The 506,198-nt window shown below is 34.3% G+C and overlaps 48 protein-coding genes, 7 long non-coding RNA genes, 1 other non-coding gene and 1 pseudogene across 70 annotated transcripts; 33 read left to right on the top strand and 24 right to left on the bottom strand.

Moving 5' to 3' along the window:
* Positions 1–2,580: 2,580 nt before the first annotated feature.
* Positions 2,581–3,748, top strand: LOC140061323 (uncharacterized). Its single transcript, XM_072107833.1, has 3 exons — positions 2,581–2,815; positions 3,337–3,408; positions 3,641–3,748. The coding sequence occupies exons 1-3, from the start codon at positions 2,615–2,617 to the stop codon at positions 3,746–3,748; spliced, it is 381 nt and encodes a 126-aa protein (XP_071963934.1). The 5' UTR covers positions 2,581–2,614.
* Positions 3,749–14,662: 10,914 nt separating this feature from the next.
* LOC140060909 (U7-hexatoxin-Hi1a-like) lies at positions 14,663–16,170 on the top strand. Its single transcript, XM_072107279.1, has 3 exons — positions 14,663–14,906; positions 15,309–15,440; positions 15,874–16,170. The coding sequence occupies exons 1-3, from the start codon at positions 14,700–14,702 to the stop codon at positions 15,970–15,972; spliced, it is 438 nt and encodes a 145-aa protein (XP_071963380.1). The 5' UTR covers positions 14,663–14,699; the 3' UTR covers positions 15,973–16,170.
* A 4,882-nt stretch (positions 16,171–21,052) lies between these two features.
* On the bottom strand, positions 21,053–30,303 carry LOC140060509 (WD repeat-containing protein 20-like). 2 transcript variants are annotated; one of them, XM_072106759.1, is made up of 5 exons: positions 30,058–30,303; positions 29,075–29,260; positions 27,762–28,949; positions 26,195–26,261; positions 21,053–24,420 (listed from the first exon to the last, which is right to left on the bottom strand). In XM_072106759.1, exons 1-4 carry the CDS (start codon positions 30,301–30,303, stop codon positions 26,205–26,207), a joined length of 1,677 nt encoding a protein of 558 aa, XP_071962860.1. In that variant the 3' UTR covers positions 21,053–24,420; positions 26,195–26,204. The 2 variants fall into 2 exon arrangements, with proteins under 2 accessions (XP_071962860.1, XP_071962862.1); XM_072106761.1 differs by lacking the exon at positions 26,195–26,261 and having other exon boundaries at positions 21,054–24,420.
* A 200-nt stretch (positions 30,304–30,503) lies between these two features.
* LOC140060656 (vam6/Vps39-like protein) lies at positions 30,504–41,694 on the bottom strand. The gene is made up of 19 exons (XM_072106958.1): positions 41,554–41,694; positions 40,950–41,018; positions 40,259–40,369; positions 39,827–39,921; positions 39,318–39,428; positions 39,022–39,114; positions 38,513–38,699; positions 38,104–38,224; positions 37,729–37,849; positions 37,410–37,539; positions 36,938–37,218; positions 36,517–36,658; positions 36,173–36,333; positions 35,554–35,770; positions 35,079–35,207; positions 34,840–34,988; positions 34,605–34,751; positions 34,246–34,380; positions 30,504–33,097 (listed from the first exon to the last, which is right to left on the bottom strand). Exons 1-19 carry the CDS (start codon positions 41,624–41,626, stop codon positions 32,921–32,923), a joined length of 2,649 nt encoding a protein of 882 aa, XP_071963059.1. The 5' UTR covers positions 41,627–41,694; the 3' UTR covers positions 30,504–32,920.
* A 2,181-nt stretch (positions 41,695–43,875) lies between these two features.
* LOC140060200 (potassium channel subfamily K member 1-like) lies at positions 43,876–78,472 on the top strand. Its single transcript, XM_072106311.1, has 4 exons — positions 43,876–44,813; positions 53,080–53,238; positions 53,831–54,085; positions 75,564–78,472. The coding sequence occupies exons 1-4, from the start codon at positions 44,495–44,497 to the stop codon at positions 75,800–75,802; spliced, it is 972 nt and encodes a 323-aa protein (XP_071962412.1). The 5' UTR covers positions 43,876–44,494; the 3' UTR covers positions 75,803–78,472.
* Positions 55,316–56,410, top strand: LOC140060244 (uncharacterized). Its single transcript, XR_011847302.1, has 3 exons — positions 55,316–55,518; positions 56,072–56,121; positions 56,384–56,410. It is a non-coding gene; the product is annotated as an uncharacterized lncRNA (long non-coding RNA).
* LOC140059994 (uncharacterized) lies at positions 57,070–58,477 on the top strand. Its single transcript, XR_011847269.1, has 5 exons — positions 57,070–57,101; positions 57,416–57,447; positions 57,768–57,799; positions 58,111–58,142; positions 58,455–58,477. It is a non-coding gene; the product is annotated as an uncharacterized lncRNA (long non-coding RNA).
* LOC140060217 (uncharacterized) lies at positions 71,573–72,459 on the top strand. Its single transcript, XR_011847298.1, has 3 exons — positions 71,573–71,706; positions 71,941–72,073; positions 72,392–72,459. It is a non-coding gene; the product is annotated as an uncharacterized lncRNA (long non-coding RNA).
* On the bottom strand, positions 78,462–80,134 carry LOC140060199 (testis-specific serine/threonine-protein kinase 3-like). The gene has a single exon (XM_072106310.1). It carries the CDS (start codon positions 79,875–79,877, stop codon positions 78,642–78,644), a length of 1,236 nt encoding a protein of 411 aa, XP_071962411.1. The 5' UTR covers positions 79,878–80,134; the 3' UTR covers positions 78,462–78,641.
* Positions 80,135–80,478: 344 nt separating this feature from the next.
* On the top strand, positions 80,479–81,644 carry LOC140060257 (testis-specific serine/threonine-protein kinase 3-like). The gene has a single exon (XM_072106392.1). The coding sequence runs from the start codon at positions 80,567–80,569 to the stop codon at positions 81,524–81,526; it is 960 nt and encodes a 319-aa protein (XP_071962493.1). The 5' UTR covers positions 80,479–80,566; the 3' UTR covers positions 81,527–81,644.
* Positions 81,645–81,894: 250 nt separating this feature from the next.
* LOC140060256 (WD repeat-containing protein 64-like) lies at positions 81,895–106,535 on the bottom strand. Its single transcript, XM_072106390.1, has 27 exons — positions 106,091–106,535; positions 105,281–105,411; positions 104,445–104,550; positions 103,975–104,081; positions 102,925–102,957; positions 102,682–102,792; positions 102,308–102,519; positions 101,928–101,970; positions 101,681–101,778; positions 101,325–101,544; positions 100,643–100,769; positions 100,351–100,499; positions 100,036–100,159; positions 99,544–99,710; positions 99,111–99,275; positions 98,639–98,763; positions 98,123–98,251; positions 97,773–97,923; positions 97,466–97,529; positions 97,114–97,331; positions 96,677–96,782; positions 96,128–96,189; positions 92,045–92,157; positions 90,533–90,745; positions 90,066–90,243; positions 89,674–89,799; positions 81,895–83,872 (listed from the first exon to the last, which is right to left on the bottom strand). The coding sequence occupies exons 1-27, from the start codon at positions 106,242–106,244 to the stop codon at positions 83,744–83,746; spliced, it is 3,561 nt and encodes a 1,186-aa protein (XP_071962491.1). The 5' UTR covers positions 106,245–106,535; the 3' UTR covers positions 81,895–83,743.
* A 721-nt stretch (positions 106,536–107,256) lies between these two features.
* LOC140060189 (protein YIPF4-like) lies at positions 107,257–110,789 on the top strand. The gene is made up of 6 exons (XM_072106289.1): positions 107,257–107,498; positions 107,978–108,146; positions 108,443–108,614; positions 109,343–109,420; positions 109,675–109,788; positions 109,984–110,789. The coding sequence occupies exons 1-6, from the start codon at positions 107,357–107,359 to the stop codon at positions 110,119–110,121; spliced, it is 813 nt and encodes a 270-aa protein (XP_071962390.1). The 5' UTR covers positions 107,257–107,356; the 3' UTR covers positions 110,122–110,789.
* Positions 110,790–111,125: 336 nt separating this feature from the next.
* LOC140060380 (presenilin-1-like) lies at positions 111,126–124,952 on the bottom strand. Of its 2 annotated transcripts, XM_072106562.1 has the most exons (11): positions 124,933–124,952; positions 123,878–124,126; positions 120,043–120,242; positions 118,901–119,042; positions 118,064–118,131; positions 117,645–117,865; positions 117,456–117,554; positions 116,965–117,066; positions 113,916–114,128; positions 113,477–113,589; positions 111,126–112,934 (listed from the first exon to the last, which is right to left on the bottom strand). In XM_072106562.1, exons 2-11 carry the CDS (start codon positions 124,016–124,018, stop codon positions 112,779–112,781), a joined length of 1,455 nt encoding a protein of 484 aa, XP_071962663.1. In that variant the 5' UTR covers positions 124,019–124,126; positions 124,933–124,952; the 3' UTR covers positions 111,126–112,778. The 2 variants fall into 2 exon arrangements, with proteins under 2 accessions (XP_071962663.1, XP_071962664.1); XM_072106563.1 differs by lacking the exons at positions 123,878–124,126; positions 124,933–124,952 and adding an exon at positions 121,526–121,635.
* Positions 124,953–126,274: 1,322 nt separating this feature from the next.
* LOC140061322 (uncharacterized) lies at positions 126,275–137,293 on the bottom strand. The gene is made up of 5 exons (XM_072107832.1): positions 137,251–137,293; positions 135,985–136,049; positions 134,361–134,397; positions 126,813–133,034; positions 126,275–126,517 (listed from the first exon to the last, which is right to left on the bottom strand). The coding sequence occupies exons 1-5, from the start codon at positions 137,291–137,293 to the stop codon at positions 126,297–126,299; spliced, it is 6,588 nt and encodes a 2,195-aa protein (XP_071963933.1). The 3' UTR covers positions 126,275–126,296.
* Positions 137,294–137,351: 58 nt separating this feature from the next.
* Positions 137,352–137,469, top strand: LOC140061406 (5S ribosomal RNA; annotated as a pseudogene).
* Positions 137,470–138,523: 1,054 nt separating this feature from the next.
* Positions 138,524–150,235, bottom strand: LOC140060255 (ras-related protein Rab-1A). The gene is made up of 7 exons (XM_072106389.1): positions 150,086–150,235; positions 147,458–147,530; positions 146,677–146,724; positions 146,234–146,281; positions 146,044–146,139; positions 145,181–145,312; positions 138,524–141,385 (listed from the first exon to the last, which is right to left on the bottom strand). The coding sequence occupies exons 1-7, from the start codon at positions 150,106–150,108 to the stop codon at positions 141,182–141,184; spliced, it is 624 nt and encodes a 207-aa protein (XP_071962490.1). The 5' UTR covers positions 150,109–150,235; the 3' UTR covers positions 138,524–141,181.
* A 962-nt stretch (positions 150,236–151,197) lies between these two features.
* On the top strand, positions 151,198–151,270 carry Trnak-cuu (transfer RNA lysine (anticodon CUU)). The gene has a single exon. It is a non-coding gene; the product is annotated as a tRNA-Lys (tRNA).
* Positions 151,271–152,424: 1,154 nt separating this feature from the next.
* On the top strand, positions 152,425–159,652 carry LOC140060254 (adenylate kinase 7-like). The gene is made up of 17 exons (XM_072106388.1): positions 152,425–152,567; positions 153,115–153,285; positions 153,475–153,583; positions 153,956–154,050; positions 154,153–154,263; positions 154,746–154,829; positions 154,921–155,009; positions 155,311–155,401; positions 155,584–155,661; positions 155,975–156,124; positions 156,696–156,824; positions 157,326–157,437; positions 157,648–157,776; positions 158,221–158,484; positions 158,743–158,963; positions 159,263–159,421; positions 159,535–159,652. The coding sequence occupies exons 1-17, from the start codon at positions 152,466–152,468 to the stop codon at positions 159,571–159,573; spliced, it is 2,133 nt and encodes a 710-aa protein (XP_071962489.1). The 5' UTR covers positions 152,425–152,465; the 3' UTR covers positions 159,574–159,652.
* Positions 159,653–160,301: 649 nt separating this feature from the next.
* On the bottom strand, positions 160,302–167,534 carry LOC140060253 (UDP-galactose transporter senju-like). The gene is made up of 6 exons (XM_072106387.1): positions 167,407–167,534; positions 164,103–164,215; positions 163,583–163,700; positions 163,431–163,477; positions 162,777–162,916; positions 160,302–162,599 (listed from the first exon to the last, which is right to left on the bottom strand). Exons 2-6 carry the CDS (start codon positions 164,164–164,166, stop codon positions 161,961–161,963), a joined length of 1,008 nt encoding a protein of 335 aa, XP_071962488.1. The 5' UTR covers positions 164,167–164,215; positions 167,407–167,534; the 3' UTR covers positions 160,302–161,960.
* Positions 167,535–167,596: 62 nt separating this feature from the next.
* LOC140060788 (uncharacterized) lies at positions 167,597–170,442 on the top strand. Of its 2 annotated transcripts, XR_011847369.1 has the most exons (4): positions 167,597–167,740; positions 168,060–168,247; positions 169,287–169,515; positions 169,658–170,442. It is a non-coding gene; the product is annotated as an uncharacterized lncRNA (long non-coding RNA). The 2 variants fall into 2 exon arrangements; XR_011847368.1 differs by lacking the exon at positions 168,060–168,247.
* On the bottom strand, positions 170,282–172,199 carry LOC140060787 (uncharacterized). The gene is made up of 5 exons (XM_072107135.1): positions 171,923–172,199; positions 171,502–171,564; positions 171,343–171,386; positions 171,114–171,233; positions 170,282–170,906 (listed from the first exon to the last, which is right to left on the bottom strand). Exons 1-5 carry the CDS (start codon positions 172,143–172,145, stop codon positions 170,844–170,846), a joined length of 513 nt encoding a protein of 170 aa, XP_071963236.1. The 5' UTR covers positions 172,146–172,199; the 3' UTR covers positions 170,282–170,843.
* Positions 172,200–172,398: 199 nt separating this feature from the next.
* Positions 172,399–188,434, bottom strand: LOC140060784 (ERO1-like protein beta). Of its 2 annotated transcripts, XM_072107129.1 has the most exons (15): positions 188,228–188,434; positions 186,711–186,830; positions 184,606–184,689; positions 184,175–184,222; positions 183,799–183,888; positions 182,625–182,790; positions 182,211–182,331; positions 179,723–179,778; positions 179,099–179,116; positions 177,533–177,625; positions 176,946–177,134; positions 175,895–176,019; positions 175,492–175,578; positions 175,246–175,364; positions 172,399–175,114 (listed from the first exon to the last, which is right to left on the bottom strand). In XM_072107129.1, exons 1-15 carry the CDS (start codon positions 188,354–188,356, stop codon positions 175,018–175,020), a joined length of 1,542 nt encoding a protein of 513 aa, XP_071963230.1. In that variant the 5' UTR covers positions 188,357–188,434; the 3' UTR covers positions 172,399–175,017. The 2 variants fall into 2 exon arrangements, with proteins under 2 accessions (XP_071963230.1, XP_071963231.1); XM_072107130.1 differs by lacking the exon at positions 179,099–179,116.
* Positions 188,435–191,026: 2,592 nt separating this feature from the next.
* On the bottom strand, positions 191,027–194,089 carry LOC140060786 (uncharacterized). The gene is made up of 4 exons (XM_072107134.1): positions 193,849–194,089; positions 193,110–193,336; positions 192,633–192,790; positions 191,027–192,223 (listed from the first exon to the last, which is right to left on the bottom strand). The coding sequence occupies exons 1-4, from the start codon at positions 194,018–194,020 to the stop codon at positions 192,019–192,021; spliced, it is 762 nt and encodes a 253-aa protein (XP_071963235.1). The 5' UTR covers positions 194,021–194,089; the 3' UTR covers positions 191,027–192,018.
* Positions 194,090–194,164: 75 nt separating this feature from the next.
* On the top strand, positions 194,165–196,136 carry LOC140060785 (programmed cell death protein 2-like). The gene is made up of 4 exons (XM_072107133.1): positions 194,165–194,790; positions 195,014–195,255; positions 195,447–195,560; positions 195,832–196,136. Exons 1-4 carry the CDS (start codon positions 194,256–194,258, stop codon positions 196,006–196,008), a joined length of 1,068 nt encoding a protein of 355 aa, XP_071963234.1. The 5' UTR covers positions 194,165–194,255; the 3' UTR covers positions 196,009–196,136.
* A 24-nt stretch (positions 196,137–196,160) lies between these two features.
* On the bottom strand, positions 196,161–210,610 carry LOC140060783 (nuclear pore complex protein Nup133-like). Its single transcript, XM_072107128.1, has 33 exons — positions 210,432–210,610; positions 209,908–210,035; positions 209,668–209,771; positions 209,239–209,460; positions 208,685–208,756; positions 208,373–208,465; positions 208,116–208,229; positions 207,773–207,823; positions 206,884–206,936; positions 206,691–206,758; positions 206,104–206,186; positions 205,887–205,980; positions 205,531–205,599; positions 204,948–205,026; positions 204,641–204,686; positions 204,247–204,357; positions 203,708–203,867; positions 203,491–203,600; positions 203,102–203,208; positions 202,392–202,494; positions 202,057–202,179; positions 201,785–201,928; positions 201,174–201,390; positions 200,710–200,843; positions 200,572–200,611; positions 200,269–200,387; positions 200,076–200,135; positions 199,872–199,938; positions 199,586–199,647; positions 197,845–197,901; positions 197,379–197,521; positions 197,043–197,128; positions 196,161–196,781 (listed from the first exon to the last, which is right to left on the bottom strand). The coding sequence occupies exons 1-33, from the start codon at positions 210,569–210,571 to the stop codon at positions 196,639–196,641; spliced, it is 3,402 nt and encodes a 1,133-aa protein (XP_071963229.1). The 5' UTR covers positions 210,572–210,610; the 3' UTR covers positions 196,161–196,638.
* A 1,336-nt stretch (positions 210,611–211,946) lies between these two features.
* On the top strand, positions 211,947–224,596 carry LOC140059769 (calcineurin B homologous protein 1-like). The gene is made up of 5 exons (XM_072105662.1): positions 211,947–212,072; positions 220,425–220,497; positions 220,773–220,966; positions 222,039–222,223; positions 223,228–224,596. The coding sequence occupies exons 1-5, from the start codon at positions 212,006–212,008 to the stop codon at positions 223,279–223,281; spliced, it is 573 nt and encodes a 190-aa protein (XP_071961763.1). The 5' UTR covers positions 211,947–212,005; the 3' UTR covers positions 223,282–224,596.
* LOC140060863 (uncharacterized) lies at positions 213,075–218,708 on the bottom strand. The gene has a single exon (XM_072107223.1). The coding sequence runs from the start codon at positions 218,706–218,708 to the stop codon at positions 213,075–213,077; it is 5,634 nt and encodes a 1,877-aa protein (XP_071963324.1).
* Positions 224,597–224,739: 143 nt separating the features above from the next.
* Positions 224,740–230,662, bottom strand: LOC140059768 (DDB1- and CUL4-associated factor 5-like). The gene is made up of 8 exons (XM_072105660.1): positions 230,244–230,662; positions 229,654–229,873; positions 228,782–228,921; positions 228,266–228,395; positions 227,926–228,133; positions 227,446–227,512; positions 226,966–227,084; positions 224,740–226,747 (listed from the first exon to the last, which is right to left on the bottom strand). Exons 1-8 carry the CDS (start codon positions 230,455–230,457, stop codon positions 225,611–225,613), a joined length of 2,235 nt encoding a protein of 744 aa, XP_071961761.1. The 5' UTR covers positions 230,458–230,662; the 3' UTR covers positions 224,740–225,610.
* A 4,793-nt stretch (positions 230,663–235,455) lies between these two features.
* Positions 235,456–246,713, top strand: LOC140060818 (protein amnionless-like). The gene is made up of 11 exons (XM_072107167.1): positions 235,456–235,527; positions 236,204–236,322; positions 239,225–239,363; positions 240,603–240,796; positions 241,467–241,707; positions 243,178–243,281; positions 243,873–244,032; positions 244,323–244,394; positions 244,614–244,707; positions 244,911–245,058; positions 245,267–246,713. Exons 1-11 carry the CDS (start codon positions 235,494–235,496, stop codon positions 245,582–245,584), a joined length of 1,623 nt encoding a protein of 540 aa, XP_071963268.1. The 5' UTR covers positions 235,456–235,493; the 3' UTR covers positions 245,585–246,713.
* A 406-nt stretch (positions 246,714–247,119) lies between these two features.
* On the bottom strand, positions 247,120–253,609 carry LOC140060051 (DNA polymerase epsilon subunit 2-like). The gene is made up of 13 exons (XM_072106098.1): positions 253,486–253,609; positions 252,821–252,921; positions 252,390–252,543; positions 251,094–251,250; positions 250,649–250,732; positions 250,417–250,473; positions 250,119–250,240; positions 249,582–249,844; positions 249,385–249,499; positions 248,541–248,618; positions 248,303–248,411; positions 247,680–247,856; positions 247,120–247,352 (listed from the first exon to the last, which is right to left on the bottom strand). The coding sequence occupies exons 1-13, from the start codon at positions 253,548–253,550 to the stop codon at positions 247,269–247,271; spliced, it is 1,566 nt and encodes a 521-aa protein (XP_071962199.1). The 5' UTR covers positions 253,551–253,609; the 3' UTR covers positions 247,120–247,268.
* A 1,349-nt stretch (positions 253,610–254,958) lies between these two features.
* On the top strand, positions 254,959–272,747 carry LOC140059843 (bromodomain adjacent to zinc finger domain protein 1A-like). 2 transcript variants are annotated; one of them, XM_072105785.1, is made up of 24 exons: positions 254,959–254,988; positions 255,214–255,328; positions 255,576–255,851; positions 256,046–256,186; positions 256,935–257,048; positions 257,402–257,489; positions 257,693–257,867; positions 258,348–258,598; positions 258,968–259,063; positions 259,162–259,300; positions 259,613–259,855; positions 260,191–260,415; positions 260,772–260,937; positions 261,093–262,188; positions 262,552–262,736; positions 262,869–263,062; positions 265,056–265,157; positions 265,525–265,760; positions 265,890–266,182; positions 267,085–267,264; positions 268,411–268,619; positions 268,956–269,453; positions 269,823–269,983; positions 270,374–272,747. In XM_072105785.1, exons 2-24 carry the CDS (start codon positions 255,216–255,218, stop codon positions 270,665–270,667), a joined length of 5,475 nt encoding a protein of 1,824 aa, XP_071961886.1. In that variant the 5' UTR covers positions 254,959–254,988; positions 255,214–255,215; the 3' UTR covers positions 270,668–272,747. The 2 variants fall into 2 exon arrangements, with proteins under 2 accessions (XP_071961886.1, XP_071961887.1); XM_072105786.1 differs by lacking the exon at positions 267,085–267,264.
* A 612-nt stretch (positions 272,748–273,359) lies between these two features.
* LOC140060642 (beclin 1-associated autophagy-related key regulator-like) lies at positions 273,360–279,846 on the bottom strand. The gene is made up of 11 exons (XM_072106940.1): positions 279,643–279,846; positions 278,903–278,968; positions 278,737–278,779; positions 278,488–278,569; positions 277,893–277,991; positions 277,654–277,783; positions 276,726–276,913; positions 276,093–276,249; positions 275,674–275,764; positions 275,381–275,466; positions 273,360–275,117 (listed from the first exon to the last, which is right to left on the bottom strand). The coding sequence occupies exons 1-11, from the start codon at positions 279,816–279,818 to the stop codon at positions 274,757–274,759; spliced, it is 1,479 nt and encodes a 492-aa protein (XP_071963041.1). The 5' UTR covers positions 279,819–279,846; the 3' UTR covers positions 273,360–274,756.
* A 168-nt stretch (positions 279,847–280,014) lies between these two features.
* LOC140060643 (endoribonuclease LACTB2-like) lies at positions 280,015–281,704 on the bottom strand. The gene has a single exon (XM_072106941.1). It carries the CDS (start codon positions 281,560–281,562, stop codon positions 280,693–280,695), a length of 870 nt encoding a protein of 289 aa, XP_071963042.1. The 5' UTR covers positions 281,563–281,704; the 3' UTR covers positions 280,015–280,692.
* Positions 281,705–282,962: 1,258 nt separating this feature from the next.
* LOC140060461 (uncharacterized) lies at positions 282,963–300,694 on the top strand. 4 transcript variants are annotated; one of them, XM_072106685.1, is made up of 13 exons: positions 282,963–283,102; positions 285,618–285,826; positions 288,644–288,745; positions 291,256–291,315; positions 291,597–291,700; positions 292,625–292,808; positions 293,301–293,401; positions 293,700–293,884; positions 296,476–296,651; positions 296,791–296,899; positions 297,099–297,512; positions 297,631–297,692; positions 297,948–300,694. In XM_072106685.1, the coding sequence occupies exons 2-13, from the start codon at positions 285,707–285,709 to the stop codon at positions 298,053–298,055; spliced, it is 1,725 nt and encodes a 574-aa protein (XP_071962786.1). In that variant the 5' UTR covers positions 282,963–283,102; positions 285,618–285,706; the 3' UTR covers positions 298,056–300,694. The 4 variants fall into 4 exon arrangements, with proteins under 4 accessions (XP_071962786.1, XP_071962785.1, XP_071962784.1 ...); XM_072106684.1 differs by having other exon boundaries at positions 291,253–291,315; XM_072106683.1 differs by having other exon boundaries at positions 291,103–291,315; positions 297,171–297,512.
* Positions 300,695–305,085: 4,391 nt separating this feature from the next.
* Positions 305,086–306,097, top strand: LOC140059790 (uncharacterized). The gene is made up of 4 exons (XR_011847256.1): positions 305,086–305,148; positions 305,291–305,381; positions 305,693–305,731; positions 305,862–306,097. It is a non-coding gene; the product is annotated as an uncharacterized lncRNA (long non-coding RNA).
* Positions 306,098–308,880: 2,783 nt separating this feature from the next.
* Positions 308,881–314,590, top strand: LOC140060084 (DDB1- and CUL4-associated factor 4-like). The gene is made up of 13 exons (XM_072106152.1): positions 308,881–308,927; positions 309,345–309,907; positions 310,085–310,247; positions 310,476–310,567; positions 310,644–310,755; positions 311,007–311,062; positions 311,215–311,314; positions 311,641–311,693; positions 312,182–312,336; positions 312,681–312,778; positions 313,030–313,203; positions 313,334–313,448; positions 313,746–314,590. Exons 2-13 carry the CDS (start codon positions 309,390–309,392, stop codon positions 313,925–313,927), a joined length of 1,818 nt encoding a protein of 605 aa, XP_071962253.1. The 5' UTR covers positions 308,881–308,927; positions 309,345–309,389; the 3' UTR covers positions 313,928–314,590.
* Positions 314,591–314,690: 100 nt separating this feature from the next.
* On the bottom strand, positions 314,691–321,294 carry LOC140060085 (zinc finger FYVE domain-containing protein 1-like). The gene is made up of 10 exons (XM_072106153.1): positions 320,290–321,294; positions 319,391–319,886; positions 318,898–319,139; positions 318,505–318,708; positions 318,283–318,383; positions 317,910–318,027; positions 317,580–317,753; positions 317,049–317,226; positions 316,655–316,768; positions 314,691–316,283 (listed from the first exon to the last, which is right to left on the bottom strand). Exons 1-10 carry the CDS (start codon positions 321,229–321,231, stop codon positions 316,054–316,056), a joined length of 2,799 nt encoding a protein of 932 aa, XP_071962254.1. The 5' UTR covers positions 321,232–321,294; the 3' UTR covers positions 314,691–316,053.
* A 1,676-nt stretch (positions 321,295–322,970) lies between these two features.
* LOC140060350 (nuclear RNA export factor 1-like) lies at positions 322,971–340,683 on the top strand. Its single transcript, XM_072106512.1, has 18 exons — positions 322,971–323,143; positions 327,297–327,654; positions 327,808–327,928; positions 328,313–328,396; positions 328,877–328,981; positions 329,089–329,230; positions 329,699–329,787; positions 330,029–330,136; positions 330,309–330,418; positions 332,606–332,642; positions 332,777–332,901; positions 333,127–333,187; positions 333,440–333,545; positions 334,034–334,262; positions 334,394–334,451; positions 335,523–335,662; positions 335,953–336,013; positions 336,844–340,683. Exons 1-18 carry the CDS (start codon positions 323,068–323,070, stop codon positions 336,880–336,882), a joined length of 2,049 nt encoding a protein of 682 aa, XP_071962613.1. The 5' UTR covers positions 322,971–323,067; the 3' UTR covers positions 336,883–340,683.
* Positions 340,684–341,629: 946 nt separating this feature from the next.
* LOC140059854 (histone H3.3A) lies at positions 341,630–343,885 on the bottom strand. The gene is made up of 3 exons (XM_072105807.1): positions 343,777–343,885; positions 342,660–342,950; positions 341,630–342,548 (listed from the first exon to the last, which is right to left on the bottom strand). Exons 2-3 carry the CDS (start codon positions 342,939–342,941, stop codon positions 342,420–342,422), a joined length of 411 nt encoding a protein of 136 aa, XP_071961908.1. The 5' UTR covers positions 342,942–342,950; positions 343,777–343,885; the 3' UTR covers positions 341,630–342,419.
* A 251-nt stretch (positions 343,886–344,136) lies between these two features.
* Positions 344,137–349,182, top strand: LOC140060376 (abscission/NoCut checkpoint regulator-like). The gene is made up of 12 exons (XM_072106557.1): positions 344,137–344,143; positions 344,436–344,493; positions 344,610–344,800; positions 345,217–345,302; positions 345,427–345,522; positions 346,048–346,148; positions 346,691–346,796; positions 346,950–347,138; positions 347,482–347,564; positions 347,682–347,777; positions 347,910–348,019; positions 348,291–349,182. The coding sequence occupies exons 2-12, from the start codon at positions 344,446–344,448 to the stop codon at positions 348,358–348,360; spliced, it is 1,176 nt and encodes a 391-aa protein (XP_071962658.1). The 5' UTR covers positions 344,137–344,143; positions 344,436–344,445; the 3' UTR covers positions 348,361–349,182.
* A 673-nt stretch (positions 349,183–349,855) lies between these two features.
* On the top strand, positions 349,856–354,116 carry LOC140060456 (uncharacterized). The gene is made up of 5 exons (XM_072106674.1): positions 349,856–350,078; positions 350,856–350,951; positions 351,439–351,585; positions 352,061–352,107; positions 353,274–354,116. Exons 1-5 carry the CDS (start codon positions 349,907–349,909, stop codon positions 353,358–353,360), a joined length of 549 nt encoding a protein of 182 aa, XP_071962775.1. The 5' UTR covers positions 349,856–349,906; the 3' UTR covers positions 353,361–354,116.
* Positions 354,117–355,271: 1,155 nt separating this feature from the next.
* LOC140059783 (sodium/glucose cotransporter 4-like) lies at positions 355,272–371,440 on the top strand. Its single transcript, XM_072105683.1, has 14 exons — positions 355,272–355,667; positions 356,258–356,329; positions 357,365–357,469; positions 358,301–358,465; positions 358,664–358,769; positions 359,817–359,897; positions 363,201–363,409; positions 363,896–364,031; positions 365,833–365,940; positions 366,798–366,993; positions 367,548–367,716; positions 368,176–368,397; positions 368,881–369,070; positions 369,325–371,440. Exons 1-14 carry the CDS (start codon positions 355,581–355,583, stop codon positions 369,546–369,548), a joined length of 2,070 nt encoding a protein of 689 aa, XP_071961784.1. The 5' UTR covers positions 355,272–355,580; the 3' UTR covers positions 369,549–371,440.
* A 541-nt stretch (positions 371,441–371,981) lies between these two features.
* Positions 371,982–378,880, top strand: LOC140059984 (14-3-3-like protein). The gene is made up of 5 exons (XM_072105997.1): positions 371,982–372,139; positions 372,912–373,108; positions 374,340–374,446; positions 375,909–376,258; positions 376,489–378,880. The coding sequence occupies exons 1-5, from the start codon at positions 372,076–372,078 to the stop codon at positions 376,518–376,520; spliced, it is 750 nt and encodes a 249-aa protein (XP_071962098.1). The 5' UTR covers positions 371,982–372,075; the 3' UTR covers positions 376,521–378,880.
* An 8,937-nt stretch (positions 378,881–387,817) lies between these two features.
* Positions 387,818–394,955, bottom strand: LOC140060741 (uncharacterized). The gene is made up of 2 exons (XM_072107075.1): positions 394,472–394,955; positions 387,818–391,767 (listed from the first exon to the last, which is right to left on the bottom strand). The coding sequence occupies exon 2, from the start codon at positions 391,248–391,250 to the stop codon at positions 389,946–389,948; it is 1,305 nt and encodes a 434-aa protein (XP_071963176.1). The 5' UTR covers positions 391,251–391,767; positions 394,472–394,955; the 3' UTR covers positions 387,818–389,945.
* Positions 394,956–397,988: 3,033 nt separating this feature from the next.
* On the top strand, positions 397,989–407,179 carry LOC140060661 (retinol dehydrogenase 12-like). Its single transcript, XM_072106962.1, has 6 exons — positions 397,989–398,035; positions 398,440–398,580; positions 398,848–399,048; positions 400,165–400,446; positions 400,752–400,947; positions 406,846–407,179. Exons 1-6 carry the CDS (start codon positions 398,014–398,016, stop codon positions 406,949–406,951), a joined length of 948 nt encoding a protein of 315 aa, XP_071963063.1. The 5' UTR covers positions 397,989–398,013; the 3' UTR covers positions 406,952–407,179.
* On the bottom strand, positions 403,393–404,214 carry LOC140060662 (uncharacterized). The gene is made up of 2 exons (XR_011847350.1): positions 403,935–404,214; positions 403,393–403,467 (listed from the first exon to the last, which is right to left on the bottom strand). It is a non-coding gene; the product is annotated as an uncharacterized lncRNA (long non-coding RNA).
* On the bottom strand, positions 405,711–406,532 carry LOC140060663 (uncharacterized). The gene is made up of 2 exons (XR_011847351.1): positions 406,253–406,532; positions 405,711–405,785 (listed from the first exon to the last, which is right to left on the bottom strand). It is a non-coding gene; the product is annotated as an uncharacterized lncRNA (long non-coding RNA).
* A 414-nt stretch (positions 407,180–407,593) lies between the features above and the next one.
* On the top strand, positions 407,594–430,088 carry LOC140060138 (nuclear factor NF-kappa-B p105 subunit-like). Of its 4 annotated transcripts, none has more exons than XM_072106218.1 (11): positions 407,594–408,023; positions 408,287–408,328; positions 421,220–421,383; positions 421,935–422,092; positions 422,853–423,103; positions 423,252–423,347; positions 423,469–423,552; positions 423,929–424,063; positions 424,430–424,513; positions 425,356–425,454; positions 425,851–430,088. In XM_072106218.1, the coding sequence occupies exons 1-11, from the start codon at positions 407,828–407,830 to the stop codon at positions 426,588–426,590; spliced, it is 2,049 nt and encodes a 682-aa protein (XP_071962319.1). In that variant the 5' UTR covers positions 407,594–407,827; the 3' UTR covers positions 426,591–430,088. The 4 variants fall into 4 exon arrangements, with proteins under 4 accessions (XP_071962319.1, XP_071962322.1, XP_071962320.1 ...); XM_072106221.1 differs by having other exon boundaries at positions 407,594–407,775; positions 425,851–430,087; XM_072106219.1 differs by lacking the exon at positions 425,356–425,454.
* A 191-nt stretch (positions 430,089–430,279) lies between these two features.
* On the top strand, positions 430,280–437,151 carry LOC140061080 (isoaspartyl peptidase/L-asparaginase-like). 3 transcript variants are annotated; one of them, XR_011847402.1, is made up of 8 exons: positions 430,280–430,470; positions 431,305–431,537; positions 433,705–433,847; positions 433,988–434,148; positions 434,422–434,543; positions 434,817–434,927; positions 435,226–437,096; positions 437,130–437,151. XR_011847402.1 is itself a non-coding variant. In XM_072107506.1 (7 exons), the coding sequence occupies exons 2-7, from the start codon at positions 431,318–431,320 to the stop codon at positions 435,429–435,431; spliced, it is 963 nt and encodes a 320-aa protein (XP_071963607.1). In that variant the 5' UTR covers positions 430,280–430,470; positions 431,305–431,317; the 3' UTR covers positions 435,432–437,110. The 3 variants fall into 3 exon arrangements, 1 of the variants encoding a protein (XP_071963607.1); XR_011847403.1 differs by lacking the exon at positions 430,280–430,470 and adding an exon at positions 431,040–431,200; XM_072107506.1 differs by lacking the exon at positions 437,130–437,151 and having other exon boundaries at positions 435,226–437,110.
* Positions 437,152–437,686: 535 nt separating this feature from the next.
* Positions 437,687–454,663, top strand: LOC140061201 (cholesterol transporter ABCA5-like). Its single transcript, XM_072107712.1, has 31 exons — positions 437,687–437,829; positions 440,792–441,173; positions 441,453–441,568; positions 441,773–442,005; positions 442,285–442,424; positions 442,943–443,133; positions 443,527–443,674; positions 444,074–444,310; positions 444,494–444,780; positions 445,180–445,299; positions 445,652–445,790; positions 446,209–446,299; positions 446,459–446,598; positions 446,709–446,894; positions 447,075–447,256; positions 447,732–447,921; positions 448,197–448,321; positions 448,734–448,988; positions 449,236–449,520; positions 449,828–449,965; positions 450,184–450,279; positions 450,588–450,679; positions 450,954–451,062; positions 451,299–451,517; positions 451,750–451,922; positions 452,147–452,222; positions 452,526–452,620; positions 452,877–452,993; positions 453,449–453,711; positions 453,809–453,864; positions 454,074–454,663. The coding sequence occupies exons 1-31, from the start codon at positions 437,746–437,748 to the stop codon at positions 454,218–454,220; spliced, it is 5,112 nt and encodes a 1,703-aa protein (XP_071963813.1). The 5' UTR covers positions 437,687–437,745; the 3' UTR covers positions 454,221–454,663.
* Positions 454,664–461,079: 6,416 nt separating this feature from the next.
* On the top strand, positions 461,080–464,724 carry LOC140061081 (probable alpha-ketoglutarate-dependent hypophosphite dioxygenase). Its single transcript, XM_072107507.1, has 6 exons — positions 461,080–461,283; positions 461,748–461,921; positions 462,383–462,533; positions 463,090–463,275; positions 463,587–463,638; positions 463,972–464,724. Exons 1-6 carry the CDS (start codon positions 461,095–461,097, stop codon positions 464,108–464,110), a joined length of 891 nt encoding a protein of 296 aa, XP_071963608.1. The 5' UTR covers positions 461,080–461,094; the 3' UTR covers positions 464,111–464,724.
* A 519-nt stretch (positions 464,725–465,243) lies between these two features.
* Positions 465,244–472,299, bottom strand: LOC140061079 (C-1-tetrahydrofolate synthase, cytoplasmic-like). 2 transcript variants are annotated; one of them, XM_072107504.1, is made up of 19 exons: positions 472,090–472,299; positions 471,651–471,735; positions 471,314–471,373; positions 470,893–470,946; positions 470,427–470,563; positions 470,044–470,144; positions 469,732–469,868; positions 469,528–469,639; positions 469,250–469,419; positions 468,928–469,160; positions 468,551–468,734; positions 468,081–468,366; positions 467,390–467,676; positions 467,196–467,307; positions 466,842–466,981; positions 466,502–466,644; positions 466,181–466,358; positions 465,731–465,991; positions 465,244–465,598 (listed from the first exon to the last, which is right to left on the bottom strand). In XM_072107504.1, the coding sequence occupies exons 1-19, from the start codon at positions 472,140–472,142 to the stop codon at positions 465,509–465,511; spliced, it is 2,823 nt and encodes a 940-aa protein (XP_071963605.1). In that variant the 5' UTR covers positions 472,143–472,299; the 3' UTR covers positions 465,244–465,508. The 2 variants fall into 2 exon arrangements, with proteins under 2 accessions (XP_071963605.1, XP_071963606.1); XM_072107505.1 differs by lacking the exon at positions 472,090–472,299 and adding an exon at positions 471,873–471,984.
* A 5,990-nt stretch (positions 472,300–478,289) lies between these two features.
* On the top strand, positions 478,290–490,065 carry LOC140060578 (uncharacterized). Its single transcript, XM_072106855.1, has 14 exons — positions 478,290–481,887; positions 482,034–482,125; positions 482,379–482,495; positions 482,699–482,808; positions 483,293–483,368; positions 483,741–483,866; positions 485,107–485,194; positions 486,217–486,370; positions 486,560–486,703; positions 487,026–487,129; positions 488,086–488,237; positions 488,702–488,802; positions 488,946–489,071; positions 489,338–490,065. Exons 1-14 carry the CDS (start codon positions 478,305–478,307, stop codon positions 489,468–489,470), a joined length of 5,106 nt encoding a protein of 1,701 aa, XP_071962956.1. The 5' UTR covers positions 478,290–478,304; the 3' UTR covers positions 489,471–490,065.
* A 1,533-nt stretch (positions 490,066–491,598) lies between these two features.
* On the bottom strand, positions 491,599–492,897 carry LOC140060745 (sperm-associated microtubule inner protein 10-like). The gene is made up of 3 exons (XM_072107081.1): positions 492,736–492,897; positions 492,440–492,533; positions 491,599–492,340 (listed from the first exon to the last, which is right to left on the bottom strand). Exons 1-3 carry the CDS (start codon positions 492,762–492,764, stop codon positions 492,119–492,121), a joined length of 345 nt encoding a protein of 114 aa, XP_071963182.1. The 5' UTR covers positions 492,765–492,897; the 3' UTR covers positions 491,599–492,118.
* Positions 492,898–493,159: 262 nt separating this feature from the next.
* On the top strand, positions 493,160–495,073 carry LOC140060455 (small ribosomal subunit protein uS12m-like). The gene is made up of 3 exons (XM_072106673.1): positions 493,160–493,209; positions 493,692–493,764; positions 493,985–495,073. Exons 2-3 carry the CDS (start codon positions 493,695–493,697, stop codon positions 494,407–494,409), a joined length of 495 nt encoding a protein of 164 aa, XP_071962774.1. The 5' UTR covers positions 493,160–493,209; positions 493,692–493,694; the 3' UTR covers positions 494,410–495,073.
* Positions 495,074–495,640: 567 nt separating this feature from the next.
* Positions 495,641–500,925, top strand: LOC140060835 (uncharacterized). The gene is made up of 2 exons (XM_072107187.1): positions 495,641–495,735; positions 497,195–500,925. Exon 2 carries the CDS (start codon positions 497,225–497,227, stop codon positions 498,290–498,292), a length of 1,068 nt encoding a protein of 355 aa, XP_071963288.1. The 5' UTR covers positions 495,641–495,735; positions 497,195–497,224; the 3' UTR covers positions 498,293–500,925.
* A 1,766-nt stretch (positions 500,926–502,691) lies between these two features.
* LOC140060219 (uncharacterized) lies at positions 502,692–505,447 on the top strand. The gene has a single exon (XM_072106337.1). The coding sequence runs from the start codon at positions 502,748–502,750 to the stop codon at positions 503,945–503,947; it is 1,200 nt and encodes a 399-aa protein (XP_071962438.1). The 5' UTR covers positions 502,692–502,747; the 3' UTR covers positions 503,948–505,447.
* Positions 505,448–506,198: the final 751 nt, after the last annotated feature.

Genomic DNA, 506,198 nt, shown 5'->3' with positions numbered 1-506,198 from the left:
CCGCAATATAATAAAATTATTTAGGAAACAAAAATAAATAAATGGATTATATTGTTACTCGTGTATATAAAACCTGGTGTCGTGTGATGTCCAGCGGACTGTAGACATTCCGTTCAATTGAGAGAGAAAATGGCCAAGTTGTTGCTGTTACTGTTTTTGGTAGATTCGTTTTTTGGTGGCTTCTGTCACAGCAAAGAATGAAATCAACGGTGACATTGTAAACAAGATGAGATTTGCAATTGAAACAATCAATCAAAACGAATCGCCAGAGAAGTACATGCTTTCCAAGATTACCTCGGTCACTGAACAGGTAAGTTAGTAACGAGGCACGTTAGACCACGTCCACTTGTATACAGTTTCTATAGAAGTCTATACAATGAGTCTATCAATTTTATCTATATATATTGTATATAGAAAACCATTTAGAACTGTATATAAATAGAAAAGAAAATATATTTTTAAAATCTATAAAATCTCTTTAGAAATTCTACAAAATATCTATAAGCATTTATAAAAATTCTCTATATACAATTTATATAAACCTTTATACAAAATCTACAACAACTCTATCAAAAAGTGTCAGTAAGTGTACGGATTTTTGTTGGAAGTTTTTGTTATTAAAAAGAATATATTTATGTTAAAGCACTCGGAAGTTCGTTTTTCTGTCAGACGAATTTGTTTATGTGGTAAAACATAGATATACAATATGGAAATCATCATTATTTTAACAATTATTTTTCCAGGTTACATCTGGATCTCTTTACAGTTTTGTCTTCCAAGCTTGTTATACCAGCAGCAAAATGTGTTCCGATGGTGACGATGTAAGTATATGAGCACTTGGTCGTCGATTGAAATGCATACGTCATATCTGGACTATCAAACTAAAGTATGTGATATGCCAAAATATGCTGGTGATATGACATCATCGTTTAAACATATGAGCACATCACATGTTTGTCACATAAAGTTTGATAGTGTAGAAATCAGGTTTTTATGTAATTCTAGAGTTTTCAAAGATGTTACATACAGAAAAATGTCAATATTACGACCCTTTCACGATGCTGCAACGCATTGATCATATATATCAACACTATTATTAATTGCCAAGACACTTGTTAATATGGCCGTTTGTCTTCATAGACAATCTTCCACATCCTTTTCTCTCATAATTAAATGCAACATTTGTTCTTGCATGATATATTATTACCAGCTGTTTAATTATGTTTTACATACAATTTATTAACTTATTTTGTATTGCAGATAAAAACGTGCAATGTGGAGTTGTGGGGGAGAGAATGGTTGGCAGATGAGGCTTTTAGGAGGATCGTTAAAAAGTTCGGACCGCTGCAATCCTACTGAAAATAACTCTATTTACATGTAAAATATGGAATGATAGTATCTATAATGATTATGTTATTGTTGTCGTCACTGTCGTTGTCGTCACTGTCGTCGTCGTCGCTGCCATTGTCGTCACCGTCGTTGTCGTCACCGTCGTTGTCGTCACCGTCGTTGTCGTCACCGTCGTTGTCGTCACTGTCGTTGTCGTCACTGTCGTCGTCGTCGCTGCCATTGTCGTCACCGTCGTTGTCGTCACCGTCGTTGTCGTCACCGTCGTTGTCGTCACCGTCGTTGTCGTCAATGTCGTTGTCGTCACTGCCGTTGTCATCTTTGTCGATAACAATTACAACAATGTTTAATGTGGAAATCAGTCACAAAAATGAATTATCAAGTTGAGTTGGATATGAATGTATAAAATATTGATTAAATATAATGTTGTTTGATATTGTAATGGTTTAAATTGTTTTATTTATTATTTCGCATTATTTTATTATTATTTATTCAGGCAAAAGATACATTTTACAAAATATAATACAAATCAACAAATTAAACAAACACGACGCAAGATGAAAACATAAAATCATAGTCACTAGCTGCCAGGAAAGCATAAAAGCAGCCTAAGCCACTGCCACCAATTAGGTGTGTACCTCCAACCATTGTTGAAAGATAGATAATCCTCGTTGATCTGCTATCTTTGTCTTACTCTACTCTTTTGTCAGTTGACTTGTATTAGCTCTTCACAATAATAATATAACATAAAAAAGACAATAAATACAGCAAGTCTAAGTTTGAAGTGAATTTTCTTGTCGTACGTGAGATAACCCGGTTTGCATACGTTACGTATTTTAGCTTTGAATTCCGTTATTTAGAAGGCCTATCTAAGTTATAGCCTACGTTGATATCGGCAGTGAAAACCTGTGATGGCATATCCAGTTTGACCTCTTAATTTGTCATTGCGTGAGCCATAAACTCTTTCTGTTCTCAAAAGTTTCTTAAAATTAATAATTTGTTGTCCTTTTTTGTCACTAGAGTCGTGTATGTACTTTTCTTATCATTGTCATAAATATCTAAAATTCTATACAACCTAATCTTCTTTAGTCAACCATATATACTATTTTAACTTCATCTTTTTGACTTAGTAAGCGGTTTGACATTCACCAATAACAAGCACTATAATTTGCTTAACAAAGGCTACAATATCAGAATAATAAGTGCATGAATCAGTCCGTTTCGTATTTTGACAGTGCATTTCGTTCAAAATTATTGAGAGAGAAAAATGGCAAGTTTGTTTTTACTGTTTTTGGTGAATCCGTTTTGGGTGGCTACTGTTAGAGCCACACTAATGACTGGAGGAATACAGGAGATTGAAATTAACACTGATATTAAAAACAAGATGGCGTTTGTAATTGAAGAAATCAATAAAAATGAACCTTCTGACAAATACGTAGTTTCCAAGATTACCTCTGTCACTGAACAGGTAGGCCTAAGATGTTAATAAATCGGAGGCCTGCAAGCCTCGACAATGTAACTCAATAGTAGGCCTAAGTGCCCGTAATTCGGCGGAAATAACGATTGTGCGCAGCTAATCTAAACTACATAGTATACAAAATACATTATAATATTTGTTGTGTTGTAAGAACGGTTCCCATGTTTAATTCTAAACATAACAGTTTTTACTTTGGTCTAGGCTGAGCATTTACAAGTTTAGGTTACCTTAAGACAACACAATAACAATATAAATAGAATATACGATAAAACTAAATGAATTCATTTCATGAACTTTTATTTACAGCAGAAATGTTGTCAATACATTGGCAGTAGAATATATAAAAAAAAAAGAACTTACGTTTGTGTCGTATATACACTACGTCGCCATCTTAAGATAACACAAATTCACTAACTTAGGTAGTACCGTTCATTGTGTAACGACTAGTATTAATAACTAATAATTTGTAGACTTTTACACACATAACTTGAAATATTTGTCATTTTTTCCAGGTTGTAGAAGGGTCTCTTTACCGATTTGCCTTTGAAGCATGTTATACCAATAACGAGGAGTGTTCAGCCGATGTATGTATAATGAGCACCTCTTTTGTAGTGATTTCCATATATTTTAAATTGCGTAGCACATATTGGAACATGGGCGTAATGTATCAATACTATTATTTTCAAAAATACTTGTTAATAATATATTACCATCTTAGTTGTCTGAAAAATCCCCAAAATTCTCTTCTATAATTTGCATTTGTTTTACGAGATGTCAGCTGTTTAAATAAATTCTTAATTTCATTTTCCATTGCAGATAAAAACGTGCAATGTGGAACTGTGGGTGAGAGGATGGTTGGCAGATGAGGCTTCAAAAAAAATCAAAAATTTCAAATGCGATTCTACTAGTACTACTGTAATATAGTGTTGGGTTGTTGAGGTACTAATGAAGACTCTGACTCGCTTGACTGTCGTAACACATATATTGTTTATTCAGTATAATACTTCAGTACAATATACAACTATAAGTATATATATAAGGAACGCGGAGGATCAATGATGCTGTCGGTGAGGTGTGAAGTGTGTTAGTCTGCTGTGAGGTGTGTGCTCCGTGAGGTGGCTGTAAGGTGTGTCTGGGCCCTTCTGAAACTTGGGAGTATATTGGCTCAGTTCATTTGCATAATGTCATTACATCATCTGTGAGGGTAACGATTGGTCCTAAGTTGATCCAGGGGTGTTTAAGTGGGAGTGATTAACGGTATAATAAGGTATTTCTGTGATGGATGACACTGTCAAATCTCTGCTTAAAACTGTCATTATCTAATTGTTTTACGATGGGAACGGTCGCAAAGTTAAGCTAAGTGTTTTCTTTAGGGATTCTATTATAAACTAAATGGTCATTAAAACATCTGGACAAACTCTCCTTTGGACTTTCTGGGTCAAGTTTGTGAACCTATTTAAATTCCGATACAAAGGTCAATTTCTTAAATATAAAAGTATATCTTTATATCACATCCCTCTGTTTCCCTTTTTTTTTTTCTAATCTATTTAACATATAAAAATGGTTATAATAGTGGCATGCAAAATTAAAGTTATATAAAAGAAAAAAAACATTATACATATATGCAAAAATTGAGTTAGCCAAAACCATCGACTCTGAAGTGTAACCTTATCACTTTCACTCTCTCTCTTCTCTCTCTTAAAAAAAATGAAATTAAAAATGAATTTGGTATAAAATTCGCGTAAATCAAACATAAATCAGTTCAAATAAAAATACAAAACTTAAAAATAGTATGTTACATTGAACATACATCAAATCGTGCGACAACTCATCGCGTTCTAATGGTCTTCAAACATAAATCATCAAATTAAAACGTAAAATTCAAGAAACTGTGGCTGATTAGCCTAAAATCAAATATCAAACTTAATCACTTAAAACTTTAAAAGAAACAAATGTGTGTGTCCCGTTGACACAAACTTATCCACAATATATCATTATCGTCACAACTTTATCGATTTAAGCATTTATATTCACAGGTAATTACGATTTCAATCAATCGACAAATTCGACTTTTGTACTCAATGTCAACAAAATTACAATTAAAAGTACTAAGAAAATCTCCTATTATTGTATATCAATTAATTAATGCTTGAGATTAACGACTCAAAGGTTAAACAAAATATTTGTTACAAAATGATTGTCGTTCTTTTCAATATCTCAATATATCGATCATCAAAATTCAAAATTAATCTTTATCAAAAAATTCGTTACAAAATCAATACTTAAACATAAATTCAATTCTCTTTTAACTGAAATCACATCATTACTAAACAAATCTCATCAAATACGTAGACTATGCTATCATTAATTTAGCAAATGTCGTAATTTAAAAATAATCTTGCAAAAAAAATTTAAATCAGTAATTCGTTGCATTATACAAACGTTTTATGAATCGTTTTGGCGATCCACTTATCGGTATCTGTTTATCTTTAATGATCTCTTTAATCAATTTATCTGTATCGTTATATCTGTCAATATTCCACCAAAATTTGCGATCATTAGATTCGTGTTTTGTTTTATTGGTGTTGCGTTTGGCTGAAGTCGGTTTAGAATACGAAACTAAAACTTGGAAATGTCCTGCTTTAAATCTACCTCGGTTTAATGTCATAATTGAATCATTAGGTGCTGTCATAATTAGATTAGTTTGTTCCTTGATTTGTTCTTCTTTCATTTGGAATGGGGCTGCTAATCCCATGTTGTTCTCTACACAGTCAATGTAAGGTTGCAAGTTAAGGGGTTCTATCTTTGTTGGATGTGTAAGGGTATCTGATTGCAATTGGGCTGGTGTCCTATCATGTTCGTCTACAAATTCAACATTGATTTCGTCATTTACTACATTAATGGTGTTTTGGATTTTCTCGTTATTATCATCGGTGGGTTCATTCAACAATTGTTTAAGTTTTTGTAGATGTGTAAAATTTTTGCGTTCTTTGGGTGTTCTCATAAAACAGGGTTTCAGTCTGTTATAATTGAATACGTCGCGAAGTATTTCTCCTTTAATCGTCGCTAGGATGTAGTGTGTTCTGTCTAGTACTTCATGAATTACTAATGGTCCGACCCATTCTGCGGCGATTTTCTTTGAATTTGCCGTTAGTGATGATGATGTTGGCTTGTATAAATATACGAGTTGTCCTACTGAGTAAATTGGACTTTTTTCTAAGCGTTGGGAAATTTTTGAGTTTTGGACGTTTTGTTGTGTTCGCTGTAATTGTAGCGTTGTCTGTGAAATGTTTTGAAATTTCTTCTTGAGGTGTTCAAAGTATTCTTCATAGGAATGAGACAATCCTGAAATAGGGTTAAATGCTAATGAGGTCAAACTTGGAGGTTGGCGGCCAAAAACTAATTCGTAAGGGGAGTGGTTTCCTAGATGTGGGGATGAGAAAGAATTATAAGCATAACATGTTGTTGATACAAATCTAACCCAATCTGTTCCGAATTGGTTAAGGTTGACCTTTAACAGGTCCGATACAGTGCGGATATGACGTTCAACTTGTAAACTACCGTGATTGTGGACGCTGATGATTTTCCTATCAATATTAAGGGTGTTACATAATAGTGTTAATAATTTTCCTGTAAGGGAGGTTGCTGCATCTGAAATAAGACGAGATGGGGGTCCAAAAATACTGATGACCTTTTGAATTAGTGCTTCACAAATTGTTTCGGCATCAATGGATTTCAAAGGAACACAAATCAAAAATCTAGTTATCTCATCACATACTACCATAATATGTTTAAAACCTGAAGGTGAAGTTGGCATACTCTTAAAATCTAGACTGAGTGTATGAAAGGGACGGTAAGTTGCTGGTACTCGATCGTGTAAAGGACGTAATTTATCGGTTTTGGGACGAAATTGTTGACATCTAAGACACGCTTGGGTATAATTGTTGACTTTCTCGAACATAAGGGGCATGTAAAATAATTTCCTAATAGTAAGGTAAGTACGCATCGTACCTTGGTGGCTACTTAACAAATTGTCGTGATACTGAGAAATAACGGTCTCGGCTAAGTTTTCAGGAACAGCTAATTGCAATACAAATTCTCCACCTTTATCTTGGAAAAATAAACGGAATAGTAAACCGTTGCACAATATGTACTGCTCTGACTTATTCTGAACTGCACGAGCTGCTTTCTTATCAGCTGGAAGGATATCATGAACTAAATAATCGTAAACTGGCTTAAAAAATGGTGAAGTTTCTTGTTCAACACGTAATTGTTTAACATCTACTGGGAGGTTATAATCTCTAATTATCTTTCTTTGAATAACATCCATTAATCTATCTAAGTCTTGTTGTTTTGGGATGTGTGCTGACTTAAATTCAGTTATGTTGGGTACTAGTGGTTTGGGCGATGTATACAATTCAACTGGTACATTTCGATGTGTAGTGTCTTTGCTTTGCTTATTTTTGTCTACTAGTCGTTCCTCTGGAGGTTGTCGAATGTTTACATTACGTATTGGGGGTGGTGTTACGATAGGTGGCGTTATGATAGGCGGTGATCGATGTGCGTTTGTTTGTTGTCTCGTGATTATCTGTGGTGTAGTGGAAGGTTGAGGTGTAGGTCGCGTGTTTGTTGTCACTGGGTTTTGATTAATGACGGGCGTTTGTACTGGTTTGGGTTTATGTAGGTCAGGTATATTTATTCCCATTTTCTTGGCGTATGACCTTGTTACTGGTCTGCTAGTAGATGTGTTTGTAATCGGGTTAAGAGATTCAGTCTCTGTAATATTAAATGCAATGGGTACAACTTGATCAATTTCGGAATCGTCATCACGAGGGGCTCGGGAGAGAAAATCCGCTAAAACTAATTCAGTTCCTTTCTTATAACCAATTTGGAAAATGTATCCGGACAATCGTAATATTAGTTTCTGTAAACGGGGTGTACATGGCTGATCTTTTGAATTCCAAATTTGTACAATTGCTGAGTGGTCTACGAATGCATCAAATTCGCAACCCTTTAGTAAATGTCGAAATGCTGAAACGTTAATGTAAAGTCCAAATAACTCTAATTCTGTGACGCTATATCGTTGACAGGCTTGTGGTAAGATTTTGGAATAATAACCTATTATGTGTTCTTTACCGTTTACTGTTTGTGTTAAATATGAACCTGTTGCGGTTCTTGAAGTGTCGCTATATAGCGTAAATCTACCTTCTTTTCTAGGCATTTGAAGAGTTGGTGGTTTAACCATTAATTGTTTAATTTCGTCAAATGCTTTCTGGTGTTCAGTAGACCAACAAAATTTTCGGCGTTTGCTTGCGAGTGTGTGTAACGGACGTAAAATTGATTGTATTTGAGGGAAAAAATGGGATACATAATTTACTGCACCAATAAATCGTTTAGTTTCTTTATGGGTTCGTGGGACTGGCAAATTTCGGATAGCTGCACACCTGTCGCCTAATGGTGTGATACATGCGTGTCCTGAAGAATTAATCAGGATGGTGTGTCCCATATATTGCACTTTATTCTTGAATAACTTACATTTCTTTGGACAAATTCTAAAACCATTTAATTGTAGGGCTTGTAAAACGGAAACAAGGTGCTGCTTATGAGCAAATTTGTCTTGGCTAAATAAAATAATATCATCGTGATGGGCGATACAGAATTCTCTAGAATTTGGGATTTCATTTAAAATTTCGTCAATCTTTGCTTGAAATATACCTGGTGAAACGTTTAATCCTTGTGCTAATCTCTTATAATAATAATGTTTTCCACCATGATATGAAGCTATACCTGTATATTGTTGGGCATGTTCGGCTAATGGTACACAGTGGAACGCTGATTTCAAATCAATTACGCTAAGAATCTGTGCATTAGCGTTACCTATTGTTTTCAAAGTTTCGGCCAATAATGGGAATGGGTGATTAATACGTTTTATCCTGGAATTTAGATAGCGAAAGTCTGTGACAACTCTTTTATCTTTTGAATTTTTCTTTGAAACAAGAAGGACAGGGGAAGTATACGATTGGTGTCCTACTGCTAAGATTCCTAATTTGACTAATTTGTTCAATTCGGCCTCAATAACATGTTTGTCTTTGTCTGTCGCGAAGTATGGGCGAATAAAAAATGGTTCATCGTTAGAGAGGTGTATGTCAGCTTTGAAGTTTGGGCAGCTAGATAGTTCACCATAAAGTGAAAATGCGTTTCTGTTTTGTTGTAATATTTTATACAAATCTTCTTTTTCTCTATGTGTTAAAACGCTGTCTGTTAAATCAACTTGTTTTCTAATTATTTCTTCCTCGGTTAAAGTTAGCAATGGGTCTGTACGTTCTAAATGTGGGTACTTGTTTGCGTTGTCATTGGTCAACTTTATTCTATCAATTGGTAGGTCGTTAGTAACTGTTACAAGGTTGGTTAAGTGAAGGCTCGCGATAGGTTGATGTGTATTTAGAGATACGTTTCTGTTTGTGTTGTTAGTGATATCAATGTTGGTTTCTCCTCTATGTAATTTTACTAACATGTCTGATGGACAAAGTTTTGAAATATGGGTCGTTGCATGTAGAACAACATCGGAATTGCGTACAAAGGCGGGAACCCTTCCTTTTAATTTAACTGTTTTAGTATCACCGGGTTTAAGAAAAATCTTGTGTACTGGACGAAAGCTAAAAACCTTTGGTCTAATGCGAAATGTGTTTTCCTTAAAATTTAAAGTACCGTCGAGTTCAGACAATGTTTCGGTTCCAAGTATCAGGTCAATACCTGTCAAATTTTTAACGATTAATGCTGAAATTTTAAATTTGTGTCCTTGGATAAATAATTCGAATTGCACTAAGTGGTTGGCATATAAGAAGTCACCGTTACCTAATCTAAATTTAGTTGTGTTCACTTTAACTGGCTTTAAACGCGATAAATAAAGTGAGGAATTAACGTACGATTGTGAGATTATAGTTCTAGTTGAACCACTGTCAAATAAAGTTAAAACATTTCTACCATCTGGTAAATTTCCTTTAACGTAATTTCTGTCGTTAAGTAACAAATCAATATTATCTGAATTCCCTAAGTATTTTGCCTTAAAATTGTCGTATTTAGTATGGGGGGCCAGATTATAGGCGGCATCTAGTCCCCTTTTTAAAAATCCTGCTGGTGGCTAGGGTAGTAATTGTTTGACTGTTGGTATGGGTATGGCGGGGGATAGTTTCCGTAAGAGCGGTTTTGTTGTCGGCAGTGCCTTGCTATGTGGCCTGGTTTCCCGCAGTAATAACAGGTTGGGGGAAGTTGTCTATATCTTGGGGTCGGTGGGGTCTGGAATCGGGGTTTGTATGGGCTTGGGCTTCGGTTTCGTCTTGGGATATAATTTCGGGTGGGGGAACGCGAGCGTCGAGTATCATCATTAAGGGATCGTTTTGTTGTGGCCATGTCTAACTTGAGAGAATTTATCTCATGTTGGAGCGATTCGAGACTATTAGGCCTATCTGTTTCCTTATTGATATTAAATGAAACTTCCCGTGTGGCATCATCTACGGAAAGGTCAAGGTAATTTTGTGTGCTATTTACAATATTTTCAATAGTGGCATCGATTGGGGTGGACATGGCTACAGCTGCTCTACATTTTGGTGGAAGGGTCGAAATAAATTTATTCTTTATCTGCTGGTCAGCGTATCCAATTCTGTCTGCGGCTTGTTTGATTTTGGTTAAGTGCTTTTCGGCGTTGTCGCCAGTGGTGTATGTAATTGAATCGTATTCTCTTATGTGCGCATAGATTGATTTGTTTTTACTAAACCTGTTGATGAATTGGGTTTTTAAGGATTCTAGTGAATCGAACTGCTTTCCCTCAATCCAGAGTCTAGCTTGGCCCTGAAGGCTACGTTTAAAAATACTTATTACATTAATTAATTGGGCATTGTTTACAGGGTTTTCTAAAGTGTGGGCTTCAAGGTAGTCGGTAAACGATAAGTAGTGTGCACTACATTGGTCGTGATCGGTTATGGAACCGTCATATCTTTTGGGAAGGAAATCGGTTTGTCTTAGGTGGGGCACGGGATGAGGATTGACGGGCTCATTTAAAATTACTTCGTTATCAACAACGTCGACCATACTTTATAATATTAATTATTAATCAAATATCAAAAACAATTTAGTGTATATGTAAACTCTCACTTTTCAATCAAGGTTACAAATCAAAATCAAAATGGTTCTGACTTACCCCAAATGCTTCGGATCCAATTAAAACGAATTAAAGGAGATAATGCTAAGAGTGTTCAACAACGTTCAAATTTTCAAACAACGAATTCAAGAAATGCGAAAAGTGTTCATCAATGTTCAAAATGGTCAAAGTTCAAAATTAAAAAAAAGGTAAATGTTCAAAAAACGTTCGAAAAACCCCGGCGTGAAGTTAAAAGTGTCCAAACGAAACAGTTCTTGTCCGCTTGCTTCCGTTTTCCGTTTTGATTCTTCTTGTGTCTTTGATTATTTTTTTTTTGTCTTCATCCAATGGTTATACGAAATTTAAAAATTCTGCTTGTCTCGATCCAGTTAAAATGCCAATTTGAGAAAAAAAATTCTGCTTGTCTCGATCCAGTTAAATTGCTTACTTGGAAAAAATTCTGCTTTTCTTGATCCAGTTAAAATGCTTACTTGAAAAAATTCTGCTTGTCTCGTTCCAGTTAAAATGCTTACTTGAAAAAAAATCTGCTTGTCTCGTTCCAGTTAAAATGCTTACTTGAAAAAAAAAAAATTCTGCTTGTCTGATTAAAATATAAATTTCAGCTTGTCTTCGTGTAATTTTCGGTTTTCTCCTATCAAACAAATATCTGACTGGTGGCTGGTTTTCTTCGTCTTCGTCTCTTGTTCTGTTTCAAGAAATTATCTCTTGCTTTTATTTTCTGCTTCTTGTCTTTTTGTTAATTTTCTTGTAAATTTTTGTTTGCTCACTCCGTTCCTTATGAAATTTGGGTCTTCCACCATGTAATATAATGTTGTGTTGTTGAGGTACTAATGAAGGACTCTGACTCGCTTGACTGTCGTAACACATATATTATTTATTCAGTATAATACTTCAGTACAATATACAACTATAAGTATAGATAAGGAACGGACATTCAATGATGCTGTCGGTGAGGTGTGAAGTGTGTAGGTCTGCTGTGAGGTGTGTGCTCCGTGAGGTGGCTGTAAGGTGTGTGCTCCGTGAGGTGTCTGTAAGGTGTGTCTGGGCCCTTCTGAAACTTGGGAGTATATTGGCTCAGTTCATTTGCATAATGTCATTACATCATCTGTGAGGGTAACGATTGGTCCTAAGTTGATCCAGGGGTGTTTAAGTGGGAGTGATTGATCTTATCTGGGGAGGTTACAATGATGAATTGGCCCTGTCAAATCTCTGCTTAAAACTGTCAGAATCTAATTGTTTTACGATGGGAACGGTCGCAAAGTTAAGCTAAGTGTTTTCTTTAGGGATTCTATTATAAACTAAATGGTCATTAAAACATCTGGACAAACTCTCCTTTGGACTTTCTGGGTCAAGTTTGTGAACCTATTTGAATTCCGATACAAAGGTCAATTTCTTAAATATAAAAGTATATCTTTATATCACACGAATTTGATGTATGTTCAATGTAACATACTATTTTTTTAAAGTTTTGTATTTTTATTTGAACTGATTTATGTTTGATTTACGCGAATTTTATACCAAATTCATTTTTGATTTTAATTTTTTTAAGAGAGAGAAGAGAGAGAGTGAAAGTGATAAGGTTACACTTCAGAGTCAATGGTTTTGGCTAACTCAATTTTTGCATATATGTATAATGTTTTTTTTTCTTTTTTATAACTTTAATTTTGCATGCCACTATTATAACCATTTTTATATGTTAAATAGATTAGAAAAAAAAAAGGGAAACAGAGGGATGTGATATAAAGATATACTTTTATATTTAAGAAATTGACCTTTGTATCGGAATTCAAATAGGTTCACAAACTTGACCCAGAAAGTCCAAAGGAGAGTTTGTCCAGATGTTTTAATGACCATTTAGTTTATAATAGAATCCCTAAAGAAAACACTTAGCTTAACTTTGCGACCGTTCCCATCGTAAAACAATTAGATTCTGACAGTTTTAAGCAGAGATTTGACAGGGCCAATTCATCATTGTAACCTCCCCAGATAAGATCAATCACTCCCACTTAAACACCCCTGGATCAACTTAGGACCAATCGTTACCCTCACAGATGATGTAATGACATTATGCAAATGAACTGAGCCAATATACTCCAAAGTTTCAGAAGGGCCCAGACACACCTTACAGACACCTCACGGAGCACACACCTTACAGCCACCTCACGGAGCACACACCTCACAGCAGACCTACACACTTCACACCTCACCGACAGCATCATTGAATGTCCGTTCCTTATCTATACTTATAGTTGTATATTGTACTGAAGTATTATACTGAATAAATAATATATGTGTTACGACAGTCAAGCGAGTCAGAGTCCTTCATTAGTACCTCAACAACCCAACATTATATTACACTACTGATAAGTAATACTGATGTTAAGATATTAATTATGATATTATTGTTGTCATCTCTGCTGTTTGTCAATAAGAATTAGGTATTCGGACGTTTTGCGAAATGCCGTTCACCGACAGGACCCGTTCTTCAACGAAACCTTTATGGCACGTGATATATTTATAATTTATATAATAAAAAATGAAATACATGTATTTTACTGTTGAAATACGGAAATTATATGGCAAGGTTTATATGTATGTGTATGTCAATCTATATATCATTTATCTATTTTTATTTTTTTATAATTTTTGTTATAATTGTTCTGGGGTCTTTCTCGAGACAAGAAACTTGATTTCTTCTAGAGAAGACCCCAAATGATGGTTTATTACCATGTTCATTTAAATACACACCTATGTTATACTGTACAATAATATGCCATTGAATAAATACATGTTTTTTCAACTTTTGAACTTTTTGTCTGTCGAATGATTGTCTTTTGATCATTTTTCTGTCAGTTAAATGGTTGTCGGTGAAATGTCCTATCGAGAGAATGATCTGAAAGGACCGATCGGTGAAATGTCCGGTGTGGAATATCCGGTCGGCTATAGGTCCGGTCGGAAAATAGTCTGTCGATCTGTTGTCCGTCGGAGATGTGGCGTTCGGCAAAACACCAGCAATTAGAACAACATCTTAATAGTCAATCTTAATTGAGTTGAGTTTACTTTAATATGGATATATAAACATTGGTTAAATACCATTATTGACGTTTTATATTTTGCATTGTTGAAAGATATATAATCTTTGTTAATCTGCTATCTATGTCTTACTCTACTCTTTTGTCTTAAATAACAGTTGACTTGGATTAGCTCTTCAAGTTCCTCGCTGTTGCGAGCTGAGAAGTGGTAACAGTGTTCAAAATGTTCACGTGACAATAAGTACAAAGTAAACAAATCAGTCAAATTCGCCTATATTTTTTTTCAACAACGATGACCAGTTTAGAAACAAGAATAATAATATGTTTGCCTCCCTCTATTAAAAAAATATATCCTAATAATATTATAACTTCTACATAATTATTAATCATTAGACTCGTCCATTATGATTTTTTTTAAATATTTAATTCAAATCATTTTACAAATACTCTTGATTAGTAACATTATAACATAAAATAGTAGCATTCAATTTTATGGAGCGTTATGTATTTGAAACAAAATTGTTATTTTATAACTTAAACATTCATTAAAAAAAAACAACAAATTGCAGTACCTATGCGGTAGTGTAGTAAACCAATCAATGTAATTAAACACACTTGTTTGTTTTCGTTCATTAAGTAGCCTATATTGATCACGTCCAGTAGGCCTATCAAAATAGCGAGAAACATGACTAAAACTTTGGTTTTATTGTTGTTATTTTATTTTATTTGCCTTGGTAATTTTACTATGATGGGCGGAAGAGAAACTGTGTCTAATCCTAATCAGTCTGATTTGATTAGAAGAATTTCGAGGTTTGCTACTGAGCAAATAAACGCAAAAAGTAACTCGCTATATGCAATGAGGTGCACCAACATCATCTCGGCTGCTACACAGGTAAAGAGAGTTATTTTGAGGCCAAACAACTTTATATGCCTACAAAGGGGAGTTTTGAGACTCTTTACTTTAGTGAGGTAAAGAGACGATACCAAGATAGGAACTCGTAACAGTTCTTTGATGTTATGTCTGGCACATCATGGTTTTTTTTTTCAAATAAAGTTTGATAGTGTAGACAGAGTTTAGAATCAGAAATACTATGAATAAATATTAATCTTTAACCACATAAACCTGTAAGCCTACGGCCTGTAAAGAAACGATGCGAGGCCACAAACAATATTACTTGGTTCTTTTTTAAAGTAGACTATTCTGGAATTATGCATGTCAAATTGATTTGTGAATAGTGGTAATGAAATCGCTTTTAATGTAATTTCAATACTTTTGTTATGCTTCAATGTCTAGGTTGTTGCTGGGATTAATTACTTTTTAACTATTGAGCTGAGCCCGACTGTATGCAAGTTAAACACTGGAAAATTAAGTAATCTAAACGTTCAAAAGTGTAAACTATTGACTGGACCACGAGCTGCAGCCATGGTAAGTTAAAGCGGGTACGTGCCCAAACTAATAGCCTAAAAAAGAAAAGATACAAGAGCTTTTCCTTCTTAAATAAGAACCTGATACAGTACAAGTACAATGTTGCTTTGATTGTGTGAGTGCCCTCAACCATGTAGGTTCACCTTCTACCTTATACGGTATTTACTGGACAATTCTAGGCCATTTCATGTAAATAATATATGGTATGAAATCTTCATACCATAGGATCTCCTTTAAAGATCTGTCTACACTATCAAACTAGTTCGACAAAATTAGTGTGATGTGCCCACATATGGGACTGACATGCCAAAAATGGGAGTGACATGCCCAAATATATAACTGATATGGCATCATCATCATTCTTTTGTCACATAGAGTTTGATAGTGTAGACATGACTTAAGACAATAAATGTGATCCTATTTTTTTAAACAGGATTTGACTTGTACAGTACAAGTGTATGAGCGAGCATGGGAACATCTAATCAAACTGGTGGATTTTAACTGTCATCCAACTTATAGAGGGAGTACATAGACTACCACAGAAAACGCCATTATCATTTTTTCTTTTTTTTTTGTCTTTTCTTTTTATTTTTTCATTCCGTGTAAGAGGAAGTACAAGTAGACTACCACAGAAAACGCCAAATATTCCTATATGTTTTCTTTAATTTTTTTTTCTTTTCATTCAGTATTTGACTTGAATTAAAGAGCTATTTTACATAATGTTTGGAAATTACAAGCATCAGCTGTTTTCTTTAGATGAAGATCGGAAAATGGCCAAAATATCATGTTTTTAAAAATCAATTTTTATGTGATATTATTGCTGTATATGATCATTCATCATCTTATAGTGCCATAGAAACCAGTTAAGTCGAAAAAATAACAGGGTCGAAATTTGACATTTGTGGAAAAAATCCCTGTACTATTATAGTACAGGGATTTTTTCGAAAACTGGCCAAAATATCATGTTTTTAAAAATCAATTTTTATGCGATATTATTGCTGTATAATATGATCATTCATCATCTTATAGTCATAATAAACATGCGCAGAGACGCAAAATGGGTTCTGCGCATGTCAATTGTGCTTTTGTAACCACTTTTGACATAAATGGTTACTATAGCATAATAAACATGCGCAGAGTCGAATAATGGGTTCTGCGCATGTCAATTGTGCTATAGTAACCAGTTTTAACATAAATGGTTACTATAGCATAATAAACATGCGCAGAGTCGAATAATGGGTTCTGCGCATGTCAATTGTGCTATAGTAACCAGTTTTATCGAAAAATAAAAAGGTCGAAAATTTGCCATTTTTGGGTAAAAACTCATGTACTATAGTACAGGGAAATTTTCGAAAAATGACCGATTTTCGACCCTTTTATTTTTTGATATAAATGGTTACTATAGCACAATAAACATGCGCAGATACGAATAATGGGTTCTGCGCATGTCAATTGCGCTATAGTAACCACTTTTGACATAAATGGTTACTATAGCATAATAAACATGCGCAGAGTCGAATAATGGGTTCTGCGCATGTCAATTGTGCTATAGTAACCAGTTTTATCGAAAAATAAAAAGGTCGAAAATTTGCCATTTTTTGGAAAAAATGCCTGTACTATAGTACAGGGAAATTTTCGAAAAATGACCAATTTTCGACCCTTTTATTTTTTGATATAAATGGTTACTATAGCATAATAAAAATGCGCAGAGTCGAATAATGGGTTCTGCGCATGTCAATTGTGCTATAGTAACCAGTTTTATCAAAAAATAAAAAGGTCGAAAATTTGCCATTTTTTGGAAAAAATGCCTGTACTATAGTACAGGGAAATTTTCGAAAAATGACCAATTTTCGACCCTTTAATTTTTTGATATAAGTGGTTACTATAGCATAATAAACAGGCGCAGAGACGAATAATGGGTTCTGCGCATGTCAATTGCGCTATAGTAACCACTTTTGACATAAATGGTTACTATAGCATAATAAACATGCGCAGAGTCGAATAATGGGTTCTGCGCATGTCAATTGTGCTATAGTAACCAGTTTTATCGAAAAATAAAAAGGTCGAAAATTTGCCATTTTTTGGAAAAAATGCCTGTACTATAGTACAGGGAAATTTTCGAAAAATGACCAATTTTCGACCCTTTAATTTTTTGATATAAGTGGTTACTATAGCATAATAAACAGGCGCAGAGACGAATAATGGGTTCTGCGCATGTCAATTGCGCTATAGTAACCACTTTTGACATAAATGGTTACTATAGCATAATAAACATGCGCAGAGTCGAATAATGGGTTCTGCGCATGTCAATTGTGCTATAGTAACCAGTTTTATCGAAAAATAAAAAGGTCGAAAATTTTCCATTTTTGGAAAAAATCCCTGTACTATAGTACAGGGAAATTTTCGAAAAATGACCGATTTTCGACCCTTTTATTTTTTGATATAAATGGTTACTATAGCATAATAAAAATGCGCAGAGTCGAATAATGGGTTCTGCGCATGTCAATTGTGCTATAGTAACCAGTTTTATCGAAAAATAAAAAGGTCGAAAATTTGCCATTTTTGGAAAAAATTCCTGTACTATTATAGTACAGGGAAATTTTCGAAAAATGACCGATTTTCGACCCTTTTATTTTTTGATATAAATGGTTACTATAGCATAATAAACATGCGCAGAGACGAATAATGGGTTCTGTGCATGTCAATTGCGCTATAGTAACCACTTTTGACATAAATGGTTACTATAGCATAATAAACATGCGCAGAGTCGAATAATGGGTTCTGCGCATGTCAATTGTGCTATAGTAACCAGTTTTATCGAAAAATAAAAAGGTCGAAAATTTGCCATTTTTTGGAAAAAATGCCTGTACTATAGTACAGGGAAATTTTCGAAAAATGACCAATTTTCGACCCTTTTATTTTTTTATATAAATGGTTACTATAGCATAATAAACAGGCGCAGAGACGAATAATGGGTTCTGCGCATGTCAATTGCGCTATAGTAACCACTTTTGACATAAATGGTTACTATAGCATAATAAACATGCGCAGAGTCGAATAATGGGTTCTGCGCATGTCAATTGTGCTATAGTAACCAGTTTTATCGAAAAATAAAAAGGTCGAAAATTTTCCATTTTTTGAAAAAATCCCTGTACTATAGTACAGGGAAATTTTCGAAAAATGACCGATTTTCGACCCTTTTATTTTTTGATATAAATGGTTACTATAGCATAATAAACATGCGGAGAGTCGAATAATGGGTTCTGCGCATGTCAATTGCGCTATAGTAACCACTTTTGACATAAATGGTTACTGTATAGCATAATAAACATGCGCACAGTCGAATAATGGGTTCTGCGCATGTCAATTGTGCTATAGTAACCAGTTTTATCGAAAAATAAAAAGGTCGAAAATTTGCCATTTTTGGAAAAAAATCTCTGTACTTTAGTATAGGGAAATTTCGAAAAATGACCGATTTTCGACCTTTTTATTTTTTGATATAAATGGTTACTATAGCACAATAAACATGCGCAGAGACGAATAATGGGTTCTGCACATGTCAATTGCGTTATAGTAACCACTTTTGACATAAATGGTTACTGTAGCATAATAAACATGCGCAGAGTCGAATAATGGGTTCTGCGCATGTCAATTGTGCTATAGTAACCAGTTTTATCGAAAAATAAAAAGGTCGAAAATTTGCCATTTTTTGGAAAAAATGCCTGTACTATAGTACAGGGAAATTTTCGAAAAATGACCAATTTTCGACCCTTTTATTTTTTGATATAAGTGGTTACTATAGCATAATAAACAGGCGCAGAGACGAATAATGGGTTCTGCGCATGTCAATTGCGCTATAGTAACCACTTTTGACATAAATGGTTACTATAGCATAATAAACATGCGCAGAGTCGAATAATGGGTTCTGCGCATGTCAATTGTGCTATAGTAACCAGTTTTATCGAAAAATAAAAAGGTCGAAAATCTTCCATTTTTGGAAAAAAATCCCTGTACTATAGTACAGGGAAATTTTCGAAAAATGACCGATTTTCGACCCTTTTATTTTTTGATATAAATGGTTACTATAGCATAATAAAAATGCGCAGAGTCGAATAATGGGTTCTGCGCATGTCAATTGTGCTATAGTAACCAGTTTTATCGAAAAATAAAAAGGTCGAAAATTTGCCATTTTTGGAAAAAATTCCTGTACTATAGTACAGGGAAATTTTCGAAAAATGACCGATTTTCGACCCTTTTATTTTTTGATATAAATGGTTACTATAGCATAATAAACATGCGCAGAGACGAATAATGGGTTCTGTGCATGTCAATTGCGCTATAGTAACCACTTTTGACATAAATGGTTACTATAGCATAATAAACATGCGCAGAGTCGAATAATGGGTTCTGCGCATGTCAATTGTGCTATAGTAACCAGTTTTATCGAAAAATAAAAAGGTCGAAAATTTGCCATTTTTTGGAAAAAATGCCTGTACTATAGTACAGGGAAATTTTCGAAAAATGACCAATTTTCGACCCTTTTATTTTTTTATATAAATGGTTACTATAGCATAATAAACAGGCGCAGAGACGAATAATGGGTTCTGCGCATGTCAATTGCGCTATAGTAACCAGTTTTATCGAAAAATATTATTATTTTCTTGGTATGCTCATGTTATGTTCTTGGTATGCTCATGTTATGTTCTTGTTATGCTCATGTTATGTTCATGGTACAGTATATTCCTGGTATGTTCACAGTATATTCATATTATGCATGGATGTTATGTCCATGGTATGATCATGTTATGTTCTTGGTATGCTCATTTTATGTTCTTGGTATGCTCATGTTATGTTCTTGGTATGTTCTTGGTATGTTCATGGTATCTTTCTGGTATGTTCACAATATATTCATATTATGCATGGATGTTATTTGTTTGTTTGTTTTATCTTTATACTGGGTGACCTCTTCAGTCAAAGACTGATCTCCCAGAGGGCCCAGTTGGTGATCAGTGGCTGTGATGTACTAATACACCGGGGTAACCCCCTACTCGTCTCGAAAGATGTACTAGGTTCTTTAAAGTGCACACGAGCAAGTTGTGTACACTGGACCTACGGTTTATAGTCCTTATCCGAGAAGACTCGTTCTACCACCAGAACCATGGAGTGAGTGAGCCTCGAACCCCTGCCGATGTTATGGCTACGTGATTACGGTTCCACTGTCTTAACCGCTCGGCCACTCACTCATTATGTCCATGGTATCATCATGTTATGTTCTTGGTATGCTCATATAATGTTCTTGATACTGTATGTTCATGTTATGTTCATGACATGTTCATGTTATGTTATAAAACTGGATGTTCATGTTATTGTTATGACATGTTCATGAAATGTTTATAGTATGTTTATTCAATATGTTCTTAAAAATGTAGCATTCAAATTTTAACATAACTTATTTGGCTTTGGTATGTAGATACCTATATTACTAAATCTCTTCTCTTTTAATAAACATATTAATATTCATTTAATATTGTTATTCTTTAACTTTATTCATAATTTTACAAATTGACCATCAATAATTTTTTGGAAACAAAATATAGTAGTAGCATATCATTATTATTCATAAGTAAGTCAGTTATATTTTTACATATTCATGATTCTAGTTTTAAATAAATGTGAAAAAAATAATGAATTACAGCTTATAATTTATTAAAACTATTCAATTATAAATGTTAAGTATTTTATACAATGTTTGTCTTTTTGATTATACCAATCAAGGTAAAATATATAATATAAACAAAATTATGTAACAACAGATTAGTTATAATATCTTACATTACATAATATAGAATAACAAATACTTATTAAACAACATATGTAACACTACTCTTATAATAAACAAATGTGTCGTTCCCCAATTATATATACCTATTATAAAATGTATTGAATGAACCGATAGAAAATATACTAAATTTTATACAGTGATCACATTTGAAACTTGAAATAACTTTGAAAACAGTCCTTTAAAAATAATTAACTAATAAAGAAAATTATAATTAATAAAAAGCATGTGTAACTTATCAAAACACATATCACTGATGCTTCTTATTAATATTAGGTAATCAGCAACTGCAGTTGTGCAGTAATTGATTGATATTACTAGTATTAATGTTGATTGATATATTAAACTATAGACTTTCAAATAATAATCTGCAAATAATGATAATATTTTTTCTGCACCAACTGCAGAAGATTTACTATTATTATACAGTAACATTACTGCAGTTAAACTGTTACATCATCAATAAAAACTTCAGTAGAATTGCCAGTTACAATACTGCTGAAACTTCAGTAGAATTGCCAGTTACAATACTGCTGAAACTTCAGTAGAATTGCCAGTTACAATACTGCTGAAACTTCAGTAGAATTGCCAGTTACAATACTGCTGAAACTTCAGTAGAATTGCCAGTTACAATACTGCTGAAACTTCAGTAGAATTGCCAGTTACAATACTGCTGAAACTTCAGTAGAATGGCCAGTTACAATACTGCTGAAACTTCAGTAGAATTGCAAAGTTACAATACTGCTGAAACTTCAGTAGAATTGCCAGTTACAATACTGCTGAAACTTCAGTAGAATTGCCAGTTACAATACTGCTGAAACTTCAGTAGAATTGCCAGTTACAATACTGCTGAAACTTCAGTAGAATGGCCAGTTACAATACTGCTGAAACTTCAGTAGAATTGCAAAGTTACAATACTGCTGAAACTTCAGTAGAATTGCCAGTTACAATACTGCTGAAACTTCAGTAGAATTGCCATAGTTGACAATACTGCTGAAACTTTAGAAGAATTGTCATACATACAGTACAATACTGTACCATCTTCTGTAGAAATATTACAGTATAATTACTGTAGCAAACTTCAGTAGAATTCAGTAATTAATTGCATAATCAGTACCATACTGCACCATCTTCAGTACAATAAAGTATTTCTTCTGGTGGCTAATAGTGCAAGTAATATAATTATTGCAGTAAAATTACTAGAACAAACTACTCATCTAGTCATTGTTATGAATAAATTTGTATTTTTAAATTTAATTTATTATTTAACCTTTTGGTATTTTTTCCTCATGTCAACTAGAACTCAAATCAGCATTTTTGCTGCTATGTTTTAATAAATATGTTGAGTTTGAATAAATACCAATTAATAAAATAATGCAGCAAATCAAAAAAAAATATTGTACTAAGAATTACAGAAACAAACTAAGCAAATATGGCCAATAATATTTTATACTACAATACAAAATCAAGATATGATTAAAGAGAAAACAAAATTTAGTCACTTGAAAGTATACTGCATTAGAGGTTGCAAATTAGTTCCTAAATTAATAGTGATCTGGGATAATTCCATACTTAATAACGTACTATAATGTGATTAATTAATAACTTAACAGTAATTAGTACACCTAATAAAACACTCTTTAGACTATCATCAAACATATGGTCACTGAGTTCCAAGTATAAATGCAGAGAGGTACCAGCCACTCTTAACAAAATATCTTTACCTCAAGCAAGAAAACAATACTGCAGTAATTCCTAATATAGTATATAATACTTCAGCAACTTCAATAGAATTTCTGCAGTAATAGAACTTCTACTGTCACTAAAATTTCAATAGAATTATTCTACAGTTGACTATAATACTAAAACAAAAGCCTATATAAAATATTTTCTCTGTTTTTCACATTGGGTGGTTTCTTTGATTTTTTTGGTTGTTTAAACTATACTCAATATTATATCAACATGATAGTCGAAGAAAGTGCAACACTTTGATAGTTAGCACCATTTCTATATAACTCCTATCTGTAGACTCTTTTGAAGCACTTCAGTTGAACAAGGAAAACAATGTTGGATGTTAGTTCTAATTTTGTTAAAATTGTCATACCTTTGCTTGGATACAAAAAAGGGAATCACAACTCAAAAGTTTAAGAAATGTGTGACGTATCTGTTTTCGTTATCATATTCATAAAGGTTGTGAAACCTTTCTAATATTTACTGTAATTCCTTCACTGTTTTATTTACAAATATTCTTTTTTATTTGGTCAGATATTTGTGATGTACAGTATACAGTTTAATTTTAACATCAATGATATATACTTTGAGAACTAAACACTTTCATATAAAAAATAATAACTTTTTGTTATTTCTTTATACTTTCTGCATAGTTATTTATAATATTATATTAGCTGAATTTCAAATGTGGAAAGAAAATGATGTAATATTAATAGTGCACTGTGCTGTAAAGTCCAACTTACTAGACTAAAGAGAAAGGACCTGGAATTACTGTACTGGTGCAACTATCTTAGTATAGTACTCAAACACTGAACAGATTCTTATTTTAAATTATTAAATGTATTATTATGCCTTAAGATTGGCAAGTTTAAAATTTCCACCGCACACACTAGTAAGACATAAATAGATATTTTAAAAATATTATATTTTTAACTGCATTTTAAAATTACAAAATTAACATGATTATTGTAGAAAGAAAGTACTCCAGTCAGCCATAAATAATGGCTGACATTTTGTATCCAAAATAGATGCAAGTTTTTCCAGGCTACAGTATCTAAATTACAAATGTCATGATTGAATACAATTTTCTACCTCTTGACGCCATTTTGTGTCCACCAACAATGGCCTACAGTACAGTAACTTATATCAACTGATGTATAGTACTGCTGTGTAAATACACAATTGATGGTTGCCATTTTGTGTCCAACTGCTGTACCCTAAACAGTGATCATCGTCCAACATGTCATAATGCTGTGTACAACTAGTATGGTCCCCATTTTGTATTGAAAACTTGTAGAAAAGCAGCCTCATCACCATTTTGAATTTATCCGCTGTGTTTATACTAAATAATAAAGTTAACTTTCAGACTACTGTCCCACCAGGCACTGATGTCGTAGGCTGCAGTAAACCCTGTTTATAAATCAAATCATAACATAATGTATAACTTTTAACTACATGATTAAATTACAAGGAATGTAAGTTTAATAAACCACACAATAATAAGCAATTAGCAGTAATTGTTTTAAATTAATTAAACTAAATTAGACATTTCAAACCTTGAACTCCAATTTTTTAAATTAAGGTGTTTGATGAATTGGCTTACTTCTAGAAAACATTTGAACAGAGTGCAAGTACAGTGAATAGAAAACAGTTAAGAAAAAAAATATATTTTGATTGGAAGAACAGAAAAATAAAAATTATGATAAGTGCATAAATGAAAAACCACAACCATTATGATTAAATACTGTAGCTTTCACTAATCTAAGGTAAGCATAGCGTGACTGCAATTCTGTTTAAAATAAAGTTTTTGTATGATACGACAATTATGACGAATTAACAGGGCCAGGTTGTTCTAGTCTATCATCCTATCTTAGGTGGTCGGATACCGTATTAACAGGGCCAGGTTGTTCTAGTCTATCATCCTATCTTAGGTGGTCGGATACCGTATTAACAGGGCCAGGTTGTTCTAGTCTATCATCCTATCTTAGGTGGTCAGATACCGTATTAACAGGGCCAGGTTGTTCTAGTCTATCATCCTATCTTAGGTGGTCGGATACCGTATTAACAGGGCCAGGTTGTTCTAGTCTATCATCCTATCTTAGGTGGTCGGATACCGTATTAACAGGGCCAGGTTGTTCTAGTCTATCATCCTATCTTAGGTGGTCAGATACCGTATTAACAGGGCCAGGTTGTTCTAGTCTATCATCCTATCTTAGGTGGTCGGATACCGTATTAACAGGGCCAGGTTGTTCTAGTCTATCATCCTATCTTAGGTGGTCGGATACCGTATTAACAGGGCCAGGTTGTTCTAGTCTATCATCCTATCTTAGGTGGTCGGATACCGTATTAACAGGGCCAGGTTGTTCTAGTCTATCATCCTATCTTAGGTGGTCGGATACCGTATTAACAGGGCCAGGTTGTTCTAGTCTATCATCCTATCTTAGGTGGTCGGATACCGTATTAACAGGGCCAGGTTGTTCTAGTCTATCATCCTATCTTAGGTGGTCAGATACCGTATTAACAGGGCCAGGTTGTTCTAGTCTATCATCCTATCTTAGGTGGTCGGATACCGTATTAACAGGGCCAGGTTGTTCTAGTCTATCATCCTATCTTAGGTGGTCGGATACCGTATTAACAGGGCCAGGTTGTTCTAGTCTATCATCCTATCTTAGGTGGTCGGATACCGTATTAACAGGGCCAGGTTGTTCTAGTCTATCATCCTATCTTAGGTGGTCAGATACCGTATTAACAGGGCCAGGTTGTTTTAGTCTATCATCCTATCTTAGGTGGTCGGATACCGTATTACTTTAAGTATGTACAGCTTTGAGTTGATTGAATTTTTAAGTCTACCGGCGCCAAATAAGCAACTTACACGGCTTGGAGTTCAACAAGGGCATCAAAGCCTCCTAATACTGTATGGGTAGTACTTTTTAGGGGGGAGGGGGGTTGTGTTGGTGGTGGAGGAAAAGGGCAAATTGAAGCTTTCATTAGATCTTTTTCAAGGTAGACAAAAGGTTTCACTAACTCATTATGCATTGTTATAAACACCCTTTAAACTAGTCTGGAATTGATGGTTGTAACCTATTCTCTACTGTAATTCTGTCTATTTTAGACAACAAAAAGAATATGGATAAGAAAATAAATGAAAATGGTATGAACAACGTCACTACTGAAAATACTATACCTCAATCTATTTAGGATTTCTCTGGTTGCGTATCCCCTCTGCCCATGAGATCGGGGGTAAGGTTGGGCTACACAATACAAAAAAAAAGACCAAAAACAAAAAGGCTTACAATTAGTGATTTTTTTTCATGCTATGAATTGAAAACTAATGCAGTGATCCAATGCCATGTGGACATTCTTTATTTTATTTGACAAAAAAAAATCATGCAATATTTGCATAAATTAATTAATACTGTAGCAGAAGTTACTGTACCATCACAGAAAAAGGAAAATGTGGTTATGGAAGATTTTTAATTTGTCGAATCAAGTGGAAACAGACATTTGGGGATTTCAGTAAAGCCTTGTTTGCACTGAAATTGAAAGTTGGTAAATTTAATCTTGTGGTCGTATACATACTGTAAAGTTCCAGTTACTGTATACAGACCTGAAACCATTTTAATTTCATTTTTTTGTCAAATAAAATGCGAGACTTATCAAACAGACCAAAAGGAAAATATTAAAGTATGGAGTTTAAACATGCATGATTCTATACTAAACAATACAAGGCAATGTCAGCAATTTAGAAACTGCAGTCAAGAAGAATGCATTCAGCTTTTATGCCACATCCTGATTTTATAAAAAAAACCTTTCCTATTCCTAATCTAATTTTAGGACCAACTGTAAAGGAATGAATGGGGAAAGCGACCATTTATCATGCATCACAGCACTAATGTACACAGAGCTATTGAGTGGCTATTCATTTCCTTGAAAGTACTGTATTAAAATGTATCTAATTGAATTTATCAAAGACAATTCTGTATACACACATTATGTTTTTGTTGTTCCTAATGTGTTTTTTTTTTTCAATATACCTGTACTTTTATGGTCCAACCAGACTACAATTTTATAAATGTTAATTATTAGCCAACCAAAACAGCTGTCAGATTGTTAGCCCACAACCAGTATATTAGAAGTATTATTTGTTTTTTATTATTGTGCACATCATTACAGACAGTTACTAACTGTATACTGTACAGTAGCTCAGCTTTTGTAATGCTACAGAATTGTCTTTGTATTTGTTTATGAGAATTTTCTTGCAGAAAGTTAAAAAGCCACATAATCAATCTACTTAAACCCTAAATTTCAACCACCTCTACAATATGCACTGATTTAAAAAAAAAAATTTTTTTTTAACTTACAAAAAAATATTAAAAATTGAAAAATACTGTTTAACTAAGTTTTTTAACTATATTTATTGCTTTGTATTATGAATTCGGAAATTAAGTTTGTCTATGAGGAGAGGAGAATAAATGATAACTTAACAGAGGTAGCATGCTTTTAAAAGATGTGGCCAAGCTTTAGTTTATCGTTGGTGCAAAAAGAGGGCGGTATTGTACTATTAGTATCACTGTGTACTAAAAAAATAACATACAGCAGAACCCCTCCTTTGGGATTCCCCTATTAAGGGATTCCCCTATTAAGGGATTCCCCTATGTCTATTCAACACTTTCAACTATTCAAAACAGCATCTCCTTAGGGGGTACTTCTACTGCACATTGGAAATGATTTGAATGGAAAGGACAACTTACCACTTTTCCTGGTCTTGCCCACGTACTAACGAAGCCTTCTTGACACGCAGTAACAATGCAGTCCTCTTTGAACATAAGCGACGTGACGCGCTCATGAGCGATTTTCTTCGTTATTAAAGGTTCAAGAATTATTAGTTCATCTATCCTAGGGCACATTGGAGTCCCGATTGCTTTGGCAGAATCTTCAATTATTTTTTGATGGATTTTACTAAGAATGTTCATTTTTTCTCCACTTTTACTCGAAACCGATTCCTTTTTGGTTTTATCTTTATGCTTATCTCCGAGACTAAGTGTTGAGAATCTACTGTGTACGGACCCACTGTCCGAATGATGACTAGTGTTCGTATTACTAGAGGATTTACCTTGCGGTGATAAACTATTCGTTTGCGCTATACTACCGGTTGGGAGCTGTGTGTTCGTTCGTTGTCTCGACAGAGACTGATTTTGTTTAAGTAAGTCTTCTGTAAACTCCCATAAGCAAAGCTGAGTGTCCTGCGCTACCGAGCCAAACCGATATAGTACTGGTACAATTCCTCCGTTACTTTGGATCGAATTACGAGATTGATTGCTAAATGTTCGCTCTCGTCGTGTAGCCGGTGATCGTTGATCCCGCGGCGATGTAAAATCATCTTCACTGCCCATAAAATCTTCGTGGTGATTTAATATTTCTGACGTAAATGGGTCAAAACATACATTTGTAACCCACGATTTATGACCTTTGCCCCTTGCAACTACACGCTTGTCAACAAATGACCACACGGTTACTAAATCATCCTCCCCTCCTACAACAACATATTTTGAATCAGGGCTCCAACTGACGCATTGTAATCCACCAAAATAGCTCTTCATTGAGCCTACTAAATCCATAGTATCGTAATTGAAAATCCTTAAAAAACCATCCTGCGAAACTGTCGCTAAATATTTAACATCAGGCGAGAACGCAAACTCGTTGAGGGAGCCCTCACCCACTATCCAGCGAAACACCGGGTTGCGATTAGACTTTGTCTTGCATGTGTAGATAGCGTAGTCATCTCCGTGTTTCCATGTTTGGTATTGAGGGGGTGTGTTAAATGCCGGATGTTCCTTATTATAAACGTACAATTGTCCACTAGCATGACCAACTAGAAACATGTGTTCTGTACCAGGAACCCATTTTACACACGTCACTTTTGTTTTGTCAATAAGACGCTGAAAACAAAAACAAATTATAATAATTTTGTTTAAACTTCAAATAATTCATTTTTATCAGCCGAGTGCTTGAGTAATTTATCGCCATAAAAAACCTTCAAATAAAAAACATATTATTTAGTTACCTCATCATTGAATATCCTACTAAGATCTTTCGTAACTGGGTCAATAAGTTGAACTTGACCAGCTGAGAAGCCGATAAGCAATAATACACTGTTCTCGCTGGCTGTGAATTGATTCAGGTCATGGCACGTTGGTAGTGTTCCGCCTTTGTATGTCCGTTTATCGATCGGTTTCGTTAAATCTGCAGCCTATAAAAACAAAAATATTTCCTCGTTCAAGGAAGGGTTTGTCTAAGCAAAATCACTTCGACAATTCAATAGTTTGGTGTTTATACATACATAGGCCTATTTTAAAATTATAAGGTTTATCACAAATAGCGTGGGCAACACGATGGGGGAGGAAATGGGAAAACGTGCATTGTGTTTACAGAATGTTTTAATCAAGCTACACTACAGTACACAGGGAACATTTTCGTCAGTGTAGCATAGCAAAAAGCTATACAAAACAACCTTATTGCTACACATTTTGAAAATTGTGTAGCAAAAAATACTATACAAAACTATGTTTCTCGACTTAAAAATCAGTTTGATTAGCAATATTGCTAAACAAAATTTTTAAATGAAAATTTTCCCTGAGTACAGTATACCTGCAATAAAACCTTATCTCTCCCTCCTCAATTCAATACTTGTAAACAAGTAATACTAACTAAGTACTGCAACACACTGTCAAGTACACCCAACCATAGCTAGAGGCGTAGTAGATAGTAGGCTAGACCTATGCCTGCTGCCTAGCCTAGCCTAGTACTAGTAGTGAATTTAAATGATAATATTAATGAATAACAAAAACAATTGGACAACTGAAAATAAATATATATAAAATCTCACTAAATTAAAATAATTATTAAATCTATAAAGCAGCATAACCTAGACATATATGCAACCACAAATGTGGACCATGACAAAAGTAAATAAGTAAAAATTGGGGCACAACGTTTTTATCTAGGCCTAGGCCTGTGTTTGGCCTAATATTTCAGGAGCTAGCCCACCTTCCGAACGCCTTTGTACAGGTAGAAGTAGAGCTCGCGTCCAACGTTGAAACATATTTTCTCGTTGGACCCGGATCCATCTTTAACTACAACAAAAGAAACTTTTACAGGATGACAACATTGTACATTGTAAGGTGCTCTTGTAGGTCTTGAATATTCCGACAAAGTCATAAGTTTATAAAGGCCTTCCCGAGTTGTAAACTGTGTTTTGACTTCGTCCTTCCCAGATCCATCAGAGGCGGCCATGATGGATTTGCAATGATGAATAACCCGGATGTAATGTCAACAGATAGATAAAAAAAAGTTCACAATGGGTCAAAAGGTCAAAGAAAGTTGGAACTCAACTTTTCGACTTTTTTTATTATTTTTAAATATATATATATATATATAAACACAACAGTATATATAGATATTTTTACCATTAAATTCACCAACAAATGCCTATATCTGTTTATAAAATACGTTTTACTGCTATCATGCTTTTTAAGGTAAATCAAGGTAGGTAGATAGTCCTATTCCAATTGAATAATTCGTTTTGAACTGTTTCTTCTTTCTTTATTAATTGACTAGTCATAAACCAGGATATTAAATAAACATCGATTTGGCGTATTCGATTGAGAACTTTCTTATTTACCATTCGTTAAGTAACCTCAGAAATTAAGCTTCAATTGAAGAACGTTAACAAATAACGCAACTTAATATATGGCATCCAAAGGACCTATAGATATACGACGTATGTGATTCCGGCAAAGTACAAGTAAACATTTATTTAGAAGATCAGAAGGAAAATCTGTTCTCAGCAATAAGAAATAGGATTAATAGTTGCTTAAGAAAAAAGTGCAAGTAGGCTAAAAGAGACTAATCTACCGAAAACCATCTTATTTAAAAAAGGCGTCTACTGAAAAAACGGTGAAATATCCTATTTGCATAGTAATGTTAGAAATGTAGGTGGGTGAAAATAATGCGCTTTGGTATTGCGTTTGCAATGACAAAATACAACGAAATGAACAACCATAAAATTCAGTTAAAATTGCCAATATTTATTGTTACAAGTGTACCCTTTCTGTAGCAATTTCCTATTCCTGTGTGTGATAGGTGGTGCGCGCGTTAAAATAGGATAATATTAACTGTACGCTCATGCCAGGAGCGCGCATTCAAACCTTGATAATTAACATCAATTTGTTTAGACGTGCGTCGACTGTGTACGTCTTATCGCGATGCGACTGTGACGTAAGCATAGTTTGCTATCTACATGTCTGTGGAATAGTACCATGAAATAGTACTTATTTTATTAATATTTGTGTTTTTTCCCAAAATGCTTACTTCTCCAATCAATGCAATCCTCTTTCCAAATTTTCATTCTTTTTTTATATAATATTTATCTTTTATACTTATACACAAATTTAACCTTTCGAAAATTGTTTCTAAAAAACTACAGATCTAACATCATTTGTCTTAACACTATTATACTATAGAAGAAGCACAATTAGACATTATTTTTTTTACCTATCGCTTACATGATAAGTAGCTATATCATCTTCACATTTTTTTTTTGTAATGGCATGGGATATAAATAAACTTATTACCTGGAACAGATCGATTAAAAATAATAGATATAACAAAAAAATAAAAATTTAAATACAAAAATCATAATATAAACGGTTTGTAATCAATTACAGCCTCAATTATTTGCATGAAAAATACAATTATTTGCATAATTATAATAAAAATAAATATATTTATGTTACGATTTATTTCTACAAATATATACATATTAAAAGATTTCAGAGGTTAATTAAATGATAAAAATCTATTTTTAAACCAATTAATTCACTATATATTTTATTTTTTTGTATTATTCTTTCCAATCAGGAACATGATGGTTGAACTTTAAAAATGCAGTGAACTTTGACATGACCTGACATCGACCTGAACGACTCTTCCGAAAGACTTTGTTGATCATGTAAAACACTTTCATCTTCAATCAATGTCAAAGATTAGACTAGGCCATTCTGCAAACACACTTTACGGGTTGGTTTTGGAAAATGAAACCATCACCTGCACTGCATTGAAAAAAATTGTTTACAAAAAGCCAAACATGCAATAGTACTATTAAATATCACGTTTCTGTTTAGTAGAACTAAAATTGAACAACATGTGATACAAAATTAATCAATCAAAAGACAAGGATACTGTCATGTTCTATAGCACATTTTTCAGTCTTTAACCAAAAATTCCGATATTGTTCTACGAAAATGGAGTTTTATGAAAGTATAAAGGCTGCCTTAATTAATAACCTTATATTGTTTTATTATATTCTAGAAATAATTTTGTTTAAAACTCCATTTTATATCTTTTAAATATAAAATTTGTAGACATTTTCCCCCCAAGGAGACGACTATATACAATGAATATAAAAATCAAGAGCGAGGACTTGAACCAAACAATTAGTGCCTAAACAAGACTACTTAAACTTTGCAATTGTCACTAACAGTCAGTATTGGGTAAGACCTCTATTAAGGGGACACCTTCAGAACCCAACAAAGTTTTTTTTTAAATAGAGGCCGATCATAGTGTATTACTGACCCTTGGCGAAGTGTATTATTTACCACAATTTAACGCAAAAGTGCCTCTTAATAATGGTGTCACCTGAATATAATACATGTCCCCAAATAAGGGTTCTACTGTAATTTTCTTTGTGGTGTTCTATCTATAACTGGACACATCTGAAAAAATTGCTCTCAAAACTACAGCTACTTTTAGCACAAACATACACAGCTGAGAAATCCATTATAGTATTGTCATTGACAAAGCACCGTGATAAAATCTTGAAAAATGATGCTTTTGTTGTTCAGACACTTTTTCATAGAGGATCTACAGGACAAATGTTCCTATCTTGACAACAGTAGTAGTGAACTACGACCCCGTTAGGATAACGAGCAAATGCGCTGTTGCCGATCTTTTTCCGACAAACCGGACAGTTTTTGTCTTCTTGAATAACGCACTTCTTGCTTTGGTGAAAGATGTGTTGTTCACGAACCTAAAAAGATAAGTTATTTTAATACACATAACAGTACTGTACTTCAACCAAATAAAAATATCTGCGACTCGCAGGTTACTAGGCTGAACTGCGCATTCTCCTGTGACTCGCATGTTACTAGGCTGAACTGCGCACTCTCCGTCCATATCTTTTAGCTGCCACTAAATTGCACTCATCTTTTAAACTGTGCCAGTTTTCAGGCTAAAAGTTGCAATGCAATTTTAACATCAAGCATAACATCAACACACATATTTCAAAACTATTCCTTTTCTTAAAGTTTAATTAAATGAATGAGGGAAAGTTATTTGACTCAACTCAATGATACCCATATTAAAGTGACACTTATTGCATCCTGAAGGTGTTCATTTAAAGACCCCTTCCCTGCAATTTTGGACGTTTTTTGGAAAATAATACATATATATAACTTTAAAAACATTAAACCATGTCATTCCTTGTCTTAAATGTACGTTTTATGGTAAATTATGATAAAAAGTGAGAAACAATGCACTACCTAAGTAGCTCGCGGCGATCGACCTCTCGTGGACGGTCTTAGGCCTAGCCTGGCTAGGCTTAGTTTTGTAGGCCTAGCTGGTAAACATCGGTAACGTACGAACATCGTACGCTAGCTATATACCTAGCCTGACGTTGTATAGTTGCTGCATTAATTGTCTTTCTATTTTTGCCAGACTCCGTTGATACAAATTGGGGAAAACTTGGTATTTTCGCTGAAAAGTTAGGAGTCTTCCATTTGTTTTGGCCTCACGATCGATCGAAAAGTGGGCGAATTACAGGTGAAAAACAAAAATATCAATCCGCGCGCAATGCATTTTGGGATTTATAGCGGGCCGCTATAATTATTAAAATCGACTTATTTTTCACATTTTTAACCGTTTAAAGACGAAAAAAGTTATCGCAATAGGACCATATAGTATTATTTTTACATTAAATATAGTTTGTGATCTTAAATTAGATCTAAAAAACGTAGGGAATGGGGCTTTAATAGTAGTTGTAGGCCTACAATATAAATATACATTTTGTATCAAGGTAAAGTAGTTTAGCCAAACATTTTCAGTGATACAGTATATACATACAAATGCATGCACAGCTCAGAGCACACATATATACAGGCTTTCACTTTTTTAACACACCTGTAAATTCTCTGAGAAACGTAGACTTCGTAGAACCTGTAGGCTTCGTTTATGTATAGCCTTGCTTTCCATGACGTTTTCAAGAAAATTTGAAATACAAGACACATGTATGGTAGGTGGCAGCAACTCTAAGGCCTGAAAAATAAAAAAAAGAGGAAATTTACTCCAAGCGAGAGACACTCACCTAAGGCCAATTAAAATCCAGAATTGATTGACTGGAACCCAGTTGCCAGTGCTACTGTATACCTCCACATATGACCTATTCCAGTATCATAGGGTTAGGTACAAATTCTGTAATACAGTATTTCATGTTGATCACTTTTTTGTCAAATAGTTTGATAGTGTAGACCGAACTTTACCTTGGCTGTGTCTATTTGTTGATAGTGCATTTCTAGCACTGTTAAAGCTGCATCAATGTTAGGCTGAGGTGAGGCAACATTTTCCATAACCCCTAAGCTACTGGCTTCTGGTGGTGACAGGTACATACAGAGCAGACTGAGGTACACCTGTAAAATTCAAATCAATTAAATAATTGTAACTACTGTTCTCAATGGACAAAATTATGTAGCTTTTACGATATATTTGTTTACTTACATCTTTACTGCCCTCTATGTCTTTATGGTAATTTCTGCTGCAGTATTCCTCTGCCATCTGCGTGTCTTTCAGGACATGAGCATATATTGCTAAGGCTTGCTCATGTCTACCGAGACGTCCTAATAACAGCGCCCTCTCTTCAAAGAATCCTATAAGATAAAGCAAAAAAACCAATAGTGCTAATAGAATTGGAAAAGTAATTACAATTTTTAAAACTTCCAATAAATCTTTTAACCTACCATCAAATGGAAAATGAGTGAGAAGTTGTTCTGGTATGTAGTACCGTGATGTCTCCAGAAAAAATAAAAGTTTGCTACGAACTTCTCCTAATTCTCCTGGTTCCATTCCAGCACTAGCAGGTGCCTGACCTGTGCAAATGAAAAACAAAAGGAAAAACCTGGTTGTTATATTTGACAAGAGTTTCTTTAAAAGGGTTGAAATGTATTTAAAAATGTTGAAAGTAAAATGGAGGCTAGAGTCTGGACATTTGTCTTAGGCTTCATTCATCCAAATGTAAGAAAAGGATTTATTATGGTGGATAAAGAGCAGATGAAAAGAAAAGCCAAAGACAGAAAAGTGGGGCAAAAGGATGTCTTGAGAGACCTGCTGACAACCGTATATATGACAATGTGGCTCTATAGCATTGCAGTTAAAATGCTTGCTTTTCAGTAAAAAGTTTAGGTTCAAATCATGTTTCACTCAAACTGTACTAACCTTCTGGTAACGACGGTAGGTACTCTTTCATCATTTCCTGAACCTTTTCTCTATACAAATGGATTAGTTTATTATGGAAAGGAGGGGTGTTATCTGAACATTCGATAAGGATGTGTTCTAAATAAGGTATTGCTAGTTCCCGATCAACCTCTTCTAAATATGCCAAAACCATGTCCCTTGGAAGACTTTCTACTTCTGGTGTGTCTTCAGTAAAAACCTAAATAAAATAAATAAAAGTTGGAATTAAAAATAATCATTTTAATCATGTAAATAACATAAAATGACATTCTGGATTTGAACAATGAGGACGAAATCCGTGATCTTTAATGGCGTATGTATTATTTTTATTGAAAGTAGTGGTTAACTGACTTCTTAACTAGGCCATTTTACTATAAAAAATATTTTCTCATATGACCTCACTGTGTAAATAAAACATGACGTCCGAAAATCCTATGCAAACGTTATTGTTTGTTTACAATCCAGCACACAAGCTAGGTTGTGTGACAAATACTAGTGATGCATTTAAAACCGAATCCGTCTAATGTTTTACCACCAAAGAATATTATTGCATATATAAAAGGATGTATTACATTCAGAGTCATAATAGCTTTATAATTACCTTTAGACCATCTTCTGGATGAGCCTTTAATACCCATTTAGAATATTCAAATATTACATTGATGTGTTTTTGACCCAATGACTGTAGGTAGGTCACTGTCCTCTCATGACCTCTAAGAGGACTGTTTACTTTTTGAGACTGACGTAGTAAAAGATCTAAAGCTGTTAAAAGCAGAAAAATTATCAGAAAAGAAACTTTAAAAAAGAAAGAAACATTTTTCAGATACAGTAATTCTTGGTCCTATCTAAATGCTTTGTATTTCTGCTCTATTTGATTGTATTTATATGTTTATAGACAGTTTGTCTGAAAAAAAGTTTTAAATTGAATTGAATAGGGAAAATTACCTTTTTTGTGCAATCCCCTCTTTTCATACAATATAATAAGTTCACTGTACTTCTGATATTTTTTCAATATTCGTTCCGTTTCTTCTAAATGACAATAATTGTCTTTCAGCCTAAGCAATGGTGCTACTAAGGCATCATTGGTCTTTTAGAAATAACAAAAAATAAACATAAATATCAATAAAGAGTTTATGATTTTAATGGTAAGAGAATTTCATGAGTTGAAAGATTCACTGCTTTTTTTGTACATCATATAATTCCTAAAAGTTAGTCAATTTGACAACATTTGACATTTCTACATAAAATTTGACATTTCTACATAAAATTTGACCTTTCTACATAACATTTAACCTTTCTACATAACATTTAACCTTTCTACACAACATTTGACCATTCTACACGACCTTTGACCCATGAAACCTACCATTAAATAGCACTTGAGTAAGGTAGTATCCACAATCTGACTCATTTGTTTGCGTGGGATAACTTTTGTTGTTCCATCTACGATTGTCGTTGACTGTGTTTGTTCTTTGGGTCCTGCCTTCATCAGGTCCTGTCTTTTTTGGGTGAGGTATTCAATTAGGGCGGTCAAACCTTTTTCAAGTTCCTGCCCTATTAAAGTTGGGGGTCTTGACGGGTACTCCAACTTACTTCGGTAGTCATTTGGCAAAAGGTCTGGATACAGCCCAATTACGTATGATGGATCTGAAAGTAAAGTTTTAATATTGATGATTAATAAGAATTTACCAATGAGAAATACCGAGTTCGAATCTTGGCAGTCCATTTCAAAACTATACTGCATGCACTGTAAAGGTTAAAAGTGCAATTTAATTAAAACACCCCAAAAGAATCCTAATGCAATGTCAAAGGTGATAAAAGAAATAAATAAATTTTACCTGTTCCTAATTTGGAAAATATTTTCATTGACTCTTCAAAGCGGTTTTGGCAGAAGAGATTAAACGCGAATTTACTTTGAATGCTGTGAATTCTCCTCTCTTTATCTGCTTCATCTTCATCTGTCATGTTCTGTGTTTTTCAAAAATACAATAATATTTTAAAGTTACTTATTTTGTTACACAAACTGAAATAATTAATTGTATTTGATATGTAACCTTTGAAATTTTTCATATCTCATGGCCTTTCTACTTTACTTTATGTATAACCTTTGGCCTTTCTGTATAACCTTTGACCTTTCTACTTTTGCTGATTACTTACAGCTAGATGAAGAGCAAGTTCAAATTGTTTGTCTTTCAGTAAAACATCAATCTGTGTTGTTATTGGAAACGGTGCTAGCCTCCAAATGAAATCTTGGGATGCCACATAGATGTATTTATTACTGTAACCAATAATATCAATATTTATATTAACATTAAATCCTGGTAACATAGTGTAGATGGTAATACATTTGCCAGTACATTTGGAAATGCAGGTGGGAATGCATTTGATAATACAGGTGGTAAATACTGGTTGTCATATAGGTGGTACAAGAGGTAATGCAGGTGGTGATGCTGGTGGAAATACAGGTGGTTGGTATTACAGGTGGTAACAGGCACACACATGGTTGACATCTCAGTGTCAAAATAATCTTACCTTGCCACTGAAATAAATTTGGGTTTGTTGAGATCAATATTTTGCACTAATAACTTAGGGTCTATTGTTCTAATTTCAACATGTTTTGGTAAAACAGCGATTAGGTATGGTTGGTCATAAGCTATAAGACATAAAATGAAAATAATAAATTTCTGTTATAAATTAAAAAAACAAGTGGTAAGTAAATATATTAATTAATTAATGCAAGCAAGCATTTCAACCATAAATATAAAAAAACAGAATTTTAATTTAAAAAAAAACTAGACTGCCTGCCTCAATTTACTCGAGAGATCAAGAAGTAATGCTCCATGAAGCATATTTGTTTGTCACCTAGTTGACTCTCTAGTTATGTAATACTGCACCTCTATGGTCATACATTATCAATAGTTTTCAAGCTGCCCTGACTTACCTAGAACAAGTGGAACCTCTGCCCATGATAGGGCATACTTTTTAGCAGGTTGACCTTTGCCATCTATTACTATACTCATATTATCTCGGCCTAGGGCTAGCTGATTGTTTGATAGTGGGGTGACTGTGGGCTCTACCTGAGATGTGTTACCCGTTGTAAATAGATCTTTCATTGCACCGCTTTCTGTCTACAAATGCAAAGAAATTAAGAACAACAAATTATGATGGTATCTGTGTTTAAAAAAAAACAATTTCAGAGTTTGATTCTATATAACTAATACTTTGTCAGACTAGTCCATTATCACAGAGGTATGTTCAAGGAATTATTTTTCCTATGTTAACACTCAGGAGAGTAAGGGCCATTTTCGATTCAGCCAGGTAATTTGGGCACAAAAATAGAAAAAGACATTTGTCTTCAAAAATATAACTTCATAGTAAACATCATAATATGGTCTAATTTTCACTATTTTATTTTTTTTTACTGTTTTAATTGAATCTTGTTCTACTTACATTTATAAGAAAATAGTCCCTTTTTAGTCCAACACAGAGAGACTCTTTGCACCATGACATGGCCTTGGGGACATCGGGAATACCCAGCTCAGTCTGTGGACAGAACATGTTGCATATTAACTTACATGTATTATATGAATCGGAAGAAAATTTAAATTTAGAAATTTATTTTATGATCATAGGACATAACTGATTTATTTAAAAATTAAATTTATTTACGTTGATTTAAGGAATCTGTTAATGTTCCTAAATAAATCGAACGATTGACGATTTATTAGTTGCCCACATTTTCTTACCCTAAGTTCATTAAAGTTGCGGTTCTTCCAATAGTACAGCTGTAGCTTTCTCTTCACTGCAACACACAGTCTAAGGTTGTATTCTATATGCCCTGTGGTAGACGTCTCTTTCTGTAAAATACAAGAGTTGATTGGATAGCCTGCACAAAAAAAAAATGGTGGAGAGGAAGGGAGGTGGGGGTACTTTTTTGTACTACATACAACATATTATATTTTTTAATTATCATTTTTTTAGTTTAATGAATCATGTAATTTGTCTATTTTACATGATATACTAAATGTGTTTTAACCCGAGTCTCATGTTTGGATTGGACTTTTTAGCCAGCGTTTTTAGTTTTAAGGTAAGTTTTACTGGGCAGGCAGTGGTCGGTAAAAGTTAAAACCATTGAACTAGGTTAATTTAACGCAAAGGGAATTGTAGCCAGTTTTCGGATTATACTTTCTTGATCACTTTAGCCAGCGACTCGGGAAATTTTACCAAATTAGTGCGATCAAGGCTTTAGACTGACCTTGAGGTCAACTGAAAACAGTGTTGCTCCTCTTGTTTTGTTGATGGTGCATATTAATGTGAAGAGTGCTAGGTCGTGAACACTGATCAAAGCATCTGAAAAACAAACAACAAATTAAGTATCTTTTACACCTGATCCAGTCCGGCTAAAATAAACGAATCACAATGTTTTGTTTTCATTATGCTTTACATTATACATTCTTTTTGCCAAAGAGATTTTAAAAAGAAATGAATCAATATCACTGCTAATAAAATAGCAATACAAATATTGACCGAGGGAGGGGAAATCTAAAAATTTTTAAATAAAATAAAAAATAAATAAAAAAGAATATTCAGCAGTAGTAGGAAATAGTTAAAAATATATTAGCCATGGTGAGTTTTTTTTTAAACCAATCAAATGCTGTGAATTAGAAAGTGCGGTGTATAATATTACCTGACAAACTGACAAGGATCTGTTGCTCTGGAATACATGCTAGCTGTTGGATTGGCCGCTTGGAGAAAGACTTGTTGGACCGCAAAAGATTGACTTTTACATTTTGACCACCTACAGAGAAAGCAAAATGAAATGACAAATTTATAAAGAATAATGTAGATATGCTCAATAATGATGGGCGGGGGTTACTCATGCAATGACCTCAACTCAGAACATTCACATACAATGTATTGATCATCAGTTAAACTGTGACCTGAAGTGTGATTCACAGCTGACCTTGACTCACCGCGTAATTATCTCTCCATTACTCATCAAACTTCTCAACAAACTAAGTTTTAGATCATCATGATACTTGATAAAAATACAGGTACCACTGTAAGTTTATTTGAAATTCATTCATGGGGTCAGAATCACGGCTCCGAGATATAGGATTTTTTAAACGTGGGGAGCCCTAACATATATAGTTCTGTTTAAAAAATAGATATCAAACGGAAATTTAATTTCACCTGTCAAAAAAAGCATGCACACCCCAAATACTACCCCGCTATATCCGCCCCCTTTAACCTTTAACCTTTTTATAGAATTCCCTACAAAATCAGATAAAATCAGAACTTCTTTTTTAAAGTAAAAATAAAATAAATTATTGTTGGATTCATTTCCATTTTGCTTAATGAAGTCCTGTTTCACATACTTGCGTTTGATCCAGTTACAGTGTATACAAGAAGATGACCTGGTTTCGTCCCTACAAGCAATTGATCACCTGAAAAAAAAAAAAAATTCTTTTCACATTCACTTTTTACATGATAAAAAATCATTTTTTCATGACTACTAATCTATGAAAACTAGGTAGGCCTAGGCCTATTCCCTTTACTTAAATGTTTCACTTTAATGTTTGTATTACAGAGGTAATTATAAATACTATTGTTATAACAATTATACTTTATATTTAATATTAATTAGCGGCCTAGCTAGCTACCTAGGCTTATTTATTTCAAACATTTATTTAATTTATTTAAAACATCCTAGCCTAGCTAGTAGGCCTTGCCTATATGTCATACATCTGTCAAAATACCAAGGATTCGTCTAGATAGGCAACGTCAATACAGTATTACTATGCCTAGGCCTACTATTTGCCTAGCCTAGGCCTACGATTTGCCTTTTTCTGCCTTTGATCTCGACCTTGCAAATTGAAAACAATCGGTTATACTGGGCCTAGGCCTAGGTTAGGCTACACTAGCTAGCTAGGCCTAGCCAGCTCTGGTGCAAGACTAGAAAAACATTGCAAACGTGCTTACCATGAGAAGCAATCGACTCTATTTGTAGAGGAAGTTTTTCAAGAATAGGCTGAGCTTCATATGCATCATGCATATTTGTTTTTCAATTCATCTCTCTAAGTTGCAACAGTTTATTGTTAGGCTCAGCCCTGTCCTTCACGAGACGTGTGACCGACTAAACGACTCATGTGAGGATTAATAACGTTAACTTTGACCTACAACCTGTTCGCTCGAGATTCAAGGCTCACGAACGCCCTCTTTATTTTAACCCTATCAAACTTTGGAAACGACTAACTGTAATAACGTGTTAAAAAAATAAAACACATGTAATTGTATAAGTCGTGCTGAAAAAGCATTTGGAAGGGTATATAAAAATTGCAGTTTACTCTTACTACAAAAAATAAATTTGAAGAAAAAAATATTATAAAGAAAAATATGAATTCTGCCCTCTATCGATCAACAACTGGCTTTTTAATAACCTCCTAACTGTAACCAAAACCCTACCCTGCATTATTATTTTTTTTTTTTCGTTTAGGGCGGGTCTTGCGTAACAAGTATGTCTTCTTGCAAGATTAGTGTATGTTTAATTATTATATTATATTAAAAAATATTTTGTATTGTTTACAAGTGTGCCGTAAATAAAATACTGAATATCAAAACAAATGTTTGGATTCACATCATTATAGTCGGGTGATGTTTTTGGACATCTTATAATTGTAGTATAAAATAAAGCACATGGGACTCTCTATGTTTACATTTTATTTGGTATTGCTCTAACTCTAGCGGAGCCTAATTGACTGCGGCGTTTATTCGATCACACGCTAGTCTTAACGCGTAGGAAGACACTGCGTAACAAGTTGTAATTAGACGTAATGAATCTCTCTAAAGTGCTTTCTGTACTATTGTCCAGCAGAAGTAACTATAGATCTACTAGTCCCTTGAGAGGTTATTATTACTATTATTAGCCAGTGTTAAATCACCTTAGGTAATACATTTCAAAATTTTCGTATACTTTGACAATATTAATTAGTATTTACACCTAATTTGATCAAATTATGATTTTGTGATATTGTTGTTTTGTCATATGCGTTTGGCAATCTTTCATTTTAGTTGCATATTATTCGAACAGTGTAGTGGAGCTAATAGGCCTACGGTATTTGGGCACTTTTTTTACAACCACCGTCGTTGTTTTTAATATTTTGTCAGAAACACTCACTTTGTACTTTGGACCATTTAATCAAGTTATAATGATTGAAAGCATTAATCTACGTAAAGTTTGGCGTACTTTTTATTCGCGACACTGGTCGGCGTTTATTCTCAACACTGGTCGGCGTTTATTCGTAACAACACTGGGCGGCGTTTATTCGCAACACTGGGTGGCGTTTATTCGTAACACTAGGTGGCGTTTATTCGCGACACTAGGTGGCGTTTATTCGTAACACTGGTCGGCGTTTATTCTCAACACTGGTCGGCGTTTATTCTCAACACTGGTCGGCGTTTATTCTCAACACTGGTCGGCGTTTATTCTCAACACTGGTCGGCGTTTATTCGCGACACTGGTCGGCGTTTATTCTCAACACTAGGTGGCGTTTATTCGTAACACTGGTCGGCGTTTATTCTCAACACTGGGTGGAGTTTATTCGTAACACTGGTCGGCGTTTATTCTCAACACTAGGTGGCGTTTATTCGTAACACTGGTACTCGGCGTTTATTCACAACACTGGGTGGAGTTTATTCGCAACACTAGGTGGCGTTTATTCTCAACACTAGGTGGCGTTTATTCACAACACTGGGTGGAGTTTATTCCCAACACTGGTCGGCGTTTATTCTCAACACTAGGTGGCGTTTATTCGTAACACTGGGCGGCGTTTATTCTCAACACAGGGTGGAGTTTATTCGTAACAACACTGGTCGGCGTTTATTCTCAACACTGGGTGGAGTTTATTCGTAACACTGGGCGGCGTTGATTCGCAACACTAGGTGGCGTTTATTCACAACACTCGATGGCGTTTATTCAAAGGAGGCGTTTAGTATTCTATAATTACGGTAAATGAACAACATTCATCACAATAATAAATGTAATTACATTAGTAGTTACATACACAACGACTAAGATAATTATAATGGCCTGTTTCCAAATTCATGGTTATATAAACTCAAAATGGACAATATCACTAATGTGTTTAGACAATTCAATCCTATCCCTCCTTTAAGAAAACCGCGTTTTATATCTCTTTTATTTTTAAGAAGCCGTTATTCCACCTACGCAATGATGACGTTGCGAGTGTTCTGCTGCCAAACTCAACGAGTTTAATTAGTGCAGCGTTGTCTGTTCATTGCTCATTAGTGAACTTCTCTATCAAGCGAACGTATGCTTTGTTGTAACCTTCAGAGGAGAAACAGATGTTGCGTGGATAGATAGACAGCTAGCCGTTTTTGTTTTTTGTGCGTTGGCAATGTTTGTTTATATCCCCCGGTCTATTTGTTAACATTTTGAACCAATTGGTTGTTAGTTCGTGCATAGTACTACAGTGATTTCAGCTACTGTCACTATTGCACTACAAGTAGACAGGCATACTATCTAAGTATAGCATTTCTATTGCTAAGTCTCTACTACCACAGCCGCTATTAAACTCTACCTAATTCCACCACCAACGTAATAATTGGGTTGCTACTTGTAGCTATTTTTTACTAATACCATAACCGCTGTGCAGTATATTTTTTTCCTTTCAAATTGGTACGCTATTGTGATCTACCAACTGTTTTGATTTGTATATTTCCTACTAATGCTCTAAAGCAATAAGAGTCAATTGTGGTGAAATCATTCGTTTACGCTACCCTGGATGCTCTAGGCCTACACTATTGAGAAAGTATCATTTCCGCAATACTTTAATGGAAAATATTCTTCTGTAAACCTTGCTGTGCTCGACGGAAACCAAATTAGAATGATTGTTCGGTTAACATGGCTAAAACACGTTCAATTGCTCTGAGATGTTTCTTCTTTTCTGTGTTCTACATCATCTATCTATGTATTGGAGCCACGGTGTTTTCCACAATTGAGGAACCGCACGAGGATAACTTAAAAGACGATATTCGGCAGCTAACTCAGGATTTTCTTGATGAGAACAGTTGTGTTAATCTTGGTAGCCTGGAAAGCCTAATAGAAGAAGTTATTGTTGCGAATGATTACGGAATATCATGGAAATTGAACGGAACAAAATATACTAATTGGGACTTTTGGTCTTCTCTTTTCTTCAGTACAACTTTACTAACAACTATTGGTAAGTTAGTACATTGCTTTACTAACAACTATTGGTAAGTTAGTACATTGCTTTACTAACAACTATTGGTAAGTTAGTACATTGCTTTACTAACAACTATTTTTAAGTTAGTACATTGCAAATTATAAACTTTTACAGGACAATTGTTATTGGTGATATGCCCAATGATGTGTATTTTAACTTTGGAATAAAGGGTTTCGTTTTAGTTGTAATTTCCCGATAGAAAACTCCTTCATTGTCTTGAGTAATTTCAGTGTTATGAAATAAATACTGCTGCTTTTCTTCAGAAATAATATAGTAATTATAATGGTAAGATAATATATATAGATTGTAATTAGAAAGGTAAAAGTGTACCGTATATTTTATTGTTTGATATGCCGCCTAAAGATGGTATATTTTAACTACTGCAGAAAAAAGTTTGTTCCTCTCTTCTTTCAATGACCAGTAACAAAACTTTTTTCCTTGATGTGTTTTTTCTAATTATTATTGTCTTCTATACATTTAAATTGAGCTATTTATATTTATTACATTAACATTATTCGTCATTACATCAATATTCATCGTCATCATATTAATATTTATTGTCATCACATCAATATTAATCGTCATCACATCAAAATTAATCGTCATCACATCAATATTCATCGTCATCACATCAATATTCATCATCATTAGATTATTATTCATCGTCATCAATTGATATTAAGATTCGGCAACTAATAGGCTTAGGCCTACAGATAATATTTTGAGAATAGGCCTACATTTCCAACACAAACACTCGACAAAGGAGGATGTAGCCACATGTTATGTAACTCATGGTCACTAGTAGAATTCAACCATCCGTTAGAGGAAATTATAGGAATTAATGTATTATTACTCCATGGTCATTTATTCGTATTTATACTTATTGGAAAGCTGTTGATTTTGGTAAAAATAAGTTAGGCCTACCATGTAGAAAATAGACTTGACAGTAATGTAGTAAAAGTTCTAAATAAAACAAAGAGACAACATATCAAACTTATTATTCAAAATAATCAAACAATGGAAATTTGCAAAAATTATCTTTTATCAAGTTATTTATTTTATTGACCCCTGTTTTCCATTCAATGTCAAATTACTATTGCTATATTTATCTTGGATTAACAAACGTATTGGTATGTAGCCTTATAACTTTGCGAGTGTATTATTTTCGCGAAAATTAAATGTAATGTTAAATGTACATTGTTATAATTTCATTATAACTTGCCATCTTTTAATACTACAATAATTACATTATGTCACGAGAAAAACCAATCAGTTGATTATAATTACAAATAAATCACATTTATTGGATGTTTGTCGTCGATGTAATTCCTAAATGAAAAGGTATGAATTGACGTTAAAGTGACACAATTACATTTTGCCTTGAAATTATTCATAACCAGTCGTAATAGGTGCTAAATTGCATTCTGTCAGTTTGCTTGCTATAGCGTGCTTGTGATTTCATTTGTCACAATCAATAATTGTTAACTGTTTCTAATTATGTCACCGTTAGGTGTTAGATATTGTTTACTTAAAGATGTGTTTTCCCCCGGAAAAATGAAGATTAAGTAAATCAGATTTTGGATAGGTTATTTTGTAGTTTTAATAAAGTTAATCACTTTCGTAGAAAAAAAATGTTAAAACAATTTTTTCACTTATAGAATGCAAAAAAAAATGGTTAAATTCAACCAAAACCCCACTGGCTGGCAACCAATTTGACTATTTTTTACTTTAAATTACAGTTTCTCCAGGTAAATACATTAATGTTTTTCTATCAAATTTTTGGTCAAAATGGATAACTATAGGGCCTAGACCTAGATGTAATATTATGTGACATTAAAACGGCATATTCAGAAAAAAGAAATATTTTTTGCAATACATCTTTAAGATTATAGATCTTTAAGCTTGAGTTTTTTTTTTTCAAGCCAGGCCAAGACCTCATGACGTTAATGAATAATCAAAGAAGACAAAAACAGAATTCCAATACTTTCATTAAATGATTGTTAGATACTATCTTTTGAAACACTCTTTATTAATTAAACGTTGTCTTTTTAGGCCAGCCGTATGGTAACGGTATCGTTTTACCTGTAATCTAGAACGCGTAGGTGGTAACACTATACTTAACAATAAAATGAAGACTTCTGTAAATTAGGTAATCTTTTTCTACGATAGGCCTATTAATTATTTTCGCCTGTATCTTTCAGTGGATAGAAAGCAGTAGGCCTACTTTGGAATGCTTTTCCTCTTCACGTTAGGAACCTCGCGTGCCTTAAAAACTCATTGTTACTTTATTGCTTTTTATAAATAAATATATACTTTTTATTGTCACTTTTTACTCTTATTAGTTAAATTTTAAGATTTGGTAACTTTAAAAAAAAATTAAATTTTTTTTTTATCAATTTTGTGTCATTTGAACATTATTTAAAGAAGAAGAATTGCAATGACACCGAAACTAGGCCTGTTAATGGGAAGATGTAACCTTTTAACTTAATACTGCAGGCCTATTTATTTCTCTAAAAACATCGTATAGGCCTGAAAACAAAGTACATTACGCTTTTAATCAAATCTTCTTAAAGGTTACCATTTTGGTATCTATTGTTTAGCTCTTATGAACATCTGTTTTCTAAGTTAGCAAAGGATCAATTTCATGATCTATTTAGCATAATTAAATTGGAAATGTTTACAAAATATGTACAGTAGTATTTTGTTGTCAACAAAGAATTGTTGATCTAGGATTACCTATAAGCAGCTAAACTTTCCAAAAAATGTCATTCGAAATGCAAAACACTTTTGAACAGAATGAGACCAACCAACAACGACAAAACTTTAAAAACGTTCCACAACAATATTTGTTAAAGTTGTAGGCAAATTCTGAAAATTTCGAGTTTGTTCCTGTCTTTCTTCACTGGATAGTGAGTAGGCCTAAGTAAACAATTAACGAGAAGATAGTTTTTTAAATAAATCCTTTTTTAGTGTCGATCCTTCTCTGCTGCTTATTTCTAGGCTCGTTCTGTTTCATTATTTAAAATCAAAATGTACGTGACCAGGGAAGATTTTACTATTTCTTGGGTGTGACAAACCTACAATACTATGGAAAAAACGATCGAACTAGTCGAAATCTTGAACAGATGACAACATTTGAAACAAGAGACGTAATTCGTATCTCATCTTTTTTGCTCTGTTTTTACTTTTATTGTAGGAATTATTGAATATCTTAAAGAACTGTTTATCACAAGGTTAATAATCATAAATTCCTAAGAATTTTACAGTGATTTAATGAGTACAAAATGGGCTTATCGAAAATCCTGAATATTCTAAACAACGAATCTTAAACCTTTACGACATAAAAACTGTCAGAATACCTTGCTTCTGTTTAATATATTGAGTCATTAAGGCTAATTAAGACCATTTACTAGGCTTCTTCAGTTTCCAAGCAATACCCTAGAACTCTTAGAAGATGTTAACACGAATGTGCGGGGGTGGTTAGGCAGATCTGGGTTAGGCCGGTTCTTGAACTAGTCATCTGGCGGTCATAACCCATTCTCTCTCCTTGTGAAATATCAGTGTCTGATACGCTCGTGTTTTTTTCTTTTTTTACAAGATGCTCATCTACGTAGAGTAGATCAAAGATGATCATGGTTGTAATCAATCAGTTAATTATAGTGAGGATGAGTCAGTAACAAAGAGTCGTTTTAATGGGTTTGTCATATTTAATATAAATGGTTATTGTTGATTACAAGTTATATCGTACTAGGCCTATAATGAAGTCTTAGTATCCGGTTGTCCATAATAAAGACAACCATTACAATGACAAACTTTAATATGCAAAATATTCATTTTTAAAAACCGGTAAGTATAATAATAACGCTTAAGTGATGTTATTATAATTATATTACTACATTACTGTATGGTTTAGTTTTAGGAAAAATTTCATGCGAGATCGGTAAATTGAATGGTAACTCCACTTCGATAATGTTTAAAAAAGACTTGCGATTGAATTGTTATTTTATCGGGAGGAAATCCATGGTTGAATCTACAAACTAGGCCTAATTATTTATGGTTCACCTGGAAACATTTCATTTGACACGTTGTCCTATTATTAAAACGTAACTAAAATCAAATTCGATTTTTCAAGATAATGTTACCAATATTCTAGCCTATCTGAATAGGCCTATAGAATTAAGCTTACAATCGAATTGCCAATATAGTGACGGCTAATGGGCTTACTATCGAATGGTCAAAATGTATCAATCATGGCTACTGACGAATGATGCTATAGGATCGGGATCTTCTTATAAATTTCTTTTTTCATACTCGGGCATTGTACATGGTCGAGTCTGGGTTCCGGACGGAGTTTTGCTTAACATTAGTAAAAGATAAATATTTTGGCACATATGGCGTTTCATACGTATACTACTTAGACAAAAAACAAAACGTCGACTGGGGCAATTCTATACATAGGCCAACGTAGGCCGTATACTGTTCAAATATGAAACATAATTCTCCTGTTCACAAAAAAAAACTTTTTAAAAAACCCACTACACCCATCGGCTGTGATGAAATCAAGATGAATTCGTAGTACACAGAGGAGAATCACTAAAATCTACAGTTTTATACAGATCTGTGCCATTTTGTATATACAGAACAGACTACAGTAGTTGATTGGAAAGAACAATCAGTTGTAATCATGTACTAGCAATCAATATTTAATTTCATAGAATACACATTATTCGTTTTAATTATTCGTTATTATTTGTTCGCATTATTGTCAATATTCCAGTTCGTATATGAAACATAGTTTACTTGCAACCATATACATTGATCCCCTTACCTCAACGTATTCTTTTTCAATCCGTAATAAATTTTTTTTGCTAATTAAATGTCAAACTATTAATAACCTGAGTAAATTTACACAATATATTTATACCATATACTCTTGTTTGAAGAAGCGAAAGGGTTGACGTCACGCCAATGAGTGTCAATTAAAAGGTTGTCAGAATTACAATACCTTTTAGTAAACAATATTGACTGCAGAATCAGTTGAGTGTTTCAACAACGAGTGCCTCAAGGGTAATATGTGGTAACAGATAAAGTATACCTAATAAAATCTGTGTTTATCTATACACTGATAATATTACGTTTTGGTTTATTAACAGTTCAATAATATGTAATGTTGATACAGATGTATTCATTTTTTGTATGTTTGTTTCAATCTGTCCAAAAACTAACAAATGCCCTGATGACAATGTGTTTTCCAAAGGATTGGCACTTTCTCGCTGTCCTAATTTACCGTTTTGATTTTTGCCCATTTTATTTATTATTCCATTGTATAATAACAAATTCCCTGATAGTTTTGCACTTTCTGACTGTATTAATTTACGTTTTGATTTAGTATTTTATACTTAGTTTATTTGTATCTCTGCATAGGCCTACTAACTAAATGAGAGATAATTATTCTGGGCACTTTCTTTATGACTGTTTTTACTTTATCAATTTGATATTATCGTTTTGCTTATTTTATTTTATTTGTAAACCTCTTCGAGATGATCCGGCGACAGACACCAATGATTTCCATTTTCCTCAGTACCGTAACTTGCCTGTTGATTTGTACATATTAACAAATATAGTTATACAGAGCAGAAGAAATAATGCAACGGGTAAAACAACTGTCATTTCTTAACCATCGCCTTCCAAAGATAATACCAACAAAATAGTTTAAATTAATGCAACAAATTATATACAATTGAAAAATACATAGACAAATATGTTATTCATGAAACTGTACAAACTACAAAAATTATATAATAAAAATATAACAAGGTAAGCACACATTGTACAATATAGAAATTTTGATTTATCAGTTGTGGTTGAAATTAATAAGTATAGAATTGTCTACATTTTCATACTTTTGATTATTTCCAACAGGATCAGATGTAGGCCTACGTATAAAATATTCTTTTCCCCGTGAATAAAGTATATAGGCTTATAAAGTTATTTTACTTTACGCGGCTGAAATCGTAAGTGTAAATATATACAGCTTGTAAAATTAAATAATTGTTATTATACTGTCTGTTTAAAAACCAAACAATACAGAGTAACTTTAAAACAAATGTACGTAGGCGGAGTCGAATGGAACAGCTTGTAATCAGTGACAGATGTCATATGAGTACGTGAATGTAATAGTGTATCTCATCACGTCTCAATATTGCTGGTGTGCTAGACTTGCCCCAAGTCTGTATTATTGTCTGTTTTATTTTTTTATTTCGATGTTTGTCTGAAAACACAAGCTCAAGTAGTAGGCCCAGTAGGAGTTTTTACTTAATTGGTAAAAAGATAAATATGTTGGAATACGTATAATATAATACGTATGCCAACATATTTATCTTTTTACCAATATTAAGTAAAAACTCCTACTGGTGTGCGATCATCGTCATAATCTAATAGAGATATGAGCGCCAGATTATTAATCTAAAAGTCGTTGGTTCGAGTATATCCGAGAAAAAACCCTTCGCAACAAATCTCGCGACTCTAGGCAGAATTAATTAGATTAAAAAATACGTGATATGGCCTACACAGACGCATGCGTATAAACCAGTCGCTTTTTGTGTTTGGACAGGAGCATCAGAGTACGGAAGAAGGGCTTCTAATTTACGTCAGAGTTGGTAAAAACGCGTTTATGTAGGTGTGAAACAGACAATATGAAATATTATATTTGTAATTACAATTGCGGCGGTCTTCTTTCAACACATGCATTCGTAAAGTTCAATGTTAATTAAGTCTAGCTTTTTAATGAAGAGTATTTCTAAAGGTGATTGAACTTTTAGATATTAAAAGCATCTTGCAAACGCGAATACAGCTGTAATTCAACATTATTTCACCAAAAAAATTCTTTAGGTGTATGTACCGTATGTTTATTAGACTTACCCCAAGTCTGTATTCATTGTCTTTTTTTAAAATTTATTTGTTTTTATTTCGATTTTGTCTGAAAATGGAGTATCCAAAATCAAGTAGTATACGTATGAAACGCCATATGTGCCAAAATATTTATCTTTTTACTAATATTAAGACAAAACTCCGTCTGAAACAAAGACTATGTGTTTATGTGTGCACTGTAAATCCCTAACGCATTGTATTTATTCATCGATCATTGTTTGAAATTATAATTCATACTACAGTATGTGATAATCCGTCTATTCTCGAGTGATATTCGAGGGCTGTTCTATAGTTTAACTGTCAGTTTCCTATACAAATAAGCCTCATATTTGAATAAATATAGGTAGGCTAACCTTTGTTATCAGTGTTTATGTTAATTAGTGTTAGGTAGATGTACATTTTATCTGACGAACGTGCAGTCTGGTCCTCTTTCAAAAAAGCATTTCGATTACACGACTCCGATCGACGACAAAACATCGCTAAACTATATCAATCAAATTGCTAACCCTATCAGTTACATGGTAATGTTCAACTGCTTTTAACTATGTTTTCGTAAATCGTTTAAGTCTGACAGATAACTATACCGTAGTAATGTTAAAGTTCATCACAGGCGTTTGACTAAGTAATATATACGGCAAAGCCCTAATAGTGAAAACGTTTACGTAAAAATGTATTATTTAATATTTATAACGAAAATTGTGTTGAGCTACAGCTTCATTCGGTGTGCCTTTTTTCCGGGTGGACGGTGGACGAAGAATAAATTAACAAAACATAACCTGATATATGAACAGAAGGGTGTATACGCATGCGTAGATTAATATTGTTTACGTCTATACAATTATCTTCTCCGTTCAAAAAACGAAAGCTCAATAGTTTACGTATATAGTATGGCGCGTGTGGCGCAGTCTGTTAGACGTTCGTGATATCAAGGTTCGAATCCAACTCTCGACGCATTGCTTGTATCTTTAGTAGGCAAGATACATTACTTACGTTTGCCTCTTCAGCCAGGTGTATAAATGGGAAACCGGTTAGATCAAGACATAAGTTTGCGCTGTAGCTGCATTATGGGACTATGGTTATGTTTGATCCCCAAAAAATGACTGGGGTATCCGGTAATAATGTTCAGCGCTTAGATGCTTCACAACATTAGGCGCTATATAAATCCAGGATATTATTATTATTAACTAGTGTTGAGTTGCGCACGTATTTATATATATATATATATTCTATAGGTTCCTATGTAGGTTGAGCATTATTAAAACTTTGTTTGTTTGTTTGTTTAAATTAATGTTATTTATATATTTCATTGTAGGTTACGGCCATGCATCTCCATTGTCTACATCAGGAAAAGCGTTCTGTGTTGTTTACATCACCATCGGCGTTCCAGTAACCTTATTGTTCCTAGGTCGATTGATGGCACTTCTTGGAAAATGTTCAGATAAGCTGTTGCGGTACTTACGAAACAAACTAAGTGAGTTGTAACGATACCCAATGACTATTAATACATACAAGTAGTATCAGTTTAATGAGATCCAAACTCTAAGTGCTGGCATCATTGATGAGAATCTTTGAATTCCTATGTTAATATAACAACAACAATGAGTTACAAATGCTGAAACCAAAGGGCAGAAAGCCATTCTCTCATTTTGAGACACAAAACGCAGAATATAAATCTTTACCTTTTTAACAAGATAAATTAAATAATACTCCCCTTTTTAACAATGGGAAGAACTTATTTAGTTTCATTTATTTATTATCATATATTTAATTATCTTACTCTAAAGGTCTGTCTACACTATCAAACTTTATGTGCCAAAAAATGTGATGTGCCAATGATGATGTCATATCACTACCATATTTGGGCATATCACTACCATTTATGTCAATTCAAAACGAAATAGTACTACACCAGAAAACAAGACAAATACATCCAATTGTTCTCATTTCTTATGTAGACCTTATGTAAGAATGGAGAATCATGTTAGTTACGAGGAGACGACATGGAAATGTAATCTAAAACTGTTTATCACATTTAATTTTACCAAATTCCTATCAATTTTCAGATTACAAAGTGGCAAAACTAAGCATAAACCTCCTGCATCTATCAATATTGGTACTTACGATATTGGCTTTTATGGTTTTTATACCGGCCGCTGTATTCACTGTACTTGAACCGAAATGGAGGTACTTTGACAGTTTTTATTTCATCTTTATTTCAACGACAACAGTCGGCTTGGGTGATTTTGTACCTGGACAACAAGCTGAACAATTTGGATGGACAAGATTATCAAGAAACATATACCTGGTTTTGGTATCTGGTACGTTATTGTTTGCTTTGTCTTCAAACAAAATTACAGCAAAATTTAATTTGCAAACGTGTGAATCGAGTTAGCAAAATAAGTTTGTCAGTATTGGAATACTGCAGAAAATAGTTGGCAGACTGAGATTTGGAATAAGAACAATGTTATTTTAGTTCACAAACATTTTAGTAAACTTGTTTATCACAAAAAAATAATACAGCGTAACTAATGCAAACTAGTTGCTGTTGTTTGCCAATGTGTGTCTAGCAAACTGTCTGAAAAACGAGTTTGCTCTTTTTCTATTTTGTCAATTATGGTTGTAGACTAAAGTTTATTAGTGTAGAACACGGGCGGGAGTGTTGAGAAGAATCATGTGCACAGTCTACACTAGAAAACTAAATTTGTGTTTGAAATCTGGTTCGAGTTTTTTCGATTTTAAACTACAGATTTCTAGTGTAGATTTATGTTTTCTGTGCTCTGTTCTACAATAGAACACTTGGAAACTTTTCTTTACAAATTCAACAGGAGGTTGCTCGAGTTTTCAAGTGTACCCTAAGACTTTAAATCACCTTTCAAAACTTTGGCAAATTTTGGAGTTTGAAAACGTCTGAGTGTTTCAGGTCTATGCAATGCATATCAGATAGAGAGCTACACGTTCAGCAGTTGTTAAATCCCTTTCTACTATTTTGTATTCAAAACGTATTTTGTTATGAAAATCACGCTTTTAGATCATCTATATAGTAATAGCCATCACATCTTAGTTGACAATAACTTGTCACTTGATTCCCTAGCGTCTCATCTCACATAATCGTCACTTGTTATATAACGTAATTTCTTCTGTAAGGTCTTTACAATTTTACATGTAATTTTACATTTCCGGAATCTTTCATCATATTACAACTCCTTCTAAAACGTCTGTCATTGTTGGTACAAGTAAATACAAGCATTTATATCATTATTTTAAGTAAGTCACTTGAGTTAACAAAATCAATCATATGGTTATTATACGAGCAATATGTGACTGCACGTCAAAGGTTAAATTCGCATTCATTATCCCATTTCAATTACCATTATTAACTTATTCCAACAATCTTAAATTTATAACTAGATTTGAACTCGTCACTGCGGACGAGTTAGGTTATCCGCGAAAACGCAACGTCTAATATACACGTAGAATACATAGGTCTGACGTGAAAACTAATTTTCGTTATTCGTTACATATTGGTAATTTTGGCGAGGATTGCATGCCATACTGTAGGTGAACCGAATTTCGAGAAAATTCGACAACGTGTTGTGTTGTGGTATGTCGTTGGTAAACTCCATGTTGGTTTTTAAGAGTCGCTCTCTGATAATATTGTTACAAATACCATTTTATATCGTCGAACTTCAACGATTAAATAAATAAATAACAAACTCAAGTTTGTTGAGAATTGATATACTATAAGAAATAGGTAAGAAATTATGTGGATTGTTTGATTTGTAGTTGTTTTGTAATTGATACTTACTAACGATACCCTAGCCTACTATAGATATACGGAAGGATGTCAGACTTTCAGAGATGGCAAACGTCGTGACGTTTTTCAGCCCGATGGCTTTCGTAGCAGCACGACAATCGTGTATGGCCATGTGTATGTTAAATACGGTCCCGGTAAATACGAACAAATATGTCTGCTACATTCATAGTGTACCTAGGCCTAGCCTGTACAAGAATACTTGTTGTTTTTAGTAGGACTAAACGGCGCTAGGTTCCCTTTTGCACCTGGCTTATATTATATTAACTCTTACTCTAGCTTAATTTTTAGTTGTATAAATTATTAAAGAGAAGAAACAATGACTCGTTCTTCTTACAATAGCATGTTGTCTAGGCTTACTCCAGTAGTCCTAGTAGTAGTGACGTAGGTCAGCGCAGTTCTCTTTCGCACCTGTCATTGTTACAAATATTGTGGATGTTTTGATCACAATTTGTATTGATATTTATAATAATAATATATTTTTGTCTTGTAGCTGTTGGAAGAGATACACAATTGTTTCTACTTTAGTATCTCCAGAATATTGTAAGTAGTGTATATTAAATAAATAGTTTGTAGAGATGATTAATGATTTCATGATTGGGAGTGAACTGTTGCCTGTTATTTTGTAGGCATTTTCTATTATGAAACATTTACATAATTCAGATTTTATTGTTTGTGTATAAAATAAGTTTATTTGAGGAAATTTCTTAATTTTTCAGACCTCGATTAAGAAGCATGTTGATTTGGAAAAAGTGTTAATGTTGTTTATTGCCAATTATTAATGTTTTTCCTTGGTTTTTTTTAGATTGTAGAAAATATACAGTGTCAGCTACAGCTGTGAGTATTAGTAGATTATCTGCTAAACAGAGAAAACATATTTTCCTTACTTTGTGAACTGTTGCCTGTTATTTTGTAGGCATTTTCTATTATGAAACATTTACATCATTCAGATTTTATGGTTTGTGAATAAAATATTAAATGAAATTAGCATTGAGACAACATGTAGGCCCCAATTAGCCGACCCATACCCAAAGTCATTTTGAGGAAATTTCTAAATTTTTCAGACATTGATTAAGAAGCTTGTTGATTTGGAAAAAGTGTTAATGTTGTTTATTGCCATTATCAATGTTTTTCCTTGTTTTTTTTAGATTGTAGAAAATTAACAGTTTCAGCTACAGCTGTGAGTATTAGTAGATTATCTGTTAAACGGAGAAAACATATTTTCCTTGCTTTGTGAACTGTTGCCTGTTATTTTGTAGGCATTTTATATTATGAAACATTTAAATAATTCAGATTTTATGGTTTGTGAATGAGATATTAAATGAAAGTAGTATTGAGACAACATGTAGACCCCAATCAGCCGGCCCATACCCAAAGTTATTTTGAGGAAATTTCTTAATTTTTCAGACATTGATTAAGAAGCATGTTGATTTAGGAAAAGGGTTAATGTTGTTTATTGCCATTATCAATGTTTTTCCTTGTTGTTTTTAGATTGTAGAAAATTAACAGTTTCAGCTACAGCTGTGAGTATTAGTAGATTATCTGTTAAACGGAGAAAACATATTTTCCTTACTTTGTGAACAGTTGCCTGTTATTTTGTAGGCATTTTCTATTATGAAACATTTACAGCATTCAGATTTTATGGTTTGTGAATAAAATATTAAATGAAATTAGCATTGAGACAACATGTAGGCCCTAACCAGCTGTCTCATACCCAAAGTCATTTTGAGGAATTTCTTAATTTTTCAGACCTCGATTAAGAAGCATGTTGATTTGGAAAAAGTGTTAATGTTGTTTATTGCCAATTATTAATGTTTTTCCTTGTTTTTTTTTTTAGATTGTAGAAAATATACAGTGTCAGCTACAGCTGTGAGTATCAGTAGATTATCTGCTAAACAGAGAAAACATATTTTCCTTACTTTTTTCACTTTTTGAACTGTTGCCTGTTATTTTGTAGGCATTTTCTATTATGAAACATTTACATAATTCAGATTTTATTGTTTGTGATCAAACAATTAAATGAAATTACCATTGAGACAACATGTAGGCCGCAATCAGCCGGCCCATACCCAAAGTCATTTTGAGGAAATTTCCTAATTTTTCAGACATTGATTAAGAAGCATGTAGATTTGGAAAAAGTGTTAATGTTGTTTATTGCCATTATCAATGTTTTTCCTTGTTTTTTTTAGATTGTAGAAAATTAACAGTTTCAGCTACAGCTGTGAGTATTAGTAGATTATCTGTTAAACGGAGAAAACATATTTTCCTTACTTTGTGAACTGTTGCCTGTTATTTTGTAGGCATTTTATATTATGAAACATTTACATAATTCAGATTTTATGGTTTGTGAATAAGATATTAAATGAAAGTAGTATTGAGACAACATGTAGACCCCAATCAGCCGGCCCATACCCAAAGTTATTTTGAGAAAATTTCTTAATTTTTCAGACATTGATTAAGAAGCATGTTGATTTAGCAAAAGGGTTAATGTTGTTTATTGCCATTATCAATGTTTTTTCTTGTTGTTTTTAGATTGTAGAAAATATACAGTTTTAGCTACAGCTGTGAGTATTAGTAGATTATCTGTTAAACGGAGAAAACATATTTTCCTTACTTTATGAACAGTTGCCTGTTATTTTGTAGGCATTTTCTATTATGAAACATTTACAGCATTCAGATTTTATGGTTTGTGAATAAAATATTAAATGAAATTAGCATTGAGAAAACATGTAGGCCCTTACCAGCTGTCTCATACCCAAAGTCATTTTGAGGAATTTCTAAATTTTTCAGACCTCGATTAAGAAGCATGTTGATTTGGAAAAAGTGTTAATGTTGTTTATTGCCAATTATTAATGTTTTTCCTTGTTTTTTTTTAGATTGTAGAAAATATACAGTGTCAGCTACAGCTGTGAGTATTAGTAGATTATCTGCTAAACAGAGAAAACATATTTTCTTTACTTTGTGAACTGTTGCTTGTTATTTTGTAGGCATTTTCTATTATGAAACATTTACATCATTCAGATTTTATGGTTTGTGAATAAAATATTAAATGAAATTAGCATTGAGACAACATGTAGGCCCCAATTAGCCGACCCATACCCAAAGTCATTTTGAGGAAATTTCTAAATTTTTCAGACATTGATTAAGAAGCTTGTTGATTTGGAAAAAGTGTTAATGTTGTTTATTGCCATTATCAATGTTTTTCCTTGTTTTTTTTTAGATTGTAGAAAATATACAGTTTCAGCTACAGCTGTGAGTATCAGTAGATTATCTGTTAAACGGAGAAAACATATTTTCCTACTTTGTGAACTGTTGCCTGTTATTTTGTAAACATTTTCTATTATGAAACATTTACGTAATTCAGATTTTATTGTTTGTGATCAAATAATTAAATGAAATTACCATTGAGACAACATGTAGGCCGCAATGAGCCGGCCCATACCCAAAGTCATTTTGAGGAAATTTCCTAATTTTTCAGACATTGATTAAGAAGCATATTGATTTGGAAAAAGTGTTAATGTTGTTTATTGCCATTATCAATGTTTTTCCTTGTTTTTTTTAGATTGTAGAAAATTAACAGTTTCAGCTACAGCTGTGAGTATTAGTAGATTATCTGTTAAACGGAGAAAACATATTTTCCTTACTTTGTGAACTGTTGCCTGTTATTTTGTAGGCATTTTATATTATGAAACATTTAAATAATTCAGATTTTATGGTTTGTGAATACAATATTAAATGAAAGTAGTATTGAGACAACATGTAGGCCCTAACCAGCCGTCCCATACCTAAAGTCATTTTAAGGAAATTTCTTAATTTTTCAGACCTCGATTAAGAAGCATGTTGATTTGGAAAAAGTGTTAATGTTGTTTATTGCCAATTATTGATGTTTTTCCTTGTTTTGTTTTTTTAGATTGTAGAAAATATACAGTGTCAGCTACAGCTGTGAGTATTAGTAGATTATCTGTTAAACGGAGAAAACATATTTTCTTTACTTTGTGAACCGTTGCCTGTTATTTTGTAGGCATTTTCTATTATGTAACATTTACATCATTCAGATTTTATGGTTTGTGAATAAAATATTAAATGAAATTAGCATTAAGACAACATGTAGGCCTAACCAGCTGTCTCATACCCAAAGTCATTTTGAGAAATTTCTTAATTTTTCAGACATTGATTAAGAAGCATGTTGATTTGGAAAAAGTGTTAATGTTGTTTATTGCCAATTATTAATGTTTTTCCTTGTTTTTTTTTTTTTTTAGATTGTAGAACATATACAGTGTCAGCTACAGCTGTGAGTATTAGTATATTATCTGTTAAACGGATAAAACATATTTTCTTTACTTTGTGAACCGTTGCCTGTTATTTTGTAGGCATGTTCTATTATGAAACATTTACATAATTCAGATTTTATGGTTTGTGAATAAAATATTAAATGAAATTAGCATTGAGACAACATGTAGGCCCTAACCAGCTGTCTAATACCCAAATTCATTTTGAGAAAATTTCTTAATTTTTCAGACATTGATTAAGAAGCATGTTGATTTTGAAAAAGTGTTAATGTTGTTTATTGCCATTATTAATGATTTTCCTTTTATTTTTTAGATTGTAGTTGTACAGAAAATATACAGTGCCAGTTACAGCTGTGAGTATTAGAAAATTATCTGTAAAACGGAAAAAACATATTTTCCTTACTTTATGCCCTCCAATAATTGATAAACATGTGTTGTTTGTAAATTTACTATACTGAGTGACCAAATATTTTTGTGTATAAAATTCTATTTTATTAGAACATTGAATAATTAAACCTATTTTCAGATTAATTTTGAAGGTGAAATTGTTATGAAAGAATTTGTTTCCGACACATTCCATGTAATGAAGTTTTGACATATTTTTAAGTCAAAATATCTTCTATAGTGATTTATTTATATTGTATAAACCAAAGTCACAAATATATTATCACAATTTACTTCAAAAATTGGGACAATCATCCTTTTTAACATAAATGTGGTGGTCAGTTTCTCCAGAAATAAATTTGCAATTTTATAAAATGGGTCTATCCTGAATTTAGTAATGAGTTGGTCCTAATTTGTTTTGCTAGGCCCAATAGATCATGTTACATTCCACAGGGGGGATGTGTATATTATTATTTAGGTATTTGTAAAAACATTGATTTATCTACTGATTCAATTTATAATTGTTTGACTGTAATTCTTAGTACTGTACAGTGTATCTTAAAATTAATAACTAACTCTTTTTTTTTTCTTTTATTGTAGGTGACTGTCTTATATAAACCCACTGGATCTCAGAAGAGATCCGGGTCTTTAGAAAAAGATCCACTCTCCAAAGAGAGTTTCTACGAGGGGTTACCGAATTTTAATATTTATGCACAATTTCTTTTTAAACATTTTTTAAAAGTATCTTTAAAACATTCTTGAAGTAAACAGAAGTTTATCGCAAGGAAAAAACTAATAAACAAAAGTTTATTACAAACAATTTTTGCAAAAGCAAAAGTGTAAAACCTTGAAGATAACAGAAGTTAATCACAAGGAAACAACTAATAAACAAAAGTTTATTACAAAACCATTTTTGCAAAAGCAAAAGTGTAAAACCTTGAAGATAACAGAAGTTAATCACAAGGAAACAATTAATAAACAAAAGTTTATTACAAAACCATTTTTGCAAAAGCAAAAGTGTAAAGTTAAAGTTTGATTATACAAACAAAAGTTTGAAGAATAAAACAGAAGCTTATTATAAAAAAATAAATATTAAACAGAGTTTATTACAAAAGAATTAATTAAAGAAGATTTAAATATCACTTTTATTTGAATCTGTTATTAAGTAGAATTGTAAAAAGAATAAAAATTAGAATCTGAAACTATTTAGCATAACCAAGTATTACAGAGAAGTTTAAATTAATATAAAGTATTTCATCAAGCCAATATTAAGCAGAAGCTAATTTTTTTATTCAGTGAAATTGTATAATCGAATTATTGAAAAAAAGCAGACAAAAAAAATATTGACAAAGAGAAAAGAAATTAGGACAAAAGTTAAAAGTCATAGAAACAAAAGACAATATAAAGTTGATTTGTTTTTGGAATTTTTAATAATTTATTTTGTTGTAGCAAGGATTTCTTTTTTGAAGTTTGAATTGATAAAAAGAACCTAATTGTAATATTCATTGGAATTGCAGAATACATTTTAATTTAATTTGTAAACAAAGATTATAAATTTGAAGAAATTTGTTTCTTATACAAATTTTGAATAATGGATATGGAATTCATAGCAGTAGTTGGTATCTTTTTGTTGATTATCTTTACAATGATAATTTATTTGTGTAAGAATGTGAATAAAGAAGTTACAAGTAAAAAGCAGATTTTTGTCAATACAACTGGTAATGTTAATAATGGAGTTATGGATAAGACAGCAGAATTTAAAATAGTTGTTAATGACATCTTGGACCTACTTGATGAATGCTGTTCAACTGAGAATGTCAAAGACAAGAGAAATGATGATACAGGTAATGTCAATTGTGAATTTATGAAAGATACAACTGAATTTAAAGGAATAATTGATGATATCATAAACATATTATCTTATGGTACAGAGGTCACTTCAGAGTTTGATGATACATGCGATTTCTGTAATATTGAAGTGAAAGTAGACAATTGCATAACATGTGACCGTTGTAGTCAATATTTTCATGTGAAATGTGTAAGAGATGTTTTTGAAGACAAACTATGTAATTCCAGGGTAATTTGGATTTGTTCAATGTGTGGGAATAGTAATTTAGTTGATAACATGTTGGGTGAAATAGGTATTCCCTGTCATTTCAATAGATATACGATTCTAGAACCTGATGAATCTGTCACTTCAGACTTTCCAGAATTAACGAAAAATAAAGAAAAACGTTGTAATAATGCAAAATTAAAATGTCAACAAACAGGAAGTGAAGATTTACTTGGTAGTGATTGGATGAGAGTAAGATCAAAGAAAAGAACCGACAACAGAAAAAAAAGATGTAAAAATAGAGGAAATAAGAAAAGGAGAAAGTGCGTTATAAATGGTATAATTATAGAACCAGGTGTAAAATATATCGGCAAAGGTGTAAAAGATTTCTATGAAAGACGAAATAATAACAAAATGGAATGGAACATGAATACAAGTACTTATAGAGAATACAAGGAAAATGACGAAATGAATGGTAAGCTTATGTGTGATGTTTTGAAAAATACAAAGGTAACAAACGGAATACAACAACAATCAGGTGGTGGTTCGAAACGAAATAGCAAGGGTCGTTTTGTCAAAAGTAAGAAGATTGATAACAAAGAATCACAAGATAATATGAACCTGAATTTAAAACACCACAAGAATGATTGCGATACTATGGAACGGATTGGCGAAGATATTATTTTAATGAAAGGTAAAAATGACAATTCAGAAATGAAAACTGATGACGACTTTAAAATGAAATGTACTGAAGAAAACGACAACACAGCGACTGACGATGTGAAATCACAAAATAGTAGCAAAATGAATGACAGAACTAATAGATTTGATAGTAATGTTACAGATCATAAAAATCAAACATGTGCAAGTTGTGAATTTGACGAAAACGAAGTATCGATAATTGATGACGGATCTAAAAAAGCAGTGACTGAAAAAATTAGGTCCCATACTAAACCTAAATGTGACCAACATGCTATCGATGTGGATATTGAAGTTTTAACCAAAAATAATTTTTCGGAAGAATTGATAATCGATGAGAGATCAAAACAAAAGAATGCACCAATAAGGCAGAATACACAATCAATAAATGAATTACAACTATATAATAGTAATGATAATAATATAACTGTAGCACAGGGTAGTTTTAATCAAGGGAATTATAGATTTGGCTTTGCAGGTGGTAAACAGTGTGTTGCAAATAGTCTTGTAGCTATTCTTTATTCTACAAAGATGAATGGAAATGAATTTTACACCAAAGACCTTGATACAATATTGACTCTTGGAAATGAGTTGTACCGTTACATTCAAAAAGATTCCACTATGCATGAGGACCTTTTGATGATTTCTGAACTGCCGAAAGAATTGGATATCTTGGATAACACATTTGTAATATCTCCAAAAGAATCAGTTTTTGGCATAATAGATGGGAATCTCGAATTTATGGCTGAATATGGAGCCTTGTCATTAAACCAAGCTCTTGAACAAGAATTACACCAACATGATGCATTTTTTATGAATTTTAACAGAAGCACATTTTCTATTATTAAACGTGTAAATGGTTTCCTTATATTTGATCCACATGCAAGAGATCGATTTGGTTGTGTTAGTGAGCATGGAAAGAGTATTTTACTTTACAGTCCATCTTGGCAAGGTGTGTACGACTATTGTATAAGATTAGCAAGGTCAATGAACTGTAATTTACATGACACCGAGTTTGAACTGACTGGTGTAAATATTGAAAATAAGTCTATGATTTTATGTTCCGCTTCTGTGCTCGATGATAATTGTGAACAAAGCAACTTGGGAAACGTCGATGTTGATGAACCTAGTACGTCTTATCAGTATAAATGTAGTTCAAGATTACCAGACAAGAATATTGATTATAAAGTTAAAGGCAAAACACATAATAAAGAAGGTCATGTCTCATCAAGTAATGAATGGCAAAGTGATAGTGATATTGAAATTGTTAATGTTCAGTATGGAGAAAGACCTGACAAGAATTTTAAATTTATTCCAATCTCAGAAGCACAAAAGAAAAACATGTGTAAAGAAGTAGGCATTCATTGTGAACATACCGATATGAATTGTGGTATTAACAGAACTAGTCAGATTGGACATCCTCTTCAAATTACGAATATTACAGGTGATGGTAATTGTTTTTATCGTGCAATTTCATACATTATTTCTGGGACTGAAGATAATCATTTACTTTTAAGAAGAGCAATTACTAATCATTTATTGGAAACTGATGACTTATTTATTAATACATTTAGTCACGAATATAGATCAGTTAAGGAATATGTGTTTAAAAAAAGAGTAATGGATAATGGAAGGTGGGCATCCAATACTGAAATAAGTGCAATGGCAAACTTGCTTAATACAGATATTTATTCATTTAATGATCAGCTTTTGACGTGGCAATTGTTTTCTGCTAAAAAGCCAGGAAGAATAGATGATGTTACAACTGACAATGGTATATATATTTTGTACACCATGAATGTGCATTTTAATGTAGTAGAATCTGTCAATGTGAGTCAAAATAATGTTCAGGAAACAACAGGACAAGTTGATATGAATGTGACATCCCACAATAAACTGTCAAATACAGAGGCGAAGTTTTTGGTAAAGGATTCTACAACAAAGAAACGAAAGCAAACGGAAAAAGAACCTTGTGACACATTTGAAGATATAGAACCAAAACACAAACAGAGTAAAACTGTTGAAAAACCTTGTTCAGAAAGCAGAGTAAAAATATTGAGCAGAAAACGAAAACAATCTTATAGAATTAAAAAAGAAAGAGAAAAGAATCGACAAAGAATTAAACGGGAAAGAGAAGAAAACAATAATTCAAAAGAAACAAATGAAATCGGAAACAAATATCAAAGTGATTCTGTATACAGAGAGGAAAAAAAACGCAAAGTAAAAGAGGCACAAAAAATAAGATATGGTGATGATGATTATAAATTCCAAAAGAGGAAAGAAAACCGAGAAAGACAACACAAAATGTATAAATGTGAACCTGAATATAATGTTAAGTTACGAAATAAAGCTAAACATAACTACAACATTGATTTGGGTTACCGAAAAACCAAAAAAGAAACCAAAAAGAATCGATACAACAATGATACAATGTTTAGGCATAAAACTATACAAAATAATAAACAAAGAAATAAGGAGAGGTATCACAATGATCCACAATTTCGACAAAATTTGAAGCAAATATTATCAGAGAAGTATTGTAATAACTCACAATTCAGAGAAAACCTTACCCAAAAAATGGCAGAAAAGTATCGGAGTAATTTTAAATTTCGACAAAACCTTAAGCATAAATTGGCAGAGAAGTATCGGAATAATTTGAAATTTCGGCAAAACTGTAAGCAGAAATTGGCAGAGAAGTATCGGAGTAATTTGAAATTTAGACAAAAATGCAAAGACGAATTGGCAGAAAAGTATAGGAATAATTTGAAATTTAGACAAAAATGCAAAGACAAATTGGCAGAAAAGTATAGGAGTAATTTGAAATTTAGACAAAACTGTAAACAAAAATTGGCTGAGAAATATCGAGGTAATTTAAAATTCCGTCAAAGGTGTAAGCAAAAGTGTAAGCAAAGATTTACAGAAAAGTATCATGGTGATGAAGGGTTCCGGAAAACAATCATGAAGAAAAATATGAAAAATCGGGAAAAAATCAAAACAGAAAACACTAATTTTAATATTGTTTTAGAAAACTTCAAGAAAACAGTTTCTCGTGGTCCTGAATATGTTTGTTGTGTTTGCTTTAAATTGTTATTCAAAGATCAAGTTATGAAGTGCATCAAAGCTAAATACAAAAATCAGGCTTGTATAAATGAAAAGTATTTGCATATTTGCAATAATGAAAGTAATAAACATTGTCAATTTGTCGAATCACCAAGGTGTTGTTTATGGATTTGTTTCACATGCCACAGGAAAATGTTAAACGGGAAAGTTCCTGCAGAAGCCAATTCAAACAATTTACAACTACACGATATTCCTCCTGAGCTCAGGTGTTTAAATAATTTAGAGCAGCATTTGATTGGATTAAACATTCCTTTTATGAAATTAATGAATTTACCTAAAGGTGGACAGCATGGAATACATGGACCTGTTGTATGTGTACCTTCAAATACTATTGAAACTGTTAAAATGCTGCCTAGACCACAGGTTGATGATCAATTAATATCCGTAAAATTGAAGCGAAAGTTGTCTTACAAAGGTTATTACAAATATAAATTTGTTAACACTGCCAATGTTATTCAAGCTCTTAAATATTTACAAGATCATAACAAGTGCTATTTTGATATAGCTATTAATGAAGAATGGCACAATTATTTATCTGAAGATTACATCGAAAGTGAAACTACTAATGAAGATGAAAACAATGAAGAAGAAGAAAGAGAAGAAGAAGTAGAAGATCGATTATGTGGTGTTACCTTTGATACAAGTCTTCAACCTGTTGACAGGCGACAGAATTTGGTTGATGAATATTTTAATGACATAATTTGTTGTGCACCATGTGAAAATAATAGTCCTATTGCATTGTTAAGTAATAAAAGCAATGAAGCAAAATCATTTCCAGTGTTATTTCCAACAGGACAACCAACATTCCATGATACGAGAGATGTTAAAATAACACTTGGACGTTATTTTCACAATAGATTAATGCATATAGATAACAGGTTTGCACAAAATACAGAATTCATATTTTATGCTCAATCTTTATATGAACTTCAACAAATTTTATCAAGTATTTCCATTGCATTGCGAAAAGGGTCAAGTAAAAAGGATGATTTTAGCAAAGTTACTGTATCCGATTTAAAAAATGTTACCAAAATTCAGGAGATTTTAAAATCTGATAGGGGTTATAAATTTCTAAAACAAATTCGTGGAACTCCACCGTACTGGCAAGCTACACAAAAAGATATAATAGCAATGGTTAGACAGATTGGAAAACCAACATTCTTTCTTTCATTCTCAAGTGCTGATTTCCGTTGGAAAGAAATAATGACGACATTGCTAAGTCAGTCTGGAGACCAAAGAAACATTGAAGAATTAGAATGGGCAGATAAATGTAATTTGTTGAAATCAAATCCAGTGACTGTTGCCAGAATGTTTGATAAACGCTTTCATACTTTTTTGAAAAATGTAATTTTGTCTGAAGCACAGCCTATTGGTAAAGTCGTAGATTATTTTTACCGAATTGAATTTCAAATGAGAGGAAGTCCACATGTTCATATGTTAGTATGGGTTGAAAATGCTCCTATTTTTGGTACAGATAAAGATATTGAAGTTATTAATTTTGTTGATAAATATATTTCTTGTGCTGTGCCATGTGAAACTGTAGATCCTGAACTGAATGAAATTGTTAAAAGTGTGCAAATTCACAGTAAAAGACATTCTAAATCATGTAAAAAAAAGGGAACAAATTGCAGATTTAACTTTCCCAGACAACCTTCTGGAAATACATTTGTTATGAGACCTACAATTGTGGATAAAGACAATGATGATAATGATGACAATAAAAAAGCAATGGAGCTGTTAACCTCAGTAAAAGATGCTGTGACTAATGAAGAAACATATAAAAATGCAATAGAACTTTTCCAAAGTTTAGGTATTACACAGAGTGCATTTGAGAAAGCAAATAATTGTGTAGCTACTGAGGAAAAGATTGTTATAAAGAGAAACCCTCAAGATGTGTGGGTAAATCAATATAATCCTTCCTTATTGAGAGCATGGAATGCTAATATGGATATTCAGTATATTACAAATGTATATGCATGTATTATTTACGTTATAGGATATATGTCAAAATCTGAACGTGAAATGGGTTTACTGTTAAATCATGCAGCATCAGAAGTAAAAGAAGGCAATGAAGATGCTAGGCAAAGTTTGCGAAAACTTGGTAATGTTTATATGAATAATCGAGAAGTGTCTGCACAAGAAAGTATTTATCGTGTTTGTAGTTTAAGATTAAAAGAATGTTCAAGGAAAGTTGAATTTATCCCAGTAGGACCTAATCCTGTCAGAATGAGTTTACCACTAAGTGTAATTAAAAACAAAGAAGATGATGATGTAAGTGCATGGTTGCCAAATAAGATCGACAAATATATAGCTCGACCTAATAGTTCTGAATTTAATAAAATGTGCCTTGCAAAATTTTGTTCGGAATATAGAATATTGAGTTCATCAGAAATGAAAGGAAACAAACAAAAAAAGAATGTATTTCAGTTAAAAAAACAGTTGGGATTCATCCAAAAAAGAACACGAACTAGTAATGCTATAGTAAGATACCCTCGATTTCCAATGGATACAGCACCTGAGAAATATTTTTTGAGTATACTTCAGTTATTTCTACCATTTCGAAAAGATGAACAGTTAAAACCTCCAAATTTTGAAACGTACGAACAATTTCATGAGGAAGGATGTGTGAAATTATGTGACTGTCAATTACAAACGGTAAAGTCAATAGTTTATGGAAACATGGAACAATATGAAAAAAGTGCTGATGATGTTGAAGAAGCACAGGAATGTTTATCAAAATTTGGACCACAAGAAGATGCATGGAGCCTATTATGTCCAGAAAGTGAAAAAGAAAGGTTAGACAACCCAAAGCCTAATGTAGAGGTTGATGATGAAGAAGATGAATTTTTCATTCCAGATTTTGGAATTCAAAAAAATCATACATCTAAAGTAGAGTCTAATTCATCTAATATTCCAAGACCAGAATTGAACAAAATGATTCGATCTTTAAATGAAAAACAACAACATATATTTTATAAGACAAGACAATGGTGTTTAGACAAAGCTAATGGTAAAAAACCTGAAGCATTTTACACTTTCATAACTGGTGGCGCTGGTACAGGAAAAAGTCATTTGGTAAACTGTATTTATAATGAAGCGACACGTATTCTTGGAAAAATTATGGAAAATCCCGATGATTTGTCAATATTGAAATTAGCTCCTACAGGAATCGCAGCATATAATATTAAAGGCCAAACAATTCATAGCGCTTTGTCTATCCCGATTAATATTTCACTTCCGTATCAACCACTTGGAGAAGAAAAAATAAGTGCACTTCGTAATCAGTTGCGTCAGTTGCAAATTGTTATTATAGATGAAATATCAATGGTAAATCAAAGGTTACTTTGGTATATCCACGGACGATTAAGGCAAATAAAACAAGTACGCAACGATAGTCCATTTGGTAACATTTCAGTAATTGCTGTTGGTGATTTTTATCAGTTACCCCCAGTGATGGGCAGTTCGTTATATAAAGACACATTGGAAAGCTCACTGTGGTTAGATAACTTTAAGCAAGTACAGTTAGACCAAATCATGAGACAAAAAGAAGATAAAGAATTTGCTTTATTGTTAAACAAATTGCGTACAAAAGAAAAACATGATTGTTTGTCTGATAACGATTTATTTGTTTTAAAATCACGTGAAACAGGGGAAGAATGTGAAGATGCTGTTCATATTTACCCACGCAATAAACAAGTTGATGAATGGAATAAAAAAATGTTGCACAAAATCTGTACAGACATTGTATGCATTGAAGCAGAAGATAGTGTAGTAAACGCCAAGAAACAGAGCAAAATTTGTGACAAACCTCGGAATTCACGTCAAACTAGTTTACTAAATTATTTGTGGATTGCACTTAATGCCAGAGTGATGTTGATTAAAAATGTAGATGTTAAAAAAGGCTTGACGAATGGATGTATGGGACATGTTTATGAAATAGTCAAACCCAATAATAACGCCAAACCGGTATCTATTAAAGTAAAGTTTGATAATAATGAAATCGGTGTTCAGGCAATTGAAATGTTTAAAGAATCTATGGGGAATAAATATAGTCGAAAACAATTTCCTCTCAAATTAGCATATGCATGCACAGTTCATAAAGTCCAAGGATTGACAATGAATGAAGCAGTAGTTTGCCTTAAAAATACATTTGCACCTGGACAAGCATACGTAGCCCTCAGTCGTGTTACTTCAATATCTGGACTTACTATTGAACATCTTAATCCTAATTTGATTTATTGTGATCCAAACATAAAGAAATGCTTAAATAATATGGATTCATATGTACAATGTGAAAATCAAGGTCATGATTCGGATTCTAAATTTTCAATAATGTTACATAATATTCAAGGACTTAAGCAACATTTTGCTGATCTTCAGTGCAATGATTTGTTTATGAATTCTAGTATCATATGTCTGACTGAAACGTGGTTGAATAAAGATGAAGATGTTTTTGAAGTAAATATTCAGCCGTATAAATTGTATCACCAAGCAAGGTATGATTCGTATTCTAATAGAAATGATCTGAGTTCCAAATTGAAAAATCAGGCTCATGGCGGCGTTGCAGTGTATACCAAAAACACGTTTTCAAGCAGATTAAACATACCTAATTATGATATAGAAGCAGTTTCATTTTTAATAACAAGTCCAATTTCAGTTTCCGTGTCAGTAATTTATCGACCCCCAAGCTATGATATTAATCAATTCTGTCAAAATTTGAGAAAATATTTGGAAGAGTTACATAAAATGAGTACAAAATGTATTTTAATGGGTGATTTTAATGAAAATCTTTTCAAACAATCTTCCAGAGTGAAAAATTTAATGTCAGAGAATGAGTACCGACAACATGTTACATGTTCCACCACTGAAAACAATACATTGATTGATCATGTCTATAGCAAAGGTCTTGATTCAGTACAGGCTGAAGTAATTCCAATTTATTATAGCTATCATGAAGCCATTCACATTAAATTTTAATGGTTTTGGAATTATATTTCTGTGAATAGAATTCAGAATAGAATACTATAAAAAAAACTTTTTAAGAATTGAAAATAGAACTGGAAATCATGAAAAAAAACCCAATTTGATAAAAACAAGCTGAAAATAATTATGACTCTCTATGCACAAGGGGCAGCGAGTAATCTGTAACTTCAACCCATGTCATTCTCCTGTATAGGAAAATCAATATCTGGTGACTAAACACATTTTAATATTGTTTTTATGTGAGTTATTATTATAAATATTGTTCTGAATTTGAATATGCAATGTTGCAATCTGTGCACATAACAATTGTTCAATATTTACCGGTATTCAAATAATGTTAAAAATAAAAAGTTAAATTTCACAGAAGAAAATACGTTTTATTTTATACGATCACCAATACTCCATTAGGTCTATCCATAATTTCATTTGTATAATTGTTTTTTTATATTATTTTTTTATCTATCCAGGTCCACATGAAATTACTAATACAGTAATTTACTCATTTGGAAGAATAATCAATTATTATCTATGCAAGAGGGGCAGCGAATAATATGTAAGTTCAACTCATGTCATTCTCCTGTATAGGGAAAACAATATCTGGTGAGTCAACACATTTTAATCTTGTTTTTATGTGAGTTATATAATATTGTTCTGAATTTGAAAATGCAATCTTTCAATATCTACCGGTATTCAAGTAATGTTAAAAATAAAAAGTTACATTTTACAGAAGAAGAAAATACGTTTTGTTTTATACGATTACCAATACTTTATTAGGTCTATACATACTTTTTCAGTTGTATAATTGTTTTTAATAATTTTTTTCTATCTATCCAGGTCCACATGAAATTACTAATACAGTAATTTATTCATTTGCAAGAATAATCAATTTATTATCTATGCACGAGGGGCAGCGAATAATGTGTAACTTCAACCATGTTATTCTCCTGTATAGGAGAAACAATATCTGGTGAGTAAACACATTTTAATCTTGTTTTTATATGAGTCATATTATTATAAATATTGTTCTGAATTTGAATATGCAATGTTGCAATCTGTGCACATAATAATCTTTCAATATCTACCAATATTCAAGTAATGTTAAAAATAAAAAGTTACATTTTACAGAAGAAGAAAATACGTTTTGTTTTATACGATTACCAATACTTCATTAGGTCTATACATACTTTCAGTTTTTTTTTCTATCTATGCAGGTCCACATGAAATTACTTATACAGCAATTTATTCATTTGCAAGAATAATCAATTCATTTTGTTTTGGTTTTTAGGTGTACAATGGAATGGTTTCATCTCTTTAATTATAATGGGATCCGAATTTTTAGGCAGTCACTAATGCAGTCATTCGCTATTTAATAACATTTGTCTAAACGCGGCAAATTATTAAATTATTAATCATATTAATGGTTATTGTTAAAAAATAACAATCTTCTATAAATAGATCAATAAATATGTGTTTAATAAATCCACAACTAACAAATTAACATGTATATAATGTACTAAGTAAAATTACTGATCACCAACGTGTGCATGAACTACTGTATAGTATAAACAGCCTACTATAATTATTATGTTAACAATTTTGTGCAATTTGCAATAACCAATGTAAGCTTTTATAAATACACAGACTTTATACATATTTGTGTGTTTTTTTTATTTTGTTTGAAATAAAAGATTATTTTTAACAGTTATGGTGTGGTGATATTAGTTTTATCAGAAATATTATATCTATTGGAGCAAGTTTCACTGGTAACTGAGATAATTGATCAGATCAAATCACAGAGCAGAGAAGACAAGAAATTGTTATTGTTATTATTCACACATGTAACTGGTTGTATTGTAGTATATTTTGGTGTATAGAACTGAAATTACGGGAACAACATTGTTTGATGTCATAAAAATGAAACATAAAGGTATGTCCATTTTCGGAAAATAATTCATCTCAGCGAGAACATAATACATTTAATTTAAAAAAGAAATTTGGCAGGTACAACTGAGATTTGTAATATGTTGAAGTAATGAAATATGAAAAAAACAAATAAAACTCCCACCTTTCCAATTACTATTACCTTAGCATGACCCCATAGCATGATCAAACAGCATTCGATAGGAAAATTGTTCTGAGCAACAACATGTTGACATTTTGAGGAAATTCAGGTAGGTAGAAGTGAGATTTTAATGAATTGTGTCTATTTTGTGTCATACGTCTAATATATATTACAGTGAAGCATACAAAATATTACGAGACCCATATTTTTATTCTAATTTTACATTTTTTTTACTTGATGACGTCATTAAAATAAAACATGAAGGTAAGAACTTTATAGAATAATTATCTAAATAATTATATTCTTAGAAGTTGAAGAATGTTGGGCACGCTGGCAAGTAATATGCCATCCTATGAGTATGACATAAATATAGTTACAGTGCTGACAGCATATTACAGAATATACTGTATATGTTATATAATTTAATTATCTATTAAATAATTAATACAATTTTGAAGGATTTTGGAAACATAAAACTGAGATGCGCTCTAATCTGACTTATTGAATTCCACTGGCCATATGATGACGTCATGACATAGATAGACAAAATATGTAATTGAATTCAAATCTGCTCTATTCAATTTCTACGTAATTTTTGCGTAGCAAGCCATTTTTATCATGACAAAAGTTGCTAAATATTATGAAATACACGTAAAGTTTGTGTTGAGAATTTAAAAGCAACCATAAATTCCATAAAATCGCGCATAACTTGCGCTGCTCGACTCTAAAATCATTTAACGAAGCTTATTGCCATCTACAGCTACAGGTCAATCTTATGACAAAGTTATACAATCTTATGTTGGCCAGAATTTGAGATACGCTGCGGAAAAATTTCGTGGAAAGAAAGAAGAATATAGAAAAATAAAAAAAATAAATTTTAATTCGTTATTACGGACGAGTTAGATTATCCGCCGCGAAAACGCCACGTGCACGTCATACGTTAGAATATTGCGCACAGAAAAACGATTATGCCATTGAAACAATTTCAGTGCGCTCTCTATTTTGTGTCACATCTAAGTATATACAGTATACACTATATACTGTATACGTACTACATACAGTGCAGTATAGGTGAAAACAAGTGACAAAAGTTATTGACGCTTTTGCACATAAAGACGTCATAAAAAATTTTAAATGGTGAATCATGCGAAAGATAATTGATTGACCTAGACAATATAAAAAAATTGAGGGCAATGGAATACGGATAAGTGGAGATGCGCTCTATTAAATGTGATGAGCTATGACGAAAGAGACAAAAATCCTATAATTTATATTCGAGTGGCCATACGATGACGTCACAATGTCCGGTTAGACATATTCATGCATGATTCGATATCTACAACTCATCTACTTCCAGAATATGTAATTTTAAAAAAGTTTACCACGTAGTTTAGAATCTATGACTTTTTTTAAAAAGGCATAATTTCACGAATTTTTTAACTTTTTCTTCAAAAACGCGAGCAAATTTTTCAATTCTACGTGCTCGTATGACGTGATTTTAAGTCAAAATTGTTTGAAAGTTGGTAAATTTACTAAAAAAGACAGGAAAAAATAAAATCAAGCAAAAAAAAGATGTTTTTGCGCAACGTGCGCATGCGCGCGTTAAAAACTTGCGCACGTGTGGGAATTTTTGAAATGCTCAAAATGACCTGAAACGCGTAGAAAGTTGATTAGAAATTGATTTTTCGCATTTTGAAATTTTAAACGCGCGTGCGCGCGTAACTTTCTGCGCAACCTGCCATTTTTAATCCATAGAAAGTTTGCGCATGATATGACTTAAATTTTCACCAAGTTTCAATACAAAATGACTTTTGGCTTTTAATCTATGATCAATCAGTTAAATTCATAAAATCGCGCGTAACTTACGCTGCGCAACTCCGAAATCGTCCAAAAGCTTGGCTGCACATCTACAGCTATAGGTCAATCTTATGACAAAGTTATACAATCTAATGTTGGCCAAAATTAGAGATATACGACCAACAAAATTCGTGGAAAGAAAGAAGAACATAGAAAAAAAAAAAAAAAAAAAAAAAAGATCCTGACAATAACAAGGGGTTATCCGCCAAGTGCGGATAACCAAAAAAAAAGATCCTGACAATAACAAGGGGTTATCCGCCAAGTGCGGATAACCAATTAATAACTGTATTGTAACAATGCGAAGCGTTCTATTAGGTTTGTACAGGTTAGAAACGCCACCACTGCATATAAATAACACGTGAACCGATTAAGGACTTGATAACCCGGTTATAAACCACTAACCCGGTTATAAACCACTAACAAACCATTAACCAAGTTACGAAAACCAGTAATCAATTTATAAAACACGTTACCCAAATGTTTACACTGTCTGCTCTAGACAATATTATACTAAACCATGTATTTTTCTTCCTTTCAGTGTACTTACTCTTTGCAATAAGTTCTCTGCTGTTAATTATTGACACAGCTGTCAGGATACCGGAAGTCAGTCTCGTTTTGAGCTCTATTACGCACGATGTACGTTACGGAACAAGTCACGACGAGAACACGGACCTAATGTCCAGCGCCTCAGCAGAGAGTTACACAAGCATAAGTAGCACCGCCAACTTAGTAGCCGCCGATACATCCAAGAGTAAAAAAGATAATATAACCGATTAGCCTACGTAATTTGGACGCGATACGTAACGCTGGTTCCAAAGCATTGTAAGAATTCCTGAACAAAATCATTATTGCGTGATTAACGCATATATAGTTACACTGGTGTAACACATATTTTTTTAATAGCAAAACAGTCTACGTGATTTTTGATGCGTTGGTACGCACACTATTTTTAAAAACACACGTTAATATATTTCACATGTTACCATTATGATTGGTCAACGTAAGCGGGACGTAATGTTTACGTTGACGTAACGCATACATACATCATATTTAATTTACCTGTTTATCCATTTGTAATTGGTGAAACGTGAAATCTGAAACGCGTTTCATCTGCTGCTGCATAACGCATATTAAATACACACATATTCACTTGTTTGATTGAAACGCGATTCTTCTGTTTATTTAACGCAATGCACACACACGTCACATCACCATCAACCAATATTAATCATAGGCCTGCATCCAATAAGCAACATGGCAGGGAGACCTCATGTTATACTACTGACATTTGTATGTCTATAGAACAATATGAAATAATTATAAAGAGTCAACATTTAAAAATATAATGAAAATTACGCCGTGGACATTTTGTTTAAACTATAATTATAATTTTAAATCTGGCCAGGTGGGCACTGGACAAGAGAATCCTTGATCAATGTTAGGACCATATCAAGGTGCTTTAACAGTCCTGGCTTAGTTTCATCCATCATTCAGATGAATGTAACACTAATTGACATTATTTTTTGCGACAGACGTCGGCCATAAAAGTCTGCAATTATGCATTATAATCCAAATATAATAACATTTAATTTTGGTATTATTGCTAGGACCTACCTGTATGAATCAAGGTTAGGCTTACGTGAGTAAAACGCACTAAATGTATGTGCACAATCCAATGTATACCTGTTACTATAAAGGAAGATAACGTATCTAGCGTGTTGAAGAATTTACGGTATGATCTGGTACAGCAGAAACTCACATACAGGTGGTGGTACAGCGAAGTACAGGCCTGAATACATTAACGGAGGAAGTTATACGCATTTAACTTACGGCCCATAACGTTACGAAAGAGAGACATTTTAATTACATAAGATGAATTAAACCGTTGCTCAGACGTTCACAAGTGATTGATTATTGTGCTACGTTTTTACGTTTACGATGTTTACGGTTAAAGCTTAGTTCTCATTAGACGCAACGCAATAACGTCAAGTAATTTGACCCATCGCGTCGTAATTGGTCAAATTACTTGCAATGTCATTACGTAATTGCCACCTAGTGGGAACCAAGCTTTCAGGTGTACTTCTAATTTACGTTTACGCGTCAACGATGTTTACGTGTTATACCCTGTACGCAATTTTGATATTACTACGTAATGCATTATACCCTTGTATAATCGGACATAAAACCAATGCACTTACAAATATACGTTGGATTACACGAATGTGTATAACTGTACGTTTACAACCATTATGACATTTTCTCTCGAGTTGTTTTGTTTCCATGGTAACTGACACATCTGTCACTTTTGTTGTTAAATAAATTGTTTCAATCTTAGTTTTGAATAATTTACCTAAAACTATCACGTACAACTAATAATGATTATAAGACTAAGCATGTTGCTGTCGCCGGGAGCGGATTCCGGGTGAAATAACAAACCGAAATGCGGATGATGTAATGTAATTGTATTATTCTGAAAATCAGAGTTTTACAAATTCATTTTCCCCTGATGTTAACTGTCACTTTCATTAATATTCTAGCTATCAGATTCCATAGATAATTTTATTGGGCTTAAAATGTTCTCCATATGTTTAAAATCAGACATTACAATGAGCTTGGTAAATCTAACACGCAATCAAACGACAGATGATAATTTAATAGTATAAATTCGCCGTACAATTTTATCGTAATCATTTCACTTACTATTATTCGAAACGATTTGTTTTGCATATTGTATAGAGTTGTATTTTTACCGCTATTCGGAAAGTGAATAATTTTATAATCGATCTGAAATTAATATTAAAATAAATACTATGTTTTATTATAATTATTATCAATATCATCATCATCGTTCGTCATCTCCACCATCCATTATTCTATTACCTTTCTTTTCACTTTGTTGTTGTTATACTTTTATTCGTAAATTAATTATTTTAAATTTATTATAATATTTAATAACAACAACATCAATAATAATTATCACCTATTTTATGTTACTATTGTAATTTTTAAGAATATACAAGTGTCCCATATGAATTGTGCTGACCGTTAAAACATATTCCCCTCGAAATTGTCCCTTAATAGAGTTCCTCCTTAATACAATTTATTGGTTCTATTGTGTTTTAAAGGTTTACACGCACCATACTAGTGAGTTTAAAATTCATTATGCTCATATATTTATGCGGAGGATGACTTTTTGACTCAAAAGCGACGCGTTGTGAGGAAGGATGGTGTTGTTAGGGTCGCAAGATACGAAGGGTCGCAAGATACGAAGGGTCACAAGATACAAATGCAATAATAATTATGATGCACAACAATATAGGCCTATCGATTCATATTTTTAGACTGACTCATAACAATAAAACACAAGTTAGTTGAATAATGTATTGGAGTTTAGAGAGTTGTTCGTAAATAATAAAACAATTATTACAAAATGATATTCTTTGAGACAGTACCACAAATTTTGTGGACATATTTTAATTCGATAGAGATGACAACATTGTCTTAATATAAGTTATAATAATATGCAGTCATAAAATACTCTCTTGTGATCACAATAATAAAAGGTTGATTGCCATAATAATTACTAACATTGGTTTTTAAATTGTTCGTTAGTTTTTTATTTGTTGTCGTTTGCCGCCTTCTTGTCGCTTGAAATTGCGTGACTGTTCTCCGGTGGCGCTGAAGATGACGGCTTGGAAACAGATTCAGACGTTGTCGAGTCTAGTCCATGTTGACCAGCAGTAGTTCCGTAAGCTGCTGTCGAGTACGGTGGTTCCGCTGTTCCACACTGGGCACTTGTCGTCGGCAGTGGATGGCATAGTGACGATGGCGGACCTGTCTTCACGCCTGACGTGCTACATATCGACGATACTGGCATAGGCTTCATCCAGGGATGTTGGCGTATATCGAGTATAGTATAACGTCGCGCTACTTCACTTCGCAAAACGCTAAGTACCAGTTCTTTGGTGTCACTGCTTAACTTAAGTCTGCTCGAGAATCCCAGCTTTTTCTCTGTCTGATCTTTTATCATGCGTTTAATATTCGAATCATCATACGGCATCGATCCACACACCATTATATACAAAATCACACCCATACTCCAGACGTCATAAGCCTTCGGATGGTACGGAGTACCTTGAAGAACCTCTGGTGCGGCGTAAGCAGCGCTACCACAAAACGTCTTGCTCAGATCTCCTGGGTTTAATTCGCGGGAAAATCCAAAGTCACTTATCTTGATGTTGTTACGACCGTCTAAGAGAAGATTTTCACACTTTAAATCTCTATGCACAATTCCAAGTCTATGCATGTATTCAACGCCATCTACAAGTTGTGTGAAAAATATTCTAGACTTGTCCTCTGAAAGTGCTCCACGGAGTTTGATGTACTCCAAAAGGTCACCATGTCCAGCGATCTCCATAGCTATGAACACTTTGTTATTAAGTTCAAATACGTCATAGAAGCTAATGATGTTTTTGTGTCGTACTCTACGGATGATCCTTAACTCTCTTGGTAAAAACTTCTGAAGGAAATCTTTCGGCGCCTTTCGACGGCAAATTATCTTCATTGCGCATTTAGAGTTGATTTTATCATAGAAGGATGTACATACCGTTGCATACGACCCCTCCCCTAATACATGTCCAATGGTAAAGCCTCGTCTCCGCAGAGTCGCCTCTTCGTTGATGCGTCTCTGTACGCTAGGAGGAACCGTAGGCCGGGCTGATGCTGGCGACGGTTGTCTGGCTGGTGGTCGCGGAGCTGTTGGTGGTGCTGTTTCTGCTAGTGCAGCTGCTGGTGCTGGTGGTGGTCTTACTTCTTGCTGAACATTATCAGGGGAGGTATTGCTGTTCTGCATTTCAAATCAGTTCTAACAACCTTCGATAGTTCAATTATATGGATGTTAACTTTCTCCAGAAAGGCACCTTTTATAGAAGTTAGTCTCTGTTCGTTTTCTACTATCTTTTTCTCATAGAACTTTGCTTTAGTACGACTTCTTCTAAGTTTATAAAATCGGGTACTATGGATACGTACTTGGTAACGACGCGCAAAAATCTGGGAAGAGGGCGCGTACAATGCATGACGTAACTATACGCACAGGAGACAGGCCTACAGAATACCATAGTAACATAACATGGAAAACACGCGCAATGCTTCCGAAACACACCGCCGATTACAAACCAAAGATACTAGCGCTACAAAGTATGCATACTTGGCGCATACGATCTTTGCCCCAAAGTAAGTCACTTTTCAGAAAAAAAAAATGAAAAACCTATTATTATTAATATTCAGATAAGATTCCCTATTCTAATTTGTTCCTATTTTGAACTTTAAATACATTTTTACAAAAAATGAAGAAAAAGTAAGTGTGCGATTTTGAATTACGCGCAACATGCGACAAGAACAACCAAAGATTGTATAGCGCCGCGTACGGCCATCGCGCGTTCCAAATTCAGAAAGAGGTTTTATTTTTACCTGTGTGTTTGTTGTATGTAGGCCTACTGTATTTTCAATTTTAGATGAATTTTATATTTGGACTGAAATAAAATGTCGAAACCATTGGTAAAACAAGTTTATTTGAAAGGAAATTCAAACTGGCCAAATCGTGGGAAAGTTCCTGCTGAAAGTTCGAACCGAGCGGTTCTTCGTCGACACGGCATGTGCTTGGGCGACCATATCGGAAAGGGGAGCTACTCAAGAGTGCGTCTAGCTGTTGTGGAAAAAGAAATGAAAACGGTCGCCGTGAAAATAATCGATCGTCGTAAAGCTCCGAACGATTACCAACAGAACTTTCTTCCTCGTGAATTAGAAATTATTACAAGTTTGAATCATGAAAACGTGGTAAAAACGTTTAAATATTTTGAGGAGAATCGTAATATTTACATGGTGATGGAGTATGTAAGTGGCGGGGACGTTTTGCAGTATATTCAGATGAGATCAAAAGGACCAATACGTGAAGGGTTAGCTAGGAGATGGATTAAACAGACTATTGAGGGATTACGATATCTTCATCAGCTACACATCGCACATAGGGATGTAAAATGCGAGAATCTACTGCTGGACGGCAGTGGTAACGTTAAGATAACCGACTTTGGTTTCTGCAAGAAGATGCAAACTGGTGATTTGTTTAGTGAAACGTTTTGTGGCTCAGCGGCTTACGCAGCACCAGAAATAATCCAATCCATACCGTATAATCCGTTTATTAGCGACATGTGGGCATTGGGTGTTGTTTGTTACGTCATCACGACGGGTACGATGCCGTTTGGCGATGACGTTAAAGACGTACACAAGATAGTCGCCGCACAAACAAAGCCGCTTTATTTCGCTAGACTGCGCGCGCCTTCAGACGACTGCCAAGACGTCATTCAGACGATGTTGATGGTAAACGTCACAAAACGCGCCACTTTTGAAAGCATTTTACAAAGCAAGTGGATGACCTCACAAACGTCATCAATTGCGCCAATAAAGAAAATACGCCTTGAAATTACAAACAATAAAACGGGGTGAAAAACTATCAGTTCTTTCCAATGATGAAACAGGAACGTTAATTTATTGCAGCAATAGTAGATATTCTATGTACGACGACGTAATAATGCCTACAGATATTTTTAAATTATGGTTCAACAAACACAATAAATCATGATAGTTTAATTTAAAAAGAGTCGTTAAATTATTATTTTTTAATTTAACACAAACATGTAAGAAGTTAAAAGATACTCAAAGGCGAAATTATTCTTTGTTGCTCTGTAGTCTACACTATCAAAATAGTGTGATGTGCCAAAATATGGTAGTGATATGCCCAAATATGGTAGTGATATGCCCAAATATGGTAGTGATATGCCCAAATATGGTAGTGATGTGCCAAAATATGGTAGTGATATGCCCAAATATGGTAGTAGAGATATGACATCATCATGTCCATATATCGGCACATCAAATTTTTTCATCGGTGATTTTTTGTCACATAAAGCTTAAGAAGTCGAATAAAGCTCTGTTTACACTATCAAACTTGTTTGACCAAAAAGTGTGTGCCCAAATATGGTGGTGATATGACGTCATCGTCTCCATGGACACATCAAATGATTTTCTTGTCACATAAAGTTCGATAGTGTAAACAGAGCTTTAAGATCTAACTACGGGTGACCAACACTAATATCAACATAAAAACTACGCAGCTCATCAAAGCTTGGCGGAATTAAAAGCTAGATAAGTATTATTAATTCCTTTCCTAGCCCGTTGGCAAAAACAATAATGTTCATGATAATCACCAAGCCTATACGTCTCTTTATACATTTGCTCTCTTCGATGTCAATGTATTTCTACCTATTTAGTTACAATATAAGAATCGCTGAAACATTAATATACAGTACACTCGACATATATTGTGTAATTTTAGAAGGATATATGAACTTGTGACGTCAGTAGGCTATGCTATAATGAAAAGATAAAAGCTGAACTGTCAAGTTAATTTGTTTATTTGGGAACAGAGCATTATAGTATGATGATGTAACGAAGGCGTTGACTTTAACAATCTACACTACAGAATGTGACACAGCTTTAGCAATTCTTTAATCTCTCACTAAATATTGTTTTAAATAAATTCTGACAATGTTCTTATCAAACCAAAATGAGAGTTTAAATTGACAGATTTCAATTAAAATAAATCTCATCTTTAACATACAAATTAGTTATAAAAATAGATTCATTGATATAAATATAGACTTAAAATAGCTCATTGGTAATTTGTGAATGATGCATTGAAATGTTTTTTTTTTCTGTGAAATGTTTGCAAATTAACTAGATGATATTCTTCAATCATGTTTGCATTTGAACTTACATCAAATAATTGGTCGTTTAATGTATTATTAACATGGAGTATGCTCCATGGTTTACAGCTACGCTCACACTGTACACGGATTCTGGTCCAGTGGCCGGATAAAAATTGCTTAAGAATAAAACCGTTCCCACTAAATTAGGATTTTGTACAAGCAGAAGACATAATTGTTTGAACTGTGGCACTCAAAAACGCCGGTAAAACATGCCATGAGATTTCTGCATTCACCAGATTTAAGGAGTCCCAATGATTTACCCTAAATACTTCTTTTCCTGTTTTATTTTCTTTGACTACCAGACAGACGGGCTCAGTGTAAACACAGCTTTACCCGGAGAAGTGCCAGTAAATACTAATTATCTCCATGTTAAATAAATATAAATAAATAAACAATTCAGAGTGAACATCTCAAATTTCTTTAGTCTCTAACAAATTGCTTTTATCTCCAATTTACCCTACTATTTTATTTTTTCTTTTTGTTAAAATGTATAAATAAATAAACACAAAATACTGATGGTAATAGTTTTATATAAATAATACCGTGTAAAACTGTATTGTAATGTAATAAAAATTACAAATTCTAGGCTTTTTATATATATTTTTGGCAAAACTCTAAGTATAGTTTTTATATACATTTTTGGCAATTTTCTTTATTATTTAGACACACTGTGAAACTAGCAACAGAACATATACCCAAAAAAGGCAATACCATACTAAAAAAATGGTATATTTTGACAAGAATATGAAATCTTCATATCATAAAGCAGTGCACCATATATGGCATGCAATATTACCTTATTCCAGTATAACATGGCCTATAATTTGATCATTATGCCATGACTAAATTTGGGTAAATATTACCATATAAGGATATATAGTTATAGTAGACTAAACTAGAGTGAGTTATAAGGGAACTGGGATCTCTTCCTGGAGGAATTGCTATTATTCATTGCAGCTAGTGATGATCCTGCAGGATACATCTTGGAATGGCGACGTGCCAAGATGCCAACTGGAGCTTTCACCTGCAAAAAAAAAAGTAAATATAATAAAAGCGAATAAAAATAAAATGTGAAAGACTGATCATTGTTGTAATACATATAATATGTATATATATATATATATGTATATTTAAATTTTTTATATAAAATATTGATATTTGAAGAAGTGACATATTAAAAAAAATCTTTTTTGTTTTTTTTTCATCATTCATACGTACTTGAGTTTGCACTTTTGCGGACTCCTCGAGGGCACCATAATGACTTAACAGCGATACGAGTGCCTGGTTATTTAAACAACAAGCCTTTAAAACACTTGACGACACATCTTGTAATATGTTAGTGTTGATGATGTGTTAACAAATAAAACATGAATAGTTACACCATGTTATCATAAACAAGCAAAGTATGTATAATATTTATGATATATCATTTTGTTTTTATAATATGGTAATAATATCTTGGGATTATTCATATCGTTCCATATCGTCAACAACGTATGAAATGAAATATGATATTGTGATTAATTTATAAGCTAATTTTGTTCTATTGAATTGCTTAATTCATGTTTTGGGGGTTTTTTTTCCCGAGTCATTCAGACTAAAGGCAAAACACTCAGGAGACATTTATTAACATTAAACATAGTGAGAACATACAGTACAAACTTGATTGAAATGATTCTTAAGCTCTGTCTACACCATCAACATTATGTAACAAAAAAATGTGATGTGCCCATATATGGACATGATGATGTCATATCACTACCATATTTGGGTATATCACTACCATATTTGGGCACATCAAACTTTTTTATCAAACTAGTTTGATAGTGTAGACAGAGCTTTAGGTATTACTGTTAATACTAAATAGGGCTATAGATATAAATAAAGTAGCAGTAATCATTGATATTTTGTAATGTATGTTTTGATTTGCATATTAAAATATTATATCACATGTTGTTTATTTTTAAAAGTGCAGATTAGCATAATTGGTATAGATTTATTTTTACTCGGGGTACCCGAGTCTTTGGACTCTCTCATCTTCTCTTCCATCCCACACTATAAAGAAAAAGTCCGATTTATAAAGTACTACTCCTCTCTTATTCGTTGTAATATTGATTTATTTTTTAAATGCCTGTTTTGATTTGCATTAGAATGTTATAAACACATGCTGTAGTAAACGAAAAGGTCAAGTGCAAAATTAGCATAATTCGATGTAAAAGTGCAAACATAACATTTGGCCAATCACCATGCAAATGTAAAAGTGTTTTTTTTTTCCAAATTTTTGAAATTGGGCATTAAAGACAACACTGCCTAGACTTTGACAGAACATCTTGACTAGATGCACAGCTAGCCTTGATTAGCACTTCAGTAAGTCAACCCCCATAACCCCTCTCCTATTAAAAAATCCTGGGTCACGACTAAATTTCATGCATCAGTGACTTTTCTATAGCACCCTCTATTTTCTATAGCGCCATTCATCAATACTATACTAGCCACATACATATAAATAAATTGATTGATTGATCAAACTAAAATAGCAGCTGAGCTGGGATTAGTAATATAAAAATGTAAATGTAAAAATATTGAAAAACTCGTAAATAAACCATCATAAACTAATTTTATCCAAAGTATAATTTTATTTCCAAAATCTCCATGACTTTGTAGAATGACGTTTGAATTTGTTTGTTATGGTTTTTGTATTTCGGCTGCTTTTTCATTCTGAAGCAAATTTAAATATAAAGGATTAAAGGGACTAATAATTCCATTAGCTAAAGCTGTTATTTATCTCTTAAACTAAAGGTGATTTACCTTTTCATCAAGAATTAATATCACTTGAAATAAAAAGTTTGTTTTTAATCTACATGACATAAAAAAGTGGAAATACATTGTCATTAAACGTTTGAAGCAATGCAAGTATTTTATCATTTATAATAAATAACCCATAAAGTACCATTGAAAAAAAAAAATGGAATAAAATATTTTTGCATATTTGGTGTTCATATCTTCCACATTCCCAAACACATCACCTAGTTCTATCAAACATAGCTTTTCAACTTTGCAGTGTAAAATATGCACAAGAGTACATATAAATAAAACATCTCTAATTCCAATAAAAACACTGGGAAAAAACCTATGATTCACACATTGCCTCTAAAAAGTTATGCAAATTAGCCGATAAATTGACATATTTATGAGTGTTTCCATTAAGTTGCCTTTAGCTGTAGGATTTAATAAAATATAAATATTTCAATTGAACCTCCTTTTGTTAACATAATTCAAATTAAAGTCCGATAAACGACAGAAAAAATACATTTACATACTGTATATACTGTGAAGAGAGTATGGAGACAGTATATATTTCTATGTGCTCGAATTCAGAGAGTATAAAGATACTCTGAATCACCCAGTGATATATTGGAAATTAATATATAAATGATGAGAAATGTGTGAGAATGAGAAAAAGCCACCTATACCAAGATTCGAACCTGGAATCTTCTACTCGATATGTGGGCACCATACCATTAGACCACTGGAGATTTTCATGTCATTCAGTCATTAATGTATTTATAAGTCAAATTCAAATAAATTGAGATATTCACAGATGTGCACAATAGAACCCAAGGGGACACCTTGTTTGCCCCCGAAAGTGTCAATTTAAAGGGGTGTCCCAAATAAGGGGTTCTGCTGTATTAAATTCACCAGTAATTTAAAGAAACCGAGTGATCGTGAATCTCAAATGGCCGAGTTCATATATAACCTTTGCTCTTTACGCATTCCCTTTAGTAATGCACCAAGTTCTTTAATGCATTTTAATAAATATTTATATATTTGTAACAGTTGAACGAAGAAATGAGTCGTCGATAAAATCCTTTTGTATCATGTGGGCGGTAAAGTGCGAATATGTAACGCCCTTAAAATGTTCTCATGCACGTACAATATATTAAAAACAAATTTACATATTTTTATTTGTTACCTGCTGTGTATGCCACATTAAATATACATTTAAAATGTTTTTTATTGTTTTCCAGCTGCACGTATGGTATTACTGCCATAAATAAAATCCTGTATCATGTGGGCGGATAAGGTGTAAACATGTAACGCCCTTACTGTAATGTTCTCAATGCACGTACATCACATTAAAAACAAATTTACATTTTTTTCTTTTGTTTTCTTACTGCTTTACGTACACAGTACATTAAATATACATTTTCATTTTTTTTTCTGCTGCACACATGATACTCGGATACATTTAAAGTTATGTTGCCACACAAAAAGTGCAGTTGTTTTGATTTAACTTTAACTGCTTTAATGTTTCAATATCTTTAAATTAAAAATGAAATAAAAACAATTTCAGAAATTTACAATAAAAATATTTGACTGGTGGGAGGATAGGGGCAAGGAGGGATGAGGTGAAAGAGGTGATGATGAAAGGATTAGGGAGAAAATGATGAAGATGAAAGGAGTCGGGAGGAAAGGAGTCGGGAGGAAAGGGATGGAATGGGAAGCATAACATAGATATTAAGTGAGACATTTTTGGAAGCTTTTTTTTTTTTAAAACAGATATTTGCCTATAGTTTATTATTTTCAAATTTCTTTATCTATCTATCATTAATATATCTTTATTTTCCAAAGCAGCATATTAGTATAGCTTAAAGATCTGTTGCTCTTTGAATTTGAAATGATTAATGACGTACAGTACTCGATTCATACCTGGACCCAACCAGTGGCATAATGGCTATGGAGCGCTCCCTGGCTAAACTCAAGGGCCACAGAGCTTAAAGGGACCCTAGAGCATCAGGGGCCCTAGATCATGAGAAGCACAATGAAATTACCCAGCATTGAAGGGGCCCCTTAGGAATGCTAACCCAGGGGCCCTTTTCATTTGAGTACGCCACTGAATCCAACATCCCTCCTGAAGAAATATAACCGTTGCAGTCACTTTAATGTACAATTTAACATTGAAAGGCGTTGAGTCACAGATATTGTGATCCACAATATATATGTAACATAAAAACAAAACGATTATTCACAATACATAATACTTTGTAGGTGATCAACTGTATAAAGATATCCTTCACGCCATTAGACGTCCAAGCCTCAGAACAGCCAACAAAAACATCAGGCGACGTGTACTATACCACAGTGTTACAATTTCAAAAAGTGTGAAAAGCAATTTTTGTTTAGTCATCAACCAATTAGTGGGTGTACAACCTGATGTTCCACAGTTGAATAATCAACAAAGCTAACGATCATTACATAGTCATGATTCAATAGTTTAGACAAACATTTGATTTACGTCATTTGAATATTCATTAACTCATTTATGAATATTTATTAACTCATAAATATTCATTAAACTCATTTATGAACATTATTACATATTATGAATATTCATTAAATTATTATGAATATTCATTAAATCATTACCATGAGTGTCAATCCAGAACATTATTTTAAAATAAGGTGCTGGACTAGGAGGACAAGGGTCTGGCTAATGTCTGTAAGGTAATTAATTTGAAATAATTAATATACCCAAAATGTGCTTGCTCGCTATGCTAATTGGGTTTGGGTTAGTGTTTTACTAATTTCAACAAATGTTTAAATAGTTCTACAAGCAATTTAAAGGTTTGCTAGTGGACAAAAAAGTAAAATTACTAGACAAGATTTTACTATATTTACTATTACAGTACACCACAGATCTACATTTAATGTTAACCCACTTAATAGTATTAAATCCTAAAAATATGTTGTAACTTATATACGCGATGAACTTGTTATTATTAAGTAGGTCATTTCAGAGGCTGAATAGACGATGGAACCCATATCACGACGCACCAGCATGTTTCATTGATATATTTACCACACAGGTCAATTAAAACGCACAGAGACAGTTAAAAGTGCTATGGGTTGAAAAAAAATTTCAAAAAAAGTGTATCAATATATGTTGATCTTTATACAGATATTTTTCTACTTGTGTTATAGCACCGGTTTAAACTGTTTCTAAACAGAAAGAAGTAAAAAAAATTTCCTGAAAAATCACTAGTCTGGCACTCATACCTCTAGACCACCGAACTGTTATTTTAATAATCCTCAGCTCTTTTGCATATCTGCTGTACGTAGCCTAATTTGTGAATTTATTCATTTTGTTTTGTATTCAAGGTAATTTGGATTATGTGACACATTTATATTTATGTCACAAAATAACAAAACTACTTTTTATGTTGTATGATAAATGAATTAAAACATGTTTATCAAAGCTATTATTAAAGGGCATATCACACTGTATAACTATTTACATATTAAGTGATAATTGTGCTATTTTTGTCAATATGGCGAGTTAATCTGTGTGATTCAAATAGTTAAAATTTTTAACGGACTGATAATTAAAATGTGACATTAAACACATAAATCAAATATTATATACATTATAAATACAATGGAGGGATTATGCCTGCAATTAATATACAGCAAATTTCATTATTAAGTATGATTGCGCATTAATTTAAAAAGTGCAGAAATTGGTAAATATATTATGCAACAATGCATATAAATTACCAACATATTAAAAAATGCAAGTAATAATTCCAAACTAAAACTATCGTAGTATTTAAATAGTTACACTAAAAAATCAAGAAATATCCGAGTGGTGGGTGAACTTACATTTTTGTGGCTAAAGCTCTCACTATCAAACTATTTGGCAAAAACGGTGTGATCTGCCCAAATGGTAGTGATATGACATCATAATGTCCATATATGGGCACATCACATTTGTTTGATAGTGTAGACAGAGCTTTACGTCACTGCTGCGTGATTGTTGTCACTTACCTTTGGAAGATCCTTTGTTGGAGATGTCTTTCCATACTTGGAAGCATTCTGAAACTGCAAGGAGCTCCCTTGCCATCCACTGCCAAACTCAAATGCGGGTGTCTGGATTCTTTCTGGAGTTTCAATCTACAAAAAAAATAATACTTAAAAAGTGAATACCCTTTTGGGAAATATTTAAGTATTTTAATACCCAATTTACAAATACAGTGCAAAAATTGACAAAATGCAACATATTGGAACAACTTTTTACTTGTACCAACACATGAAAGTGTTCTGTTCTACACTCAAGAGAGATTAATAACCAACAATTTGATTTGATTGCAATAACAAATAACATCAGCACTCTTGGGTAGATGGGAAAAATTAATTAATATTAAATTCTATATTCTGACCTTGTAGACTGGTAGTGCTCTGAAGACAGCGCCAGACTGCATCTCTGCCGTGCGAAAGCTTTCTAAATGATCATTATAGAACAACGGTTTCTGTAAAGCACCGAAAAACTTTTTATCTTCAGGTTGTGCGTGTCTGAACGGGGCTTGGAAATATGCAGATCTCCGCATTGGCTTCCATCTGTGATAAAATAATTACATTTTTGTAAATTCATTGTTTTCATGTCGAGTGGTCAAGGAGCTCTGTAAAGATGTACTACATGTAGTTTCTTTAAAGTGCTTTGTGCAAACTAGATCTACGGTTTATAGTCCTTATCCAAGAAGACACGATCTACCACCAGAACCATGCAGCGAGTGAGCCTCAAACCCTTGCCATAAAGGCAAAGGATTACTACGGTGACACTGCCTTTACTGCTTGGCCACCTCACTCTCCATGTTAGTTGATATAAGCCAATAGTAAGCGGTCTTACCTATCACTCTTAAATATAAGTGGGTATCTGAAGGCCTGGCCTGGCTTGCTTTTTCTTTCACTTAGACTCTTTGAATGCTTCTGGGGTACTTCACTGATGTCATATGGCAAAACCGGTGAACTTGACCTCTCCGTGTTCGGAAAATTCCATGGACGATGCTGACTAAAGAACCCCATAAAATGGCCTTGTTGTGGTTCCTGTCCGTACCATAACCTGAAAAATTACAATGGGCCACGTTGATTAGTATAAATATTTAATGGGCCACGTTGATTATTATAAATATTTAATGGACCACGTTGATTAGTATATAACTATTTAATGGGCCACGTTGATTAGTATAACCATTTAATGGGCCACGTTTATTAGTATAAATATTTTTAAAAAGTCTATTGCAGGACCCTTTTGAAACAAAGGTTAAAGCTCTGCCTACACTATTAAACTAGTTTGACAAAAAAAGTGTTTGTTGTCACATTAAGTGTAGACATAGCTTAAAGTTACCTAAAGTCATAGGATTTGAGCTTTATGTGCTTGTTTCCAAACCTTCCTACACTATCAACTTTATGTGACCACAAAATGTGATTTCATATCACTACCATATTTGGGTATATCACTACCATATTTGGGTATATCACTACTATATTTGGGCATATTTGATAGTGTAAACAGAGTCTACCAGGGCTAGAGTTATTTTATATTCATTAAGCTTATAAGGGAACCCTCTATAAATTATAATGTAATTATAACTTTTGAATGTAAATAGAAAAAAAAATCATATAAATACAGTTTTAGCAATTATTTAAAAATTTATATATTATTAATACATTATATTCTTGTGGCATTTGACAAGTGAAAAACACCAACATTTGCATAAATAATCAAAATATTAATAACTATTCGCATTCAGATGAAAATATCATTCAAATCTGTCATTTTATCAACAGATTAATTTTGCGTGGGAATGTTATTCTTGTTAAAATCGAGTCGTACAAATGCATTAAATACTAAATTGTAAATTAAGTACGTATTAATTAATATTCTAATATACTTTGGATTTCCAATAGAGAAGAACAAAATACTGTTACTTTAAAAAAATGATTAAAACACATCAGTAAATCGAACTGTGTCTTATTGTAAATCTGCTATATAATTGCAACTAATAGGTACTGTACCTACAGTTAATTCAAAATTTCTGAAAATGCTAATATATCATTTGCCCATTGGGGGCAGTCACTATGGACAATAATTTCACACAAAGTGACAGATCTAATGACAAGACCAGTGGTGTTCTGCTATATTCTGCATGAGGAGAAATTTTCCAGACAAAATACTTTGTATCGTCAAAAGGGAGATGACTTTTTGCACAGATAATTTAGGTGATGATAATTTAGGAAAAATAATTAATAATAATACTTATTGCTGTACGGGAATGAAATAATTATGAATCTGATGATAAGGGCTAACAAAATTGTTTTAATTGCCGACAAGTTTAAATTTAAATGGAGTGGTAGGTACCTGACAGAACCATCTGTTGACCCGGACACAATAACATGCATAGTACTGACATAAACCAACGAAACGACCCTTGTCAAGTGCGCCCTCCAGCTTATTACTTGCTTAATTAAGCCCTGTAAGATAAAAAAAAAATCAGAAACATAATAATTGTTCTCTTAACTGAGGCAATCTAACGCTCGCCCCTAAACTTTTTATTGCTCAATCGGCCAAATGTTTGGTTAACAGACACTGCGCTGCAGAGAATATGTACATAGTACAGTAAAGCTTGGTTCACACTAGAACGCAACGCAAGCAAATAAGCCATCACTTGTGATTGGTCAATTCACTTGCGTTGCGTTACGTCTTTGTGTTGCGTCGCTAGTGGGAACCACGCTTTAGTAGCCTTACTGTTGGTATTTGTCACAGCCAGATCAAATGACTGTAACCAGTTCTAGTTGCTTTGTATCAACTAAACTAAAAAAATATGTCACCAATCGAAGGCTCATACCATAGAAAATGTTGTATGGGTGATATGTATGGAGAGCATCATTTAATGACGAAAGAACAATAATTAAAACTGTTACGTCAAAAAGTCTAGTGGCATTTTTTTAAAGAAATATTTCTTGTTTAAATAAGGAACTCATTTTGAACTACGTTTAAAATGGCATTTCAATCAATGACACGGTTTGAAAGTCTTTTGGGCATAAAGTTTATGATAACTGAGCAGTATAGTGCAAATAGTTCAAATTATTACCAAGTCACAGTAACAATCAAATTTCTCGTTATGAACGTGCATACATATTGCAATAATGATTATAATTGTCAAATATTAAGTAATTATTAATGGTAATTTATGACAATTTATTAGGTTAACTGGATGAAAATATACCATAATTGAGGTTTTCTGCATAATGTAACAATTTTGATTGAACAGATTTCATTTGAAGATTAAAACATTAGTTACAATGGTTGCATGAAAATTATAAACTATTAATTAAACCGAAATATTAGCGAAGTAATAAACATTCGATAACTGGAAATGTTCTCACTATAACAGAATAAATATTTATTTCGGTGTGAAAGTGAAAAATATTGCAATAATTGTAAACACGATAATATTATGAGCAATTTCATAAATAAATTTATTTGTTTCATGTAGGAGTACAAATTAAAATTTATAAAATGATAATAATAAAAATATGGTTTATGCTGGATTAAAAAAATGCCATAGCTATTTATGGATGGAGATTTTTATCATCTCTATAAAAATTAATGCAAATATTAAGTACATTAATGTTTATGATTTTTTAAATAAGAAAGTTAATTTCAAACTAGAACACTGAAACTATTCAGGTTTTTTTTGGTGGGGGGGGGGGGGAGGCCGGGTGACAAGTTAATTTCAAATTTATTATAAAATATTAGTAATTTCTGTGAACTAACTATTACAAAGTAACTTCTTTTTTTACAATATTTTAAAATCTGAGTTAATTTCTAATTTTGAGATTAATATTCATGTATTTTTTTTTGGGGGGGGGGGGGGGTGAGGGGACACATCATCAACATTTATCATTTTTTAATTTAATTATAATTACACATTAAATTAATTTCTGTGAACAATAAATTTGTTACAACTCAATACATTTAATGTTGATGATTCAGGTTTTTGGGACAACACTGTACATCTTCAAATTTCATCAATTACAAATTTATTTAATATAAGTATATTAATTAACTAATTTCTGTATATACCAACTTTAATTTCAAATTAAAATGTTGAGACTATTCAAGCATTTTGGTGGTGAAGGGGGAGGGGGGCATAAATCTTTAACATTCATCAATTTCAAATAATCACAAATCTGTTTGTAATTACTGGAAATAATGATTGTGACTATAAATACAACTAAATTCATCAAGTCTGATCTATCGCTGCATTTGCTTAATAATAGCAAACTCATAAAACCAATTACTATGGTTTAGTATACATCCACTATGCGATGAAAGGTCAGCGCCGAAAATAACTCATTTCAACGACCAGATGCGAGTTTATAATACACAAGCATTAAGTGGAAACAACTCGTCAGAAGCAGTATTTATGTCAAGTGGTTGTTCACATCAAAAGTGTGATACAGTGTGAACAATTGGTTGACTTGTTGAAATTAGGCAGAAAAAATTGATGCTGCTTCAAACATTTGTTGATAAGATCATTTTTTTCTTCCTGATTTTGTGTTTTTCATGACAAATGTGAATATGTAAAAAAACCTACTACTGCGCTAGAACCTTAATATAAAATAGAGGGCGCACTATAGAAAATACTCATAAATGCAATTTATGTTTTAGTACTGTTTTGATTAAGAAATAATTTGTTGTCTTAAATTACATACATTTTTGTTAATGCTTATATTGAGTTTAGGAAGAACTGCCTCAAAGCACAGTGGGGATTCCTCTCTTCTAAAAATGTCCCTTCATGTCAGTCAAGTAATACCACCAAAAATGGTGTGCCATTCTGTCCACAACAGGGCTGATATGGATCCAGTACACCAGGGATCTCTATTCTTTTGAAAAGGTGCAATGGATCTCCAGACTAAAGTTTTAATCCAGGTAGACTTGAAGGCTACCACCAAACTAAATGGTCAAGGAAAGTATTGAACCTGTACTGATTTGTGACTAATTGTGGCCAGCACCAATAATCCTTAAGTCACTACTAAAATATACTATGTATACTCAGTTACTATTAAAATGAATGAAAACAATACTATACTATACTATATAGATTTATAAAGCGCTTTTCCAAAAAAAGACCAAAGCACTGTACAAGCAGTATACAAGGACAAAGTAAGGTAATTTTCTCAATATTGGTGGTACTGTAAATACAAGAGAATTGTATTGTAAAGAAAGTCAATCAGTATGTATATTGTTTTGCTCATTATACATCCATATGTTAAATAACAATACGGATATAACCGTGAAACAGAATTATACATTTATGCAATCAGCGGCAACCGAGAAGATCTTGATTACGACATATTGTGCATCCTTATCACAATAACAGTAATTACTATGGTTTTGATCAGTAAAGTCATTCTTTATTCTGTCCATATGTTTAATTATCATAACGTGACACACCATCTTCCCATTGTCCTTCAATAATCAGTATTATATAACACCTATATAAATTCCTGTCATTTGATTGGACGAATGTGGGTCACATGGCGTGCAATAGTACGCACTATTCAACGATCGTTAAATAGTACTTTTTGAAAAATTTTGTGTACGAAAAAAAAACGTCTAGATGTTATATAAAACAAATAATGAATGTTTTGTATTCGTGTAATGGTACAAATAATGGCACTTGGTGAATGATGAAAGGTTATATCAACTCGGCTTTGCCTCGTTGATATAACCTTTCATCATTCACCTCGTGCCATTATTTGTACCATTGCACTCATAAACATTCATTATTTGTATATTATTCATCATTTGTAGTATTAAGCAAACGGAAAACATAACCAAGCATTAATTGTTTACAGAACAAATCTCTCTAATACTTATTAATCTAAACAAACAGTCTTTAATATTCATACAATAACCTAGCTCTTAAAGATGTACATATTGTTCAGTGTTTAGTGTTATGTATCATTTGTAATATTAAGTAAACGGCAAATATAACAAAGCATTGTTATAATTAATAATTACTATCTTTTTAGGGACCACATTGGAATTAAGTTGTTCATTTTACTTTAAACGACTTTATGTGTTTTCCCGTGCATCGTCAGACCTCATTAATCCCGCCATTTTTATTTGCTTTTTTGATGTATTTTAATATTTAAGGTGATTATATATATTATTGACGTATTTTTAATGTTATGTATTGAGATGCCAAATAAATGAAAGAAAGAAAAAGAAATTGTTTACAGAACAAATCTCTCTAATACTTATTAATCCATGTCAACAAAAAGTTTTCAATATTCATACAAAAACCTATAACAATAATATGATGTACATATTGTACATATACCACTCATTTTCAACATTTTGTTCTCATCTTATTTTTGATTTTCATTCTAAAATATATTTAAATTAAATTTAATAAAAAATATTGCTTACATTTTCTTCTGACTTAGGATTCTTCAGAAAGGCTTCTATATCCCAAATTGTAACGTAACCCTCTGCCAAAAAAATAATTAATTTGATAATATAAATGAAAAAATGAGATTAATGATATTTTACAATAAAACCTTTTTTTAATTTACTGATTATGCATAAATAAATATTTTAATTCAATGATTTGATTTTTTTTCATGCTTTTGAAACTTTTTTCCATAATTTAAACTGCTATAAAATGTTGTTTCTAATTTTGTTTATTAGTGTAGGTGTACAACTACTGATGGTGTCCATTATAGGGGTTTTACTCATTGATACAAACTTTTCTACACTATCAAACTTTATCTGAAAAAAAAAATGTGATGTGCCCATATTTGGACACGATGATGTAATTTCACTACCATCTTAGGGCACATCACTACCATATTTGATCATATTACTACCATATATGGGCACAACACACTTGTCAAAATAGTTTGATAGTGTAGACAGAGCTTAAGTGATGTCAGCTGTTAATTAGTTTTCCAAATGTCAATTTATTTGTGGGCTTACTAGAATCTCCTGTAATTAAGAAGTTACAATCTTCATCTGAGCAAACAGAGCTGATACCAGAACCATGTCTCTTTGTAATTGACATACATTCCTGCAACAGATCGCCCTGGAAAGATAATGTATGAAAGGGTTTTTACATAACAGGCCACTGCAGATTTGCTGCTCTAGATGTTACTAGCCCGAATGCAAGCTTATTGCTAGCCCAAACATTACAAAGTAGGTTATAAAATAATATCTATAAATATTTATTATTTTATTATTATAATTTATTAGCATTCTTCAGATGTATTTAATGATGTTCTTGTTTAAGCTCGGAGGATGCAAAGCAAGGACGTAAGTGATTTGACCAATCACAAGCGATGGATTATTCAAACCATATTCATTGATTAAACTAATCAATAATGTTCTGACAGATTTAAAAAAATACATTTGTTTACCTCCACATTCCAAAATCGAATATATCCGTCTGCGTGGCATGATGCCACTATCGGATCAAAGAAGGACACTATCATCTTGCTGTTGGGATCAATATTGTCCTCATCAAATTCCTTACAAATAGAACTTGTAGAGACAGCATCGTTGTTAACTAGAGCATCATCTTCATTCTCAGATCTTTCTTTTCTTTCCGGTACCTTTGACTCAATTTCATTGTGTTCTAAAACAGAATTTAATTTTAGTGTCCTAGAAAAACTACTATCGAAATGGACTTGGTAAAAACGTAATGTTATGCAATAATTTACATTTAATAGTTAAAAATAAATAAGGAACAACAGTAATAATATTAAATACCTTGTTCTTCTGATTTGGTATCATCATCTTTTTCTGAAAATTCATTAACAGTTTTGTTTTCATCCTGTAGAGTAAAACAAAATTTAGAGCAAATAAGTATAGTTTAAAGTACAATGTGGAATTCATTAACAATTGTAAAGCTCTGTCTACACTTTTAAACTATTTTGACAAAAAAATGTAATGTGCTTAAATATGGTAGTCATATGACATCATCATGTTCATATATGGACACGTTTTTTTGTCACATCCTGTAGAGTAAAACACAAACAATGTCAAGTCAGGGGTTCAGACAGGAGTACATACTGACCTGTTGATTATTTGTATCTTGACCAATGACCTCTTGACCAGTACCTGGGTCATTGACCACTTGACCTGTATCTTTATTGACAACCTCCTTGCTGGATTTTTCATTTTCATCCACATTAGGAAGTTCATTATTTACAAACCCTGTTAACTTTCTGTAATATAAAATATTATAAATTTTACCATTTGACCACTATCTTGGTCAATGACCTCTTGACCTGTATAGATGATTTACTGAATAGGAATTGTTACAAACTCTGTTAATTTTCTGTAAAGTAACTATTAATAAATAATATAATTTTAAGTATAGATATAATCAATATAATAATGTATAAATTAATATTCTAAACTTACTTAATATATGCTGGATCTGGACGTCTAGTTTTGTGGACAAGGAATGTCACCATGGCAACTTGACGTGGATACAGACTCTTTGATCGATGGCTGCTCTTATTGGCAGACGGTGCATCATACAAGTGAAATCTGTTTGATAATTACGGAAATGATCACTTTATTTATCTCTTTCATTAATACGACATTTGTTAATATGCAGTTTAGCATCTAATACATAGTCTTCAAGTCAATTAATGACAGTTTCGAACGAAGGTATAAACAGTAGTGGACTATCAGTCTATTTCATACAAATAATGTTTATACAAGTTAAATGGGTAGAGTTTAAACATTGACTGTTCTATTTAACAAGTAGAGCAGATAGTAGGACAGTCAGGCTTTTAAATCATTAAAATATTCTCACTATTCAATGACTGTATCAGAGGATGGCAGTGGACAAGCTTTTGCTTCTAGTCCCAGAACATTAATATTATATGTATGAAGGAAGAATTTGAGAAGAGAAGTTTTAATTTGACTTACATTTTGTTCACTGTACCTTCGGGTAGGTTCCATAAAATAAGATTCCCATTCATGCAACCTGTGATCACATGATCAGGTGTGTTACATGCCAAACAACTCATCTCATTTGATAGCAGAACATTATCCTAGAAAAAACATGATTTCAACAGTAAATTCTCAACAGTACAAATTTCTGGAATAAAAACCACTGTGTATAAAATAAAGCTATTTTTTACATTTCACAAGACATTTTAAGCAGCTGAAACGGCATTAGCTATTTAAAAAAAATTCTGTATTGTTCTAGTAATTACAAGATATTTTTCGTATATTTTAATACCAGGGGCAGATACATGATTTTTCATGGGGGTGGGCTAAAGTATAATATCAAAATTAGATATCAAAAGAGTAATTGTATTGTATCTGTCAAAAGTGGGAACGTGTGCCCCTAGCATTATACCCTGTGGATTCACATGACCCCTGAATAACACCTTACCTTTCTACATAAACTAGTAATCTGTGCTTTACTGATGGATGGCAGCGGACTTGATTTGGCAAACTCGTTAAATGAATCCGAGATGATTCCACATTCAGATATTGGTGAATGATAAAGATCAGAAAATTCAAAATAAACAGTTAGTTCTCTGCATTCTTGGTTGTCCTGCAAAATTAAATTGTGTTTCAAACATGGAGGTAATACACAATTAGACAGCCAACATAGTAGTGATGAGAAAAAAATGTTTACTAAATAATTTTTTTTTTTTAAACAAAGAGTATTTATAAAATTGATCACTATTTGGTTAATGTATTAAATTTACCAACTTGACGATTGTTTATAGAATATGCTAGCTAAGTGTTTGTTTGGTCGATTGAGGATACATCCATATTTGAAAAATGTGATTCTGAATACACCAATTTTAAATGCCTACCTCCAGTAGTCGTATTCTGTTGTTCCATCCACTGGCGAGTATGCAACGGCGACCATTTACATCGCAGTACTGTAGTCCAACGATGGCGCTATCATCTTCATTCACTTCTTCTGCATTCCACATACGAATTTCTTGACCACTTCCAAAGTCCCAGACTTTTATTGACCCTATCAAAATAATTAATGTAACAATGGTTTTCAGAAAAACACAATCCCACACCTCTCCTTGGTAATAAAGATCTGGACTATCATGGTAGTATTATAATAATAATAATAAATTTGGAATTTTAAGTGCGCTTCACATACAAATAAAAGTAATCCATGAAATAAATAAAATAAAAAATAAATAAATAAAAAAATAATAAAATAAAAAAAAAATAAAACTATTGCATTGTTTTACAGGGGCTTTCATTTACAAGATCAAGGATGCCAAAGATGTTTTCATCATCTCACAAAAGTTTCTGGTAGTGAATAATGTAGTCAATTGTCTTACCATCAACAGCACCAGATACCAGCCTATATCCAGAGGCATCAACTGCTATTGCTGTAATCTCAATGCTGCTGCCATGAGCATCAGGCACAGAATACACTGATTTACCAGTCTCAAGCTCCCAAACCTGAAATCAAAATTTACACATAGTTTTTTGGCTCGGAAAATCTTAAGCTCTGTAGAAACTATCAAACTTTATGTGACAAAAAAGTGATGCGATGTGCCCATATATGGACATGATGATTTCATATCACTACCATATTTGGGTATATCACTACTATATTTGGGTATATCACTACCATATTTAAGCATACTTACTTTAATGATAGACTCAGAGCAGACTGTCACAACTTGACTAAGTTCTTGGTTATAAAGCACTTGAACCACTGGTCTGTCATGTGTATGCGGTACTTGCATAGTATCCTGAACTGTACGTGTCAAAGGCCAAAGGTCAAGAACACTTGAACCTAGCCAACATAAAATAAATCTCTTTTTTCAAATATGCTTTTGTGAAGACCAGAGGTCAAAATATCCAATGACTTACAGGGAACCTATTTCTACTACTAATAATTCTCCAAGATAAATAGGCTCTAAAAACACTGTAGCATACCTGTTATTAGTCTTTCATGCTTTTCATCAAACCACATACAATGGATTCTCTTCTCTCCTGGTCTTTCTTCGTTATCAGTAAACACTTGCAAACTTGTAAGAGTATGAATATCCCATATTCTGAAAACCTGTAAATCAAAACAATATCATCATTTAAACTTCTAGCTCTTGTTTGGAAACTAAAATTTGTAATGATGTGAATAATATTGGTACCCCATTTCATAACTTGCCAAATACAATAATGGATAAATTATATCATGCTTATAAACTTGAGCTCGGTCTACACTATCGAAACTAGTTTGACAAAGTAGACGGAGCTTAAGTATTATTTGAGGCAAATGAAAAAGGAGGAGTTCATGACCCTGGTAAGGATTGAACACTGGACCTTGGGATTGGAGGCATTGTTATCCACCAAGCTACAGCTCCACTACTGTACCTAAATGTGAGAATATTGTGGTTACCGAATGAAGTGATTGAACTGGACGCAGTGACCCCGAGTTGAAACGGCAGGGATCGAAAAGGGAACCCCTAGTTTTTTTTGGAAAGATGGGTTCTATTAAGTGCGACTGGGAGTGCCTTGAATCTAGATGCAGATATGATATCTGTGCTTTGTAGTACCTATATCTTAACTACAAACGATACTATTGACTTGATTTAATATTCTTAATTACAAGACTACTTACCCTAGCAGTTGATAAACTAATAACATGTTGATCCTTCTCATTGACAACAATGTCAATAATTGTAAACAGATGACCGATCATTTTACCGGTGGGTCGAGAGAATATATGAGGGTGCCAAATGCGTACAATCTTATCATTTCCTCCTGTTGTAAGGATGTTGGCACGGGCGCAGTACGCAAAACAGTTGACGCCTTTTGGCACTCCAAATGAACGACAGGGTCTGAAAATTCAAACAGTAAAATGCATTTTAAAGTGGGACACCTATTAAAGGCAATGTATGTTTAATACGGTCAATACTTATAATTAGAGGTTATTTATTGATCAGGGTTCAAAAGAGATAAATAGAGAATACTTACTGATTGTTATACAACCTGTTGACATCTTCCAGAATAAAAGAAGTAGTACTACTTGCAGAACAAGATGCAAAACATCGTAGCTCAGGAAAATATTTTATCTAAAAAAAACCCTTATAAATCATTTTTGTTTTATATTGAATAATGAAAGGGGAATAACTTGCAACTTGCAGTCTACTGGGCTGAATTGCACACAGACTTTCTCTCTCCTTAATAGTGGTTGATGATATAGTTTTAAAATATACATTACCTTTAAAACCCAGTTATCATGCAACTTTCGTTTACATACAGCGCTGTGGATAAAACGAAAAGAATTTGAAATCAAAATGTTTAAAATTCAATTAAATGCTAGGCTATTAAAGAGGCAATGCTACAACTTAAGACGCCGAGTAGAAAAATAAATGGCGGGCACAACAAGTTGATTTCTGAACACGATCAGTCAACGTCGCATGGCAAAAATTCTTAACACGTTCATAGAAAGATGAAAGTGCATTAGATTAGAGTGTTAATTATCACCATTAGATATTACCTTTCCGCTAATTCCAAATGACATGTGATGCATAATTGACCAATCAAATTGCAAGAAATACCCCAGTGCGTTATCACAAAATACAAGACTTGCATACTCACTAGCTTAGGTCAGAAGGTTCTAATAATAGATTTCCATTCTTTCTGTCAACTTTTGCGTTTTTTGTGTTGAGATCTTTAGCAGCTATCGTCATGAGACTTAGGTAACCTAGGTCATCACCATAGAGAATGCTGTCTTCATGGAGATTGTTGCTATGCGGTACATAACACATGCACTGTACTGAGTTGTCTAATGGTTTTATACAGAAAATGTTCTGAAAATAAAAAACACAAATGTATTGTCTCCCAAAAACATGAAAAATTAATTTTAATTAAATCAGACTTGAATACTGATGATTATTTTGTAGCTTTAATAAAGTTAATCACTTCCGTAGAAAATAACAAAATAAATGGTTCGGACCAATCAGTCTCCTTACCTGATTCTTTCCTTTTGCTCTGTAATCCCATAATGCAAAGCTCCTTTCTGTTGATACAGTAATTTTCCGTAAACCTGGCAGATAGTCAACACCCGTAACCCACGATGATTCCTAGAACACAAAAATGAATTTAAAATCAGTAAAAATAAACATTGAATGGAAATTACATTTGAAAGATATAAAAAAACATATTTTTTTAAATTAAATTATTTAATACATAAACTTTTGTAAAATAAAACCTACTTTGATATCGGCACATCCTTGTAATCGCAAATTCTGAAAGAAAAATAATTTTTTTAACTTTATACAATATACCAATCTTAATTTATACCATTTTAGTAAATGTACTATTTCTAACAAAAAAAGGTTGTTTGTCTTTGATTTGATGGTCTTCTTTTTGTTTCTTACATTTTAAATCTAAACTGTCTAATAGTATCACCAAGTTCAATTATTTAAACATCCAGTAGTGTTTCTCCTATAATATAATCAGGGTCCACAATGTAGTTGTAGCCTAAGAAGCAAGGAAGGTTGTATTGTAATCTCTCATTGTATTTGTTCTCTTTTTTAATCAATCAAATATTTGGTAATAGGATTAATTACAATCTGTAAACACCAAATAACACTGCACAACATCTATTATCTACCTATTGATTTGTCTTTGAATGGGTCTCTCTGTCGGTAGGCCTATAATTAATGACATTGAAACTTAGTTAAACTACCATGCTAGATAGGCCTAACAAATCAACCATCAAGCAGTAGATCGCGATTTGTGCAGTGGATACATGATGAGGAAAATAGTTGGGCCCAGCCTGAGGTGAGCTAGGTTTTCTTTGATGTCGTCGCGATAGGCCTAAATCTAGCTAAACTCCCCAAGCGATTTCAACTATAAATTACCATGAAGTATCCAATTCATCTCTATCTTTCGAAAAATAAATATACTACGGTGTTCTTAATTTGTAGGCCTACGGTATTTCATATTGATTTTCTTTCTAGCCATGCTGCTTCTTACATCGTCGCCGCGCCGCGCATTTTTTTTTTTGATCCAGATTCCAGGTGGACGTGTCAACATATCCAAATAAAGAAATACTATTGGTTAAATTGTAACCAATAGCAATTAAGCAAAAGATAAGGATTTAGGTATGGTGGGACAAGGAAGAAATAAAAATATATTTTGTGTTGATGGGACGCAGAATGAGTCACATATTTCGGAAAATATTAATTCATTTCAAATACCTTGATTTAGTCTTTTTATTATGAGAATGGCCTAATTAGGCCAACCTTATATAAAATTACCTTTCCACTCCAGACAGAAAGTGCGCCCTTTTGTGAGGCAGCTATGTAAATATCAAGCTGAGCATTGTGAACCACACTCTGTATTATATCACGTCTCTTCTTGTCGCCTATATCATAAAGAAAAAAGAATGACAATGACATGATTGGATCGCATACGACAACACCGATCGACGAGTACGCATGCGTTAATTTTCCAGATCAAAATTAATTGTCAAAACTCGAACGGCGGGCTGTGTTTCTTTCCACCACCACCACCTAAATGATGACGATACATCAATGCACGCGGCGGGCGGGCGCACATGAACTTTTCAAATCCTGACAAAACGATTATTTTTAATTTGCGTCACTGGTTTAAAAACTATGATAATGTTACAGATAATAACCATTATGTTTACTAGGCCTATTTAATGCCTATCATAAAGGATAAATGATTCGGAACTAGCACTAAAAAAATACTTTTAGGCCTTTACCTGACGCTTCTCCTATTCGTTGCTTCTGTGAAACTGTGAACACGCTAACTTCTTCCCTCAATAGTTGGTCATTTTCTTCATTTTCAGATTGAAAATATCCAAATAACTGAAAAAATAGGTACAGTACCCATCCGTATTTAAGATTCTTGTGGATAAAAACGGGCGATCGTAGGTCTACTTTAAAAGTTATCGTATCGTATCGTTTCCTGCCCTTACACCTTAGCCACAACAATCGACGTGAATATCCTACTGTTTTCTACCTTTTATACCAATCAAAATTATATTACAAAACCAATATTTATTAAAATCTAATTTACATCAGTAGATCCGATCCACCGCATCATCTACTGTCTTGTCAACATGTTACTATCAATGTAGAGGTGGTGTCGGATAAGACGATCGTCCGATGATCGCCAATTTCAAGTATTTCTTATCAACAAAATTTAAAAATTAACATATCGTATGTTAAAACATTGATATAGTCGTGTTTGGAATAATGTGAACTTCATTTCTCCAAACCATCATAAACATTATCTCAATTCTAGATTCGTGAGAGAAACGAAATAATACTGCCGAATTAAATGTTAGGCCGAATTGTTCTGATGGAAAACTTATTGTGTAGGATCATACTAGTTGTTTTTTAACTAGGACTAGTTAAAACTGAAGCTTCTGACAGTAGTACATATCTATCTCCCTTCTCTCACGAATTGTCTAAAATCAAGATAAGTTCTGATTATTTGGAGAAATGAAATTACGTCAGAGGGAAAACATTTGTTCCAATACGAGATAAAACAATGTCAGCCAAATTATGTAAAAAGTTTAGTGTTATTCTTTACCTCACTCCAGTCAACTTTTGCGTCAGGATTCGAACTTATCTTCTTAAATATAGCTTTCAAGTCATTACTTTTTATATCAGGTCCAAATAAGGAGCGAATAGAATCGCAAAACGCATCAAAGCGAAGAGTTTCTGTATTTGTAAATAAATAATATGATATGTAGAATGGATGCACAAGAGAAATATGAACGATGCCCTTAATGAGCGGATTCAGGATTGGTGTCTACAAAGGGTCGGAACATTGATCCTATACCAGTACTTCCCCCTCCCACACACCAATCACAAAGTGCTGTGATATAATAATGAATTTCAATTATGTTTTGCTTATCGCTATAATGCGCATGAAATTTTACATATCTCCTTCGTTTTGTAACATTTAAGGGGAAAAATCGAGAGGATAAAATGAAAAAGAAAAGGAACAACACTAACATACAAAGCAACAAAGCAACAGCAAAAATAATAATTAATAGGATCAGGAATAATGTGTTGATTTGTCATTTAAAATTTTGATTTATTAATAAACATTAATTTTGTCGGTATACATGGCCTTGACATTTTAATATCCATGATATATTTTGTAATAGGATATGACAACAACACTATTAATAATACAATCATTAGGCCTACAGTAACTGATTTTTAATGGTCTAGTATCGATCATGTTAATCAGTTTCACGTACGAACGGGTCTAATTGTAGTCTCATTACAAAAGCGTATCAGGAAATGTACGAAACTTAATGCTACTTAGTCTCATATATATTATCTACAGCACTGAATGTCAAGACATTGATATATGAAAATCAATACATACTGTTAATAACCTGCCTTCGTTCTTCCGCACTGGCTTCACTATCCTGCTGAGTTAAGTCAGCTATCAAATCCTCAAACTTTCCTAATTTAACTTTAAATGTATTACTTGTGTACGGTCGGTGTAAGCCCGTGTAGTCCTTGCTCACTGGATTCATAATTCATTGTGCTTAGGCCTACAGAGTGGCAAATACACAGATAAATGATGATAATAAAGGCAGCTTTTAACTGATTGCCACCGCGGCAGTGATGGTATTTTATTGTATTGTACTGAATAGGCTAAGGACTGTTTTGTTTGGGTGTGTGTATAGCTCGACCTCTTCATTGGTTTCACACGGCAATGATTTACCCCGGTTGCCTTGACAACAGTTATACGCTTTGCTTTTCTCTCTTGGGTCACATTGTTAGTATAAGTAGGCCTACTGTACTGTACTACTGACTCGAGTACTCGCGAGGATCGTGTTGGAATTTGTAAACCGAAAACCGCGTTGAGATTGATATGAATTAAATATTATATCGTAAATTATTAACAGAATATCTAAACGGTTCCAATCGTTCAGTAGACAATTGGTAAACTATTAATATCTTATTTGAAGTTGGGAAGAATTAATATAGCGTTCGGAATAATGGAGTCATCAAGCTCAGACTTGGCGCTATAGGACAATAATTACGAATGGACGATCATTAGATATATACATTTTCCTAAAATAAATATATTAGAAAAGTTTCCACCCTAGAACTAGCCTAGGATAACCACTTTATACGGTCACTCTTTAATGCAATTTTACAAGCCCTATAGATTAATTTAATCTGCAGTGTCGTATATCTTTTTGGCCCTTAGCATGCTTAGTTTCTGAAACATTATCCACAAAAAAAATATAGCAATAATAACGGGAATACTAATAAAAAAAAAAGATACATTTAGAAATTAAAATAAAAAATGCAATGAAAGTTATAGTAAAATTACGTATTTTTTTAGTTTTTGGAAATTTGATAAAACACCAATCAGTAGATATTTGACATTTGAAAAAGTTGAAAAATGTGCGACTTTGCTGTATTTTTATTTTCCAAAATTCAGTACTGTCATTTAAAAACGCGATGTAGATTTAATGACGGATTTGTAGACGTGTTGACGCGATGCTACTGACCAACTCAATTGTCAGTGGTGAACTGAACTGTTTACGTGGTTTTTACCCAAAGTGGGTGTTAGAGGGATCTAAAAACTAATATTTTTGTGAATAAAAACAAATTATAATAATACTGAGAGATAATGAGTGATCAAGATAGTTATCCGTCGTCTGCACTGAGTGGTGATCCGAGCTTTCAGCACCAGCAGAAGCAGGGTGGGCTTGAATTTGTTAGCCCAGCTTCGTCAGACCAACAAGGGACCTACGACTCTGCTGGGGACACTGGTAAGTACGTGTTTGAGGAGGTGTGAAACATTGGTCTGAAGGGTGGCTAAAGAAGGCTTGGCCTAGCCTAGGTCCAAGAATAGAATACATTATAATAATACGATGGATTTCATCAACATGAGAAAGTATATTATAATATTATTAAATATTGTTGTTCTCTCTGTATATTATTACTATAAGTATTAGTTATTTTAATTTACATTATTAACTTACATTTATTAAATACTAACTATGGCCCTAGACTAGACCTAGCTAATACTAGGCCTAGCCTAGGCATTTTATGGCTTATTTTATATATGGCTGGACCTACTATTACTATCTATCTAGGCCTAGGGCAAATTAAATAATATTAATAATAAAACAATACTTTTAAATAGAATATATACTTCACTTACTTATTACTTTTAAATTAAATCAAATTATTGTTTCCTATTAGTTATAAGATTGTGTGATAAACAATTTTTCTTATTATATTTCAGGACAATTTGACACAAAAGTAGACTTAGGAGACATGGATTTTGAAGAGCAACAAGGAGAACAAACTGGCACGAGAAAGAGGAAGGGTGCCTCAGGATTTTTGCAGTCCAAAGACTACGGTTGGCTTCTGGAAGTTGATGATGATGACGACGACACCAATACACCTCTTTTGTATGTTACATCATACTCCAAGAAACAATACTTAATATTTTAGGCTAAAAAACAAGCTCTGTCTACACTATCATTATTAAACTAGTTTGACCAAAAAATTGCGATATGCTCAAATATGGTAGCGATATGACATCATTGTGTCCATATATAGGCACATCACTTTTTTTTTGTGACATAAAGTTTGGTAGTGTAGACAGAGCTTAAGAGTGGACCTTCAAAGTTCCCTTCACCATAGCCATTTTGCCATTTTTTTCATATTTATAAAAGTAATATAAATTTCTTTTCTTTTTTTCAAGGGAAGAACTTGATATTGACCTGAAGGACATATATTACAAAATCCGCTGCGTTATATTCCCTTGCTCCTTTTTGGGATTCAAACACCAAATCGTAAGGGATAGTCCAGACTTTTGGGGCCCACTTCTCGTCGTACTCTGCTTTTCTCTCATTTCAGTTTATGGACAATTTAGGGTAGGTTCCATTTAACACAATCATTTGTATGTCTAACTTTTGGTAGTGGAGCTGTAGCTTGGTGGTTAACATGCTTACCTTCCAATCCTAAGGTCCAGGTGGAGCTGTAGCTTGGTGGGTAACATGCTTACCTTCCAATCCTAAGGTCCAGGTGGAGCTGTAGCTTAGTGGTAACCAGGTTAACATGCTTACCTTCCAATCATAAGGTCCAGGTGGAGCTGTAGCTTGGTGGTTAACATGCTTACCTTCCAATCCTAAGGTCCAGGTGGAGCTGTAGCTTGGTGGTTAACATGCTTACCTTCCAATCCTAAGGTCCAGGTCTCATTCCTGACATAGTGCCATGGTTGTAACTCACCACTCTTTCAACTAAAGTACAGTAATTTATCCATCCTGTAATTGGCGAGTTGCATGCGTAAAAATAGAAACTGGTACCAGGGAGGTATCCTCCCTGCTGGTACACTCTGCAATTGTCTAGCATCCCATTCATTGTTTCACACCTTTTATTATAAAGTTACTCTGCATTATATATGTATTGATTGCAGAGCAGTACCTGACCAAAATGCATGCAAGTGAGAAAGATAAGAAAATACAGTACAAGAAATTGTTAACAAATAAAGCCAATGATAATGGCCCAAATGTAGATGGCCTGAAGGCTAAAAAAGGGGCAGAATAAACCTCCATAACATTTACATTCTTGTCATATATTCTTATATTTTATCCTTGTCTAGGTTGTGTCTTGGATTATCACCATCTGGGTCATAGGATCTCTGGTTGTATTCCTTTTGGCTAGAGTACTCGGAGGCGAGGTACGGTACAAGATGTAGTTACAAAAAGCTTTAGGGGCAACAGCAAAGTTAACAATGGGCGCAAATATTTGGGGGTGGGTGCCAACAAATTTAACAGTGGGTTAACAGTATAAAAAAGTAACATATGAGCATGCAACGATATAGCTGCGTTATCATGACACATTAAAATTCGCTATTAGAATAAAGAACCTGAATTTTGTCAAATGCAATGTGTATTTTACTTGCATATTCTAAATGTACTTTTATTTTTTCAGGTGAACTATTCACAGTGCCTTGGGGTCATAGGTTATTCATTGTTACCTATGACCTTTACAGGCTTGCTTGTTCCATTTCTGTCATCGCTGCATTATCTGGCAATAATTATAAAAGTATGTACCATTCAATTCTTCTTTATATAAATTTAATTTTAATTAAACCGTACGCTGTGCAGAAAATTATTGACACAATTTTGTTGAAATCTCGCTCCAGACAATAACCTTGAAACAATGTTATGTGTACATAGGTCTTAAATCGTCACAAATCATGAGAAAGTTTTAACCATATTGAAAATATTTTATTTTTAGTTTTCTGGTGTTGCGTGGTCATCTTATAGTGCTGGTTGTCTTCTGGTTCAAGACGACCTAAAGACAAAGAAGCCCCTGCTCCTTTATCCTATCTTACTCTTATACATATATTTTCTGTCTTTGTTTACTGGTGCCTAATTAAGAGTGTGTGGCTAGTTTATACTGGAAACTCCAGGCTAAAAAACAATGTATGGTATGTACTATCACTAATCGGTAGTCAATCTCTTGTCTCTCTCAGTGTTAACGCAACTTTACACCACCAGTGGCTTGATGTATGGATAAGCATGTAATAAATGCTTCATTACTGTGTAATGTATATGAAAGAATGCCTGTATAAATGTTATGGTATGGTTTGAATATTTGTCCTCTGTTTATAGTATAATCCGACGTCAGATAAATCCTCTATGTGCCTACCACTATACCGAGGGACGTTGTAGGACTCTTTTCGCACATGGGAGAATAAGGACACAGTACCAAGCATTTTACATAGGACACAATCGAGACTAGTCTTTGTTGTAGGCAGCGCTTGGCTCAACATTCATAAAAAAACATTCTGGCACACATGATGGCGTGTCATAACTATACTTGAATTGGTCTGGTGGCATACTATGAATAAATAAACGATAACTACAGACTTGTGGTAATATGATAATTATGTTCACAATTAGTTTTTCCAACTATTTGGTTGGTGACGGGACTATATCAAACACTTTTTCTACCATTAATTTTTTTAATTTATAGAAAAGGTTTCTGCAGTACATGCAGTTGGTCACACATTTTATTAACTTTTAATTATTCTGTAAATAACCTCAAAAGTGTTCTGTAATAGTTTATCTAAATATATTATTTCAAATAAGTATTTGGTTTTTGTTTGTTTTGTTTTGAATCAAAATATTGACTGTTCTATTCAATGGGTTGAGCTAAAGCACAGGCTTCAATTAACAATATTTTTATATAGCGCATTCCACAAACAATGTCTCAATGCGCTGTGGACTATCGACTACGGCGATATTTAGGCTGTCCATGACCGTGGCTGTGTGAGCTAGTACCCTATGATAACTCCTTACTCGTTCAAACGATGTACTAGGTTCTTTAAAATGCACATAATAATAAATGAAAAGAAATTTTTAAATGCAGTAAAATTCTCTTGTAAGTAACATTATTTATTATACAAACAAGTACTAAAGCATTCAATTACAAGCAAAGGCTGGGTACAGTTTGCCAATGCCAACATAACATTCATTGAAATTATAAATACACAGAAATACATCAAACATAATGCCATATTTTTTTAGAAAAAAGGAAAGTTCCATTTACATTTTGACTAATGGCGGGAACATGCTTTCAATCTCCAGAGACTCAAAATCAGTCTAGCATTTATGAAAACTGAACACCGCCAGATAAAAGATTTTTTCGCAGAAGAAACATTACATGATTTGTATACAATTCTCATGAAATTCGGTGTTAATATCTGAAAGGTCACTACACAGTCCTACAGGTTCAGTGTGTACCATTCAACTCTGGCTCCAAAGCCCCACCATTAAAACTTGTAGGAATGATTAACTAATGAGTTACTCACGGATTTGTCCCCAGAACTTTAAATTTGTTATACTATGTTACACTGTTATATACTGCCAATAAAAACCGAATCAAGAGTGTTCAAGACGTCTTAAAACAAATTAATGAGTATGGAACATGAATCGAACACACCACAATGAACGCAGCAAAGGAAAGCGTATATAATATCTGACAAAATGTGTACGCTTTAATTTTCTGTTTAAAAATGCATATTTTAAAACACATTTTATCAATGTACTCCTTATAAATCTCTCACATTTCTACTTTCTTCTACTAAAATTCCATAATGAATTTAAAGTATTTATATTCCTGTACATGAATAATAGAATTGTTTTTCAATCAAAAATTGTCTCTGTCCAATTGCGCTCACTAAGTCAGTTCTATTTACTGATTGTAATGCAGCGTATTTAACGGTTATCCATTGTGCGCATACTGCGATGTGCCTTTCCTAATACTTAATTCGTTGACACAGTTTTGGTAGATTTCCATGTTATACGATGACTAGCGATACAATATGTGTAGGACCTAAAGTTGATGGAAATTAAAAACTCCCTATTGTCAAGGCGCAATTATGCCCAAAATGTGAAACTAATTTCCTATTCTATTTTTGTGGTCAGAATTTTGAAGAGATTTGAAATGACTAAATGAAAGCTTAATGTTACACCCAATGCATTGCGTATCTGAATCTGATATGACATTTCATTGATTAGAACTATTGATATACATATTTATATACACCTAAATAAATTCCTGTCATTTGATTAAATGATTGTGGGTCTGATGGTGTGCCATAGTATGTATTGTGGGTCTGATGGTGTGCCATAGTATGTACTATTTAACGATCAGGTAATAGAACTTTTTTCTTTATTTTTTTTGCAAACGGAAAAAAATCTGCTTAAATCCAAATAGAAACGGAAGAAGCGATGTGCATGACAGATCTTTGCGTAACAACAAGATCAGAACAATGGCAAGAATCTACTTAGATGTTATATAAAACAAATAATAAATGTTTGTATTCGATGAAAATAATTTCATTTGACTCATGAAATTGTTTGTAATATCGCACTCATAAACATTCATCATTTGTATAATATAAAATGGCTAAGCTTACTTACTATTTTAAAGGAAAGCTCGGATTTATCTAATTTTTGTTCTGAAAATAACCATAGCCTGTATAGCAGTAGAAAAACAGTTGAGTATAAAGTTTGGTCAAAATGCTATATGAACACCTGTTCTGATGCTAAACTATCTGTAAAGGGAAAGACTATGTAACTCGTTGAAAAGTAAAAAATGAGGCCAAACGTGATGGATATAGGTAGTGCAGGTAGAGCCTTCTTGAATATGGCTAGCAAGATTAGAGTCAGGCATAACCCCTGCAAAATATAATATAACATTAACAATACAACAATAATACATTTTGAACATTTATATCAGCTGCTGATTTTACAGATTTTTTTGAGAGCTTTTCCAACTTTATTGACACAGAAGTGTTTAAGGTAATGTTGTGAATAATGTTAATAAGAAAGAACAAGTGAGAACTTAAGAATAACAATAAGAATTGTAAGAACTAAAGAAGTGATTTTGAGCAGTTTTCAATTTTTTTTCAAAACAACCAATCAGACCTAGGAAAATGAGGTAAGAGAAACTCATGTGCACTCATTCGAATCGAACAGTTTAGAAAACAATTGATCGACTAAATGAAAATGGTAGCTGTTTGCTTTTGTAGTACAAACAAAATAAAAGGGTAGCATTATCTTTTCTCTGCAAAAACATTAAATTCGCCTAGTAGAAAACAAACTTAAAAACCTAGTAGCTATGCTAAATTCCTGATATAAATTGTTTTAGTAATTCACATAATCAGTGCTTTTAATTCTTTCATTTAAAATTGCGTAATATAAACAAATTGTATACTTACAATAAGAATTGCAACAAAGCATGCAATTGTCGTGGTCCAGTCACCTGTAACGGAGGCTTTGCCGACTAAAACGCTGTAAAAGATGAAATCTCCCAAGCCCAGCTTAACTCCTCCTATATAAATGAACATAGAATTATAGTATACAATATTATAGCACATGCAATTTGATTGGTTAATACGCATCATGTGTCATTTAGTATTATCCCTACCTAACGGAAAAGTGATATCTATTGGTGATAATTAACACGCTCTAATGTACATTTTGAGGATGTTTGCCCTACTACGTTTTTGAATTATGCCGTTCAAACAATTTGTTCAGTATTTGTATATTAATGCATATATTTGATCTTATAAATAGTAAGGTACCCACTTCACTCATGGGTGACTATTGTGTAGTCATGCAGACAATTTTTCAGGATTGCTTTACAATTATACTCACTCTCTTCGTCATCTTCAGGCGTTTGGTTTGTCGTTTGCTGTCCTTGTTCTGACGTTTGTCTGAGGGCACTAACTGCTGCACGAGCATCCTCTGAAGTTGTACTAGAATTACTGGCGACAAGATCGGTCTGTTGTCTGTTAGTCCATTCCTCGTCAAACCCGGCATCCTCACCATCCCCATTTGTTTCTTCCATGTTACCAATAAGGTTAACATCTGTTTCAAAGCAAATTTGTGACGATGATTTTCAGTCATGATATATTGAAAAAAATATTGATCTAAATAATTTTAATAAAATTCTCAATATATTATTCATTATCATTCTCACAAATTTCCTCATCTTTATCATTTCAAAATTAATTAATTGGTAAAAGTACATCACTAGGTGGTTTAGAATGTATTCTTCATTTTGATACAATTTACTGATTTTAGTATAATCTATAAGTAATGATATTTCATTTCTTTTTTTTAAATGCTCCTGCTGCAATTTATACATTAATATATTCCCCATTTGAATAAATATATACACTGTATAAAAAAATATTTTCTTCATTATAATTTTCTGCAATGGATATGTTGGTATAAAAATACAATACACAACAGTAATTTAGTACACTTTTCCCAAGAATTGGAGACATCACCTTACTGAAAAGTATAACATTTTCACATACACACATATCACACTTATTTTGGAAGGTCTGTAATAAATTACCATTCCCTAACATATAGAGTAACATAGTATTTACATGAACATTCTAGAGATGTTTTGATTTAAGAAACCATGTATAATTAATAAGAACAATCAAGAACATTTCAGAAGTGCTATTAATAGAAACTGTAATCAATAGAATAAGAAGAAGTACAGTATAAGGAATGTTCTAGAAGGTTATGAACATATTGTATATAAGGGGAAGTATGACAATTGTAAGAGGGAGAAGGATTTTTTATTGAAGCATTTATTTTGAAGAAGGTTGTTGGATTAGAGGTTGGATTAGAGGTTGGATATTATTATTATTGTAAAGGTTATTGTGAAGCTGTTGTTTAAAGTGCTTACTGGATTGTTGAAAGTTGAAGTTGATTGAAATTAAAGCTTTGTTTTTGAGTTAATTTACAACTTTGTGGATTTTGTGTGTTTACTCTTATGTCACAAGGGAGTTCCTAAAGTATTTTCAACCGCTCGGAAACATACGTAAAAGGAGTTCATGACAAGGTCAATCAACTATACTACATTTGACATGCATTTCCTAAACATAGCTGTGTAAATAACAAAATAACAAAAGAAATAAACAAGGAACACAGAACTTTAACTACAAGTATTATTATCTATGTTATCAATGTTAATGTTAAAATTAGAAACACAGCGTTCAAATAACAGGTAGGTATACAACAGGTACGACACAGCAAGCATATTAAATCTAATACAAAATTGCAGTATTTTGAAACTTACGAAAATGCAATTTTTTTAAATTAAAACTGAACATTTTTTAGTAAAGCTAAAGAAATTAAATTTAAAAAAAAAATGGCACAACATTTCTATATGCTATGCAATTTTTTGAAATTTATTTTTTACATTATGCGGCTCTCGAACTTAAAAGGCAATACTTAGCCGTATTAGTGTAAAATGACTATGTACCGTTTCAGTGTACAGTGCTGAAGTAATTCAGACACAGATTTTTTTGTTATGCTGACTTTCATAATGCATGGTGCGCAAGCTTGTCATTTATTTTTTTAAAATATTAATTGTTTTGCCGAGCTTCAGTTTAAAACATCACAAAACATTCAGAATAAATATAAAACTATTACCTTTATCTGAGGAGAAAGTAGAAAAGCAACATAAGAAATAGATCGATAAGTAAATTTTATAAAAAGTTCCATGAACTTTGATCTTTTAGTTGATTGTAACATGTTAAAATTATTTGGAAAGTGACTGAAATTGTCATAGCAACGCATAAGTAAATAAATACTGTAGCATTTATAATATAATGATCCCTCCATGGAGCGCAGTTTAAATGAACTAAGCACATGACAAGTACTATACTCTTTGAGCAGTCCAGTGCGTTCACTGCGTTCAGTCCAGTGCGTTCACTGCGTTCAGTCCAGTGCGTTCACTGCGTTCAGTCCAGTGCGTTCACTGCGTTCAGTCCAGTGCGTTCACTGCGTTCAGTCCAGTGCGTTCACTGCGTTCAGTCCAGTGCGTTCACTGCGTTCAGTCCAGTGCGTTCACTGCGTTCAGTCCAGTGCGTTCACTGCGTTCAGTCCAGTGCGTTCACTGCGTTCAGTCCAGTGCGTTCACTGCGTTCAGTCCAGTGCGTTCACTGCGTTCAGTCCAGTGCGTTCACTGCGTTCAGTCCAGTGCGTTCACTGCGTTCAGTCCAGTGCGTTCACTGCGTTCAGTCCAGTGCATTCACTGCATTCAGTCCAGTGCATTCACTGCGTTCAGTCCAGTGCATTCACTGCGTTCAGTCCAGTGCATTCACTGCGTTCAGTCCAGTGCATTCACTGCGTTCAGTCCAGTGCATTCACTGCATTCAGTCCAGTGCATTCACTGCGTTCAGTCCAGTGCATTCACTGCGTTCAGTCCAGTGCGTTCAGTGCATACAGAGGTCAGTTGCTTTCAGAACTTATATCATCAGTAGATTTTTTTTCATGTAGCGCCACCAATGGAAGTTTTGATAATCTTTAATTCCAGTCCAATTAAAAGTATGACACGCCATGTGTGCAAAAAATCTTTCTTGATAAATTTAAAGCCAAATCACTATCTAGAACATGAGACTATCTGATGTGTTTAATGCCTTTTGGTCAAAATAAGGCAAATGTCTCTACAGTGGATGTGTGCAGTACAGTAAAAGGTTGTTTAAATAATATTTTATAATTAAGTATTAGAACAAAAATATGGTTAATGTTCAAATCATAGCTGACTCTTGACCTATGACCTGTCTGACAGGTCACATGGTTTACTATTAGTATTAGTAAATGAATCCTATCCCACTACAGTCCACATCTACTACTCGATAACGAGAAATTATAAAAAAATGTAAATAGTTAAGCCTACCTTCTGCAGCACTGTTGATATTTTCTGTACTGTTGGCCGTACTCTTATTTTTCTTATCGGCTGGGTCAACATCAGCCATTCCGACCAACCAGATCATTGTAGCTAACAATAGAAATAAGATTTAATAATTTACGAATCAGTGAATTGAATAGAACAGGTCAGCAGTGGAGTAAACAAATCGAGGTCATCTAACTAACATACATTGGCCATTCACCTGTCAAATAAGCTCAATTAAATTAATGAATACCATCCTGAGATGAGAGCACGTCTTATTTAGTCTAGGACCTGGGTCACAGTTAACAACACAAAGATAAAAGTATTAGTAACTCGGATAAGATTTTAACCAGTTTACTCCATTCTATGCATGCTTAACCCTAGTGCGTGCGTGTGAACCCAGCTTAAACAAAACAGGTAATAAAAAAATAGCATAAGCATCTTTTGTAAAATTCAGGTTTTTTCCTTCATTTGTATTTGTAGTTTGTTTAACTTACAAGAATAAATAAGAGCTGGGAATATAGGTTCATCCCTTTCTTGAGCTGTTTCTACTAGGATCTTCAATGGTCCTCTGGGACAGAGAACAGCAGCAAGATCTGTAAAGAAAATTGATAAACTTAAGCTCTGTCTACACAATCAAACTAGTTTGACAACAAAGTTGATGTGTTCAAATAAAATATACTTACCATATATTGCAATAGCGGCTAGGATAGTCCACAGCGTCCACTCTGGTAAATATTTAATAAACACAAGAGCCATGAGGGCTGAGATGATGATGAGATAAGCCTGCTGTAACAGCAACGGCCCTTTCCAATGAATACAAAACATACCAGCTACACCAAAGTTCCACATGATAATCACTGTTGTTATATAGTCCATGGGCACGTTGTATGTTAACAACACTTCTCTGAAATTAAAAAATTTAAAACTAGATAACAGGCCTAAAAACAACCACATTTGTTTGGTACAACCTGATGTCTCCATAAAATCTCTTTGACTTAGGCATCATGCCAATATTATGGTACTGCAGTAACTACACTTTTTACTGCAATAACGTATTCATTTAGTGTATATTTCAATGGCATTTATTATTTTTTTTACTTACGTTAAATAAATATAAGAAAACAGAAAAAGGAACAAAAGTGAAGCAGTGATTAACCATCCATGTATCACCTGAAATAAAACAATTGTATTTTTAATATGGTCTCAAATTCATTTATTTTCACACACACCACATATACCTACATAAATGATGCATATTTCAGAATCTGTGCTATGCAGAGTACAGATCTTAAGCTATACAAAAAAAAAAAATATTGAAAATTAAGAAAAAGCGCAAATGAATGAAAAAAACCTGTTACTGGATGAACAAGTTTGATGCTTTGTATATTGGAATGTCAACCCTATTTATCATACGGTAGAATCACTCTTTTGGAACAAACCTATTCAAGAGACACACTTATCAAATACAAAAATAACCCTATTGTTACTACGTTTTGATCTTACAGTAAGCCTTGTCTACACTATTTTATTATTTATTTATTTTATTTTATTTTATTCATTTCGGCAATAAACATAAAAAAAAAATAAAATAATAATTACAAAAAAAACCAAAAAAAAACATAGAAATATATATATATATGAAATACAAGACACGAAGCCGAGGAAAGACAAAAGCATTTAAAACAAAACGCTGTCACCGGTAAGGTGTGTCTCTCCAACCAAACTTTATGTGTCAAAAAACTGTGATGTGCCCATATATGGTAGTGCTATGCTTAAATATGGTAGTGATATGACATCATAGTGTCCATATATGGGCACATCACATTTTTTTAAAGCATAAATGTAAGTGTAGACAAGGCTTTACAGTATGGTGTATTTCTGATGAAAAACTGAAAGTATACAAATTATGTTTTATAATTCAATAATAGAGTTACTGTACCTTGTAACATCTGTATTTATAAAGGGCAACAAGAAACACAGTCATGACCAGAACCACTCCAACTACAATCAACGCATTGGCCACCGCGTTCCAAGCCTTTGTGCCAGCACCGCCCTCGTCCTCGTGGAAAGGAGTATACACCCTACAAAAAATGAAAAAAAAAATAAATTACTCTATTAATTATATACCATTATAAATAATCATTAATGATGTATTTTCAATATAATTGTGTAGCCATTAACAGTAAATACTGTATGGTAGTGAGTGGCCGAGTGAGTGAGTGGCCGAGCGGTTAAGACAGTGGAACCGTAATTACGTAGCCATAACATCGGCAGGGGTTCGAGGCTCACTCACTCCAGGTGGTAGAACGAGTCTTCTCGGATAAGGACTATAAACCGTAGGTCCAGTGTACACATCTAGCTCGTGTGCACTTTAAAGAACCTAGTACATCTTTCGAGACGAGTAGGGGGTTACCCCGGTGTATTAGTACATCACAGCCACTGATCACCAACTGGGCCCTCTGGGAGACCAGTCTTTAACTGAAGAGGTTACCCAGTATAAATATAAATTTCATTTTCAACCAATTTTCACCTCCAGGACCCAAAAAAGTGTCCCCTTAATAGGTGTGTCACTTAAATAGGTTTTGATGCTAAAACATGCCCTACATTCATATTATATACTAACAGGGGTGTCCATTTAACCGTAATTCCAAAGAAGGCTTCTATTATATCATAAATTTAAATTGTCCCATCCCTCATTTATAATGTTAAACTGTACATGGATACGTAATTGTTAATTTTATTTTCACATACATTGATTACAAACAATGATTGACACCACATACAAATAAGAAGTTGACATCTGTGCAAACAAAAGCGACGTCATTTTCACCTGTGGTAGAACGCACATGTTTGTCTTATCATGGTATCAGATGGATAGAATCTACATTTATACAGTGTTTCATTTCAGTATAAGAAATCAATGATGGTAACTAGAGCTTGGTTCACACTATGAGTGCAACTCAAGTAATTTGACCAATCACAAGCGATGGATTATTCAAATTGTCGCTTGTCATTCGTCAACTCCTAATTAACTTAAAGGTAAGAATTTGCGCTTGTTTCATTGTGTTGCGTCCAACTTACAGGTATTGTCCTCCGCTATCCGAGTAAAATTCAACCGTTGTAATGGTTACCACGACAACCAACATGCACAGCGAGACTGGAGCAAACAGCATGATGACATGTTTGGCACCGTACTTCAGCAACATCTCATCATCCTCTTCCTCATCTTGATTTTGACGATTCGAAGCCGCTGGTGGTGCCTCATTGCCTTCTGGATTACTCTAAAAATTAAAACGTAAAATGATTTTGTAATGAGAAAAAAAAACCATAGCGTTTTTCACACTGGTCATGCTCGTGAAAAGAAAATAACATGTTTTCTTTTCAGCTATGCAACAATCTTTTTATTCGATGTGCACATAGTCGTGTGGTGCATCATGGAAACGAAAAGTAGCTGATGTTGTATGCGCTGTCTGACGCGGACCTGGACTGGAGCCTAGGCAGGACCGGGTGTGAAAAATGTATGTGGTATCTAGAAATAATGTGATTATTTGAAAGTTAATTTTACATGCAATGTCATTGAATTATTAAATATAAAATTGCATTCATTAATAATCATATTATAACTTTAATCTTCTACCACTACCAGTGTTCTCCCAACTTGAGGTATCAAATCCTACAGTGATATACTGTGAGATATATTCACACAAAAGATGCCTACAGTAGGTATAATAAACAATGTATATATTAATATCACTAAGCTTATGTAATAAATAAGGCATAAAGATAATAAAGTTAATGATTTTATCACAATAAGTATATTTTCGATAAATGGTTGTATTATATTTATATATCATATGTTTTTCATAAATTGTGTGTGTTCCATTAGTGCCTTTTAACCATGGTAGGCAGTGAGTTTTAAACAAATGCTGGTACTGTGCATGCATTTAATAGACTCTAAAGGAAATAACTGTACATAGTTATAATAATTATATTAATACAGTTAATTCCTTTAACATGTCAATTTCACATTATCTGTAGATAGTATTATAATATGTCATTTTTAGTTTCACATTAGATATTGTATAATGTGTTTAACAATGAAAGGAAGTGCTAATTACCATAATTAAGACAATAGTTCATCTATGATAATGTAATAACCTTTTAATTCTAATCACATAATAATAATTAATACAACAAGTACAATAATAAAAATATAAAATAATAAATACAAATTATGATCCACCAGAATTGTAGACAAAACACCAAAAAACAGCAATGTGGATGAGGAATATGATTAAACTATACTAAGTAAAAGTATAGAGTACTAAATGGTACTGAAGCATACATTGTGGACAAAATAAATGAATAGACAAATTTCCTGAGAATCATGCAAGTCCCTCCCAGGCCTATACAGAAAAATAAGCATGTATACAGTACATAGAATAGGCAGCATGGAAAGCCAGTATCTTATTATACAGAAAAGGCACTCAAAGTGAATGTAGTTAATACTATTCCTAGACCTACTAGACAACCAGTTGCATGGCTGATTATATGCCACACTTACCAGCCTCCGACTGTGTCCATTACTCGTAAAATGTACTTCTTGATTGGAATGGTTCAATAAGAGTACAGTATGTTCCCCCGAATCAGATTCATCGGACATTCTTACATGTGTCCTAGTCAACCGCCTAATAGACTATCAAATTCACTATTACTAATTATAAAGTGCTCTTATCAAATGAAACCAATGAAGCGTGACAAAGATATACGGTGAGAGTAAAAAAAGCTGGTTGCATAGAATTAGACAATCCAACGTTTGAATAGCCAATGACATCTTGAAGCCAGATTATTATAAATTCCAAAAGAGAGGAGAAATTAATATGTGACATATTAATGCAAAACAGAAATTGTAAGACACGGCAGGAGTAATAATCAATAATTATGTAAAGTTTGTGTCTATGACCTTTAAAATTAAAGGTACTGTACTCTATTCAACGGGACAGACGATGAAGAAATGTACAGACATTCAATTAAAAGATACTACACTGAAATTAAAGGGAACTGGAAAATAAAAAATTAAAGGGAACTGCACAGTGATGAAATTAAAGGTAACTGTACAGTAATACTATAGAAGAATTAAAGGAACTGCACAGTAACGACATTAAAGGGACTGCACAGTAATGAAATTAAAGGGACTGCACAGTAATGAAATTAAAGGGACTGCACAGTAATGAAATTAAAGGTAACTGTACAGTAATACTATAGAAGAATTAAAGGAACTGCACAGTAATACTAGAATTAAAGGGACTGCACAGTAACGACATTAAAGGGACTATAAAGTAATGAAATTAAAGGGACTATACAGTAATGAAATTAAAGGGACTGCACAGTAATGAAATTAAAGGGACTGCACAGTAATGAAATTAAAGGGACTGTGCACAGTAATACTATAGAAGAATTAAAGGGGCTGCACAGTAATGGAAGAATTAAAGGGACTACACACAGTAATAGAAGAATTAAAGGGACTGCACAGTAATGGAAGAATTAAAGGACTGCACAGTAACGAGATTAAAGAGACTGCACAGTAATGAAATTAAAAGGACTATAACGATGAAATTAAAGGGACTGCTTAGTTAATGCATTAAGGGCCTGCACAGTAATGGAATTAAAGGGACTGCTTAGTTAATGTATTAAGGGACTGCACAGTAATGCAATTAAAGGGACTATAATACCGTAATGAAAATATAAAGGGGTTTCACAATAATGGAATGAAAGTGAATGCATGGTATTAATCAAATTAAAGGGATTGCTTTGTTAATGCATTAAAGGGACTGTACAGTAAAGAAATTAAAGGGGCTACACAGTAGTATACAATGTACAGGGACGCCATACAGTGTGTGGTAATGAAATTAAAGGGACTATACAGTAATGAAATAAAAGGAACTATACAGTAATGAAATTGAAGGGATTGCACAGTAATGAAATTGAAGGGATTGCACAGTAATTAAATTAAAGGGATTGCACAGTAATGAAATCAACATTTAAATTAATTTTCTATATGGTAAACAATACAACAAAAGTACATCATTGATAGAAAGTGGAATTAAAAAGTTAGTACTGTACACTTTAAATTAAAGGAATTGTTAACATAATAAAAACATAAAAATACTGTACTGTAACAGTGAACAGTTACTTTACAGGTATTAACGGTGTAGTATTTTAATTATAAGGCATTTTTTATTACAAATTACAAAAGTATTTATTTGTTTAAGTCCAAAACACTTGTGAGTGGCCGAGCGGTTAAGACAATGGAACTGTAATCCATAGCCATAACATTGGAAAGGGTTCGAGGCTCACTCGCTCCATGGTTCTGGTGGTAGAATAAGTCTTCTCGGATAAGGACTATAAACCGTAGGTCCAGTGTATGCATATTGCTCGTGTGCACTTTAAAAAACCTAGTACATATTTCGAGACGAGTGGGGGGTTACCCCGGTGTACTAGTTCACACACACACACACTGTCGCGGACAGACGTAATGGCACCGTAGTTGGCTGCCGATGACACGATGTGACCCTTAGGGGAGAATAATGTTGTTGAAAGGGTGTAACATCTAAGTCCACAGCGCTCTGATCTTTATGAAATAGCGCTATATAAATGTCGCATACATTACTTGTAATTTCCAGAAAGATTGAGGCGACCCAAATTATAATAAAAGAGAGACTCCACCCTAAAAAAAACCCCCAAACTATTATAAGAAACAATCGTCGTAAATAGCATGAGTGATGCATGATGGAAAGGAATTGGGAGAATATAGCGCCACCAGTAAAAATTTTATATAGTGGTGGTTGCGCTATTGATCCCAATTCCAAACGCTATTTGCGATAAACCATATGGCCAAAATATGAAATTAATTTACCTGTGGTGATGGGACGGTCCTACTTGTACCGCTTGTACCGCTTGGTGGTATAACGACACCATCAGTCCCTTCGTTGTTCATAACTACTGATGAACTCATCAGGCGCGTTCGTTCTGTAGAGTTATCTTCGGAATCGCTCATAAATATAACAACCAAAATGCGTGAGCGAACTCTCGCAAACACAAGTTAGGTTTACGTGAAGCACTACTTTTCGTACTGTAGTTTGGTGACAATGTTATTTTCTACAACCTAGTAAAAAAACAAATATTGGCGAAGTTGTTTAAAAAGTTTTATTTTTATTTTCTGTTGCACTATGGGTTTTCTATCCACAATCTGTCCACACCGTATTAGAGAAGATGTATTGTTCCCAAAAAAATATGAAAAAAAAGATAAATAAAATCAATTGATAGTACATTACAGGATGGGAGAGGGAAGGGCCTACTAATAGTCTCGGGGCTACTACTAGCTAGAATAGACCATAACATAGCCTATGGGCCTAGCCTAGTACTAGAAGTAGTAGTAGCATACAGACAGAGTCAGAGAGCCCCTTCTCTCTCTCTCTCTCTAGGCTAGGCCTACCTTCTGCCTTAATTAAATATAGGCCTAGCGCTAGGCCCTGGCCCAACTGGCTCCTACTCTCGATCTAGCGTACCTACTGTACAAGAAAAAAATTATTTTTTCAAGCAGAAAAGGGGATTTGGCATTTCCTTTTGTTCAGGAAAAATTGGGATCTATACAAAATAAAAATATGCGTATTATCATATAACTTTAAAAGCTAGGCCTATGGCGTAGGCAAGTGTAGGGCATTCGCTCTCTTTGCTCGCCTCAACCATTCGACTTTGACACCCAATCAAGAGGGACCGGATGCGCCTGACAAGGCTACTGCTTCCGTATTGATTTCCGATTAAAATACACTGTAACAAAGGACTTTAAAAGTTCTAAAAAAGCACTCGATAAAACCTATTAGAATAAAATAAACAGATCATTGGATAAAAAAATATTCATGTTATCGGGGTACTCTAAAAATTAATCACGAAATATGTAAAATTACTTACAAATTTGCCCACGATATGACTCATAAACTTGTCTGCTTTGTCCTAATAGAGGGCGACAAACACAATTGTATTTTTGCAACAAAATGTATTTTTTTAACTGTTACGTCAAAAAGTCGAGCGGTGTTTTTTGTACCAAATATTTCTTGTTTTAACAATAGAACTTTTTTTCAAAAAATACCCTATAGTATAGAGTAATACTTACTCTACAAAAAAATATAAATTCACAATCTTAAAATTCTATGACGTGTCGAGTTTTCGCATTTCTTTTGTAGAGGAGGACTGTACATGGGTGATAGGCTACTTGAGTCATATGCAAGAAGTATTATGTTCAATTCCACCATGCTTTTTGCATTCTATAAAGTTCACGCGCGCAAAAAAATGGATTAGATCATGGTTAGATCGATTGACAAAAGACAAAAGTGAGCAATTTCGTATTACATTTTACTATGTTCCCGTCCCCGTACGTGTATCGACGTAAATATCTGTACTGCAAAACGTGTTGACCATGTGTGACTTTAAGGTAGGCCTAATAGTAATAAAAATGCTTTAAAAAATACTAATACTTTTGAATATTTTATTCTTGATTTATCTTAAAAAGAATTTTGCTTTTATAACATCACATCACTTTTTTTCTCTCGTAAGATTAAGATTTGATATTACTGTAGATGGAAGTCGAGGCATAGGCGAAGTCTTGTCAATCGCTGGCGCCTTGAAATAGCCCCCATGAACGTGTAACATTTAAAATAAAAATTAATCCTATCACTAAAATACCCGCATTGAAAAAATGTTTATAAACGTATTATTAGGCCCATACATAAAAAATATCAAATAATGTTAAAAACATATCTCTCTCACACATAAAATATACACCACGCATGCGTGGAATAAATCATTTAAATAAGATTATTTCATTATATATACATTTTAATTTTCATTTAAAGGTCATTATTAGGCCTATACCTATAATTTTTATTTTGAATAATAAACACATCTGATAAATAAATATAATAAAACTCATTTATATCAAATCGAACAAAGAAAATAATAGTTTTATATATCATACGTAATTTCTACAATTGTCAAAATTTGACGTCATCAATTCATCTATATACTTTTACATTTTTTTATTTTTGTATATTTTATGTTTAATATTGTTTAAATCATGCATAATAGTTCGTATGGACGGCCAAATGTGCATAAAAGTAACAATCGTTAAATATTTACAAATAATAGTACATTATTAACATTCATGAAGCAATGGGAGGGAAAAATTATATGATAAAAATTAGCCCACACAAAGCCCAAAATCAGTTCGATCAATAATACTCTACTAATACTACAAAATAAAACCATCAATAAATTATTCACACTAGACGTTCGTTTTCTGCTGGAAAACGACTTGGAGGTGAACCCCACGTTCTGTAAGTGGGATGAAGAATGTCTTGATGCGCTGCCTGAATATCAATTGAGCGGGAATTTCGAGTGCAGACGGCAACCAAAACCAGGAAAAGTAGTGCGACCATTCCCGCGATACCCACAGCAAGGTACAAAGCAAGCCGTGCTTCCGACTTCGAAAGGAGATTCGCTACAGATTTAAAAAAAAAACAATATTTAGTATCTTACAAATTGAAATGAAATTGATTTATTGTACAAAAAAATATGACAAATGGGGCACAATATCATATTACGATACCCTATCTAATATAAAAGTCGAGCGTATATTTTGCAACAATTGTTTTTTACGTAGTTCACAGAAAAGAGAATTTTATTAGTAATGAATTTTTAACAAGGTAAAATTTAGCATTATATGTTTCATCCAAAAACCATACATAAAATAAAATACAAACTTTACAAAAAAAAGACGACCTATTTTTGTTTACCTTTTTGCTTTGATTCAGTGGCGTGTACAGCTGTCGTGCTAATTAGCTGGGACGTCGTATTTATTTCCGGAACAGGCGTCGCCATTTTCGGTGCTGTGGTGGCGACAATTATAGTCGGTGACGTCGTTTGAGACGTCGTCAGAACTTCAGTTGTTTGGGCGGCAACAGGAATCGTAAACTTTCTTTTTGTTGAGTTTTTAGCCGGATGAGGCCACTCTCCTAGCCTCCGCATTCCTGGAAACCATCTAGTAGTGTTAATGTTGCTAGACGTTACATTGGTGGTTTTGACTGTCGCAGTTATGTTACTACTGGACGGTGTGTGAAGAAATGATCTTTGGTCAACATCTGGAAAATCGTTATTTCGGCTTATTGTAGTTGTTCGCGCTCTATCGGCCACTGTCGTAGTAGTATTGATAATTCCTGTAAACTTTAGCTGGTCTGAGATGTATCGAGTGTAAGGGGTCGTTACTGGCAGTTTCGTACTTTCAGTAGACGGCCACTCTCCTAGCCTCCGCATTCCTGGAAACCATCTAGTAGTGGTAATGTTGCTAGATGTTACATTGGTTGTTTTGACTGTCGCAGTTATGTTACTACTGGACGGTGTGTGAAGAAATGATCTTTGGTCAACATCTGGAAAATCGTTATTTCGGCTTATTGTAGTTGTTCGCGCTCTATCGGTCACTTTCGTAGTAGTATTGATAATTCCTGTAAAAGTTAGCTGGTCTGAGATGTATCGAGTGTAAGGAGTCGTTACTGGCAGTTTCGTACTTTCAGTAGACGGCCACTCTCCTAGCCTCCGCATTCCTGGAAACCATCTAGTAGTGTTAATGTTGCTAGATGTTACATTGGTGGTTTTGACTGTCGCAGTTATGTTACTACTGGACGGTGTGTGAAGAAATGATCTTTGGTCAACATCTGGAAAATCGTTATTTCGGCTTACTGTAGTTGTTCGCGCTCTATCGGTCACTTTCGTAGTAGTATTGATAATTCCTGTAAAAGTTAGCTGGTCTGAGATGTATCGAGTGTAAGGGGTCGTTACTGGCAGTTTCGTACTTTCAGTAGACGGCCACTCTCCTAGCCTCCGCATTCCTGGAAACCATCTAGTAGTGGTAATGTTGCTAGATGTTACATTGGTTGTTTTGACTGTCGCAGTTATGTTACTACTGGACGGTGTGTGAAGAAATGATCTTTGGTCAATATCTGGAAAATCGTTATTTCGGCTTACTGTAGTTGTTCGCGCTCTATCGGTCACTTTCGTAGTAGTATTGATAATTCCTGTAAAAGTTAGCTGGTCTGAGATGTATCGAGTGTAAGGAGTCGTTACTGGCAGTTTCGTACTTTCAGTAGACGGCCTATTTTCGTAGCTAACTGTTGTAGGTAAGCTTTCTCCTTTCAAAACACTCGAAATGTACGTTTCTTTAACTTCTTTAAAATTTGCATAGAAACCTTTGACCTTATAATCACGTGTCATCATTGAAATCAATAAATGAGTCGAATACGAGACTATAATACCTGGTCGTCTGTTTCCACAGAATGTTATATCAGTATAGGATTTTTCAGTACGTACGTTTGATATCTTAACATACGAGTGTGCTTTACTGCATTTGGAATTAAACTCGACGTTTTTTTGACCCAGGTCAAATACTTTGAACTCCAGCATTATGTACTCGTTATTGGGAGAAATTATTTCCCATTTACAGTTTATATTTCGTGTGTTCCCGTTAGGGTAACCAGGCGAATGGAACGCCCCATTTTCTTCTACATACGTTCTGATACATGGAGTCTTTATCGTTTGTTCCGGCAACTTTCGAAACGGCGATTCTGTCACAGTGTAGTCTGTAACACCAGTTACTATTTTGTAATACTTCAAATGGAACCCTCTTCCAAGCCCATAGTTTGTAAACAATACAATCTTAACACTACTTGAATTCGTAAAGAACGACTGTGGCGACATTTTTCCACACAATCGCATCAGTGCTCTTTCATTTGGAAGTGATAAGATGTCTAAGTATCCGTACATCTCTTCACAATCCTCTGGTAACGAGTGGGTGCCGACGTCAAAATCTATAAAATCAAGCACAATAAAACTAGCATCACCGACTAGAATTGTCCAAGTGCACTGCGTAGCTTCTGGGTAATTTCTCGGATAACGAGGTGATAGGATAGTTCCATTTAAGGCGCGAAGGTTTCCGCCGCAGACGACATCTGTTGATGAAATAGGAGGGACAGTCATCGGTGCGATAGATTGCTTGGTGGTTCTTGGTAAGTACCGTTCTTGTAACGTTGTTTGGAAATGTGGTTTGATGGTTGAAACATTCATCGGAAAAACATCCCCTTGGGTAGGCCTGTTCATAAGGGGCAGTGAACGAAAAGGTCTGACAGTCGTAGTACTTCTGGGCGCAGGAGGACGAAGCATTCTGAACCCGTAACCCAGCGGGTCTACCGCAGTGTACTTGAATTTGAACTCCAGTTGTGAATATTTCAGCCTCTTTATTTCTAAATAATTTGACGAAGAAAGGAATGCGTTCTGCTGTATGCCGCATGTATCAACTTCAAATGGGACACCCTCGCGGACGTCAACAACAATTAATTGGTTGCAGTCCTGTAGTTGAGTTTCTTCGAACGTGAGTACAATTACGAATTTGCTGTCTACAGTGATCTTCCAAACACATTCTTCTGAGAAAGCACTAGTTTGATAATTGTCGAATTCACCTTCATCCCCCGAAATCGCAAACAAACATGGTGGTCCTGTTGATTCAGTTTCGGGCTTTATTCTTCTACCGCCAATTTCAGATGAATAAAATGCTTTAAATGTAGTACGTTTGTCAATATTAAATAAATTTATCATCATATTACCGGAAACAGAAGTGAATTCGGTTTGTTGATGAGTGCCACAAATGACGTCATCGACTACCCTCCAAGCCGAATCTGTATACGTCACAATAACATAAGGATTAGTTGTCAGACATGTTATAGTATCTGGTTGAAAAGACTCGAAACTTAAATACAAGCTTTGTATTTTATCCGGAACCGGTAACAAATTCCATACACAAACGTTACTTGTCTGATACGCGTCGACAGAATCGGTGCTCATTTCGATTTCGCCGCTACCAGGTTCCGGCCAAAATACGCAACCAGACAACTCTGTAGGCCTGGTGATGTAAGATAAATCATTTAGAATATACCTTGCTTTAAAGCCCGTTCCAATGCCTCTTTTGCTGTGGAAAAGAACGACAAGATGTCCAAATGATGATACAACTGGCACAGTACCAACTCCACAATGTCTGCTCACTTCAACTATACCTTCTTCATTAGTGCGTAATACAGTGACGTAAGAGTATTGCGTGTCGCATACGTCACTGCTAGGACTATCAAGATCAAAGTCAGTAATATGTAGAGATACTCTACTTGATGACGTTGCGGTTATATCCCATTTACAAACCAAATCGTGCGGGTAAAACCCGTTTGTATTAACTGGGCTGGAGAATACATCGAATGTATCGTTTAATCTGAAACTACAGTCAAGATTAACATCTTCTACATCAACGTACGAGTTAATATGAATTCTTCTAGCATCGTAGGCGGCAACTGTTGTAGACTGCTCTACTTTTCTTTTGTAACCATGCGCGATGTAATAGTCCAAACCCTGGGCTTTTACAGCCGAAAACCATCCCATTGCTATAGTTTTGTACTTGGCACTGAATCCTCTTCCGTACCCATTTAGGCTCTTGAACGTGATCGTCAACTGGTCTCCTTTTGAAACTATCACATGCGGCAAACCAGTACCGCAGAAATCTTTTGAAACAATTCTATCAGCAATGTAGTGTATCGTTACCATTGAGTACAAGTCGTCACATTTCTGCGACACTGGTTTGGAGTCCAAGTCAAAATCATCAAATTTTAGTATAATGTACTCTTCGTGATTGGCTAAGATACTCCATAGACAGTTAATATTTGTTGTGAATTCCGCTGGGTAGTTTGGTGAAGTAATTACGCCTTCTGCAGATTTCAGTACCTCACCACATGATGGAAATACATCGGAGAAAGCTGATGTTGGTTGTTGAACACCGCCACCATGTGCATACAAACGTTGCTGCATATTCGGATTGTCTTGTGTTATATATCTAGCCTCAAAGCTGGCGTCCGGCTGATCATTTAGATTGACGACAATTCTGATGGAATTTCCTGGTGACGTCAGCTGCATGTCGCGTTTGCCACAAAGAGGTTCATCATGAATAGAAGAGTTACTTTGAACGATCACAATGTAAGCGCGATCATGGTCGCAAACACCACTCAAACGCGGACTCAGATCAAACGATAAATGTAGCGTAATATATTTCCAAGGTTCTGCCATAATGTTCCAAACGCAATGGTTCGGTTTTCTTGAATCTGCAAACATTTCACGTGACGAAAATTCACCTTGTTCACCAACAAGATAATGTACGCACATACCACTACTGCCTTCTTTAATTAACACACGAAATGCGTCTGCTTCCGTGACAACAGGTGCGTTAGTGGCAGCAACGAACGCGTCAGCAAGTTGCGTTGGAAACACAATTTTGCTTGGATCAGGAATAGGGTATTTGTTAACTTCAGTGTAAACAGCAATAAAGCCTTCATTCGTCACCCGGTCGTTCGTTCGTAGAATAAGCGATACCTTGTTGGATAAAGAGACAATAACAGGTGGTGGTATTACACCACAATATACATCAACTTTACGGATTTTTCCCTTCCACCAGTAGACGACTTCTATGTAGTCGTACGACCGGTCACACCCAGTCACCTGTGCAACAGAGTCCATTTTAAAGCGGATGAATTTCACAGCAATAAGCTTAGAAGGACGAGCAGTAATAAACCACTCGCAAGTAATTTCATTTGGATACCCTCTCGGAAACCCAGGCGAATACATCACGCCTTGAGCTTCAGTCAACTCAGTACTGCAAATAAACTCCTCTCTTTCATCGATGACGTCATCATCTGGTTCAATGTATGACGTAAAATTTAAGTATTCTGGAATCATGTCTTTAATTTCTTGTAAACAGGTAGCATTTACCGCGATGCTTTCAAACCAGTCGACTTGGTCGATAAGATTGAATAAGTTTTCTCTCACAATATCTATAACGAATTGAATCGGTGTCTTTTCATCCGTAACAATTGACCCCAGTTCTAGTAGCAGCCACAATGACCCGATCGTTTCGGTTAAAGAGGTGTTCAGTTCCTGGCACAATTTCTCGGTATCTTCCAGATCAAGGTATTGTATAATATCGCTCATATCAGTAACTGGTATTTCTAAAGGATCGACAATTTCACTTTCAATCGTTGGGTTAACGTACAGAGACGTCGGGGCCAATTCGGCGTCATCGATTATCTTACTTAATATGGTATTATAGGCAGAACTGATGTTCCTTACGCACTCGCTGTTTTCAAAATCACTATTTTCAAAATCTGTCGACAACGTGTTTAACACAGCTTGGTCGGTCATTAGTTGAAGTTGCTTTAGTTCAATGATTTCTGACGGGTCTGATGCCAAGTAACTAACTTCCTCAAACACCTGTATATTATGCAAAATATTCGATAGCGTTTTTTCTAACACGTCACAAAGTTTCGTTTCATTTGTAATTTTAAGATCGATAACCGGAACTACTTTTGCAGGCACTCGTTGTTTTGGAATATCAATACGCTGTGGTCTTCTGGTGACTAACTGACTTAAAGAAAATGACATAAGCATGGCCAATGGATTGCTGGAAGGGTTCTTTGGTTGTGCTTGTCTTGTGGTTCTTGGGGCAAAAGATTTACTCGCATTAACACCAGATGATCCTGAGGCATCACCTCCTCTTGCAAACGGATTTCGATTGCCAATATTTCCCGTGACTGCCACGAATTGTAAATTGAAACCTAACCCAGTAAGTCCATCATTATCAGAATGGAACACGACACCAATGATACTGGAATGTGATCGGAATTGTCGTGACCACTCTTTGCCGCAAACATTGCCGAGTAGCGTCCCATACCTGTAACCGTCATACAAAGACACGTGGTCGCTTTCTGAGCATTCTTCAGTCGTGTTTGGTATATCGATCGATTTGAACCGCAGTCGTATGGTCTTTCTGAATGGCACATGTATCCGCCATGTACATGTTTGATTGTTTGTGTAATTTCTTCCATCACCGGGAAAACTTAAAGTTCCTATTTCGTCTTCTACAATACGTCCGCCACATTTTCCTTCAATAAAATAAATATTGCTAATGAATAAAATAAAACTGCAGTTACCATTATTTGTTTGTTGCAATGTTGCAATTAAAATTAGTGATATATTTCGAGTAATGCTCGTGTAACACACTAGGATAAGCTAATTGTTATACAAAACATTAAGCAGACTAATGATAAGCCATCGACTTTCAATCGCAAAATACACGCGAGTACGGCGGTGCTGTATTAAAGCGTATACACAGGCATTATTTTATAATTAAAATAAATAATTGCAACCAAGTTTGTGTGACGATATAGAGGGCGCCAATCAAATCAATACTGTACTGGGGAAATGAGTTGTTCTCAATTTGTATGTTTTTATTATAATTTGATTTGATTTGATTTATTTCGGCATCAGTACATAAAATATCACAGACATACAATTAAAATTGACAAATATAAAAATACCAATATAAAACAAGGATGCCAAGGATAACTCATAAAAGTCCTCTACGGACTTGTTTCCAATGAGGTCCTTTGAAAGAACAGCAAAAAAGACAAACAAAGCAACATAATAAAAATGACAAAAAACAGCAAAAAGGACAATCGAAAAAAGAAGAAGCGCTAATTAAATAGTTTCTAGAGCTAGTGAACGTTCCTGTAGATACTTTTTAACTTTACTTTTAAAACAACAAACAGTTTGTGATTCCTTAATGTTAATTGGTAAATTATTCCATTCTTTAATAGCATTGTAAAAAAAGGTCACATGTGCCATTGGCTTGATAGTTGGGATTCTAAAATTAAAATTGCATCCCCTAGTATTGTAATTATGACTGTCTGAAATTCTAATAAAACGATTGCATAAATAAGGTGGACAACAATGATTATATATTTTAAAAACATGACAGGCTCTAAGAAATAAAGCTATTAATTTCTGGAGTATTTACTATGATGGCGACGATGGCGATAGGTTGCTTAATTATATTATTAAAATTATTATTATTATTATTATTATTATTGTTAAACTTGGAAAATATTTATTTTTTTCATTTAAACGTAGAACAGAATTTTTAAACGCACTCAACTGATATTTATTTAATATTGTATTACATTGTATATTATTTGGGCCAAAGGCCATATATAATAAATGTTTCTTGGATCTTCTTGGATATTAAAATGTATTGGACATTTTCGTATAAAATACCATTGGATATAATTCTACAAAATGAATTATTATACTTAAACATTTCTCTGTACTAGAGTTTTGGAGTGTTTCTATTGCATTTTATAATAATATATTTATATTTATCAGTTAATGTATTTTGTATATACACAATGATATATAATTAAAAGACATACTTGCGTTTATTGCTCCTTGTTCTTCTTCACCAATATTCTAGAAGGTAAATATTATAATAGTGTCAAATGTCGAGTATAGTTACTGATTTGAGAATGATTTAATTATCAATGTTTATAATCTGTTATAAGGCGCTCTAAAAACTATCGTATGATATCGAGAGTATACCGTACAATATGAGATCATATAATTACTATACCACCACCTTATTGTTGATGGCGCGCACCGTGACTTCCATTTTACCCCGGCCCTAAGCTTGGTACCAATAAAGCGTGGTTCCCACTAGCGACGCAACACAAGGACGTAACGCAACGCAAGTGAATTGACCAATCACACGCGATGGCTTATTCGCTTTTGATTGCTAACTGTCTATAACTTCGCTTGTCATTGGTTAAAACGCTTGCGTTGCGTTTACGTCCTTGCGTTACGTTCTAGTGGGAACCAAGCTTAAGAGACGCAACGCAAGCACAACGTAAGTGATTTGATCAACCACAATCAACAGATCATTACAAATCATTAAGATAGTCACCTAGATTAAATTAGATTAAATAAATCAGACATAGGTTATTTTGAAGTTTTAATCAAGTTAATCATTTCCGTAGTAAAAAAAAAACTAATTAGTTTTTTCCAGGTAAATACATTTTTGTTCGATCCAATTTTTGATCAAAGTGGATACATTAAAATGACATATTCAACAAAAACAATGTTTAAGATTTTTTTAGGGGGACAATACATCTTTAAATTGAATTATTTAGGCCTACTTGCCAATTAAATTATCTAATCTATATCCGGATTATTAATAAATTTATATTCAAAATAATATATACGTTGCAGTATCAAAGCACATGGCTACTAGTACTGCAAATGAGTGACATAATGTATAAAAATTGTAGGACCAACAACCACTGCGAGTGAGTAAGTAAGTACAGCGTATAGGCCAATTTACACAGACGAGCGGTAACGGTACGTAAGCGGAAAACCGCGTAGCTTGTCCAACATAGAATCTGTATCTATCCTGAGCGGAAAACCGCGTAACTTGTCCAACCTTGAATCTGTATCTATCCTGAGGTTGAAACCGCGTAGCTTGTCCAACATAGAATCTGTATCTATCCTGAGCGGAAACCGCGTAGCTTGTCCAACATATAATCTGTATCTATCCTGAGCGGAAAACCGCGTAGCTGGTCAAACCTAGAAACTGTATCTATCCTGAGGTTGAAACCGCGTAGCTTGTCCAACATAGAATCTGTATCTATCCTGAGCGGAACACTGCGTAGCTTGTCCAACATATAATCTGTATCTATCCTGAGTGGAAACCGCGTAGCTTGTCCAACATATTATAATCTGTATCTATCCTGAGTGGAAACCGCGTAGCTTGTCCAACATAGAATCTGTATCTATCCTGAGCGGAACACTGCGTAGCTTGTCCAACATATAATCTGTATCTATCCTGAGTGGAAACCGCGTAGCTTGTCCAACATAGAATCTGTATCGGAAACCGCCCGTTTTTTGTAAATAATAATTTGTAAGAAATAAGTTCCAACATAGATTCTATACTGTATTATATTTTATTACCTTTACCGCTCGTCTGTGTAAATTGGCCTTAACCATAAAAACAACAAAACATACCTTTATTGCTGCTGTTGGCTCCGGAGATGGATCGCTCTGCTGACCGGCATGTTCTGCTGATAAGGCTGCGTAAAAACAAAGAAAGCAAAAACAAACAAATAAAGCTAAGATCCGGGGCGAAGAAGAATTCATTAAGACCTGCTGGCCGAATCACTTTAATTCCAACGGTAAACAACAATGCACAAGCTAATAACAGCTTTGTTAAGTTTCCAATTTTCTCTAGCCCGTTAACATACTAGGCAGTCATGTTGATACGTAGCAAGTCCACACGACAAGGTGTTTCACCTTCTCTAATTTGCATAATATGCTAATAATATGGTTGTGGTTTGCAGGTGGTAAGACGGTTAAACGAAATTGAAAAGCTCCGGGTAAATCAGTCTATCCGACTTCCTACTGTATTTCCACATATGGCATTATCTGTCCAGTATCATGGTAAATTCTGTAATACAGTGTTACATATATATCACATATTGCGCCTGTATTATGATAAAAGCGGCCAATTAGTCTTCTTTTTCTAATCAAAGCAAAGTTGTTTAATTATAATGAAATGGTTCGTTGATATTGGCTACGGCTCTCAATCTGTGTATAATTGAAACGTTAGCGTCATCAATAAATACCACAAAAACATTTTTTTTTATATTTGATTAATTTTACAACTATTAAAGGCTCTGATGCTATCCATTGCCATTGCACCATACATTGGATTAATTTGAATGGCGCCCTCTATACCGTCACACAAACTGGTTTGCCTTTTTTTCGTATTTGTTTTATCATAGTCAATACTTTCTTTTGACTATGGTTTAATATGCGCAGTAAAGTTTGAATGCGTCATCTATATCGTCACACACAAACTGGGTTGCGATTATTTTTTCGTACCATTTTTAATGCGAAATAAAATTAAATAATCTTATTTACATTTTTGTATATACTTATATTGGCTTATACATATAGTTTAGTTATTTTATTTTCAACCTGTTATTGGTGTTTTACACTGTTGGCTTGAAATAAAGAATAATTAAATGGCGCCCTCTATATCGTCACACAAACTTGGTTGCGATTTTTTTCGTACTTTTTAAATGCGCAATTAAGTTTTTAATAGAATGGCGCCCTCTGTATCGTCACATAAAAACTAGGTTGCAATGTAGACAAATCCAATACTAAATCAACATGTGGCATTGGTATAGCGTTACATAAAATGTTTCAAGGTCTATTTATATTCGAAAATAGGAACCGATTTTAGCATGGAGTTAAAAAATAAATGTATACCTCCATGACTTCCAGGTACCACTAGGTTGAATGGCTCCTCCATATTAAGTAATAAAAGCACTGTATTAATATATTTTAGATCAGAATATCAACATATATATTTATACGGCTTTACCACGTTGAAACACCGGTTCTCGTCAGATCACCGAAGTTAAGCAACGTTGGGCCTGGTTAGAGCTTGGATGGGAGACCATCTGGGAATAGCGGGTGCTGTATACGGAGCTGGGGTCCCATTAGGCATTTGAAATCAGCACTGCTGACTCTTATGGCAGCCCCTGCATCTAGTATCTGCCTCAGACCTCTGGTCAAGGTGGGCACTGGACGAGAGAAGCCCTTGATCAATATCAGGACCAATCAAGGTGCTTTAAACAGTCCTGGCTTTGTTTGTATCAAACCTGTTAGTGGCGGTAATTATCGCTGTTGGTTTCGATTGAATAAAATAAAAAATAAATAAACATTTATTCATTATCCTCCCGAACTGTCTTATAAATCAGTCGTTTGAACAACTGCATCTACACAAATGTACTTCACGAATTTGAAATAATAATCATACCCAATAAACAACACTGTTGTGTATTTATTGAACATTTTGTACGTAAATTGAGTGGTAATTTTTATTCAATCATATTATTGCTCTTTTCACCCAGTTTTATTGAAGGTAACAAATCCACTGCGGATCATTAAAAAGCATATTTAAGCAATTTATAATTCATAGCTACAAAATCAATCGTATTCTACCATTCACTGGCTGGTGTTCTTAAATTTTAATATATATAAATTTCTCGTTTACATTAAGCAACCATTGGTCACAAAGACAAAATAAAACACCCAACCAATATATTTGAACCAAATTCTACAATAAAAGCGCTAGATGTAAATACTGGGTTTTTGTTTTGTTAAAGCATAGTGAAAAAAATGCTGATTGTATGGCAGGCAACCTACTATGCGCAATGCCTGACAGTGGTGGCTTAACTAATTTTTTTTTTTTATTAGGCCTGAAGAAAGTTTGTTTGCTATCATTTTTAAATTATTTTTTTTATAATTTTTGTAAAACTTTTAATGGTTTGTATTGGGCTATGAACATTATAGATAATTGGGAGACCATTTCAATCCAATTTCCCTTTAAATAGTGTAGAATATATTGCAACATATAGTGAAACAATTAAACAGGACAGCAGCCGACAGCAAAACAAGGCCTTATCTTTCAACAATTTATATTAATATTATTATACCTGTACACATTATATGCAAGATTAAACATCTACAATATATATCAAGCCATCTGTCCATGCTCATTTTTTAATTCCAATTTACTAATGATACGTTATCAAATGTACATGAGAGAGAGAACCATTTATTTACGTACACTCGCACAAACATCACGGAATCAAAATTAATAAAAAAATTTCCCTCAAAGACAAAATAAAATTGTTAATAAAAAATAACCACATAGATCGATTCAGTAATTTTAAATCAAGAAATACAATATTATACATATTATTAATTGTCTAATGCACACAGGCCTAGCTCTAATTAAAGACCAGTTTTGGGACGGTCTTTTAGCAGTTATCAGTTGTGGCACATTGTTCTAGTATTTATATGTTTTTAGAACAGTGTTCTAATAAAACGTTACTACCATTTTTTAAAGCAGTTCATATTATTAAAATACTAGTTAATTTTGGTTGTGGGGCGATAAATTGTAATTCAACAGAAACGAGTGAACATTACAGTCATGCTTTGTTAAATTACCACGAAATCCAGCTATTACCAGTTGTGTTCTAGCCTTTAACCAGTTTGTTTTTCAATAGTTGCATTACTATTGGTTTTTAAACTGGTTTTATAGTAAATACTACCAGTACTGGGGCAGTGTTCTTGTGGCTACTACTACTACTAGTTCTGGACCACATAAATTTCTGCTATGATATAGGCGGTCTTTGACAGGTCCTTAATTAGAGTTAGACCTGTATTTTTTCACATTGCTTCATCATAACTATCTTTATACAAGTTCAGTTTATCTCAATTTAAGATTCACCTATTTAGATTTATGTATGCTTCAGATTAGAGAACGAAATTTTATAATATTCAGTATATAATATAATGTATAGAAACAAAAATGTTGGCTTGTTATTTATCTCGTAAACGTTCCCCCTTCATCCAGGTATCCAGAGCGCCCTCGTCGATTCAAGATTCCCCCGAGTCCCATTAATCCAGATAAAAACATATTTATAACTACAGTAGAAAGAACTGCTATTAAAGGGACACATTCAGCACCCAACAAAAGTGTCTACTGTACATAATACGGATGTCCCAAGGCAGGGTTTTATTGTACTGATGAAAATGTTACTGCAGTAACTCTATAGCCTTACTGCAGCATATACTAGAGCTAACTAAATAAAATGTGTATGCCTACAGTGTATTAATAGGCAAGAGAACTGCACAAAACTAAGTACTTTACCTGCCTACAAAATTTACAGAATTATTTTAGTAATGTTAATGTCTGTCTGTTTATTAAATAAAATTGAATATACCAATTACACAATAACAAAATCACTGTAGTATTTTAAAGTGATATTTAATTATTTTTGGTTTTTCCCTCACAGTATTCTCTTCCTTTAATCAATCATACCAAATATCTAACCTACAGTATTGCTACAGATGTACACAAAATGGTGGATTTTTAAAATACCATAACATTTAATCCTTAATTCTATTAATGATTTCATGAATAAATGTATTTTTGTACACAAAAAATAGATTAGATTGTTGAATTTTCATTTAAATTTCAGAATCTAAATTTGTTTTTGGCAAATTATTAGTTCAGATCTAGTAAAATAGGCCTGCACAATAAATGTGATGAGTTGTAACATTCTGATAATCCACCCTTAATAAGCTTATTCAAATTTGGTCATAGTATATAGCCTATTTTAAAGCCGATATAGAGAGCTACTGTATATAAATTATTATATTAATCAAAGTTTAATTAAATAAACATTTTACTGATTTTATCATCAACCATTTGCACCAAAATTTGCATTATTAGTCAAGACAGCAGGTGCGACAATTCTAGAACCACAACATCCAGTCAATGGTTTATTTAATTATTTAAATAATCTTCATTTCAATGTATTTTTAAATCTTTTTTTAGACTTTTCTGAACAACTTTATGAACTTTTGGAATGTCTAGGGGATGACACGGCTACAAAATGTTTTTGCGAAATAATCAAACCCACGTGAAAAGTATTATATTCATGCTCTATATTTCAACATTGTAGACCTATTTTTTTCTAATACGCAGCTCAAATATATACAAGGTATAAGAGTAGGTATTCCTGAATCAAAACACATAAGCCCTCCACAAAAACAATACATCAGATTTTGGAAGAACAATTTACACAAAATTATTTTTTTAAATAATTAGTTACGACTTCAGCGCGTTATCTAAATTTGTTTACAATCGCAGGCTCGTATTTATATAACAATTTACCGGACCCCAATCGGGGGTTTTGGCATTCACTCGATAAGAAGGCCAGTCTTAATAATAGAATATTTGATACTGTTATGTAAATATGTACAACAAACGTGTACTTAATCATGTGTACAATATATTTACATAACTATATAACACACATTACAAATAAACATGCGTGCATACATATATTATATACCTATATAAATTATACTAATTTACTATACTAGATAAGAAAAAAGTAATTAAAAATAATCGTTATAGTTCAGGTAATAATATTTGTCTCCGGATCCTGGATTTAGGGGAAAGGGGGGAGTCAGACGTTAAAAGCAGATCAATGGATATGTGCAGTCAGCCAATCACATTGCCTCAAGACGCACATGTTTATGATGATCGACCACACTGGATGTTGCTTGTGTTAATAATAATAAATTTCAATTCTAAACTGTCCTGATAAACGATTGCTTAAGAACAGCAGCCACCACTGCTCTGATTAACGGGTGTGCCTGGGGTTACCTTGACCGCTCTAGATGCTTCTGATGATGGTACACTGCCGGGTCCCATTCGGTTCTTGATTTCGGCAGCCATCGTCATGAAAGCCTGTTCTACGTTGGTTGCATTCTTTGCACTAGTTTCAAGAAATGGTATTTCAAGTTGGTCTGCATATTCCTGAAATTAAAATTAAAACAAATCAACGTAATTTGTTTACCACATTGAGATCTTGCTTCTATGCACTATCTAAAGCTCTGTCTACACTATCAAACTTGACAAAGAAATGTGATGTGCCCCTATATGGACATGATGATGTCATATCACTACCATATTTGGGAATATTGTAACACTCTGACCATCAGGTCAACAACCCCTTTTCACTATTTCTCCCTACTCCATCTATTAACATTCCTAGTGGTTTCTTCCTATCTCTAGGTAATCTTTGGCCCTGTTCAGACCCATGGCGTTAGACCGTTTTAGCGTACGACGCTAAAAGAATGTGTGTCTGAACAGTTGGGGATTAGCGTACAACGCGTCGTACAACGGTTGTAGCGTTGTAGTGGAAAACGGTTGATAGTACCGTTTTAGCGTACGACGCTACTGTAAGTCAACGTTGTATCCAATCAGAACGTTTCCTGTTATGACGCGAAACAAGGTTTGACCTAGGCTGACATCTTGTATCGTCAATGTGTGAGATGGATTTCAATAACAAAAAGGCCAGAATAAATAAGGCCTAACTACACTACAAATACAACTGTTACAAAGGCTACAAACTATTATCAACTGATTACCATTATAATTTCTAACAAATGACATAAATACATGCACCTTGTATTTAAACATAGGGACTACGATCCCATCCGCTTTTAGGCCTAGCTAGGCCTAGGCCTAGAGCCATTCAGGCATTTCATTCAAGCTAAAAACTAGCGTGGGACATCAAGTCACTCATTCATACAAGGCAGACTAGACTGGACAAGTTTAATGCTGAAAACCCCCTAACTCCTAAAAAAAATCAGTAAACAAACAAGGGGAGCTGTGTCTCTTTTATTAGCAAGTTAAGGGTTATTTTCAACCGATTGGACCAAAGAATATATTATATCTTTGACTGGACTGGATAGACTAATCACAATCATATTTTTCTTCATCATTACGAGGCCTGCTTTATTTTCGTAACACAAGAGCCTGGGGAAAATGTTTTTTACTACAAAATAAAAACAATTGAAACAGAAATTTGGCTTTACTATATTTTTCTTAAATAAATGCTGAGGTATGTTTTATTTACGGCAAATGTTGTCATAATTGTAGGGCTGAGATCTAGGCCTATATATGATGAAAACACGTGGGTAAGAGCACATGATGCAACTAGAAACAACCTGGATGACGTACTTCCGTTGTAACGATAATCGTACGCTATGGGTCTGAACACCTTGTTTTTTTCTCTGCGGTTTGTAACGTGACCTTGATAGTAACGTTGTACGCTAAAACGGTCTAACGCCATGGGTCTGAACAGGGCCTTTGTTCACTCTCCTATAACCCACATCCTTAATCAATTACTGTTTCCTCATCATCAAGGAATGTTCGCTTTACTAAATAGTCCCCTCCCTGGGCTCACACTGGCCGATCGCCAAGTCGCCATGGGCGAAAACGTTTCTAGATTGGCAAAAAATAAAACGGCTACTTTAGCCATTTTGGCGATGACATATGATAAAATAGATAATTAAATAATCATTTTGGCGAAAGCATAAAGTCCAACTAAAAGGTCCATTTGTCGATCTCCAAGCATTTATTTTGTTCGTTATCACGTTGTTACTTCAAACTCCATTTTTCGTCAACTTGTTTCGTTGTACCAGATGGAGATAGCAGAGGTAGACTGCACAGAGAGACACGACACATGGATGATGAAGTCTACCCAAACTATCATGTGTTGTGCGCTGCACAAACGATCGACTACGTAGCCGACGGTCGGCTAATTACCGGGATTGTCTATTTTTCGATAGGGGTGTACTTTTCAGATTAAAAAGAAAAATAGTATCTTCGATGAATGACGTCTTAATCTTATCGAAATCCAAAATGTATGCGTTATGCATTTTAGAGTCTTCCAATTTAATGTAGTTTCATATTTTACCCTTAATAAACTTCCCTCGTGCGTCAGTGTAAACAAAACAACATGCGGGAAATGGTAGAGTCTAACGGGGATTTAGCTAAACACACACGTGCATCTGAGCGGGGCTGGCCGCCGGCTTCTGTGTTGTTGTGTAAATAAATAATAATCGGGATAAATTTCTCGCCCTGACAGAAACGCTTCGGCGCAGCCTTGAGGGATGGAAAGACGTGTACTCTGTGCTTTGGCCTATATTATCTTACGTTTAACAACGATACGAGTGTTCGTTTGCTAGGAATTTTCCTCAATATTTTTAGCATACGATATACCGTTGCGTTGTTGTACATAATTTTGTAGGCCTAGGCCGGCGGTTCTGCACTTTCGCACCTCTTGAGCATACCCAATTTAAAAACATTAACCCGCTGCGCGGCGGTGATTCTAAGTGATTCTAGGACACGATTTTCGCCTGGTAAGCCATGGAAGCCGTCACACGCAAACATGACCAGCCAAGCGTAAAAAACAAAAGTAACATAGCGTTCAGGGGATTTCAGAAAACTGTAAAATGTTTCTTATTAAATTGATAACTGTATGAATGCTGTATGATTAAAAACAATTTGAACAATTGTTTTGATCATGTAAAAAAAATACAAAAAAAATTTTTTTTTTAATCATACAGTGATTTAGGCATGGTTCTTTATCTCAATGCCTTACAAAAATGTTCAGGGAACAGTGTATAGACCTGTTGACATAGATAAATTACCACTATATATATATATATTTCAAAAATTTTAAATTTTGGCTATAAACAGATTCATTTGGCTAAATAAAAAAATTTGACTTGTGGGGTTTGCTATGGTTTTTTTTTAGGTTTGCAAGGGTTTGCGGGGGTTTAGCAATACCCTGTTTTTTCCGCCAAATTGGACGCCATATTGGATTCTGGCATGATGATGTCATTGTTATCGACTCGATTTATCAACTACTATGAGAAGTAGTTATTAAAGTAAGCCTCAGCAAATTTTAATCATCATAACACAATCCCCTATATATAGGTATTTGTGTGTGTTAATAGGCATTTGTGTGTGTTATATAGGCCAAAATTTAAAAGTGCCGTAAAAAATTTTCCCCAAGACCCTGGGATGGGGATTTTTTTTCTGACATTCTATATGGTATACTCTATCAGAAAAAAAAGAAAAAAATTTTCCTATACTTTTTTCCCGCAAAATTTGTACTGCACCCAGGCTATAGATAAACTGATTTGACTAAAAAAAATATTTTGACTTTCGCCAAATGGCTAAACAAAATGAAATGTTAGTGCTACCCCAGCCTCCCAGTACATGAATATTAATTAGGACCGTTCCTTAAATATGGATGTACTGGTGAGAAAAAATGAGCTTGATAGAATAAAACGTTTATAATAGAGAGAAGAAAACGTATGTGATATAGCCAGGACAGACTGTATTACATTGAATATTTAAATAAAACGGTATCTGGACAAAACCATATTTACTGTTTGTACGTTCTGTGACTGTGTGAAATCCTGCCGCTGAGACTATATGATATAGTAACGGATACTCTAAAACACCACCGTTACAATATCACCATCATATTTGGTCATATCACTATCATATTTAGGCACATCACACTTTTTTTTTGTCATTTGTATAGCACCAAATTGAGAGCCTGCTATAGGCGCTATATAAGAATGAACTATTGTTATTAAATTAAGGATCGTTGCTAATGTCTCAACTGTCAAAAAAAAAATATCTGGGTCCGAATCCATAAATGAAAACTAATTAATTTGAATAATGCTGGCCACAACCAAATATCAACATAACCAATTTTTTTTTATTATCTAATTATCACTTCCTTACCTTAGCTGTCGTATAATCCACAACTTTTTTCGTTGTAAGATCACATTTGTTTCCAACCAGTAATTTATTAACATTCTCCGATGCATAACGATCAATTTCTTGTAACCATTGCTTTACATTGTTGAACGATTCCTATGAATAATCAAATCAATTATGGTCAATGATAAATGATCAACAAATTAATTCTTATTAACCACGACGGTAATAGGAAACCAGAATACAAACACAACACATGGAATGCTGTGCCATTAGTAATAAAAATGAACATGGTTCACTGTGCTGCAAGGAAGAAACATATGACACTCATGTGATTACTTCACTTAAATTACAATGGTTATTTTTGCTTTTGTTTTGGATTTGTGTTTTCCCTAAATAAAAGACCAATATTGACTGTCAAAAGCTGGCCGAAATAATTACTGCCTAAGGAAATCTTAAACTTATAAACTAAAGCTTGGTTCCTACTAGAACATTACACAATTCGGTTGACCAATGATAAGCGACAGTTTGAATAATCCACTTCTTGTGATTGGTCAAATCACTTACATGTTACATCCTTACATTGCATCTCTAGTGGGAATCAAGCTTCACTCTCAGGTTTAGGGAATGGAGTTAAAAGAATCGAAAGTTGCAACCCTGACACTAGGTCAGGATTGAACCCCGACACTAGGTCAGGATTGAACCCTGACACTAGGTCAGGATTGAACCCTGACACTAGGTCAGGATTGAACCCTGACACTAGGTCAGGATTGAACCCTGAACCTTGGGATTGGAAGGCAAGCATGTTAACCACCAAGCTACAGCTCCACTATTGTCAGAAACCAGTATTTCTTCCTATATTTCAATGTAATAACTTGTATACATACTTGATCTGTGACATCATATACAACTATAATGCCATGTGCACCTCTGTAGTAACTTGATGTTATAGTTCGGAATCTTTCTTGACCTGCTGTGTCCCACTATAAATAATATAAAAATAATGAATGTTTATGAGTGCAATGGAACAAATAATGAGTGTGATGATTTCAGAGATTAGAAATTAAGTCAACTTACTATTTGTAGTTTGATTGTTTTGCCATCTAATTCTATGGTTCGAATTTTCTGTGAAAAAAACAAGCGTTACAATAATTATTTTAAGTGTTCATTTTTTATACACCTTGTCAATTATTAAATTAATCATACTGTCTCAATTTTCTTGACCTTCCCAGTGGTCATAACACTTCATAAAATGGATCAAATGAACAAATAAAGCTTGACCATTCTTGCCCGCCTCACTTTTTTTGGAGTATATTATTAAGTAAAGAAAAATGTAAACACTATAAGGCAACATTTTCGCCAGTGTAGCAACAGCCAAATGCTAGACAATAACACCTTTACATTTATCAAGATACATAGCCAAAAGTATTTTTTTACTCCAAATTCAGATTGACCAGTAGTTATAGCTAATCACCCCTCAACCCATAACAAAAATAGTACTAGTAGCTCATACTACTTACAAAATCTACTCCAATTGTACTGATGTAGCTTTCTGTGTATGTATCATCCTGTAAATCAAAATTTAATAATTAATATAGATATTTAAGATTTACAGTTGATAACAATGGTGTACAGAATTATATGTGCTCAGTGACCTGTGAACAGGTCATCGCCATTGTGTTAAATTAAAATCTCTTGACAGTTGTGTATCTATTTTTGTACAAACAATGCATTGATAGACATGCCTATAAAATATTAAATACTGTACTACAGTAGTTGAAGTACACTGTAGACAGGTGTCTTTGACCTCTCTGTGACCTACTAAAGCTCTGTCTACACTATTAAACTTTATGTGACCTGCCCATATATGGACATGTCATATCACTACCATATTTAAGCATATCATTATCATATTTGGACACATCACACTTTTTTGTCAAACTAGTTTGATAGTGTAGACAGAGCTTTAAAAATGGTCTAAAAAATGTCATTCTAACAGACTAAATACTTTGGAAGAATTAGGTGTTGTCCAGTGGTCTACAGTAGGAGACGAGAGAAGAATAAAATACAAGGATTTGGGTTTTAGTGCTACAGTATTATATTTATAAATGAGTAAATCTAGTGGTATAAAAATGTGCCAATTCCTTTTTTTTTAAAGGATTTTCTTTCAATTTTTATTTCACAGACTAGGTTAATAGATCACTCATGGCTTGGTGACTCATACATTAGGTGTGTGTGAAAATTGTCATGTTACATCAGTATCGCTAAATAATGTTAGCAGAATCAAGAAACTCAACTTACAGCAAATCGTAGCAATAGGCAAGATTTTCCTACACCGGAATCGCCAATTAGAAGAAGTTTAAACAAGTAATCACTGAAAGAAAAAAGAAAATACATTAAGTTCCACAGTATAAAACAACAACTTGTATCAAGGCCCATTAAATATGGAAAGGATTTGTAACAAATGGAGAATATAAATTTAGGGATCATCGCAAACATCTAGAAGAAAAGAAAAGAAAAGAAGAAAAATTCTTTAAAAATAACAAAGAAATTAAAATGGATTTAAACACAGATCTAGATAGGATCTATTATAAGTCAATTGTTTGTGTTTTAAAACAACCCCTAGTCCTATAGCTTTAATACCTCATTAATTATGCACAGAAATAATCAATGTCTTTGATTAGATGGCACACCCCTTCACACAGTCAACTAATTGAATAATAACCAATAATTAAACTTGAACGCCAAGATAGTACTACAGTACTATACACTGAGGCTATAAATTAATTAAATTAGAGACACCTTTTGATAACAATTACATTTAAACAACAAATTCTGTAATAAATACTTTACATTCAAAATACAGATACACAAATATACAACATTTGAACGATACTACTCTAACCACATCGTCCTTAGTTTTAAAATTGTAATTAGCCTGAATTAGTCAAATGACTACTATTACAACGCTCAAGATTAATTATTTATGGAATTGAACAAACAGCTGTGGTTTAGATTGTGTCATCAAGTTTAAATTTCATACAAGTAGTAATGAATTTTATGAGTTCATGGTAGGAATGACTTCGCAAGTTGAAAGATGATTTAATGTTTATTGATTGAAACATAACCAAGATACAGTAGAAACAGAAAGTACATTTAGAGTACAGGTAGCTGCAATTTTGTTTTTGTTTATATCTTAGGAATGTTTGTGTTATGTAATTAATTTAAATTCGTCAGTATACATGGTACACTCAGATTCAACAATTTTGCATAAGTACAAAAAAACAAATGTCATGTAATAATAATTACTTACTCAGGTGGCATTAAACCTTTTTTTGATTAAAAGTTATTTATAACCACTAATTAATAATTCAATTACTGGCTGCAGCCTACCAGTTGAGTAATTGCAATCAACAAACACACTGGGATGTCAGTTTGGAATTAATTTAACCATAAACAAATCATGTAATTAATATTATAGGTAGGTCATTTACCTTGTACAATAGGAAACATTTAAGGTAGGGTTTATACACTAGTATACTACAGTACATGTTTATGTACTCTCTTTAATTTGGGTGAAAATTCTACAGATCATGTACATACAGTATGGCTGGTGTACCGTACATGGTCACTCATTTTTTTAACTGCTTATTAAGAATTGATTTGGCATGATAATATTAGTAGTTTACTTTTCATTAACCAAAACTTAGACCATCGCGCTCCTAAACTTAGACCATCGCGCTACTAATATTCACCTGAGATTGAAGAGCACTAATACTGTACCGCTCCTTAATTTTTCCAGACATCAACAAGAACTATATGAATAGAAATTTCCCACAACGCCAAATATAAATAGGATTTTTCAACAATGAAAGAGGCACCAGTGAATTAGCTAAAGTGAGGGGGTTACAACATTTTAGAAATTAAGGTCCTTGAAAATTATTATTACAGTAAGTGTCCTATTATTTCTTTGAATGAAGGGCAGAAAAATCTATTTGTACTGTAACAGCATGTGACGCAACTGCACGGCTATCTTTTAGGGTTAGGCTCAGCCACTGATTAGAATTACCAGAACCTAACCCTTAAAGATAATCTCAGTACAGGTATGTGACATTCACAGAAAATTTACCAATACTACTGTACATTCTTGGGATTTCCCTTTGTGTGGCCATTTGGTTTTTTCAGATTCCTGACTAGCCTATGTGTGCATACCTCACTATGGAAATGCAAGGGTGTGTAAATTTGTTTTATTTAGTTATCTTTACACTACCTTAAAGTTGTAGTTAAAATTAAATAGAATTATGAAATACTTGATAAAATATTTACATCCTTCCATTTTGAAAGTAAAGTTACCTATATAGGCTATATATATATATTTTGATAGTATACTTTATGATTACGAAAAAAAGGGGAAAACTCATCTGCATATTCCACTTGGTACACCTAGCCTAGTCAGGACTGATCTCACTCTACTGAACAGGCCTAGCTAGGCCCTAGCCTAGGGACTAGATAGGCTACAACAATAAAAATACATTACACTACCACCCTGTTTAATGTTTTGCTTTCAATTCATTTCTGTTTCATGACTTTTTTTTATTTTAATAAATAAATGAACTGTCTAGGAATCTACAATACAATAATCCATACTAACATAAATATGGCCTAAATAAAATATATGCAAGTATAATATATATTGGCCGCATAAATTAAAATCAATAATTAATCGCTAGGCTAGGGTGTGTTGTGTAGCCAGCAGGTTTTACCGCACAGCAGTCCTATCGTATCCGCTTCCTGGACTCATTGCACTTGGTCGATTAGTTTACAAATCATCACACACAGAAAAGTCTAAAAACGATGCATTTCAATTAACTTTTTCACTATTATTATACAATATTATCTCAATATCTTTAATATTTAATATAGACTTACTATTCTGGATTCATAGTGGACATAACACGGTTACTGCCTCTGTCTGTAAAATCGTTTTTTTCAAAGATTTTTAAATTATAGTTAGATCAAATGACGGTCAAATACGATGTGTTTTATAGCGAAATCAGGAGGAAGTTCAAAATGGCGTCATATCTAAGGATACTTGGCATTGCCTCGGATAGGGGATTGGGTAATTGGTTTGTGACGATTCAAAACGACGTGGCATAATCATGTGATCTTGAATCATATTGGCGGCGCTGCTTTACAATTATTTTAATAACAGATTTGTATCTATTTAATGTCTAAAGTACAGTATAATCTCAATATTCATAGAAATTCGTTTATTTTATTAATTAACGCCACGTAGTTTATCAAATACCAGCCTATTACAACTTTAAAATATTAAAAAGATTTTTTTTTAAAAGACAATACTTCGATCTAATTAATTAATTAATCATTTCCCCCTGAGTGTAATTAATTGAAATGACGTAATATTGTTTTTTCGTTGAATAAAGGGTCTTTCACACCTGTTCCGGCACGGTTGCGGTCCGGCGAATCGAACATCAATGTTTCGTTTTCACGCGGCTATGCGCCAATCGATATGCGCGTAGCCGCGTGAAAACGAAACATTGACGTTCGATTGGATTTTCCGGCGCCGGACCGGAACCGTGCCGGAACAGGTGTGAAAGACCCTTAAACCATTTTTCAATGTCACATAAGCTAACTAATACTAAAAATATTAAAAAACTAAAGTAAAAAAACAAACTTATTTGATAAAAACGTATTTGGTGCATGGACACTGGTTAAATTCAAGCGTTATGATTTTCTATAATAAAAGTGAAATCATTATTTTATTGGGTTTTTTCGACCGCGTTAGAAATTTACGCAATATGAAAAATCCATGAGCATCTAATTTATTATTAACTTTTAAAATTCGGCGCTAGCTTTGAAGACGTATTAGTTACTTTTGTTTGGTTAATTTGTTTGAATTGATTATAATGCAGTGTGTTATAGGGAATAGAGATGATTAAGCTTGGTGCACACTAGGACGCAAACGCAAGGATGTACGTAAATGCAACGTAAAGCTTGGTTCCCACTAGAACGTAACGCAAGGACGGTTAGCTCAGTCGGTAGAGCATGAGACTCTTAATCTCAGGGTCGTGGGTTGGAGCCCCACATTGGGCGAACTTTCTTTTCTTTATATTCGACACAAGTTACGCCGAACATAGGATCCTTCCCACTAGCGACGCAACGCAAGGACGTAACGCAACGCAAGTGAATTGACCAATCACACGCGATGGCTTATTCGCTTGTTATTGCTAACCGTCTATAACTTCGCTTGTCATTGGTTAAAACGCTTGCGTTGCGTTTACATCCTTGCGTTACGTTCTAGTGGGAACCAAGCTTTATTAAAATCGTCACGTTTCTAACTATGACTTATTGATACTTTTGATGTGACACGTGGAACTTTAACAGTTTCATGGGCCACCTCTCTAAATCTACTACCGCGAATAATTTCCTGCAGTGACAAATGATGATGTATATGGCTAGAACTGGATTTATTATTTACCTTACAAATCAAAAACGATTTTACATTCAGTGGCAGTTGTTCTAGTGGAAGAGTAGTAGGTGCAGGGGGGTTGAGATTCACGGGGGGAGGTTCGAATTTTTAGAACAGCGTCACGCACTCCAGCCTGTTTTTTTTTAAAACGTTTAGATTTCTGCTGTCATCCACGTATGTGGTTTTCGTTTTAATTGTTTAATTAAGGCATATTCACTATATATATGATTAGGGCCTACACATTGTGGAAGGTGGGGGTATAATGTTATATACCATGATTATAAGCCTTGGGTTAATGCGTCCTCCTCACACAATTGTTATTATTAATGTATGTTCTTATCATATTGTATTTTGTATTGTGTGAAACAATAAACTTGAAATAAACCATCATGTTATCATCATTCATTCTATTATCAATTTATTTTTTATTTTATAATACAGTATTTGTAAAAATGTTTACTCGATTTTTAAAAATGAATAACGAAATTAAATAGTAGGACTACCAAAGATCATATAGTATAGTAAGTAGTACATATAATACGTACTAATTATAAGAGTTCCTGCAAATTTTTATTTAGATTTGTCAATATTTTATTTAATATAGGAGCTCATGAAATTTAATATAGGTACTAGGCCCTAACTACAACAAAATATCAGAAGATCAACTCTACAAAAACATGTAATAACATCATTTTCTATACATTTATTTATATGACAACAAACTTTTGTTGCGTTTGTTTTCAATGAAACGGTTGGATGAACACCAAGATGTGTCAAGGGTTAATTCCTTAGCGACGTATAACAACGAAAAATAAAGTCATGGCGGAAGACACAGAAAGTACTACTGTACAAGAAAAATTAACAAGAAAACGAATATTTATCAACCTTGTTGATAGTTATGAGGGAGGAGCAATATCAAAGGCATGTTTTAGTAATATATTTGTCAAATTTGAGTTTCGATTTATCACACAAGCAATGCTTTAAAGCTAGGCCTAGGCCGTCGTCAAAAATGTCTGTGTGTGGCCTGCATGCTGTATGTGTGACATTCTCATTGATTGTGTGTTGTGGTGGTGGTCCTTTATGGGGATGGATGTAGTATGTCTAGGCCTAGCTCAAAAGTACTTTTAAAAGTGGCTAGGCGTAGGCTACAGTATAAATTGATGTAGGGCCTAGGCCTACCTAGGTAAATAAAATAATAAAATATTTAGTCAAATAAAAAGGTAAATATTGGTATAAGGACTAGGCTAGGAAGTCATTATTGTTGTCCCATCCATCCATGCCATAGTTCATCACTTGGATGTAGTGTTATAGATAATTTTAAGTTAAGCTATTCTAGGCCTACCTTATACATTACTGTTGATATAACCTTCAAATTAAAATAAATAAACTAGGCCTATGAGTATGACTAGGCCCCTAGGTCTAGTTGTTGTATTTATTTATGATTGTTATGCTTTTTTTTAATGTTTAGTTTCTTTCAACGTGCGTCATCAATGCATCTCTAGAAGAGTTGGAGGAAGAAGAAGACACAGAATCCGTCAAAAGTGATACCTTGGTTACCAAAGAAGGTACATATGAGATCGTTGGCACGCTCAAGAACCAGGATGGAGAGAAACCAGAATGGGTGACAGAAATATTTAATGTAAGCCATATCTGGTGACTTCTCAACGGAGTACTGGATCCTTGATGATAGAAAAGTTTTAAATCATCAATAAATTTATTATAAAACAATTTTATTGAGGGTAAACTTTTCAAATTTAAATTTAATTAACTTACAGTACAATACAAAATAACCTTTATTCTTCTTGAATAACAACTTAATTTTTTCTAGTTTAAAGACAAAGCGCAGATGTTGGAACATATGTCAGAGTGCGATGTTGTCATTTATGACATCAACGAGGACCCAGGTCAAATTGACGAAGCAACATGGGCTGTATCAGGTTTATTTTACAAGTCTACTTTATATACTGTACTGCATTTTGGCATGCTCATCAACTTTTGTAGAAGCCAATTATTTCAAACCCAAAATATGATACTTGGATCCGTCTTCATTTTTAAACATTTTTTAAGGTTCCTTTCAACCTCAAGATGTGTATTTTAATTATTAATTGACTAATTGTGATATTAATTAACATATGTTAAGATCGAAACTTAGGCTACCCTTGACTCTAAAACCTGAAAACGGATTGAAATGACACATACAGTACAGATATCCTTTTGAGGAATACAATTGTCATCTAATTTCAATTACACATGTATAAAAATGAAAACATGTTTATTAATGTATTTGTCACTTTTTATACTTTTTCTAGCACTCCATGCCGAGTTGGAACGGTTTAAGATTCCAAAGATATTTATTTTGTTGTCAACTGTGATGACATGGGCAAAGAGTAAGCCTCTTGATCCTGTAAGTATTCAATTACTCATTTACCTCTCTTGTCTAGAGCCCCTTTCACACTGAACAAAAATACCTACTAGTACTTACTCATTTTAATTGTTTTTCTCCAAGGATGACCCAGAAATTCCATTTACTGAGGACGACTATAGAAGAAGAAAACCTCACCCTAATTTTAAGAATCATATTAGTGCCGAAAAGCTTGTCATCAAACACGGAAAGACAGTAAGTACTAACTCTTATTTTATTTAATAATTTGTTTGCACATAATAACATAACAATAGAAAAGTAAGATTGCAACAACTAATATACCTTTTCAATACTACATAGTTAAATACACTATCCATCTTCCTACTGTGCAACCCCGTGTGCAACTATATGCCCCTTTATAAAAATGCAAACCTGAATAGATTCTAGTCATTTGATTGGAGGATTTTGGGTCACAAGATATTCAATAGACATACTATTGAACTCTTACTATCGTCAAAGTGCAATATTCTTGTGTTACACAGTGAGCAACCAGGCCACACGAAAATAAGTTTTTGACTGCACCTCTTCTACAATTTTTCTAATCCGCGTCCAATTGGATTGCTGCCTTCTTGAATGCTTTAGGTCTTGCTCCGTCCGTTTGATTACAGACTTGAATTGTGTACCCTGGACCTTTCTAGAAAGTTATTTATATTATTTATTTATTATCTCTTTTGCAGAACAAAGCAAAGTTTGTTACATATGTAGTAGCAACTGGCCTCACATATGGAGCAGGCGAAAAAATATTCCACGACTTATTCAGGGTAAGTAATATATAAACTGTATGTTCTATTAAACCATAAAGAAACTGAAAAATTAGGTTTTTATTTATTTATATATAATCTTTAACCATAGACTGCCTGGCATGGTAACACAGATGCATTACAATGCTTTGGTAATGGAATGAATATTCTGCCTACAATTCACATTAAGGATTTGGCTGGGTAAGTTTAGCAACTGTTAATTCTGTGGCCGTATTCACCAATCATACTTAAGTGCGATAGTTCCCTTACATATTAGGTGTTTAACTTAACTCAATAAATATTTAAGTATTTCCCTTAAATTGTATTCACTAAGATTTTTCCCTGAGCCTAAGTGTGATAAGTACGGCAACTATATGGAAACTTTCCCAAGATCTAAATTTACATTCTGCAGTTTGAGTTTGATATAAAATTTATGTCATTTGTTAATGATTAATGAATTATTATTGTAACTTAGTGATTTTATGTTGTATTTTTTACTCAGTGTACTCCAAAACATTGCCGACAGTCGCCCCAAGACAAGGTACTTAGTTGCCGTTGATGACTCTCAGAACACTCTAGAAGATGTTGTTAAAGTGAGTATTTATCAAAGTTGCAGGTTGATATTCCCTTTATCAATTTAAAGCTCTGTCTACACTATTAAACTACTGTAGTTTGACAAAAAAATTGATGATTTTCCCAAATATGGTACATCATGTCCATATATTCAAATAAAATCATTTACAACACATTTAATTTATTTGTTATGTTTGTATAGATTATAAGTACTGACTTGGGAACTGGCAAAGTGAAGCATATCACAAAAGAAGAAACATTGCTAAAGAAAGATGTAAAAGTAAGTTTACTGCAGTAATTAGCCTAATCAATACTAACATATAATCAGTTTTATAATGAAAACTAAACCAGTGGTACAAACAACGAAACATTTCAATGAAAGTTTATAATCAAACAATTCAATTTAGTTTCTATTTCTAAGGAAATGTACATTTATTTTTGTAAAACTAATATTGATACTTTGAAATTGTTTTTGCCTGCAGCTTCAGGTATCAGTTTTCACAGGTTTTCATTAGGATAAGATATGTTATTAAAAACTGTTAATAAACAAAGTATATTAATTGTTTTTTATTAATTCGTTTTATTTTCTCTAGCAAAGTGACTTTGATATGCTTCTTGTGAACCTACGAATGGATGGCGTGTACATCAAGGAGAACATGAACATACGCTGGGTAGCAGAAACTGGCTTGAAAGAGAATATTACTGACGTTATCAAGGAGTATAAACAAACAAGAGGGCTACTGGTGAGGAGCGTGTTACTACAGTGGTTGTCCCGTGTTACTACAGTGGTTGTCCCGTGTTACTACAGTGGTTGCCCCGTGTTACTATAGTGGTTGTCCCGTGTTACTACAGTGGTTGTCCCGTGGGTCTATAATCGATAGCTCCCTAATGTTACATAGTTATCTAAGCGAATTAAAACGGGCCTACTGTTATTATTAACACTACTATTTTCTGCGATATAATTTTCATACTGTTACTAGTAACTGGGTGTGGTTGTAGGGTCACTTTGCAATTGAGCATTTCACCAGTTTCCTCCACAAGCCTCAAGTATTTTTCACTCCATTCGTTGATGTTAACAGGGGTTGAAGAGTGTTAAAACATATACGGCCACTAGAGTGTCCTGTAATATGCATATCCTCTGAATAGTGTTCTACTGTATATAGTAGCACCTTGAGCAGTTTGTGGATATGTGTGCTTTATAAACTTTATTATCTTATATAGAGTTGTCTAATGAATTTAACGGTTTGTTGGTATACCCTGTTCTGGAAATTCCAAATTACGATTTGTTTATAATATTCTTGTTTCTTCTTGCAGCCAATGAGAGCCTGTGTTCTAGGCCCACCAGCTAGTGGCAAAACCAGCATCGTACAAGCCTTGTGTAAGCAGTACAAACTGCATCATATTAAGATTAATGATGTGATCAGGGAGGCAATTGAAATGTTGGTATGTTTTAATATAATTTTAATTTATTTTATTTATAATTTTTTTTTTTTGACATACTTAATGACATAAATCGATGTCCAACGGGCTTGGGAATGTATTAAATTTGTTGGCCGGGGCTGAGAGCAGTTTAGTGTAATTGTACAGATATCAGCCTGGCATGCGAGAGGCATGGGTTCGAGTCCTGTCTATGCCATATTGCTTATATCCTTGGGCAAGATATTTGACATTAATTGCTTCGTACTTCGGATGGGATGTAAAGTTGTTGGTCCTTGTACATGCCCGGTGAGCTAATCGTGGTTGGCTACAATGTGGCTTCCGTTCGTCTAATCCAAATTTGCTTAGTTTCTGAGGACGATTAATAATACATTTACACTTTACTGTTAGCTAGAAGGTTTGAAAATGGTTTGGTAAGGAAATCTTTTTAGAAAACATTTCATAGAAGTGCTTTTTCTCCTTTCAACTAGCTTTTACTGTAACTAAAATTTATCTTTACATTGTTAGGAGAAAAGCGCAGCCCGTGTAGATTCGGATGAAAACGAGGACGATGATGGAAAAGCCCAGGAAGACCACGAACTGTTAGAAACTATAATGGAGAATAAAGAGGCAAACAATGGTGTGTGAACAGGGTTTAAGCTTGTTCATATGAATTAAAGCTCTGTCTACACTATCAAACTAGTTTAAAAAAAAGTGTGATGTGCTCAAATATGGATGGTAGTGATATCACATCATCATGTCCATATATAGGCACATTTTTTAAGGTTCATGACAGCAGATAGTAGGATGAACTGTTCATTTATAAAAAGTAATTTTTTTCCATTTGTAGGACGTATTGATGACCAGTATATTATTCCCTTCTTTCGTGACAAGCTTCATTCTATGCCGTGCCAGAACCAAGGCTTCATTTTGGATGGTTATCCAAAGACAATGGAGCAGGCTAAAGAGCTGTTTGCAGGTATTTTCACTAAATCATAATTGATAATTTTATTCCTGACTTCTTCTTTTACCATAGTATACTGTATACTCAGATTAAGAAAAAAAATGACCTCTACAAAATTAATTTGCCTTTTTTAGGCAGGAGGGACTGATAAGGTAATTTTTTTTTAGCTTAGTATTGCCATTTTGCAGTTTTAATAAAGTTAATCTTCTGTAGAAAAAAGATATTAAAAAAAATGTTTTTACTTATAAAAAGACAAAATAAATGGTTAACCCATTGACTTCCAGTCAATCTAACTATTTTTTGCGTTTTTCCAGGTAGACATTTTTTTTCTCGATCCAATTTTTCGTAAAAATAAATAACTATTGTGTGACATTAAAATGGCATATTCAACAAAAATTATTTTTTCAGGGGGACAATGTATCTTTAAAAACTACAAAAAAAAATGTATTTCAATTTCAGTTGATGATGAAGATGAGCAGGAAGAGAATTCCAAAATGCCTGTCTTTGATAAAAACATTATGCCAGAGGTCATCATATCGTTGAACTGTACCGACGAGTTTCTCAAGGATCGGGTAATGAACCTGCCTGAAAGTGTAGTTGCTGGCACGCACAACACAGAAGATGGTCTGCAGAGACGCCTCCAGGAGTTCCGAGTGCTCAACGAAGAAGACACAACAGTTCTCAACTACTTTGATGAGCTGGAGTTTCATCCAGAGAATATAGGTCAGTCAATCTCCTGCAGTAACTTAATATTTCTGCAACAGATATCATGCAATTACTGCAGCAATTGAAACAAAGCAAATTGCTAAAGTAAAACATACTCTCTACAGAAACTTCAGTAGAGTACTTAAGCTGCTGAAGATAGTTGTAGTAATGGAGACTGTTTGGAAATAGTCCTCCTCCACACTTGGTAAAAGTGAATTATACAGATTAATTAAGTAAATGATGAAATGGATATAAACATCTCAACTATTTTTCCAGATGTGTCAAAGGAGACTGACCCCAAGAACCAAAATATTGTTGAACAAATCGTAAAGATCATGGGGGAACCAAGAAACTATGGGCCAACAGCAGATGAGGTGGAGGAAATGGACAGAATAAAGGCAGAAAAAAGGTTAAAGAAAGAACAGGAAGAAAAAGAAGAAATTGAAAGGAAAGAGGCAGAAGAAAAGGCTGAAACAATTAAACGACAAACTGAATGGGTCAGTGATACATGTACTACAGTATTGTATGAATATCCCTGAACAACTACAACATGTTATAGCAAATTTCACTAATGCAACAGGGGTGATATCCCAACACAACACATAAAAAGATCATAATTTTCCGAACACACTGGTATAAAATATTTCTCACAAGCAACAACAGCAGTTATTGCCAGGTTTAAGTTCTAACATCAGAATCCCCGATCTTGGTGTTAATAAACAACAATGTTATCAACAAATGTTGAGCAATACCAAATATCTATAAAATCTAGCCTGAGTTTTGCTTTATCTTGCAGACCAACCGACTAGAGGAGGTGAAGCGACAGGAACAAGAGGTACTTGAAAATCAATCGATACCGTTAAGGAACTACCTGATGAAACATGTAATGCCAACCCTCACCCAAGGCCTCATTGATTGCTGTAAAGTCAGGCCTGATGATGCTATAGACTATCTGGTAAGAGGCTTAGGATAAAAACTTTATTTGTAACTTTTTATCTAACACTAACAGGCATGCATTTATTGTAATGGAAAGATATGAGAACTAAACAAAATCCTTTTTTTTTTCAGGCCGAATATCTCTTCCGGAACAATCCCCAGATTGATTAAACCAAGTCAACGAATTTCAGGAACTAAATAACCAAATTTAAACTTCGTTCTTAATAAATTATTTAGTCTGAAGACATTAGTAGCTTTTGTCATGTACACATCACTAATCAAATTGTATGTTTTAGGCCATAGGAAATACATGAAATGGTTCTAGCCAGACTCTTGTGTGTGAAATTGTGTCAAAAAAATTTATCTTAAAAGAAATAATCCTAATAATCCTTAAAAAAAACCTAATGTCGTCCTTGATTTTGAGAGGTGCTAATGAGAACCATATTATTTATCTCTTTTGGCCTTTAAAGCTATGGTCACACTGAGCCCATATTTGGTCTGTTGACCGGAGAAAACACTACACCTATTTTTATCAAAACTTAAGGATTTCTTAATACTAAATGAACATCTAATTCCTGTAAATATGTTGTTCTTCGAAAGGCCATTTACACATGCTCTGGCTCCGATATGGTAAATACAATCTATATCGTGGTACATGTGCCAATCGAGTAAAAAGATCATTCTATGCATAGCCATGTTCTCGGAGCGTGCACAGAATTATCTTTTTACTCAATATGTACTGTACGTAGCTCTGTGACGCGTCATGAAAACAAAAGTCGCTACAGTAATGCTGTACTTGCAATCTAACACAGAGCTGTTCCAGAGAAGATATGAAAGACCCTTAAATGTATTGTGAATTAAAAATTACTGAAAAAGAAATAAATAAATTTGTTTCTCGTATTATTTTTCTTTTATTTGTTTTGATAAATACAATATCAGGTTTTATAACCAATACCATATTTACTATTCCACTTCAATATATAAAATTGCATAAAATATTAAAATATAAATACACTTTCTTTCATTAATACAATTACATGTCGTCATGGCACTATCAACTAGTTACGGACCATGCCAAAATTATTCTACTGAAGTAATGCAATTATTTTAACAAGCCATTTTTGGGTAATCGCACAAACTAGTTTATTGCAGTGCTCATAAACTTACTTGCTAATGTGGAAGTTTAACTAAGAACTAAGATCATACTTTACTGCAGTAAAAAGTAAAAGTAGTACAGGGGCGCAGCCAGCAAAGAATTAAAGGGGGGGTCAACCAATATGTGAGTATTTTGCGAGCGAAGCGAGCAACCATGGGCTGGGGGCCAGGGGGCCGCCAGGGGCCCGATTTTTTAGAAATGAGTTTTTGGAAAATATTTCCGTATTTTTCCTGTTTTTTTTTATGTAATCACTTTCAATTAAACATACTTAAACATAATATAAGCTGAGAAAGTCTGAGTGTAGCTCCACTTTAATGTTCATGTTAAAGTGTATGTTCATGAGGTACAATCCCGAAAGCTGCTCATAAGACATGTGATTTCCCAAACAGGTTTTCGTTCTCCATTAAGTCGAAAAACTCCGCTCAGCTTAAGCAGACGTTACGGGCATAGGCCTACGCGATTAGAAGAAGTGCACGCACATTCGGGAACACATCTGGATCCGCTAATTTTACACAGTCGCTTCCATCACTGAAGCTCGGAATGAAGATGTTCGTGTCTTAACAGATCATCGTACCAAATCCAAGTTCCTTGAAGACTTCTTCAACATTACACTTCACGATAGACTCGGGTGCTACGCCAAATATTTTAAAGCATGGCCTGTTATCAGCAGAAAAACGGGTTTTTAACTCGGTTTGTAATCAAGAAGTTGATTTGGTAATACTGCTCGGTAGTAATCTTCCACAGTATCTCCAGGATGATTTGATCTGTATTGTTGTCTCATGTTTTTATTTATTTTTTCTTAAAAAAAAGGGGGGTCAGGACCCCCGTGACCCCCCCACTGGCTGCGCCCCTGTAGTAGTTACTGCAGTAACTGCAGCAGAATAATTTTGATATGATCACTTTTAATACTGGAATGAAAGAATTTAATGTTTTGTGATAAATGTAAACTTTTAAGGTGGGTTTTTATTAACATTTTTGTTAATTGATTAAATTTTTGTTTAGATATTTACGAGTAAAATCTCACTATCCAAATAGTGTATATACCGTAATGAAAAAAAAAAAAACTTAAATAATATAATTCAATGGCAAAAGGTCATTAAAATCTTCTCTTTACTTAATACAGATAATTGCACTGAAAATTTAAAAAAAATAACTATACATTTGAAATACTCTTAAAATTGCAATTAAAATGTATCATATCGTACACAATAGTTTCAGCTAAGACTTCAGAATTTTATTACAAAATACGAAATGTTTCTTTTGTGAATTATAACTTGAATTAAAATTTAAAAACATCAAAAACCCCAAAAAAGTGATAGAATGATTGTATGGTGCACAATACAGTGTTTACAAAATAACCAAACTGTTTTCATTTGGGCGTCTTTCAACAATATTTAACCGATTAACTATCGATTACACCATTTTTAACTGAATTTAGTTTCTCCGCGACAACAGCAGTCTCCTTTCGCGTAATTGGATTCTTTGAATACATCCAGAACGCCAAGCTTATCACCAAAATCGAAAGAACAGTAAAACCAGTAATTGGAATGGAAAAAAAGAAACTCGACAGAATTGCTATAAATACTAAATCAAGACCACTAGCAAATGTTTTAAGAATTGAATTAAGGTTCTTTAGAAAAAAACTTGTAATCAAGCCTAACCCAACCCAATTAGCGATAATTAACAGCACCGGTATTTGAAAAATTGAGGTGATGCTATCTAAGGAGATAATATCGGAAAGAGAACCACTGAAGCAGAGAACAATCAAGTTGCAGAAGATTGAGACCGTGTACATGAAGATGTTCTGCAGCCATATATTAACCTGTTTGTCTTTGCTTTTGATTAGTAGTTCAATGTAAACACTTGCTATCGAGGAGCATGTTACTTGCGCAAGGACGAGAAGGATGGCGTAGCTTATGTTGGACGTAGATGTGGAGAGTTGTTGGATGTTGAGAAGGTCGATTTGTTTGATTATGCAACCAAGAGTTAGGATTATTAGAGATATCCATTGTTTAATGTTGAGGTTAACAGCAAAAAAAATCTAGAAAAAAGGTGGATAAATATAATTAAAAACGATGGTGTGTTTCCGCTTTCCCCCTCCTGCGTCATTCTAGATTTTCAAGATTGTACTGAACAATCAGTAGGAAGTTGACAACATGTCAACGAAACGTCACGTCAAAGGTTAAAAAAAAAAATGTCAAAACATAATGATACTGACCTGATAGATAAATCCAGTAACAACAATACGAGACTGTAGAAGAATGTGATACGTGGTGGGGTCAAAGTTCGCAAGGTTTACAAACTGCAAGTTGTTGTACAAACAGTAGAGGGCAGCTGGGAATACATAGAGCAGCGCAACTAAACAAAACAAACAAAAAAATACCGATACTGAACAATTATCGTAATAACATTAACAATTAACAAATAGCAATAAATACATTTAAAAACATATTGTACAACTACTACTACTACTGTTCTATAGTAAAATTTTATTCAAATTATCTACCAAAATCCATGTTGGCTAGACAGGAGGCTCTGGCGGATATTGGCTGTGTCCGAGTAAAATATCGTGGAAAATTGGTTCAATGGTACAGCATAGGATCGTTCGCACCAAAATTGTATCATTTAAATCCTCGGTACATATTCACCGAATCCAGGCAGCTTAAAGGAAGCCGTTTATCGGTAACTTTATTCAGAATATTACAGTATCATAGGCAAATTATGGAATACAGTGTCATATGTGACAGCTGTATCATAGTATAACCATAATATCATATTACAAATATGTATATTACATATGTGGTGATTAGGGGATGAGTACAGTGGGACTTAACCTAGAATTTAGTATTTACAAAATATAATATAAACTTACATTTAATGTTCTTGAAAACTTCTCTTTGCAATGACAAAATGGAATTACTAGAAACAAAAAAAGAATTATGTTTGTTGTACTTATTATTGTGCTGACGGATGCATAAGTATGGCAATAAACAAAATAATATTCATATTTTTAAAAAAACTTACTGCATTAAGAACGCTATTATAGATACAAGAAGCTTACAGATCTCCATTATCAAGACGACAGTAGTAAAGTTAAATGAATATCCGCCATTTGCATTCTTTGTAGCAGTAACAAGTAAACCTGTGAAATAACAGTCGATAAAATTATTTGATTACACTCCATTTAACAGATCGTGGGTTTAAATCCAACGCTAGTCACAATGCTTGTATCCTAAAACTATTTATCAGGTTTGACAAAAAAAGTGTGATGTGCCTAAATAATGGTAGTGATTTGCTTAAATATGGTAGTGATATTCCCAAATATGGTAGTGATATGACATCAAATGGGCACATTTTTTTGTCACATAAAGTTTGATAATGTAGACAGAACCTTAAGCAAGATATTATATATTATTTTCCGTTTAGTTCATAAATTGGCCTTTCACATTGCTTAAACCTAGTAAGTTATAATGAATTGTGTGAGATAATTAAATTAATAATTAGTGTGAAATGGGTTTTAAATAAATTTAAAAAAACACAATACCTTGGCTAACAGACAATACAATGTAGAGAACAAACACCACAATGCTATCCTTGTCTTTAAACATCTTCACCAACTTTGAACAGATCTCAAAATTATATCAATCAAAGATTAACCTATAAATATAATAAAATATAAAATCATAATATTAAATTGATTGAATTAGATGATTATAATTTAAAATCTAGTACTTACTCAAAATGTTTTTTTTTTTTTATGTAATAAATATGTCTATAGGACTGCAGTAGATGCACATATAAATCTGCTTCCAATAGCTTACAAACTATAAGTCATTTTCCAATACTGATATCTTTGTGTCAGAAATTGTTATGCACATATAAAAAAATTCATATGAATATGCAGCAATCAAATAATTAATTAAATAATTGAATTATAATTTCAATAAACTTCAAATCTGTTAAGCAATTAATATGAAAAAGGCAGATAAAAAATGAAATGATTTACAAATTGCATTTTAATAGAAAATTTATATTGATTTTTGTATAAAATTATTACCATAACCATTGGTGGCTGGATATTATTGGATTTATTAAAATTAATTGCATTGCAACAAAAGAGAAAAATTATTTTCGTTAGGAGCTATACAAAAGACTTCTTTTTATTTTAATTCTTATTATTATTATGCCTAAATAATAATTAATATAAAGATATTGTACATCTGAAAAAATAATTCTGAAACATTTTTTTTTAAATTTAAATAAATAGGCTATTTTAATGTCACATAATAATTAACAGTATAATGCTATTCATAATTTTAAAAATAATTATAAATATATTTACCCAATAAACTGATTAAAAATAATTTAAATGGGAGCCACTGGACATATCGTTAAATTGAACAATTTATTTGTAAAAAAGATGGGGAACTTGATTTTATCCGGACCAAAATAAAACTTCAAACGTGGTCGATATCGTAAACCAGATATGAACTAAAACTTTACTCCCAACACCACTAATTGCTCTCTAATTATACTAGTCATACAGCCTAGTAGTTAATGCTACTACAAATGTAGAGGGGTAGTAGTAGTGATAGTGGGATCCAGTCAAGTCGCCCCATCCCAAAGTCGCCCCATACAAAGTCGCCCCATACAAAGTCGCCCCATAACAAAGTCGCCCCGGCACAGTTGCCCCATCGCAAAGTCGCCCATCACAAAGTCGCCCCATCGCAAAGTCGCCCCATCGCAAAGTCGCCCAATCGCAAAGTCGCCAAAACGCAAAGTCGTCCCATCGCAAAGTCGCCCACGGTTTTATTTTGGTAGTTAGTACGCTGTTTTAATCATATCGGTTGCGTTTGACATTGATCGTGTTGTTACTTTGGTCGCACTAAATGTCGTATACATTATAATGTTTATCCTATTATATACATAATTTGTGGTTTAATTTTTATTTTACAGGTTTTAATGGAGTGATGTGCTTTTTAAAAATCATTAAAAAAATAGTTCCTTGTTTGAAAGTTCTAATAAGATTATCCCTGATTTATAGTTTCGAAAATGTTAATTTAATATGATTTTAAAATTAGTTAGCAGAGCCACAATTACGAATCTTTCTTCAATTGAACCTACGCGTGGATACCAGCTCATTTTTTAGGATAATATAATAAATGTATAAATGTGTAGTAGGCTTTCGTATAGATTAGTTAAAACAATAACAGCGTTGTAAGTGTTATAGGCTACTTATTGATCATTTTGCATTTATTGACAAGTTATGTGTCTATTGTTAGAAATGAAGAAATAAAAAATACTCAAAAAAAAAAGGATTTCATCGCCGATATGATCGTTTTATACATCCAGGTATTTTAGCAAAATTAAAACGCTACATTTTGACCATGGAAAAACCATCGTAGGCGTGTTTTTTAAAAAGGGGAATCCCCGACGGTCAGCAGAAAGACGTAGCAGCTGTGAGAAAACAGATACCAGAAGGCGCAGCTCCGATTGGTTTCCGATTGCGAGACAGACAGTGATCATTTTACTGAAGAAATTCTTTTCAACCCTTGTGGTTATAGAACATTCTACAGTAATTATCATGCCTAAATATCCTCATATCGGGTGTTTATTTAATTTTAAATTAAACAAGACAGTGAAGAGGCACGGAATAATACGTACACGGACGTACGACGAATACACACACGCACGCCGTCATAATTTACGACATAAGTGGTTATTTGTTGCAATTTTATAATGGATATAATGATGGGATTGCCTTTCCAGGCTTATAATCAATTATGTTAATTTTAATACTAATAGTAAACTGAATGTTTAGAAATAAATTGTTTTATGTAATTTGTTGCATATAAAATAAAAGACACAGACGTAGCCTACGTTCCCTATCAAATATTTCACATTTAAATAATTATGTACTGTTAAATGACATTTATGCCGAATAATACTATAATCTTAAACTAGGTTTACAAATTGTCATTTTTTAAGGCACACATCTTTCTCATCATACTGTAAACCTGTAAAAATAAAAAAAAAATCAATTATTAATAATAATATAGCCCTAATAATAATAATAAATATTCATCGACCAAAGTAAAAATAATCTAGATCGTAACATCATTTTATCGCGACCAAAATTAAACACGACCGATTTCAAACGCGACGCGACTGATGTCATCGTAAAACTCCGGTGGGGTTTCCCCATCTTCAGAGGGTGCGTTGTATAGTGCGACAACGGCTGAGTAATTACGGGGGTTTCCTTCTGGTGAGCTCAGTGCGACCGCGGAGTGATTAGTCGGGGGCTTCCTCTCTGCTGATGATGGGGTAGCGTGCCGATCGTGTAACCTGAGACTACATGGCGGGCTGGCTTCCCATTTTATGCCTACACGTTCCGTGTTATTTTGTGTATCATTGCGACATTTTACGCACTTGTAAACTGTTTTAACGTTTTGGGGCGACTTTGCGATGGGGCGACTTTACGTTGGGGCGACTTTGCGATGGGGCGACTTTGCGATGGGGCGACTTTGTTTTGGGGCGACTTTGCGATGGGGCGACTGTGTAAGGGGCGACTTTGTATGGGGCGACTTTGTATGGGGCGACTTTGCGATGGGGCGACTTGACTAGCATCCGTGATAGTTAACGTAGGCCTAGTGAGATAAAGAAGATAAAAAAACAAACAAACAAACAAACAGTGAAGCACTTGGCATGGCCGCCAGGTCTCTTGCAGTAGATAGTCCTAGGCCTAGCCCTAGCCATAGAGATATTCACTATAATATCTCTATGCCCTAGCTAACCCCTTTTTGAACCAATTGAACGAAATGATTACTGTAGACGGTGTAGATTTGTACCTTCTTATAGCCTTCATGTCGGGTCTTCATTTTGTTTTGTTAATGGGAACCTTCCAACATCACAAAGGCTTTATTTATAAATAATCACGGAGATAACATTGTTTAATGTTGTGAAGGAGGGCGAGAGAGGCGGTGGTACATACGTCACGAGCATGCATGCTGCATGCATGTGCGCCATCAATGCAATAAATCTGTATTTCAATATGAACTCATCCCCCTCCTCTCTCTCTCCCCGGCTGGCTGTGCTAGGCTAGGCTTAGGCCAAGTGTGAAGGAGGTTCCTGCTGCTGCTGCTGCTTCCTAATTTTCGATTCCATTTTTAAAAAATGAAACAAGTAAGCTAAATAAATAAATCTTACATATTGGCCTAGGCTAGTAGCCTAGGCTAGGCTAGACAAATAAAGATGATTATTGTTATGTTATGCGCGATTTGAACGATTTGCGCAATTTGAAATTGCGCAAAAAAAATCCTTGCGCAATTTGAATTGAAACATGTGTTTCAAATTGCGCAAGCAACGTATTAAATTGCGCAAGTAATCTGCAAATTGCGCAAGGTTTTTCGACAGATTGTGAAATCATGCACACCCATATTTTTATAGTAATTTCTAAGAATGATTCAAAATTAAAGATAAATATCGCATTTCCTTATTTTAGTAGTGCAAATATTGTTATAAGTTAGCATACCGTCGAAGAACCGACGAAGGAAAACGAAGCGGTGGTGTTCCACCAGGCGGGCGCGGCGCGGGCGGCCGGCTATACTACTCTAGCCTAGCTAGGGTCTGGACTACTGATACTGACTAGGTTACATGGCCTAGCTTAAACTAATATTAAAAACTTAAAAAGTGAGTATTAAACATTATCTTCATTGAAATGGTCTTATTTATATAATAAAATACTAAATTTTAAACTCCTCTGCCTAGGCCTAGCCTAGCCATGTATGGGAAAATTTACAGTTCGTTTTCAAATTGCGCAAAGGTGTCATATTGCGCAAGAACTATCTTGCGCAATTTACAAATTGTGCAGCGCAATTTAAAATTGCGCAAAGATTTTCTTGCGCAATTTGAAATTGCGCAAGTTGATTGCGCAATTTGAAATTGCGCAAAAAAATCCTTGCACAATTTAAAATTGCGCAAGAATTCTTTGCGCAATTTCAAATTGCGCAAGGATTTTTTTGCGCAATTTCAAATTGCGCAAATCGTTCAAATCGCGCATAACAGTTATACTGTACTACTAGCTAGGCATACTACTAATACTATACTACTGTGTACTACTACTACTACTAACTAGCTAGTAGGCCTAAGCTAGGCTACACTAGCCTAAAAGCTTGATTGGTAAGACTAGCCTAGCTTGCTAGCTGGAGGGCCTAGTCAGTGAGTGTCAGTAGGACTAGCTAGGGTAGGCTAGATGATGGGCCCCTCTAGGCCTTCTCTAGGTAGTAAGTAGAGGGAGTAGGCTATTCATATATTTGCGTACGGGTTAGTCAAGTTGGCATGTATGCAGGGGTTTATTCCAAACGATGTTCTTTTTGAGTGAGTGGTTGAGCGGTTAATTTAAGACAGTACAAATGTAATTACGTAGGTATCCATTATTACATCGGCAAGGGTTCAAGGCTCACTCGCTCCATGGTTCTGGTGGTAGAACGAGTCTTCTCGGATACGGACTATAAACTGTAAGTCCAGTGTACACTATCTAGCTCATGTGCACTTTAAAGAACCTAGGCCTAGTACCTTTCGAGATGAGTAGGAGGTTGCCCTGGTGTACTAGTAAATCACAGCCACTGATCATAACTGGGCCCTCTTCTTTAACTGAAGAGGTTACCCAGTATAAATAAACAAATGTTTATTCAAATAATACAATAGTAATAAATATTCTATATTTCAGATATTGTAAAACAGGATGGTAATCAGACGATTAAAAGACATGGTCCTAAAGCAAGAGCCGAGGCTCTTAAAAAAAAGACTGTCAATTGCATATGCTACTGGTGTGTGGACAACTTTAGGACTTCTTTTTTTGTATTATAAGACAAGAGAAGTCAGTATTACTGATCGCTTTAAAGAATTAGGAGAAAAGCCCAAACAAACTGAAGAAACTCTAGAGGAACGAAAAATCCGTAAGTTTACATCTGTATACCTGCCAACTCTCACGCATAATGCGTGAGTGTCACTCATGAGGGCCGATTTTTTAAGCCTGAATAAAGCCAGACAGACACGTAAATTTGGTGAATTATAGTATAATTTTGCTTGCGTTTACAGGAAGCCAAGACATTGCCGAGTATGTTGGAGACAATGTGTACACCCCACTTGAATTCTTAGCTTAATGTGATGCACCTGGTACTGCGCTGTTCCTCCATTCTCCAGTGATGATGTCATAGATTTTGGAATGTAGAACACCTTGGTAACAATGAGAAGAGCTTGCAAGATGCTTAACCTCCGGTGTGGATGTAGAGCAGGTGGTTCTATAATAGAGTTCTTGTTAATGTTCCACTTTTTTTTAAACTTGTTATGTTATTCTTTGATTGAAGTTATTTCTTTAAGGATTTGCCAATATTTTTTCAGAAACCTACACTTATATGCATGTTACATTACATGGTGAATTATGTATAAGTCACACAGCTAATAACATATGATTTCAGTACAGTACTAATAACATTAATGACATTTCCAATCCATACATCAAGTCAGACCCTGCAGGACTGAACCAAATAGGAAAATTGCCAATTGTACATTAGTTTAATGTAGTATTGATATAGTAAATAATAACTAGAATTGCTAAATGTATACTAGTTAACATAAAGTTCACAATGATATACAACAGTAGTAAATAATAACTAGAAAAGATTGCACAAAATTTCAAACATTTATTTATGAAAGAATGCATTGTATGTACAGATTAATTATTATTATTGATATACCAGAGTTGGATTTCTACCCAAGTTTAAAAGTAAGTTACCATTTTAGAGAAGATTGTATGCTGGCATCAAATTGTGTAAAGAGAGTTTTATTATTTGAGATTTAATAAATAAATAATTTTTCAAAAATTGGTTTGTTATATTTTATTCAATATTTATATAAAAAAAACATAGCCTTAAATATTTCTTTAGAATTAGCTTAGAATTTCATTCTACTATCGGATTTTTCTGATATGTGGCAATAGTGGTTAGAAATCCAGGGTCCAAAAATAGGATCCAGGGATTAGAAATGGTAATCCAGGGACCAAAAAATGAATACAATGACTAAATTTAAAGTTAAATATGGGACAGGGATGATGCCTAGGAACCAATATTGATTTACTGTTAATGACAATACAAATGTACTATAAATGTAATCTGGAGGCCATAAATGGTTTGTATCAAATACAACCAAATTTACAATGATGGTTTGAACTGAAACTTGTGATTTAGACCCACTTTGCTCAATTTTTTAAATATAGTTGATGACATCACCTGAGCCCATCAACACTTGAAGGTGTCTCGGGTTCTTCAGATGCAGCATATCCATGAATCTGCAAAATATTAATACCGGTATATAAATTCATTAAATCGTCTTTTTTTTTGGATCTAGACATAAAAATATATAAAAAATTAAGAAGTACTCTTTAAAGATCATTAAATAATGCATAATATTGCATAGCATGTGACCCACAATTGTCTAATGAAATGACATGATTTTATTTAGGTGTTATATAATAATTATATTGTAATGTACTTACAGATTCTGCAATATCAATCCAATCTAATGCTTTGATAAATACATCATTACTTGATGGCTCACCATCCAACTTCCAATACATCAGACTATCAAACCTCTTCTCAACACTGAGTACTCTGTCCTGTAGAAAGTAAACAAATAGGGTAGTTTTATGTCAATCTGGAATGAGAAACAACTCGACTAAAGGAACCGAACCCCCCCCCCCCCCCACTGGAACTTTTCAATCTTACCTCATCTTCTGAAAATGGCTTATTTGATTCCTTTAGTACAACACCTAAAAATACAAGAAATGGAAAGCATTTTTAAGATCAATATATTAAAATACAGAATACACATTCTGTACGGGGGAAATAATAATCTTTTAGTTTTTTAGTTTCTCACAAGTATACCTTTATAGCCATCTAGAACTTCTATTCGTTTTCCACAGAGAGGGCGTCCTCTAAAAGATGAAACTGTTAATTTCAAAGAAAAGTGAAAATAATTTATTTACTTCCCTCATTTTTGTTAGCGATTGCAATTAGTATTATATTCTTAGCAATTTACCATACATAGCTGTATTTTAGTAACCAACTAAACCAGGCAGAAGATTTGACAACAGTACAGTGTACAGTACAGTATCCTCTACTAGTAGACTGAGCCACAAACAAAATAAAAAACGTAGGCATATATTTCTACTTTCATTAATTATTTATAAATTATAATTTTAAAAAATTTATTTAATTTCATTTATACAAAAAAATCACCAGTCGTAGTGCATGCAATCAGTCGTATGAATACAACGAATTTATGCTAGGCCCAGGCTTAACTTACCACTGTAGTCGAGATTAGGGCTAGGCGATGATGCAGGTGGCGAGCTGACGGTTTCAACGGCTCCAGTGGTGTTGTTCACATATCGAGTTGACGGCTGAACAGGGCTAGCTTTAAAATACGTAGACACGTTTCCATCTCCATTGTGACAAATTTCACAAGGTAGCAAATGAATATCGGTAGCGGGCAAGTTTGCCAGTCGTTTTGAATCAATATAAATTGACATAGTAATACTATTATTTAGTTTATTAAACGTAAAACCCTGTAGTCAGAAGTAAAGCGAGTCGATCGCGAGAAATAAAAAAAAATCCGCGCGAAACTTGTTTAAAGGTTAATGACGTCATAAGCTGACCTGGGTAAAAACAATAACACAAGCACGTGGTGGTGTTGTTTTGTTTGGTATGCAACACAGATATTTACAGGACTACAGTGGTTTACTGTGCAGTATTGATAAGAATAAACTCATATATCAATTTCGATTCTCCTAAATTTATTTCAATTATACAAAATACTTTTTGACAATTTATTTAAATGAATCCTGTCCACAAATCAAATTACCATCCCCATTCTGTGCAATATGTGAAAGTTTAAAGTCTACAATTTTTTTGTAATATATGAAAATACCTTCTATTAAAACAAAGCAAATGGGGACATAAAATATTATAAAATAGACACATTCCTATTAAATAGCCCTAGAGCTACAGTAAAAATTGGTTTGGGGTGGGTTTTTTGGGGGGAGGGGGGATTCAAATTGTTTATTTTCTTACTGGACACATATGATATGTCTAGAATTAGGTTGGACACCAGGTATGGTATACATTTCAATACTACTAAATTGAGTTCCAGCTCACTATGCTTACTATATAATACAGATATTTTATAATAAGCAATGGCAGACAGGTTCTATTGAATGGCAGACAGGTTCTATTGATAATCCTAACCAAACTAACTACAGTGAAACTTAAATTTACAAGTATTCTTCTGTTTACATTTTTTAACTTCAAAAGATTGATAATTTGTTTCCATTAAACTCTTTACATGCATAGTAATCTAGAACAATTTTTAAATAATTCTAAAATGTCATTAAAATTAACTATCTATTCAAATCGCTACCTCCTCCCTTGAATAAATGCACCGGCCGTAAATTTGGCCACTAGTTTTAAACAGCCAATGTTTTTGGGGTTTTTTTTACCTAAATTTTATCTGTTTCAATACAGGAATGTTTTTTTGTTATTTGATTGTGTTTCTTTGTTTCCTGCTGAAGTTTCAATTTTATTTAAAACTCTTGCATTCACAGTTTACCTGTTTAATACAAATTTAAATATCTTTTTTTTTTTTAAGGCTGGGACCTCCCATCAAAATCGATTTAGTCCCCCGGGTCTAGCATGTGTGATGTATGTGTTATTGTTTGTTTTGTAAAATTAAATTGAATCTTAAAAGGAAAGAACAGAACTGTAAATCTCCCAGCAATAGGGAGGTTTCGCAACCTTACGAATACGATAACAAAAACGGATACGTCATACATTTGTGAAACTTTTGAGCTGATCCCCATTTCATATTCGTAAAGCGTATTCATGTTGACGAATATCACCAGTCATATTCGTAACTACAAAACGAGAATAGTTTTTGATCTATTTGCACATTTTGCATTTGAATCAGGAATGATTCATGATTATAATATAATTATAGATTTATTGAAAGTAATTTACTAAAGTAATTTACTAAAATTGCAAGTCAATTTTGATAAATAGCAGTTTTTAAAGTCCTCACTTGCTTTGATGCTACGCTAGGCCTAGGCAGCCAAGCAACACGTACCTGCGCTTCGCTCAAATTTACCGCAGTCATATTTTGGACGCGCCTCAATATTTCGTTGCCATGCGAAACAGATTTTTTATGGCTTACGAAAACGAATACGTGTGTGTGTGACGTATCCGTTTTTGTTATCGTATTCGTAAGATTGCGAAACCTCCCTAATATCAACTGTAATAAATACATTCATATATGGCAAAAAGATAACTGAGGTTCAATCTTTGGACTTCTGGACACAGGCAGACCATAAGACCATGGGACACATGGTACAGTCAATTGATAGCACCGTCCACAGTAGAATAGCACTCGTACTCTCGTACACAGGCTAACAATTAGTTTTAATCCACAAATATTAATATTAGTTATTTTTTTGTAGAAGAAAATACCTTAAATATCTTTAAAATTAAATTCTACTTTTTTAAATCGATTGTATGCAAATTTATTTATTAATACTTTATTAAGAATATTTTAATATGATAATTTGAATAATTATTCAAAATTAAGTAAGTAAACAGTTTAGAATAAAACAAAAACTGTATATACATATTAAGTACAATTATTTGATAGAATAAGACCCTATGGCCTTAGTAGAACCTCTATTAAGGGGACACCCTCAGAACCACTTTATACCGAGTCTGAAATTCAAATGCAGCCATGTGGCCTTAAGATAACCAAAAGAAATATAAAAAATCAAAACTCTTTTATTAAAATTATAATAAAATAAATTCCAAATATTAAAAATACTATAATATGATCATAATCATCATTAACATTTAAAATGTGTCCAATTTGTAAATCTCTGTCTGCACTATCAAGCTTTATTTGAAAAAAAAATGTGATGTGCCCATATATAGACATGATGATGTCATATCACTACCATATATGGGCACATGACACATTTTTTTAAACTAGTTTGATAGTGTAGACAAAGATTTAACCAAAATATTCATATTTGCTGGGAAAATAGAAGAAAACAAGATATTGCAATTCCTTAATATAAAAAAAGCAAATTATATAATACCTGTTGAATACCCTTTACAACAAGCCCACCCTAGGCCAAAGTGACAACAAACCTCATCCCAGGCCAAAGTCACAACAAGCCCCACCCCAGGCCAAAGTGACAACAAGTCCCACCCCTGGCCAAAGTGACAACAAGCCCCACCCAGGTCAAATTGACAACAAACTCCACCTAGGTCAAAGTGACAACAAGCCCCACCCCAGGCTAAAGTGACAACAATCCTAGCCAGGCCAAAGTAAAAACATGGTCCTAAGCTGTAATCCACTGTATTTTACCAGGACCCATTTGAATTGTCTCTAGGTTTGTCTTTATCAGGACTTCTTGTCAATCTTTTAAATTCTTCAATTTGATTCACGCTGTATGATAACCTAAAAAGACAAAATAAATAAACAATTCTAAGCAACAACACCATTTTCTGTGGCTGGACTGAAATAGATGATGATGATGATAATGATAGATATCTGCCTGATTTTACAACCTCTGTGCCACTCATACTTACGCGCCAAATCCATTAAATAAGGCGACAATTTCATTTCGTTTCAGTATAAATGAGCTGCCTGGTTTCCCTATCTTTTTTTCCGAGAACAATATTTTAAGAGCTGTTCCAAGTCCTTGGACCTGAAAAAAAAAGAAGCATAAAACAATGTTTAAAGATGAATTGTCCTCTGAAATCAAGAAAATAAAAAATTTATCAAATTAGACTTTGCAATTTTTGCCAACAATTGTGTGTAGATTTTATTCATACCTGTAGTTTTCCCCACAGCCTGCATTTAGTACAGTCAACACAATCCATAATACGAGATATATTCCAAAAATGTATTCTAAATTCCTCCTATTAAAAAATAATTTGTTAGTAATAATATAAAACTATAAGCAAGTTCTGAATTTACGACATCAATTTTTTGTGCAATATAAAGTAAGGTATTCATTAGAGTCCTCAAGCTTAACTGGAAATTAAAGAAATTTAGATTAGGCCCTCTATGGACCCACGGCCGTCAGCAGTGCAACGTCTACCCAGATCAGCACACTGACAGACGATCCCTTACTCTTTTCGAACAGTGTTCTTTAACATGCACTGTATTTACACAGGATCAACAGCTTTACGTCCTATCCAAAGGATGAATACATTATATTTTGTGATGATTTACCTTAAGACTGCTAGCTTTCTTTCCCATAAACATAGCACTTTCGTTGAAATGGTTTGGAAACTTTTCCGCTAACTTTGCGATTTGCATAACGACCTTCTGAAGTTCCGCATCTTGTTCTTCCTGACCTGGAATATTTTGATAACAATTACAAGTTTTTATAGAGAGTTAATCCCAGTATATTTTGGTAACAATTAAACATTTTTATAGTGGGTTAATCCCAGTATCTCAGTAAGAAGTGCTATATAGTTCTTTAGCAATACCAAAAATAATAGAAACAATAAGAAGACATTTGATGGAAACTGTCTGCGCATTAAAGAAGAAATTATTGCAGATGTTCTGATGTGGCAGCCAAAACATGGGCTTGCAAAACAAGACCAGCACTCACATTACATTGATAAACTAGAGACAGATGCTGGTATGCAACGAAAAGAACTTGCTGTCACAATGGCAGATAGGAAATTACAGAGGAATCTAGTCATATAAGGGTATGTCCCGGACTAAGTAACTAAGTAAGTAATCCCAGTTTATTTGTTTAATTTTATATAATTACCTGTATAGAAGATTTCTTGTTTAAAAGTTATTGAGGAATCTAGTCATATAAGTACAGGTATGTCCCGGACTAAGTAACTAAGCATGAACTAAGTATGTAATCCCAGTTTATTTGTTTAATTTTATATAATTACCTGTATAGAAGATTTCTTGTTTAAAAGTTATTGAGGAATCTATAGTCATATAAGTACGACTATGTCCCGGACTAAGTAACTAAGTAAGTAATCCCAGTTTATTTGTTTAATTTTATATAATTACCTGTATAGAAGATTTCTTGTTTAAAAGTTATTGAGGAATCTAGTCATATAAGTATGCGTATGTCCCAGACTAAGTAACTAAGTAAGTAATCTCAGTTTATTTGTTTAATTTTATATAATTACCTGTATAGAAGATTTCTTGTTTAAAAGTTATTGAGGAGTCTAGTCATATAAGTACGGGTATGTCCCGGACTAAGTAACTAAGTAAGTAATCCCAGTTTATTTGTTTAATTTTATATAATTACCTGTATAGAAGATTTCTTGTTTAAAATACGGCGATGCTTTTGCAATGGCGCGTAAAACAACTAAATATGTAAAATATAAGTTTTTCAGTCGCAATGGGCCTTCTTCGTTAGTCTTTTCTGGTGAAAATCGACGTTGAAATTCCATGGCATTCTGACCCCACATATCTCTAGTAAATGCTCCATCTCCAGCTGAAAAATAGTGTTTATTTGTTATGATTTGATTCTTATATAGTAGTGGGATATTGTTTTAAGCATCAACATGCAGTGTCTGTAAGTGCTAACTGTATACAGTCAATAGCCACCATATGTGATCTAGTATCACAGTTACAAGGACCTTTACAACAGCCAGCACTCTGGAAACTTTTTATTTCGAGGCCTAGAATCCAGTTTCGGGGAGCAACCAGCAAGCTGGACCAACGGGATGAATCTACCTCAGCCTCACTGGTTGAGGCTGAGGTAAGAAGAACATTCTAGAAAAATGGACACTATAGGTCCCTGGAAATTACATTGTAATATTTTTTGGAGGTTAAAAATTGTGCTGATCAACTGGCAAATCAAGAAAAAAAAATTGTACAACTTTTACTTACGTGCCAGTAGATATTTTGCACATAAATGAATGTTGATGCTGCTGTGAAGTCCTGATATTAACCGATAGAACACTCGCTTCTCAAGACAAAGACCTAAAGGCAGAATAATTATAATAATAATAGTACAAATAATATATAAATATCACATACTAAATTCTAAACCTAAACGATAAAGATGAGGAAATCTGTGAGAAATCTTGGTTAGGGCAATTTTTTTCTCATTCTCACAAATGTCCTCATCTTTATCATTTCAAACAATATATAATTTTTAGGACATCCCTATTAAGAAGAAACTTGAAATGAAACAAGGAACACATAAATATCATAAAAATGACAAACTTACATTTTCACATTAATTCACAACCAATTAATTACAAGAAAATAATTTGCCGAAGAGAAGAAAATATATATGTTATTAAATCATATAAAAGAAATAGTAATAGCATAAAGTTAAACCATGGAGCTAATTTATATACAGTAGGTCCATGTCAAAACAGCAACAATCTTAAATCGCCAGGTAGGTTTAAAGATGTATTGTCCCCCTGAAAAATAATGATTTTTTTTTTCCTACGAAAGTGATTAACTTTATTAAAACTACAAAATAACCTATTCAAAGTCTGATTTAATTAATCTTCATTTTTCATGTTTTTGGGGGACAATACACCTTTTATTAACAATTACAATACTGTACAAATAACATGACCTTCTAGATATCATATATAATAACAACACTATGTTTACAGACACAAAATACTGCAACTTCGGCTGAACCGGTAGAATGTGGGCTTGCTACAGCCCTGCTTTAAGGTACCGTAACACTCTGTCTACACTATACTTTACATCACAAAAAAATGTGATGTACCCATATATAGACATGATGATGTCATATCACTACCATATTTGAGCATATCACTACCATATTTGGGCACATCACACTTTTTTGTTAAACTAGTTTGATAGTGTAAACAAAGCTTTACATTTTATGATGATAAAAAGAAAAGAGAGGAGACATTTAATCTAACGTCGAGTTAAAAGTCAGACGTTAGACGAAACACCAGTTTCGTTCAGTTGCTCAAAAAGTCCACATACTCTAAGCTCAGTACTACTTGCAACTGAATAGCGTTGGAGTTTCGTGACGACGTAAGCCCACTTTAAACCATCCTCCATTAAAAGGAATCCAATTAAAGGGATTCTTTGGTTACAAAAGTTTACTTAAATATATTACTTAATATTGAGGAATATACTTTATATCAAAAACACTTAAAAAATATACCATGTACTATAGAACTACTTCTCAACTACTGTATAACCGTATATAACTAAGTATAGTCTTGTCAGGGGGCCTGGTTATACAACATTTGGTTTGGTGGGACTATACTTGGATTACATTACCAATGGATTTATCAAAGAATTTAGATTAAATTAGGGGTGGGATTATACTTGAACATGGCATTATACTTGGTCATATACGGTAATGTGCAAAATAAAAAATAAAAAATAATAAATTGCATTCCAACGATTATAAGGAAAATGCGACATGGTACAGTAGCATGCACTTTGGGTTACCTGCTAGATACTTTGGATCTTGTGGAAGGGAAAGGTGGAAAAAGAAAGGAGTCATAATCGTTAAATAGGTGAGTTTATTCAGAAAACCAAAGTCAAAATTTAAAAAAAAAACATTATAGAAAACCATATTTAAACTTGTCAAAGAAGGGTAATGGAAGGAAGATTATTTAATATTGAATAGGTGAGTTTATTCAGAAAACCAAAGTCAAAATTGATAAAAAAAAAAACCATATTTAAACTTTTCAAAGGGGAATGGAGTAAAGATTATTGTGAAAAAAAATGTTTTAAAATTTCTAATATCTTATAAATTCTTAAAGGGAAAAATTGAAATATTGAAGTTGCCAAATCTTGCACTCATATTCTTAAGCAAACTTAATTCATAAAAGAAGTGTGTGAAAATATGTAGTTCGACTAAATCCAGGAACTAGTCTAATTTGAAAAATTAAGTGACATTGAGAATATAAGCTGATGTGTTTGATTCATGTGAATGAATTAGAAACTAAGCTTGTTATCATCATCATTTTGTTGCTGTTGAGGAGTGCAATTTCTAAAAGACAAAACCTGAGAAATAAAAAATAAAACTATTAGTTTACAAAGTAAAATACAAAAAAGTAATGACCTTACCTCCAAGAGACTTTGAGGTGAGAAAGTTTTGATAACCAGGTGTTAGCGGATCAGGCCTGTAAAGATAAAACATTGAAATATAGAGTATACACATTGTATGTTTACACACCTACTGTTCTACTTTTATTTGATTTATCCATCATACTGTAAATTCTTGACAAATCTGAGTTAAGGCCCATTCACACTAGGACGATAACGATCGACGATAAATATATAAGCATGCATTTTTTAAACATAAAACAAAAGAAATTAGAAAGGGTTACGTTCTAGGACTATAGGATAATCATTTATGCTGTCTTTGATAAAAATAATATTTTTTAAATTCCAATCAAATGACGTCATGATACATAAAAACAATAAAATCGTTGTATTGTCACGATATTATTGCTCTTACTAATCATGACGTCATTTGATTGGACGTGTGAAAATATAATTTTCATCAAAGGAAGCATAGATGGTTATTCTATAGTTCTAGAATGAAAAGGTTTTATATTTCTTTTATTTTATGTATGAAAAATGCAAATTATTGTCTATTATCGTCGATCGTTATCGTCGTAGTGTGAATGGGCCTTTAAATTGGTTTTTGTTTTCGCTGAAATGAAAAACTCAAAGAACTACTGTAGAAGTTATTACAGAAAGTGACTTTGAAAATATAAGCTGATGCTTTACTTGTTATCAGTTATTTTTATTTTTTCCAAGTTTCAAGTTTATTCAAATTCAGGTAATTTTGGAACTCATCTCAAACTTCAAACAGACCGATTACTACTCATTAAATTAGTTATGTCTCCTTTTCTTCTTCATTTTGGATTAATTTCACCTTTTATTTCACCTATGTATTAAACGTCTTACAATTTTTTTTTTGATTATGCCATTTTAATGTCACCTAAAAGTTATCCACTTTGACCAAAACGTGGATCGAAAAGAAAATGTTACCTAAAAAATGTAATTTAAAGCAAAAAAAATCAAATGGGATTTTGGTTGACTTTTAACCAGTTATTTTGTCATTTTATAAGTGAAAACATTATTTTTTCCGTGTTTTTTTTCTACGAAAGTGATTAACTTTATTAAAACTACAAAGTAATCTATTCAAAGTCTGATTTTATTAATCTTTATTTTTCATATTTTTGGGGGAAAACACATCTTTAAATGCCAAGGTTTGCAATATTATTCAACATCTGCCATTTGTTTGTTTTTTTGTTACGGTAATTAACACTTCTTCAACAACAAGCTTTTGTTCACTAGCTTCGTCGATGACATCAACGCTGTTGTTTTAGGTTTCAAATTGACATCTTCATTTTACCGCTGACCTAAGCAAAGATTTTGCTAATTGTTCACACCTCTTTCTGTCTTTTGTCATAAACTTTTAGTCATAAACCAATCATCTTTAGGCATCATTTTTCTATTATTTTCCTATCACATAAATTGTTCTTCTCTCTGAATGGAACTTCATTCTGTTATCAGAAGACTGTCAATGTATTTAATATATAACATGTTGATATAAAGTTTGCTGTACACCACGATTAGTTCTGAAAAGAGCTGTGAGTTTTCTCTCTCTCTGAAGTACCTCTCTAATATATAACAGTTATACAGTATGTGGTATTACATAACGCATAGTCTTCTAAAGCTGGGTTGCCACTAAGGATGGAACACAATTTAGGCCAATCACAAACGGTGGTTTAATATGAACTGTCCCTTGTGATTGGTCAAATTGCAGTATGTGCGTTCTGCGAACATCCATGAGCTTTCTCCTACAGGTAAGGCCAACCGAGCATAATTGAATGCGGACAATTTATAACATTCTTTATATAAAAAAAAGAGAAACTAATTGCTGCAGTAATTTTATCCTAGCTGCTGCAGTAACAATATATCTATAATTTTACTGTGTAATCTTTATCACAATAAAATATCATATTATTCAAATAATATATACCGCATAACCTCTGGTATAATCTCACCCCTTAAAACAAGAAATTACAAGAACTATATCATTATCCTTTTTATCATTATATTATATAATTGCCTGGTTTATCTTAACTTCTATAATTTAAATTTTTTATTTTTTTTTTTTTGATTTTATGTACTTTCACTATTATATATTCATATTTTAGTCTACTCTGTAGCAATGTTAGTATACTTATAGGCATACGGGAGTCACGACTTAAAGTTCAGTGAACTTACTGTGACTTCCATCCACCAACATTTAATATATGTTATGTAAATGTAAATGATATATATATATAAGTGAGTGGAAAAAATAAATAAACAAACAATACCCAAGGAAACCCTGTTTCAGGAAAAAATGATTGGTAAAGCATTTATTGTAAAAACTTATCTGAACTAGCTTGAGAGAAGCCTACATCCAGACCAAAAGTTAATACTGGGACTATACCCGGGGATATGCCGGTTTGTGAAATCAGACATAAAGTAGGGGTGGGATTAACCCGAAGTGGAATTATACCCGAGGACATATATATTTCTTTTGACCTACTTAAAGCAATTTTCCTTGTATATATTGTTCCATATGCGATGTGCTGCCTTGCCTTTGTAACCAGTATATCTCTCAGGGTTAATCGTCAAGTCATAGAACTGAGCATGCTCAGAAGATTCATCTGCAAATCAAAATGAACAAACTATTATTAAAGGCATATTGTTCTCCCTGAAAAAATAATTTTAGAACATTTTTTTTGGCTGAATAAGTCGTTTTATTTAGGATACTTAAATGATTTAACTTAAAAATCTGTAATTTAAAGAAAAAAAATAGTGGTTTTTGGGTAAATTCAACCATTTATTTTGTATTTTTTGTAACGGCTATGAGCGGCCACTGGCTAAACCAATGGAGGGCCATTTAGGGCTCCTAAACGTTACGTCACTGGGTGTGAGTAAGGAAGGAGGCCACCATTACCTTCACGAACACAGAAGTCATGTTTAGCATCGTCATGTACCCGCCATGATTTGAAAGCCTCTAGACTTTTGTTGCTTATGCTGCTGTCCAGCGCCCCCAAACGTTGTTCTTCATCAGTCTCAACTATACATTCTGATGAACATTTCTCATTAGCTTCTTTAGAATACTGCAAAATAAAAAAGAAAACATAGAAAGTCATTAACTTTTTGTAAAGTCACGCTATATATTATTTTTAAATTGTCAAAGCCTGAGTTCCATTAGAAAATGTATTCACACAAATTGAACATCACTCACAAAAAAAAAAATAGTACTACACTTACAATCAATCATGAACAGTTTTTTTTATATTCAACCTTATTTATAGAGGTTGACTCTAAATAAAGGCTCAGTGAAATTTCTATCTTATTTACAGCATTAAGAAAAAGAATATTAGCAACGCCCTCTATTTCAACGCAGTTGAAAAATAAGCGAGATTATTAAACCCATAAGTGACTATGAATAAATTGGAATAACTGCATAAAAATATAATCAATTCATTTTAAACATTATGTAATATATTTTAAAAGCTTTATTGTTTTGTAAAATTAATAGTGATTTTAACTTGCACTGAATGCTAAATAACTTTTGTGTTGCTCTGCAGTGAAAATGGTTGGCAATTGATTCTGCTAACAGTCTAAGTGGCACATTAAAGCTATTAAAATATTATGCTTTTCATGTCCTAATACAAAATGCTTTTTAAATGTACAATCAATAGAAATAATATTGTTCTAAAACGTCAGTTATTTATCAAAATGTTAAAGTATATGGCCCTATTGTCATAATGTTAAACAAACATTGCTGTATTTTTCACTATTAGTTGTATAGATTATAGCACTGTTATTTTGTGTATTAAGTGTTGGAATTTATATTTAATCTGATACTACTATTATCTATAATTTATATTAGCAGTAAAAGATTTTTAGTTGAGTACTGATATTGTGTGTACATATGCCATATAAAGTTTTGGAATCTAGGATTCATCTAGACTTCAGTTAAATACCAAAATGTTTTGGATACAGAAACATATTTTTAGCATTAATATATTGTGTATAATCCATGAAAAGGTGGTTAATATAATAATAGTGAATTTAGTTTAAACATTCCCAGTACAATTCCAAAAAATAATTGAACTTACCGCATTACTTGTTGTTCTTCCTAAATTTCCTTTACATTTGCTTATACACACCGCATCATCTTTAACGCAGGCACATTTTTTTGGTTCACTCTATTGAAACGAACAGCAATATCAAATGAAATGAAAGCGAGATGACCACTAACACACAGATTATTTGTATTGGGGGGGGGGGGGGAGACAGCAAGGTATTCAAAATAATTTTGTTTTAAGGTAAATCGGGCATTTAGATGATTGTGCTGTTCCCCGTCTTCACATCATGTTTTTCAGAAATCAAGGTTGGGGTACCAGAGATTATATCCACAAACAAAAAGCATATTATCAGATAAAAGTTTGAATTACTCTGTAAAACAATTTCTTACTAAAAAAAGAAACTCACATTGTTTTGTTTATTTAAATTAGTCCTTAATCCACAAGGCACATCTTCCTGAAAATTAAAAATTTGTATAACTTGCTTAATGACAATAATACATTTTTATAGATATCTTAGTACATGATAGTCAACTCTATAGACAGGTGATTCCAAAAGGAGGAGGGGGGGGGGGGTGCACTCAAGATAACCAGCGTATAGAATGGTCGATCAAGAATATGTGTTGTGATTTATGTGGTCTTAATTTATTATTATTATTAGATTATTATTTTATATACTAAATAATATTTTTAATTGAGATATACAGCCGCCATCTTGTTGATGATCCCCCTCCTGTTGGAATCACTTTTCAGTCAGGAGTACGCTCTCTAGCCAATCTATTTTAAAACTTGTTGGTGATAACCAACACACAAGAAACAAAGTTGGAAATAAAGACATACCTCTTTACATGGAGAAACCTTACATTGTTCTTTCTTACACTTTGAATTGTCACTCCAAAATGGACACTCCTTAATCAGGTTTACCTACAACATAATAAGTATTAACTAAATTACTGAAAGGTTAAGCTTACAGGCTATGATACAGGTGTCACATGTGATAAATATGTGATACTGTATCACATAATAACTATGATACTGTACAAATTATGGATACAGTACCAGGAATCGGCTACTATATGTAAAGTATGGGAATGGTACTGTATACTGTGGATCATATCTGCATGTACTGTACATTTCTTAGGAACTAATTTAGGCTATAAAAATACAGGCAATGAAAAAAGAACATGATGTTAACAGTAATTTCAATCATCACCCTTTTGGGCACAAAGTTTTGTGAACTGAGCATTATAGTAGGATACAGACACTTAATAAAAAGCACTTTAAAATGACTCAAATATTTAAACAGTAACACAATGTATCACACTCAATTATGAATAATTATGGATGGCTGATGTATAGAAAGATACCAGTACCAGTATCATCAGCATCTCATTAACATAGCCAATCATCAAGTCGTTTTAGCTATTATTAGGCTTTCACTGTAAATGCAGATATGAAATTAGATATGCCATATTGTGAATATGAAACAATCTGGAACGTATGGTTAATTTAAATATACAAACTCACTGTCAGTGTCAAAGCCATTTAAACATATTGCCTCAATATGGTTGGCATAGACACAAGATGGCACCATAAATGGACTGTTCAACCGAAAGTCAACAAATGGGGTAGAAATACTGTCATTAGTTGTAGAGTCTCCACATTAAATACTAATAGAACCTCTATTATGGGGACACTTTTGGTACCAATAAAGTGTTCCATTAATAGGAGTGCCCATTTAATAGGAATCTGGCTGTAGTGTGAAAACATAATATATCATTGCCCCTCCATGCGAGAGTAAAGCCTTAATGTGACAAAAAAATGTAATGTGTCCAAATGATTGTCAAAGTAGTTTGATAGTGTAGACAGGGGCTAGTGTTTTTGAAAATATGGATTCCAAATTTAAACACAATATTCCAAAAGTAGATTATTTTTTTTTGTCAAACTAGGTTGATTATTAGTGTAGACAGAGCATAACTTTACCTAAGACATAAGGCAGTCTGAACAAAACTATATAACTTTCTTTGTGCCCAGTGGACTAGTGAAAAATAGACAGTATTTTACAGCACTAGACACCATTAATGTTTATACGGGGTCTATAGTAAAATAATTAGTTATTTTATATAATTATTTAAATTAAATTCAATAATCCTTATTCATTTGTTTGTAGTTTTTATTACTAATAAAATAAGTGACAATAACACAATATTATGATAATGGTGGTAATAAAATGAAGAGTGTTTATCAGTTTATAATGTTTACTTTCCATGTTTACATTGAATAAACAAAGCATACATGGTAATATTAAAAACTAATATAGTATGAAATAATAACTAACCAATCACATTCTAGATTGATTGATGTATTCATTAGTTAACAGTAGGCCTACAGTATCTTTAATTAGTTCAATCAGGGAAGAGTGAATTATTCACTCTTCCCTGATTGAACTAATTCAATCAATCATCAGTAATGAATGGTGATAACTTTAATTATGAGGTATTTAATGGAGGTATCGTTTTTATACCTCCATGCTATTAACTATGTAATAATCAAAATCAAGGTAATAATTATTTGTGGAAACTAGGTGTGGTATGGTTGACCATGAGGCTAATCCCACAGACAGGATTTTGAATGTATTTGTGATTTGGGAGAAAAAAAAATCTATACGCAAATTTTGTATCGTAAGCATCGTACTGTACACTAATCTTTACCTTGAGCTTTCGTAGCAAATGAAATTTCAGTGTCATAGAGGTAGCTTCCACTAATCTACTAAAATTTGTATGTCTCATACGATACAAAACTATTAATCTGTAGGTCTGAACACAGGCCCTTATACCATACTAAAAACCATAACTACTGTAGGTCTGAAAAGGCCCTTATACGTTTAATAAAAATCATAACTATGCAAGTCTGAACAGCCCTTATTAAGGGCCTGTTCATTATACCTTATAATATTTGAAGTAGTCGGATTCCAATAGGCTTCTCAGAACTGGGTATATTTTGTAGTTGTTAAAACTGTCTACAGACTGAACTTCACAATCGCAATCATCAACAGTTCCAGACAACTGCAAATAACAAGATTTTATCACAACACTTCATTAGTCATCATTTTATGTAATTTGTCATATTTCATAATTTATATGGAATAGTGTTTTCTGAAACTTCTGGCTGTTTTATGTTTTGCTTTAAATTCTTGCTTTATCTTCATTGAGATCCAGCCTGATAATAATAATAATAATAATAATAATAATAATAATAATAATAATAATAGTACGAATTTGTAACGCGCCAATTCCTGCAGTAACTGATCAAAGGCGTGGTGTATGAGAGAGCTCAAATCTGAAAGAAAAAGATGAGTTTTCAAGGCAGATTTAAAGGCGATAGTAGATGAATATAATCTAATAGAGGCGGGTAGGTCATTCCATAAGCGAGAGGCAGCAGAAGTGAAGGTGCTTGCCATAAGTTTTGGTGTTAAAAGTCGGAAAGGAAAGGAGATTTTTTAAGACGAGCGAAGGCCACAGCATCATCCTTTTTCAGTAATTTGCCATTGGAATCAAATATAAAAGTGTTTTTATATTAAAGATATATTGTCTCCCTGAAAAAAATACTTTTTTAAATGTTTTTGTTAAATATGCCATTTTAATGTCACATAATATTTAGTCACTTTGACCAAAAATTGGATCCAAAAAATATTGAAATGTAAAAACTGTAATTTAAAGCAAAAAAATAGTCAAATTGCCTGGAAGTCAATGGGTTTTTGATTGGATTTTAACAATTTATTTTGTCTTCACGGAAGTGGTCAACTTTGCTCAGCTGCGAAATGGTATACTCAAAATCTTTTTTATAATCTTCATTTTTATGTTTTTGGAACAATATTTTTATATCTTTAATTTTATCAATGAAATACTGTAGTGTTAGATAAATATTTTTTTAATATACATTGATATGACAAAGTATTACATGAATATTCACAGCATTGATAGCAAATCTGCCAACAATTGTAATAAACTAAAATTAAGAATTGTCATCAAAACTTTAATTTAAAAGAAAAGAAATATTTTATTTTTTCTACTGAGCCTAGGCCTCTAGCCTTCTAGCCAGGCCTAGACCTAAATTGTTTTAACACAAAATTTAAAAATTATCAATTAGGCCTAGGGCCTAGCCTATTACTATTAATAATTATTATAAAAACAATTTATAACGAATGATCATTGATCTACTCTAGCCTAGGCTAGGCCCTAACCTAGTAGTAACCTATATTGGTAGAGATAGAAATCAATGACAATGATGAGAGGCCTTCCTTTTTCTGGATTGTTGTTTGCACGGGAATTCATTGTCTCTCAGCTGACTAGCACGTACACCACCTCAGTGATCGTCTGCTACACGTCAGCTCTGCTGGGCCGGCCTAGCATTCGTTAGCCTAGCTAGCCTAGAGGCCGCAAGCACAAAAAGTACCACGTACCTGACAGAAACAGGTGCTTCCTGGTGCTTCTGACTCTTTCCCTGTAGCGGTAAACGCTGGTATTTGATTGAAGCTGTTTGTTGATAATATTAAAGAGTAAAAGATCATCCAACAGAGGACAACTCTCATGTTGTTTGCCTAAAACATCTACAAAAACAACAGCAAGATCCCACTGATGAAGCAGCAGCCGCAACTTGTTTTTTGGTTTGACAGCACAGCAGAAAACTGAGTTAGCGGGAGATGATGCGTCAACACTTGAAGTAAACGCGTTTACACATTTGATTTCGGCAACAATTCGTTTTGCTACGAAAAAAAAATACATCCTACTTTTAGATAGCCTACAACAATTACAAATTATTATATATAATAATAAGCATAATAGTAAGGATGAAGTTGAGGATGATGATGATGAAGCTGTATAATATGAAATTATAGGAGCCGGTAGATGAGATAAACAAAAAACTTGAGGAATTGCAATTCTACGATGCCTTGAGAATGATAATGATTTTTTTAATGATGATTATCTATTGTAATGCTGATTACTCAATGTATTTAACATTTTAGGCAAGGTGGCACTCGGGTTTGACGAGGCACCACAGGTTCAGTTACGTTGTCGGATGCAGAAATCAGGACTAGGCCTATAGCCCCGACGGTGTAGTCAGAATTATTTTAGCCTACATTTTACGGTTTTCTTTTTTCCACAAAAGGGCACTTTTTTACATGCTTTACAAAACTGTTGAGAAGATGCATGGCTTCTTATGGGAAGACGTATCACCCTTTCGTATCCGGATATTCACCCCCTGGACATTTACCCCCCGGACAACTACCCCCCGGACAACCACCACCTGGACCACTACCCCCTTAGGACAACTACCCCTTTAGGACAACTACCCCCCGGACAAATACCCCCCGGACAACTACCCCCTTAGGACAACAACCCCCTTAGGACAACTACCCCCTGGACAACTACCCCCCGGACAATTACCCATCACCCTTTAAATCCGGTATTTATTAGGCTATAATATACTTAGCCATATGTGGATAAGACTTTTAAATATAACGAACAATTTAACGTTAGAGAATGTTGTTTGGTTGCAAAAATCGAAGAGAAATAGGAACTTTGACGTCCACCAATGAGTCAGTGCCAGCAACAGTTTTCGGATGACCTTCTTCAAGGTAGGAGATGCCAATCTACCACAATGCAAGTTGTCTGTTATATTAGCATAATTATATTTATCGTTCAATTCTTATTTAATGGCATTTATTACAAACCAATATTAATTGTTCACGTCATTTCACCCAAAACATGAAAAATGAATATTAATTAATCAGACTTCAAAGGTATTTTGTAGTTTTAATACTAAAATAGAAAAAAAAATCGGAAAAGACTAAGACTGTTTTCTCTTATAAAATAACATAATAGAGGATTAAATTCAACTAAAAATTATTTGGCTGGCAGCCAATTTGACAATTGTTAAAATCACATTTTTTTAGGTAAATACATTTTGTTCAGATCTTTTATGTCTGTTAAGCGGCTGCGCCTATGGGTACTTATAATACCACAAAAAAAAACAAATAACGAATAATATAATAATATTTAGCAAAATAAACAAGAGTCATACTTACACTCACTTTAATATGTTGTTTCCACTTTACACAAATCTGTTGAAATGGTGATGGTATAGTCTGAGGTTCGATCTTTGCATAGCCAGCCATAATCGGACAATCGATAAGTTACGTGTTTTAATGGTATTGGACGACACATTGACGTGATCCTCTCCATGTTGGTGTGATACAAAAACAAATCGGCTGGTGGTGTGTGTAAATATTAAAACTCAAAGACAGTGTCGTGAAAGCGAAACGCATTTTTTTTTTACATTTAATAATATTAAATTAAAAAAATTGTAATCCCCTAACCAGAATTTTTATAGGGGTTCTTTTTTTCCACAAAAGTGGGATCTTTTTTGTAATATGCTTTGAAAAACTTTCCAGAAATGATACGTGGTGGCTTTTCTCAATTAAGATAATAAACAAAATGTACACCTATATATCCCTATTTCATTTTGTCCTACCTATGTAGGTAACAGAAAGTTCGAGAGCCGGCTCCGGGTACGTCGACCGCCTTGTAGTTTTGCTTATAATGGTTAACCCTCCCCGTTCCCACCGGGACCTTTTTCCTATTGGCAAATTCCGAATATTCCAATCTTCGCGCACCCAACAAAGTCAGTATTCTCTGGGTTGGCATGATCACAGTTTTTTAAAGCATATATTGTTTCCTTCATTCTATTCGTTTCATGGGAAAGTACTGTCCCGGGAAAGTAGAGGCGGTGTCTGTTCATAGTTTTCCTCAATAACTATATTAACATTAAACATCCCGTGCATTCCAGCGTAGGGTCCCGGGGGTCTAATGTCACCGGAGAAAAATATCCAGGAAAAAATACCGGGGGAAACAAGATAAAAACCAAAGAGTATGATGTCGCACTTATAAAAACGATGTAATGTTTCCGGTTTCGATGTACCTAAAGCTCTGTCTACACTATCAAACTTAACGTGACAACAAAATTTGATGTGCCCATATAATATGGACATGATGTCAAATCACTACCACCATATTTGGACACATCACACTTGTTTTTGTCACGTAAAGTTTGATAGTGTGGACAGAGCTAATGCACACCGAAACCGGAAACATTACTACACGAAAACAAATGTCTTGAACGAAGATTTAAAACTAATGTATTTTATGGTTAAATGTTACTGATAAAATTATGACATAATATAGTACACACCAAGAAAGGGTTCATATTACAATCACGTGACTTTATTACATAATAAACCATACAAAAAATACAACAAACAATACCAAATTGTACATCAATTATCAAATATTATTCAACAACACCGGTGTCTACAGTACGATATTTAAACACCAATGAATAAGGAATTATTGCGGTTAAAAAAACTATACTGTGTTTTGGAAGTTGACTTTTGATATCAAGTGTCTCGTAGAACCCATTTAGAGGATGCAACAAACTAAAGGCTGACCCCTGAATAGGGGTTAGTCGTAGTGTTACATATATTCCCCAGGTGTGATCATCTTTCGACTTTCCATAATATAACCAAATTTCTATCAACTTTACACGCATCAACTCTTTCCCAATCCCAACTCATCCGCCACTTTGTGTACTATTGATTATTCAATTTTTATTTATTTTTAAGTTTTGCAGAATGAATGAAATATAAAAATAGACATCTAAAGGCAGATTAAAAGTGTACCTTTACTAAGACACTTAAAAATAATAATAAGTTTTACTTAAATTATTTTCTTGGATGGACTGTATAAAAATAAAATATCAGTGAAAAACCACATCACACACACACAAAGAAAAGTAATTTTACTTAAAAAGTACTGAATTCAATATTTTACATTAAAAATTAATATTTATCATGTTGAATTTGAACATGCTATATCCAAGGATAAGTGAAATTTAAATTGTAATTTGTATTGTTCAATTGTAATTACAATGTAATTTGTATTTGTTCAATTGTAATTACAATGTAATTTCACTCTTCCCTGCTATATCATGCTTCTGAATTATTACATATGAGCTAGCCCATTATAATTACATACTGAATCTTAAATTACACAGTATAATAGGCAAATTCTTTGATACAGTGTCACATATTATATCAAATGTGATGCATGTATTATTAACCATAAGGCTAACTTAATTATTAAATAAAATATGTTTAATATTACAAGTGCAGAAAAAATTTATAGACATATTAAATTAGCAATTCTCAGTATTTTCGGTTATTACCATTTCTGACATCTCGTCGTCTGCCGCTAATTCAATATTTGAGTAGTTTTTCTGTTCCTCAGCGGTGGTCAACAGAGGTCGAAGGTGAATTGTTAATACCGATAACGCAAACAGTAGGACACAAGAAACGTAGAGGGCCAGGAGAGATCTGACGGATGACATGGAGTCATTCAACCTATAAAGACAATGATTATATATGTATAAATATTTTTTATAAATTATGACATGAAAAGATTCAATGATCAAAGTGTAAGTGACAAAAAAAGTGTGATGTGCCCAAATTATGGTAGCAATATGCCCAAATATGGTTGTGATATGACACCATCATGTCCATATATGGACACATCACATTTGTGCAAACTTAATACTACCTGGATAAATGACAATATCCATACCCGTATAATAATGCAATCATCTATACCAGAGAGAGTCATAATACATTTGAAATTTGAACATTATCCGCCATCTTGTATACAATTTAGTGGCCAAAATGGCATCTAAATTCTCCACTTTTTATACACATTTTTGGGGAGGGGTTTGGTGGAATAATTTAACTGAGACGAAAATGTAAAAAGTACACATACGACTGCAGCAGCGCCATCTCCGTTGCTCCCATCATAGCTGCGATAACTGCCATTAAAAATGAAAACAATCCAATCAACCGATGAACTTTAACAACCTTTGACCTCAGTAATGGTGATCCACATTTTGGGAAGAGAAAAAAAGAGAATCCAACCAAACCCTGCAAAATAAAAATCAGTAGAATTGTATCACCGATTTCAAACTGACAGAAAAAATGCAGAGTTGATTCTGTACAGGCCCATTTACACTAAGAAAAGAAATCTAACAAGTTTTCATCCCAACTATGGGATAATTATCTATGCTTCCTTTGATGAAAATAATATTTTCACACGTCCAATCAAATGACGTCATGATTAGTAATGAACCACCCAGGTAAGCTAAGCAGAATGCATTCAGAGTGTAAACCTGAGACAGCTGCTGTACATTGTAAAACATGGCCTAATTTTGTCATGTTCTGTCACATTTCTCGTTGCACGAACCTGGAGACCGAACACAATAATGGCAGCAAGTCCAATGCTACAGTGAGGCGAGCCATTGTACTCTATCAAATGCGTAAACAAGTCCGAGTTATCTCTGCTGTCAGCACAAGCCCAACCAATCACCATCAACATACAGCCCATCGACATCGTTCCGAAATGAATCAGCTTCTCGACTGTACGGGGTATTTGAATATTAAAGAACTTAATCACTTGGAATGACAGGATACCTATGAAAAAAAAGATAGATCTGATTATTTCCAATCAATTATTTAATGAATGCTGTCTCAAGTTTGCCTGTATTTACTATGAATATTACCATAATATTTATGCTTTTTAAAATATAAGTATGATTATTATATTATTTCTCTGTAATTACTCTTGCCTGAATTCACAATTGTGCACTATAAATAGATTAGAGATCTAACATTAAAGATAATTTTTAATTATTAATACTTATGCAGTTTTTTGTTGTCACATCACGTCACTTTTATTTTCTTTTCATAATTATTACAAAACAATATAACAATATATTTATTTATTATATTATTATAGTTATTATGTGTTTAAAACATAAAACAACAAGCTAGCCACACTTACAGATCCAGAAAAATACGACTGTTTATGTCGGCTAGCAAAACTTTCGTCCAATCCCTGACCTCACAGCCTAGCTAGGCCCAAGGTCATCTACCCATTTCACGCCAATCGAACTTCAAACAAAGCGAATTCAACGTGCACTTACCTTGGCCAAATAAGAATACGAAGCCTAGCGTCATGAAAAGTGGATGATAGTTGAAACTTGGATAGGAGCCGAAACCACCGGCTTTGTTACCCACCACCAAAATTATAACTATTGCACATAATCCTAATACTTCTGCTACACAACCGACACTAAAAACTAGTTCATTTGCCATTTTACAAAGGTAACGTGAAATGAGGAGAGAGAGGAAAGGGAAAGCCCCGCGCGAGAGAAAGCATGGAGTTTTTGTTTTGTTTTTAGGCGTATTATAGAGGGCGCTATACACAACACGTGAAATTATTTGTTGACATTTTCCAGGCCGGAGTATCGATAGAGGAAGGGAAAGTTGGAAAAGAAGCTTAAAATAAACAATTTTGAAGAATACAGTACAGTAGATAGAGAGGGAAATTATGTGCTCACAAAATGTAGAACTTGGTTTTGTAGAAAAGGCTGATAGTTGGCGGCTTTCCTCGCATTTCTTTCCGAGTAAAGTTGGTGGAAAGCCAGCCTGGCTCGCGTTGAAGGATCTCCCCGGCTGCGAGCGTGCTAGCTGCCCAATTTGTAGGGACCCTTGTATCTTCTTGTTACAGATCTATTCCCCAGTGTCAGAAGATAGTAGATGTTTTCATCGGTCAATTTATGTGTTTTGTTGTAAACACCCAGGTTGCCATACCAAAGTTAACAATTCAAAAATACCCTTTGTCGTATTTCGTAATCAACTTCCACGAATTAATGAATTTTATAGTAGCGAACCTCCAGCGGATGAAATACCGGATGGAAGCGAGCCAGCGGTACAACAATTTGAAACATCAGTATGCGAGGTTTGCCACGGAAATGCGACTAAAAAGTGCTCCAAATGCAAATTAATATCTTACTGTTCCAGAGGTCATCAGGTTTTCCATTGGAAACGAGGTCATCGTGAAGTATGCGGCACGGAAAGTGGAGGTACAACAAATAACAAAGTGACCATCAGCATGGTCAACCAAACATTAAATATTAATTAATTTAAAATTATTTAAATTACCACACAAATAATGGATTTTTGGAAGTATCTTTATCTCAGTAAATTTAAAAAGTGCAATTTTCTTGTACATTGGTACCTGTAGTTGCTAAAGCCCATCCTCTACAATACATAATCAAATTAATAATTTTTTCCTCTCTTTTTAAGAATCCGTCTCACAGAAACAAACAAAATCACTTTTATTTCCTGAGTATGAAATAGTGATGGAAACAGAAGAACGAAAACCAAAAACAAAGCCTGACGAACAAAAACTAAATTCTGAACAAATGGCAAATGAAGAAGGAAAGAAAACAGAGTATGATGAGGATGAGCTAGAGGAGATGGCGTATGGGGAAGAAGATAAGCAGTTTAGGAAATTTAAAGACATCATAGAAATTGAACCAGAGCAGGTAATTAGTAATTTGCAAAAAGAGTGCTGCACTATGAGACCACACACTATGGTATATGGATGGATACATAGAAAAGGGAGGTTCCAGTATTTGGGTTTTTTAACGGGAGAAATGAACACCAATTCAAAATCCAATTTTGCTGCCCAATATTGTACAGGATAGTAACGCAATAATTTTGTTTTGCCTTTCAGATTTTGCGCTACCAAAGAAGTGGGCAACCTTTATGGGTATCGTCAGAAAACCAACCAACAGAGGTCGATATTCCAAAATGTACTTGTGGAGCAGACAGACTCTTTGAATTTCAGGTTTGATCGGTTTTATATTATGTTAGGTGGCAACAGTGGCACAACATAGGGGGAAACTTAGCCCTCCAACGCTGGGTAGTTGGATTGGTCTGCTCAAACTCTGGACCCCCTGGGTTTAGCCAGTGAGCGCTCGTACCCATTGCGCCACTGGGTTGTAAACAAACATTTTGAATGTTGGAGTATATAGGTTTTAAAAAATAAAATCTCTATTAGTATTTTCTAACATATCTATATCTAAGTAATAAAAATAAAATGGATTTTTTTATTTCAGATATTACCTCAGCTACTGACGTACATGGACGTTGATAGTGTCGGAGACAGCATTGATTGGGGTACCCTTCTAATTTATACATGCTCTAAAAATTGTAACGAGGGACCTGCATATAAATCAGAATTTCTTTGGAAGCAGAACTTCAGCAATACATCACTAGGATTATCCAGTTCTTAACAATCTTTTACATTTTTGTTAAAATCTATCTATACAAGATCGATCTATCTAGTATTGCATACAATGGACGTATAAGTTGCCTTTTTAATTAAAGAATGATGAGAATAAAATAGTGCCAAATAACTTAACACTTCTTTTTACTGTGTAATTATTTATTACAAAAAAAACATCATATTTTACTTATCATTCATATATGGGATAGAAATATAAAGACCCCACTGTAAAAGAATTGCTCATCAATGACCCGATCGATCGAAATAGATGCATCACAGAAGCAAAACGAAAATATCAATCCGTGCACGATGCATGCTGGTATTTATAGCAGGCTGCTTAAATATCAATCCGTGCACGATGCATGCTGGTATTTATAGCAGGCTGCTTAAATTATAAGAATCTGCCTATCTGCAATTATATAAATTGTTACCGTTTAAAGATGAAAAATTATCGCAATATACCCATATAGTATTTATGTTTACATAAAATGCAGTTTGTAAATGATCAAAACAAAGTAGGGAAAGTGTCTTTAAATATGTCGGAGTTCAAATTCTGTAAGGTTTAGTTGAAAAAACCTAGAAAAAGTTAGAGTTAATTCATGGACTATGTCTTTGGAGTTGTTCAAAACTTGCTTTGTCATGGACTTTGTCTTTGGAGTTGTTCAAAACTTGCTTTGATCAAAAACTGAAACTGTCTGTTGTCATGTAAGCCATCCAGTTGATGGCAGGACAGCAGTGTGTCGACGTCTGGAAGAAGTTCTTCATCGGCGTTGGTCATCCCTGTGAAGAGTTTGAAAAAAAAAATGTGTAAAGCTTTGTCTACACTATCAAACTGACAAAAAATGTGATGTGCCAAATATGGACATAATGATGACATATCACTAACCATATTTGGGTTTATCACTAGTTTAACTCTGCAGCTCTTTGGTCAATATTCACAACTTATCAAAGGGAAACACGACCAGCAGAAATTGGAAATGGAAATGTCTTAGATTTAGAGCGCCATTCCATGACGAATAGTTCTCTAATAATTAAGTTTACCTTCTGCATGTGCCATTTCGAGTGTCTTGAAGAAAATAGTTTCTTTACATTTTGAGATTGGGTCGATGCCTTCTACTCCTGACCAGCTATGGAAAAAAAATTAATATTTATACAAATTTCTCTCAAAATTCTGCCAATCATTTTACAAAATGTTGTAATTGTTTGTGCCATAATTTGTTTTTACTACATAGAACCATTCACACTATGCCATTCCGGGTCTCATACAAAACAAGCATGTGTGATCAGAGTTTTCTACAGCCAGCTGAATCTATAAGCTCAGTGCGAACTGAACTTTTAAAAAGTCTAACGGTTTAAAATGTCATTGTGTAAACTCACTTGTCCTTTAATATTGCTGAGCACCATATGTTGAGTTTCAGCGTATCGTAGGCAGGGTCATCTTGTGACACGAACTGCAACAGGTCAAGGGCTTTCTTGAAATCATATTCATTCGCATCACTGTTGGCATCACTAGTATAAAGCTATATGAAATAAAAGAAAAAGAATGTCCAGAACTCAACCAAAGGGAAACTTTTACACTTCATGAGGTTAACCTTCTTCTTACCTATTCTACACTAGCAAGATTGTGTTCGATTGCCACTCTTTAAAGAAGTTTGTGCTTAGGCCTACTGGAGGTTGTCTATTTGAAAATTAGCAAATTTTTGTTTGCAAACACTGAGAAGAAGGTTGTCCATTTGAGAAGTCTAAAGCTCTGTCTGCACTATCAAAAAAAGTGTGATGTGCCCAATATGGTCATCATCATGTCCATATATAGCCAATTCAAAATGGAAAATTTAAAATTTACCTGAATGAGATTGGCAGGTTCTAACGGCGGCATATCATTCAGCTCCATGTTAAGATTCTGCCAAAAAAACAATTTTGAATTTCACAAAATAGAGGAAAATTGATATTGATACAATTTAAAGGGGGGTTCCGGGTTTAAAATGAATAGTAAAAAATGTAAAATATATTTGTTTGTCTCTTGAACGGTGAAAGTTTCAATTTATATAAGCGCCCAGTGAAGCAGAACGAAGGCTGTGAAATCAGGCCAGATTACAAGTGCAGCTACGGCAAAATCACACTGTGGTTACAAAATAGGAAATTTGTGAAATGGTCCATCTTCCGACGACTCGTTATCATAAACCATATCAATTACTTTTGTAAAATTATACTTATCTGATGTAATTTTAGTCGGTCTTCCCATTTATAAAGTCAATTTTTTATGAAAATTCATCAAAACAGTGAAAAATTAGATATATTTGCACTTTACGTTTGCCGATTTTCGCACCGACTTAGGGAAAAATCAAAATCAATGAAGCGTAACGTATACTGTACATTCCTGCTGAGGATCGAGCGAGACGAAAATACACGTGCTCTCTCTGCTGCCCATGCCTGGCATCGTCACGTGATAAGCAGATACAACAATACCAAACTGGTCGGGTCGAGATACCCCGTCTATAATCACAACATGAACGATGTACAGTATTTGATTGAAGGTCGACTTGACCTACCGGAATGGTATAGATAATATAGCTCGAATGAGAGAGTTGGAATATTTGTGTAGTGCAGCCTATATAGTAAAAGGCCTGGTAGTATCAATTCGCATAGGGTCTACTACACTAGCTAGCTCAATTTTTAACTGGGCCGGATCGGCTAGGTCTCCTTCCTACTACCTGGTCTACTTGCTTGATGCATGAGTATCCGCTTTTTTGGAGAGTAAACTAAGCCTATTTTATTTTAGGCCTACTTAGACGATCGGGACACCATACGTGTGGACGGCAATCGGACCTTGTTTTGCTTCAATATTTACAGCCGATTTTGTAGAACGTTTTAGGTTTAGATTGTTTAGGAGTTTGGTTGATAGGATGGGTTTTGTTATTTATGGGCCAATCGTCTAGTAGTAGGCTAGCTAGGCCCATGGGCCCCATTGTTTTAACGTAGCCATCGTGGCATGAAATCCCTAGTCAGAATGGCTCTCGCCCATATTATTATTAGGCTAGGCCTAGAGTAGTATTGTACGTGAAGCCGATAATACGATCTGTACTATAGAGGTATAAAAATAGTATAATTTATGACTCCGTATCTGTACTAAATTTTGTATTTCATTAAATGTCAAATAAATATATGCTACTACTGTTATTATTACACTTTAGGCCTAGCTTAGAAAATCTACAAAAAATGTATTTCACAATGATCGGGTAGTCGTCGTTTGACAGGGGAGAGAGATGTAAATTAGTTGACAAACACAACGTACATGACGTCGCGAGTTTGGAATCCACTGGTGACGTGATTTTGTGAATATCTCATGAATATTAATGAGCTTCCCTAAGCTGCTGAAAAACAGACTTTCCATGAATTTACCCTAAATGTATATGAAATTTAATTTTTTTAATTTCTCGTTATTACTTCTTCATTCTGACATGTCTATATTGTTATAATATTTTTTATTTAATAAATAAACGATATTTAAAACCAATTTTAAACCCAGAATCCCCCTTTAAATATTAATAAAATTAAATCAAAACATTTCACATTCACATTATTACCTGCAAAATTGGCTGTGGTAGCGTCTCCTGATGTAGTATTATGTCCAACTGCGTATTAAGCTCTACAAAAAGAAAAAAAGCATTTAAATTTGTCTATTTTTTTTTTTTATCAACAAGTAGCAAATATCAACACGAAAGCTCTGTCTACACTACCAAACTTATGTCACAAACAATTATGTCCATATATATGGCATGATGATGTCATATCACTACCATATTTGATAGTGTAAACAGAGCTTAAGAAAAACCCTAATATTTCTTTCTTGCAAGAAGCATTTTGACTTACCATCAATGTTCCGCTCAACTGGATCATCACTCGCTAACATGGACAGCTTACTCAGGCTAAGTAGAGTCTAAAATTAGATAAAATATATACAAAATGTAAATACATAGCTAACATTATATTATATATATTGCCTCCACTGACAAAATATTTTTTTTTGCTTTGAGCATTGTAAATAAATGCAAAGTGCTAAAAAAACAGTATCACCTTTTTCTTTGAAAGCGAGTTGACTTCTTCTTGACTAATTCTCCATAAAGTTTCATGTGCCTAAAAGTAGAAGAAAAAACAGGTAAACGGTATACAACTTTTTCTCTAAATTTGAAGGAGCAAAACACAATGTACACACAACTTATAAAACAAATACTCCATCATTTGTTAATCAAATTTGAAGTGTGTATACCTGTGTATAGTCATTGGTGTTAATATGATGTAACCAACTAAGGTTGTCATGTGACTGTAGAAAATCAGCAAGCTCTTGTTGGTGTCCAAATGAATGCGACAATAGTTTGCCTCGTTTGCCTAGAAATTTGAAAAGAAATCTATCTTAATACCTCAATATTTGAGTAATTTTGCTTAAGTCCTCCAAAACAGATATCATGAAGCATGTGTTTTGTAATATAACTGGAATTCTATACAAGTTGTTTTTAAAAACAAGGTTACATTTCAATCCATTTTTCTAAAATGAAATAAAAATAATAAATACCTTGATCCATATAATACTTGAATACAAATTCCGAAAAACCCTAAGAAAAAAAAACCATAAATGTAATTAAACATAAATACTTTAGGTGTAATTGTTCATTGTATATAGATATATAAGGGTGTTTAAAAAAAAACTCACCTTATTTCCAAACTTATTCATATACTTCTGTAACTTTGAATTATCATTAGTAGCTTCACAAAGTCGGACAAGAATTCGGAAATCACAAAATTTCTCAGCTAAAGATGCAGCTTTATCATTTTGACCTAAATCAACTATAGAAAGAAGAAACATACAGTTTATAAAATGTATATCTAACCATTAAAGATATATTGTCCCCCTGAAAAAATAAATCTTAAAAAATGTTTTTTTAATATTCCATTTTAATGTAACATAATAGTTATCTACTTGGACAAAAATTGGATCGAAAAAATGTATTTACCTAAAATAAATGTAAATTAAAGCAAAACATGGTCAAATTGGCTGCCAGACAATGAATTTTTGGTTGAATTTAACCAGTTTCACAACCTCAGACATTTTATAAATCCAGGATATTATTATAACTTGTTTTTGCTTCCAATTTGAGACTTATGATACGGACTTACCTAATGGTGTTATGAGGTTATGCCGTTCTTGTTGATATTTATGCAAGACCTGCTCATACTGGCTGTCATCCTCTCCGACAGACTCCTTGAGGGCGTGCAACTCATCTAGATATCCATTCAGTATCATCTCAATTAACTCTGTCAGTTGTTGAAACAGTGTGTTCTTCTGATGGCTAGTGGTTATCTCTGGAGTGCCTTTGCTTATTGCGATGCCATGCTAGAGAAAAGAAGAAAAGATTATTCATTTTTAAAATTTTTGGCAATTTGATTGGTTAATTACGCATCACATGTCATTTTGAATTAGCCCTATCTAAATGGTGATAATTAATGATCTCTAACGCATGTTCAGCTTTCTGTAAACATTTTGATACTTTTTGCCTAGCTAGACCTAGTCAATAGGCCCAATGTATTCCATGATTTGTTTTAATACGAGCGGCATTTGTTGCGTTGTGCGCTTACAGTCGAAGTGCTAAATCAAACGAACAAGTACGTTAACGCAACTGTTCGCTAAACTACACTGTTTTGCAAATGAGTAAAATGTTGATGTCATCCGTTAAAGTTAACATTTATGTTAAATATAACATATAAGTTCCCTAATATGATGTGCTTACCTGTTGGCTTAGTAATGACCTGACCCCACGTGTGCCTTGTGAAGCTGTCCATGGGAGGCACAGTTGTTCAGCAGCTGTCGTGCCCTCTGATTGGTAGATAAGTGTCTTGGATGACCGGTACTGACAAGCTTTTTGAAGCATACCCTATGAACAAAATAATTATAAAAAATATCATAAAATTACTCTCTTGGGTGAGTTTATCAAGACCGGTCATGTTGTGAAAACTCTCTTAAAATAATTATAGATTAATTTAGAAAAGGTTTGGATCATACCTCAAAGATACTGTTGACTGCCATAATGGTCTGCAGGTGTTGTCCAGGCATGCTTGCTTCAACAGACAGAACTTCCTTCTCATGCTCAAATAGATTCTCAAACAGTTCATTAATTTTTGAGACCTGAACATTTAGAAATTACAAAACAGAATAATGTACAAGAACACACCTCTTAAATGGAATTGTATCAAGTTTAATGGAGGGGAAAGATGTGCAAATTTTAAATTACTTGAGACATGAGACAGGCAACTTAGTTCTGGTGGTAAAGTAAATCATCGTAAAACAGAAATATATATATCAAATGTATATTTATTATGTTTTTTATTAATACAAACCTGTCGATAGAATACATCTTGAACTGTCAATCCAGAGGGCACCCTTGTAGAGCCACGATTTTGAACAACTTTCAATATAGCAGCATCGACTATATTTGGGTGCCTAGTAAAAATTGACAGTAATAACTGACTACATAATACACATCCTATTATGCAAGGTATTCTTTTCCAGAACATCCACTAAATTCCATCATTCTTTCTTTCTCCCTCTCATCCACTAAATTCCATCATTCTTTCTTTCTCCCTCTCATCCACTAAATTCCATCATTCTTTCTTTCTCCCTCTCATCCACTAAATTCCATCATTCTTTCTTTCTCCCTCTCATCCACTAAATTCCATCATTCTTTCTTCCTCCCTCTCATCCACTAAATTCCATCTTTCTCTCTTTCTCCCTCTCATCCACTAAATTCCATCATTCTTTCTTCCTCCCTCTCATCCACTAAATTCCATCATTCTTTCTTCCTCCCTCTCATCCACTAAATTCCATCATTCTTTCTTTCTCCCTCTCATCCACTAAATTCCATTTTTCTCCCTCTCATCCACTAAATTCCATCTTTCTCTCTTTCTCCCTCTCATCCGCTAAATTCCATCTTTCTCCCTCTCATCCACTAAATTCCATCTTTCTCTCTCTCGTCCACTAAATTCCATCATTCTCTCTCCCTCCCTCTCATCCACTAAATTCCATCATTCTCTTCCCTCTTAATACTTACATTGTATGAAGATTCCTTAATGAAATAGCAGCTACTATTTTCTCAGCATGCTCACATAACATCTTGTGGGTGCTCATTGCCTTGTCTCTAGCAATCACAGAATGAAGCTAAGGTATAAAAAAGTGTAAATAGACAAAATGGTCTATAAGCTCTGTCTATACGTACTATCAAACTGTATGTGACAAGAAAATGTGATGTGCCCATATATGGACATGATGATGTCATATTACTACCATATTTGAACACTTTTTTTCTCTAACTAGATTGATACTGTAGAAAGAGCTTAAAAACCTAAGATATTATAAGTACAAAGTTCTTTTGAATTAAGCACAACATTAAAATTGTAATAAAAAAGAAAAATAATGATTAGAATAATTTACATCACCAACCTTATTCCAAATTTTCATGGATTTTAGGAAGTAAATAAACTGATCGTGAACTTTGAGTTTGTCCTCTAATTGATGGAGAATGATTACAGAGCTTATTGTAGAAGACGGATCTGTAAAAAAAAAGTTTTAAGAATGAACATTATGGGTCAAAAACTAGCAACATTTTTTTCTCTGCGAAACGTCGGATTCATGCGAACAAATTTGCTCCTCAGCTTACCTCCTGGCACTGAGTCAGCCCAACGTGGATCAGAAGCTGGAAAGTCATCTATGACATCCTGACTGATCTTGACAACTGTCTGGTCTAATGATGAACTGGCCTGGGGCATCATCTCAAAGATGTTTGGGAAAACCTTCTCCAATAGCGAATCAGCGACTTCCTAAAATGTCATAAAACAAATTAATAAAAAACAAATTGTTTTTCTGTAACTTGTTTTTATTTTATTTATTTTGTTAACACCTAAAAGTAAATACAAAAAAAAAAAAAGATATAAAAATTGCTCTGTCTACACTATCAAATAGTTCGACAAAAAAAGTGTGACGTACCTAATATGGTAGTGATATGACATCATCCTTATCATCATTATGGGCACATCAAAATTGTTGTCACATAAAGTTGATAGTGTAGAGAGAGATTTACAATCTATCACTTTGCACCTACTACTGCATTTTCGCACCAAATAATTCTCTTTAAGGGTTAGGTTGAGATCGCGAAAACTGTAACACCCCAGACTCACCCCTGGTTATTTAACTCCATACCTTTTTGTGACCGCATGCTTGAATGAACACTGCCTTGAGACCTGTGACCTTATCATCAATAGCGTCCCCAATCGGTAGCTCAGAAAATGTAGGCACCGCTGCTATAGATTGCTGAAAGACAACACTTCATTATTTACAAATAATAATAATTATCTAAAAAGAACAGACCTCATAAGTCTGCCATGGTAATCATAGCTAATGCTAATATTTTTTTAATTGACCATCTCCTGCCTAAAGTGCAATTTCTCCAGATTGTTTTAGATACACAAAAACATATCCCCAGAGTAAAATATATTTATCATTACATCCTAATAATAGCCCGATTTGGTTAGCTAAAGGTGAAAAATTGTTCACTATGTAATCAACATAAATATTAAATTTGCGAAAATTTTACCTCAAGTTTGGTACTTGTACTAGCAAATGACTCATCAGGAAGAAAACTAAAAGAACAATTTTTAATAAATTTAGAGGGAAAAAAAACAGTTTGGCAACATTTTCAACTCGTGAAAATATTGACAATTACGTAGAGAAACAGTGTCCGATTGAAAGAGGAAAACCTGGTAGCTAATTTACACATTTAACTAAAATGGCCTAAAACTATCAAAACGCGTTTGGTAAATCGCGAAAAATTTCATACGCGAAAATAATGGCAAATACCGTACAGTACATTAATGCTAAAAGACTGGAGAGTGTTCATATACCTTGATTCGTTAACGTTTGACTTCACGGAAACAAGTCCAAAGTTCTTGGTAAAGAAAACCGGTAACGTTTCGCTAAGACCTGAAAAAGAAAAACCACATTCAGTTAATTCATGTACACAGAATATTTACTCTTTTAGAATAAAATTAGCATAGAGTACAAGGTAGTTAAAAAAACACCACTCAGAGATGTATTGTCCCCCAAAAACTGGAAAAATGAAAATTAATTAAATCAAACTTTTTGCAGTTTTAATAAAGTTAATCACTTCAATAGAAATAATTTAAAAAAAATGTTTTCACTATCAATAATGGCTAAATCCAACAAAAACACACTTGACTATTTTTTGCTTTGAATTACTGTTTTTTCAGGTAAATACTTTTTTTCAGGTCCAATTTTTGGTTAAAATGATAACTATTGTGTGACAAAACAAAACAAATTTAACAAATTATTTTTTCAGGGGGACACTACATCTTTAATATCTTTAAAAAAAGATTTTGTTCTATCAAGTGTTACAATTAGAACTCTCTGCTGACAATCCTTGGCAAAATACATAGAAAGTTATCTAAAATAAAACTATGTACACACCTGCCCCCAGAATACCGTCACCTGGTTGGTTTAAGTCTATCTTGTCAAACACAGGACCACTATCAGTTGCTATAGGAAAAAAAGAGCATAAAATATAAAAACTACAAAAATCATTCAAGTCATTTGTTGGGTCGTATATAATTGTAAAAGTTTGAACGTACATGGTTAGCATATAGAATAGCTATCCGCCAGAACGGACGTGCTTAAATGTGATTAATAGAACACTTGTTTGGCACACGACTACTGTTTTTTATTTGGTATACATCACATTATTTTTAGTGACATTTTCATGTTTTCAGTTGATACTGTGATTGGTTAACATTACAGGCCTAATGTACCACCCAACATACATTTACCTGTATATGTGTACAATACATTGTGGCTGTATATGTATGAGGAGCTACCAGAAATAACAACTTTGTAGATTAAAAATGTTTCTTCATCATCTTCCTGAAATATTTCATAAAATAATCATCATGTTTAATTATAAATTTTAAAACAAATTCAAGAGTATTTCAATATCTTTCTCAGATAAGGGCTTACAGACTGAGGCATTGAGTTAAGTTCACTAACCTTAAATGATATTTGGTATGGGGTAAATGTGAGTGACTGTATGCTGGTTGGTGGTGCATTACTTGAAGACACGTCAATACTCGCTAAAATTACAAAAAGTTGGAGAAAAAACTGTAAAATTATGTTTGGTTTTTAAAATTTAATTTATTAGGACAATCATCATAAAATATACATACAAAGTGATAACATAAATTACTGAAATTACAAAATAAATGCATTAATAAAAGATTTTCCAGGATAGCTCAATTTCCATTGGGATTTCAGCGGTATTCTAGAAATTAAAAGGCTGATAACTTTGAAATATATTTTTTAAGAGAGTTCTTAAAATTGAATATAACATCTTTGTCTCAGTTTAAATAAGCATTTTTTCTTACAGAATAGATTCAGGAAATTATATCTAAAGCTCTGCCTACACTATCAAACTAGTGTGATGTGCCCAAATATGGTAGTAATATGACATCATGTCCATATATGGGCACATCACATTTTTTTGTCACATAAAGTTTGATAGTGTAGACAGAGCTTAATATATCTGGATCAAGAAGAATACAGTTTTGCCCGGGAAATAAAACAAGTAAATTACTCACCGAGAGCAAAGCGTAATACTGATGGAGAAGACTTGCTATAGAATCCACATAATACTGTCAATGTAGTACTGTATAACAATTACAAAAAATACTGGAATGTTAAAACAATAAACGTTCTTTCACACTTTCAAATTCACAGAAATCAACTGAAAAGTGAGACGATTTTTATTTTAAATCTAAACCATGAACTTACTTTGATATGTGGCTATCAATCAACAGTACATGCATGTCAATTTCAGCAGAATCCTGAAAGAAAAAATAAATAAAAATAGAATCTATGTCAATATTCAAAGGAATAAATATATTGTGAAAAAGGTAAAAAAAATATAGAGAGACCATGAAAAATATAGAGAGACCATGAAAAATATAGAGAGACCATGAAAAATATAGAGACCATGAAAAATATAGAGACCATGAAAAATATAGAGAGACCATGAAAAATATAGAGAGACCATGAAAAATATAGAGAGACCATGAAAAATATAGAGAGACCATGAAAAATATAGAGACCATGAAAAATATAGAGAGACCATGAAAAATTGCACAACATATCCAAAGCAGATCTAATTGATTTATGAGAAGTGTATCTTAAGAAAATATTAAAGACAACACCCATTCATGACATTACTGGTACAATTTTAATAGATCTGTCATTAAACTACCACCACCAAAAGCCAATCACCAAAAGCCAATCACCAAAAGCCAATCACCAAAAGCCAATCACCAAAAGCCAATCACCAAAAGCCAATCACCAAAAGCCAATCACCAAAAGCCAATCACCAAAAGCCAATCACCAAAAGCCAATCACCAAAAGCCAATCACCAAAAGCCAATCACCAAAAGCCAATCACCAAAAGCCAATCACCAAAAGCCAATCGCATTCATATGTATAATTCAAATGATCGACGATGACTCTATACTGTAATTTGTGTTTTGATTTTTAATCATTTTCACAGTATTTTAACATTAACCTATTAACCATATTTTATCATTGGCCTATAGCGTTTTTGCACTTTACTGTATTTTTTTTTGCCCTTTAACCTTTAACCTTTAAAGAAAATAGAAAAACAATTTATACTTTACTTTACTCATCTCCTTTAGTAACATCTCTTCAGCATCAACTTCATAAACAATCTAATTGATTAAAAAACAATAATAACATTCATATAAGGCAATTTAAAACTAGGATTCTGTTTAACTTTGAGTAAGCGGTTAAGACCGTGGAACCATAACATCAGCATCGTGATTCCATGTATAATAGACTGATCATTACAGTAGATGGTAAAACATGAAAATAAATTGAATGCTTTTAGCAAAATACATTGCAAAATACACAGAGCGGCAAACAAAGTTTGCACACAACCAAGGTTGTGCTATTTAAGATTTCAGCTCATATTTTGTACTGAGTATAAGTAATAATACTAGCCTTCTCTGTGCCTGGGTGTGATATCAACCATTTCTGTAGGTACTTATTATGTATAACATAGAGTGGTTGCATGTCAGATTCTTGTTCTGTTCCAGCCAAGATACTCCGTACACCCTATCAACCAAAAAGCAATGTAGTTACTTAATTTTAAATACATACAGTTCATGCACCAATCAAACTTCAGAGATGTTTTCATCAGAAAAAAAAAGTACAATTTCCATTTTGTAAGTATTTACGTCAATTCAGAACCAACTTACAGGTGATGAAGATTTCTGTTGTCCGAAGATTAAGGATGAAAACTTGGCGAGCATACCAGAATTCTCACTTAGCCCGTAGCATGCAACAGTATTCTGAAATTAATAAAAGCAAAGATCAATATTGTCGCAGTATTTCACATTTTTATACAGTAGAACTCTTCTTTGGGACTCCCATTAAGTAGCCACTTTCCAATGACTTGATCAAGGGGAAATATTTGTTTTAACACTACAACCAACTCCTATTGTTATACACAATATTAATATGTCATTGCATATTATAAAATATTATTTAATATTCAAATAAAAACATACCTGACCACTTGACGACGAAGGACAGAAGAGGTACAGTTGATTGGTGGTCGTTGCTAAAATAAATCCAAAAGGCTTAGAAGAGAAAAACAGTCATTAGTTTAGTTTACGTAAATGATCTGGACAATTAATAATTTTTCTAGTTACAAAGGACAGAGATAAAGGCATGATACGCTGTGGCAAGTCCTGGACTTTTTAAAAACAGATTGTCCCCAAAAAACATGAAAAATTAATGATTAATAAAATCAGACTTTAAATAGGTTATTTTGCAGTTTTAATAAAATTATTCACTTCTGTAATAAAAAAATAAATAAATAAATATTTCACTTATAAAAGGACAATAAGAAACATTTAATTTTAACCAAAAACCATTGTCTGACAGACAATTTAAGTATTTTTTGCTTAGAATAACATTTTTTCAGGTAAATAAACTTTTTTTTGATCCAGTTTTTGGTCAAACTGTGTATTATGTGACATTAAAATGGCATATTCAACCAAAAAATTAAAAAAAAAAATTTGTAGGGGGACAATATATCTTTAAATTAAGAGGACAATACCTGAACTGAAGTGAGTGAAAATGCCTCTTGTCCGTCCAGATCAGCACTGATCTCAATAAAGGCATCTCCTTTAGCAATGTTAGGCCAGTAGCGGACAACCCCTTCTGGAGAGACCATGATGACAGCAACCTCGATACCATCCGAGCCTACAGCGACACCAGCTAATTTGGCTTGGTGATTTAGTTCACTTGGCGGTAGAGCTAGTTCCTTACAGAAAGTTGCCTTTGTAAGAGAGTGTAAAAACGATTTTAATTTTTAAGAAATAGAAACATTGTGATTATTGAAATGATTTTTTTTCTGCAACACAGCAAGAACGATATCACATAAGAGTGTAATTTCAATACAATTAAAAACATTTATTATTAGTCATAAAAGTTGTACACACGGTACAATATTTTTTATGTTTGCAGAGAGAGCCGTTTTGCATACCTTGGAGAGACTTCTCTGCTCAAAGCACCATATGAACATCTTGCGAGCACAAACCAACCACGCCCATCCTGATGGGTCAACTTTGACGGTAATTCGAGTAGTTCCTATAAAACCAAAATATACACTCAAGGTCAGGTTTCTGCAGTATTTCTAAATCATTTGAGTTACAGCATTCAATTTCTATATATATATTTTTTCTTTGTAAATAAATAATATTATTAATAATGATGTTTATCTTACGATCAGCAAGCGTGAGGGCCTCTGTCACTAGAACCGGCAGCGACGAGCCGTAACTTTCTAGTTTGTTTGATGAACATTCCTCTGCAAGGAAGGATGACTGTAGATATGATCTTCGTGATGCTGCACTTCTACAGTGGAAGGAAAAATACTGATTACTTAAAAATAGTTTTTTGTTGAATATTTTAAATTCCAACAAATAATCAATAAAAATTAAATATAAATAATAATAATCCATGGGCCTAGTAATACTAATTAATAATAGTTTTTCCCTTCGACCAAAAATTATGTTTAAAAAATATTTACCTGAAAAATGCAATTTCAAGAAAAAAAAAAGTAAAGCAATGGGTTTTTGATTCAATTTATTTATATCCCATTAATTCTACTAAAAATTAATTAGCGCCCTCTACCTTTCACTTCAAAACATCTCAACCTCCTAGGAGGCCTACACCTCTCTCTCCCCCGCCTACTACTAGCCGGGCTAAACAGACCTAACCTGCCGACAACGTTACACGACGTAGGCCTACCTTGTACTGACATTTGGCGATGGGAGAAATGACCTTCTACTATTCGTATTAAATATTCCTACACTTCTACGACTAGTCGATCTAGCTGATCTTGCAGATCCAAATGATGAGAAACGCCTTGCATTCCTTGGCGTGCTCATTTTTAGCCGAAAACACTGATTTTTCTATTTGAAAACTACACAACTTGTTTTCTTCTTCGCGCACATTTACGTTCGTTATGGGAAATGAGTCTAGCGCCCTCTAATTGTTTGTTGTTCTTTCTACTTTTTTTACTGTATTTCGAGTGTATGAACTTAGCTCGAACTTAAGTAGGCCTATACAACATTTTCAAATTTTAATTCACAAAAATAATAAGGTTAGGAACTGAAAGTTTCTGTCTTCTGAAGTAACATAACATTTGTAAGAGAATATGAATGATGAATCATAGATAGTTCCAGCAAGATATAATTGCACGGTGAGGTAATGTGAGAGATTATAATAGAGAGCTGAGTGGAACCAAAGAATATAAATAGGTAAAGAATCAACAGTACGCGCTGTTATACATAGAAGGATAGGAAACGCGGACGCTTATTCATGGACGCGTAAGAATCCAGCAGCCGAACGACGGCGGGCTCTAGATATGGTTCCCGTCTAATCCCACGTTTCGATGGATCGTGATGATCTAATGTGTTCTCGCGTCTGTGCTCTACTAATTTTGATATTATTAATATTTTGATAATCATTTTGATAAATAATCATCGTTTTCATTTTTATAGATATTTACAATAAAAGTTTTACCTTACCCACGCCTGAAGGTGGCGCACTTCTTCTAGCGAAAAAGAAATGCGCCACCTTCAGGCGTAGGCAAATAGTAACCCGGATGTGGTTTACACCGCCAACGGAACTGTTGTATCTTCCTTCTCCTTTTATTATCTTTGGTGGAACCCACAATTTGCGGCTGCTACACCATGCCATTTTATGCCACTTATACGACTATAAAAAGATGAATTTCATGGTTTTCAAGCAAAACACACCGCCGATGGTTTCAAATCTAACTTCATGTCAGAAGCCTGTGAAAAGCTCTCTCTCTACACTATCAATCTTTATGTGAAAAAACATGTGATGTGCCCATCATATCCATATTGACACGATGATGTCATATCAGTACCATATTTGGGCATATCACTACCATATTTGGGTACATCACACTTCTATTTTTTTTGTCAAAATAGGCTAGTTTGATAGTTATTTATAGACAGAGCTAGTTTTGTTCCAGAACCATCTTTTTGTAGTACGTCTGAACTTTTTCCAAAACTTTTGAAAATATTGATTCCAAACTTGGATACATTTCAAAAGTATATTATTTTATCAAAGTAGGCCTAAATAATTTGCCAAAAATATAAATGTTATCAACCTTTTTAAAATAACTCAATTCCAATTCCCCAACTTTTACAAAAATAGAGGGCGGAAGATATACAATGTGCGGTCACACTTCAGTGATTTTGGTGAAAAAAAAAATCAAGGAAGTACATAATCATCTATAAAACAAGCACAACAAAAACAGAGAACAGTTACGTAGTCTAAAAAGTCAAATTATGGGGTCTAACGCTTCCACACTATTACGAGATGAAGAAATCCAAGAAATCGAAGAACAGACTGGCTGTAAGTACCATACACTCAGAGTCATTAATTAGAAGACGAGTTCCTAATAAATCTTACTTAGACTAGCCTGGGCCTGGCTAGGCCAGAGGCCTAGCCTTGCGAAAAGTCAGTAGTTGGCTAGTTAGGAAGGCAACGTAGGCCGCCAGCCAGCAGAAGGTCATAAGTAGGTCTTATTGCGTGTCCTCTAAACCTAGACTAGACATATATTATTATTTACTTCCAGCTGAATTATTGTTGTGTGTGATTAAATTATTCTGTACCAACTACCATGTACTTTTCTACCCGCTGCTGCAGAAGAAAATCTCCCTAAACTTAGAAATATCAATTCTTAGTATTCAGAACAAAATACACAAGTTCTGCCAATTGTTGCATCCACATGAGTACTGTATTTATTTGACATAGGCTTGCTAATGCGTGACGATAATCTAACGTGACGGTTACAATGTTCCTATATAATTACTTCTTTCTAGGAATTCTCCGCCACGCCCAAGTTCACATATCACGATTAACTGAAAGTTTAACAAAACATCTATAAAGTAAAGACTCAATAGTTACTACAATAGTTTCATTAAGATGATATGCCTGCCTCCTAATCTTATGTGTATATAAGTATACGCTTACCGAAAGTAGGCCTAAGCAACCAAAGTAATACACTAGCATCCCACTGATGTGTCCATTAACCACCATTGTCTTGTACTAACTGACTGACCTTGGCCACAGAACACAGTGAGCTAATTTGCATAATAATGCCACCTGTGAGCACTACTAACTAGCCAATCAGCAAAGAGTTACTCAAGTGGAACAATGAGCTAACTTGGCTTCATAGAGCCACACAATAAATAAAGTACAGTAAATTAATAGTAAAACTTCTTAATTTGGCCTTTACACCGGCCCCTTAATTGTGAACCACAATTATCTATAACAAACTTGGCCAAATATATTCTTTTTCTTTAACAGAACAAATTAATTATTTAATTTAAAAGTTCTTTTTTCTTTAAGCATTTAGTTATCTGCCTCTAGAAGTAAGCACAACTTGTCAATTGGTCGCTGGAGTACTGTAGTTGCAGTTTTTACTTCGACCACTCTAACATATCCATTTCTGTCAGTCATTACTTTCAGCACCCTACCAAGTGCCCATGTGTTGCGGGGTGTGTTTTCCATCAACAAAACTATATCTCCAACAGCAAAGTTCCTTCTGGGATTTATCCATTTCCGGCGTACTTGTAACGTAGGCAAGTACTCTTTTGTCCACCTTTTCCAAAAGAGATCAGCTAGGTGTTGAACTTGACGCCAACGTCGACGTGGATAATTGTCATCTTTGCTAAAGATTCCAGGTTGTAAAACTTTACCTTTGCTTAACAACAAATCATTTGGTGTTAATGCCTGCAGATCATTAGGGTCATCAGAAACAGTAGTAATGGGACGGCTATTTAGTGTTGCTTCAACCTCACAGAATAGTGTATGAAGACCCTCATCATCAAATCGATGCATTTGGTGATGCATTAGTGAGTACAATATTTTCCGTACCGAACGTATTAACCGTTCCCAAACACCGCCGAAATGAGAACCATGCGGTGGATTAAATTTCCAAGCTATACCTTTTTGACTCAAAGTATTTGTCAGTTTGGTTTGGTTCCACTTGCTGATTTCTTCCCGTAACTCTCTTTCAGCACCAACTAAATTTGTCCCGTTGTCGGACAGTATCATATTGGGTGTACCTCTTCTAGCAATAAAACGTCTTATTGCGTTAATGCATGAAGCGGTATCAAGCGAATGAGCAACTTCAAGATGCACTGCCCTACTGGTAAAGCAAGTGAATATTACCCCATATCGTTTTTGTACAGCACGTCCCCGTTTCACTTCCAGGGGTCCAAAATAATCCATTCCAATATTAGAAAATGGTGGCATATTTGGTTTAAGACGTTCTTCAGGTAAATCTGCCATCATTTGTTCGCCAGCCTTGCCCTGATACTTGCGACAGACTACACATTTTGACGTCAATCTCTTTATGGCTTCATTTGCTCCTAAGATCCAATATTTTTGTCTTACTCGTGCAAGTATGGCATTTTTACCAAGATGTCCCGTCAATCTATGTGTCTCTTCTAGTAGCAAATTTGAGACAACATGTTTCTTCGGCAACAGGATCGGATGTTTCATCTCGTATGGTATAGATGCTTGTTCCAGACGTCCTCCCACTCTCAGAATTCCATCTTTTATAAACGGATTCAATTTATAAATGGAACTAGATTTCTTTAGTTTACCATGCAATTCACCTTCTTTTAGTGAGTTTAGCTCATCAGGAAACTGTTTGGTTTGTACGTAGCGAATTATCGCTTCTTCTGCTGTTTCCAGTATTTCAGGAGATATTGGATTACCGTTACATTGCAGCTTCTTGTTTTCAGCTTGGGTTTGAGTTTGATTATGGTTGTTATTTAATTTTCTCTTCTTCAGAGCCGCTTGTTCCCGTAATTTACATTTTAGCCTTAAAATCCAACCAACCGCTATCTTCAACCTCATCCATGTTGAATAACGAGAGAACAACCTTTTAATTATTTCTGAGGACCCATTTACGATAACAGCATTTGCAGTCGTTTTCACTTCTGGGTCATTATCCAAAATAGGTTGAGGTTGTATATCATACTTAGGCCAGTTATCCTCCGATTTCCACAAGAAGTCTGGGCCTTTCAGCCACCGTTGATTTTGTAACAAATTTCGGAAATCGAGACCTCTTGAGGCATCATCAGCTGGATTACATTTGGATTCCACATATCTCCACTGGCTGCTCTCCGATGATTCTCTGATTGTGTGAATTCGGTTCGCCACAAACGTATGGAAATGTGCAGATTCATTAGATATCCATTTTAAAACTGACATGCTGTCCGTCCAAAATAAAACTTTATGCACCTGACAACTTAACTCATCCATAATAATTTTGTTAACACGAACAGCTAACATAGCGGCTGTCAGCTCCATGCGTGGCACTGTCACCTTCTTCAATGGTGCAACTCTGGATTTTCCAATAAGTAGAGAACAATGTATCTTTCCGTCAACATCTTCTAATCGGAGATAAGATACCATTCCATAACCTTGGTTACTAGCATCCGAGAAGTTGTGTATCTGACAAGACTTCACCTTTCCGAAAATAGATGGTTTAAAGCATCTAGGGATAATCAATTTATCTAGATTTGTTAAATTGTTTAACCATTGCTGCCATCTTGCTAAGTCGTTACCAGTTAATTCTTGGTCCCATTGAACATTATTTCTGCACATTTCTTGAAGGAGGATTTTAGCGGGTAAAATAAACGGTGCCGCAAATCCCAAAGGATCGTATACTGAGCTGATTATAGAAAGAACGTTTCTTCTAGTTGGTTGTCGACTTGGTACAACATTCTTAAATCCAAGAGTATCAGCGACTACTGACCATCTAATTCCTAGAGCTCGTTCTATCGAAAGTTTCTCATAATCTAATTCTATGTTTTCAAACTCTTTGGCTCGTTCAGCTGCTGGAACCGAAAGTAGTACTTCTCGCTTGTTGCTTACCCATTTCGATAACTTGAAACCACCCATTTCACAAAGTGTGGTAAGCTGCTGAATAAGAGATACTGCTTGGTCACTTGAACTAACCGATTTGAGGCAATCGTCAACATAAAAGTTACCCAACACTGTATCGGCTACTATCGGATCGAATAAATTCTTGTTCCTCTGTGCAGTCAAACGCAGTGCAAAGTTGGCACACGAAGGCGATGAGACAGCCCCAAACAAATGAACTGTCATTCTGTAGATAACTGGATCAATGCTTAGATTACCTTGCGGCCACCAATAAAACCGAAGAAAATCACATTCATCTTTGGGAACATGAACTTGGTAAAACATCGATACAATGTCTCCCATGATTGCAACATTCTCTTGTCGGAAACGCAATAAGACGCCAATGAGGTTGTTGGTTAGGTTTGGACCTTGAAGGAGAAGGTCGTTTAGTGATACCCCATGGTATTTACAAGTACAGTCGAAGACGACACGAACTTTGTCTGGTTTCTTGGGGTGATACACCCCATGATGCGGGATGTACCATACCTTCCCGTCAGCTCTAGCTAAATCCTTAATAGGGACAATTTCTGCATACCCATTTTGTATTATTTTAGACATGAAGTCGTTATAATCAGAATGTAGCTTGGAGTCTCTCCGGAGCCTCTTTTCTAAACCTTTTAGTCGACGTACAGCTACTTCAGAGTTATCGGGCAAGTTCAAGTCACTTCTGAAAGGTAAACTAATTTGATAGTGGCCATCTTTCAACCTACAGGATTTTTCCACTACCGCCATAAATCTTCTGTCCTCTTGAGACCATTCTTTCCTGTCGTCAATTGTACGTTCAGGAAAGTCATAATTAATGCATTCTCTTACTAACTTCTCTAGTTTTCTGTTGTCTTCAACTTCCTGTATCGCACTTATAGTGGCTTTGTTCACTGCCAAGATATCTTCTTTACCAGACCTGGATCCATCGTTCCGAATTACGTTCCATGCTATCCAACCTAAAGCTGTCTGTGTCGCATGTGGGCTCCCAGCTGGTCCGGTTCTAACTTGCCTTGGCGTGTATGCATCTGGAACATTATTTCCAATTAACAAACCAATGTCGGCGTTGACATGTGGAAGATGGACATCTGAAAAGTGTGGCCAATGACGAACATCGCTGGCAGTAGGTATGTGATGGTGAGAAACTGGCATCCTATCTTTAGTATAAACTTTAGGTAATTCTGTTATATTCAAACTATCAAGACTTAGGATTTCTAAACCTTCCACCACGTAGGTATACATTGTATGTGGTACACCCATTGTTTCGATTGTGATCTTCATTTTATGACCGGTCCCACACACTTCTTTCATCAGAGCACTGGAGCAGAAAGACACATTGCTACCAGGATCAAGAAATGCATATGTGACGACTTCCTTAATACTATTTCTCATTCTCACTCTTACTGGAACAATTGCCATCGTACAGTCTCCATCACATTCTGTATTTTCTGTATCAGAACCATATACATCTGCAAAACTTGAGCTACCGTCTATCTGTGTCTGTGTAGTAGTGGATTTGGTCTTTGAAGTGTCCGTGTTAGGAGCTACTGTCTTGGGAGCCTCCATATTATTAGCTATTGTCTTTGAAATATCCACAGCGTTTCCTTCTCTGCCAGAAACATGCAAAACTGAAGGGTGATGCCCCTGACATTTCTTACAAACTGCCTTATTGCGACAATGCTGTTTCATATGACCTGGTTTCAAGCAGCCAAAACACAAACCCTTGCTTCTCAGAAAATGTATGCGGCCCTGCAGGGTAAGTGTTTCAATCTTTCGGCAACCCATTAGTGAATGCGAGGTATTCATGCAGTACAGGCATCTTGTAGTTTGTGAATTTGCCTTATTACTGCTCAGAATAGAACCATCCAAGTTCTGCCCGTCTGAAAGGTTGGTTGCTGTGCTGACTCTCCCTCTACTCTTTGTCTGTGCCGGCCCCTGTACACCAAAGTCATCTCCACATAATGCAAGTTTACCATAAGTAGGGTCATTAGCCTTTTTTGCTTCGTTCTTCACAAACTGCACAAGAAGTTTAAACGCCACTGTCTGCTTGTTTTCTTTAGTTTTCTGCACTAAACTTCTCCATTTGTCATGAAGGGAGTAAGGAAGCCTCTTCACAATCTTCTTCATGTTTTCAGAGTACTCAAGAATTTTCATAGAATCAACGCATCTTACCGCATTTTCACATTCTACCAGAAATATTGAGAAGGCATCTAAAGCTTTAGGGTTACCATCTTTGATTACTGGCCAAGCTAGTGCCTTTCTAATAAAGGCATTTGCGATTAATTCTGTATCTCCATATCGTTCCTCCAATTCATGTAAAGCTGCTTGGTACCCCAACTCGGCATCAAGATAACTAAAGCCATTTACAATCTTCTTTGCTTCTCCGTAGGTAAACTGCTCTAAGTAGTACAACCGCTCATCATCACTTTCCGTATTTCTCACAACTCTGGCTTGAAACTGTCGCATGAATTTTTTATATTCCATGGGATCACCACCAAACTTCATCATTTCCGGTGTTGGCCTCTGAAGCTGTTTCACCAGTGCCTGAGGAAGATCTGTGGTAATAGTCGGCATTCCATATGGATTAGTAATCTTCCCGTTTACATCAGGTACACGAACCTCATCACCATACACAGGTACCTTATCCTGAACATGTACTCGATGATCTTCGATATGTGCACACACATCAACATGTGTATGTGCATTAACTTTACCATCCAATGAACTTGCAAGTCTAGCTCTCGGAGCCCTATCAATATCAAGGCTATCACTGAATACAGAACCTGCCTCACTATCAAACTTATCAAGCACTCTGCTTCTTGCTTCAAGGACGTCCACCTCTGTCTGTAGTCTCATCTCTTCTTCTTTCAATCTTAAACTTAACTTCTGAAGTTCTAATTGGTGCACGTTTCTAAGAGATGCTGCCCTGGCTTTAAGTTCAGCTCTTTTCTGCTCACTTCGTAGCCTTTCCGACACAGCCAAACTATGCTGAGACGACCTTCTTGACACAATAGATCCAGGTGGATTGGGTCTCTTACTGGAAGCTATTCCAAACCATTCTTCCATTGAAGCCTTAAAATTGCCAAGCCAATTGCTTCTTTCATCATACCATTTAATTCTATAACTAACACGTTCCTCGTCAGACAACAGAGCATAATATTCATCATGCCTTTGGAGAAATTCTTCATACATGCCCATCCATGCCTTATATTCATTTCTCATTACTTCCAAATCAGGATTACTCCCCTTCACATACTGAATACGTTCAGATTTTTCTTTAACGGCCTTAAAACTGTAATGAATATTTCTCAACTTTAAATCCTTATTATATTCAAGACCTTTCTCAGTGGGCACTCTACGCCTTCTTGTACTATCACCAATTAATCCTGCTGTACTCATTCTCAGCCTTTTCGTTAATGCTTATTCAGAACAAAATACACAAGTTCTGCCAATTGTTGCATCCACATGAGTACTGTATTTATTTGACATAGGCTTGCTAATGCGTGACGATAATCTAACGTGACGGTTACAATGTTCCTATATAATTACTTCTTTCTAGGAATTCTCCGCCACGCCCAAGTTCACATATCACGATTAACTGAAAGTTTAACAAAACATCTATAAAGTAAAGACTCAATAGTTACTACAATAGTTTCATTAAGATGATATGCCTGCCTCCTAATCTTATGTGTATATAAGTATACGCTTACCGAAAGTAGGCCTAAGCAACCAAAGTAATACACTAGCATCCCACTGATGTGTCCATTAACCACCATTGTCTTGTACTAACTGACTGACCTTGGCCACAGAACACAGTGAGCTAATTTGCATAATAATGCCACCTGTGAGCACTACTAACTAGCCAATCAGCAAAGAGTTACTCAAGTGGAACAATGAGCTAACTTGGCTTCATAGAGCCACACAATAAATAAAGTACAGTAAATTAATAGTAAAACTTCTTAATTTGGCCTTTACACTTAGTTTTAATTAATAAACAAATAAATTAATAAGAAATGTTTAGTAAAAATAACAAATTTTGCATTTGTTGACTTTCAGTGAGTGTTTCTTCTTTCTGAATATGTTCTACTTCTAAATTGATACAATGCTTCTGTTTTGTAAATGTCAGTTGTCGTATAGAAACCAACTTAGTAGCGATCTAGCTCATACTTCCTCAATTGAACTACCTCTCTGAATAACCTGATTGTTAGCTAGAGGAAGCAATACAAACAACAATGAATAGTGACTAGTCATACTGAGATTGTAAACTAACCACTTCTGTACATGACGACTGTAGGAAAAGGATATACAGATATGTGTAATGTGTGGTATAGAAGCTTAACTTAAAGATGTACAGTATTGTTCCCCAAAACATGAAAAATAAAGATAATTAAGAAAAAGATGTGTAATATGTGTTTTTGTTGTAGTAAGTTTTAACTTGAAGATAGAAGTTAACTTGAACATACAGTAATTAAAAAGATGTGCAACAAGTGGGCTATAGTAGGCTTTGTATTGTCTCCCAAAACATAAAAAATGACAGCACTTTCTAGTTAAAACAGCCCTAAACTCAATAAAGCACATGTGTCTAGTGTAGGGCATTGAAATTGAGACGAATTTACCTTGGAGTAGTGCCCACAATTTGGAATCAATGGACTTGTAAACCAGCAAGTGGGCTAGTAAAACTCTCAATTAACAAGCCTGGTGGCCAGGTCTGTATAACTAATATTCATTAAATGTCACATATTGGTAAAAAAAAATTAAATTTACTGTATATTTGTATTACAGTTTCTCACAAACAAATTCTACGCTTGTACAGCCGGTTTACTAGTTTAGACAAAACTAGTAGTGGAAGACTTGGGTATGTATTGTATTGTCAATGCTTTTTAAAAACTGTTTCACTGCATTACATTTGTTTAATTATTACCGTATTTACTGGAATCAACGGTTTGGGGCGTTTATTAATCAGGAGTGTTTTTAGGGGTGGCGTTATTCGGGGAGGTGTTTATTTTTTGGGGTATAATATGGTAATAATCAAATAAAGGTCCCCAAGATAAATACAACACAATTAAAAAAGTGATAAAGTACAGTAAAAATTGTATCCAAACTATAATTATTTTTTCTTTCAAATAAAAGACGGTCAGATCTTCTAAGGATCCCAGAACTGGCAGTGAATCCATTGGGCGACCGCATCATACAATCCTTTTTTGCTGACAGTCCAGATGGCAATATCGACTTTAAGAAATTCATGAAAACGTTGGCAATATTTAGACCAATCAGAAAGAGTGATGGACCAGGTGCTGTTAATAGTGTTGAAAATAAACTGAAATGTAAGTTTCAACTCGATCTGAGCAATTTTGAAATTTTACCTTGGCCTTTGACATCGCATGATCTTGGTTAACTCCCTCCTCAATATCAGATTAATATGCACTTTATCCTCAAGATTGCTTTACCCAAGTTTCAGTCAATCAGTGCAATTTGAGAATTTTGTAATTTGACCTTGACGACCTCGCAAACTTGTTCTTTATTTTCCGAACTGCACCCACCCACCAAGTTTGTAGACTGTGCGACCCCTAGTCTCTGAATAAAGCTGGACAGACACGCAGGGATTTGGTTAGACTTGCCCCAAGTGTGTATTTTCTTTTTTTTTTTTTTTTATTTGTTTTTATTTCGACCGCGATTTTTGTCTGAAAATACAAAATCAAGTAGTATACGTATGAAACGCCATATGTGCCAAAATATTTATCTTTTTACTAATATTAAGACAAAACTCCGTCTGGAACCCAGACTAGGATTTGGTGAATTACCGTAATATTCCTGATGGAATGGAAATCACTTTTATTTAAAATTCATAGAGGCATTATATGGCAATTAGAGAGTCTCTCTTCAACTCCAATACTTTTTCAAGATACAGTGGCCATTTTAAAGAGTTGTTCACCTAGTTGAATGCACTCTTGCCATTAGCTTATATTATCTCTATGGTTGTTGAATGTACTCTTGCCATTAGCTTATATTATCTCTATGGTTGTTGAATGTACTCTTGCCATTAGCTTATATTATCTCTATGGTTGTTGAATGCACTCTTGCCATTAGCTTATATTATCTCTATGGTTGTTGAATGCACTCTTGCCATTAGCTTATATTATCTCTATGGTTGTTGAATGCACTCTTGCCATTAGCTTATATTATCTCTATGGTTGTTGAATGCACTCTTGCCATTAGCTTATATTATCTCTATGGTTGTTGAATGCACTCTTGCCATTAGCTTATATTATCTCTATGGTTGTTGAATGCACTCTTGCCATTAGCTTATATTATCTCTATGGTTGTTGAATGCACTCTTGCCATTGGCTTATATTATCTCTATGGTTAATATTGAAATTATATCTTTACATTTCATAGTTGCATTCAAGATGTACGATCTTGACGGCGATGATAAAATCAGCAAAGATGAACTGCTTGTTGTCTTGGAGATGATGGTTGGCAACAACATCACGGACGATCAACTCGGATTAATTGCTGATCGAACCATCAAAGAGTCGGACCAGGATAATGTGGGACATATCACATTTGAAAACTTTTCAAAGGTTTGTTATTTTGAAGTTAATAGGGAGTTTTCGCAATCTTACGAAAACGGATACGTCACGCACACGACGTAATCGTTTTTCGTAAGCCAGTAAAAATCTGTTTCGCATGGCAACGAAATATTGAGGGTGCTGCCCAAAATATGACTGCTGTAAATTTGAGCAAAGCGCAGGTACGTGTTGCTTGGTGCTTGGCTGCCTAGGCCTAGCGTAACATCAAAGCGAGTGAGGACTTTAAAAACTGCTATTTATCAAAATTGACCTGGCATTTTAGTAAATTACTTTAGTAAATTACTTTCAATAAAAGTATAATTATATTATAATCATGAATCATTCCTGATTCAAATGCAAAATGTGCAAAATAGATCAAAAACTATACTCGTTTTGTAGTTCACGAATATGACTGGTGATATTCGTCAACACGAATACGCTTTACGAATATGAAATGGGGATCAGCTCAAAAGTTTCACAAATGTGACGTTTTCGTTATCGTATTCGTAAGGTTGCGAAAACTCCCTAATACTGTGCGAATTTCTTCCAATTAGTATATAGTACAAATAATGCATGTTTGTGAGTTGAATAGTGTGAATATTTCATGAGTTGAAAGATTGACTGATCTATTTAACAAGACGGAGCCGTGTTTAATAGAGCAGTTAGTTTTGCAACTCATGAAATATTCTCTCCATTCAATGAATACAATAAAACATTCATTATTTGTTTTATAGCACCCTACTGTGAATTATATATAGAACATGGACCTAGGAGGCAGGCTTGGCAAATTTGCTATCTGCTTTCCTTCTTAACAAAACAAATTGTGAGAGGAAATGATCTATAGATTTATTCTGATTATCATACTTATTCTATTTACTGTAGTTAACGAGATAAGGATTCACATTCCAGTTGTGATCCTTCTCCATATTGTAACATTTAATGTATGCCTAAAATATTGTACTTATTTTTTATACTTTGTTTTAAGATTTTAATTAATCAAATTTCTTTTGTTGCAGGCCCTTGAAAGAAATGATCCAGGACAGATGATGAGTATAAGGTTCCTGAACTAAGTGAAAGTGAATTGGTTCTACTTAAGCTCTGTTTACACTATCAAACTTTATGTGGCAAAAAAAATGTGCCCATATATGGACATGATGATGTCATATCACTACCATATTTAAGCATATCGCTACTATATTTGGGCACATCACACTAGTTTGATAGTGTAGACAGAGCTTAAAGAACGCTATTATAACAACATTGCTTGGTTAAGGTATTTGTGTAGCAAATTCTGATGTACAAGGATGTGGGAAGAAGTTAATGTTTAGGAAGTATTCAATAACAATTTATTGTAAATTATATTGTATATTTTTTAAACAAATAGGATAAAATTAATTAATAATAGAATTAACTGCTGTACTAAATGTTTAAAATTCTTCTCAATTGGCTTGGTTAGTCACAGATTTATGAATTTTAAATATGAAAATAAAAGATTACCTTGTATATACGGCTTATGTTAATACTTCTTTAAACTGGTTAATCCCACAATGCAACATGGTAAGTCGACTGTCGCAATACTGAGGGTTTATTGACGACAAAAATTAATGTTTTTTACATAGAAGATACATTTAAATATTTTTATATAAATACAATTTGTGTGAATAATTATGTATACAGATAATATATTATATAACTAATATAATTTCAGATTATATTTATTTTGTTAAATGGGATTTAGTTAATATTAAAAATATACTGTAGTTTTGTTTTAGTTTGTGCTACACATACAAATTTAATAATTTGCCAAGATTATAAAAATGTACTGTGGGGGCTGAACAATTTGTCGATGAAACTAGTTCATCACATGACTACATAGCTATTGAGTCTAACAGTCATTCTTGACACATTCATTTTCTGAGAATGCATAGAATGACTTTTGCACTCGAAATCTTGCATAGTTTGTGGGTGAAAGTTCATATTTGCTTTATTAATTGAGGGTATTTTTTCACTTGCAGTACCCATGAAAGGGAAATGAGTTTTGTGCCCATTTTTTTTTCAATACAGTAGAACTCATATCATTCCATCTTTAAGTCAAGAAGATAATTTTATCTTGTATTTTTTGATGTTTTTATATAAATGGTTTTATGATATATTTGTTTTTATTGTGTTTTCTTGTTATTATGACGAGCAATGAATTTCCTTTTTGAGGATCAATAAAAGTTATCTTATCTTATCTTAATGCAAGTTAATTGACTTCTTTATCAAAGAAATAAATGCTTTTTTTAATTAGAAACATTGGTAACAATAGAAAATAATAAATTGCAATGCATGGTTGACCGTGACTGCAATTTTTTGACTTAACTAAATGCCAATGATTAAAATTAATTGTAGGGTATACTGTACTATTTGTTAAATAATAAACAAACTTATCTGTAGTCTGTCGTTGATAAAAAAAAATGGTATGTTAGTTTATCTGTATCCTTTTACTACTGTACACAAATAAGTTTTATAAATAAATATTTTACTTGTACACATTTATTTTAAATTGTGTTATTTTGTACACCAATACAATACAAAGAGTTACTGTACATGCATTGTAAGGTTCAGCTGAACACCGTTATTTTAAGACTATGTTCACACCAGGTGAAAATGGATATAACACGGTGCAAATGTAACTTAAAGCTACCTGCTGTTGGAAACTCCAAGCTATGTTACATTATCCAATTACACACATACAGAGTGAATGGAGGTTCTATTAAACACTACACCCATTTTTCATCCGGTACCTAGGCTCAGTGTGAATGTACCTTTAAAATGCTTTAAGTACTAAGGCTTTGTTCGCACTTGGTCATAAGCTCACTATAAATAATACAATGGATTATTTGAACTGTCACTTGTGATGGTCAACTCACTTGCATAAGGTTTATCGCAAATAGCTTGATTTCACGAGGAACATCATTGCACAATGTGTGATGTTTGCTCCCAAACGTCCCATCATGCATGCTATTTGCAATCAACCTTATTGCACCTATGTTGTTGTGTGAACCAAGCTTAAATCTCGACCCAATATCAAACAGTATTCTCAAACACAATATATTCAACTCGCAGAGTAACTTTTTTAGGCTGAATAATATACAGCGGCTATGCTTTGTCTTTGTACGTACATTGTGCTTATAAACTGAATAGCAATCATGCATATAGTACATGCGTCTCAAGGTCCTATAACAGATTTAATTACCCACACATTTCAATGGTTTGAGTAGTAAATTAACACGCATTCTGTTCTCTTTCCATTATAGTATTAACATGTGTGAAGGAATATAATAAATTAAAATTAAATAAACAGTAATGCCAGATGCATTCAAAAGTAAATAATATTTATAAATAATAATCTTTTTCTTAATCATCTTTACTAGAGCGATATTGCCTTTTAGATTTCTTTTTCTTAGGCTTAAATTCTAATCTATCTTGAGAGTCATTATCAGTGTTTTGTTGTTCATTATCTACTTGAGAGTGAATATTTGATTGATTTTCAGATTGAGATGCAGTCCAGCTGCAAGACGGTTGATCATTATCAGACTGTGAGGGCGTCTTTTTCGTAGTACTTTTATTATTTTCGCTGTCATCTTCCAACAAGTCAACTAATTTAAATTCAGTGTTTGTTTTTAATTCAATGTGTTCTGCATTTTGACTATTTGAAGAATGTTCGTTACTTAATCCAGTGATTCTTTTTCGCAAAGATCGTATGAAATTCTGATGTGAAGTTAGCGTGTTTTTTGGCGGTAATAAGTGTGACTTACGCAATTCATCTTCTTCATCGCTTGAAGCATTATCAGAACTACCGATTACAATTTTTACAGACGAAGTCTTTGACGATTTTTTATGCATCTTACTCTTAAGTGCCTTCTTACAGGCTAGTCTTTGACGAAGACTAACTATTTTGTTATCTGATTGCTCATTGGTCAATTTCATTTTTTTATTTTTACGTGCGAGTTCACGCTGTTTCGCGCAGTAACGTTCATAAAGCAACCTTCCTTCTTCATCCGTGTCAGTCATTTCACTGCTACTGGAAGACTCTTCGGCAGCTCTTTTATTTCTGGAACAAGATGGTTTTAAAGAGTCATTATTGCTGGTGGTTTCATCTGAAGTATACTCAGGGTTTACGACAGAGGGCGCCTGATAACTATCAAGCTGTAGAATGATCGTTGTGTCTGTCGTGTCGGAGTCTGATTGATTCACTAGATGATCCAGCAACTCAGTGTCGACCGACACCAAATGGTCTGAATTTATATCGCTGTCAGAGGCGTCACTGAAGCCGCCATCCACTTCTCGCTGGACTAAGGAATCAAAGAATGCAATCATTCGCGGGTCCTCTTCCATTGACTGGTTACTGAAGTCGTACGATAACGCAGAGCTGCTGCTCATCATTAGGTTCAGGTATTCGCCGCGATTGTACATTGGTCGATCCACTTCCCACAAATCTTGGTCGCCTTTTAAGCTACCACGACTTTCAGGCAAAGCAAATGGGCTCCATATCTAAAATTTGAATGAATGTTATTTAAAAAATTATATTTTTAAATATAAAATGTACCAGAACTAAATTTTATCAATATACTGGGCTGCCATTTTTTGATTGTCTATTTACTGTTAATAGAGTGTCATATATAATGCCATTGCTTTCTTGCAGAGGCGTAGGCTGGTTGCACAAATCGTAAACTACACCCCTGCTATAAAACAACTTTAAATAGACTCACCTTTATAACTTTCTCAACTCCTGAACTAGCTATCATGTGATTGTATCTATTGAAGCAAACTTGATTTACAATTGACCTATGACCTTGTAGTACCATGTGTGCTTCACCAATTCCTCCTGCTGTGAAAATAAATTTAGAAAAATCTGAGAAAAGAATGTCTCCGATATCTTTGTATGATTTTGCCACTGTTCTCCCGAGGCCCTCAAACGTCATAATGGTACTATGACCTCTACTATGACCTCTACTATGACCTCTACTGTGACCTCTACTGTGATACTTTCATATGATGATTTTTGGAATTATGCATGGGTAAACATTAGGGAACGTTAGGATTTGAGATGACCAAAACTGGACCTAGAAACCACCACAACTGCATCAAGGAATAGCAAGTGATGTCCTAACTTCACTGGCATACGCACAACGAATTTACATGAAAGAATTCGTTTTTAGGTCGCAGGTCATTGCAAAAACAGCCAATACCTTCAATAGGGCCTTCTGGTACTTTCCAAATATAAAGGTTGAAGTCATCTGAGCCTGATACAACATACTGCAAAACAAAAATCAGAACTAGATTTAGCTGATCCGTGCAAACAAAATGTAGTGCATGTATGTTAAAATATGACCTAAAGTAGTGTTGAATTGGTCTATTAATGTGTACTGTATGTCATATAGGATATACAGTGGCAATATGGAACCTACCTATATTCACATTTTTGAACACGATGACACTATCAGAATGAAAGATGAAGGAAATATTTTAAAAAGGTAATTGTCTGAGAACAAACATAATTAAAATTTGGAAGGAAATGGAACTTTGTGAATAGCACTGTTATGGTATATGTGAACATATATGTTTGGTAATAAGATTGAAAAACAAACATGTTGGCCTAGAGTAGAGGGAAACTTCGATTCCCCCTGTAACTCCCCTACTCTCTAACACCCTTCCCCCTCTCATCTTACCTGGTGTTTATCCCCTGCAAAACAGCCAGTCTTCATTGTACATGAATTGTAGTAACCTGAGTGGTCAAATTGATATGTCGGGACAGGGCTGTGTATATCGTAAAGGACAGGTGGTAGTCGTCTTCTTAGGCCAAAGATTCTCCGGCCAAGCTGGTCAAAACAAACACTCATAGCACTTTGGGGTATTCCTCCATACCTTAGCAGGCAACTAAAAGATGGAAGATTCATTATTCATATTTTTTTAATTACAGTTATGGTAGTATTCTCTCAATAAACTTGATAAAAAATTAAAAACAAACTTGACCTTTCACCCAAAAAAAAGTCAAAATAGTACACTTACCTTCTTGGTTTGCGAACATCCCATAATGCTAGTCCTTCTTTGCAATTAGCAGTCGCTAAAAACCTAGATTCTATTGGATGGTAGACCACACCGTGAAATGAAGTTGCATAATTGGCCAAAACGAACGGCTCTAGAAGAATAAAATGTTAGAAATGGTGAGTACAGTCAGTGCAAACATCTTTGAAGCTTTACTTATAGTCATTTTATAGACATCTCAAAGTAAATCTCTAGTAGCCAAGAAAAAGTACTTCATGGACTATACTATTTGTATGTATCAAGGGGATTACCACCTATCTGATAGGACAGTGATTAATTCACTATTGGTAATCCTTGGCCACATTGCCTAAAGACATAAAATAAAATTTAAAAAAAAAAAATTTGGGGAAAGGGTGTTCAATGAAAATTTCTACTTTTCGAGTTATATTTCGCTCTTTAAGGTTGAAAGGGCTATTGTCGGTTTATCCAGGTAAGCTAGGCACTTTAGACTGCGAAACTAGTTAGCATTGAGTTAGTTACCGTGGTGGCTCGGTTCCCGAATGTCCCACAACAGCACTCTACCGTCATCACCAGCGCTGGCAAATACGTTATCATTACTTGGATCAACAACAACGCCAAAGACAGCATCTTCATGAAGAAAAACGTCTATGGTTTCGCCACTGAAAAAGGTAAAATATAATCATTAATTAATTACAGTACTCCATGTTATAATACACACCTGAGTGTATCCTTATTATCTGATTGGTTAATTTGATACCATGTGCCATTCAATATTAGTTCTATAAATGGTAATATTTAATGGTACTCCATGCAGAGTAAAAGGGCAGTGGTGTACAGCTATGATCGCTCACAGGCAAAATCTAAAGCTTACTTTTGCTCAAGCAAAATCAAATCACTGTTTGCATTCAAATGCTGCTACGATGTTCATGATACTTTGTACTACATTCTTTGGTAGTCAGGTTTACTTTAGTGTGCTTAGAGCTGAGTCATTCTGATTACTTAATAATCAATACCCAGGGGTGGATCCAGGATATAAACGGGGGAGCACTAACATATTGATATTAATAGTCTTTCAAAATGTAGATTCATTAACAGTAGTAGTCATTAACCAATTTAATAAATAATTTCATTTTAGCTGTTAAAAGGAGGAGCATGTGTCCCTTGCGCTCTTTATCCACTAACACTCACCATCCTCTAATGCTGATCATCCACTTGAGCTCCACACAACCTAGCACTCCCCAACCCTATCATTCCCTACACATTAGCACTCCCCGCCCCTAGCATTTCCTTACCCCTAGTGCTCCCCCATCCCCTAGTGACTACCATCCCCTAGCGTTTCTCGGCCCCTAGCACTCCCCGGCCCTGGATATCTGTCCCTAATATCTGCTTACGTTTTTATGTCATGAACAAGGACCTGCGCATCATTACCACCAGAGAAAATATGTTTATTTTGATTGTCAAAAGCCAGTGAAAATATGTTGGAATGATGCTCTCCCCGTAGAGTGACATATTTTTGTTTTGTAATGTTTTTATTCTTTGAATTGGTAGATGGATAGCTGCTGGAGAGGGCATCCTGCATGTTCCAGAGTACAATACGTCTATCATCTCCACCTGTAAAAAATGACAACCGATTCATAAATCAATTCATATCATCACAGTCAATGAAATAATAATTATAACTGGGTTGGCTATTTTAATCCAGGGGTCAATCGTTAATTTTGTGCATAAAACACACTTTGAAAATATACAAAAAATCAATACCATAATAATTAATATTTTAATATCTAATAATTATTAATATTATTATTATTGATTTATAACAGGCCAAAAAAAAAACAATGTAACAATGATTGAAAATTCAAAAAAATAAAAATAACAAAATACAAATACATAGTATTTAAAACTGTTATTACACATCAATTATATTTATAATTTCAAGCAAATAAAGATAAAAATTACTACTAGACCCATGGGCTCTTACCGGATGCAAGAAAATTCCCCCCATTGTTGCTAAATTCTATTGCGTTGATGCAGCCGAAATGGCCCGTCAGGTTTTTTCTGTACAGGCCTTCACTGTCTGCAAATCGTCGGCTTAGAAAACGGTTGGTAAATTGTGGATTATCTGTTATTTGTCGATGTTTATAATATGTCAAATAAGACATGGGTTTTCCATGTGCCCATTGCCTTTGGGCCATCTTAAAATATGAACCTTAAACAGTTATTTCGACGCAATTTTACTGAGGTTTCTTCTTTACAAAAACTCTCACACCACCACCGACTCAACAATAACAATAACAATCATGCGCCCTCATGCGTTTGGTGGGTTTCTTGTTTTGCATTATAATCTATGGCGCGCTGCAGTCGTATTTAGTGTACATTGTGAATTGCTACACTAGTATACAATATTTAAAATAAAGAAAAGCAGTGTGTAACTATATCTTGTAATCATTTAATGGAAGCATTACAGACTAATCATTAACACATAATTTTCATTTCATTATTTGCTTGTTGGCAATGTACAATCAGTAAACGAAAACACAAATCAGTCTAATGACTTCCAACCGCACAACAAATTAATAGCAATGTTGTTCCAGGAACAACTTGATGACTGAGTAAACTTAGATATGAAAATCAAATCAACAACATTCCGAACTCAGAAATTTGCAACTAGGGAGCCTGTATGCAAAATAGGTCAGAACAGCTATCGTGTAATCTTTTACATTATCTCATGCATTATGCCAATTTCTGTGCCTTAACTAACACGTTAGTAAAATTAATGCATCCCGCACGTATTCCTTTTTTTAAAAGGTACATAAAGTGGCCATGTATATTGCATCTTTTCCATCTTTTGATTGGTTTCGTTACTACTTTTATGGCAGAGAAGTGTTGTTACTCCTCTCGACAACCAATTGTTTGCCTATGCTTTATTACTACTCTCGACAACCAATTGGTTGCCGCATGAATGCTTTATTTCTCAACAAAACAGAAGACTAATACCGATAAGCTGGCTTTTATAATCTTGTTTTTATTTAGGTAAAAAAAGACGTCATTATATATCATAGTCAACGTCATCATTTGAATTTATAAGTTCCTTTCTAACGATGGTAGGACTTCCAATATTATAATCTTCGCTCGAATCTAATTTAAATTTATATTCTTTGCTGCTGTCATAACATTTTGAATGTTTGCTTTTAGATTTCTTCTTTTTCTTTTTCCCAACACTGTCTGGACTCCTGGCCGGGTTAGTTCGCTTAGAGATATGTTTTCTACCATTAGATTTTACTTGAACACCAGATACTAAAAAGGAATTAGAACCCGATATGGTTTCAGGTAGTTTCGGAATATTTGAGACGTGATTGTTGATAGCATCGTTCTTATTTGAGTCACTGCCATTGCTCCTAGTCTCAAAACCACTATCATAACTTCTCTGGATGTCTGGAAGGTGAAGGAAGTCAATGGGAGGAGCGATGTCTACGGATTTCGAGATGTCATACTCTTTAAACGTCTCCAAAGACGGCAGCCTTAAAATATCACTAGTGTCTTTAGATTCTTTTGGATGTCTATGCGTTTGATGTTTGTCATGATGACGCGTTAGATGTTTGTGATGACGCGTCGTCGTCCTATTGTCTGTCTTAATTGGCGGTAATATATCTTTATATTTGTTATGTCTGCGTTTGTCTGTCTCGTAAAGACTAGCTTCTGCTGAATCTTCAAGAGATTTTCCATTTATCAAATACAACGTTGAAGCCATTTTTTCCGGATCATTGTAAATAAAAGGGGAGACTTTGCCAGTTGGTTTTTTACGAGTACTGATTTGATGATCTGGTGACGAGGAAGGAGAAAGCAATGGCGTCTGGTGACCATTAGCAAGAACGCGTTGGTCAGACATCCCTTTTTCTGTAATGGTGTCTGCTGATCTGTTTGCATTGACCGGTTCTACACCATCGTCATTCAATCTGTCGTTGTGCTGCTGTTTTAAACCATGCGATTCTGAAATGAAATGCAATATTTTATTTTTAATTCGTCAATGCTCTACTTTAGTTTATAGGTGCATCCATTCTCGTACTGTGTCTATTTCCAAAGTATCAACGAATTTAGTAATATTAATGTTTCACATGTATAGTAGTAACTTAACCTAACTTTACATCAGGAACCACATTTGATATAAATGAGATGCTGTATCACCAAATAATCCTGATACTTCTGAAATAGATAGGCATAGTATACAAATAATGAATGTTTATGAGTGCAATGGTACAAATAATGGCACGAGGTGAATGATGAAAGGTTATATCAACGAGGCAAAGCCGAGTTGATATAACCTTTCATCATTCACCAAGTGCCATTATTTGTACCATTACACGAATACAAAACATTCATTATTTGTTTTATATAACATCTAGACGTTTTTTTTTCGTACACAAAAATGTTTCAAAAAGTACTATTTAACGATCGTTGAATAGTGCGTACTATTGCACGCCATGTGACCCACATTCGTCCAATCAAATGACAGGAATTTATATAGGTGTTATATAATACGTTATATAGAACTGCGCACGTAACAATATTTATCTTCGCAGTGCTACACAAACCACACGGAACAGATACAGGATGTAGGGAAAGGGACTCGTTGAGATTCAATAATAAAAACTATTCCTAAAGCTCTGTCTACACTATCAAATATATATAGTATATTTAATAAAAGAGGAGGGATTTTTATGGACCCTTTAAAATCTGCCTGAAAATTGATACTTACAAATTACAAAACTATGATCCGACCGTGTCTATACGTCAGCTTCGACTAAAATTACCATTTGACGGTTAGCAGTTTGAGCCCGGTGTTAAAATAGGACTTACATTATTTTCATACGGTGACAAAGTTTAATTTGCACAGAAGTCATTTATCAACCTGTTTTAAACTATTCTTTGTTATGTAAACAATTATAGGTTTCTAATGATCCTGAACGGTCATTAAGTGTCATCAGGGCGGTAGATTAACATCTTACCTGATTGCTGACCTAACGGCTGCTGTCTGCTACTTAGGGTAGAAGATACAACTGTTAAAGCATCCTCCAGTGTTCTGGTTCCACCAAAATACTCCTCTTTGTAAAACTCCATTATTGGAATGTCACGATATAATGTAATGTCTACAGCACTAAATGTCTGTATTATAGTAAATACACTTTTGCACTCATATGCCGGATTCTCTACGATCCAAATGGCGTGTAATGTCCAACGTGAAGTGGCTATTTGGCCAGCAGGAGTGTAAATAAACTTTGTACCGTAAGTTTACAAGTTTACTCACTGGAGATAACTTGTTACCTCAAACAGTTTACCGAAAAGAAGCTAAAAATATTGAAATATCACAGATTTACATTGGCTCGTCCTTATCGACATTACATAATTCAGTAACCGGGTTCTGTGCATTCTTTTTAAAAGTGACTATAACAACATCGGGTGACACTTTGCAAATCGGCACTCTGTTATCAATAAACATTGATAATGACCTGTTAACATATAAATATCAGTTGAACAATTCCGAATTTCTTCGTCACTATGTACCGTCAGTTTGTTCACGTCTACAATCAATAAGTTCTACATCATTAGGCCTAGGCCTAGTAATAAAGGTTGCAACACCCATAGCAAGATACGGTCGTGATCAATATTTTCATGAAATGGCTAATAATAGCCAATGCAAAATTACTGTTTCTTGAAATAATAATTTCGATAGATAATGATAATTTTATAAATCAAGTCTTAGCCTGTTGTTCTATTAGGTACACAGGGAATAGTGGACTTTGGTCCAGAAAGTGCGATGCGTCACGCCGCCAGGCTAAAATGAAAGGATTTTGTTGTTGTGATGTATGGGACATTAAAAAATACACAGTTTGCTCGACAAGTTATATTATATTGTATATAAAAGGCTTCTTTCTAAAGCTCTGTTTACACTATCAAACTAGTTGGACAAAAAAAGTGTGATGTGCCCAAATATGGTATTGGTATTCCTAAATATGGTAGTGATATGACATCATCATGTCCATATATGGGCACATCACATAAAATTTGATAGTGTAGACAGAGCTTTAGACTGCGTTTCCAAACTAAAGCTTGGTTCCCACTGGCGACGCAACGTAACGCAACCTACGCAACGTAAGGAAATGCCATTCCAATAGTGCTGCATACATCGCAGGTTTGATTTCACGCAGGCGGGGGCAAACACAATTGTTAGAAGGGCATTTTCTTACGTTGCGTAGATTACGTTACGTTGCGTCGCTAGTGGGAACCACGCTTCAGTTCCCAATACGTAATGCAATTAGGACGTAAGCGCATACAACGCAAGGTTGACCATGATGACAATTACGGTAGCGATGTCCAAGTACAGTAATACATCGCTTGTGATTGGTCAAATTTCTGGCGTTGTGCTAACTTTTGCGTTACGTCCTATTGGGAACCAAGCTTTATAAAAGTCGGCGTCGGCGTTTACAAAGTTGCGCAAAAGAGTGTGAAAAACAAATACATCAGAGGATCAATGGGCATCGCGATTGAATAGCATTGGGCCTATTGCATAATAATAATACTAATTGAATACTGATACCAAGGCAATCTAACAACGGGACACTGAGCTCACATTGCCAAGATAGGAACGTGTAGCAGTCCTTTGATCTTACGTCTGGCTGCGGCAAATACCAATACTAAATGTGCATATTCTCCACGGCGTGCTGTGTCAAGAACGTAGAACAGATCGTGTCGCAGCCACAGATAAACCATAATTATTTGAACGCATAACCTAAAACGTTGATTTACATTATCAATAAAAATGTGGGGAGGGGGTAAGTACAGAAATCGTTTTTAGTCAGGAATTTATTTAATACTGTGTATCTTTAAAATGAATTAATTTATATCAGCGGCAAATCATTGTGTTTATGGTGGGCCTACTTTACGCATATCAGCTTGTGCTTTGCACCCATTATACTAAATAATAAAATCAGACACAATAAAAAATCCATTTAGGATTGCCTTTTGTTCTGCATGTGTTGACATTTTTCATGCGCTTTAACAGAAAAGAGTTTTTATTATCCTGCGGCAACCAATCAAAAGAAGAGAAATGATGTTATGGTCGAATAAATTTGGTGTAAAGTTACAATCCTTAGACCTCCTGATGTGTTGAAAGCTGAAGAACAGAAGACACTAAGCAGCACAGAAGCAGATAATCGGAAGCCAAAAAGCAATCATGAAACGTCTAATTTTATATCTGTCATTTGTGGGTAAGTGATCACAAATTTAAACTATCGATAGAAATTGACATATTATTGTAATCTAGAAACTTTCTCAATGTTAGAATCAAGCTGGAAAACAATTTTAGGGGATAATAAAGTAACTTCCAGTTGACCTCCAAACCTTGAAACCTAGATTATCAAACAGTGGAATGTGTATCTTGGTAAACTATTGCTGCTGTAGCCTGTTTCTGTCTGTTTTATATTTTACGGCCTCTTTTTATCAGAGTATGAACCGGACAAGTTTATTTACGTTGGAGGTTACATTTTAATTGTTCTCACCGTTTAGAATAATAAATAAGGCTCTATAATTTTGAATCATATAACATTTAAAACTAATAATAAATAAGTTTTGACATTTTCCTGCTACGGAAGCCATCATGCGGAGATGACAAGCTGTCGTGACCAGCCGAGCGTAACCAACAGAAATAACATAGCGTTTTCATGGATTCCCGGACACCATGTTAATTTAAAAATCGTACCCAAAACAATTACTGTAAAATGTTCTTAAAAGATTGGCCTACATAACTGTATGATTGAAAAAAAATTAGAAAAATTGTTTTCACAACTTAAAATCCATCGAAACAAACACCACATCAGTGACAGTGTTAATTTGTTTTAAAATAATTAATTTTGTAATAATATTTTGATTTGATTTTTTTTTCAGTTGCATGCCAGGGATCATCAAGAAAACTATGGATTCCAAATTTAAACTATGACACCGTGGAAAACTGGGACAAAATGAGGCTTCCGTGTCCAAATGATAGAATCATAATCCCAGAACCTGTAAATATTCAATTTTTGTTTACAGAATCTTAATAACACTTATTTAGGCAACCTGTCATGACCACACAACAATCTCACATCAACCCCCCCCCCCACCCCCAAATCCTAATTTTTGGGAAATAAATACCATTAACACAAAATAGAAACGTATATTATGTTCAGCACTATTTTAAAAATTAAATTTGAATTTTTAAATAGATTTTTTTATATGGTTCTTGTGAATAATCTTCATTTTTCTATTGTATATGTTGAAAAGAACTGGATTATAAAGAACTTAAAGTCCAATAAGATATTTATTTATATATTTTACAAATTAAATTCTAGTTTAATCTAATTTAGTAAATAAATGTGATTATTGCTGTTTATTATTTTGCCAGTTTCAAAATGTATTTCCAATTCATTCGTGTGGAAAATCATGAAGGAAATCAATAAGATCTTATTTATTTTCTCCATGGTATCGGTATTCATAAATTGTTTGAGATCTTCTTGAGAAGTACAGTAGTGCATTCTTGTCTTTAAAAACTAAAAGATTTAACAAATAAAAGGCATGGTATTCATTATAACAATGCAGGTGAGACAAGTAAAAATAATACTATATGGTCCTATTGCGATAACCTTTTTCGTCTTTAAATCGTTAAAAATGTGAAAAATAAGTCGATTCTAATAATTATAGCGGCCCGCTATAAATCCCAAAATGCATTGCGCGCGGATTGATATTTCTTCTTTTCTTCTGTAATTAACCCACTTTTCGATTGATTGCGAGGCCAAAACAAATGGAAGATTTCTAACTTTTCAGCGAAAATACTGGGTTTGCCCCAATTTGTATCAACGGAGTCTGGCAAAAATAGAAAGACAATTAATGCAGCAACTATACAACGTCAGGCTAGGTATATAGCTAGCGTACGATGTTCGTACGTTACCGATGTTTACCAGCTAGGCCTACAAAACTAAGCCTAGCTAGGCTAGGCCTAACGACCGTCCACGAGAGGTCAGTCACCGTGAGCTACTTAGGTAGTGCATTGTTTCTCACTTTTTATCATAATTTACCATAAAACGTACATTTAAGACAAGGAATGACATGGTTTAATGTTTTTAAAGTGATATATATGTATTATTTTCCAAAAAACGTCCAAAATTGCAGGGAAGGGGTCTTTAAATATAGTTTGTGATCTTAAAATAGATCTAAAAAACGTAGGGAAGGTGTCTTTAATTGTTATTGTCAAATGGATGAATATATTATTTCTTAAAGGAAACCAATAGGCTAATTGACAAATTAATCTTTTGTTAGGATTTTGACAACTTTTTTTATTATACATAAATTGTGTTTTTTCATTTGTGGTATTAATTCAGGGTTGTACTCTAGTAAAATACACTACATATAAAACAGAGTTAAAACATTAAAAAAAATTATGGTAGAAAACCTCTCCTTTGAGATGCCACTATAAAGGGGACATTTTGTTGGATCCCAGAGGTGTCAACTTAATATTTCAATTTAATTTAAAAAACATCTGGGACTTCTAAAGGGTCAATGAAGTTCACAGCTTGCAAGCCAGAAGATCCAGCCTAATTTACGATGGCAGTACAACAAGTTAAAATTCATAAATTAAAAAAAAAAAACAATTTTTTTCACTTATAACAATATAAACAGTTAAATTCAACAAAAAACCTAATTTTTTTTTGCTTTAAATAACACTTTTTTCAGGTAAATCATTTTTTTAAATACAATATTTGGTTAAAGTGGCATATTCAACAACAAAATTATTTATTTTTTCAGGGGACAACAATATATCTTTAAGGCAGTACAGGCAAATTGGGATGAACAAATGAATTTATTTACAGCAGAATTGCTATCATTATTAGAATACTTTTATCAGATTATTTAACAGATAAATCACTTTATGATGGTTATAATTTTGAGGGTATGACTTGAAGAGATGATATCCAACACTAGACAAATATGTAATAAAAAGTATGATAGTAAAGATTAAGCCAATGTAAAGTTAGACTTTGTTTACATTTGCTGTAAACAAATATCGTAACCTGTAGTTATCAAATCAAGTGGTACGGCAGAGGTACCGCAAACCCATAGTTATAAAACTAGCACTCGCGGCCATCGTTTAAAACTTTCTTTGTATATACAATTACAATGAAATGCTGTGGTAGCTCTGTTTTTTTTATTGGCATCCATCATTTTGTGCATATAACCAGTTTCCGCCCCCCCCCCCCCCACCACAAAATTAGCACTGATTTAAGGTACTTGCCGACCATATAGTTTAAAACTTTCTTTGTATTTAAAATTATAATGAAATGCTGTGGTAGCTCTGTTTTTTAAAATTGCATCCAGCATTTTGTGCATATAAACAGGTTGACCCGACCCCCCCGCCCCCCCCCCATCCCCTACAACCCCCTTACCTTTCAATGAAATGTTAAACGATGGCTCTAGATTCTCTGAATCTTCTTTTAGAGCAATAGAAATTATTGCTAAAATTATTAAAAACCACCCTTGCCCATACACAAAGAATTTTTTATCAACGAATCTGGGAGAATTAGATCACCAAAATTAAACAATATACGTAATACATAACATTTAAGATAATTCTGTATAAAAATGTTGTAATATTTTGTTTATTTTATGGTAATGTAATAATAATATTAATTTAGGTATTTGTATAGCACCAGTATCAACTAAAACCAAAGTAAAATTCAAAGGCAACTGTATATTGCAAGTATTTTAAATGTTTACTTAACTGTTTTAAATTAATTTTAATATCTTGTCAAGAAAGAGAATTTTTGATTGAATGGAGTATGTCTATTGTTCTATTATACTATCCACAATTTAAAAATAAAAACAACTGTCAATTAAAGGTAAAAAATGTAATAAAAACCATTTTTCTTTTCCTAGACCTGGACAGCATATTTTCAAACCAATGCCACTCTTAAGGAAATGATTTTACCAATGAATTCTGATATTGTTTTTGGCGAAAACGTTCAGCTTAATTTTGCTAGCGACCCTGCAGTCGATTTGGAATGTGCAGGAGAAGGTAGCCTTACGCTTTTTTTTTTTTTTATATTGTTTATTGCATTGATATTGAGGTTCTCTCAGGGAAAAATGCCAGTGTAGCTTAACCAAATGCTATACAATACTTTGCAATTTAGCATAATGTAGCTAATGATTAGCTATATATTTGAAATGCTTAAATAGCATTAATAAAGCATCAAATAAGCAGACAATAGCATGTACATTTGCTTTAGCTCATCATTCAGCTACATGTGCTATTTCTGTCTACACTATAAAACTAGTTTGACAAAAAAGTGTGATAGGTCCATGGCATAATACATTTTGTTGTCACATAAGAATTTCCAACTGGCTCAAACAGGCTACTGGCTGGAACCATTAAAAGAAACCATTTTTTCATTGTAACTTTGGTTATATGATAAGTTTAAATTATTGCAATACCAGACAAGTCAATATATATTTAATTCTTGAAAATCCTGTTATAATCCTGTAGAAATTAAATACTATAACATATTGTACTTAAAATTAAATACTATAACATATTGTACTTAATCTAAGTGTGTACAGTACAGTGTACTGATGATGTATACATGATCTAGCTTAAAAAATACTGTATTTACAGTATCCAGTAGTCTACATTATGACATATGCTTTACACATTTACACATGTATGTATAATTCCACTGGTTAATATTAATAATTGAAAATTGAATATTATTTATATGTTTGGTTGTAGAAGTATTATTTACCAATTTTATTTATAAATCTAATTTTTAAGCATTATTTTATAATTTAAATCGTAATTTAAACTGATTATGTATTTTAAAAAAAATATAATTTTATTTAAAACTTTTATAAAAAATCTGCAATTTTGTAATATGTATTTGTACAGTATTCAGAATAAAATTTAAAAAAAATTTAATTTAACTACAAATTTGAAAGATAAAAAATAGTATTTGTAATTGTATAATGCAATTCAATGCATAAATGTTTCTGTGCTATTTTTAAGAACAATTGTCGTATTCGAGTACCGTTGAGTAGTTTTTCCGTTGAGTACTTCTTTAACGGAGTATTTTGAGCGTTGAGATTGTTCTTAACGAAAAAGCTTTCCTTGTCAACGTTTTCTATTCGAATGACTTTCTGTTGAGCACAAATTTACAATTCGAATACAAAAAGTATTCAACGAATCTTTACGTTGACAATATATGCTCATTCTATTTTATACATCTTTTCTGTTATTTTCATCTTTTCTAATTTATTTCAGATATTACCTTCATCCGGAATGACACGAAAAAATGGTTCAATCCTACAAATTGGAAAGATGAAGATTTGGTTGTAAATGTTGAGACGGAGCTTGTTCCGTGCACACATGACCAGGTGGCGTTCTCACCCAAAAGCGTGTTTCACGCTGAACTTGACCAGAGCGTGTCTATCGCAACTATGAAAATTGGATATGAGGTATAAACATTTTACATTGGTAGAACCCTTTCTTTGGGTCACCCCAAATGTTTTTTTTGCTGTGTGTAGTAGAACAGTTGTAGGCCTATAGCCGGAATTGTGTTGTCAAACCCAGGATGCACAGAACAGTGATGTAGCCACGAGAAATAAAGTGGTTTGCGCAAGAAATCTCTAACATTCCCTAAGCCATTGGGTTCTCAAAGGCCTCTGTCAAAAAGTGGTCAGGTTAAAACTTTACCAACTGTATTGGTGGCTACGGCCCCACAGAATTCTTTAGGCCTGTGTAAACAACTTTTGTCGTGAGTTTTCAGTAGAAACAGGCCATATTTTGTATAAAAAATCCTTTATACATCCTTTTGATGTTAAGACGTTTCCTCAGGAAGAATGTGCAGTAGTATTTTTTTATTAATTTTTATCTAAGTTTTTAAAATATGTGTCTTTGTCAGAAGGCGTTATTTGTTTTTATGTTTGAGGGGACCCCTCATGATGTAAATTCCCTTTTGGGAATTTAGTGGGCTATCCCTGGTGCCATACAAAACGATTGGACTTTGTTTCTGTTTTATCTGTTTATGTTCTTGTTTGGTATCAAAATAAATCAAAATTAAATCAGGAGTGTGACTTTATATATTTTATACTATATTTAATAACGTTCCATCTAATTATTTAATAGACATACACAACGAGTAGCCTTAGTAATTTTTTGGAGACCGTCGCCGGGTTATCGCAGTTTCAGCGTTACAATGCAGCATCAATTGAGTTGACCCAGAAGACAGAATGCGAAGATATTACAGGGTGTGTTTGCGGTAATGATAAGACTGCCCTCAAACAGAAGATTTGTAATCTCTATACGTGTCCTAACATTGCATGTCAACGATCTTTACTTGCGAAAGGAGGCTGTTGTAATATGTGTGGTAAGTTGGTAAACTTTGGTTGGTTTTAACTTTATATAGCTTTAAGCAAATTTTTTTTTAATAGTTGGTTTCTCCTTTTTGGAGTTTTCCAACTTTTTAAAACTTTTATTTTTTTCAAAATGATATTCAGTTAAGTAAATCAATCAAATCAAAAATCAAAGAATCAAGAATCATCCAGAATTAAACAAAAGTTAATAATTTAAATATTACACCTCAAAAAGCACGGTCTTACAAACCCTGGCATTTATAAACAACTTTGATGCATTGCCTTATATGGCAATGAGTATTTTATTTTATTTTATTTTATTAATTTTAGCAATTAAAACAATACATAGACTTTGAGTGTGCCAAGGAGTGGCAAAAGAGGTCGAAGGACCACTGTCGCCATAAGGCGTGCCACACCAGCACTCAAAGCATACAATAAAACATAAAACAATGTAAATAAGTAATATAAATACTATGATTATATACATTAAAGAGGCAATAGTGTTTTTAAAGTGGTCCATTAACATGTTTTTAAATTGTACCCAACTTCCGCAAACAAAGGCGTCTGTAATATTGACCGGTAGTGCATTCCACAGACGAATAAATCTGGTTGGGATACAATACTTTCCACTATCAGTTTTGGATGCAAGATGTTTAAAAGTCAGAACATCCAAATGCCTACAATTGATAATCAACATATTTAAAATAAAACTATTCTGTAATTTATATAATATATTTGTAACAAAAATAACGGTAAAATAATCTCGATTTGATTCGGCTGTCATCAAATTCAATCTAGTTAATTGGTCAGAATATGGCTGATCTAAGATTCGTTGATGAAGGATAAATCGACTTGCCCTTCTTTGAATTTTCTCTATCTTATTAATATGACATTGACGATAAGGATACCAAACAGGGGAGCAATATTGAATATGGGGAAGAACAAGACATTTATAAAGTTTAAGTAAAACAGGTGTAGAACAACCTGTGGCAATTGACCGTATAAAACCTAACATCCTATTGCATTTCAAAGTTACATTATCTACCTGATGTGCCCATGACAAATTATGGGATATTACCACACCAAGTAACGTAATGTCATTAACGTTCATGAGTTCATGTCCATTTAGATTGTAAGATGGAACAACGGGATCTCGTTTTCTGGACAATGACAGCACTTGACATTTATTAGGGTTAAGGGAAAGTGAATTAAGTGCTGACCACCAGGAGATCGTGTCAATGTCCTGTTGCAGAGATAAACTATCTTCCTCCGTCATTATACATTTAGCAATGCAAGTGTCGTCTGCATATTGATATGGTTTTGCATGTAGGTGCATATGTAGATCATTAACATATATATTAAATAACAGGGGTCCAAGCACAGACCCCTGAGGAACCCCTGATCTTACGCAACTCTTGTAGGTTCAAGGCACTAAATTATTATTACTATGATACACTAATATAATTGTCTGTTATTAATTACAGGAGCAATATTAAGCATGAATTATGATTCAAACAAATTTAATATGAAAGTATTTGAGCAAGATATGTACGACGCGTATTCATCCGTGGAATTCATGGGAACTAGAGTACGTATGGCTACTATTATATAAAATATAATTGGCAATCTTACTCAGTTCACTGGAAACTGACAGAATTCAGATTAGGTTGTCTGAGACCCATGGTAGTCATAGTGCTGCCGCTTACTATGATCCGCAAGACTGAAAATTGTTAACACTTTTTATTATATGATGGGCCAGAGGCACAACCTACTGTACTACACAAACTACTAATACAATGTGACAAAAAAATGTGATGTGCCCATATATGGACATGATGATGTCATATGATTACTACAGTATATTTAGATGTATCACTACCATATTTGGGCACATCACAATTTTTGTTTGTCAAACTAGTTTGATAGTGTAGAAAGATTTTTAGAAAGAAGTTTGAGCAAACTGAGAGATGATCCCCTGTTTTTTAAAATAGTGTTCTTTTTTGTGCAAATTTACACAGCACCAATAGCTTTACATCCTATCTGAAGGATGAGGCAATGCAAGTGTTTTGCTCAAGAATACAAGAAATGTGGAAATCCCAAATATCAAAATACGATATCATTAGGAAAAATACATCAAATTAAAAAAACCTAACCATTATTTTTGTATTTATTTGTATAGGATAGAAAAAAGAGAGAAACAGACGCTGAAGTGTACTTGTACATATCAAAAGTAACTGGCAATAAAATTCAAATGGTGTTAACCGATAACGTCCCTGGCACAAATAACGGACAAGCTGCCTCTGATAAAGCTGCGGAAATTAATGATGCTCTCTCACAAAGTAGGTTGCATTTAAAGAGAGTAGTGTGAAGAGAAGACGGTTTGCATGTGACTGAGTGAGAATGTGCCCGAGTTGAATTGGGAGTTGAGGTGTTTTATAATTATGGGTGTTGGGGTAAAGGTTTATTTTGTGGCAGTGGGGGGACGAGGAGGGGGAGGGATAGGGGTGTGTTTGTGTAAAAGTGTTGTGTTCCCCCATCACCAATGGTATTAATTCAGATGTTGTCTTTTTTATCAAAATGGTTTGACTACTTTTTCGCTTAGTATCTAATATTTCGTCTCGTTTTTCAGACAACAAGTATGGCTTGCTAAATATATCTCTGTCAATGACGTCAGATGGGAAGGACTACAGCCAACAAGAAAGTAAGAGGCTCTATCTTTTTGTACATAATGTTAACTTTTTAAAAGCATAGGACTATTGCAGTTGACATGGTAAACGTTTATATGTTACAGTGTTCAAGGATAAAAGAGAGATTGATAGTATGATTTATGCTAAAATTAACTTGTTTTATCAATAATTATGTTTACAGTAATATTTAATGATTAAATAATTCTGGTAATTTGTTATGATTTTTTTTTTAGATCTGGGTGCAGGAGCTGTTACTGGTATCGTGATTGCTGTCCTCATTGCTTTGGTTGTTACGATTGTGCTTAGTTATTTGTTTGTCAAAACAAGGTATAGCATAATACAAGTATTTGTTTAGACTAGATGTATGACTGGTTTAAACTAGATGTATGACTGGTTTAAACTAGATATATGACTGGTTTAAACTAGATATGACTGGTTTAAACCAGACATTTGACTGGTTAAAACTGTATGGGTAATTCACACTGTAAATGTTATTTGATTTAGTTTCATATTTTATATTTTGTTTACAGACCTTTCAGCAGAAGTTGGTTTCAGAAAGATGACCCATTAGATGCAAACATCGAGATGGCACCAGGAATTGCAGTGGTTGATTTCATGAGGGATCCAGGCCGTCCGACGCAAGGCTTTGACAACCCTATGTATGACAGTCCAACAAAGGTAAGACCTAGGAATACTTTTATAAAAGGTTTAAGACAATTTGTTGGATATTAATATTATATTACTACCTCCTATGCTAAATTCATCATAAGTAGTAATCTTCTATATATATGTGCAATAGACTCACTGCAAAAATCCATTTTCAAATCTGATCTTTATTATTATATTACAGTACATTCATTTTAAATCAATTGTCTTTATTCTAAAGGAAAATTTCTACATGGACCCATCGCGACCTTTTCCAACTCTCAGCGACGACACATCATTCTCGAGTTTATCACCAACGGAAGAGCGTCGCCAGGATATGTTAGCCTTCTCAAACCCATTACCGGATGATATGCCAGACAAAATGATGAAGAAGACTGCTCCGGCTGAAGAAGATGGTGTCAAAGCCTTCACCAATCCTCTTCCAGATGATCTGGATGATTCGGAACCTGCCACAATCGACGACGACGGAAGAGGATTCGCGAACCCCCTTCACATAAGTGACGTCACGTTTGGTGTCGATAACGAGGCCGATGCCTAAGTAACACTAGAATTTATTTAGGTTCTTGACCATTAGGAAATGACCAATGTTTTAACTAGTTTATTTTATCAATTAGTCAAGTATGCATGCCTTGAAAATAGTAATACTTATATTAATATAATAATATAATAATGCATTTTAGAATAGGTAACCTATAACCTATAACCTATAACCTTGTACATTGACTATTTTTATCAATATTTTAAATGTAGACATTCCATGATGCATAGACAATTAGGGAACAGTTCAGTGTGCCTTGAAAATTAAAGTACTTTTAAGTGACGTTAAGTTTGATGTGGATAATATAATAATGCATAGGTCACTCTAGAATTATCAGGTTAAAAAAGTGACCAATAGTAAACCACTCATATTTTTACCTAGTTTTTAACTGTATTTTAAAATTTAATAATCCTTGATTATCATACATTTTTAATCAATTTTTTAAATTAATTTTTTCAACAGTTTAATGAACTATTTCAAAATGTTTGTTTTTATGTAGTAATTAGTCTTTTATATTGAAATATGTTATCTTTCAATAATGATTTCTGAAAAGCATATTTTTATTCTGTAAGTTGATATTTTTCAATAATTTCAGTAATTGACTGAAAAAAGTATGTAAATAAACGTATTATGTAACGCAACAATTATTGTAATATTACAATTATATTAATTCCATCCCGTTTTTATTGTATTATGGTGTATATTGAGAAACAAAATATTTTATTGATAACATTTATCAACAATTTTATAAGTGAAAAGTGTTTTAATGTTTTCAGATTTTCTACATAATACTATTTTTACCTCATACTGCCTGTTAAAACCGTAATAATTGTGGGACTGTTGCAAAATAAAACGGTAAACAAATGGGAGAATATATTTTATTACTAATTTCTTTTTTCTGATCCTAACTAATTGATGTCATGTATTTTCAAACTATAATACTGTGAGATAAGTTTAAATCAAATATATTTTCATATGGTGTACCCTTACCTGTTCATTGTAACCTATTATAAAATTATTAATTACATATTTCTAATAATGGTGGTAGGTATAATTAATGAAATCAAATATATATTTTCTTATTAATTAATGTGTTATATAATATATGAATGTTTTATGTGTTTACAATTAAAAATTATATTTCTACAATAAATATATTCATAAATTTGATGTGTATTGTGTATTTTATTGGTTGAATGAACTCCGAAGATCACTAACATATGTTGTGTTTCTATTTAAGTTGTTACAGTAATGTTCAGTATTTGATCCACCTACCACCTATAGATATAACACGTCAGTTTTGATATCAAAACCTACCTACCATTAAACCATGATGAGTGAGTGGTTAAGACAGTGGAACGTTAATCCATAGTCATAATATCTATAATTCTCTTTCATTAAAACACTCTCTAAGTGGTCTTTAATTGAAGGGAATTCTCTTTGAATATGCAAATTAAATGTAGTACTGAAAAAAATACTAAAATACATATAACACTTTATATTCACTTTATATTCACATTTTATTATACACTGTTTTAAAGAACTTTATTTAAAAATGTTACAAAAAATTAAATATATATTGAATAGAAACTGTTCACAATAAAACATTTGGCAATTGTCTATACAGTCATAGTTCCTGGGTTGCAGATATATATTTTTTCATTCAAGCCTAATATATATTTGTTTACTCATCAATTTTACTGTCTTCAACTTCTTTTGTTTTTGGGTAGTAGACTTTAAAACAGTAGCCACCATTTGAGAAAGAACCCTGAAAAAAAATGTAAAAAGTTAAATTAAATGATTTTGCATAGATTTGGATATATCTATTTTACTATATTCCATCTTTACTTTTCATATATTATATTTTACTGTTATTGTCAGAAAAAAACCCAATATAAAATGTACAAAAAATGGCAATAGGAGGTGAAATAATAGATTGCTGAGAATGACAACTTCACTTTTGTTTTGAGGACCTCAAGAAATCAGCTAAAACTAGCTGGGTCACCCTCTTGAAATATTGTGAAATATTTAACGTTAAATTATTTTGTAGAAAAATTATTATTAAAGCTTTTAAAATATAAGAATTCAAACTTACAGTGTTGACACATATGCAGTTTGTGTTGGTTTTGGTGAAGGGATCACATTTATCACCAAACACAACCAGATCAGGAAGGGGATAAAGGCGCAGGGCCGAATCATAACTCCAGTATATGGGTGCCACATGAAGAGGGAGGGGACAAAGATGGCTCTGTGATATCACAGTCTTCACAAACTGTAAATAAAAACATGGATAGCATTACAGTCAGACCTGGATGCAGACGTACTATGACATCATTACTGGACGCAGGAGTAGTACTCCGCAGCGGACCAGTGGGCTAATGTAAATTTATTATTTAGGTTCTAAATATGGCATAACAGGCAAAAGATAAGTCTTCTCAACACATATTCTAGCATTGTTGACTATAAATGCGGATGCATAAGATTGTTTTAATAGTGCTCTCTATAGTTTGATGTATAGCCCCCTTTCTTGTTTGGTTATGCTTTCATAAATTCTGATATTTTACATTGTGTATACAATAACATAACTGACAATATAAATGTAAGGTTTCATGGGTTGGACACATTTTTAACTTGGATTCTATTGTGGAGTTGTCTATCTAGTTTTCATTTATAACATCTTTGGGTTTTTCATATCCTACAAAATATTTATTTCCTTACGTGATTTGGTATATCTGATCCCGCTTCTGGAAAACGGACACAGTTCCGACACATTTTAGTGACGATATTCTCACGGAAAATAATCATCTCCTGCGTGCAATACTGAATCCTACAAAAACAAAGATAAATTCTAAATATTGTATGGAAGTCTAATTTAGGATTGAAGAAAATATTACACTAGGAACTTTTTAACATTGTTCGTTTGTATCTTACACCTATTAAGCTTGAAACAACTTACCTGCATGGATTTGTAGTAAATATTGCACCAGGAATATTTTTACAGAACTCTTCAGTTATACATTTAGGTATTGCAGCTCTACAAGGGAAATACACGAATAGAAATAAACAAAAGGCCATGTCAGATTGTTTGTTAATAGTACTTAATACTTTTTGTATATGCATAGGTGAGTGGGTCACCTTGCTGAACAAAGTCAACAGGATTTAAACTAACGCCTATCAACAAACCTGTAGCCAGGATTTTTACATAAAAAGTCTCAAGCTAGGCTATAGTTTAACCTATTTATCATTGCTTCCGCTGTTGAAAATGACACTACATACAGGTGTTCCTGGCTTGCTTTCTTCTTCTTCTTCTTCGTATTAGGAGCCAACTTCATATGTGAAGACTCTGCTCCTCCAACTCTGTTTTGCTAGCTCTACTGTATTTGGTTGTGTATTATTATTCTATTTAGTTATTCTTTTACAGAGAGAAACTGACTCCCTTATTTATTTATAATTATTATTATCAATTATTATTATTATTATTATTATTTTTTTTTTCCTTACTTCTTCTTTCACTTTTCTTTCTCTCTTTTCTTCTTCTTTTCTTCCCTTTCCCTTATCTCTTTTTTTTAAGTTTTACTTATATAAATATATATACATATTAGTATGAATATATATAATTATTTGATCTATCCTATCTATTATATAATTCAAGACATATAGAAGGCAAAAGCCAGTCAAAACTGAAACAGCATGGGGTTGCCAGGATCATAGAGAAATATTCCAATAGCGGATGACATGTTTCCTTTTCAAAGTGGCTGCCAAGTTTACAAGAGAGATAAATCATAAAACAATGTACATACCTGGGAAGGATCTTTCCTGGTCCAGGGTCCTGTGGTCCGGGCACAAACACAAATTTGCTGCTTTCAAGTAAATTTGGAAACTCTTGTAGCATGGATTGTAACGTCTGTAACGATTCTGAAATACCAAAACCTTTATTAGGAAAACGTATAGAAATGACTGACCAGAAATAACTATCTATTATTTGCCAATAACTAACCTTTTAATATTTTCACATGGTTGCTGCCGTATGGTGTTGATGTAAAATTGCCACAAAAGACAAAACAAGTTGGTGGCATATCCGCAAGACCTGAAAACAAAGTATGTAGCTTTTCTCGGACTTTAAGTTGATCCAGCCAGACTTCAGAAAGAAATACAAACATGGCGTCTTCATTATCCAGTTCAATCGCTTTCAATCGCTTAGAAGATTTCACAGAGGTTGCAGATGATCCGCCAAAGAAATTTGTATTGCCAAAAAAATCCCTAGGTAAATATATAATTTCAATACAGTTTATTCTCTCCAAATCAAAACAATTAATTAGTGGTTATACTGTACATGTATTTATATATAACAGTCAATTTTTCAATTTCAATATTCTCTCAATTCAACTCATAATACGTTCTTCTTTGTATTTTTTTAAAAGGGAGAAGATTTTCATTCATTGAAAACCCGACTGCCCATTCAACTCTGCTTAGCATTTTCAATCTTTCAGCGCTTGAAAAATTCTCTCCATTTAACCCATAAATATTTTCATACCTTGTTACTTCGTTTGGTTCTGATGGTGGAAAGCCGAATGCATTGATATGAAACACCTCATCCTCATACCAACCCTCAGCAAGTACAAAACAACTCTCTGTGAATAAACCACTATGAAACTGGTGCTGAGTGGTTAAAGGAATAACACAAACAATACTGGATATTCATGCAAGGTCCCACGTTTTGGGTTTAATTTTTGCTCAGCTGGGGCAAGTTTGGCATCTATTTTGTCTCCAATTAATCAATGATGATAAACCTGAAATAACCCTTGAACAAAATGTATTATGTTAAAGGATATTGCTTTACTGAGATCAAGTTCCACTGCTCCAGTAGGATCTTCTAAATGATATTTTCCCTGAAAAAGAATCAAAGTAAAAAGTTGGCGCCAACAAGCAAGTAAATGAGGTCATACAGTAAGAATCTTAATTTTCTTTTATTGAGTTTCCAGTCATTCCCTTATTATGCAACAAAAGTATAGGCTCAATGGTGTGTATATTGATAAGTTAGATTATATTTATTCTAATACCTACCTCTTTAATTTGAGTTAGCATCCCTAGAACGATTATTTCTCCTAATTTTGAGGAGCTTCCAAGTAAATACTCAACTGGTTTCAACTAAAATAGATTAAAAAAATTTAAAAATAAGCAAATTAAAAAGTTATCAAGACGAACTCAAGCCTGTAGTTATGGTTTTTACAGGGTTTCCTTTTTTTAATGGGGAACAAATGTAAGTTAGTAAAGCCAATTTATGATCACTTTTCCTGGAGACCAGAGAAAGGTGGGAAGACCTATCATGACATATTGACCAGAAGACACGGGCTATACAACCAGAGATCTAGAGAAAAATAGCCACTTTTGGAGATCATTAGACTGAGTTACAAGGGCACTTAATGAAAAAGAGTTCCAACCTTTGAACACCCTCCCCTGGCTACAGGCTTGGTTTTAGTCATTTAGTAAAGGCAACAAGAATTCTTACTTGGAACTTGTGTGATTTTTCTTCTGGTAACGAACCTAGAACAGGTGGGGTAAATAAATTATGTCTACTCGTTCTTTGGTGTAGAATTGTATATCGTTCTGAAAACAAATTTGCTTTGTCTTTTGCCTTACCATGCAGACTTGGTAAACGTTTGTTTCTACAAAGAAATATTTTTAAATATTGTGTCCATTAATAATTAATATGTAATGAGATTTATAATAATAATTTAGTTTTGATTTATTTTAATAAATTTCAATTAATAGAATAGCCATCAAAATTATAATACAAAATAATTATTGTACAGCGCTTTGGTCTTTCTTTATAAATCGATATAGTATAGTATAAATAATAATGCTAATGTTTTGGTCTATTTTTTAGGGGTTAGGTTCAGTTTAACAGTCAGTTTAATTAATAAGGGATTACCACTGGATTAGGCAGATGCCCAGTTTGTTATTTTACTGGTAGGTCTTTTGTAAGGGATTACCACTGCGTTAGGCAGATGCTCAGTTTGTTATTTTACTGGTAGGTCTTTTGTAAGGGATTACCACTGCGTTAGGCAGACGCCCAGTTTGTTATTTTACTGGTAGGTCTTTTGTAAGGGATTACCACTGCGTTAGGCAGATGCCCAGTTTGTTATTTTACTGGTAGGTCTTTTGTAAGGGATTACCACTGCGTTAGGCAGATGCCCAGTTTGTTATTTTACTGGTAGGTCTTTTGTAAGGGATTACCACTGCGTTAGGCAGATGCCCAGTTTGTTATTTTACTGGTAGGTCTTTTGTAAGGGATTACCACTGCGTTAGGCAGATGCCCAGTTTGTTATTTTACTGGTAGGTCTTTTGTAAGGGATTACCACTGCGTTAGGCAGATGCCCAGTTTGTTATTTTACTGGTAGGTCTTTTGTAAGGGATTACCACTGGATTAGGCAGATGCCCAGTTTGTTATTTTACTGGTAGTAGGTCTTTTGTAAGGGATTACCACTGCATTAGGCAGATGTCCAGTTTGTTATTTTACTGGTAGGTCTTTTGTAAGGGATTACCACTGGATTAGGCAGATGCCCAGTTTGTTATTTTACTGGTAGTAGGTCTTTTGTAAGGGATTACCACTGCATTAGGCAGATGTCCAGTTTGTTATTTTACTGGTAGGTCTTTTGTAAGGGATTACCACTGCATTAGGCAGATGCCCAGTTTGTTATTTTACTGGTAGGTCTTTTGTAAGGGATTACCACTGCGTTAGGCAGATGCCCAGTTTGTTATTTTACTGGTAGGTCTTTTGTACTTGCGTCAGTACTTTACTTACAATAGCAATTTTTTACGCTCATTGTTATATGTAAACATTGGAATATTAAACGCATCGATAACTGATAGAATTTTGTCCGACTCCTCTTCGGCATCTTCATTACACTCCTCAATGGCTGCTTCAACTTCAGATCGACCAATCATTGCAGTGTTTACTAAAATAACAAAATGAATTAGCATCACAGGAACATGAAGAAATGTTTTGGTCTACACTATCAAACTAGTTTGACAAAAAAAGTGTGATGTGCCACAATATGGCAGTGATATGATATCATCATGCCCATATATGGTCATTTTTTTGTCACATACAGTTTGATAGTGTAGACTCACCTTAAAATACATTTTCATTTTATTGGGAAATAAATAATAATTTAACTTATATTTGAACATTCATTGATTTATTAAAATTTATATTTATATTTAAGAGCTTACATTGTTGTTTTTGAATACAGTCTATTATTTTATCAAGCCATTCCGTTCGCTCATCCTCATTCAGTGGATTTAGTACGTCGACTAACATTTTACTCGCATCACTAAAAACATAAAATTAACATAAAATTATGAATTAAAATACCATGATATGATATCATTTTTAACAATTTTATTTAAATAATTAATGCTAGCCTATACAATCAAATATTATAACTTAAAAAGAAAAAAATATTAGGCCGAATACTAATAAGCCTAAAATATAATAATTATTTTAAACAAATAAATATTTTACAAAAATATATTATCTATTATTATTAATTAAAGAATTGGATTTCACAAATAGGCCTATTCTATATTTTATATTAATATTAATAATTATTTATTCATATCAGACACCAGTAATTAGGTACTAATGTATATTGCAGACATAGATAGGCATTACAATTGCTAGGCCGCACCGTCAAGGCAGGGTCCAGGGAACGGTCTAGGCAGGGAGGTTGTTTTGTTGGATTCTGGATAGGCCTAGGGCATAGCCTATATAGCCCCTAGCCTAGTAGCTAGGTAGGCCTAAATGTTGATTGTTGAATGTTTTGCTACTGCTAGCTAGGCCTAGCTTGACATGATGGAATATCGCATTGCTTGCTATCAATATAGTTACTTCTTACCTTCTAAGTGATAATCCATTCATTTTAAAAGTTGAAATTATGAGTGGTTTCATCTTAGACGTCATTTTAACCAAACTTTGCAGTAAGTTAATTTAGTGTACGGTTTGTTTACTTCGTAAGTTTCGCGCGGAATCGGTAAGACATGAACAATACAAGTTCACTTTATAACATTTATTTTCACTTAGAATAATTTTTAATACAACAATTTTAGCTTTAAAATTAAAGTTAAGTACTGTTCTATTATATTTACAAAATAATCTACTAACAAGTATTCATTATGCTTTTTAAAATGTACAATAATATTTGTTTTTATAAAAGGTCAAAATAAAAGGTCACTACTTTAGTTTTATGGTTATGAAAGGCAATTGCCGCCAAAATAAAAATAAATTTCTGTGCAATTATAAACGCCAGGTTAAACGTCATTATCAGTTGGCATATGCCAAAAAATATAACATGGTTTGGATTATTTGTTATTATTTGTTATTTTATTTTATTAATTGTTTGTAGCCAAGTTGATGTATTTAATGAAGATTATTTGTCGTTTTGTTGTTAAAAAGTACAGGCCTAAAATGTCCTTGAATTCCACACGAATATTACATGCACTCCTTGCGCTAATTTAATCAATATTATATTGCCAAACTCACAAATTCACAAACTTTATAATTTTCATGTTGGGCAAGATCAGCCTGCTTTTTTCATGATAGTACTGTACAAACATTAATACAATTGAGTTTTTAACAATATAGTATGGATGATACTTCAATCCATAACACACAAGGAAAGCTTAACTTATCTCTTTGAAAACAACATAATAAATTGACCTTACGCGATTTTTGTACATGGAATTATTGTACATCTATTATTTAAATTAATTTAATTACCACAGGTGATTGGCCTCTCTAATTAACTTTAAAAATATACCTGGAAGTTGATTAAAACCAGTCATGCGTTACAAATGTAATAGGACTTTGCATTTTTTCGTATTTGCTCTCACGAATATATCAAGTAATCTTAGCTTATTGATTTTGAATAAAAATGAGTTGTTAGAACAATTCTGTATACAGTATAGATTAGTGGCACACATAAGTTTTTATTCTTATAAAATTTCATTTTTCATGGTGGCGCTATTAAAAAATTAATATTCATTAGATATTTTAGGAAATTGACCAATCATGGCTTTGGATTCCCAAGGAAAATCCCGCCTACAACTAGCTGAGTCTTCAGCTAAATCTGAAAACAGTTGGTATATCCTCTTAAAAATAATTATCATGAGGTTTAATACTAATTTTCTTTTTATTTGCTTGTAGAATTAATAATAAAAAAGGTCTTGCGTAAATTGTATGTTCCTCAGTGTACTCGTTATCGAGTATTTTTGATACGAATTTGCTCTACCACATTGTGTTTCTGGGGATACCCGAACGCGCGCTTCAACCTTGCATAATAATTTCTCGACTGAATTTCGAGAACCGTTCTTCGAAAACGACACACAACGATCTGTGGCAGGTAATATTTCTCTATTTTTGCGATAAAATTGTCATATTTTCTCCAAAATCTTGGTAGCATAATAACAATTGGTACTTTAAGTTGAAGGGGTTTTGATAATTAATGTCATTTTGTTAAAACTTTGTTGTTAAAATGTTAAGCAGTGGTAGGCTAAATATTTTGAGTTCATTGTTCACGTACCGCACCACCACCTATCCACCGGTTGTTGTTTCCTTTCTTTCATAGCGATGCCGCTGCTACGAAGAAAAGAGTTTATCCCCGAGAAGCCTAACGAAGATTTTGAGCCTGATGAAGAAGTCTTTTGGTGTCCATTAACCAATGAAATATTTAGGAAATACGAGTAAGTAAAACAACTTGTTGTTGTATTAACAATTATCCAAATATAATATACCAGTACATCTCCACATTTTTTTAGTTTATTGATGATGGTACGGGTATATAAAAATACTTCATCACACACGGATCTCCCATCACAACCAATCATAGACGAGTATTTGCAAGTGCGCCATTTTTTATATGCTGTAAACTCACAAGTGTAATTAGATCTATTAAAAACATGTGTCTTTCATACTATTTTCTTCTCATAGTGATTTTTTCCAAAGAACAATTCTCTGCAACAGTCTAGTATGGACGTGCAGCCTCACAGGAAGGCCAAATCTTACGTACCAGGAGGCGGTGGAGAGTGAGGAAAAAGCAAGAAAACATCTGGCAACCTTCCCGAGTTACCTGGAAGCGCCGATATTGTTTCTTGCTTTGCTAACTCATCGAGGGCGCCTCAGTGATATGTGCGATGACGTATTTGTATTTAGCCGTGATCGCTTTTACATTGGTGAAATTGTGGATGTAAAGAAAGGAGGATCTAGGTAAGAATAAAGTGAACATACGTCAGACTTGTTTATACAATTTCATAATCTTATCTCATCTATATTTCAACAGTATGTTTTGTTATTTCTATTAAAATTATTTAAAATCATCTTATTATTTTTTCTTTATTTTTTTCTATAATAATAATAATCTATAATAATGCATATTTTACCCCAAAATTAATTCTATTTAGTGAACCCTGTCGTATAGTAGAGGTCATTGCACCATCTCAAAATGGATCTTCCAAACAAAACGATGTAATTGATCTAACAGAAGAAGATGATGATGACGATGATGTGATTGTCATAGGAGACAATTCAAATGACAAAAACAGGTATATGTTTTTTTATGTTTTATTGACTTTCAATTTAAAAAAAAAACATAAAGTGGTCAAGAAAATCTAATCTGTCTTATACTGCCAACCACATTAGTACCTGATGATGACCTAGGGTTTAGCTGAAGAGGACCAATGGTCAAATCATTGATTTTTCCTTAGACCAATAATCAGGATTTTAAAATGTATAAATGTTATTTATTTTTATTAAAATATTAATCGGTATCAGATATTCATTAGTATCTGATAATAATCAGTATCATATATTGATCAGCATCAGATATTGATCAATATCAGATGTTGATTAGTATCAGATATTGATTAGTATTTTATATTTATCAGTATCAGATATTGATAAATATTTGATATTGATCAATATCAGATATTGATTAGTATTTGATATTGATTTGTATGAGATATTGATTTGTATTTGATATTGATTAGTATCAGATATTGATAAGTATCAGATATTGATAAGTATCAGATATTGATAAGTATCAAATATTGATTAGTATTGGATATTGATTAGTATTTGATATTGATCAGTATCAGTTGATTAGTATCAGATATTGATCAGTATCAGATATTGATCAGTATCAGATATTGATAAGTATCAGATATTGATTAGTATCAGATATTGATTAGTATTTGATATTGATCTGTATCATATCAGATATTGATCGGTATCATATCAGATATTGATCGGTATCCGATATTGATCATCTTGAATTCTTTCTTTTTATAATAGTTTGAAGACTAAAGGATATAAAAAGGAGACACTTGATCCTAAATTGTATGTATACAGTGTGGTACCAACAAAAGGCAACTTGGTACAGTTTGATGTTAATTACAGTCATATAAGGTGAATATTAACATTTAATTTTTCCAGTACAGTAGAACCCCTATTAAGGGGACACCCTTGGGACCCAACAAGTGTCCCCTTAATAAGAGTGTATCCTGAATAGCAGGAATAGTTGACTGTGTTAAAACATATATTGCTGATCGTTCATTTTATAGGAAAGCGTCCCCTTAATAGGGTGTCTCCTTAATAGCGGTGATCTAAAGGAGAGTTTACACTGTAAAACTATTCCTTCCCAACATCTAACATTCTTATTATAAGACATCATAAGAACTTGAACCCAGGTTGTCAAACAAGAATATTATGTTAACTACCACGATTTATTTAAATGATTCAATTGCTTTGTGTTTTCATAGTCGTCGAAAAGGCCTTTACACAAGAGACAAAAATAAGTTATATTTGAGACAACATTGTGAAATTATTGACTCACATTGGACTGTCAAGGTGAGAAAGATTATTTGTCGTTTACATGCTTTTGTCTTATTGTTGTTTGAAATTGCGCAAATGGTTCAAATCGCGTAATATATGTATGGACTCATATGAACTCATGATTTTTGTTGACAAATTTTGATATACTTGTAATGATCACTACTTTCATTGTTTTATTTATAGTTGTGGAATTATTATATTGTTATCCTTTTTTTTAGCCAAAATACATTCAGAGGTTCAAATTACATGAAAAGCAGTTTAGTTCAATCTTTTCTGGACCATTACCAGATTTCAAAAGCACAGTAGCCAAGAAGGCACCACCAGGTAGTCATTCAGCAACCAAAAAGAAATCTATAAGCCCCAAAACAACTAAGAAAGCCAAGACACCTGAAGGTACTGTATTACCATATAAGCATTTAATTAGTTGTTTGTTTGAATAAAACATCAACCATTTTAAACAGTATATGTATGATCGAGTGTCCACTTAAAATGCCTAGATGTTCTACAGTAGTCTGAAGGGTGTAATTAGGCCAGCTGGTGGTGGGAGGGGACAGTAACATTCCAAGCCTTTCAGCCAGCCTAAAAATATTTGAATGCCTTTTGCCTAGGCTAATTTGAAGCCATAACTCTCATATTAATCTGGATTACCTCATTAATGTAGCATAGGTATCGCCAATATTTAATACAATAGAACATTAGGTTATAAGTTCACTTCACATTTTACAATTTGTAGGTCCTGTTCTGCATGCATAAAATGACCCTTGTAAAAAGAGAAAATATTTAAATGTTTAACTTCCAATCTACACTCTTTTATCGGAAAGTTATTCCTAAATCCAAAAATTATCTGTTTAAAATGTTTATTTAAAAAAAAAGTGAAAAAGAAAACCCCAACAAAAGATAAACTAGTTGAAACGCCACCAATGAAGAAGATAAATTTAACAGCTGAAGAACGAGCGTTATTGAAAGAACAGAAACTGAAAATGAAAGAACAAGAGAATGCAATCAAGTTGGCTATGAGAGAAGCCATCAAGAAACAAAGAGCAGAAGAAAAGGCAGTGAAGAAAGAAGAACAGAAAAAAATTCATGAAGAAACGAAGGAGAAGAAGAAATTAGAAAGAGAAAAGGTGAGAAAGAAACTGCAGAATAAAGAACAAAAAGTAGTGGAGGTGTAGCTTGGTGGCTAACATGCTTGCTTTCCTATCCCAGAGTTCAATCCCGACCTAGTGCCAGGGTTGTAACTTTTTCAACTCCACTCCCTAAGCTTCAAATGAGACTTAGTTTATAAGCACAATAAATTATAAAATAGTTTATCCATTAAATAGTTTATCCATTGGCAAGTTGCTATTAAATAAATATAAAAACTTTAACCAATCCAGCGTACCAGTATACTATAATTCTCTGAAATTGGCTTAACTTTTACAACGTAATTCAGAAGTTGAGGTTTTCTGCTTTTGATCTGTGGTATGGTAACTTGGTTCTTTTATTGTTTTAAGGAACGGGAGCAGAAAAAAGAAGAACGACGTCAAAGAGAAGAGATTCTAAAAGAGTGGAGTAAGCCGCGAGATGATTTAGAATGTGAAGATCTTAAGGTAACCTACCACTGCTGTTTTTTTCTCCATTTCAACAGTTTAGACTAAAGTGGAGCACAAATAATATATTCCACAATATTTTCTCTTGTTGTTTACAGGTACTACCTCAGCCTGTTGCAGTAAAGAGTGAAATTCCTGATCATCTGTTTGGAGATGTTTTAATGCTCATGGAGTTCTTGCATGTGTTTAGAGAGGAACTTGATATCGCTGAAGAATACCCAGATGGCGTGAAATTAGGTAACATACAACATTATTATATTTTCTTGCATTTTTTATGTTTGTTGAATAAAGACACAGAGATATATTAGTAACATACAGTAGAGTGATCCAATGGGTCAATGGATATATTAACGTATGTATCCATACTATTTTATTGTTAAATTTAATTAGTTGTACTGCATTTAATGTTACAGTATCATTGCATGTTCAATATTACACCACTTTCAACTCATGAAATATTCTCCCTATTCAACTCAATATGAAATATTCAATATATATATATATATATATCAGACTATTCTTAATGAAGATTTTCCATTTTAAAACTAGAAATGATAGAAGAGGCTGTCTTAGGTAAAACTGTGGACGGCGCTCTTTATGAACTGGTCAAGTTCCTTCTGAAGGCAATCTTCAGAATGCAAGAGGATGAAGAAGAGGACGAGAAGATTGACCTGAAAGAGCAAGGCATGGAGCTGCCATCGGTTGACCTCACAGAGGCTCTTGAGGATCCTACTTACTCTGAGCTGACGGCAGCCAGCACAGCTGCCCAATCCTGGCCAATAATTCATCATGGTAATCAACTACTAGTATTGTCACTTCCCTGCAACTATTTGGGTTGCAAGAATAGGCATTTTCCTAGTTGTTTTTAAAAGATCTCGCAACTCCTTGAAACCTGTGGCTATCAATTCAGTTGCAACTACTGAAGAGCCATGTTAAATTGAGGTCACAATGGTCAATAGCCAAGTTTTCAATGATACAACTAAATACAGTAGAACATCTATTAAGGGGACATCTTTAAGACACAATCAATTGTATCATTAATAGGGATATCACATGAATAGGGGTTCTCTGTAGTGTTAAACCATATATTGCCCCTCACTTACTCATTTACTTTTTATCACCTTTAGGTTCCACCCTCAGACTGCTACCTATAGAGCCAACCACATGTTCTGAGGTACTTCGTCTTCACTTGTTAGTCTCCGGAGCCAGGACAAGCCCAGCTAACGTCAAATGGCGATATCAACAACGTGGAGGCTATATACCGCATGACGATCCGGGCCTGGAGTTTAGAATGCAAGAACCAAATATTCTGAGGACATTGACACATGGAAATTTATATGATCTTACTTCAGGTAAGGTCCCAGGAACATCTTTCATCACGACCAACTATAGTCAATGTAGAAAAATATATAGAGATATGATATTAGTGTAAGAGGACAACTTCGGGGCTCAATAAAGTGTCCCTTTAATAGATATTTCCCTTGCATATCACTTCCATATTTGGGCATATCACTACCATATTTGGGCATATCACTATCATATTTTTGCATATCACTACCATATTTTGGCATATCACTACCATATTTGGGCATATCACTACCATATTTGGGCATATCACTACCATATTTGGGCATATCATCACCATATTTGAGCATATCACTACCATATTTGAGCAATATCACCACCATATTTATATTATTTTATGTAGAAGAGAAACTGAAGATTCTATCAACATTGTGCCAGCAACTGATGACGTATGTGACAATTAGAGACGTGATTGAGGAGAGCTTTGAGACGTGGCAGGAGAAACGAAAGGAATGGAAAGAACTGCAACGTTTGGAAAAGAGACGAGAACATGAGGTTGCCTCCCTCAGGTATAACTACAATAAAAATTCAATCAATCAATCACATGGTGCAAAAAATAATTATAATAATAGTGTATTATTCACCAGCCTATTGCATCAAACAACATTTTCTATGTTGCTAAAAATAAACTTGTGTTGTGTATCAAACATTCCTGTTTTTGCAGGTTTCGTAAAAGACAGGAAGAGAAACTTTTGTTAAACGAACAACAAAGAAAGTGGAGAGAACAACAACAGCTGGCCAAGGTGAAATCTTTGAAAAATGATGAGAATCCAAATGGTGGTGATGACAGCGAAGATGAGGACCTACCGTTATCTAGTCTGAAAGAAGCTAAAGATAAACTTGTTAAGGCTACGGGAGAAGCGCAAGAGTTGAGCGAGACCTTAGGGCAAGAATACGCCGCCATGAAAGACGAATTGGAAGAACAGAAAAAGAAAGACGATGAAGATGAAGTTGTCACGAAACAAGTGTTTATTGAACAGAATAAAGCTTTAAGAGACGAATTATTTACACACTCTGCCAAGTATAGCGTCACTCCGATGGGACTTGATCGCATATTTCGGCGCTTTTGGGTCTTCCATTCAATACCGGGGATATTTGTCGAGTCGGATTTTGAAAATTTGAATTTGTTAGACTTGCAACCGGTCAATCAGAATCCGAAGATTAATCCGTTTGAAGAAAATGTAACTGAGATTACAGATATTACAGATAAGAGAATTGAATATGATAATTGTACTGTTAGTGATAAAGAAAATATTGTATTTAATGGTCATGAAAACATCAACCAAACGCCAAACATGGAGAGTAGCGGAGACGCAAAGGAACTGATTGTGAACGGCATTATTGAAGAGGTTAAACGACCTCTATCGCCAGACATTTGCATGTTGAAGACGTCGCATCCATGCTGGGCGTTTTACAGTCAGCCCGACGAAATCCGAACACTCTTAGAAACTCTGAACCCACGAGGTTACCGAGAAGGAACGTTAAAACGATCTCTCCAATGCGAGATTGAGCGTATTCTTGATAATTTACCAGCGTTTCCAATGAATGAAGTTATGAGTTCAAACCACGATAGTATGGATACTGGTAATGAAGAAGAGAAGAATGTGAAACCGCAACAGGTTGTCGTTAAGCTAGCCGGAGGAAAGAAGGGCTTGATGTCAGTCAATGCGGACGGTGCCGAGTCTCTCGAGCTCAGCTTACGTGAACAGTTGCTTGAGCTCGCAGATCGCATATGGCAGGGAGGGTTAGGGTGTTGCAAGGTAATTATTTCTCTTTACAAACAATTTTCGTATATGACCCAAATATAATCCCATGCTTGAGTATAATCCCATCCCTAATTTTCTCCAAACATCATACCCATGCCCCCTAGGACTATACTGGTGTTAAATTACTATGAAAATGGACTAAAATGTACCAAAAATGTAAGGGTTTTATTGGTACATTTTGATTAGTGTACTGTATATATACAGTGGCAGTGGGAAGACTTTAAGGGATACTTTCATATGAAACGAACGTGAGGAAGTATATGTTTTAACACTACAAAGGAACACTTTTCTAGGTCCCACAGATGTCCCCTTAATAGGGCTTCTTTTGGATGTGTAATTACAGTTGTATTGTTTTAGGTTGAGAATCGTCAAGTATGGACAGATAGCATAAGTCATGGTTCGTATGATAAGCAGTGCCAGGAAATCTCATGGGGGCCAGAGTGGTGCAAGTCTAAACTTGGCAGTGACTTCCTGAATATGTCATCGGCAGACCTGTCTATCCCAGAAGAGAAGAAGAGCATAACAGATAAAGGCAAAGATAGGTACTGATATCTTTTAATATACACTGTAGAATAATATATAGTATAATGCATGGCTCCAAAACTGCAATTGAGGTTTAAAGATATATTGTTCCCCTGAATTGTAATTTTACTTTTAAACCATTTTTTTCACAGGTTGTCTGAATTAAAACTTGAAGAGGGTGGCACTGCAGGGAACTCTGTAAATGGAGAGAGTAGTCCAGCTGCGTGTTCCACTAGATGTGGCACGCCACTGATCTTTGACAATGACCAGGTTGTGCGTGACTTGGCCTGCGCTCTTCTTCAGATCTCACAAGGTGTTGAACCTAAGTTCCTTATGCAACCTCTAGGTACGTGGTCATTCATTCTGTATATTGTATTGCGTGACATACAGGGCATCACGTATGCAAAACCCAGGAGAGCAACAAATCGCTCTCCTCAAATCACCGAGGAGAGCAATTCGCTCTCCTTGCAAAAATTTTAAATCGCTCTCCTCAAATGTTTATGTAAATATGTAAAAAAATTACAATGTTTGAATTTGACCACAAAAGTTAAATTCTATTGGTTTTGCTACCAAAAAAAAATTATTAGTGCACGCTGCCGCTATAATAATCTATTATATTATAATCTATAAATCTTTTATTAATAAATAATATTGTATGAGATTTATATTACAAATTTATGAATAATAAAACTGAGGCAATTTTTTCTAAATAACCCCCCCCCCCCCCCGCCGTGCACAACAAATGTATACTGTACCTCTCCCCTAAAATCCCCCACACCCACCTTCACACACAATATTTTCCGTGGGGATCGTATTATTCTACAGTAAAAAAACTCAAGCCAATTTTTTTTTTATGGCCTGGGTAGATTGGGTTTCAGGAGCCTGGAGAATCCTGTCCTGGCCAACTAATGCCTTTAGTTAGCCTAGCTTTTCTAGCCTAGCTTGTTGGCCTAGAAATCAGACAGAAAACCTGAAAAGTATTTACCTGCAATTCATAAATTATACAATTCTAACATGCAACAGCCATTAAAATATTGATAATAAGTTACAAAGTGTCATTTTAAAATAATTAAGAAAGATATTAGGCCTAGATCGTGTTTACATGTGTCACACATGGGCGCACGCACAATATAGGGGAGGGCTGAGAGAGCTTCTAGAAGATGCTGACGTCACACGTCAGCACTTGTTTTGAGGAGGATTTGAGTGACCAAAATTGGTTAGAACTTTCGAAGAAATAATCCATCTTCAAAATGACATAATTAAAGCAACCAGCAGCTAAGCTTTTTTAAATAATAAACATTATATTTAGGCCTCCTATATTAATGTTTCCTTTTAAAATTAAATATATTTTATTAACTCGTTCCATAAAAACATAAAGGGAAAAATTATTGGTTGGGACATGATCTTCCTGTAAAGGAGGTGTTTCTATGACACCGTACTGGTTGCACTCTATGAGGCGATGAAGTAAACTCGCCCTTGAATGCGCGCAGGCAAGGGAATCCCCTTTGTTGGTACCTCGCACTGTGAGATGGAGCGCGATGAATTGCTCTCCTTTTCGAAGGTTGTTGATTGCGATCGCGCTCGCGATCCTTAAAAACGAGGGACTGCCATTAGGCTTGTAGCTTTATAACTTAGCTTATATATTATTAGCCTAGGCCTAGATTGGTTTTAACTTTTAAAAATCCACGTGTTTTTAGGCCTCTTGACAGAAAAAACAACACTGTCAAAAGCTAGGCTCTATTTTGAAAATTAAGGAGCGCGATAAATTGCTCTCCTCGAAGCCTGTTGAGGAGCGCGGTCGCGCAGGCGCTCCTTATAAATGATGCCCTCCTTATAAATGATGCCCTGGACATAGGTCTTTGGTATTTACCCCCTATTACACATTTTATTTTAATCCTAAGCCCTGTCTACACTATCAAACTAGTTTGACATAAAAAAGTGTGACATCATCATGTACATATATGGGCACATCACATTTTTTTGTCACATAAAGTTTTATAGTGTAGACAAAGCTTTAGAAATGAAGTTGCATTGTTTGTCCTTAGGCCCTTGATCAGTTCCTTTACTAGAACTGGATAGGCAACCCTCATTAAAGATGGTATTAAATAAATAAATAGGCAAGACACTTTACTTTCATTTGCCTTTCTCCACCAATATGTACTTGGTAAGGTCAAGACACAAAAGCTGATTACTAGCTGCATTATGGGTGTATCTTTCCATGTGTTTGATCAAAAAAATGACCGGGGTAATAATGTTTACAGCACTTAGAGGTTTCACAACATTGCACACCTTTATAATTGCAGAAAATAATTATTAACTGCTTTTTGTTTTCATCATAGGTTTTGCTGAGCCACCCACAAGAGGGGGGTATTCAGCAACAAGAAGAGCTAAGAAACTACAAGAAGAAAGAGAGCGACGGAGAAAAGAACAGGAAGAGGATGGTAAGAAACGTTTCAATATTGTTCAATCCATTCTACTAAAATAAGTTCAATGAGCTCTGAAGCTCTGTACATTTATTTAATCTAAGACCTCATTCACACGCACAGCAAAGTTACAATATGTAGCAAATTGTTATTATATTTCCTGGGATATTTTTACCGAGTGACAATACTTTCACATGCAATATTTAATATAAATGCTGTATAAAATACCTGCATATGCATCAGTGTGATCTTTACGGGTCTTGTAGAGGTCCGTTAAAATTACCAAATTGTTTCGAGGCATTGGACCAATCAGTAGTTGTAATCAGTAAGAAAGCTTTTATGGGCACAGAAATCACTTTTAATTTAAATAATCTATGACTGACAGATGACAAACCAAAGAAAACAACCAGGGAATGCTGGGAAGAATCTCTTATGCTGTCCACAAGCTTCTCGCAGGTGTTTCTACACATGTCCACTCTTGAACGGTCAATCATCTGGTCCAAGTCCATCCTGAACACTCGTTGCAGGATCTGCAGATGTAAAGGAAATGCGGAACAGATGTTGCTATGCGACGGCTGTGATAGAGGGCACCATATGTATTGTCTGAAACCGCCACTTAAGGTATACTTGCTCTCTTCAGTATCTGCTTAATATTCCATTCAAAATTCTTCCATTCATATGAAGTACATATACTACCTCGATAGATAAATATTCATGACTCTAAATATAGTTGTTTGTTTTGGTTACCAGAATGTGCCAAAAGGTGACTGGTACTGCAAGGACTGTACGCCAAAAGAAGTCTTAAGGAGTCCTAGAAGACGCAGATCAACTGTTGACAGTAGGACAGAGAAAGTGGAATCAGATAGCGAAGAGGAAGAGGAAGAACAAGATGATAGTGATGCAGTGGAAGAAGATGAGAATGAAGAAGAAAGTGAAGAAGAAGAAGAGAGTGAGGAAGATGAGGATGATGCCAGTGAAGAGGAGGATGAGCAGGAGGAGGAAGAGGACACAGAAATGACTTCTGCTGCCATTGCACAAGACAGGTAACTATAACCTTTCATTTCAATTTAATACATATACAGTACAAATATAAACATATTTATCATTTTTGTTTAGAACTTTTGGCAAACTTGTTCTATAATTAAGCCCTCCACATTTCAAATGCTCTCTATTTTTTATTACCAATGTTGCTAAAAAGTTGATATAATATGTTTGATAATTGCTGATGTAAGTAAATAATTTACTTGACATGTTGCTGTTCTGTTGAAGTTGTATTTAGAGACTATAGATATATAGCATTAGCAAAGTATACCTAAAACCATGCTTGCTTAGATACCATGCCACCGTCAACATTCACTTCACATGTGGTGCCTGTGTCATACAAAGTTAGGTTAAAGTCTATGATACTAGGCTATATGTGAAACACATGTGATGCTGTATTACAGAATTTTGCTATAATATTGGAGAAATCTAGATACAGTACTGAGAATCAGGTGTAGCAGAGACCTATATGTGCAACGTCTCTGTTTTTGTGTATATTCACTTATTTTCCAAATGTCTTACTATAATAGGTTCTTTGATAAATGGACATGAAATGATTTTTAAATTTCAAGATATTCCCCAAAATCTCATTTGAAGAATGTATTAATGAAACAGAATATTATGGTAGTTTTTAAGATAGTTTATTATTTATTAACAAAAAATATTAGGTGATATTACTTTTATACAATGTCAGCATGCAACAATGGGAAGCTTTTGTTTTTGCAAAAAAAATGATGACCAAACTGTACGACGATGACCTTTGACACATAGATTGACCTTATCTGTGTGTGTCGTTAATTGATTGTACCATTGACTTACAAATAAAAAATCCATTTCATGTCCGTTTGAAGTAAATGTTAAAAATCTTTTGTTTCTGTTGATTGTTAATCTTGTAATCTTTCAGTGACGATGAAATCATCTTTAAAGAGGACGGGTGGCACGATGCCGTCTGTCGTGACTGCGGGCACGGGGGAAAGTTAATTTATTGCGATAACTGTCCATCCGCTTACCATTCTGAATGCCTTGATCTGCCGTCGGGTTCCGCGACGGTGGAGTGGGTCTGCTCCGAATGTCTGGCCAATGGGTAAAAAGTTTTTTGATATTTGCATGGTTTATATAATAAATTGCAGAGATGTGATCGAAATCATTGGTCATTAGTCTGTCTGCATGAAAAATTACAAAATGTCAAAATTTTTCTTTCTTTTGCTTTCCTTTTGTTTCTTTCTTTTCAACTTTTGTTGTTGCGTCTTTCGTCCCTTTTCCCTAGCTTTCCCATTTCAAAATGTTCGCATCTTCTAGGGAATGAATCTACTTTCTTTTACTGTGAATTAAAATGAACGAATAAATGTTGACATGATGTTATGTGTAATCTATTTACAATTTATGTTCTTTCTATATATCTGCATGCTATTAAACATCTGTCTTGTGAATGTATATGTATGTTTATATATGTTGTGAAAATAGTGTATATTAACATAGCATTTTAACGCATAGTATGTTAATCTTTGTCTATATTTAACTAGGAACTACCAACTCCACCACTCCAGGTTTTTGTTTTTAAAACCTCCCCAGTACAATTTCAGTCCTCTGGATACCCCATTACCTGCAACCCCTCCCAGAGCAGTTCAAATGTAGTTAAAAACCTTCCCAGTACAATTCCATTTGATACCCCATTACCTGCAACTCCAAGGGCAGTTCCAGTACTATTCCGTTACATTGATACTTCATTACCCCCAGCCATTACAAACCATGTTTATGGATGCATGCCGTAAAAACAATTTGTATAACGAGCAAACTCTCTTGTAATATAGACGGTGCTTTTTTAATGCTATCAACTGAACGTTCAGGTTTTTGTGTAAACATTCATTGCAACACACTGTGACCAGTATGTACAGTATAAAGGCTAATTTACACAAACAAGGGTAACGATAAGCACTAAACCATGGAAACAAGTAAAAAAACAAGCGCAACTCGCTCAGGAAAGAGATATAGATTCCATATGAGACAAGCACATGGTTTTCCACTTTAACGCTCATCTGTGTAAATTGGCCTTAACTGTTGTTCTCCGCATCCACATTATTGAAATATTCTCATTCAACTCGTATTCATTATTTGTATATTTCACGATCATTTTAACATCCATTCTGCTCATTTCATTTTAATTCAATATTCATTTTCACCATACTTCTTTTTTTTTTTGAGTGATTCCTTAATGACCTCTTTCTTGCAGTGATGAGGAAGAGTCTGATCATGAAGACCTCTGTCGCGTCTGTCACCATGACGGGGAGTTGATATGCTGCGACAGCTGTCCGTCAGCGTATCACCTCGAATGTGTAGATCCACCACTAAGCAAAGTGCCAAAAGGTGACTGGAATTGTTCAAATTGCAAGAGAAAGAGGCCTTCCACCTCAAAAGGCAAAGGAGAAGCTAAAAGTAAAAGTTAGTATTTTAGTTTTGAAGATTTAAAATGTTTATGTGTTGTACAAAAGATAGATATATTAAAATGTAACCATCTAAATATTCACAAGAAAGCTAGATAACTAAAATGTAAAACTCTGTCTACACTATCAAACTAGTTTGACAAAGAAGTGTGATGTGTCCAAATATGATTGTAAAATGACATCATCGTGTCCATATATGGGCACAGCACATTTTTTTGTCACATAAAGTTTGATAGTGTGGACAGAAAGCTTTAATAATCTCTCATCAAATACTTGCTAATAATGCTAATAAATGTAATAATAATCGCGGTTTAAAAAAAATCTTATTTTCCAGCTAAAGGCAAACCAAAGGCATTCAACTTACGTGTACTAAGCCAGGTTGAGACGGGCAGCGATTCCGACAGCAGTTTCTGTCCCAGTTCTTCACGTAGTACCCGCGCTAATGCACGAATACGTCGTCGTGAATCAACCGGCTCGGAAAGGTCAGCCGATGAGTGTACACCTCAGGAAAAGAAGCGAGTAGGACGGAATATGTCAAAGAAATTTGCAGCTGCTGCTGAATCGAGCGATGACGAAACACCCGCAAGACCTCTTCGTCACACGCGGCGGTCTAGTCTGATTGAGACTGAGTCTGATCAGTCATTTTCTGGTAGCGCCCAGAAAAGCTCAAAGAAAGGTAGCGCTAAAAAACGAAAGGTGTCGTCTAGAGCGTTGTCTAACGTTCCAGATAAATCTAAGAAAACTGATAAGAGGAAAAAGAGTGAAGATAAAAACAAGAAAATAGTGAATGGAGCCAGTGCTGTATCCAGTAGAGCAGCATCCAGTACAGACGGTAAGTCCAAAGTTCCTTTAATATTGCTTAATTTTCACTTACCACTTCTTAGAAGTCCCTTTACAACCCTGAAGAGTGTATGGAGTTTCCACACACCATAATCTTTATGTACAGGTAGGACCATCTCATTCTGTCATACTAAAAATGTACCCATCTCACAGCAAGATAAAATAACAAAGGTTGTAATTTCTAGAGATATATTTCTTTCTTTTCTGTCATCTAGTTCTTACAACAGTATGTCTATGGAAATTCCCTATCTATCTAGATTGTCATATTTTGATTTGTGCCAACGGCATTACATGGGTTTAATAGGATAGAAGAAAGCACAAACCGCATACTCGTGAATTATTTATTTCAATATCATTGTAGATTCTGACTCTGAAAATACTACTCCACCACCTCGTCGATTGTCAGTTGGTCGCCGTGGTAACGAGGACTCGCAACAAATGAAGCTGTGCGAACAGTTGTTTGGAGAACTTCGCAAACATCAAGATGCTGGACCATTTATGGTAGCGGTCAGCAAGAAAAGTGTAAGTTAAGGAAAATTATTATAATATTTTATTTAGTGTCTTAGCCTTAGTTTCAACACCCCTCCTATTTCAAATTGATATATCTGCCACTGCATCTGTAATGTGTAGCCTTATATGCATTTGATTACACCTGTATATGCAAATTAGCTTCATATATTAGAAACATATTGCCATTGTCTACATCTCATTGCCACACTCCCTATGTTAACGATACAGTGGTGAGGGGACAATGCTCACAGTGTAGATTAAGTTATCAGGGTGTAATACATGCAATGCTCACAGTGTAGATTAAGTTATCAGGGTGTAATACATGCATGAGTGAACATAATGGACCTTTGGATCTTTGATAATATATTATTTCCCATTAAATATGAATTTATCTCATCCCAGACGCCAGATTACTACAAGATCATCAAACGTCCGATGTGCTTCCCCGTAATCTGCGACAAATTCAAGTTGTTCCAATACACAAACCCGACAGAATTCATCGCAGATGTACGCCTAATATTCACAAACTGCGAACAGTACAACCAATCGTGGACAGACGAGTACAAGAGGAGCCGTATCGTTTCTCAATTTTTCGAGAAACGATTAAAAGAGGTCGGTCTAAAAGTGTCTAGTAGTAAACGCGAGTCGACTGAAACGGACCCTAGTTCAGCGAGCAAACGGCCTCGTCGGTTGTGATATTTTTTTGATAAATTTTAAAATAGCATACCAAACATAATGATAAAATACTTAAATGAATAAACTTAGAGTAATTTGTTTCAGTATAATGTTTATATTTATATCGATGATTCCAATTTAAAAAAATGTTTTTGCTTATAAAGCAATTCCAAACATTTAGTGTCTTGCAACTCCAAACATTTAGTGTCTTGCAACTCAACTTCCATGACTAATGTTGACGTGCAACCACAATTGTATAGCGCCAGAAAACTTGCAACTCTGCTATTTTCACTGCAACTGTCTGAGTTGCAGGAATAGGTGTTTTCCCAGTTGCAAGAGTGCTAATGACTCCTTGAAACATGTGGCTAATAATGAAATCACAACTATTGAAGAGCCATGTTGAAATTAGGTCACAAGGTTAATATCCAAGCTTTCTGTAACACAACTAAATTCAGTATAACATTATTCAGGGGTCACATTTGGGACCCAGTAGTGTCGCCTTAATAGAGGAGTCCCCTGATTAATGGTTGGTTGTAGTGTTAAACATAAATTTTCCCTTTTTTGTTAATCAGGAAAGTGTCCCCATAAGGGCTGTCCCCTAAAATAAGGGCGTCGCAAAGGAGGGGGTTCTGTATTGATTTCATTGCAACCATTGAGACGCGTTGATATCGGGTCACAGGTGTCAATAGCCAAGTTTATAAATTTTGTTTCACTTCATGGAGTGTGAAGAAGATTGAAAGGAGGGGAAAATGAAATAAAGCTCTGACTACACTATCAAACTAGTTTGACAAAAAAAGTGTGATGTGCCCAAATATGGTGGTGATATGCCCAAATATGCTAGTGATGACATCATCATGTCCATATATTGACACATCACATTTTTTTTGTCACATAAAGTTTGATAGTGTAGACTGTGCTTTAGATTACAGAGTTGTAACTTAACATTCCAAAGAATTTATACCTCACGTTGCACAAAGGTCGTGCCCTAAGGATGTTCCTTATCCATCTGTGTATTGTCTGTTTTATTGTCTTGTATCTACAGACTAGAATAGATAATACAGTATAAATAAAAAACTTACAGTTCTTGATTATTTAAATGTAAATTAATACCGTATTATTAGTTAAATAAATCTAAGCATAGCAAAACGTTTGTTGCAAAACACTAATTTTCTGATTTTCATAAATGATGGTTTGTCCCCTGAAAATGGCAAATTTATTAGAGTACTCATTATTGTAAGAATATTCAGAGAAATCTTTTTTTTTTAAACTAACTCTTTTATGATTGGTCATTTTTTAGGGGACATCTTTAATTGACATATTTGTCTTGCCTCTATATTTTATGTAGTTACTTTCTATATTTATTTTGAAATGCTTTATTGTAATGTCACAGTATAAGTATTGTTTAATCAACATAATGTATGTCAGATTGTTTAAGACATAATTATGTAACCGTTTGGCAAAGTTTCAAGGGATATGAGCTCTCACTGGCTAAACCCAGCAGCCCCAGAACTTACAGGGGTCTCAGAGCTGACCTTGGAGCCCAGAGGAAAGAACCTGCATTAAAATATGTTGAAAAAGGCAAAAAATGTCCAAGCTCCTAGCATTGGGGCCACTTAGGGTCTCTAAACCAGGGGCTCCAAACGTCTGCGTTACATCATTGCAAGTAAATATACAAGCATTTCAAATCTCCCCCCTCCCAACTTATGGATTGATCTATTTTACTACACCACTATCTCATCTCATGTCTCAAATGCTGCTTTAAAATTTCACTTTCTATTTAAAATATTTATAACAATGAAAGTTTTTGTAATGTTTAGTGGCCTTGTAGTTGATTGTACAGTATTCCCAAGAAAGCCCAATTTTTACAAACACACTAGGGAATACGGTAGTACTAAAAAAACTATGCACTGTATATAATTTTAAAAGATAAGTACAAAAAAAAATAAATCAAATGCAAGGAGTAGTTATGCTTTTAAAAGCACCTATGAAAATTAAATTTTCTATTTCATTTATTTTTATGGGCAGTTTCTTTTGAAAATATTGTGAGCAGGGAATTAAATTAAATACTTTTGTAAATAGTGATAACGTTAATAAAGACTTCCTTTGTATCTATTCTGTTCGTTTTCTGTTCTGTAATCCATCTATCTTCTATCCATCCGCCATTCAGTTATTGTTGTTCCTACTTGGGAATTGAACCGATGCTTTCTACTAATAGGACAGCCTCTTCTTACACAAGCATTCCTAGACTTTCCCCAATTCTAGTTATTTTGATTTTTGTCTGAAATACACAAGCTTAAGTAGTATACGTATGAAACGCCATATGTGCCAAAATATTTATCTGTTTCCTAATATTAAGTAAAAACTTAAGACTGTGCCTTAAGGGGTTCCACTGTTCAAAGAAATAGTAAACAACTTGGTTTTAATACAGTATAGGGGATATTCTGATCAATGAGATAATTGCTTGTTTATAACGAACAAGGGAAATTTACTGCGTGTGTGAACAAGGAGCGCTGTAATTAAGGGGTCACTATTCTGTATGTTGGGTCGTGTAGGTGTCTCCTTTCTACTCCTGGTTAAGAAATTTCAGAAGTAGATTTAGGTTGGGTTGTTTCCCCCCCCCCCCCCTCCCCCTTTTTTGACTAGTGATAAGAATATAAACACATTTTAAACATTATACAGTAACCATATACAATTTGCATCATTTTATTTTATTCCAAAACATATTTAAACTATCAAAGCAAGCCATTGCCGTACTTCCATTTGGAAAAAAATATAATACAATTATCAAAAAACATATTTGATATTGTAAACTTTAAAAAAACCTAAATAAAAAATATGTAATGACAAAACAATATGATATTCTTACGTTTGTGTTATGAACACAATTACTAAAATAATTATAATCAATGTTAAAAAACTTGAACAAATAATGCACGTAAATGTTGATTTTTTAATACGGACCTGTCATATTTTTCTATTTTTTTCTTCTTTTTCCAATAACAAACCCCTTAGTCTACTTAAAAAACCTTAAAAACATTAAATATTATATATAATAATAATATTACTTGCAGCAAAAATTTGTTGAAAAAGTTAAGTTTACATTAGTAGTTCTTAAAGGCCAGGTGCGGGCAAAAAATTTCTATTGATCATACATTCCAATAATTATCGATCTATAGTTTCCCCTATGTTTCATAATTTTTGGGATTTTATTTGTGTTACACGAGCTTGTAAAAAATAAACACTTTCTTATCAGTGGGGGGATAGTTCAAATTACACAGTAAAATCTCTATTCTTTTGTACACAAATTGTGTAAATAGAGAGGCATTTTAAAAAGCTATGAAAAATAAACGGTGTGGTAAAAAATGTTATCAGATGACTAAATATAGGTAATATAACTTGAATATTAAAATTCTGATATTTTTATTCAACTTCAGCTTTTTATTTTCATGCTATAGCAAAAATTATCCACTGTATATCCACCATCTTTTTTCACCGTCTAGGGAGTCACCAGACATGTTATTACATTAGGTTGACTACCTAACTACTGAAAAAAAGTCTTTTTGTTTTTTATGGAAGAATTTTGCCAAATTTTGTATTTGACCATATTTAGGGAAATTCATGTTTTTTCGTCTCGATTTCTGTTACAAATATTTGATTTATGTACAATTAACCACATATTATATTTAAAATTCATGCCTGTACCTGAGCTTTAAACAAAATGTTTGTGAAAATAATTTATGTAGATTACAGTACTTGGAAAGCTCCCGGAATAAGTTCGTAAGCTCCCTTTCTTGTTTTATTTCCATAATATTGATAAATTAGGTTGGAACTGTATTCATTTTCAGCTTTCTAAATATAAACATTTGTTTAAGTAACCTTTGACACTAACATTGCACTAGTATTGATTCAGTAGGAACATTCTCTGCATAAATATTTATATGTGTATTTATTCTTGACTGAATTTTATACAAAGATCAATGTCTGGATAACCTGGTTAATGGATAACCTAGTCAATGTACAACACAGTTAATGTACAACACAGTTAACATACTCTTAAGTTTCGAATTTTACATGAATTAAAAATAAACTAGGTTACAACAGTACGTAACGTCAACTTTTATCTGGTGGGGAGGATGAGTTGGAACCAGTGGTGTATCGCCAGAGCGATGCCACCGAAGCTGCTGCGGACGACACCAAACCGCCAGCAGTATGGACGCTTGCGGTAACGTTTAAACTTGATCGCCTCGTTGCCACGTCTTGCTGGCCTAAGTTCATTGCTGATTGGCTGTTTGGAAACGGAATGGTAACAATACTTGATTTAGGGACGTCTTCCCACTCGTCAGCTTTGGCGACGTCAGTTTCATCGTCATCAATTTCTCCGATATCGCTGCTGTCGGAGTCGCTTAAAACTACCTCTGGAGATAGCAGTCCGGCTTCGGTTAAGAATACGCTTACATCAAATGGACCACACCTAAATGTTGAATAAAATAAATTACATTTTTTTAACAAATAAATGACATTATTTAAATATAATTATTAATATAAAATATGACTCTCTGCTGGGGAATTGGGTTGGGCAATAACAAATTGAAAATTTCATACGAGATGCGCGCCTCGTCTGTCTCATGCTGGCTACAGCCCTGTGATGTGCCCAAATATGGTATATTTGTTGTCGCATAAAGTTTGATAGTGTAGACAAAGCTTAAAACATTTAAACAAAATATATTTGATTACCTTCCAAGATGGCCGCTAGATGGATCCAACAATGTCAGTATATTCCTTAGCGTTCCATATGATAGGATTTTCTCAGAAGGTATATTCTGTAATCAATATCAATATAGTTGGTGTGATTAATTTTTAACATTAAAATTGTGTGTTGTAAACTAATAATGGTATATACTGATAGTCAATTTTTGCTATATCGCTTTTCTCCCCATCATGTTCTTGTGTTCCAATCAGATCATCACATGACTTGCTATTGGCAATCCATAGCAATAACTAAATGTTTTTTTAATGTAGAGCTTTACCTGGGAACTACACAGGTACATGATGTTAGCATTAAGGTTGGCCACCGATTTACTGAACCTTGACGAGCTCAAATCCTTGCCACAGAATTCACTAGAAAAACAAATTAATGAAAGTAAATCTTCAATAATGAATCAAACTTATGGATAAAAGTGAGCGCTGATCGAGGACACTTTTAGGACCCAACAAATTGTCCCCTATTGGAGTGTCCTCTGAAAAGTGGTTGGCTGTTGTTTTACAACATGTATTTAACCTTGTTTGATTTGCAGATAGGTGCCCACCCCCCATTTTTATTTTTAATAGGAGTGACGTTTCCCCAAACAGCCTTCTAATATTGACAGGTTTTAAAGCATGCACAGACAATGAGAGTATTTGGTAGTTTTGAATAATTAAAAATCGAATTCTGACAAATGGTTCGTACCTAAAACACAGCTTCCTAGGTAGGCTTACACCAAGATAGAATGACAGTAGGCAGACAAGGTGTGAAGTGAAGCATAACGCAGCCCCGAGCTGAAATGCTGGGTTGCGAGATTCAACTTCTGTTCCTGGACCTCGTAACAAAGGCTCATTAGCTTCAACTAAACACAAGAAAACATTTTATTAACATTCGATAAAAAATGGTATAACTGAGCTATGTAAAAGATCAATAGCCTTCACACAATAAATATATATTATTCATTTTTATGAAGAGGAAAACTCGTGGTATGGTATCATCAATTCCAATTTGGGTCGGCATACGCTATAAAATGAACAATTTTGAAGCGAATGAGTGGCTGAGCACTTAAGACAGTAATACGTAGCCATAATTAAAATGCTTGTGTGCACTTTATAGAACCTAGTACATATTTTTGGAGGCAAGTAGGTGGTTTCCCCGGTGAACTAGTTCACAAACAGCCACTGTCACACACAGACACTACTTAAAGTAGGCCTTCTATTAGGCCTCCTAGTTCCGCAACAATATTTAATATATTGATTGTGGAACTTATTACAATGAAGATATACTTATACACACAAAACAATAGATGTGTTATCATTTATTTGCAAGACAACTTACTCCATGCAGTGTATGCTGAATAGTCTCCGTTACCAGGCAACAGAGCTTCCTCAACAACTATGAAATATTGCACTTCGCTCTGGTTTTCCGAAAACACCCATTGACCTCTTACGAACGAGGTCTGGCGCGCTTCCGCCAGTGCCGCTACAAGGTCGTCAGTCTCGTCATCGCCTTCACGTTTGTAATCACTGGAGGAAAAAGAAACAGAAAATGCATTTTGTATAAAAGCATCAGTTTCCTTGTTATCTATAAAAGAAATTTTCCGAAAACATACCAACTCACTAATGGATAGTAGATTTATCCTATCAACACCAAAAAGGCTTAAAACAGATATTACCACTATAGTGGGATTAACTGAATTATATAAATGCATGAAGGACTTGGAAGAAGCTTACAGGATTAATATAATTCCTGGATTATGGTACTGCATCCTAAGCTCCCTAATGTAATTCAGGTCAAATGCAGGTCATCCACGATCTAATACGAGATTAAGTTCATTTATAACACACGTAATGTGTATCAATGCCATTTGATTGGTTAAATAAGTATTGCATACCATGTATTACTTATTGTAAATAATAATATTGTATGTACTGTAATAATAATTGTTATTGTTTTAAATTGCATGTGATTTCTGGTGGTACATTTTCAGACTTCATTTTAGTTTATGTAATTTAAGAATTTTATGCAATTTGAACGTGGTAAGTGTTTGGAAACCAACCTGTAGTGCACGCCATCTACAGCTGTCGGTCAAAAATAGATATTAAAAAGTAGAACATCATTTTATTTATTAACAAAAGCATTACCCCTGGTCACCATTTTCAGATCGTTAAATGTATGCATTGGCCTTCAACATTCACAGTAGGTGTTATAATACAGGACAATGGCAAAAAAAGTACAAAAACAAAAAAGCATTGACTCCTCTTACATTTGTGTTTCCTCTATGGGGAATATGTGCGTGATAAGTTCCGTGACTCGTTTCTGGCGTATCTCGCGCAGTTCTTCTTCACGTTCATCCAACTTGTACCTCTTATCGCTTAAATTTTCTTTAAATTGTTCTGAAAATTAATTTACAATTAAATTTGATTAACACAGCTTTGAACAATCAAGCTAATCCCAAGGTCAAATGTCAATAATAATAATTTATTATTATTAAACAGTATTTACCTATATATTTCTTGATCTTGTCTAGTTTATGACGCTGACTCCTCGCTTTAGTTTCAGACTGTTTGACCTTTTCGTTGAATGCACTCAAAACAGTCTCATCTATGAAAGAAAATGATAAACTTTTATGATTATGAATAGAAACAAGAAACAATAAATTAAAATAAATATAATATATACACAAATGTTATGAGGATTTGATAATTGAGGAGTTGTAGTGTGGTGAATGCTTGCCTACTAATACCAGGATCTTGGGTTCAAATCCTGTCAGGTCTCATCACAAAAAGCCACTTCCACTCCAAAAGGCTTTAATACGACTTTGCTTTAATATGTAGAACATCTTTTGTATGTTTGTCAACAGGGTTGCCAACTTTGGAATTACTTATGGCTATCATTGGTAATATACCGTATATCCTTGACACAAACATACATATTCCCAGATGTAGGCCTCTCTCTAGCCAGTTCAGATGAACTTTTACAAGAAATGCTTAGCAGTCCCACCCAAAAAGTTGGCCCAATTTCGTGTTCTATGGGGTGAGATTATATCACAGATTATACAGTAATGGTCTATTTATATCGATGGATGGCTTATATTTACCTTCAATTTTCTTGCTTTTTATTTCTTTAATGGCTTTTCTCATAAACCCCAGTCGTTTTCTACGTTGCTTTAACTCACAGACCTGAAAAATAGACAGAAATCAGATTATAAGTAGGTTATTATAAGGCAATCGTTTCAATTGATACAATTTTAATACAAAATCATTCATTCATTTCATACAAACCACACAAATAATTTTGAAAAAAAAACCAAAATTAAATTACAAAGTCATAAAATGTTACACAGTACCTTTGCTTCTTTTATTAATCTCTCATCCAGTTTAGTACACAACCTATAAAAAGAAATATAGATAGTAAAGGTATATGAGAAATTTAATGATCGACCAAAAATCACTTTACTTCTTGTGGCTACACATCACTGTATTATTGATTCAAATAATTAACTTATTTCTTACTGTTGATAAATGTTACTATGTTCTCCTGACTTGTGCTTTTCATATCTTTCAAGCTTTTTAGCAAACCTGATATAAATAATGAAAAAAAAAAAAGAAATAAACCTCTGTCTACACTATCAAACTAGTTTGACAAAAAAAGTGTGATGTGCCCAAATATGGTCATGTCCATACAGTATGGGCACATCACATTCAGGCACATCACACTTTTTTTGTCAAACTAGTTTGATAGTGTAGAAAGAGCTTTAGATTAAATAAAAACAGGTGCGAAACGGAACTAGCGCCGTCTTTTTTTCCACTATCAGTTATGAACTCCTAACTAAATTCATAAATAAACTTTAGCTGGATGGGGATGTTTTTTAATTGGGTAGATTATGCGGGCCAATAAAATATGCATTTAAAAATCTTGCATGAATGCAACTTTTCGCAGTAATCATTCATATTTACATAAACAGTTACAAAATCAATTGAATATCAATAATTAATCATTAATTAATAACATTATTTTTTTTAATATATATTTTTCAATATGTTTAAATGTTACACCTATCTTTCGGGCTTAACATTAACATTTAAAGTAGCTAGAAGCTAGGTACGGTATGCATAATGTCACATTATTTATTGTGATTCAACACCCACAGCCAGTGCGTCATCCATTAAAAATAGAACTGGACGGCGCCCTGCAGCTTCAGCTGTCACCAACAACCCTCACTGGCCTAGCTGCAGTAGCCTAGCTCACTTACGTTTCATTATCATTATTTGAATGGCAATAATTGCCGTTTATTATGCAATTCTGACAGGTGAATGGCCGATTAGTTGTATTACAAGATGGACAACGTTCAAAGGCAATTCTTAATCCTCGATTTGAAGGGTAAAGTGTTTCGTCTTCGTTGCAGTGATCGTCGTCGTCATTCTCCATTGCATTTTCAATGTTTTTGTTGTGAAACAGGAATTGAATTGTGGGATCATTTTATCAGCTTTTTCGTGACGCGTTTACATGCCTCATTTCTTGGATCGTCTGACGTATTTTTGTAGATGCCCGTCTTTTCGGTTCTTCTGTCGGTCAGTCTGACCTTTATACTGTATAAATAATTACAGTATAACTGATTGTATGATCATTCGTTTTAATTTAAAAAATACCTTTATGCAATCTGAATTAAATTTTAATATTATATAGGCCATGGAGTAAATCCATGATATAGGCCTAGGTTTACTGTAGTACATTACAATTATACAAATCATTATTTATAAATACAGTAATGGCTCCTTATAATTTCATCATTAATACAGCATTTAGAATTAATTTCAATATTTATAAAATGACATCAGTATTTTATTTATAATTAATGACTGACACACTTGGCGCCTCATAGCATAATATGGCATAATATGGGTATATATTACAAGAGCCACCAATATAAAGCACCACACAAAATCTATATCCCAGGGAGCAGATTCATTATCGGATTTTGTTGGCTTTTGTCGCAATCAAGGTCGTGTCCAGGTCAAATAATGAACACAAAGTATTTTCTACCTTCAACAGTTATTCTTCAATATTTATAATTTATATACGGTATTCGATTGTTGGCTTCCTTGATGTAATGTTTTTTTTTGTTGGTGACTATTTTGAAAAAATTTAGTACTCAACAAAAAAGCTTGTTAATTAAATGAATACAATTTATACAAAAAACAATCTTCTGTTGAGCATATTTATTAATAAAGGTTTTTCCCAATTTTATTTATCTCAAAAGTGTTTTTATTGAATACGGTACCCTAAATGACGCCATTTTTATTTATAAATTTGCTTTCCACTTTGATACAACCCCTTCTTTCAATTGAATGATCTTATTTTCTTTGACAAGTTTAGATAGATGATGACAGACATTTTCATTGGCTACCATATGCAGGTGTTCTCCGACATCTGCATACATAATTTTTACAATCTCCATTGATTCCATCGGTTTATCATTTTTCGTTAACACATCCACAATCTGCCTTTCCCGCATGTTACGATGGTCAATGTACTTTTGAATCTTGACCATAGCCTCGTTGACAATAGGACCGTGACCTGGATACAATATCGTAGGAGAAAATCCCATCAATTTCTCCAACGACTGCATATACGTAAACAGATCTTCAAATACGGTTGTGCCTTCTCCAAGAATGCAATCTCCGGTTAAGACAGCGTTTTCTTCTTCTAAAAATAGAACCATGTGATCATCGGTATGGCCTGGCGTATAAACTGCTTTTAATGTGGCTCCTTCGGTTTTTACGACATCGCCATCTTTCAGGTAGTTGTACTTTATACGTTCGTCATCAATTTTTTCTTCCAAAATTGGATTTCTCGGGAACTTTGATACTTTGACATTATCCGTGTCAAGTTGTAATTCTCGTATAACGTCAACAATTCCTCCAGTATGATCGTGGTGCCAGTGCGTAATTAAAATTTCTTGAAGGGTTGATCCCGATTCCATAAGAACTTTCTTTAAGTTAGATATGTACTCTGGTTTTTTCTCTTCTCCTGTGTCAACTAGGATTCGTTTGCGCCCCGTACCTACAACGTAAGTATTCGTTCCTTGTAATGTCATCATGCCTGGATTGCAACCCAACACTCGAATTATTCGAGAGGAAAGCTTCTCGATTTGTGGTATAAAAGTCGTCATCTCAAGTTCTCTTTTTTTCTTTTACTATTGCAGAAAATGTACATGAAAAAGACAATACCTGCAGGTACCGATTTAGCCTGAAATATTAGCATAAAACTAGACTACTAAACAACCTCCTGCAAGAGTAGTCAGGTCATGTATGTCAACAATAGCCAGCAGAGCGGAACGGTGTTGCGTTTCTTTGTATTTGCATCAACGGTTTGACTGACGCGTTTCAAATGTCTGTGATAAAGAATTCTTTAATCCATGGACGAACGTTTGTGACATAGCTCAATCAATAAAGTTAATAACGATTTATTATTTTGCATCACATTAAAAGACAATAAATATTTATGTAAAATTAATAATAATTTTTTTTAAATGTAAAAAAAAGCTGAAAACAAAGTGATGCTGGATAATATCCGACACCCCACCACCAGCTTGAAGTGTGTTCCTCTAATTAAAACAAGGCCATTATGGCGGCTGCAGTTGCGTGCTCAAGTTAGTGTTTACCGACCAACCGACCGACCAGCCGACCGACATAGTGAGCAGTAGAAAAGAAAGAAATACAACTTCCAGTAACAAGCAAAATAAAATCAAAATATAGCAGACGGTCCGAGTTCGAGTCTCGGTTGGGGCGACTTTTTCTCATTCTCACAGATTTGCTCATCTTTATCGTTTCATATTAAAATAAACTACGTAAATATACATAAATATAATCTAAATAATTATATTTTGATTCGATTTCGATTAGTTGTTATTATTAGTATCCTGTTCCGTGTCCTCTAATACCAATAACCAATTTTGTTTTATAGCCTGCAATATTAAACAATAAAGATATGAGTTAGTGAAGTTTCTTTTGTTGATCAATACATTGAAAAGTACGAAAGTAGGTTTATGGTTAGAAAGACCTACATTATTACGAAGTTTCGCAAACACCCAGTTTTCTTTTTCTCAAGTAGACATACTGTAGCCTATTTCGTAATTTTCTTGGATCAACAAAAAAGAAATTCCTTCCATTAGATCTTGAACTTAAATAAAGTTACTCGAAATTAATCTTCATTTTCAGTTAATTATTAATATTACCTTTTAAATGTATTTTATAATTTACTAAATACTACCCGTTTTTAAATTAAACACCAATTTATTTTACATAGATATTTTAAATTGTCCAGTAAATATGTATTTCTTAACTCTGTCTCACAAGAAAAAAGTGTATTCCTGAGTAAATAATATATAGTAAAAATCGAAATATGAAATATTTCACATAACTAGTGAACTGGTTTTTATACGAAGTTTTAAAAGTAACTAAAAAGTTTCTTAATTATTTTCAATAACTTTGTTTTGTGACGTCATATTTCCACCTCGATACCGTACCGCCGCATGAGGGCGATTGGTCTGCTGCTCTGTGTGGTGGTTTGGGAGCTGGAGAAAAATGTGAGCGTGTTTTCCTTTTTTTGTACGAAGAATTGATTAACAAAATAACAAGTTACTAAAAACATCTTACCATCGTGAAGTTTTCTGGTTACATTCGTACAGGTTATAGCACAAAATGGTTTAGGTATGTATGTTTATAGTATCTTAAATTGATACAAAAGTTTTATTTGTCATGACAACTTAAACTTGTTTGGTGGTGGTGTGACCACTGTGTTTTCATTGGTTTGTTTTGGGGTTAATCAGATCGGGTATCTCCCTCTTATCACTGTGTGCCTAGGCGGCCTAGACCTACCACAGATCGACATTGTTTACCTGTAATGTCTCAATAAACAATGGTTACTTGATCATAATAAACACTTTGCCCGCTTGCTGAGGCTATTTTTTTTTATTATTAAGATACTTTGTTTTTATAAAAGATTAGGCCTTGCTTGGCAACCCTTATTTATCATGTTTATTACATTACAAGCTACTACACAGGTATAACTATAAGAAAGATTTTTGTAGCCAAAGACTATTTTAATATTTATTTTTGTTATAGAATAGCCTAGGCCTATTCTAGACTTGCTGGCCCTAACCTACTATACCAATTAATATTAATTAAAGACTAGGCCTAGAGTACACGTCACAGTCACTCTCATCCATCATTAAATTTAATAAGTAAGATACAGACTGTTGCTGGTCTGTACCCCATAAAGAGGACCTGTCGTCAATCCAAATTTCGTCAATCCAAATTTTCTCAGCTTCTAATTAAAATTTGTTAAATACAAACAAAGTAAGAATTAAAAATTATTTTCTAAAATTTTTCATTCATACTTTAATATTTTTATTTATTTATTCATACATGTTTTTTTTAGAAAATAAATTTAAAGATATGAAATAAATTTAATAATTTCCCTATTAAACCGGTATATTGAAAAATACAAGGTAGGCGGCTAGTAGTAGTCAGTGGTAGGTAGTAGACATTACATTTGACCTTTTCAATATATGCCCTACATTTAGTATAGTTCAATTGTAGTACAATTTTCATTGAAAATTTAATGTTGAAATTAACCTTAATATTTTGAAACTCATGAATAAATAATTAGGAAAATCAATTTTGAAAAGTAAATTTATAAATAATTTAAAAAAAGATTCGTTCTTTGTCTATATAAAAGTACAAAATATTATCCTCAAAATGTAATAATTACACAATCAACTAATTAAAAGTATGTTTTAGTTACTTATTTAATTGTTACTGTAAAAATTAATGGAATCAAAACATTGGCATGATCAAAGTCTACTTGCTTTAAACAGGGAGTTGTTATTAACAACTCCCTGCTTTAAACATGAAAAATAATTTGAGTTCGGGCCCTGATTATTTTCCATCTGGAATCCAGTTCTTTGCATGAGGTACACCACTTTGCCCTCCTCAGTCGTAACAAGGTTAAATATCGCCATAGTAATGAGGTTAAGCATTTCCATGACAACTGGCCTAACTATGGGAGGTATAGCGAAGTATGTTTAGAATTCAAAGAATGTGTTTATTAATACATCATATAGAAAATAGCTAAACTAAAGATAATTTGTTAATTTTGAAGGATGAGCCTTAAACAGCATAAACAGATTAATTATATAGAGTTTTTGCACTAATAAAAGTTCAATTCACTTAAAAAACTATTTATACTCAACATGTAAAGGATAAAAACAGTAAAAAATATTAACATATAAAATACAGTATGTTAAAAAGACTTTGATCATTAGAATATTGTGTGGATTAGAAACAAACAAATTGGTATAAGATTGTATTTGTAGACACTAATTGATATTAATAAAAGGCCTAGTGAAATTGATAATATTAATCAATAAGGTCAGAGGTCTAAATTCTTTCAATAGCCAACTACTGTACTGTATTAAGTACTTGTGCGAACTAACAACTGGGAACTTGTGCTAACTAAATGGGAACTTTTGCTAACTAAATGGGAACTTTTGCTACTGTAACTAAATGGGAACTTTTGGAAACTATGGGAACGTGTGTTAAAACTAAATGGGAACTTTTGATAACTAAATGGGAACTTTTGATAACTAAATGGGAACTTTTGATAACTAAATGGGAACTTTTGATAACTAAATGGGAACTTTTGCTACTGTAACTAAATGGGAACTTTTGGAAACTATGGGAACGTGTGTTAAAACTAAATGGGAACTTTTGATAACTAAATGGGAACTTTTGATAACTAAATGGGAACTTTTGCTACTGTAACTAAATGGGAACTTTTGGAAACTATGGGAACGTGAGTTAAAACTAAATGGGAACTTTTGATAACTAAATGGGAACTTTTGATAACTAAATGGGAACTTTTGCTACTGTAACTAAATGGGAACTTTTGGAAACTATGGGAACGTGTGTTAAAACTAAATGGGAACTTTTGATAACTAAATGGGAACTTTTGATAACTAAATGGGAACTTTTGCTACTGTAACTAAATGGGAACTTTTGGAAACTATGGGAACGTGTGTTAAAACTAAATGGGAACTTTTGGAAACTATGGGAACGTGTGTTAAAACTAAATGGGAACTTTTGATAACTAAATGGGAACTTTTGCTACTAAGCTAAGTAAAAAGTTAATACAGTAAATAGTATTTTATTTTATTATCTACAGTGAGGCACACTTTTGCAGAAAGTGACTCGTTGCTACGACTGTCGCCATGTTTTCAAGATGGACGTTAAAATAACCTTATCAAAAGCGTCATGAAATGCATTGCTCCTAACCCTGAATTGCCATTTAGTAGCATGTTAAGTTACAATGGGCTGCCGTCGCGGCCTCAACGCACGCAGACACGAAACATGACAGGAATCTATTTAGGGCATGTAAGTATACTTTTTTACTTTTTAGTTTAATTCTGTAAAGGCCACAGATGAGCGGTAAAAGCAAGCGGGAAAAAAAAAGTATAAAATCTACATTATTTGTATGGACTTGTGAAAATATTATTTTCATAAAAGACAGCATAAATGGTTAGGCCTATGTTATACTAGTAGGATGAAAAAGATTTCTGTTGTATGTAGGAAAAATGTATATTTTGTTGTCCATCGTTATCGTCCTAGTGTAAATGAGTCAACTGTCTTAAAATATGCTAAAATAGTACTTGGTAAACTGACAAACTATTTATATCATAATCAGTAACTCAATCACTAAAGTTTATATTCCCTTCACGGTGAGATGTCCATCCGTTTCCTTTTATCTGTTGAAACTTCCGAAGAATTCTATTTCCGGCATTTCCATTTGGAGGAATCGCTTCCAATTAATTGAATTTTCTAAAAACAATCTTTTTGATCAATACCCAACATGTTTTGACTGTTGACGTAAATGTCGGATTGAGCATGACATGTTGGTATGCCAAGAGTGTAATAACAAGCTAGCCAGGCTTCAGTGAAAACACAAGCTGCTGTAGCCTCAAGCAAGCCCTGTACTAGATCAGGCAGGAGGAGAAAAGTCTCCTATAGCAGTCATTTTCAGTAAAAGTGAAGAAGAGACGGTGCATTTTTATTTTAACTTTGCAAGAGTGTTTAATACCTTTTGGAACAGTTTATTTCTAAAGCTGAAAGAAAGAAGTGGCATCTGAACCTGTGTCACACAAGAATTTATTTTGTTGAAATCTTTGCATGCAAATCAAACAAAACTTTTTTTGAGAATATTGGACATATTTCTTTATTTCGTCATCATGGTAAGAATATAGTTTTACATTTTAATATTTAAAATTTAATTTATTGTCTGCATGGTGCAAAGTAGAGATATTATTATGTTATCATAATTTTGATGCAGCAGTATCCACTGCTTCGAATGTAACTTTTATTTATTATATTTTTTAATATTTATTTAAACCACAACACGATCGAAAACTGCCAGATTGTAAAGTATAATAATAATAATTTATTTGGAAGCTACACTTTTGAAATAGTGGCACACTTCTTAAATGAAAGTGCGTCCAGAGTAAGTAAATAAAAGTTTTACAAAAAATGATTTAACAATAGGCTTTTATTTATAAGGAAACTTAAACTAAATTTTGAACAAAACATAAAAAATTACATTAACAAAAGTAATACAGGATTTTTAAAAAAACAAAAGCATTTTCATTATTCGCAATAATAATCTTGGTTGTAGTCTGTAAAACTTTTCTAATTATCCAAAACATTTTGCCATCATTATCGGCTATTGTCCACCTGAATGAGTGACCCATCAGCTCATGTGTAAGGTCATTACTATTAAGTTGGTCTTCACCAGGTGGCATATCATTAATTTCTATCAGGAATGTTTTTAATCAAAATAGGAAGCCAGATAATTCAGAAATGTTAATGACATTAGAGACTATGCCAAAATTATTCTACTGCAGTTTCTGTAGTACAGTTACTGCAGTACAGGTTACTAAATATTTTGTTTGCTTTTTAACCTGTTAGTGTTACGCTTTTTTTGCATAATCATACACATTGTTTATTGCAATGAACTTTGAAATTGAAAAAAAGAACAAAACTTCATAATAAAAAAAAACAAAAAAACAACTAAACTTGTTATTACTAAATTATTCAGTAGAAACCTATTTTGTTGTACAATCAACTTTCCCAATACCGGACACCTTTGGCCTGATATAATATATCTGGTTTTCTGGAAATTTGAATATTCAAAACTTTTGGAACTAAGAAAAGTCTGGTTTTAGGAGAGTTTCTGGTTTTCATAGAGTATAGTAATATATAGTTCTTGAAAGAAGTAATTAAAAGATACTGTATGAATGTTAGATCTAAGTACTTTTTTATGAGAATGGATGCCTGGTGGAAACAATTTTTTTTGTTTAAACAAATTGGCATTTTAGAATTGTCGGCAATCTAAACTGCCATCTTAGTTTGTGGCGACGGAAAGTTGCATCAGTGATCTACAGTTGCATATCTTTGTGAATTGAATTAAATATATAATATTGAAGACCACCAAGAGAGGAATGCAAGTTATCTCTCAAGCACGCACTAATGATGATGTTGAATTTAAAATAGTGCAATAAAGTGATGTGGTATTTATGGTTAAGTGACTTGTCTGCAAACATCAATGGCCTGGTTCATGTCTTGTTGTTTTCTATAAAATCTCTTTTTGATTGAAAAGGTTAAATTTACTTTTTTGTTGGGTGTCAATTCAGACTTTAAGTTATCCAGTTGCAATTTGTGCATTATTATTATTATATTACCTTATTAAAACTTTCTGTGAAATTGTTTTCGCTTTGGACTTTAGAAATGGTAAATTTAACCAAGGTGACTTTACCTATAAGGTCATTGATCGGTAAATTTGACCATTCTTTGCGCTTGGATAATTTCACGCAGTTTCACCATGGTTTTACCAAAATGTAACTGTGACATTAAAAACTATTATGGACTCGAATGCTGAAGGTTTATCTGAGTCACATGTTCGGATTGTACTTTTTAGCCAACATAGTTTGTTTTACCAAGAAGACTAAGGTAAGTTCTACTTGGCAGACAGTGTTCGGTAAAAGTAAACCTACACATGACCGGCAGGCTGTAATTTACACATTGGACTAGAGCAGATATTGTTTTTATCTTTTTTCTCTTTTTTTTTCATTCTTTTATTAATAACACTCAATAGTACAGTATTCTGATGTTTTATTCTTGTCACTTTTGTTGTTGTTTTAGGATACTACTAATAGCCAATCAAAGAAGAGCACCATACCACCGCTGGCAAGAGGGAGAGGGATGACCTCTCGACAGAAAACGCCTGTAGAAAGAAGAAGATATGTAAGTACTGTACTTACTGTACCATTTAAATGATGATTACTTTCTATAAAGGTTTAAAAAAAAAAAATTGTACTTGTAGTAGTAATATTTAATTATTGATCGGCTGTTTTCATCTCATCAAATAAAAGTGTTACACTGTTATTCAAACAACAATGCATAGCAATATTACACTAGGTGGATTCTGTAAGTTCTATAGAAGCAAGAATTAAGCTTTTAAACCGTGAATCTTTGTAGCATTGTTAACATTTAGCAAACGTCCAAACCCGCAATGTTTCAACAGCAATATCCTTCTATAGCGTGGTAAATAATTTGAAAAGTGAATATGCAAATCATGAATCGCAGTAACACAGTTTGCTTTGCTTTAACAAGATTTGCGAACATAAATATTTAGTGTATGAAAGCAGGCTATGATAACACTAGAAACATTTGTCATGTTGAAGTGGCAAATGTGTATAAATATAGCCATTAAGAGCAGGTGTAATTTATTATGGTACTTGTCATCCTTGTTATAATAACCAACTTACCAGAAATAGATAATGTATTGGTCCTGTTTCTACTGCGAAAAAATAACCAGTTAATAACTGTGTGGATAAATTAACACCAATTTGTTGGAAACAGAAATTGGAAAAATTTTTGATAACCAGTTAAATTAAATGGCAACCTGAAAATAACAGTTAACGGTAGAACGGCATTTATCCGATAAATTTACTGACTGTGCAACTTTTAGTTGCAGTGCAAAGTAACAGTTATTTGATTGACCGCCGGATCACATTGCATTTTTGGTAATGTTCACATTATTATTGACGAAGCTTCAAACTAGAAACTTATTCGTGTATTCATATTGTATGGAAACGATTCATTGGTTTAATCTTCGATTTCATAGGTTGCTATTTAGCCTTTGGCTATGAATATATAATAATAAAAGTTCATTCTTATATAGCGTGTATAAACAAGCTCTCAATGCGTTGTACATTTATACAGTATTACCATTTTATCGATCAAACACGTATGGAAACATCCCATATATGTTTGTTTTTTTTATTTAATTAAGTTCTATGTTGTTGTACAGTATGTCCAATGTCATGTTTTTTGTCTTCGTTGTTTCAATGTTATATAAACCATAAATGCTTGTTAGCTGGCCCTTAACTCATATTAATAATTCAAACTTCTTGATTAATATAATATTTTATTTTTAACATCACGTCACCATTTATCACGCTTTGTTCATTCGAAAATCTTAACATCTTCTTCTCAGAATCACTTGCACTTTGCAATTTATGGATGAGATAATAAAGAACGTACTGTATACAAAATTAAGTGTACTCTATAAATTATTAATACCCCCCCCCCCCCCCCCGAATTTCACTCATGTACAGAGTGTAGCACTATACAATTAATTATTTGTCAAATTATCTACTTTACTTCACTTCTTATAAATTTTTGTAGCAGTGGTTTATGGTTTTCACTAGGCCTTGTTTGTTTGATTCTGGGGCTAACGGGCAATTTATTATAGTACTTGTTTACTCTGCGTGTGAGTATAGTTGACCAAATGAGTTAAGATCATGCCACTTAGAGAGACTGGACAATCTTTACGAGATTAATTAAACTCTGAAATCAATTAAAATACTGTAATACAGTACCGTAAATGATTAATTATTTGTGTCGAAGCTTTGTTATAAGCACAACAATTATTGAAATATAAATTGGATTTCTATTAAGTATTATTAAAGCAATGAGAAAAGTAAATAATTTGTAGTGTCCCATTAGTTATTTTCAATGGTATGGCAGTACACTGTACAGTATCTACTGTATACTAGGTAGGTAGGTAGGTACATAATATTTTTATACAATAACACTGATTAACATTGTAATATCACATAGTTTTCACTTTAAATTGCTGTATTCATCAAAATAATGTTATTACCACTAACAACATTTTTTTTTTTGTCTGCTACACGGGCTGCTACAGTATAGTCAGAATTTCATAAATTTCATAAAAAATAATTCTGAACAAATCAGATTTATATATATTTATATAATATTTTTAATTTGATTTTATAATGCATATCAGATGATTTTTCTAACACTTTAGTTGACTTTTTGCTGTACTAATTAACGCTAAATAAAAAGCTTCCTTGAATGGCTTCATTATTGCGTCATCGTAACATAATCACACCATTATATAATACAGTGTATCAAGTTTGATTCGAGGATATCATGTTTATTTTTCTAACACTAACAAAAATGTTGTCCATTTCACTAATTAGCACTACTACTAAAGCCTGCTTGAATAGCTTCATTAATCACGTCATTAACATCCTAATCTATGTTTTGTGTGTTGTGTCGTCTTTTTGTAGTCGATCCCAATACAGATTCCTGCTAACGATCCCGATTTTGTATCTCATCCTCTTCTTTACCTCTACAACGTGCCATCAAACCCGCCGATCCTGCTGCCGTACACACAACCGATGATTCTGCGTCTGCCAAACATCCGACCGAAACAACAGCAGCGAGTAGAATCGCTGAGAAGCCGCGATGAGCACAGAGGGTTCAATCCAATGCCAATAAAGGTATTTTCTTTTTTTATTAATGCTATTTAAGATTTTATCATAAAATATAACAGTAGAACTTCTACTAATAGTACACTTTTCAGGATCCAAAAAAGTGTCCTTCAAATAAGACAAATGTATTTCCTGAATATGTGTAGTGTGAAAACATAAATTTACCCTTCCTCGTTTCACAGGAATGTGTCACTGTTAAAAGGGGTGTCCCCTGAATTGAACAGGGGTGTCCCAAAGTAAGGGTTAACTTCTTTCTACTGTAATTTAAATTTTTTTAAATATTTTTCCAGAAAGCTAAACCTCGAACTGTGACGCCATGGAAAGCAGATGACAGGATAAGTTCACCTGGATCAAAGGGGTCAAAATCACCATCAGAACTTGGCAGCTTACCAAAGTTAGTTTTGCGTTTTAATATCGTTCAGCTTCAAGCAATTATTAAGGGCTGCAGCAAACACAAAAAAAGCATATTTATCATAATTTGTTTACTTTGTTGTGTACACAAAAGTTATACAGGAATTGTAAGGTTTACAGTACAGCCTAGAATAATATCTATATCACCATGATATCTTTCACCATGCATACTGTACATCACATAATTGGTGATAAGAAATTAAACATAGATTCTATTTTTCCACCGTTTACCGCTTACTGTTACCTCTGTGTAAATTGACCTCTATGTATAACATGCTTTGTTGCTTAAACTTGACTGGCTTTTAAAAATAGGTCGGTGAAAATGAGCAGATTTATTTCATTACTGGTTATTTGAAGGAAAGTTCACGGCCAGTTGAACATTTGACTTTCGAGGGATAACATTTTATTGCTGGACATTTTTGTCTGGCATACAGTATCTGAGGCATGTTTACTTTTGTATAGACTTAGCTCTGCTGAAATGCCTTTCTCTCTGAATAAGGCTTATAAGCACTTGACAAAAATGCCATGATAGGCTTACAATTTATCAGTCTTTCTCCGGTCCGCCTCCGGTTAAGCTCCAGAAAATATAATTGAATGTCAATGTTTAATTTTCCCACGGCTACACGCATATTGATTGGTGCATAGCCGGCGTTGAGTGTTGTGAAAACGAAACACTGATGTTAGATTTTATTGGTTGGAACTGGACCGAAACAGGTGTGAAAAGACCCTTTTATGGGTCTTACAAGATTCCACGAATAATAATGACAAGAAATGTACATAAAAAATAATTATGATTCTGAAAGAACAAAAGAGTCTGAAGTAAGCCACCGATGCATTCCATTAATTGTAAAGATTGTACAATATTTAGATTTTAGACCAACGCTAACAAATTCCATTCTTTTCTCAGGAAAACGGGACGGAATTATGTAGCAGTAGCAAATAGTGGTTATACCCATCTTGAAAGTCTAGGCTCGCCTCATGGATGGAACCGCAGTGAGTATGAAGGGAGTTTAACATCCTCCATGGCAGACGAAATTCGGGCTGAAGATGGTCTTTCGGGCCTAGAAGATTGTTACAGAAAAATATGCAAGGTAATTGATTGATTAAATTGATTGAGCTTCTTCAATAAAAAAAAGCACTGTAGTATTAACCTAGTCTACTTAGCAAAAGTTTGTTTGCAAACCCAAAGTTTTCCATTGTTCGGAGAAATGTGTGTTTCATAATCATATCTACTATAATGTATGAGAACTTTTAATAGAAAAACTGCATTTTTGTATGATCTGATTTCTACTGACAAAACTAATGTATATTTTAAGTAAGGATTTTAACAGGGACGTTAAAACTTAATTGGTAATTAAATTTACCTAAAAATGTTATCACTGTAATTCAAGCAAGCAGAGCTTATCGAATGACTGACATTTTACGCATCCATAAAGTTCTAAGTATACCACTCAAAGGTCATTCAAGGTCATCATGTGAATAACATCAACAGCAGACAGACACATACCAGTTAGCTGTCTGTTAATCAACCTAATGTGTAGTAAGCCTTGAATCATTATACAATCTTCTCATCTGTGTTATAGCAAGGTAATATGCCAGCTATTCAGAGCTTGCTACCCCATCGCAAGGCAGCAGCTGGAGTACCCACCAAGACAAAAGGAGTTAATACACCACTGACTATAAGGTAATATAAATTCTTATTTTATTTCTTAGAATTTAAATTTATTATGTAATTGTGCTGGATGGGGGTAGATGCCGCAGGCACTTTATCTCCCCCACCCCACTCACTTTTGTTGCACCCTTTTCAAACTAAATGTAAATGTTATTAAATCACCCACCCACAAAAAAACATCTGGGTATTTAAAGTGCCATTTAATATTTTCCCACCCATATAATTATCGAATCTGTTTTCCAATCTAATTGTGTAAATGGCAAGAAAGTCGTAAGTTTATTTTTTTAAAGTGAACTTTTAACTTTTTTAGAAGCTTTCGAAATCCCCAGAACCCTCATCCTGTTGTCCAGTATAGTGACCCACAAGCCCGCCCTCAAACTTTACCGTCCACTGCTTGTCGGCCTGCAGTACCCGCACCTTACTATTACAGTAGTAAGAATTTGCCGAAGACCGCAGAAGAATCTGGAAGTAGAGTAAGGCTGCAACGTGTGCAAGGTAAGACCTAAATATGTATTTTTTTTAAACATAGCTATTAGTATTAATTGATTATAAACTCTGAAAAAAGGTTAGGCAAGCAATTATGTAGTAGAACCCCTTTATGTTCCCTGATTAAGTGTTGGCCTTTTAAAACATATATTGCCCTTCGTTCATTTCACAGAAAATTGTCCCCTTAATTAAAGGATTGTCCCTTGAATAGAGGTGTCCCAAAGGAGTGTTGTGTTTGACTGTAAAATCTTTGTAATTTCTATGATATGATGTGTTGAGTTGCACGATAGAGATATTCACTATAATATTTGTATGGTTGGACAGTCAAATAAACAATCAAAATTAATTAATTAAACAAACCAGGAACCAATTAAATTAAGTAGAAATGAAATAAACAATTGTCAGAATTATGTCAAAGTCGGAAAAACAAATGTCATACAAACAACATAAAACTAATTCACTTTACCTCCAAGTCTGTAAGAGTGAACAAAATTAATTTACATTTTTTGTTGAGCACAATATTTTTCAGATGGAATATGTCAATTGGCATGATTAAAATATTCAACCATTAAAGATCAAATTTGGTGTATATTAATAATTGATAAAAATATTAAATTGATTTCAGTAATATAAAAGCCATAAAAACACAAGAAATATTTAAATTAATTAAACCCTAGGAAGAGCCTCACAGTTTAAGTGATGTCAATTATTTATAACAAGTTTGTTTTTACTATCTTCTTCCAGTCTAAAAATAAAATGATAGCACGTCTTTCTAAAATATTCACAATTCACAAAGAATTATATTATTATTTTGAATAAATACTCCTTTTCCTTTCTTTCTTTTCACTAGTATTACTATTAATATTGATTTAATTGTTTGTACTTTATTTGTAAATAGTTTTTTCATTCTAATGCAACAAAAGTGGTCAAGTTTTTGTGTTGTGAAATAAACGTTATGATAATTTATAAAGTAATTTATAGTACATTGCCACTATTAATTAAAGATATATATTTCCCCTTGTTTTGTTAGCTCTGCTATACTATCAAATTTTACGTGACAACTAAATGTGATGTGCCTATATATGGGCATGATGATGTCATATCACCACCGTATTTAAGCATGGCACTACTATTTTTGGGAACATCACACTTTCTTTGTCAATAGGTTTACAAAAAATGTTCTCAGAGGAGGGACTTTACTGTACCTAATTACTGTATTAATATGCATGGCAGTAAATGGTAGAGAATCCAGATGAAATACTCATAACATTAAAAACCATGAGCAGCGGGATGATAGATTAAAGACACAAAGCCAAGGCTAAGCACTTTCAAAGAAGTTTACACAATTATAGTAGATAAAGCCTCCGAGGCAGGTACTTAGCCCTAGAATTCTTTATCAAACTGTGCCTCTGGAATTCCAGCCTAGCTTATTAATATTAATGAACCTATTCTGGCTTTATATGGAATGGGTTTGGGATTTTAGCCAGCTTTTTAAAGTACTACACTACAGTTGGTCCTTAGTATTTAAATATCTTAAATGTTTCTGGATGGATACATGAACTCAATTTTGTAATAAAGCTCATAAACTTGACAGAAGAATGGTATTATGTAGAGAATAAAGTACTAGAATAGTATTTACATTTATCAATGTTTATATACTGTAAAACCTCTGTTAAGGGGACACCTTCAGGACCCAACAAAGCCTTATGGCTGTACATATCTTGGTCCTTGTTGGTCTCGCATCCTTATAGAGTTGTCCTCTGAAATAGGGTTGTTCCAAAGGAGAATTTCTAACTGTATTAGATATATTCACATGAGCGTTTATACATGTTTAGATACAGTAGAACCTCTGTTAAGGGGACACCTTCAGCACCCAACAAAGCCTTATGGCTGTACATATCTTGGTCCTTGTTGGTCTCGCATCCTTATAGAGTTGTCCTCTGAAATAGGGTTGTTCCAAAGGAGAATTTCTAACTGTATTAAATATATTCACATGAGCGTTTATACATGTTTAGATACAGTAGAACCTCTGTTAAGGGGACACCTTCAGCACCCAACAAAGCCTTATGGCTGTACATATCTTGGTCCTTGTTGGTCTCGCATCCTTATAGAGTTGTCCTCTGAAATAGGGTTGTTCCAAAGGAGAATTTCTAACTGTATTAAATATATTCACATGAGCGTTTATACATGTTTAGATACAGTAGAACCTCTATTAAGGGGACACCTTCAGGACCCAAGAAAGCCTTATGGCTGTACATATCTTGGTCCTTGTTGGTCTCGCATCCTTATAGAGTTGTCCTTTGAAATAGGGTTGTTCCAAAGGAGAATTTCTAACTGTATTAGATATATTCACATGGGCGTTTATACATGTTTAGATACAGTAGAACCTCTATTAAGGGGACACCTTCAGGACCCAAGAAAGTGTCTCCTTTAGGGAAGTTGCCTGAATAGGAGTTGGCTGTAATGTTAACACATATCTTGGCCTTTGTTGGTTCACTGAATATGGTTGTCACAAAAAAAGTCTCCTTTTAACTACTAGATATATTCACATTACATCCATACAATTACAATCATGTTTAAATATTTTATTGATTTTAAAGGTTCCGGGAAAAACCGTGACAAGATATTAGCAGCGCCTGGAGTAGGGAGTCTAACTCGGTCTACGAATCGTAAGCGTGGAACACCAGTAGATCCTCCGCCCGTTATTGAAGGTACCACACCACCTACTAATCCCAATCAAGCAAAGATTATGGATGATCCTGGGGATTATTATAGGGTAAGGATTAAATAGTCTGGGCTTATTTAAGTTTCTCAAGCATAATGAGTGCAACACTCTCTCTTGTTATTACACAATGATGTATGTTATGAAAATACAATTTCATTGAATCTGTCTAACATTCCCTTTGTTTTAATAGGAGTTAAGAGTACCGAGTGGGACACCAGCATCCTCTTCTACAAACTTATCAAAACTTGCACAAAGTTCAGCATCCTACAATAATGATGGCATAACATCCGTAACACCAGGTAAGAAAAATGAAAAATAAATGTAGTCATATAGGATTAACAGAGTATATTTTATCATAGTTTTGGACAATCTGTTCACAAGGCCCCAGTGGAAAGAAGTAATATAACTAATCTTGGCGTTAAAAAATGAAAGAAAGAAGAGCAAAAAGAATTTGCCAAGCTTTCTGAAAACATTAATATACTGATTTAATATATTCAGGTCATGATGAGAACATCCGCACATCACCTGCCAAGCTTTCTGAAAACATTAATACTGATTTAATATATTCAGGTCATGATGAGAACATCCGCACATCACCTGCTTCAGACTCTTCAGTGGAGGCCGACATTCTTGACATCGGCAACCAAAACAATTCTAACAACCTTAACATGGGCAGGTTATCTCTAACTGAAGAAATTAATTCTGACAAAATCGATCAAGACAAACCTATTAATGACCAAAGAGACCGACTTGGTGACCAGATGGATTTACAGACAGACCAGCAGATGGCAGAGGATCAACAAGAGGAAGGTTGTGAGAGTGTGAAGTCTGTAGCAAATATTGTCATCTCTGTCGAAGATGATCAAGGCTACAGTAAGACTTTAACTTTACAGGAAGACGACTTTACAAAAGGTTTGTTTTTTTTTTCCTTCAAATTTTAAACTAAAGTTCTTTCTGATATGTCACAGTACTTGATTGATGTCATTTATCACGTCATAGCTATCGTCCATGTTTTTTTTCTATTTTTCAGGTATTGTTGTACAAAAGAAAAGCCCTTTGCTGAGATTTTCACAAATTGCTGAAGCTGTCAGAGTAAGTTGATTCAATAAATGGAAAAAAATAAATACATTATATATTTTTATGTATGAAACTGCTTTGAGTTGTGTATTGAATAAAAGTTAATTTTAAGAGGGATGATGTGTGTGATGAGTTAATATAGAGAATAGAGGAATCAAGTTTTCACCTCATGAAATATTCTCACCATTCCACTCCATTCATTAGTTGTATACTAACTAGTTTACTGTCATAAAATATTGTTTTACTGGAGAGAACATTCTTTGATTCCAGGAAGCATCCAAAAGGAAACAAATGGAATTCCAGACACTCCTGGAAGAACATGCGGAACTTGTCTCTCAGATTGAAGTCATGGAACAGAAGAGTAAAACAGGAGCATAATGGGAAAAAGAACCAATCAGAGCATTTAATTCATAGTGGACCAAGCTTTATAACGAGGAAATATAATGTAACTTGCTGTAGATCAAATTAGATAAAGGACCTAAAATATGTTGTGTTATTTTATATTGTCAACTAGTTGAACATTTGATAAAATAACAACAAACTTTATTTTTATTAAAAAACATATTTTTAGGCATTGATCATGTAATGTAAATAAAAGTTGGTGCAAATTGGAAAAATATATAATGTATGTTTTTTGATAATGTTTAAAATGCAAGTTTTGTTTCTCTGTACTGTATCTGCACTTATGTCAAATATGTCCAGTATCATAGGCAAGGTGTGTAATAAAGTGTCATATGTGGTACCTGTATGATACCAAAGTTAGGTTAGGTTTATGGACTATGATACAGGTATAACATGTGAATCTTATTGACACTGTATTACAGGATTCGCATAATGATACTGGACACAGTATACATTCAGACTGACCAATTCAGCATTTTGTGACAAAATCAGGTGATATTTTTTACAGTAAATAAAACTTGGTGCAGCTCTGCTAATTTTATTTATATTTCGTATTTACTTATGTTGTATAATAAATGGAATGTAAATTCTCGTATAATATGAACTGATTGTAGATACTATGTGTTATATACTGTAGGTGTGGCCCAAAGAGGTTAAATAATTAGCTAGAGAGTGAACTAGACGAGAGCATCGAATAAGAATACTTCCTCAAATTGATAGACTCAAAATGCTGTAATGCAGTCTTGAATAAGGTGCAAATGCCTTTAAACTGATCTGATTGGCCGATTGTTGACCGCTCTCCAGGGTGAATTTGATTACATTGGAGTTCGGACTCTAGTTAATTGTTTAACCTCTTTGATTCTTTGACAGAATAGTATTTTGAGATTCTCTAGTGTTAATGCTTATATTTACCAAATTATAACTTTATTTCATATAGAAACATTTGTTGTAATATTGACACTTTATGTTTTGTAAGGACATAACAGATGGGGTGATATTTTTGACGTATGGATGAAAATATTTCAGGTCTTTGGTAAAATTTCTAAATAGTGACCAAATACAAAAACCTCAAAGCTGTGATTCCAAAAATTGGTCTTTTTTTTGTAATACTTTATAGTGTAACTTTTATAAATATAATCTATAGTTTTATAAATATTCAAACACTTGCAGTTTTAGTAATAGTTTATAGTGATTTTATAGTACGTGTATTGTGTATTGATTTCTTCCCCAGAAAATAATAATACATAAAGGTACTACTGTATCACACTTGTAGGATATTCTATACATTCATTTTAAATTTTGTTGTAAAAATAAAGTATATTTTAAGTTTAATTTTGCGTGAAAATATAATATTGTTATTGTACTGTACTGTGAACTGTAGGCTTATAGCAAAAAAATGTTTACTGTTGTTAATCACCAATTGTAATCTCGTCATGCCATTAAATATTTAGCTTACAGACAAATAATATTATAGTATATTAAGGACCCATTCGTGCATGGGGAAAAACAAACTTTGAAGGTGCTCTTAGCTCTACTCTGCACTATGTTCTAGACTGTGTTTCAAATTAATAATTATTAGTAAAAAGATACATATTTTGGCACATATGGCGTTCCATACGTACAATACTTGAGCTAGACTGTGTACAGAAACTTCGACTGCTGAAAAAAAAATAAAAAATCAGACTTGGGAGAAAGTCAATCTTATGAATAAATGCCCAAAAATCGTAATTCCAAATCCACTAAAGTGTATACTATACTAGTCATCAGTTTTAATTAATTAAGTTTTACTTAATTTTAGTAAAGTCATCAATTTCACTTCTGTTTTGTTTCCATAGTTTCAATTGAATTGATATTATATCAAAGAACTTATAACACAAGAATCTCCTGTTCGTCCGAAGCGCGTAACCCTTTCGAAAGGCACTGTGGGATAGAATAGAGCTATGGGTGGCGCCATTGTGAGCCATGGAGTAGGGCGCCCGCATCAAATTATAAAGTCAAAATCTTAGAGGGGATCTGCTAATACTCTAGGGGGGTAGAGTAATTGACTTCCTAGTTTGGAGGGGGAGCTGCTCCATGCTGTGAAATGGCGTCGCCCAGTTTGACCTTTTAACCCTGTACTTCCGATACTGTGTTTTGAATGCAAATTGAAGAACAGGAGATTCTTGTGTTATAAGTTCTTTGATATATATATATAATTTTCAATATTAAATTGATGAATTTACAAACATTAGCACATTTTCATGTATATTGTATGTATGAAATAGATATTTAATAAATATTATTTATGCAATGAATTTAATTAATGAATATTCATGTTTACACACTTCTGTATTTATACAGCAGTACAGCATTGTATGTATAGGATTTAAAATGGCCGCTTCTTTACCATTTGCTAAACAACAACCAACAGGAATGTGAGCCTACGAAGAGTAACACCTCTTTTGCATATATTAACGAACGAGCCAATCAAATTGCCGAAAGTGGCGCGTTTTGTATAATTGTTCTACGTGCACTTCCTGTTCAGATATACAGCTGTGTGTAGTCACAGCGTGGTCGTTGTACTGCAGTGCGCGAGGAGGAGGGGGAGAATGGAACCGCTGATTAAACGGGTTTGCAGTAGGTAAGTAGGCCTAGAATATTAGTTTGCAAACAATGTTAGTTTAATGTCAATAAACAACTTCGTTAGAATACGAAGTGTCGAACGAATTTTGTATATTTGGCTTATTTTTTGTTGCTCAACTATCGTAAATGACCTACCAAAGACCGCCGCTGTAAACTAAGTACACATCAAAATTACAAACGGTTGTCAATAAGTTAAGCATATTGTATTCAAAATTATATTGACATATTTGGATAAGTATTGAAGAAATTACAAGCCCACTTCCCTTCATAATGTCTTTATAACCAATATAGTCCTACAAAGTCACTCAACCAAACAGCTCTCACCACACACACACACACACAATTAACGGTATCAACTTTCTTTTTGTAGGTGTCTGGTTGGGTGGTGAAAAATTCGTACGTAAATCATGATATCAAATTAAAAGTAAATATATTTAAAATACCAAAATGTTACCATCTACTGCAACACCTGTAAATCAATATTTAGATTTGGATTATTTGTTTTGAAGTTTCGCTTGTTTAAAATTCTCCGAGTTGATAGAAGATTTTTGCCTTGGATATATAATTGTTTTTGATATCAAGATTTTTGCATAGGATTTATTGTTGTTGATATCAAGATTTTTGCCATTGGATTTAACTTTATCATCAAACATAGTAAGAACTAACATAGAACTAAAAAAGTAATATACAAATATTATATTAATTTTTTGGTTCAAAATAAATATTAACATACTAATAACAGAAGAAGAACAAACGATGTCACCGCCATTTTGTTTTCAGATCATATAGAATTATTCAATATTGGTTGTATCATGCATAATTATTATCAATGTTGTTTACTGAAATACTTTAATTGAAATTTGTATCATCTGAAATGAGGAGGTGGTTTTATACAACGTGATTGATATTACGTAATGTACAGCTCCTGACCTCGTTGGTCATTAATTAAGTCTGTAATTAAGAACAATTAAGATGTAATTAAGATATTTGTTGGAGCTGTACAATGTACTATATTTTTGCCATGTTTATATTTTTTTTCCTCCTCGCTAACACATTTGTTTCAGCTCACAGAACTGTGGACAGTAGTATAAGACCATCATCGTACCAGACACTACACAGTAGATTTTCATACGAACAACATCACAACACATTGAATTGTAGTTAAGTTGACCTGTAGTTGACCTTAAGTCATTATCCATCGTCATCATCATGATCATGACCATCATCATAATCACAACGTCACATACATTTATTGTACAATTGTATTAAATGTAAGATTTGTTAGTTTAAGTTAAAGTTAAGTCATAGTAAAATGATTATTCTATTATGTTGTTTTTATTAGTATTATTTAACACTTAGGCATGCATGATACAACCGCCAGTGTGCAATTTAAGTATCCTGCTGCGCACTGGTTAAAATTAAGGTTGGTGCGCATGAAATTTCTACGCGTTTACGTTAACTCTGATGCGATGCGGCACGTTTAATGTAAACGCGTGGAAATCGGTGTGCGCATCAGTCGGTCCAAATGGATAGAATCCGTCCAAGGTAAGTTTAATACTAACGCATCAAGACTCAAGAGGCACAAACAAAGTAAGTCCCCCTGATCGCGTAGTCCCAAATCCCGTAGTCCGAGATCGCGTAGTCAGGAAGATAAAACGTGGGTTTAGAATAGGTGCATGAGTTTACGGTTAGTGAAGAGATCAACTAACTGGGTTCTGTCTCTTTGAGACAAATCGTCTCTTTTGAGACAACCTTTCTGTATGTGTTCAGTTAAATTGATTAGATCAACTAACTGGTTTCTGTCTCTTTGGGACAAGTCGTCTCTTCTGAGACATTCTGTATGTGTGCAGTTAAGTTGATTAGATCAACTAACTGGTTTCTGTCTCTTTGAGACAAGTCGTCTCTTCTGAGACATTCTGTATGTGGGCAGTTAAGTTGATTAGATCAGCTAACTGGTTGTTCTCAATTCAGAGACCAAACGTCTCTCATCATACGGTAACCATTGACATTACATACACGCGTAAAACACACATCATGGACTTAAAATAGGCATAGGAGGCCTGCATCATCACCTCACTTCTATGCCCTACGTACACGCGGAGAAGTGCGAGATAAAATCTCGCTCTTCTCTGCGTGGACGTGACCAACAGCTAATGATAGTTATCATAGTTTTAAACATTAGCAGATAGTAGTCTAAAATGATGTAGAAAATACGCATTTCTAATGCGTATTTACAAATAGCTGGATTATTCAACGTAAATCCATTATTTTGATAATGGTCCAACTTATCGTAAATCCATTGGTTAAACAATGGTAAAAATTATTTTATTTATTTATTTTTGTATTTATTTTTTGATTTTTTTATTTTTCTCTAACAATTATTATTCCTTTTCAGGTTAATCAATCTATTTTTATCTTTTCAGAGCTGGAAGATTAATTTTGTTCTTTTTCTCTTGCAGATTTTCTTATTTATTTATTTTATTATTTATCTTTTTTTTTTTTATTACCATTTATAATCAATTTCACACTTTTTTTTTCGCGATTCCCGTATTCCCATTTAAAATATATTTTTCTCTAACAATGATTATTCCTTTACAGGTTAATCAATTTATTTTTATCTTTTCAGAACTAGAAGATTAATTTGTTCTTTTTCTCTTGCAGATTTGTTTTTACTTTTTTATTTTTTGTTTTTTGAATTTTGTTACTTTAAAATAACATCAGTATTACGGTACGGTACTGCTCATTTATCATTATAATTATGTATATGCAATACTTCTATTATATACGCATCTAAACTGTTTGGGGCGGTTTAGAGAGTTTAATAATAGGCCTAATGCTATCCAGGATAATATTAGTACCCTGGTCTTTTTGGGTCAAACACGTATGGACAAATAATAATGCGCAAAGTTGTGTCTTGACCCTACCAGGTACCCATGCACCTGGGTGTTTCTTTATGCCTATATAATTTGATATACACTGAAACTAATTAATTGTATTAATTTTTGTTTTTTTTCTCTTTAGTAATGGTTATATCAAAAAATGAAGAATTAAATAGTAAGATTAATAAATTGTTAACGTATCGTAAGTAAAAGATCCGCCTTTCAGGTAAGTATTGAAATGATATGTACAATTGAGGATCAGGCTAATAAATTCGGTGACAGTGTGTGACGACGTAATTTTAAAAGGGCAACATAGGCACACTGAAAAATGTAAATAATTAAAAAAAATAGTGACTTGCAACTCAAAAATAAACAAATACAGCGACTTGCAACTGAAAAATGTAGAAAACCTAATACAGCAAGTAACTGGTAAAAAAAGCATCTAACAACTGCAACTGAAAAACGTAAATAAGGGAGCGATCGGAACTGAAAAATGTAAACACAGCGACTTAAAACTGAAAATGTAAAACACTCAGCGATCTGCAACTGAAAATGTAAAAAAAAAACAGCGACTTGCAACTGAAAGTAAAAAACGCAGAGAACGGCAACTGAAAAATGTAAAAACTCGGTGACTTGAAACGAAAAAATATCAAAAACAGCAACTGAAAAATGTTTAAAACTTCAGCAACTTGCAACTAAAAAAAAACTAAAAGCAGCGAATGGGTGCAAACAGCGATTTGCAACTGAAAATATATATATAAAATCAGCGACTTGCAACTGAAAAAAAATGGGCTTTCAAAAAAGCAGTTACTGGCAACTGAAAAAAATGTAAAGAAGCAGCGACATGCAACTGAAAATATAACAAAAAGAAGCGACTCGCAACTGATAAAAGCAGCGACTCGCAACTTGTCATTTACTTAAATGGCTTCCGTTTTCTTAGAGTTTCATTTTCGAACATGTAGTTTAATCACCACATCTCAACTAGTATCCTAACTACTAATGTTTTCATTTCACTAATATTTTTTTCAGATTCTGAAAGAGATGCCAAGAAGCGCGTTCATTCATTTCGTCACATTTGCATAATATTAACCAATTCATTCTAAAGCGAAACGGAAGCATCATCGGTTAAATATTCGTTTTAGTAGCCGAGTATTACACCGTATTAATTATTGTATGAAAATGTGGAAATTATAATATTGTTCTGTTTTTTTTGTGTGTTAGACTTAATTACTGGATCACGTTGTATATGGCGCCAATGTCCCATAAAAATGGTACGTAGCCTATGTCCACCAGAAACAAAAGTTATAATCCAATATAAAAATGTCTCTATACTTTTTTGTACAGGTTGATAGTGATCCGATGTCAACGCGGTTACGTTAAAAGGTATTTCTAATTCAACGCTAAATTACAAATGTTAATCGTACACAATCTCACGGGATACTCAAAATAACTTAAACCATTATTTTTTAAATATAAAAGATGATCCGACTCCTCAACGATGTAAGCTGCGGCTATACGTCAACTCAAAAAGTAACAGACGAGCAAGGCAGACGGGTCAGATGCCGAAAGTAAGTAAACGGAAAGATAAAAAAAATGGTCAACTGGGTTCCATTGGAGGCGGTTCGATACTTTAAAGAGAGCAGGCAGTTTGATACTTTAAAGAGCGCATCCGTCCTAACAAAACATTTATTAAATATATCTATTTTATAGATACCACCGCGCAAGATACAGTTGGCAAGAGATATAGATGTGCTGTCAATAGGTGGTAGATACCGACGTATAAACTACAAGTCAATGAAAGGTAAAAATACCAATAAGGTAAGTATCACGCTTATATCATCATCAACTTTATTACGTTATTTTTGTTTTTAGAACTTCTTGATATTCCTGTGTCGTGGCACCAAAGAGGACACTCTTGATGTGATGTGTACGAAAACGGTGAAACGTATAAGCTACGTCTATCAAAGAAAGGTAAAACGTATAAGCTACACCTATCAAAGTAAGGTAAAACGGTGAAATACCGATTAAAAGGCAAGTATCGCACTATTATCATTACCACGAATAAGGAATATATTACATTATTTTAGTTTATTTGTATTTTTTATTTTATAGATTTAGTAAACGATTATTGATGTGGTATTGACGAAACTGGTAGGTTATCAGAGTAAAAAGTAATTTAAAATGTGATGATACACATTAAAGTATACGACTCTATTTTCATTACCAAGTTACCTTCACGAATGTGTATTTATAATTATTTATTTTACTTCATTTTCTGTAGATTTGCTTGAATTGAAGTCGTGTTGTGCTTGAGAGGTGCTTGATGTGGTTTCGACGAAAATTGAGACCGGGTTAAACGGACAACCGGAAAAGTAAGGTAAAACGGTGAAACATACAAGGCAAGTACGACTCTATTTTATTATGATATCCTGAATGTGTTAGCTAAATAAACTTAACGGTGGGTTAATCCAATGGGACTTTTCCATTTATAAGTCCGGTTCCCATTATCTCACAATCCTCCCGTACATTATTTTAAATCGTCAATAGTTCTTATTTTTCTCTTTTGCTAAGTTTACTGGTTCGATACCGTATGGTCATGAAACCAACTTCGAAGAAGTACATTGGTACACAACCCCACATATTCACTAAGGGATCAAGCTCGACAGTAAATGTTCACTTTGGAAGGTATGAGATCGTAGGCCCCCTTGCATGATTCTAATCGCCTGTTAGTGCCAAGAAACAACAAAATGTATTACTAATTATTGAATCATTTAATTTTTCAAGTGTGTCCTACCAATGTTGCTCACCGTTTCCAGTTGAATACTTGACTTCAAGGTCCACAACATATCTGGTGGTACAAGTTCAGCGATACTTCTGCTTCTGTGTGATTCTCAGTTCGGATCTAGATTTTACTTACTTCATCTTCAATGGACCAAAAGTAAGTCCGATACCAATGACCAATATTGGAGCTACCACGAAACTGCGACCAACCATAAAAAGGGAATGTTATGTAGAAGTACAGTATGTCCTCGTATGTATGTCTTTCTAAATTGAATTTTATTCCTACTCGACCTTGTTCACCAAATCTCCAAAAAAAATCCTCCTCCTCCCTTCCGCCTCCATTCATCCCACACCCGTTATTATTAATATTTTTTTTATATTTTTCAGATATATGAAACTTAGTTCACCAATTCCAATAGATGCACTACAAATATCCTCAAAAGATATAACAACACTTGATGACCAAGTAGATGAAAGCAACCAAGTGCCCGGTAAGCATTGAGTGTGAGCATCAATCCTTTCATTCTATCTGCACATTTTCATTTCTTTTTAATTCAACAAGTGGCACACATTACAATTTCATGTTTTTAAATTCAATTCAAATTCTCATTGTAGTCCAACCTACCGTACCGGACAACACAGTGTCGGCTACACCATCATAAACAGCTATATACTAATATCGCACAACGTACAGAAGAGGTACAAGCACCACCAGATAACGCAGAGGAGAATTGACCAGCAAGAGCTGTAGAGAACCACTAAACCGGGTCGGACAACATGCTCCAATAGAATAGATGTCATCACCAGAAATGCGGAAGTGGATATCTACCAGATAACGCAGCAGCAGATTACGATCGAGTGGACGTAGAAAGAACCAGACAACGCGGGAGCAACCATCTCAGGATGATGACCAGCAGAGGCGACGGCGGCAGACGACCAAAAGATTGACGTCTGAAGGGACCAGAAGATGACGTTGGAGGGGGACCACCAGGCGGCGAAGGGTCAGAAGATGGCGGCGGCGCAAGACAAGAAGATGACGGCGGCCGGGAGGTCCAGAAGATACGACGACGAACCAGAAGAGGATGACGACGACGACGACGACGTAGGCCTACCAAACGACAATAACACTTCAATATGCAATTATGACAAAATACTATACATTCATTATTTTATGTCAAAATCTAGTAAACATTGCAATTGTATTCATTAATAATGCTTATAATTAAAACTAATTGAACAGTAACAGTTTTTTCATTCTCATTTAACCTTTGTGTTGGCTTTCATGTAATGGTATCTGTCTCCTTATTCGGGTCCCCCCCCCCCCTTTCCTAGCGTATGTATGTGTAGGCAAGGTATGTAAGCACTAGGTATAGGGTATGTAAGCACTAGGTAGGTATAGGGTATGCAAGCACTAGGTATAGGGTATGCAAGTATAGACCAGTTATGTAAGTAGTTCAGAGATAACATGGGTACAGTATATACAGTAGGCTAGAAGGAGATTATGATACCATTATGTGTGTGTGTGTGTGTGTCTATTCATGTACTGTATGTTAACGTGTATATTTTTTTTTGTTCTATTCAATCGCACTGCACTTCATATCATCGTACTTTTGTTTATTATAGAAATATCACATTTTTTAATCGATAAATAAATTTACTATGTACAGTATTTTGTCATAATTGCATTACTGAATCGTCAAGAAATCGACAGATCATTAATGATCATTATCTTTTGTGTATTTATGTGTTTTAAATTTGAAATAAACAATAAAACATTTTGTATCAATTGGTAATTCTTGGTTTACTTTTTCCCCATATTAAGCTCTGTCTACACTATCAAACTAGTTTGACACAAAAAAAGTGTAGGCCTACCGAACTATTATGGTAGTGATATTCCTAAATAAAGTACATGCGCACATCACATCTTTTGTCGCATAACGTTTGATAGTGTAGACAGAGCTTTACACAGCATTTATATACACAGCGGAGTATCCGGGATAATGATTTGACCATTTCATTTGTTATTCAAAAAGTATATTTTCATTATGGCTTTCCAGTGCGCAGCGCGGATCCTTGTAGTCCATTAATTACAGTCCAGTCACCAGTATTTTGTAGTATGATATAATACGAGGCTCACCGTGTCGGTGTATTTTGCTTTATCTGCCCCTGTCTGTCTGTCTGTTGTTTTTTACTTTATGTTATTGTAATAAATAAACGATAAAGTAAACAATTGACACCAGACTTGTGTATTGATTGTATGTATTAAAATGAATATGAAATACGAGACGTGAAGTAGTTCTTGTTTATGTTATTATAGTTATACCCAACCTTTAGCATGGCATCCTTCATTTTATTTATAAATCGCGCCTATGTAAGGCGCTTTATCGTAACCTCATAGGCCTAATATAAAGTTCGTGAATACAATAGCAACCTACCAATTTGGTATCATTTAGCATATTGTAGGCGTTATTCGGGAACCAAATTGGTACCTAAAAATTAGTAAAATCTAAACTGTAGAGGGCCGCCATATGTGGAGTGTTTTTATGGAAAACAAAGTTTTTCAATTGTAAGTGTCCTATTTATCGGTTGTTTTTTAATCATTCTATTAAAAAAAACTTTAAAAACATCCCCCTTTAAATAACTGAAATAATGTTTACTCTGTAAATCGTGTTACACCCAGCGAATTAAGAGAATTTGCTTTCGTAGGCCTAAGCCAGTCTTCCAGGCTGATCAGCATCCGCAAGTACGGTCTTATTCTTTCTTCATTGAAGTGTACAGAGTCGTTTCGTCCTACTATTTGTACCGTAGTGCATTATTGATTAACAGTTTAACTTACAACTTCTGTGTAGGAGGCCTACTGTACTCATATTCTTGTCCAGTTAGTACCTTAAACTAATAAAATATTTTATTAATGTTTCAATGAGTAAAAGTACAATATTTCTTTTTTCTTATGATTTTTCCATTTTTCAACATTCTCTTACAGATTTTGAGAAAAACTTAGATTCATAGATTAGATTTTTTTTTGAAAATGCCAAAGAAGCAGTGGTGGACATGGCGAAATAAGAGAGAAGATAACTACACAAGAAATAATGATGATGTCGATAGTAAAAGGCCTAACATTAATGAACAGTCAAGAACCGAGGGAAGGAAACGAAGAATGCACTGGAGGAATGCAACACACAATGGGGAGGGGCAGGCAGGTCCTAGCTCAGGGCATCTCGTTCATGGTGGCAGGGAAAGGCCGATGCAGAGTGAAAACTTGGATTATCAACAGAGAGGTCCTAGGCAAGAGAATCAGGGTGGTAGGGAGAGGCTGATGCAGGAGGACGTACATCAACAGCTAGGGCCTAGTCCTAGGCAAGATTATCACCATGGTAGTAACGAGAGGCTGACGTCTGATAGCATAAAACACCAGCCAAGGTCTAGTTCCAAGAACAGTGGTAGTCAAGACCATCAGCAGGCAATTAGTAGAGGGCAGTGCAATGAAAGAAATGGTGCGTCATCAGCAATAACATCGTCAAATTCATCAAATATTGGAAGACATATCCTTTGAAGTACAGTAGCATAAAAGAGGGTTTTGGTTAATATTGTAATTGGCACACACGCCCCCATAAACCCTTTTTGGTATGCTCTAACAATAAAATTGTTCACAAACCTTTCAAAGTTATTTAAAATAAAACATCATACTAAAAGTTTAGTTTTTCTTAACTAAATCTTACATATTCCAGGTTTTTATTACGATCCTGTTAAAAATCGATATTTCCGAGTTTTTCAAGGCCATAACACCAACAATCCTTACAGTGAAGAGAACATACGAAAGAAAGAGGCAGAAAAAAGACGGCTAGAACTGTTACACTCAAACAGCATACATGACCAAAGTTCCCCAGTGAGTTTTGAGTTTAGGAAGCTATACAGTAGAACTACTCCTTTTACAAGTAATTGCAAAAATATGACTTGTAAAAATAATTGCTTTACACAATTTATTTATCATTATTCAATTTATCATTCATTTTAAACTATTAAAATGTATTGGGTTGTCGTTACTATAAGAGCATGCATTACTTTTTATTTTTGATCAATACCAATTTAGATAAGAATACGTTCTTCATTTTAGAATGATTTTATGAAGACATCTACAATTCCGTCCATAAATCTAATTTTCAACCAAAGACAACAAGGAAAATTGTCATCTTTATCATATGAAAGGTAATGTCAATTTTTAGTAGCTGTTTTTTACACTAACTATATGTAGAGCATCGTTTATAATGGTTTGTTTTTTTAGGCAGTGCCATGAAGCATGTGTTGCCAGGATGTCCACACAATCATCCCACCAAATATTAACATGTCCTGACACAGTTCGCTATGGAGAGCCTGGATACATGAATGTACTACAGGTTGGTGTTAACTTTAAATTTTAGTTGTGTCAAGTTTATATCGGAACATTTTCAAGTTCTGGCGGTTTGAAAAGTTTTCTCGACTAAGGACGTTCAGTAAACCAGTGCTTCTTTGGGAAAGTGTTCTGGTCAAGTTTAATTGTAGCCGTACCTCGGTTTCAATACCTGTACTTGCAATTCACAAGTCCATTCATAATTTTCTGTTCTTGTCAAAATTTTCTTTTAAGTTCATTTATTGTTTATTATTTCAGACGGATAAACACCAAGAGAAAATCCTAACAATAATATCTGATAGTCGCTTCCATAGGTATATTGCTCTATCTATTTATATATAAATAATATATACATCTATCATTTATCAAACTTTCTATAGACTCATTTTGAATTAGGTTTTATAAATATTTATGCCACCTGATTTAAATATAATTTAATTGCATTATCACTTGCCATATCACTTAGGTTTTGGCAGGCTACTGTTACTACAAACAAACACAATGCGTCGCAAATCGATCTTATAAACTGGAAAAAAATAAACTGTGTTGGAACAAAATGTTCAAAGGTAGGTATTTTATATAACTATCCAAAAAATTGAGGATGACTTGAATTTTGGACGACTTGATGTGGGGCCGGCTTGACTTAGAGCCGTCTTGACTTAGAGCCGTCTTGACTTGGGGCTGACTTGATGTGAGGGCCGACTTGACTTGGGGCCGACTTGACTTGGGGCTTACTTGATGTGAAGCCATCTTGATGTGAGGGCCAACTTGACTTGGGGCCGACTTGATGTGAGGCCGTCTTGATGTGAGGCCAACTTGACCTGCTACCTTCTCTTAATATACTGTTGTTCATGTACAGTTAGAAGTTATTATTAGGTTTTTTGCATTAAAGGTTACAAGTGCAAGCTGGGTGTCTGTGGATGAGAATCAGGACAATCATATTTTGTATCCTTTTATTGTACTGTGGAGTTGGATAGCCGAGTGGTTAGGACACTTGACATACAGATAGACCCGGGTTCAATTCCCGACAACCCCCAGTAAATGAGTACCTAGTTGAAAATACTAGGGAGAAAAAAGGCAGCGTGGAAAGGAACTGGCCACCCTACCATATAATGCCGAGGCTTAGTACAATGAGCTCCTAACAGCTTATTCCCCTACGTTCAGAATGAAGACAGGACTCACCAATTGTAAAATAAACTATTATCAATGACCTTAAAATGTCAAAGGTTACAACAATTCATTTACTTATACTGTACAATTAAATATTATGAATGGTACAGTAGGTATTATATTGCTATGAAATATTACTAAACTAAAAATGTCCCTTTCTACTATCCTGTATCTCTATCAGGTCAAAGGTTACAGCAAAGAATTGACTGTATACATAGTATAGTGTAATATGAATGATATTATATTCCTAAATCTAAAAATAGATACACAATATCTGGTGGTCACACAAGTCAAATACAACTGTTTGAGCGAAGTCCTAACTCGCTTCATGTTATTCTGTACAACCAATCCGCATACGGCATGGTTTGGACGTCGTCATGGAGTTATAACAAAATGTTTCCTAATCACCTTTGTGTTGGTAATTTGTTGTTCATAATTTCACTTTCGCTGTCAAAAGTGGGAAGTGCGCGCCCTTAATGCAAGCACCGGGATCCGCTCCTACAAAATCACCACCTAGTAAATAGATTAACTGAATAAATAATTTATTGTAATGCAGTCTGTTAGATTTATTTATTTATTAAAAATTTAGCAAATACCCCAAGAGAAAAATCATGGGCCAACAAAAAAGTGGGTACCACTTAAATTTAAAAAGTATTAAATTCAATTTAACAAGGAAACATCATGTCACATCATATAATGAATTAAAATGAATAGCAACATATTTGTTTATTTCTTTTTTTTTTTTCATTGTAAAAAACCAAGGTGGTAGAAAGTCTTATGTTGTTGATATCATGACCTCAGTGAAGACCAAAATAAACACTAATGGAACTGAAGTTTTCTGTCAAGCCTTCGCTAAATCTGTAAGTGTGTTAGATTATCAGAAAACTGGTAGCCTAGGACTTTCTAATTTGCTTTTACTATTTAAAAATGTCTTTCTGAAAACCTTTGTAAAGATCAGATGAATCGTCTTGAAATAGCATCGGGCGTAGTTTTTAGGTCCTAATTAAATATGTATAATGTTCTCTCGAAAAGATGACTCGTCGCTGTTATGAGTTATCCTTTATTTTATTAGTATTATTAGAATTAAATTTACCCATTTTACTTTCCACAGGCACCACTTCTCTACAATGGAACAAAACGTGGTGAAATATTTAGTTTTGACTTTCGAACTCCGTCCAATCACAGAAGAAATGTTGCATCAACACTCCTTCACAAAACCTCTGTGTGCTGTCTGAAACTTCTGAATGATGAAAATTATATCGTTGCAAGTGATATGTCTGGAAAGGTAGTACATTTTTTTTTAAAGAAATTTCTTGAATATAAAAAAATGTATTTTCTTTTTTCCCACTTAACTTGTAGGTTACATAATCCATTTTTTTGTTTATTATACTGTAGAATGTTTTGTATTTTTTCAGATAAAAATGTGGGATATAAGAATGTGTGCCGTTGTTAGAGAATACCATGGCAATAACAATCAGCTTAGACATTTACCTTTCCAGATAGATTCAACAGAAAATATTCTCTACACTGGTAAGCTTTTAAATTTGGTTTACCTTTAAAGACCCCTCTAAATAAAGACAAACCTTTCAGGACACTTAACAACACAACATATATTTTGTACTTTCTTATGTAATCTGACAAAATTTACACTGGAAGGAAAATTACCATAATCTTTCGCCTCGTCTGAAATTTTCAATTTCACTACTCACTATTCCCCAGCACAGATCGTCATTTTATATCAATAATTACTGTATATTTAAAGCATTTTTGCCTTGTCTGTTTTTAACCTCTTGCTGTGGCCTTGATATGCGTTTCTTTTTTCTATAGTTGGTCAGGATTGCTTCACCAGAATGTGGAGCCTGAATACCGGCAACCTACTGAACACAATCCCACCACCTCTGCCAGCCTCCAAGCAGACCTTACCATCTATCATCTACTCCACTGACTGGGCTGCAAGCCCTGGCCTTCTGCTGGCAACACAGAAGCAACTGGACTGGTATTCGTTATGACCCTCGTTACTGTGGTTATCCTCATAATAGTTAGCTTTCAATTTTTTTAAACGACCAGAACCAAAGGGTGATTCAAATGAGAAAATGTTTATACTGCTATGTGCATAATGTTTTCACTTTATTTTGTTATGAACTAAAAACATGAAAAAAATAATAGTCAAAATTAATCCAATGGGTTCTAGCCTATGAGAGACTAGCTGTAGTACTGTATCTTTAGTATTAAGCTTGGTTCCCACTAGAACGTAACGCAAGGACGTAAACGCAACGCAAGCGTTTTAACCAATGACAAGCAAAGTTATAGACAGTTAGCAATCACAAGCGAATAAGCCATCGCTTGTGATTGGTCAATTCACTTGCGTTGCGTTACGTCCTTGTGTTGCGTCGCTAGTGGGAACCACGCTTAATATAAAAGTAACTGGACAGGTATACCATACGTCTCTTGTCTTGCCTCAACATCAACACATGGACATTAACTTTATGTACTCATAAATAGGAATAGTAGCCCTAGTCTTTAAAAAAAAACTTTTATTACTTTGTTAATTTTTAAATTTTATATTTTATTATCATTTTAATCATGATTATTCACACCATATCTTTTATTTATGTAATAACTTTTTTAAATGCATCATTTAAAAAAAAATTTATTTATATTATATATAGATAAATTGTACACCTTTTTCAAGAATGAATAAATAAACAAAAGAAAACCTTGATAATTGTTGTATATATTTATTGTTATATCCAAAAAGATGTCTGAAAAATGCCATACAGCTATTTGGTTAAATAGTATTACACACATATATTTCTGGCAGTATTGCCAGCACTGTAAAATCATGTTAGATTTGTTTTAATCTTTCACCTGATAAGATTGTCCCATTGATGGAGAAGGGATTTTCAGATTTGGAGTGCTTGTCAGGGCCATTAATGCTTGTTGGATCCTACTTCCACGCAACGCAAGGACGTAAAAGTGTTACAAGTAATTTGACCAATCACAACATGATGGATCATCCAAAGTTTCCACTTGTGATTGGTCAGCTCACTTGCATTGTGCCTACTGTACGTCGTTCCTTTGCATCAAGTATGAGACAAGCTTTTATATGAAACGTGTGCATGTATGCAATACCACTAAAAATTTTTTGTGATTTTTAATCTGATTAAGGTGAAGATCACAATAACATATAGTTAAATGTGTAAATGTATTTTATAGTAAAAATGAAAGTACTAACTGAACTTAAGTGGTTTTAGTAAGTAATAAATATTACTGGATTAAATACTTTAAAATCTGAAATACACTTAATATTGTTTCAGTACATAATTTATAAAACAAAAAATATTTTGAAAGATACAAATTAATGTTGATAATTATACATAAAATCAATTCATTATATTCTTCTAACTGTATGTAAATTATTATTATTTACATATATATTGCATATTTTATCCAATGAATTATATTAGTTACTTTACCGTAACTTATAGACTTACATTTATGTCTATTTCCTTAAAATTATTTGAAGAGTACAAACCGTAGATAACACTATGTTAAATAAAATGTTTGTGTTTTACAGAGAACCCAACCTCCCCACCCCCAATCCTAAAAAAAATATCGGCAAATAATAACTTCACTTAATTTCTTTAAAACATTCGTTACATGATCATACTGTACTAATAAACATGCGTAACATTAAACCAATCAAATCACACACACACCGTTGACGAAAAATTGCATTATTTCCAAGCACACTTCTTCATGGCAAATTGGATTGAAAACACAATGTAATAATCCATGTGGTTCAGTCATCCATGTGTGTGTAATTTATGGATTTCTATTGGCAGGGTTGGCAAAAGAAACTGAATTAGATGCATTGTTGACCATGTCAACAAGAAAAAGCAAATTTGAAGCACAGTCGACCATGCCAATAGCTTCCACACCAAATATTGTCATTATTAATTACTGTATCGGACCACATAGTTAAGTTGAAGCGGAGACAGACCAGCAATTTCATGGAAACTGCCATCTGAACAAGGCATTAATAATAAATCTCCATTTATTGCATTTAACAGTCTGAACATGCCCTTAATGAAAACTTAATAATCCCTTTACATTGCTTTTAAATACATCTTCATCATAGACTCTCTTTTTCATTGCATTTATTACAGACTCTTACTGGCTGGTCCCATCCTCTTGATGGCACTGGCTTGGTATTCTTAGAGCAGTCTCCGCACACTCCTTGGCCGCAAGCCCTGCAGTGGTGTATGCGTATCTTGGGGGTAAACTCATTCTGACAGCATATACAATTGGTTATCTCTTCATTGGGTACCCAGTAAACTGGCCTGGCTGCATCGAGTAGATAATCTAAATTGTTGGAGAAAACCCAGATTATTTTTATTGTCGGAAGAGAAAATCGTGGGCCAGGTTAATATGTTTATTGGTTGTTTTCAACCTATTACATGGAATTTCAAAATCTCCCAATTATCAGATATTTTGAATCATCTCCCATCTCCTAAAGGTACAATTTCTCCCGATACGTCTGGATACAAAAACATCCCATACATTTACCATAGATTACAGTACAGTATTTCTAAAGGCCAGAAAATACATTATCTATTGGCAAAGATTTCAAATCTATGTTTGCATGTATAGCACTCTATGATTTGGCCAGGCATTTAAAAGTCTCCAGATATTTCATTATTCCAAGTTTGGACAGTTTGAAGTAAATATTTTACCTTTTGGGTACACCATCACATTGGCCACCATTCCTAAAGTATTTTGAAATGCTTCACCCACTTTTCTTGCCATTACTGGAGGCTGTTCTGTTCCATCTTCCTGGACCTCTAACACTGAAGAAGATAAAATGGTAACTTGTTGGATAGAAGATTGTTCAGTAGTATCTCTTTGACGCGACTCTTGCTCATGCTTGAGTTACTTCAGCTATTACAGTTGGTATTAAGCTCTCGCTACACTATCAAATTAGTTTGACAAAAAAAGTGTGACGTGCCCAAATATGGTAGTGATACATGTCCATATCGGCACATCACATATTTTTGTCACATAAAATTTGATAGTGTAGACAGAGCTTTAAACCGAGGGCTTTGGGAATCGTATTGTAATGTTGTATACCTTGTTTTGATCGTATCTCATAGCAGTCATCACACACCCTGACCGGGGCTTCACCCCATCCTTTCTCTGGTACCGGTAGTTTCTTACTTGAACATTCGTCACAGAACCCATTACCACAAACGCGACAGTGATGCTTTTTCTCGTCGGTTTCAAAACTTAATTCACACTTTTGACAATTCTATGAAACGAAATAAGTGGTCTGTGACATTTCTAATTTGGAAATTCATATCGAAAGTTTTGTAGTCTAGTAATTTATTTTGTTTGTTAGTACAGTATTTGCATGGTTGTATGTTCATCAATATTTGGTATAGGTCAAATAAAAAATTGCGCTGATTACGACTGCAACATTATGGGAGTATGTTTCGAGACGTGCTTGATCCAAAAACATAACCAGGGTAATATAATAATGTGAAACGCCTAGAGGCGTTGTGCATTAAGCGCTATATAATATATATCGACGTATTATTATTTTTATATTATTGTTATTATGTTTTGTGGGAAAACTGGAGATCAGTACCAACTTCAGCTTACCACAATCTGTGAATTTGGAATCCAATACGTAGGTGCAATCTGGTCTGATATCCAATCGCTTATCATAGTGGTCGGTTTCTTACTGACAGAGCTGACCGAGTCGATCAAGTATGACAATCCATCAATCACCTTTCTGCTCGTATTATCAGTCGTACCTTGCAGCACCATGTGACCCTAAAAAATAACAAAATATTTTATATTGTGTATCATCTTTACTGTGTGTCTCTATCCTCCAAAATATGCATTGCTCTGATGCCAAAGAGATTACTTCTCAGATTGCCTTTTAATGGTATTTATAACTTTTGATTTGCGACGAATTGAATGACTTACTCCAGGCCACACATGGCGAATCTCTGTCCTGACAGCGGCATCTACTGGGTCTTGATTGCCATACCAGTACTGCCGACTACGGAAGATGATGCCGCAGTTAGGACACTCCAAAACATATCTAAAAGACAGAATCGGTAAAAAATAACTGTGTTTTACCAATAGCTGAAACATAAGAATAAGATGGATTTTAATAGCAGTTTACATTTAGAAGGGGGAGGGGGAGGTGAAGAATGGGAGAGGAAGGAAGGGGAGGGGCTTTGAGCATTCATGTTTGGTTCTATTTTAGCATAGAATAAATTCTAAACTGCACAGTGCTATACTAAACATAAACTAACTTTAGAAATGATAAAGATGAGGAAATATGTGAACATACCCTGACCAAGCGTACTTAGCTAGGCCGACCCAGCCGGAGTCATTACAAGATGAGGTCTTGGGCACGACTACAACTTCTTCACCACACTTTTCTAGACAGGCCTAAAGAAGAAACAAGTATTTACCTATATTGTTAGCTTTTTAGGTACGGTAAACGGCGCCCATGCCTTAACCGATCAGCCACAAACGACTTAATTATAGCTCATTATAAAAATAGAAATACCTTGCAAATATATACACGATTGTCATGCTGATGAAGATACTTGCATCGCCCATCTGTATCGTGTCCCAGTTCGTCTTTGTGGTTCATGGACCTGACGCACCGCTTCTGGCACGCTAAGCATCGACTCGTACACGTGAAGTATTCGTCGGGAAACGTCTTTGGCTGCGTAGTTTCAATATCTCCACTGAACTTTTCATTTAAAACCTGAAATTTAGAAAATGGTGTTGTTTGATTGCCAAATGATTTTACGGGTATGCATGAGTTTTAATTGACAATTAGTGGTGTGACCTCTTTGAATATGGTATGAAAGATTAAATTTCTGTTAAGGGGCGTGGAACTGATTGTGTCGGCAGCAAGAGGTAAAACCTTTGACCTCCGGAGTGAAATATTTACCCTCAGTGCTTTGAACACAATAGCTACTGGTCTTGGCGACCTCACAGTATTGTCTTTGATCTGGTCCTCCAACTTTTCGCGGAGTATGTTGAAGTTTGTAGGCAAGTTATTGGTACGCGTTCCAACGTAATGGAGGCTACTAAACGCTCGGACATCCAGATGCATTTTTTCAAAACGTTCACGAAGGAGGATATCGGCTGACTTTTCTGAACCAAATCCTGGGAAAAGAAAAATGTGTGCTACTAAAAAAAAAAAAAAATATTCAGGGTGGATCGATTTGGTGAGAGAATGGGAGTGGGAATGGCGCTAAAGTTATGAACTACTTTGATATGACAGACTATTAATATTATATATGTTTGCACTCCCCCAGGATGTGCCGTTGATATTTGAACTTATTAAAACTATATAGGTTTAGTGTGGATAGTAATGGCACTGTGGTGGTGTGGTAAACATCCTTGCCTTCCTGTCACAAGTTCCTAATTCAAGTGCTTACCTAACACATCCGTATGCTGTGTTTCGTGGAAGACCAAAACAGCTGGACCAATGGTAGACAGCGATATATCCTCACCAATCCGATTCACTGTTATTTTCAACTCCTTATCGAAATGTTTCTGATAAGCTAAAGATGCGTCTCCGATGAAGCGAAACAGGTCACTGTGTAGCCGATCAGCTCTTGTACGATAGATAACAATATCGGATATCGCAAGTACCTTTAATAGTAGTCTAGTACGTTGATTCTCATTGGGCGATACACCAAGCAGGCCTTCTGTGTCGATTGTGACGACCTTGAGATTGTTGTCGTAGGCTGCCCATACACCAACTGTGCACGATTCTTGAAGATGGGACGTTTTAAAGACTTCTTGACCAGAAAAGAATGTATGATTCAAAGTGTGGGATTTTCCATCGCCAGTATTTCCGAATATTGACACAATCTTTACATCTTGGTCTTCGCATCCTAGTTTTTCTAGTAAGTCCAATTCAGACTTTACCTATTTAAACAAAATTAATACAGTCATTATTAAGGGCCTTTCATACCTTCTACAATAATATATATAGTTAAAGCAGTTTAATGAATTCCAATGAATACAATTTTTTCCTGTAAAACTTTTTTCATTTCAATTTTATAATAATTTGTACAGCAGTTGTACTTTTGGCAACCTTTTATTTTGGGACGGTAGACAAGGGAGATGAAAAAAGATTGATTATAATCGCATGCTTATAATCCCAGTATACACTTTTACGTTAATTATCAGGATTATATTTGTTCAATTTAACATTCGTCCTTCGTCTACAGTCCCGAAACAAAAGCTTGCTAATATTGCAATGTCTTTTTGCAACTCGGACCTATATTTTAAAAATTTAGCTTGTTAATTGACGAAAACTGCCAATCACCTGAAGTTTTTCATCGCCATTAACCAGAAGAAAACCGGGATTCAAATTCTGATGATCAGTCATTTCATCAGAAGCGTCCTCCTTGTCTTTTTCACTTGTAGACTTCGTTCGTGGTCGCGGAACTGGTCGACTGCTCTTTTTCTCAGACTCTGAAAAATGGTCAACCATGTTTCCAGAGTCAAGGTCAAGAAGCGCCGCTTCTAATTCATCCATCGATGATAAATGACTGTTTGGTTGGATGACCGCCGCTTGACGATTTTGATTCATTTCAAAATCTTGTTCTTCGGTCGTTTTTTTTAAAGATTTTACAGACGAATCACAATCAAGAAATGTTGACGTTGCTGCACTTGGACGAAGAATGGCTGCACCCTTTGTTGTTTGTAAAAATGGACCTGGTGGCGGACACAATGTAAAAATATCTGACGGTTGTTCTATATTCGGTAACGATGTCAACGAATGCAGTTGATCGTCAAAATCTATACCAGTTTGGAAATCATCGGAACTGTTTTCTTCCGGAATCTTTTGAATGTCGTCATCATCTGGGTCCGACAATAGTAATAAATTCTCTTCTTCTGCTTGTACAGGTTTTGGAATTAATTTACGATGGTGTTTCGACAGTTTACCAGTATGAAAATGTTTATTGCATTCTTCGCAAAACAAAGCCCTGCATTCTTCACACCTCACTGACGCTGCATTATATGGGTTACACCATTTTTCACATACATGGAACCCTTTTGGATACTGGTTCTGTATTATTTCCTCCCGTTCATGAAACATAAATTTAGGCCGTGATTCGTGCAGCTGACTTTCACACAGGCTGCACTGTCGACTTCCACAGTTTTCACACCAAAACTTTGCCTCACCACCAGAGCAGCTAAATTTCTCCTCACAAATTCGTTTCGATGTCGGTTTCGTTTCTGTTACTTTGAACTTTCCTGCCATCGTAATCAATAACTCGTTGAAAAACACTTTAAAAGACTTTGATTAAAAATAATTATGACGCAACTAATATAATTTTCCCAGAGCTAAAAATTAAATTGATGATAAACTCTGCCCTTTAAAATAAATTGTTTTTGTCTTTTCAACAACTTAGAAATTATTCATCGAATAGAATATTATCAAATAGTAAGCTTTATTTTGTTAGAACTTATTTACATAAACACTGAGAAAATAATTATTTTGAAAATTTGATAGAATTAATTGGACAGTTTAATAAAGTAAATATGGCATAATAAAAAAATATATTTAAGTTTTATTGAACGAGGTGTATTATGTAAACAAAACCGAAAAGATTGACAGTTGAAAATAGATGGCGCTGTACTATAAGTTTTTACAGAGCCATATATATATATATATATATATATTAATAATTACAGAGCCGTGGCTCTGAGTTTTTAATTGTATCATTATATGGCTGAGTTTTCTCAGTTCTCAGATAATATTAAATCATTTTACAAGAACAATCGATAAAATAGCAAAAATATTAATAGGAAAGTGGGATATTCTGTATAAATTATGTTTTGTTTGATACTGCAAGATCTGGAATATTAATGAATACTTACAGCAATAAATCCAAATGTAACATTTCAGAAGACCCACTGTAAATTTAAATTCATTGTTAAAAAAATATATTGTTTTTGAAAATAATAATACTTCATACATAACATAAAATAAGATTGTTTAACTAACTCACATATTGATATTTGTAGTTCTTTGATAGTAAACCAGTTATGTAAATAAAACTTACGTAGGCCTAAGTTTTATTTACATAACTGGTTTACTATCAAAGAACTTCATATATCAATATACGAATCGAAACCAGAAGAAATGTTTTCATTAACTAACTCACACTTATTGATATAATTTTCTTATGCTATTACAGTATGTTTTAAATAATTAATTATCAATTTTCTTCATAATTTTTGTTATTCGAACAATAATAATTTTTGAGATAGTTTTGTATTGTTGTTTTTGGAAATAGTAAAACTAAAACTAAACTAGTAAATTAAAATATCATTAGGATATTAGGATAATAGTATGTAAATACGTGAACGTGATTGGTTAAAATGACATCACAAAACTGTTACTGTCTGATATCCACGATTTATAAATAACTCCACCAAACCAATGTTCGGATACCTTTTTGGTATTTTTTACGCCATAAATGTTGCTGATCTACAAAACGTTAGTAATATCATAAATATGAAGAAAAAAAATCTGCTGATATTACATTTTTGTTAACGTTATTTATATATATAAACAGCGTATGTTTTCTTTTTAACCACCCAGTTTTCCAAGGAGGAAAATAACCATGGAGTAAAGTTTACTCCATGAAATAACTATAGTATTTTGCTTACATTGTTTGAAAATTGACAAAAACAAAATCATTTCGTTAAAATTAGGATGATCTTTTGGCTCAATAAAGGTCGTCGGTAGGCTAGGCCTACATACAGATAATTTCATAACTGTTTTTTTTTTGCTACACAAAGTATCTTTTAAAAAATAAAACAATGAACTTTTTTAGGACAGTTATTACCAGTAAATCCCTATGAGAGGCATCATCATACGGGTTCTTTGTGAAGAATCTGCATGCGCGCACACAAGGGCAGTTCGCCCTCTCTAGTTTACGATGTTTGGCCGGTCCGCCTTCCTCCTTTTGCTTGCTGGCTGCATCAAAAACTGGCGTGTCGTCGAGAGATTTCCTGCTACCCTAGTAGGCCTATACACTTATATTATTTAACAATTTTAGACTGATTTATCTTGCTTTACACGATTAATATGTCTCGAGGATATGGCAAGGGACGAGGAGGATTTAGTGTAACTGCATCTAGGGATGGTGGAAGGAGTTTTTATCGTAAGAAATTGTTGGTCTTTCTGGCGGCTAGTAAACTAGATCGAGCGGCCTACTCGATCTAGGGGCCTAGCCTAGCTAGGCCTAGTACTAGCTAGGTAGGCTATCTAAATCTAGGTAGAGGCTAGGCATGCAGAGTAGGCTCGCGGCATGATGCCCCTGATGTATGGCACGCCAGGACGGACAAAACCATTTATCAGTTTCAACTTGGTTGTCTCGCCTATCCTATCGGGCTTCCATCAATACCGTTCCGGATTACATCAGTCGCATGTTAACCAGGACTCGGCCCGGAGGTCGACCTACTACCAGATCCATCTCTTATTGTAATTATATTATTCCTCGACCTTCTTTAGAGATTTTTAAACAATGTTTCAGTTATAAAGCGCCTAGGCGTATGTATTTTAATATGATTCCTAAAATCATTCGACAATCTGAAAATGTTATTTCCTTTAAACGTGAACTTAAACAATTTATTTCCAGTTAATATTGTTCGTTCTATGTATATATATATATATATATTTCTTTATCTGTCAACGATTTTAACTTTTATATGAATTTTATATAATCATTGTAAATTTTTAAGCCTTTAATATATTTTATGTCATTTGAATATTTAATATTTTATGTGTTGTACTGCAGGGCTGCAAATTAACTTTTTTACTTGGTAGCACTATCAAATTTGTATGATGGCTCATAATAATTTTTGGTAGCACCACCAATTTTTTTAGTAGCACCTTTTCATCGACAACAACCCCCTTCCTCAAACCCCATCCGCGCAGATCCGTTTTTAGTTTAGTTGTGGGGGGTGGGGGTGTATAAAAATAAAATCCCTCCCCCCCCCCCAGCGCGCGGGGGGGGGGGGGATTTTTAAGTAATTATAGATTGTTTCAATCGATTTCTGAGCACATAAATTGGGTTATGCACATTTTAGGCACTGGTCCTGATGAGCCACTTATATTCACGCAAGATTTATTCTTTTTAGGGTACGGAAAGAAATTACTGCTTTATATGTACGCGTAACCTTTCGTAGCCTATGCGTAAATAGACCGTAGGTCATTGTTCTCTAAACGTATCCTGCAATTTACAAAGTATTGTTCGTTGCCTACGATACGATGTATTGTTTATGATAATATCTACGCGTCGATACACCAATGTCATCGCCTTTAGGAGCATGAACAGTGGAAACAAACATGTATTTGCTAATTAAAATCCTAGAAGACGTTAATTTTTGTAGCCGCCCTACACATCGGTTGTCCTAATTTGGCAGGACATCCGCCGACGAGACGACATCGGGCCCGAGGCCCTCAACTCACGCAGAGAGAGTTTCGGCGGCCTACATGATTCAATCCGGCCATTCAATCCTACCTTGGTTTAGCGAATTATAAAAACAACAACACCTTGGCTAGGACGCAAACAAAATATATGCAAAATAAATATATTCCATGTTAAGATTTAACATAGGCCTTTGTAAATTATTATTACGATAAAAGGCCCGACCAGAATTTGGAGGGGAAAAACGTGCGAATCATGGGAACAGTTTAGAGCTGTATTACGTTTCATGTGACGCAAAATTCAGGTACAAGTACTCTGTTTTGTAGCCACGTGGTAAAACAGAGTATCGCGTTTCATGACATGTGACCAAAAAATTAGGTCTGTATTAATTACGGCCTCACAGGCTTCTGTCGGCAGTCTTTTGAGCGACCGATTGAACGTTCTGATACGTATATTTAGAATGAATTGTTTACGATCTTTTTGTTTGCATGTTTTTGGATCGACTGGACGTTCGCTATATTATTTGTATTAGTTGGCATAGTTCATTGTGTTGGATCGTGTCTCGTATACGTTTACATTGTAGGAAATTTATATTCACCGTTGTTGAGAGTAAAAAAACACACACGAATGAAACATTTACGAATAAAAAATATTATATTATATATTTCTTAGTAATGTACAAATTGGTCCTCCTCCGCCAGTTAAAATTAACACATTAAATAATAATTTTCACACCTTGTTACTTACTATAGAACATCGTGAGGTTGTTTATTGAGGTTACTAACGAAGCCAAACAATGTAAACCTACAAAGCCAACAACGTAGCCTGTTTTATCTACGAAGCTACTTCGTAGGAAAAGCTGCGGTATTTTCTCTGATGTATAATTTTCGATAATCAGAATCTGGAATAAAGTATTAAATCTACTGATAAACAATACTGCTGTTTAATCTATATAATGATTAGATATTATTATATATATCATTAATTACATTATTTAGTAATCATGATATAACCATTATACTGCCTAAAAAATGCTGATGGCTGCGCGGCGACAATCCTTAGTATCTGCCGCGCCCGCCCTGGCTAACTTCTGTGTACGGCGGTACAATTGTTTTTTTATATTCATTCTTTAAAACGGAGGTGATTTTCCACGAGGTTTGTGTCGTCCGCGCGTCACACTGTGCTGTGTATTTGGTGTCCTTTTGTGTGATTGGGTAAGGCAGCATACAATAAATGGACGAACTTCCAATCACAACGAGTGTAAAATGTTTAGGGGCTTTGTACGCTTGAATGAACCCGACTCCTTTGCGGCGGCGGTGACTAGTGGAAACTCCTGAGCCTTCCGAAGAGTAGAGAGAGATTAAATTACAACACAGTTAAATAGGGAAAACACACCTGACTTCAATTTGAAACAACTCGCACAAGCAGACGATCTTGTCGCGCTATGCGCGACCTATTCTGTTGCTTTAGTCGCAAACAGAAAAATTAGGTCGCAAATGCGACCAAATACCCCTTAATTTGCAGCCCTGTACTGTATGTTTATTTTATCGAGGGCCCTGAATGATCAGTTCTATTAGGAACTGGATAGGCTACCCTCAGTAAATATGGTAATAATAATAAATAAATAAATAAATTTCAAATGCCAATCCCTAGTAGCTGTTGAGTTTACAAATTCCTACTAGTCGAGATCGACTAGACACATACCTATCGGTCGAGTTTACCACACAGCACTAGTAGTTAATGACAAACTATACACATCACTAATGATCGAGATTTACACATCGCGCTACCGGTCGAGTTTTAAGCACACATCGCTACCGGTCGAGTTGTTTTTATACACACATCGCTAGTTGTTGAGAATTATTTTAGTAGACATGCGCAGTAAGGGTTTGTAGAACGCCACCAACGTTCAGAAAAGTTAAATATACTTGTTGCGCCCAGACAAAAACCAGAGTAGGATCATTTTTGGTGTTCGCAGCAAAATGACGGATCGTAATTTACGTGAAATATTTGACCAATATGCCCGCGAAAGTTTAAGGGAACAAGAAATTGAAAGGTTGTTCAGGTACGATAATGTTTTACCTCAATCTATCTATATATGTATTATTAGGGCTATCCTAGAGTATTAACTATGTTGAGGCATTGTCTAATTCATAATTAAGGCCCAACTAAAAAAACGCCTAACTATATAATAAAGGAGGCCTCTAGCCTACTTTTACTAGGCCTAGACTAGGCCTGGCCTATATAAAGGCCTAATATTTTTTTATTTATATTGGTCAAATATTTCCCGTAAATTACGATCCGTCATTTTGCTGCGAACACCAAAAATGATCCTACTCTGGTTTTTGTCTGGGCGCAACAAGTATATTTAACTTTTCTGAACGTTGGTGGCGTTCTACAAACCCTTACTGCGCATGTCTACTAAAATAATTCTCAACAACTAGCGATGTGTGTATAAAAACAACTCGACCGGTAGCGATGTGTGTTTAAAACTCGACCGGTAGCGCGATGTGTAAATCTCGACCATTAGTGATGTGTATATTTTGTCATTAACTACTAGTGCTGTGTGGTAAACTCGACCGATAGGTATGTGTCTAGTCGATCTCGACTAGTAGGAATTTGTAAACTCAACAGCTACTAGGGATTGGCATTTGAAATGGTTTTGTCCGTCCTGGCGTGCCATAACGATGAGATGAGTAATAAAAGTAGTTTAGTTTAATAACTTTTTCAACCAGTTAGTTTGTCCAGAAAGTTATATAAATAACTACGCCTAGCGTACTGATTATAATTTCTAAATAAAGCAATTTAAGTAATAATTAAATGTGTGGAAAAAGGGCAGTCATGAACTTGTTTACAATTTATGAATTCATTTTTTTATTTGCAGAACATGATGACCGACAAGGAGGCAGCAGCCATGTTCCAGAAGGACATTGGAGGGGTGGTCCTCCAAGAGGACGAGGTGCACCAAGGGGTGAATCCAGCGGAGGTCGAGGCGGAAGAGGAAGGGGTTATTACGGAAGTGATAATTATTACCAAGGGGGACAAGGAAGCTATCGTGGAGATTATTCAAGTGGAGGAAAATGGAGAGGCTCGCGCGGTTCACGTGGCTCACGTTCTCGCGGTGGTCCGAGATATCCCCGTCGTGACAGTAATAGAGGAAGTGCGCCACCATCCTCGTCAAAAACTGATGATGAGGATGTTGTGATGGAGGAAGAAGGAAAGAAACAGCAACAACGTAGATAGTACGTTACAAACATTAATTTTAACATTATTTTTCTTCCATATTTTTTATTTAATGTAATGTTAAGTATGCTAGATAGTATTTAAGCACTGACTCACTGATCCTTTTTAGATAGTATTATAAACATTAATTGAAAAATTCTCCTATTTTTAAGCACTCCGTATGGTGGTAGAAACGACAGGGGCTCATCACGTCATCGTAACGACCGACCAAAAAGGGGCAAAGGTGGGCCTAGCTCGTCAAAGAGAAATGATATGTCTTGGGTGGAGATACAGGTAATTATTGGCTATGTAATATAATTATTGATATTCTTGTAAAGATACTGTATACTATTATTTAGACCCCCTCCACAGCAATAACTACAGTACAGTTTAGTCTTTTACTGGAAGTTACCTCCTACTCTTTTCAAATATGGTTCTTTATTAATTGTATGCACACACAGGACCAATGGTTTTAAATCCCATCCGAAGGACAAGTCAATTAAAGTATAAGTATCTTTTCTAAGAATACAAGCAGTAATGGCACAGACAAGTCTTGAACCCATGCCTCTGACATGCTAATCCAACTCCTTATTACCATTACTCCATACCCATCTCTCGCTTGACTTTTATCAGTATTATCATTTTTCATTATATAAACTTTTGTCTTACTTTATTTAGATTCCTCATGGCAAAAAGGTAGAAAAGCAATGGCTGTTACAAAATCTACAAGAGAAATGCTCAACACCTTTTGTACCATTAGATGTAAGTTTTTTAATTGAATTGAAACCTAACAAACAGCAATGAATGATTAACTGTACCTGGTTGCTGGCTGCCAACAAAAAACCGGAGCATGTTTTTAAGGCAATTATATCAATCTCCATTCCTAAAGAGACACTTAACCCTCTAAATAATTTCTTCTACTTGTTGTATAATGAAAAAATAAACATAGAGCTTTTGAATTACAATGTTATCGTTGCTGGTGCTCTCCCCCTCCCCCCTTTGAAGCTACTTTTTGATATCTACTTTGACAGATTATTAATATTATAATTATGTTAGCACCCATTTGAAAAATCCTGGATTCGTCTTAGTGACTCCAACCCTCAGCAAATGGGAGGACAACATGACTCCACCAAATAATCCAAGATTTCGCTGTATATTAATAATTATAAACAATGATTATTATTTTTGTTTTGGTACTACATTGTATAATAACATTTTCTTTATTATGAAAATCTACTGTAGTATCACTACAAGGGTGAATTTGTGATTTTCTACGTCGACGACCAAGCTGCGGGGGCGGCACTCAAAGAGCTAACACGACAAATAACAGCGCCCTCTGGACACAAGGTTGGTCATATATATTTAATGTCATTTATTTATTGCTTTTAACAAATCTTCTTATATTTAAGAGGTATTTTTAAAATACATTTTGAATTATTAATTTTGTATTATAGGTGATAATTCTAACAAAGTTCTGTGCTCCGCCCTCTTGGTCTATGACTCCGGAAAAACTGGAAGCCCTCAAGACGGGAATGAGTAACCGCTATGACCCGTCAACAAAGTCACTTGACCTAGGTGACATTTACAATGACAAAGGTACGGTCATTATCAATTTTATTTGTGTATAATTTTGAAACAATTACTGACTTTAAACTCTATCGTTACTATAGTCAAAAGGTTATCCTCACACGATCAGACTTGTACAAAATACATAGCAAGTCTAAAAATGAGTAGTGTAATGTTATTTAACCATTAAAATATTAATTAAAATGATACTAATGATCGTTGTGATCAATGTGAAACTAAAATGAGGGTGATATTTACAATTTTACTTATTTTATTTATTTCGGCCCATCACCATTTTTTTGTCAAACTAGTTTGATAGTGTATACAGAGCTTAATTCTGGGTTGCTATGGTTGATTTGAATGGGACCTCGCCGGAGTGTCTCATCAGTGTGATTGGTCACTGACCCGGTGACCCCAAAGTGTTTTCAAATTTTTGTTGTCACATAAAGTGTGATTAGTGTAGACAGAGCTTTAGATTAAATATGTTTCTTTTTGTAGGATTACAGCAAGAAAAGTTATACATTGAATTACACAAAGCTGTATACATGGATGCAGTATTGAAGATTATTGTGGAGAATATACCAGAGGTAATGAAACAGTGTATACTTACTGTTTGAATATGCCCAGGGGTAACCTATTTGGTGCAGAGATGGGTCCATGTGAAGGATCAAACAAATGGTACACCTAATAGTACTCTATTCCCAGGTCACAAAAATGATGATGAACCTCCCCATATAATAGGCATGAAGGAGCAATTTCATTTTTATATTACTTCCAAAGTTTATTTAATAGAATTAATTTATTTACTTGTTTCTGCATAAATTACAGATTCAGTCGTTGTCTGTGAGCAAGTGTGTTATGTACTCTCTTAAGACCTTGGAAGGTCTGGCCGAGAAACTTCCAAATCTCAAGATAATTGATGTAACGCACAACAAGGTAATGTACTGTACACCTATTCAATCAATAGGGCTAGGCCTACAATGGAGGTTCTGTTTGTTGTATTAGTTGCTATTCATCTGATGTGTTAACTATACTGGGATAATGCAATGCAACATTTGATTGTAGGAGTTGTGTATAGCAATTTTATCTATATCTATCTTTTTCTTAGTTGAAACGAGTAAAAGAATTGGAATGTTTAAAAGGTTTGAAACTAGAAGAGCTGAAATTGGAAGGAAATCCACTGTGTGATTTTTACAAAGACAAGACAGATTATGTCAGGTAAACAAATGTATCACCCATTTAGTGAATGGGCTTGCCCAAATTTGATAACAGTCTAATTGTTTATATAACCTTTCTACACTTTCCAGATCGTACCATTTTCATGAAAGGGTGTTTCTTACCTATTTTATTTTTGCATTCATTCTAACCAGATCTAACCATTTTCTGTTTAGTTTTGTATTCAGTAAATTTTGTATGGTTGCATGAGTGTTTTTGTTTAAAATTAATTTCTGAATTCTTTGAAATACCAACATTTTTTTACCAATATGCGTTCTGTTTAAATTAGCAAAGACCACACATTTTTATCTGTTTGTTTTATTCTTAAGGGTTTTTTTTTATTCTTGTGATAAACAAATCATATGAATATAGTGAAATATATACACTAATAATATATTTCACGGATGGAAACACTTGATAGAGTATTGTGGTATATATTGTCATTTATTTAATGCTGTATATAACCAACATCTTTATATCATCACCAGAGGACAAATAATGTTTTCCTCTCACATACGTGGAAAGATATCTCTCTGAAATAACAAAAATACAATCAAATATATCCACTATAAACTTGAAAACAATTTAATATTTTGCACAACTTTTTACATGTGAGACAACTGGTATCAGGATCTGCAACTCACCTCATCACAAGAAATGGTCACCAGTTGACCAAGGTACCGTTTGCAACACCATGATCACATGTGGTGGGTGAAGTGTGCCTTTTTATTTGACCATGAGCCTTATCGGCCAAAGACGGGTTTGACCTCCAGTATGGAAGGAAACCTAAGGCAGGCCCAGGCCATGGATACTATTTGTCTGACCACAGGAAGTGATCAGATTTCAGACGAGATCCAGCAGAAGATGGAACAAGAAGTAATTGTTAAAATCATGAGGAGAAAGAAAATGAATCTTATTTATTATCACTCAACGACACACTTGTAACTGTTCATAGCCAATGGCGAATTTGCAAGTTACAATTACAAGTTATAATTACAAGTTATAATTACATAGTGGAACAAACGAACAGAAAAATCTTACATTTAAAAAAATAAAAATAAAACAGCTATTACAAAAGTATTAACAAATGGTCTTTATGGTGATGCTAAACCACAGGTTGAAAAGCACAAGTCATAACAAAATGGGAAAAAAAACATTTATAATGAATGTGTGGAACGAAGGAAGCTGATTACAAATAATTATACAATTGGTGATTCACACCATATTCATTCTATTTGACATGAACATATGAACAACATAGTAAAAATGCTTGTCAACACTAACCAAGAAGTTGGAATTTAAAACAAGTAAAAAACGTATGTGAGAATGGACCAACTAACTCTGAATCACATAAACGGATAAAAGAAAAACCCTGCAGAAATAAAAAGACAGAAAAAAACCATGTGAAAAAATTTTTCTTATTACAACTAGACCGAGAACATATTGGTTGAATGTTGGTATTTTGAACGGTAAACACAAAATATACTTCATAAACATCATGTCATTTAAGATTTTCCAGTATAACAATAAATGTTTTTCTAATCGTCATAATGTTAAAGTGGAAATTCTGATTAGGCCTTCTAAAGACCCACAGCAGCAGTGCAGAGCCTACCAAGTTCAATTAGTTCTTCAACAGCACTGTATGTATACGGGACCAACGGCGTTACATTCCAACCAAGGGAAAAAAAAAGTAATGAAAGTAAAGCATGCTTAAGGGTACAATCAATATGGAACAGGTTTGAACCCATGCCTCTCACGCACTAGTCCGAGTTCTTTACCATTCCGCCATATAACTCTGAAATTATAACTGAATTAATTTCAGAGTGCATTTAGGGTATTTATAATTTAACACTTTACTTTGTTATGTTGCTAGTATTAAATTGTTGAAAGATCTTCTAGTGATGTAAGTATACATCGGTAAGTACGGTCATAAAGTTATGAAGGAGATGGAAACAACATAATGCAAATCAGCAAAATACCTTTTTATTTAAAAATTCTAATCCACTATTGTGTTTCTGAAATGAAATTTCCCACGGATTGCATTTATCGATGTTTGACTTGAATGATGAATGAATTTTTTTTCCATGGAGTATAGCTTGAACTCATACAATGATTTACAAGGAAAGATAAATCAATATTATTGACAAAATTGCAGTTATTAAATATCTCAATCTGACCTCTCGTTTCTAGTGACATCCGCCAGATATTCCCAACTGTGCTACGTCTGGTAAGTTTTATAAAACATTGTTTCGAGTTTCTATGACTACGTGTGTGAAATAATCTTTGACCTATCACAAAATTATGCAAATTATTCTAATTTAATTTAATTTGTTGTGTATACCATGGTTTTTACTTATCTAGGATGGAGTTGTTCTACCGCCCCCTATCGCATTTGAATTAGACGAGTCTACGGCGCTGCCACCCGTCAAGGCTAGCTTTTTTGTCAGCGACGAAGTTAAAGCACTTGTCGTGCCTTTTGTAGAGAAGTATGTTTGCGTTTTATTGTTCACTCTGTCTAAACGTAAAAAATTGTGTTATTATAGCCACTGGCTGATACCTGTCCTACTGACAGGTACCACCTCACTTGCGGATGTTACCATGATCGGGGATAACATTCTCTCTGTGACATTTATGCGTGTGTGTGTGTGTAAAGATGGGCGAGAATTGCCAATTGCAATCAATAAAATGACTCACAATTTTTATCTTTACAGATTTTTCAGTGTATTTGATTCAGGAGATCGGCAGCTGCTACTAGATGCATATCATGAACAGGTATAGCTCAAATGTTTGCTAGACTATTCTCTTTCTAGACCTGTTTTTAATTTCATTTATTTATTTATTTGACACAATTGGTCAAGGGGTTGAGTTGTCGGCAACAATGCGGCCTTTTATCTTTAACCCCTTTAATAACAGTGTTTTCTTCTAGGGTTGTTTTTCATATACGAAAATCGAACAAATCATATTCTTGGAAAGGTTCAGCAACAATAGTTCATATTTCATACTCGTTTTTTTAAATTTTTCTAGGCTTGTTTTTCTCTAAGTATTCCAAACAGTAGCTCTCGCACAAATAGAACAAATCTCGGGAGTTTCAACAAATATAGTCGCAATTTATTTAAAGTAAAAGATTCAGGTAAAAATTTTAACTTATCTTAAGCTCTCTCTAAAAAAATGTGATGTGCCCATATATGGACATGATGATGTCATCTCATTACCATATTTGGGCATATCCCTACCATATTTGGGCATATCCCTACCATATTTGGGCATATCCCTACCATTTTTGGGCATATCCCTACCATATTTGGGCATATCCCTACCATATTTGGGCATATCCCTACCATATTTGGAACCATCAATGCACCATACCTCCCTATGTAAAAATCTGCATAAACTATGTCTGCGTAAGAAAATATAATTGAATTAGCAATGTACAGTCTCCTCCTCTTACTCAAATAATAACAAGAATCTTTAGGGCTTAGACTCCTAAAAGACATCACAGTGTACATGGTATATATTGTGTAGACAGTTATAACTACTTAATTGAGTTCTGGAGGTGTTTCCTAAAGCGGGGTTTTTTACTGAAAATCCAAAAGCCTGAATTATATTTTTTTTTTGTAGGTCAACGGTTTAAATTATTAAAGCAGAGTCGTTTGTCGGTGACGGCCTTCCTTAAGGATCTTCCTGGTACGCAACATGACATTGCGTCATTCATCGTGGACGTGTCACTAGCTCAGGGAACGCTGCTTCTCTTCACCGTTGACGGCGTCTTCAAAGAGGTCGAGAGTCGCAACTCAAACCCACAAATCATTGCGTTTAGTCGGATATTCCTGACGCATTTTGATAACAGGTACGTTTACAGTTAGTTATATTTTGAATGTGTTTTTTAATTGCTATGCAGTACACTACATTATCTTTTAGTTTCAATAGTTATGATTTTGTTTGTCAAAAACAATTAATTTTCATTCATTTTCTTTTTAGATTAGTGATCTTGAATGATGAGCTAATTTTGAAATGTCCAACAGAAAATCAGATAAAGGTATGAATGTTTTTCAACTTTCTGTAATCAGCTAGTTTTTCTAATTTAGGATTTTTATCTCTTTCGTCATAGCTCATCACATTGAATAGAGCGCATCTCCACTTATCCGTTTTCCATTTTCACCCCGATTTTGATTTTGTCTAGGTCAATCAAGTATCTTTCGCATGAGTTAAAAATATTTTAATTTTTTTGACGTCATCATGCCTAAAAATTTAAATCACGTGTGGCATTAATTTCATCTTTACAGTAAATTTTAATCTGTTATAGCTCGTAAGAATAAAATGTGATAATCACGATTAAAATTTTTTCTGGAAGCTATTGGATTGTAGATACGAAATTATGTAAAAATGTTGCCAATCGGATGTTGTGACGTCGTCATATGGCCAGTAAAATAAAAAAGGTCGTATTTTCATCTTTTGCGTCATAATTCATTACATTTAAAAGAGCGCGCATCAATATTTCACGTATTCAAATTTCTTCTACACGCTAATACGTTGTTGCTGAGATAATTTCCTTTCGGAATTGCTACCTTCGCGTTTCATTTTAAAACCGTCAACATGTTTAAAATTGCAATAAATAGCGGGTCCCGTAATTTCACCTATTCTACACTGTATGTGATATGGATACAGATTATACTGTGTATATACTATATATGAATTTAAATAATAAAATTCAGCAATAACAACATATCATATTCTTCAGTTCAGGTCATAATGCCAACGTGAACACTTCCTTTTGTCCTCAACCTATCCCCTTAATGTTAATGTTGCACCACTTGCGCGGGGGATAACCAAACTCGTCAAAGTGACGAGTTACATGTCTAGTTATTGTTTTAGGCTGCTTTCCAATCGGCTTGTCTAACCCCCTCTATTTATTGTTCTAGGCTGCTTTTCCATCAGCTTGTCTAACCCCATATGTTTATTGTTTTAGGCTGCTTTCCAATCAGCTTGTCTAACCCCCTCTATTTATTGTTTTAGGCTGCTTTCCAATCAGCTTGTCTAACCCCCTCTTTTTATTGTTCTAGGCTGCTTTTCCATCAGCTGGTATAACCCCTCTATTTATTTTTTCCAGGCTGCTTTTCCATCAGCTGCACCAACCCCCTCTCATAGTCCTGTTCTTCAGAGTTCTTCCGGACCTTCGGAAAATGAGAAGATGATAATGGTAACGCAGTTCATAAAAGACTCTGGAATGAATGTACAATATTCGAAAATGTAAGTGTTAAAAATCGTCAGCAGATACAGTTATAAAGATAACCTGTAATGTGCCCTAACTGTTTACCCACCCTCGATTAAAATCTGCCTTTTGACTGATAGAATCAGAGGATTAATTGAACTTTACTTTAGAACATAATGAATTTTTTTTGTATTGTTGAATGGAGAGAATATTTCATGAGTTGAAAACTATTTAACTCTCCTTAATTTAGTTCGTAAGCATTCATTATTTGTATCCGGATTCTTATATTTTCAATCTTACTATTAAAATATTGTGTTGTTGTCACCAGGTGTTTGGAAGAGACCCAGTGGGACTATCAGAGAGCAGGGAAACTGTTTTCGGAAATGAAGGTATAAGCGGGTTTTTAATACTGAGGGGAATATAGGATGTAACACTGTTCATGAGACACCCATATCCAGGGGAATCCCCTATTAAAGCTCTTTCTATACAATCAAACTTTATATGACAAAAAATTTGGCTATATATGGACATGATGATGTCATATTACTACCATATTTGGACATATCACTACCCATTATTATTTGGGCTCATCACACTTTTTTTGTCGAACTAGTTTGATAGTGTAGACAGAGCTTTATGTTTTCATAACAAGCTTTTTGTGCAACAATCTTTCTGCATAAACAACTCTTGCAAAGTACCTTCACCTCTCTTTCCATTATTCTTTCTTTACAAAAACCTGTCTTCGAGACCATGCACCTCTCTTACCTCTTGTAAAGTAGTAACCTTTCCTTTACAATAACTATTCACTCTCAAAACAACCATTGTAAACTACCACTATGCATTAATCTTTCTGAACAGCAACCTCTCTTTGAGATCAACTTTCATAAAAAAATCTTGTATTAACTACCGTCTCTCTGCTATTGCAGCAAACTACACATAGATCGCACCTCCATTAAAAGTGACCTGTCTGCACCTGTACCGTTTCATAAAACAATCACTATCAATTTCTCTTTAAATTGAATAAACAAAACTACCGTTGTCTCTCTCAAAGCTAATGTACACATAGACCATACCTCCATTAAGTGACCTTTCCGAGCATGTACCCGATAGTGTAGACAGAACTTAAGGGGAAACATTGTTGGGTCCTCTAGGTGTTCCCTTAATAGGTGATCTAATGTCGATCATTCTTCTTAATAATATTTATATTTTGCTTTTTCAGGCTCAAGGGAATATATCAAAGGAAGCCTTCCAGCAGTAAAAAGGAAATTGTAAAAAGGTTTATTAATAGTGAGATCCACCTGGTATTTTAATGTATATATTATTTTTTCATTCACTGTTATTAGTTGAAGATAATTAATGTACATAGTGTATGGTACAGTCAGCTATCCGAAAAATCGGGCAATGTTGGGCTGGCCCACAATGACCAGTGTCCGAGTATATTTTATCGAATAAGAAACAAATTAGTTTTTTTCAGGATTTTTATTCTCAGCATCATTATAATATTATAATATACTACTACAGTTCTACAATACATTCTACACAAATGCCCCTATGTAGAGGACATTCCTATGAAGGGGACACTTTTGGTCCTTAAGGTGTCCCGTTAATAGGGCTTCTATTGGATACAAGCAATGATAAAAACAAAATAAAAAACAAAACATAATGCAGGATAGATTATTAATGTTTTTTTTTAAGTAATCTTTTTTTCAAATGGCTCCCTACAAAGTGCACAAAGTCAGGATTTGGCTTCTGTACAGTTACAACTATCAATTGTATGAAATTTCCAAGATTATATCTGAAATCTATATAAAAGGTTGTGATGTTTTGTTTAAATTGTCAAGAATTTTACTGTACTAGGTATATACCATTCCATTTTACATTGTACATACTATGAATCCAACATTGGAATAGCTACTATTTCAATTATGGACAATATTCGAAAATATATTTGAAACAATATTGGCATATAAAAATTTTACGATCTAAATTTTGGTACACAAATTATTTTAAATTGATGTAAAAATGCTTTTATTCAAATTGTTCGTATTTTTTATTCATACTATTATGAATTGATTTTTAATTGGTTTTTGTGAGTGTTGTTTTTATGGCTCTATTTCAAATCTAATTAAAATCACTTATTTAAATAATAAATTATACTTTTGTAAATGGTCTAATTGCTTTTTTTAGCATAGGCTCAGTTAAATACCTATTGAAAGAAAAGTAATATCCACAAAAATCTCCCTCTATCGAAAACAATTCCTACAAAATAACATAAAATATATTTGCATAGTATTTTAATACTAAATTCTTTCTCCTCTGTTACCTTAATAATCTGTTTATTTTCCCACAAATAATTCTCTATCACCCTTTTTGATTGAACTGTCTATCTGCCCAATCTTACATGGCACTTTGGTGTCTCCATTCATTATCCATTTATTACACCTACCAATCTTACATGGCACTTTGGTGTCTCCATACATTTTCCATTTATTATACTGTACCTACCAATCTTACATGGCACTTTGGTGTCTCCATACATTGTCCATTTATTATACCTACCAATCTTACATGGCACTTTGGTGTCTCCATACATTGTCCATTTATTATACCTACCAATCTTACATGGCACTTTGGTGTCTCCATACATTGTCCATTTATTATACCTACCAATCTTGAACGTGAAAAAAAGCAAAACTACACGCAAGCTGTAATTAATTCTTCCTTTCTCCCTTTCTTTGTCTTATGTTTGTTATATCAATATTGGACTAGTATGTGATAGGCATGGGTTCGAGGTTATCTATACAATACTAATTGCATCCTTAGGCAAGATGCTTTACTCTCATTGCCTCATCCTTCGGATGGGATGTAAAGCCGTTGGTCCCGTGTGCTTAGCAGTGCACGTTAAAAACTTTGTACACTATTCGAAAAGAGTAGGGGATCGTCTCCCGGTGTGCTGATCTGGTAGGCGCTGCACTGCTGGCTGCCGTGGGTCCGTAGAGGGCCTAATATAAATTTCCTTAAGAACCAGAATAATACATTTAACATTTAACATGTTATTCTTACTGATGGTCAATACATTTTCTCTTTATTTTGTGGAATTCCTGTACAACGCTTCCCAGAATCCACAATGTACTTCCATTAATGTTGTCAAAATAATGTTCTTCAATGTTGACCATGTTGTCCTTTTCTAATATAACTCTACAGAACCAAGCCACCATGGTTGGTGCTGAGCTAATTACTGCACATACATAGCTTATTTTGTGATGTTACTGGTGCACCATGCTATATGAGACAAGTCATTTTAACTTTTTTATGTTAAAAACAAAATTCCTATGCACATCATGCTCAGTTATGTAAAAGTTATAATAACTTAGAAATTTCTCTACCTGGTCAACAAAACTTTTCAAATATATTATTCTGACACATTTCTGAATTGTATTTTGCCGTCAGTCTGTCTTTGATATCTTGGTTCTCAATTTCTCTCCCCAGGTCAAAGGTTGTTGCCTTTCTTTTTTTCATCATTTATTTCTTAACCCAAGGCTGTTGTTTTTTTACTTCTTTTTGTGCTTCCATCTTGTATTTGTGGTATTCTTCAGCTCTACACATTCATAGAGTTGCTAATAATAGAAGAAGTAGATAGAAGGTAGATCCATGTTATTGCATAAGTCAGCATATCATGGCATACGTCCTTCCAACAACTAGCCCCACTCAACCTTCCTTTAACACACCCCCTCCTTTTTTTTTTTCAACTATCTGAACCTGTGTTGGCTTGTCACCTATTCTTTAATGTTGATAAATACCAGGATTGATTTATTTCTTTACATACAGCTACCCCCTCCTCCATTCAGGAGACAGCCCTACTCTATACATACAGCTACCCCCTCCTCCATTCAGGAGACATGCCTAATACACATACAGCTTCCCCCTCCTCCATTCAGGAGACAGTCCTACTCTATACATACAGCTTCCCCCTCCTCCATTCAGGAGACAGCCCTACTCTACACATACAGCCGCCCCCCCCCCTCCTCCATTCAGGAGACAGCCCTACTCTATACATACAGCTACCCCCTCCTCCATTCAGGAGACAGCCCTACTCTATACATACAGCTACCCCCTCCTCCATTCAGGAGACAGCCCTACTACACATACAGCCACCCCCTCCTCCATTCAGGAGACAGCCCTACTCTATACATACAGCTATCCCCCTCCTCCATTCAGGAGACATGCCTAATACACATACAGCTACCCCCTCCTCCATTCAGGAGACAGCCCTACTCTATACATACAGCTACCCCCCTCCTCCATTCAGGAGACAGCCCTACTCTATACATACAGCTACCCCCTCCTCCATTCAGGAGACAGCCCTACTCTTTACATACAGCTACCCCCTCCTCCATTCAGGAGACATGCCTACTACACATACAGCTACCCCCTCCTCCATTCAGGAGACAGCCCTACTCTATACATACAGCTACCCCCGCCTCCCCTTCCCCGTTCAGAAGACACCCATATACATTGTATAGAGGTTGTATTGTATAATCATTTTCTTCTAAAAATGATTAGTTTCAGATTAGTACTATCTTGATATTTTTTCTATAATTTTATACACATTGTTTTGCTTGATTGTTCTTTAAGTTGTTTAACTGAGGTATTAGCTAAAATAATCTGTTTTTTTATCGGAAAAGCATGTTCAAAAAGTAACATTTTTAAAATAGTAGATTTTTTTTTAAAAGAATGTTTTAATTCAAATAATGTTTCCATTTTTAAATCCTGTTACTAATTAAAATTACTCCAACCATAATGTATGAATAACTGAATTTATATAAAATATTTTTATTGTTTTAATTCAATGTTGTTTATTTTTATATCTGGAAAATGGAAATTATGGATGTAATTTTTTTTTTTCTATTTTGCTTTGTAGTTTTTTTTTGTCGGAATGATTTTGAAAAAGTAATATTTTTCTTTTTTAGACCGACAAAAAGCAGCTTTTTCTATGTGAAAACAATTAAATTGTATAAAATGTTTTTAATTGTGATATAAGAACAGAAACTATAGTAAACATCTTGGTATTTTTATCTTATCTTATCATATTGTTTGTATTTATGAAAATTGTTGTGTTTTTGAATATTATGTTTCTGAAATAAATGATGCTTAATTGATATTATTTGAGATGTGTTCTGTATTATCTTTAAATCAAAATTGTCTTTAAAAAATGTTTTTCCGATACATTTGGTTATTCATCAGTACAAATACCACATTACATCACAGCACGGTAATGGGCTGAGCTCTGGAAATCAAAGGGTTTATCTGTGGGTGCGACAGTTCCACACCCTTAACAGACACAGCACACCACACTAGTACAGTACTGTTATTTGTCGCAGCCAGACATAAGATCGAAGCACTGTTACAAGTTCCCATCTTGGTATGGCCAGCTCTGTGACCTGAGATTGCTGATTGATCATATCATCATTCATCATATATATTTTCATTTTGCTCCTAAATCTTATGGATTTTGTTAATAAGCTATAGTAAAATAGTATTAACTATTATATGGTCCACCTATGATTGTTAGGTCTATTCCATGGAAGTAGCTATCAGCACAGATCAACAGTGCATGTATTTTCTATCCGCATGGTTGTGCTTCTAATGTAATATTTTCTGTTGGCACAGTCAATAGACTAAGCCACATGATTGACCTTACTGTAAAATATTGGTTATTTAATATTATGTAATCAGTTGGATGTATCATCGGCTATTGTTAAGGTTTGTTTGGTCAGTTTGTCTGTCCATGGCTTCTTACTAAACTAAAATCCATGCTAAAAACATGTAGTCTCTTTGTTGTAGGATATGCTGTCAAAATTATTTGATATATATGATTTAGATAGGATCATATTTTGTTGTAGGCTCATGTATCAGTTTGACTGTTTATCAAAATTATGCTGAAATTCTGATGTACCAAAACATTTTTTTTTTAATGGAAAAAAAACATGGAATTTGGCTACTAAATTTCACTTTAATAGAAAAACTGAAACAACCAAACGAAAATCACACATTGGGCGAAAATAAACCCACTCTTAAAATGGCTACAAGAATCTAAAGACTACATTTTATCTAATCCAATTCATAATACTTTATTTTGTCCATACAAAAATGAGAATTACCAAACAATTGTAGATTATAAATATGTAAAACATTATAGGATTTAAATTTGTATACATTAGATGTTCATTATTTTGATTTAAGGCTAGAAATATCAGATAGTACTAAAGATATGTTTTTCATCCTGATAATTTTAATTTGGTCCAAAATAATTTTAATACAAAAGTTCTTTTGCGTATTTATTTAGAAATAGATTGAGGTATAGATTTTGTATGAATTCTGAATAATGCAGTATATAATATTCCAAATACTAAACTTAAATCTTCGTACAAAACTACATAAAATAACATTAATCTACAAATGACATATGTTTTTATAGGATTGGAAATGCATACAGTTGACAGAATTAACATACAACATTGATGAGTGTGATTTAAAGATGTTTCACACACGTAATACAAGGTGCTAACATTACGCAAGCTTGTATCGATACAGGCAATATTACATTTTTAACAGTACTTTCCCAAATTACAAACGTCAATTAAAATCAAGAAATTTATTTTTGGAAACAATAAGTTACATATACCACGCTGCTTACAATGTACAAATTCTGATCTACCTATGCTACATACAAAACCATGTAAAAACCATTGAAAATTATGAAAGAAAGAAATGTTTAATGACTGCGGTTATTCCTTATGCACGTTCGCCGCGGATTCTGCGGGCCAGCTGGATGTCCTTGGGCATGATCGTTACTCGTTTTGCGTGAATGGCGCACAAGTTGGTATCCTCGAAAAGTCCTACCAAGTATGCTTCACTGGCTTCCTGTACAAACACAAAATAGTTTGATTAATAATATTGCTATTTGAGCTGCTATGAAAATTGTTTTTTTTTAAATTTACAAATTATTGTATATGTAGGTGGTTTAAACTTTACCTGCAAAGCTCCGATGGCGGCGCTCTGGAACCGAAGGTCGGTTTTGAAATCTTGAGCGATCTCGCGCACGAGTCGCTGGAAGGGCAGCTTTCTGATCAACAATTCAGTACTCTTTTGGTAACGACGGATCTCACGGAGGGCGACAGTTCCTGGCCTGTAACGATGTGGCTTCTTTACACCTCCAGTAGATGGCGCACTCTTTCTTGCAGCCTTCGTTGCGAGCTGCTTACGTGGAGCTTTACCACCAGTAGATTTACGTGCTGTCTGCTTCGTACGAGCCATTGTCTAAGTCTGAAAATAATAAGAAATTAACCAAATTAATTAAATGTCTTTTTATATCTGCATTTGAAAAAAAATAAAAATAAATATTAATATAAAATAAATTAATAATTATTTCTTACCAGAAAATAAAAATCCGTGTATAATAATAATGAACAGGACTTGTTTACTAAGCAAAATCTCGTGGCTAACTGTATCAAACTGATTGAGACTAAACTATATATGCAAAAAAGACAAAGAAGGGTGGATCCAAAGCCCATGATCTAAAAAGAGGGTGTAGCCTAACTCAATTGAACACAAAAAAGCTATAAAACTTTAAAAGACAGTAACAATAGGCTATAGATACTGCTTGGTACCTGTTAAAATTAAATAGGTGTGTACTAATTAATGTACCTCCATCCATGACTAATTAGTAATACTAATAATAAAGAAGAAAAAAAAAAAAATTAACAACTGGGAAAGAAAAGTTACAAATTAAAATATTTGATAAATTTTCTATTTATATAAAATAATCATTAAATTATACTAGTAGTAGTATATAGTACTGTAGTATTAAAAAAACTATATGACACAAAACAATAAAGGCCCTAAACCATTTTCCTAGGCCTACACTTATCAACATCAAGCTAACTGAGGCGCATTTCCTCGCTCCTAGAGATTCAAATCGGGCCTAGCACCGGTCCCTGCCTGGCTAGCTATAATTCTCTCATGACCTCGTCAACATTAAATCAGTAATTAATGCTAAAAATAAAATATTTAACATCAACATATAACACGACAGTGATCACAGGATTTCAAAATAAATAACAATGAGAACGTTTTAGAATTTGATACCTACATTATGGTTTTTTTAGTAAATAGTATTTAAAGTTCTAACTTAACACGTCTCCTTTTTTCGCGCAATTACAAACAACAATGAAATGATGGAAATGTTGATTGATTTAGCCGACACCTCAAAATAAAGTATTTCTTAATGTTTACTATGATTAGCTTTATTTATCATATTTAAATTATTTTAAGTCATTAAATATAATTTTAAAATATAATATATTTTAAAATCTTCTAAATAGTAACATTTACGTGTTATACACAATTTTATATCGTGTACATGTTTTGTTATTACTGTATAATTTATCCGGTCATAGGTTATATTTTGTTTTGGTCATGTGTGTTGTGTTTTGCATTTTTTGAAGGAAATCTCTTAAGTAAAACACTTTTTTATGCGTTTTAATGAATACCATGCTAACACATTTCTAGAAGAGTTAAATTAAGTCATTATAGATCAATTAGACGTGTTCAATTTTGTCAGGAAATCTGTAAAATACATTTTAAAGGACAATTCATTAAGTTGTAGGCCTAGCCTAGCTAGCCCTCTCTACTGTACTAGCTAGTGAGTAACACCCACCCCGGTATTCCTTCATTCATCATTCTATCCTTGCGTCGTCGGGAATCCATCTCGGCCACTCACTGCAGTTTTGTATTTTTGCGGGTATATAGACAATACAGTATGTCGTGTTATTCGTGTACTGAGAAGTTCGGTATTTTCAAGAAAGAGGTAAATATAGGCCTAGGCCTAGTTGTTATGTTACTGATATTAATTTATGAATATTAATAATATTATGTTTAAATAAGTGATGAATATTAATTATTAATAATTTTTCTTTTTTGCAGCATTCATGTATGAAATGCCAACTATCTTTCTGTTCAAAATGTCTGCCACAAAAAGCAGTTGTACCAAACAAGGGTTCCAAAGCACACCCTGTGTGCAGATCTTGTTACAAAATATTAAAAAACGCTCCAGATCCTGACAAAGACAATAAGATGAATCAAAGAAGACTTTCTCCTCCAGAAAATTTTAAACGGTAAGAACTTATTTTTATAATTTTTTTTTTAACGGTTTTCAACAACATATTATATAACATCAACAATACAAATTTAAAGTAAATAATATAAATAAATATTATAATCGATTTATTTCATTTGAATTTATTTTTCCATCAACAAAGTGTACATTTTTTATTTATTTTTATATTATATATACTGTACACAAGATTATACAAATATTTAAGAAGCTATTTTGAAACTCTGATAGGATTAACCGCCAGAGGATCCTGCATCAATAAATAAAACTACATGTGCGAAGTATTTTAAAAACATTCATTAGTTTAATATAATTCATATTGTAAAAATTGTATAAAAATATACAAGAAAATTAATTGATAAAAAGTATTATAATACAATTTTAAATATTTAAACATGATGGGTATTTTTTTGATAGGCGAATGGAAGTTCTTGCTGCCAAAGCACCTAAAGAACATTCTGATCCAATGAATAGCCCTAAGGAAGGCCGATCGCAGCCACAAGGTAACACATGTGTATAACAATTTTTTTTAATAAATTGAATTAGCAAAATTTAGAGAATTGTTTGGTTGATATATTTGTTAAACACCACCAGGAGTTGTCTTCTAAAATAGTTTTATATTTTTAGCTGCAAGAAATGAAGCATTGAAGGGACTAGAACCAAAGGATAAAGCTATTGTTGATAGGTTGAACAAGCTGAAGGAAGGCAGAGTAGCACAACAAGGTAACACATTCCTTAGGTGGATCCAGCATACTTGCAAAGAATGAGAGGGTGGGAGCGATGTAGCCCTGTTTCCTTTGTTTAATTTTCAATAGAGGGTCTGCCCATGCAGGTTTGCCCACAAGAATAACTATAGAGATATTATCTCTATGGAATAACCCTACCTACTGTACCATTCAATTCAACTTTATTTAACCATGTAGGCCCATGTCAATACATGCTTGTTCTCTCCTGGGGCTGTGAACATACAAAATACAAACAAAATTTTAACAATGTTTTATCAATATTAAGTACAGTATATAAATATCACATTTGGATTGAAAAACACCCTTATTAAAAAAATCTCCTGTCTAAAGTAAGAATTATTTATTGACTTTGATTGACTGAATACTTAACTTCAAGAATAGACTTAGTTAGGATTTGGACCTAGGAATGTAAAAAAGGATGATAACCACTAAGTTGTTATGCCACTAAACTGATATTCATTCATTATTATAGCATGCATTATTATTTTAATTTATACTTTAGGGACAATTCCTACGACACAGAACATGGAAGAACGCCTAAGAGCTCTAAAAGGCTTCCCACCACCATCAGCAGACCAGTCTAGTACCAGTCAGGCTACTAAGGTACCTAATGTCAAAACAAATCACTACACCTTTATGCTTATTAATAATAGCAACAGTGTCATTATACCTTATTAAGAGGACACCACAGTGGTTTCCCCTGAATGTCCCTAAATAGGGGTTGTCCCTTTGATAGCGGTATCCCCTGAATAGAGTTGTCCCAAAAAAAAGGTGTTCAATGGTAAATATTTTTATATTATAGTAGATCCTCTATTATTATTATGATTATGATTATTAAGGGAACACTTTTAGGACCCCAAAAAACGTCCCCTGAATAGAGGTGTCCAAAAAAGAGTTCCTGTGGAAAATATTTTTGTATTTTATTTATTTTATTTTTTTTATTTTATTCAAACTCATTCAACAGCGGGAAACCCGCCCCTTACAGAATGGAATAAACTATACCATATAAAAATATATATAAATCTTAAAATCTAACAGTAGAACTCCTATTAAAGGGACACCTTCAGAACCCAAAAAAGTATCTCCACTACTTGGTCATTGCCTTAACCCTAAATCAATGATTTTCACTATTCTTTTATTTGTAGCCGTACTTTACACCAGATAACCGCAATTTCCAAGAACAGTTCAATGATTTAATGGATGAAATGTCTTCTGAAATTTCCTTGGAAGGAAAACAAGATGATGAACCAGGTGAACTGTTGCTAAAAACATGATTCAAAACAATTTGAAATAAATATACTTTTGAACAATATATCTTTAAGATCAACCTGGATTTAAATATTTAAACATCTTATTCCTTTAGAAATACTTTGTAAACGGGTTTAAAATTATTTTATTGTGAAGGTATTCCAAATGATGTCCGCAGTGAAACTCATCCTGTGGATGATGATAAACATTTTGAGGAAAATGTGAAGAGATTGATGAAAGAAAGTGAGGAGGAGTTAAAAAGAACAAAAGAACGTGACGAATCGGACGCAGAGATGGCTGGCAGACTAGCAAGTTTACAGGGCCTAGATCCAGAAAAAGCTAAAAGTATATTTAGTTTGATTGTGGCAATCTAACAACAGGATACTGAGCTCTGGAGATCATAGTGTTTATCTGTGGTTGCAACATGATCAGTTCCACATTCCTTAATATACACAGCGTGCCATGGAGAATATGTACATAGTGCAGTACTGTTGGTATTTGTTGCAGCCAGACATAAGATCAAATGACTGTTACGAGTTCCTATCTTGGCAAAGTGATCTCAGTGTCCTGTTGTTAGATTGCCTACTTGGTTTGATATTAATTCAACTCAATACTATGTTAAGTATTTTTTACTTATAATAAGTTAACAAATATCACATTATTATAGAAATTTTTTTATTCATTTCAGGCAATTTTAAAAATAGGAGGATGTCTTACGATGCAAGCAGCGACGAAGATGATGAAACGGCAACAAAGAGGCTGTTGCAACAAGTAAGTAGCGTATGTGTCATGTGGAAGTTATCACGCTCGGTTGTCAAAAATATTTTCCTATATTTCTTGCAAGAAAATCATTATATGGAATTAAATTAAACCGATTTCTTTTTCAAGCTTGCTGAAGAAGAAAAACTGGATAAGAAACTAAGAGAATCAGGAAATGAAGGAATAGTAAGGCATCCTGATGAATCCAAGGAAACAAAAGAGGAGGTATGTAGCAGAAGGTTCGAATCTCAGCTGGGGTGGCTTTTTTATTCTCACAGATTTCCTCATCTTATCTGTTTAAAAGTTAAGAAAAGTTAGAAGACTGAATAAGAAAAATAATTTTGTTTTAAATATTAGACATTTACCGCTGACCCTGATGAGTTACCATGGTGCTGTATCTGCAATGAAGATGCTATACTTAGATGTTTAAGTTGTGAAGGAGACTTGTTCTGCAAGAGATGTTTCAAGTAAGTCTGGGCTGGTTGTATACACTCTTTATCTCTTTTACTATTTCACACTGTTTCAATTAGAACAAAATTCCAGTTGAGACCAGTTTAGAACTTCATTTGGTTCAACTAGTTTGAGCTTGTCTAACTGGTTTTAACTTGTTCTTTCAACTGGTTTTCTTTAGGTAAATTGTTTTTTTTTCATTTCATTTTAATTAACCTCTTTTGTTCATTTAGTGAATGTAATTCAATGTTTTTATTGTTTATTTATTTGTTTTTATTTTTTTTTTAGGGAAGGACATGACAAGTCTGATGAACATAGGATAAAAAAATACAAACCACCAGCAAATAAACATGTGTAATAAGAAATAAATGTTCCACTCAAATATTTTATACTTTTACACACCACAAGAGATTTGTTGTACTTTAGTTTGTCTGTTGGTCCGTTAAAATTTAAAGAAGCATAATAGAAGCTAACAGTAGCTACTAGTCTAGGTTCGGTGTCATGTCATACCTATACTTCGGCTTTGGCGCGTATGGTGTGTCATACCTATACTTTAGCTTTGGCACATGGCGTGTCATACCTATACTTCATCTTTCACATATGGCGTGCCATACCTACTTTAGCTTTGGCGCGTATAGCGTGTCATACCTATACTTTAGCTTTAGCGCACATGGCGTGTCATACCTATACTTTAGCTTTCACATATGGCGTGCCATACCTATACTTCATCTTTGACGCGTATGGCGTGTCATACCTATACTACAGTTTTCTAGGAACGAATATGAAGGATCTTATTTATTTCCTCAATGGTACGATCTAACAAATAAAAGGTTTATAAATGGAAAGTTCTTTTAGAAAAATCGTAAAGAAATACTAACATCGTAACAAGAGACAATGATTAGTCTAACAGCAACCAGCAATATTAATAGTAACACTTTTTATAAAAAATTTTTATACATTCTATCGAGAAATTAATTTTAATATTGCTGCTAACAAGAATGTTTTTCTATTTGTCAAAACTTAAGAAATAAGATATGAAATGATATTTATTTTATCTGCCAATTGGACGGATTAATCCTCCATGTTAATTCTCAATACAGATTTTTAGTTGTAAATAATATTAATCATTATTTATTTAGATAATAATATCAAAAATGTTATATGTTTAATAAAACCTTCTATGACAGACAAACAGTGTCTTTAAGATTACGTAAAGAGAATACTATTATTTATATTTGTCCAACTATCTAAAACTTGATTCCCACTAGAGACGCAACGACGTAGACGCAACGCAAACAAATTGACCAATAACAATCGACAGTTCGGATAATCCATCGCTCGTGATTGGTAAAATTACGTACTTACGTTGCGTTATATGGTATATGATACCTTCCTATACAACGTAGCACTGTTAACCGAGACCTACTTTGTAATGTAAGCGTCCGACAATAATTTGTTTCATTTTCTCCGAGTGTGCGCAAAAGACAGTAAACACTCTGTTAAAATAATTATGAAAAATTAAGTAAAACCCCTATTCAGAGAAAACTTCGGGACCCAACAGAGTATTTTCTTAGTGGTTGTGCCCGTAGTGTTAAAACACGTATTGCCACCCCCTGCCCCTCCACATTCACTTTACGTAGACGTGTCCCCTTAACAGGGTTGTCTCTCGAATAAAGATGTCCCAATTGAGAGTGTACTGTACTTAGTGATAAGATTGTCTTTATAAAGATCAAACTATCAAAACTGAAAATCACAGAAAATAAGACATACAAAAGTCATGATATCGAATTCTATGTTGTAAAATTGTGACGTCACTGGTTTCGATAACACTTGACATCAGTTTAATATTCGTTCTTCCTTATCTAAAACAACTATCGTTATGTTATACATGGAGTAGAAATCGAATGGATATGAAAGGGTATATCGTCATTGCGTTTTGTTGCGTAATCGCGTACTTTCATGTGCACGGAGAGGTTTGTGAATTAACCGACATTATAATAAAACCACCACCATCGAAACCGGCGTATAAAAAAATATACCATGGAGACGATACGTCTGTTGTTACACACAATTGCGGTAGGTGACTGTTTTTTTTCTATTGAAAGTTGATATAATCGTTCTTTCGTTAAGCCTGGTTCATACGACCAACTATCGTTTACGCTACAATAATAATAATAATAATAATAATAATAAACAATATTTATATAGCGCCTAATGGATCACTGACCCCTCTAGGTGCTTTACATTAGACCCTAACTAATGGTAATAAACTATCCCCCGCCGGACACCATTCCAGTATTTCTTAGTCAAGGTTTCGGGGATACAATGATATAACTAGTATTGGTAGGCTTACTGGTTCAGGTAACCGTCTACATAGAGACATCTGGTAGCAAGTGACATAAAGCTGACATTTAGATTAATGCTACTTTTAAGTGTACACAATATTGTTTGTTTTTTAAAGTGATATACAACAGACATTGCAATAAAGTAGTCAGTAATATACGAGGTTGGAACTCATACTTCTAGTGAAGTAGTAGTGTAATGTACCTACTTCTGACCAATCACAAGTGACGGCGTATCTAGCACTTTGTGACCAAATTAATTAGGCATACTTGTGTTTTTACAGCGTTGCGTCCCCCGGTAGGAACCAAGCTTGTATAAATGTATGTTGACAATCATGTTAAACGTAGGCTGTGTTCAGGATGTAAGCTAATTTGCAGGCCTGCGCTTCCTCAATTGTACAGGCATGTAGGCATAGGGCCTACAAATTTATATAGCATTATGTACTATGTAGCGTAATATTTTAAGAGTCCCCAAATCCATCATGTTAATTACTATATCTTCGATTTCTAGGCCCTCCTACTATGCCCGACGTTCGTATAACAACTGTACCAGCTCGACTGTCTCTTAAACTGTTTGAATTTAACGTGACACTAGGCATAACATTGAGTGAGTATCCTGTCATTTGAATAACGATAAGGGCCAATTACACAGACGATCGGTAACGGTAAAGCGTGGTTCCCACTAGCGACGCAACGCAAGGACGAACGCAACGCAAGTGAATTGACCAATCAAAAGCGATGGCTTATTCGCTTGTGATTGCTAACTGTCTATAACTTCGCTTGTCATTGGTTAAGCTTGGTTCCCACTAGAACATAACGTAATCTTAGCTTTCGACACGATTGTTTTGTTTTCTAACCCCGGGTTGTATTCCCCTCGTAATTTTTGACTGATTTAAACAATTTAACTCTTTCTATTTTCACCTGAAACTAAACCTCTCAACATATCATTCACTCACTAAAAAAATAAAATTGTATCATGCAACCGGGGACAATAACACATTTAGGAACCACAAATATAGTTAGGCCAACCTCCTAGCACATAGTCTCTTTCACACGTTTTGTACATACAGTACTATCTATTTACTTCTTTTCAGTTGAAGATATTGAAACTGCCGTTCAATTTAGCGGCGATGTTTTTATGCCGCCAAAGTCGCAGACGCCGCTTTTAAGACTACGTGATACCATAATGTGCAGTATGATTCCACTCGAATTCGACTGTCCCTTCCCCGGCAAGAAGAACTGTAAGTTCCCAAAACGGTCACTTTAAGTAGGCCTAAAATAAACCGAGTTGGGCCTACATTGTAATATGTCGATGTAAACATTCTGATACCAATATCTGTCTCTGGCTCATTTTAATGTGCTTGTGATTTAATTTTTTAGGCTTTATTTTTTTCTTTTGATGATTTTAACGGATTTTCTATTGGACTATTCCGAGACTTTATTTTGACTTCAAAAAGATTTTATTTATTTGCTTTAAACTGATTTTCTGTCCCGGATTAGTTTTTTTTTAGTTTCTTTAAATTTGGATCAATATGTTGAACATCCTTGGGGTTCCTATGGGTTGCGGATAGTGTTAAAACAACTATTCCATTTCGCTGGAAAATGTCCTCCTTACATATAAGATAATATAAGGGTGTGTCCAGAAGGAGGGGTTACAATGTAACATAAAATAAATACATAAAGATATTGATATTTGATATTTAATTCATATTGTAGCTTCTGTTGAACTCTTGTGGACTTGTACGATGCACCGATACATCACGGTGAGTGGAAAAAAAATTTAAAAAAATAAAAAGAGAGAAAACAAAACTGTAATGTAATAATAATATGAAACGTGTCGAACACAAACTGTAAGGAAAATTAGGAAGCCCAGCTGCATAAATGTGACCAACCCATGTGCGACTATACTCAAATGAGATTCTGCACAGTATAGATTATGATGATGATGTGAGAGAGGCCTCCTATACAGTAGTCCCATAGACCCGGTACCATCCATCGCAAGCAAACAAACGCTTTGTTGGACCCATTCTCAGGCTTTATACCTGGGTAAATTTGTTACCTACCCACCAGAGCTAAGAGTTACCGATAATTGGTCCATAAGTCAACTTCAGGGGTGGATTCCGCCGGTCTGCCCCCTCTTTCCTAACTTTCGGAAATTGTAAAAAAATAAGACATCAAATTAAACTTCATTTCACCATTTTGAAGACCCACTCCGCCGCCCTCCCCTCTCCTATTTAAAAATCCTGGATCCGCTACTACTACTACTACCACTATCACTACCACCACCACTATCACTTATACCACCACACCACTATACCACCACCACTATACCACCACCACTATACCACCACTACCACCACCATCACCATTCATACCACAACACCACTATACCACCACCACTATATACCCCCACTACCACCACCAACATTTATACCACCACTAACACCATCACCATTTATACCACCACCATTTATATCACTACTACCACCACTACTACTACCACTACCACCACCACCACTACTGCTACCACCACCGCTACCACCACCACTACCGCTACCACCGCCACTACCACTACCACCACCACTACCACCACCACTACCGCTACCACCACCTCCACCACCACCACTACCACCACCTACTACCACTACCACCACCACTACCACCACCACTACCGCTACCACCACCGCTACCACTACCGCTACCACCACCACTACCACCACCTACTACCACTACCACCACCACTACCGCTACCACCACTACTACCACCACCTACTACCACTACCACCTACACTACCGCTACCACCACTACTACTACTAGTGAAAAAAAAAACATAATTGTATAGTATATAGTGCATTAACCGAAGTGCGATCTTAAAATGTACCCTTTGTTTCCAAAACGTCAATAATGTAATTTCATTTTTTCTTGCAGTCGGATTTTCGGGTCAATGCCGAATTGGCAGACCTTGCCGGAAAGATGATTGCCTGCTCCAACATTACCGTTACATTCTTTAATTAAGGCCTGAAAAATAAAACATTTAAGTTAGAAGTATAGCATGCTGTAGGTCACTTGGTGTTGTACATTAATATTCTGTATTTCCCTGAAATGTGCCAACTGAGTGTGCGCACACTCTCTATTTGAACATTAAGGCGGTTGCAGGTGGTCGCCATTATAACATTATTCAAAACATTATAATAAGGATTAAAATGAGTTTTAAAAACATAATTAGGTAATATTGCTTAATTAGAATTAAGAATGGCGTGAATTTCGCTATAGAATACGTCCCAATGTGCATGTTTTCAGTTCATATATATTTTTTTACAAAAAGTCTACGGTAAAATCAGGCTAAAACTGCTGAACTGAGTGAGGAGGAGGAGGAGGCGTAGTTGGGGCGTGGTTCCTCACCAATTATTCAGAATGGATTTTTTATTTGATTGTAAGTTCTCTGTAAAACTACATGTTTATTATACTAATGATGCTTTAGCGGCACATCATGCGATGCTCAATGTTCGCCACGTTTTATATTTTAAAATTTTATGCTGGTATCTGGCAGCCGTGTACTTAACTTTTATTTATCTATTTTTAGTTAAATTTTTACTACTCAGTAGTGTAGATGAAGCAATCGAGTAAATAAATAAACATGACATTCGAAAACAAAAACGATTCCATTCGAAAATCTACGCCACACTTGCAATTTGTTCCAAATAATAAACCACCAAACAGAGAGAAATTCAAGTCACGGTTTTTACACCATATGACTTGAAGAGCATCAACTGTCGTGATTGCACGCACCACTAACTTTATTGGACTACTAATTCTTCCACCACACAGCACGCCTATTGACAAATCTAGGCACTACACTACGGGGCGCCGTTTGGGACATTGCTAATTTTGTCGAAATATTACAATTTTGTCTACACATAATTAATTTTGTCAATACAAAATTCATTTTGTCAACACAAAATGCATTTTGTATTGACAAAATTCATTTTTTGTTGACAAAATTTATTCTGTGTAGACAAAATTAATTTTGTCTCGACAAAATTAATTCTGTGTAAACAAAATTCATTCTGTGTAGACAAAATTAATTCTGTGTTGACAAAATTAATTCTGTGTAGACAAAATTCATTCTGTAACGACAAAATTCATTTTGTGGCGACAAAATTCATTCTGTAAACGACAAAATTCATTTTGTGTAGACAAAATTAATTCTGTGTGGACAAAATTCATTCTGTGTAGACAAAATTCATTCTGTAACGACAAAATTAATTCTGTGTGGACAAAATTAATTCTGTGTGGACAAAATTAATTCTGTGTAGAATTGTCGCGACAAAATTTATTTTGTCACGACAAAATTTATTTTGTCTCTCGACAAAATGAATTTTGTTGCAACAACATTCATTTTGTCCACACAGAATTAATTTTGTCTACACAGAATTAATTTTGTCCACACAGAATTAATTTTGTCTACACAAAATGAATTTTGTCGTTACAGAATGAATTTTGTCGCCACAAAATGAATTTTGTCGTTACAGAATGAATTTTGTCTACACAGAATTAATTTTGTCAACACAGAATTAATTTTGTCTACACAGAATGAATTTTGTTTACACAGAATCAATTTTGTCGAGACAAAATGAACTTTGTCAAGACAAAATTAATTTTGTCCACACAGAATAAATTTTGTCAACACAAAATGAATTTTGTCAATACAAAATGAATTTTGTGTTGACAAAATGAATTTTGTGTTGACAAAATGAATTTTGTATTGACAAAATTAATTATGTGTAGACAAAATTGTAATATTTCGACAAAATTAGCATTGTCCCATACGGCGCCCCGTACTACACTACAGTAATGATACATTTTGTTAGAATTTACATTGACATTTTGTTCGCCTTGTTTTAATTGTACCAGGGAGTTCTAATAACAACTCCCTGATTGTACTCTGTGTGTAACTACGGAAGGATTTACGTAACAATTTGATAATATTTGCACATGAACAAAGTTCAATATATAGCGGTGCTTTTTAATCTCTAATCGCTCCACCCAGATAACACACAGCTATAAGAACATTGTTCGTGACCTGCACACAGTGTTGATTGTGTGAAAGGCATTCGCAACAGGAGGCGGAGTAGGGAGGAGTCACATCATTCCTGCTGCTGTGTAGTTTGCTTCAACTTGTTTTGTTTCCCGATCGTACTATAGGCCTTATTATTTTTACGTAACCGGTCAACGATGGGAGCCTCCACGTCGCAACTGGAAGGAGTGGATATAGCTGTTATAGCCACGTATTTTGTGGTAGTCATATTAGTAGGCCTGGGCGTAAGTATAGTGTATTGTTTTCAATACTCAATACTGAATACTGAAATGCTTTATTTGTCCATCATCATCATAAAATAACAACAGAAATTCTTCTTGAAGCAATACGGTACACGCACAAAAATATTTGATTCCTCTCGGCCCTCGGGTCAGTGTCCACTTTTCGATCATCTATCATGCTTATCTATGGCCTCATAAAACTCATCCCGTCTAGGCATACTACAACCGTATACTAATAACTTACTAGACTACTCGATATTAGACTAGGGATTGGAAACAGGCCTATATAATAGAGAAGTTATGATGTGCTTGCATTTCTGAATTTTCTATCTTTTTAAATTTACTTCTACTAATTTACTTCTATATCTTCTATCCTATCTTTTCTTTGGAATTAAAAATCATTCGTCATAACAAAGTTTGAATTTTTGTCTCAGAAACTATAAGGCCTACTTCTTTTTTGTTTTATTTTGTATCAACATTATCATACCACCTATACCTAATAAACACACAAACATATAACCTTATAATAATATTTGTTGTAAGTCGTATTTAATATTTGATTTATTATTATCATAAATGTTCTCCATTATTAGTCGATGCTTCGATCAAACCGCGGCAGTGCTGAGGGTTATTTTTTAGCTGGAGGATCAATGCTATGGCTACCCGTAAGTATGAAAAATGATTTTGATGTTAGTGCTTCGCGGAAGAAGAGATAGCAAACGATATGACATGCGCGTGTTTGTACCAGGGATTTCCGGAGTTTAACATCGTGAATTCCCGAGGGTCTTGTTGGTGAGAAAAATGTTCGAGAAAATTAGCCCACATCACGAACCATTTTTTTAATCTTCTAAAAGCAATCAAACAAAAAAAATATGTGCAAGCATACACGTGTTCCGTATGTTATCATTTACGATACGACTAGAGTACTGAATCTAACCGAACATGGTATTAATAGTTAATTCTTTCTGTAAAATGTTCTTAATAAACGATCGACTAGCGTACGGTATCAGTGGCGTAACGCAGAGGCCTGAGGCCCCCGGTTTAGGAACCCTAAGTGGCCCTTCAAAGGCCAAAACTCGATAAGCGAAAGCTTTTTTTTTGGTCTTTTGTCTTTAGTTTTGATTTTATGTATGTGAAAAAGAACAAACAAGAAAGAAAGACAATAAAGATTATTATTATTTAAGCGTGGTTCCCCTAGGACGCAACTCAAAGACGTGAGCGCAACGTGATTGGTCAAATTACTTGCGTTGTGGTCAAGCTTGGTTCCCACTAGAGCGTAACGCAAGAACGTAAACGCAACGCAAGCGTTTTAACCAATGACAAGCGAAGTTATAGACAGTTAGCAATCACAATCGAATAAGCCATCGCTTGTGATTGGTCAATTCACTTGCGTTGCGTTACGTCCTTGCGTTGCGTCGCTAATGGGAACCACGCTTCACGTACGTCTTGCGTTGTTACGTCCTAGTGAGGGAATCGGGCATTAAAAAGAGTACCGTACTAGGCCTACTTATTTGTTGTAATTACATTCAGGACCCGACAAAGTGTCACCTTAATACTGGGGTGTTAAACGGTTTCCCCTTGTTTCGTTTCTTGTGAAAGTGTCCGCGTATAAAAGCGACGACGTCCCACATACGACGAGGGGATACTCCATCCAGTTAACAAAGAATATCATTTGAACCGTCTTTAATTCTTTTTTTTAGGTTGGTGCATCTTTGTTCGCCAGTAACATTGGAAGTGAACATTTCGTTGGGCTAGCGGGATCAGGAGCCGCTGCTGGAATAGGAGTTGGGGCCTTTGAATTAAACGTAAGGTTATGGTTGGTGATGTGTGACGGTATAGTTGACATTTTTTCTTTTGTTACACTATTTATTGTAATGAAAAGTTCAAAATTTGCAATTCCATAATATCAGTTATTACAATCATATGAATTGATATTATAAAAACACAAATTACAATAAAATAGATAAACATATCGTATTTTTGTATTTGGAAATAATATATATTCATAATAATGTATACCGTATTATTTGTTTAAAAGAAATTTTTAAATGTAAGATTTAAACACAGTTAAAAAAATTACGACCATATGGCACGGTGATAATAATAATAATATAGCCTAATAATAATAATAATAACATGGGGGATATGATAATGATGATGATACCAGTATTAATACGATGATGGTGGTTATGATAAAGTGATAGTATACGGTGACGAAAATGTGATAATATGATGATGATGATGAAGAGATGATATGATGAAAAGATGATGATGATGATGAAGACAGGATACGATGATACGATGATGAACAGATGATACGATGGTGAAAGAGATGATACGATGATGAAAGAGATGATACGGTGATGAAAGAGATGCTGCGATGATGAAAAGATGATATGATGATGATGATAACAGTGATACAGTAATCAGACGTTCGGGTGATTGATGCTAATACGGTGGTGATGACATTAATACTGATGATGATGAGATGGTGATAATAATGACGAAAACCTGATAATAAAAAACTTGATTGATTATGACAGTGTTAACGATAATGAGTGCTGCTGATCATACAACAGACAAAGATTACCTAGATTTAATAAATAACTCTTTTATTTATAATCTTTATTTTGTAGGCCTTGTTTTTCTGCCAATTGCTAGGCTGGGTGTTTCTTCCTGTGTACATGGCAGGCGGCGTTTACACCATGCCTGATTACCTACAGAAGCGATTTGGCAGGCAGAGGTTACGAATGTACATCGCCTTCCTCTCTCTTCTTCTATACATCTTCACCAAAATCTCTGTAAGATACCATTGATTGATTGATTTACTTTATTAATCAGAGTCACACAAATACATAAACAATTTAAAAATCCGTATATATTTCAGTATCATTACAGTATACAGTACTCAGAATATGTATATTCCCCACTCCCACATGTTAACCCCTCCCCCACTCCCCCACTCCCACTAATATTGACGACTATTGTAATTTCCACAGGTTGACTTGTACTCAGGCGGTATATTCATTCAACAAGCCTTACAATGGAACCTGTACCCGTCCATTTTGACTTTATTGGGAATAACGGCCTTGTACACCGTCACGGGTAAGATTCCTGTTGGTTGAGGCAATCTAACAGGATGCTAGCTGAGCTTGAAGATCAAAGGGTTTATCTGTGGCTGCGACACGATCAGTTCCACGCGCCGCGGAGTGTACGTAGATGGCCTACAGTTTGTATCAGTGGCGCAAGGCGAGCTCAGTGTCCTGTTGTTAGATTCCATTGGTTCAATCGAGGTTCCATACGTCTTCCTGCTTGAACAATCACAACTATTGTATTACAACCGTGTTTAATTAATTTGGGTCAACCTATACTACAATACATAACTAATGCATTCCTTCCATGGGTTACACAGTCCGATTAATTTGGAGATATGGGCAATTTCCACCAATGTACAGATTGTTTACCCATTGACAAAATGTTCTCATGTTTTAAAGATAATCATTTATAGTGACACTTATTTGGCAAACGTAAAACAATGATCATAGAGATATTGATGTAATATCTCTATGATCATAAGCCTTGGCAATCGTAACAAATAAACCAAGCAAAAAAATATTCAAAAATCCAGTTGCTGCAGAATTGTAACTATATTTTGTTAATTATTTAACCTTTTTATACATTGATTTAACTCGTGTTTTGAGGGACCATATTGTTTGGACTGTTTTGCAGTAAATAATGTAGTTACTGCAGTAACTGTTAGTAGTGTATTGGCATGATTCCCAATGAAATTCATAGTTGTTGATCTTGTGTGTGTAGGGTTGTTGTGGGGGTGGGGGAAGAATGGGTAAGGGCTTAAACATGGTGAAACGAAGTGCTGAACTTGTTCTTTGATGTCCCAACTTTTGCATTTATAATTTTCGAAATTTGCCTTCGATTAGAATAGGGTTTAATTTCGTCACAGGACTCTGGTTTATTTAATGAGAGTTTGTGTAGGGTTACGGTCTACCAATTCACCCTTCACTTCATTCACAACAAACCGATAATAATAACGCTCGCCTGAGTAAATCAATGTCTTAGCCCTAAGTTTGCCTTTAGCAATCAAAGGCATTGTGTTAAAATACAGTAATGGATTATAACCTTTTTTTTCTATAGGTGGTTTGGCTGCCGTTATCTACACGGATACCTTACAGGCTTTTGTTATGGTAATCGGGGCATGCATACTGTCCGTTCTCAGTAAGTAAAAACAAGTTATGAATGAATAATATTGTTCTCATTTTTTTGTTGACGCTGCATAGTTTAATCATGGACGTATATTATGAGGTTCATTGTTTATTACGGTTTGGTGATTATGCGTACAAGTGCGAAACCCAGCGGCGGACCCTAGGGGTGTTGCCCTAGTGGCCTGGGCAACACCCTTAATTTCATACTAAATGTTTTTTTCTGCCACTAAATTAAAATTGAGGCCCATTTCAATACAATACAATATCCATATTTATACGTTATAGAAGTCCAGTGTGGAAGAGACTATTTGTAAATTGGCAGAACAAAAGAAGTAATGCTGGCGCCAACAAATTTAACGACCGTCACAACCAAAATATTTCTAACTAGAGGGTACTCCGAGAGTACAAACCTCCGCCTACTGTAAAATTCCCCTACATAAAATTCCCCCTGAATATTTTTTTTTTTTACATTTTTTTTTATTAGTTCTAAGTGTAAATATGTTAACTGCACACTACAAGTTGTGGATGACAGTGTGGTGTAATGGTTATGTATCCAGCCTCTCACAGTTGAGATCGCTGGTTCAAGTCCCACTGAGGGTTTTTTTTTTTTTTTTTTTTTTTAATTTTTTTTTTTTTTTGGTGGACCTTGATCTTTGACCCTGACCCTTCAAAATGTAACCACAATTATATGATGTGTCATTGATCATTGTGGCTAAGTTTGGTGAGAATCGGATCAAAACTGTGGTCTCTAGGCAGTAAAATAGTTTTTTGTTAGTTGTGACCTTGACCTATGACCTTTCCCCCTCAAATTCGAACTCGTCCGAGCTTTTTGGGCATAGATCATTGTGTCCAAATTTGGTTAGAATCGGATAAAAACTGTCGCCTCCAGGCTGTTCACAGACACACACACAAACACACAAACACACAAACACACACACAAACATACAGGGGTGAAAACATAACCTCCTTGGCGGAGGTAATAAAATTTATTTTAATTGGAACGCTACAAAAATAATCCTCCGCTTCATCACTGCATGAATACCTAATAACCAGACAAGAACGTATCTTTGTTACGTTTACTATCAATCCATTTTCATATCACGCAATCTATTTTTCAACAAGATAAGATAAGATAAGATAACTTTTATTGATCCTCAAAAAAGGAAATTCATTGCTCGTCATAATAACAAAGAAAACAATATAGTAGTATATAAAATTTTGATTGAATAATGAGGGATTAGTTACAGTGTTGACTTTGAATAAACCATTGGTTTACTTTACTTACTATTACTAAAAATCCAAAATAAACGAATATGTTAAAATAGAAACAAAATTATCAAAGAAATGCTGACGGCTAAAACAACGAAAATCAGCTAAAATGTATTCGTGATTTATTTCATCTCTGGCTTGTTACATTATCATGACACATTACCGGACTTCACCCTCCTCTCGCAATGAACGGCAGTACAGATCTTTCATATCTAGGCTCGCGTATGTAACCTACTACGTCATTCACACATTACCCGCGCATAGCAGTGTTACTAGCGCCATCACAGATTACCTCTAATGGATCAAGCATTCACACATGAACTTTGCGTCAAAAAGAAATCATCGACAAACGATGAATTTGTTTAAATGTTAGGCATATTGCCAAGGCTAATAATCAATTTGTCCATAATTATGGTGTTTTGCCGGGGGTTTTCCATAATATTTGCCAATTTTTCGGCCAAATCATAATTGTGCGTATACAGTAGGCCTAGTTTTGTATTTCCGATGCGTGTTGTACCCTATTTATCTTCATTCCCGTACGTCCGTGTAAATATTAGGCCGAATTTCCGTAGTGATTTGTGGACTTTCCGAAAGTTGAACCGTGTTATACCGGTAGCAGAGCAAAGTTTGCTTCTTTCTCATTTTTCATTTTAATTTTTTCATTTCTTTATTCGACAACAAGCGGTCCAGGGGTTGCGACAGCAACAGAGCGCCATAACACATTTGTGTCCGCAACCCCTGCAAATGTCCTATCATTATTTTCCTTGTTTTATTTTGGAGTGTGGTTTTAAACAACGCTTTTGTAAAGTTTATAGTAGATAAATAAAAATGAATTTTGGAAATTGTGGTTTTAACATCTGATTTTTTGTAGGATTTAATTCAAAATAATACAATTTAACGTTTTGTTCAATATAGGCCTATGTATAGCAGCAGCTTCATATTTTTTGTATACATTTTTGAAATTATTAATTGATAATTAATTTACATTATTTGAGTACAGTTATTAGAATGTATTATCGTACCAGAAGCACCTTCATCGGGGACTTCCCCGTGACGTTCGCATTGAAAGAAAAAAAAATGTTATCCTATATTGTTAGTCGCGTATGTTTTATTACCGGCGGAATAATAGGCTACAATCCTCTGTTTGCTAGCGCACTATTAATAGAATGAGTGACATTTCCGGCAAACTAGAGGTGCAATTTATCATGAATTTTACATGCAAGAGTACCATTTGCGGCCATCAGGGGTGTCATTTAACATTTTTTCAAATATTCGGTGTCTCAGCCCTGGAGTCTTTGGGCAACCCTCTTAAAATAGTCCCGCGACCGCCCCTGCGAAACCGTACCATAGAGAAAATAAAATGAGTGTTTACATGAATATAATTTGTAAACAATGATTATTATTATTTTATAATATTTTAACAATACGACCATCCCCTATTCAGGGGACATCCCAATTAAAAGGACATATAGTCGAAAAAGTAGAAATATATGTTCTAACACTATATGACGGGGGACATCCCTATTAAGGGGACACTTTATCCAGCCTAGGGTCATCCCCATAAGCGGTTGGTTTAACAATACGACCAACCCCTATTCAGGGGGACACTTTCCCATGAAACAAACGAGGGACAAATACGTTTAACACTACGACCAATCCCTATTCAGGGGACCTCCTTATTATTGGCAAGGCTGTTTGATAGCCTTGTTAAGGGTTACTTGCGTCCCAGTGTTATTACTTTATGAACGTGTTCAATATTTTCTGGATATACAAACTTGGCGTTACCACAATGTATACTGTATGTGTTTATACAGTGCCGTGTAGGCTATAGACTATAATACATATTTTATTTTAATTTTTATTCCTTCCAGCATACAAATAAACAGATCACAAAACAAATGATGCAAATTAGTTAGATTAGCTGAATGTAACGAATTCATTACCTAACTAATAAAATTTATTGTAGCCATGTGAACAGACGTTATTTTATTTACATAAGTGTAATTAAAACCAGACAATAATTGAAACATTCGGTTTTTATGAACAGGTTTCAGTGAAATCGGCGGCTACAAGAATCTGGAACTGAAGTACATGCAGGCGTATCCAAACGAAACGCTGTACTACAACGACTCTTGTGGATTGCCCAGAGAGGATTCATTTCACATGATACGTGCCGCTAAAGGTTCCGATTTACCGTGGCCCGGGTTTCTTTTTGGCCAATCAGCAGCGTCTATTTGGTATTGGGCAACTGATCAGGTATACCCGATTCTGCCCGCCTCATGGCGCCTGTATTATGTTAACGTTAGATGACTAAAGCCAATTTACACAGACGGAAAAAACGACAGAAACCTCGTAGCTTGCCCCACGCACATACAATTAGTATCTATTCTTAGTTAGAGCGGGTTCCGCTCGCCCGCCCGTCCGCCCCGCGGGTTGTGTAATGGTATAATAAATAAGATAAAGATTCTATATTTTTGTTTTCCGCTTACCGTTACTGCTCGTCTGTGTAAATTATTGCCTAAGATACAGGCCACAAATATGTCACTGTATTACAGAATGTTCCTATGATATACTGAACAAATTATAGATACAGTATCGAGAATCGGCCGTCTATCAGTTAGTTACGGTTATTGATTATTAAAGTGGGTGGTTGTAGGTAAAACGACATTTATATCCAACTGCTGTGATTTTGAGTGATTTACATTATTAACAGTCGGGAACAACTTATTTCTTTTAATACAGGTAATTGTTCAACGTGCTCTGGCATCGAAGAATTTATCACACGGACAGGGAGGTACTCTATTGGCGGGATTTCTGAAGATCCTACCCGTCTTTATCATTGTGATGCCTGGCATGATCAGCCGAATACTGTTTCCAGGTATGCTATCAACATGATAGTTTGAGCACGCTTATAGGTTTCTGTGCGGTTCCCACTAGGACACAAGAAGGTAAAGACGTAACGCAACGCAAGCGGGGTGACCAGTGACAAGCGGCAGTTCGAATAATCCATCGCATGTGATTGGTCAACTCACTTGCGTTAAGCTTACGTCATTGCGTTGCGTCTTTAATGGGAACCAAGCGTTAAACTTGTTTGCCACTAGATTCTCACGTACATGACAATCATAATAAGCGATGGTTTACTCATACATTGATTTGAATTGGTTAAAAATATTAGTTGCGTTGGCCTTCGCGTTACGTCTATGCGTTGTGTACTAGTGAACACGACCGGAGGGTAGTTTGAGAGGCCTACAGTGATGTTAATGTGACAGTTTGAGAGGCCTATAGTGATGTTAATGTGACAGTTTGAGAGGCCTACAGTGATGTTAATGTGACAGTTTGAGAGGCCTACAGTGATGTTAATGTGACAGTTTGAGAGAGGCCTACAGTGATGTTAATGTGACAGTTTGAGAGAGGCCTACAGTGATGTTAATGTGACAGTTTGAGAGGCCTACAGTGATGTTAATGTGACAATTTGTTATATTTTATTATTACTATGTATTGATGCTGGCCAATTTTTTATAGTAGCACATTATGTACATACAGTATAACTATTAAGACGACACATTCGGGACCCAACACATTTTACCCGTAATATGAGTGTTGCCTGAATAGGGGTGAATAAGAGTGATACAACACAATATTTCCCCTTCGTTCTATTAACGAGAAAGTGTCCCGTCCTCTGAATATAGGTGTCCCAAAGACGTGTTCTAGACGACTAATTTTATTATTTGCATCGTAAGCCTTTTCACCTTAGATGAATGGCCGATGATAAGATTACTAATTAGTACTGTAGGCCTTCAATTTGTTGAAGGAGACTGGGAACAAGATTGTCTGCTTTTTGGCGGGAGAGTTCACGAGGCTTTTCTAATTTCCGTTAAACTTTCGCGCGGAACTGAGATTGTCAGGCTGTTAGTATGTCATTGTGATTGATTTAACTTGACATATGTTATTGTAACAAAATGTGTTTACATTAAATAATATTCTGCACGAAAATAAGCTAAATCCATTAATAAAACATGACTCAAGAGGTCATCATACTTCGTCAAAGCAACAGATAAATACACTTGCTTGGTTCCCACTATTCGACGCAACACGTAAGAAGCGCAACGCAATAATTTAAGCACAACGTAAGTGATTTTAAGCGATTTATTTATGTCGCTTTTGAGTGATCAACTCGCTTGCGTTTGTATTCTAGTGAGACCCAAGCTTTAGCCTGATTTTTGTTGTTCTAACGTACGGCCAAACTCTATTCCTGGGACACTTCCATTAATATTGTTTTCTCGAAGGTGTCCCGTTATTTCTGTATAATAGTAGTAGTACATATTGTTATCAACAAGGCCAACAGCCATAAGTCGCGTGCTAAAACGCATAGTGATACCGGACCGACCGACAGACCGACCGACCGACATAGTGAACTATAGAGTCGCGTCCACGCGACTAAAAACGCAGAAACTATAATTATATGCCACGTGCCCAATATATTAGGTAGAAACTTTTGGGACCAAAAAAAGTGTCCTCTTAATAGAGTTGTACCTGGACTGGGGTTGGCCATGTGTTCAAAACCAAACTTATATTCGTTCCTTTCACAGGTGTCCCCTTAATAGAGGTGTTTGAATAGTCGTGTCCCAACGATACGCAACGTGGCTTTAATAATATTTAACTTTGTGATTCAAATGTAGATATTGTAGCTTGTACGTCTGCTGAGGTTTGCGAAAGAGAATGTGGAAGTACATCTGGCTGTTCAAACTTGGCGTATCCACTGCTCGTGATGGAGGTCATGCCTAAAGGTTAGTCACGTGTTAAAACCAAATCCTCGTGGGTACGGGGCGCCGTTCGGGACATTTCGACATAATAAAAATATGTCCCGAACGGCGCCCCGTGTGTAGGAGGTCTAAAGGCCAATTTACACAGACGAGTGGTAACGGTGATAAAAATATAAGATCTATGTTATTCCTGATGACCATTTACACACAACGCGGAGCGGACGGGTGGTTTTCGGTCAGGATGATACAGATTCTACGTGGGACAATTTACGCGGTTTTTTTTTTCTTACCGTTACCGCTTGTCTATGTAAATTGGCCTTTATGCGATTGAACGTTGAAGTTGTTGTAGCTGTAGGCCTAGAAGAACAAAATGAAAACGCATTGATTACACCAAAAAATGTATTTCGATAGTTATGATTTTTTTCTGTCTGTGACGTCTAAAGCAGAAGTCATGAATAATGCATGTTTTTTTATTTACTTACGTTAAAGAATTACACGATATGGTAGCAGACTATTTTCTAAATACAGTATAACTGAACCAAACCCTCTGATACTCTAAATAATCTCCCTGAACATGGCTTCAGGTCCACAGCGAGTCTACCATTGAGCCACGCGCTGGCTTGCAGAAACCTGTTGTCTACTATACACTATCAAACTTTTCTGACAAAATATATGTGATGTTCATACATGGACATGATGACGTCATATCACTATCATATTTGGCCATATTGCCACCATATTTGGGCACATCACACTTTTTTGTCAAACTCTTTAATAGTGTAGACAGAGCTTTATAATATTATTATTATAATTATTTATGATTTCTGCCAGAGATTTGGGGCAGATAGATACAATTGTCATCAGTACGTTGTTTTTAACAGGTCTAAGAGGACTGATGTTGGCAGTAATGTTGTCTGCACTCATGAGTTCACTGACCTCAATTTTCAACAGTGGTAGTACCATCTTCACTATGGATATTTGGAGAAACTTACGAAAGTTCCCGAGCGATTCCGAAATGCGCCGACTGTCCGTTAAGGAGAAAAAGAGATACGAATTAGAGTTAATGATTGTTGGAAGGTGAGAAAAAGTTTAGTAAAAGACAATAGGCCTATGGGGAAATTAAAATCAGCGAGTGGCCGACACTCGCTCCATGGTTCCGGTGGTAGAGAACGAGGTTAGGTCCAGTGTACACATCTAGCTCATAGTACATTTTTTAGACGAGTATGGGTTCCCCGGTGTAGGCCCTACTAGTAAACACACAGCCACTGATCAGCCTTCTGGGAGAACAGTCTTCTTTGACTGAAAAGGCTACCCAGTATAAAGAAATAATAATAAATAAATAGAGCAGAGAGAGATTGAAACAAAATCTCTGACATCAATAGGCCTATGGAAAACCTTGGACATTTTTTGTTTATTATTCAATCGAAACCAACAGAGATAACCGCCACTAACAGGTTTGATGCAAACAAAGCCGGCCAGGTCTGTTTAAAGCACTTAGATTAGTCCTAACATTGATCAAGAGCTTCTCTCGTCCGGTCCCCGTGCACCTTGACCAGAGGAAAGGCATAAGCCAATACGAAAAATTATACAGAAAAACACATTATATAGTTCATGTTTTTTGTTTTTCTTAGAGCGTTTATGGTGGTGCTTATCGTAATAAGTGTCGCCTGGATTCCTGTTGTCCAGAACTCTCAAGGAGGTCAGCTCTTCATCTACATTCAAGAAATAAGTGCTTACTTGTCACCACCTATCGCTGCTATATTCTTATTAGCCATACTGTGGCACGGCGTCAACGAACCAGTGAGTATAAAGACATCCGATTCCAGACAATTTTACGTTTTGGAAACCTCAAATAAATTTGAACTTGCAAACAGATGATCAAAATGGGTGGGCTGGCGCTAACTTAATTTCCAACGCTTAGTTTTCTAACCCGTTGTTGATAATTGATTCGATAGGATAACCATTTCAAAGCGCAGCGCACAACTTTCATCATCTCCCCTAGAGTTCCTTTGTGTCGATGCACAAACAAATATGCTCAAAGGCGCTTTACATTAAAATACATCACAAGAATCAGAGAAGACTTGTTCTTGTTCTACCACCAGAACTATGGTCGAGGAGAGGAGTGACGTGAATCTTTGCCGACTGTATGAGAAAGAGTGACTCTTCCGTGGTATGGCGATGGTTTGCCTTACCAAGACTCGACTCGAATGTAAAGCCGTCTTTAATGTATATTTTAATATACGTTTTTGTTTTTTTTAGGGTGCGTTTTGGGCGTTAATGGCGGGCTTGTTTGTCGGGTTGTGTCGCATGGTTTTGGACTTCATTTTTGAAGGTACCGAATGTGGAGAGGATGATCCTAGACCAGTCTGGGTCCAGAATATGCTATTCCACTACATGTACTTTGCGTTATTCCTCTTCTGGTTGACTGTAGTAGTAGCGGTGGTCGTCAGTTTGATGACAGAGCCAATGCCTAAGGAAAGGGTATGTACACTATGTAATAGTATGGGGTTTTCTATACTATGACGTCATTTTGATGATCTGCGCATAAGCTTTCGATATCTAGGACGTCATAATATGGAGGCAATTTTTGCATGCATTTGATTTGGTTGATTTCGGATTCAATTTGTTCGATTCTAGGCCCAAGTGACAATTTAATCTGCTTTTGGGTGACGGTACCGTCGTCGCGAGCTGTGACGACAAAATGACGTAGGCCTATGCTTAATTTACATCAGACCCAGGTCGTCGCAAATCGAACGCTCACGAATCGTGCGTGAGTGAAGGCGTTCTGTTCGTATCGTCAACATAGACAATGAAAAGGGTATTTCCCAAATAGGTAAACGCAACTTCACCTGCGACATAAATTTTTCGTTTTTACAGGGAAGAGTTAACTCTTCCCTGGTTTTTATAAGCCTATCTTATCCTAACTCGAAGTTTTACCCTTTGTCTTATTATTTGTTCTAATAGATTCATCGCCTGACGTTCTGGACTCGATTTAGCACAGAAGATCGTTTAGAAGAGGAACAGGTAGATTTACACGATAAAAAGGGAAAGGATGACGTAATGAATGGCGTCAACGGATCCGATGACGTCATTGAAGAAACTGCTTTGACCAAAGAGGAAATAGAACCGGCGAAAAACATGGTACATGAAAATGGTACGTATTTCGTAATAAAATGAATGACGTCATAGATCCTAAACTTGAAAGATTTACATTCAGTTATGCTTGGTTCCCACTAGAGACGCAATATAACGACGTATTAACGCAACGTAAGGGGTTTGACCAATCACAAGCGGGGGATTTATTCGACTCTCGCTTGTCATTGGTCAACTCGTTTGCGTTGCGTCTACGTCCTTACGTTGCGTTAAACACAAGCCTCTACATAAACGTTTCTGTTATATTATTTTCAGACGATGTAGAATTTAAAGAGACGGGAAATTGGCGCAAATTCTACGACTGGTTTTGCGGCTTCTCTACGAACGATGATCGCCATCTGACGGACGAAATGGAGAAAATGCATGAACAGCTAACGCGTCAGAAAATCTACCAAACGAAACGCGATAAACGAATACTGAACGTGTTATTAGTGGTGATACTGGGGATAGGCGTGTTTCTGTACGGCTGGTTTGCTTGATCGTAACGTTGCTAAATGCGACCCTATGATATATTATGCTTAGTACGCACGGAATGGTCACGTGTCGAGTGTTAAGCTTGGTTCCCACTAGCGACGCAATGCAACGCAATCTATACAACGTAAGAATGCCCTTCCAATAATTGCGTTTGCTCCCGCCTGCGTGAAATCAAACCTGCGATTTTTGCAGCACTGTTGCGTCGTCGGTTCCTATTTGCGATTACGCAATACATCACTTTGCGTCGATACGTCGCTGCGTTGCGTTCTAGTGGGAACCACGCTTTATTGTCTTTTGATTACGGTAACGCAACACGTAAAAATAATTGTGTTAGTATGGAAGAGTTCTGTTTTACTGCACTTAACGTACAATGTTGGTTTATGTAGTCTAGTATAGGGCGTATGTAGTTTAAGTATTAATAATTATATTAAGCTTGGTTCCCACTAGAACGTAACGCAAGGACGTAAACGCAACGCAAGCGTTTTAACCAATGACAAGCGAAGTTATAGACAGTTGGCAATCACAAGCGAATAAGCCATCGCTTGTGATTGGTCAATTAACTAGCGTTGCGTTACGTCCTTGTGTTGCGTCGCTAGTGGGAACCACGCTTTATGAAAGGAATGAAGTGAGAAGGTTTTTTTTCTACATTTAAATAATAATAATAATAATAACAGGATTTTTATAGCGCACACACCACTCAAGAGTGCTCAAGGCGCATTCAAAAAAATAAAAACAAATCATACAAATGCCTGACAAATAAAATGCAATTTCTTTGGAGGGTCCCCATTCGTTCTCGTTCTGTCGCGGTCCCGGACTCCTACCTAGGTGACCAAACAAAGCGAAATCAATTGTTTTAATTGTTCGACCGTGGATGTAGACTTACAACCACCATAATAGGCTCCGATTTCTGTACATTTAAATAAATTAATACAATATTTTGATTGAGATCAGGTTTAAAAAAATGTTTTTTCATGTTCAAGTCGTCAGTGACGCACGACCATTACAGTTAAAGCCGATTTTCCACTAGGCGAATTTGTTCGAGCGAATCGAATGCGTCAGGTTATACGCATGCGTAGATAGGGATTTGGAAGATGGAAACATGAATACGCATGCGTATAAGCTAACGCTTTCGATTCGCGCTAACAAAATTCGCCTAGTGGAAAATCAGCTTAACGCGTGTGTATCATGTGTCAGGGCATTGTATCCGCGCGTATATGCACGTTCACGTGGTGTATACCGATTGGGGGTGGTTGAATAAGAAAAATGCAGATAATGTATTGTAATGTATGATTTTGATAAGCCTTTGTGACGTCACCAATTTATCGATTTTCCATTCAGTAGACATGGTCTGTCAAAAAAAACCCTGAATATTGTGGACGTTCGTGCATAGGCTGGAAAGCGTTAGTAGGCGCATTTGGTCCTATAGCAAGAACTACAACATAACCGTACCCGGAACAGAGATAGTACCCAAATTGTAATGTAATACGTGTTTCCATGTTGTCATGGGTTCGAATCCTGTCAGATGTCACGATTTTTTTCTCATGAAAACTCCACTCCGCTTTGGTCCTGCGAAAACAGAAGTGTAAACTTCTCTATGCAGGATCCTTGCCATCATTTATGCTATGAAACTGTATTTATAAACGATGAGTAAATAAATAAATGTGAAATGTGAAACTCGATTCCAAGACTAACGGACAAAATGATTAATTCGCTTATGGCCGGCTACCCTTGCCTAAATAAAAAAAAACACTTTTAAAGGGTTGGTTTTAATGTAGGCATAGAAGTAGGAATTATTTTAAAATTTTAGGTGTAGGCCTATAGTTCTATTTTTTTATTTTCATAAAGTCGACCACTCACGATGTCTTCCAGATTTGAAAATAAAAACACATTATTTATGGCCCATCTGGTTGTTTCTTTCATTTGGTGTGTAGCCTATTTTTGTTAGGGTTGGGTGTCGTTATTTCATGAGGATAAGGCAATTCATATGATGATATGGAGTCGCGCTTTAAAACACGTTGGTCTGTTATGTTTTTCTAATGAAAACATTTTCTTAACCTACATAATTTTAATTTACTAATGGTTCACCAGGGAGTTGTAAAACTCCCTGGGTTGACGCTGTATTCATCTCATTTGGACAATGATATAATAATTATCATAATCAATTAATACATTAATTAATGATATCTTTCAATATAGGCCTACACTCGTCTGAAATTGAAATTGTTCAGTGGTAGGCCTACGGTATATTGTATTAGTATAATTATTATTGTGCTTAACTTCCGTACGAGTGTTTTTCGCGCGCTCTATCGATCTTAATGACCTCAAAGAAAAGAGGGCTTTACACACACACTTATCAACTCGGTTTTTCTTTTGTTTGCCCGACTAATCACCCAGCAGCCGTGTATAATACGGCGGACGTACGTACGTACATTACCTTGCTAATTTGCATAATCGTCGGCCATTTTTTTATGCGAGAAGCAGATCTTCGATTTCATTTTTTACAGGTGTTCAATTGAATTTAGTTATACTAAAATGGATGAAAATGAAAAATATACGTACAACGCTAAACTCTCTGAACAGTCGGAAAGATATGAAGGTAAAATCTAGGCTAGTTCTCGTTTTATATCTGTTAAAAATAACAAATAAGCTAGCTAGGCTAGGCGGGACACCGGCGCGCCTAGCTTCCCGGTTTATTGCGGTTAAAGCCTCCTGCCACACCAGCCTACTAAATAAGTGTATTATATACTAGGCCTAGCTAGTATAGCAATGAGTTAAGCTACATTTATTCACACTTCTTTGTTTCACGGAACGAAAGACGGCGCCGTTTTTAATAATGGAACATCATATTATAAACAATTAAATTGATTATTTGGAGTGTGTGATTGTGCATATTTTACTAATAATACTGTATTCACACACCCATCATTGAATTGCAATTGGAACTTTTATTCTTTTTTGATGGGGCGACGATATGAACATATTTTAGCAGCAAGCTAGTTGTGACTGTAGTGGCTATGATGCTTGGCTACCACTCCAAGGGTCCTGGGTTCAAGTCCCGTCACATGTCGGGATTTTTTCTATTAGTCTAAGGTCAAGGACAAACACCACTCCCAAAGACTTGTAATAAGACTTTGTTTATGTAGAGCATCTTGTGTATATGTTTGTCTTGTGAACCTCTGAGGGTCCCTAATGATCAGCACATTTGCTGGATGGAACACCCTCATTAAATATGGTAAAAAAAAAAAAAAATTAATGATGATCACCACAATGAATAGGGTGATTGTGTAGGTTTTTAAGCAATCATTTCTTCAGTATAATTAGTAATAATATAAACATTTACAGGTCCAGGAATTTAATTTCATTTACAGATATGGTTGATCAAATGAAAAAACTGGTTGAGAAAAAGAAAACACTTACTGAAGAAGAACGAAACCTTTTGTCTGTAGCTTATAAGAATGTGATTGGTGGAAAGCGTTCAGCCTGGCGTATAGTAAGCAGCATAGGATCGAAAACTGAACATGAAGCCGCCCCCAAGAGTGAACTTACGCAAAATTATCGAAAAAAGGTAAAATTCTTATCGCCAGGCACCGAGAAATGAAAGGGATACAAATTTACCTTTTTGTTCACCTTCTTTAACTTCTTTTTCAAAGCACTGCGGTTGGATATATAATCAGTCTCTAAAGCTTGGTTCCCACTAGAACGTAACGCAAGGACATAACGCAACGCAAGCGTTTTAACCAATGAAAAGCGAAGTTATAGACATTTAGCAATCACAAGCGAATAAGCCATCGCTTGTGATTGGTCAATCCACTTGCGTTGCGTCACGTCCTTGTGTTGCGTCGCTAGTGGGAACCACGCTTAAAGCTCTGTCTACACTATCTAACTAGTTTGACCAAAAAATGTGTTCAAATATGGTAGTGATATGTTTAAATATGGTAGTGATATGTTTAAATATGGTAGTGATATGTTTAAATATGGTAGTGATATGTTTAAATATGGTAGTGATATGTTTAAATATGGTAGTGATATGACATCATCATCTTCACATTGTTTTGTCACATCGCGTTCTGTTGTTACATAAAGTTTAATAGTGTACACGGAGCTTAATGGCAATTTGTTCGGATTGTTCATCAGTATGTACAACTTACTAAAAAATGTCAAAACTATATTATTCATTAGAAAGTATTTTGAACTGTTATTGTATTGTGTGGTATTTCACTGTTTATTTATTGTTCTCTTTAGGTTTATTTACAGTACCGTAAAAGGAAAATAACACTTTAAAAAAATGAATGACCCCCTACAGTATGAGACAATAAAAAAGATTTTGTTTTTATTCACTGTCTGTTCATAGCCAATGCCTACATTAAAAAAAATATGTTGGTATCCTTTGAAAAGGAAGTTTGACGATTGACATCCTTAACTTTTCTTGCTTCCTTTTCAGGAATTATTACCACAAACCTTACAGTACAGTGTTTCTTTGCAAATGCAAATATTTAAACAATACTGTGCTTGTATTCCTATGTAAATAAAATCAAATATTGATTGTTTATTGTTTGAGCATGAATTGCATTGTTGCAAGTCTGATTGATGATTAGCTAATATTGATTATCAAGTATTGATTACCAAATATTGATTACCAAATATCGATTACCAAATAGTGATCAAATATCGATTATCAAGTATTGATTACCAAGTATCAATTATAAAATATCAATTTATCAAATATTGATTATCAAATATCGAATATTGATTATCAAATATCGATTATCAAATATTGATTTTAATCTCATTTTTAGATTGAGGAAGAATTGAATGTCACTTGTAAAGAAGTTCTCGATCTGCTTCAAGATCATTTAATTCCAAATACTGAAGAAGTTGAATCCTCTGTATTTTATTTGAAAATGTAAGTATGTTTACACAGTTTGTCTGTGAATGGCATGTGGAAGCAAATGGGCATTAGCAGATTGTACTATTAGTATTTTCAATTTGAAACAACATAAAATAAAGGAAATATTTTGTCTGCAATATGGCACAGTTGTATAAAGAACTAACCATTAACAAGGATCATATACAGTAAGCTATAAGCTTAAAACCAACCCAACATTATAAAGCAAGTTACTATAGCGCAAGTATTGTGTAATATTTCCGCTTTGGTTGTCATATGTCATACAGTTTAACAATTTTCACAAAAAACCTTGACCTGACCTTGGCATTGCTATTGTTCTGTATACCGTGTTTCTAGTTCATATAGAATATTAGTGAGATGATGTCTCCATTTTAGGACAACCCCTTTAAGAGGACCCAAGAAAGTGTCCCCTTAATAGAGGTGTCCTATGAATAGGGGTTAGCATTGGTTGTTGGTACAATATATATTTCTCTTGTTCGTATCATTGTAAAGTGTCCCCTTAATAGAAGTGTCCTATGAATAGGGTTAGCATTGGTTGTTGGTACAATATATATTTCTCTTGTTCGTATCATGTGTGTCAAGTGTCCCCTTAATAGATAGTGTCCCCCTAAAAGGGATGTCCCAAATGAGTTTTCCTCTGAATAGGGGTGTCCCAAAAGAGGGGTACTACAGTTACTGGATATGAACGATGTCTAGATAAAGGAAATAGCTTAATAACAGCAGTTGAGGTTAATCCTCCCAATTGTAAATCCAGTTAGATAATAAACACAAGTGTGATTGCAGGTCACAAATTCGCTAATCAAATTGAACTACTTCCTGTGTCGAGAATGGAGTTAGTGATTTGACATTGTCAAAAATGTTAGCATAAGTAAGGTTTTAGAAGTAATGCATTACTAGTACTAGTGATTGCGATGTAATGTAAAATCTTGTGTTAACTGTGACACATCACAATGTGTTTATGTACATTATAAAGCTTGGGCCGTGACTTGGTCTAAAATCCAGTGGCCGAATTCACCTTTCACACTTAGGCTAAGGGAAAAATCTTCTATCTAAATGAATACAATTTAAAATATTTATTGAGTTAAGTGAAATACTTAAATATTTAAGGGAAATATCTCACTTAAGTGTGATTGGTGAATACGGCCATAAAATTTACATAATAATGACCATGATGTACATAATAATCTAATATTATTTTCATGGAATAAAATTTAATTGATTGATCTTTTAACCACTCTATTCTCTAATCTGGCTCTTAAAGTGTGAATGATATAATAATTTAAACTTTGTCAACACTATCACACTTTATGTGACAACAAAAGTGATGTGCCCATATATGGACATGATGATGTCATATCATTACCATATTCAAACATAACACTACCATATTTGGACACATCATATAAAATTTGATAGTGTAGACAGAACTTAACATCAATATATTAATTTTTTTATGCAGGAAAGGCGATTACCATCGATACTTAGCCGAGTTCAAATCAACCGAAGACCGACAAGCTTGCACCGAAGAAAGCCTTGAGGCGTACAAACAGGCGCTGGAAAAAGCTAAAACCCAATTGGCACCAACGAACCCAATACGTCTAGGACTCGCATTGAATTTCTCCGTCTTCTACTACGAAATCCTAAACGATCCCGAAAAAGCCTGTACTCTGGCGAAAACCGCATTCGATGAAGCCATGGTTGATGTAGAGCAGGATCAGCAAACGGGAACATATAAGGATTCGACGCTGATTATGCAGTTGCTCCGTGATAACCTTACCCTTTGGACCGCAGAATCCGAAGACCAGGATGGTAATTTATTTTTTTTGCTATTAAATTAAATAATTTTGACATAGTCACTTTAAGCCTGTTTTTTTCCAGTCCACAGAGCCATGAACAATGTTTGTTGGAATGATGAATAAATCAAAAATATTATTATTTATACAAGTTTTTTTCGACCTACAAAATTGGAATCAAATAGGTATAGGTATAAATTATTTGCAACCATGAATATTAAAAATTAATATTGCTTTTTGTTTCAGACGATGATACTCGTGTCGAACAGGTTCAGTAATGGTTTGGACATTGGATGATGTGGATTGACCAATCAAACAGTCGGGTCATTTATCATTGACGTATGGGTATTGTCATTTGTATACTCTTTTCTTCATTTTACTGTTTTTAAGACTTGGTAATAATTTACACGATACAAATAATAATAATAATAAAGATTTAATACATTGAGAATCAAGCTAGCAAGATTTGCGATAACATGAATTTTATTTCTCGCAAAAGAAACATTTTTGTATTTATCAGTGGACTTTATCATACACAAATAGAATTTTCTTTATTAACTTTTACTAGGCCTAGTTGAGCAAGTCAACAACAATTGTCGTGGTGTTATTGAACATTGGAGGCCATAATCTAAAAAAAACAAACCCATCACAATTGCATTGTACGATGCTTTGTATACCCATGCTTTTTAAAATAATAATTTAAGCAGTGCTGTTCACTTTTTTCATTACGTGTATAATTCGATTTAAAACAAAAATCAACCTTTATTTACTTTAAAATGTTCCTTTATTTCTTCCATATTCTTGTCCGAAAATGTTCAAATGAAAAAACGTTGTGGAGATTTAAAAGCTAGATAGTACATTATTGGACCAACAATTGTTTTTAGTCTTAATTGTATAAAATAAAATGTTTCCCCCACTGAAATTAAATGGCATATCCAAAGATTGAGCCAATAACACATTTGTTTAATGTTGAAGCATTTATGCTAGATAACCTCCATCTGTTTTCTCTGCTACCTATACTTTGGATCATAAACTGTTTTCTTAAAATACCGCACTGTAACAAACACTACTTAGCAGTAGATGTTATCTGGACTCATTATGCTAATTATATGCGACAATCTAATTTGCATATTTGAGCTAAATTTACATCCTCTATTCCTATACTGTGTAATGCAATCGGAGATACATAGTAATTATGCAAATTTAGCATATTTGCATATAGTATCACAACATGTGTTTGCTTGTGAGCATGTGCTGTACGTCTATAACATTTATGCAGTTCTAATGCACGCTGCACAACTTTATTTCAAATGTATTAAGAATTGTTGGCTTTATCGGGAAAACAATTGGCTTAGGATAGCTAACTAGATACAATTTTAGTAATTTAATATAATTAGATAGGCCTATATTATTACCCTATTGCTTCTCTGCATTTAGACCGCTAAAAACTTCTCTTTTTAATAAATATCTGTTTGTTTGCTCTATGTTCTGTGTAGTAGTATATTATTATTGGGTGTTTTTGTGCCATATGAAATATTGTAGGTAGTATGAAATTGCCAGGTTTTGCTGAAAATTTAAGCTTCATTTTTTCACCCAAGGGCCACATTAATGTCATGATGTGTATGCATGTTTTTCATCCCAAGTTCAAAAGATTTTTGAATGGATATTATGAAAATGAATTATTCTCTCCCTATTTTTGCCATACTGTACTCGCCTAAAATAGGATAAAATTACCACTGTTTACAATTATGCATGTACAAATGTACTTAATCGAATACTATTAAACAATTCTAAAAGAAATCTTAAGAAATATATAACTAAATAAAAAATTGGCTTGTATAACAACAAAATGGCAATAAAATACCTTAGAATATCAGAGGTAATAACTAGTAATTTGTGAGAATCATGTGTTATAATCTCGCATCAATCGGCTGAATGTATCAAGTACGCAGTTTTGATCTTGAAGGGAAGTAATTTATCGCTCACGGTATAATAAATATATTATTACTTTAATGCCTATTATAGTAAGTTGAAAAGCATAACTAACCATAATAATGATGTAATTTCAGTATGGTCATATATTTTCATATATTTAATTTTTTAATATGAACATTGTCTCCTGTTAGTGTGTTTGTTGTACGTATTTTAATAAGATTATTTATCATTTTTTAGTTGGCATAGTTACTTATAGAATAGTGTTAGCCGATGTTTTGTACTGTATCAATAATTTGTACAGTATCACAGGCAGATTCTGTAATACAGTTTAACATATGTAACACACCTGTATCATGGGTCATAAACCCAGCCAAAAATGTTTTCAATTGATTCAATTCAACTTTAACATAAACCACTATGCACAACATGTGACACATATGTGACACTGTTTTACAGAATGTGTACAGTTTCACAGGCACATTCTGTAATACAGTGTCACATATGTATCACATGTGACATAAACCACCATGCACAATATGTTACACTGTATTATAGAATTTGCCACGATACTGTACAATTATTATGCCATATGTGGAGATACAGTGCAGAGAATTGGGTGATAGTCTCAGATCATAGTGTATACATGCACTATCCCACATTAGGGTCCGGTTGTAGTGGTGTTATTTTCTTTGTTTAGTGCTGATACAGGTATATATAGTCACGTAATGGTTCATGGTTTATTCATCAAATAAATAATATGAATGTTGCATAATACAAATGTCTGATTTCTTTCTGAATATTTATTACGATTTTGCACATAATACTCCCCTCCCACAAAGAGTATATTCCCATCCACCTCCCCAAAGAGTATAATCCATCCCCCTCCCCAAAGAGTATACTTCCTCTCCCTCCCCAAAGAATATACTCCGCTCACAAAAAAAGTATACTCCACTCCCAAAGAGTATACTCCCTCCCCAACGAGTATACTCCCTCCCCAACGAGTATACTCCCTCCCCAACGAGTATACTCCCTCCCCAACGAGTATACTCCCTCCCCAACGAGTACACTCTCTTCCAAAAGAGTATACTCCCCCTCCCCAAAGAGTATAATTATTCCCCTTCCCAAAGAATATACTCCCCTCTTACTCAACTTTCCAAATCTTTAAAAACTGCGGATTTTCAGGACAGACACAAGAAGTATCGATCGAAAGAGAATTAAACCGATTGCTCTCTCTCTGTCAGTGAAAATACATTTTTAATATCTTCGGAATCTCGGAAAATGATATCACTACATCATCATTAAAGCAACTATATATATACGGAAGTATACTGGCTCTCTTGTTAGTGTGCCCTCAACGTGTTTATTGCGTAATATTACGTAAGAAAAGCGTTGCGGTGTTAAACAGATCCTAGCTTAAATTAAGACTCTTTGCTAAATTAGCTATTTAAATGCGCACTATCAGGAACGCGGAAACGCGTTGGTAGTGAACGAAAACAAAACGCCTCGTTTCGGTGACGTGTATTCTACGAAAAACTATGAAATGTTCCTAGCCTGATCCCGAATAATTACATTCATGTTATATTACACCACGTACATTACAGTATGTTTGATATAATTATCACGGTATACGGAAATTAAAACCGCCTCAAATCGGTTTCTTCACAAACAAACTTTGCATTAATGGCAATAAGGAGAATTAAAATAAAGATTGTTGCGTCATAATGACGTCAATTACTATTGTATTTCAAGGAATTATGGAATACCTATACGGCGTTTATGGATTACAATGTTCTGCGGTACATTGTTTTGTTTAACATGTAATTAACTTAAATTTAAGTAGGCCTAACGAATCGATTAAAGATCCGCAATAATAAAATAATTATACACCACACCATACTAGCACACGAGGAAGAAACACTTCAAATTGCGCGTTTAATCTTTGACAAAAAAAAAATGACGTCATTATGTTAAATGTTGATAAATGTGTTTACTTCGTTGCGTTTGAGTTGTACGTTTTTTTGTACGCACGTCAAGTTTGTGACTTTAAAAAGGTACGTTTCTTGCGCGCGTCAACCTTGTGGGTCATTTTAATTATACGTTTATTGTACGCGTGCGTCTATATTGTTTATGGTATCGCGCGCATAATAGGATTCAGGATTATTGAAACCCGCTTTGGTTACAAAGTATTACGATTGATAGTATGTACCAATTAGACCACTAACGCGCGCAACGAAAATTTTCCGTTGATTGCAATTGATAAAAAAAATGAGTTGCGTTGTGCGTGTTTGCGTCCCATTGGGAACCAAACGTGTGCGACAACGTTGTCTCTTCTCTCTGGTCCTGCGCTCCGTACGTATACACGGTATATAATACATATAGTAGGCCCCTATCGTAAGTAATATCGGTCACACAAATATATCACAAATGTGGTGCCTGTGTATCGTTTAGGTTAGGTTTGAGGCTTTTGGTGTTACATGTGATGCATATGTGACGCTGTATTACAGAATTTGCCTATGATACTGTACCAATTATAGATACAGAATACATAATCAATCAATAATCGCCAACTCATAAAAAATGGATCCATTTCAAAGTTATTAGTTTGCAACAGATTTATTTAAAAGGTTTGTGAACGCAAATTGCATCAAGTCTTAATCAAACTGCGGCGGCTAACAAGGCGCCAAATAATCGATATATACAGCAATTAACCCAATGATACAAATACAAACCGGTCCTCATTATTGACTTGCCGTTTATAAATTTAATTATTCTCGTCTTGATTTAATTTCCAGTAAATTTTATTTATAAATCCGCGAATGCGGAGAGAGTGAGATTTGCTTTGTTTACCACTAATCTCGCCTACAAGAACTCTAAAATTAATTGGTGAACATCCGTCATTGTTTTACATAGAGGTGTCTGAACACAGCGAAACAATAATAATATTTAAATGTATTTAAAGCTTGGTTTACACTAGGACGTAACGCAAGACGTAAACGCAACGCAAGCGAGTTGACACGCGACAATTCGGATGATCTATCGCTTGTGTCACGATTGGTAAAATTACGTACCTTGCGCTTACGTCCTTGCGTTGCGTCTCAAGTTTGAGAACCAAGCATGATAAAAAAAAACTTTTATATACAGTATATCGTTGAGCTTGTGCACTCTTTGTGTTCATAATCAGTGTACCATGTCCCGCATACCTGGCTCAGCCTATATATTGTGCCAGTTCTGAACATTTCGAAACCTGAGCTGCATTGACGAGATCTAATAAGATTGAAACAGTACTGTCTGCAGATTGGATACAGATATATATATATATATATATATATATATATATATATATATATATATATATATTATATTGTTTTATCTTATGTGAGTTCATCCCACTTTTATTTCCATACATGTTCCTATCTCTTTACAAATATTTTTCTCTAAAAACATTTTCATTTCAATACACTATGCATATTATTATTAACAATGTTTGTTTTCATCATCTGTTTACATACATTTTTTTTTTAAATTTTGTTCATTTGTTTACATATTATATTATATATATCGTTTATACGTTATATCCATATTTTCCAAACGGGCGTACACATCTCTACGTTTCCTCGATGGTGCATGCAGTGTTTACAGAACATGAAAGAACATTACAACACTTCAGGGTGTTTTAGCGACACTTTAGTAAATCGTTTTCATTTTAGTTTGCATTCTGCACGTCGTAGCCGTTTAACTCAATTCTACTAAATCGAACCGTTATAAAATACAAGTAATTTGTAGGTTTATTTATTCGTTTTTTGCCGTCAGTGTCACTTTAAAATGATAATACTAAATGGAGAATAAAAACATATTACGTTCTCCATTAAACGGTTGAATGACGTAACTTATTCTTTTATCCCGCCTTCGTGTGAATGATCTATGAATATACTAAAAGATGAGTGTAAAATCTTATCCGAATACCGTAAATCTTCTAATTGTAACCGTGGGTTATTATTATTTGATTGTTTTTTTAAGGTGGTTTACTATTAAAGTAGTGGGTTACTATTACTAATCTTAAATTGGGCACATGAAAATAGTAACCCGCCCCGAACTTTTCCGGTCAGCAACTCATAGCAAAATAATAAAACAGTACGAATAAACAAACTTATTTCATAAACTCAAAAACATTCAATCCTCCCCACTCCCGAGATCAACATGCATTTTTAGTCGCGTGGACGCGACTCTATAGTTCATTATGTCGGTCGGTCGGTCTGTCGGTCTGTCTGTAGGTCCGGTATCACTATGCGTTTTAGCACGTGACTTATGGCTGTTGGCCTTGTTAAAATACGGCTGCGTCATAAGTTCTTTTGTGACTCGGAGAGAGTGAACTGGCCACACAAGAACCACGAGGCGTTGGCTGTACCGTAAATCTTCTGATAGTAACCCACACTCTAATAGTAACCCACACTCTAATAGTCACCCCCGGGCTAATAGTAACCCGCCTTAGTTAATCATAATAATAATCCACTACTCTAATAGTAACCCTGTAGTGGATTATTATTATAGATTAACTTATAAGGCGGGTTACTATTAGCCGGGGGTGACTATTAGAGTGTGGGTAACTATTAGAGTGTGGGTTACTATCAGAAGATTTACGGTACAGCCAACGCCTCGTGGTTCTTGTGTGGCCAGTTCACTCTCTCCGATGTTCTCTGAGGTTTCCGGTGTTCTCCGAGATTGGCCGAGGTTTCTCCGATGTTTTCCGATCCTAAATGTTTCTATATCCGATGTAACCTTTTTATAATGCATTACTTATAATCACTATAATTATCACATAAATACCATGTATATCACCATTTTTATAATTAAGTTAAAAGGTAAATTATTGACTGGATCTCAATAAGGATACATATAAAATAAGCAGAAAGCTAAATCAAAACGGTCAAGTAAAACAGCCAGAAAGAAAGAGCCAAGCTTTCTGAAAACACTACTTGTACTCCTTCGCCCGGTCTAATGAGACTATGTGCATGGTATCAATACAATTGCTATATCGCTACGTAAAAGACTGAAATTACACTCGTCTCTAAACTGATAATAATGTACAAGATAGTGATTTCGGAAGTAGTCAACACTCGATCAATTTCTTTCAATTGATATGAGCTGTCGTGTTACTTTTCTGACGGTTTCTACTTGATTACAATCTTCATTGAATGATAAGCGACTGCGAGAGATTCAAAGTGACGTCTGCTGTTCAGTTTGCACTCAATATTCCCAACTAAATTCGTTTTTATGTTCACGATGTCGTTTCCATCATCTAAACTCTATTCTACATCATTCAGTGTTCTTTTTCATTAATCGATTGTAATTGGTCAAATCATGTGCGCGACTGAAGACGGATAAGCTATGTTCACACTACTGAGCATGCATAGATTCCGGTCAGGTAGCCGTGAAATCGTCATATATACGTGTTTAAGGAACCGTTTACACTTACTCATTTTTCCGTAAGCTGCCTGGGGTTTCCTTCGGCGACGTCACCGGGCCGAATCCTGGCTTCAGTGTGAAAGTAGCTAAGTAAGCTCTGTCTACACTATCAAACTAACAAGACAAAAAAAAGTGATGTGCCCGTTATGGACATGATGATGTAATGTCACTACCATATTTGAGCATATCACTACCATATTTGGGTGTTTTTTTTTTGGTTGGACTAGTTTGATAGTGTAGACAGAGCTTAACGTTTTAGGAGGCCTAACTACGGTACTGATGAACCATAATCAGCTGACTTGTTGCGAGTCTGCCTTTACAGCATAAAATATATTTTTTGTCGGCCTTAGTTCGGTAGCGCCAGAGATTCTATATTTCTTGTTATAAGCATCATTAATATTATTCACGGGTGACCTCAAGTCATACCTTTCAAAATTTTTCATTCATGTCGTCCTCATTTTGACAAGTTGGATATTGCTTTCCTCGAAATATTTATTATAACTGTTTAGTTTCGAAATACAACTGAGAACAGAAATAACTAGTATTCGCAAATAGCTTCCAGAAAGGCATTAGCATTATTTTCCTCACAAAAATTTTCATTTTTATCATTAAAATCGTTATTATTGTGCCATTCCTATCATCGTCAACTGATCTAAGCCATATATCAGTGATAGTACGCACTATGCACGCGCGCGTCAACCACAAGTGAGGCGCGTGTCTAAACGTTGATGAAAATTGTACGCGCGCGTGAATGTTATGCCTTTAGGTGCCAGCTGTTTGAACGCCCAACAGTTACAGTTTCGTGTTTTCAAAAAGCTATACGTTGAATAGTACCGTTCAATATCACCATTAAATTTCAGAGAACTTGAATACGTGAAAATCAAGTAAAAATAGGAGACACCCTGGTTTTTTTTTTTATAAAAAAAGGATTTATATTTGCAACTCTACCTTGAATGAGAAAAGATGCTCTTCGGCATTATGCTAATTAGTTTCATACTTGTGTGTTCATGCATCATTTTAAAGATCGTGAAAACTGTGTCACTTTATAATATGTAATATGTGGATATTTCAATTTCTGACTTGGCGCCAAACTGGATTCACAAGTACCAAAACTCGCCTGCAATCTCTGACGCTACAATAATTTAATAGGCCTACATTATGCGTTGTTTTGTACGAAAGCTTATTCGGGCCACTTGAGTATAATATATATATAATCGAAAATTTGACCGTGTTCATTTAATTTCGACCAAAATGAATTTTATGTACGATGTGTATGGCGCACCTCAAAGACGGTCAGTGATGAGATATGGATTAGGCTAGGCCTAAAGATTTAGTTGTCTGAGTAGGCCGTAGAACAAGGTTATGGTAGGTTTAAGTTATTTCGGCCTGGGGGTTTAGGGTAGAGAGTTACATGGTATTGAGAGATGGATTTGAAAAGCAGACGGTTTGAAGGCCCGCCAGTAATTTGGGCGCTTTATACACTCCAAAATCGGAGGCCAAAATGCGCTCTGTGTTTTTACTCAAGTAACGTGAATAGGCTTCCATAGTTTTGTTCTAAATAAAGTATTGTATGCAAAAGAAATGGAATTAACTACTAGAATTCCAACGATATAATTTAACTTATGTAGATTACTAGTGCGATTTGTACCAGAAATACATTAAGCTAAATCCCGTTCCCACTCAGCGCCACTTGACGAAATCATTTTAGCTTAATTTTGCTATTACCTTTAAACTGTTTGAATATAAACGGAGCAATTATTATTACCAACAGTTTTAGCCGGTGATATGGTAATTTTATTCGTACATAAATCCGCATAAACCCTCGATACGTTGTTGAAATGTATAAAAATCCATTTGGCTCGTGTGTTTTTGAAATATGTGTCGTCGAGAAATATCGGTTACAATTTAACTAGGGCACGTTTAGAGGTGGTTAATTATGCATCGCGCGAACGATATGCATAGCAGACGATGCTGCTCTTGTAATGTACCCGGATGATGATCGCGTATTGATATTACTTGTATCTTTTCTTTGAAGTTATTTGGTCGTATTTACGTATGTTTTACATAATGAGAATATTATATCATATTTCATTTGCATCCCTCTTTATTATTCGGAATTTCATCATTTGAGTGTTATTCAATCCAAACTAAAAAAGACGCAATTATATTCACTATTTTGTTTTTTACTTAATCTAACTCATAAAATTAATCTTTCCATTATGTAAATGTTAATAATAAATTTTAATTTCTTTTTAGACAATTTTAAAAAACACAGGTTGAATATTTATGTTTAAAAACCATATCCACGCGTTAAAAGTTTAAAATTTGAACGCCCAACAAAAATAATCTCAAATATACACACTTGCCCGGCCATGAGAAGCTATACCGTATAACCCAGTGACGTAGTCTCTTTCTGATCTTATTTGAACATTATGTCTCGTATGTAACTATACTTCTCCTTGTTGTCATAATACGGTACAATATTAATAGTCTACTATGAATCATACACACACGATTTACAAAATAAGCACTCCATACAACCCTACCCGATTATGAATCAATTAATTTGTATATTTATGTACCGATCCCTTATTCTAATTTTGAGTATAAAAAGACTTTTAATAAGCTTGTACAATTGTTTTACTTGGTGCAATATTTGTTGTATTTGGATATTTTTAGGGGAAACTGACTCTTTGAGTTATAGTAATTGTCTTGCTTTTAAGTTTCCCCTGACCGTTGTGCCTTGTTTCTGTTCTGTATTATTTTAATGTTTATTGGTCGAATAGGCCTAAATAAATGAAAAAATTAAATAAAACCCCAATGTAGCCTCTTCTTAATCTAGTTCTCTCAGGTAATAAAAACTACTCTCATCAAATAGGATCGTTTTAATTAAGTACCGCATATCATTGTCAATCTCAAAGCAGAATAATTGCAATCAACGACTGTCTCTCACACTGGAACTGCGAAAGGTCGCTATTTAATTTGAGCTTGGAGAGAAAAGACAGTAATTAAAGTCTTGGATGAGGAATCCTGTTGTATACAACAAGAATACTATCTACTTATCATTACAATTTCAATATCGACTGATGCATGTCATATCCACTGATTATTATTGTCAATACGAGTCGCAATCATGATCATTTTAATTATCGTAGGAATGTCATTTTCGATACAAAACACGAAGAATAAATAATTCTGAATAACCGAGTTAGACTATCATTGCTTGTACAGCATGATACATGATACGGCAAGGTGGCCCCAATGGCGAATCAAGCTAGTGTCCAGGTTCTCGCGTTCATGTAGAGATAAAACCGAAATAATTTTGTAAACTAAGAACATTTAACATTCAGAATTGATCGAACATACAGTAATTTATTATAAGTTGCAAAATTGGATAAAAAATGTATTTGTTATCATTATCATCATCAAGGCAATCATTTTCATCATTATCATTTACTTTATCCAATCAATAGCTATACGATAAATATTCGAATATGGTTTGTCTAATTTACACTATCTCGTGCACCCGTTTCTGTGACTGCAACAGATTCTAACTTAATATCGCACGTTACAGATGACTTGCGATCGTCAGTTAGAAATTATCTAGTGACAGCTGCAGAATCGTGTTCTCGTGTTTTCCATGCAGATCCGCATCTGCTATAATATAATTCGAAATGCGGTTTGCCTAATTTACACTATCTCGTGCACACGTTTCTGTGGCTGTCACTAGACAGATTCTAACTGACTACCGCGCGTTTCTATATTTCTTTATTGACCTGCGGTAGTCAGTTAGAATTTGTCTAGTGACAGCTGCCGAATCGGGTGTTTACATCCAGAAGTGCTGCATCTTCGGTTAAACCTTCAAATACGATTGGTTTAATTTACGCTCGTGCATCATTTTCTGTGGCTGTCACTAGACAGATTCTAACTGATAATAATTACTTAACGAATGGGATGTTTTAAAAAGGAATGAATGATCATAACCGGATGGTGGGGAAGGCATTATCAAGTATATTCCGCCCTTCCTCCCTCGAGTAGGCCTAACTCTGAACCTTTGGGTCGCGAAAGCAATGCCGTCTCAGTCCCCCGGCGGAACATCGTATTGTCAACATAGATTGTAGGCCAAATAAAAATGAGCACGAAGAAAATAAGCAACACACCACATAATACTAATAGGTACTGAGATCCCATGAGAGTTTAATTCAATCTAATTATTAGCAGATGATTGTTGAGGGATTAATATTGTAGACGGTAGTTAATTATTTATTGTAAAAATGAACTTAGGCCTAGTAGAAAAGCAAGTGAAGCTCGCCTAATTTCCTTCGACAATCAAACAACAAACAAATGACATTCACTCTTCACATCGGTACGATTTTAGAGAAGTACCGTATGTCTATCTGTCCATTCGTCGTAGTCGGGTATTACGTTGTTAGAGGTGGATTTAGATGAGGTGCGCATCGGATCCGCACAATCCCCACCCCCGCCCATCTTTTTTTTAATTTTACTTGAAAACAATTACAAGTTTACACAAACCAGGTCCCCGGGCTACAGTGTTCGTGGTGAAAATGCACCCCTGTCCTGCATGCTAAATTATTGTCCGCACAGGAGGTTTCGTTTCATCGGGTGCGATAGGTAAACGTAGGTGTTCTTTTTTATAACTGCGCAGGCGCACTACACGCGCTGTATTATTTTGTAACCAATATTAAATACTATTAAGTAGCATTTTGTAATACCACATCTCGTCTCATAATATGATACAGATTAATTGCCACTGTGCATTGTATGACGGCTCGTGATCATAACTATGGTATTTAAACTCACTATTTTATTAGATCTAATAAACATTATAAAATAGGCCTATGTATAATAATTTGGAGCAACAGCTTGCTTTGAAATGTAAACAAGCGAGCGGCTTAATTATTATAGTCTTTATACTCCATCCGGATGCGAAATAATGTTTAAAAATACTTGTGCATAGGGCTCCGTCTACACTATCAAACATTTGTGACAAAAAATGTGATGTGCCCATATATGGACATGATGATGTCATATCACTGCCAAATGTGTTTATTATTATTATTTTTTTTATTACGCCTTATTTATAGAGGGTGACCCTAAACATCGTATGCTGACAATCAAGAGGCCCTCTTGATGAGTGACAGTGCCTGTGTGTATACCGGGGCAACTCCCTACTCGTCTCGAAAGATCTACTAGGTTCTTAGTTTATAGTCCTTATCCGAGAAGACTAGTTCTACCACCAGAACCATGGAGTGAGTGAGCCTCAAACCCTTGCCGATGTTTTTTTTTTATCTTTTGTGGTTAACTACCACCTTTATTTATTCAATGTTACATAAACAATTACAGAATCTCATATATATTTACATTATTTTCTGCATATTTTTTGTTATGTTTATTACAAAATATATTGCATGTTAATATGGCAAGGTATTACGGTTCCGGTATCTTAACCGTTTAGCCACTCACCGCTCGCATATCGCTACCATATCATACCACTACCATATTTGGGAATATCACACTAGTTTGATAGTGTAGACAGAGCTTTAGTTACGATTATCATATCTCCATTATTACACGAAAGAGGAATCATTCAGAACTTCAGATGGAGACGTGGCTTTATGATGGCCTCCTATGCATGTGTAACAAGGCATAATGAGGATATACATTTACATTTATATCAAATCTGTTCGTATACAAAATTTAAATAAATATGTCTATTTTCTACATACAATTATTACATTAATTTAGAAGTATATATATAATATTAGCATAAAAGACGTGGGTTGAAAACAGTAAATACAATGTTTGAAAGTCAATTAAACTAATGTTCTGTCGTCCTTGTTAAAAACAGTACATTGATCCAGAGCGAATGCAATCAAGTAATTGAGACTACAGTACTACTAATATTATAATAATATACAAAGTCATTTGCTCCTTAAAAATCCAAGGTATGGCGTTCCGACGTCGTCAAATTACAGTAATATCCGTATGTTTGGATGAAATATTTTTTAAATGTAAGTTAGTTTAAAAATTCAGCCAACATTTATCGAAAATTGATCAGGTGAAACTTGTTTGAATATATTTCCATTATAAATAATAATATACAGTAGTTTAAAAAGCCATAACAAACCAAACCAGCGAATAATTTTATTTAATAACCCGGTTTTGAAATGGAATCTTCCTCAAGATGCAGCAAAAGAATCTTGAGTTTTATTGACGTTTTATAAACATAACTGAATGTTAAGCAGCCAATGCTAATATTATCATAGCATACTGGCCTACCGAATTTAAATTGGCGGAAAGTATGCCCTTTCGGGTGATTCCGATCTTTCCCTTTTAGGCCTATTTCTTAGTAGAGTTGGACTCTTGGTGAAGCGCCTAACTCTTTGCAGTAAGTCAGAACTTGAGCCATGCCTTAGATCGTTACCGTCTTCTCCACGTCGTATATTTTCAACACTGATACTCAAGCTTATAGGAAGAGAAGGACATACTACAGATGTCAAATCCACTAGGCATTCGTGGCTAGCGCTCAGACGATATTTCTGATCTTGCTTCTCGCGCTCAACGCTGTCGAAACTCCGCGACATGTATTCCAAACACGTCGCTGATCTTGGGCGACCGTATAACCTGTGTATTGTGGCATCACCTATTCTATCGCGTCTAGCCAATAAAGGGACTCTGGGACTTTTGTCAAGTTTTAACGATCGGAGTTTAGTGCAAGGAGATAATCCTCCACTATCCCCCTTTTCATCAACGATTTGCTTATGACGTAACTCCGGAGTTGTTCCTTCTGGCGTTAGCAGCACGTTGTCTTCTGTGTCGTCATCAAACGATTTACCTAGATTACACTCGTCTTGATCTGCGTCTAAATCACCATGTCTTCGATGTTTCTTTTTCTGGAAAATTTCCAATAATTCTGGCGTGCATCCATTTTCGTGCGCCCACTCCTCAGCGGTTAGATTTCTAAATTGGTCACGCAATGTTAACGAAGCCTTGCCGTTTTGAATAAGAATTTTCACACATTGAAAATATCCATTTCTCGCAGCTTCCATTAAAGGTGTCATTCCTTCTTCGTTAGCGTGATCGATATTCAGGCCTAGTCGTTTGAAAGACCTAATAATTGTTTCTATCGCACCCACATTGTTGTGTTTAGCGCAGTAACCAAGCGGAGTGTTACTCATGTTATCTTCAATATTTGGATCTACGTTGCTTTTAACAAGCAAAGCGACCGCGTCGTTGTGTTTTAACTGACACGCGTAACTTAACGCCGTGCGTCCAACGTTATCTTTAAGATTAACATCAGCCCCGTGCTTAATCAGTAGCTCCATTGCTCGTATGCGCGCGTTACGATCTACGTGTTTACACGCACGTATTAAAGGAGTTTTTCCGTGCGTGTCTTTCACGTTAACAAGAGTCCTCTCCTCAGTTGCTTCGATGATAAACCTAGCGAGATGAACCTTACCTTTACTGATAGCGTCATGTAAGGCACCAGCTCCCGACTGCTGTCCCATGCTACTCCGCCGACCCCTATCCCTCATCGAAGGAATCCTACCAAAGATCATCTGAAATGAACCCTGTTTTTCAGTCGCCATATTTGAAATTCAATAATATTTAATTTTGATCCGACGTAGAATATTCCAATGTATGGAGATAGATTTAAACGTTCTCTCCCGGGTGCTGTATCAATATACGGTGTCTCTTTCGAAATGCTGAAGGAAAATCGTATAATTTTCAATGGAACTGCATCCTCAAACCGATGTTTGAAATTTGCATAATATTATGTGCGTGATGAAGAGGAATACGGTCTACAGGCAATGTATGCTTGAAATGTATAATTATTCCGCTTTTCTGGAATTTCAAATCCACGCCATCTTTAATTTGTGATTACTTCTTTCAGACCCTGTCTTCAAAATTGAGATTAATTCACCAAACCATAATAATTATTTTGTATCAGTCTCCAAGTTATGTTGCTTTATATTATTCCAGATTGTTTCAAATATTTCTTTGATTACAACTCGACGTTTCTTTCCAATTTAAATAAGAACTTCATAAATAACCTGCTTGATATTATTATTATTCTGCGGTTGTTAATTGTTTAACCTGTTTGTTCTGAAAGAAATGAAAAAGCAGTTTAAAATCAATTATTACTATTGAATAAAAGCAATACGTCTAACACTTATTCGGTACACTGGGGATTTAAATTAAGACAAATGACCTGTTTTGACACCCACTTATAGCAAAAATCGTTAAGCCTATTTTTAAATAAAGCAATAACACTGTGTAGTCATTAGATGAAGTGAAAGACTGTGCTGCTGTCGTCTGTTCTGGGTGGTATTTATCAGTACAAACTGTCGATACAATAATAATAATTTATTCCTTTTTAAATTGCGCAACTTTCATAAAAAATCATATGTTCAACTGACGCAAACAGAATATTAAAATTTCGATAAAACATATATTTCCATAATTAAGTTGACGCATAAAAATTACAACATGACACTTCTAATTTACGTCGGCAATTTAATTTATAAAAAAATGCAAGATAGAAAAAAAGCGTTTTCAAAAATTCTAGGCTTCTGACTTTATGTTCAAATGAGCCGGAGACTATTTTACACCGCGAACATGAACATGATGATGTCATATTACTACCATATTTGTCATATCACTACCATATGTGGGTACACCACACTTGGATCAAACGTTGACAGTGTAGACAGAGCTTTAGGGCTAGTAGATGTGATGCGACCAAAACACAATTCTTGCGTGTTAATCAGATCGTAAACGCATGTTAATGGCTATATTTTTTACGCCATACAATATGTTTTGGCGCCAATACAATTGTCCAGTTATCACACCATACAAATGATTACTGGATTAACTTACATTTTAAGTACAGCAATAAATAAATGTCGTTTATCCATTGGGAAAGAGCTGGAAAAGCCTGACTTTCATAATAGACCTATATATAGGTTAATTATCGTTTCACAGAAATTGAGTAGGCCTCCCTACGCATCGACAAAATGGCTAATGGCGAATTTCTTTCATTTACAATTTGTGTAAAAAATGAATCGTAGGCCTACAGCTACTTTATCCAGTTTTAAGACGAAACCGTTGAACCGAAAGGTTTTCATAACTTACTAAATTCAACTATTAGATGCATAGCACAAGCCCGTATATAGCCATGATTTTTTTACACTGGTTTTTCTTTTCACAAAAAGATCAGAAACTCGTCAAGAGCTGCGGCAAGGCTAGCTAGGACTATCTCTACCAATTGAGTGAGGTTGATTCAAACCCTCGAGCCCCGCCCCTGACTATGCATATGTTTGGATGACTACGGGCTCGAACTGGCTTCTTACGAATTGAAAGCAGAAGTTCTGGTATCATATAGATTATCATCTTTCATCTAACAAAACAAAACATACTCCGCATCCTTTATTGTTCATTAATCCTTTCTTTTATTTAGTTTATTTTTCAAAATCACAAAACTCGGAGCACTAACCAAAAGACGTTACTTTTTCCAAAAATATACTTCTTAAAATTATATTAAACATGTATTCAGACTGCAGGTTCAAACCACTACGTACCAGTTCCCATCAAAAGTAAGTGTTTAAAAGAAGTGTTTTACACCTTTTATCAAGTGATGTGTTTACATGCCTAATCATCCTTTCACTGTCGTAGAAAAGCCAGTGTATAGGATACAGCAGTATAATATTTAACGGTTAACATAAAGAGGCTGTAGAAAATAAAAGTTATGTAGCTAATCGTTGGAAGTGCTATAGTTGTATAAGCAGTGTATTTATTACAATGCTACCGAGACGTGTTTGTCCATCTTAATTATGAGAGGGCATTAAAGAGACTATATACAGGACACATTATATCGTGTTCTGGATTCAAATGCGAGGCGATTTACAGTTTAAAGAGATGAAGCTAATTCTAGCGCCACTGAACCGTGAACAGATTTTCTTACGAATACACTAATTATGCTCTCAACGATAATGTTGTCTCTTAAAAAAGATTAAAACACAAAGCATTCAGCTAGAGAGATAGCATTTTATCAATTTTTATTATTAGATGTTCAATAAATTCCTAATTGAACAAATAATTTTTTTCAATTTAAATTGCTTTTAGAAAAATATGAATCCTGAAATAAATTATGATTTCTGCCAGTTAAAGATACTAAATTCGGCATTGATACAAAAGAAACACAAATTTAACGTGCGCGTACAAAACTATCTAATTATTATCAACATTTAAACGCGCGCGTACAAAAACTGTTATCAGTGTTTACACGCGCGTGTACAAAAACTGCACTACATTATCATTATTATCAGTGTCTAAACGCGCGCGTACCAAAATGTTATTCTTATTATCAGTGTTTAAACGCGCGCGTACTAAAATGTTACTCTTATTATCAGTTTTTAAAGGCGCGCGTACTAAAATTCTACTCTTATTATCAATGTTTAAACGCGCGCACACAGAAATTATACTTTTATAAGAGTAGATCTACATGCCAAGATATAGCGCGCATAGCCCGGCCTTTTTATCTGGTAAGGGTATTTTATCGGACTGGCATTATTTGACACACACACGGCAGCACATTGATTATAAGAAAACAATTATTTTATATATTTAATTAATTTTAAATTCTTTCTGTATAATATTGTAAATTATATTGCAACATTGATCCGATTGTATGCTAAATGTCACTGGAGAGAAAAACTTTCTTACCGTTATTTTGATAATAGTTAAAATAGGCCTAAAAAACTATAGAAAATAAAAGTAAGCTTTTATGATAAATTAAATCATTACTTACTTTTGCAAGCCTATAGATACTATCGTTGATGCTATCTGCGATGGTGCTTTTAGGTAGATGAGTATGTCTTGAGCGTGAAATTTACTATCGATTCATCAAATTGTCTTTTTATACATCCGAGGCTCTCTAGAGAAATCCGCTTCCGGAAATTTGCCCAATAGCAGTAATTTACATCATTCAATCGCAAAACAATTGATATTGTCACGTTGATTATAATGATTGATTTTCGATTAACCGTGATTGTCTATTTAACCGTCCAAGGCAGCAATGTTTATGCGTCGCAGTAGGCTCATCGTACAATTCCAAATCACACGCGGATGAAAAGCCGTTATACACACGCAATCCTTCCGTATATGGGACGGATATAACAACGTACGGTACCTTTTCGAAGAATAAATTAAAAAAAAAAGATAATCGAAGATTTAACTGAATTAATTACCGAAAACTATCCAATCGTTGTCATAATAACGTACCGTCCTCTAGTTGCGGTTTTGTTTTGGTCGTCGAGATAATAAGTTGAAATGTTCTCGCTTAATGCAAAAGCATAATGCAAAGATTGTTGGGAAGTGTACTGTAAATTTGATGCCAACTTCCATTAGCTCCCAATATTATAATTATATAGTAAGCCCTAGAGGGATTCATATATTCGTATTAATCTGTGTAGAATGGGTATTTCCTTATGCGCATGTGCCAATCACTTAAAACGATGGATATTAATATGTTCTATAGTACTTGGCTTGGCTTAATAGAAACCAGTAGTAACATTACAAATTATGAGTGTAATCAATATTTTTTTATTTTTTACCATGTCATGTGATTGTCACATCATCGTCGTCATATCAATCTTTAAGACTCATCATCATAATCGTCGATATATATCACAATATCATATTTTTAATGCCAGTAAACAGAGCCAATGTGTACGCTTTATAGTTCACGGTACAAGGTGAAACACATACAGAAAGCAGCACATCGTCATCCTCATCAACATCATCACCATGGCATTACCATTCTCCTCCTTTCCCCCTCATCATCATTTTCATCATCACCATAATCATCATCATTATCCATCATCACCACCATCAACATCATTATCATCATCATCCCCATCAACATCATTATCATCATCATTATCATCATCATCCCCATCAACATCATTATCATCATCATCCTCATAATCACCATCAGCATCATTATCATCATCCTCATAATCACCATCACCATCATCATCATCATCATTATCACCTTCATTATCATCATCATCATCACCATCACCATCATCATGACCGTCATCATCATCATAATAGTAATCATCATAATCATTATCATTATCATCATCATTATCATAATCACCATCATCATCATAATCACCATCAACATCATTATCATCATCATCATCATCCTCAATCACCATCATCATTATCGTCATCATTATCACTATCATCGTCATCATCAACATCATTATCATCATCATCATCATCCTCATAATCACCATCAACATCATTATCATCATCATCATCATCCTCATAATCACCATCATTATAATCATCATCATCATCACTATCATCGTCATCATCAACATCATTGTCATCATCATTATAATCATCATCATAATCATCACCGTCATCATCGTCACTATCACCATTATTGAATTACCGTCCTCCTATCCGTAGCACCACCATCTTCCATCATCATCATCATCGCCCCCCCCCCCCCCCCGCCCCAATCATCATTCAAAATTACCATTCATAGTAGTCAAGTGTGTGATTTTCATATCGTTTTTAACGCATTACACCGAAGTTGGATCTATCGATCCGTTCACATGCTGTAAGTAATAAGGCATTTGAGTAATCTTACTCCGCCAGCTTATTACATTAAATAATGATACGATATCCTTTTTTTTTTTACTGACATTTAATCAAACGTTAGGCCGAATAGAGTTAGTGAAATTTGCAGGCCATAATATCATATCCATAATGGGGCCTTTTTATCCATAATAGTTGGGGGCGTTCTACCTTTTATTAAAGTTACAGAATTTCACTATCAAATGTTGTGCTCAATCGATAATTTATATTATGATATAAATTATATTTTCCGAGTTATTACATCCATTGGTTGTTCATATACCGGTCGTTGTCATGGTGGCCATGTTATTATCTACAAAGTAATGTTCTCTGCAGCCTACCAACAGCCTCGACATAGCTTATATTGTATTATTTTATCGATTGTGGTTCAAATAGTATGAAACGACCTCCTCAAGTTTATGATGGTAAAATATTGCAGCTTTGAATATACTACTAATTAAAACCCGTGAGCGTATGCCATATTATTTTCATCGGCGCTTGTACGCACACACTATTTATTAAAACACGCACCGTCATCATCAATTGAACGCCTGTCATCTCTGACCATTGTGAAAGAGCATATGACCCTATCAAAATCCTGTTCACACAACACGACATACGTAGAGGAAGGATTTCATCGGTTGCGCAGAGACAACAAAAATTGTCTGGTTTAAATACCGGAAAAATAAATACAGTAGGCCTATATACCTCAAAACTCTGTATCAAGATTTATAACATTGGCATGCACCAAACATGGTTCAACAAGAAGGAGGGCGGCAAACTACTAGATTATCAACAGACAATTGTAGCTCCCTAAGAGCGTGGTTCCCACTAGCGACGTTACGTAATGCAAAAGACGCAACGTAAGAAAATGCCCTTCCAATAATTGTGTTTCCGCCTGCGTGAAATAAAACCTGCGATTTTTGCAGCACTGTTGCTTCGTCGGTTTCCACTTGTGATACGCAATAGGCCTAAATCACTTTGCGTCGATACGTCGCTGCGTTGCGTTCTAGTGGGAACCACGCTTTACCTGGAAACTAAAAGAATCATCAAAATAATATCGCAACGAAAATAATTATAGTTATGCCTATGCCAATCCTACATAAAAGCCGATGTTTGACTTGATGAAACCATAACGCAATCGTCAATTCTCAATATTTATGGAACGCCAATGATTCATAATGGTACAAAGTGGTCTTCGGTATTTGGCTAAATTTTACTGAATCCTACACGTACGACGGGCTAAATTTCGAACCTGGACTCATTTACAGTATTAGGCCTACGGCAATTATAGACGATTTAGCGTGAAAACTTATCTGTGTATATAGGTCTATCGCTGATATTTACAGCTGTTAGATGAAATGATCTTTTTTTACGCAGTGACTATGTCTACGTCTACGCGTAGATGCAAGCCAAATGCTATATCTACGCCTATTGAGACTTCACAGACTTCGTTTTTTATTGTGCTTTGATCAAAAACTTAATTATCTACCAAATTATGAATGATGTTTGGTAATATCAGTCCTCAGAAAACGCCCTCAATTAATTTGAGATATTTCATTAATAGAGATTAAAGATCTGCACTAGGTCTATTATCAAATGTTTAGTTGCTGTGATCGGAGATTATCGACATCATCAAGGCAGATCATCAAAGAATCGATCAAGATGTTTTTCGACTGCTGTGCCTTAAAGTTACTGATGACGTCACTAGCAATTGCATGTAAGTTATCATGCCTTTCGTCATATTATTATTACTACTATATTATTATTAGGCCAATAATACTAATCCATTATGCGCTTTGTGTTTAGTCTTGGGATTCACAATCACAGAAAGTTAGTTTAGGGATAAAATAGGAATTGTCGTGTAGAGGCGTTACCAATGATGCCAGGACGTAATTTGCAATTCGCCCTATCGTCAGACACCGTATCATTCACTAAGATAAATAAGACATCTTCGACAATTATAGGTATATAACAACAGCCACGGAAGGAGACATTTAAAACCTCTATTTTTTACAATGATAATTGATATTGATCGATATCATTGCATCAGAATCATCATTCTATAAATTAAAGAAATCAAATTATTTATGAAACGTCCTCATTGCATTACAATTATTACAGGTGTATTGATATTAATGCTAAGAAGGCGATTGGTCAGAAAGAGGTACTGCAGCAACACAAGATTGGACGGAAAGGTTGTGATTATAACCGGAGCAAATACGGGTATTGGGAAGGAGACGGCCAGGGATCTAGTGCGTCGCGGTATGTTTATTTTCATCGCTATAGTAAAATAATTGTTATTATTAGACCATCAATATTTTTATTTATTTAAACCCGCCATTTCTATAGTGTAGTACTGGAAACGTTTAGTATAGATACCCTCAACATTGTTTCTTTGACCTACCGTGTTTTATTCAGAGCTATACCAGTAACTGCTATGAGAGCATGTATTAATTCCCTTAGTAAATGTTATTATTTAGCACTTGATTGTAATTACAATCTCTCTTATATTTGTATTTATTTATGCAGGCGCGAAGGTCATCCTAGCCTGTCGTGACGTCACCAAAGGTAAAAGAGCAGTTGATGAAATTCTGACGGAATCATCCGGGAAGGGTGTTGGAGCTCTGACTGTGGAACGGCTGGACCTTGCATCTTTTAAATCCATACGGTCATTTGCTAAATTAATCATCGAAAAAGAATCACCAGTAAACATTCTCATAAACAATGCAGGTCAGTTTCAGTTTGTCTGTCTGTCTGTCCGATTGTTTCCGATCGACAGTCGATTGATGATTGTCTATTTTATAAGCTAATTGGATATTTGACAGTTATGCGCTTGCAAGGAATTCGGAACATCGCGTTCTCGGTTTTTAGTCGCGTGGAAGCGACTCTATAGTTCACTATGTCGGTCGGTCGGTCTGTCTGTCTGTCTGTCGGTCTGTCTGTCGGTCTGTCTGTCTGTCTGTCTGTTTTATCGCTTTATGACCTTATCTTGATATCAGTTTAATCTAGCTAAGTCAATTTTTCACAGAATATTCCTTATGGCCAGGAATCGATGTGGTTATGTTTTCACGGTGCGCAATAAAAAAATTACGCGGTCTACGCACGATTTAACGAAATCACGTTTGTAATCATATCTTAACAACCATGAATCACAATTAAATAAAATTTGGTACTCATAAATTTCAGGGCATAAATCATCATATGGCAATACAATTACGTGCGTAGCGCATGTAACACATGCGTAAGCGCGCTTAAAATTTTCAAAATTTATTTTCGATGAAATAAGAGTACGTTTCAGGCATTTTTAAGCGTTTACAAAATTGCCATGAGTGCGCAGATTTTTGCGCGCGTACTGCGCGTTAAATGTTATTGCGCACTCTTTTTGCCCGATTTCTGTTTTCTTGACTTACTTTTCAACTCGAAATTACGTTATACGAGCACGTCAAAAGTGACAGGCTACGCACGTGTAAATTAAAAAAATATAAATGTTTTTAAACATTTCAACATTTTTAAACATGTTCAGTAATTTCGGTCAGTATAGTTCACTATGTCGGTCGATCCGTCTGTCTGTCGGTCTGTTTGTCTGTCGGTCCGGTATCACTATGCATTGTAGCACGCGACTTAATGGCTGTTGACCTTGTTGCTACATGCTTCAGGATTACCACTTGATATTTTAACTTCTAAATATGAAATACGACGGAAATGATAGAAATGAAATAGACCTTTTCTAGGTCTCAGTTTGTCTTTTAATCTAGTAGTATTATATCTATGGTTTTTAAAGAGTGATGAAAAGCACACATCAACCATTTCCTAATGGCCTAACGGGTCTGTTATGTTGCTTTTAAGGGGTATCAATGTGCTCTCCACAAAAGACAACAGACGGATTTGAGCTCCAGTTCGGTGTCAACCATCTAGGCCACTTCTTGCTAACTCACCTCCTCCTGGATGTGATTAAGAGCTCGGCACCAAGTCGCATCATTACTGTTTCTTCATTTGCACACAGACAAGGAAAAATCCATTTTGATGACATTAATCTGACCGCTGACAATTACGCTCCCTTGAAAGCGTATCGACAAAGCAAGTTGGCAAATATAATGTTCACTAATGAACTTGCGAGAATGTTAAAAGGTAACAAAAACAATTTATTATGTTGATATGCTGTGTTTCAGTATAATTCCAAATGATTAGAGGTTGATATGCAAATTTACAATCCAGACATGAGCGGCATGTTTTTCTCTGGAAAATGGACAGGCGAAAAAGGAGCAAAACGGTTCTTGAATTAAACATTTTCCCAGGATTTAGGTAGACCCGGTGAACAATATTTGTGATTGGTGTGTGATGCCGAAAAAGGTTTGTTATGGTGGATGTTTTAACTGTTTAACATTCTGTTTAGGTATACTTTTAGGCCTAATACAATGTTGTTTTTTTTACAGGAACAAATGTGACTTGTTATTCCCTTCATCCTGGCCTGGTATCAACCGAAATTTGTCGTTACTTGAGTCCAATAAAACGTGTTGTTGCTACGATTTTGTTACCATTAATCGCTAGTACTTCCGAGATGGGTGCCCAGACGACTATATACTGCGCTGTTGAGCAAAGCCTGGACGATGAGAATGGCTATTTTTACAGGTAGGTAAAGGTTCCTACTAAAGACGCAACGCTAGGACGTAGACGCAACAAAGGCCAACTCAGACAGCGCCGTAGACGAGGCCCGACGAGTCGTCTTGTCGCGAGAAAATTAAACATGTTTAAAGTTCTCGCGACGACCTAAAGACTACGCCTGACGCTATCGAAAGACGACACTCGCATCGTCAGGATTCAACTCAACACCACCGACGAGTCAAGACGTTTCGTCGGGTCTCGTCGTACGACGCTGTAGCCTTTAGCAAGCGAAAGCTTAAATAATCCATCGATTGTTACGTTGCGTTACGTCCTTATTGTGTTGCGTGTAGGCCTACTAGTGGGATTGAGAACCAGGCATGCAGTAAACATTGCAACTTCCTCACTAGATCGTCATTAGCATCATCATCATCCTTATATCACCATGATCATCGTCCACTGACATCGTCATCCTCTGACATCATCTTCCTTCGGTATTCGTACAATCATCTTCACACTCCAAATACCGTCAACATCGCCACTTACTGTACTCCCGATATTGCCAATATTGTCAATATCTTCATCACCAGCGCGCGTCACTGTCAATATCGTCATCGTCATCGTCACCAAGAGTAGGGGGTTACCCCGGTGAACTGGTTCACACAATAGCCCCTGTATCAGGGGGATTACCACCTATCTGATAGGACAGTGATTAATTCACTATTGGTAATCCTTGGCCACATTGCCTAAAGACATAAAATAAATCGTCAGCGTCAATGTCAATATCGTCATCATCAGCGTCAATGTCAATATCGTCATCATCAGCGTCACTGTCAATATCGTTGTCATCAACGTCGCTGTCAATATCGTCATCACAACGTCACTGTCAATATCATCGTTACTCTCACTGGGTCTTCATCATCGTCCTTCTTCCATACCGCTACCATCATCTTCACTCTTATATCCCTTTCACACCCAAAGCAAAACTCCGGAGATACTCCGCCCCGGTGTTTTGGTATGAAAGGGGTATTACTGTCACCGCGCTCTCAATTCTCGTCCTTCACATCCACGTCAAACAGCGAAAATGGGACATTAAGTGTTCCGAGAGCCGTTTTCATTGTTTAAGTTAGCCGGAGCCTTTTTCGATTGGCTATAAATAGAAAGTTCCCGAGCATTTCGAGCGACGCGAGTTCTGACTTCCGTGTTTTATAGGCTGTCTAAATTTCCCTTTTAACGGATTTATATTAAATTATATTGTTGTTTGATTTATTTCTGTTTATTAAGAACATTTATATTAAACAAAAACCACAACAATAGCAATTTTAGTTGATTATGGATTAATTGATTCGAATTCTAAGATAAACGTCTAAGCCAAATGTAAACGTAAACAAAGCGAGTCATACGGCGAAAACAAAAAAGTGAAAACTAACTAATCTGTTAAAATAGCTAACATTAATTTGCAATTTTTAAATGAAATTCTGAAAACGCTATAATATAGTCTTATATGCATTTTCAAAGATTTCCAAATATAAGCTTGGGGTTATTTTTCAAACAAATTCTATAAGGAGTTGAAGATAGTGTATTTTGAGCGAAAGTGCGGTGCGCGTAGGCCTAGGAAGACGCGGCAGGGCTGGAATACTCGTTTCCTTAGGCGACGAGAACGTCGGAAGATGCGCTCTATCACTGGGCTCTCGATTTTAGTTCTTGTTAAGTGGATGATGCAGAATCTTATAATATGGGCTTATAAATTTTAAAATAAAGTGCTGAACTTTCATTTTTCTTAAAATTATGAAGATTAGTGTGAAGTGAGGACTGTCTGCATGCCTGAACGGTTGACTTGGTAAAATACTGAAAAATCAGTAAATTAGTTAGGCCTAGCTAGGCTAATTAATTAATGTACAGTATATAATGTCATTATTTTTATGAATAGAGCTAAACCTACTAGTAGGCTTACTAGTAATCTCATAATAAATCTGTTAATGTCACCTGTCACTAACATATGATTTATTTAAGTACAGTATATGCTGAAAATGTTTACTTTTTATCGGAGCTAAAATGAAATTTCATGGTTCCCTGCTTTTTATTATAATAATGGAGCAATAAATGAAATACAAATACACACCAATTAACATTTTAACTTTTAATATTATCACAAATTTCACCTTAAAAATCAGACAACAAGTTTTCTACATCAACTTAGCTAACATCTTTTGTACTAAGCCTAATCTTCGAAAAGATTTTCTTTACTGTAGTACTGTAGGCCTATTACCATTATTTATTTGCCGATTTGAAATGTACATTTAAACTTTATTAAACTACTGCACAACAACCAACCGCCACTTGAACCTTTAAATAAGTAAATTAGGATAAGTTAAAGTTTTTAAAAAATAAAATGTCTTTTTGGCATGCAATACATCTATAGATATCCATTATTACAGTATTAATAGTGCTTTTTCACATTATATGCCAGAGCAATTAATATGACTCATAAGAAATTGTTGTTGATTTAATGCTATTTGTATTGAAGTATGTAGAACAATCCTCTGTGGTCTGTAAAAAAAAAACAACATTCAATTAATAATAATCATTATTTAATTATATTTGTATATTTTACTTATTTTCTTAGGCCTAAAAACAACGCGCGCCCGACAATGAACACGCGCCAATAATGCACGCACTACCCCACTATAGGCTAAAGCCTGGCTCTCCTACTGTACTACTAGGCCTAGACTATATTGATTTATAAATTAAAAAAAAGAGGCTTTGTAGAGTTTTATGATTAAAAACAGCTTTCCTATATATTATATGTTGCCCTTATTAATTTACAAAACCACATTTTTTATCTTATGGCGTAAAAAATGATTTTAGCTACAACCATGTGTTCCATTTTCAATAGTGAAATACCCAAGAAGGCACATGTTTAAGCAGCCATTAAAAAAAAATAAAAAATAACCCCAACGAGATTTTTTTATTAACTACTATTGAAAAATCAAATATTCAGAAACTATAAAACCCACCTTCTCAAAAAATTGCGTTGTTTTATTACAGCCTCAACAAATTAGACGAAATTTTAACATTCGAATAGCCTAAAATTGTTTAAAAAACATCGGTGTAATTCACCCTTGTTTCACACAAATATAATGGGTTCGTCGATTAAAAAACAATATCACGTGGTTCGTAGATGCCTTGTCAAAGGTTTTCATGAATTATTCATTAGTAAATAAAACCAAAAGTTCCAATTGGCCAGTTTGCAAAAACCTAAGATTTACTTTTCAAAACAAAATTGCTTCCGGGTAATTGTCCACACTGTCTCGTGTGCAAAAACGATTGGCTGCCGATAGAGGGCTCACTACTTTTTGTCCCTGGTGAATCGAGTGTGCACATCCACGTCAAACAGCGAAAATGGGACATTAAGTGTTCCGAGAGCCGTTTTCATTGTTTAAGTTAGCCGGAGCCTTTTTCGATTGGCTATAAATAGAAAGTTCCCGAGCATTTCGAGCGACGCGAGTTCTGACTTCCGTGTTTTATAGGCTGTCTAAATTTCCCTTTTAACGGATTTATATTAAATTATATTGTTGTTTGATTTATTTCTGTTTATTAAGAACATTTATATTAAACAAAAACCACAACAATAGCAATTTTAGTTGATTATGGATTAATTGATTCGAATTCTAAGATAAACGTCTAAGCCAAATGTAAACGTAAACAAAGCGAGTCATACGGCGAAAACAAAAAAGTGAAAACTAACTAATCTGTTAAAATAGCTAACATTAATTTGCAATTTTTAAATGAAATTCTGAAAACGCTATAATATAGTCTTATATGCATTTTCAAAGATTTCCAAATATAAGCTTGGGGTTATTTTTCAAACAAATTCTATAAGGAGTTGAAGATAGTGTATTTTGAGCGAAAGTGCGGTGCGCGTAGGCCTAGGAAGACGCGGCAGGGCTGGAATACTCGTTTCCTTAGGCGACGAGAACGTCGGAAGATGCGCTCTATCACTGGGCTCTCGATTTTAGTTCTTGTTAAGTGGATGATGCAGAATCTTATAATATGGGCTTATAAATTTTAAAATAAAGTGCTGAACTTTCATTTTTCTTAAAATTATGAAGATTAGTGTGAAGTGAGGACTGTCTGCATGCCTGAACGGTTGACTTGGTAAAATACTGAAAAATCAGTAAATTAGTTAGGCCTAGCTAGGCTAATTAATTAATGTACAGTATATAATGTCATTATTTTTATGAATAGAGCTAAACCTACTAGTAGGCTTACTAGTAATCTCATAATAAATCTGTTAATGTCACCTGTCACTAACATATGATTTATTTAAGTACAGTATATGCTGAAAATGTTTACTTTTTATCGGAGCTAAAATGAAATTTCATGGTTCCCTGCTTTTTATTATAATAATGGAGCAATAAATGAAATACAAATACACACCAATTAACATTTTAACTTTTAATATTATCACAAATTTCACCTTAAAAATCAGACAACAAGTTTTCTACATCAACTTAGCTAACATCTTTTGTACTAAGCCTAATCTTCGAAAAGATTTTCTTTACTGTAGTACTGTAGGCCTATTACCATTATTTATTTGCCGATTTGAAATGTACATTTAAACTTTATTAAACTACTGCACAACAACCAACCGCCACTTGAACCTTTAAATAAGTAAATTAGGATAAGTTAAAGTTTTTAAAAAATAAAATGTCTTTTTGGCATGCAATACATCTATAGATATCCATTATTACAGTATTAATAGTGCTTTTTCACATTATATGCCAGAGCAATTAATATGACTCATAAGAAATTGTTGTTGATTTAATGCTATTTGTATTGAAGTATGTAGAACAATCCTCTGTGGTCTGTAAAAAAAAAACAACATTCAATTAATAATAATCATTATTTAATTATATTTGTATATTTTACTTATTTTCTTAGGCCTAAAAACAACGCGCGCCCGACAATGAACACGCGCCAATAATGCACGCACTACCCCACTATAGGCTAAAGCCTGGCTCTCCTACTGTACTACTAGGCCTAGACTATATTGATTTATAAATTAAAAAAAAGAGGCTTTGTAGAGTTTTATGATTAAAAACAGCTTTCCTATATATTATATGTTGCCCTTATTAATTTACAAAACCACATTTTTTATCTTATGGCGTAAAAAATGATTTTAGCTACAACCATGTGTTCCATTTTCAATAGTGAAATACCCAAGAAGGCACATGTTTAAGCAGCCATTAAAAAAAAATAAAAAATAACCCCAACGAGATTTTTTTATTAACTACTATTGAAAAATCAAATATTCAGAAACTATAAAACCCACCTTCTCAAAAAATTGCGTTGTTTTATTACAGCCTCAACAAATTAGACGAAATTTTAACATTCGAATAGCCTAAAATTGTTTAAAAAACATCGGTGTAATTCACCCTTGTTTCACACAAATATAATGGGTTCGTCGATTAAAAAACAATATCACGTGGTTCGTAGATGCCTTGTCAAAGGTTTTCATGAATTATTCATTAGTAAATAAAACCAAAAGTTCCAATTGGCCAGTTTGCAAAAACCTAAGATTTACTTTTCAAAACAAAATTGCTTCCGGGTAATTGTCCACACTGTCTCGTGTGCAAAAACGATTGGCTGCCGATAGAGGGCTCACTACTTTTTGTCCCTGGTGAATCGAGTGTGCCTTCAATCCCGCTGGCATCATCGTCACTCTCACCGTCGTCGTCCTTGGACCGCACTATCGTCGTCGTCTTCCTAAATCCGATCTGCTTTCAATATTTCCAATACCACTATTGTCGTCATCATTCTCATCATAATCGTGTCGTCATACCCGTCGACGTCTGCACAACATCACCATAATGCAAACTAAATAACTATTTCGCCAATTTCATATACATTTTTTTTCTAATGTAGTGACTGTGAACGAATGGAGCCAGCCCCTCAAGCCCGAGACGAAGAAGCAGACAAACAACTATGGAAAGTCAGTGCCGAGATGGTGAAATTGTATGCCAAGGAATAGTCCCAACATGGTTCAAATCAGTGTTAAATTCTTCAGAAGTGGACCTTGTAGTTAACGTGCTGATTGCCTTTGAATCCCAAGGTACATGGTTCAATCCAGACCTAGTTCCAGGGTTGTAACTCACTCATCAGTCCCTCCCTAAAGCATCAAATATGAGACGTAGTTTATAAGCACGATAAATTATAAAATAGTATCCATTCTGTAATTGGATGAATGTGTATAAAATAAACAAGAAATATTTCTTCGCTCGATTTTTTGACGTAAGAGTTTTAATTATTGTTCTTTATTCTATAAATGTTTTTTTTTTAATTGCTATTCTGTTTGATAATTTTAGAATTAATTTTTCTTTTATCAATTATTTGTGTTTAAGAATTAAATGTTGTTGGATGATTGTTAGGCCTACCGACGTGTCATTGCATTAAATATTGTTGCATTAGATAAGTAGTTGATAAATAATGATAATTAAATGACTGTATTCCATAAGTTGCTCATAGATGAAAATTCATAATTACGCCCTCTATAGCTTCGTTGGATTTCGCGCGCGTGTGTCGTGAAAACGAGGACGGAAGGAAGTGTTGTTCAGGGGGAATCCCCTATTTCTAATTTGCATATTGATGTTAGTTTTTGTGAAGAGAGGGATGAGAGCTTTTTAGCTAGCTACATTACCAGGTTAATATTTACACATTGTCATTACCTGGTTTCTTGTTGTTTGGCTGCTGGGAATTCCAGATATTGTCGGTGACGGTGTTTAGTTATTTATAAACTTTTTAAATCCAACCCCTTTGCAACGATTGGTAGCTGGACATTCAAAGAAATATTTTAAGGTAAGGACACCAGTTACTGATTTTTAATTCGTTGTTTTGTATTGAATGATTGATGATGAAAGACTTAGGCCTCACAACCAACGACTGCATCGACCCGAACTCAGTGCCGAGTAAATCTATGATGCCCAGCTTAGAACTAGATGATGTAGACCAAGGTATTATTGCTGATTTTCTAGGGCCTACTACTCTACTGCAACAACCTATCCCTGTTGTGAACCCATTTGAAAGCTTCTCAAACTACGGTGGTGGTAAGTGGAGAACAAAATATATTGTACTGTAGGCTAGGCCTATTTAATTTAAGCTGACAGCATGCAGTTTAGGGACGAAGTGTGAATAATGCCCAAAGTTGTCACTCCGATTCCACTCGGGCCATGAAGTAAAGAATAAGAGGAGCCGGAGACAACAACACAAGAAAGATGTACTTAACACATTTAACCATTTTATTTTTAGCAGATTTTAATTGATCAGTTTTTGTTCAAAACAACTACTTTAATTTTTGTTTTTATTTCAGACAACATCATGACGACAAGACGTAGCGGACAAGTGAAAGTTGGTGAGTCCAAATTAAATTAACTACTTGTACCACTACAATCCTACCAATCAAATCAATCATACAAATTTAAACAAATTATTTAATTTATTGTTAATTTATGCATTGCCAGATTAAGCAAACAAACTTTGTTTAGTTTTACCATGGACGTTTACTAATTCGTTTAAGTTTACTAGTACAGTATTTATCTTTATCAACTAAAAATTTAACAATTGAAAGTTATGACTGCGAGATTGATTTGACAATGGTAGAGGCCTATTAAACATTGCAGTTCGGGTGGAAATGAATTTATTTATTTACCTTCATTGTTGTTGGATTATTTAACAGTTTATGCAATTATGTTAAGAAGTTTTTAAAGATTTTAAAATATTTTATAAAACTTTTTTTATTAAATATGCTTTTTTCGTATTACTGTACAATAGTTATTCACTTTGACCAAAAATTGGATCAATAAAAAAATAAATTATCAGAAACAACTTTAAACTAAACCAAAATTTAGTCAAATCAAGTTAGTCAGAGTTTTTTGGTTAATTTATTATAATATTATTTTTAAATGAAATCGTTATTTCTGTTGGTTTTTTTTTTCAGAATCAGAATCTAATTAAATTATAAATTTTTTTTTTTTCATGTTTTTCGAGGACAATGCTTTCATTATTCTATGTATTTATTTATTTTTATTTTTTGAAAAATGGTTGGAAATTTTGAGTAGAGTGTGTTTTTATTTTTGTGTTTAAACTGCCTTTGTTTTATGATAAGAAACACATGGCAAAAAAAAAATAAATAAAAAAAAGTAAACGGAAGCAGATGTCAGAAAGGAACTCGCTAGATCTTTGTTTGCAGTTGTATTTTGAGTATTTTTTTTTATTCAAATTCTCACAAAATGTACATACAAAGAAAGAAAAAGACAAAACATATATAAAGAACAGAGTACATTCAGTGAAGGATGGGACCAACAGGTGGTAAACACCTCTAGAACGGTCCAATCCCAAATTGCACAATGAGTAAAAAAGTTTATAAAATTAGTTGTTTGTTTTGATCATATCACATTGTAATAGTGTACCGTAAATCTTCTAATTGTAACCCTGGGTTATTATTCTTTGATTGTTTTTTAGGGTGGGTTACTATTAGAGTAGTGGGTTACTATTACTAATCTTAAATTAGGCACCTAGAAATAGTAACCCACCCAACTTTTCTGGTCCGCAACTCATTGCAAAATGATAAAACAGTATGAATAAACCAGTTTGGTTGAACTCTAACTTTATTTTATAAACTCATAAACACTCAATCCTTCCCCACTCCCGAGGTCAACATGCATTATCTCCTTATTTTCAAAATACGGCTGCATCGTAAGTTGTTGTGACTCTAATAGTAACCCATGGGGGTTTCGGCAGTTGTTTATAAATAAAGATCGCGTTGCAGCTCAATTTTTTCTCAAATAAAAACGGGTTTTGTTCATATGCGTTCGTTATGAATGATGTCATTATATACCACAATGCAGTTAGTTAGGCAGAAGCGTGATTGGATCGAGGTCATGTTTACTTTTTTCGCAAAGCACAATCCCCAATAATTGCATCCATTTCGTCATAGAAAGGGCAGGTAATCATGTTATTATTGCCTGGAACGCTATTGTGGTCCTTGGCTAAAGTATAGGTATGTCGCACCCCCGATATTGTCAAGTTGAACTCAAGCTTTCACACGCTACGCTACAATATTCTTATAAACATGTGAGTCTCTTCCGCCGACTCCCGGCTAGCCCCCCTCATCTTTCTTCCCCCCCCCCCCCCCACATATTTGTCATCAGTACCAAAAAAAAGGAAAGGATACAGTAGATTATAAATCCTTGCACAAAAAAAAGACTAAAAAAAAGAATTTATGTCAACGTAATGTCAACAAAAAAATAGTTCCTGTTCCTCTGTTCCTGTTCCTCCAATTTCTGTTTTTTATGTTGATATGAATTCTCATATCATGTGTACACTTGGCACTTTCTATATTGACCACGACCCCCTGCCTACTCTCACCACAATTACCCCTGTCTACTCTCACCACAATTATCCCTGCCTACTCTCACCACAATTACCCCTGTCTACTGTACCCCACCACGACCCCCTGCCTACTCTCACCACAATTATCCCTGCCTACTTTCACCACAATTATCCCTGCCTACTCTCACCACAATAACCCCTGTCTACTGTACCCCACCACGACCCCCTGCCTACTCTCACCACAATTACCCCTGTCTACTCTCACCACAATTACCCTGTCTACTCTCACCACAATTATCCCTGCCTACTCTCACCACAATTACCCCTGTCTACCCCACAACAAACCCACTCTATATTTCCACTATTACCCCCTTCTTTCCTACCCTACCACAATCGCCTGTCTATGCTCTCATAAATTTCCCTGCCTATTACTGTACCTCTGCCAATCCACCATGACCTCTTGTCTATGCTCCCATCATTACCCCCTTGTCTACCCTACCACAATCCCTGCATATTTCCAACTCAATTCCTGCCTATTCCAACCATAACATTTAAATCAAAATAGATTGTTGTATAAAGTATTTGAAAAAAGCTAATTAATTCACTAGTGTTTAGAATTCAATGCTAATTTTGTCCATAGACTATCATATAGTAGTAACTGTATGTTTATAGTAGGTAGGTGAAATAAAGAATTTTTGCCATATAAAATATCAATAATTTAAAAAAAAGTTGGTGGTAGAGCTTTAAATTATCCATTATCTAAATTCGGGTTTGTGCAATTTTGACCCCACTTAAAAAAACGCCCATTTTGTCATTTATTGTTATGCCTATGATATTGATAAACTAATTTCCTTGTATTGTAGTGAATGATAAAATAAAAATTGATTGTCATCATTAATACAGTACTGTATGTAAATAACATCAAATGGATGTTCAGTTGTCAATAATATATCGTTATTTTTTATCCAAATTTATCATTGTTGATTCGTAACCCTCAGAACGGTATACAAAATTGTGCTGAATTCTATTGGTTGTTGTCTTTACAAATGACCTTTGAACCCATAAGCCAACAGCAGCGTGATTAATGGCTATTCTCGGAACACAGCCGATTCTCAGTTTACAAGTCTTCTGTGAAAAGCTTCTATAACCAGAAATACTGGGCCAACAAATAAACCATTTGTAAACATATTTGTGGTCGTTTAAATAAATATAATTTATATGGGAGGAAGTTATGTTCTGATAATACATTAAGTAATACTTCTACATATTTTGACATACAAAAAAAACTTAGCAATTTAGATTAGGTAATGGGTTAGAAAATTGCCACCTGTTAAATTTATAAACAGTTTATAGTTTAAACTTTTCCTGATCAACTACAGTACAATATATATTTGTTTTTTTGTATATAAAATAAATACAAATGACAAATTATGGTTTTATGATCATTATAAATGTACACTCAATATATACTGTAGTTGGTTGAAAAAGTAATTTTAATATGTCCAATATTAATAAATTTTATGATACTGATAATTCACTAAAAATATTTTTACCCGAAATTATTTTTATATCTTGACAGTATTCTGTGAAAATGTTATTTGTGAACCTAAAGAGGTACAAAATATTATTATTATTATTATATGATGATAACAATTTATATTATCTCAAATTATATTCTTCAATTAATAATAATAATTCAATATAAAGTAAAATTCAGTTAAATTTTATAGTCTTCAACACTTCTATTTGTCGAGTTTAGTGGTTAAAAAATGCTGGGACGCCACAAATCATAGCTGTAAAATTGGCACAGGTTCAAGTCTCTCCTCGACCATTACTTCTGGTGGTAGAACAAGTTTTTTTCGGATAAGGACTAAAAACTGGAGATCTAGTATATGCATCTGGCTCGCGTGTCTTAAAAGAGCAAGAGTTTACCCTAGTGTACTGATCCATCTTACCATAGTTGTGGACAATAATTGTGCGCTGGCTGACAGAGATATTAACATGAACAAAGGGCCTCTAGAAGAGATGAAAGTTATTGTATAACTACAGAGTCACTGTTTAAATAGTATATAAAGCGGGTATTATCATTATAAAAGAAAGTTCCGGTAAAACCTTTAATGTATGTTGATTTATCTTTTTAAATATCACACGGAAGTATTGAACTAAAATTAGCTTGTATAATCCTTTCCTTCAATAGGAAAACATTTCTGTCATCATGTGATTGTTCATTTTTTTTTACATAGAATTATATTTATTAATATTAACGGAAGAATCCAAACTGAATTGGCAACATTTCAATTTTGCTTCATTATACTAACTAAAGACTTTAGTTAGTGAAACAGTGTGGTGATGTGAGATTCCGTTTGCGGACTTTTTTTCTGTTGTCTTGGTCAATTTATTCGGTTTTCTTAGGCTATTTCGTGGTTTACTTTACATCAGGATTTTCATTTTCACACTTGTGCTAAACAGCGCATAGAGACTATTTGTATTTTGCGCCATATCAATTTAAAACCATTAAAACCATTAAACACTATTATTAGATTCATTCACATACTTATTTAAGAAACTTCTGAATAGTATGGTTTTAGTCTCCTCCAATTAGTGACCACTTTGGGTGAACCAGATATGCAACAGCTAACCATTGCCACATTAATTGAAAGATAACAGATTGAAATGATTGGAAGTTTACATACCATGTTTAAAAATTGGTATTTAGTAGAACTCCTATTAAGGGGACACCGTCAGGCCACAACTAAGTGTCCCCTTTATACGGCGTGTCATCCCTGAATAAGGGGTCGGCTGTTGTGAAATCCCCTTATTCAATATCACTTCAATAGGGATAGTTCAAATAGGGGTGGTGTCCCGAATAGGGGTGGTGTCTCGAATAGTTTGGTGTCTCGAATAGGGGTGGTGTCCCAAATGAGGGGGTCTACTTTATAAGCCACTGAGATCAAGTATGTCATTGAAAAACAGTATCATACTTTACCCATCTATTCAGTTCTAATATAACCCCATGGGCTTATACAAAGGATTTAGATGTAATACTAACCGACTGTATAGTAGTATACTCGCATAAGATTTTTAGCGACAGATGCTCCCAATTTTACTACACATTTTGGTATAAATATCAATACAATACAAATCTTTCTATTATCATGTTAACTACAATATCTGATCTATCAGGTGGTTTTATTGTCAAATTTAGTATGCCATTATTTCATGCAATAATAATTTTCATTGGAGTGTAAAATTCTAGTTAACTAATCGTTTACTACCCCAGCTGCTGGGCTATTGTGATTTCACTGAGAAGAATAATTAATTTTTTCTAAAGTAGCACTTTCCGTTATAACAACATTTCCATAGTACATTAATGTTATCAAGGAAGTTGTCTCCAGTTTAAATTATCGACCATTAACACTGATTTCTCACATCAACTTTGAACATGACACGGTAGGTCAGGCGACCTTTCTTCTAATGTAAAGATCCGGCATGCAGCCATCAAATGTCTGCACAATAGTAAACACTGGCAAATTAAAAATACAGTAGACCTTTGGGACACCTATTTAAGGGACACTTTCTTTTGAAACAAACAAGGGGTAATAAATAAAGAACACGCCTAATATTAAGGGAACACCTTCAGGAACCAAAAGTTGCCAAATTAAAATTGACTTTAAGTAACTACTAATTAAGTCCGTAGCCAGGATTTTTACTGGAGATAATTTTTTAACAAAAAGGTAAATATCATTATGAGCTGAGCTAAGCTACTGTAGTTAATAATAAGCCTACTGTAGTTGAAAGTAGGCCTAAGAAAAATCTAGTAATGCCAAAATCCAAACCGAGTTGTGGGGGTGTCCTTGTCACTAAACCATAAGAGGTTCAGTCAAATTTAACCCTCCAAACCACCATCTGACATTTCTTGAAACTTCAGACATTTCTTTTACCGTTTTCAACTTGTTTGTTCCATGACATTTTTAAAGGAGTTAACTGTAGAGTACTGTTGCTTTTATTACTCAATATTGAAACCATTTTTTTTCATTGAATAACAGCACAAATTGATTAATATGATATAGGTAACTGATACAACGGAACGAAAGGGTTTTTACTCAAATTACAAACACTTTTGGCAAAATGTACTTTTAGAATTATAATACAGTGGAAATGAATCCATATTGTGTACAGTACGTACAGTACACAATTTTTGATACAAATAATAATTCCGGTTTGCTATGCATAGTGACAATCAATCATTGATCTACTGTAAACCCATAATGTTTACAGCCGGCCACGGCACGGTGATATGTCAATACCAGGCTGTTATTGTTATCCTGTGTACTGTTGTACAGCATGTTCTGTTTTCTCACAGGAACATAAGTTTCGTTTTGTTTTATTTGACCAGCATATCTATACAATACACAATAACATACAGTAACATACAAACAATATGCGGATAAAAAATGCGTTGCTGTAAACTCAAATAATTCAGCTAGACATTTCATATAAAATGAAAACAATTTTTTTTTTTAAAGGAGGGGGAGGGGGCCAGGGGGACAAACATTTCATCAAAATAGTGATATAGACAGTGGGCCTGCTTTAACTGCTTTAAAACCATATTTAAAAAAAGTTGTTATTGTCTTGTGTATGTCCTTACAAAAACCACAATAGTAATCTGAACTTTAAATTTGTTTTAAAAACATCAATTGATTAAGGTCTCGATTGATGTATTGGAACTGTTTTAAAAACTGGTTTAAAAAAAAATGGTTTCATTGGAAAAAATTATTAATAAGTACTAACCCAATCTATCGTCTTATATACAGTTTATTTCTCTTTTTTCATAAAGACACGATGGGTTTTAAATCAATTAAAAATGACGCATTTTAAAGTTTTCAATTTGTTAATGTTCAATTCCGACATGTTTGCGGAAATGCAATTTAACTATCTGTTAACCAATGTCTGTTTGGCGTCAAATGCTTTGTAGTGTTTTAATATCAATTATAAGTTTTGCTAGTAGTATCACCATCATCAAAGACATGATTTATCCGTTATCTGTATAGTACCAAAGTTCATTAAATTACTCAAATAAAAAAGAATTTCGCGTCCGGGATTTGAACTTTCTTTTTAACGAGGGGCTTTACTATGTTGCCAACATAATAATGTCATGTCGCTATTTACACACACTCAGAACTCTGGGTAATTAAATTATATTCAATTTTGATGTAAAGTTTAATGCTTTTCAATGTATTGTAACTTTGGGGCATATCTATAATTAAAGGGACACTTGGTCCAAAGATGTCCCCTTAATAGGTCTTATATTGTATGAAAAAATTCTAGAAATCTAAAAATAGTGAAATACATATTAAGTGGGCACTTTCCTGTTAAACGAACAAGGCGTAGTATATGCCACTAAAGGCCTATTCAGACAACACCACTACTAAAGCCTTGTTCACACTGGACTTGAAAAAGCGTCAATTTAACCAAGGTAAAGATCATCGGTAAATTTGACAATTGTTCGCACTAGGATAATTTCATGCAGTTAGTTTTACCAAAATTTAACCATGTTGCTAAACACTACGATTGACTCGTATGGTGAAAGTCATATTACATTTGTTTTAGTTCGGATTGCAACTTTCTAGCAAGCATGGTTAGCTTTTTACCAAAACCAGTTCTACTGGACAGACAGTGTTTGGTAAAAAGTAACTATTGGACTTGGATTTAACCTTGGGGGAATTGTAGCCAAGTTCGGATTGGACTTTTATTTGTTAATTTAGCTGGAGACTTGGTTAATTTGAACAAATCCAGTGCAATCAAAGCTTAAGGGTACACTTTTTTGGTCCTTAAAGGTGTCCCCTTAATAGGGGTTCTACTGATAAGCCAATTAAAAGTTCACGAATGCGATGCACTAGTTTCTATTAGCGTCGTCAACATCCTGTATACTTCAATGCTGTCAAATATATCCGTTGAAAAACATGAAGAAATACAAAGAAGGCCAACATGGTATTGCGCAACAGTTCATAGCAGAGGTCGAGATTTCATTCCAGAATCTAATACGAAACAACATTTTGTAAGATAAGCGAGCCAATAGGATAATTAAGTTAATTATTGTATGTAGTTGAGTAAAGACATTTAACATTTTGAAGAAATTTCTTAATTAAAAGACTACTACAACATTACAGAACCAAAAAATCAATTGAAACCAATTAATATACAAAGCTTTTTTTTGTTTTATATCCTTAAATTTGAGTAACAAATGACATTAATTTTTATACTGTAATCCAGGGAAAAATTTCATTTTGAATTATTCCCTGTAATCTAGTAACAATTATCAATTTTTTGATTTAGAATTATGAATATTTTGACTTTTTGAATAACTTTATAAGTTTATGTATAAAAATGAAAGATTATTAGTTCCAACTTAATGTCTGTCATTGTTGAATTGCAAACAAAATATAGATTGCATCATTATTAAATATTTGTGTATTGGCTCAATGGACCCTTATCACCATAAAAGGAGTTGTAATCCGTTTTCCCTAGAACTCAGTGATTTCCTGGGACTTGTTATATTGTCATAAATCAATGAATTCATAGTAATATATGTAAACAGTTCCTACTCAGAATTGCAGGGGCTTATAGGTCGAAGGTCATTCCATTTGATTCTGTCTACAACGCTAGACATTTAATTGCAATAGAAATTATGACCAATCAAATGATACGTTGGTGATGTGCATCTTTATGATTGGTTGGGAGATATTTGTTATTGCTGTGGCCTAGCTGACAGAAGATAAAATTCGCTGTTGAGATTGAAATTGTTTGGCCAGTGACTAAATTAGCATCATTTAATATATTGTATAATGATATTGATTGTTGATATAATGATTTTAAATTACAGGTTTTGTTACCATCAATTTATTAGTATAAATATGATACAGAAGACAGAAATAAAATGAAAAGTTTTGGAAGCCTTAAAATCCTCCTTTGGGACATACTATTTTAGGGAACTTTTTTGGGGTTCACACACAGTGTACCTTTATACCATTTGATACCAATAGCATTTACTTTAAGAAAGTCTTCAAAACAGAAAATGTTAAATTTAAACGATAAATAACACAAATAATACAGACTACTTTTTTAGGAATCAAATTTGAAGTAAAAATACCAGTGTCATAAGATCCATAAATAAAACATTTAAAAAAAATCATAAGTAAAAGCAACATCATACAGTAGAGACCTATAATACAACTTACCATTACAACAATTACTTTAAAGCTCTGTTTACACTATGAAACTTTATGTGACAAAAAATGTGATATGCATATTGCGTGCGTGTATTTAATTCTTTCCATGTTCCTATGTCATGTTGTTTCCTTGATATCAGCATAGATCTTTGTTATGTTGTCTATAATCATGGTTCCTTCCTCTTTCTTCTTCCTGTGAGATCATGTTAAAATTATTTTACTGCAGTTACTGCAGTTACTGAAAATAAAAAAACATTAAAATGTGACATTAGTATTTGTCATTTACTTTTATTTTGTCTTTCCATTTGGGAACAATTTCTGTTTTTTTTTTCTTCAAATATTTCTCCATGCTCACTTCTCACAGCATAACTCCTATTAAGGGGACACTTTCAGGACACACCCCCCCCCCCCCCCCCCCAAAAAGTGTTCCCTTCTGAATAGGTTGGCTCTGTTGCTACTGTATATATTCTTCTTCTTTAATTTCATGAATTATTGTCCCCAAATAAGGGTGTCTCCTGAATTGGAGTGTCCCAAGGTTTTAATTACCCAAATTGCAATGTCCTCATGCGGTCAAACCGTCCAAGATGCGACAGTAAATGATAGAATGGAAACACCCACCAATCAACTAGTTATTGAAAATGTTTCCTGTTTCTGCTGCCAAGAAATTAGGATTAATGTATTCACATGGTTAATAGTAATCAGTTAGTATTTTACAGCAGAAACAGGGACCCATGTCACGTACCAATATAATGATATACACCCCACTTGTTTTTTTTTAATAAAAAAAAAAGTAAACTGTCTTCATCAATTTCTTTAACTGTTTTTTCATTGTCTGGTTGTAATTTAGTGAGTGGCCGAGCAGTAAGACAGTGGAACCGTAATTACGTAGCCATAACATTGGCAAGGGTTTGAGGCTCACTCGCTCCATGGTTCTGGTAGTAGAATGAGTCTTCTCGGATAAGGACTATAAACCGTAGGTCCAGTGTACACATAGTTCATGTGCACTAAAGAACCTAGTACATCTTTTGAGACGAGTAGAGGGTTACCCCGGTGTACTAGTCCACACAAACACAGCCGCTGATGTCACACACAGCTACTATTCAATTGGGACTGAACTGTTTTAGAGGTGTTTACCACCTGTTGGTCCAGATCCTTCACTAACAGAGGTAGTGAGGAAGTAAATAAATAAATAATAACAAATTTATTCATTAATGTAGCTCTCTCCCTCTGCAACATTAAGGTATATTCTGTCTATAGCTATACAAACAAATGGCTATGAATAATGAACTGAAATAACTAAACAAACTGTGTGTAACATTCAATTTACCAAGTGAATATAAATTAGTTTGTACTTAATATTGCAAATAGTTGAGTTGAGTGGGTGTTTATCTGAAATACTTTGTTTACTATTTTCTGAATGGCATTTTCAAGTGGATTGTTATTATTGTGTGCCTTTATATAGGTGTTAAATAGAATGGTTATCTTTTTAAAATTTAAAACCTATTAGAAATAAGTTTTTTAAATAAAAGATACTATACAGAGCTTTCGATTTACAATGACCTACAATGACCTACAATGACCTACAGTATAATTAACTCATTGTGCATATACTGTACGTGGGATATTTGGACGTGATTTCTCACTCAAATTTTTACCGGCTTCTTGTGTAAAAATAGAACATTTTCATTTTATTTACTGCATTATTTATGTGTTTATTTTCTATTAAATCAACAATTGTTCCATTTTTAAAGCGCCATTACAACGATCATTGCTCACAGCGTTTCCAAAAAGAAAAATCAGTTTTTAGAAGTGACTTAAAACTGTCCAAGGATGTCGATTTTCTATTATGTAAAGGCAGATTGTTCAAGAGCTAAATCCAATAACACATGTAAAAGGAATAATTACATTTTAGTTACAAAAAAAAGCATTTTATTTTTAGCTATAAAAAAATTGAAGTACAATTGGTTTTCGATTGAGGAACACTCTAATTCCATTCAGTGTCAATATCCTGCATGTACAATGCACACTGTCAAAATCTTTCCGTTTAACTATCATACATGAAGCAATCTCAAAAGACGGCAATGCGGTATTGCGCAATAGCAAATATCAAATCCAAAGATTTCATTCATACATCGAAAACAAAACTGAATATTGCAATCAGCAACTAGGAATAATAGAGGGGGGTATTATCATTGCTGTTTTCTAAAATATAATATTGAATAAAAAGGAAAAGCAAAGATTGCGCAATAACAAATATCAAATCCAAAGATTTCATTCATAATCCGAAAACAAAACTGAATATTGCAATAAGCTACTAGGAATGATAGAGGGCAGTGTTACCATAAAGTGAATAATATGTTTGCTGTTTTTTTTTTTTTTTTTTAATATAATAAAAGTGACAAGCAAGAAAATAAAAATATAAGTCATTGGCAATAATAGTTGTAACATAAATAAATATTATTTTATGAATGTTTTTAATTATTTTTCCCAACTTCTATAATATAGATGCAAATAGGTTTTGTGTGTTATTATTTTTTTCTATTACACCTTCCCATGTACTATATTATAATATTAATGCTTTTATTATATAGTAATACTGAGCTTAATTTTCTTTTGAGAAAAAAGATGTTTAATAATAATTGCATCTGAATCCTACATAAAGCTATAGCAGTTATGATAAATACTGCATTGCGGTAATTTTGTATGAAATAATGGAATATTTTTAGCTAAAGTTAATTAAAATAGAGTTCTTTTTCTCTATAGCTGGCTAAAGATAATGTATAATTATGCAGTAATAGTATTTTCATGGAGTACCGGTAAATGGTATTTTGTGTAATAACTTCCTGCTTTTTGTTTATTTACATTATGATGTCATCAATCACTTCTGTGATTGGTTAAAATGATAATGGTAGTTTTCATTATCAGTTTGATGTCAAGTGTGGTGTGTTTGAGGCGTTCTATCAGAGATTAATGATACCATTCAACATTTTAGATTTGTGTGATATACTTTATAACACTACATTTCAAATGTATAATTTATCAATAATATTACAATTTTGTTGTTAATTTTGCACTTATAGACATTTATGTTGAACACCCCTATTTCAAAATGGAACTGTCCATTAGCTGGAATTTCCATGAAAATTATTTTTAGTATATGTTGTCATGATTTCCTGAATAGATTTTGGTTTGTGCAGTAATTGTGTAGTAAAAAGACAGCATTAGATTATTAGAATGCCTTCATGGTTGTTCAATTCACCCAAAGAATGAGTTCTTCTCAATTTAAATCAAGGACGTTTATTAATAAAGGTTAGTACTGTATTGCTTGGTGTGATCACAGTCCTGATCAAGCCTAGCTAGGCTAGGCCTCTAGCTAGAGAGTGTGGTAGTAGTAGGCTAGTAGTTAGGCTAATTTTGTTAGCTAGGCCTTTAGCTTGCGGGAACTCTATTTGCTGCCCTCTAGGTATGCAATACTGCATGGTTTCTATTGGTATTTTTCATTAGCACTGTTTTTTGTTTCTCTTTATTGTCCAGCAGTGTCCATTTCCACTCCTGTGTGGCAAGTCAAACCTACTTGAAATTAAAACAATAGGTCATTATTTGCCACATTATACAGTGCATATATTTGTTTAAATAATACAGTATTTCAATAAATACCATAGTATTATTTCATCTATTTTCAGACACTTGGCTAAGTACGCCTCAACCAGATACTCCCTATGTCGAAATCGTAGAACAACCGAAGCAGAAGGAACTAAGATTCCGTTATGAATGTGAAGGAAGGTCCGCTGGAAGTATTCCTGGTGAAAATTCATCATCAGATAAGAAAACCTACCCGACGATTCAGGTTAGTTCTTTAAACAATTTTTTTTTCATCACGAAATTAAGAAGACAAAATTCCTTACTTCCAACTATATGATTATTTTGAAGCTCTGTCTACACTATCAAACTAGTTCAAAGAAAAAGTGTGATATGCCCAAATATGGTAGTGATATGCCCAAATATGGTAGTGATATGCCCAAATATGGTAGTGATATGACATCATGTCCATATATGGGCATATCACATTTTTTTGTCACATCAAGTTTGATAACTCAATTTACACAGACTTCATGGAAGATAATTTAATTTTAAATTTATTCATTTGCATATTTACAAAGGTGGCGGAGCTTGTGCGAATATTGAGAGATAATTTCTAGTATATTATATTACATTAGAACCCCTATTATGGGGACACTTTTAGGACAAAGGTGTCCTCTTAATATAGTGGTTGGTCATATTTTAGAAACATATTGCCTTGTTTGTTCGACATGAAAGTGTTCCTTAATAGAGGTGCCCCAAAAGTTTTACGGTATTTTGAACATTTACTACTTTTCTGTAAACTATTTTCTTTCACAGATAAAGAATTATAAAGGACCAGCAAGAGTAGTTGTGTCTTGTGTCACGAGAGAGAAAGGTCAGTCCAAGCCTCGGCCACATCCACACGGCCTCGTTGGAAAAGACTGTAAAGATGGGATATGCAAGAAGAGCTGGACAAAGGGAGAGAAACCCCAGAAGTAATTGATTTACTCCATTCTTTTTCTATGTAGCTATGTACATAAATCTTTATACAGTCTTTAATGGTTCTCAATTAAATGAAAAAAAATCTGATTAGGTCATCTACTGTAGATGACCTAATCAGATTTTTTTTAATGGACATGGTGATGTCATATCACTACCATATTTGAGCCTGTTGCAATGTAACAGTGCAACAGGCACTCTACCATGAGTACCACAAGTGTGGAAGACAACCCCCTAATCTTTTAGAAAATAATTGTTTATCCTTAATATTTATGTAAATGGAATCAACCGCTTAACATCCCATCCTAAGGATGAAGTAATGAAATTTGGCTAGTGTAAGAACACAAACAAGAGGGCACAGACAAATCTTGAACTCATACATGTTGCTCTCTCATGATTCTGGGTTGAATGTCTATCAGATATAAGGAGTTCACTCCATTAAAGCGTATAAAGCTTTGTCTACACTATCAAACTAGTTTGACAAAAAAAAATGTGATGTGCTCAAATATGGTAGTGATATGACAACACTGTGTCCATATATGGGCACATCACATTTTGTTGTCACATAAAGTTTGGACAGAGCTTAAGACTACAAGTTGATTCATCTCTCCCCTAACACAGTTTTCACAGGTCAAATTTAACTCAAAAAAGGAGTTAAATGCAGTACTACAGAGACAAAACCAAAAGTTTTCTATAGTATCTAAAAATTCTATCTATCAGCGACCCTTAAAATTATTCAAACAATTTTATTTTTAGGTTTGAGAACCTTGGTGTCCAGTGCATCAAGAAGAAAGAAATTGTTACAGCTTTAGAGGAGCGTGGAAGAAATGGTATTGACCCTTATAATAATTTTACACTGACAACCAAAGACGCCAAGAAACTTGTGGCAGAATATGACCTGACCGTCGTCTGCCTTTGTTTTCAAGTTTACATTGCCAATAATGATGCACCGAACCAACCTAATATTCCGTTGGAACCAGTCATAACGCAACCGGTTTTTGACAAAAGTGAGTATTTCTTTATTGATCATCAGTTGAGGAAACTCTCATATAGTTTTTCTACAAATCCAAGGCAGCCACAACTAACTGTGGCTTAGGTTAATATGATGCCTTATCATGGTTTATATTCATAAATCAATGGGTTTTTTTTCCACAGAGGGCGCCACATTGCAAATTGCCCGAGTGGATCGTAAAACTTGCTCTGTCAGAGGTGATGAAGAACTATTTATCTTGTGTGATAAAGTTCAGCGAGGTAATATTCCTTGTTTCTCTTATATATTAAAAGGTTTTTATTTATTGTAAAAATGTTGTTTTTTATGTTGTGTAAATTAATTTTTCTAGTAGCATTTTTAATTTTGTTATTTGGTATTTAGATGACATCAAAGTGATGTTTATGGACGACCAAGGTTGGATCGACTATGGAGACTTTGGCCCCACTGACATTCATCGCCAGGTAGGTGGATTTTTATTTTTTCTGGCCTAAAGAAGTTTGTTGATTTTGAGTAAAAAATTAACTGCTCTCTTAGTCAAGGCAAATGTCGGCTAATTGTTTTATTTAGCGCACACTTGAAAACTAGTGTAGTTGTTTAAAAATGTTGTGTTTAGGCCTGAATATAAATCTCTGTCTTGCACTATAATACTTTAGATGACAACAAATTGTAATGTGTCCATATATGGACATGACTATGTCATTTCACTACCATATTTGGGCATTTCACTACCATATTTGGACACATCACACTTTTTGGCAAACTAGTTCCATAGTGTAGACAGACCCTTAGTCAAGTTCAATCCATTATTAATATTATTTCTTTTTTGTCTCCATGTAGGTAGCGATAGTATGTAAAATACCAGCATACAAGGACTTGAACATTCAACAACCAAAGAAAGTTAGGTTCAAGTTGATTAGGCCCTCTGATAAAGAGGAAAGCCAGGAAATGGACCTTATTTACACCCCAGAAGAACCAGGTTAGTATACCATCGACAATCTATGTCGACGTATTGATCAATACGCCTCAGTCTTGTCAGGAGTAAAGCTCTGTCTACACTATCAAACTAGTTTGACAAAAAAAGTGTGATGGGTCCGAAAATGGTAGTGATATACCCAAATATGGTAGTGATATGACATCATCATGTCCATATATGGGCACATCACATTTTGTTTCACATAAAGTTTGATAGCGTAGACTGGGCTTAAGAGGGCATAAAGTTGACAGAACTAGTATTTTGTCCATAAATGTTTGATGAATGTTTTATGAGACATCATAACAAACGTATCATATCTGTTAATGAATTATTTAACATAACTTGCTTTCATTAAATTTTTTTTTCTAGATCCTCATAAAATTGGTCAGAAGCGAAAACGGAATCAACCTTGTTATGAGAGCTATATGCATCAAGATGGCATGCAGCCAAAAGGTAAGATTGTTTTGTCTATTCTTTATACAGTAAAATATAAAAATTAAAGCTATATCTATATTATAGCTATATTATTAATAACCTTAGATAAGAATATTTTTAAACCTCATTTCGGTCTTACCAAGACAGAATTTTACTATTGTTCCCATACGATTGTGTGACTCCGTGACTACTCGGAGAGTACTAGGTTTGTTTTTGCACACTAAAATATTAGACAATATAGTCCTAGGGCACTTGCATACTTCCCTAAACAAAGACTTAAGGGGCGTGGTAAGGCATAGGAAAATACAATGATTCACCATAGTCATGGTAAGCTTATGGAGCTGTGAAAGGCAAGTGAGGGCGCTACATTTTGACCTCTATTTCTGCCTTGTATACATAATGGTCATTCCACTGCAGGTCATGTGTAACTTTTTGGCTAGGGGTATGTTTTAAGCTCTGTCTACACTATCAAACTATTTCGTGAAATTGCATGTTAAAAAAAGTGTGATGTGCCCAAATGTGGTAGTGATATTCCCTAATATGGTAGTGATATGACATCATCATGTCCATATATGACCACATCACATTCTTTTTGTCACATAAAGTTTGATAGTGTGGACAGAGCTTTACAGGTTTTGTAGAACTTATAAACACTAGGAAAGTACAGCATTTAATTCCTCTGAACTAAGTAAGTAAAGTTGATAATGTTTGACGTTTCGGTTCTTGTACCACGGCAAAAACAATGAGGCAGTCTCAACTTTACGTACTTCCTTTTTTAGGAATTACATGGCGCACGGCAAACCATTTTAATGTGAATTAAATTTATACCTATCGCATTTCTTATTTTTATTTATTAATAGCTGAAAATTTCAAAATTTCATCTTGTCGTTTTTCAAAACCTGGACCAACAAGTCGTGAAAAAGCCACAATGAACGTGAAAGAAAAATTGAAAAGACATGGTAGGTTGATTGCAAAACGCTAGTTTGGCACAGTTGGTTAAAATAGGCATCGATTAAGCGAAGTACTGCCCACCTTCGAACACGGTGTTCGAAAATCGGGTTGGTATCTCGCTTAACCAATGCGTAGTTAACTCACTGTGTGGTTGCTAGCTTTTTGCTTTCGGCTTCACGCCTTCGATTTCTTGTAGTACGAGATTGTCGTTTGTTCTGCTTCAGTGCCCTCATCGGGAAAATAGTATTAATGTGATCGCCAATTATATTTTATATTCAAAATTTTAATTTTAAAGCAGTAATTCCCCTTTGAATATACTATTGGGTTGACTCTGGTAAATGAGTGTTTATGTTTTAATACAATATAAAAGAATTTGGGTAAATTATAAATTATTTTTTTCACAGTTGCACGACGATCTACAGCTTCGTCATCGCAAGGAAAAGCGCCTGCAGAAGCAGTTCCGAACATGCTGCCTACCGAAAAGTTTTACTCCAGTGCCAGTGGTAACACAGGCAAAGTAATCGAACAGGGATCGTTGTCAACTATTGATTCTTCAAGCGGAATCTTCAATTTTCAGTCGCCCGGCAAGGGAATTGACGATGCCGATGTTCAATTCAACTTAGGAGGGGAACCTTCGAATCCGATAGACGAGTCGGGAGTTACTATGAATTTGGATATGTGTTCCCCATACAATCTAGCCGCTAGCAGTAGTTTTGTAACCCCAGTGTCCGTTGCAAGTCCTATGGATACAGTTAAAGGAGTGTTTGATATTCTTGGCCCGATGTCGGATGGATACCAAAATGTTGTTGTTGAGGAAGTACCAAGCAGCAATATGGCTGTTGGAAACGCTTCTGACATCGAGGCAGCCATGCAGCAGATTTTGAATGGGGGCGACGTTGACGTCATAGCTGAAAGTGATGCCCTTCCAAGTCTATCCACTTTTATGAATGAAGCTGATATTGCTCTTCTGCAGCAACAAATCCTGCAGTCCCAAGAAAGGCAGCTACCTGCGGTCGATGAGAATAGAGTGGGAGATGATTATATCATGGAGGATGTTCATGACTCTCTGAATATTCCAGTGTTTAATAGCATTGATATTGGTCAAGTACAAGACATCCAAAGCAATAGTGGTGCCACTATGTAGAGCTTGACCATCTACATCAGGCCCATGGTGGTTGGATTGGGTGGAGAGGAGCAAAGAGAGAGGCAGTGGAGGAGAAAGTCGTAACGCTGTGATAGGTTGATATAAGAGTTATCTATTGTAGTCCCTTTTCTATGACAAGCAACCTCTTTCTTGTCTCTTTTCCTCAAATGTCATGCTTTTCTTCCTCCATCGTTTCCTATTCCCCCTTACTTTCTGTCTTCCCTTTCCCTCACCTCCCCAATTCTTCCCACCCTCCTTCCTCTCTTTTCCATACCCTCACATACCTCTCCCATTTCCCCCTCTAACCCTTCCCTCTCCACCCCCAACCGCCCAACGATAATGCTGAAATAATGTGATGAAAATTGATCTCCAAAAAAATACAATTTATTTTATGGTATTTTTTAAACAATATTTTTACTATTGTACAAATTTGATATACATTAGTAAAACTGTATAAATGTACAACTCATATTTGGAAAACAAAAAAAATGCTTTCACCATTTTGTGACGTGTCCAGTCATTTCTCGAGCATCTTTTAAAAAAAGTCTAGAATAAGTTAGGCTAAACTTACGCTGATCCAAAACCACATAAGCTTTTTTTATTGTTTTTAAAATGAAATTATGCTCGAGAAATTTTAATTTTTTGGTTTTGGTTCTGGATACGTCATTGCTTTATATATATTGTAAATACATAGTTTAAAAAGTGGACATTTTTTAGAGAAAACTTATTGATGATATTGAAAATTTTAAAATACATGTAAATTGAACAATTTTTAAAGGAATTTTGTAGAGATTATTAAGTAAATATAAAAGAAATGTTCACTTTTTACTTATATTGATGTTGGTATAGCAGTTTAAATATTGTACATAATTTTGCTATGGTAATTGTAAATAGTTTATTGATAGATTTAAAATTTCATAAACCTTTTTGAGAAATTCATTCATGCATGCCTAAACCAAAAATTCAAACATTTCTGTTTTTTATTTTTTTATTTTATTTGGCCAATAATTAAAGTCTTAAATGGATACAAAACATACGGCATGCAACTTTCTTAATTTTCTTGAGACCCGAAATTGTAATCGAAAAATTGTCTTCTGTCAAATGTACCAGCATGCTTATTTTTATGCTAAATTCAAAAAGTTCACATCCTAAATTACCAGGAAAAGGGTCCGCAGGAAAATATGATTTCAAGTAAAAGATTTTGCTTATTAGTCAGTTTTCAAAATAACCTACGTAAATATTTGGGCATATTATTGTATATAAATCGATTAAAAGTCCATTCCTTAAAATAAGCCTCAGTATTTCACTTAAGCACAGATTAACTAATTTGACTTAAGTGAAAATATTGATAAATACCAGTCAAAGAATCCAATTGATTATTACCCCTCTTTTGTAAATACAAAATTCTAACTTGATAGATTGTTTTTGAAACTGTAAAATTTATTGTAAATAACTTTCTTCTATATACAATGTATATTGTGTAAATAATTTTTAAAAAAACTTTGTCCTTGGTTTGGCGGAAAACAGACAAAACATATGGAACGGTAATCACAAAAAATGTAGATACAAAGTTCACACAAATTGTCACCTGTACAAGGTCAAAGGTCAACCAGGAAAAAGAGTAACAAATCATTTGAGCATGATATATAAATACATTTAGTTGTAATAAGTTTGTAATGGCAATGCCAGATTTCAAAAGCTTGTTTAGAAAGGTGCACACTATACTGCACAACTTTAAGCTTGGTTCACACGCAACGCAACGATGTACATGTAATTTGACCAATCACATTACAGTTGAGTCCTAGTGAGAACCAAGCTTTGATGGTATTGCTATTGTATGCCTTTTAATGTTTAAGATTATTAAGAAGAGTTTGAAAGTAACTACATAATTTGATATCTTAATGGAGATAATTATCTTGAAAAGGTGTTGGTGTCTAATTGCGCCACTGTGATGAGCGCCTTAGAAGTTAACTGAACCATAAAGTTGGTTTCTAACTGCACCACTGTGATGAGCGCCTTACAAGTTAACTGAAACCATAAATTTGGTTTCTAACTGCACCACTGTGATGAGCGCCTTACAAGTTAACTGAAACCATAAAGTTGGTTTCTAACTGCACCACTGTGATGAGCGCCTTAAAAGTTAACTGAAACCATAAAGTTGGTTTCTAACTGCACCACTGTGATGAGCGCCTTACAAGTTAACTGAAACCATAAAGTTGGTTTCTAACTGCACCACTGTGATGAGCGCCTTAAAAGTTTACTGAAATGATGTCGTAATTGGTGTCTACGCTCACCAAGTGATGAGCGCCTTAGAAGTTAACTGAAACCATAATGTTGGTGTCTAACTGCACCACTGTGATGAGAGCCTTAGAAGTTAACTGAAACCATATTGTTAATTGGTGTCTACGCTCTCCACACTGTGATTAGTTAACTGAAACGATGTTGTTAATTGGTGTTAAGTGAACGATGTTGTTAATTGGTGTTAAGTGAACGATGTTGTTGATTTAGTATCTACGTGCACCAACGTGTCTCAGTCATGTTAGTGCCCGTTTCTACGATATTTTGCTGTCTGCTGTCAAATTTCGCATGTTTACCAGAAATATTACTGGATTTGACATGACGATGGTATCCTAATACGTCCTCATGCGACAGAATACCACGGGGGCACTGTTTTGTATACAGAGAGTGTACATATTTTATGAGGGTACTCTGCAGCATGCATACATTCTCATTGAGCTTTGTCTCAATGGTACTGTGCCATTGTTGTATAGTATTACATTAAGCTCAAAATGTTTTGAGAATTCAATAATTATGTTTGTGCCTAATTATAATAAAAGTATTAGAGTGAGCAACAAAGGTCAAAGGTGAATAATAAATCATCGTGTTAAAAAACTTTGTTAAAATACACAATCGAAAATATTCTTGTCAGAAATAAGTTGTTGAAAATTATACAAGATTAATTTTTAAACGAGTTTGTGTTGAGGCCCCGAAAATCGGCACGCGAAATATAGATAGGGAGCATGCTCACTCTAGCTATTATAAACTGTTATGTTTCTCCTTAAAAAGAATGATAATTTGGTTTTCTGAAAATGAGGAAAATTTGTTATATACCGTAAAGTCAAGTTTGCCAAATTGCAATTCGCAGGAGTTAAAAGGAACATAAATTCCTTTCCAGGCTGCACAATATTTCAAGTTTTTTATAAGCTGAGGAAACGAACCTTATTGAGCATTTGCATAACATTGAAATTGTAAAAACACAATAATTTGTGCACATGGCTACATATTGTTGTTTCCTCTGCTTTTGAGTAAAATGATAATATATGTATTTACTAAAAATGTACTTCTATTTTCCGTAAAAGGTTAGATAACTATTCGCTAAGATAATTAACTTTACAAATGCACATGTATGTATAAGTAATTTATGCATCAATGGTCTGTATAACCCAGCATATTGGAATAAAAAAAATGGTGAAAGCAAATAAGACTAATATTTTTTTGGATATATGTTGTCGACGACAGTGTATCAGTATGATTGGTGATGTTGTTAACAAGCAACGTTGTTTACTTTATTGAAACTGCACATTGGGAGTACATTAAATATCTAGTGTACTCCCCTTTTGTATTCATTATCACTTTTCTAAATGCGGTTTTGGCGTTCCATACCAGGCCTTTCGCAAAATTCACGAAACATGGCCGAAGTTTCTGGTAAACGGCTGTCCATTGTTGTTATTTTAAGTTTTAGTATTGGAGTTGGAGTCGGAACAGTATTGGGATACAAGATATTCAGTTGGAGAAAGAAGAGATTACAAAACAAGCGATTTGAATTATCAAAACAAATTAAAGGCGTTAGCAATCAAATTGATTCACTATAAAGTCAGACGTAAGTAGGCTACCTATATGGCTGCTAGGCCAAGCGAACTGCATAAGTTGGGAAAACCCCGGGCTGTGTGACTTGACGGTGAAACTACAGAGTAGAGTAAAGTAGGCCTAGGCTTGTATACACGCGGTAGGGCCTACCCTAAACTCAAACATATTCATGATCTATCTATATTATGCGTGATCATTTTTTAGCACTAATTAATAATTTATTTTTTAAGAGAAATCAATTAAAAAATGCATTCAAATTAAATTAATAATATTAAAAAGGTTCCGCAAGTCCAAGCCTATTCATTATTAATATTAATTATTATTTAATATTATGTTTAATATAAATAAGCCTAGGCCTATATAGGATAGGTCTAGGCGTAGTTGGTTCTGTTTCGCACATGAGTTGTATCATGGAGTAATATTGAAGTTGAAATAAAAGACTGGTGCGAAGCGGAACTAGCTCACTGTTATTAATACATAATTAAACTTAATTGGTGCAGCGGCCATGCAAATCTGACCAGGCTGCTCTCTCTAGTACAGTAGATATAGCAAGGCATGAAGTGTGATGTGCATGTAAACTTGTGTTAACCAAAAATTATGGGAGAAAATCAGCCGTGTTGCAATTTTAAAGACCTGGTATTGGCAATCAACACTCCAGATATATACGTTCAACAAAGTGCCTAATTAATCTGCTGTAGCCTTACATACATGGATGGTTGAGTCACAAATTTCAAATCTCTCTGGTTGGTAACTATGTTATTACATGCTTGCCACCTTACTACTGTATTATGAGCTTCAGCATAATTTATATAAATTATTTAATTTTGTTTACAAATAACTGTTGCAGTTAAAGCCACAATATGACAGAGACATGTACAAAGAAATGCAAACGGATTCAGCCTACTGTATTGGTACATGGAGGAGCATGGACAATTCCTGATAGTGTAAGCAAGCCTTACGTCAATGGAGTACAGGAAGCTGTAAAGAAAGGTTATGAGGTTCTCTGTCGCAATGAATCTGCCGTTGATGCCGTCGAGGAAGCGGTCCGTTACTTGGAAAATGATCCAACGTTCAATGCAGGTAAATTAATTAATATACGGTATATAATCACAGTTTAATTTTAGGTTCTTTATTTTTTTATTTTCATAAATTAACTGTCTTTATGTTGTGAACAACAGTCAACTGAACATGTAATTTATTCATTTCTATCTGTACAATTGACTACTAACTATCTATCTGTACAGTTGACTACTAACTATCTATCTGTACAGTTGACTACTTCTATCTGTACAATTGACTACTAACTATCTATCTGTACAGTTGACTACTAACTATCTATCTGTACAGTTCACTACTTCTATCTGTACAATTGACTACTATCTATCTATCTGTACAGTTGACTACTAACTATCTATCTGTACAGTTGACGACTAATCTATCTATCTGTACAGTTGACTACTATCTATCTGTACAGTTGACTACTATCTATCTGTACAGTTGACTACTATCTATCTGTACAGTTGACTAACCTATCTATCTGTACCGTTGACTACTATCTATCTGTACAGTTGACTACTAACTATCTATCTGTACAGTTGACTAATCTATCTATCTGTACCGTTGACTACTATCTATCTGTACAGTTGACTACTGTCTATCATGTACAGTTGACTAACCTATCTATCTGTACAGTTGACTACTAACTATCTATCTGTACAGTTGACGACTAATCTATCTATCTGTACAGTTGACTAACCTATCTATCTGTACCATTGACTACTATCTATCTGTACAGTTGACTACTATCTATCTGTACAGTTGACTACTATCTATCTGTATCGTTGACTAACCTATCTATCTGTATCGTTGACTAACCTATCTATCTGTATCGTTGACTAACCTATCTATCTGTACAGTTGACTGACCTATCTATCTGTACCGTTGACTGACCTATCTATCTATGCAGTTGACTGACCTATCTATCTATGCAGTTGACTGACCTATCTATCTGTACAGTTGACTACTATCAATCTGCACAGTTGACTACTATCTATCTATGCAGTTGACTACTATCTATCTGTATCGTTGACTACTATCTATCTGTACAGTTGACTACTATCTATCTGTACCGTTGACTGACCTATCTATCTATGCAGTTGACTAACCTATCTATCTGTACCGTTGACTACTATCTATCTGTACAGTTGACTACTATCTATCTGTACAGTTGACTACTATCTATCTGTACAGTTGACTAACCTATCTATCTATGCAGTTGACTAACCTATCTATCTGTATCGTTGACTACTATCTATCTATGCAGTTGACTACTATCTATCTGTATCGTTGACTACTATATCTGTACAGTTGACTAACCTATCTATCTATGCAGTTGACTACTAACTATCTATCTGTACAGTTGACAACTAATCTATCTATCTGTACAGTTGACTAACCTATCTATCTGTACCGTTGACTACTATCTATCTGTACAGTTGACTAACCTATCTATCTGTACAGTTGACTGACCTATCTATCTGTACAGTTGACTAACCTATCTATCTGTACCGTTGACTACTATCTATCTGTACAGTTGACTGACCTATCTATCTGTACAGTTGACTAACCTATCTATCTGTACCGTTGACTACTATCTATCTGTACAGTTGACTAACCTATCTATCTGTACAGTTGACTGACCTATCTATCTGTACAGTTGACTACTATCTATCTGTACAGTTGACTACTATCTATCTGTACAGTTGACTACTAGCTATTGGTACAGTTGACTACTATCTATCTGTACAGTTGACTGTGTCTTATGTAATGTTTTCATCCATGCGACTAGTTCTACAGTATGTGTCTATAGACAATTACAGAATATGTTCTTATGTTCATACTTGTACATTGTTAAATAATATATAGTGTTTTTAAATATTGTAATTAATTATTTTTTATATGAAACGTTTTTATATATTTTTGTACAATTTTGTGAAAAGCACTCAAAATATTTTCCTATGTGGACGAAATAAAGTTATCATATCATATCATATCAGTATAGGCACACTGTCAACAGTTTAAATTTGAATACTGGCTGTACACTATCAAACTAGTCTGACAAAAAAGAGTGGTGTGCCTAAATATGGTAGGGATATGCCAAAATATGGTAGTGATATGCCCATATATAGGCACATAGGCATAAAATTTGAGCTTTACACATAAAATAACGTGTTAATCTTTTTTACAGGCACTGGGTCTGCTTTGAATATTGAAGGTGATGTTGAAATGGATGCCATTATTATGGAAGGGAAAAACCTACAATCAGGAGCAGTGACGTGTGTACAAAACATAAAAAACCCAGTATCATTAGCAAGATTAGTTATGGAAAAGGTATAAGCTATGTTCACATGCTCTTTATCTATTGAAACACAAATAAACACCTGTTATAGCTCTGTCTACACTATCAAACTAGATATTTTTTTATGATCTCTTTCCAGTTTCTCACTTTCTTATCACGCTTTCTTTTACAGACGGATCATACGTTACTTGCCGCTAAAGGTGCCAATCAATTTGCTACGGAACAAGGGATCGAACAAGTGAACACAGATGAGCTAGTTTGTGAAAAATCACTGGAAATGTCAAGGAAATATAACAAATATAGCGTAACAGTCAGTGACCAGTTTAGACAAGGGTAAGTGAAACCTCTAATTAGGGGACAACACCTTGTAACAATATCCTGAGTCAATAGGAACATCTTTTTTAGAGAATGGTATGTAGAGTAGAGTGTATAATTGTCCATTTTGATGGCCAATCATGGTTTTTGTGTGTAGGTGTAAGATAAAAGAAACTTATAGAATATTAGGAGATATTTTTTTGTTTTTCTTACTTCCTTTTAAGGAATGCATAGTGTACCACAAACTTTATAATTATTGTGGAAAATAATTTAATTTTGGTAATTTGTTAGGAAATGTCATGACACTGTTGGAGCTGTAGCAGTTGATGCGTCAGGAAACGTTGCTTGTGCAACGTCAACCGGCGGCATCACGGGAAAGCGAGTGGGACGAGTTGGAGATAGTCCATTGATAGGTACTGTATTATTAATAGATTTTTGAAAAAGAAATTATGATTTAATTGCAATTATTAAAGCTCTGTCTACACTATCAAACTAGTTTGACAAAAAAGGTGTGATTTGCCCAAATACTGTATGGTAGTGATATGACATCATCATGTTCATGGGCACATAACATTTTTTTGTCACATTAAAGTTTGATAGTGTAGATCAGGTACACTAGTATTTACCCATGCTCTGCCAGTGTTGACTGTATTTAAAAATGATGCGAATACATTATTTTTTGTCAGGATGTGGGGCATACTGTGACAATAACTTTGGTGCAGTATCATCAACTGGACATGGGGAGTCTATCAGCCGAGTGACGCTTTGTAGAACTATCATTGCACACATGGAACAAGGTAAGGATTTGTCACATGATTACGATTTGTCACATGGCCAGGATTTGTCACATGACCAGGATTTGTCACATGGCCAGGATTTGTCACATGGCCGGGATTTGGCACATGGATTTGACACATGGCCAGGATTTGTAACATGGCTGTGATTTGTCATTATGTTTAAGCCTGAATTTCAGCTCAAGTATAAGTATGACACACCATGTGTGTCAAAATATTTTTATAATTACCGTCTAGAGTGACCTACTCAATATTAAATCCTATTTTTACATTATAAAAATACTAAATTTGTACTCCGTAGGTTTGAGTCCTCAAGATGCAGCTGAAAAAGCACTATCATACATGACCACAAAAGTTCAAGGGTCAGGAGGAGTAATTGTTGTCAGTAACCAAGGTGATATTGGAATGTCATTTACAACTATAAGAATGGCTTGGGCATCTATGCAAGACGGTAGGGTTTGCTATGGACTAGATCCTGGACAAAAGATAGAAGCAAACAAGGGTTGATGTTTTTAACTAATTGCATTCTTTGTCTCTTAAAAATTCCAATAGTTTTATAATATTTTAATACGAAAATAACGTTTTAGTTATAGATACAGTATTAAATGGTAATCATAAAAATAAAATTGCACAATCAAGTTGATTATTGTTATGATAATTAGAATAGGTACTTAAGGAACTCCGACGACAGAAAGCCATGGTGGGCACAGATATCTGGAAAGTCCCAGGAGTCCTTTGTGGTCACCTTAACCTCCCAAAAAAGGTCTTTAATTAAACCTGGTATATCCATTGTTTACTTTGAAACTGCTATCTTTTATCACAATAATATGGGAAATTTTTATATAGCGCCCTCTATTAAGGTTTAGTGGTTATCTATGTTTGTTGTACAGTATTTTGAAATTGTTTTCCAGACTTGTTATAAAATAATGCCATGACTCCTTCTTTCCTGGTCTAACAGGGCCGTGCTACTGATTTTTCACATTTTCTCTTCGGTTACTAATCTAATAAAAATATATATTTATGCATAGTGTTCTGTGATAAAATCCTACAAAAAAAGTAAAAAAACAAGCTAATTTGCTACGTTTATGCCCCATATATGGTCATTATAATGTGTTGTTTTTTTTTTTATTGTTCCCCTCACATAGCCTCCACCGCTAATGTGCTCCTCAGCTGGTCTCAATATAAAAAGAACCATCTAAAATCAACAATTTATCAACTTCTGATTTTGGCATGTACTGTACATAAAAAATAAAGTGTTTTTAATAGTACAGAAACACAATACATGTGAAAATGTTATTAGAAGTAGCTGTATTGCATAAAATTCCATAAAATATTCTATAAAAAGAGGAAGTTATTGTATGATTCAGATATACCAAATAGTTTCCACAAACAATGTATGTAGTAAAATACTAATTGTCAATATCCGGTTGGTACCGTCATTATTTACATTTAGTCAATAAAAGAATTTGATGATGAAAGTGACAGAGTTTCTTTTGACTTAAAGTTCAAAGAACTTATTGTGAGCTCAATCCACTCTGTATACTATGCTATCTTTTTAAATTTTTTTTTTAAACATGAATTGTAGAAAAAAAAACGAAACAAAAGAAGATGATTATTATTGTGTACATACACAGTTTGTTTTATAGTAGTTTGGACCCAATTAAGTGTGTCTGATCACTTAAAAGGGGATTGGAGCCATTGTTTTGAAACATGTATTAAATTCCACTAATTGTTTGTTTCACAGAGTCTCCTGAGTTTCGGGTGTGTAGAAAGCGACGACCTCGAATTGGACGACCCGGGCGATTGGTCATTGTTAACCCAAATAATCAAATCACCTTACCCGCCGCTGAAAAAGGGGCCGTTTTGACCTGGTTTGCCATGTTTATGATATTTCGTGTGCTAATCGAGTCGAATGCAGTTTTAATGATGCACTCTTGGCGTTCCATATCTGTTCGTTTGTTCGTGTCGACACATTCAGTATCAAATGGCGATATTTCTGTATTTTTTCAGTCAATTGCTTGCTTGCGAGTATTATATAAGGTATGGTTTAAAGATCTTTGGCTATGTTCGGCTTCGGGATGTTATACCACACTTAGGCCTAGGCTAGGCTATAGGCTAGGGGTCGTCGGTTTCGTGTTATGGGTCGTCCAATTCTAGGTCGTCCAATTCGAGGTCGCCCGGGTCGTTGGGGTCGTCCAATTCGAGGTCGTCGCTTTCTACACACCCCCCCCCCCCCCTGAGTTTCACTTAAAATTCTTTATTCATACAAAATGATAAATATAACAAATAATATGTAATACTGTTTATCGCAGGATGCTTTGGGATACCTCCATGCTTTGGGACTACCAAAAAAAATGCAGGACACATTTGAAAAAAGAATGTACAATTTATAAAGTTACAAATTAGAATCTAAATTACAATTTCTATATTTAGAGGAAAACATTAAAAATTACACATAAAAATGAGATGTTTCATTTTGTTTTTAATTTAGGCCAATTTTTTTTTATTTATTTATTTTTATTATTCTAATTAAAATAGAATTTAATTGATTGAATTTCTAATAAAATATTATTGTAAAAAAAACGTGCGTAGGAGTTCCTGCTCATTAATTTGGTTCGATCAATACATAATAATGTATCTATAAGCTACCAATAATAGTCACATGGTTTCTAGTATGACGAACATTTTCCGTTTGCGTTCCATACCTCGTGTATAAAAAGCGATGATGTGATGTGCTGACGACACAACAACAAGAAGGGGGGGTGTGTGTGCGGCGGAGAAACATTCGCGTATTTTTGAAAAAACATTTAAAAAAATACAAATGACCCGATTTTGGACACAGACACGTTATCTCGTATACCGAAACTTTCTAACGAAATGGAGAAACAAGAGAGAGTTGTTTCAGGTGAGTTTTTTCAGACAAATTACCTAATTTGAATAAATCTAGGCCTATATGCTAGGCTAGGCCCTCATCGTCGCATCGAGATGTCACATGTGTGTGCATAGCGCTAGTAGTAGGCGGTCGTCGCTGTCATCTAGCTAGGCCTATGTGTAGCCCTAGCTAGGCCTACTCACTAGTGCATTAAACCACTGTTATAGAGTTATAGGCCTAAGACCTGAATATAATTGTAAAATATACAGAAAGACACTTCAACGGTTCATTAGGCCTATATATTTTTTTAAAGTTCTCGACACTGCATTTTAAAAGAGATGCTTATTAATTAAAAAGGTAGGCCCAGGAACCCTGGCAGGGTCTAGTCTAGAAAAATCAAATTGAATTTACGCAGTCTACACATGGAGGTATAGGCCCTGTCACGCCAAAATCAGTCCGGGCCAAAATCGGTCCGGCGGACCAGTTTTGGCTGCCAAAATCAGTCCGGGGGACCATTTATGGCTGCCAAAACCTGTCCGGCCGGACCAATTTTGGCCGCCAAAACTGGTCCGGCCTGGATAAAATCGGTCCGGGCAGTAGGACTGTTTTTGGCCGCCAAATATGGTCCGGTCTTACAAATATATGGTGCGCAATATGAGTCATAATGTATATATCATTTAAAAAAAAGGCCATGATTAGTCATTATATTGAAAACTATGGGTTTTATTTGTTATTTTAATATTATAAATTAAGCCTGTTTTTTATTATCATTATTAGTAGTAACTCATCAATAATTAGTACTAATTGTTAGGCTTTTTGTATACAATATGTATCTCTGCCTGTTTTTAATCCATTTTGTTCTTTTTTAACATCTTCGTTTCCCCATGATGTTAAAAACAATTTAATTTATTAATTAAATGTATGGTTAATCAATCAATATATCAATTCAATACAATTATTAGAAAAAAATTATCCAATATTGATTAGGCTGAGGAAAAGGAAAAAGGCCTCAATCATAAATCAAATCTAGCTGGCAATATCAGCGTCTCATACCCGTTCATGTGAGTGTGTGGCAGGCCGAAATATGAGTGAACACCTAAGTCATGTTTTTAGATAAAATACATTTATTTATAGTATTTATCCGACAAGATAACTTACTAATATATATCATGGGATATTTTTATAGCCATAAACAATTTAAAACAGCATCATAGGCCTAGTAATTCAATTAAAATCGACAGAAGAAAAGCCCGGACCGATTTTGGCAGTGGCGGACTGCTTTTGGCCACAATTTTAGAGCCAAAACTGGTCCGGCCGGACCGATTTTGGCCCCGGACCATATTTATCGTGACAGCCCTACTATAATTAGTCCAACCTTGGTAATTCGCTTTGTATGTATTGAAACTTAGCATAAAAATAGCAGATTGACACTCCCAAGTTTACGATCGTCGATGTAGTGTGTGATTATAGTCAATTTACATTTTATGATTGTATAGGCCTAGGAGTTTAAACAAACAAAACTTGAACGTAATAGTTCAAAAGGTCAGATTAAGAGTGCTGTTGGCTTTCAATTTGTTTACTAATAAATTAAATCGTTTTACTATTATATTTTTATTACTGAAACCTACTATGATATACAGTATATTCTCTTCAGTTTTATAGTATCTTAATTTTTAGTTTGGCCGGGCTTTTGAATACATTAATACATTACACTCCTCAACTCAACACATTCTGTGCTATACTGTAGGTGTGCTGTTGGTATCTTAATGTACAGAAATTTACCAAGTGGGCTGTATGTAAATCACGCACCTCAAGGACATTTTTAGGACAGTGTTATTAAGCTAGTGATAGAACTCCTAAGCCTCAAAAGACAAGGCCTGGTTTAAGAAAAAAGCTGTTCTTAGTACACAGTAGAAGTGCTGGGTAGAGTTTGTCAAGTCTAACTTTCTCATTTCCACTAAAATTTTACAATTATTACTAGTTAGCACTCTCGGTCTCAAATAAAAAGATTGAAGAACAATTCTGTCACCCACCACTAACTTTTGTGTACACCCTGTATCCCATTTTTGTCACCAAAGGAACAATAATGTTCAGTGACCAAAATGAGAATATTAAAATTTGGGAAAATTTGATTTTTTTTTTGTGGAAAATTTGACCATTTGACTACTGTATGTTTTAAAAACCGGAATAAGTGAACTTTTTCAAATCCTGACGTTAGATATTTGATAAATACTCTGTATAAAGTTTGAGAGTTTTGGATTTTTTTTCTTTTGCAATTAATTGCATTTTCATGCGTTCACTTTATACATCATACCACGCACTTTAATTGCAATATAGATGCCATATAATTTGATCAGTGTCCAGTAATTTATTGTTCAATTAAGTTATATGGCAGATGGTGATTATTATCAGGGTGTTTTCACTCTTCCCTGTTTATTATTGTGAGCAAAGTTCAACCATGGAGCTATCATAATAATTTTCAGTTCCATTGTTGAAAAATACTATAGAATAGTTACAATTTGCTGTATGCTGTATAAAGCTGGTTTTCCACTAGGATGCAACGCAAGGATGTACAGCGCAATGCAAGTGATTTGACCAATGATGGATTATTCTAAGTAACGCTTGTCATTGTTCAAATGGCTTGCGTTTGCGTCTATGTTCTTGCGTTGTGTCCTATTTTAGTGGGAACCAAACTTAAGTTATCATACAGTATGCATAGGAAATAATTTAGTTTTAACTACAGCTGTAAATTGATAATTTGCTCTAAAACACTGGAGCTTGCAGTGCCCTTTGTTTCACTTCCTACACATTGTAATCCCAGATTTATTTTTCTTGTATGGGAACCATTTTAACAGTTCACTATAGTTCTTTACTCATTTTACTATTTATATTGTCTTGGCTGTTGTATTGTATTTTTAATAGAGGAATTAAAATAAATGGAGTAGTGTTACAATTTTAACATTTAATTTTAAAAATTAATAATTTTGTTACATAGGAAGTGTTTCTACCAATGTTACTCTTGTGTAACCTTGCAACGATCCGGTACTCCACCCAACCAGACACACAACCAGCTATCCCAGAATTCCAACAATATGACTTGTTTTCCAACTCCTTTATGGGGCCATTTTTGCAACCAATCGGCGTTGCTCCCAACTCTCCAGAAATCGAGGCCCTGTTGACAAAAGCTACAGAATTAGCACCGTATCTGAATTTCATTTATTACGAAAATGAAACACAACTCCTGAAGGCGAAGGAAGATTCAAATTTAACAGGACATGGTATCGTGTTTGCCGACAATTTTCTAAGTAATTTAAGTTACACCATACGAACAGATAAAAACAGCGTTCCATCGACTGCTGATGGTTTCACCAATGAAGGTATGTAATCCTTTTTGCATATTAAAGTCTGTTTAACCCATTATTTATGGTTTTTAGCGCCATAGTTCACCTTTCTTTCTTCAAATGTTGGTTTAAAGATTTAAATTGAGTTGTTGGTAGATTAGGAATCCTTAAGACTATTGTAGAATTCATTCCAATTGGAGGCCATTGTTTGACCCCATTTTGGTCACCATCTTGGATATCTTTTTACTCAAATTATAAACCATGTATACTGTATTGCTATGTGTTTTGATTTCCAAATTTCTCATTATTTTTCAGGAACTTGTCGCATTTTAGCACTTGACCAACCACCAATGGTAAATTGTCCTGCTACTGGATATCTCTATTCTGGGTTTTCCGCACTTCAGGTCATTCTTGACCATGCCATAATTCTGGTAAGTTTTTAAATTCTGATATATCAGGTCCCAGTTGTATCATAAATTGAGGGAGTTGGGGGGTATCATATCAATTTTACCAGCTTAGGTGGTCTTTCATCATACTTTAGGCGTCCTTTTTTTAACATCCATATTTGGAAGCTCCAATAAATAATTCTATTATAAAAGCTATGAATTTAAATTTTGTTATTGTTATGTTTGTAGATGAAATCTAACAAAACTGTTACAGAAGTGCCGTTGCCAAAAATATTTACGCAAATGTTCCCAAAAGGTGAATACCCAGGATCCCCATCAGCCTTGCAAACCACCACGGCTGTCTATTTTGTTCTGTCTTATTCTCCTTTTATCGTCGCACTTTTGGCTAAAATTGTGAATGAGAAGGAGAAGAAATTGACCCAGTCACTACAAATGATGGGGATGAGAACAGGTCCATTTTGGTGAGTATGAATTTAAAAATAAAAAAATAAATAAAAAGAAGAGTATTCATTTTTGGGGAGGCTTTGGCTTTCTTGGATTTTTCCCATTTGTTTTTCCAAAATTTGTAATTACTGAAAAAATAAAAGCTTTGTAATTGAAAAATGAAATAAATTTTTTATTTGTTGATGGATTGATTGATTAAAGATGGTAATGCAATGAAAGTTCTTTTGAAAAGTTTCTACCTTTAATTTCAAGCTCAGCTATTTTTTGTTTAGTTTAACTTGTTTTTCTTATTTTAGGACGGCCTGGTTCATTGTGTACTGCATTATGATTGCCTTTGTGTCCATATTTGGCATTGGCTTCGGCAAGGCTATTACAGTTTTTCCGGACGGAAACTTCTTCCTTCTATGGCTCTTGCTAATGCTATACGGTATTTCAAGTGAGTTTTCCATCAAATCAATGTATTCACGGACACAAAATAAGACACAGATGTTGTTTTCAATGCTAATGCACTTGTCAATTGTATGACCAGGGAGTTGTTAACTCCCTGGTATGACCCACTATATGACCCCCAGGTCATGGGTACATTTACAAATAATTATTTACGCCAAATATATATTGAATGTTTTTGATGTTTTAATTGAAATAAAAATAACTGTTATATATTATGTTATCTGCTTCATTATCTCACCACATTAAAAAAAGACAACTGCAAAGATATTCTCAACCTAATTGATTTAAGCTCTGTCTACACTATCAAACTTTATGTGACAAAAAAATGTGATGTGACCATATAATGGACACAATGGTATCATATCACTACCATATTTGGGCATATCATTACCATATTTGGGCATATCACACTTTTTTTGTCAAACTAGTTTGAAAGTGTGTACAGAGCTTTATACAATTTGTACTGCAAAAGTTACTTTACTAATTTTCTTGTCACTCTTTTAGCTGTAAACCTGGCTTTTATGCTAACACCGTTCTTTAACAAAGCCACGGCAGCCGGTGCCTTTGGCGGCTTCATGGTCTTCTTAATGGCTATTATATACGTACCAATCGGTTTGATTTCTGGAATCCCAGTAGCAGTTAAATGGGTTCTATCTCTGTTTTCCCCTATTGCGGTTTCACTTGCTCTGGATATGGTAAGTTTTCTCATCATCCTAAAAAAAATTGTTGTGTATTTTTTGTTGAATATGTCATTTTAAAGTTTCATAATAGTTATTCAATTTTATCAAATACTGAATAGAAACAAAATTATTTACCTGAAAAAAAATGTAATGTAAAGCAAAAAATACTTTTTATAAGTGAAATAATTAATTTTGTTGTTTTTTTTTACAAAAGTGAATCAATTTATTAAAATTGCAAAATTGCCTATTCAAGTCTCATTTTTCATGTTTTGAGGGACAATACAATACTTTGTTTTGAAGTTCTAATTGTGTAATTTGTATTATTTAATAATTACATATTTTGCTTTAAATCCAATAGAATACACAATTAATATAAATTCATTGAATTTTTTTTCTTGAATTTAACAGGCTGTACTGCTTGAGATAGAACAAGATGGTTTGACCTTTGACAGTTTGAATGACGGGGAATTCCCAATGTACGCATGTTTTATCATGCTCAGTGTGGACGCTCTCTTGTATTTTCTTCTTGCTGTTTATTTTGATAATGTTATCCCATGTAAGTTTAAAGCTCTATCAAACTTTATGTGACAAAAAAATGTGATGTGCCCATATATAGACATGATGATGTCATATCACTACCATATTTTGGCATACCACTACCATATTTAGGCACATCACACTTTTTTTGTCAAACTAGTTTGATAGTGTAAACAGAGCTTAACAGTTGTTATATTAATCAATACTATGTGTGGAATAGTGAATGTTTTAATATCCCCTCACAAGCTTAGTTCAAACACAGCAATGTAGACAGAACACATAAGCGAAAGTTAGGATGAGCCATCGCCTTGTAATTGCTTATTACTTACAGTGGACTGTCATTGCGTTGCGTTCCAAAAATAGAAAAAAATTATTAAATTTAATTTTAACTTGTTTTCTCTCTTTTTTCGATCAAAAGCTGAGTATGGCCAAACAAAAGACCCATTTTTTTGCTTCAGGCCGTCGTTTTGGAGCAGCAAAGAACAGTACAGACAAGTTAGGCATAATTCAACTGCATCCGTTGCTCAAAACGATCATGAAGACGACGTGGAGGAAGTCCCGCCAGATGTCAAAGGTCGCCAGTGTATCAGGGTCAACAATATTGTTAAAGAATTTCCTGGGAAAAAGAAGAAACCACCAGTTAGAGCTGTTAATGGTAAAATTATGAATTATAGAATATGAAACGTGGTGAGACAGGTGCTTGACCTTTGACATGGTCACCTAAAATGTATATAAACCAATACAATAATTTTTAATGTATATAACACAAGAACCTCTCATTCGGGACACCTCTTTTCATTCAATTTTTTAGCACCGTCACGTTTTCTTGATTTCACAGGCTTATCGTTGGAGATCTACGAAGGTCAAATAACTTGCCTTCTTGGACACAACGGTGCCGGAAAAACTACCCTCGTCAACTGCTTAACCGGAATGATGCCATCAACGTCTGGATCCGCTACAATTTACGGATACGATGTTACGAACCCGCTGGAGATGGATACTATTCGTACGATGACGGGCGTGTGTCTTCAGGAGGACACACTGTTTGATTATTTGTCCCCACGAGAGCATCTATCGATTTATGCCGGTTTGAAGGGCGTGCCGAAAGAAGATATTGAGAAAATAGTATGAAAAATGTTCTATTGATAAAATATAAACCTCTGCAACAACATTAAACCCCACTTATTTTGTTATAGCAGTGAAAAAATGTGATGCGCCCATATATAGACATGATGATGTCATATCACTACCATATTTTGGCATATCACTACCATATTTGGACAGTACGTCACACTTTTTTTGTCAAACTAGTTTGATAGTGTAGACAGAGCTTTACACGTAAGGTGTTGGTGAGAGTGTTGTGTTTTATTATATTTTTGATGATGATGTCTCCCCACCCCCTCTTATCAAGAACAAATAAAATATATCTGTTAAATTTTTTTTTTCTTTTGATGATATGTAACTACTAATTTAGTTGAGTGCTTTTTGAAAATCTTTTGATTTTTAACTTTGCTTTATTTTTAGGTTGATCAAATATTAAAAGATGTTGATTTACATAAGCAAGGCGCCACACACGCCAAGGATTTGAGTGGCGGACAAAAACGCAAATTATGCATGGGAATTGCACTCATCGGAGACCCTAAGGTAAATCATTTTAATAATAATTTAAATTTTAGTAATTGAATCAATACATGCCAAATTGTTTAAGATTTAAATTATTTTAGGAAAATACCATAAAATGTGTGGAGTGGGCTTGATTTGTGTCCACCTAATAGCTAGCCTTTATGTCAACTACAGCGATTTTAAATTCATTTTAAATCCTCGCCAACTGTGACTGTGAGTGACTAAATAATGAAAGAATGTTCTGGATCTAAAAGCTGAAAATAAATAATAACACTTTGCATATTGCATTATTCAATTTAATATTAAACTTAAATTATTAGTTAATTTTTTGCTTTTTCTTTATAATTAATTAATATCAACATATCTGTTACAGGTGGTTATTCTGGATGAGCCGACAAGCGGAATGGACCCGTACTCGCGACGTTGTATTTGGACGCTTTTGAAGAATAAGCGAGAAGGGCGTATCATTCTATTGACCACGCATTTTATGGATGAAGCTGATATATTAGCAGGTCAGTCAGCAATCATAGGATATGACATCATCATGTCCATATATGAGCACATCACGTTTTTTGTCACAAAAAGTTTGATAGTGTAGACAGAGCTTAAGTTTGTCAGCTTATGAGTTAACAATTCATTCAATTCAATTCATCTTTTATTAAGTCTAGTTCATATAAAAATAAAAATCAGAAAATCTTTGTTAATACACTGAAGTTAAAAATACATGGAACATTTTTAAAAGAATAGAAAAGTACAGACAATTTTTAATTTGTAAAAAATTATTTATATATACAATAAAAAAAACAAATTAAAAAAATTTATACAAATTTTACATTTATTTTATTTATATTTATTTTATTTATATTAATTTTTTTTTATTTATCAGTAGATATTTATTATTTATAATATTTTTTTCTTCTTTTCTTACAGATCGGAAAGCTATTATCAGTAATGGTAAACTACGTTGTTTTGGCTCTTCCCTCTTCCTCAAGAATCGATTTGGCATTGGTTACAAGCTCGGGTAATTGTACTTTTTTATTCATTGTCTATAATTACTATTCTACGTACGAGAGCGCCTTGGGAAAGAATGTTTACGTGATCACTAATAATTAAATACTTGTTGTAAGCGTTAAAATAGGAATTATAATAATGAATAGTCATTTTTCATTTTCTTACCCAGCATGGTGACAGAATTGAGTTGTAATCATGATGCTGTGAAGGACCTTATTGTGTCAAAGGTCAGTGATGCAAAGGTCATAAGGTCACATGGTATGGAGCTAACATTTCAGTTGCCTCTGAAAGATATGAACTTTTTTACAGGTATTTTGAAATATTTTTTGTGTTCGATGAGAAAAACATTAATTATTTGTTTTGTAACACAAAAAACAACCAAATTAAAATACTGCTTTTATTTTTAATTAATTGATCAGAGCTCTTCAAAGAGCTTGAATCGAAAAATGAAAATGGTGAAGAAAAATCCAAAATGCTCGGCATCCAAAGTTATGGCGTCTCCATGACAACACTTGAGGAAGTGTTTCTGAAAATTGGCGAGGAAGCAGATTTAGAGAAAGAGCGTGCAGATGGAGGATTGGTGAACGACGGGATTGTTGCAGATGGTAAATTTGATTAAATATGTATTGTCCCCCATAAAAGAAAAAGAAAAGTGAAGATTAATAAAATACTTTAAATAGGCCATTTTGCAGTTATTCACTTTTATAGAAAGAAAAACCAACTAGCATTTATACTTACAAATCATAGCATATTAAATGGAGTGTGTAAATTTTTTTTTTAACTAGACCGTTCAGGTGGACATGAATTAATTGGTGAGGTTCATGCAAATGACACTGTCATCGATCTTCAAGAAGACGTCGTTCTTGACTCGACAACATTGGCAAAGCATCCTATCAAACCAACATTCAAGGAACAGTTTAAAACCCTTGTTTGGGTCTTTAGGACCCTTGTTATACGAAATCCGTCGGTATGTAATCCTAAGAAATTGTGAACAAATAGAACATTTTGTTTTATAATCTATTTCTATAAGTCTCCCATATAACCCTACTGTATAAATTACACCTTTTACATTAGGGAGTTTTCGATTTGCAACGGCCGATGACCTACATAGGTCAGGTAAATTGATGGTCATCGGTTGTCGACACTGTGTTGAGCTAAGAAATACACTCCAATATCTCTGCATGTGCACAATGGATTAACTAGATGTACTTTAGTCGTTGTCATCGATCTTCGCAAATCAAAGCTCTCTACGGCCAGAAAATATGAGACACAATGATGACCAATGTAATTAAAATGTTACTCAGATTTCTGAACCACCTGGGTTGTTATGTAGAATGTGAAAACAACTCTGCGTATCTTTTCTAAGTTGGTTGCTATCCTTGCTCATGATAATTTAAAACATAAATTTGCAAATATACTTAACCCAAGTTACTTATCTTTAGACTTACTTTGTGCGATTTATTATGCCAAACATTTACATGGTGATCGGTGTTGTCATGGTTCTGGTGCTCCCATCTAGTACCAATAATGACCAGAATCCGGTAAAGATTAATCTACCAGCTGATCTGTATTTGCAAAATCTCACAGGCTTACCAGAATCCAAAACAGAATTGCTGTATCAAAACTCTACAGGTTGGTTGTAATTTTAGTACATATCTACGCATATGTACAGTATGTTCTAATAGTAAACACGCGCCATAAGTAGTAAGTAATCCAATCAGATTGTTTGAAAGCACTTGCGTACTGAAGGCGTTTAGTATGCGTTCGATTGAGTTTGCGGCAATTTTTTTAATGAGCAAAGTGCTATTCATGTCGGTTGAAATTGAAAGCCCTCTACGGCCAGCAAATAAATGAAATTATGTCAATTTTTCTATATACAAATTGTTGTCCAAATTCTACTTTTATAGGTCATAATATTAATGACCTGCTGTCGCAGTTTGACCAATTGAATATCAGGAGCGCATGGACAGAAAGCTTGGACACGTTGATGGCCGATGCCCCACATCACCAGGCTGTCAATGTCAACAACATTGTAAGAATCTAATTCTCATTTGAATAATAAATATGTGACTCATGGCTACTTACAGGAGCTGTACGAAAATTTGAATAATAAATAAACGACTCATTGCGGCTGTATAAGAAAAGTTTTTCTGTTATACGTACATATTCATGTTGTACCAAAACAAAAAGACACTACATCTGGGCTTTACTCATCATCTTCCTGTTTACCATGAGGGATATTTTTTGTAATTCATCAAGGGCCGAAGAGAGGACTAAAGGCCTGTAAAAACAACTTATGTTTTGTAATATAACCCCCTCCCGCCTCCCCTCTCCACCCTTCTTTTTTATATAATTTTTAGTATAAAATATTATAAGTTGTGGATTCTCCACTTAAATCACTGAAACATAACCATTTTTACTGTCATCTTTTATTTCTATTTTAGAGCAATTCGTTCGTAGTGCATTACAACGACACGGCCATTCACTCGTTACCAATCCTCATCAACATTCTTATGAACTCCCTCTACAGTATGCTGGACATTAGCAGCGAGGACATCAGTGTGTCTACGCAGGACTTCCCGTCCACCGGCTCAGACGACTATACGTTCAATGGAACTGTCTTTCTCGCGATTTTCTTTGCCCTGTCGCTCAATTTAATCCCACCATATTTTGCCGTCGATAAAGTTAAAGAACGTGAGGTAACTTTGCAATTCAAACACAAACCTCCCATGTCTTCTGAGATTTTTTTTAATAGCGCCCTCTGTATTTAAAAAGTATAGTGCCCTGTACGGTTTGGTCCCGATTTGTAAAGCATCTTCATATTCCAAGTTGGGACCTCTGTTGATTTCTTGCATGCATGAAATAAATAATTTGTTTGTAATATTATTCCTATTGATTGAATTGAGATTGAATTCAATGTTTCCAACATTTTCTATTTCGTTGTAGTTGAAGATAAGATCGCAGATCCGTGTGTCCGGGATAACGGTGAACACATACTGGTTTGCCTGGCTGGCCGTTGACGTTGCATTCTACGCTATAGCGTGCGTCATCGGTTTCATCGTGATTCTCGCCTTTCAAGTGGATGCCTTTTTACGAGCTGGTGCTATTGTTACGTTTATAGTGTTACTTATCGTGTACCTGCCCGTTTCCACGATTGTCGCTTTTTGTGTCTCGTTTTTGTTTGATAGTTTTGAGTCGTGTCAGGCTGTTCTTCCGTCAATATATTCATTAGTAAGTTTCAATTAGAAAGATAGAATAAGTAACTATAATCTCATGCCCTAACTTAGGTTAGATTCAGACACAAGACTCTTGTAAATCCTCTATTAATTGCATAATAATTCCACCACTGTCTTTTAGCCAAATTTCTTACCTATGTCCTCTGAGACTGTACTTGGTCATAAACGGTAGTGTCCACTTAATAAAGGTTACTCCTGTATTGTTGTATCCGAAAGAAAGGGTTCTACTATAGTTTAATTGTTTTAAGAATTTCTATTTTTTTTTTTTTTTTAATCTTAATTGTGTATATTTTGTTGTTTAGTTTCCAACAGCCTTAGCTGCCCCTGTCATAGCGCTAGACCTGACTGGTTCATATTCACTTGCTGGTGGACTTCATCTTCTCTTCAGCTTCATATTCCCGCCCTATGCAATCTATGGTGGAATCTATTACATTGTTAGGGTGAGTTTATTGGTATATATTTTTAAAATCTAATAGCAAAAGTGTCTTTTCAGTGGAACCATCATATCCTATTAGCCTCTGCTAAGGTGCAATTTCTCCCGAATCATTGTGGATATGGAGAAAAAATATCCCGTTATTGTATAGATTTATTATTTAAGCTCTACTACTCACTCCTGGTCATGCCTGAGTAAGCATCAATTATTCTTAATATTTCTCAGATTTATGAATTTGCAAATATTACACAAACTACAGATGAGCTTAATTTTGCGGATTACCTCAAATTTGATGCATATATTGTCCCAACAATTCTAATTGTAAGTACATATCAAAACATTTTTTTTTGTTATTAATTTTTATGATGTTAAGATAGATATAATATTGATTATTTGGTTATGGATCTTGTAAAAATGATTCTACTGCAGTTACTGCAGTAACTATATTTTGTGTACTCTTTAACCTGTAATTTAGCAAGCTTCTTTGTAGGTAAGTTATTGCTACCGCTTAAATTACATTTCTTTCTTCTTTTAGTGGTCCTTTTTGTTTGATTTTATTTGTTCATTATTAAAATTATGTCTTCATTTCTCTCAATTTACAACATGATATGATATTAATTATTTTTCAGCTTATCTTGGACTTTGTGGTTTTGTATTTCTTTCTACGCTGGTGTGAAATAAGAAAAACTGGTGGAGATTGGAGAGATGCCTTCTTTTGCATGTAAGTTTTTAAGCTAGTTTTCAACTGTTGTAAATACATATGTTAATATATCTTGCTCAGTGGTGTTTGCTTAAGTTGCTTAGTGGGTTAAGCTTGGCACAGGTTCAACCATCGACCATAGTTCTGGTGGCAGCTAAACAACCTTTCCACACCTGTACACAATTCAGCCCAGTTACAGTAGGCTGAGGTTATTCCTCCTTTCATTTAATTTTTTTTTTTAAATAAAAAAATGAATGCACTTTACTTTATCAACCATGCCTTGTTATTTTCACAGCTCAGCTGAAAAAAAGTATAGTAAGATAAATAAAGACGTAATACCGGATGAAGATGAAGACATCATAGAGGAAAGAAAGAGAGTTAAAGACATTCTACAAAATGATAAGGTACTGTAATATATTTATTTATTATAGATTGTTATACTAATACATTATATATTAGAAGATGTGTGAAAGAGACACCATTGAGACCCAAGAATGTTCCCCTTATTAGGAGTGTCTGTGTATGAAAACATACATGGGACTGGTTGCACCATAAACATGCAAATACAAGGGTATGTTAAAATATAAAGAATTGGTTATCTTTGGTTTTTTTTACTTAAGAAAAATAGTTGTTTTTCCAGACTTCTGTGTTGGTGGTGAGTGATCTTCGACGAGAGTTTGTCAAAAGAAAAGACAGAAAGAGCAAAGTTGCTGATAATTCTAATACCAAGGTTGCCGTAAGGAATGTGTCAATGGCTGTGAGCAAGGGTGAGGTTCTTGGTCTTCTGGGGCCAAATGGGGCGGGAAAGACGAGCCTGATGAACGTAGTCACAGCAGACATTGAGCCAACCAAGGGCCAGGTAATGTCATAGCACTACCATATTTTGCCATGTCACTACCATATTTGGGCACATCACACTTTTTTTGATAGTGTAGACAGAGCTTTAGAAAAGAAGTTTTACAACTGAGTAGGGAGAACCTCGAAGAAGACTCAAAAAAAGAGACAAGCTTGTAAGATTTAGAAAATCCTGAATGTTGAAAAAAATGTGCTCATTGGGTAGTGATAAATAATATATTTTTTTTCCCCCTCAGGTAAGAGTTGGAAAGAATGATATTGCATCGTCTTTGAGCGAAGCCTACCAATCAATGGGATTCTGCCCTCAAGTGAACCCGCTATGGCCCGACTTGACAGTGCGTGAACACTTAATGACGTACGGACATATTAAAGGACTTTGCAGAGATGATGCGACTACCATCAGTAGCCAGTGAGTTTGAGCAGTTTTATATAAATATGATACTGTATTATTTAAAGATACTAGATAATAATGGTGTTTTTTAGTTGGGGTAACATTCTGGGCAAACTGGGCCAAAACGTCTTCGTCGACATGAGCTGAAACATCTTGGACAACCTGGGCCGAAATGTCCCAATTTCTGTTGGTGAAACTTAGCACAAATCACTTATGGTTGTATTGCATTGCTTATTTTTTAGCTACATGGATGGACTGAAGATTACAGAACATGCTGATAAAAAGACGAAAGAAATATCAGGAGGAACAAAGAGGAAGGTACAGCATATCAATAATAAAATGTGATGTGCCCAAATATAGTAGTGATATTCCCAAATATAGTAGTGATATGCCCAAATATAGTATTGATATGACATCATCATGTCCATATATGGGCACATCACATTTTTTTGTCACATAAAGTTTGATAGTGTAGACAGAGCTTAACACCCAATATTCACTGTCTCCCAACCCATCTAAATTATATTAAACAAACATTAAATTGATTATGTTATGTTCAGATTCCTCCAAATGTGTCCAATGTCTTATAATATAAACAGTTATCATGTTTTTAATTTCTAGCTTTGTTTTGCACTGAGCATGTTGGGTAATCCTGAGATAATCCTGATGGATGAGCCCTCTACTGGAATGGATCCTTCTTCGAAACGATTTTTATGGTAAGTCAAATGCAGCATCACAGTTTCTTAATAAAGCATAAAAATGTTGAGTAGCTTATTTTTGTCTGTAATTTTATTTAAAATTATTAATAAATTTATCATAAAGCTCTGTCTACACTATCAATCTTTATGTGACAACAAAATGTGATGTGCCCATATATGGACATGGTGATGTCATATCACTACCATATTTAGGCACATCACATTTTGTTGGTAGTGTAGACAGAGCTTAAGATGTGATTTGTTGTATTTATAGGAACACCATAATTTCATGTTTTCAAGAAAATCGTGGTGGAGTTTTGACGACTCATTCTATGGAGGAAGCCGATGCCGTGTGCTCCAGAGTGGGAATCATGGTAGCTGGACAACTAGAGTAAGTCTCTCTCGGACTGAACAATTTTGTTCGCTTTTCTAAACCCAGTGCATCTTTCGGATGAGTAGGTGGTTACCCCATTGTGTTTTGTTTTGATTAATTTAGGCTTAATGCCAAGTATATCCATAAGCGAATTCATTCATTATCCTTCTTAAATGTGGAAATCCTGTTAAAAAGACAAACATATACACAAGATGCTCTACATAAACAAAGTCTTATTACAAGTCTTTGGGAGTGGAGTTATAATTTGTCATTAGAAAAAATTCTGTCACGGACAGGACTTGAACCCTTGGATTGGTAGCCAAGCGTCATAACCACCAAGCCACTGGACCATCTCAGCCCCTGTTATTCATAATAGGCGCCTCAATTGAGGACAAATAATATGTCTGTTTTTAGATGTTTGTGAATCTATTAGTGTTAAGTATATCTTAAGTAACTTTAAAATATGTTTTTAGATGTTTGGGGACTACCCAGCACCTCAAGGACAAGTATGGCGGTGGATATCTGTTAGAGGCCAAGCTCAACATGAGTGCTTTCGTACGAGAAGAAGGAGACACGACTACACTCCTCGAAAACAAACTCAAAGCGTTCATTCAGCATGTCCGCACTTTTTTTCCTGGAGCGGAAGTCATTGAGTGTTTTTCGGAACGTGTGACTATAAAAGTGCCGCAGGACGAAGTGAATTCGTTGGCGAAAGTGTTTGAAATCATGCAAGAAGGTAAGTTATAACATGCCTGATCCTTGCCACAATGAATTAACTTGACTTTGTTTGGTTGTCGGTCTTCGCAAATAAAAAATTGTTACATTTCTTGCAGGCAAATCTAACTTTGAAATTGAAGAATATAGTTTTAGTCAATCTACACTTGAACAGGTTGGTATTTGGTTTTATAATGCACTAGCAAAATAGCCACCAGCCCAGAGTTTATTTTATTTATTTATTCCTTTCACTGATACATAAAAAAGCTGCACTGAGGAGCTATCGCCAAAGGGCATGTCTCTTCAACTTAACTAGGCTTAAGAACTGAAACAGACCTTTGGTTTAATCAACATTTTGATAATTGTTATGAATTTATTTTGAAGGTATTCATTGAGTTTGCAAAACACCAAGATGAACTGGAAGTTGAAGACGAGCCAGAAGTTGAGAATGAAATTCATCGATCAAGACGTGTCCAACCCAAACCTCAAAGACAGTTCTCAACACTATCAGCTACCAATACAAACTTGTAGACTGATTACCGATGTCAATCGAGGGCTCCATCAGACAAAATCTGAATTCAACCTGTGTGTTACTTAAATTTTCTAATTTAGAGAGCTCACAGTGGTGTAACAGAGCTTAAGGGCCCCAAAACATGACCAGTCCAATGCAATTAAAATTATCGTAGGAGGAGATAGGAAAATATGAAGCCTCCTCGTATTATTGTGTGCGGGTATTTTTCAAGATGGACATCCATTAGACCGTGTACACCACAAAATTTCCAAATTTGTTTTCGCAAATCCAATGTTACGCAGACAACAAAATTGCGCTACCCTTTCCACTACAAAAAGAGCGAATAGCTTAAATTTTTTTGTTTTGTTTCGTGCCTGCCAAGATTTTTGATTCGCACAAGTGGTCATGAATGCGTCAGTTCATTTGGGTGCGCAATTTTTGTTTTCGCAAAAAGTAGAAACAATTCGAACTACCAATTTCACTGAAAAACTCAAGGATTTATCGCAGAGAGGGATTTGGAAGATGGAAACATGGATATGTATGCGTATAAGCCGACGCTTTCAATTAGTGCGAACTAAAGACGATTCATATTTACATTAATTTCATTATATTAATATATTATTGTTAAAATTCATTCCATTGTATAGTTGACCATTCTATAGTATAGTTGACCATTCTATAGTATAGTTGACCATTCTATAGTATAGTTGACCATTCTATAGTATAGTTGACCATTCCATTGTATAGTTGACCATTCTATAGTATAGTTGACCATTCTATAGTATAGTTGACCATTCTATAGTATAGTTGACCATTCTATAGTATAGTTGACCATTCTATAGTATAGTTGACCATTCTATAGTATAGTTGACCATTCCATTGTATAGTTGACCATTCTATAGTATAGTTGACCATTCTATAGTATAGTTGACCATTCTATAGTATAGTTGACCATTCTATAGTATAGTTGACCATTCTATAGTATAGTTGACCATTCTATAGTATAGTTGACCATTCTATAGTATAGTTGACCATTCCATTGTATAGTTGACCATTCTATAGTATAGTTGACCATTCTATAGTATAGTTGACCATTCTATAGTATAGTTGACCATTCTATAGTATAGTTGACCATTCCATTGTATAGTTGACCATTCTATAGTATAGTTGACCATTCTATAGTATAGTTGACCATTCTATAGTATAGTTGACCATTCTATAGTATAGTTGACCATTCTATAGTATAGTTGACCATTCCATTGTATAGTTGACCATTCTATAGTATAGTTGACCATTCTATAGTATAGTTGACCATTCTATAGTATAGTTGACCATTCTATAGTATAGTTGACCATTCTATAGTATAGTTGACCATTATAATAGTATACTTAAGTTGACCATTATAATAGTATATAATTATACAGGGTTTGTTGTTGTTCTTTTATATCTGTAATTTTATAATCAATTATAATCGATAATCGTGTATACATCGTTTATGTAGATAAAATGTGTACATATTTTTAATTGTTTAATATATTATATAAAGTGCAATTCGGTAAGTGAATGTACTTGTGATTTTTAATGAAATATATTTAAAATTATACAGTTTTTTATTTAATCTAAATATATAACATTTTTCTATAGTAGCTAAAACCAAAAAGTAGAATCATAAAATGCTGTACTTAATTTTTATATTAATTTTTATATTTAGTAACAGTCTATATTAGTGTAATATTTATATTCATTTACTAATTAATGTTATTCTAATTCAACACTCCATTCTTCGCCATGATTTCGTAGTATAAATAAAGTGTTTTGAGAAATAATAAAACTACCTTGCGATGTTGCTCAAATGATTATTTATTCAACTTTGTTTTACAAGAGGGTAGCTCTAACAGCTGTATTACAGCAGTACAGCTGACTTGAAGAGGCCCTCTTAAAAGAAAATACAACATTTTACGGCATTTAATTGAACATAAAGATACAGGAGGATTCATAAAAGTTAAAATTCTCAAACAGATTTAAAAAAAAACAATATTGATTGAGATTTGAACCAGAAATTTGCTTTTGTGATGCACAGGTGCTTTATCAATCGATCACTATCGTAGACGTAGAATTCTGGGATAGCAATATGAGTTGCCAAAAATCACAGAATGCCAACAGAATGAAGACGATGATAATTTAGACCACGACATAACGTTGGATGAAATAAAAAAAGCATTTAATTCTCAAAATAGTGGAAAAGCTCCCGGCATTGATGGAATGAATTTTGAATTTTTGCTAAACGCCCCCAACATTATTTTTGATATTTTAAAAATTCTTTTTAACGCCATATTTTTAGTTGAAAAATTTCCCAAACAATGGGCAACAAGCTTAATCGTTCCAATTTTTAAAAATGGAGATAAAAACAAACCTGAAAATTATAGAGGTATTTCTTTAATTCCAATCCTAGGAAAAATATTTTTAAATATTCTTAATTCTAGGTTAACACAATTTACAAATAGTAAAAAGTTAATTCATGAGGAACAAGCAGGCTTTCGTAAGGGATATAGAACGACAGATAATATATTCATTTTAGATACCCTCATCTCTAAATACTTAGATAAAAAGTGGGGTAGGATTTTTGTTTGTTTTGTTGATCTTAAACGTGCCTTTGACTCTATAAATCATACACTTTTACTACATAAGTTGAAATGTATCGGTGTTTCAGGCAGAATGTTACACATAATAAATTCCTTATACCAAAACTTATCTGCTCATGTTAAAATTGGCAACAAACTTAGTCCATCTTTTAATTGTTCAATTGGAGTACAACAAGGTTCTCCGTTGTCGTCTTTACTCTTTAATATTTACATTAATGATTTGAGTGGTATACTTAATCAGGTAAACGATTTCATTCAAATTGGAGATTGTCATATGAATCATCTTCTTTATGCAGATGACTTAGTGCTTGTTAGTGATACGGTGAAAGGTCTCCAAAAATTAATAAATAAACTTGAACTTTATTGTGATACTTGGAAACTTACTGTAAACACTACAAAATCCAAAATTATGGTTTTTAAAAATGGCCGCAATTTAAGGAACATTGAAAAATGGAAGTATAAAAATATTCAATTAAAAATTGTTAATTCGTATAATTATCTTGGTGTTATTTTTAGTTCAAATGGTGCATGGAACAACTCAATGCAACATAATCAACAAAAAGCAAATCAAAGTTTATTCTGCTTAAAATCATTCATTTATCGTAACTTATCTTTTCTTCCAATTAATACATGGAACAATATTTTTGATGTGAAAATACTTCCTATTTTAACGTATGGAAGCGAAATCTGGGGAATGTCAGATAGCACAAACATTATAGAAAAAACACATACTAAATTTTGTAGATATTTATTGCAAGTTGGAAAAAATGCACCAAATGCCGCTGTTACTTCTGAGTTAGGTAGATTACCACTTTCTGTGGATTGTTTAGTTACAGTTATAAGATTTTGGTTACATATTATTACTTTAGATCATGACAGATTCATTTTTAAGTGTTATGAGTTTCAACTTAGAAAAGTTAACCGTAATGAGAATTGTTGGGCACAACAGGTCAAACACTTACTCTTTTCTACTGGTTTTGGTTATATATGGTTACAACAATATGTTAATAGTAAAGGTTTATTTTTGAGAGAATTTAAGTTGCGCTTATGTGATATTGAAAAACAAAAATGCATTCAAAAATTTAGTTCACATAATAAGTTAAGGCTCTTTTCTCTTTATAAAAAAGAAATATGTTTAAGTTATCACTTGACCAACATCATTAATTTTAAACAAAGAAGATTATTAACTAAGTTACGTTTAGGGATATTAGAGCTAGAAATTGAAAAGGGCAGATGGGAGGGTGTAGAAAGATATAAGAGAACGTGTAAATTATGTAAAAAGAACATTGTTGAGGATGAATATCATTTTATTTTGCAATGCACATTTTACAATGATTTAAGAAAAAGTTTTATTCCAAGATTTATTCGTGTTTTTCCTTCTATTAATAAGCTTTGTTTATTACTTTCCAACACAAATTTTACTTATAATTTAGGAAAATACGTCTACTTTGCTTTTGAAAGAAGAAACCATTATCTTAAGTTATAGTTAATTTGTATTTGTTTGTATTAGGGCCAAAGGCCAATATACTTTGAACCAATAAATTCCCTGAAAAGGGAAAGAAGAAGAAGAATATCTATTTCAATGTCTGTAGCGTACAGATGCCTACAAAATTTATGTATAAATAATTATTTTCATCCTTTGGATTTGATTTAAACAGTTATAACGAAGACTTTCCTAGATTTATACACAGCCGTTTTTTATTTGCATATTATTTACCTTGATTTACCTTGACCTTTAGACTATAAACCTGTAAGGTTTGTGAGTCCCTCTTTGAACATCTTGGTTATATGGCTCAAACTTTAGGTTGTGGGTTTTCCAGTGTGTTTCAAGATGGGTTTTAAAATTATTTATAGAGGATGCATTTACTATATGATATGGCAAACTATTCCAATCATTTACTGCAGATATTGAAAAGAATTTCTGTCTGTGTTTCGATTTACTATGAACTTTTTTAATAACACCTGGATCTACAATAAATACCACCTGCATATCTAAGCTCTAGATAGCTTAGTGTTTGTGCTTTCAAAACGGCAGCAAAGACTTGCAATAAACTGAACATTGTATTTATAGGACCACTTTAGGAGGTGAGTGTAATATAAGTGGTATATGTCACGCCATCAGACCACGTACACAGTTTTTATGTCGCGTAGAGTTGTCAAATGAGTATAGGCCCACACTCAATAAAAAAGGCTTCGTTCGGAGCCGCTGCAGACATTTTGCAACAAAGAAACTAAGTACGCGTATGAAATAATCTATTTATTATCATTGTCGGTCTTTACCAATAGTGCGCATATATTATATATTGATGTTATGCGCGATTTGAACGATTTGCGCAATTTGAAATTGCGCAAAAAAAATCCTTGCGCAATTTGAATTGAAACATGTGTTTCAAATTGCGCAAGCAACGTATTAAATTGCGCAAGTAATCTGCAAATTGCGCAAGGTTTTTCGACAGATTGTGAAATCATGCATACCCATATTTTTATAGTAATTTCTAAGAATGATTCAAAATTAAAGATAAATATCGCATTTCCTTATTTTAGTAGTGCAAATGTTATGCGCGATTTGAACGATTTGCGCAATTTGAAATTGCGCAAAAAAAATCCTTGCGCAATTTGAATTGAAACATGTGTTTCAAATTGCGCAAGCAACGTATTAAATTGCGCAAGTAATCTGCAAATTGCGCAAGGTTTTTCGACAGATTGTGAAATCATGCACACCCATATTTTTATAGTAATTTCTAAGAATGATTCAAAATTAAAGATAAATATCGCATTTCCTTATTTTAGTAGTGCAAATATTGTTATAAGTTAGCATACCGTCGAAGAACCGACGAAGGAAAACGAAGCGGTGGTGTTCCACCAGGCGGGCGCGGCGCGGGCGGCCGGCTATACTACTCTAGCCTAGCTAGGGTCTGGACTACTGATACTGACTAGGTTACATGGCCTAGCCTAAACTAATATTAAAAATTAAAAACTTAAAAAGTGAGTATTAAACATTATCTTCATTGAAATGGTCTTATTTATATAATAAAATACTAAATTTTAAACTCCTCTGCCTAGGCCTAGCCTAGCCATGTATGGGAAAATTTACAGTTCGTTTTCAAATTGCGCAAAGGTGTCATATTGCGCAAGAACTATCTTGCGCAATTTACAAATTGTGCAGCGCAATTTAAAATTGCGCAAAGATTTTCTTGCGCAATTTGAAATTGCGCAAGTTGATTGCGCAATTTGAAATTGCGCAAGAAAATCCTTGCGCAATTTAAAATTGCGCAAGAATTCTTTGCGCAATTTCAAATTGCGCAAGGATTTTTTTGCGCAATTTCAAATCGCGCAAATCGTTCAAATCGCGCATAACACAAATATTGTTATAAGTTAGCATACCGTCGAACAACCGACGAAGGAAAACGAAGCGGTGGTGTTCCACCAGGCGGGCGCGGCGCGGGCGGCCGGCTATACTACTCTAGCCTAGCTAGGGTCTGGACTACTGATACTGACTAGGGTTAGCTTAAACTAATATTAAAAACTTAATTTTTACATTTATTTTGATTTATTTCAAGTTACAGTGATAATATTATTTAATTGTAATAATAAATGTTATGTATTTATTACACACATCTTCGCATTTATTATGTTTTATTTTGAGTTAGGCCTATTTAGTTTCCAATAAATTATTATAATAAATACCGATTGTCTGGTAGAATTTTGTTGCGCAATTTGAAAATTTACAGTTCGTTTTCAAATTGCGCAAAGGTGTCATATTGCGCAAGAACTATCTTGCGCAATTTACAAATTGTGCAGCGCAATTTAAAATTGCGCAAAGATTTTCTTGCGCAATTTGAAATTGCGCAAGTTGATTGCGCAATTTGAAATTGCGCAAAAAAATCCTTGCACAATTTTAAATTGCGCAAGAATTCTTTGCGCAATTTCAAATTGCGCAAGGATTTTTTTGCGCAATTTCAAATTGCGCAAATCGTTCAAATCGCGCATAACATTAACACCTTATGATCACGCGCTACGTAGTAGGCCTACTAGCTAGGGGATTTCCCTACAATTTTATAGGCCTATCTCGCGAATTTTACAGTGTAGCGGTTGAACGATGTAGCTGAATCATAGAAGATTTTTCTATGATGAGACAAAATATATAGACCATATTATCATTCTCAAAGTTATATAAACTGGACGATCATAATGTGATCAACACGTATCAGATTACTTTGATGTGACCGGTGAAGAGTGACGTAATAGATTTATGTTAATCACAAAGTCACGCATGGTTGAATTGATAAACAACAAAAGTCCAAATGCACAGTGTACAATGGAGCCAAAGGCAAAGAAAATAAAAACTGGAGAGGGTTTGGTTTCGGAATGGCCTAAATTCTCAGAAAGAATAGATGAAAAGAAAGAAAGAAAATTCTTTTTAGATGAAGGTTATGTAAAGGTAAACTGTTGTTCGTTATGTTCACTACATACCTGATTTCCGATTGAATGTCTAGGCTTGCGTTGGTACTGAGTTTATAACTAACTACCCGAAGTAGATCAAATCGGCCTATTATTGTTTACTACAACAATACTGTATAAACTATAAATAGGCCTAGGCTTAGATAAACCATGGAGGTTCATATATTTCCTCTACAGATAAGCCAGTGAATTAGAATACTCTGTTTACATAGCCACATTAAAAAAAAGCATTTTGAAACATAAACATATCATAAAATACACTTAAATTAGACCTATTCTATTTGTTTTGTTTTATTATTTATATAAGAATTTAGAAAATTGAAATAAAAAAGTATTAGTAATTAAATAATAGTATGCCTACAACAGTGACTTTAATGTAGAATAGAAAAGCTGGTTTCATTTTTGTTTTTAATATTTTGGTTATAATTTATTTTAAAATACAAGCTGTCAGACTTCTTGTCAGAAAAGGAAGTAGCTGGCATCAATTCCGAACTGGATAGGTATCGAAAAGATGTCGTTCCTGAACTTCCACCAAAGAGGGCGTTCTTTGAGAAGAAGGATGATGCAAGTACTATTATACGCCTGGAAAGAATGGCTGATTTCGATCACTTCTTTCAAGTAAATGTTATTTACTATAGTAATAATACAAAATATAATTTAATGTGCTCAGTCTAATGTAAATAATTATGAATTCAAAATTGACAGTGGCATATTGTTGTAATCACCCCATGACCATTCCCTTTTCACACACAACTGTGTGCCAGGAATATTCTATTACCTCTGTCAACACTATCAAATAGTTTGACAAAAAAAGTCGGATGTGCCCAAATATGGTATGATATGCCCAAATATGGTATTGGTATGATGTTCATATGTGTCATGTCCATATATGGGCACATCAGTTTGATAGTGTAGATAGAGCTTTAGGCCTACCATGCCAATAAGGGTGTCTGTCAGAAAAAGCAGGTATTTACTGGCATTTTTTCAGCACGACAGCTCTAAGTTAAAGACACCAACAGAATTAATGCAGTCATTTCCAGCTCTATAGTCAAAATAGTTACAAAATACTATTTTTTTAGGATCTGAGTGAATCTCCTGCATTCAATGGCTTAGCAGACCTTCTATTGGGAGTCGATTGTGAACCTAATAATGTTCAGTTCTTTTCCAAACCACCTGGTGCTAAGGACACGCCCCCTCATCAAGATGGTATCTATTTTATGCATGATAAGGGTAAGCTAAAAAGAGTATCTTAATTAGAGAGGTATACACTTACAGTAGAACCACTATTAAGGGGACACCTTTGGAACCCAAGAAAGTATCTCTTTAATAAAGGTATCCTCTGAAAAGGGGGTTGGCCATTGTGACAAGACATACAGTATTGTCCTTTGTTCAATTCATGGGGAAATGTTCCTTCACTAGGTTTGTCTTCTGAGTAGAGTGCAGAACCTCTCTTTTTGTGACACTCTACTCAGAAGACACCTCTATTAAGGGGACACTTTCATATGAAACAAACTCTAAAGCCTTGTCTACACTATCAAACTTTATGTGACAAAAAAAATGTGATGTGCCCATATATGGACATGATGATGTCATATCACTACCATATTTAAGCATATCACTACCATATATGGACATGATGATGTCATATCACTACCATTTAAGCATACCACTACCATATGGAAACATCACACTTTTTTGTGAAACTAGTTTGATAGTGTAGACAGAGCTACCTTTATCCTTCTTTTAAGAACTCCATCTTGTGTGATGTACTTGTTCCAATTTTTAGGAATTACATTTTGGTTGGCACTTGATGACGCTGATGAAGAAAATGGGGCCATGTCGTACGTACCGCAGACCTACAAGCTTGGCGAACTGAAACATAAACGAACTGATCAGCTTGGTTTCAGCAAAGCTCTTGTGGATTATACTGAGACAATGCAAAAAGACGCTGTGTTAATGCCAGCTAAAAAAGGTGACGTACAGCTTAACAATAATATATAGGAAACATGTCAACTAATCTAAATTTTTGGCTATACTATTTGATAAATGATAGCCAGGTATTGTCAGTTTGTGTAGCATTTGACAATGCTACACTTGCCTATAAATGTATCTTCAGTGGAGACAATTTAAATTAGTACCTCAGGCATTTACTGTACATTTTTTTTATCACCTATTGCTAATTTTTTTTGTAATTGGTTTTGTGAAACAACGGCTGCTTGTTTTTCATGCTATGGATTTTGTGTTTTTTTATTGTTATTTAGAAGTTGTTCTTCATTTTTGTAGGCACACTGCTGGGTCATCATCCATATACAGTTCATGTTGCTGGAAAAAACAAGTGAGTAACTACTGTATTTAAAATATATAATATATTTGAACATTTCACAAAAAATCCTATTATCATAGACCTTACAGTTAGCTTCAGTTAATTCTGTTAATTCAAACTCGCGGTTCTGTATGCAATGTAACGTTCACACTTTTGTGTGTGGGTTTAGTGATTAGTGCTATCTACACTATCAAACTAGTTTGACAAAAAAAGTATGATGTGTGTATGTGAAGTATGACCAAAAATTGTAGGGATATGATGTCATCATGTCCATACTGTATATGGTATGTTACATAAAGTTTGATAGTGTAGACAGAGCTTTAGTAGAGTTCACTTTCGTTTCAGATCAAGCACTAGATGGCGCCCAGCTCTTGGGTTGACATACTGGGCAAAGAGTTGCCGTGATGATGAAGAGCTGAAGGAGAAGCATAAAAACTATCAAAAAAAGTTGATGGAGGAACTTAAAGATGCTGGAAGGATATAGAAAAGCAAGTTACTGCAGAATTATCACACTTTCCTGCATTAATCACTGAAATGCAGCTGTAGCTACTTACATAATACAGATTTTGTCCAATATATAATTGCAATACAGATTTAGTTTTAATAGTTTATGTAGACAACTTTACAAAATGTGGTTAATTGTTTTAAATATGTATAATTGTTATATTTTAATTGTTTGTTTTTGCTTTATAGATCTAAATGCATTTTAAAATGTATTGTCCTCAAAACATGATAAAGATTTAAAAAAAATCAAACTTTGAATAAGCCATTTTACTTTCACAGACAAAACCGAAATAAAAATAATGATTTTACTTCAAAGAGACAACAATTCAATAAACAGACAAACAGTTAACCAAAAACCTGTTGTTTTTGTTTTTTTTTTTAATTACAGGTAAATTAATCAGGTGAATAATATTTATTAGTTTAATATAGGAATGGCATATTCAGGGCGACAATACACAATATCTTTAGTGGCTTGATTTACTACTCTAAATAATGTATCGTAATTTATTTTCTAACCGTGACCAATGTAATGTAATATTTAGGGATTACCTTTTAAAGGACTTTAATAAAAAAATAAATGGTCGTGTTACTTACTTATTTTACTGCAATAAATTAGAAATAATGTTTTACCATATTTGGTAATTGTAGAATGTGGTTTATTATTTATTAATTCAATCAACTTTGGTTGTATTTCCATTTTATCCTTGTATGAGACAAGCACCATTATTTCCACTTGTTCTGTGGACAAAATAAAGTTATCTTATCTTCTATTTTTTGTAACTCTTTAATTTAACCTTGGATAAATTGTTACACTCCTATGCCAGCAATATTTGCCACATGCTTTTTGTGGAAGAGATTATTTTGGTGATTATAATATTTTTGGGTTTTTGTTGATGGCCATAGACAACGTAATCTGGCTCAACTGCAGAATTTTAATCACAAGTTTGTAATAGGGATTAGGGATCATGTCGAAATGATTGTACTGCAGTACCTACATTTTTTACTGCAATAATGACTGAATGAAATAATAACCAGAACAATAATTGTATTTTATATTTCTTTTATTTAGACAATCATTCCAATTACGCAATAATGGATGATAAATTTCATCAAAAGATGCCTAATTAGTTAAATAGTACTATCATTTTAGGATAAATACTGTATTTTATATGAATAATCTTTAAATTAATGACTGAAAACACAAATTGTTCTCTTTTAAATTTCTTTAGAAAGACATTTCTTTGAATACAGCATTTGACCACGTTCTGTGAATATTACAGAAATCAAATATATTATATATTATAGTAGTACTATGCTATATCACCAGGTACTGTATCAACCCATTTGTACTCCACTTATTTTAAATCATTTTTATGGACTAAAATAGCCCGAAGATGGTCTCTGTATCTGTGTCAATGTCAATATCGTAAAAGCACGGCCTTGTGGGTAACCCTGGCATCGTACTCATCTGAAAAATTGAATAATTTAAATATAAACTGCAGTTTTTAGCAAAGGTTCTGTTTTGAAGAGATCACAGTAGAATTATGGTAATATAATATAAGGATTTCCTAAAATTAATTTATTATTAATTAGTTCTTACCGTTCCCACAAGTGGGTATAAAAATCCAGCACCGACACTCGCCCTCACATCTCTTATTGGTAAAGTGAACCCGGTTGGCGTTCCTTTCTTCGTGGGATCATGTGACAGTGATAAGTGGGTCTTTGCCATACATATGGGAAGGTCGTTGAACCCTTGAGCTGTGTACGTTTCTATTTTTTTCTTAGCTTCTTCAGATAATTCAATTCCATCAGCACCGTAAATTTTCTTCGCAATCGTAGCGATTTTCTCTTCAATAGGGAGCTAAAATATTTAAAATAAATTTAAAATTGTTATTTATTTTGCATCATTGCATTAAAAATAATTCCAATTAAAAAATTTGTTGGCTTCAGTTAAATTGCAATTTCTAGAAACGCAAGTAATTGGACTAATCACAAGTGATGGATTGCAATTGCGTCTTAGTGGGAACCAAGCATTAGAGTAAAAACAAACCTTAACATCGTAGAGAAACTGAAAGCTGCCAGGCTGTTCACAGGCTTTGTTGAGGCTTTCAGCCAAGCCAACCGCTCCCTTACCACCATGAGCCCAGTGGGTACAGATAACGGCGTCAAACGCCCCAGCTTCACGTGCTAACTTCTCAATTAGCTCTAGTTCAGGTTGTGTATCAGTACTGCAATTTTATAATAAACAAATTATAAACTTAAAAGTTCTTTTGTCCGGGAGAGTAAGCATGTGCTTACAAAGCATGCAATTTTCAGTGCTTAACTTATTAAATTAATGATTAAATTCAACTTATAGTTAAATTAAACATACACAAATTTGTTGATAGCAACTACGGTGGGTACACCAAAGAAACTCGCATTTTCAATCTGCTTTTTGAGATTACAGAAACCTTTCTCCACCAGATCTAAATGTTCCTCGCAGTATTCCTTGGGTAAGGGCTTTCCAGCAACAACCTAAAAAGCAAACAATTAATTCATATAACAATTAATTATCCATTTACGAAGTTGAGTGGTTAAGGCAGGGACACCCCTGCATGACATGAAAAAAAACCTAAAACAAATCCCACCAAGCCTAAACAGTAGTCTATGAGTCACATGTTATTCTAAATTATTTGGCAATTCATATATTTCAAATAATTTAATAAACTGACTATCGGTCCGCCGCCATGCATTTTCAATGCTCTGACTGTTGCGACTAACACCACAGCATTTGGTACAAGTCCAGAGTAACGACACTTTATGTTGAAGAATTTCTCCATACCGATATCGGCACCAAAACCAGCCTCGGTAACTAAAATATAAACAATGATAGACTATTAACAACATAAAATATACAGATGATGATAATGTTGATTTGGATTGATGATAGTAATGGATTGATTTGTAACTATTTTTAGTTTCATGAGCAATCAGTTACAGAGAAGTAGGTATACAAAATATGTATTTCATAAATTTTGTGTTGATTGAAGGTAGATTTTATTCCAGATTATACTTGATGAACTCACCAACAAAACCATTTTCACCGACTAACTTGAGGGCAATCTTATCAGCTAGAATTGATGAGTTTCCATGAGCAATGTTGGCAAATGGTCCTGCATGTACGAACACAGGAGTACCCTAACAAAATAAAATCAACTGGTCACAAATTTTCAGACATACAATTTTAGAATTTAATATACATATAAAAATAAACAAGTACCTCAAGATTCTGCATAAGATTCGGTTTAATTGCGTCCTTCATCAACACAGTAAGAGCTCCCCCAATACCAATGTCATCAGCGATAACAGGTTGACCTTTCTTGTCGCTGGCGATAACAATTCTACCAAGGCGTTCACGCATATCTTTTAGATCAGTCGTCAAGGCCAGAATTGCCATGATTTCACTGGCCACTGCGATATCAAACTGCGTTTCTCGCTTTAGTCCTTTCTCAGTCGCAGACTGTCCAATAGTAATTTTTCGTAAATAACGATCGTTTGTGTCAATCACTAGGTTAAGAAAAATTAAACATTTTTAACACCCAACCTAATATGGTACCATAGTACTGATTGGTCAATTAAACATGAAATTAATTTAAAAATAGGATGGTTACCTAAGCATAAAAATGTATTTAACTGGCCTATACAGAAGGAATGAAAAAAATATATAATTTATTGTCACTTGTTGGGCAAAAGCAATATGACGTATAAATACTGTAGTATAATTTTAACACGCAATACAATACTTGACAAATGTCTGGGTAGTGACAAAGAAAAAAGATGTTAAAAAATTATTTGATGTAACTCATGTGATACAAAATGCAGAACAGCTGTTGTATTATGCTATATAAATTTATATTAAATATGAAATAAATTGTTATTATGTCTGCAAACATGATGGTATGCTTGGTTACCTCTTTGCCATGTTATTGTTTCAGGGTCAATATCAAGTCTAGCAAATTTGGCCGCTTCTTCTTCGGTCAGTTCGTTAGGATCCGTTTTGGCAATTCCGAGCCTTTGAAGTCTGGCCAACTGCACGGCGGAGAACTCTCTTGCTCCCTTCTTCTCTGGGACGAGTCTGTTGAAGAGTGCCTTGTCGGTTTGGGTGGATTCGTGGAAGATCCTAGCATCGATGGCTGCTGCTAAGAGATTGTTGGCAGCTGTGATGGCATGGATGTCTCCAGTCAAGTGGAGATTAAACTACAAATAAAGAATTGATGAGCGTTTGAAAGAAGAGTCACAGAGGCAAGGAAGTGGGCGTGTGAAAAAGACTTGATCGATACTTGCAAATGCCAATTTGGTTTCTTCTCATATTCATAAACATTTAATAAATAAATCTAGAAATGTTTATTGACTATTTCAACAACTGTTATATTTTATTTACCTCTTCCATGGGTATGACTTGAGAGTAGCCGCCACCCGCTGCCCCGCCTTTGATCCCAAATGTGGGTCCCTGAGATGGTTGTCGCACACAGGCAAACACGTTCTTCTTCAGGTGAGCACCCAGAGCTTGCGTCAGACCAATAGTTGTCGTACTTTTACCCTCACCCAGTGGTGTTGGCGTTATTCTGAGGGTTGAGAGAATATTTAAAACGATCGTAACAATCATAAAATTACTGAAATACAGTAGAACACCTATTAAGGGGGACACTTTAGGCCCCAACAAAATGTACCGTTAATAGGGATGTCCCCTGAATAGAGGGCGTATGATTCTACTGTATTGCATTATTTATTATAATCAAAACAATGATCACAACGTACCCTGCTACAACAACGTATTTTCCGTTTGGTGATTCAGCAAGTCGATCAAGAATCGACAGCGAGATCTTTGCTTTTTGTTTGCCGTAGTAGTCGACTTCTTCCGGCAGAAGATTCAGCTCTTGTGCAAGCTCTGCCACATGCTTCGGAGTCTGTGATCTGGAGACTTCAATGTCAGTGGGAACATTTTCTTTCAGTTCTAGTGGTAGGTAACGCATTGCCCATGCTCCTTGGGGCTATAGTAGCAAGAGGTATTTTAATTAATACAAAATATCACATTCGAGTTCATACTACAGAAAAAATTAACATCAAATAAGATACTTACCAAGCCAGACCCCATTGTTCTCTTCGCACTTTCAACTGTATTTTTCAGCAACATTGCAATCGTCATCGGGCCAACGCCCCCAGGTACCGGAGTAACAAAAGATGCCACCTCCTTCACGCCTTCAAAGTCTACATCGCCAACAATACTACGACCGTTTTTGCGGGTTGCATCTTTGTATAAAGGAAATACACAAATTTAAAAACGAAATCTAATGTTCTTTAAAACAGCTCTGGTCTTTTAATCTATATCTATACGGAAAGTTAAAATGCGGAACGGACCTGGAATAGGATTGATTCCGCAGTCAATAACGACCGCTCCTGGTTTGATCCATTCCTTCTTTACAAGTTTTGGTTGGCGAATTCCAACCACAACAATATCAGCCTCGGATACCTAATATATATAAAAAAAATTAAATCTAAAACATCGAAATAGTAACAAAATTATTTATATTTTCTTGTACATTATCAGATACAAATACTCACAATGCTTGGAAGATCCTTTGTTTTTGAATGACACATGGTGACTGTTGCATTATTCCATAGCAACAGGTCATGCATGGGTGCACCGACGATCTTGCTACGGCCAAGTACAACCGCTTTCTTACCCTGAATATCAATACCTAAGAAAATAATATAAATACTGGATAACAAATGATGATAAAGAATGATATGGAATGGAATTTTGTTAAACACACTATATACACAGATTATTACATAATGGGTGACCTTGGCTACACTGTAGTTTATTACGAAAGACCCTATGACACCAATACAGCTATATATATTTTGCCTTACCCGTTCGTTTGATTAGTTCTAAGCAGCCGTTTGGCGTGCAAGCTATGAAGCATTTGTCTAGTTGGCCTCGTGCCAGTTTCGCTACATTAAACTCATTTAATCTGAAACAAAAATAAAATAATTATTTAAAAATTAAAATTAAATAACTGCAGTAGTACCCCTACATGAAGAAACTTCCATTAAAGGGACACTTTTAACATTTAAAATAAACTAGGAAAAGTATATTTTTTAACAATATGGCCAACCCTTATTTAAGTAACATTCTTTACGGGGGCACTTTTTTGTGTCTCCTAAAAAGAGTTTCTGTAACTTCGGTAGTACCCCTTCATTGAGACACCCACTTTTAGAATCCCGAAGGCTAAACATTTTACTTTTGTTCTTACCCATCAACGTCTTTGCTCGCTTTAATTGCATTTGTAATTACGCCCTCGTCCATTGGATGTTCCGAATCTGGAGGTAATTGTACAATGATGCCGTGAATGCGTGGATCATTGTTGAGCATTTCAACCTGATTTACAAGCTAAGAAACAAGAAGAAGTAAATTGTATTAAATCGTGTGAAAACAATTTGAGTTTTACTGTCATGGGATGTAAAGCTTTGTGTTTATGTGACAAAAAAAATGTGATGTGCCCATATATAGACATGATGATGTCATATCACCATATTTTGGCACATCACACCTTTTTTTGTCAAACAATTTTGATAGTGTAGGCAGAAGCAATGTTGTCATTAGTACTGTACTAATAAAAAATGTATTAGTGTAGTAAATGAGAATTAACATTGAATTTCAAATTGATAAAAGGATAGAAATTCCAACATTGTTTAAAGATATTTATGCTAATAATTCACCTGTGGAAGGGTCGTTGACCTGTCCATCTTAACATGATGAGTCATCATACCAATCTACGGGGACACAAATATAATAATTGTTAAATTTATATATGTAGTTATATATAAACACAGCAGGCAAAGAACATTAATTCTAAACCGCCCGATGATATACTGAAATTTAATTAATTAATTTGAAACGATAAAGATGAGGAAATCTGTGAGAATGAGAAAAGGTCGCCTCAACCGAGACTCGATCTCGGACCGTCTGCTTGATATGCAGTTGCCCTAACCATTAGACCACTGGGGCTTTCATAGCATTGTTCAAACTCGTTTGAATAGCGACTCTTTAACACTCTCGGACATACATTGTAAAGTAAAATCAGTAAATGTAAAATTGTTTAAAAATGAAAAGCTTGTTGAAAAGGAAAAATAAACCAACCTCTTCGGCTGCTCTGCATTTAAATTTGATATAAATATTTGAATCTTCCATATTGCCAACCTGAACAATAAAAGGAAAAAAATACTGTAAATTCAGTATTGATCTAATTTTTAGAGGTTAGCACTAGTCGTCATTTCACCAAAAGAGAGGAAAAGACGCATCATCCACACGTTTTTTAGGTAGGGATGGTTTCACTCAATTTCACAATTTAAGATATTAAATTCTGTTAGAGGGTCGGGACTAGGATGTGTGGAATTTTTCTCGCAAACGACATCCACCCCCACACAGGAACACCACCATTCTAAACGGTTCAGGTTGATTCCAATAGCATTAGTACCTGCACGATAGCTAGACCTGGCTGGAAATTTGGTTGGCTTTCCCGAATACGGGCAACCTCTGCTTTGAGCTCCTTCCGGATTTCTCTATGAAAAAAAAATGTATTAATTAGTAAGTTAAGTACTCTAGTTAGTACTCTCTAAGCCAAAAATTACTAAAAATTCAATTTGTAATTGCTCAGCAAGCTGCATGCGGGTTTTATATGTAGGAAGCTAGGCCTAACCCTGCACTAGTCTAGTGGGCCTGGGTAATACTTTTTAGGGCAGACCTGGAAAAAGTTGAATCTGATAGTGTTAGTTCAGTGCATGCTGCTTGCAGAGCCTCTGATGTAGGCCTAGCAGCATGTAGCACACCACCAGCAACTCACGAGAAATCAAACCCTCGATCGATCGGTCGACCTCGGTCGGGTCGGGGTCGACCTCCTCCACCACCAAACTCACTGTGCAATTTCTTTTCCATTTAGAATTCTCGATGCAAACTGGTCCGTGTCCATGATAACGACAACTTTTTTCCCTTCTGTAACAACTGGCGAGGACCTATGATACGTAGACTGAAAGCGAAAAGGCTGATAAGAAGATAAGCAACAAGGAGACGAATTCTGATAACGATTAAGTTTTGTTGTAAATCCTGATGACACACGTGAACTTCGATGAAGATAGGTGGCGGTGTTACGATGAAATGTGCGCGAACGATTCACAATTCGAAACATCTTTCGTCGATAAAAATACAACGAAATAAACACTTTTCTGTAATTTTTCGGTGATAAACTTTACAAATATATTGAAAACGTATACAAATAACGAGTTTTTTGTCAAACAATCATACTTTCGCTTCTATTGAACGATTTTATTTGTCTTTTCCCGGGTGATAAAACCAAGAGCGGTAAAACTTAATCGATCTGCTTCTCTCTGGAGTGTATCATTTAGTTAAGGGTTGATTTTGTTATTATCAAATAATGTGTCTGATATAAGTTATCTCTAGGTATGGAAAATTATATTTTATTTACAAATATTTAATCTAAAATTATATTTAATTACATAATAAAACTGATGATTTTGTCTATTTAAATAGTTGCAACTTGTTTATATTAACCACAGATAATTATTCCATGTTACAACTTGGAATAGTCCATTTTCTTAATACACACGTTTAGAGCACGTGAAAAGAACATGGATAGTTGTGGTGACTGATGATAAAAGGTGTATTAATTTCTTTTGTCTTTTCTACCATGATTGTTTAAAAGTTCATGGTTGTGGCTCGTCATGTGTGTAATTCTTTCGACCTCCTATTAGGCCACTGCATAGGCCAAACTAGAGAAGCGTTAATGTCTGGTACCGATAGAAACTATGGAGGCCGCCGGCCCGAAAAGACCAATTAATATTTTGTTTGTATAAATATTAGTGTAACTGTAAAATAATGTAGTCCTAAAGATATTGTCCTTTTTTCCCCGCTTTTTTTATACTAAGTTTACGGGAAATGTAGTTAAGAACAGTTTCTCTTTATCCTACTCCGGAGGCAGTGAATACAGAAATTCTAGAAACTGGAAAAAAAATACCAATGTCCATTTTGTCACATTGAATCGGAACATTATACCTGGAACGTAATAGGAACGGAAATTCAAGGCTAAACTTGTTTATTTTGGTGAATTATATTTTTGTTTGGTTGTATAGTGGTAATGCGATTTTTCCTATAAAAATGGCATAAAAAGCATCATACTAAGTTTGACCTTTAATTGTTTATGGTTTGAGGGAAAATCATAACTTTTTTTAATAATCACATTTTCTTATTCGAACCATGGAGCTATTTATAAAATAGCTGCTCTATGTTCGAACCATTTGTACTACTGGGATTGGGAAGGTATACCTAAATATTTGTTAATAAAGGTGGTACAGTAGGCCTATTTATGATTTCAAATTAAATACAGTAACGAAATATTCTTTATTTATAGTATTTAGGTGTGACAAAGAAAAGAAGTAAGTGTTTTTCTCTGTAGAAGCGGACGGGGGGGGGGTGGGGGGTGATGGTGCGTTTTTGAAAAAAAAAAAAAATCTTTGACCGCCTGTCCGTGAGTCACAGTCGTTTTATTTTAAGCCTAAGTATATTTGTTACCGAATCATGTTTTATCCTCGCCTTTTTGTTTCTAAACATTGAACACCCTGTGTGAACAACAATTAATTGTTAAAATCTTTTTCGGTAACGCGCGTAATACGTCACTCTCAATACAAAAGACTATACTCGCGCTCTTCTCTCTCTCTCTGACTCTCTCGTCCATCAATTTATGACGTCACTGTACTTAACAATTCCCATCATGCAATTGAAAAAAGGCAGGAAGTTTGAATTTCGAGAAGTGACAACAAAAAAGAATCTATGAAATATTGCGGATTACAGCAGAACTCTAGGCCTCTATACAGATTTTGAAATATAAACAAAGTTTGTTTTATATTTTGTATAATTTGCAATCACTAGTTTTAAATATTCGTCTCTTTACTAGCTGCCAGTTGGGCTAGATTAACTATAGGCTAGGCTAGCCTAGCTAGGCCTAGCTACTAAAAAGGCTAGTAGTAGGCCTAGCCTAGCCCTAGTCTAGTAGTAGGGCCTAGCTAGGCCTACTTACTATATAAAGGGCGCGCCCATCCACCACCTACGGGCGACCCACGGCCACGGGTCCTAGCTAGGTAGCCAGCCTAGGCTATAGTGTGTAACGAGGCCTACCCACCAACACTGTGGATGTTCTACTGTATAACTATTTTATATTTTTTGTAGAGGTCTCTTGAATGTATTGCTGTAGTAGCCTGTATTTATTAATTATTATGGTATAAGAAGAAGAGCTGTTCCTGAATTTAAAATAAAGTTTCATCAAAATTAAAATAAAAATGAATTGTTTCACATTTTATTTTTCAGAAAATGGAAGGGGAAAATACAACTACATCAAAGAATAGGTGTGTAAACTAATAGTAATTAATATTAATAATGAATACATCGTATTTAAACTCTGTCATTTATATTATAATTTATACTTAATTAGATACACCTAGAGGCTAGGCTAGTCCTAGAGAGGGCCTAATTTATTATAAAATTATTGATTTTAATGCACCATATTTATTATGTTATATCAACAAGGAAGTCCAATTTGCATATTTTTTTCCTTTATCAGCAGAAATAACAGAAAGAAGAGAAGTCGCCGATCATCTGTGAGTAAAAGTTGTTGTCACTCTTAACTAGATTCAAAGTTATGTAAATCTGATCACTATTATTCAGGCTGTTTAACCTAACACATACAACTCCTGATGTAAGCAAGCTATAGTTCCCACTGAGCATGTTTTTTTTTTGTGAAAAGATATCATACAGTAAAACTCATTGAATACATACTATTATATTTAAATTGAATATACATACTACATTAATTCATATATTATTTATATTACCTACCAAACTAGTTTGACAAAAAAGTGTGCCCAAATATGGTAGTGATATGACATCATCATGTCCATATGGCCACATCGCATTTTTTTGTCACATAAAGTTTGATAGTGCGGACAGAGCTTAAGAGAGCTTTTGAAGTATATTTGTATACACATAGTAAACAGGTATAAACATTATCAACCCTGTACCTTCCTGGTGTCCTATGATAATGATTGACGTATTTAATGTAAAATTGTGTCTTTTACAGATTTTGAAGATTAGTATGTCTCCTGTTCGTACAGCCCTTGGAGATTTAGATCCTAACCATGTTAATGAAACTGCTAGGTATGTATATTAGATGATTTTAACATTTAATTAATCTTAATATGTTTATAAGTATAAAATAAGGGCTTAAAACTGGACGTGTGCCTGCTTAAGCGGCTTTCACATCGCGACAAAATTCGGTCTGGAAGCCTGAGAACAATTTCGCAAGCATTGAGCGTGATTTCACAATTTGGTTATCCGGTGTCAAACTAGTTTATTAATGCTCACTGTTGATTGGTCTGACTGAATTCAGACGCAATGTGAAAACACCTTTAACCTGGATTTGTTAGTTTTTTGTTTTTTTTAATTTTATTTCCAAACCCAACCAACAGCAAAATAATGTAGTGTAATAATAATTACAGTGTAATAATGTCATATTTTGTCAATTCTTTCTTTAGAGAGGCGAAAGCAAAGCGTTTATCAAAGAGAGTCAGTTTTGCTGATACCATGTCTGTTCGGTAAGATTTTATTATTTTTTAAATTATAATTTAAACATTTTTTTTTGTTCTGTATGTATTGTTATATGGATATCCTATCCAAAATATAAGGAAATGAATGAATGAATAATAATTGTCCACACATCTAGCCCATGTGCACTTTAAAGAACCTATTACATCTTTCGAGATAAGTAGTGGGTTACCATGGTGTACAATACACACACACAGTCTCTGATCATAACTGGGCCCTCTGGGAGACCAGTCTTTTAACTGAAGAAGTCACCCAGTATAAATAAATAATACAAAAAAACATAAAACAAGCCGACTACTGTATGCTTTTTATCAATCAGGTACAGTACCTATCATCACAGGGATTTAGAAAAGAAAAACACCAATTAATAAGCGTCATCGATTTTTCCTGTACTTGTTCATACTCTTGTAATGTTATATCAAAAATATTAAAATAATATTCTAGTTAAATATTTAATTTTACAGCGAGTTTTTAAATGATAAAGATGCACATACTCTTGGGTTGTTGAACTCTCCATGTAATAATCAGGCTAAACAAACATCCTCAGAAATATGGTAAGAAAATATTTCAATACAGTGTTGTAAGACTTTTACTAGTTTGAACTGTGCTAGGGCTAGCCCAAAATATTTTCCTAATGATTTAATACATAAATAAATCCATTGTTGTTTAATAAAAAACAAAATGATTAACTATTTAATTTAAGCTCATATAAAATAACACATCTTAAATTAAATTTTTTTTTTCAGTGATGAAGAAGTTGGCCATACAATTCAAGGTAGAAGAGATAGATTTATCTAAAAAAAAAAAATTGTAACTTTATAGTGTCCTTCAAAAAATATTCTAAAATATATTATTATATAACATCTTTGATTAAACAATTTTTTTATCTTTCTGCATAGGCCTTGATTCTTTACTGTCGGCGCCAATTAAAACACAGCCAGCACAGACTACACCAGATGACTTCATTATGCAACAAGAAAGTCCACCTAAAGAACTGACAATGACAATGGACTTCACTCAAACACATGGTGCCATTCTGACTGAGATGGAGACTAACCAGACACGACAGAGGTTTAGGAGTACGTCGTCTGACAGCAGCGATGGCTCCATGCAACATGAGATTGACATACCAAACCCGACATTTGTCGGCCCGACCTACTCTTGCCTAATGCCAGCATCTTTTAACAGCAGTTCTGCTACAGAACCAGGTGACATCGCGCAAAGAGCTGATGCCATGGATCAGACACGAGTCTTTGGAAGCGATGACACTACAGGATTCATGGAGATCACCACTTGTTATGGCGGTTTGATGGATTCTTCAACAACAGAGCAGAAAAGTCAGAAGACCAATGCTGGTGACTTTCTTAGAAGCTTGATGACTTCAAAGCCTACAATAAATGATCCTCAATCTGAAGGTTTATCTGAACTAGCGTCTGCCGTTGACTCTTACCATAACAATTCTAATAATTCTAATGTAAGCTTTGTCTGCAGTGATCCTTCCAAAACCAAAGTTAGCCAGTTAATCAAATACAGGACAGATATGGAATTGATGTCAAACACTGGTATCGACAAAGAGAATGAAGCTCATTCTCAATTGTTTGCAGCTAAAAGAAGTGATCTAGAACTAGAAGGTAACACATTTAAATATAATAATACATCTTATAGTGCGTATTGCACAAAAAGCCTCTAAGCGCTTTATATTATTACCCCGGTCATTTTTGGATCACACGTACGGAGCCATACTCCCATGCAAGTAGTAATCAGCGCAATTAAGTTTTGACCTTTCTGGGAACCCATTTGTACGTTTGGGTGGAGAGAGTCAAACATAAGTTTCTTACCTAAAGGATAACAAGCAATGCAGCTACTAACATTGTATTTGAGTTTGCTTATATGCAAAATTTTCATGCAAAATGTGGGTACTTATAAGTTATAATACAGTACTGCATTTAATTAATTAATGCTCAATATCCATTCCATGTTTTTTAGGTTCAACTAGAAAGCTTCTATGTGAAATTGTTGATAGAAATTTAAGACTTATTATGTTTATCGTTATTTCACAGTTGAAGTGACTAAAGTTTTCTGCGACGAGGCCCAAGCTGATATGGACATCACTGAGTGCGTGCCATGTGGTGCTTCTGTGCAAACATTTAAAAATAATCTGCCAGAAGACCAAACGCAACTCTTTACAACAGACAATGCTGAACTGATGGATATGACTGAATGTATCGGAAATGTAAAGGAGACGCTTTGTAAAGATTTGGAACCAAGAGACACTGTGGGTAATCAGACAGTCATGTTTGATGGAGATACAGACATGGATGAGACGGCACCTCTTGGACAGATACAGTTGCCAAACCATTTCGTTCAAGGCAATAAAGTGTCATTCCAGAATAAGTCTTTAAGCATAATCCAAGAAGCTGATGATGAGAACATGAGTAGACAGAGTGTTAATTATTCCACAATGGATGTAGACGGTAAAAAAGACTTAAATGGTACACATGTAGCACCTGCTCACAACTTTACTTTAGGTGTTGACTTCACAGCTAATGTTGGCCAGGTTATTAGACCGAAGTATACTAGTACTCCGTTTCAACCTTCTGTGCAGAACAGTTTTTGCCCAAATCTTCCGGATTCCGTATCCGGTCGGGAAACGTGTGTGTCTAAATCAGAAGAACAAACTGTGTTTGGTGCGGGAGAAAATACGGGACGCATGGAATTAACTTCTTGTGTTGGTGGACTTCTGCCAAGTCAAGGAAAAACACCAATGATTAAAGGCAGAACCTCACTTTCAGAAACAACAACTGTATTTGGTGCAGGAGAAAATACTGGAAGAATGGAATTAACTTCCTGTGTTGGTGGACTTCTGCCAAGTCAAGGAAAAACACCAATGGTTAAAGGCAGAACCTCACTTTCAGAGACAACAACTGTATTTGGTGCAGGAGAAAATACTGGACGAATGGAATTAACTTCCTGTGTTGGTGGACTTCTGCCAAGTCAAGGAAAAACCCCAATGGTTAAAGACAGAACCTCACTTTCAGAGACAACTGTATTTGGTGCAGGAGAAAATACTGGACGAATGGAATTAACTTCTTGTGTTGGTGGACTTCTGCCAAGTCAAGGAAAAACACCAATGATTAAAGGCAGAACCTCACTTTCAGAGACAACTGTATTTGGTGCAGGAGAAAATACTGGAAGAATGGAATTAACTTCTTGTGTTGGTGGACTTCGGCCAAGTCAAGGAAAAACACCAATGGTTAAAGGCAGAACGTCACTTTCAGAGACAACAACTGTATTTGGTGCAGGAGAAAATACTGGACGAATGGAATTAACTTCTTGTGTTGGTGGACTTCTGCCAAGTCAAGGAAAAACCCCAATGATTAAAGGCAGAACCTCACTTTCAGAAACAACAACTGTATTTGGTGCAGGAGAAAATACTGGAAGAATGGAATTAACTTCCTGTGTTGGTGGACTTCTGCCAAGTCAAGGAAAAACACCAATGGTTAAAGGCAGAACCTCACTTTCAGAGACAAAAACTGTATTTGGTGCAGGAGAAAATACTGGACGAATGGAATTAACTTCCTGTGTTGGTGGACTTCTGCCAAGTCAAGGAAAAACCCCAATGGTTAAAGACAGAACCTCACTTTCAGAGACAACTGTATTTGGTGCAGGAGAAAATACTGGACGAATGGAATTAACTTCTTGTGTTGGTGGACTTCTGCCAAGTCAAGGAAAAACACCAATGATTAAAGGCAGAACCTCACTTTCAGAGACAACTGTATTTGGTGCAGGAGAAAATACTGGAAGAATGGAATTAACTTCTTGTGTTGGTGGACTTCGGCCAAGTCAAGGAAAAACACCAATGGTTAAAGGCAGAACGTCACTTTCAGAGACAACAACTGTATTTGGTGCAGGAGAAAATACTGGACGAATGGAATTAACTTCTTGTGTTGGTGGACTTCTGCCAAGTCAAGGAAAAACCCCAATGATTAAAGGCAGAACCTCACTTTCAGAGACAACTGTATTTGGTGCAGGAGAAAATACTGGACGAATGGAATTAACTTCTTGTGTTGGTGGACTTCTGCCGAGTCAAGGAAAAACACCAATGGTTAAAGGAGGCAGAACGTCACTTTCAGAGACAACAACTGTATTTGGTGCAGGAGAAAATACTGGACGAATGGAATTAACTTCCTGTTTTGGTGGACTTCTGCCAAGTCAAGGAAAAACCCCAATGGTTAAAGGAGGCAGAACGTCACTTTCAGAGACAACAACTGTATTTGGTGCAGGAGAAAATACTGGACGAATGGAATTAACTTCCTGTGTTGGTGGACTTCTGCCAAGTCAAGGAAAAACCCCAATGGTTAAAGACAGAACCTCACTTTCAGAGACAACTGTATTTGGTGCAGGAGAAAATACTGGACGAATGGAATTAACTTCTTGTGTTGGTGGACTTCTGCCAAGTCAAGGAAAAACCCCAATGGTTAAAGACAGAACCTCACTTTCAGAGACAACTGTATTTGGTGCAGGAGAAAATACTGGACGAATGGAATTAACTTCTTGTGTTGGTGGACTTCTGCCAAGTCAAGGAAAAACACCAATGGTTAAAGACAGAACCTCACTTTCAGAGACAACTGTATTTGGTGCAGCAGAAAATACTGGACGAATGGAATTAACTTCTTGTGTTGGTGGACTTCTGCCAAGTCAAGGAAAAACACCAATGGTTAAAGGCAGAACGTCACTTTCAGAGACAACAACTGTATTTGGTGCAGGAGAAAATACTGGACGAATGGAATTAACTTCCTGTGTTGGTGGACTTCTGCCAAGTCAAGGAAAAACCCAAATGGTTAAAGACAGAACCTCACTTTCAGAAACGACAACTGTGTTTGGTGCGGGAGAAAATACTGGAAGAATGGAATTAACTTCCTGTGTTGGTGGACTTCTGCCAAGTCAAGGGAAAACCCCAATGGTTAAAGACAGAAGCTCACTTTCAGAAACGACAACTGTGTTTGGTGCGGGAGAAAATACTGGAAGAATGGAATTAACTTCCTGTGTTGGTGGACTTCTGCCAAGTCAAGGGAAAACACCAATGATTAAAGGCAGAACCTCACTTTCAGAGACAACTGTGTTTGGTGCAGGAGAAAATACTGGACGAATGGAATTAACTTCTTGTGTTGGAGAACTCGCCCCAAACATTCAAGAGAAAATGCCAGTACAAAATATGGATGAAGTAGCTACTGATAGCACATGTGAAAAGACTGGAAGGATGGAGTTTACATCTTGTGTTGGAGGAATTGTACCAGACGAAACAGCAGAGCTTTATCCAAATCAAACTACATTTAATTTAGAAAATTCTGGGAAAATGGAACTTACATCCTGTGTAGAAAGTGCCAGCATTCTAACTGATTCTGAAATGAATGTATCAGTGATAACAGACAAAATGAAAACGACATCTACTGGTCAGAACCAGATAAGCATCATTGAAGAGAAGAAAATACAACATAATGAACAATTGGTAAAAAATGTGGAGACAACCGATGTTGAGCGTTTAAAAAGATGTGACATTGAAAGTCCACATGTGCAGACTTCTCAAGATACTGACATAGAAATTAAGAATAAAAAAAATGAAGCATCATATGGAAGTACTCCAGAATCATCTCTATGTCCAGATAGAATGGCAGAATCTGATGAAGAGGTTGGATTTCCTAAAATGAGTTTAGCAGAAAAGGAAATCTTGGACACGAATAATTGTTCCGCTTCAGAAACTTTCACAATAAAGGTTGAGAATGATGGTACTTTTACTATACCCAGTAACACAGACGACAGCCAAGAAATGTCAGATTCTCTGGAGGATGTTCAAAGGTCAAAGAGAAAGCAGGAAGTGTGTTTTGAGTCAAAGAGCAAATTCATTAAAACTGATTTAGGCGATTCGTTTAAGGGAAATGAGAATCATGATATGAAAGGGATTCTAGAAGAGTTACCACCAGATGAAATAGAGGAGCTTGAAAATCTTGAGCTAACTGCAACCACAAATTTTCTTGATATTGATGGTAAGGGATGCCCTCAAAATTTACATTACAAAAGCCTTTTCTGATATTTCTTCCATATCTCTGTAATTTATTTGCAGCATAAATTCAATAATTCAACCAATTTTAAAGATTGTAATATAATAATTAATGAAATTTCTATTTTTCAGTTGGCACAAAATTAAACAGCCAGGCAGATGTTAGTCAGAAGTCAAACATCTCCAAGCTTGAACGAACCGAAAACTTCAGCTTTCTCAATATGGTAAAGGCATACCTGTTTTTTCTTCAGTTTTGAAATGGCCAACTCTGCTTTTTATTGTTATAGATTAAGTTATAACTAAACTTGTTCTTCAGCTTTGAAATGATAAATTCTCCAAATTGGCCTCTTTTCATTGGTTACTCTGCTTTTTGTACACTGCGTCTTTATTCAACTCATTTCTACACAACATCCCTTTTTCTCTGACCCACAGAATTTGTAAAATGAATATTTAAACACAACAATATTCTCTTTGTAGACCAAATCTGCTGGAAATGAGATAACTGTTGGAGAGGTCTTGGAGAACTTCTTTGCCAATTTGACCTCTCTGCCATCTGTTAACAATATCAGAAGAAGTGTGATGCCAGTAATAGAGGTACAGTAATAGTTCATAATTTTGTTTTGCAAATATTACAGCTTGCTCAATCTGTTTCCGGATTTATTTTATACCAACCATGTCAGAAATTACTATTTTTCATTGTCTTTTGTAGTGGAGCTGTGGCTTGGTGGTATACATGCCTTCCAATCCCAATGAGGAGGTGTAAGATTTATTACTATGATAATGCTCTTTTTTTTTAGGGTTCCGAGCCAAATACGCTAGTTAACCGTCTGCGAACATCATGTATTGATGCTCCAAAATGTAAGATGTATGATTGGGCAGTGGAATATGTCCGCCAAAACACCAACACGTAAGTCCGGTTAAATCGTGAAAAGCTTTGCTTGCTAAGCATTTTCTTTTGTCTAAGAGAATGGGGTTGTCTCTGTGAGATGCTTAGATGACCCTGCTATTCGTGTGTAGGACATAATCCTAATTTAAACAAACGAACTATACATACCATCCTGAACCCTTGGTTCAAATTCTGTCCAATATCAGGATTTTTTCTCATGACAAAACAACTCCACCCTGAACAACTTGTTCAAATCTCTGTCTACAATACAATACTGTGATGTGCCCAAATATGAACATCATCATGTCCATATATAGGCACATCACATTTTTTTGTCACATTAAGTTTGATAGTGTAGACAGAGCTTAGGGCTTTGTTTGTCTCTTGTGTGAATGGATTGTATTTCAGAGATAAAATTCACTAGACAAATGTGCCTAACAATAATAATAAATAATTTGTAGAACTGAAGAAAAAAGTTTTATTTTTGTAAAAAATTGTTTAATAGAATGGAAAAATCAGTTCAAGAACTAACAGAGAAGTTATTCAATAAAGAAGAAATGAACCATATAATGATAGTTGGTGTAAGTCTTTTTTCTTTCTTTCTAAAAATCTATCAAATAGAATATACAAGATTACTATATACAAATAATAAATGTTTATGAGTGGAATGGTACAAATAATGAATGTTTATGAGTGGAATGGTACAAATAATTCCATAAGGTATAAAAGATGAAAAGCTATTGTGAAATGAGATTTCACATTTCACCAAATGAAATTATTACTTGGAAATATAACCTTTTATCATCACCTCAATGGTATTTTTTGTACCATTCATCCACTCATAAACATTAATTATTTGTATACTATTGAATGCCATGTGATCCACAATCGTCCAATCAAATGGCAAGAATATATTTACGTGTATCATTTTTACCCTCGTTTTTGTTATTTAGTCTGAAGAATTAAGAGATTTTGAGAAAAGAATTCAGAAATTGCAACAGGTCTGTAAAAAGATGATGAAATCAAGTTGGAAAGAATGGAAATCTAAAGTTCTATCATCCATACATACATCTGTTAATGTAAGTATTCTGGCTTGTTCTATCATCCATACATACATCTGTTAATGTAAGTATTCTGTCTTGTTCTATCATCCATACATACATCTGTTAATGTAAGTATTCTGGCTTGTTCTATCATCCATACATACATCTGTTAATGTAAGTATTCTGTCTTGTTCTATCATCCATACATACATCTGTTAATGTAAGTATTCTGGCTTGTTCTATCATCCATACATACATCTGTTAATGTAAGTATTCTGTCTTGTTCTATCATCCATACATACATCTGTTAATGTAAGTATTCTGTCTTGTTCTATCATCCATACATACATCTGTTAATGTAAGTATTCTGGCTTGTTCTATCATCCATACATACATCTGTTAATGTAAGTATTCTGGCTTGTTCTATCATCCATACATATATCTGTTAATGTAAGTATTCTGGCTTGTTCTATCATCCATACATACATCTGTTAATGTAAGTATTCTGGCTTGTTCTATCATCCATACATATATCTGTTAATGTAAGTATTCTGGCTTGTTCTATCATCCATACATACATCTGTTAATGTAAGTATTCTGGCTTGTTCTATCATCCATACATATATCTGTTAATGTAAGTATTCTGGCTTGTTCTATCATCCATACATACATCTGTTAATGTAAGTATTCTGGCTTGTTCTATCATCCATACATACATCTGTTAATGTAAGTATTCTGTCTTGTTCTATCATCCATACATACATCTGTTAATGTAAGTATTCTGTCTTGTTCTATCATCCATACATACATCTGTTAATGTAAGTATTCTGTCTTGTTCTATCATCCATACATACATCTGTTAATGTAAGTATTCTGTCTTGTTCTATCATCCATACATACATCTGTTAATGTAAGTATTCTGGCTTGTTCTATCATCCATACATATATCTGTTAATGTAAGTATTCTGTCTTGTTCTATCATCCATACATACATCTGTTAATGTAAGTATTCTGTCTTGTTCTATCATCCATATATACATTTGTTAATGTAAGTATTCTGTCTTGTTCTATCATCCATACATACATCTGTTAATGTAAGTATTCTGTCTTGTTCTATCATCCATACATACATCTGTTAATGTAAGTATTCTGTCTTGTTTGCATACAGTAAAACCTCTATTAAAGGGACACTTTAGGACCAAAAAGAACCCACAAATTTCTTATTCATTAAGAACCCACAAATTTCTCCTTCATTACACACATTTTGTTTTTACAGGAGCGTTATGAACATCTAAAGAAGTCAGTGGAAAGCCTTTCAGAATCTTGTATTCAAATTGACACTGATATCCAACAACTAGATAAATGTAAGTATTATGTGTTTTATTTTTTGAAAGATGTGTTTCACAGCTTTCCTAGACTTGCCCCAAGTCTGTATTATCTTTTTTTATTATTTATTTGTTTTTATTTCGACTGCGATTTTTGTCTGAAAATACAGACAAATGATTATTTTGTTTCAAAATGAAAAAAGATCGAATACGTACAGTGCTGAATATACAATCGAGACTGTTGAAATATAAAATCGTAATGCCAAGTTGTTTTGTTTATGAATTGTTTAGTCCTTGGCCTAGGCCTCTTTCGTAGGTCCTACTCAACTCGCACGTATGACCTGCCAAATAAAACGCCAATAAAGGTCGAGGCCTACATACCACCGGCACACAACAGGGCTACACCACCACACAGAACAGGACAGGGTCTGGGTGAGAATTAAATCAAAATTATCTCCGCGTAATAAATGATCCATTCAATGTTTGAATTGCGGAGAAGCTAGCCTATCACATCAAGACGAGCATGTTCTTGGGAAAAATCCCATCAAATGTTTACCAGACTACTAGGCATATAAAATAATTTCTAGCCTTCAGAAACTTTCATAAATGTACCCAATTAGTACACGTTGTCTAAACGTAACATAGCGCATGCGCATCATCTTAGTTGTTGAGTCTTTGAAATTCTGAAATATGAATATTAAAACGGTGTACGAGTGAGTATCCAATCGCATGCAGCTGAAACTAGTCAACCGGATAATCGTATGCACCAAGAATTCTTGGTGTCAAACCACGTGACTTGTGCGTGTTTCCCCAGACGGAGTATCCAAAATCAAGTAGTATACGTATGAAACGCCATATGTGCCAAAATATTTATCTTTTTACTAATATTAAGACAAAACTCCGTCTGGAACCCAGACTACAGCTTTCCCTGAGTTTAGGTCATATGAAACATATTTCATTAAACCCCTATTAAGGGGACACCTTCAGGACCCAATACATTTTTATTTTTACATTTTTATTAGTTTATCATTTTTTATTTTTTTACCCTTCCTGAATTTTAGATGAAGCTGATCTGGATGCTGCTATTAGTGAACTTGAATCAAATAAGCTTCCAAGTGCAGAACTACAAGACATATACAGTTTACAACAATCTAAATTAGTCCAATTAGAAGAAGACCTGAAGGAATCCCAAAACAACCTAGCTATCTTACAAGAGTGAGTTACTGTTATTCATAGTAATACTGTATATTGTATCCTCTGGTATAACCCAACAACACGATCCTCCCACACCCCCCCGCTAGAACACGAAATTGGGCCGACTTTGGGGATGGGACTATTTGAAAGGATACCTTAAAACTTTTAACTAATGAACAATTAAATTATTGAGATAATTTATATCATTAGGAAGAAAGATCAAATGGTGGTGGAGGAACAAAAACTAAAAGGTGAAATGCAGGAGTTGGAGAGAAAGAACAATCGACGAGATGACCTGGATGAAGCTTCTGAAAGTAGAGAAGAAGCCTACAGAAAATATAAACGCATAGAAAGGTATAACCAGTGCATACAGAAATACTATTGAACGACTAATCAATAGTGCGTTCTATTGCACGCCATGTGACCCACAATTGTCCAATCAAATGAAAAGAATTTTTTTAGATGTTATATATTATTAATTAATAATAATTCACCATTTATATAGTGCTATTTCGTAAAGATCTGAGCGCATTGAGACGTGTTTGTTAATTATTTAAATTATCCAGAGGGAAAAAAAACATTAGGGAGGTTAGACACTTTATAAATCAAGGGTATAATATATTATATTATTTTTGCAGTAAAATAATTTAAATTTTATAAAATCTTTATATTGCAGTCTATGTGAGGGCAGGATAAAAGAGTGGAATGGCACGGGTTGCTCCATAGCGTTTCTATATGGTTCACTTCATCTGAGAATTGCATATGGCAACGCCAGTGAATGTAAGTACCGTTCATTAGAGCCCCTCAATTTGGACACCCCCATTAAGGGGACATTTTCCTGTGAATTGAACAAGAAACAATATTATGTCCTAACATTCTATTGTTTGTATAAATAATTGTTTACCAAATAAATCAATTTAGGTAGCTAAAGCTCTCTCTGTCAACACTATCAAACTTTATGTGACAAAATTGTGATGTGTCCATATATGGACATGATGATGTCATGTCAAGTCAAGTCAAGTCAAGTATCATTTATTATCATTTGTTTTAGGAAAAACATAGAAATTCTGTTTGCTCTGTTGGCGGAGCACAATATCCAACGGACACAACACGAACTCAAAAACAAAAACATTACAAAAAAAAAAGTCTACATCATATTTAAGGCTCTAATAGATCCTGGAAAGAAACTATTTGTAAATCTTGCCTTATTGGCCTTAATAGAACGAAATCGCCGACCGCTGCGCATCAACTGGAACATACTAGAGGCCGGATGAAAATGATCATCTTTGATAGCCACTGCCTTTTTCAGAAGACGATCCGAAAATATGTTCTCCAAAGGCAGTTGTGTAGATCCAATTATACGCGATGCGGTCTTGACTATTCTATTTAGGTCACGCTTTTCATTTTCGGTAGCGCTACCGAACCATACCGTTAAAGAATACGTTATTACACTCTCTATAACTGACCTATAGAAGGACGACATTATTTCAGAGTTTATACCAAATGATTTAAGTCTACGTAGGAAGTAGATTCTTCTTTGGGCCTTTCTAATAATGTCACTACCATATTTGGGCATATTACTACCATATTTAAGCATATCACTACCATATTTGGGCACATCACACTATTAATCATACACATGGTTTATTTCAGTGAGTCCCTCATATACTGAAGTAATCAGAAATATAATTTTGACATGATAATGATAAATAATTATATTTTTCTTTGAAATTTAGCTAAAGAAAAATTATTATCATCAATAAAGTTTGAATCGTATTTGGAGAGTAACTCGGCAGACTCCGCCCATCTATCACATGTGATGCTACGAGAGGCTGTGGACTGTGAAGGCCTACTACATAAGTATCCCACAACAAACAGCCTACCCAAGGTAAGTTAGTAAACCCTTACTGCTTAACCTATCAACTAATGCTATGTCTACACTATCAAACTTTATGTGGCAAAAAAATGTGATATGCCCATATATGAACATGATGATGTCATATCACTACCATATTTGGGCACATCACACAACTAAAGCTCTGTCTACACTATCAAACTTTATGTGACAACAACAATGTTATGTGCCCATATAATATATGGACATGATAACATTATATCACCACCATATTGGGCCGTTCACACTTGTTTTGTCAAACTATAGTTTAGAGAGCTTTAAAGAGAAAAACAAGACAACACAGGACTGTGAAAAATGTCCATTCATAAAAATTTTATTGAGATAAGATCATCAATTATCATGGACCTTACTTGTGGGTACTTGTCTCACAAAAACTATAGGTAAACACAAAAAGAATTAAAACAAAAACTAATCTGAAAGTATGTTTGTTTTTTTAGATGTTAGATGAAGTGTCTTACATTGCAAGCCATGCAAGATGTCTTGAAAGTGATATACGACATGTTCAATTTTTTCATGAAGTTCACATCAAGGATAAAAAGTAAATATACTGTACAATATTAACTGTGTTATGATGAAATACTGAACTGTAAAGGCCAAACCATCCAACTCATAAACATTCATTATTTTTATATTATTTATATTCAAAGTTAGCTTAATATATTAAATCTGTTAATTTTTCAGAGTAAAAGTTGAATTTTCTAATTTTCGAGCATTTGCTAAATTCTATGTGACATTTGACCTGGTACCTGGTAGCTATCCATCAACGCTTTTGAAATTCCACTTTAAAAACAAGATAGGTGATGTAAGGTAAGTAACAGACCTCCCAAGTAAAGCTCTGTCTACACTATCAAACTAGTCTGACAGTGATGTGCTCACACTGTGGTAGTGAATTTGATATGACATCATCATGTCCATATGGGCACATCACATTTTTGTTGTCACATAAAGTTTGATAGTGAATACAGAGCTTTAAACATATCTGTAGCAGTACCCATCTGGGCATAGTCATACATTCTGAAGGCTACCATCTCAGTTTTTCACAAGGTGTGTTTCTTCTTTTTTTTAATTTTTAGTGAGGAAGATATTCGATCCGTTTTGTCCAGTGTTCAACCTGGTTACAGCTACTTCAAGAAACTTGTAGAGGCAGTTGACGATTTTGTTGATAAACGCTGTAAAGATGACAGTGACGATGGAAATTTACAATAAACGAAACATTGATTTTATTTGCCGGACTGGAGTAGGTGTGAATGACCCTTTAAGCTCTGTCTGCCTACACTATCAAACTACCAAATATGGTAGTGATATGACATCATCATTTCCATATATGGGCACATCACAAACTAGATAACAACAAACATAAGTTATAGTGCGCAAAAGGAGCATTATACAATAACGTTGGCGTAGTAATCCACAAAAAGGCGGGTATCATAGTTTTGACTATTATCCTATTGTAAATATTAGTTGAAAAAGAATGGTTTGAGAGATGCTTTGATTTGTTGTATTTTTTTTTAAATAATTTTATAATGATAATTTGCAGTTACAGTAAGTACTGCAAGATAATGAATGTAAAATTTATTATATTAAATAATGGTGTGAAACCGAATAAGATACAATGTTTCTAAAACAAGATTATTGTATGAGAAAATCAGTACATTTTAGTATGTATTTATATACATTTTTGTGTTTGGTATTTCTTAAGTCTTTGCGTTGTCTTATTCAAAAGCAATACTAGTTTGACAACAAATCATTTGTAGATAAGTGTATAGTCACTTTTGCACCCCTCTCCTTAATAACCTACTATTATGGGTTGTCTATTGTTTTGTAAATGTACTGTAATATGTATATATAGTTTGTTAAAGAAACAAATATGTAACTAATGACTGATGTATTTTATTTTTGTGTTTTCATAGAAAAAATACTATTGTAATTGATATACATTGCAAACCTACGAAAGCCCATTAATGCCATTTGAAGTATATGTTTTTCGAACGTAATCCGTTCTAACGAATTAGTAATTCGTTTGAACGGATTAATAATCTGTTCAAACGAATTAGTAATCCGTTCAAACGAATTGCAACATATACAACAAGTGCCATTTAAAGTATATGTTGTAATTAGTTTAAACGAATTAATAATTTGTTTAAACGGATTACTAATTCGTTCAAACGAATTAGTAATCCGTTTAAACAAATTAATAATTTGTTTAAACAAATTAATAATTTGTTTAAACGGATTACTAATCTGTTTGAACGAATTAGTAATTCGTTTGAACGAATTAGTAATCTGTTTAAACAAATTAGTAATTTGTTTAAACAAATTAATAATTTGTTTAAACGGATTACTAATTCGTTTAAACGAATTAGTAATTCGTTTAAACAGATTAGTAATCCGTTTAAACAAATTACTAATCCGTTTGGACGGATTCCTAATTCGTTTGAACAGATTATTAATCTGTTTAAACAAATTAGTAATTCGTTTGAACGGATTAGTAATCTGTTCAAACGAATTAGTAATCTGTTCAAACCAATTGCAACATATACAACAAGTGCCATTTAAAGAATATGTTGTAATTCGTTTGAACGGATTACTAATCCGTTCAAACGAATTACTAATTTGTTTAAACAGATTAATAATCTGTTAAAACGAATTAGGAATCCGTTCAAACGGATTAGTAATTTGTTTAAACGGATTACTAATTTGTTCAAACGAATTACTAATTCGTTCTAACGAATTAGTAATCCGTTTGAACAAATTATTAATTTGTTTAAACAAATTAATAATTTGTTTAAACGGATTACTAATTCGTTCAAACGAATTACTAATTCGTTCAAACAGATTAGTAATCCGTTTAAACAAATTATTAATTTGTTTAAACAAATTATTAATTCGTTTAAACGGATTACTAATTCGTTTGAACGAATTAGTAATTCGTTTGAACGGATTACTAATCCGTTTAAACAAATTAGTAATTCGTTTGAACGAATTAGTAATCCATTTAAACAAATTAGTAATTTGTTTGAACGGATTAGTAATCCGTTTGAACAAATTAGTAATCCGTTTAAACAAATTAGTAATTTGTTTGAACGGATTAGTAATCCGTTCAAACGAATTACAACATATACTTTAAATGGCACTTGTTGTATATGTTGCAATTCGTTTGAACGGATTACTAATTCGTTTGAACAGATTATTAATCCGTTCAAACGAATTACTAATTCGTTAGAACGGATTACGTTCGAAAAACATATACTTAAAATTGCATTAATGGGCTTTCGTACAAACCTTACCTACTGAAGCCATGTTACAATTAATATTTAAAAAATACTATGGTAGATACTTGTTAAATTTGAGCCCCAACTAAGTGTCCCCTCAATTAGGGGGTGTCTGCTTAATAGAGGTTTGCTGTCGTGTTAAAACATATATTGCTCCTCCTTTCATAAGAAAGTGTTCCATATATAGGGGTTGATGTCACGTTGAAATGTATTGCCCTTGTTCTTTTCACATGAATGTTTCCCCTTATTATGGGCGTGCCCTGAATAGGTTGTCCCAAAAGAATTGTTTTGTTTATTTATCGTATTCATTTAACAAATCCATAAAAGTACAATAATGATAAGATATCAGAAAATTTAGTATGCAAACATAATTTAAACTTTATTGTCACCCAATTCTTGTTTTAGAAAAATATACACTTATGGAAAAGAATATACACTTGGCTGGTGGTAAAAACAGTACATTGACACATAAATTAGCACTACTAATTTGCATAGTATACAAAATGCACATAAAAAACACCATCATATAAAATAGATATTTATAATTTTTTGCACCTTTATTATGTCCGTATTTGTCAACCATTATTGACTATTAAAGATGTCATCTCTCCTGAACATCAAACTACTCTGATATTTGGACTGTACCGTTGCAAACTCTGGTCTAAGAGCCGTGTAACGATCAAATTGTGGTTTCTTGGCTTCCACACGTTCCCTTGGTTCGACTTCATTCATTCTTTCTCGTTTGTCCAAATATAAGCTTTTTACGTGTGGGCCTTTAGAGACGAGTTGGCTTGCTTCGCAGTTCTACAAAAAAAAGGAGAAATTCGGTTAGAATCACAGATTTGGTAATAATAAAATAAGGATAAACAAATATTAAGAAATGTAGTAGGCCTACTAATGTACCTTTACAATAAGTTCTCTATTTTTCATATCGTTCTTCCACTCCGGTACATATCGTCTTGGTATAATTGGGTGCAACTTGGAAAACTTTGGAACCCTAAAATGACCAAACGTAAAACAAATCCTTTTATTACAAACCTGTGTTACTGTTATGTGTGATTACCGAGTCCAGGCCTATTAATCATGGCCTAACAAAAAGAAAAATACGGTACTGTACCGTCTGATGATAGGCCTACAAATCCTATACTATTACTATATAGTATTACTATAGGCTATTATTATTATCTTATTTTCTGTACCTTGAATTTGTGGTTGAATTGTTTGCCATTTTGTTCTGCAAAAAAACAGATGATTGGGCCTTGCAAGATGTTGTAGTTGGTGTCCCCAAAAATCTTGCTAACCACAGCAATACAAGCGCAGGTGCTTAACTTTATATACGTACCAAGCTTGCTTTTTGTTTGTTGTTGTCATGGTTGCTCGCATGACTGCCTTTCATGATGTCGGCTGCTCGTTTGTGGCATAAGAAGATTTAATTTTATATCTGGAAAAACAAGTTAATTTTCATTTAAATAATTTAAATATAAATTACCACTTTATTCATGTATTATATTTTATTTAATCAAATATGTAACAGTAGAAAAAGTGAAATATAACTGATTTACTCTCTGTAAACAAAAATTGTGTGTCAAGAGAAAAGGACGTCGAGCGTCCTCTATAGTTTTTTGTTAAAGCATGCAGTTTTGTTTTTTTGCCTTTTAAATTTTCCATCAATTGTAAGTTTATTAATAATATATTGTATTATTGTAGTGGTGTTTACTCATCTACTGCAGCTAGCCTATTCTATTATAAAGAGAGGCTATCTAGGGCCGGCCTCTAGGCTAGGCCTAGTTTAGGTCAGGCCCACCCCACCGGAAAACACCACCGTACCACTCATTTCAGCATGAATGGATGGCCCGGGGGTTGGGTGCAGCATGAAGGAGAGGGGCTATAGGCCTAGCCTAGCTATTATATGCCTTATTGCTAAACATAGTTATGGGGCTTACCTGTTCCCTAACGAAAAATCGCAAACACTCTCGCTCATGTATGTAGGCCTAGCCAGGCTAGCTACCTACATACTTACTGTCTGTAGTTTTTGTATTTTTTTGGTACATTTATTTTGTTTCTCATCTACTCTATCTAGGCCTAGGTCTATTAATTAATTATTATTATTAATTAATATTTTAACTTGTTTGTATATTTGATTTCTTCTTTTTAGACAATGTTTGGAACAAGAACATTTGTAAATACTCTTTTAAGGGGTATCAATACAACACCACAGCAACTTCCAGGTACTGTATAAAGCAATGCATCACCTTTTACTAAATGCAGTATAGTATTTTAGATAATGTATGTTACAGTATTGTATTACAATATATATTTAATATGATTAGCCTGTTATGTGGTTCTATTCATAACTATCAACGCCTGAGAACTAAATGCACTGACGAGATCTAGAGATCATACAGTATAAACACTTTAAAAAAAATCTTATTTCAATTCATTTTTCAGGAGTGTGTCATCGCATACTATCTAGGTTGCCTTCACCAGTGTTGACTATAATGCAAACCAGAACATTCGAGATGATAGATCCAGAATTGATTAAAATGCATCAAAGAGGACCGTTTAATTACAAGAAAAAAAAGGCGGATCGAAACAAAAACCATCCGATGGACTTTAGACCCCAAATGAAAGGTGTGGTTTTAAAGACGTTGATCCGCAAACCAAAAAAACCAAATTCTGCAAACAGAAAGTGCGCCAAGGTTCGTTTGAGCAACGGAAAAGAAGTGATTGCATTTATTCCCGGTGAAGGACACAACCTACAGGAGCATAATATTGTTTTGGTTGAAGGAGGAAGGACGCGAGATTTGCCCGGAGTAAAACATACAATTGTGAGAGGAAAATATGACTGTGGACATGTAGTCAAAAAGAAGTAGTAATTGTTTATGAATAAATGTGAACATTGCAAAACTTTGTGATTACCATGCTGTATATGACAGAGTACTTAGTCCCAGAGACCTGGGGTGGGACTATACTCAAATAATGAATATGCGAAACTATATAAAGTAAAATAGCATTTTATGAAATAAAATGCCAACCTCATTTTCATCAATAAAATCATTTTTTCCAGTGTTTATTATAAGCCAGTACATACTACAGGAGAACTCCTATTAGTATTAAGAGGACACAATCGGGGCCCAATAAAGTGTCCCCTTATTAGAGGTGTCCCTTGAAAAGAGTTGCAAGGGATTGACGATAGTGTTAAAATATCTACATTACCCCTAGTGTTGATAAGAAAAAGTGTTCCCTTAATAGAGGGGTGTTCCAAAGGATGAGTTTTACTGTATTTTGACAATTTAATACATACATTATTGTAAATTCTACAGGCCTGGCTGATGAATTATTTTACTTTCTTGTGTGTAAAAGTAGGCTTTTATTGATAGAAATGGAGTTAGCAATATATTCTCTTTTAAAATATAATTTATACTGTAGATCAATATATAGAGTGGTAGGACCCATAATGTAACCCTTACCATAACAACCCTATTTTCACAATTCATAGAAACTTCTTCCTTACTATTGGATATTGATAGAATAAAAAGTTTAACCAATCAATGTGTTTTGTTTTTTTTAATAGAATATATTACTGTTTTTTGTTTATTTTGTTGATGGCTCCCCATTGAATTACTTTTATACTGTACTACTTTTGTGAACACTTTTCAGTTTGTCAATCAATGTCTTTCTTTGCAAAAACGAATGTATTTATTGTAGAAGTATTAATTGGATTCAATTTATTTTAAATTCAAAAACATTCCTCTAGGCCCAAAATCTACTTCCTTTTATTATTAATAATAATGTCGCGGCGGTACTTAAATAAATTCTAACCGCGTATCGTTTTGTTGATGAAAGGCTTACGTGATTGTCGCGGTATTCATCGTAAGTGCATTACTCAGCCTCAGAACAGTGTCCTTAATTCACCTTTACTGTTTAGCTTGAGGCGTTACGCAATCACTCAGGAATGTCCAATCAAGTATCCCGTTATATGCATTTTAACCGTTATCGTTGCAGTTCCGGACACTCTGATTGGCCAGTTTCTTTACCACATGTACATCTCAACTGTTATTGTTGATTCACGAGTTCACGTTAAGGTCATCCTTCCCTGGCGCTGTGTATGGTTTCAGCTCTACAGAGATTAATCACACGTTTTGAATGCGTTAAAACCGATTTTTTCATGTTTTTACAATTGTACAGCAATACGTAAGGTACGTAAAATCTATAATTTAATAATATGTAAAGAATTATTTATGTTAAGTGGATTTTATCCACATTTTACCACATTTAATTACAACTGGGGTTTTCCTAATCGTAAAAAAGGTCGTCTGTTTTTGTGTGTACCGATGGTTACGTAAGGGTGTGTCTCGATCCTTTATTTGGCAATTTTAGCTTAATTTTCAACAAATTGTGTTGGTATAAGTTTTGTCTCAATATTTTGAAGAACCATTCCTTGGTAATTGAATGAGAGTAGAAATTACCTTGAATTCTAAAAATCCTTCATTGTTGTGTAGTATACCTTGGAACGTTTGCGTAATATTATGTAACAGCCGCAGCAGCCGTTTGACTAAACAGGCATGCGCCAACAAATCGTCTCGTTGGCTGCTGCCGCGATTGTGGACCGTGTAATTTCCGTGGAGACGTGTAGGCCTAACTTAATCGTCTTTGTAACAGGTTTTCACTGTTTTAACATAGAAATAATGTTTTATTGCAATGAGCATTTTAGTCAGTTTGCGACTCTCGTTAGTCAATAATGTCAATGCAAATATCTGTCCTGCTTCATACAATCTACAATTTAATAAGACACGCCACGGAGGCCTATAGAGAGTAGGAGTGTATAGATTAGTAGGCTAAAGTAGACTACTGTAATGCAGGTGGAGGCATACTGTATGTAGACAATAATTATCTGGATGGTACAAGTATTCATTTCTTGACATCCGAGAACAGATAGCCTAAGTGTCTAGTATACATTGATTAGAGCACCTATCTCTCCCCCTAACAATTGAGGAGAAATCTTATAGGAGCTCTCCATCCTGTATGTTGAGAGGAGAGCACCTACAAGATTTCTTCTCCAGACAGGAGGAGATCAGAGCAGTAACATCTCTCAGTCCCCCTGACAAGAAGAGAAATCGTAATGGTGCTCTCCCAACAGGAGGATCTGTCCAGACAGGAGATCAGAGCACTAGTAAGATATCTCCGTTCTGATAAGAGGAGAAATTTTATAGGTGCTCTCCTGTCAGGAGGAAAGTACCTTTAAGATCTCTCCTCCAGACAGGAGGAGATCCCCTTTAAGATCTCTCCTCCAGACAGGAGGAGGTCAGAGCAGCACCTAAGATCTCTCCTCCTGATAAGAGGAGAAATCTTAAAGGTTCTATAGGGAGAAATCAGAGCACCTTAGTAAGATCTCTCCTGACAATAGGAGAAATATTATAGGTGCTCTCCTGTTTGGCGTTTACATGCTATTTATCTATTCAAATGTAGGCCTAATTGAGAAATTAATCAATAATGAAAAAAAAATGTATTACTGGTCTCACACAAATGCTGTGCATAGTCAACTGAAACCAGACAATGATGACGTCACACTCAATAATGAGCACGCTAGCAAGACTACAGTAACAAGTGGCCTGGTAAGAGGGCCATCTTATAACGAATATTTGGTTTGTTTTGCAGGCAATTGGACATAGACAAAAGAGAAACAAAATGGCGGGTACCGAAGAACCGAACGACAAGCCCATTGCAGACGATCTTTCATCTTCTGTTAAGGAAAAAACTTTGTCTGATGTTGATACTAATATTTCTGCAAATGAGCCATTGAATAATGAAAACAAAAGCAATTTTAGTAAAAAGGATAATAATAAAAAAGAAAATAATGACGTCACTGATGATGACGATTCAAATACTTTGAAAATTGATGAAGGACCTAGTCCGACATCCACGAGTTCACTTAAGGACGACCAGCCTGTTGACTATTCTAAAAAAGGCGCGAACGCTTTAAAATCAGACACGACGTCCAAGGCGATCCCGAATAAACCATTGCAGTTTTCTCCATTTATCGGTGGGTTACCTCCAGGAATGTCTTCTATTCAATTCTCCGGTGGCATACTCTACCAAAGTCCAGACCAATCTCAGTTGGTGTCTCATTTACTGCAGCACAGCGTAGATGGTAAACAGATGAGGCCATTCAAAGCTTACACCACTGGTCGTGATTTTTTGCCTAGTCTGCCATCGTTAGGAGGGTACGCGCTTGGCGGGAAACTACATGCATCGTCTCCGTTACCGCTACGAGTAAACAACACTCCTAATGGTACGCCTGTTTCGAGTACACATCACCTGATGACGTTAGCGACAGAGGCAGACAAGCTTCGGCAACGGGAAAGTGAGAACGGTGATGGGAATGTTAAAACCGAGAACGGAGTGGACGAGGACGAGCTAACCAGTGACGGGAACGACTCATACAAAGACGACATTAATGAGTTATATCCACATGGGTTAGACGACACTCAGAAAAAGAAAGCGAAAAAGAGAAAGCCTTCAACAGAAGAACATCACATGAAGGATGATACTTATTGGGAGAGGCGGCGGAAAAATAACGAAGCAGCGAAACGGTCGAGGGATGCAAGGAGGGCCAAAGAGGACCAAATAGCTATTAGAGCGGCGTTACTTGAACAAGAGAACATGCGATTGAGAATTGAGTTAGCGGCGTTGAAAGAAGAGATGATTAAATTAAGAGACACTGTTTATGGAAACAATAGTGGGAAATCTTCGTAATCTTCAAAATGTCGTCTTTGTGTCGTAAGTTATGTCAGAGGATGGTGATGTTAATGGTAACGTGAGATTTTACTTTGATTCGTAAATTATTTTGTTTTGTGTAATGAAGAAACACCGTTATTTAATGTATTTTAAAATGTATTTTTCATAAGCTTTTGCTGACCTTTTGTCAAATCTTCAGAACCAAAAAATAGACTGAAATAGTCTAAAACCACATAAATTGTATATTTTGATATTTTTGCTCTGAAAATTATTGCTTTAATACAATATATTTATTCATTCAACACGTTTTGTAAGAAATAGAGATGCTGCGATGTGAGATGCTGCGGAACTAATTTTTTTAATGTAAAGCGGCCGATGTATATAGAACGCGGCCAAATCAATCGCAGCCTTTATCCAAGACAACAACAATATATTGTGAAATTGTCACTAGCTGGTCAGCCGATTCTCAGTATTGTAACTCGTCACCTCCCCCACCCTTCCCTCCCCACATAGGTAATCCGTGGTAATGTTGTTTCGCATATGAGGCAGGTATTATGGGCCTTAACCTAATCCATGATATAGGGCCATCACATCCTGTATTACTGTCTATTTGCCTATGATACTGCACAATTATCTATTATAATATGTGGAGATACAGCATCGAGAATCGGGTGCACGTTGTTTAGAAATCTTTAAAATAAACTTTAAAAACATTATAATTTCGTAATTAACACCATTTATCATCATTATCATCATCATCAGTGTTAATTGTCATTATCATCGATAACTTGCCAATATTCCGCCAACAACATTAATAATGACGTCATTAACAACATTATCTGTCTGTATCAACATATCCATAGCAATGACGTCATCAACAGTAACGTCATCATGTCATACTTGTTTGCTTGATACTTGATTGATGTTATGGGTCGGTCATCGATAACATTAGCGTCAATCATCATCATTCACAATGATTTTTTTAAATGGTCGTCCATTGACACACCTATATAAATTCTGGTCATTTTAATTTACATTAAAACGTATAGGCCTAACTTCCCTTAAATTAACAATATGCCAAAGCAATAATAATTATGCTTCATGTATTTATTTAATTATTTGATAATAATTAATGAATTTTATTTTATTTCCGAGCGTCATTGTTCAGTTACCTGTTGTCTACCGTTTCCATGTTTTTTTCTTCGTGATTCTTCGTGATGTTCGCTTAGAACTATGTGCCAAACGCTAGCTTTTTTTCGTTTTAGTTTTAACTTTACAGTATTTATTGTATTTAGGAATTGTTTTACAAAGAACTTTGAGATTTTGTTATGGCTTCAAAAAAGCTTTGAATTGTACAGTTACGTTTTTCCCAGATTTATGATACGGTCATAAAGTTATTTAGAGAATACTTTACGGATGTTTTTTGTTTGTTTTTTAAAAACAATGTATTTCTTGTTGTAGTATGTACCCCGTCGTATGTAATCAAATTACGTACATGTGTTTTGTCACGTCCGTTACACCAGACTTAAGTTTTATGATTTTGTAACTATAGGGTTAAGTTCAAGTGAAAGGTCAATAAATGGTTTGACCTCTTTTTGGTTTATAAAGTAATTTATAAAAATAGTTGGAATCTAATTGGAGCTTGATTAAAATTCGAAAACCCTGATCTCGGACCTTACTGATTTTACAATGAGGGAAATGCGGGGGGAAATGGTGAACAGTCTAAGTTTTTGTAGATATTATATGATCATAATAGACCGCTGGGGACACTAATTTTCCTACGTTTGTATACTGGCTAAACTATACTCCACTTACTATTAAGACAAATTATAGATTTTGAGAGTAGAAAAGGTCCTGGCAGACGGTAAATTGTCGTAGGCCTTCCACGGTGCTGCACCGTCACTGTGCACTAGCCAACTATTTTCGCTCCTTCGGCGGTTTAAACATTTAAACGCGGTTCACCATCTCCCTCGATAGTTTTAGCTAAAATATTCAACGACTGTTGACGTCATAATTATAGTAAAATACACGGATACCAAAATTGCACAAGGGTTTTTAAATTGAGCTGTTTGACTCACCACCAATTGTGTTCATTATGTATATAGTTCCGAATTGTACCAAAGTAGGCCTACTTTAAAAAAAGGTAAATAAAGAATTGTAGCCATTTACACTCATAAGTTTTTTTTTCGCATATTATTTTGTACATTGTTCATTTTTAGATTTATATTAAAATCAAGATTTCGTAATGGACGTATTTTTACCTATGATGTACTGCCTAAGTAGCATAGCGCCCTCTATGAGTTATTAACTTTTTCTTGTTATATGTTAGTACCTACGCTAAATTTGTTTAAGAACAATTGTCTGAAATATAATTTTAAAAATGAATTTGTGAAAGACTATAGCGATAAAGTTCATGATAAAATAGGGTTTGACGTTAGGTGAAACTTTTTATACCAATGGTGTACCGGAGACTAATGCTGAATTAATTTTAATTGTTGTCTGAAATTAAATTGTGTTTAAATATGAGTTCGTGAAAGATTATTCCGATAAAGTTCATGATAAAATAGGGTTTGATATTGGCTGAAATGTTCATTGATTAACTGTGAACACGTTGTAACGCGCTCATGTATGAGTGTTACCAGACTGACATCGCTCCTTCTCCAATGGCTATGAGCGCTCACTGGTACACCCAGGGGCCAACAGGCATTAAAATAATATGTCGAAACAGTCTAAAAACGCCCGAGGCCTCCAGCGATGAAGGGCCACTTAGCGTTCTCGTCAGAAGTATGGTCGCTTTAAAGTCGCTTACTGTATATACATGCCATATATAATCATAATAAATAACATTAGTCTGGGGGAGATGTATTTTCACTTCAACGTATCTTTTCTCAAAACGAAAGCTATGCATATAACCAGAGCTAACACAGTTTATATTCACCGTGTGTACACGCACTCCCACGAGAGCCCGGTACTCCCACGAGAGCCCGGCTAAACGAACAGATTTAAAGGAGAACAAACACAAAAAGATATTCTGAAAAATAAAGACAACTTTTATTCTGGTTCGATATTGACACACTGTAAACACTAGTGCAACAATAATTGTAATATTGTGTTTATTTAGGATTGTAGCTGATTGTTAAGGGGTGGTAACGAATCTATTTTCACAATTGTTTACTCGTTGTCGGTTATGTGACTGCATTGATACCCGGGATGACAAGGGCTGTTTCAGATATTTTAGCAGTAGGACCGATCTCCATGGATAACGATGTCTTAATCATATTTTCTATAATTGTTAGGCCTAGATTATTTGAAAAGGATGGTGGTTACAGTAGTACGCTACGTCATATTACGCATTGAGGTCGATGATTTTATACGTGATACAGTGTCTGATATAGGTCATATTTGACTGTTTCCAAAGTAAGCGGTACGGTATTATTTTGCGAATAGTTTAATAATACTTTTACGAAGAGGATGTTATGACGAGACATCATACGATCATTTTAATTTGTGTGCATGGTAAGTACATATGTTTTATTATTTATACAGTTAGAATGGTGAAAAACAACAGTTCGAATGATCCATTGCTTTTGATTGGTCAACTCACTTACGTTGCGTTAAGTCCTTGCGTTGCGTCCTAGTGAGAACCAAGCTTTAGCGAGTTGACCAATGACAAGTGACAGTTCGAATAATCCATAACTTTTGATTGGTCAACTCACTTACGTTGCGTTACGTCCTAGTGAGAACCAAGCTTTAGCGAGTTGACCAATGACAAATGACAGTTCGAATAATCTATCGCTTGTGATTGTTCAATCAACTTACATACTTTGTGTTACGTCCTTGTGTTGCGTCTCTAGCGGGAACCCAGCATTAAGGAGCATTAAAGTGTGACTGTTGAAAATAAAGCCATATGAATCGAGACTTCTATAATACAGGTCGATATTTTAATTGTTTTATTAACTGTTGCAATAATTATGACCAGTAGGCCTACTTTTTGATTGATAATGATCAGTGATTATACGTTATAGATTGTATAATAATATAGGCCTATGTTGTATTGCGTTAAATAAATTAAAATGTCCGGTATCAACAGCAGTTGTCGGTGTATCAAACGGATTATCCGTCTTATCATCACTATTAACACGCGATAAATTTAATACTTAGACGTATTATCAAGTTATAAGAGCAATTCTCAGGTGTGTAACATATATCCTAATTGAATTCCAAATAAAACAGCCCGTGTGTCGTATGCCAGTCACTTTTATCATGTCACAAAAGTGAGACGCTATCGAGCGTTTGTCCTGCTGCGACGAACGCGTTTCACCGGCTTCTAGCACGTGCTCACTCTTGTTCCACCAATCAGCGCTCGTTATCATTTTCTTAACAGTTGTATTATTATTTTCCAGCAGGCCGACTTGCTTAGCGGTACTGTAACTTCATTTCTAAGCCCTCCTTCGCAGCGGGACCTGACCAAATATGACACAAGGAAAGCTGGTAGAGAGTGACATAAACGTTGATATTGTGCGGCGTCGAAATGACTCTGATGACGAGACTACACTTGGGAAAACTAGGCCTACACAAATGCAGTCCGAAGGAGGAGACGTGAAGACGCTTTTAAACTTTGTGAATTCTGCTTCTTGCGATATCAAAGCAGCTTTGGATAAATCTGCTCCCTGTAAGAAATTGGTGGATCATAGGAAATACTTACAAAAGCAGTTAAAGCGATTTGGACCGGGCCAGGTTGATCATCACTCAATGGCGTTACCCCCTTCACACGAAATCCCCGTTTGTTACCGTCACGGTATGGAATCGCCAAACGCTGGAGACATCGCATCAGATTTAGCTGTTTTTCCTAAGCGAACTTCTAGAACACATCTAGAAAGTTTGGCAAGTTTATCGGAAGCCAGTATGCACATGAAGCCCCGTAAGCGACCTTACGCGTGTGTAAGTAAATCTACGGGTGATTTAACATATAAAGAATTTAATTCGACCGATATTTTGGGCAAAGATGAAGATAAACATTGTGAAAATGCCGTGCCAATGAGAAAGAGACAGTTACCGGCTTCATTTTGGAAGGAACCGACAGAAAGCGAAAACCACAAGACAAAGACAGATATATCGTTATTTGATAGTTTACCGAATGTAATGACAATGAAGAAAAATAATTTCGCAAACTTTTTTATGAAGGATTCATTTCACGATAAGGGTGTAATTTATCCACCCGTATCAACAATTCCTTGTTTTCCACAGCAACTCTCCACACCCCATCATCCGTTAATGGGCGTTCCATACGGAATGGCAGCATTTAACACTTTACCATCCACCTCTCATTTTGAGGACCGTTTAGCGATTAACACTGCAGGAAGGCCTGATATTAATAACTGCCACATGCCAAATTGTAAATGTTCATCACTTCTTTGTGACACTGAGCAATCGAACTGGTTTGCTAGGCCAGCTTTTCATGGACATCATCCGTTACCCCATCACCAGCCGAATGGGCTTCCCGTGCCGGGGTCGACGAGGCATTGGCCACCTGTAGGCCTGTCATTCCCTCCCATGAATGAACAACATGCAGACTTTTTTCCGCACCTTCCTCCTGTGCCGAGGATATTAAAACCTGTTGCTACGAAATCTGTTACAAACTATCCACATAGATTTCATTCTATTTATTCTTGATATTTTAAACGTACAGAATATGTATGTAGCCTAACTCTACCAAATCTGGACATCTCAACCTCAACTCAACATTTATGTTAAGCGAAACGAAAACGTTAAATGAAAATGTGGTACAAAAGTTATTCGGGGGAATTTTATAAAAAAGATTAATGTGAAGTCCAAACAATCGGATATTATAATCGTGTATGCTATTATTAGATCAATGGTAAAACGGATCCGGGTCTGAAACCCACGAAAACGGATCCTATAAGAAAAAGACAAGACTATTTCGAAAGGCTTACTAATTGAATGTGTCAATGCTGGGAGGATGTTTTTGAACTTTAAAACACTTGTCGGTACTTTAACAGCTGTTAGTTTTTAAAACCAAATGGCAATACGCGAAGTGCGTATTAACAACTTGAATCTTGACTGTGTTAATACCACGTTATATACTATAGGCCTACCACCATAACGTGCACTGAAAAGACAGCGCTACCACTACTAATTTAACAGCTAAGTTAGCGGCTACCATAAGTTAACACTATCACGTCTACTTGTTAAATGTTTAACTACTACGAAGCTACCACTGTTAACGCATGGAGTAATTTAACGCTACCACAAAAGTTAGCGCTACCACCACTAAGTTAACGCTACAACTGCTAAGTTAACGCTACAACTTCTAAATTAACGCTACCACTACTAAGTTAACGCCACCACTGCTAAGTTAACGCTACCACTGCTAAGTTAACGCTACAACTGCTAAGTTAACGCTACCACTACGAAGTTAACGCTACCACTACTAAGTTAACGCTACAACTGCTAAGTTAACACTACCACTGCTAAGTTAACGCTACCACTGCTAAGTTAACGCTACAACTACTAAGTTAACGCTACCACTACTAAGTTAACGCTACCACTACTTAGTTAACGCTATCACTGCTAAGTTAACACTATGTTAACGTTGTCTCATGATTTCAGCGTACTTTTTGAACATTTGATTTATATATTGTGGGAATATTATTATGCCCCCATATGTATTTTTGAACTGCCGTGTGTACAGCCAATCACTGTGCTTTGTCATCCACTTCCACAAAATACAGCTTAGAGCGTAGCACGTAAGAATAATATACTGCGCTCGCCATAAATGTGTTTGATCAAGTAAAACCCAAGCCTTACGATGTTATGTTGTGTTCTATTTGCCGTGATTGTGTTGATTCAAAGATTAAATGGTGCATTCCATGTCCATCTTGTGTAGCTCCTTATTCTGTCAAATTAATCCTTTTCTATTTGAACTATTGTAAAGATATTTTTTCCTTGATTGATATGAACGCGTGACTGTTCCGGAAAGGGTTGCAATGATAAATCTAATTATTGGTATTATTATTATTCCTTTATTGTTTTGTTTCTGTTGATAAGCTTAAAATAATAAATATTTTGTATGAGCGTGAACACGTGTCTTCTTTTTTTCTCTTAAAAACAAATGTTATATTTTTGAAAGGCATGGGATAGTGTTATGCACTTTTAATCAGGTTATCACAATCGACGCTCGCGTATGATAAATACATACTTGTAACTATGAACATTTGTACGCGCGTACAAATAATGTTGATAGTTAAAAGTATCTATTTTGTACGCGCGCGTATAAAATGCATACATGCGACTAGCAACATTTGTACGCGCGCATATAAATAGGTACACTAGAGTCATAATTAATAAGTGTGTGTGTACGCATGTATCTGACCATAGGGCGTGTATAGAAGACGTATGTAGATTACGTCATAAGCACAATAAATAGGGATACAAAATCTATTGTGTTTTAAGTAAGTCAATGTCCTGAATAGAAGTGCCGGTTTTAAACACTACCTTTTTGTAATGATACTCAAAATATCGTCTTATGATACTTCTGATCTGTCGGTATTTAAATCAAGTAATACTTGAGCCGCTTTTTTCACCACCGAATCCATCGCTCTGTATTCGCTTTATCAAACTAATCTATAGAACATTAGATATACAAATTTTCCTTCTTTAAGTCTATACTCATACTTAAGAACACAGCTTTATACATTCTTAAAGTCTTTCTTATTATATTATTTCGTTTTACGTACTTCTGACACCATGGAAGTTTAAGAGATGAGAGAAGAATTCTATCGTCTTGGTTACTAGGCTTAACGAAGCGATGTTAGCAAGAATGCAGAAACGGAGCGTAAAACAATCGCTCCTTGTCGGCAGACAATCATAACATGTTTAAATGAATGCGTATATAGGACATCGT

This window comes from Antedon mediterranea, chromosome 10 (genome assembly GCF_964355755.1).
Source record: "Antedon mediterranea chromosome 10, ecAntMedi1.1, whole genome shotgun sequence".
Taxonomy (NCBI): Eukaryota; Metazoa; Echinodermata; class Crinoidea; order Comatulida; family Antedonidae; genus Antedon; species Antedon mediterranea.
The sequence above is the reverse complement of the archived record's forward strand: the minus strand, read 5'-3'. Positions and strand labels throughout refer to the sequence as shown.

Bases quoted from the DNA above. Each gene is read 5' to 3' on its own strand.
- LOC140061322 (XM_072107832.1), bottom strand. From the start codon at position 137,293: ATGGAGGAGCCATTCAACCTAGTGGTACCTGGAAGTCATGGAG. The intron at 136,050-137,250 runs GTATACATTTAT...GTTTTTACGCAG, and splicing joins GGTACCTGGAAGTCATGGAG to CCTTATCAGCAGAACATGCC. The intron at 134,398-135,984 runs GTATGTTTTGTT...TTTACCTTCTAG, and splicing joins AGCCAACAGCAGCAATAAAG to AATATTGGTGAAGAAGAACA.
- LOC140059783 (XM_072105683.1), top strand. From the start codon at position 355,581: ATGGGAGCCTCCACGTCGCAACTGGAAGGAGTGGATATAGCTGTTATA. The intron at 356,330-357,364 runs GTAAGTATGAAA...TCTTTTTTTTAG, and splicing joins GATCAATGCTATGGCTACCC to GTTGGTGCATCTTTGTTCGC. The intron at 369,071-369,324 runs GTACGTATTTCG...TATTATTTTCAG, and splicing joins AAACATGGTACATGAAAATG to ACGATGTAGAATTTAAAGAG.
- LOC140061323 (XM_072107833.1), top strand. From the start codon at position 2,615: ATGGCAAGTTTGTTTTTACTGTTTTTGGTGAATCCGTTTTGGGTGGCT. The intron at 2,816-3,336 runs GTAGGCCTAAGA...CATTTTTTCCAG, and splicing joins TTACCTCTGTCACTGAACAG to GTTGTAGAAGGGTCTCTTTA. The intron at 3,409-3,640 runs GTATGTATAATG...TTTCCATTGCAG, and splicing joins ACGAGGAGTGTTCAGCCGAT to ATAAAAACGTGCAATGTGGA.
- LOC140059768 (XM_072105660.1), bottom strand. From the start codon at position 230,457: ATGGCCCAAAGGCAATGGGCACATGGAAAACCCATGTCTTATTTGACA. The intron at 228,134-228,265 runs GTAAGTGTACTA...TCCATCTTTTAG, and splicing joins GATGTTCGCAAACCAAGAAG to TTGCCTGCTAAGGTATGGAG. The intron at 226,748-226,965 runs GTGAGTCTATTT...TTCAAATTTTAG, and splicing joins GAGTTGAGAAAGTTATAAAG to ATATGGAGCCCATTTGCTTT.
- LOC140060051 (XM_072106098.1), bottom strand. From the start codon at position 253,550: ATGACGTCTAAGATGAAACCACTCATAATTTCAACTTTTAAAATGAAT. The intron at 247,857-248,302 runs GTAAGGAAATAA...TTTTATTTACAG, and splicing joins GATCAGATATACCAAATCAC to TTTGTGAAGACTGTGATATC. The intron at 247,353-247,679 runs GTAAGTTTGAAT...ATTTTTTTTCAG, and splicing joins ACTGCATATGTGTCAACACT to GGTTCTTTCTCAAATGGTGG.
- LOC140060254 (XM_072106388.1), top strand. From the start codon at position 152,466: ATGGCGGAAGACACAGAAAGTACTACTGTACAAGAAAAATTAACAAGA. The intron at 152,568-153,114 runs GCATGTTTTAGT...TTTAATGTTTAG, and splicing joins AGGGAGGAGCAATATCAAAG to TTTCTTTCAACGTGCGTCAT. The intron at 153,584-153,955 runs GTTTATTTTACA...TACTTTTTCTAG, and splicing joins AGCAACATGGGCTGTATCAG to CACTCCATGCCGAGTTGGAA.
- LOC140060256 (XM_072106390.1), bottom strand. From the start codon at position 106,244: ATGAATCCAGTGAGCAAGGACTACACGGGCTTACACCGACCGTACACA. The intron at 104,551-105,280 runs GTAAAGAATAAC...CTATTTTTTCAG, and splicing joins CAAAAGTTGACTGGAGTGAG to TTATTTGGATATTTTCAATC. The intron at 104,082-104,444 runs GTAAAGGCCTAA...TTTATGATATAG, and splicing joins ACGAATAGGAGAAGCGTCAG to GCGACAAGAAGAGACGTGAT.
- LOC140060455 (XM_072106673.1), top strand. From the start codon at position 493,695: ATGTTTGGAACAAGAACATTTGTAAATACTCTTTTAAGGGGTATCAAT. The intron at 493,765-493,984 runs GTACTGTATAAA...TTCATTTTTCAG, and splicing joins AACACCACAGCAACTTCCAG to GAGTGTGTCATCGCATACTA.
- LOC140060199 (XM_072106310.1), bottom strand. From the start codon at position 79,877: ATGCAGAACAGCAATACCTCCCCTGATAATGTTCAGCAAGAAGTAAGA.
- LOC140060084 (XM_072106152.1), top strand. From the start codon at position 309,390: ATGCCAAAGAAGCAGTGGTGGACATGGCGAAATAAGAGAGAAGATAAC. The intron at 310,568-310,643 runs GTAATGTCAATT...TTGTTTTTTTAG, and splicing joins TCATCTTTATCATATGAAAG to GCAGTGCCATGAAGCATGTG. The intron at 311,063-311,214 runs GTATATTGCTCT...CATATCACTTAG, and splicing joins TCTGATAGTCGCTTCCATAG to GTTTTGGCAGGCTACTGTTA.
- LOC140060350 (XM_072106512.1), top strand. From the start codon at position 323,068: ATGTCTCGAGGATATGGCAAGGGACGAGGAGGATTTAGTGTAACTGCA. The intron at 327,929-328,312 runs GTAATTATTGGC...TACTTTATTTAG, and splicing joins TGTCTTGGGTGGAGATACAG to ATTCCTCATGGCAAAAAGGT. The intron at 334,263-334,393 runs GTACGTTTACAG...TTTTCTTTTTAG, and splicing joins CTGACGCATTTTGATAACAG to ATTAGTGATCTTGAATGATG.
- LOC140059843 (XM_072105785.1), top strand. From the start codon at position 255,216: ATGCCGCTGCTACGAAGAAAAGAGTTTATCCCCGAGAAGCCTAACGAA. The intron at 260,416-260,771 runs GTAAGGTCCCAG...TATTTTATGTAG, and splicing joins TTTATATGATCTTACTTCAG to AAGAGAAACTGAAGATTCTA. The intron at 266,183-267,084 runs GTAACTATAACC...GTAATCTTTCAG, and splicing joins GCTGCCATTGCACAAGACAG to TGACGATGAAATCATCTTTA.
- LOC140060138 (XM_072106218.1), top strand. From the start codon at position 407,828: ATGATGAAAGACTTAGGCCTCACAACCAACGACTGCATCGACCCGAAC. The intron at 423,553-423,928 runs GTGGATTTTTAT...CCATGTAGGTAG, and splicing joins TGACATTCATCGCCAGGTAG to CGATAGTATGTAAAATACCA. The intron at 425,455-425,850 runs GTAGGTTGATTG...TTTTTTTCACAG, and splicing joins AGAAAAATTGAAAAGACATG to TTGCACGACGATCTACAGCT.
- LOC140061081 (XM_072107507.1), top strand. From the start codon at position 461,095: ATGTTAATCACAAAGTCACGCATGGTTGAATTGATAAACAACAAAAGT. The intron at 461,284-461,747 runs GTAAACTGTTGT...TTAAAATACAAG, and splicing joins TAGATGAAGGTTATGTAAAG to CTGTCAGACTTCTTGTCAGA. The intron at 462,534-463,089 runs GTAAGCTAAAAA...TCCAATTTTTAG, and splicing joins CTATTTTATGCATGATAAGG to GAATTACATTTTGGTTGGCA.
- LOC140060656 (XM_072106958.1), bottom strand. From the start codon at position 41,626: ATGCATGATGCATATGAAGCTCAGCCTATTCTTGAAAAACTTCCTCTA. The intron at 37,850-38,103 runs GTAAGATTATTT...TATTGGTTACAG, and splicing joins AAATTTATTTCAGTGGCAAG to TAATAAATACATCTATGTGG. The intron at 37,540-37,728 runs GTAAGTAATCAG...TGAAAAACACAG, and splicing joins AACTTGCTCTTCATCTAGCT to AACATGACAGATGAAGATGA.
- LOC140060661 (XM_072106962.1), top strand. From the start codon at position 398,014: ATGACGTCACTAGCAATTGCAT. The intron at 399,049-400,164 runs GTCAGTTTCAGT...GTTGCTTTTAAG, and splicing joins CATTCTCATAAACAATGCAG to GGGTATCAATGTGCTCTCCA. The intron at 400,948-406,845 runs GTAGGTAAAGGT...TTTCTAATGTAG, and splicing joins GAGAATGGCTATTTTTACAG to TGACTGTGAACGAATGGAGC.
- LOC140061079 (XM_072107504.1), bottom strand. From the start codon at position 472,142: ATGGACACGGACCAGTTTGCATCGAGAATTCTAAATGGAAAAGAAATT. The intron at 470,564-470,892 runs GTGAATTATTAG...CTTGTTTCTTAG, and splicing joins GGTCAACGACCCTTCCACAG to CTTGTAAATCAGGTTGAAAT. The intron at 469,420-469,527 runs GTCCGTTCCGCA...CTTTATACAAAG, and splicing joins CGGAATCAATCCTATTCCAG to ATGCAACCCGCAAAAACGGT.
- LOC140060509 (XM_072106759.1), bottom strand. From the start codon at position 30,303: ATGGCCGCCTCTGATGGATCTGGGAAGGACGAAGTCAAAACACAGTTT. The intron at 29,261-30,057 runs GTGGGCTAGCTC...TTGTTTTTATAG, and splicing joins TGTACAAAGGCGTTCGGAAG to GCTGCAGATTTAACGAAACC. The intron at 28,950-29,074 runs GTAACTAAATAA...TTTTGTTTTCAG, and splicing joins GTAGGATATTCAATGATGAG to CGTCTTATTGACAAAACAAA.
- LOC140060909 (XM_072107279.1), top strand. From the start codon at position 14,700: ATGACTAAAACTTTGGTTTTATTGTTGTTATTTTATTTTATTTGCCTT. The intron at 14,907-15,308 runs GTAAAGAGAGTT...TTCAATGTCTAG, and splicing joins TCATCTCGGCTGCTACACAG to GTTGTTGCTGGGATTAATTA. The intron at 15,441-15,873 runs GTAAGTTAAAGC...TTTTTTAAACAG, and splicing joins GACCACGAGCTGCAGCCATG to GATTTGACTTGTACAGTACA.
- LOC140060745 (XM_072107081.1), bottom strand. From the start codon at position 492,764: ATGGCAAACAATTCAACCACAAATTCAAG. The intron at 492,534-492,735 runs GTACAGAAAATA...TGGTCATTTTAG, and splicing joins AATTCAACCACAAATTCAAG to GGTTCCAAAGTTTTCCAAGT. The intron at 492,341-492,439 runs GTACATTAGTAG...TTTTTTTTGTAG, and splicing joins ATAGAGAACTTATTGTAAAG to AACTGCGAAGCAAGCCAACT.
- LOC140059984 (XM_072105997.1), top strand. From the start codon at position 372,076: ATGGATGAAAATGAAAAATATACGTACAACGCTAAACTCTCTGAACAG. The intron at 372,140-372,911 runs GTAAAATCTAGG...TTTCATTTACAG, and splicing joins ACAGTCGGAAAGATATGAAG to ATATGGTTGATCAAATGAAA. The intron at 373,109-374,339 runs GTAAAATTCTTA...TCTCATTTTTAG, and splicing joins CGCAAAATTATCGAAAAAAG to ATTGAGGAAGAATTGAATGT.
- LOC140060642 (XM_072106940.1), bottom strand. From the start codon at position 279,818: ATGGAGAATGACGACGACGATCACTGCAACGAAGACGAAACACTTTAC. The intron at 278,780-278,902 runs GTAAGAAATAAG...TTCTTTTTATAG, and splicing joins CATAGTAACATTTATCAACA to GTTGTGTACTAAACTGGATG. The intron at 275,467-275,673 runs GTAAAGCTCTAC...TATTGATTACAG, and splicing joins TGTACCTGTGTAGTTCCCAG to AATATACCTTCTGAGAAAAT.
- LOC140060643 (XM_072106941.1), bottom strand. From the start codon at position 281,562: ATGACGACTTTTATACCACAAATCGAGAAGCTTTCCTCTCGAATAATT.
- LOC140060863 (XM_072107223.1), bottom strand. From the start codon at position 218,708: ATGGAAGAATGGTTTGGAATAGCTTCCAGTAAGAGACCCAATCCACCT.
- LOC140060255 (XM_072106389.1), bottom strand. From the start codon at position 150,108: ATGTCCACTATGAATCCAGAATA. The intron at 146,725-147,457 runs GTAAGTTGAGTT...TTTGATTTACAG, and splicing joins GCCTATTGCTACGATTTGCT to GATGATACATACACAGAAAG. The intron at 146,282-146,676 runs GTAAGTAGTATG...TTTTTTTCACAG, and splicing joins GTACAATTGGAGTAGATTTT to AAAATTCGAACCATAGAATT.
- LOC140060783 (XM_072107128.1), bottom strand. From the start codon at position 210,571: ATGAGCACGCCAAGGAATGCAAGGCGTTTCTCATCATTTGGATCTGCA. The intron at 205,027-205,530 runs GTGTGTACATAG...TTTCTTTTTCAG, and splicing joins TGACGGTATTCTGGGGGCAG to GTCTTAGCGAAACGTTACCG. The intron at 202,180-202,391 runs GTTTGTATTAAT...CTAAATGTTCAG, and splicing joins AAGATGTATTCTATCGACAG to GTCTCAAAAATTAATGAACT.
- LOC140060787 (XM_072107135.1), bottom strand. From the start codon at position 172,145: ATGTCAATTTATATTGATTCAAAACGACTGGCAAACTTGCCCGCTACC. The intron at 171,565-171,922 runs GTAAGTTAAGCC...TGAAATTAACAG, and splicing joins CCCTAATCTCGACTACAGTG to TTTCATCTTTTAGAGGACGC. The intron at 171,234-171,342 runs GTAAGATTGAAA...TACTTTCTACAG, and splicing joins AGCCATTTTCAGAAGATGAG to GACAGAGTACTCAGTGTTGA.
- LOC140060219 (XM_072106337.1), top strand. From the start codon at position 502,748: ATGACACAAGGAAAGCTGGTAGAGAGTGACATAAACGTTGATATTGTG.
- LOC140060784 (XM_072107129.1), bottom strand. From the start codon at position 188,356: ATGAGAGTTGTCCTCTGTTGGATGATCTTTTACTCTTTAATATTATCA. The intron at 186,831-188,227 runs GTACGTGGTACT...TGTTATTTGCAG, and splicing joins GAAGCACCTGTTTCTGTCAG to TTGTCTGGAACTGTTGATGA. The intron at 175,115-175,245 runs GTAAGTATGAGT...TTGTCTTTTTAG, and splicing joins TTATTTAATGGATTTGGCGC to GTTATCATACAGCGTGAATC.
- LOC140060085 (XM_072106153.1), bottom strand. From the start codon at position 321,231: ATGGCAGGAAAGTTCAAAGTAACAGAAACGAAACCGACATCGAAACGA. The intron at 318,709-318,897 runs GTAAATATTTCA...TCTAAATTTCAG, and splicing joins TTGTGTTCAAAGCACTGAGG to GTTTTAAATGAAAAGTTCAG. The intron at 318,028-318,282 runs GTATGTTCACAT...TCTGTCTTTTAG, and splicing joins GCTAAGTACGCTTGGTCAGG to ATATGTTTTGGAGTGTCCTA.
- LOC140060257 (XM_072106392.1), top strand. From the start codon at position 80,567: ATGTCGAAACCATTGGTAAAACAAGTTTATTTGAAAGGAAATTCAAAC.
- LOC140060461 (XM_072106682.1), top strand. From the start codon at position 285,707: ATGAAATGCATTGCTCCTAACCCTGAATTGCCATTTAGTAGCATGTTA. The intron at 285,827-288,643 runs GTAAGTATACTT...TTGTTGTTTTAG, and splicing joins CAGGAATCTATTTAGGGCAT to GATACTACTAATAGCCAATC. The intron at 288,746-291,102 runs GTAAGTACTGTA...GTCTTTTTGTAG, and splicing joins CTGTAGAAAGAAGAAGATAT to TCGATCCCAATACAGATTCC.
- LOC140059769 (XM_072105662.1), top strand. From the start codon at position 212,006: ATGGGGTCTAACGCTTCCACACTATTACGAGATGAAGAAATCCAAGAA. The intron at 212,073-220,424 runs GTAAGTACCATA...TTTGTATTACAG, and splicing joins AATCGAAGAACAGACTGGCT to TTTCTCACAAACAAATTCTA. The intron at 222,224-223,227 runs GTTTGTTATTTT...CTTTTGTTGCAG, and splicing joins CATTTGAAAACTTTTCAAAG to GCCCTTGAAAGAAATGATCC.
- LOC140060253 (XM_072106387.1), bottom strand. From the start codon at position 164,166: ATGTTTAAAGACAAGGATAGCATTGTGGTGTTTGTTCTCTACATTGTA. The intron at 163,701-164,102 runs GTATTGTGTTTT...GTTATTTCACAG, and splicing joins TGTATTGTCTGTTAGCCAAG to GTTTACTTGTTACTGCTACA. The intron at 162,917-163,430 runs GTAAGTTTATAT...TGTTTTGTTTAG, and splicing joins AGTTTTCAAGAACATTAAAT to TTGCGCTGCTCTATGTATTC.
- LOC140060818 (XM_072107167.1), top strand. From the start codon at position 235,494: ATGAAACGTCTAATTTTATATCTGTCATTTGTGG. The intron at 235,528-236,203 runs GTAAGTGATCAC...TTTTTTTTTCAG, and splicing joins TTTATATCTGTCATTTGTGG to TTGCATGCCAGGGATCATCA. The intron at 239,364-240,602 runs GTAGCCTTACGC...AATTTATTTCAG, and splicing joins TTTGGAATGTGCAGGAGAAG to ATATTACCTTCATCCGGAAT.
- LOC140060741 (XM_072107075.1), bottom strand. From the start codon at position 391,250: ATGGCGACTGAAAAACAGGGTTCATTTCAGATGATCTTTGGTAGGATT.
- LOC140061080 (XM_072107506.1), top strand. From the start codon at position 431,318: ATGACAGAGACATGTACAAAGAAATGCAAACGGATTCAGCCTACTGTA. The intron at 431,538-433,704 runs GTAAATTAATTA...TCTTTTTTACAG, and splicing joins TGATCCAACGTTCAATGCAG to GCACTGGGTCTGCTTTGAAT. The intron at 434,544-434,816 runs GTACTGTATTAT...ATTTTTTGTCAG, and splicing joins TGGAGATAGTCCATTGATAG to GATGTGGGGCATACTGTGAC.
- LOC140061201 (XM_072107712.1), top strand. From the start codon at position 437,746: ATGACCCGATTTTGGACACAGACACGTTATCTCGTATACCGAAACTTT. The intron at 444,781-445,179 runs GTATGAAAAATG...CTTTATTTTTAG, and splicing joins AAGAAGATATTGAGAAAATA to GTTGATCAAATATTAAAAGA. The intron at 452,223-452,525 runs GTACAGCATATC...TTTAATTTCTAG, and splicing joins CAGGAGGAACAAAGAGGAAG to CTTTGTTTTGCACTGAGCAT.
- LOC140060456 (XM_072106674.1), top strand. From the start codon at position 349,907: ATGGATATGAAAGGGTATATCGTCATTGCGTTTTGTTGCGTAATCGCG. The intron at 350,952-351,438 runs GTGAGTATCCTG...ACTTCTTTTCAG, and splicing joins GACACTAGGCATAACATTGA to TTGAAGATATTGAAACTGCC. The intron at 352,108-353,273 runs GTGAGTGGAAAA...TTTTTCTTGCAG, and splicing joins CGATGCACCGATACATCACG to TCGGATTTTCGGGTCAATGC.
- LOC140060785 (XM_072107133.1), top strand. From the start codon at position 194,256: ATGTGCTCACAAAATGTAGAACTTGGTTTTGTAGAAAAGGCTGATAGT. The intron at 194,791-195,013 runs GTACAACAAATA...TCTCTTTTTAAG, and splicing joins ATGCGGCACGGAAAGTGGAG to AATCCGTCTCACAGAAACAA. The intron at 195,561-195,831 runs GTTTGATCGGTT...TTTTTATTTCAG, and splicing joins ACAGACTCTTTGAATTTCAG to ATATTACCTCAGCTACTGAC.
- LOC140060376 (XM_072106557.1), top strand. From the start codon at position 344,446: ATGTCGTGTTATTCGTGTACTGAGAAGTTCGGTATTTTCAAGAAAGAG. The intron at 346,149-346,690 runs GTACCTAATGTC...TTTTATTTGTAG, and splicing joins GTACCAGTCAGGCTACTAAG to CCGTACTTTACACCAGATAA. The intron at 348,020-348,290 runs GTAAGTCTGGGC...TTTTTTTTTTAG, and splicing joins TTCTGCAAGAGATGTTTCAA to GGAAGGACATGACAAGTCTG.
- LOC140060835 (XM_072107187.1), top strand. From the start codon at position 497,225: ATGGCGGGTACCGAAGAACCGAACGACAAGCCCATTGCAGACGATCTT.
- LOC140060189 (XM_072106289.1), top strand. From the start codon at position 107,357: ATGAGTGATCAAGATAGTTATCCGTCGTCTGCACTGAGTGGTGATCCG. The intron at 108,615-109,342 runs GTAGGTTCCATT...ATCCTTGTCTAG, and splicing joins CAGTTTATGGACAATTTAGG to GTTGTGTCTTGGATTATCAC. The intron at 109,421-109,674 runs GTACGGTACAAG...TTATTTTTTCAG, and splicing joins CTAGAGTACTCGGAGGCGAG to GTGAACTATTCACAGTGCCT.
- LOC140060200 (XM_072106311.1), top strand. From the start codon at position 44,495: ATGGCTAAAACACGTTCAATTGCTCTGAGATGTTTCTTCTTTTCTGTG. The intron at 44,814-53,079 runs GTAAGTTAGTAC...ATTTCATTGTAG, and splicing joins AACTTTACTAACAACTATTG to GTTACGGCCATGCATCTCCA. The intron at 53,239-53,830 runs GTGAGTTGTAAC...ATCAATTTTCAG, and splicing joins GTACTTACGAAACAAACTAA to ATTACAAAGTGGCAAAACTA.
- LOC140060578 (XM_072106855.1), top strand. From the start codon at position 478,305: ATGGATGTAGACGGTAAAAAAGACTTAAATGGTACACATGTAGCACCT. The intron at 481,888-482,033 runs GTAAGGGATGCC...TCTATTTTTCAG, and splicing joins AAATTTTCTTGATATTGATG to TTGGCACAAAATTAAACAGC. The intron at 482,496-482,698 runs GTACAGTAATAG...CTTTTTTTTTAG, and splicing joins GTGTGATGCCAGTAATAGAG to GGTTCCGAGCCAAATACGCT.
- LOC140059854 (XM_072105807.1), bottom strand. From the start codon at position 342,941: ATGGCTCGTACGAAGCAGACAGCACGTAAATCTACTGGTGGTAAAGCT. The intron at 342,549-342,659 runs GTAAAGTTTAAA...GTGTTTGTACAG, and splicing joins CCGCCATCGGAGCTTTGCAG to GAAGCCAGTGAAGCATACTT.
- LOC140060380 (XM_072106562.1), bottom strand. From the start codon at position 124,018: ATGAGCGATTCCGAAGATAACTCTACAGAACGAACGCGCCTGATGAGT. The intron at 117,866-118,063 runs GTAAGTAAAAAA...TTTTAATTTCAG, and splicing joins TTTTCTTATATTTATTTAAC to AGAAGTGTTGTTAACATACA. The intron at 117,067-117,455 runs GTAAGTTAAACA...TTCTATTGTTAG, and splicing joins CCCAGCTCTTATTTATTCTT to CTACAATGATCTGGTTGGTC.
- LOC140060786 (XM_072107134.1), bottom strand. From the start codon at position 194,020: ATGGCAAATGAACTAGTTTTTAGTGTCGGTTGTGTAGCAGAAGTATTA. The intron at 192,791-193,109 runs GTTCGTGCAACG...TTTATTTTGCAG, and splicing joins TTATTGTGTTCGGTCTCCAG to GGTTTGGTTGGATTCTCTTT. The intron at 192,224-192,632 runs GTATGTGTACTT...TTGTCTTTATAG, and splicing joins GAGATGGCGCTGCTGCAGTC to GTTGAATGACTCCATGTCAT.